Source organism: Anabas testudineus, chromosome 5 (assembly GCF_900324465.2).
Source record: "Anabas testudineus chromosome 5, fAnaTes1.2, whole genome shotgun sequence".
Taxonomy (NCBI): Eukaryota; Metazoa; Chordata; class Actinopteri; order Anabantiformes; family Anabantidae; genus Anabas; species Anabas testudineus.
This window is the reverse complement of record NC_046614.1, coordinates 13,289,973-13,850,620: the sequence shown is the minus strand read 5'-3', so window position 1 is coordinate 13,850,620 and position 560,648 is coordinate 13,289,973. Positions and strand designations below refer to the sequence as shown.

Sequence of the window (560,648 nt, the reverse complement as noted above, 5' to 3'; positions counted from 1 at the left end):
ATGTTTATTGTATACAAACAACATGTGCACAGTCTGTCTAAAAGCAGATGTTATGTATTATATGTTATGTATTTGAGTGATTGACTAATATTAACAGGCTTTGTGTTATGTTAACCACTGTGTTCTACTGGCTCTGCTGTTATTGTGATCCTCAGCAGCTGAGTCAATAGTCAAATCACTGACACATCTCTCTCTCACACACATGCACACACATAGATATGCAGAAACACTGTGTATCAGCTCACAAAGCAGTTGTGTGAATGTAAACAAGAATCAATATTACTGTTCAACATTTCAGCTATTGTGGTTCACTGAAGAAGTGCTACAGCCACTCGCGCCAAACTCCAACACACTGTTTTCATGACAAGAAAAGGCCCATTTAGTCTCAATAATTAACTCCTTAACACAACAGACTGCATCACAGACTGTGGGTGTGGGTCTATCAATTTAGTTTTATTTTGTGCAGTTTTGAAAGCACAAAATTTGTTATGCTAATCTACAGCATAATTTGAATCAAATAATTCACTTTATAGAATGGATAGAAAAAGCATGTGAACCTTTTTTGTCATAAAATATGATCTGATCTTCATCTAGCTGTAGCTGTGACGCCTCATGTGTGGCTCATTTCAAGTCGTTTCATTGCATCTCTATTGGGTTGAGGTCTGGCCACTCCAAAAGGTGGATTTTGTTTTTCTGAAGCCATTCTGTTGTGGACTTGCTCTAGTGTTTTGAATCATTATCCTGTAGCGTCACTCAACTTTTACAGAGTTTCAGCTGATGTACAGACATTCTCACATTATCCTGAAGAATTATTTGATAAACTCGGGAATCCAGCTTCCTCTCAGTCACTGCAATCTGGCCCTAATGCAGAAAAGCAGGCCCAAATCATGATGTTTCCTCCACCATACTTTATGATTGGGATGATGTTTTCATGATGATATGCTGTGCCATTTTTACACCAAATGTAGTAATACAGAACAAATAGTTCTTAGTTTTGTCAGTCCACAAAACATTTTGCCAATAGTGCAATGTTCTTTTTAGTAAGCAGCAGCTTCCTTCGTTGTGTCCTGCCATAGACACACTGCTTGTTCAATGTTTTACCTACTGTAGACTCCTCAACACAGATGTTAGCCAGCTCCAATGATGCCTTTAAATCTTTGTCTGTCACTCTGGCTTCTTTACCTCATTAATGAGTGTTTGTTGTGCTCTTGGGGTCAGTTATAATGGCTGCCTACAGCTGGAAATCAACAATTCTTGATCATAGATCCTCTAAGATTTGGCATGGCCCAAATAAGCATATTCTTTTTGTGTGGTGCAAACTCAAAAAGCAAAGTCGAAGAAGCTCTAGTCCATACTTCCAAACTAATTTTCTTAACTTATGCTAAAACCTGACTGAAATTAGCTTTTTTGAAGTCATTATTCAAAGGGTTCACATACCTTTTACACTCACACTGTGAGGTGTTTATAGTGGTTCTCAATGAAGATCTGAATTTTTTTGTGTTATTACTTTAGGCACATTATATTTGTTAATAATAATGATGAAGATAAGATCCCATTTTTTGACAAATCATGCAGAAAACCACTAAATTCCAAAAGGTTGACATACTTGTCACTGTATTATGTAGTATTTCTGAAGCATTTAAATATTGGAATAAACATTAATGTTACATGAGGAAGTATTTAAGAAGATGGACTTGGATTACAATGGAAAGAGACTTTACCCACCAGAGTCAAATGTGAATGATTTTAGCTTTCAGCTCATGTGTATTTCATATTTTACAAACATCCTTATTTCTTTCTGTCCAATACAGCTGTAATATGTAAATATTTATAATGCATATATACTTATAAAGTATAGCTTGTTTCAAGGGCAATGTTGTCCATTCAAATCAACACTTGTTGTACAGCAGCTGGATCTGCTGGCAGCTGAGAAATTAGGGCTATCCAGCTACTGAACCACTGTATACACCACAAGCTACACTGCAGAGGCCTGACATCACTTCCTCAAAATAAATCATGACATCATTGCTGAGCTGACACAGCCCTTCTCACTCTAGATCGGCAGTGTGCAGGGCACAGCCTTCCTCTGCACGGTCACGTGACATCTGTGCTCTGGGATCCTGTTGATTTGCATACAGACATAGGGAAGACCCGCCTCCACCTCCTTCTCCTCCTCCTCCTGTGCTGTGTAGGAAGACCCCACATCTCTCCCCTCTCCTCTCTCCCTCTGCTGTGTTGATGCTGATGGAAGCACGAATAATCCTCCCTCCCTCTCTCCCCTACATCCCACCCGCCTTTTCCTCCTCACTCACCAGAGACAGTGCACAGCATATAGCCTGCCTGCTGCTGCCATGGAAACAGGTGTGGTTGTTTATGACAGCAAGAGGCCAGTATGCAGAGAGATAGAGAGAAAGAGAAACACACAGAGGCAGGAAAAGAGAGATAAAGAACAAGATTTAATGACCAGGTCGATTTACCAGTGATTACATGTGGATGGAGTAAAATCTGCCTCCTTTTGAAGGTACGGTGTTTTGTGTCCGTTGCAGCAATGTTAGTTCATTGATGTTCGTCTCGTAACAGGGAGACTGAGGTGAGATGCAGTGGCAGGGCGAAGTGCATGTACATCTACAGTGCTTATGCATCGACGTTAACCCCTCAGATCCTTCACGGGTAGTCCATCATTCCTCATTACGATACATTACCCATGTTCCTCTGCAGTGGGCTGTGACTGACCCTGCTAACGGCCACAAGTTCATAAGTTCAGAGCCACTAGGAAGAAGGAAGAAGAGACACAAAAAAAGAAAAAGACAGGAGGGAGCAAGGTTGCTCTGTGCTTCGTTGGTGAAGGAGATGGACCATGGCTAATCTTAAAGACGTTGTATTATTTATTTAAAAAGCCGTGAAGCTAAAGCTGCACTCGCAGTCGCAGTCCAGAGGCTGGAGTCTGCATTGATCTACAAGCAACTACTGAAAAAGCTACAGCTTATTACTTTTCTTCCTTTGCCTGTGCACGTATCTCCCAAGTCCGGCTGATCTGCTGCTTAATATCCCAATGGTGATTAAATCTCTGAGCTGCTGCAAGGAGCTGGGTAGAAAGCTTCTGATTTCACCGACAGATACTGCAGTTGATCTCAGTCACACCAAAGAGCTTCTTCCAGTTTGTCTTTCGCTGCAGCTCTTCCTTTTTCACTCTCTTCTGTCTTTCAGTCCCTCTAAATCTTATTTTGTTGCTTTCAGTCTTTCTGTTCCGGGCGCCTGCCTCTTGTTCAGGATTATTAGCAGCATGCAACTTGTGGACATGCCAGTCTGGATTTTGAGGTGTGTCTCCTCTGCATGTTTGTGTGCAGGACACCAAAATTGCCTCTCTGGAGCGCAACATCCGAGATCTCGAGGATGAGATTCAAATGCTGAAGGCAAACGGCTTACTGAACACAGAGGACAGAGAAGAGGAGATCAAACAAATGGAGGTCTACAAGAACCACTCTAAGTTTATGAAGACCAAGGTAGATACCATCTGCACTGTGCATGGGCTTGTACAAATACAGTTCTTGTGAAAATATGGCTGAAATATACAATCGAGCTGTTCAGAGAACACTTAGACCTCTGCAGAGAAGCTGGTTTGCCAGTTTAGGTTAGCTGCATTAATGTTTAACATCTCTGAGTGTCAAGAACACCCAAAAAGGCAAAATCAGCTAATTGATATAATATCATATATAAAAGTACGTAACCTTTGTTTCCTAATCATTAATGAAAGCTTAGTTCTTAATTATTCTGCTGCCAACTGACAATTGTTACGTACATCACCTTTAAAGTGAGTAGTAGTAAGCATGCCCACAAACCCTACCTGCATTTGTTTTTAGAGGTGTAGTTAGAGTTACACTGTGCCTGCCTCCAGTATGAATTGTCACCTGAAATCTGTGATTGTGTGAAAGTGTACATGTCAGTTGATCTCTGGGGCTCATATATCTCTGCGTAGCTTGAACTCTGTGTTTACATATTGCTCCCCATGTTAGCTGACCAGGCACAAAGAAGCCACAGTTTTGTAATTCTATTTTTGGACCTCTTTTCATCAATCTTGAATAGAGATGATCTATAATACATGATGAATGCAGGGGAGTCAGTCCCGAATGCTTTTTGAATGAGAGGAAAGTGTGCTGATGAAAATAGTGGAAAAGCTGTGCTGACTAAAAATAGTTTACTCTCCTTCCCTCTGTCTCTGTCTTACACACACACTTTCATTTCACATGATTTCACATGTTGTCCATTTCGTGTCAAATAGATTGATCAGCTGAAGCAGGAGTTGTCAAAGAAGGAGTCAGAGCTGCTGGCTCTGCAGACAAAACTTGAAACCCTCAACAACCAGAACTCAGACTGTAAACAGCATATTGAGGTGCTCAAAGAGTCTCTCACTGCCAAGGAGCAACGTGCTGCCATCCTGCAAACAGAGGTAATGAAAAACCTTTAGCTTGTTTGTACACATACAGTAAATCAACCTAACAATACACTGACTCACAAACATTTTTATCCTCCTAGTCAAACTGAGCAAATAATAGGCTTGTATCTGGGCCTGAGGGTTATTACTGCAAATCATATCAGCACTTTATTTACTTTGGGGACTTCAGACTAACTGTACTGTCAGGACACCGCCAGTGAAACAGTAATATGCAGTATAGTATCATGGCACAGCTACTAAACATCAAAAACATAAAAAGCTGCATTAAAAAGTAAATTATTTACACTATAGGTTTTGTACTTTTTCTGTTACAGTCCATGTTAAATGAAGCTCTTTTATTTTAAGTAGGTTCACCATATTTATGCCTTGGTGGCTGTAAGATGTTTTTGGATGTGTTGGATTCAGGTGGATGCCCTACGTCTCCGTTTGGAGGAGAAAGAGTCCTTCCTGAACAAGAAAACCAAGCAACTGCAGGATCTCACAGAGGAGAAGGGCACTCTTGCCGGAGAAATCAGGGACATGAAGGACATGTTAGAGGTCAAAGAAAGGAAGATAAATGTCCTGCAGAAAAAGGTCAGAATTTGTGGGAATATACACAGAAAACAATGTTTTAATAAATGCACCAGCTACGACTACGAGTTACATTATTGTAGGTTAAAACCCATTGCACTAAGGAGGTGGAGGTCTGTGTGCTCAGTAGTGTACTGAAATGACAAATGAACGATGAACGGAGCAAGTTATTCTGTCAGGTTCTTGTGTCCTGGAGTAAACCAGTCACTGTGAATATCCAAAGCAGAGCAGTTACTCTCTCCATTAAGAGTGAGAGAGTCTCCTCTGTTGCTCTCAGGGGAAAAGTGTCCACGAAACGACAAGCAAGAAGATATTTATGCCTCAGTGGCTCTCGTGTGTGTGTGCTATAAATACTCAGTGTTACTCCTTCTCTCACCCTGACTCGTTCACCCATTCCCTTTAATGTTTTTCTGCCCAGTTGTTCTACCACACCTTCTCTCCCTCATCTAAACACTTTTATGATCATCTTTGTTTTCCAGTCTGTGCAGTTATGCTGCTCAATTCGATTTTTCGCTCACCAGTGACAGCTGGATTTGTATCTCACTGTATCACTGAGCTTCTTAAAATGATTCTTAAAATTCAGTATTTGATGTATTTCGTTGGTAAATACAAAGTCTATTCATCTTAAAATGCTTTTGGAAATTCCAGCTATTACGCCAACTTTATATTGGATTATAATACTGTTCTGGTTTTGACATCATGTAAGTTACAACTGTGTCAGTGCTTTGCCCTCCCAGCACTGATTTCCTCCTTCCTGTTTTAGATTGAGAACCTGCAGGAGCAGCTGCGGGACAAAGACAAGCAGCTGGGAAACCTGAAGGACAGGGTCAAGTCCCTTCAGACTGACTCCAGTAACACAGACACTGCCCTGGCCACCCTGGAGGAGGCGCTGTCAGAGAAGGTGCGATAAAAACACAGCCGACGGCAAACTGAAGATGCAAAGATGCATCTCTGTCATGGTTGGGACTCAACCAACAATGATTAAAGACTAAATCCATTTTTCTCTTTGAGGTTCTCTGTCTGTGATATGAATGAGGTTTGATACCAACTTGTGTATTTATTTAACTGGTGAAAGTGAAATTTTGGACTTCAGAAGAATTAAAGATATTTATCAAATTTATTACAGCATAAAATTGCTTTTAAATTTAAGAGACTACCAATATCATTTACATTTAAGAGCCAATGAGTAGCCAGAGAAAGCATAATTTTATCTTTAATTAGATTTAATTAGGCATTAGAGTAATCATTGACTATGATAAATAAACACATTAACTAAAGCAATGTGTATAATTCACAAGTTGGCCGTTTTACTAGCTGTTTGCATTTGATGTGATTTATTTCTTTGCTGCAGTTTTCTATTTCCATTCAGAAAGTTTTTTGCTTTTTTGTTCATATTTATTAAGCATCAGTAGAACTGAATAAGATAAATCCCTCATTTTAGAATCTTGATTTATTCATTACTATTTATTATTCACTTTTATATATTATTTCCATATTCTGTAAATTATTATATTAGACTGTTGATCACTGTGCACGTTAATCAAAAAATACAGTATTGACGATTTCAGAAATAAAATGAAACTTGCTTGTGTGTGTGTTAGGAGAGGATTATCGAGCGTTTAAAGGACCAAAGAGAGCGAGAAGACAGAGAACGTCTGGAAGAAGTAGAGTCCTATAAGAAGGAGAACAAGGAGCTGAAGGAGAAGGTCAACAGCCTGCAGATAGAATTAACAGAGAAAGAGGTCAGTGAGTATTCGTAGAGTGAAGAGATTTTCTTTTCATATAAGGGCAAAGGGATGTGTTCACATGTCTGCATATTGTAAACACGTTGGGCCTTTATGTTTTTCTACTCTGCTGTGCAATATTGTGTTCACTGTCCTATGTACTGTACAGCCCGTATTGTAATTCTTCCATTCAGTAGGGCTTTATATGACATTCAAGCTGTTGTCTCTGCCTGTTACAGTTGGACCTGCTCACAATGTTCTGGTCTGCCTTACTTAAACCTGTGCTGACTGTCTGTCCTGTCTGTCCATCTGCAGTCCAGTCTCATTGATCTGAAGGAACATGCTTCATCCCTCGCATCTTCTGGCCTCAAGAAGGATTCAAAGCTCAAATCACTGGAGATTGCCATTGAACAGAAAAAAGAGGAGTGTAGTAAGTTGGAGACCCAGTTGCAGAAGGTAGGTGTTCATGTTACAGTGCAGAATCACTCACAAACACATCCAATGTGTCCACTATTAGAAGAAAACATAGTCTTCAGATGTATGGTATTTAGGTGTTTACAGATTTACAGATTTAAATATATATATATATATATATATATATATATATATATATATATATATATATATATATATATATATATATATATATATATATATATATATATATATATATATATATATATGTATGTATATATATTCTTTATACTAGTTAATTGAAGTTGTATTTTTCTACAAAGAGTTTTATAACAGTAAATACGGGGGATAACCAAACAAGCTCCCAATTAAGGAAAATGTCTAATGTTTGGCCAAAGCCAACATGATGCCACAACAGTCACAAATACTTGGTGAACTCTTGTTGTCAAAACAATCATGTAGTAGCTGTTCTAGAGCTTTTGTTAATTTCAACCTAAAATCTGGTGAGTAGCAAGTGCTTCCATGTGTGATGACAACTGCAAATCCATCTGCAAAGGAAGATCAAATGATAGGATAGAAAGCTCCAGAGAGGTTAGACCAGGATAAAAGCTGCTTATTTTAGTAGGTAACACCACGGTATTTTTTACAAACCACTAGAGTTATATATGACACATGTTAGCTTCAGCTCATCTGTCCTAAATTAAGTGATTTTCTCGTTAAACTGTAGACAAAAAAATTAGAGCAGCATTACTTCACTGTGAGTTCAGGGAGCATATGCATACAGAGTATTAAATATTTACATACCTACATGTATATTGTATATATGTATATATATGTCTGAATGTTTTAAGGATGTCATATATTGGTTAGGTGAGTTTTTTCTCTGACTACAACTCAGGCCTTTTACTTTCACAAAGCAAAACACTGACCAATCAATTCCTCAGTGGGACAAACTACAATATTCAACAAATATATAAAAGAAAATTCAAAGAGGTACACTATGAAAAGGGTACACTGTGAACATCTGTCAGTACTGTAAGTTCACTTTAATCCACCTTAAACCACCAACATATGCATTATACAGTTACCTGACATAATGGCTACCATGCTTTCGCTCTATGCAAAACAAAGCCACTGCAGGGAGCAGACAGTCTTTTGAATACCCTGCCTTGTCTCCTCTTACTCCATAATCCACAGTGTCTGTTTACTGCATTTGTCTGTGTTTGTGTTGCCCTGAACCTATGACTACATGTGCTGTTACTGATGTTACTGATCTGTCAAACATGTATTGTAACATGTCTGATCCTGCTGTTCTCTCCTCTGGCTCAAACTAAATCCTAACACCTACTTTTGGGTTTCTACCCTTCCACTCCTTCCCTCAACCTCTCTGTTTGCAATGTAGCAAGCTGAGCAGCTATTCAGTCACATGAACAATCCTGTAAGTCTCTCTCTTGTGCTATCTGAGGCACATATTGAAAGCATGAGGACACTGATAACTTTTTTGAAATTTGCTAGATGGTGATCATGCCAAATCCTAGCACAGGTTCTGCTTTTACCCACGACCCACCCAGATGCATGTTGGCCATCGCACTGTACTGGTAGCTTTATACTGCACTCAGAGTACTCTGTTTGTGTTTGTGAAACACGGTGATGGTGTTACATGTACAATATTTATAGTTTCGCTTTATTTGGTCAGTTGGAATTTTTAATATACGCTACAGTATCTATATATTGGTATATTTTTAAATTGTGACAGTAGTAGTAGTTTCTCTATGTGTGATCAGTTTAACTACAGTGGGATGTTCCTATTTCTCCATATTAGAGAAATGAAGGCTCTGCACAGCAAGGTTCATTCAATTTAGTCAACTTAACTTTAAGTCACTAAACCAGAGCAAACATGTAACATAAGGAAATTTTAGAGCTTGTGCTGAGTGCAACGAGACTCTATAATGCAAACGCACATGGGAAATCTAGCTTACGACTCTAGTTTCTAAAAATCAGATGTGTCAGTAACTTAACAAAAGATACTTAGTGAATTTAATGGCAGTTCAAATAGTTTCCTGTTATGTTTTCACACACAGAACCCTGAATTAACCTCATGGTTAGCTTACACCTTGTATTAATTTATTACTGTGTTGTTTTTTTGGATGCTCTGTTATTGATATAAATAAAAACACAAACATAAATAATGCAGAAAGCAGTTACAGAGACAAAACAAAATAATGAATAAATAAACAGAGTTTCTTCAACCCTGAAACACATCTGTGTAAAGTTGTGCAACCTGATCTGTTGCACAATGCACAAATACAGAATCAGAAATCCACATTTAAACCTGCTGTCTGTATGGAGCCTAATTTTACAGTACTTCTCCAACTCCCATGTAGTGGCACAGTGATTTATTTACTTTCTACTCCCACATGTTTGAGAATAATGTTTGACAAGATAGATCTTAAAATTGTTCCTCATACTTCAAATATGAAACTTATTGTTAGTAAATGGATTGGCTAGGTTTTGCCGTTTTTTTTGACCGACAATTGCAAAGACTGTGCAGCTTTGTTGGGCTTGCATGATTTGTTAGATGTTGTTGCATGTTGTCACTGTCAGTGTTGCCACGCTTTTCCTTTGTCATGTTGTGGTGCAGTTAGCTGAGGTATCAGCCGTGGTTGGAGATCACCGTAGTGTTTTGCTGGATGGCTCTTGTACTCTCTTGCACTTTTGCGAACTGTGTTGACATATGTGGCTTCATATGGTCTTGAGAGTGATGTGCACCACTGTAATGAAATTCATGGAGAGTAACAGATTGTTGCAATAATGGCGAGATTTGTCCACATTGACCAGCAGCAGTGCTGTGATTAGTTTGCGACAGATAACCAATGATACAGAGCCATCATTTAGCATTTACTCCCACTGATTTATAACTATTTTACCTATTTAATTGCTGTATAAACAAGACACACAAAAGCACACATACACAGTTCTGCGTTCTGCATACTCACCAAGTGTGCAAAGTGACTGTGAGTCTCAGAGGGTCGTTAAATGGAGCTAAATAATAGCTCTGTTAAAGCTAATGAGCCAGCACCAGTAATGATGCCCTTGTCCACAACATTCTACTCTGCTTTCTTCATTCAGAAAGAGAGGGAGAGAGCAATGGGAGTAGTTAATATAAGACACTGATGGACTGTATATACAATATCTCTCGGCTACAGGCAGTGAAACACTCTGTGCTGCTCTGCATGGCTGTGGTGACATTTTAATATTAACTTAGTGTATCTTTGGACATGTGCATGTCTGTATGTGTTCCCTGGTGTGTGGGTGCAGAAGGCTCACGAGGTGGAGCAGCAATCAGGCTCCAGAGGGAACCTCGAGTATGTGGATCGAGTGAAGCTGCTGGAGAAGGAGGTGAGCTACTACAAGGAGGAGGCCAGCAAGGCTCAGACGGAGGTGGAGAGACTCCTGGACATCCTGCGAGAAGTGGAGACTGAAAAGAACGACAAGGACAAGAAGATTGCTGAGTTGGAAAGGTAACTAACTCTGACTGTCCAAACAAGTTAGGTTAGTAAGGACAGATCAATTAGAAGTGTATGTCCCTTATAGACTGAGAAGAGCCAGCAGGTGGATGATGGAAAGTTGTAGTTGAGAATCTGTGGAAGTCCTGGAGGAGAAGGTGAAGCTGGGAAGTGTGTGTGTGTTCTACAGAAAGTCTGAAAGACAGACAGAAATGTCTGAAAGACAGACAGAAATGTGATTATATTTAAAGAACGGTAACCAAGGATTTACTGGCCTCAGGGAACACAAGCAGAAAGATCACTGGTCAGGTATAGTGGTGTAGTAGCGAAGAGATTTTGGCAGTGTTGTGTAGTAGAAATGATAGAGAAAATTAGAACAGCAGAAAATAGCAGGCATTAAATCACAGAAGAAGAAAATCTGTTTGAGAGGGAACACACCGAACTCTTGCTGAGGCATCATTTGAAGTACTGCATCTTTGGCTTCGTCTGCACTGACATCCATACATTTAGAAGCAATTGTTTACTACACAATTCAGTTCATTTCTCAGAAGCTTTGTCATTTTACAATAAGTGCATTCAAAGGTGTTGGGTTTCATCAAAAGGGTGGATTCACCACGATCAAGAGTCATATTTTTTCTCACCTCTTATGGTTGTTTATTCATGCAGATGTGCTGTGAGCTTATGAACAGTAGAATAACCTTCTTCCTCAAATGTGGCTTCTACTGTGCTTTTAATAGAACCTCCATTTGCTTTATATACATCTACTGCCATTTTCTTGTTAAACGTGGCGCCATAAGGGCCTGTCAGCACGAACAGTACACTACAAGTTGCAGCAGCTGTTCTGATACTATGCTAGATGTGATATTAGAAACCCAGTGACAGTCACTCCCATAATGGGAGAGATTTAAGTTAATGGACCACATAAATAAAGCTCCCGGCCCCATCAGCTCTGGGCTCACCTCTCAGTGTGACACGCAGTCCAGAGTCCCCACACTTGCAGCAGCCATTAGCTTTGTTTCAGCTCATATCTTTCTGGATCAGGCCCTCATTTTGTCATTCACCTGGAAAAGAGTTTCCAGAGAGAAAGAGAGAAATATTGGTCGGACAACATGACACACACATGAGCACTGTCTACCAATGATAGTGCCCTTCACCTGCCACTTATACACTCCCAATCCCACCACTTATTTTTAAAACCAGATACATTTTTCCTTCCCAGCCAGTGATAAGGGCCACTTTGTTTCACTGTCATGCTTACGTATTTGTGGTGTTGGATTAACTGAGTGTTCTTGTCCTTTTCTTGACATCTTTACCCACTTATTCTGTCTTGTTCCCTTTTCTATTTTCTGTTTCATGCCCACTTGCCCCTGTTTTTACCCTCTATCATTGATCACTCTCAAACCTGGCCTCGAACCTCCTTTTTTTCCTCTCTCAAATCCGATTCTGGTTTTTCAATCTCTTTTCCATCTCCCTCGCAATTCTTTCTCAGTCCCCCTCCCCCTGCCCCTCGCCCCGCCCTTCGTCCCGGTGGCAGAGCTCCCCCTGACCCGCTCCCTTCTGTGTCCGCTGCTCCCCAGCAGATTGGGGGCATGGTGTGGGATTTCCTGGGAAAGTGAGTGCTCTGCCCTGGCACTTCAGCTCGGCTGCGTGGTTTAAGTCTCCGACTGCGACTGCTGCAACTGTATCTGGTTTCACTTGTCTGCCTGGGTCTGCCTGCTATGCGAAGGATTCATAGATCTTTGTATGAGAGTCATGCACTTTGTTTGTAATCTGTTGTGTAATTATGTTAATGTGTTCATGATACAAAGATCCCTGGATTCCTGTTTGCTTTTATTTCTTTAGCATGTGTTTGTTTAGTGGTCAGCAATATATGTATTGGCTGTTAATGGTTTCTGATCAGCCTGTGCCAACATGTGACTGTGTGTGTGTGTGTGTGTGTGTGTGTGTGTGTGTGTGTTTATGTGTGTGTGTGTGTGTGTGAAAGAGAGACAGAGAGAGAGACTTTGTACTGCATGTTTCTTTTTTCAAGCTGCATGTGACAACCAACATTAGCAGCCATCTATCCTGCACTGATGACCGAATGGGGAATTGAATCAGCAAATAAAAGCACCATATAGAGTGTAATTAACTGCCCATTTGTAACTCATACTGCGTTCCAATTAAAATTAAATATTCAGTACAAACCTTAACATTTAAGGTTTTTACCAGCTAAGTGCAAAACATCAGGTCATATATGTGTAGGTGATATCCTTTTATTCCTGGAACAGTAAGCTTTGAGTCATACTGTTGTTCATGTTGTGAACAGTTTTTGTAATAGTGCATGAGCCAATCACACCAGGATTCAGACAACATGCAACCAAACTTTTGTTTGCTGCTGAAATGAAAGTTCCTCTTAAAATTTGAACTTGTATATAAATATGTGAATACTACTATAATATTAGCAATGTTAAGAGTACTGTATGTAGAACTTGGTGTGATTTCCTAACTGCTCTTGCTTTTTTTTTTTATCCATTTTAGTTTACTATAGACATAGACATGTATACTTCCCTGTCTCCTTGGTTTAAATGTCTTACATACTTATACACATGCAGACACACACATATACACCCTTTTGTGTGTTTTTGTGGTGTTTTGCTTTGGCTGTTTCTTGTAGCTTACTGTATGTAGGAAGTTTCTGTTCTTAGAGCTGAGGCCTCCTCCTGCCATGAGCACGCTTCCCCTGCTCATTCCAACCACCCATCTGCCCACCTCCACCGTCTGTAACTCTTTAGTCACCTTCCCATCTTCAAAATCAGAGAGCCCTTCTTTTCTCAAGTGTTTTTCCCCCGTTGCCTACCTTCCTGCTCTCCTGCCCAACCTGTACCACCCCGCCCCGCCCTGCCTAGCTTGCTCTACCAGACACTAAGGGAAATGATCTGCCTAGTGGCCTGCATGAATAGAGCTGCTGTGCTCCAGGTCTACACGTGCTCAGTGAGTGAGGTGCTGTAGTAGGTAGGGTCTGGACTGAACTCTCGGTCCTGCAGTGTGTCGGTTCAGTTGGGTCTCTTCTGTTTGAACAACCTTACATCCATTCTCTCACTAGCTCACTCCTTCTCGTCCACTTGGTCAAACAACTGTTGGCTTTCCTCCTTTTGCTCGTCACTTACACTTGTCCTCCTCCTCCCTTCTTTTGCCCGGCTGATTTTTGCCTGTCTAACTGCATGTCTGCCGCTACCAGGTCTGGCAGCAGATGCACATGGCTCCATGTTTTCAGAGAAGGTGCATCCTGCATAAGCTGTGCCAGGCTGCAGTGCAGAGTCTGTCACAGGCGCCTTTGTGATCTCCTGTGTTGTTTGACAGTGAACACACTGTGATCTCTCCAGACTCTTATGCATTGTTTTCTTGTAATTGTTTCTTTGTTATGTTTCTAATGTGTCCTGTTTTTTTTTACTTTTTCTTGTGTGTGCTCTTGTCTCCTACTTCCAATCTTCCACTTGTCCTGTCATCCCCTTTTCTTCTACCTTTTCCTCTCCCTGTCTGCAGTTTAGCTCCGAGGTAAGTTATGTCCTAGCTCCTCTCCCCCATCTCTACTTATTCTCATGCCAACTCAGGTGTTTGAGCTTGTAAATCATCTCAGTAATGTCATGATGAAGCTATGAGTTCATCTATGATGCTCATGCATTGTGAAATTAGACTATTTCAAAATGCACCTAACATGACTATCCATTACTCTGTACTTGTTTATACCTGTTTATCTTTCATGTTTTTGTTATGGACAACTGGATTCAGATAGATTATTTGCATAGAAGTGCTCCTAAATCTTTGTGGTTTTACAGACAAGGAGGCAAAGACCAAACAAAGAAGGGTCCAAACATCAAATTGGGACCACAAGGGGATAAGAAAGGCTTAGGACAGGACCCCCGTAAGGACAGCTCTATGGATACTGGCCACCACGTAAAGGTGCAGATTTACTCATGAGAAATATGTACCAGTGGTTATACAGGTTTTTGTGTGTCTACAAAGTGATGTCTCACATAATGTCTGCTCTCTGTCAGTTGGAGGAGTTAATGAACACACTGGAAAGGACAAGGCAGGAGTTGGATGCCACCAAGCAGCGTCTGTCCTCCACACAGCAGTCTCTGCAGGAGAGGGACACCCACCTCACCAACATGAGACAAGAGCGCAGGAAACAGCTGGAGGAGATCCTGGAAATGAAGTTAGTGTCATCATATCCGTGGACATTCTCAGTCATCCAGTTCTATCAGATAGGTGCTGCTCAGCAGCAAATGGACTCATTGTCTCTCCTGACCATTATGTGTTGTTAGAACTGCCTAGGAAGGGAAAGGGTAATAAAGGAGGTCATCCAAGTCAAACTGGAACAATCCTCACTTAACAGAGTCTGTAACACCACTTATCACCCACTTACAATCCGGTCTTGGCCTAGTTTTCCAGGCTGATCACACTTTGACACATGAATCCACGTAGGTTAAAAAACTGGAACTCACAACCAGTCAGTACGAACTAAAGAAGCCTTTCAGAGAGGTGAAATGTTGCCAAGGACTCTAAGCAAGTCCAGTTAACACTGATTAGTATCATTATGTCATTTGATGTTAGCTTCACAAAGAAAGCCCAGTATTTTGCTTTATTTAATAAGTTTATGGCAAGACCGTGGATGGATTATAATGTAAGGAAACACCCTGCGTTTTCTCCTTCAGCTAGTCACTAAAATGACATATGAATAAATATGAGATTAGGAATCAGTTGTGTAGTTAATGTTTCATTTTAAATAAAACACCTAGTGTTTTCAATTATGGTCACATCACTTACACTACGACAGCTTGGTGGTCCTGGTTGCTGTCAGGATATTTTTACAGGCCTAGGGTAGTACTGTAGTTGGTCTTTTTTAGGCTTGTTGGCACTGTGGTGTTGCCAGACCAACAGACTGACAACTGAAGCGAGTTATTTCTGCTAGTGCATTTCCAAAATTTTCTCAAAATGATTCCTTTAAATGCCCAGAGAAGTCAATATGAGAAATATAGTTTGAGCTGTGGGACAAATTTTACCTTGTATTTGACAGGAGATTAAAGTCTTCAGATCTTTGAGTGACTCATGTCACTGATCAGCAGCTTTACAACAGCTTTACTTGCACCTAAACATCATTTGACTCATAGTTCTTCAGTTAAAAGAACTTAATGAAATGAGTCAGTTGTCTAATACCATTAATGTAGTGTTCTTTGTCTTTCATAGAAGATAAGTGCTGATGTCATGATGTTGTTTTTCCTCTTTAGACAACAAGCTCTGCTGGCAGCCATCAGTGAGAAAGATGCTAATATTGCACTACTGGAACTGTCTGCCTCCAATAAAAAGAAGACCCAGGAGGAGGTGCTGGCCCTCAAGAGAGAGCGGGACAAACTGATGCACCAGCTCAAACAACATGTTAGTCCTGCAGCACAATGTCAAGGAAATGTCTTTTTGCACTGTAGCTGGTTGCCAAGGCAACATTAATCAGAAGGAAAAAATATATCTGTATGTGAAAACTAGCCATTTTTCCTGTTTCACACACACGGATGCTCTCATTGCTAGTTCAGTTTTGGCATTTTTGTGTAGTCTTTCATTTTTTTTCAACATTTCAAAGCTGTTTTACATCATTTGGTTCAGTAAATAAAGTTCAGTCAAGTTAAACATATTCACTTGCAGCATTTAAATAATATAATATATTAAAGCAGGTTATAATAATATTACTCTGCTCTGTTTGTCCCTTCGGTGACCAGCTGAATTCTTGCCTTCATGCACAGGAAGACTTCCACAAACTCCCCATTCAGAGCACGTGGTGGGCTTTTTAGTCTCAAGGCCACATGAGCTGTTGCATAAAGAGCCATTATAACATTTATTTGTCTTTTTTAAGTTGAAAATCACATAATGTTGCACCAATGAAGCCCCAGTAAAATAAAATATATACACCCTAAATTAATTGGTTCCTGTACTGCCTTGTATTAATACTGTAGCTGTCTCAGTTCTATTTCCATCTCTTATGATGGAATCATTTTCTGTTAATAGTTGCTGATCATGATGCACTAACAAGTTTGCTCTTCCTACAGACACAAAGCAGAATGAAGCTAATAGCAGACAACTACGAAGATGAGCAATATCATCCACATGGTCCTCACCACCCCCAGCCTCAGCCCCCGCACGCTCAGCCTCAGTCCCAGCCTCAGTACCCCCATCCTCAACATGCTCAGCAAACACCGTATCCACACGCTCCACATCCGCAACATCCTCAACACCCACAGCACCCACAACACCCACAGCACCCTCAGGCTCCACCACAGCACCCACATGCCCAGCAGCCACAGCCACAGTACCCTCACTCTCCTCACCCACAGCACCCACAGCCACACCCTCAGCATCCTCAACAAGCTCCACAGCTCCAACAGCACCCCCGTCCCCCCCAGCCTCAACACCCTCATCAACAGCATCCCCAGCACCCTCCACAGCACCCACACGGACATCTCCCTCCACAGCATCCTCACCCCCAGCACCCACACGGTCCTCCACAACAAGGCCCACACCCCCAACATCCACATCCCCAGCATCCTCAGCACCCGCAGCACCCCCAGCACCCGCAGCACCCACACCCTGTCCAGCATCCACGTCACCCTTCGCCCCATCATCGTGGAGGACCAGTGCGAGGACCCCCACATGCTGGTCACCGCCCCTCTCCAGACCAGGTTTGATGTCTCCCCTAATTCTTCAGTGTTGGAAATGTTGTAATTTGTGCTCACATTTTCTTTAGATATTGCAAATGAATACGATTCAAAGCATAACCCTGTAAAACCTTTTCTTTTCTGAAAGTAGCTGCTAAGCAAAATACTAAGTAACATTAAATATTAACACTTTCTCTCATGCTTACTTTTACTTTTAAATATGCTTATTTTTCTGAAAGCCAGTGATGTTGATCAGCAGTTACTCCAATATCTGTCTCCTATATTTCCATTCAATATATGTCACCGCTGTCTGCAAAAACAGGACGATGAGGAAGGCATTTGGGCATAATCCTTGCTGTGACAACCAAAGTTCTAATCTTGTTTTGAGGGGTGAGATATATTCAAGACATTTCAACTTTACAGCTCCGTGTCTACTGTGTTTTGTAACAAATTAAACTGCCGAATGCCATCTGATGTCTTTCTTTTATATCCAGATGATTCAGTCACTACTGGAGGAGCACAGCCATTCCATGATGTTGAAACACTACTCAACCAAACATTTATTACCTCCGCCCAGTCAGTACTCAGCAATGGGACCTTTGTTTATTTTGCAGGGAAGAGGAGGTTGCACTCAGGTGTGCAGGTTATGCAGGGAGACTGACAGCTGAGCAGGTAATTTCACACCTTTTGTCTTAAAATAAACAAACAACCGCTCTGGAAAAAATAAGAGATCACTGCAATTTGTTTGTAAATTAGTTTGTGTATGAGAACAGCATTTATTCCATACCAGTCTCGGTCAAAGTCCTACATCAGCACATCTAATTCTGCTTCATGAGGTGGTAACCTGAATCCTGTTAGATTTTTCGCAGAAGAACTGGTATACAGTTACCTATCAGCAATGTGAAATACTGGTCAAGCAACCAAAACTCATGAAAACAGCGATTGCAAATCGGGGATTTTCTATCAAATACTGATTTCTGAGTGATCTTTAATCAAAATATTTGAACTACTTTGTTTACAAATGAGTGGATTTCTTTTCATTTCTTAGTACAGAGTTTTCTTCATTTTTCTTATTACAATTCTGCAAACACTGCATAATTTTACGTTATTATGATCTGCTGTCATATCTTTGAATGCATGTTCTAAATAACAATAGTTTTACTCGAAATTTAGAGAAAAAATTGTCAGCGGTTCAAAATACATAAAACAAAGCTGTTTTTTTTTATTATTATTTTTTTTTTTATTCACGTACCTATAAAGGATGAAACCTGAAAAACTGATTATTTTGCAGTTGTCTCTTATTTTTCACAGAAATGTATATCACAGCATTAAAAATGAGAAAAAAAACAACAACACACATTTCCAAATACCAGGTCATGTTTATTTATGTTGTAATTGTCTTCTCAAGGTGACCTGGGACCTCTTACTTGTGTGAACAGGAGCAGATGCCAACTACGTTTTCCTTACAAGATCCCAGATACAGAACTGAATAAGATAGAAAGAGGCAGCCGTTGATCTTGACAAATGTGATTGACATGACATGGCAGCCCTGCATCAGAGGTCTCACCGAGGTCTCCTCACCTGTCTGTCACCTGCTCCACCTCTTCGGATCCTCCCAGTGATATCACGACTGTCTGCCTGTTCAGTATTTATCTCCTTCTTTCTTCTTCCTTTGGTTGGTTGATTCAAGATCATGGTTGTCTTGCTGTCTGTTTCACTTGCCTGACTGACTCCTCTGGCTCTGGTTGGCTCCCCCCCACCTGATTCAGTGGTGGTTTCTTGATCCTCACTGCCCTGCTGACCCACCTGGTGACATCTGACCCCTCTACCTGGCTACCATGGCCCTCAGTGTTTCTCTGCTGTCTGTTTCATCTTCTAATGTTGATGGGCTATATTTACCCTTTGTGGTACACAGTTACCTGACATAGTTTCATATTCAGTAGCATGCTCCAAACATACCAGATTTGAATTATTTTAGGTTTATTGTTGTCAATTCATCGTTGGCAAAGACGAGAGGTTTGAGTTTTAGCCTTGTCTGCAGAGTCAAGAGGTTTTTCTTGGCTGCACAAGCAGGTCCCTCCAGCTCTTGGGCTTAATTTAAGTTTAAAGCAGTAGTTGCCATCAACATTTCTCTTCATGTTACCTCATTTTAATCAGAAGTAGTCAAAAAAAGAATCAATCTATGCAGATGTTAACATAGAGCGAATGGATTTTTATTTCCCATCCTAAGACATTTCTTGTGTAATTAACTTTCCAATCAGAGCTGCCAAGAGAGTGGTCAGAAAATCAGATTATTTTGAGTTTCTGAGACACCTATGCACCTCCTCTGTCTTGCAGGAATTTTTACTAATGGTGCTTCTGCTGGTGCTCAAACTAAATGGTGTCAGAAGACCTGGTCAAGAGCATCTTTTTGTCCTTTTACAGTAGAGGGACTTGATCCCACAATGGGCTTCACAAACAACTGTAAAAGACTGCTTTGTACATATGATTTGACAATGGGAGTTTGTGAGTAACAATCTCTTCAAGACCCACACAGAGGTGGTGTCTCTGTATAAATACTGCTACTATAAATACCATTATAGAATATGAAATGGAGGCAATGTCCACAAGATGTTTTCCCCTGCAGTTTGTATAATTGACACCCCAGTCTCTGACTTACAGTATGCGCCTGCTCCCATCTCCTTGTACTCTTCCAGCAGTAGTCTGTGTGACCTCCCCAAACATAGTGACTTGTTTTTCTCCTTCTCAACAAGGTAGCCTGTGCCTCACAAAAACTGTACACATATATGATAGATATGCATATATTATACATATAGAGAGAAATCTATAGAGTGTGTCTATATGTGGTCAAAAAATCATTTCAAACTGACTCAAGATACTATATGTTTTTTCTTCATGATTATTTTTCTAACTGGCTGGAGGTCAAAGAAGTTTTATTTAGAGTATTGAGTGGTGTGATTTTCCTCTGATTTGTACTTTGTGAAAAAAAACCCTCATCAGCAAGTAACATTCCCTGTCTGAAAATACAGGACAGCCCATAATAGAAAAAATAAGAGCTTTAGTGTATCAGAAGAAGTGTATCCAAATCTATCTAGAAGTCTAGAAAAGATGACATTATTACATTCCTTTCTAAATGTGAAAACAACTCAGTTGAAGACCACTTGGCCTGTGGGAACAGCTAAGAACAAAAAAAAAAGAGGAAGAATTTCGCAGCTCACTAAAGTAGCAATGAGATTATGTCTGCTGCGCTCAGCAGTCAGAAACTTGCACTTGTGAGTGAGGACTATCACTATTATGATCTACGTGGAGGTTTGAGTGACTCTGTTGGGATGCATTTCTTTCACGTTTGTTGTTGTTGATGTCTTGTTAACCGAAGTGGTGATGTATGTGACTGTGACAGCTGATTAAGTAGAAAAAACAATACACATTGTTATAGTGGAAAATTGAGAATTAGACTGTTACTATCCCCACTTCCTCTCCTTCCCTCACGGTGCCTGTGTGTCTCCCTTATATGGCCAACTGTTGATTGTTGTATATAAATGTCTTTCCATTTCTTCCACGAACTGAGCTGATCCACGCATTCCTCTTTTACGTGTCTGCTTCCCACATGATCCTTTACAGCTCCACTCACTGACCAAGAATCAACATATTGTGTGAAATTTAGGTGTTTGTGTTTACAAATGATAAGAGAATGGTTTTGATTTGGATTAAGAAAAAAAAAGGGAAGATAATGCAAACAGACAGAGGAATGGAAATCCTCTCACTTCACCATCGGGGGGGCGGAGTACGAATCCTCCATTTTCAGGTCTTTATCTACTGAATACTTGAAGTAGGGGGTTCTCCTACCATGAGAAATAGCGTATATGATTTACATGGTAGAAAACATGGAACATTTCAATTGTGCCCATGCATGCTGATTTTTACGTAATGTGCCAACTGAAAATGATGATGTAAGGATAATCTCCTGTTCTCTATGCAGAGCGAATTCTCAGATGTTGTGTCAAGGTTTAGGAGACAGAGAGGCTTAGAGGCTGGGGCTGGTTTCCTGGGCTTAGACTAAGGATTATTCCTGGTTTTGACTGACGTCGCAGTCCGTGTGAGGTGGAGTTAAGAAGTCAAGTCTGTGTCTGTGCCTGGAAGCAGCCGTGTAGAAAGACTTGAGTTGAAAGGCATGCAGATTCTCCAGTAATTTTCAAAAGGCCTTCAAAAAAGGTATGAGAAACCTAGCATACATTTTCATTTTATTGTGTATACTGGTTATTTTTCTTTTACTGTATGTTGCTGAAAACTTTGACTTAAAAAAAAAATCACTGTGACCAATGCCAGAAACCTTTTCTTTGACAGAACAAATGTTGTTTACTTTTTTATTATTAATTTTGTATTTTAGTTATGCTTATGTTTATTTTTTTATAGTTTCAGCTTATTGAATATGCCAGTTTGAGACTGTACTATTTGTATAAGTAAATGTTTTGAGCTGTACAGTAAAGACCTAGGAAAAGGTTAAATGTGAGTGTCCAGCATGCTGAATGACTACTTGTGTGAACGTGAGCCAATCTCTCATGAAGCATCATTCCTCATACATTAATTGCATCGTGCATTGTGACGGTGTGATGTTGTGTTTGAGAGTGATGTGTGTCTCACTTACTGTGTCCCCCTAGTAGACAGCCTGTGCAGTTTTGTGAGAGTGCAGCATGTTTTTGGGTTTGCTGGTGTAAATGTATTCACAAGAGAGTGTGTGTGAATGTGTGCGTGTGTGAATGTACACCCGCATTTATTGTTTTCTTGAGTATGTATGTGTGTTAGTATGTGAGTGTTTTATGAATGCACAGTGAAAAGCTCTTAAAAAATATTTCAGAGAAGGTCCCTAGAAAAAAAGCGAGATTGAGTAAAAGTTTTGAATGAAGCATGGATACTCTGTAATGTTTTTTGTTTTTTGAACCTAGGAGGCTATCCTCAGTGCCCCAGTTTGCTATTGTATGTGCTGTATCAGAATATTACTATTGAGTGTTGGCCAGCTTGTTTATATCCATCAAATAAAGGTGACTTTCTTTCTGTCTCTGTATGTGATTTTTTTGCAAAACAAAAGTACACAGGTAGAACTAATTAAAATGTTATTCCAGTGTTTTAGACTGACCATATACATATAAATGTGTACACAAAGAAGGGGTTACATAATTAAAAATATTTTTGTACTACACTCAACATGTCACATCTTTACATTACATTTCAGTACAAATACAGTGTGATTGATACAGCATAAGTTAATCTAAAACATAGTATTTAAGCAAGCTGTAAAATCTTTCTTTAACACTGGTGGCTTCAAATGGCCAAACATAGCTTTTGAAAATGATCAATCCCAGTAAAAAAAGCTGTAGGGACAGAAGGAACTGTCGTTAACGAGGCCTAAAATATCAAAGAATCATATATGTCATAGTCATATATGTTCTGAGCTTTATCTTCCCTTCAAGAAGTTGTCTAACAAACGGTCTCCCCTGTCAGAAAGCCAGTACCCTGCCATAGCTGCCAATGCGCCCATGAACACAGATGTGTAGACCAAATCTCCCTTGGCAGCCAATGTGGCCAGAGCGCAGAGCACCACCCCGAAGAACATCTGCTGCAGCACCTCCACCTCATCATCCCGTATATCCTCAAACAGACCTTTCTCCTGAACATCTGCATGGGAAGATAGATGTGTGAGTGGCTGCGGTAAAATTAGGTGTAGGCGTAAACATCCTTCTGTGTGCACGATGAGACTCACAGGGCTTCTGCTTCTTCTCACAAACGCTGTCTTTGCGAATGAATCCTTCAGCGCAGTCACAGCGGAAAGAGCCTGCTGTGTTGGTGCAAATCTCATCCAGACCATGACAGGCAAGTACCCTGTCGCTACATTCGTCTACATCTGAGCAAAGGCAAGAGAGGCATATGATACATAGTCATCAGAGATTTTTTAATTACTGCTTCTGCCCAGATGCACAGAATGAAAGCATGCTAATGAACTTTTGTGTTATCTTTATTACCCAAACACTTGGACCCCGTCAGTCTGTACCCAGAGGCACATTTTCTGCAGCGTGCTGGTCCACTTCCCATACAGCCCACACAGGCTGGGTCACAGTCTGGCAAAAAGAAGTTTACAAACAAGTACAGTATTTTTGTTAAAGTTTTGTTGTTTTTCACAGTAATTTAATTCTACCTCTATAGGAAAACTTCTTACATCATTTAAACCTGTTCAACCACTGACCTCTGCACTCAAAGGATCCCTCAGTGTTAAAGCAGTAGCTGCTGGGAGGACAGTTACCCAGCTCTGTGCCACACTCATCAATATCTATAAAGCATAGCATCATATACAAAGCATATGTATTCAATGAGTCTTACGTCATGCAAATATATGCATGACACTCATGCATAAAGTTGTGGATACGCTACCTACACAGGCGTTCTTATGGAGCGTCCAACCTGCCCTGCATTCCTCACACTGGTCGTTTTCTGGGCCTGAACACCGACTGCAGTTATCTGGACAGCTGTGGATCTGGACAGCGAACAGGCAACACAGCCAAGCAGCCGGTAGCAGGTTCCTGTGAAGCATCCTTACTCCAAACTGTCACTGTCCCATTTGGTCGAGGAGGTGGAGTTGTTTGTTTTATTAATAAATATCATCAGTTTTGTTAAGTGATATTTGCAAGTTGGGGACATACCTCCCATATCATAGGACAAAGTCAATATACAGTATAAATGTAGTTTTGTTTATGTGTATAAATATATGAGTTAATGTACATGTGAATGAGCAGGTAACACTGTTTGTAACTTCATCTAATAATATTAACATTTTGAACATGGCATCAGTGTTTCATTAGGGTTTTGCTACTTTGACTGAAAACTACAATATGCAACTAATGGGAGTCAAGATAATAAGAGACTCACCAATCCAATCACACACACACACACACACACACACACACATATAAAAGCTTATATATAAGCGTCGTTTACTATTATTATGTTTTATTAACATTTATATCTGTGGTCACAGTTTTACACTCTGACACTGGGAGAGTCAAAAAGCTTTAAAGTTGACCCTAAAACAACATCTAGAGCTATGTGAAAGATCTTCTTTACCTCCTTTAAGTGCGTCGATTGAGTCTAAACGCAGTGAAACCAGCCGAGACACGCTTGCTACAGTCGCAGACTTTTTTGTGTTGATTAAAAACTTCACCGCAAACACCCCGAGCAAGCGGAGCATGTGTTAGCTCGTAGGCACCGCCCCTCCGGGGCGCAGTAGGACATTTAACAAGCACTCCTCAGTGTGCTTGCACTGAATTGCACCAATCAGATTCATGTCCCTGCATCACAGGACGTCCAGTCATAACTCAAAAACTGCCATGCGCACGAATAAGCACATTTATTTATAGACAAGAGTGGACAGACTTAAAATACAGGGGTATAATTAGTCTGTAGGATTTTAGCAGCTAAAAGGATAACTGATCATTTAAAACTTCCATACAGTAAAAAATCCCATAGAAAGCCAAAAACAAACAATAAAGTCAGTTTACTGACCTTCTTTATTGTTGTCCAGAACAACTTAAAACACACCAATGAACCACATCAATATGCCTTTATTACTGTACTTATACTTACACATATACACTGTCAACAAAAACTGTTAAAGAGACCTTAAGTACTGTAAATACACAGTAGTGCACTTAACCTGCTGCTGAACACCTTCCTTTAACCTACATGCCCAGCTGTTATAAAAAGTGAATTGACATCTTCAAAGGAAATAAATACTTAAAGGTACTGAGAGACTGAATAAGGCAGGTTGGTTTTGGTATATTAACATTATTTATTATGAATAATATAATAGATTGCCACCTTTTAAAATTGTCTGGTTTTTGTGTCATCCGTAATGTGGATGAACAAGTCCTTCATATGCACATTTATACGAGCTGTAAGGATGCTGTCTCCATCTTTTTCTCCACTTCAGCTTATTTAAATTGGTATACCTTGTGCTGGTCGGGTCGTTCCTCTCCATTTATCTGAGGTCATCCATTTCCAGCCTGTCCACCGCCTTCCAACTGATCTCCTCTTTGTTCCTCCCATAGTTAGCTCAGCTAGGAGTGTTTGGGTCTGTGAGGGAAGCTGAAACAGAGGAACTCCCTGAAGAAGCTTTGGTAGCCTGCCACCGCCTAGATGAGAGTCAAATTTCACCAGAAGAAAACGTTGATCCTTGCCCAGTTGCTTTTCTGCTTGTATGATGCACAGGGCGGCTGTGAACACATCAGAGTAGGGCGACCATATCTGAGGGACACCATTGTCATCTTCCTTTGCCTTGATATCCTGTTTAGGCTGATGGGCCCATTCCTCCACTTTCTCCAAAGCTTTGTTGGTTAGAACAAGCACAACTCGGCTATTCAGCTTCAGCAGCTGGGAGTGCAGCCATGGCAGAGGCCCCAGAGTGCACTGCTCCTTCCTGCTCCACTGGTCCACAGACACACTGAAGCCCTGGTTGCAGATGTGAGAACCAAGCTGACAAACTAACTCTGAAACATGATCATCCACATCTGGGGGACTCAGCAGCACCACATGACCCTTTCTGCTGACTTCAGAGAGGAAAAACAAGATTTAATGTCAACATTTTTCTGTTTTCTATTATGAGTTTACATATCTTTTAGAAAAAGTACAAGAAACTCACCCTTCACAAATCCACCATGATTCCAGCTCCACACCCATTCTATAAAAAATAGACAATTAAAGGAAATATAATGAAGGGATTAGAAAAAAGGACAATACAAGGAAATACATGCACAGAGTGCCACAGACATTTGATTCCTCTAAAATAGGATTGGTTTTTGAAGAGAATGAAATTATCCTTTGTGGTAGGTACCTGAGAAGAACGTAATGTAAAAGGAAACAAACAACAACTTACTCTTGATGTAGACATGAAGAAAATAGAATATGAGGGCTGTCAAGCAAATTAGCAGCAAAACACCAACAGCCAGGAGACTCCAGTGCCACCTGTCAGCTGCAAGTAGTGCAAAACAAAATCCCTTTTTATAAATGGCTCAGAAACAGATGCTGAAGATCATCTAAACACATTTTGTTATCATCCAGCTGCCATCAGGTTCTGGTATTATAAATTGTGTCATACTTACTGTTATTAAGACAGAAAGGACCCAGGTCTTGTCCTTCTATTGTCACCTGCACAAATGAATGAGTTAGTTTAAATAAACTATTCAGCTACAGTCATTTACACTGTATCATTCTCTGACTGACAACTGAGAACATGTTACCATGACACACGTTGAGAAATCGTCTTCAAACACCCCTTTGTTCTCCTAAAAAGAGCACAGTTGTTAATCTTAGTTCTTAAACCTGTTGAGCAGCCAAACATTCCTTAAACTTACATTACATTCAACATTTAAGAAAAATCTGCATAAAAGACATTTTCATTCTAAGGGAAAATAATATATCAGGGAAACTCAAACATTAAGGGGTTAAAACTAAATCAAATGAGGGATACAAGGCTCTTGTACAAGGCAAGTTATTCTCACCCAGAGTCTTTTGCGGTTTTGTCTCCATTTGCCAACTCCCAACTTTTGTCTGAAGCCCCTCTTTTCCCTACAGCTGTTCTTGTTGTGACAGGGCCACACTTCACCCTCCAGCCTGCAGGGGGCAGACAGGTTCCACAACAGCATTGGCCCGTAGCTGTTTCTTTGACCCTGGCCTACAGACACTGACACATTCTGCAGTATCTTCCTTTTGAAATTACCTGGAAGAGACACAAAGAACACATCAGCATTCAAGTGGTAAACTACCCCCCACTCCCTGTAAACTGAAACTAAAAAAAGAATCTTGACTTCTTACTGTTGTTTGTGAAGGGGCACTTTAGTGAGCGCATGGGTGTTTCATCATCCTCCTTCCAGACCTAAAAAGCCACCAACAAGTCAGTCTCATCTGTATAGGACACAGGACTGCTGATATGTCATTAGTAATAATTGTGTAAGTGATGGTACCTGGAAACACATGCAGGGAGCCACAGAATACAGTGGGATAGTTGTCTTGTTCCATCTCTTTAAAAACATTTTACAGCAAAAAAACAAAATATCAACTTTTCACTCCATTTATCTTACAGCTTCAAGTAGTAGGCACTCTGTAAATACAGATGTTAAAATTGCAAACAAATCTTCATACGACATAAGCAAAAAATCTGAAAAGTAGAAAGAATTAAATGAGAAGACTTATGTAGCTCTGTTAACTACCTGTTAAAACCCTTAGGAGTCTACAGTCACACAGGTGTGATCACATTACATGACTGGGTCAAGATGGCTAACACAGAAACAAAGTCACGTGGGTGCTATTAACTTCCAAAATAGGCGCTCAGTAAGAATGGGAGCCAACTTTTAGCATACTCACTGGAACCTATGGCCTACAGCTTTGTTTGAAGTTTACAACCCCTTCAACATGTTCTTTATCTAGAAGTACCTTCGTACATATTTAGTGTTATTTCTGGTACAGTAGGTGTTTTTGTTACCTTTGGAGGGAGACAGGCTAACCTTTTAAAATTTTAGCAAATCAAAAAAAAAAAAAAAAAAAAAAAAGACCACATCTCCTCTGCATCAACATCAAAAAGATCAGACCCTACCTTTCAGACTATGCAACACAACTCATTGTGCAGGCACTGCTCATATATCATCTTGACTACTGCAATGTCTTACTGACGGGGTTACCGGCATCAAACCCTCCAAAACATTTTTGATCAGCCAGGTCACACATTGCACCACTCTTCAGATCTCTGCACTGGCTTCCTGTAGCTGCTGGCATAAAGTTTAAGGCTCTCACCCTTGTCTACAGAGTGGTCAACTCTACAGCACCTGCCTACCTGAACTCCCTCATATAGGTCTAAATCCCTTCTGCCCACTGCGCTTCACCTAGTGGTCCGCTCACCTCACCTCAAAAGATCTGACTAAGCTCTTCAGCTCAGTTGTTCTACGATAGTGTCACAACCTTTGAACCTCTGCACACTCACTCCCAATGTTTTTGCTGAAAACAGAACTCTTCCACAACGTTCTCTGCACTTAAATCTTAAAACAAAATCTTGCACTTGCACCTTGTGAAACTGAAACTATTCTTCCTAGAACACTTTACTTTAATGTTTTTCTCCTCGGCTTAGATATTTTGCTTGCCTTGTACCTCACTTGTAAGTTGCTTTGGATAAAAGTGCCTGCTAAATGACTTAATGTTAATCTAAGTGTAGTACATGATCCGTACACTTCTATCACCTCTGCACCAAACAAAAATGACAAACTGGAAATGCCACTAAATTTAGACACTGAAAACACCAACCTGACATGCTCCATTCTTCTCATACTGGATGCACACAGAGGGGAGGGGCTTGGTACCATCAGTAAACTTCAAATCCACATTGTTTGACTCTTTGTTCATTTCAATGTTGAGTCTGGGAACTGAAAGTAAGAAATGCATAATTTCTTTCTCCAAAGACAAGACAAAAAAATGACACAAGGAAAGCCATCGTGTGTGTGTGGACTTTGTTTTTACCGTGACAGTCTACTACATGTTGTTGCAGCTCCTGGCGACATACTGAGGACACATAGTAAGACATGTATCAAGCACTTTTGCATAATTATTGAAGTTATTAGTTTCACTCTGTAATTTAAAATTTAAAAGCCCAAATGTTACCTTGTTTTAGAGAAGGGGCAACAACTTCTTTAACTAGAAACTGACTTGTCTCGAATTTAGAAGTATAAACCATCACTTTACTTTCGAAGAAAACTCCAAGTGGCTTTAAAATCACTATAGATACCTGTAAAAGTCACACGTACACAGACAAGCTTTATAAGACAAGGTGACTGGAAGTGAGCATACAGTATATCCCTTTTGATAGTACAGAGTATACAAAGTGCATGAAGTCCACAGTACCGTCTTTTTCTCATATAAAGCTGTAGTATTGATCGTAAACTCCACCTTCTTGCACATGGGCATTACAGGTGTAGTTTTGTAACACACTGTTACAGACGCTGTGGCAACAGAGAAAACACAGAAGTCATGCTTAGAACTGATTGTAACAGTGATGGCAAATTTAACTGTCAGAGGAACATTTAGGAGTCACTTCCAAACTTAAACTTAAAGGACCATACCCGAGTAGCGCTGCTGTTTACACAACTATGACTGAACACAGACGAGCCTTTTCACAGAAGCTTCTATGTTTGCAATGTCAGTCTTCCAGTAATGATTTCCCAACATCTCACAACATGGATGACAGATGACTGTTAAATCTTGGCTGGTGTTCAAAACTGTTTTTGTGTGTGTATGCTGTATATAACTTAATGTCATTGCTCTAAAAGAAATGATTTATGTGATGGGTTTCCTATATCAAGCTAGTTTCAATTCTCTGCAATAGGATTTTCATGCATTACTGAAATATAATAGCTGTTGATATGGTAGAAAATCAATAAATACTTGAGATGGTCCTAAAGATACTGCACAAAACATTCAGTACGGCCCTTTCATGGACAGACAGTAGATAGATAAATACAGTGGCAAGGAAAAAGTATGTGAACCTTTTGGAATTTCAGGGTTTTCTGTATTAATTTGTAAAGAGGTTGGGTGATGCAGGACAATAAACAGAAACACAGAAGTAAGTCAACAACAGAATGGCTTCAAAAAAATAAAATAAATTATTAGTAATAAGGTTCACTTACTTTTATACTACTGTTTTACTATACTCTTCTAGAACTACAAGGTTTTTATGGTTGTTCTCAACTGAAGTTGTTCTTGTTATATTGACTGAAGATCACATTTTATGACAAACTACTATATAAGTGATGATAATTAATATTACGACATACTGACGTTCACATATTTTTTTCTTGCCACTGTAGAATAATTTAGTAACAATAAACAGAAATACAAAACTACAGTCCTGCCTTACAATGAAAATGTGGAGGAAAAAAACACTAAAGGTTTTCTCTATCATGGTCCTCTTTAGGGTAAAAAGAGAGAAATACCAGCCGTTATATCTAAGGTGACTTGTAAATCACTTTGCATAAAAGTTCTACCACATGACTAAATGCAAATGTGTTGTTTATACCTTTGGGATTCTCCTCATCATATCCAGAGGGGCCTTCATCTTCCAGGTCTTCAAAAATCTCTGTGTCTATTACCAGACACAATGCACAAAACACATCGTGGTCTTTGCAGCAGAGTTTAACACTTGGCGTCAGGTTTTGGATAACCACGTTGTTATTTACTTCTTCATCTAAACTTTTCACATCCTCCATTGTGCATTCAGAAATACCCTTAAAGATAAGAGATATTGACAGGGAAAATGTTTAAAATGTTTCTTTACTTTGACTGGATGACCTTGGACAGCAAATATTTGCTGGCAGATGGCTATAAAAATTAGTTTGCTCTTAATTACAAGTTTGACAATCACTGAAAGGGAAATTAAAACGTCAGTGTAGGTTACATCAGTAGAAAAAGGAAATTAAAAATGTAAATTGTCAACAAAAACTGTTCGTAATCTACTCCAGAGCAGGAAATGTTTGTGTCGGTGCAGTGCACTACCATACCTCTGAGCAAATGACTTCATGGTTATTATAATAATAAATCTCCACATCACAAGCCGACAAGCGTAGAGTCAGAAGAATCCACCAAATGGACCATCCTGGTGGAAACATTTTGCTTCAGGACACTGAGAAATTTGAGTCCTACAGCATTTTTCTGTACATATCTTTATCCAGGTGTGACATGAAAACCTTGTTGAACAAGTCCAGTGTCTTTCTCGGCACCATGACTTTCAGTTATAAATTAACTTGATGGTATCTGAGCAGCGAAGTGAGACACACTGTTGGAACTGTCATAAGTGTGGATGTTTCACCTTTGTACACGGCCTGGATAAGAAAAGACACACGTAAACAAACTAGTTGAGCTACAGATGTAAAACAAATTTGATTTGTTAACTTTACAATATCCTACAATATGCTACATTAGAAATATATAGATGTAACACAACTCTTACAAATTATACTAGTAACCTAGAAATATTGATACTCAGGTTTACTTACTGTGGTTAGTGATCCACTCTAAATGATCCATTCTGAGGAGTGTTTCTTCTTCACACGATACCCAGCTCCACACCTTGCCCCAGTAGCCTGTACTGTAAGTGTCTGAGTCATGTGAAAATTGCACCATTCAACACGTCACACCCTTGACTCAAATGACGTCCCGCCCCCTCTCATTCCTTCGTCTCTCTCTTTCTGTTTGTCTGTGTCTGATTTAGTCTCGGCACATTGCCTTATCATGTTTAAATGCACATATTGTTCATAAGTTCCTGCTCTGAATTCCTTGTTACAGTTTACTCAGCACGGGCCCGATGTGTGAAAGTTCACATTTTTTAAAATCACAACTCTATTTGGAACTAAACAGAGTTGTATTTAACCACAGTTAATACAAAACATCAATTTGTGACATTATCTCTATATGTAATTTCGGCATTTAAATTTAAAAAGATCCCATTTGCAGTTCCTAGCACACTGTGTCTTGACAAACAAATTAATCACGTAGTCATCCACATACCTTCGACCTGCACAGTTCGGCCCAGTACAATCTTAGATGCAACACAATGACACATGGCCCACACAGTGGCTTAACTGGTTAGACCGCGTAATGTTAAACTAAATACAAAAGCCCTGTCTGTCTGTCGTTGTTGGACATGTGTTCTCCTTTTGTGTATTTTATAATTGGATGTGACATATAACTTATAGCTTATGGACTTACCTATAGATAAGTTGAGGTGGACATGAAATATCTGAAGTTATTTTAAATGTGAGGCACTGCACCATCAACTTTTCCCAACCCAATCCCTGGTTGAGGAATCTCTGAGCTGGATCTGATGGTGGAGGAGGAAGCCAGACAGACTGGGCAGACCCAAATGTAACGCAAGGGTCTGTTGAGAACATCTGGCGGGACCCGTGGTGCCTTCTGAAGAGGAAGCAGAGGCTGAAGACTCTGAGGTTGGTTCATTGACACCTTAAATCTCTGGATGTTGTGGGGCTGTCTGGGCTGACATGCTGTTACAGCATCACGTAGCAGTCAGGGACAGTACCTCTGGACTGGCAGACCGGGATGACGGGGATGGTGGTACCTCTTTTCAAGAAAGGGGGCTGGAGGGTGTGTACTATAGGTGATCACACTCCTCGGCCTCCCTGGGAAAATCCATCCAGATTGCTGGAGAGGAGAATTAGTGTGGCTTTCGTCCTAGTCGTGGAAAACACTGGACCAGCCCCTTTGTGTTCCCTGAAAAGAGATGAAGGAGATGTCTAGGGAGAGGGAAATGTGGGCAAATTTGCTTTGGATGCTGCCACAATGACCTGACCTCGGATAAGTGGAGACAGATGGATGGTTAGCAGTTTCCAGATTAAGATATGAATCATTGCCTTTGCCTTGCCTGCAACTAAACAAACAGCAAGTGAAGCAGAACTATCAGCACCTCCTAGAACCAGCTTTACTGCTTTAGTGTAAATGCAATGCGTCAGAGTTATCATTAATACTCAGTTCTAATACACTTTACCGGACAATATGACGTGTGACATGCTCTTTTAAAACGCTTTTTTCACTTTCTCTCAAATTTACAGTTGTCTTCTGCTTCTGATCAGAGTGATGTACTACAGGTTTCGACACTATGTGTAGTTATGTGAAACATCCGGCACACATACAGTGACAATGATGACGCGGTAGCTCTATTTCTTTAAGTAGTTAAACTTTTAAAAATTTTTGTGTGTCATCATAGTCATGTTTAGCAAAGATTTTATTAAAATTTTTAGATACAAGTATAACAATACAAGTGATGCACATTATTAACAAAATAAAATGATGTCATGCAGGCTTCTGTGCCAAATATTATTCTAAACAAAATTAAACAGTTTAATACAATCTGATAAATCCTCTAGATAAATGTTTTGTTCAAGACCACCAAAGAGATGGAATATGTTTAATTTACTTGCTAATCTTTTACTATGGGCAGTAGGTGTTTAACTGATTTTCTTTGAAATGACAACTTTTCATGTGACTATACATGGGTAACACTTAAAGTTGTGCAACAGTGAAATCATCCAGGCGTCTCTGCAGGGCAGACTCAGCAGACATGAACCAGCAGTCCAGTGTTGGGGGAATGGAAATACTGTAGTCAACAGCACTGGATCTACAACGGAATCACAGAAATAGTAATGCACTGTACTCTATGTTTGTCTAACAGACTAATAATAATGATAGCACCTTTAAATTGCTCCTTATCAACTAATTCTTCAAGACAAAATGTACCTGGTTACATCAATCTCTTGGTCTTTGATCTTAAGTTTTGTTGAGGGACTTTGCTGCACCTCCTCATAAACTGCTGCCTTTAGAGCTGGACACAAAGAGAACAAACAATAAAGTAATGATACACACAAAATATTTGATATGATTTATTTCAGCTGAATGAAAACGTTGATTCATCTTGATGTAATTGATGTTGAGGTGTACATGCAAACGTAATCAGCCTTTTCACCCACCTAAAATTCCATCAACTCCGTCGTCCGATGGCCGCTGCCTTAAAATCGGCCAGAGGAATTTGTTACCATCCTTCTCATGAACCAGTATGACCATGTGTGTGTCTCCAACTGCAACATCAAATTCCTTGTCCCGCCCAAACACTGTTATACTGGAAAGAAATATGCACTTGTCTTCATTTTCTGTTAGACTCTTCTAAAAGTCTCTACATACCCACACAGGTCATTTCACTTATCTGGCTTTAAATATTCTGGAGATTACATCTCTTATGTCTCAAGCTCTAAGCAACAGTTAAGAATGATGAAGCCATAGTTTGTTCCACCATGGCAGGTGCAACAAAGGTAAAAGGACAAAGAAGAAGACACAGTCTATACACTCCTGAGAGGAACTTCTATTATGGAAAATAAATAAAATCAGATGGGGTGTGTAACATAATTCATTTTTCAAAATTCAGTAGATTTATAGAGTGTATCCTTCTGGCAGGTAAATTAATAAGTGTATTCCTAAAATTAAAAATATTCATTAAAGAGTGACTGTTTGTATGCAACTGTTTACTTACTCAGCTGTGACAAGGTCCCTTCCAGTGTTGCGTGTAACTCCTTGTCCTGCTTGTACATTGATGCCATTGGTGTCAATCTCAATGTACTGGTTATTTTTGAAGTGGATGCCAATTATTTTGAAGCCTCTGTTTGCTACTGAGTCAAGAAGACCGTTGACAGATAGCTCTAGTACAAAAGAAACAGACACAACTCATCAAGATCCCTAAACCAAATATGAGTTTCTATGTATTATATATGTAAAACAATGTTTCTGGGTAGGAAAGTAGAATAGTATTATTTTTACTGATGTTAAATTTATGGTTTAAAAACTTCCTGTACTTAAGTAAAACAGAAATATCTACAATCACAGCCTCAGTATGCTGCAAATGTAGCAGGAATAGTTTAATTGCTTCTGCAAAAAGAAGTAAAGCTGTTAGATACATGTGGAGGTATAGAATATTTCCCTGGGAAATCAAGTGCAATTAAAGAAACTACTCTGAATTGAGTCGTATATATTAGATGATGATTAACTGTTGGAGACCAGACTGGACTATATATCACTATATTAATGAATCTGTATAATGATTCATTTGTGGGTAGTTCCTGAATAACTTAACTCAGGCTGTATTACTGTACTATAACAAATGATGACTTACCAGAGACAGAGAGATCAATTAGAGGTATATTAATAAATCATTCATTCATTCATGCCTGCGTGAGCTAGACAGCTGGAAGTTATATCTAAATCTACTCAACACAACACTGTACCATAACAATAACAGAAACTAAACTTTTCTGTTGCTTGGGTGGAGATGTCTTTAAAAGAACTGTCAGTGAAAGCATATAAAAGGAACGTTACTGACCCCTGTTGGGATGGTGAAGTAGTTTAAGGCGAGTGTCTCCAGGGACATCAAAGCATAGAGGAAGAGAGTGATTCTCAGTTTTGATCAAAAACCTGTGAAAAATATGAACTAGAGATAGAGACACACACACAGTCACAAAGTAGTTCGGGCCATGTTGTGATATTCAATTTAAAAGTCCACTTTTATTATATTGTGTGTAATTTGAGTCTAACACACATTATCTTTGTTTCTTATCATAGACCACACAGTTTTGGTTTTACACAGTTAATACCTGTGTAAAAAGTAAAAATATTAGAACTTGACCACATTTGAATTAATGTTCTTTATGTGTTGATACATTTGTATGTGTAAACTGTCTTTTGATTGCTTATGTTATGTTTGTACCGTGTTTGCGAATTAAAGCATGAAGTCTCTACTAGTACTTTTAATAATAATCTCAATGATGGATCTTATATAAACGCTACAAACTTTATATATTTGAAATACTTATTTCTGTGCTAGGCAGAGTAGAGGGATTCACATCAGTCAACCGGACAGTAGGTTCTCTGAAAACTAAAAAGGGACAGCTTTATATATTTTCTTATAGATATTTATTATTTACATTTTTGCAAAATATTATCAAACAAGGGAGATATTGCATTAAGTACTTTTACATTTTTAACCTTAGCTTCAAAACACACTATTCTAATACAATCCAATTCAAATAAAAGCGTAATAGAAAAAAACATTTAAAATTAAATATTTACAAAATAGTAATTACTTAAATGTAATTTGTTGCGTGTATATTCATGATGACCAATAGCATACAAAGTACATGATACATTTGTGTCTGAAAATGTGGGTGTAACTTTGTTTTGAAAATGCCTATGAAGTTTTCTAAAACTGGGACAAATGCCTGTATAACTATTAGTTAACAGGTTAGTCTAGTTATATAATTACAATATTAAAAGTTTAAACTAGCAAAGAATAGGTTTACCTGGAAAACGATCCATTTTTACTATCTTGATGAAATTGAGTATACTCAGGTTTTGCATTTCATCTGGAAATCAAATAGTCCCATCAAGAAGAACAATTTATAAGAGATGAAGAACAGAGATCATGTGCTCTTGTCACCATAGCTTTCTAAGATTCTTTGTCTGTATTCTGTGTGTTTTTGGCTTCTCAGTTTGGGCTGAAGCTAGAGCCACTTCAACAACAATTCAATGCCAGCATATTCTATGGCCCTCCTCTTGGAAGAGTGAGACTGTATATGCTGGCACCACAGCTATTACTTGCTGTGGTTTTCCATCCCCAATACTCAGTCCCCAATAAAAAGAATTTATAGAACATAGTATACGCTCTCTTCCCAGCATTAATTAGAACAATGATTTGCAACAATATATAGCAAAGATACAACATCTTAAATGCCTTTCTCCTCATTATGTCTTTCAACAAAGTTTTATTTGCGTAAGGTTTTTGTTATGAATAAAATCTAAATAAACAAGTGTTTCTATACCATACCTTCTGCTATCCCATTTATAGGTCCTGTTAAAAAAAACGATTTCACAATATTAAGACACATATTTACATACATACATACTTAAAACTATCAAATTGTCTTGTGTTTGTGTAAAATTAGTTGGTATATTTATTTGTTCAGGATCATTATTTCTTTCTGCCCCTTCTAATTTTGCATGACTTTTAAATTGTGTAAACCATTTAAAGGTGTGTGTAAGATTTAAAGTGTTTAATTGGCCCGGTATGGTAGAAGAGGTCTGGCTTGTGTGTAATAATCTCTTCCACTTAGAATATTGCAGGCACCACAGTTAGCATTTGCTCTGGTTTACAATTAAATGAAAAGACAGAAACCATGTATCATGGAACCTATTCTCCTCCCCCCAGCATCAATTAGCTCACTGAGCTGCAGCAATATTTTACATAGACACAAATCTCAAATGCATCTTTCCTCTGTTCTTCATCAACAAAGTTTACATTTGTTTAATATTTTGATTATAAATAAAATGTATATACTAGTTCCTTACCTTGCATCTTCCTTTGGGTTCTTAGCTGTGCTGCCATGAAAATTGACACAAAATTAAGACACGTGTTTACATAACACATACAAATACATTATGATATTGTCATATGACTTGCATTAGTGCAAAATTAGTTGGCATATTTATGTACCAGGGCAATTGTTTTTTATCTTTCATCTATGGTTGCAAGACTTTTAAATGGGTGTCAGTGTGTGCGTTTTCTATGTGCTTAAATTGGATATAAAATGCATGTAGTTTTGATCAGTTGTTGACCGCAGAGGGCAAAAAGTTCTTTGACACCGCTTTGTATGCTGATGTTACATTACGAACAGTTTAAATGGTGAATTTTGTGGACAGTGACAGTTGACAAACCACTCATACCTGATGTCCACTTCATTCGTCTCCTACTATTTTTAAGCTGTGGTGTTTCTCCTTCCTTGGGTTTATGGAGCACATCTGTGTTTTCTCCCGGTGGCTTGGTGACCACCATAGATGTGAGTGGCGTCACAAAGCTGTACTTCAGTGACAACTCCAAGGCCTCTTTCTTTATTTTGTCTTTCTCAGGTCCAGATAACTGCAGCCTGTGTCACAAGTTGTGTACAACCACTTGTAAATGCTGTTTAGAAATACTGCTGTTTCTCATGAAATTTTCTGAATCAAGATTGTTTTGACTCAGACACACTTGCAACTTGGGAAGTATGTAGTTTTTTTCTTTTCTATATTTTTTCATTAAGATTATTTAAGGATTCTGAAAATCCCATCAGAACCACTGCTGATGTTTTAAACATTAGTTTATTTTCAAGCACTGCCAGCAATTATTTATTCAGACCAACATTAGCTTCCACAAACAGGTCACAACTGGCCTGGCTCCCGTGTTCTGTGATTTATTAGAATGAGCATAACATTTCCTTGAATGCCATTTTCTATAATGGGAAAAATATGGTTTCAGATCAAGAAAATTAATTCTTTAATTGAACACCCAGTAGTCTGGTTTTTGTTTCACTGACCTACCCTGCAAAAGACTAATTCGTTGATCTCCACCCTAATAGGTTGGAACACCAAATATGGGTTATCTCCCAGATATGCTTTTTTTTGATGAATAAAACAAAGTAATCTGCAGACATAACTAAAGTTACCTACAGTTGACTTTTACAGAAACTAGTGACTACCTCTGACAAACACACGGTCTAGGTTTTCTCCCTTAACTTGACCTACATTTATATGATTATAACGCCACTCACTACTGTCAGATTTTGTTAAGTTAGGTTTTGTGATATCACAGACTAACTGATCAAATATATCTATGATTGTTGCAAATATTTAATCAATAAAACATAAGAAACAGCACACTCACTCTTTTTCCAGTAGCTGTTTGACTGTGAGGTAGGCCCAAACCCTCTGGATGCGTCTATCAGTCACTGTTCCTGTCGACTCCACAGTGGCATTTGTGTCAAGAAACCTCAGCCTTTGAGTCCCCTGTCAGTCCATATTCATTGTTAAGTATACATTTCACACACACTTTTCAGATAATCTCAGATAATTTGTGTAATTAGTACGTGGTGTAGCTCCATTCTTACAGAAATAGCAACAACTTCTGGGGTGAAGGTTTCAATGTCATTGTCAGTGATCTGACCAGCCACCACAATCTCTGAGCCATTATAATACTGACTGAAGTGAGTCTGAGTTAGATTGGTCCCTCCTGTGTACATCATTGTCACATTTGTTAACAGAGGAGTGGCCACCTCTTCATAGAAACCCTGTTGATGTACAGTATAGGCAATATGAAAATGTTTAATCTTCCACAGCCAACAATGCCCAGTTTTATCTAAGAAAATGAATGAGGGAAGTGGAAGCCAATTAAAATACCTTGAGCTGTAAATCTGCATCAGAGTCCTCATAAATCCGTCGTGCCAAACCATTGTTCTGCAGTGACATCTTCTTCAGGAACTCAAAATTGACATCAAAACCAAACCCAAGACAGTAGAGTGGGAATTTGTCTGCAATGGCTCTTCTTACATTTGAATGTATTGTTTCAAGATTTGTCTCCCCTGCAATGAGACAAAAAATGTGGTTTGAGGCCAGAAAAGTTACACAAATTCCAACAGTACATTCAAGCCATTAAACAGTAATGTACGGGGGTTGCAGTGGGTGTATACATAGAACTTATAAACCTATTTGTAAATGAGGTCAATTTCATTTAAATTTAAATTTCCATGTTTGTCAAAGATGGTTAAATCCAATCAATCCGCCATATGTTGCAAAATTGTCATTGTGGGTCCTGTGTTCATGCCTTAAAGAATTTGTGCATGTGTGTGTTTCATTATCACCTGTTGTTGGGTCTCCATCAGTGAGTAGTACAAGAATAGATGCTGAACCCTCTCTAGTATGTGCATTCAGCATACGTGCTCCCTCTAGTACTGCTTCATTAATGTCAGTTGCTGAAATGAGATAACTGATCTGAGAAACTATGTTTCACTCCTGCCATCCTGATGAGCAATGGCTGAAATCAGAATGTCAACATTCAAAAACATATATTTAAAGAAATGTATTTTTGGAAAACCACTCACATCCTCTAGCTCTGATACCCCGTGCAAACTCCTTGGCACTATTCACATTTGTCTTGCTGGCCTGAACAAGTTCTCTCTTCCAGTGAAAAATATTACCATCAAAAGTGATGAGACCAAAGTAGTCATCTTCTGCCAGGTCATTCAAGATATGGATTAATGCTATCCTGGTCTGAAATAATTATGATAATAAAAATAATTGACATAAAAATTCACACAAAAAAAGGCTAAAATTCTTTTTTTTATGTGTTTAATAAAGTTGTTGTAAAAGTGATGATAAACTAAAAACTAAAATGCCTCCTATAAGATTTTATGACAAATTCACCATCTTCAGGTACTATACCTGTTCTATTTTTCTGCCAAGCATGGAGCCACTTTGATCAATAACAAAGACAACATTCTTTGGTATCCGTGGAAGACTAGATGGTGCAAAGTGATGAACAAAATACCCATCTATTGTCTTGGGGAAGAACAAAGAACATTTGATTAGTTAGAAGGATACAAAGGATTGTTGATAAAATTCAGATTTAAACAATTTTGGTGTTAGTCCTTATAGATTATTTATTTATTAAGTAATAATTTATAGTGCTAATAGACCATTCAAAATCAGCTGTCACATTGATACAAAGACCCAGACGAAGGTACTTAATCATTTTAACGGGATAAAAAAAACCCCACAGGATCAGAACAGGAAGCCAAGTAACTAAAAACAGAAAATATGGGTGAGTTGGGGGTGACAATGCACTTAACTGACATGAGAAACGATTCCGTGCTCCCAGTGATAAAACATGACTAAAAAATATTCTTTTGTTTGACTGAAAGTCACAAAATGCACAGCAACAGAGGTGTGGCTTGAATTGGGACCATAAGCCACAGTTACTGGATTTCCCTCAGGCACAAGCTGAACTTTTATTAATTACAGCACATCTTAACATTTTGCACATCAACTGCAAAATACGAGAATATTTTTTTTTTACAAAACATACTTTTGGACAGTACATGCACAATATGGATGTATATATAGAAGTAGGAAGCCAGGCCCAAATTACAAGAAAGCTTTAGATCACGACATGATAAATACAACATTTACTCCTGACGTACCTTGATGTCTCCAAATGCAACATCCCTGTTGACATCATAAACAATTAACAGATCTCCATTCATACCCTGCTTTCCACAGCTGTCACATGTTTTCTGCTGGGCTTTAGTAGGGTAGAAATACACCCACGCCTGGGAGAAATAAGAAATCCAGAAAGTAGGTTGGTTTGTTTAAAAATATGAATCGTTTGTCTGTAGTTTATTGGAACTGCACAGTAAAACTGGACTGGGATTAAAAAGCAGCTATGGAATTTGCTCTAAACAGGTCAAACATATAATATAGGAAAAACATCACAATAGCTAAACATAAATATGTATCTACTATTTTAGTTTAAGAACAACAGGTATCTAGTTGCTTAATTCATGTATGTCACCTTTTTTATATGCTGGAGCTACAACAGTAGTTTATATAACTTTGGGTAATGTATTCTCCTAAGATCCAATGCAGAAATATCATCAACAGGAGACTGAGACTTGGAGACATTTTCATTTACTTGTCATTATGGAGGTTAGATGTCTGTATATTTAAACACATGGCTCAGGATAAAATAACTCATTAATGCACAAAAAAGGTGTCATTGCTGCAGCCGTACCTGTGTTTCAGTCTGTGTTTTAGTGATGGCATTAGCCAGGGCTTTGGTGCTTAGTCCACCTTTAACCTCAATGAAATTAATGCCAGCTTCCTCATGAATGTACACATCAACCTGGCATTAACAAAAAAATACAGTTAGATGTTACCCCAGCAGTTTATTCCTAAATGAACTGAATATACAGTATTACTGCAGGAGAGACAAACCTTGAAGTCTTTGACAGGCTGCATGGGGCGAGCGTGAATTTGCAGATCATACTTTCCAAGCCTGCGTTTCAGCAGTTCCTCATATGTGAGTTCAAAAGTCACCTTTTTGTGAGCAGCCACAGTCACAGAGGTCTTAAATTCCTCCAAGGTCCTCCCTACAGAGCTGCAACAGAAAGGATAAGCATGGCACTACGGCACTACGGCACTTGGTCCCACCCACTTCTAGCTTCTGACACTTCAAATTGATCTAAGTGTCTTTTTGTGACCCTAAATCTCAGGTCATGGCCTTAGTGTGAATATAACTTGAGTGCAGTTCAACTAAACCTAGAGATGTGAGATTAATTAGTAATTTGTAAGAGAAAAGCCACATGAAATAACATAATGGTTCTTCTACAACTATGTAAGACTTGTAAGCAGTAAACTGGTCCCTGTACCTGACAAGTCCAGCACTTTGCCCACGGGACACAGCCTCAGTGTACTGCTGCTCAGCTTCCTCCTTAGCTTTCACAACACCATCATACACCTGGCCATCTATAAACCTGAAAAAGGAAAAGTGCTTGTTTATGTACATTAGATTCTGAGTATCCAATGATTTATGATCCTTTATTAATAATTCTATATGTATAGATCCATGTAAATGTCGACGCATTGATCTTAGTTCACTCACATTGTGAATTTACTGATGAAGGCGTTCTTGGGGATCCGGACTTGGAATTCTATTTCCTTTGACTCGTTCATACGATTGGCCACACGGCTTGTGATGACTGTGGTAGCATAACGACTGGACACTGTGGAGTTGATGTGAAAGCTGTAGATGTCCCAGTCATTCTGAGGAAATGCAGGAGGAACATGTGAAATACTAGTGACCTAAGTGATGTTTTGACTGATGACTAGCTAACCAGTGATCAGATCATAGTGCAAATAAAACTGGTTGGGGGCGTCTGTGAAATCTCATTGGTCTAACTGCAGAAACACCCCATTCTTGTTATTTGTAAGTGACTCATTGATTATGTCATGTGAACTGTGACCCTAAAAATAAAACAAACTACAGTCACCACACTGTGATTATGAGAGTAGATCTATGTGCAACTCCCAAATATATCAGAAAATACAAATCCTTTAAACTGTGTTTTCATATTTATCAAGGTAGACTTCAATGTGTTGAACATTGCTGAAACACAAAACAACTTTGAAAATTAATTTGAAAAATATATATAAATATATTTATTAGACCCATTTTTCTTACAGTCTAGTTTTATGAACTTACCTTATTTGGCAGTGTAGTAACCAAACACAGTAGCAACCCAAAGAGGGTGATTTGCACCACAGCTCTCTCCATGATGGTTCCCACCAGAGTGCAACCAAGAGAAACAACTGCAGCATTAATGTGTACACATTTTTTTCATGAGGGCAAATTCTTCTCTCTCCTCCTCTCTAACCTGCATGAAACAAAAACACACAAAAACACTCCCACTCACACGTACCCATGCACTTTCCTCCACAACGGTCTGCCAGGAATCCTACACATAGCTAATAGAAACTGTCATAAAAAGCTGAAAAACACACAAAAACATTTACTGCTCATGTGATTTTATAGAGAAACATAGGGAGCGTTTTTTTTATGTTAAGTACAGTCCATGAATGAAATACGTATTTATTTTATATTGTATGGTGTAAGTCATTTTGTCAAGTCTGATTGTTTCTGACAGTGGCAATTAAATGATAATTAATAATTAATTGACACTGATAAGTTATGCTGCACTAATTGTAACACTGCAAAGGTAAGAAGGCAAGACACTAAGGAGTTTTGTTTGGTTCTGATTTTAAGTTAATGCTGGGTTGATTAACATTTTGTCAGGAAGCTATAAATGCAATTTCAAATGCATACCAATGTGTGTTACTGTCTTCTGGATCAGTTTGCCAACTTTCTGTATTTTAATTCTCGTCTCAGACAGTAGGTGAAACAAGTTGATCTATTTGCTGCTGCTGCTGATTTCTGCCTGTCCTCAACAGAACAAATTTCCCCAAGGGAATCAGACAATGTATAGATCATCTTAAAACTTCTGTACACCGAGTGTTCAACTGGAAATATTTGACTATTTCAGTGTTAAAATAAATGCCTGTTGATTTTTACCTGATTGTTGGGATGGGGAAGTGCAGGTTACCCAAAAAATGAATTGTTCTTACCAGATGTGTCATAATAAATAATCCAGTTAGTGAAAAGATTGTGACTTAATCTTTGAACAAATGTCCTGGACAACCTGGATGTATCCAGACTAACAAATGTGCAGAAAACTACTGAGGAGTTTCAAAACACATCCTTTGCCACAGTTGTAATTACTTAAAAAGAAGCAAATTATTACTTTTTCTTTACTAAAGTAATGATTTACTTGTACAGTAAAGTTCTGAATGTACAATCTTTCTTTGGTATTTCCATTGTTTTTAAACTGTGGTATTGCCAGTAAAGGATATGAAGAGACAACATTTTTTCCCTTCATCATGCTTTTATTTATCTGTATCTTTGGGTCAACATTTTTAACTAACAACATTGGGTACATTTGATTAGACTTTAAAATATATTATTAAAAAAAAACTCTTAACAAGGTGGCTCAATTAACAAAGTGTGCCAAATGTAATCAAACTGCTTTCACCTTTGGTTTAATTTTCTACTTTTATTTACCTGTTATAGGTCAAAAGTCTTTGTCTATGGTGAATCAATGCTTGATTAGTTTTTTTATTTGAAATGACAACTTTTCATGTGACTATACATGGGTAACACTTAAAGTTGTGCAGCAGTAAAATCATTCAGGCGTCTCTGCAGGGCAGACTCAGCAGACATGAACCAGCAGTCCAGTGTTGGGGGAATGGAAATACTGTAGTCAACAGCACTGGATCTACAACGGAACCACAGAAAGTCATATACTGTACTCTATGTTTGTCTAACAGACTAATGTTAATTATAGCACCTTCTAATTGCTCCTTCTCAACTAATTCTACAAGACAAAATGTACCTGGTCACATCAATCTCTTGGTCTCTGATCTTAAGTTTTGTTGAGGGACTTTGCTGCACCTCCTCATAAACTGCTGCCTTTAGAGCTGGACACAAAGAGAACAAACAATGAAGCAATGATACACACAAAATATTTAAAATGATTTATTTTATGCAAATGTAATCAGCCTTTTCACCCACCTAAAATTCCATCAACTCTGTCGTCCGATGGCCGCTGCCTTAAAACCGGCCAGAGGAATTTGTTACCATCCTTCTCATGAACTAGGATGACCATGCGTGTGTCTCCAACTGCAACATCAAATTCCTTGTCCCGCCCAAGCACTGTTATACTGGAAAGAAATATGCACCTAGTCTTCATTTTCTGTTGGACTCTTTTAAAAGTCTCTACACACACACACAGGTAATTTCACTTATGTGGACATTATGTAATAAACACAGTCTAGTGTATGACAATGTGAGTGGAGTAGATGTCTTGGAAAATAAATGAATAAAACATTCTCAAAATATATAACTATGCCTTAAAAAATCACTCTGACTGTTTACTTACTCAGCTGTGACAAGGTCCCGTCCAGGGTTGCGTGTAACTCCTTGTCCTGCTTGTACATTGATGCCATTGGTGTCAATCTCAATGTACTGGTTATTTTTGAAGTGGATGCCAATTATTTTGAAGCCTCTGTTTGCTACTGAGTCAAGCAGACCGTTCACAGATAGCTCTAGTACAAAAGAAAACAGATGTACCTCAACACCACACCGAAAACTAGGTTATACATGATATAATGCAATGATTATTAGTAAAAAAAGAACAATAGAACGTTTCTAAAACAAAAAGGCAAAATAATAGTGTTTCTATGATAGAAAAAAATCACGAGTGGATAAACAGTGGCACACAGAAGCAACATTACTGACCCTCACTGGGATGGTGAAGTAATTTAATATAAGTGTTTCCAGGTACATCAAAGCACAGCGGAAGAGACTGATTCTCAGCTTTAAGTAAAAACCTGTGGAAAACTATAACTAGACAAACAGAGACAAACTGAGTGAAACATGCTGACAAAGTAGATCAAAACTCGTTCTGAAAATGTTTTTATACATTTATGTCTAGAATCAAAGACCTTAGTGGTAGTTTGATGATTATTTCTGGTTGATCTTATTTGGATCATGTATTTTACATATGTTTGCATTATGTGTTAACTAAGACATAAACTAAGTGACTATGTGTTGATACACAACAGAGAAAAAAGAAAATAAGGGCTTAGTTAATTAAAGCAATAATTAATAACAGAGCAGCTATCTGGTTAATTTTCTTTCTCTCACCACAGACTTTTATCATGAATGGTGATAACATGGATAACGAGTAGGTCATTCTACATGAAGTCTTACCTTTTCCACAAACAACAATCCTACAAAATAAGTGTATACTACAGACATGCATTTAATGGTATATACTTTATGATCATTTTTTGTCAGTAGTATCAGTTCAAAGAATTCTGTAAGCTACTGTATATAATAATTCACGGGCAAATTATATTTTTACATGTTAATGAATTTATGTAATACTGTACCAGCAGCTTCTTTGGCATGTTGAACTTGATCCTTTTCTATAACTCCTAAACAAATAAATAAATAAAAATGGCAGTTATAAACATGTACATCAGAAACCTTCCAAAGATACTGGATTAGCAGATATTCAGCTAAGCTCAGCTTCAAAAGATATCTTCAAACATTTCTGATTTCAATGTTCTTAATTGTGTATGTGTGATATGCCACACACACATCTAAATCCTCACCTCTTGAATTTGAGCATTGGCTTAAATGCTCACAAAGTTACTGTAATATATATAATATTTGAGAGGTTGTATTTTAGTAATAACAATGTAACAGGGTTATTATGGTGTTGATAATAAATAATAAAATAACATCATGGTAGTTACTAAAGTAATGGGTAATAATATTGAAAACAAGCACCAAGAGTTAAAGTAATTATTTAGAAACACTTTTAAAAACCACAAAACAGAGCTTTTAAATACTAAACGATCTGTTTCTACTTTATTTCATGGTACTGTATTATCTGTGGTGATAAAGATGAACAATAGAGCAGAAGTGAAACCATTTTAGGCCATGACTGCAACTAATTATGATATCCACCATAATGTCTACATCCTTAAACCACTGGACACATTTATAAATGTATACTTTACTGATGTGCCCTCTCTGGAAATTATTACCTCCACTTTCACTAATCATAAGCAAAGAACCTTTTGTTCAAGCATAACCATCTTTATCAACCTATATTTTAAGGTCTATGCTCTGCAAAGAATATCATCCATCTAATTACAACTACATCCTTTTTTGGGAGCAGCCGTAGCTCAGGTGGTAGAGCAGTCGTCTACAAAACTTAAGGTGAGTGGTTCCTTCTGGCTATTTGCTGAGGTGTCTTTGGACAAACCCCAAAGTAGTGCCTACATTTGTTCTGAATCTTACTTGGATCACTTCTTAAATATATATTTGCATTGTGTGTAAACTAAGGCATAAACAATAAGACTGTGTTGATACACAACAAAGAAAATTTAAAATAAGGGCTTAGCTAATTAAATTAATAATTTGAGAAAACAGAGCAACTATCTGGTTAATGTTTCTTTCTCTCACCACAGACTTTTGTCATGAATGTTGATAACGTGGATAACCAGTAGATTATTCTACATGAAGTCTTAACTTTCCAACAAAAACATTACATAAAAAGATATATAACACAGACATGTACTTAATGGTATACACATCTTTATGATTCATTATTTGTCAGTAGTTATTTAGAGAGAGTAGTGTAATTCAAGAGCCAATTATATTTTTACATGTTAATGAAGCTATGCAATACCGTACCAGCTACTGGCCGAGCATCTCCAGCATGCAGAACTGGCAAATCATGATAGTCTGCGTAGTCATAAAAATCTGCTAAATAAATAAATAAAAATGGCAGTTAAATACATGTACATCACAAAGCTTCTAGAAATACTGGATTAGCATCTCTTCTTAATTTTTACCCAACCTCATCTTAAAAAATACAATCACACTTTATTCCAATCCTCACAAACAGAATCTTAACTTGAATTTTAAACTGATTTAAACTTTACATTTTAATTGTTTTATGATTTTGCCATTTAATTAAACATTTTCCAGAGATGGATAGATCTTATTCATATTTAATCATATTAATTAGCAGTTTACAACCCTTGTCACTGTTTCAACTATGTGGATGACACCTCACCTGGGTGTAGTTCAATTTCCAGGAAGTAAATATGTTCATAGAAAATATAAATATAGTAACCACAAACATTAGGTTCACCAGGGAAGAATGATAAATATCCACACTTCCATGGGTGGGGATGTTTCTTCTTGAAGAAGAAGGAAGATATACAGTACAACTAAGGACAGCTCTTAATGCATTGATTTACAAAGTGTGCCTTCTTCAAAAATCAGCTATTGAACAAAGTACAGTCAGTCCTGTCTGACAGCTTTCACCCCCTTTGCAGTTCCATGTGCTGCCCTCTGAATCTTTCTTTAGGCAGCGACAAGCCAGAATAACCCCAAACCAACAAATACCATCAGTATGGTGACGCATAAAGTGTGAGCGCATTTCCTCTTGATGCACTTTATGGTGACAGTGTCTTTTTTTTCTCAGTGTTATATGTTAATGTATTGTGACATAAACAATTGCCCCTCTGGGACAATAACGCTGTTAGAGATTGAATTGATGGTAAGTTTTTTTTACTACCCACATACCTATTTACTTTAAACTCACCAACTCACCAACATGCAACACTCTAAGATACACACTCTTTCACCCAAAAGTCCAGAACCAGCACATAGGATAGATTCAGAGAGGATAGATTTGATGGGCACCAATATAGTAATTACAGCTGTAATTATTAGATTGATGCATTTTTGTCAGTAGTATTCATTTAAAGAATTCTGCAAGCTACTGTACATAATAGCTCAAGGGAAAATTATATTTTTACATGTTAATGAATTTATGTAATACTGTACCAGCAGCTTCTTTGGCATGTTGAACTTGATCCTTTTCTATAACTCCTAAACAAATAAATAAATAAAAATGGCAGTTATAAACATGTACATCAGAAACCTTCCAAAGATACTGGATTAGCAGATATTCAGCTAAGCTCAGCTTCAAAAGATATCTTCAAACATTTCTGATTTCAATGTTCTTAATTGTGTATGTGTGATATGCCACACACACATCTAAATCCTCACCTCTTGAATTTGAGCATTGGCTTAAATGCTCACAAAGTTACTGTAATATATATAATATTTGAGAGGTTGTATTTTAGTAATAACAATGTAACAGGGTTATTATGGTGTTGATAATAAATAATAAAATAACATCATGGTAGTTACTAAAGTAATGGGTAATAATATTGAAAACAAGCACCAAGAGTTAAAGTAATTATTTAGAAACACTTTTTAACCACAAAACAGAGCTTTTAAATACTAAACGATCTGTTTCTACTTTATTTCATGGTACTGTATTATCTGTGGTGATAAAGATGAACAGTAGAGCAGAAGTGAAACCATTTAAGGCCATGACTGCAACTAATTATGATATCCATCATAATGTCTACATCCTTAAACCACTGGACACATTTATAAATGTATACTTTACTGCTGTGTCCTCTCTGGAAATTATTACCTCCACTTTTACTAATCCTATGCAAAGAACCTTTTGTTCAAGCATAACCATCTTTATCAACCTATATTTTAAGGTCTATGCTCTGCAAAGAATATCATCCATCTAATTACAACTACATCCTTTTTTGGGAGCAGCAGTAGCTCAGGTGGTAGAGCAGTCGTCTACGAACCTTAAGGTGAGTGGTTCCTTCTGGCTATTTGCTGAGGTGTCTTTGGACAAACCCCAAAGTAGTGCCTACATTTGTTCTGAATCTTACTTGGATCACTTCTTAAATATGTTTGCATTGTGTGCAAACTAAGGCATAAACAATAAGACTGTGTTGATACACAACAAAGAAAATTTAAAAAAAGGGCTTAGCTAATTAAATTAATAATTTGAGAAAACAGAGCAACTATCTGGTTAATGTTTCTTTCTCTCACCACAGACTTTTGTCATGAATGTTGATAACGTGGATAACAAGTAGATTATTCTACATGAAGTCTTAACTTTCCAACAAAAACATTACATAAAAAGATATATAACACAGACATGTACTTAATGGTATACACATGTTTATGATGCATTATTTGTCAGTAGTTATTTAGAGAGAGTAGTGTAATTCAAGAGCCAATTATATTTTTACATGTTAATGAAGCTATGCAATACTGTACCAGCTACTGGCCGAGCGTCTCCAGCATGCAGAACTGGCAAATCATGATAGTCTGCGTAGTCATAAAAATCTGCTAAATAAATAAATAAAAATGGCAGTTAAATACATGTACATCAGAAACCTTCCAAAGATACTGGATTAGCAGATTTTCACCTAAGCTCAGATATAAGTAAAGACCTTTACAAATGATGATGATGATGAATGATACAGCAATCACAAACATCAAGCTCAGCAGAGATGAATGATATACTGGCCTTCCTATGACAACCTAGAAATAGAAATCTACAGACAGACCAGTACCTGATGCTCGTGGACACTAAGTTGGTAGCAACTGCCCTTCAAGGAAAATAAAATTGATTGATTGGGACTCAGAGTCAATTGAAAAACCTTGTAATTCTGTCTGAAAAATAACATATCTTTTCATTTCAACCAACCAACACATTGAGACACACACTTTTCCACCCAAAAGACAAGACTTCAATTAACCAATTACTTCTTACTTCTACATTACCTTCAATGTAGAAGTTTCAAGACTGTTGTGCCACTTTTACAGTGCATTCAGATGGAATTTGCCATGCTCAACTCTTTTCACTTTTTATTATGTTATATCCTTATTTCAACTTTATTACAAACTTTTTTGTATTATAATTATTAAAGGATAGAGGCTATCAGCCTTAGGAGAAGTGTGCTCTGAACTTATGTCATACCTCCATGACCAAAACCAAGATAACCAGCTCAAAAGAACAAGTTTTAACATAAAAATGAAAACGCAATTGCTAGTTTATCTACTAACTACATGGTAGTAATACTAATGTTTTCTAAATTAGCTTGCAGGTGAGGACATGGCAGGATTTTGGTAAATATACTACAAGTTTATTTAACATCTCTTAAATGGTAAATAGTTTCTGAAATTGCTGCTGAAGTACTGAGGGGAATCTGGTCAGTATGTAAAGGTAAATTTAGAAAAATCAAAAAACTTTGGGTGAATTAGTCGAAAAAGGGACAGACATGACTTATAGTAGCTCTAACAGTGCAAATAAAATATTCACTCTATGTGTGCACATGTATATATAATTATTAGAATCTTCCTACAAATGTTGAAGAAACCTTGTCTTGACCACACTTTTAAAATGGTAACAAACACAAAATATCAACAGGCTGGTTTAAGATACAAATTTTTTTTTTAGATATTTATCATACCTATACCAGGATTTTGATCTTGACCTACTGCAACTGCTCCACCTGCTGAGAGAAAAAGTTAATATCATAATATATATAATATTCTAAATAAAAATCTCTTTTTTACATACTCTAAATGATACACAATGCTGTGAAGAATTCATAGAAGTCATATGAGAACAGTGCAGTTTCTTACCTAGTTGTTGTCAAAAAGATAGCAAGAATAACTTACTGTATACATGCAGTAAAAAAATGTAGATAATGTACTTTGACATAGTCACAATTTCTAAGTGCGTTTTCACCACCTAGACATGTTTAGTGAGGTATTATCATGCCATTCCTCTCTGGTTAAAGACATTCAAATTTTCATTTTGTTTTCCTGAACTAAACTCACTTACTGATCAAAGATATTAAAGCTCGAGATATTTAAGGTAGACATTAATAAGTAGTATTAATATTTTGCAAAAATGCAAAATATTTTTTATGTAACCTTTGGTACTGATTCATGTTCGTCTGACATGCTAAGATTTTATAAATGTAAGAAAAAACTGTAATATTTTAATATCAAAATAATGCATATACTGTAGTTGTACTGGGAAGAATAAAAGTACCTTTCTAGAGAATGCTGTATATTTGAGATATATCAACATATCTGACAGAGGTGGTAAATACACTGCTCAAGAAAAAATAATTTTGTTTCTTCAATAAAAAAAAATTAAAGAAATACATTTCTCTCTAACCCAGTTCATTTTATTTTATGCATGATTTTTGTCCCTATTGATATCTGATGTGTTTTCAGAGTATTGAAAAAGACATACACATTACAGAAAAAATATTACAGAAACATCTGTCTGTCATGTCACAACATTGCAGATATCTCATACCTGGACTCTGTGGAATCATTTCGTTAAAAATAATAATAATAATAACATTAAATTAAGATACAGTTTTGATTTACTTTTAACAATTTGAACACTAATTTATAAATTAGCTTGCAGTCTTCCCATTCAGTTTAGGGAGAGACCCCCTATTTTCGGGGGTTGCAGAGAGGTTTTCTGTAAAACATATTACATTTATATAGCAATTGTGCAGTTAGCTTGAAACTAACTTAAATCTTTTAGCTAAGCATGAACTGGTTGTATATAAGAAATATGGAAAGATACAATATCTGTTTTAATGTATGTTTATGTGTTAATGTATGTTAATCAGCTTTAAGTTTAACAAGTGCAAAATTTCAGAATAATTTAAAGTAATTATAATAAATAAGTTATAATATGTCAGAAAACTAAAAAGATGAGGAGAAGATATTCATTTTTGATGTAGCATTCTGTTTGTTTTGCTCACGTTGGAAATGGTTCGTTTCTCCTTCCTTGGGTTTATGGAGCACATCTGTGTTTTCTCCTGGAGGCTTAGTGACCACCATAGATGTGAGCGGGGTCACAAAACTGTACTTCAGTGACAACTCCAAGGCCTCTTTCTTCATTTTGGCTTTCTCAGGTCCAGATAACTGCAGCCTGTGTCACACAATTTGTGAGCATGTTTAAAAATCAGTTGCCATGGTAGTAAAGTATGATCCAGTTATTTATCTTTTGAAACTAACTAAACCGGATGTGAGTACATGGGGCTGTACAGATGGTCATTCAATCATTTGATTTAGTTCAGCATTTTTTAGAAATCAATTCACAATTTGGTGCTTTAATTTAGATGGGATGTAATAAAGAATACTTTTATTTTTAAAGTTGTATGGCCATTAATGTGAGCTCATATTAATATAAATCAATGAATGAGTTCAGAGACTTAGCAGTAACCTTGTGTTAGCAAATGAAGACTTATTTTGAAAATCTGTAATTTATGTTAAGACATGACAAAATGGCTAACACCGAATATAGTTCCCATGGCTGTCTATGCCTCTTCAGTGTCTTTTAATGGGGGAGGGGGGTGGTGGGGTTCAGAGCAGCTGGGAATTGAACCCCTGACACGGTTGGTGGTCGATCTGAGTGTGCTATAGTAGTTTGAGAGAGCTCAGGTTGACACGGCTTTGACCATATCATCTGAACAGAAACAGGCCAACTGAAAAGTGCTGAGTCATAGCAGTTTAAGCAGAATCAGACATCTCAAAAAGAGACTGTTTCTGGCAAAACTGTAACTCTTTCCAAAAAACACGACTTTCTGGGACAGGAGACTGAAAATTGTGGTCATAAGTGTGAGTTACAAAAGTGGTCACTTTAGCTTGTCAGAAGAAATATCAGAAGAAATGTAACATTGTGGGCAAAGGGAGCGCTGAGAGGGACTTTCATCACTCTTACAGAGATAAATCTTTCTTTTTTTTTTTTTTTGACTAATAGCTTTTCAAAATCATGAAGAAATTTGTGAATTTGAAGCTCTAACTCCCACTCTAAGCTGTGACGTGTCAAAAATCCATCATTAAAAAACTACTACTAACAGTTATGAATACTGAAGACACCCACTTATAGTAGAATTGTGTCTGTTTTTCAGAGTAAGTAATTTAGTTTAAAAGAAAGGGAAGCAGAAAAAAGATTTTCCACCATTTTTGGCCAGTCTCCATTCATCCCTATGGACCAAAATATTTATGTTCTTTTATGATTTAGGTCACCATGGTAACACAAAGTCATACCATACCATATAAACATTTTATCACAATTAAAGTAAAAGCAAACTTGGAACTAATAAACTGAACTTATGGAAAAGAAGCTTAAGGAGTATTGAAACGTCCATGAATGATCTAATTCATTAAAAGTCTTCAGTATGAAAAAAGAGATCCATGTTTTACAGAAGAACCATTCTTGTGACATTACCCACTGAAGGGCCAGAAAGTTCTCATCATTCACCATTCATTCATTCATTCATTCCATTATAAACTCAAAAATCAGCCAAAAAACATAATTTCACAAAAACCTTGATCATGAATGGTTAAAGTATGCTCAACTAGCTGAAAGAGGACACGCTTGGACAGGATTTGAAGTCTCTCCAATAGAGTTACATTAAAAAAGTGCGTGAAAAAAGTTTAATATCATTCAAAGTTTGAATATTAGAAAAAATCTGAATGAAAGTGTAGCCGGCCTGTCCTGACTCTTAGTCTCTGCACACTTGTCCTTAAACAGCAGAACGTTTTGATACCTGAGTGGTTTCTATAGCTGAAAATTTGAGGAAGTAGTTAAGCACTAGAAAACATATACAGACTAAACCATATAACATAGGAATAAAGATTAGGAAAACAATACTTTGAATGCCGAACAGCAAATAATGAGTACTGCAGTTATTCAATCAATAATTTGAATATCCACTACTACAGAAGAAAAATGTCAGACAGCACACTCACTCTTTTTCCAGTAGCTGTTTGACTGTGAGGTAGGCCCAAACCCTCTGGATGCGTCTATTAGTCACTGTTCCAGTCGACGCCACAGTGGCATTTGTGTCAAGAAACCTCAGCCTTTGAGTCCCCTGTCAGTCCATATTCATTGTTAATTATAAATTTCACAAACCTTTCAGATAATTTCAGATAATTCACATAATTAGTAGGTGGTGTAGCTCCATTCTTACCGAAACTGCAACAACTTCTGGAGTGAAGGTTTCAATGTCATTTTTAGTGATCTGACCAGCCACCACAATCTCTGAGCCATTATAATACTGACTGAAGTGAGTCTGAGTTAGATTGGTCCCTCCTGTGTACATCATTGTCACATTTGTTAACAGAGGAGTGGCCACCTCTTCATAGAAACCCTGTTCACGTACAGTATAGACAATATAAAAATGTTTAATCTTCCACAGTCAACAATGCTCAGTTGTACCTAAGAAAATAAATGAGGGAAGTGCAAACCAATAAAAATACCTTGAGCTGTAAATCTGCATCAGAGTCCTCATAAATCCGTCGTGCCACACCATTGTTCTGCAGTGACATCTTCTCAAGAAACTCAAAACTGACATCAAAACCAAAACCAAGACAGTAGAGTGGGAATTTGTCTGCAATGGCTCTTCTTACATTTGAGTGTATTGTTTCAAGATTTGTCTCCCCTGATTTGAGACAAGAAATGTGGTTTGAGGCCAAAAAAAGTTACACTCAAATTCACACTGTAATTTCAAACCATTAAACAGTAATAGAAGTTACAGTGTGAACACCCATTCAATTCAATTCTACTTTTTTTGTAAAGCATCAAATCACTAGAGAAGTCATTTCAAGGCACTTGATTATAATTGTATAAAACATTATATAGAAAACCCAACAATCCCATTTGATCAAGCATTAGGCAACAGTAGGGAGGACCAACTCCTTTTAGAGGAAGAAACCTCCAGCAGAACCAGGTTCAGGTTGGGTGCATCTAGGGTAAGAATATGATTAGGCATAGTTTCTCTGAGATGTGTCTCTGAGATCAAATGTTTGATTAATTGATTAGTTCCTTCTGGCTTAATAGATAAATATAGCTGGGTATCATCTGCATAGCAATTCAAATTTATAGAGTACTTCCTAATAATATTGCCTAAAGTGGACATACATAAACTAAAAAGAATTGGTCCAAGCACAGAACCCTGTGGAGCTCTGTAATTAACTTCTCCATGAATGCGTGAATCGAAGACTCATCATTAACATGCACAAACTGAAATCTATTGGATAGATAATATTAAAACAGCCTAGTGCTGTTCCTTTAACCCCAATAACATGTTTCAGTGTGTGTAATAAAATGTTTTGATCTATAGTGCCAAATGTACCATTATGATTAAACAAAACAAATATAGGAAGAAGTCCATTGTCTTCATACAAGTTATTCCTGTGCAGGTGGTTACATAATTGCTTAGAGATAAAGGGCAGATTGGATATTGGTCTATAATTTACTAAAGCCCCTGAGTCCAGAGTAGGCTTTTTGAGTAAAGGTTTGACTACAGCAACCTTAAAAGCCAGGGTTACGTAGCCTGTTAGTAAAGATAGATTGCTCTGATCTAATATGGATGTGCTGATCAAAGGTAAAACATCTTTGAGCAGTCTAGTCGGGATGGGGTATAGGAGACATGTTTATTGGTCTAAATGAATTAATAACTGATATTATTTCAGAATGATTAAAGGAAAAGAAGCAGTCTAAGACTAAGATTAATCTAAACTGGGGACGCCACCTCCTTTCCAGCTTATGTGATCTCTACTTAAGCTATGGATTTCTGTATTTTACCATGGAGCTAGCTTCCTCTGATTCACTACCTTCTTTTTTGTCAGAGGGGGAACATTATCAAGTATTATGAAGTATTAATGCATGTGTGTGTTTTGCTATAACCTGTTGTTGGGTCTCCATCAGTGAGTAGTATAAGGATAGATGCTGAACTTTCTCTGGGATGTGCATTCAGCATACGTGCTCCTTCCAGTACTGCTTTATTAATGTCAGTGGCTACAGTGAGACAAAAATATGTTGGATTCCTGTTCTAGTTCTTAAACAGTAACGTCACACAAGAAGAATGATTTGCCCCTTTTATGAAATTAAACAAAACCTTTAACTGTTTCATGGAAATGACCACAACCAAATGTGTAAAAATAAATAAATTAATTAACTTAAGGGACTCCTTAAATAGGACTAGTGGTTATGATTGAGAGAGACTACTCTTAAGTCTCGGGTAAACTAATGATTTCAAACTAATTTAATCTTAGCAAAAATGAAATAATTTTAAGGGGGAGGGCTATGCTGCCATTTATGTGTTTCACATTGTCTATAACAGCTGTTCATTGCATCACTAGAAAGCACATGGAGAGCAATTCTGTTAGAAAGACTTAGTCGCAAGTGCAAGATGTCTAAAACATTGGATTGTCAACTGTTTTTATTAAAAAGGCTTCTTTTGGATTGCAAGTTTCAAGGGAATCTGTGGTGAGTGCTCTCTGAGTTAGACTAAAGTTTACCCATCAACATTTGAAGCATGAGGATGAAATGAGTTTTAGACGTTTGTATTTGAGGAGGCTTTTAACCCTTCCTATTAGAGATGCTGTGCTGCCTTATGCACAGAGAACATATGTTTGGATGCATGAGATCATGAAGAAAGAAATTTATGTTGATGTTTAATGGATAATTTAAAGAAATTATGAGCCAACCTAATTAGGAACTACAACTAGAAGTTGTAGTCAGTTGTGAGTCAAAAAAGTTACACTTTAGACTATTAATTGTCAATTCAGCGGCACAGTAAAATATCTAAATAATTTCTTTCAGTAGCAATTCAACTATAAACACTTTTCAGTTCGGTCATTTCCATGAAAAAGTTGAGGGTTTTGTTTGATTTCATTAAGTTGGCCAATAATTTGGGGTTTATCTGTATTTATTGAAAACCACTCACCTCCCATATCACTGATACCCCGTGCAAACTCCTTGGCACTATTCACATTTGTCTTGCTGGCCTGAACAAGTTCTCTTTTCCAGTGAAAAATATTACCATCAAAAGTGATGAGACCAAAGTAGTCATCTTCTGCCAGGTCATTCAAGATATGGATTAATGCTATCCTGGTCTAAATAAATATAATAATAATAATAAAAACATTAAGACATGAAGACTTTTACTCAAAGAAGAAACCACTATATAATGTTTTATGTGTTTAATAAAGTTGTTGTAAAAGTGATGATAAACTAAAAACTAAAATGCCTCCTATAAGATTCTATAACGAACTCACCTACTTCAGGTACTATACCTGTTCTATTTTTCTGCCATGCATGGAGCCACTTTGATCAATAACAAAGACAACATTCTTTGGTATGCGTGGAAGACTAGATGGTGCAAAGTGATGAACAAAGTACCCATATGATGTCTTGGGAAAGTAGAAAGAAGAAGTTTGACTGATTAGGCAAGATTGTTGATAAAATACACATTTAAAAATGTATTTTTTAGTTCCTACAGATTATTTGTTTATTATGCTAATAGTCAATTATACATTAAACCAACAGGAGATCACACTCAATGTACCTTGATGTCTCCAGATGCAACATCCCTTTTGACATCATAAACAATGACCAGATCTCCATTCATGCCTTGTTCTCCACAGCTGTCACATGTTCTCTGCTGGGCTTCAGTCGGATAGAAATATACCCACGCCTGCAAACACGAGAAATGTAGAAAGTAGGTTGGTTGGTCAGAAAGATGAATCATTTGTCTTGTCAAATTTAATTTAAGTTAAAGAGTTGAAATTTGCATTGCTCCTCCTATTATGGAAGATTTCGTGTCAAAGAGTTTGTCGGTTGTGTGGATCTTTTTTGGCTCTCGGCTCTACTGAGGTTCTGTATGACAGTGATCTCCCCATAAAGTTAGTTGACATTTAACAATCTGATGAAGAGTTTGATGGTCTAGCTGTTTCACTGCTTAGAAGATGCCAACTACAAAGCCACATTTGCACCTGCAAACTTGAACTTGAAAAGTCACAAAAACTAAGGTAAAATAGATATTACAAATACACATTAAAATTTGTCATTGCTGCAGCCGTACCTGTGTTTCAGTCTGTGTTTTAGTGATGGCATTAGCCAGGGCTTTAGTTCTTAGTCCACCTTTAACATCGATGAAATTGATACCAGCTTCCTCATGAATGTACACATCAATCTGGCATTAAGAAAAAATACAGTTAGATGTTACCCCAGCAGTTTATATCTGGATGATCACTGAATATACAGTATTACTGCAGGAGAGACAAACCTTGAAGTCTTTGACAGGCTGCATGGGGCGAGCGTGAATTTGCAGCTCATACTTTCCAAGCCTGCGTTTCAGCAGTTCCTCATATGTGAGTTCAAAAGTCACCTTTTTGTGAGCAGCCACAGTCACAGAGGTCTTAAATTCCTCCAAGGTCCTCCCTACAGAGCTGCAACAGAAAGGATAAGCATGGCACTACGGCACTTGGTCCCACCCACTTCTAGCTTCTGACATTTGAAATTAATCTAAGTGTCTTTTTGTGACCCTGCATCTTAGGTCATGGCCTTAGTGTGAACATGAATATGAGTTCAGTGCAGTTCAACTAAACCTAGAGATGTGAGATTAATTAGTAATTTGTAAGAGAAAAGCAACATGAAATAACATAATTGTTCTTCCACAACTATATAAGACCTGTAAGTAGTAAATTGGTCCCTGTACCTGACAAGTCCAGCACTTTGCCCACGGGACACAGCCTTAGTGTACTGCTGCTGAGCTTCCTCCTTAGCTTTCACAACACCATCATACACCTGGCCATCTATAAACCTGAAAAAGGAAAAGTGCTTGTTTATGTACATTAGATTCTGAGTATCCAATGATTTATGATCCTTTATTAATAATTCTATGTTTATAGATCCATGTAAATGTCGACGCATCGATCTTAGTTCACTCACATTGTGAATTTACTGATGAAGGCGTTCTTGGGGATCCGGACTTGGAATTCTATTTCCTTTGACTCGTTCATACGATTGGCCACACGGCTTGTGATGACTGTGGTTGCATAACGACTGGACACTGTGGAGTTGATGTGAAAGCTGTAGATGTCCCAGTCATCCTGAGGAAATGCAGGAGGAACATATTAAATACTAGTGACCTAAGTGATGTTTTGACTGATGACTAGCTAACCAGTGATCATGGTGCAAATCAAAATGCTGGTTGGGGGCGTCTGTGAAATCTCATTGGTCTGACTGCAGAAACACCCCATCCTTGTTATTTGTAAGTGACTCATTGATTATGTCATGTGAACTGTGGTCTTTGACCCTAAAAATAAAACAAAGTACAGTCACCACTATGACTGTAAGATTAGAATTATGTCACTACAATCAGACTAATAAACACACAAACATGTTTTCTGTCACTTGAAGAGCATTAAAGGGCCGTTGCATGAACATTTATTCCCTGAAGTTTTTTGCAAGTTTTATTATACTGTTTTACAAACCTAAAATGTAACACAAACAAACTATATGTTAAAAACACTGAAGGTCAGCAAGTCCTTTAAACTCTGCTTAGATATTTATCAAGGTAGATTTCAATGTGTTGAACATTGCTGAGACACAAAAATGTGTAAAATTAATTTTAAAAAATATTATAAAAATATATTTATTAGACCCAGTTTTCTTACAATGTAGTACTCTTTGGGTTTGTGAACTTACCTTATTTGGCAGTGTAGTACCCAAAGAGAGTAGCAACCCAATGAGGGTGATTTGCACCACACCTCTCTCCATGATGGTTCCTACCAGAGTGCAACCCAGGGAGACTCTTAGACAACTGCAGCATCAATGTGTACTCAATTTTTTTCATGAGGTCAAACTCTTTTGTCTCCTCCTCTCTAACCTGCTTAAAGCAAAAACATACAAAAACACTCCCACTGACAAATGTACCCATGCACTTTCCTCCACAACGGTCTGCCAGGAATCCTACACATAGCTAATAGAAACCGTCACAAAAAGCTGAAAAACACACAAAAACATTTACTGAGTGCAACTGCTCATGTGATTTTAGAGAGCAACACCGGGAGTGTTTTTTTATGTTCAGTACAGTCCATGAATGAAATACGTATGTATTTTATATTGTATGGTTTAAGTCATTTTTGTAAGTCTGATTGTTTCTGACAGTGGCAGCTGAATTATTGTAATTGACACTGATAAGTTATGCTGCACTAATCGTAACACTGCAAAGGTAAGAAGGTAAGCCAGGGGTTTTGTTTGGTTCTGATTTTAAGTTGGTGCTGGGTTAATTAACATTTTTATAGGAATATATAAGTGCAATTTCAAATGCATACTAATGCGTGTTACTTCTGAATGAGTTTTCCAACTTTATGTATTTTAATTCTTGTCTCAGACAGTAAGTGAAACAAGTTTATCTATTTCCTGCTCTTGCTTATTTCTGCCTTTCCTCAACAGGACAAATTTCCCCGGGGAGACAGGTAAAGTATATCTCATCTTGAAACATCTGTACACTAAATGTTCAACTTGAAATATTTGACTATTTCAGTGTTAAAATAAATGTGTATTGATTTTTACCTGCTTGTTGGGATGGGGAAGTGCAGGTTACCCAAGAATTAAATGTTCTTACCCTACGTGTCATAAAATCTTGCTTCACACAGATAAATTAAAGTAATGATTTACTTGTACAGTCAAGTGCTTTGGTATTTCCATGTTTTTACACTAAAGTATTGCCAGTAGGATATGAAGAGTCAACATTTTTTCCCTTCATCATGCTTTTATTTATCTGTATCTTTGGGTCAACATTTTAAATTAACAACATTGGGTACATTTGATTAGACTTTAAAATATATTATTAAAAAAAACATTTAACAAGGTTAGGCTCAGTTGATAAAATGTGCCACATGTAATCAAACTGCTTTCACCTTTGGTTTAATTTTCTACTTTTATTTACTTGTCAGTAAACGGTCAAAGGTCTTTGTCTATGGTGAATCAATGCTTGATTAGTTTTTTTATTTGAAATGACAACTTTTCATGTGACTATACATGGGTAACACTTAAAGTTGTGCAGCAGTAAAATCATCCAGGCGTCTCTGCAGGGCAGACTCAGCAGACATGAACCAGCAGTCCAGTGTCGGGGGAATGGAAATACTGTAGTCAACAGCACTGGATCTACAACAGAATCACAGAAAGTCATATACTGTACTCTATGTTTGTCTAACAGACTAATAATAAGTATAGCACCTTCAAATTGCTCCTTATCAACGAATTTTACAAGACAAAATGTACCTGGTCACATCAATCTCTTGGTCTCTGATCTTAAGTTTTGTTGAGGGACTTTGCTGCACCTCCTCATAAACTGCTGCCTTTAGAGCTGGACTCAAAGAGAACAAACAATAAAGCAATGATACACACAAAATATTTTATATGATTTATTTTATGCAAACGTAATCAGCCTTTTCACCCACCTAAAATTCCATCAACTCTGTCGTCCGATGGCCGCTGCCTTAAAACCGGCCAGAGGAATTTGTTACCATCCTTCTCGTGAACTAGGATGACCATGCGTGTGTCTCCAACTGCAACATCAAATTCCTTGTCCCGCCCAAACACTGTTATACTGGAAAGAAATATGCACATTTTCGTCATCTCTGTTAGACGCTTTTAAATGTCTTTACACACCCACACAGGTCATTTCACTTATCTTGGCTCAGATATTCTTACATCTCAAACTCTATGCACCAGTTAAGTATAATAAAGTAAATAAATGTAGTTTGTTTGAACATGGCAGGTGGAACAAAGGTAAAAGGGCAACGAAGAAGATGTTGAATAAACACAGTCTAGAGAATGAGAATGTGAGTGGAGTAGAAATCTATGAAAAGAAATAAAAAAAAAAAAAGAGCACAATATATAACTATGCCTTAAAGAATCACTCTGACTGCTTACTTACTCAGCTGTGACAAGGTCCTGTCCAGGGTTGCGTGTAACTCCTTGTCCTGCTTGTACATTGATGCCATTGGTGACAATCTCAATGTACTGGTTATTTTTGAAGTGGATGCCAATTATTTTGAAGCCTCTGTTTGCTACTGAGTCAAGAAGACCGTTCACAGATAGCTCTAGTACAAAATAAAACAGATGTACCTCAACACCACACCGAAAACTAGGTTATACATGATATAATGCAATGATTATTAGTAAAAAAAAGAACAATAGAAAGTTTCTAAAACAAAAAGGCAAAATAATAGTGTTTTGTTAAATATGATAGAAAAAATCACGAGTGGATAAACAGTGGCACACAGAAGCAACATTACTGACCGTCACTGGGATGGTGAAATAATTTAATATAAGTGTTTCCAGGTACATCAAAGCACAGCGGAAGAGACTGATTCTCAGCTTTAAGCAAAATCCTGTGGAAAACTGAAACTAGACAAACAGAGACAAACAGATTGAAACATGGTGACAAAGTAGATCAAAACTTGTTCTGAAAATATAATGTTTTTATACCTTTATGTCTACAATCAAAGACACATTTCTTGTCAGTAGTATCAGTTCAAAGAATCCTTCAAGCTACTGTATATAATAGTTCAAGGGCAAATTATATTTTTACATGTTAATGAATTTATGTAATTCTGTACCAGCAGGTTCTTTGGCATGCTGAACTTGATCCTTTTCTAAATTTCCTAAATAAATAAAAATGGCAGTTATAAACATGTACATCAGAAACCTTCCAAAGATACTGGATTAGCAGATATTCAACTAACCTCATCTTCAAAACATAATGTTAATAATAAATAATTAAATAATATCATTATAGTTCCTAAAGTAATGGTAAGAGAGCTGTAAAATACTAAACTATCAGTTTCTACTTCTATTGGTACAGTATTATCTGTGGTGATAAAGATGAACAATAGAGCAGAACAGAAATCATTTTAGGCCATGCAACTAATTATGACATCCACCATAATGTCTACATGTGTTAACAAGGCACTATTAAGGCATCGATTAAGGTGTCCTGTTAAGGACCAGTCAGCAGTTTACATCCATAACCTTAAACCACTGGACATGTTTATAAATGTATACTTTACTGCTGTGTCCTTTCTGGAAATTATTACCCTGACTTTCACTAATCTTAATTAATGGACCTTTTTTCCGAGCACAGCTATCTTTATCCATCTATATGTTAAGGTCTATGCTCTGCAAAGTCTAACTTCCATCTAATAAAAACTACATTCTTTTTTGGGGCGGCAGTAGCTCAGGTGGATGAGCAGTCGTCTACAAACCCCAAGGTGAGTGGTTCCTCCTGGCTATTTGCTGAGATGTCCCTGGACAAACCCCATAGTAGTACCTACATGTATTGTCTGGCAGCTGTCCAACCACAATTTCTCCAAGGGGTTCAGTAAAGTATTTCATTATCATTATCAATATTATCCTAACATGGTCAGTAGTCCACTGCACCTGGCCAGGAAATGAAGAATTGTAGCAGGTTTCCACAGAGGTTACTTAGGGGTGTTAACAAGGCACAGCATGAGCTATGTCATTGCAATCGATTAAGGTGATCTGTTATGGACCAGGCAGCAGTTTAGGAATCCTGTGCCTTTGTCTGCTCACAGGTTGTTCTTTTTGCAAGGTTCAGTCTTGGGAGAAATGTGTTCTTATTAGTTAAATGATTCTTGCCATATTTATAACATTTAAAAAATGTATTTACCTGCTAAAACTTGATGTATTCTATGTAGAAGATAGAAATCTGGGTCGAGAGAATGATGAATTGAAAAACAAATGCAAGTAAAATTTTAGAAATAAACTCTTATCATCTAGCATGTATTACAGAAATAATATTTCTATGAGATTGTGTAACTAAATCAGAACTGTGCACTTATGTCATACCTCCATGACTGCCACCAGGAAAGCCAGCTGAAAAGAAAAGGTTTATAACATATAAATGAAGATGCAATTGCTAGTTTATCTACTAACTACATGGTAGTAACACTAATGTTTTAGCTTGCACCTTAACAAATGTGTTTAGGTAAGAACATACTAGGATGTTGGTAAAAATTTACAATTTTATTTGCATTTTTCTTTTAGATTTATATTCATTTAACATTTTAGATAAAATCTGATATTTTAGCAATAATAATAATTGTAATGATTCAACATCTCTTTATATATATATAATTTTCATAAGAGGGAGAATGTGTAAGAAAATGTGCATTATTTGATTTACTGTATTCCCAATGGCTGGGAGTGCATTTGGGACATTACTAATCAAAGTAGGTGCTTATGAATAATGCTGATTTTATGTAAATAGTTTCCAAAACTGCAGAGTTTTGAATACTGCAAAAGTACAGAGGTGAATCTGGTCTGTATGTAAAGATCAATTTGGAGAAAATCAAAGCAATTTTGAGTGAATTAGTCCAAAAAAGTAATGACTTGTAGTCGCTTTAACAGTCTTGTAAATAAATGTGTGAACATGTATAAAACAGTAATTGTTACAATCTTCTTACAAATGTTGTTGAGTAATCTTGTCTTGACCACACTTTTAAAATAATCTCTAATATTGTAGAGAGTATTTCTCATACCTGTATCAGAATAAGGAGCCTGAACTCCTGCAGTTGAGAGAAGATGTTCATAAAATAAAATTATATATATATATTATCAAGTCTAACAGTATTAGTAATAGCATTTATGACACCGAATGTTGTATTGTATTTGTTTTGTACTGATTAAAAACATCACACAGAAAATATCAACAGGCTGGTTTAAGGTAAAAATGTCGTAAAAAATATTGTAGAGAGTATTTTTCATACCAGGATAAGGAGCACGAGGTCTAGCTGTTGAAAGAAATTGTTCATAAAATAAAAATATATATATTTTATCAAGTCTAACAGTATTAGTAATAACATTTATTACACCAAATGTTGTATTGTAATTGTATTGTATTGAATAATACATGACACAGAAAATATCAACAGGTTGCTTTAAGGTAAAAATTTTGCTATAGAATATTGTAGAGAGTATTTGTCATACCCAAAACAGGTGAATGACCTGTATGAATTCTAGCTGTTGAGAGAAAAAGTAAACACAATATACACATTTTTGTATTAATGCTGATTAAGAGTTAACAATGATTTTAGTACAATTTTTATTCTAAATAAGTAAATAAAGCTATAAAACATTTTATAACTTCTCATATCTGAATAGTGCAGTTTCTTACATATTTCTTTTCTGCGATGAGATTGCCCTGTTGATGTCAAAAAGATAGCAAGCTCAAATTATACATACAGCAATTTAATTTAAATTTTACATATTTTTATGGAATCCTTGGTACTGATACATGTTTATCTGAAACATGTTTGGATTTAAGCTCATTTTTAAAGGTATGAAAAAAACAACAAAATATTAATATCATGAATAACAGTGTTAATGTTTGATAAATAATGTATATAGTTGTACTGAAAAGATTCAAAGTATCTTTCTAGTGAATGCTTTGTATATTTGAGGATTATTAAGATATCTGAGAGAGGTGGTAAATACACTGCTCATGAAAAATAAAGAAACACTTTTTAATCAGAGTATAGCATCAAATCAGTTTACGCATGGAATATTGATCTTGTCAGATAACTAGCAGAAGGGTTTGTTAACCAGTTTCTGTTGCATTGGTGTTAATAACAGGTCAATTAGAGGGGCAACAATAAGTTGACAACCAAAGAAGGGTTTTACAAGTGGAGGCCACTGACATGTTTGACACTAGGGTCTGGAGAAGCTGTGGAGAAAGTTATTTTCAAGATTCAAGTTCAAAGAAATGTTATTAATCACAGTGAGAAATTGTTTTGCCTCATTACAGTTTTTCTCAAAACAGACAGAAAGAGAACCAAAACCAGGAAAGATGGAGTGAGAAAACTCTATGATCAAGTAATATAGATGGAGTCCTACAGCCAGCAGTTCAATGTCACTGCCACAGACATGCTCTTTCACAGTTACGTGACCAGATGGCACCACCAGTTGTTAAGCAGAACGGCAAGCCCCCCACCTCTCGTCTTACTTGTCACCTGTCAGTTCTTCCATCTATTATGTTATGCGGCCTGTAACATTGTTCAGTATGACCGGTTTGGTGTTGGGTCAGTGATGATCTGGGTAAGTATGTTAATGGAGAGACATACAGACCTCTACAGGTTAGAAAACTGCGCCCTGAGTGCCATTGGGTATTGGGCTAAATTCCTTGGACATTGTCAGACGCTATGCTGGTGTGGTGGGTCCTGGGTTCCCCCGGTGCACTACAATGCCCGATCTCATGTTGCGAGTATGCAGACATACAAGAGGATGGAGGAATTGATACCAATGACCGGCAAAATACCACTAACCTGGGACATTATTTTTCACTTCGATTCTCAGGTTGTCTTTGAATTTAGTCCTCTAAAGGTAGATCATTTTCATTTGCATTCATTTGTTTATTTTTAACACATTACCCAGTTAATATCAGTTTAAATATCCTGCCTGATTTTTCTCCCTATTTAGATTGTATGTGTTTTCAAAGTGTTCCTTTAAATTATTTTTGAGCAGTGCATAAGACAATTGATTCATTTCATATGAGGACAGACTATTTTTTTATATCCTACCTGGTCTCTGTGGCATGTGTGCTGTTAAAAAACAAACAAACATTAAATTAAGAATTATTTTACTATTACATTACATTTCTAAATTAGCTAGGAGGTTACTCTCTCAAATATGTTTTAAGGAGAAACCCCCTTTCCACTGTTATTTTAATGTTCGTTTTGTTATATGAATTAAATGACACACAATTGCACTGCATACAACTGTGAAAAGACATCAGTAATTCAAGAATGCGGTTTGGTGTGTCACATCACAACATTGCAAATGTGTCATACCTGGACTCAGTGGAATAATTGCTGTAAAAAGAAAAAGATTAAGATTATATTGACTTGATCTACTTTCTACTATTTGAATACTAAGTTATAAATTGCTTGCTGTCTTCCTGTTCAGTTTATGGAAAGTAGATTTTTTGAGGATTATTAAGATATCTGAGAGAGGTGGTAAATACACTGCTCATGAAAAATAAAGAAACACTTTTTAATCAGAGTATAGCATCAAATCAGTTTACGCATGGAATATTGATCTTGTCAGATAACTAGCAGAAGGGTTTGTTAACCAGTTTCTGTTGCATTGGTGTTAATAACAGGTCAATTAGAGGGGCAACAATAAGTTGACAACCAAAGAAGGGTTTTACAAGTGGAGGCCACTGACATGTTTGACACTCTGATGGTTTATTCACTAGTTTTCCATTTGGCCTAGTTCAGTGTTACTATTATGAAAGGGTCTGGAGAAGCTGTGGAGAAAGTTATTTTCAAGATTCAAGTTCAAAGAAATGTTATTAATCACAGTGAGAAATTGTTTTGCCTCATTACAGTTTTTCTCAAAACAGACAGAAAGAGAACCAAAACCAGGAAAGATGGAGTGAGAAAACTCTATGATCAAGTAATATAGATGGAGTCCTACAGCCAGCAGTTCAATGTCACTGCCACAGACATGCTCTTTCACAGTTACGTGACCAGATGGCACCACCAGTTGTTAAGCAGAACGGCAAGCCCCCCACCTCTCGTCTTACTTGTCACCTGTCAGTTCTTCCATCTATTATGTTATGCGGCCTGTAACATTGTTCAGTATGACCGGTTTGGTGTTGGGTCAGTGATGATCTGGGTAAGTATGTTAATGGAGAGACATACAGACCTCTACAGGTTAGAAAACTGCGCCCTGAGTGCCATTGGGTATTGGGCTAAATTCCTTGGACATTGTCAGACGCTATGCTGGTGTGGTGGGTCCTGGGTTCCCCCGGTGCACTACAATGCCCGATCTCATGTTGCGAGTATGCAGACATACAAGAGGATGGAGGAATTGATACCAATGACCGGCAAAATACCACTAACCTGGGACATTATTTTTCACTTCGATTCTCAGGTTGTCTTTGAATTTAGTCCTCTAAAGGTAGATCATTTTCATTTGCATTTATTTGTTTATTTTAACACATTACCCAGTTAATATCAGTTTAAATATCCTGCCTGATTTTTCTCCCTATTTAGATTGTATGTGTTTCAAAGTGTTCCTTTAAATTATTTTTGAGCAGTGCATAAGACAATTGATTCATTTCATATGAGGACAGACTATTTTTTTATATCCTACCTGGTCTCTGTGGCATGTGTGCTGTTAAAAAACAAACAAACATTAAATTAAGAATTATTTTACTATTACATTACATTTCTAAATTAGCTAGGAGGTTACTCTCTCAAATATGTTTTAAGGAGAAACCCCCTTTCCACTGTTATTTTAATGTTCGTTTTGTTATATGAATTAAATGACACACAATTGCACTGCATACAACTGTGAAAAGACATCAGTAATTCAAGAATGCGGTTTGGTGTGTCACATCACAACATTGCAAATGTGTCATACCTGGACTCAGTGGAATAATTGCTGTAAAAAGAAAAAGATTAAGATTATATTGACTTGATCTACTTTCTACTATTTGAATACTAAGTTATAAATTGCTTGCTGTCTTCCTGTTCAGTTTATGGAAAGTAGATTTTTTGAGGATTATTAAGATATCTGAGAGAGGTGGTAAATACACTGCTCATGAAAAATAAAGAAACACTTTTTAATCAGAGTATAGCATCAAATCAGTTTACGCATGGAATATTGATCTTGTCAGATAACTAGCAGAAGGGTTTGTTAACCAGTTTCTGTTGCATTGGTGTTAATAACAGGTCAATTAGAGGGGCAACAATAAGTTGACAACCAAAGAAGGGTTTTACAAGTGGAGGCCACTGACATGTTTGACACTCTGATGGTTTATTCACTAGTTTTCCATTTGGCCTAGTTCAGTGTTACTATTATGAAAGGGTCTGGAGAAGCTGTGGAGAAAGTTATTTTCAAGATTCAAGTTCAAAGAAATGTTATTAATCACAGTGAGAAATTGTTTTGCCTCATTACAGTTTTTCTCAAAACAGACAGAAAGAGAACCAAAACCAGGAAAGATGGAGTGAGAAAACTCTATGATCAAGTAATATAGATGGAGTCCTACAGCCAGCAGTTCAATGTCACTGCCACAGACATGCTCTTTCACAGTTACGTGACCAGATGGCACCACCAGTTGTTAAGCAGAACGGCAAGCCCCCCACCTCTCGTCTTACTTGTCACCTGTCAGTTCTTCCATCTATTATGTTATGCGGCCTGTAACATTGTTCAGTATGACCGGTTTGGTGTTGGGTCAGTGATGATCTGGGTAAGTATGTTAATGGAGAGACATACAGACCTCTACAGGTTAGAAAACTGCGCCCTGAGTGCCATTGGGTATTGGGCTAAATTCCTTGGACATTGTCAGACGCTATGCTGGTGTGGTGGGTCCTGGGTTCCCCCGGTGCACTACAATGCCCGATCTCATGTTGCGAGTATGCAGACATACAAGAGGATGGAGGAATTGATACCAATGACCGGCAAAATACCACTAACCTGGGACATTATTTTTCACTTCGATTCTCAGGTTGTCTTTGAATTTAGTCCTCTAAAGGTAGATCATTTTCATTTGCATTCATTTGTTTATTTTTAACACATTACCCAGTTAATATCAGTTTAAATATCCTGCCTGATTTTTCTCCCTATTTAGATTGTATGTGTTTTCAAAGTGTTCCTTTAAATTATTTTTGAGCAGTGCATAAGACAATTGATTCATTTCATATGAGGACAGACTATTTTTTTATATCCTACCTGGTCTCTGTGGCATGTGTGCTGTTAAAAAACAAACAAACATTAAATTAAGAATTATTTTACTATTACATTACATTTCTAAATTAGCTAGGAGGTTACTCTCTCAAATATGTTTTAAGGAGAAACCCCCTTTCCACTGTTATTTAATGTTCGTTTTGTTATATGAATTAAATGACACACAATTGCACTGCATACAACTGTGAAAAGACATCAGTAATTCAAGAATGCGGTTTGGTGTGTCACATCACAACATTGCAAATGTGTCATACCTGGACTCAGTGGAATAATTGCTGTAAAAAGAAAAAGATTAAGATTATATTGACTTGATCTACTTTCTACTATTTGAATACTAAGTTATAAATTGCTTGCTGTCTTCCTGTTCAGTTTATGGAAAGTAGATTTTTTGAGGATTATTAAGATATCTGAGAGAGGTGGTAAATACACTGCTCATGAAAAATAAAGAAACACTTTTTAATCAGAGTATAGCATCAAATCAGTTTACGCATGGAATATTGATCTTGTCAGATAACTAGCAGAAGGGTTTGTTAACCAGTTTCTGTTGCATTGGTGTTAATAACAGGTCAATTAGAGGGGCAACAATAAGTTGACAACCAAAGAAGGGTTTTACAAGTGGAGGCCACTGACATGTTTGACACTCTGATGGTTTATTCACTAGTTTTCCATTTGGCCTAGTTCAATGTTACTATTATGAAAGGGTCTGGAGAAGCTGTGGAGAAAGTTATTTTCAAGATTCAAGTTCAAAGAAATGTTATTAATCACAGTGAGAAATTGTTTTGCCTCATTACAGTTTTTCTCAAAACAGACAGAAAGAGAACCAAAACCAGGAAAGATGGAGTGAGAAAACTCTATGATCAAGTAATATAGATGGAGTCCTACAGCCAGCAGTTCAATGTCACTGCCACAGACATGCTCTTTCACAGTTACGTGACCAGATGGCACCACCAGTTGTTAAGCAGAACGGCAAGCCCCCCACCTCTCGTCTTACTTGTCACCTGTCAGTTCTTCCATCTATTATGTTATGCGGCCTGTAACATTGTTCAGTATGACCGGTTTGGTGTTGGGTCAGTGATGATCTGGGTAAGTATGTTAATGGAGAGACATACAGACCTCTACAGGTTAGAAAACTGCGCCCTGAGTGCCATTGGGTATTGGGCTAAATTCCTTGGACATTGTCAGACGCTATGCTGGTGTGGTGGGTCCTGGGTTCCCCCGGTGCACTACAATGCCCGATCTCATGTTGCGAGTATGCAGACATACAAGAGGATGGAGGAATTGATACCAATGACCGGCAAAATACCACTAACCTGGGACATTATTTTTCACTTCGATTCTCAGGTTGTCTTTGAATTTAGTCCTCTAAAGGTAGATCATTTTCATTTGCATTCATTTGTTTATTTTTAACACATTACCCAGTTAATATCAGTTTAAATATCCTGCCTGATTTTTCTCCCTATTTAGATTGTATGTGTTTTCAAAGTGTTCCTTTAAATTATTTTTGAGCAGTGCATAAGACAATTGATTCATTTCATATGAGGACAGACTATTTTTTTATATCCTACCTGGTCTCTGTGGCATGTGTGCTGTTAAAAAACAAACAAACATTAAATTAAGAATTATTTTACTATTACATTACATTTCTAAATTAGCTAGGAGGTTACTCTCTCAAATATGTTTTAAGGAGAAACCCCCTTTCCACTGTTATTTTAATGTTCGTTTTGTTATATGAATTAAATGACACACAATTGCACTGCATACAACTGTGAAAAGACATCAGTAATTCAAGAATGCGGTTTGGTGTGTCACATCACAACATTGCAAATGTGTCATACCTGGACTCAGTGGAATAATTGCTGTAAAAAGAAAAAGATTAAGATTATATTGACTTGATCTACTTTCTACTATTTGAATACTAAGTTATAAATTGCTTGCTGTCTTCCTGTTCAGTTTATGGAAAGTAGATTTTTGAGGATTATTAAGATATCTGAGAGAGGTGGTAAATACACTGCTCATGAAAAATAAAGAAACACTTTTTAATCAGAGTATAGCATCAAATCAGTTTACGCATGGAATATTGATCTTGTCAGATAACTAGCAGAAGGGTTTGTTAACCAGTTTCTGTTGCATTGGTGTTAATAACAGGTCAATTAGAGGGGCAACAATAAGTTGACAACCAAAGAAGGGTTTTACAAGTGGAGGCCACTGACATGTTTGACACTCTGATGGTTTATTCACTAGTTTTCCATTTGGCCTAGTTCAGTGTTACTATTATGAAAGGGTCTGGAGAAGCTGTGGAGAAAGTTATTTTCAAGATTCAAGTTCAAAGAAATGTTATTAATCACAGTGAGAAATTGTTTTGCCTCATTACAGTTTTTCTCAAAACAGACAGAAAGAGAACCAAAACCAGGAAAGATGGAGTGAGAAAACTCTATGATCAAGTAATATAGATGGAGTCCTACAGCCAGCAGTTCAATGTCACTGCCACAGACATGCTCTTTCACAGTTACGTGACCAGATGGCACCACCAGTTGTTAAGCAGAACGGCAAGCCCCCCACCTCTCGTCTTACTTGTCACCTGTCAGTTCTTCCATCTATTATGTTATGCGGCCTGTAACATTGTTCAGTATGACCGGTTTGGTGTTGGGTCAGTGATGATCTGGGTAAGTATGTTAATGGAGAGACATACAGACCTCTACAGGTTAGAAAACTGCGCCCTGAGTGCCATTGGGTATTGGGCTAAATTCCTTGGACATTGTCAGACGCTATGCTGGTGTGGTGGGTCCTGGGTTCCCCCGGTGCACTACAATGCCCGATCTCATGTTGCGAGTATGCAGACATACAAGAGGATGGAGGAATTGATACCAATGACCGGCAAAATACCACTAACCTGGGACATTATTTTTCACTTCGATTCTCAGGTTGTCTTTGAATTTAGTCCTCTAAAGGTAGATCATTTTCATTTGCATTTATTTGTTTATTTTTAACACATTACCCAGTTAATATCAGTTTAAATATCCTGCCTGATTTTTCTCCCTATTTAGATTGTATGTGTTTTCAAAGTGTTCCTTTAAATTATTTTTGAGCAGTGTATAAGACAATTGATTCATTTCATATGAGGACAGACTATTTTTTTATATCCTACCTGGTCTCTGTGGCATGTGTGCTGTTAAAAAACAAACAAACATTAAATTAAGAATTATTTTACTATTTCATTACATTTCTAAATTAGCTAGGAGGTTACTCTCTCAAATATGTTTTAAGGAGAAACCCCCTTTCCACTGTTATTTTAATGTTCGTTTTGTTATATGAATTAAATGACACACAATTGCACTGCATACAACTGTGAAAAGACATCAGTAATTCAAGAATGCGGTTTGGTGTGTCACATCACAACATTGCAAATGTGTCATACCTGGACTCAGTGGAATAATTGCTGTAAAAAGAAAAAGATTAAGATTATATTGACTTGATCTACTTTCTACTATTTGAATACTAAGTTATAAATTGCTTGCTGTCTTCCTGATCAGTTTATGGAAAGTAGATTTTTTGGAAATTCATGGTTTTCTGCAATAATTTGTCCTATCTTATCTTCATCTGAGTCAAGAGTATTAACAAATATGATGTACCTAAATATGATGTTCCTAAAACACAAAAGAAATTCAGATCTTTCGTGTCTTTCTTGAGAACAACCAAACCAACCTCATAGCGCTTTGTCATACCTTGCCTATACTGCATCTGGTCAATGAAAACTAAAAAGGTGATGTTTTGCTCACGTTTGTAATGGTGCTTTTCTCCTTCCTTTGGTTTATGGAGCACATCTGTGTTTTCTCCGGGTGGCTTAGTGACCACCATAGAGGTGAATGGGGTCACAAAGCTGTACTTCAGTGACAGCTCCAAGGCCTCTTTCTTCATTCTGGCTTTTTCAGGTCCAGATAGCTGCAGCCTGTGTCACAGAATTTGGGAACATGTTTAAACCATTTCAGTTGTCATGGAAGTAAAGTATGATCCAGTTATTTATATTTTAAAACTAACTATCCCTGGGAGCTGTGGCCCAGTATGTATCCTTCCTGTAGTAGAATACATTTGGTTACATCAGCAATGTTTTAAAACTACTGATGTTCTGGTGGCATTTAAAGAATGTTCAAAGATGGGTTTGACTTAGAAAAAGAGTCACAACTCAGGATATGAAATACCATGACAGATGAATACATGTTTTTAACTGATCTATCTGGATTTTATTTCCAACATTGCAGTTGATTATCTCTCGGAAAAACTAATGGTAACCACTTTTATACACCACAAACTAGGGCTAGATTTTCCTATCTAATATTGCATGTACAATCATGCACTGTATTTTTGTCATTTAAACATTTACTTAACAAATCACAAATTTTAGAATAAAACATTATAAGCAATAAAAAAAAATCATCAACTTGTCTAGAAAATTATATTTATTTGAATGAATGAATTATGGCTATGGTATAAATTCTGATTGTATAAAGTGGAATTCAGAATATTGCATTTATTATTCATTAGTAAATATAAAGCTGACAGCTACACAAAGCTTATTTAATCTTTCACAGTAAATAATACCAACCAATTCGTGTGTATGTTGTTGTTGTACCTGATTCAAAAGAGACATTAAAAATGTTTAAATAAAAACACCACTAACAGGCACTAAAAGTGGTGCAACTACCTTAACCAAGCGACTGTCCACGGGCAGCAAGAATCAAAAGATGTACTATCGACAAGCTATCAACCTGAGTCTACTGTCTGTCTGCGTGGCCATACAAGCCGACTCGAGAGAAACTTAAAAAAATGATCAGCATCTACTGAAGTATCGAGGCTTTCCGTTAATTAACTGTTTTTAAAAATAAATTTTACATTTCATTTAGCAATATACTGTAAATTTTATTTAACCTTAAGGTACTAGGTAGGAAAATAATCACTACTGTGTTGAAATTTCTTTTGCTTTACCATACCGCACTGGGCGGGTGCACATGTTGGGCATACCCAAATGTGCTACTGCTGTAGTGTTGTAATCGTAGTCAGTCAAACATAAAAGCGCTAAGTACAGAAATTGTACAGACACAGCAATTAGGCAGAATTATGGATTGCATTTATTCATTCAATAATTTGACTATCTCAAGAGCACACTCACTCTTTTTCCAGTAGCTGTTTGACTGTGAGGTAGGCCCAAACTCTCTGGATGCGTCTATCAGTCACTGTTCCAGTTGATTCCACAGTGGCATTTTTGTTAAAAAACCTCAGCCTTTGAGTCCCCTGTCAGTCCATATTCATTGTTAAATATCCATTTCACACACACTTTATAGATAATTTCAGATTATTTGTATTATAGTAGGTGATGTAGCTCCATTCTTACCGAAACTGCAACAACTTCTGGGGTGAAGGTTTCAATGTCATTGTCAGTGATCTGACCAGCCACCACAATCTCTGAGCCATTATAATACTGACTGAAGTGAGTCTGAGTTAGATTGGTCCCTCCTGTGTACATCATTGTCACATTTGTTAACAGAGGAGTGGCCACCTCTTCATAGAAACCCTGTTGATGTACAGTATAGGCAATATGAAAATGTTTAATCTTCCACAGCTAACAATGCCCAGTTTTATCTAAGAAAATGAATGAGGGAAGTGGAAGCCAATAAAAATACCTTGAGCTGTAAATCTGCATCAGAGTCCTCATAAATTCGTCGTGCCACACCATTGTTCTGCAGTGACATCTTCTCAAGAAACTCAAAACTGACATCGAAACCAAAACCAAGACAGTAGAGTGGGAATTTGTCTGCAATGGCTCTTCTTACATTTGAGTGTATCCTTTCAAGATTTGTCTCCCCTGCAATGAAACAAGAAATGTGTTTTAAGACCAGAAAAGTTACACTCAAATTCCCACAGTACATTTAAACCATTAAACAGTAATAGATGTCACAGCGTGTACACCAATTCAATTCAATTTGTATATCGCTAAATCCCAACAGAGGTCATCTCAAGGCACTTTACAGTGTAGGGTTTAAGACATTACTCAGGGTGGGTGGCCATTAGCCTCAAATGGTTGGGTTGAGGGAAAAGAGGAGAGTTGGACTAGTTTTTCAACATCACGTTGGGATAGGAGGCACCTAATTTGCACAAACTGGAGTCTATCTGATAGAAGAGATTTAAACCAGCCTAGTGCTGTTCCAGTCTGTGTAATAAACTGTTTTGATCTATATTGTCAAATGCAGCACTAAGATCTAACAAAACACGTAAAGAGAGAAGTCCATTGTCTGATGCTTATAAAAGATTGTTACCAGTGGTGTTTCTGTACTATAATGTACTCTAAATCCCGACTGGAAATCTTACAAGTTATTCTTGTGCAGGTGGTCATGTTGCTTCTGCAACTACCTTTTCAAGAATTTTAGAAATACAGGGCAGATTGGATATTGGTCTATAATTTACTAAAGCCCCTGAGTGCAGAGGTGTTTTGAGCAAAGATTTGACTAGAACAACCTTAAAAACCTGTGGTACATAAACTGTAAAGATAGATTGATCCGACCTAATATGGACGTGCTGATCAAAGGCAAAACATCTTTGAGCAGTCTATTCAGGGTGGGGTCTAAGAGATTTGTGGAAGAAGCAGTCTGGTGCTTTCACACATACAGGCTTTAGATTGAATAAATCTAACTCAAGTTCGTTTAACCTCTTGGTGCGATTCCTTTTGTCTGGTGTGAACACAGAACACACAGGCTGGTTAGTGTGGGGGTAAGATTACCAACTTCCCTGTGTTTCTGTTTGCGCGGCAGACACATCTGACCAATAAGCCCAGAGGACGTTCTCGCGTGATTTGATGTGACTCATTTTAGTTCGCTTGGAATTTTCTCAGTGTAAAAAGAAACTGAACCAAATGGAAAACACTCCAAAACGAATCCACTGATTCGGACCAAAGCAAACGCACTAAGGTATGAAAGCAAGAGTGAGGTTTGGCATATTAGCCAAACCTCACTTGTATGTAGCGCTGTTGTACATACAAGTCCATCTCGATGCAGTGATAAAAAGAAACCTGGGGTTGTTCTTATTTGCCTCTATCAATGATGAGTAATATGTGGCTCTGGCTTTACGGAGGGCTTTTTTCTATCTAAACTATCTGTCCAGGCTAGACAAGATTCATCAATTAGTGGAACGCCACCTCCTCTCCAGCTTACATGATGTCTGCTTTGAGCTACGGATTTGTGAATTGTACCATGGATCAACAAGAAGAAGAACTTTACTGTAGTAAAGTTAGAATGACTGCCCACCCATGCTTTCCTGTTAAGGTTGCTGAGATCAGCTATGTTTATTTCTTGAAGTATTTATGCATGTGTGTGTTTTGTTATCACCTGTTGTTGGGTCTCCATCAGTGAGTAGTATAAGAATAGATGCTGAACCTTCTCTGGGATGTGCATTCAGCATATGTGCTCCTTCCAGTACTGCTTCATTAATGTCAGTGTCTAAAGTGAGACAAAAATATGTTGGATTCCTGCAATTCCAGTTATTAAATGTTGACAAGAAAAAAATATTTGCCCCTTTTATGAAATTAAACAAACCTTTAACTGTTTCATGGAAATGACCAGAACCAAAAGTGTAAAAGAGAGAGACTACTCTTAAATCTTTGGTAAACACAATTTTGTCTTGCCAAAAACTAAATCAGTCTGGAACTGAGAAAGTCTAATGAGACCAAATTTGAGCTGCATGGTAACATAGATGCTTCTTGTGTTTGGTGAATGAGGCTTTTAACGATTCCTATGAGAGGTGCTGTGCTGTCTTATCCACAGGGAACACGTTTCTGTGCATGAGATCATGAAGAAAGAACATTATGTTATTCCATGAAAAAGTTGAGGGTTTTGTTTGATATCATAAAGTTGGCAAATAATTTGGGGTTTATCCGTTTTTATTTAAAACCACTCACATCCTCCATCTCTGATACCCCGTGCAAACTTCTTGGCACTATTCACATTTGTCTTGCTGGCCTGAACAAGTTCTCTCTTCCAGTGAAAAATATTACCATCAAAAGTGATGAGACCAAAGTAGTCATCTTCTGCCAGGTCATTCAAGATATGGATTAATGCTATCCTGGTCTAAATAAATATAATAATAATAATAAAAACATTAAGACATGAAGACTTTTACTCAAAGAAGAAACCACTATATAATGTTTTATGTGTTTAATAAAGTTGTTGTAAAAGTGATGATAAACTAAAAACTAAAATGCCTCCTATTGGATTCTATAACGAACTCACCTTCTTCAGGTACTATACCTGTTCTATTTTTCTGCCTTTCATGGAGCCACTTCTATCAATAACAAAGACAACATTCTTTGGTATGCGTGGAAGACTAGATGGTGCAAAGTGATGAACGAAGTACCCATATGATGTCTTGGGAAAGTAAAAAGGAAGTTTGACTGATTAGACAAGATTGTTGATAAAATATCAATTTGAAAAAGGATTTTTTAGTTCCTGAAGATTATTTTTTGTGATGCTAACAGTTCATTATATCTTAAATCAACAGGAAATTACACTCAATGTACCTTGATGTCTCCAGATGCAACATCCCTGTTGACATCATAAACAACGACCAGATCTCCATTCATGCCTTGTTCTCCACAGCTGTCACATGCTCTCTGCTGGGCTTCAGTAGGATAGAAATATACCCAAGCCTGTAAACACAAGAAATGTAGAAAGTAGGTTGGTTGGTCAGAAAGATTAATGGTTTGTCTTTTGTCAAATCTGATAAACTTTAAAGTTAAAGAGTATAGAAAAGTGTCAAAGTGTCAATTGTGTGGATCTTTTTTGGCTGTGCGGCTCTAATGAGGTTCTGTATGACAGGGGTCTCCTCCTGTCTCTCCACCACATCTCACGTCATCTCCATATCCTCTCTGAATCCTTCCCACACCTAGGTTTTTGCTTCAAGCATCCAATCTTCAGTCCTTCTGGCCTGCCAGTACCCCCACCAACCATACCTGGAAGGTCACTGACTTCCGCCTTACATCCTCCACCATTGTCCAACAGCACGTTCTCAGTTTATCACCACAACTGACACCAAAAATCTTCTGATCGGATCTGAACATTATTTTCCCAGATTGCATGGCCGTTTTGCCTGGTGCTATAATTAAACCATCTAATACTTAGTATGTTGAAGCAGGTAGACAACTAGCTAGCTAACTGTCAACAGTTAAATCTGCCTTTATGTCCTGAAAAATTTGCCTTCATGATGGTTTATTTCTTCTAAACATTGCAGGACTGCTGTAACACTATATGTAAATGATAAAGAGCATTTGAAACAAGATGTCTTCATCTTTCATCTCTATGTACGTAAAAAAAAACTAAATTCTGATCCTTGCAGTGCAAAAAAAATTTGACATGATAATTTGTTATAATTGTTAACAGTCATGTTGAATTAGACTTAAGTTAGTTGACTTTTAACAATCTGATGAGGAGTTTGATGGTCTAGCTGTTTCACTGCTTAGAAGATGCCAACTACAAAGCCACATTTGCACCTGCAAACTTGAACTTGAAAAGTCACAAAAACTAAGGTAAAATATATATTACAAATACACATGAGAATTTGTTATCGCTCCAGCCGTACCTCTGTTTCAGTCTGTGTTTTAGTGATGGCATTAGCCAGGGCTTTGGTGCTTAGTCCACCTTTAGTCTCGATGAAATTGATGCCAGCTTTCTCATGAATGTACACATCAACCTGGCATTAAGAAAAAAATATAGTTAGATGTTTATATCTGCAGTTTATATCTGGATGATCACTGAATATACAGTATTACTGCAGGAGGGACAAACCTTGAAGTCTTTGACAGGCTGCATGGGGCGAGCATGAATTTGCAGCTCATACTTTCCAAGCCTGCGTTTCAGCAGTTCCTCATATGTGAGTTCAAAAGTCACCTTTTTGTGAGCAGCCACAGTCACAGAGGTCTTAAATTCCTCCAAGGTCCTCCCTACAGAGCTGCAACAGAAAGGATAAGCATGGCACTACGGCACTTGGTCCCACCCACTTCTAGGTTCTGACAGGTTTTTGTGACCCTAAATCTCAGGTCATGGCCTTAGTGTGAATATGAATATGAGTTCAGTGTAGTTCAATTAAACCTATAGATTTGAAATTAATTAGTAATTTGTAAAAGAAAAGCAACATGAAATTACATAATTGTTCTTCCACAACTATATAACACCTGTAAGCAGTAAATTGGTCCCTGTACCTGACAAGTCCAGCACTTTGCCCACGGGACACAGCCTCAGTGTACTGCTGCTCAGCTTCCTCCTTAGCTTTCACAACACCATCATACACCTGGCCATCTATAAACCTGAAAAAGGAAAAGTGCTTGTTTATGTACATTAGATTCTGAGTATCCAATGATTTATGATCCTTTATTAATAATTCTATGTTTATAGATCCATGTAAATGTCGACGCATTGATCTTAGTTCTCTCACATTGTGAATTTACTGATGAAGGCGTTCTTGGGGATCCGGACTTGGAATTCTATTTCCTTTGACTCGTTCATACGATTGGCCACACGGCTTGTGATGACTGTGGTAGCATAACGACTGGACACTGTGGAGTTGATGTGAAAGCTGTAGATGTCCCAGTCATCCTGAGGAAATGCAGGAGCAACATGTGAAATACTAGTGACCTAAGTGATGTTTTGATTGATGACTAGCTAACCAGTGATCAGATCATGGTGCAAATCAAAATGCTGGTTGGTGGCGTCTGTGAAATCTCATTGGTCTAACTGCAGAAACACCCCATCCTTGTTATTTGTAAGTGACTCATTGATTATGTCATGTGAACTGTGGTCTTTGACCCTAAAACGAAAACAGTACAGTCACCACACTGTGACTATGAGAGTAGATTTATGTACAATTCCCAAATATATCTCAGAAAATACAAATCCTTTAAACTGTGCTTTTGATATTTATCAAGGTAGACTTTGATGTGTTCACAATGCCGAGACATAAAAATCTCCTAAGATCTTTTAACTGTGAAATTTTTTAAAAAGAAAAAATATATATAAAAATATATTTATTAGACCCATTTTTCTTACAGTCTAGTTTTATGAACTTACCTTATTTGGCAGTGTAGTAACCAAACACAGTAGCAACCCAAAGAGGGTGATTTGCACCACAGCTCTCTCCATGATGGTTCCCACCAGAGTGCAACCCAGGGAGACTCTTAGACATCTGCAGCATTAATGTGTACACAATTGTTTCGCAAGGGCAAACTCTTCTCTCTCCTTCTCTCTAACCTGCATGAAACAAAAACACACAAAAACACTCCCACTCACACGTACCCATGCACTTTCCTCCACAACGGTCTGCCAGGAATTCTACACATAGCTAATAGAAACTGTCATAAAAAGATGAAAAAGCAAACAGGAACTCAACTGCTCATGTGATTTTAAAGAGGAACGGGGAGCATTTTTTATGTTCAGTAAACTTCATCAATAAAACACGTATGTATTTTATAATATATCGTGTAAGTCATTTTTTAAGTCTGATTGTTTCTGACAGTGGCAGCTGAATGATGGTAATTGACACTGATAAGTTATGCTGCACTAATCATAAAACAGCCAAGGTAAGAAAGAAAGACAATAAGGAGTTTTGTTTGGTTCTGATTTTAAGTTGGTCCTAGGTTGATTAACATTTTGTCAGAAAGCTATAAATGCAATTTCAAATGCATACTGTGTGTTACTGTCTTCTGAATCAGTTTGCCAACTTTCTGTATTTTGATTCTCATTTCAAACACTAAGTGAAACAAGTTTATCTATTTGCTGCTGCTGATGATGATTATTTCCACCTGTCCTAAACAGGACAAATTTCCCCAGGGGAACAGGTAAAGTACAGCTCAGCTTAAGACTTAATGCATTTGTCATTACGGCTCTTAAAGCCTGAGCTGATTTTTTATTTTTTTTTTTGTTAGCTCTCATTGATTCATTTAAATATTACACTATTTTGGTCACATATTTGGAGCACTGATTGTCCCCCTGGAAATATGTGACTATTTCATTGTTAAAGTAAATAATTATTTCATAAATTAGTCAATTACAAAGAAAGACTATGAACAATGAATGGGAATAATTCAATTTAAATCTGTTAATGGTATTAGTGAGATTTGGAAGATGATAGGCATTGTAAATCACATATTACAACGATTTTGCAGGTCAGTTAAGGATTCTTGTCATCAGTCAACACTGGAACACAGAAAAAGGACATAAAATATGATGATGAATTATAATCTTTGGTTTAATTTTCTACTTTTATTTACTTGTCGGTAAACAGTCAAAAGTATTTGTCTATGGTTAATCAATGCTCGATTTGTTTTTATTTGAAATGACAACTTTTCATGTGACTATACATGGGTAACACTTAAAGTTGTGCAACAGTGAAATCATCCAGGCTTCTTTGCAGGGCAGACTCAGCAGACATGAACCAGCAGTCCAGTGTCGGGGAAATGGAAATACTGAAGTCGACAGCACTGGATCTACAACGGAATCACAGAAATGGTAATGCACTGTACTATGTTTGTCTAACAGACTAATAATAATTATAGCACCTTTAAATTGCTCCTTATCAACTAATTCTTCAAGACAAAATGTACCTGGTCACATCAATCTCTTGGTCTCTGATCTTAAGTTTTGTTGAGGGACTTTGCTGCACCTCCTCATAAACTGCTGCCTTTAGAGCTGGACTCAAAGAAGACAAACAATAAAGCAATGATACACACAAAATATTTGATATGATTTATTTTAAACTCAATGAAAACATTGATTCATCTTGATGTAATTGATGTTCAGGTGTACATGCAAATGTAATCAGCTTTTTCACCCACCTAAAATTCCATCACCTCTGTTGTCCGATGGCCGCTGCCTTAAAATCGGCCAGAGGAATTTGTTACCATCCTTCTCATGAACTAGGATGACCATGCGTGTGTCTCCAACTGCAACATCAAATTCCTTGTCCCGCCCAAGCACTGTTATACTGGAAAGAAATATGCACCTTGTCTTCATTTTCTGTTTGACTCTTTTAAAAGTCTCTACATACCCACACAGGTCATTTCACTTATGTGGGCTCAGATATTCTTACATCTCCTCCGTTTTAAACTCTATGCACCAGTTACAAACGATAAAGATGTAGTTTGTTCCACTATGGCAGATGGAAAAAAGGTAAAAGGACGATGAAGAAGTTAAGAGTATGAGAATGTGAGTGGAGTAAAAATCTCTGAAAATAAATGAATAAAACATTCTCAAAATATATAACTATGCCTTAAAGAATCACTCTGACTGTTTACTTACTCAGCTGTGACAAGGTCCCGTCCAGGGTTGCGTGTAACTCCTTGTCCTGCTTGTACATTGATGCCATTGGTGTCAATCTCAATGTACTGGTTATTTTTGAAGTGGATGCCAATTATTTTGAAGCCTCTGTTTCCTACTGAGTCAAGAAGACCGTTCACAGATAGCTCTAGTACAAAAGAAAACAGATGTACCTCAACACCACACTTAAAACTGGGAAATAAATACACATGATATAATGCAATTATTATTAGTAAAAAAGAACAATAGATAGTTTCTAAAACAAAAAGGCAAAATAATAATGTTTCTATGATAGAAAAAAATCATGAGTGGATAAACAGTGGCACACAGAAGCAACATTACTGACCCTCACTGGGATGGTGAAGTAATTTAACGAAGGTGTTTCCAGGTACATCAAAGCACAGCGGAAGAGACTGATTCTCAGCTTTAAGTAAAAACCTGTGGAAAACTGAAACTAGACAAACCGAGACAAAACTGAGTGAAACATGGTGACAAAGTAGATCAAAACTTGTTCTGAAAATGTTTTTATACATTTATGTCTAGAATCAAAGACACTAGTGGTGGTTTCATGATTATTTTTGATAGAATCTTATTTGGATCACTTCTTTATTATGTTTGCATTCCGTGGTAACTAAGGCGTACACAAAATGAATATGTTTTGATACACAACAGAAAAAAAATAAGAGCTTAGCTAATTAAATAATGATAATATTTAACAATAAATAATAAATTGTGAAAACAGAGCAGCTATCTGGTTAATGTTTCTTTCTCTCACCACAGACTTTTGTCATGAATGGTGATACAGTGGATAATGAGTAGGGTATTCCACATGAAGTCTTACCTTCCCAACAAAAATACGACATAAAATATATATAACACAGACATGTACTTAATGGTATACACATGTTTATGATACATTATTTGTCATATTATTATTATTTAGATATTTCTGTAAGATACTGTAAATGATAATTCAAGAACAAATTATATTTTTACATGTTAATGAAGCTATGCAATACTGTACCAGCTACTGGCCCAGCTTCTGTGGCATGCAGAACTGTAGAATCAGCAGAGATTGAATATTCATAATATTCTGCTAAATAAATAAATAAAAATGGCAGTTAAATACATGTACATCACAAATCTTCAATAGATACTAGATTAGCCTTTATCTGTAATTTTTTTTAATACATTCACACTTTGTTCCAATCCAGTGATGGATAGATCTTGTTTCATATGTCGTATTCATATTTGATCATATTATTTAGCCTTGGCCTTTAGCCTATGTGGACGGCACCTAAAGTGAGAGCGCATTTCCTCTTGATGTACTTTATGATGACAGTGTCCTGTTTTTTCTGTGTTAGGTGTAGCGACATAAACAGTTGCCCCTCTGGGACAATGATTGTTGTTAAAGATTTAATTGATGGGATTATTGAGGGGAAGTTTTTCAAATCTTAAATCTTGAATAGTTCTTTAATAATAATAGTAAAAAAAAAAAAAGAAAACTCATCAGAGGTATTTGCTATTTTCTACCCACATAACTAATTACTAACCTATTTAGTTTCAATTCACTAACATGCAACACTCTGAGATACACACTCTTTTAACCAGAAGACCAGAACCAGCATATAGGATAGATTCTCAGAGCATAGATTTGATGTGCACCAATATAGTAATTACAGCAACATTGAAGTGATGAACAATGCAATAATTAGAATCTAATAATATCTAAATGGATGTCCACTACTTTAACATTACTTTTGTGTTTTTGTTTTTTGATTAACATTTTAGAACTGTATTTAAGGATTTAGGACATCCCCATTCTCTTTGGCTAATCAGGCATCCTCCTGCCTCCAAATAGATGCACATTAGGTTAACTGTTGACTCTAAACTGTCCGTAGGTGGCAATGTAAATAGTTGTCTGTCTTTGTATGTCTACCATATGATGGACTGCTTACATTTTGTCAATTAATTAATTTTAAAAACGTTTCTTTTCTTTTTTTTTTTGGCCAAATCATGACACAATAAATAAGAATTATTTCTTGTCAGTAAAATTCATTTAGAATTCTGCACACAACTGTGTATTTTTAAATGTTAATGAATTTATGTAATACTGTACCAGCAGCTACTAAGCCAGACAGGTCCTCTTGAATATCTTCTAAACACATAAATAAATAAAAAATTGCAGTTATAAAAATGTACATTAGAAACCTTCCAAAGATACTAGATTAGCACATAATCGACTAACCTCAAGTTCAAAAAATATTGTCGCACATTATTCCAATCCTCACCAAAAGAAGGTAAATACAGGCCTTTTACAGTGATTTAAATGTTGTAAAAGATTTTTACAATTTCTTTAAAAATAATTATTAAGGAGCACAATTATTTATATACATTAATCAATTAACCAAATATTAATCGTACATGAATCTTGCCCTTTCTAACAAAAATACCACATAAAAATATGTATAAAACAGACGTGGTTAATATTATACACGTTTAAAATGCATTTTTTTCAGTAGTAGTTATTTAGAGGAAAATAAAGGAAAATTATATTTTTACATTTTAATGAATTTCTGTAATACTGTACCAGTACCCTCCATGAGGGCTGCACCCTCTTCATAATCTGCTAAAAAAAAAAAAAAAACGAAACGGCAGTTGTAATAATGTTCATAAGACATCATCCAAAGATACTGGAGTAGCAGATTAACTAACCTCAGCTTCAAGTAAAGACCTTTCTAAATGATATAAATACAGTAACCACAAACATTTGATTACTGAGTAAATTTCTTTTGTAATGCATTTTAAGACCAGGAATTTTACCGGGGATGGAAGGGATGGCTATTTCTGTATCTGTCTAATTCTCAAAAATCCAATGGTTAATGCAAAGTCTCTCTGAATCTAAATAATTGAACAATTAAATAATTGTCTAGTTCAACAAGAAATACAAGATGCCCACAAGTATTATACATCAAGATAAAGCTATATCGGAAGTTATATTGCATTTACATTTTACATTTAGCAGAAGCTTTTATCAAAGGACCCCTACTGAACCCTGCTGATTTAGATAAGGCTTTGATTTCTTAAATTTAAAAAGTTTATATAGGTGTATATAATGGTATCAGTTCTGATTATAATTGAATGGATATATTATAAAGTTTGTGCTACTTTTAAGAAAAGTAATACAGTGCATTCAGATGGAATTGGCCACGCCCAACTCTTTTCACGTTTCTTTTACGTTATAGCCGTATTTCAAAATAGATCAATTTTTTTTCCTCAAAATTCTACTAACAATGATTCTAGAGCCCCACAATATCAGGATTGAGGGAAAGATGAATGCTGCAATGTACAGAGACATCCTTGATGAAAACCTGGATATATTTTATTTTACTGAAACACTAAAAGTATTGCAGTGAGAAAAACATTAAGAGGTTGTATTTTAGTACTAACAATGTAACAGGGTTATTGTGGTCTTAGTAATAAATAATAAAATAATACCACAGTATTTAGTAAAGCAATGAGCAATAATATGGAAACCAAGCACCAAGACCTAAAGTAATTAATGAGAAACACTTGTAATAACTACAAAACACCACTATATTTCCTGGTACTGTATCTGTGGTGATAAAGATAACCAATAGACCATAAGTAAAACCACTACAGGCCATGATTGCAACTCTTCATTCCACTAATCATCCACCATCCACCATAATGTCTACATCCTCTACCCTTAAACAACTTGACTATTTATAAATCTATAATTTACTGCTGTGTCCTTAATTTGTATATATATATAAAACAGTATTTCTGATCTGCAGGGTCTTGCACACACAGATTAATTATTGTATGTGTATTCATAGACTTAAGTCTAGCTAGGACTTTTTTCAGTAGTTCAGTCTTTTTAAAATATGTCTGGGAATTATTACTTTGACTTTCACTAATCCTAACCAATGAATGTTTTTGCCCAACTATAACCATCTTTATCAACCTTTATTTTAAGGACTATTCACTGCAAAGACTAACTTCTATCTCATAACAATTACATCCTGACAAGGTCAGCAATCCACTGCACCTGGCGAAAAAATAAAGCATTGCAGCAGGTTTCTACAGAGATTACTTAGGGGTGTTAACAAGGCACTGCATGAGCTGTATAATCGGAAATCGATTCATATCGTGCTCTGAACTTATGTCATACATCCATGATCTGGTCTGTGTGTGAAGGTGAATTTAGAAAAATCAAAAAACCTGGGTGAATTTGTCAAAAAAGGGACAGGCTCTAACAGTAGATATAAAATATTCACTATATGTGTGCACATGTATAAATAATTATTACAACCTTTCTGCAAATGTTGAAGAAACCTTGTCTTGACCACACTTTTAAAATGGTAACAAACAAGAAATTTCACCAGCTGGTTTAGGGTGCAATTTTTTTTTTCAGGTATTTATCATACCGAGATCAAGATTATAACCAGGACTTAATGCAACTGCTCCACCTGCTGAGAGAAAAAGTTAATATCATTATATATGCATATATACATGTATATAAATAAATCATACTGTTCAGTATTATGTGACACATTTTTTTGTGAAAAAATAACTTCAGTATAGTTTTTTTTCCAAATAAAAATCTCTTTTTTACATACTGTAAATGATACACAATGCTGTGAAGAATTCATAGAAGTCATTTCAGAAAAGTGCAGTTTCTTACCTAGTTGTTGTCAAAAACACGGCATGAATAAATTATACATGCAGTAAAAAAAATTACATAAAGTACTTTGACTTAGTCATAATACCTTTTTTACCACTTAGACATGTTTAGTGAGGTATAATCAGTCCATAAACTGATCAAAGAAATTAAAGCTCTAGATATTTAAGGTAGACATTAATAGGTAGTATTAATATTTGCAAAAACACTAAACAGATGCTAGTGGCAATACATTTTATAAATGTAAGAAAAAACAGTAATATTTTAATATTATAAATAAGTGTTTTAATATTCTATAAGAAATGTAAATAGTAGTCAACTAGTTATCAACAGAAGAAGAAACACATTTTTTCCTAACCCAGTTCATATTAGTTATATGCACGATTTCTGTCCCCATTGATATCGTATGTGTTTTCAAAGTACTGAAAAAGATATACATATTGTAGAATGTTTGGTGTGTTTGTCATGACACAACATTGCAGATATCTCATACCTGTAATCTGTGGAATCATTGCTGTAAAAAGAAAAACATAATAACATTGAATTAAGATACAGTCTTGATTTACTTTTAAATATTTGAAAACTACTTTATAAATTAGCTTGCAGTCTGCAGAGACCCCCTATTTTCGGGGGTTGCAGAGAGATTTTTGGAAAACACATTACATTTATATAGAAATTGTGCAGTTAGCTTGAAACTAACTTAAATCTTTTAGCTTAGCTTGAACTGGTTGTATATAATAAATATGGAAAGATATAACATCTGTTTTAATGTATGTTTATCTTTTAATGGTTGTTAATCAGCTTTAAGTTTAACAAGTGCAACATTTCAGAAATATTTAAAGAAATTATAATTAATAAGTTATAATATGTCAGAAAAAAAAGATGAGGAGAAGATATTCATTTTTGACGTAGCATTCTTTTTGTTTTGCTCACGTTTGAAATGGTTCGTTTCTCCTTCCTTGGGTTTATGGAGCACATCTGTGTTTTCTCCTGGAGGCTTAGTGACCACCATAGAGGTGAGTGGCGTTACAAAGCTGTACTTCAGTGACAACTCCAAGGCCTCTTTCTTCATTTTGGCTTTCTCAGGTCCAGATAACTGCAGCCTGTGTCATACAATTTGTGATCAGGTTCAAAACATGTCAATTGTCATGGCAGTACAGTATGATCCAGTTATTTATCTTTTGAAACTAATTTAGCCTGGGAGCTGTGGCCCAGTATTTATTTCTCCTGTTTTAGTATACATATAATTACATTAGCAATGTTTAAAAACATGAAAAACCAATAATGTTCTGGTGGTATTTATATAATCTTTAAAGTACTGTTTAACATAGAAAAAGAGTCACAACTCCATATACCATCACAAGTTTAAATGTTTTTATATTGTTTTTTTTTTTGTTGTTTTGTTTTTTTGTTTTGTTTTGTTTTTATTTGCAACATTGCCCGATGATTATCTGTCAGAAAAATAGTTGGTTACCGCTTTTGTACGCTACAAACTGGGGCTAAATTTATCTATCCAATCTTTGAATATAAGGCTCTTACACGCAGTCAGTGTCAGTGCATATTTGTTCAAATATTTGAATTGACATTTACTTAACAAAACATTAATTCTGCAAGTTGTAAAACATTCTAAACAATTAATACATCAGAAAAAATTGCATCTGCAGCCTCAGCTCACAAGAGCAAGTCTATAATCTGTCCACCTGGGAGACTGTTGTTAACATTGGTTGATGCTGGACAGCATTTCATCCTTTGGCAGGGGAGTCTTTTTTTTAACAGTGCATTGATGATGGATTTAATAACAACTAGACTATTTCAGCAGAAATTGTGATCATTGGCCTCTGCTCTGGAAACGTGGATGATAGTACATGGGGCTGAACAGATGGTCTTATTTATCGTTCTTGGCAATCATGTGATACAGTTAAGTATTTTTAGCAATCAATTCACAATTTGTTGCTTTTATTTAGATGGGATGTAATAAAGAATACTTTTATTTTTAAAGTTGTATGGCCGTTAAGGTGAGCTCATATTAATATAAATCAATGAATGAGTTCAGAGACTTAGCAGTAACGTTGTGTTAGTAAATGAAAATCTGTATTTTATGTTAGGACATGACAAAATGGCTAACACTGAATATAGTCCCCATGGCTGTCTGACACTAGGTCTGGTCAGACGACATTAATAAAATTTAATTTAGTATTTTCTTATACTTATAAGTATGAAACATAATTTAATGCTTTTAATTTGAAGGGGTTTGGCAGAAGTAGTACAGACAAGTAGTCTTATTAACTAATTATAATTATCCAGTCAGAAGCAGAAATTTCAATATTTGTCTATGCCTCTTGGGTGTTGTGTCTTTAAATGGGGGAGGGGGGGGTGCAGATGAGCTGGGAATTGAACCCCTGGCACGGTTGGTGGTCGATCTGAGTGTGCTATAGTAGTTTGAGAGAGCTCAGCAGTCATAGCAGTTTAAGCAGAATCAGACATCTCAAAAAGAGACTGTTTCTGGCAAAACTGTAACTTTTTCCAAAAAACAGGGCTTTCTGAGACAGGAGACTGAAAATTGTGTTTACAAATGTGAGTTACAAAAGTGGTCACTTTAACTTGTCAGAAGAAATATCAGAAGAAATGTGACATTGTGGGCAAAACAGCAGAACGTTTTGATACCCGAGTGGTTTCTATAGCTGAAAATATGAGGAAGTAAGCACTGGAAAACATATACAGAGTATAACAATATAGCATAGGAATAAAAATTAAGAATCAATAATTTGAATATCCACTACTACAGAAGAAAAATGTCAGACAGCACACTCACTCACTCTTTTTCCAGAAGCTGTTTGACTGTGAGGTAGGCCCAAACCCTCTGGATGCGTCTATCAGTCACTGTTCCAGTCGACTGCACAGTGGCATTTGTGTCATGAAACCTCAGCCTTTGAGTCCCCTGTCAGTCCATATTCATTGTCAATTATCCATTTTACAAACCTTTCAGATAATTCACATAATTAGGAGTTGGTGTAGCTCTAATCTTACCGAAACGGCAACAACTTCTGGAGTGAAGGTTTCAATGTCATTGTCAGTGATCTGACCAGCCACCACAATCTCTGAGCCATTATAATACTGACTGAAGTGAGTCTGAGTTAGATTGGTCCCTCCTGTGTACATCATTGTCACATTTGTTAACAGAGGAGTGGCCACCTCTTCATAGAAACCCTGTTGATGTACAGTATAGGCAATATAAAAATGTTTAATCTTCCACAGCCAACAATTCCCAGTTTTATCTAAGAAAATGAATGAGGGAAGTGGAAGCCAATAAAAATACCTTGAGCTGTAAATCTGCATCAGAGTCCTCATAAATTCGTCGTGCCACACCATTGTTCTGTAGTGACATCTTCTCAAGAAACTCAAAATTGACATCAAAACCAAACCCAAGACAATAGAGTGAGAATTTGTCTGCAATAGCTCTCCTTACATTTGAGTGTATCGTTTCAAGATTTGTCTCCCCTGCAATGAGATAAGAAATGTGGTTTGAGTCCAGAACAAATTCCCTCAGTACACAACAATTAACCAATGTCTTATCTTTATCGCTTGTCTTGAGATCAGCTTTGTTTATTTTTTAGGATCAACTTTTTAACCTGTTGTTGGGTCTCCATCAGTGAGTAGTATGAGGATAGATGCTGAACCGTCTCTGGGATGTGCATTCAGCATACGTGCACCTTCCAGTACTGCTTTATTAATGTCAGTTGCTAAAGTGAGACAAAAATATGCTTGATTTCTGCCATTATAGTTATTAAATATTGACAAGAAAAATTATTTGCCCCTTTTATGAAATAAACAAAACGTTTAACTGTTTCATGGAAATTACCAGAACCAAAAGCATAAAAGTAAAATGAACTTTATTTAAGGGACTCCTACGAACAGTTTCACATTGTTGTACAGCTCTACATTGCATCATTCTGAGCTAGACTGAAGTTCACCGATTAAGAACATGAAGATGAGATAAGTTTCAGATGTCTGTCCTTTGGTCTAATGACACCACATTTGAGCTATATGGGAACATGTATGCTGCTTTTGTTTGGTGAAGGAGGCTTTAAAATGCTTTCTATAGTTAAACATCGCTGAAAGGTGCTGTGCGGCTTCATGCACAGAAAACACGTTTCTTCATGATCGCAGGCACCCAAAGAACATTATGTTGATGTTTAATGGTAATTTAAAGCAAGTAAACTATAAAACATTTTTAGTATAGACATTTCCATAAAAAAGTTGAGGTTTCTGTTTGATTTCATAAAGTTTTCCAATAATTTGAGTTTACCAATATTTATGAAAAACCCTCACCTCCTCTATCTCTGATACCCCGTGCAAACTCCTTGGCACTATTCACATTTGTCTTGCTGGCCTGAACAAGTTCTCTTTTCCAATGAAAAATGTCACCATCAAAAGTGATGAGACCAAAGTAGTCATCTTCTGCCAGGTCTTTCAAGATATGGATTAACGCTATCCTGGTCTGAAAAAAGATGCGTTTCATAAAGTTAAACTAAAAACTAAAATGTCTCCTTTAAGATTCTATGACAAACTCCTACCTGTGTTATTTTTCTGCCATGCATGGAGCCACTTTGATCAATAACAAAGACAACATTCTTTGGTATGCGCTGAAGACTAGATGGTGCAAAGTGATGAACAAAGTACCCATATGATGTCTTGGGAAAGTAAAAAGAAAGTTTGACTGATTAGACAAGATTGTTGATAAAAAAAACAATTTAAACATGTCATTACAATTACAGATGATTTAATTATGATGCTAACAGTCCATTATACATTAAATCAGCAGGAAATCGCACTTAATGTACCTTGATATCTCCAAATGCAAGATCCCTGTTGACATCATAAACAATGACCAGATCTCCATTCATACCCTTTTCTCCACAGCTGTCACATGTTCTCTGCTGGGCTTCAGTAGGATAGAAATATACCCAAGCCTGTAAACACGAGAAATCAAGAAAGAAGGTTGGTTGGTCAGAAAGACTGGTCTTTTGTCAAATTTGAATAAAGTTATATCTTAGATAGATTCCAGTATGTGCACGTTATTGAGGAGTCTTCCATGGACACAAAAGTTAGTTAAAGAGTTCCACAGCATTCTGTGCTTGGGATTATTGTTTTCACTCTATTAATGTCCCCCTTAGGCAATATTATTAGAAAACACTGTGTTTTTGCTGCTTGTTGTTTTTTGTTGCTGGTTGTTCTTTTCTGTCTCCTCTTTTCACTCACCACAACCAGTTGAGGCAGATGGCTCACCCATCTGACCCACCCCTGACCCTGGTTCTGCTGGAGGTTTCTTCCTCCAATTTAATTGAATTTATTGTGAAGAGTCTAGGAAGAAATCTGCATGAGCTTACTTTCCAGGCTATTAACATGTTTTTAAATATCCAAACCAGCACCTTGTATTCAATAATATCACAATAAAACAAGATTTTGTAACTGCAAAGACTGCCATTACACACTAGTAACAGGACATATAAGACATATAAGAGTATCGCAGGTAGGAAACATCAACCATGTACGCTATGCTTGTTGTATATTGGCCTATTGATAGACAGAATCTGACATTATGAAAACTTTAGTTTCAAAAAGAAACTGTATATCAATTGCAAGGCCTGAATTTTGTGGGGGATTGTCTACATTGAGCTTAATTTTAATATTTTCCACTAATCTAACTCTTAAAATGCAGGAAATTAATGCACACATTTATACAAAAATTACAAAAAGCAAAAGTCGAAGTTACAGCCTAACTGTAATAATTTATTAAAGTCATGTTAAATTATGCCAAACTTAGATCATCTATTGATCTGATGGAAAGCTTAATGATCTAGCTGTGGTACTGTTAGCAACTACAAAGCCCAGTTAAAATATATATTGATTTAAATACACATGAGAATTTGTCATCGCTGCAGCCATACCTGTGTTTCTGTCTGTGTTTTAGTGATGGCATTAGCCAAGGATTTGGTGCTTAGTCCACCTTTAATCTCAATGAAATTGATGCCAGCTTCCTCATGAATGTACACATCAACCTGGCATTAACAAAAAAATACAGTTAGATGTTACCCCAGTAGTTTATTCCTGGATGATCACTGAATATACAGTATTACTGCAGGAGAGACACACCTTGAAGTCTTTGACAGGCTGCATGGGGCGAGCGTGAATTTGCAGCTCATACTTTCCAAGTCTGCGTTTCAGCAGTTCCTCATATGTGAGTTCAAAAGTCACCTTTTTGTGAGCAGCCACAGTCACAGAGGTCTTAAATTCCTCCAAGGTCCTCCCTACAGAGCTGCAACAGAAAGGATAAGCATGGCACTCCTGTCCCAAAGTAATGGTGAAAAACTAGTCCATGCATTTGTTACTTCCAGATTGGACTATTATAATTCATTATTAATAGGATGTCCCAATAATTCCTTTAAAAGCCTCCAGTTAAGAGTTCTGACTGGAATTAGCAAGAGAGATCATATTTCTTCTAAGTTAGCTTCTCTCCATTGGCTCCCTGTAAAATCCAAAAGTGAATTTAAACTTCTTCTCCTCACTTATAAATCACTTCATAATCAGGCTCCATCTTATCTTAAATACCTCATTGTTCCATATTTTCCAAGCAGAACTCTCTGTTCTCAGGCCGCAGGTTTTCTTGTGGCTCCTAAAGTTTCTAAATGTAGAATGGGAAGCAGAGCCTTTAGCTATCAAGCATCTCTCCTCTCCCAGTTCAGGTTCAGGAGGCAGACACCCTCTCTACATTTGAGACTAGACTTAAAACTGTCCTTTTTTATAAAGCTTATAGTTAGAGATGGATTAGGTGACTCTGACCCATCTCTTAGTTATGCTGCTATAGGTTAGCCTGCTGGGGGAACTCTATTGATAAACTGAGCTCCTCTCCTCTGTCCTTTCTCCTCTATCTATTCAAATGCCACCATTGTATGTCATTAACTTTTTGTCTTCTCTCTCCTGTAGTTGTGTTTCCTCCTCTCTGTCTCCCTCTCTCTGTACTTTTCTGCAGGTATCCTCGACCTTGTGTTATCTCCAGATTCCAGTTGACCTGCTCCAGATGGTCACCCACTATGAATCTGGGTCTGCTGGAGGTTTCTTCATCTAAAGGAAGTTTTTTCTCTCCACTGTACCTGACAAGTCCAGCACTTTGCCCACGGGACACAGCCTTAGTGTACTGCTGCTGAGCTTCCTCCTTAGCTTTCACAACACCATCATACACCTGGCCATCTATAAACCTGAAAAAGATTGTGTGTATGCTTTATGATCCTTTAATAATAATTCACAGATCCATCTTAGTTCACTCACATTGTGAATTTACTGATGAAGGCATTCTTGGGGATCCGAACTTGGAATTCTATTTCCTTTGACTCGTTCATACGATTGGCCACACGGCTTGTGATGACTGTGGTAGCATAACGACTGGACACTGTGGAGTTGATGTGAAAGCTGTAGATGTTCCAGTCATCCTGAGGAAATGCAGGAGGAACATATTAAATACTAGTGACCTAAGTGATGTTTTGACTGATGACTAGCTAACCAGTGATCAGATCATGGTGCAAATCAAACTGGTTGGGGGCGTCTGTGAAATCTCATTGGTCTGACTGCAGAAACACCCCATTCTTGTTATTTGTAAGTGACTCATTGATTATGGCATGTGAACTGTGGTCTTTGAACTGTGACTTTGATATTTATCAATGTAGACTTCAGTGTGTTCACCATTGCTGAGACATAAAAAATTCCTAAGATCTGTTAACTGTGAAAATTTATAAAAAGAAAAAATATATATAAAAATATATTTATTAGACCCATTTTTCTTACAGTCTAGTTTTATGAACTTACCTTATTTGGCAGTGTAGTAACCAAACACAGTAGCAACCCAAAGAGGGTGATTTGCACCACAGCTCTCTCCATGATGGTTCCTACCAGAGTGCAACCAAGAGAAACAACTGCAGCATTAATGTGTACACATTTTTTTCATGAGGGCAAATTCTTCTCTCTCCTCCTCTCTAACCTGCAGAAAAGCAAACATCCCACACACAGCTAAAAGAAACTGCTACATAAAGTTCAACTACTCATGTGATTTTAAAGAGGAACACAGTACTAAACCAACAAATAACACACATCATTACACACTTCATATGTTCGGCTCGCACACGCTAGCTTGACGTAAATTGAGCCAATTACAATAACACGCACACGCAACCTACCACATACAACAGTTAACAACTAACATACTTCTAATGACCATAAACATATGCATACTTACAAAGACAAATGTTTTCCGAGGCACAAACGTAAAAAGCACATTCAGCGTGGACATGAACTACTTCGATTTACCGTCGAAACTAGCTTAGTGCACCGACGGCGAAAATACATCAAAGATATGTTATTTATCGGAGAGTGGGAAGAGCGCTCACTCTGCAACTAATTATATTAACAATGCTCCACTAACATTCACCACTCTCACTCTGACTAATTTCCAGAGCAATAACAAAATACTTTTTAGCTGCCTCATTAATTACTTATGAACTGAACAGCATCACAGTCAATGGGATCAAAACGGGTGCCGACGGTAAACAGTGTCTGCATTGTGCATATCTCCTATTCTATGCACTTTGTAATAGAGGGGAATTGCAATTTTAAAATTTTGAGTAAAAGAAAAATCCTGGGCAAGTTTCATACAGATAGCCTTTGAATTGACCAAGAGATTGAAAAATTGAAATATCAGACAGCAGAATATACACACTTGGTACCCCAAGGTGCCTCGAGGGTTAAAATGCAGGAAATTCATGCATACATTTATATACAAATTACAAAAATGAAGCAACAGTCCAAAGACAACTTCCAGGCTAACTGGCCTTGAATTTAGAAAATGCCAACTACAAAGCCCAGGTGAAATATATATTGATTTAAATACAGATGAGAATTTGTCATCGCTGCCGCCGTACCTGTGTTTCTGTCTGTGTTAGTCAGGGCTTTGGTGCTTAGTCCACCTTTAACCTCGAAATAAAATTGATGCCAGCTTCCTCATTAATGTACACATCAACCTGGCATTAAGAAAAAAATACAGTTAGATGTTACCCCTGCAGTTTATTTCTGGATGATCACTGAATAAAGCCTGCTTTTCAGCAGTTCCTCATATGTGAGTTCAAAAGTCACCTTTTTGTGAGCAGCCACAGTCACAGAGGTCTTAAATTCCTCCAAGGTCCTCCCTACAGAGCTGCAACAGAAAGGATAAGCATGGCACTACGGCACTACAGTCTGGGTCCCACCCACTTCTAGGTTCTGACACTTCAAATTGATCTAAGTGTCTTTTGGTGACCCTAAATCTCAGGTCATGTACTTAGTGTGAATATTTATATGAGTTCAGTGTAGTTCAATTAAACCTAGAGATGTGAGACGAGTAATTAATGAGTAATTAATAAGAAATAAGCAACATGAACTAAAATAATGGTTCCTCTATAACTATGTAAGCCGTAAATTAGTCCCTGTACCTGACAAGTCCAGCACTTTGCCCACGCGACACAGCCTCAGTGTACTGATGCTCAGCTTCCTCCTTAGCTTTCACAACACCATCATACACCTGGCCATCTATAAACCTGAAAAAGGAAAAGTGCTTATGTACATTAGATAGATAAATAACATATCTTAAGTAGAATGCATCAGTCCCTTACAGAAAGTGTTCTTACTTTCAACATAATGCCTTATTCAATTCAGAAATAGTGCAAAACTCTCTTAATTAGTAAAACCCGGCAGTGCAATGTGATGTTGTAAACAATTCCACTATCTTACTGCCATGACAATAAGCCACAACAATGATTTTAGTAGACTCAGATTAATTTTGGCTAGCTTCAGCTTCTGCTTTCAAGAAGGTGGATAAGTCCCCTGTGCAAAGAAAAATATTGAGGAAAAAATCATCAGTCAAACTCATCATCAGTGGACATGCTAACATAATTTTTGAACTCCATCCAATTTTTAAAAATGCCTTAATGACTATATTGAAATATTTTATTAGTTTTACTCACTTCATTCAGCTGAATAATGTAGTGCATTCAGGTATTTGTTAAAACATTTTAATGTTGTTTGTGACAAAGGAGTGTCACACAACACATTTCTACTTGAACAAAAATAAACACTAAACACTTCAGTGAACACCAAAGCTTCTGTAATTTAATAAAAGTTAATGAATATAAACATCCTTGAACATATTATATCGATGTTATTGAAGAATCAGAGGCACCGTACTCACTAACATATTTTAAAACAAGCCAGAAGAATTTTTAAGAAATTGGGAAAGTGATAAACGTGTGTAAAAATGAGTCTGTTATGTCGAAAATGTATCTGGATGATTAATTCTGTCAAGTGGTGGCTACCACGTAGTATGAGCATTGATTGTAGCTGTTGCTAACTTTGATTGATCACCCCCTGGAAGCTGGTCACAGTATAGGTCGTCAGTATAGGGTTATACATACTGAGTATGTCATGATTCATGATCCTTCAATTAATAATTCATTATGTATACATCTCTGTAAATATTCAGAAATTAATGTTAATTCACACACATTCTGCATTTACTGATGAGGACTATCTTGGGGATCCGTACTTGAAAATCTATTTCCATGTGACTCATCTCATTTATATTTTCGGACACATGGCTTGTGTTGACTGTAGCTGGGTTACAAGTTTTACTGTACAGTTTTAAAGGTTTTTGCAGGTCCTTAAAAAGTAGAAAATCCCATAGATCTGATTTTAGTATTAGAATCACACATACTAAATGAAAAAAGTTCTTGAATTCTGTATCTGACAGAAAGCTGCTGAGATACAAATTCAAGATGAATGTTATCTGCTTTTTGTGAAAATGAATCAACAGTGAATTAAAGATATATTCATAGATTATGTTTTCTTGCAGTGTGATGCTCTGTCCTATCTTTAAACTGAGACACTAGCAGCAATAGTGTGTCCCCCCTTTTTAAACTTCAGCTTGCATAAAAAAAACACACACCCACACACAGACATACCCATGTTGCAAAGACTCAAACCCACACTGAAAGCTTTTCATGCAAACACACAGTATATTGATTTAAACAGTGAAAGAGATCTACACAGTTTGTTTGCTTTATGCTCACTATGCTGTGTTTATAGAACAAGTACAGAACAAATATTGTATGCTGTCATTCAAAAAATGATTTTATTATTTCTGTCTTTAGTTTAAACTTTTTTTATTTTGTAAGACTACTGATCTGATGAGTTCAGGAAAGTGCGGAGAAATTGTGTTGCAGCAGGCAAAAGCAATCAAACAACTACCTTTTATTGCAAGCAGAGAGACAGGAGTTACTGTGTAAAGCACAAACAAAACAGCTGCATAGAAGATGTAAAAGAAAAAATGTTCATGGAATAAATTCTGTCTTTGAGACAGAAATTCAGTTTACATAAAAAATATTGTCACACGGTAAAAACAAATAAGGATTTTCAATGAGGATTCCACCAAATGTCTCATTAAGCTCTAAGCTAACTCATCAAAAGGTTCACTACTTGTGCAAACCATTGCATAATGTCTTCTGTGGCTCTGGCAAAAGCTTTTTATAAAATGAAAAATCTCAATGATACTGACCTTTATTATGCTAATTTTGGGTTCCAGTGTTTCTGGAGCTTGACCAAGTGAAATGCTAAATTGTTTGATTCCCCCTTTATCTGTTTCAGCATGTAAAGATCGAAGGGGTCGTGGTTTGAAAAAAACAAAGGGATCATAACTGCTGCTCAGTCAGCACAAATTGCACTGATCCATTATAGATACTTCTTACTTGTTGTATTCTAAGAAGGTATTCTAGAAGTTATACAAGAATAGTAAGTATTGAGAGTTGAGTGTTTGTGGCCATATTATAATATAAAGAACTGAAATTGGTGAACTAAATCTGTTGGATCTTTGAATTAAGTCAGCCTTAATAAATACAATTAGCTGTATGAGAGTGATGATCTTATGATGGTTCCATCTGATTAACATAATTTAGAAAACCTACACACTGTACAAATCACGTCTAACATTTGTGGCTTCTCAGTAATTCACTTTTTTTTCATCATCATATCATCAGCATTTATCAAACAACAACCAACCACACCGTAATCTCTTAAAAACTGCAAAGGCAACAATATATAAAGCTACAGATTGCATTAGTAGAGGTATGGGATGGTTATGATTTTGACTCATATGTTGAGTCCTTCAGCCCTCCTTGTCATGTGGTTTCAGTGCCAGTTTCTCCAAATAGTATCCTACTGTAACTCACCACATCAACCTGTGCACATTCAGAATATCAGTGTATTCATGCAGGCTGTGGTGCAGGTGATAGACCAATCCCACAAAAATGAGTGAACAAGTAAAAATCCTTATTATTAAATAACCTAACTCAGTTTTGGACAGTTTTATTTTACAATCAGTGGTATCACATGAACTGCAACATGACCAGATTATAGAGTTTAAGTATGTTAGGAGGCTAAATCACATATGTTTCAGTCCACATTCATGATTCAAATCCCATAATTTACCTTTGAAGGTGAAAGTACATATAGAGTATTTAGTGTCTGCTTTGATTCTAAATGCTTTTCTTCAGAAAACTGAAACTGCAATTCAAGGCACTCTCACAGGTGTTTTTTCACCTGAAGATAAAATTCAAGTTCATTCAAACCTCTTAAGGATATTTCTAGCGCTTGTGCTGGAAGCATTTCATAGATGAAAAATGAAACCTATCCTTGGACTGAGAGAGCAGAATAAAGCAACCAGCCCTAGTGACCAGGATGCCAAGTCTTCACAGTGACAGCATGATGGTGGCTAACAAGGTGTTGGATTAAGACACATACTAGCTGCAGCACCAACCTATGGGTTATCTAATGTTAACTGTACGATGACAGGAGCTGTACAGCCTAACAAGAATTGATATATACACGCAGCAGCTTATCTATAGGGGTGACATGAGCAACACAAGCATGAACAATTTATATCAGCAAAGCAGGGATGAACCGTACATTGTATACATTCAATGAGTGCCAACGTACATACAAATGCAATGACAAGAATCTGCACTGTTACGCCTGATTGGGCTAACTACATATTTAAATGTACCACAACCATTATACTGCACTCAATGATTATGTACTGTAATATGGACATGAGGTATGTTGGTGCAAATCAACATCAAACATTAAACTCAAGAATGGAGACGGTTATGTACATATGATTACATACAGGCTTCTTGGATATGTACAGTATATGCAAGATTGACTAGAACTAATAATTTATTTTTGGTAACAGAGTTGGAAGACACAATGCTACTCAGGTTAAAGAGTCCTGGCTTTAGGGTTCGGTGTCTTATGTGATGGAGTCGGAATTGGGCCGAAGGTGTCCTGGGCTGGGGGCACAGCAGGAAAGGCAAAAATTCCTGAAGGGAGAGGGAAAAGCAGCCCAGGCCACTGGTGAACAGATAGAGGAGAAGTCAAGGCTCCGAAGGGAGCAGAAGATTGAAGCTGATACCTGGGATGAGGCTTTGTAGAGGGACTGTCAGGCCATGCAACAGGCAAAGTGCAGGCCTCTGGACCTGAGGCTGTCCATGATAATACCTAAAAGGGTTAAATCAGGGGCAGACATTCAACTTTCCAACAATGATGGGCTGCATTTATACAGACGAAAATGGATTATGTAGGCAAATAGAAAAACTACATGTAGTATGTGAATTGCTGCTTGACAAGGTTAACTGGGCATTTCTGTGTTGGGCCCATGACAGAGAAATGACATTAAATTCCAGATATTTTAATTTCGCTATGTAATTTCAATTACAAATAATACATTTGATTCCTCCTGTTTTGATTGAGAAGCTCTGCAAGCTAATACAACTTCACAACTTCAGGTCGCATTACCTAAACACTGGTACATGCAACTAAATTTTAGTCTTGTGACCACAGGGCTGAACACAAAGTAGTACATACAGTAAATATTATGAGACTCACATGTGAAGCCCTGGCCTGTTGTCCACGTGTTTGAGGCAAAGCCTGATCCCACAGATGTTGCCCGCTGATGCTTAGAGAGTTAGTGCGTGGTCGGTGGGTGACAATAAGAACTTCCTGGGACCAGTCGTCCATCAGTCGTTGCAAGTCCTCAGGTAGGTTGTTTTCATTGACACTCATTGATGTGCCAGTGAATGTGCCTGTCTTGTTGTTGCTGTTATTGGCCTGAGCTTGGGCGAGCCCTATCACTGGCTGATGGGGAGGAGGTGTGGCACCAGTGGGAGGCTGCTGTGATAGACTGAAAGCCCCTGATGCAGCTGCAGACCCTGAAAAGACATACGTCAGCTTGAATTTATTAAGCTGTTTAATATGAACTAAATTTAATGAAAGACTGTAATTCTACATACTGCTGCCGCGCTCTTTGCCAAGACACAGTCGCTTCAGTGTTGACCCTATAAGGCAAAAAAGATCTGCAAATTATCTAATAATAATAACTAATAATGACTAATAACATAATGCAGTGCAAACCAAAGCTGCTAAATACTGCCACAAAACAAAAGAACAAATAAAAAAACTAATAAATAAATAGGTAAACAAAGCAATTAGTCCCCTGAAACAAGACAGTAAACTTCTTAGCAAAGTCATGCAGGTGGCCCAGGCGAGAGCCACAACAAAATGCTGTATCAGACTGTACAAGAGACTGAGATAAGAAAGTAGAGAGAGAGGTTAAAAATCAATGAGAGATTAGAAAATGTATAGCCGGTTAGGCTGCATGCAGCATGCAGAAGTCAATTTTCCTAATGCAGATTGTCTCAAGTCTCAAAAATGTTTGTGTTATAAGGTGGATAAATACTGTAGCAAAGGTAAAACTGGGAGACTTCAGACCTTAGACTTCAGAAAAAAAGGCAACTGGTCTAATAAATAGAAAACAGTAAGTCAAATGACAAGTAAAATGATTTTCTTATTATGATGTCCGACATTTTGGACTATCACAAACCCTCTAATCAACAGAAAAGTATTTATGTATTCAAAATAAACTTTACACCGAATAAACAATATCTTTCTATGCAGGCAAAAATACAAGAGAAAGACAAGTGATAAGTATGACACGAGGCAAAAGAAAACCCAACAGTGTTGCACACTAGTTTTTTAAATATTAGTGAGCTAAAAACAAAAAGAAGAAATAGTAAACATGGACAACACAAAAGTGAAGCTATGCAGGAAGAGAAGAGATACAAACAGATAGATAAAGACACAGGCCCACTGAGAAATCTAGCTCGTGACTTGCTACTGGATTTATAGGTCACTCTCTCAGATGGTTGAGGGTAATTAGACCAGCCTGTAGAGGAGTATAATCAAAGAGGGAAGAAAACACCAAGGTAAGCAGAGAACACACTGAAATACCCAGCCTCATTTGATAAAGATATTTACAGTCTAGTGCCAGTGAAAAGACCGTGCAGCTAGGATATTCTGTTGTGTGTGGCTGGTGGTCACCTTGTCTGGTTGGAGCTTGTGTCCCAGTACTCCCATGTAGTCCAGCGTAAATATTATCAGAAGACAACGAGCCCTTGAGCGAACAGGGCTGAGTCTGCACAGGCTCTGAGGTTGAGCTGGGAAGGTGGCTGGTGCAAGACCTCGCCCTGCTGTGAGTGGGGAAAGACCCTTTGGCTGGGGAGCCATTTAAACTCACTGTGGGCTCACCTGTACCTGTAGCACCACCTGAACACACACAAGCAGAATGGTGTACGCCTAGCTCTCTACTGTATATACTCAAATTATAACACTGGTTATTCCAAAAGGGTACTCACTGGATCTGCTGGAGTCACTCGTTTTTGTTGTGACATTTCTAAACTGTTGAACCAAAGGGCTGAGGAGTTTCCCAGGCTTCAGCCTGTGCTTGCTTGATCTCTTCTTACGGCCAGCATGTGGTGTAACATGTGAGAGACCCACGCCTGGGGGAGGGACTTTGCCAAGCCGGCGATACAACAATTCCACTTCTCCCCGGTGATGCGCCTGCAGCTCAGAGATCTCCCTCAGATGTCTGAAGGAGTGGAGGTAGGAATATACAGGTCACCTTAAAGCTAGTGACAAAATCTTTTCAAATAAAAACACAAAATGAGGCAGAAGTCAACCACTGGCTATACTTACTTCTCCCTAAGCCTTTGTAGTTCTCTCTTCATGTCTGAGTCTTCCATCTCTGAGTCATTGTCACTGCTGGCATAGGCTGAGCCGTGCACACCTCCATGTCTGGTTGGTGAATCCGAGCTCTGCACACTGCTGCTGCGCCCTGAACGACGGAGGAAGGCCACTGCTCTCTTCATGAGGTCACTTCCTCTGCGCTCTGAGCGAGTATGGTGAGATGGGGTGGGAGGAGCCAGCTTTGCAGGGCTGCTTTCAGCCCCAGAGTCCGAGGACAGGAAGCGCGCATGCACCGTGACATCCACGGGTACAGAGGTGGAGGTCAATGCGCGGGGCAAAGAGCCACGCTTGGCCATTGAAGGAGGTGTGTCCAGGTAGAAATCAGGTGGGGCAGAGTAGCGGCTGCAACGTGTCCTCTGTGTAATGTCATCTTCAGTGCTAATCACAGAGAAACGTCCGATTGTGGTGGAGGCTGCCATGCCCTCAGCCTGAAAATGGTCCCCGCTGCATCCAACAGGGTGTGCTGGTGAGGCAGCGCCACTCCAGCTCCTTTGTTTTACATCTCTTCTATTGGCCACTTCAGGAGGAACAGATATTATCTGCCAAAAGCACAGAATAAACAGGGCATTCATATATAATTACGATGCCTCTGTAATAGCAAATATGACCAAAATCCTCATTTCTTACCTTAAATCTACCTCTTGTCCCAGAACAAGAAGCAGAGTGAGGAACATGTCTTCTTGACAATGAAGCTGCAAAAATTTGCAACAATGAACAATGAACAATGGATACCACAGTAAGATATAAAGATTTTACAAGTTAATGATGCCAGTTACAGTATGTTAGATTGGTTAGAGTATGCTGTACATACCACACACAGCTGAGTCACTTAGTGTGCTCAAACTATCCATTCTCTCTGGAATTTGAGGCTAATGAAGGTGACAGGTTGAGAGATGAACAAAACAGAGGCATAAGAAAAACTACAATGCAAACATAATCTCATCAGGAATCTGTTATTATTGCCTACAACTTGGGGAAGGAGTTTCTTAAGCTCAATGAGGAGAGGAAAAAAGACTCATGAAGTCTTACTATGGCACTAAAATTAGGTTTTTCAATGTATTTCCATAAATCCAAAAGGCATTTGATATAGATATATATATTGATATATATATTGATATAGATCACAATATATATGGACAGAATTAGTCAATATATCAAACAATATATGTAAAACAATAGGTACTGTGCCACTGAATGCTGCCTTTTCTATCCTGCAAATATTTTCAAAAATATAATGATGATAAAAATGTGGGAATGTTAATACTGCCCAATTAGATGCAATATGCCACTATGCAATATGTTATGATGTTATTTTTAATGCATAGACTACATCTACACAGTAACTGTCTCTAAATTATTGTTTTGATGATGTAAACGTTTTGTTAACAACAATACAAAATAAGAAAAGTTTAAATAATCTGAAATCTGAATCTTGGGTCTTACTTACTAACTGTTCTCCTGCCCTATAGCGTCCCTCCCCCATTGGCCCTGGTGTGCTGTTTCCTGAACCTCCTGTGGCACTGTCTGGACCAGGAGGAGACTGGATGTACTCAGTGCCAGATCCTGGTGTTTCAGCAGCACTGCCTGATGGGTACATGGGAGCGTATTCCTGGTAGAGCAAGTTTCTTAGTTTCTCATCCAGTGTTTTAATGGTGCTGTCTACAAAGCCCCCACGGCCCAGCCGACCTTCACCATCTGACTCACTGGGCCCTGCACCGTGCTGAGATGGTGCTGGGCTCTGGGGCATTGAGGACACTTTGGTCCCTCCCACACTGGAAAAAGGCTGGTGGAGCACCACGGGCTGCTGCGGCCGCTCGCTCCGTGCTGCAGAGGCGTAGGATACAGAGAGCGGCTCTTTGGCTGAACCTGGCTCCTGGAGTGGAAGAGGTGTGAGGGGGGAACCACTCTGTGAGCCACTCACGTCCAGAGACAAAGGCATGACCAGAGGACAGCAAGGGCACCTCTTCAGCCAGAGAAACGGGATATGTCATATCGGGCATCTGCTGACCAGCATGGGTCGGGGAGATGGAGGCTAGAGGGGATTCCTGTGACTCATCCACTGGGAAAGATGTATGTTGGGATGTGTGAGGTAAGGTTTGGGCCCTGGTTGGCTGAGCCTGATGGACACTGGACGGCACCAAGCTGCCTACAGGCTCCACCGATGACACAGACTGAAGCGTTGGCGGAGCAGACACAGGAGGTGACAGGGTGGCCAAGAGAAGGGGATCTATGTTGGACATTATTGGAGGGCTACAGAATCCATAGACATCATAGGAGAAGCCTCCACTTCCACCTGACATTGTGGAGGATGACCCCTCTTCTGCAGGAAGAAAAAATTAAGAAACTGACAATTAAAAAAAATACATAATTGAAATATTTGTTACTTTTATTACATTATATCTTCTACCAAAGTTAACAATTGCCAGTATGAGTTGATGGCTGCATTTCATTCAGCTGCCACAGAGCTGTGCTATTATTCCATGAAGCTGTCAGACATTGTGCTGATGTTGCTCTATAGAAACAATGTCACCTCTGGATGCAGATGGCCTTGCAGTGCCACTGTCAGCAGGCTGGGCTGTGGCTGAACTCCCAGGTGACTGCGTAGTTGTGCCTTCTGATGGGGTCTCCTGGCTGGATGTGGGTGTCTCCTCCACAGGGCAAATTATGAACCATCTCTTTCCTGTATGAAGAACTCCAATCCAAGAGTTCACATAGTTACCAGTCATGTATTTACAAGTGGATATGACTTACATAAACAGGATCTACAAGGAACAGGCTTTTTTTTTTACCATTCTGCTGATAGACAGGTTGAGGTCCTCCAGGCTGCTGACTCTGCAGAGCAACAGATACTATTATTATTATTTGTATACGTCTGAATTTATATGTCCATGGATATAACGCTGGTAGTGCCTGTATTCTTATCTGCATCTTTCCCATCTTACCTCCCCTGCTAGCCCTTCAGAAATCTGGCCTTGTTGAGGACTACAACTCAAGGCGGAGGCCCCTTCCCCCTCCAGGTCCTCACTGAGCATGTCCTCAGCTTTATCCACAATATCTTTTAGCTGGTCAATGAAGATCTCCTTTTCTACCAGTAGGATGAAGCCATTCTCAACCTGTTGGCAAAGATGTTTTGAGATGTTAAACTGTGTCACAAATATGACCAACAGATAAAACAATACAACAAACCTTAAAAGGTAGAACTAACCATGTAAGTGGCTATTTCCTCTGGAGCATCACCATCAAGATCAAATTTAAATGTCACCATTTTGTGGTTGTGAGTCTCCAGCTGGCATTCGACCATTTTATCACCAGTGTTGCTGACCTGTGTGGGTAGCAGTTACACACTCTGATCACAAACATCAAGACTGAAAGAAATTGTAGCTTCAGTTATCATAAAGGACACCATGACTCACATTGAGCATGCTCAGTTTAGGTTTGCTGGTCTTTTCTTGCCGGGAACGGGTGCGCGCAGACTTACGGTGGTGTTTCCTGGGTTTCCCATCCCCCTTTGCTCCACTAATCAAGCTGTCATAGCCATCACTTGTTTCCTTACCAGATGCCACATCAGAGTTGAGACTATAAAACAGAAAACGTTACCACTAGGTTGATGACACATTTTCATCACATTAAGTTATAAAAACATAATCTGTAAAGACACACCTGTCATAAGCATAGCTGGGTAAAGATACTGGTTTGTCCTGAAGCACATCCTGAAGACAAAGAAAAATGACAGATGCAAATCAGTTACGTAATATGGTAAACATTTTATTTTTATAAAATCAAATTTTAAAAGGCCTTAAAAGCTTATTTTAAACTGAAACTGAGACACTGGTTTGAAGATGGAGGTAGTTTGTAATTGTTTCCAATTGTTCTCTAAGTAACAATTCGATTTTTTTGGAAAAGAAAAGGTGCAACATTTGGCTTTATTCCTACCTCGACACGGGGCTCTTGTTGCAGGGTGCTAGATACAGATGTCGTTTCAAGGTTTTGCTGAGTTATGGCCAGGCTGGCATGCTCGGGCACTGGCACTGTTGTCTGGATGCCAGCAGGCTGCAGACCTGCGGCCGGAATTGAAGCTGCAACAGGAACTGGAGCAAGAGAGGGGTCTGCAGCTTGGACTGAGGTTGGCAGAGTGACACTGGCTGGGGCGGACACCAAATCTGGGACTGAGAATTGGGGTTTACCAGTGACAGAAAATGTGTCTGAGCTTGTACATGAGGCTTTTGGAAGTTCAAAAGTGGGACTGGATGCAGAGACTGGTGGTTGACCTGGGACTGAGGCGGGAACCGTGGCAGCTACAGATAAGTCTAGACGAGCTGAAGTGGTTTCTGCATCTGCCCCGCTTCTCCACAGTGAAGTCTGAACTGCGGGTACGACAGGGTGGATCGAAGCCAAAAGCTGAACCTCTCCCAAATTCCCCTGGGGAGCAATTGTCTGTACCTGGAAGAAATAGGACATTTAGGAAATTCTACATCAGTTAACATAAATATTGTTCACCTAAAAACACACAAACACACACTTTGCATGCATTACACCAAGACAGATTGTTGCCTTAGTATTACACATTTTCCAAGACCCAAGCATTACAGGGAGAACTGAGTCAAATATTCACCTGGACAGGCTGTTCAGCCAGTTCCTGCTCAGGATGGGGGGGGGGGTATGGGGTGGGTTGTACCTGGGAGAGAGGTAAGGAATGGCTGGTATGGAAGCTAGAAAGGTTTGGCTGAGATGTGGGAGGACCACCCTGCTGCTGGGGCACTACAGGGGACATGGCAAGAAGTGGAATAGACAGTGCCACACTGGGCACATGCTGAGGTGTGGACAGTGGGGTCTGAGGGGTGCCAAGAGTAGGTATTAAGGGCAAGGCAATGTGAGGGGTCAGCGCAAGGGAGGGGCGGTGGGGTGAAGGAGAGTAGTAGGCGCTAGACATAGAAGGGCCACTACCACTGCTGCTGTAGGCAGATGGCAGAGGAGCTGGGGAGCATGGAGGGGGTTTGTAGACCCCCGTTTGAACAGCAGGATATGGTGAGGGAAACTGGGAAAGAAAAAGGGAAAATGGATATAAAATGAACAGTGACAAAAAGTCAATAAAAATGAGATTCACACAGGCCCTTTATGAATTACTGGATCCTGTAACCTGTATTAAGTCTTATAGGATGTTTATCTTGTTTTTCTACCACAGCGCACCTGTGTGCTGATCTGCAGGGGCAGGAGTGGAGGAGGAGCACTTGAGACTGACTGGGCAAAACTGGTAGATAGCTAAGAAAGGAAATCAATCATGTTTCATCTAGACTAAAAAATATCACTGTGATGAATATATATACTAATTCTCTATTAATTCGACAAAATGTTGTAGTGTAAAAGTGCCACTTTAATGTTGAGGTGCAAGTCAAGAGACTTCGCAGTGAACAGTATGATTATATTATTTTGTGTGGTTTGCAATGTATGTAGTGTAGCCTGCAGTACGTTCTGAAAGGTGATGGCTCTACCTGGGGCAGGACAGCAGCTGGTTGGAGATGACACTAAAGGTTGGGAAAACAAATGGAAAGGAAACACATACCGCATAAAAAGCCATTCACAGACACATATAAACATATATATACAGTATATAATGAAGCATGTAAAAGGGGGGAAATCAGAGGTGCCTTTTACAAACCTTACATACAACTGTCATATGTGTAGTCTGACACTGGATAGTTGGTGCAATTAAATTACACATTAGATTCCTGTTTGTTTGCATATTTTAGTTATTGGTTCAGCTACATAGTCAGTAGTTGGCAATACATACCAACTATACAGTTAATGTTAAGGTTAAAGTTAAAGTTAAACTCTACTAATTGGCTTAGAGCAGCCAGCAAGTTGTTTTTATTGTATTTACCTCTATTTCTAATATATATAATTTAATTTTGTTGTAGCTGTTCACCGCATCGACACCAGCAACGAGTAGCTGACATATCAGTAACAGAGGATCCCAACAAATATTTATACATTTTGATCTGGCCAGCTCAGCGTAGGACACAATAGATGGCATTTAAAAATCGGTCTCCCAGTTTTGCTTTTTGTGTCTCACTACGACTGTTGCCAGGGTCCATCACAGTTAGATGCACACAGTACCTGGTCCTGACTGGGCTGGACTGTAAGCTGTGTCTGTAGAGGAGCTGCAGCTGGGAAGCTCTGTGCCGTCGGTCTGCTTTGGTGCACAGTAGGGGCTGGAGTAGCTGGAGCAGAAACTGTCTGTCGGAAACACAGGAGAAGTCATTTATTGGACCCTGTATTTAGACATCGTATAATATGCAACAGAAGATTTACATTTATACATTTGCTACAAAAATTAAGCTCAAGGTCAAATGGTCAGTATGTAAAAGCGAGCGTGGTCATAAGCAAAAAAAGTAGAGAGATGGAGAGAGAGAGAGAGAGAGAGAGAGATGGTTGCAGCTGGGAAAGTTCATCAAGGAAAGCTGAAATAGAAACAGTAAATTACAGCTTTAATCTATCATTAGCCACCCTTCATGTTCACAGCCATACATTCTGATTTTATATGCTGTCATCTCGCATTATCTAAATCTAAGACCAGAAACTAAACTTCGTTGTGGATAAAGCATGGGAGCGGGGACTTGCCGATGCACTTTGCTATCTTAATGAAGAGGCCAGAGGAACAAAGCAGCTGGCAGAGTCATGATACAGAAGGCCGATGCTCTAGCAGTATAACGCCTAAATGAAGTCTCCTTTTACTAACCTACCAGTGGATTTGGTCTGCGTTTGCTGTCATTTGGTAATAACTGCAGCTTCCTGTCCAGATTTGAGCTACAGAAGAGTGGGACATCCAGGCTATGACTCTTGTCTATATGCTCAACTCCTGAAGAGGTAGCTTTCCCAACCACAGCGTGGCTGTGCAATGGATGACTAGTTGCCCTCTCAGTTAGGGTGGGAGAACTGGTTCTGCGACCGACAATGTGATGGAGACAGTGGTCGAGAAGAGTGAGGTCTCCACCTTCATACAAACTCCGTGGGAGCACAGCTTGTGAAGCAGAGCAGAGATGTAAAGGTGAGGTCAAAGGATATGTTTGACTGTTTGATGGTAGAGAGACTGGAGTAAACTGAGTCGATGTGGGGAAAGAGTGTACATGTGTGTGTCCCAGAGATCCACCTCCTTTTGTCCTATCTCTATCTCTCAGAAGGACAGACATGCAAGCCTTGCAGTGGTGATGAGCCTGTGGGCTGCTAGTGATGCTCAGACGGCGCTCTGAGGGAGGTTGTAAATTACTGGGAAGGAGAGAAGAATTGAAATGACTTGCTGAGTCATGATGAGAGTGCTGATATGAGGACAAGTGAGGTGATAACAATGAGGGTTTCTGGGCAGAGTTACAGCATAGGTAGTCTGTGCCATGCACAGATACATCTCGGACATTTGTTGAAGCCAGATCCTGCGATGGAAATGGGCAGGGGCTGGGATTCATTGTCTTAGTGAGAGGATGTTTCCTACACTGTAACATCTCAAGCAGGGAGGCACTTCCACGTCTAAAACACACTGTGCTCTCAGTGATGAGCAGGTTGTCACAGCATACAAATGGATCACTGTAGTGACGCTGATTAGGTTCCATTGAAAAAGAAATACAAATCTTGTTGTTATTTCAGAAAACAAAACTAAAGACTTAAGAAATGTGCCACAGATATAAGATATGCTTGCACTCACGGACTGATATTGCCCTTGGTGCAGTTGTGCAGCAGGTTGTTGATAGGCCCCAGGATGCAGCTGACCTGTGGGATGCCGGTAGGTTCCCTGGTGCATCTGCGTGGATGCCTGGGTGTAGTTTTCATGTGAGGCCTGTGCTGTGGGTTGCAGGTAGGACCCCTGTTGCAGTTGAGGGTCGGCCTGTGCAGGAGGACTGTAGACTGTCTGAGCTGTGGAAATGGGCTCTGGAGGCGACTGGTAGGGACCATTTTGATGACTGTTTAGATCATCTATTTGCACGGTAGAGCTCACTTCACTTTCAGCTGTAACAACAGAGTGATTAAACATTATAATTCACCACGATGCTCTGTGCAGGAAGGACAGACAATGAAGGACAGGGAGAGAAGACAGAGGAGTAGCATCTCATTAAAATGCAAAAGCACGTCTTATTCAGATACTGCAGTCACTTTTTCTGTGTTTCTCCTTCACATTCATAAATGTTAATTTAACCTTTTTAAGTTTGAGTCTGTGTTACTACTTGTTAAAGGATGAGTTAGTGTAAACAGTGATTAGATGGTTCACTAGAAACTAAAGCTTGTATGATATGTGTGTTTCTGCTTGCGGTTCTCACATGTGGTTGACGTGGTTGCTGGCACAGTGCAGATCAGGGTCTGCTGCTCCATTTCTTGGTCTTCATAATCTGTTGTAGCTAATGTTGCTGTCTGTGGAATACCGGTGCTGGGAACCTGAAGTAGGTTTTGCTGCGTTTTTTTCACAGGTACCTCAGCACCTCCTGGTGAGACAGTCCGTTCTCTCCTCCATTTGATGAGAGCCACACGATCCCGTATGGACTTCCCAACTATCTTCACATCACATTCCAGGAAAAAACCTGAATCCACCTATGGGACACAGGTAGTTGGGTTGCTGCAGATCAATACAAGGTGGTAATTCCACACTTGCTGCAATCTCTCGACAAAAGAACAGAATTGTCCTTTACTCAGATTCATGTCTAATTTTGCATAGAAGAGCATAGACCACCTATAGGTTCACTCAAGTACATTTCACGCCTCAAGCCCCTCATTACAGACACTATCTAATTAAAAGGACCCAAACTTGTGCTGCAAAGTAAAGACAGTTCAGGCATATAGCACAGTTTTACAGAAGATCTGCTCCAATCAGCATCCAGTTTTTCCATTTATTTATAACTCATTTAATGCATGATTTTACCGTCAGTCAATCAAAACTTAATATTTTCCATATCTATAACTGAGTTGACAAAAGAGCTTGTGGAAAAAAGTGGGATAGCTAGCTAGCCTAGTTTGAGAGCTCAAACTGCACAGTAAAACTTAATAATGAAACAAACAACACACAGCTTACAGAAACCACTGTCTGTTTAAATTCAGTTAATACAGTAATCAAAGTAATTAGTTACCATTTCTTGGGCGACAACCTCTGGGACCTCATTCACCAAGTCAAAAGTAAATTCAATGGCTCCAGTGTCCTTGTATTTCCCCTTCAGTTTTTTTGCATCCTCAACCCACAGCTTGAGGGCAATAGATGATTTCTTCCCATCGTCCTCTTCATTGAGCTCCACTCTCACGCCTGTATCCTCTGCAAAGAATGCATGGTTCAGGAGATCCTTTATGGAGTACCTGCAGGAAATACAAAAACAAACACTGATCTGCACTGTCACAGGTCACGGTAGTAAAATCTGACAATTCACAAAACACACAAACCACTGTGTTACATACTACAGCTACATACAGGTATTAAACCTTAGAAAAAGAAACAAAACAACACAGTGTTAAGGTAAGGATCAACAAACAAACAGAAACACTAAATCTGTCTTGAGCCCTAAGACACTAAGGTCCTGCTCCACTTACCTTTCTTCCCATCTATGACAGATACATTCCCCGATTATTTCCTTGATTTCTGGGTCACTGACTTTACCGTAGCTGGCAGGTTTGACCCCCTGCAAAACAAGCCAGCATTAACATTCATCAAGGTCTCAACTGCAACAGAGGAACTGTCAAGTAACATTAATTACAGATACTCCAAAACACTTTATTTCCTTCAAGACGTCTCACCTATCGTAATTAATGAGCTACTGCCATGGAGGAGTATTGGAGTACTAGGATTATTAGATAAGGGATAAATCAAACTGCAAAAACCAAATACAAGTGATTAATTTTAGGAGTCAATTAAAATTCATTGGTTAAAGCAGGACCTCGGAAACTTCCTCTTACAAATTAAAAGCTAATTCTACCCTACTTTGGATATCCTTGTATATTACAGTGCAATGCACATTTCTGAGTTACATTGCTGAATCTTTTTAGCATTTTAGCTAGATATTTCTAGAGCAAAGGTTACATGCAATAGTCTTGTTACCATAAATTGAGTACTGGTTGTAATGGAAAGCTTAAGACTTTGGCTAAATGAGATCATTGCCACATTTCAAAGATTTCACAGTGAAACATCTATTGAAAATAGTAATTATTTCCAACATTGTCACACACTGGCCAAACTGTGTCTGGTGTTGGTGGGAAACTTTTGTAATAGCAATGACGGAGGCGAAGCTATGAAAGTTAACTCACACTGGTGACTTTGCGGTAGATCTGTGCAGCATTTTGACACTCAGAGTAGGGGTATTCTGAGGTGGCCATCTCAAGCATACACATGCCGAAGGCGTAGACATCCACCGCCTCATCATAGTGCTCCTCGTACATCTCCGGGGCCATGAACTCTGGGGTTCCTGGAGAATTAAAAGAGAGAGAAATGATAAATGATGAACTTGCACACAGTTATCAGTGTTTCAGTAGAATCAATAGCAGCATTAAGGAATGGAATTTAATCCGGCTGATAGATAATGATACCAAGAATTTTCTAATTATTCAAATGACAGAGGAAAGAAAAAAAACACACTTTGGATGATTTATGCAGATTGAGTGGACACTGTTGTTGTTGTGAACAAGTACTTATTCAATTGAGAGCAGTCACCCCTCTCTACAGCTCTCCTCAGCTCTTTTTGGTGTGTCTCAGCTCCTTCTTTTGGTTTTACAGCCCCCAGCTTCAATACTTGCCTTTCCTTGACCTTTTGGTGTGATGGATAATTAATTAAAAATAATTAAATAATTAAAAATGAATTGACTTGAATTGAATTTTGGTATTGGCACCTCTTTCTTCAGTGCCATTTAAATAAATACAGTGTTACACAGTGTTTTGCCGACTAGCTGATGACTAACCGATAACACTTTTAGCGAAGGAAGCCCTCTTCAGCGTTGCCAGACCCAGGTCTCCAATTTTGACAGAGCCTGTGGGACCCGTGATGAAGATGTTGTCACACTTGAGGTCCCTGTGGATGATTGGAGGGGTCCTCGTGTGGAGGAAGTGAAGACCTTTAAGAATCTGTCTGCACCAGCTCCTAAGAACTTTAGGTTTCATTACCTTAAAGCGCTTCAAATACCTGTAGGAGGAGAAAATACCATAACTATACTATGAAAGTATTTCAGTTGCCCGTCAAAGCACAATGGCTGGGCATTTTTAAATTGGCATGTCAACATTTTCTGTGTTGTTTAAATGTTTCCAGTTAGCTATTTTTTTGTTGATAATTGTAACTGCTGCCATTAAGAATCCACTGCAAACACAAAGTTAATATGAGTCTCTGATGATTATTGTCTTCTTAAATAAATCTCCCCATTTTGACTGACTGAATACTTATTCCCATTGTGTAGCCCAAATAGTATGTTGGGTTAATTGTTCTTTTCATTAAGTCCTGATATATATATATATATATATATATATATATATATATATATATATATATATATATATATATATATATATATATATATATATCAGGACTTAAAAAATATATATATATATATATATATATATATATGTATATATATATATTTTTTTTGTAATATGAACAATTTCTTGGAATTTCAGTCTCCACATGCTCTGGCGTCAGATTTAACAATCGTTATTACTGTGAGGCTGCGTTTAAACTGGCTTCTAGCAACAGAATTTGTTGTTTTACAGTGAAGTATAAAGCTGAATAGGAGATTAGCTCAGATGTGCAGCATTTCAAGATATGTCCACATACAAATGAAGATAATTATAGAAAAACGGACTCTCACGTTTTTAATGTCCCTGAGGTCATTAGCTCTGTCACCAGAACAATACACTTCTTCCCTTTTACAGGTGACTCCCAGAAGTCATAAAATCGCACAATGTTGGGATGCTGGAGCGCCTTTAACATCTCTGCTTCCTCTTTGAACCTCTGTCTCTCAGCTTTAGACAGTTTGCGCTCCTAGAAGGAATAAAGAAAGATAATTCATTTTTAGTCCAGTGTTGTGGAGCCTTATCAGAGGACAAGCTCCAGTAGTGAACAATTTGTCCAATTTTAACAAGTTTGAGAGGTGGTGGAGGAGGAAAGAGGGACTGAATCATATCAGTATCAGTGTTTTCTTTCTGGTGTTGTAATGCAGAGACACAATACATCTAGCACAGCAGATACACATGAAATATTTCTAAAATGTAAATGTCAGATGTGTACATCGACGGGCAAATAAATAGTTTCCAAAGACAAAGCCTAAAACATTAGGAAAATTCTACGGTTTACATCTATCAGTATATGAAACTAAGTAAATCTGTGGAGGCTAGATCAATATTTTGGCCCCTGTAGTCCCTGAACTGTTGTATAAATAGTAAAACAGCTGACAGTGAACATTCTCTACATTTCTGTTTTTCTCCAGTCAGCATGGCTGATACAAGCGATGGCTTTAGCCACAAGAAATGCTACATGAACTCCAGATCTCCTACTGTCTCCACAGATACGCTTGAACAGCGAGTGTGCATTCAGTGTTTGTGAATCACAATAAACTACTATTGATCTCTCTGCATTGATTATTGACTGATGGGAATCAGATCTGTGCAGTCCGCTGCCTACAGTGTCTTCAGGCAGCGGACTAACATTACATGAAGCAATATGAGGGATACGTCTCCTGCTTCAGCTACTTTCATAATTGGGATTCTTTCTGAGAAGGAAAACATTACGTGTTGCCTTGTCTCTCTGTCCATACGGTCCAATTTTCTGGAAAGTTACAAACCGATTATTAAAAGAAACAATGCAGAGATGAGCTCTAAGCAGGGTGTGGCACTTATTGATACTTCATTTCTAACAATAAAAACTACAATTGCAGCCTTAATATTTGCATTTATGGAGTGCTTAGGATACTGCACTGCAATTAATATAAATATAGAACTTGTGTTTTGCTGTGTATCAAATATACGTCTTACATGCTGCTCTTAGCGGAACCCACCCTCTCCCTTTCTACTCTCTCTCTTGGTCTTGGTGCAGAGGGCTGCATCAGCAGGATTCACTCCTCAGACGCATCTGTCTGGTAATACCACTCTAGTGTAAATTTACATATTGTATTCATTATTATGCCATTACACAAGACAAATAATCATATACAACAGTGAGATAGATCTGAATGTGTTGTACATCATTTCCTAAATTCAGAAAATGTGCTCAGCAAATGCTTTTTCACCATTTTAAGGACAAGTAGTTACAAAAACTAGCTGTCTGGCCTGCTAAACACCAGGCACCAGCTCTTCTTCAAATCTGATCTAGAAATCCTCCTATGAGCATCCAGTTCTGTGCTGACATTCTTAGTTTTACCCCTAAACACACACCGTATACAGACAGTAAGGGTACAGCATTTGAGTTAAAGCAGCATTTTGTGAGAGACCCACACAGGCACAAAAGCTCTGAAGGGCAAGGCCTCATCTCCGGGGACAGAATGGTTGAATCATCCTAGATTTCCCCTAAGAACCCGCTCAGACACCACACAGGCCCAAATGCACACAAATACTAGGCACATACAGTACCCGCAGAGATCATTATTCACGATACAGGTCTTTTAGGTCTTTTATCTAAAGGGTTTCACTTTCTATTTAAACTCCTGTTAATGATAATGTAGAATATGACTGGTGGACTGATTCTCTCTCGACAGATAACGAGAATAACTTAAAAACAGCTTAAAAGGCTATAAATCCCTAATTGAGATTCAACATTTCCTGAAACATTTCCATATATCCAACACTGTATCGACTACTCTTATTAAATACAAGTTCCACGGGTACAGACCTGTTATTTTACATTACTCCAGGCCTTGTTTTGGTGCATCTCATGTGCATTTCTCCAACAGAGCTTCTTTTCCCTGTGAACGTCAGCAGACTCTGCTGACGTGTAGAAGGATTGATTGAGGCTTCACAACTAAATTAAGCTCATTCCATGTTTATTATTGCACTAACATCAAATAGAGAATAAGCCAAACGTCAGCTGTGTTCTTTGACACACTGGAATCCAGACCTGTGTATTTCCAATGGGAGCCGTGAGATAAGCACAGCATAACAGCGATTTAATTCAGTGTTTCAACCTGATTGAGTTGGGCTTTTTCTTTTTTTTTTTTTTTTTACTAATTCCCTCAGGTCTGCTATGCTGAACTCTTGGATTCTGCAAGAGTAGGAAGACTAAAAAAGCATCAGCTTTGTTCACTCGGAAGCCGCACTAAATCCATTAAGTCATGCTGCAGAGTCTTGTCTCACTAATGTTATTTTTTCATGGTAATATAATGTAGATTAAAAGTTCCAAAAATCATGTTGAGATGCCGACTCAGTCTAAGAGTTTGTTCTTGGCTTTTACTGAACAATTTACAAGTACCAGCAACAAGCAACAGCAAAGTAAGCTGATCATTAAATCTTTACAGGAATTCAGAATAGCATTATAAACATGACTAGGACAAACTTAAAAGATATATTTCCAGACATGCAAAGATGCTGTGACTACTGCAAACAGGAAACTTGACACATTCACATATCAGACATTTTAACAAAGAGAGAGAAACTTTTACTTTGTTGAAATCATATGTATATATTATTATACACCTGTATATTTACTATATTCTGTAAAACGTGCCCATGCCTCTGTTGTTCTGGAAAATATAAATCAGAATAGAGAGGTAGGAATTGCCATGGACAGAGTACAACAGCTTGGCAACATTGCAAGCCCTGAAAGGGCAAGACTGCAGGTTAATCTGTATATCACATGGATTGTGTCTAAACTCATCATTAGATTACCACATACACAGATTAGTGATACAGCAAGCTGTCACTGCTGTGATGCTAAGTGCTTGCTGTATATTAGCCCCGGCTAACGCTTTTTTAAAATTCTGACTAAATAAAGGGTCTTCCAGATTAAATGCTGACTGGGCATCAGGGATGAATTCTAGATGCAACATGAGAAATCCAATTGAACTGTAAGTCAAGAGCAGTGCACCGAGAACAAGGAGATTAATGCCACCTGTACCTCTGAGGCCTCTCATTTGTTTTGTAAGTTCAGAAACAATCACGTTGCTGCAGCTGGATCACACAAACCTACATGATGGGAAAGCTGGTGGAACGCGTGGGCGCTGATAAAAAGTCAAAGCTACACGAGCGAGCGAGCGAGTCGTTTCCTTTCCTGTATGCAGTGTAACAATACAGCTCTCCAGTGAGAACAAATACTTCAGTGGTGACTCATTCACAAAAACATGATGGAAATGAACGAGGTGAAACATCTCGTGTACAAAACAGCAACATGAGCTCATACTTACAGAAATGATATTTAGATTTGTTTTAATCTGTCATCAATAGGTGACACAGATGTCAGTAACTGCTTCATTGATTTTACCCTGAAGCTGACATGGTTCTTATATATTATCTGAGAGTGACTCAGAATGAAGTGGGGCTGACAACAAATAGCTACTACACAGAACACCCTGACAACACCTGACCTGTCCTGATACTCTCTATTAGAGACTCTCTGTTTCAGCTTCAGACTGGTGAAGACCCCCCAGTTATCTCCTGGAGCAAATGATGCCAGCTAGAAACTCACCAGAGGTCCTGGCATTTAACTTATTGGACTCGAGACTGAACTCACCTGGAGTTCACACCACGCCACTTCGACCCAGGTGTCGGTGTCCAGACCTTTGTAGACCGTCTTGAAGGACCCTCTCCCCAGCTCAATGTCGAACTTGAGGAAGCGCCCCCCAGGTGAGGTGGACACAGCCTTCATCCCGGGTTCCTCTTCGTTCTCGTCACTTCCTGCCTTACCTGTGACATCCGAAGGCCCAACCTCTGCCTTGGGCTCGGTTTCTCCCCGGTCTCTCTTCTCCTCCTCGGCGCTGATGCTCTCTGCGGCGCCGTCCTTCAGCTCCACCTGGCTCTCCGCGTCGGAGGTCTCCTGGAGGCCCAGGCGGGTTCCCTGCAGAACCCGGGTTCGACTCCGATCAATGATAGTCCGCAGGTCAATGTTGAGTACCGGGGTGCTGTTGACATACTCCTGCGTCTCCACACCCTGCTCCTCTGAGTCAGAGACCCATAAACTCCGCCGGATGAACCTCTGGCGGACCAACGCCCGGTAGTCTGTGGAGGGGTAGGCGCTGGGGTCACTCGCTCCTCGCAGGGCTGCGTTTTGTAAGTTGACATTGTGGTCTGTCCCGTTCTCATAAATGGGCCTGCATGCGTTTGCATTAATGTCCGAGTCTAAATTGGGTGCTGAGGAAAATGTGGATCCCAGTGACGGATCCTTGCTTGAATCGTCCGCGGAATTCATCCCCGCTGAATGGTTAAACACTCGCAGTTGATGAGCATGACTCTCCTGGAGGTGGGAGAGTTTGCTGCCTACCTGCAGTGACGCAGTTCGCCAGCTCAGGGTATACGGCCTCCTGCCTCGGATTGGTTCAGGACACAGGACATCCCCACAAAATGACCAGCTCGCACGATGCGTGCATTGCTCCTCGCCTCCTCACGCCGCGGTGCACCTTGCTGCAGTACAGCGCACACAGCTGTTCAAGTTAAGCCTGATGTCATTGCCAGTTCAACCTATGAGCTCACAAAAAAAAAAAAAACACTTTCCTCCACAGTGCATAAGGTCCCCACTCCAGCGCACAGGAGGCAACAAAACGAGGCTTGTCCTGCAGACAGGTCACCGGCCTACAGCGGACAAGCCGGGATGTTTCAGCGGCGGCACGAACTAATCCTTCCAAAGACACATCACGGGAAGACCGAGTGCGCAGCTGTCATCCCCATGTAAACTCTGCTCGACCGGGATCAGGCTGATGCAATGAAACAGCAGTCGTTCTGGGTGAAGATGTGTGTCAGCTGTAACATGCGTAACCTCAACATCCCTGCATTGGGACTTTTGCGCGCAGGCTGCCTCTCCTCTCCGGGATGAGGTCCTGTGGCGGAGAGAGCAGCGAGCTCACAGGCGCTTATCAGATTAAACCCAATGCGGCACTGTTTCCCTCAGGTTGGAGCAGGCGGATCTCAGCGAAATCTTCCGTCCATCTGATGCGACCGTGGTCCTTTTTGAACGTGATAACATCCAGGTTTCCAACAAGCAGAATATGTCACGGTACATCCCACGCCCCTAGCAACAACACGTAATAAGCCGACACGCTTTTAGGCGGCACCCTCAGCCTCCCCTGACACACACTGTGTGGACACCATTGTCCGCCTTCATCGTGACGATGAAGCCTCCAATGGGAAGATAACTACTGATCCTACCAACCAAAGGGGACGCTGCTCGGAATTATGGGCAACTGGATGAGACGCACCGGACCCCATCTTACCCCGTGCTGGAGACTTTAACATGAGGCTCTCAGTATTAAACACTGGATTTCATGTGTTGGAGGATTATTTCAGGCTTGTTTCCAGGTGTCTTTTCTGTAATTTTTATACTGCAGTCAGTGTAACATTTTTGCACCTAATGCATTTGCTGTTTTATTTTATAAAACCCAGTTTGATACTGTATGAATTAAAGAGTTTATGAGACCAGATTCTGATTGTGTTGCATTTATCTTATCATTGTATCGTATTTATCTTTCATGCTGACCTTCATATATGTGATTCTAATTATAACACTTACTCTCATTATTAATAGTATCTATGTGCATTTTGTTTGCTGATATCTATAATTTTACACTCAAAGTTGCTTCAGTTGTGTCACAAAGCTTCACATTGCCAGACTAATTTAAGTTTTAGGTTTGGTATTAATATAGTGAGTCTGTCCAGGGCAACTCTGCATCCACCTGCACTTAAATGTCTAAAGTAAATATACAGAAGTGAAGTTGATGTTTTTAGGCTGACACAAATGTCAACAAATGAGTTGGGTATGAGGACATCTTGGTGTCTTATTATTTTAAAACTATTATAAACTATTTGTGTTAGTTTCATACTACTTTTACATTTAAATGAGGGCAATGAGATACTACTGACATGATCAGATTCATGTGATGCTTCACACTTACACAAAGACCAACCTAAGGGTGTAGCTGTAAACTTTATGGGGGCAGTTTTTAGGAACCAACTTGTACAGATCACCAAGGAAACAGAGAACATAATAGGAAGTAGTGAGCTGGGTCAGCAGGGTCAGTTTACAATGACAAGTCATGAATGTGACAATTAGAGTCGTATCTGCTTATTCATGAGGTCACATGTTACTGTGGCTCTACAGATCCAACGTTTAAAGCTTATATGATCCTTTGGGATGTGACTGTGGTAGAAAACAAACTTGGGCCTTAGAAACATGGATACCATTAATCCAATATGACCAGTGGCAGGGCTATGTATGCTCACCTGTCACACTCAACAGGAGGTACTTGGCTTATGATTATAAATGACTATAGATTGTCAAGCATTAAGAGACTGAAATTAATCATTATAAATATTAATAGATAATATGTATTCTTTTTTAACAATTGGCCCATTTTAAAATTTTAACATTCATATTTTGCCACACTACAAACCTGTAGTTTAGATGTAAGGAGACTGGATCGATGTTGTCTCCTACCAGCTGTTTATTAAGATTTTTATGAGCACCTGGAGTTGCAGATTTCTTTAGATTACAGATTACAGTTTATCTTTCATATGTGCGCCCAATGACAAATCTGATAAGTGACACAGTAATATGACATGTTGTATGTGGTTAAATTACTTTATTGATCACGCCCAATATTTATTTTCCTAATTGGGAATCAACCCAGATCCCGAAAGTCTGGGTGAATTATTGAGAACTTATTTAGTACTAGATTTAATACTAAAACTTGTCAAAATCAGTTTTAATTTTCCAGGTGATTATACCAGGCCTCTACACAAGGTGGCGATAGAGTCACGACACCGGTATGTGTAGCAGGGTCCACGATTAAAGTCCAAATAAAAGCAGAATATCCTCAACTACATGACATCGGGACTTTAGTTTAACTATGACAAATAAATCTGTAGATAGTTAACAAGCATATCCTGCCCACTCGCCCCCCGCTCTCTGTGGATCAGCCGCTCCGTGTCAGAGGGGCGGTGGTAGTCTGGAGCGCTCCCCCTCCGCGCTGCGTCGTCACAGCCCTTCAAACGGTGCCTGTAGCCGCCAGCTGGACCGGAGACTTTCTTTTTTAAAGTCTGCACCACAGCTGACCGAGCTGCTCGGAATAAAGAGCCGTGTGTTGACGCGATGGCTTCGGAGAACTTGGAAATGAACGGGGATGCTGACCGGAACGGCGAACCCGAGGTAAGACGGATCACAAAGGACTCGGGTCCTCGACCAGCAGCGGTAATGTTCAGTCACCACAGTCCTCCGGTCTGGACTCAGACAAACACAAATCCCCACAGGAAGACAGAAAGTGCTCGGCTTCTCTCCTCCTCCATCCTTGTTGTTTGATGTTTTCCAAATCAAACAAACAAGTGTCAGAAATATTTACTCATGTTATTAAGTTCACGATGGAGAGAGAGAGAGAGAGAGAGAGAGAGAGAGAGAGAGCCTCGGGTCACTACACCTACTTATAAAGCTAATTTCACTATTTAACTCTTTTTAAAAGTAGCAGGCTGGTTTTAGGCGTGGGAGCAGGTCTCTTCTGTCCTTTTGTTGATACTCAGAGAGGCTCAGTTTACACTTAATGACATGATACACGGGGACATGTGGGTGCAGGGTGCAGTCACTGACATGGAAAAGAGTCCAGGTGGGTGAACTGAGTCAGTCACTGAACCAAAGCTGTGAAGGGATTTAGGCCAGAGGGGTTAAAACTGTTTCTGTGGGAAGCTGCTCACATTCAAACATGCAGAAATACCCTTCAGAGGTGACTGAAGGTTACAGCCTGAAAAATAAAGGCACATGCTTAATCAGAAGTAGGTACCACTTCAAATCTTTAGTCGAACAGGTACGTGTTTAAAGTAAAGATGTGTAAAAATGTTTCCTGGACATCGATCCAGCTGAGTTACTGATATGATATCACAATCTGTGTCAGACATGTTTAAATGAACTCACTGATAACGTGAGTATGAGAGTTTGGATTTGTTTCCGAATGTGCCCCATAATTCTTCTGCAGAAAGCTAAAAAGTTACGTATAAGCACCAAATTGTACTCAAAGCACCAAAAGTGAAATACAGAAGGGCCTGTTTCAACACAGCAGCCTATTATATTAATGGATCACTGATGCATTCATGTGTAATCATAATGGTGCAGCTGGCAGTGGTGAGATCACTATTTCATGTACTGCAAGGTGGTTAAACCTTAATAACAATAGATCAGAATAGTCGATTATATTTCGTATATCCCAAAGCATAAATAATAGTTGTGGCTCTAGTGTTGGCCTGTAGCGCCCTCTCTTTTCTCTGTGTTGTTTTTAGTTGTTAAGTTTTTGTCAACTGTCTTCTGCCAACGTACACTGTGTGTTTTTATGAGATGACAGGTTGTGGACTCAGTGCGATCTTTCTAATCCCGGTGTTCGTTCGGCTGACGACTTTTTTTGTGAAACGGGGGCACAGGTTACCATGGAAACAGAACTGTTTACACATGGCAACAGCTAGCCTGCTATTAGCTGTTAGCCCTGTGAAACACAAGCCAGCTGTATGAAGGGTCACCTGCAATGGAGCGGAGCTGGAGTGATGTGCTGAGAAAAAGACCCAATCTGCCCCCATTTAAAACTGAAACTGGAAACCAGGCTATGTCATACAACAACTAAATGGACACGTGAAATGGTCTGTTCTCCACTGACGTAACTGCTAGGACTGGGAACAGAAACTTAGTTGGAAATTACAGCCCAATCCAACTGAAAACACCGGGTATCCATAGCAAAAACTTCAATTTCCGAAAATGCACATTATGTAGAAGCGAGACTCTCGCCCTTCTAACCAATAATATTGAAAATAAAATAGCAAAGAATATCTCTGTCCACTGTCCAATGAGTCCGGGTATTTGAATTCTTCACACTGAGATATGTTTTGGAGCTTAGCTCTACTAAAAATATCTTCAAAAGTTACAGACTGTACCTTTAAGAAATGAAGTTGTGACAGTTTAACAAGTGAGGCGGCTGTGGGTAGCAGCCAGTGACTCTCACGCTCATCTGCTGGTTTACCACAAGAACATCTTTTTCCTCTGTGGCCTGAGAGGTTTTCAGAGGGGAAATCAGTGCATGACGTTGCACAATAATGGCACTACATGGTGGCACTACACTCGCCATCCACAGAAGAAACCCTGAGTACTGTATCAAACTCAAATAAAGAGAACTTAAGAAACAGCTCAGTTCTTTCTTTGCTGTCAGATGAAAAGGTAGGGAATTGATTCCTGGACATGACATCACATTAGCCAGAGTGTTACTGGAACAAAGAAATGCTGAATACTTTGAATTTCTAACAACATGAGTGCATATTTAGTTTTATTGCTACAAGTGTGTTCTTTTACTATAGTTTTGTGTATATTCTTCCTTTTTCCACTGTATTTGGCTAGAGGCCATGTCAGCATTCTTGCGTACTATGCATGACCTGGTCAGCTGGAAAAAAAAAAGGTTGTGACTTAGTCTAAATAAGGGAAACAGTGTTCCAATAAATGCTTTCATTTCCATCATAGTTCATATTTTTTGTCATTGCACAATGTGGGAATCTTGATTTATAGGGTTCAAAAAGTTCAAACTACAAAGGAATGTAATTCTGAAATGTCAGATAAATGGCATCATTAAAGAATTATCCTACTGTAAGTCACTTGTAACATCTAATGACTATATTTTTTATTTCTACCATGACAGAGCCATATGATTGTTGTAATTTGACGTAGATATTACTGGGTCTGATGTCACGTATGTATGATATACACTAATATCCGTCTCTACTTCAGGTTCCACTGCGAGGCCGGTTTAGGAGGCCGCCAGGACCCCTGAACATGAACCATTATGCCAATAAGAAGAGTGCAGCAGAAAGCATGCTGGATGTGGCTCTACTCATGGCTAATGCCTCCCAGCTGAAGGCTGTGCTGGAGGAAGGACCAGACTTCTCCTTCTATGTGCCCCTCATTACTCTCATCAGCATCTCTCTCATCCTTCAAATCGTAGTGGGAGTTATGCTCATCTTTATAGGTATGTTTGTCATTTCTTCATTTCTCATTGGTAAGTGATGTTGTTGGCCTGTTAGCATTCCCACATATGATTTATGAAAAATCAAGTCAATTTTAGTTTCATTTTAGTGCAAAATCATAAAGTTCCTTCAAAGGATAAAGATCATATGTATTAGTGCACCAATAATTACTGTCTCATACCACCACATTGCATGAAGTGATCATTTATTTTATTCTCCTGTATCGAGGTTAGCTTCTGACAGCTCAACATCACCAACAAGTTCATAAGACACCAAACATAATAGTTTTCCAGGTTCAAAGCATAATTGTGAAACTCAGTACTCAGTGTTCACGCAGGATAGAAGCTGTACACAGGCGCACAAACTTGAGAGTCACCCACATTAAGAGTACATATCTGACAATTACTTGTATTTGCACTCGGGAAAGTAGTTGTTTCTGTTCTTTGTCATATGTCACAGTACATCTGTTATACTGTACATACATGTTATTTAGACATTAACAGTTAATAGTTTCTACAACTACCGATCATTTTTCTGCAAATCATTTCTGCACATAACTTTACAAGTTAGGTTTTCACACTCCTTTGAGCACAAGAATGTGTATTAGAAGGCAAAATTTAAAGCCTTGTACTACAATTTCTCAACCCAATGACTTGCCCAACTTCCCTCCTGTCCATATCCTTATCTTGTCCTACCAGAGCATACTACTGTGATAGAGGGCTGGGTTTAGTGGAAGAAACATCTGTCTGCTGACTTCAGCAGCAGCAACTTGAGGCCCTCTTCACTGTTAGGAAAATACCCTGTCACATGAGAATTGCCAGTGCTAAGATGTTAAAGTAAAAAATACAGATTTTCCCTCTGTCTAAAAAAAGATCCACAGATGCTACCATCTGGAAAAAGAAGTTAATTATTCCCCTGAGGGAATTCCTGTCAGATGCTTTAATTTGTTTCGTAGTCGTCAGTAATGGTTCATTCACGGCTGAGGAGGCAGGAGACAGGCAGGAGGGCTGCCCCCTTGTGAGGAAACAAGGTTACTCCAACTAACCAAGCATCTTGATGTGTCATTTTTCTCTCATCAGTTAAGTGGAATCTAAATGACGAAAGCATGCACTACAAGCTGAACATCATGGAGAATGTTGCCACAGCCTTTGTCTTTGTCATAGTGGTAGTGAACGTCTTCATCACGGCCTTCGGCGTTCAGCGACCCAAACCACATGGTTAATCATCTTTAACATGACTCTCCATGCCTGCTGATCAACTTAGTTAAGATGGACCTCTACATTATTTGTACAGATGGACAGGATATTTATTTATTTACCAGGTGCATTTGTTAGTTTGTAATTCAAACTCCCAGGATTAAGGGCCCAGCGTGACCTAAGGATCAAGTGACATTATCAATTATGAGTGTTTGGTCGAGAGTATCTCTTCTTCTCAAACAAAGTTTATGAACAAATGTTTGGTTAGTTTTTTTTTTATTTGTTTTTTAAAGTGGCATTTCACCCTTTCCTTACTTGTCATACTCAGGTTATTGTTGCAAATAAATTACATCTTTAATTATATAAAAATCCAAACATATCAGGAGCACCATACTGTGTGTCAGTCACTATTGTGACTAACTATTGTGAAAGTTTCCTGAAAAAAAAAAAAAAGTTGTCTTGAAGTTTTAAATTAGCTACTGACAGCATAATCCAAATGAAATTTGTAATAGTGAGTAGAACAGGAAGGCATTGCATGGTACAACAGCTTTATTATGAGGAGGAATGTACTGTACTGTTTACTGTGCTTTAAACCTCAACCAACTCATTTAGTGGATCTTATATGCTTTGATTCTTTTCCAAGTACTATGCAAAGACTCTTGTAAATGTTTTAAAAATGTATGTGCGTATGTCAATTAACACCTGTACTTGTTTGTAGATTTAATTATATATTGTACCTGTATTTACTTTAAAGTTTTTTTAATCACATTTTTAGAAACCAGCCATGTCAAAAAATACAATATGATTTTTTTATTACACACTGCTATTTTAAAGGAAATTTATAAATAAAGCTACAAAATGTGTTACTGTCTTGTTTATTACGATTCATACGATACGGTGCATTTTTGTAGAAAGACAAAAGTCATACAAATGATGGCACTTGTAACGTTAAGGCAAATGTACATGATACATACGAATGTGACAAACTCTTAGGCACTGGACCTCAATTAGTAGACATTAATTGACCACAAATTTGAAAGTTGTTTTACAATTTTTTGAGCACAAACAAAAGCAACAAAACCGTGAAAACTGCAAAAATGTTTTTCCAGTGCATCTGATATTTGAAAACCTGATGATTAATATCCATAACACATGGAGCCAAGGACCATCTGATAGTTAGTGCATGTTGCAGTAATCCTTCTTTATGTAGTTTCATTTTTAGTTTCAAGTGTTTATAAATCGATCTGCCTGTCATTTAGGGTATAGTCACTTACTGCAAGACTGTATTTAAAACAGGCTTATCAGAAACAGCAATAGTCCACACAACAGGATCAGTAATTGAGATTTGAATAAAACTTTTGTAGTGAATTAACTAGTTCTGTGAACTACACTGCAAACCAGAACCCAACGCGTATTCAGCTGTGGACTAAATGTTAACACAGACGAACGAGGAAACATGAAGGTTCATCCTGTACTGACCGACCGGAAACAAGGCACAGGAAAGGGCATTCTTCCGGTGTTGGACAACAGGATAAAAACAAGCGGCGTGGTTTGAGATAAGTAAAAAAAAAAAAAAAGTAATGCGAAAGTAACGTTTGTTATTTAGATAAAGATCGAGAGATGCAAAAAACTTGGTTAGAGATGCCACGAAGTAGGTGGCAATGCCTTAACCGTATGTGTGTTGCAGGCCACAGGGGCCAATTCCATCCTTGTCAAGGGGAGTGCTAACCTTCTCTCCTTTCATACAACACGTCATCAGACAGGCGAGCCGTCACAATATATACCACGAAGCACTCAACATGCGTTCACTTACGGTGTTATTCCCAAGTATTGTAAAATATAGCTATTATAACTTCAATCCAATATTTATTTCATGTGTCCTTTAAAACTGTGTATACTCTTAAGGGTTAGATTCTTTTTTCGATATTTGTTTATTTTGTTTTAGTCGTAGTGCTACCCATAGTGCATTGCGTTGTCAGGACGGTAAGTCATTGGTTAAAGCAATCACGTGATCGAAAACCTTTAGATGAAGGCGTCTAAAACTTTACATCGCACTCAGCGCTGGACATTATGACATGAAAATGTCTTTTTAGTCTCAATACAAATGGAATTTCGGTAATCTCTTGTGGAAACCTGCACAACCCAAGCGATATTTGGTACTGTAGCTTATCTTTTGTCCACAAGATGGCGCTGATGTTTAGGTTATGTTTCTGTACTTGGTATAAGTGGGCAGATAAGGCAGCATAATTCTTTCTTTCATTACAAAAATACTTGTATATGGTTCAAGGTACTGCAAAAATATTGTCAGTGTTGTCAGAACCCACCTAAGGCACAATATGAGTCTGGTCTAAGTCACACCAAACTCAACAACAACTAAATTTTCTGTACTCACAAGTGAGTTATTATTGTAGTGACGTAAAACTTATGAAAGTCCTATATGACCACAATTTTTACCTACCAGCGTAATTTCTTAGATTAATTTAAGTAGACATAAATACAAGAGAAAAATAGGAGCAAATTGCCAAATGTAGCTCCAAAGGTGCCCAATCTCAGATCACAAACAAAATAATATATACACTTTTAAAATTAGCATTGAACCCTTGTAAAGATATAGTGTGCTGTGCTTTGGTACAAAATTATTATTATTCACAAGAGCAGCTGGTGCGGTCATCCCCTACTTCATGAAGCTTTCTTCAGTGTACCATATAAGAACTTCCTCAGCTTTTCTTTTCAGACCCAGAGAAGCCATCCCAAGAGCCCGGCTGCCTCCGGTCACTTTAGCTTCTACAGACGGAAGATACTTATTAACATTGTATTATCACAGCTACTATTTTAAGTGATTAAAAAAAGGAAAACAACTTACCACTGTAGTAATAGAGTAAAGCTATTCCAACTGCGACACTGAAGCATCCCAGAAAGAAAAGGGGACCTTGAAAGGTGATGTAGTTGTCAGTGTTAGATAACTTAAAAAAAAACTTTAATTTAGTACAGTTTGAAAGTTGACAAACAATACTTGCTGGTTGTATTCATCACACCTTACCTCTGTCATTCAGAACACATCTCTGTCTGTAGACACTTGGATATGTGAGTGGATCCAAGGAATCTGGAGACAGAACAAATGCAATGACAATAGAAAATAAGTAGACGACACAACTAAATACATCTAACCCATGGTATAATATCCAAATAAAGAGTATCTTATTAAAATCCCACAATTTATGGAATGTAAATATGGCACTAACCTCTGAGGCGGAGCCGTGTGGGTAAGCTGTAATAAACCTCCTCTACATGCAAATGGAGAGCCCTGTAAAATTCCCGGCATGCTTCCTCGCCTTTCCCCTGCAGGTGTGTCAGGAGCTCACCCAGTCGAACACTAGTAGGCACATCCAAGTTTCTGAACTGCATAATAGCAACAGCAATTGTAAGAGGCTATTTTTGATTCCTAAATGGAGGTTATTTATTTTAGTGCTTGCTGACATAGGAGATTGAACTTCATGCATCAATAAGAATAATCCAATAATAAAATCATAAATAATATAACACTAGCAGGGCTCATTCTAATGCATAATGAACACTTATACTATTGATACTAAATACTTTAATTTTCAGTGTAATACTTGCATTACTTTCTCATAACCTCAATGTCAGTCCTGACTTACTTTGGTGGCCTCCTTGTCACTGAGTATCTGCGGGTAGATTCTGTTGAGCTGCAGGATGACTTTGTCCACCAGCTCTGTGTCCAGTCTGCGCTCAGCTTTGAGAAAGACACTGTCCTCTGTCAGCTGCTCTTGAAAACTGTCTGTCCATGTCCAAAGAGAGAAGTTTAAAGCATCAGTAAGAGCCTTGGTCTTGGTCTATGGAGCGTCAGCAGTAAGGTTACACACATAAACACTGTAGTTTGTCTTGAAACCGTAAAGAGGAGTGTGCCAACATGGAGTGAGAGTTTTGCAAACGACTAATTATTGATATTATATCGTACAAATCGACAGCAAACTCGAAAGTAAAGATCAGTCTCCAGTAAAACGAGTTCAACTTTTCAGAAACCAGCACGGAGACTTTACACTGTCACTGGCAAAGCGAGACACTCTTTAAGTCGTTAGTTCTTTGGAAACGTTTGTTGCTGCAGGACATTCGAGCAAAGCAGGAGGAATACATGGGATTATTTGGTAAAATAAGCCTCATTTGAAAACTTTAGTAAACGCTAAATAAACATACGAACCTCCCATTGTGGAGTCTCCTCTGCCCTTCGTTTGGACACGCCCTCTGACGTCACCGCGCTGGAAGGGAGTGGACTACGTCACCGTTTTCGAAAAACGGAAACCGGAAATAGAAAAGTTCTTCTAATTTAAGTGAGTAATTTGTATTTTATGTTTAAAAAAAAAACTAAGTATTTATTTCTTGCCGAGTAAGATAGAACGATATTGTAACGTGACAATTTTTTTTTGCACATAAGAGAATTTTAGTGGGTAAATGTCAAATACATTACATTATACATTGATCTATTACTATACCATTCTGCAATACTGTGAAACAAACAAAAGCTGGTTTGCAGCTCCCAGAACAAATTATTTTTTTCCATTGTCTACATTGAATTTGTGATCTTTTGTATTTTCATGAATTATTCTGAAAAAACAAACAAACCTTTGCATCACTTTTAGATTGATGGTAACATCTGTTTGTGTGTGCATATATGCGCATATACAAATCCAGATTGATTCTTAATTTATCAATTCTGAAAAATTGTGAGTGTCAGAAAGGCCAATGCCACTTTGACTATTCTGCCACCCCTTTCCAAATGTATCTGTATTGTTGAATTGTGGTTTGTACAAATACCAAGACTGCCCATTTGCTATTCTCACGGGCGATTTTGTACCTGCATTTGCTTTAATCTACACATTGAAATTTACTAAGAAGAGCATTATAATGTTCTAAGGATTCCATCTTGTGGCACAGTCATCTTGTGATAACAGAATTGGATTGTTTGTACCCATCTCTGATTTGGATTTTATATTTTCTTTCAGAAACCACAAACACAATAGTGGTCCAGAATACTGGAATAAAGCTTTGCTCCTGAGTCAGTGGTGGGCTGTGATTTGTCTAAACCCAAGCAGATGTGAAAAGCCATTCTCTATTTTGTCAGTGAGAATAAGGCTTTATTGCATAGTTTGATGTAGACTGGTAGCTAATTTGTGTGCTTTAGAGTTAAAATAAAGACATCTGCGCTGTGAAAGTTAGATTTATTTGTATACCAGTCATCACAGAAGCACAGACAAGCAACAGACATAAACTTTGCTAGTGTTTACCGGTTTCTTTTTGTTTAAATTCTGTCCAGGCAGCTTCACTGAAAAAAAAGACGATGGTATCTTGTAGTATTAAGAATGTCAAATAAATACAATTGCTATTATAGTAAAAATATATAAAAATCAATTAGGAAAAAGCATGTGTAACATTTTTTAAATAGCATAAACTTTTTTTTGTTGCAAATTGCACAAACATAGACAAAACACACAATGGCACTGTAGACTTGTTGTTTGTAGACAATGGATATTAGAACTTAAACTGTTTACAAAAACAATAATATTAGAAATGTTCCTTCATGAATAAAGTTTACAAATACTATTAACATCTGACCTTAACTTAAAAATCTTTAAATAATATTTGTTATACTGTTCTCCTCAGTCATAACAGGCACACTTAAATTTGTAACAGCCATGTCTATAGAGGAGAGGTCCAATATATATTTTCTACTTAAGACCCTGCATTTGAAGCTGTATGTTCGCAGACAATGTGCTGCACTATGTTCTGATGAGCTGGTTGTAAAAAGTCGTGCTTGTTTCTAAGGTCAAAAAAAGAAAACAATTAAGGCAGAAAAGCTTTTCATTTGGCTTGTTTGATTTGAACCACTGCTTCCTAAAAGAATTACTATGGTTTTACTGTTATAAAATGTTGATCAATTGAATACATAATTAGGAACACACAGTAAAACACCATATAACACTTGAAACAATTAGTATTGTTTTAGAAAGGAAATCAACTAAGAGCAAATATAAGTTCATGAAAAAGTGCTCAGTCAGGGTAATACAGGCAACGAGTTTACAGCAAGACACCCATGTTGATTTTTCCTGTGGTTCAGTAACAATGATGGTGCAAAGTGATGGAAGACTGAAGTACTGCACCTGGCAGCTGATTTTGGCACTTTAAAACAAGGCCATTGGCAAATACTGCTGGATATGTTCTTGTGTTGGCAATAACATAATATGAAGCACGATCAGACAGCAAAGAAACCACAAGCACGGATGACTGGCAACTCTCAAACACTGGTGGACATCCTTAAGGACACTTGCTTGATAGATTTACTGCAAATAGAAAAATAAAACAGAAGAAAGTCATATTAAATTGACTGTTGCCTGATTCCAGTTTTCTCTGCATTGGTGAGAAGTTCAATAATTAGGTTATTAGTAAGTGATTCACAGGTTAGTCAACATTATTTTACATTTTCCACCAAATGTTTAAAACTTTTCACCTTAATTTTCATATTCTTGTGTTTCAGCACAAACTCTAAAATTTTTGATCTTTAGAAAATAAACTTATACAGAATATAAATATAAATATACAGAATAGTATCTAAACCTGCAGGGGTCAGCATGGGATCTGTGGCTGGTCAGCTGAGATGCTGTTTGAGACTGTTCTGCAATCAACACTGATCAATATACACTACAAGGTGGAGTTTATAGCACCACAAGGATAATTGTGTTTGTAGTAGAAAATGATCAGGGACCAGTGTGTTGAAGGGCTAAAGGCCGCAGGAAACTGTGAAGAATAACGCAGTGTTTTATAAAATACTTTGTGAAAAATAGTAGGTTCTGCATTACAACTTCTGACTTACACGATGGCTAGAAGAGGTTCCCTTGCCCTTTGATTTGCCCCTGCCTCCCACCGATGAAGCACTGTTGCGGCGAGCCTGCTCATGATCAAACTCCAAGTCTTCGAGTCGCTGGGTTAGGGCCAGTTTCTGCTGGATGGCCATACGTAACAAAGAATTGAGAGTCTTCTTCTCATCCTCAGCTGCAGCCAGCTGCCTCTGCATATCATCCAGCTGGGACACATACTCATCACACCTGAGAGGGGAGAGACAGAAAAGAGCGAGGGGGGGGGGGGGGGCGCGAGCAAGAGACAAGAAATATTATTTCCAGCAGGTGGAGCAGTTTGCCTCAGATTGCTGCTGCTGTCACATGTTTTCTCTATTCCCCAAGCAGCATTTTCCAGCTGGAAGGATGCAGCCCTGGCTAGCTGACTCATGCAAGTATTACATCAGACTGTTCCCACAATGCTTTGTGTCTTTCTTGCAAACATACACATTCACTCAGACAAAATAGTTGTGTAGCACAAAATTTAGAGTTTTTCCACCTAGTTGGAAAAAATGCTAAAATGAGGAAGAATAAGCAGAATATAAGGATATATAAATGTAGATGTCATGTGTAGTAGATTGCTGCCTGGACAAACTGGCCACCAGGATGTCCCATGATAGCTAATTTTATGTTTATCAGGTATAAAATACAACTTAGTGATTATGTATAATCATACCTTGTAGCAAACATGGCTCGAAGAGAGGAGAACGTAGCAGCGTCCTCCTTCAAAGCCTTGAGTTCATTGCGGAGCTTCATCATTGTCTCAGTAACCATGGCCTTCTCACTGTCATACTTACTCTTCAGGTTGGCCAAAGCGACTTCAGCCGTCTAAAGGGAATAACATAATTACATTTAGTTATTTGGCAGACACTTTTATCTAAAGCGACTTGAAGTGAGGTACAAAGCAAGCAAATATCTAAACCAAGGAGACAAACTTTAAATTAAAGTGCTCTAAAAAGAGCTGTTTCAGTTTCATGAGGTATAATTGCAATATTCTTTTTGTTTGTTGTTGTAAGGTTTTAAGCGCAGGGAAAGATTTAAACACAGAGAAACGTTTAAGAGCACAGAAAGATTTAAGTGCAAAGAAGAGAGTGAGGCGGCTGAGTGTGCAGAGGTGGGTAGGTAATTTCACCATGGTGAGCTGAAAAGTTTTGCCTGGGTTCTTTTGAGGGGAGGTGAAGGGACCACAAGATGCTATTCACTTGCAGAGCGCAGTGAGCGAGAGAGATTGTACACCAGGATGAGGGAGTTCAGTTATTAATTGCTTGCATTTTAGCCAAGTCTAAATTCATTTTTAGCTGAAGCCAATTATCCCTTTCTTTTGTACCAGAAACAATGAACATCCTTCCTGTGAAAAAACAAACACAGCAGGCAAGCATACACATGCTCACAAACTCAGAGTGGGTGTCTGACCTGTTTGTTGGCCTTCAGCACAGCTCTGAGAGTGGCAATCTGTTCCCTTTTGGTGCTAAGCAGGGACTTGAGTTTAAGGATCTCCTCCATGCAGGCCTCTTTGTCTTTGTCTGCCATTGTGCTGAGCTCCAGATTGGCAAGTCTCTGGCGTGACAGCTCTGTGGTGCGGTCCACTGCCTGCTGCAGGTGGCGGATCTGGTCTCTAATGATAGCTACGAGGTTGTAGATGTTCATGGGTTCTGGACGGTGCTCAAGAGCTGGAGCTGGGGCAACTGAGGTGCTGCTGGAGTCTGACTTTCCAGGTTCAGTCTCATTGATTAGGCCATTAGTGATAAGTACAGAAGACTGGTTCTCTTTCCCTTCATGCCCCTTTTTTACCATGCCCCTGCCTTCCTTGTAGTAGTCGAGCATGACGCGGTTGGGGGTCTCATTGTTGCACATGCAAACATGGTTGTAAAGATTGGCCAGTTCTTCACTGAAAGCTATGAGCTCATCCTGGGCGACGTTTAGACTACCAAGTGATTCCCCTGCAGCGTCGCTGACAAGGCGGAGCTCCTTCTCCAGTCGAGCCACCTCCGCTTTATCTGCTTGGCTAATCCTCTCCAGAGACGCCAGTCTTGATCTCATGTCCTGAACGTCACTCTCCAGCTGTGCTCGCTCCTCTTCATACTGAGTTTTACACTGCTCGTACTGTGCCCTCAGCGTCTTCAGCTCCTGCCTCAACTCTCCAGCTTCAGATACAGCCACAGTGTATTTACACTGTAGTATCTCAGGTCCATTGATATCAAGCTCATAATAATCTCCGTCATCATGACTGTCCCTGTCTTTTTCACTGTCAAAGGCAGACTGGCGCTCCTTACTGGCCTGAAGTTTCCTCATTGCACTGAGGTTCTCTGTCAGTCTGTTGACAGTTTCCTTTTGCTCTGACACTGTCCCATAGGCCTGTTCCAGCTGCTTCTGGCTCTCCTGCAGTGAACTGATGAGGGCCACTTTTTCCCGCTCCACCTAACACGAAAACAAAGACCATACCATTTAGATTAGCTGGATTACAGAATGTATCACACATTGTCTAAACCGTCAAAGTATAAAAACAAAAGAACAGGCAGAACACTGTATTCAAATGTTAATGTCTCATGTTAAAGGTGCATCCGATGGATACCTGTACAAGCTGCTGTTTGAGTTTCTGGATCTCAGAGATGTTGAGCTCACTGAGCAGATCATCCACCAGGCTGGGAGCTGGCTTAAAGGCCTCGCCTCTCTTGTTCACAGCAGCTTTGTTGTCTTCATCACCTTCACCTGTCTTCATCAAGCCATTTTCAAAGCCTCTGATTAGATCGTCATTGTCCGGCTCAGTGGCGGCGGATGGATCGTCGTGGAGTTTTAAGTTGTCGAAGGAGATATTGAAAGAGCTGTTGTATAAAGAGCCGCCGATGGTCATATAGTGGGAGAGCTCTTTGCGCAGGGTGGCCTTCTGCTCACGTTCTGTTTTAATGGTTTCCAAGGCCTCTGATAGCTGTCGCTCAGCAATTTCTCTAAGACGCATGGCTTCGTCTAGCTGACTGTGCAGGCACTGGGAGTCCTCCTCCAGACGGCGGATCTCATGCTTTAGACCTTCAAATTCCACCTGTGTAGATGGACATAAGAAGTAATAAGGTTGTCAGTAATTTTACTTAACAGATTATTGTCAAGTTTAGTTTTTGCATTAGACCAGAGTTCCTTACACCTTGTCAAATATCTGTCCACTGATTCTTCTATTTGTATTTAGTGTTTAATGTAAAATTCACTGTATGACAAAAGAAATAGAAAACAAAAAAACAAAACCTTCTGTTGTGTGACAAGGTTATATTATCTCACCTGGTTCTGTCTCAGCACAGATACTTGTTTCTGAAGAGAGATGTTCTCCTCCTCTAGCTCACTGCAGTCCTGCAGCAGACGAGCCTCTCGCACCTTGTACTCTCTGACGTCATTGCGCAGCTGACTGCGCTGCAGCTCTGCCAGATCTGAGTTCTGAAGAGAGGTGGCAGTGGGGAGAGAGAGACATAATGGCATGTTGTGTCAAACTGCATGAGCATGAACTAATTCAAATGAACGTTTACTCTCATCAACTGAGTGAAATTCAAACTTTTAAATGGTCTGCTCACTGTGAAATGAAGTTTATCATGTCAGCATATTCTAGATACCACAGGGCATGGGGTGTAATGATTTAAGGGTTGCATGGTCTACTTAGCAGTGGATGCGATGCATGCTACAGAAAGCCCTGGCAGAGAACAGCCTTTGTGTCACTTACAGTGGACCATTACATCATCATTTTCTGCACCACTCTGCCAGACAAATACTGTTGACATAACTTTTCTACATCACAATATCATGAAAGTAAAATCACTTAAAAATATGAAGTTTTTAGTCACGTAAATATTAATATTTTGTAAGATAATTCTATTCATTATGGGATTTGATATTCTGAACAACATTCATACTGTTCTGCGTTTTAACATTTATGTTTTCAGATGATCACCTCTCTTGTCTCCAGGACAAGGGACGCCAGTCGATCATTTTCAGCTTGTGCGCTGGTGAGGGAAGCTTTGGTCTGCCGGAGTTCATTCTGCAACTCTAGGACCTTTTGCTGGTACAGAGCCTCTTTACTGGCAGACTCGAGGATCAGCGACTCTTCCCTGCTCTCGCCATCTGCTGCCACCTTCTTGTGAATTGAGTATGCTTGTCCAAAGGCCTGGGGACAAACCATGAGAAACAAACTCTAGTGATCGAGGATGATAAGACTCTCACACAAAAACCACAAGTATTACTGGGAAAAACAGCAGCCAAAGAGTACTTCTTCAAAAATACCAGAAGCTTGTGAGTCATGAGATTACATTACATTACATACAACACTGTGCTTATTAGCGCCTGGTGACAGAAGATTTTCATGTTTTGTGATATTCATTTTACACACACAACGGAAGGTGTTACTACACACACTTCCATGCACTATATATGTGTTTTGGTTCTGAGTGTCCTATTCTGCATTAAACAATTATATTACTACCATTATCACTTTTATCAGGTCAAATAAAATACATTCTTAGCAAAATAATCTGCAAATACATTTGTACCACAGCACCCTCCCTCTGGCTCTGCCTCCAAGAGGCTCTGCCAAAATCAAATCTCTGCCAAACCTTTCTTCGTCTATCCTAAAATTACCATTTGATTTATGGGGCTTGTTGAGATTGGTAGACAGTTTGGGAGTGAGCACTCCCTGACATGTAAGTTCAAGGACAAAAACACTATTACACTAGTGTTATTTACCAGATGTCCACAGCATAATATTTTACTTGCTAAAACTTAAGGTAAAAGTTAGAAAGATAAAAAGGTTTTTTATTCCTAGTTTTGATTATCATAGATTTTCTTCTAATTATTTACATCCCAGTTTCTAAAAATCACAATTAATTAGAATAAAACTAAGTATGACAGATCCTGCTGTATATGCCAGTTAAAGTAAAATGTTTTAATGAATGTTCGGTCTGGTTCTTTTTTTCTGCAGTGTCAGTGTTAATGGAATAACCACTAATGGGGTCTTGAATGTATTAATAACTGCATAATAAGCACAGTGTTTAAAGTTAACAGTACTGGGAGACAGTCAGGACAACACAAGACCAGGTTAATAGAATCAACACGTTAGTGTCAGATTCCCACAAGCATCTGACAAAGGATAATAGATACTGAGTCAAAAGACACTTGAGCCAAACTGGTGATGTAACAGTTAATGTCCAAGAAAGTTTTGAAACCCACCTCCAAGCCACAGCTCTCCTTCCCACCAGCATCTATTCTAAGCCCACATTTTTTCTCTCAGCAGTCTTCAAACAAATTGATATGTGTAACGCACAGTGGTCAGTCGTGATGTGAATGTATCGGGGGCCTAAATGCACAGAGGGTACTCACAGAAGCCTCCGCTTCCTACATCGGCCTCAGTGACAAACTCCACGAAGGAGCAACAGCCAGAAGCATGAGATACCAAGAGTATGAGTCACCTTTGAGTGACCAGACAGCAATGACATGAGTAACACAATGAGTCAAACATTACTTTACACACACACAAAAAAAAAAACAACTCAAAAAGCCACAGCATACATCATTATTGGACATCTAATGTATTAATAGAAAATTCAGCTAAACCAATTAGTTGATAAATAGAAAACTGTGTAAATTTTTATTAAATTAATTGTTTAATAGTAATCTGTACAGTGGTACGGTTTCTGAAAAGCTATTTCTAGTTGCTGTGATTTTTATAGAACACATGATTGATTAAAAAATAAAAGCCTGATGAAGGCAAAGAGCCTTCAACATTCAGAGCTGTTGCTCCTCTCTACCAGTCAAACATCACTTAATAAAATACGACTATCACACTCAAACAACCAAGAATAGTGACTGAGTGAACTTGACTGAGCTTAACAGACCCACTAAACTAAATTATTAAGAGTGACTAATAGAGGCCGGCTTGATGAAGTCAATGTGGAAGTGCATCAGGATGCGGTTCCTCTGAAGGTTGATACACACAACAACTCTATATAGAACAGAAGTGAAAATGCAGTCAGAAATTTCCCCAAGTTATGATCTCAGAAGCTCGTGTCGCCACTGTTTTATACATTTAGCAGTGTCTGGATGGCCGACACATGTCTTAGCCACTCGTGTTCAGCTGTGGTGGTTGCTGCTTTTCCCTTCCCCCATCAAGTTTGTCCAGGCTCTTCCTCATTCTCCAATTAGCGCATTTAAAGAGCACATACCCAAACTTCAAATTAGCCCTTAAGAAAATCAACTGCTTGTGACAGACTTTAATGTAAACCGCAAAGTTTACATAAGTGAGAATGATTGCTGTTTGGGTTATAATATGTGAAAAGAGCGCGCAGCTCAAGGTCATTTTAACATGCTGAGATAAGATGATCAATCCAGCCTAAAGCTATATTTAGTGGTAACAGGAAACCGTTCTTGCCATATCACCCAGACTCTCTTCTGATTGTTGTAGTGACATGTTTAATTCGTACTAACATATTCCACAGAGGTTAGTAGCCAGTAAAAACTAATTCGGGGAAAGCAGTGGGCAGCAGAGTTGTAGCTGTGGGTTAGACATATCTCTCCAATGAGCCAATTAGGGCATTGGAATAGGAGAGCTACAAAAATACCACAGACGAATATCATCTTACTTAGGTCTTAGTTTTGACTGTAGAACAAGGCTAAAGCATATTTTTCTACCACGGTCCGACTCTCCTCTTGTCTGCCACACAGGCAGAAAGATCTGACACAGTGGAAGCAGTGCAGCTGCAGACATCTGGTCTGACATGAAGGCCCCGGATTTCATGCCAAGAGCAAGAACGGACAAGTGATCGGAAGGTAAAGAGATGTGTAGATCCATCAGTGTGGAGAAATCATTTTATGAACATCAGAGTATCAGACTCTTTATGTGAACATGTGCAGCACCTTGTGGGTCTTGGATACATACACTACAGGAATGGTTGAGGTTCAGACACCAAACCCAAGACTGAGAGCTTCTAAAACTCATAAAGCTGTATGATCCAGTGGAGACCTCCTGGAAGCAGATCTGCACAAATCTGAATTATCATCAGCTGAAACAGCAGCTGCTGATCCACACACTCCAACTATCTAAACTCTTTCAAACTCTCTGGTTGCGTGGCTGTGACCCCCAGTCTACCTCCTTCAGCTGATCCAGCTCCTGTCGGACCGTCTCGTACTCGGTCTCCAGCTCGTCGAACCGCTGCTTGAGGAGCTGCTTCTCCTCCAGCACCGCCAGTCCGTACTCCGCCGCCTGGATCTTCTCGTGGGTCGTTTCGCGGAGCTCCCGGGTAAGACGCTCGACCTCGGCTTGGAGCCACTGCGGCCCGGCCTCTGTCACCAGTACCGCTTCGGGATATTCCTGCTCCTCCATGGACATCCTGGCGAGCCGCCGACTCCCAAGTGTAACGGGACCCAGCCCTGGTTCACAGGAGGGGCGCAGAAACGCAGCAGCAGCTCGACTCACTGCCTTCTTTGTTTGAACCGCATCGCGGAGACTTGGATTTCGCTCAGTTTGTTTTGTTTTTTCCGCCACAGTCTTCGACACAGTTCGACCTGGACGACAGTTTTCTCATTCTTGAGGAGTTTATTCAGCCCCCCCGTGAGGCTGCAGGGAAAACTTATGTTGAGATCATCGATTGGAAAAAAGCTGCCTCTGCACGGCTTTCAAATCAGAGAGAGCGGACTGGGAAATGTAGTCTTTAGTGGGATGTCAGTCTACGTTCTGCTGCTGCTGCCATGTTGACTTCAAGTACCAGAATGCCTTGCGCGGGCTGAGACAGGCAGCAGCAATTTACTGATTACGCCAGTACAACACTGCCACCTACCGAAATGATGATGAAACAGCAGCTGTACCCACGATGATACTGTCAACGAAAACATTATAGCAACAACGATTATTTGTAATTAATCATTATATACGATATTTTATACAAATTAATTAATCATTACATCAAAGATACTAATAGTCTTTCTAGATTTCCAGAGCTGAGTCTTGAAATATCTTTATTTTAGTCCAGCTTATATTGCTCTCTTTTGCTTATATAATACTGCTCTCATTGTGAAATGTGACTGGTAGTCTATCTATCTATCTATCTATCTATCTATCTAGATAGATAGATAGATAGATAGATAGATAGATACAACCTGGCAAGACTATTAAAGTAAGTAATTACATCGTCTTTTTATTATTTACAGATCTATAAACATATATAGACATCACTGATGCCAAATGCAATTTTAATTTTGTTCACTTTTTCATCTAGATGTCAAACTATTTCATCACACACTTGAATAAACCCATGAAGAATACTCTTAGCTCTATTTACCACACCACCACACCTTCCTTTTAAAGCGCAGAGGCAGACTGTGGCCTACTGTAAATGCCCATAAATGTGAAAGCAAAACATATTTTATCTGGGACTTCCCTTTCGTTTATGCACAGTACTTGGCAGAGTGGTTCAGCAAGTTGTTTCCTTGAAGACTGGGTAACTTGTTGTTGCTACACCTGCCCGGAGATTTACCCTGCAGCTGGAATTAAATGGTTTGTAAATCTGTGTTTCTGGATCTCAGCTTCTGGTGTTGATCCAGTCTCTCACTCTCTCTATTTATCTCTCTATATTACTATAATCTCTCCGCTCTGACTTGCTTTCTTTTCTTTTATTTTATGTCCGCTCTGTCTAGCGACAGCCTACTTTATGTTTACCTGCCAAACATTTAGCAGGGATCTGTCTGAGAAGATGAGAGGTTATATTGATGTTTCTCTTTTAGGAAAATGGAAGGACGTTCACTTTATATTTACCAACACTGTATGTATTACTTCCTACTTGGAAGGATGGTGGCTTTTAAAATAAGTTCACCAAATATAATTCTCAGTTTTAATTCCCTTCTTCTCACCATTTTCAGATAAATATTACCATTTTTATGCAGTCTGCTTTGGTCTGGGATGTGGTACCGCACTCTACAGGCCATTTCGTAGTAAGTGGACATGAACGGTCTTGCAAATTAGTTCACACTTTTATGAGACAACATACATTTCCATTGATCTGGCTCATCAGCAAACCACTTTTTCTTGTGTTTATTTTAACTTAAAAGAACATTTTCATTGCATTTCCAGCACTTGTGGTTCCATCAGTTCTCGCTGTGTTTTTCACCATAGTATTTGAAGTTGTGGGCTTAACATGTGGTAAGTTCAGATTTTCCTACATTTAAAGAGAACAAATTGCTGAATCTTCTTTTTACCAACAATGTTTTAATGCTCAACACCCTCAAATGTTTTTTTTATTTAGTTTGAGCAACGAAAATATCAAAGTTAATATGTAATATCCCCCGTCAGACTTGCCAGCTCATACAAGGAAATGTAAAGGCCCTCCCTATGAAAGAAGAGGTACTTTATTGTTTGATTCACACCTCTGTAGACATTTGAACAGTTTTTATTATTAGCTTACAACAGATCAAAATTACCACTACCTCAATTTCCATAACAATAACTGACCTTCTAATTCTCTATAGGTGCTTACTGGGGATTTGTTTGTGCCCTTTTAGTGGCCATCCTAAACCTCAACTCATATCACGGTAAAGCCACATGTCTGTATAGCTTGTAAGATATAAATATGCCTTTGTAAAATATATCTCCAGCTAAATGTTGTGCTTTATTCCAGTCTACACACTCTCATATGGATGTGGAATCATAGTGTTTGCTCTTCGGGGAGCAAAACGGAAATACAGCTCTTTAAAGTAGGTAGATTTAGCCAATTTGAATTTTTCCTATAGATCGACAACCCATCACATGCTGAATTTAGTGACTACAAAAGTTGAAGGCATCATATTTGTATGATCTCAAAATCTCATTTGTGTCTTTTGAACAGGGCAATGAGAAAAAAACACCACAGAAGGCGGTAGAACCACAGAAAGTTCAGTTACACTGCGGTATTTACAAGGGCAATAAGCAGAGTTATTTAAGAATGTTTTATGACCAGATTGTTTAGCTTCTAAAGAAAATACATGTAATTTATGGGAAACCCATGCATGTACTGTATGTACTCAATCGAAAATGTATGTTGCCATTTTTAGTGATTTTCTATCGCATATTTAGACACAGTTTCAAATAAAAGTCTACGTTTCATTTCTGTATCCTGTTAAACACAATTCAACACAAGTACACGTTCAGGGAAAAAGAACAAACTGCTGTGAGTCAAATGTAGAGGGATTTATTTCATGAATGTAAGGTAAATATAAAATTTCAAGTAACAAAGAAAGTGTTTGATGTTCGGTTCCCAAGTTAGATGAAACTCTACCTTCAGTCAGAATCGACCATAATCTCCATCAGCACTGGGGGGACGTGGAGCCTCACACCTCACGCAAAAGACATGATGACACTGTCCCCATGACTAATGTCACACTGTTGGCATGGTACAAATGAACAGCTAACACAAGTAATGAGGTGTTTAGGCTCGTGGTAACGTTAAACTCAATAACGAAAGAAAGTGCTGAAGAGAAATGAAACAACTTTTCAAACCAGAAAAGCTTAAAATGTCTTTAGATGTGAGACATAGTTTTCCATGGCTGCTCTTTAGGACCTACCTACATTTGTTTTTTTCCCCACTATCATCTACAAACAACAACTCAGCTTCTGTCATGATAAACACCTACTTTAAAACTATGCCCCACCCAGTATTAACAACTACATTAGCACATTATGAAGCATCACATGTTGAAAATGAAATAATGGATTGTTTTACATGGTGAGCATGCACCAAAAAAATGTAATGGCCACATTTTTATTACTGAACTTTATTTATGACGATGATGAGATTAGGAGTGAGAATCTGTGGGTTTGTACTTGGCTTTTAGTTGTTTTGCGTGTGTGTGTGTGTGTGTGTGTGTGTGAGATGTGGTGGATTAATGAAGCAAAAGTGTATGTGGGACTCTACTTCAAGGTGTACAGCACAACATCACAGTACATTTGTAAAACACTTGGGGCATTCACGGTAAAGGAATGTAAAGAACTGGGTGTTTTGTGAATTCAAAGTAAACTTGAATGTTTCAAGGAAGTGATCACACAGATGGGTGGGGCGGGGAGAGCGTTACTTGGCATTGGTAGAGCTGCTGAGCATTTTGCGGATGGCCTGTGCGATGGAGTCACGGTCAATACCGTAGATCTTGAGCAGCTCGTGTGGTTTTCCGCTGCGAGGGATGTGAGACACAGCCAGACGATGCAAACTGATGCCAGACTCATTGACCATTGCTGAGCACACTGCCTCCCCAAGGCCACCTGTGGAAAAACAATTCATCCTATGAGAAAGCTAAAAAGGAAAAACAAATCCTCTTTAAAGGAAAATGCCGAAAAATGTTGGCACCAAAATGAGCCTTTGCACACACATCATACCCTGTATATAAATGCAATATATATGAAAACAACATGAGTGAACAAAAATGTTGACTTGCCAAATGTTCCGGATGTAAAATAAAAGAGATCGCCAACATCCGACTTATAACAGCTGCCAAATAAGCTCTGTCCTGTCAAGATGATGCCATCACCAATACCCTCTTTTTTACCAGGCGCAGGACTCGGCTGTCTGTGTTATCTAGGTCACACTAAGCCCCATGGGCACAGGCTCAGTTAAGGAAATCTGACAGCACTCTGACTCTCACACTTACAAAATGCACCACAATACCAGTACCTTTGCCTGCAAAGAGGGTATACACAACCATGCACACAACAGCCAGCCCGCCATCAGCCAATAAGCAAATGCCACCACATCACATCTCTGTTGCTGCACCAATGGAAACATGCCACCACAACACACGCGAGGATGTGAACCAATGACAGGGCCCCGGCTGCATTATGCATAGAAGCTTGTTGCTGCCAGGTTGGTAATGGTCATACAATATGCAGATGCTGAACAGTAGGAGCAACTATGAAAACTTGCCTTCATAGTAGTGGTCTTCTACAGTGAGGATTCGTCCCCTGGTGGCACGTGTGTGGTCGATGATGGTTTTAATATCCAGTGGTTTGATTGTGAACGGGTCAATGACCCTGACAGAGATCCTCTCTGGAATATGAATTTCAGCAGAAGTATACAACCTCAATAGCTTTAATAACAAACACAGAAGCAATAAGAACATAATGACATTTATAAATACCACGATCAATGACACTATTATAAAGGTGGCTCAGCTGAAAGAACAAGTCTACCACTGTCGGATCAGCTGCCTGCAGCCACTGTAGTTACATCAACGCTATTTATGTACAAGTGATTTCAAAAGTGATTACAGTACATTAAAATGTATTGAATTAAAAGTTATATTATTTATAAAATGAATTCAAACACCACCTGTTTGCTCTCTACAATGTCTCTGAAGTGACGTTCAGTGACAAAATTATTATGTTTAAAAATATTTTAAATATTTGTTTAACCCCTAAAGCAGTGTTTTTGTTGCACTGTACCTTTCTTTAAATGTTCAGCTGCAGCCAGAGCCTCATGCAAAGTCACTCCAGCTGCCACCACAGTCACCTGGTCGTCCTTGTTCTGGTACACCACCTGGCAAAGACAAGAACAGCATTCTTTTATTTAAGGTTACAGTAAAAAGTAAAAGAGCACAGGAGAAAAGTGGTGTGATTTGTTTTAATTTTGATGAATAAAGTTATACTTCATTTAGAGTAATAGTTTAGTTTTCTTACGTTCCCCAATGAGCATAAAGATCGTCTCACCTTAGCTTGTCCAACATGGAAGTCCTCATTGCTGTTGTAGACGATGGCGCTGTCCTGGCGACTTGTTCGAATGTAACAAACACCCTTTTTGTGAAAGAAAACGTGAATAAATGATGACCATCGGTCACTTTAAATGGAAATCGGTTATTTTGCATATAGGCACTGTATGTTAATTTAATAATAAAATATGGATGACGTACCTTTGTGGAAGCAGCCAGTTCCACAGCTTTCTCAGTAGAGACACCGTCACAGGGATAGAAAATGGTTGCTGTGGGAAGGGCCCTGAACATAGCCATGTCCTCTAGACCCATCAGAGAGGGGCCTTCCTCTCCTGTAACATAAATATGTGTAGTCAGAAAAATCCTCAAATGTTATTTTAGAGGTCAGTTGAGCGGATGCATGCAGATCCACAGATACAAAGCCAGACTTTTCATGCAGTGTACCTGCACGAACAGAGGGACACCTGGTTCCCTTCAGACAGCTTCCAGGGCAGACAGGAAGGGAGAAATAGGGGAGGACTGAGTACTAGCTGAAAGGTCAAGGCAGGTAAATAGTGAGGTAAACACAGGATTAGAGGGGAAAAGAGAAAGGATTGCAACAACTTCACTCACACATACACAAACGCACTTAACAACCGTTCTTTTATACGTTTATCCCCGTCAGGGAGACATGGAGTGTGGTCTGAGAAAGCAGGTGCTGTGAAGATGCTGGTTTCAGTGTGAGGGAAGAAAGGGGAATCCCGTGAAGGTGTGAGTGGAGTGTTGTTGAGACATGCATGACTCATTGGCAGTAGAACTAACCAGTAGACAGACCGCAATGGGAGCCACACAAGTTGATATTGCTTTCTGAGATGGCTGCCGCGCGTAGCTGGTCGTAGGCGCGAGTGAAAAAGGAAGCAAGAGTGCTGGCAAACACAACGTTCCTCTCACGAGCAGCACATCCCATAGCAACACCGACCTGGAAAAAGGAATCATTCTTTCTTAGCACCTATGTGGGAGCATACGAGATCCAACCTTCTTGCATCTGACAAATTGGATAGACACAGGTCGCGTTCATTTGATCCCCAAAACATGTGGCACAAACCATATTAAAAAACCTCTTTGAACCAAGACTGCATTACGTAGACCAGTAAAAAGAGTTTTCCACAAATCCCTGGTGCTTACTTTCCCATATGGCTGGAATCAGTGGCATACCTTCTGTTATATATAATTTCCTTTGTCCTCTCTTCAAAAAGCTCCCAAATCCCACAGTTTCTTTTCTTGCTTTGTCCAAAAGAACCAGATACATTTCTTATAGATATAAGACTTCTTTAAAGGTTGCAATGTAACTGCCAGTATTTAAGATAAAGGTGTCATCAACAATACATTCTTACAAGAACACGTTTTTAACAGACCAGGTCATTGATTAAATGGTATACATCTTATTTTAAACACAGCGAGTTCTCATTTCATTTCATTTCTATAAACCGCTTTATCAACTTTTAACTTTTCTCAGGCACTCAGGCAGAAGGGCCCACCTTGCTTACTTTCTTATTTTTTACTTGTGAATACGCCTGTCATGACTACTTATCATCATGCCTGGCCTACATTTAAGTTGCCACCACAGCACTATGAATTAATATCTGATAACCTTTTTCCAAATCATTAATCAGTTAAAAAAAATGACAGGCAAAAGAATGATGCTGTCAAACTGTGTCAGCAACATGAAGCAATTTGGCTGTTACCTACTTATCTTTACAATATGGTTAGACAAGTCAAGTATAATTAAATAACGCAGGCTCAAATTCCCATTTGTTAGATGCAAGATTGTACTTAAGTCTTCAAATCACATTAAAGAAAGAGAAGGAGCTTTTCTTTGTGTTTATTTAAAAATTAGCTAAGGTATTAGACCAGAAATGCCACAAACCGAATCAGAATATGGATGGGTTCGTTAAAAAAGCCATGTCTTAACAAAATAGCTTTTCTCAAATGTTGTGAAATAGGTTTAAATCTGGAGAACCATGACAGATCATACCATGTTCTGCTGAGCAACGTAACACTCCACAAAGCGGTTAGGATGCTCATTCTTGAAGATCTCTGAGTAGGTGAGGTTGTTGGTGTCTCCATCAAGGACCACAACACGTTCGTTGTAGCGGCCCAGCTTGGCTAAAGCCATCCCATATGCTTTCCTTGTTGCAATCTACCTCACAAAGAAAGAAAAAAACATGTTACACTTGCTGTTATGCCTTGTGAACATGCTTAAGAACAGAAAACGAGGATTTGAATGCAGCCGGTGCCTGTGATTATGTACAGGTGACAAACCTTTTCACCAGCCTTGTAGCTGGGTGCACTTGGCATCCTGATGTTCCTCAGGCTGACCGGTGGGGAGTCCTCTATGGGAGCAGGAGGGTACAGGTGCTTGCTGCTGTTGACGATGCGGCTCTGCAGATCCTTCATGACCATCTCTGCCATGTCTTTTGGCAGAGGCTTGGCATGCCAGCCTAGCTTATCTTCTGCAGCTGAGACCATGGGGATGGTAAGTCACATTATTATATTACATTACATTACATTATTAACTTAAGATATAGATTCATTATAGATTCATTCGCTGATTGGTAAGAGTTACAGACTGAGGCTGGAGTTGCATTTAATTTGCACTAATGATTGGAAAGTATTTGCAGGTGAGAGGTGGACAGTGACAGTTACCTGGAATGCCTTTTCCTTTGATGGTTTTAGCGATGATAGCAGTTGGTTGATGGCGTGGCTGACTCAGAGCCTTGCAAAGTTCTTCCACACTGTGTCCATCCACAATAATGGCATGCCAGCTACACACACACACACACACACACACACACACACACACACACACACACACACACACACACACACACACACATCAAAGTCACACAATGCACAAAATACATTGTGTACTTTAAATGATCAAACAGCTTAAGCACATAATTATTTTGCAAATTGCTCTTTGTGTTACCATTGTGTTGCACATATACTACACTTTTGAATCAGCAAGTTGTACACACACACACCCACAAACTACCAACCAGCTCCTACTACTTTTTAGTGTTCAGTTGTATGTCCCATTACCCAAAAGCTTCACAGCGTTTCTGATATTTCTCTACGTGATGTTGCAGAGGTGCAGGATCACTTTGGCCCAGGCGGTTGATGTCCATGATGGCCACAAGGTTGTCAAGCTGGTAGTAGGAGGCAAACGACATGGCCTCCCAGACGGCGCCTTCTGACATCTCGCCATCCCCCAGCAGGCAGAACACACGGTAGCTGAGGTGGAGAACGAGAAAACAATAAATGTGTGTCTGTGTATACGTGTGTGGTGCATGTTTTGACGTAGGCTTTTTGGCTTGTCAGTGGGGTTAATAGGCTTTGTAAATACTCTCTCCATGTCTCCCTGACACTGCCTTATTTGACAGTGATTTCATTTTATGTATTGTAAAAAAAAAGATCACTGATTAACAAATTTTTACCACCAATCTTAAAAAATCGTAGAAGTAAAATGTTCCAAATTTGCCATGGCTGTTTTGCAAAGCAGTTCATTTTTGTGTTGCCACCATTGCAAAGCAGAACAATATAACAAATGCAAATGGAATCATTAATAAATTAGAATAATAGGCTGAGAGCAAATGTTTAAAGTGCAATATCTGAATTTGATACTAACATGAAATCTGCTTGGGTTGTAAAAATAACTGAGATGTGACGGCTGGGCCTGTGATTATTAGAGCAGAAGAATCGGGAGAGCAGAGCGTGTAGCCACAGCACACACCCACAGAATCTCAAAAATCCTAAACCTAGACCCTCTAAACCGTACACGAACACACCATACTGCTGTAAATACTGGAATTGTATGGTAAATAACAATTAGTCAGAGTTTATTTACACCAGCAAAGAAATTTTACATGCACGCAAAGAATAGGAAAAAAATATTTGACCACGGTTAAAAAAAGCTTTTTAACCTTAAATATGTCAAACTACTTATATATTTCAACATGCATGAATGATTACCTAGCCTTGTCAAAGTATTTCCCAGTGTAAGCCATTCCACAGGCCACACCAAGACCCTGCCCCAAGGATCCAGTGGCAACATCAATAATTTGCTGCTTCTGAATTGGACACAACAAACACAGAGAACAGAGTGATGGTACAAACACTGCTTGCGCTCCATGAGATGATTATTGAGGTGTGATAGAGTATGTGACAGCTTACAGGGCTCGGGTGGCCCTCCAGGGCAGAGTCAACCTGGCACAAACTGAGCAACTCGCTCTCCTTCAGCAAACCTGTTTCAACCCACATGGAGTACAGAGCTGGAGCTGCATGACCCTGTGGGAAAAAGGGATCTCAATCACAAATCAACATAAAACACAACATAAAATCATAAATAACTAAAAAAAACCAAGGTAATTCACAGAAAAGGTCAGATTCTGCATGGTATTTAGAAACACATAAACATGAAAAGAGGGTCTCCTGTCCAGGCCAGTAGGACTGACTGTCTCACACCTTGGACAGAATGAAACGGTCATTGTTGAAGTTCCTCGGGTCTTCAGGGCGGTACCTCATGGAGTGGAAGAAAAGCACAGACATGATTTCTGCCACGCTGCAGCATGATGTGGGGTATCTGTATGACAGAGGATGGTGCTGTTACCCACATGTCATAAATTACTAAATACATGTGCACAAAGGCATTAATTAATAATTCCATAAAGACAAGTGGATGTTGGAGCATGGAGTTTTCATATGTTCATTACTAAGAGTCAAATAATTAACTTACTATGTTTATTAGTGTAATAATGCTATATAGTATCATTGCTGAGTTGTCACTGTGGATGTTAATCATGATGCACAACCATGTACGGATGTAAACCTGCAGTACACATTTATGTGTACACATGTATGCACACATACTTTCGTTTGGAGTAGTATTAAAAGTCAAACATACTGTAGGCTTGTCATTGTCGATTTTCAGATCTCATATGCACAGATTATGTTAATAAAAAACTGTCACATCAATAAGTCATTAACACCTTGAGAATTGTTAAGGTCACATGTTGATCTTTGTCCCGCCTAACCAGTATTTGAGGCCTTTGGGTCACATGTGTCAAAGGTCAAATGCTATTGAGAAGTACCTCTGGGATAAACATGACCTGGATGACTGAGAATCTCCACAGATACTATACAGAACTAATAGTTTTATTAAAGCCAATCACAGATCTCCAGGGGTTGGGATATATATCATATATGTCTAGCATATAATTAGAACAAATTGTGTATATGCAATTGACCTTTGCTTTATCCAGGATAAACTGCCCTGGTTCACTGACATCAGTGGCTGGGTTTTGGACTTTCCCACAATTAGCGCAGTAATTGTTCAGTGTACCTTTGTAAAACATGCTAAACTTAGCTGTATAAGCCACATTAGTAATTAATGGAAAAGTCAGGCAAAATGTATTTATTCAAATAAATTATATTTTTCCTAACTCGTTTCCTATCTGTTTGACAACACAGAACTGGAGTATACTTCTATAACTAAATACCATGTCTGCATTGAACATACTGTATACATCAATAATTTATAGTAGAACTTGACAATCCTTGATAAGATTTCTAAAACTTCAGATTATCAGTAAACTATTTTTAATCCTTGTCCTTTTAAAAAGCATTGTTACACTGCTGCAGCAACCAGGCACTCTGATACATGTATTACACATTGCATCCTGCAAACAAAGTACATTAAAAATACTGAAAGAATACAATATAGGCATTTACATTGGAATATATGCATTTTAATAGTTTGTCAGAATATAAGAATTTTAATTAAATGATTCAGCCTGAAATTAAGATGTGGTTAAAAAAAAAGGTTACATTTTCCTCACGTTACAAATGCAGCACTCAAACTGATTAATTGATGCTTTAAAATTTAATTTTTGCCACATAGTGTATATTCAATATACCACAAATCTTCTATGAAGCAAATTATATTTGATTTAATTTAGCAGATTAATGGAAAATTCTGAATACAATTTATCAGATACGTTAATGTCTGAATGACTCTCAGTCAATAGACCAAAGGAGGAGAACAAAGGGAGGACATGTTGTTCCTTTGGCCCTTCACTTGGATCTACACCACATCTGAGTTTGTGCATCACTACATATATGTTGCTCTGACTGCTGAGTGCATGCTGCATAGAAACCTTAACTTGACATTATGTGTTTGAAAGGTTATATTCACGCTGCATTCAGAATGTTAAAGCTTGTGTGGGAGTCAGTGAAGGAGACTCACCCACTGCCCGCTGCAGTTGTTGCCTTAATGGAGTTGATTCGGAGGCGGTTGGCGATGTTTCTCAGCACCTGCACTGTCTGCTGGTCAGGTTTGTGGTAATCCTCCATGAAGGCAAAATGTCACGTTCCACAGCACCAAAAAAGTGGACCAACTAAGATCCTATGTAGAGTTTGTGGGTTTTGAATGTGTGTGTGTGTGTGAGAGAGAGAGGGCTGCTGTAGAGTAGCACTTGTGTATGTGTTTGTGAGTGGCAGAGGCAGAGAGAAAGAGAGAGAACAGAGGAGAATCTGGACTTATGTGCAGACACATAGATGCACAAGGACTCACTGCACACGCACACACACACACACACACACACACACACACACACACACACACACACACATGCACACACACACACACACACACACACACACACACGAAGGAGGGGGAATCTAGTGACGTTGACTGGGTGTTACTGCCAAAATCAAATCGCCCTCATTTCATTGGTTAATTCGTGACTGGGTTGGTGGAGGTGTGTCACAGCCATAGATGTGTGTGTCTGTCTGTCTCTGTGTGTAGCTGTGTGTGGAAGAGTATCTGGATAACTGGGGGGAGGGAGGGGGATCTCATCCTGATTTGCTCTGGCTTAACGGTCTCACTAATAATTCAGATGTTGACGCTTCACTGTTCTTTGGTCTTTGCGGACACCAAACACCCAAATCCTGTTGCAAAAGCACTTGATTAAACAGGATCTAACTCATTTCAGCAAAAAGACGACGGATGTGATGAAAAAGTATGAAAGACAAACCAAGAGCAAGACATTCAGAATTCTCAACACTGCTCTCTTATAGTGCACAGCTGTCACAGAAAACAATGTAATGCATAATATAATAATAATGCATAATCCCCATAAATTAAAGGAACAAGACTGGGTTAAAATATCCATGGAGAAATAAATGATTAATTTTGTTAAGTCAACACAAGCGTAAGGACCAATTCAGAAGACCACGTTTGATAAGAACACATACTTCATCATTCTCTAATCATGTAGTCCTCTAAGATGGAGATTTACTTCTGACAGTGTTACATTTGCATCATCTCCTCACTTGATGTTTTCTTTCTGTTTAACATGATGTTCAGTGAGCTTGATAACTAAGACTGAGCACAAAATGTTCTTTCCTCAGAAGCTTTCTGCACTCACCTCACAGATCTGATATACAGACCTGCCTTAACATCACTATTGAGCACTTATTCAAAATTAACTGGAGGGTAAAATCCAATCTAATCTATGATCTAATTCTGAAGCATTTACACTCTTTTATAAGAAATCAAATATATTTGTTTACTACAAATAAGGATAAAGATCCACAAGAATTGTATAGATAAATACAGCTCAATTGTATCATGTCACACCAAATTATGAACCTTTTCTTCTATGTGCCACAGTAAATATTGATGCATATGAATTACAACACATTCTGTAAAATTAAATATTAAATTAAATTTACAAATTTAAAACCTAAGGCTAATATTTGTATTCATAATATATGCACCCTCAATAAAATTCGTACATTTTGGAAACATTTTGCAAGTGTGGCAGCAGGCAAACATCTGGACATCATGGTTGTGGAGAGAGTAGAGCTGCCATCTAGAGGAAAACCGTTGTTAGTGCATTTGACCTGTTTCCACTTGTCACATGCTATATCAATGTGTGTCCCAGTGGTTCAAATGGAAACTCATTATAAAAAGTAACATTGTCTAATTTGATATTTTTAAAACATATGTCTACATGATTCAGGTAACTCTGAACCATCTCTTAGTTTTGCTGCTATAGGTTAGTCTGCTGTGGGACCTCTACTGATACACTGAGCTCTCCTCCTCTCTCCTTTCTCCTCTATCCATTCAAATGCCACCATTGCATGTCATTAACTTTGTGTCTTCTCTCTCCCATACTTGTGCTTCCTCCTCTCTGTCTCCTGATCTCTCTGTACTTTTCTGCAGGTCTCCTCGGCCTTGGAGCTGTATCTCTCCAGAGTCCAGTTACTGGTCCTACCGACCGACCTGCCCAGTGTTTTTTCTGCTTGTTGTTGTTTTTTTGTTGCCTGCTGTTCTTTTCTCTCTCCTCTTTTCACTCACCCTAAACGGTCAAGGCAGATGGCCGCCCACCCTGAGCCTGGTTCTGCTGGAGGTTTTCCTGTAAAGGGAGTTTGTCTTCTCCGTTGTTGCCTAATGCTTGCTCAAATAGGATTCTGGGGTTTTATATATCATTTTTTTACAATTATACTTGTAAAGTGCCTTGAGATGATTTCTGTTGTAATTTGGCGCTATACAAATCAAATTTAATTGATTTGAATTCTATTTCAGCAACAATAGTTTGTATTTCACCTGATTCACACATGAGTTCACATTCACAAATCTCAACAAAAACTTGCAACACAGATAGCAAGCTGCTATCTGAGGGACATTACACTGCATGCGTCACACATGGGCATTTACAAAGTTTTGGTGCTTTGTCTTTTCAGCAGACGTGTGTGTGTGTGTGTGTGTTCTAAGCATTAAACACCAGAGGACACTGTCTCCCTATTAATGCAGCTTCATAGCACAATAATTGAAGTAAAAATAACATTAGAGCCAAAAAAACATTTATTCAGGTTTAATTGAATTCATTACTCAGGAAATGAATTAACGCTGAATCAATTTTTTAAGTCAAATGGTGAATTTTACACCATCATGGCTTCATGGAGTTAAACCAAATGTGGAAACAGTGAAACAGATTAACGAAACATTCAAGTGTCAGGTGAACTGAGTTGAATGACACATGCTCTCTGAGTGGCAAATTACCACTCTCTTCTGTCTCTCATTTGTTTCCTCTGCACTTCTTCAGCCTCGTGCTCATCTCTGTGGATCTTTCGCTATTTTGCAGTAGCTGGGAGGTCGTCCAGCACCACCACGCTCACAGCCTTAGTGATGCCATATCTCGAGCCCCTCACTCATCTCCTGGTTCCACCGACATTGTCCTTCTCCCAGTTTCCAGCAACTCCTCTGGGCTCCTGGGTCCTGTCAGAAAAGCTTTTCCTCACAGAGCCCCACAGGTGCCAGCCAATAGAAGCCTGGGAAGAAGATGCCATGTGACGATGGCCAGCCAATGTCAGGCACTCACAACTGCACACTTCCTGGAGGGAAAGTACATTCAGAGAGCATGAATGTTTCTATTTTTAATCTCTCTGGCAGAAAAAGAGGAGCAAAGCAACCACTTTTGAAACAATGCCTTAATATAACACAGATCATGTGTGTGACTCTTCCAAACACAAAGCAGAGCTCAGCTAAACAAAAAGCAGCATTGTTTTTAAGGGTTAATATGCCTTTAGCGGCAGCACAAATACACATGCACAAGCTTAACAGACAGCCTTACACATATGCACATCATATGCACTCAGGCATGCTGACATGTTCATGTGCACACACAAATTATCTCTGGAATATGCTCATACCAAAAACCAAAGAGTCTTTCACACACATCCACAAATCCTGGTACATTGCTTTAATGCCAGTCACTCCTTAAGGCTTGAGCCTCTTCCGCTCTGTTCTTGTCACTCCATTTCCTTAAATCGCTCTGCAGTCACCATGATGACATGGTGCTTGCCCTTCTATCTGAGAGCTGTCTATCACCCCAAGGTCCCACCTCCTTATAGTGCATGAAACAAAAGCATAGGATTTATGATTGAATTATCAACAGACCATTCAGTCACACAGCTGTTCGCAGCTGCATTGGGTGCTCATTCTGGGAGCGGGGTTTTGGTTTGTGTAGTGAAAGAAGAAGTGAAAAGGAGAGAGATGTGTTGAGACGTGGCTCTGACACTGTAGTGCAACCAGTGAATGAGAGATAATTAAAGCAAAGTGGGTGAAAGGAATTAATTGAAGATGAGCGATATAAAGATTCAGATAGAAGCAAAAAACTGTGGATGAAGACAAGAAGGAGGGACAAGGAAGAGAGAGGAAGAATCAAACGGAAAAGGAAAATGTGCAAGTAGGGGTTAAGGCCGAGCGTGTGTTGTGGGCTCAGCAGTGAAGTTGACGATGCACTGGGTGAACAGCTGCGCTGCAGGGCTTTCAGGCTCCATCACTACTGCTCTCCTTCAAGCAGCTCCACCAACACACTCTCTCTGCCTCGCTCTCACACACGCACACGTGTACACACAGCTCTCATCAACATGCAAAAGCTCATGAATGTCCTGCAATAATAACAATAATAATAAATCCTGCAAACCAGGATTTCTATGCATGTTCAGACCTGGGAATCGCATTCCAAAAAGACCTACTTTAAGTCGTTTAATATCAATTGTCTTAAGTCTTTACAGGCATGCTTCAGCAATACGGCACCTTATGCAGAATACAGTAATGCTAATAAAATAAATACAGCACATGAGTGAAGGACCCATATAGATTTGTTGCAATCAGATTTAGAAAGAGCTGCAGAAAGAGAGGCAGGGAGAGAGAGAGAGAGAGAGAGAGAGAGAGAGAGAGAGCGGGAGGGGGTGAGAGTGAGGGATAAATTGCATAAAGTAAAGGCTAAATGCATTAGAAAAACATAACAGCTATGGGAATGTTTAATGGGAATTGCACGTGTAAACTGTCAACATAATGCACACACACAAGTCAACACATCATAATCTCTTTAGTTAAACGCAGAACCTGCACCACAGTGGAGCTTAGAGCTAAAGATGTGAGCAGAATTATATGTCTGGAGTTTGCATTAATTACAATATATTCAAGACAAAGGATCTTTATAAAGAAATGAATAGTAAAATTATGATACATAACATTATTGTAAAATATTAGTACATCTGGAAATTCTAAAACCCAAATTCCCGTAGCTGTGTGATTCATGTTCAAATGTAATTCACCATATTTAAATAAAGTTCCCTTTAGTTGGAGGAGTTTGATGGTGCAGGGAAAATAGAAGCACATCAAATCAGACGTGGGGGCAGACTGCCGCACTGAGCCAAATGGCATCCGTGGTCCCTGGGGGCCACTGCACCCTCAGTCTGTGTTTTACTCCATTTTCAGTTAGGATGAACTGCATTACACTTTCTTCCCAGGGATTACAGACTGCGTTTGTACACTGTATGTTTGAAGGAGAAGTGAAGCGCAGAACACAACGTTACAAAAAAATGCAAAAACACGCAGATACATGTAGATCACATATTCCAGGTGAATGAACACATATCATCGTTACTTCCACCATCTTCACTAGCCCGTGGCGATCTTTATCTGGAAATGATCAGTACATAGAAAAGCAGGAGCTCAGTAGGAGAAGAGCAAAGAAAAAAACAACACAGCACTGATATATTTTTGAGTCATACAATCTGCTTGTGCTATGTTCAAGCCATTAGGCTCAGGTAAAGGAAAAACCACTTCAAATGTCCCAGATTCATGTAGGGTTCTGAGAAGTATGAAGCTGGGCCAGTAGCATATTATCTTTCATCTCGATGTCTCTGCACCTCATGGTGACACATGGATTAAACAAACAAGCTACAGTAGAGGCTAATGTGTTAGTCAGCTTTAGCAGGGCTGGTTGCCAGATTTATTTTAACTTTAGACAGATTCAGGCCAGCTGTTCCCCCCCTGCTTCCATTGTTTATGCTAAGATAAGCTAAGTTAAACTAATTGCCTGCTGGTTCTGACTTTGTGTTATCTAAATGTGTTATCCATCTTTTCACGTAACTCTACGTCCAGCTATTTCTTGGGCACCAAAGGATCTAATACACATGCAAGAATTTTATTTTATTTATTTCCTTTAAAGCAAATAATGTTAAACATTAAACCATGGTGCTTGACTGGGCTTCCCCAACTAAATATTTATTATGAAGTCTACAAAATAGCTGGATAATAGTAAATGCATTAGGTTGTTTTATAGTCCTGAGAGCTCAACATGCTGCAACTTAAGAAAACAAATGCAACACACACACAAACTCAGTCACTCACTAATTTGGCAGCACAGTTCATATCTGTTCTGCCCACTGTCTTTCAGTTTTTCTTCCTAGTCATTGTTTGTAAGTCATTTTGCTGATGTGTGCCTCACATTTGCCCACCATTTAATTACAAGTGCCAATTCATCCATCCATTCACAATCTTAACCGCTTGTCCTCTGAAGGGTTGCAGGAATACTGGAGTCTATCCCAGCTGTCCATCAGGTCTAAATGTTTAAGTCCAACCCTGACACTAAACCTCATTTAACCCTTAACCCTAAAAGTAAGTCTCCCTCAAAGAGCACCTTGATTGCTGATATAAAATTTAAAATGTGTCCACATGATTGCATAAAGACACGTCACACACACACACCTGCCTCTTCCACAACCACCTCATTCATAGGTGAATAATTCAAGACGATTCTAGAAGAAACCATTATCCTGGGCAGACAGGTAAGTTGATATGGTGAAGTTCGTCCCTGCCCCCTCACCCTGTCTCCACCACTCGCCACATGACGCTACAGTTCACTCACAGATGAGACCACCAGAGAAGAAGATCTGTGTTTTCTGCTCTTTGTTGTCAGCTGGGACATGTTGGTAAAGCTGAGGCCTTGGCTCAGCTGTTCTACTCTGGCAGGTAGGAATTTCACAACACTGACAATAATGGCTCAGTAGTGCTGAGCTAAGCTGCGCTCACTGCTACTTGAGCACATTTCACCCAAGTGATGTTATTACATCGGATTCGGTCTTATGCTGCTGTGGTTGCTCATATTTTCTTGGATGAAAACACTGACTGATAAACTAGTGTAGTGACAACTGAAAATAAAACCTAGACACGATCTTTTACTGGGGTCTTTTGTGGGTCAAGGCTATCATTTGGTCATTCGTTTTTTATTAGGGTGGGATTTATTGACAGATGTACAGGTGTCTTGTCATACAGTTGCATTTGTCAGATGGGTTTTTTACTTAAATAAATGTTTGTTTGTTTTTTTTGCTAAAAGATAATGTAAACAGCACTTGGTACTTACTATATATAGCTTTTACAAACAGTGTGACACAATGGCAGCATCCACAGGACCAAAAGCTGATAAGAGAAATATCTTTATAATTAACTGGAAACAGTACAGAATTAATTATTTATGAATGTACCAGACTGTATGTAGCTGTTAGATCGAATACTAGGACAAAGAAACATTAGTGCATTTATTTACATACATCTGGAATATTCCTGAATCTGCTTATTTATACCAGTAACAGGAGAGAGGTATGTGTGTTACAATGAGCTTGGGCAGGGTGGTGTTGACTTACTTTCTTGTCATGAACACATGCACTGGAGGCGAATGGGAAATATGTGGAAATGTGGAACAGACACATTTTAATGACTTTGGCAAGAGTGGCGTGATGTTAAAGCAAACATTGGTCTGTCTGATGGCTGCTTCAATTGAATGACATGTAGACCTTTTAGACAGAAAGGTCTGATAGGTCGTTGCCTCAAATATGCTCTGGTTAAATCTGATCTGGTTTCTCATTTTTCTAACCATTAGAAACTCAGTCGTACAGTATGTTTGTTGAACACTGTGTCCTCCATTTAAACGCTAACACTGTGCCTACTCTTGTGAACTTACATTTTGGCTATAATGACTGACTACACCTTAACTTAACTTTGTAGAGGGTTGCTACACGTTTCTGGACATCTACTTCCAACTTCTTAAGACTTCCACCTGCAGATTTACACTTACAAAAGATCTTTATTAATGACTTGCAAGGAACCCATGAGCTCATAGTAATGGAGTGACATAATTTTTTAACCGGGTTATCACCGAATAGCAATGTCATAAACAAACTAGAAGGTTTTTTTCACAACCTGGCAACATATATCAATATCCTATAGCTGTTCATAAGCCTTTTATAACTCGTGTCTCCATAGAAAGCTGTACCATGTGGGCCTATGTTAAATAGGAGCTGCTAAGCCTGAGCATCACCATGTCATCTTTAGTACCACAGTTTCAGACTGAGAATTAATATCAGGGCTCACATTTGAACACATTTGAACACATTTGAACACATTTGAACACATTTGAACGTGCTCAGTCGTCATTTTATTGTGACCTTCACGTGATTAATCGATGCCGCCTGTGACACCGCGTTTGAAAGGGTCGCCGTTTACCGGGGACGCACGAACAGGTTGTACTGGGCACCGGCTGCAGCCTGCGACCCATTTGGTGTGAGCAGGGTCTTGTGCAGGAGCAGGAGAGTCGGGGCCAGGAGGAGGAGGAGGAGGAGGAGGAGGAGGAGGAGATCTTGCGCTCTGAGCTTCACTCGTTTCACTGTTCACTGGCGCCGTGACGATAAGCAGGCAGCGGACGAGGATGCGCACTCTCCTGTCTCCAGCTCTTCGCGATCATCATGGAAGAGCTTAATTAATGCACAGGCTTTATGTGTCCCTCCTGCTCCCGGAGCTGATGTATTATAAGCCGCCGTTTGAAACCGGACTTGCGTTTTTGGCCCTCCGAAGCATTGGACCTGTGTTAGCGAGCGGACAGGACCACGGCTGAATTATAAAGTCTTCAGAAAAGGTACCACACGGTGCGGCTTGTGCTCCACAAACTGAAGTTAGCCTCTTAGCATAGCTGCGTGTTCTTGCATGCGGGCAGTGATGAGGCTTTTTGATTATTCTCAGAGGACAGCCAGTGATTAGTGATGGTTTTCCAGTCGACGCTGTCATGTTTGGTTCCGAGGTGGAGGCTCACCGCCTTGTCATTAACGCCGCATACATGATGCCTTTTCTGCAAACTGAGATCGGCTCTGCTCATGTGGACTGTCCACTATATTAGCTCAGGCTGTCAGAGCATCCCTGATCGGGGTTTGTTGTAATAACGTTGCCAGCTGAGCAGCGAGCCGTGCGCCGCTCACTCCGCACGCCCGGAGTCATTTCACGTCGGTTTTTTTTTTTTTTTTAGGAGGATTTCACCAAATCTCACTTTGGTGCCGTCCAAGGAGAAACACGAGGACGCTTGATGAGGGTCAGTTTGTCACGAATCGCTCATGAAAACGTCCGTGTTCGTTTTCATCACAGTGTCTCGGTCGACGATGTCGATGCAGCAGTCAAATTAATATTCCAAAAAAAAAAAAAGGCGCATTTCATGCGCATTGTTCCCAAACCGAGCTGGGACTAGCCTCGGCTACATGAAGAAGGGTACACAGAGATGATGTAGAGCTGGCAGTCTGAATTCGGCGCTGTCTCACATTTCAGTGGCATATAATCATATTTGTCTCAGTAATATCAACATGAATTCTTCTCGCAACATCGCTGCAATGTGACCTTTAGTGCTTCTTGCTGTGCGGGGCCTGCTGCCAGTTCAAGGACTAACAGCTGATGGGACCAAGTGATGCTTGAGAGTGGCAGCTCTGAATTTACACAATGTGTGCGTGTGTGTGTGTGTGTGTGTGTGTGTTATGACCTGAGCTACATGGCCACAGCTTTTATGTTTCTTTATAGGATATATCTACTAAATAAAGACACTGCAACATCAGAGCCCGGACATATTTCTGGTAGTTTTGAATGGTTAATCATCAGTTGCACATTCAATTATTTTCTTGGTTTGAGCATATTGAGGAATAGTTGGTGACATTATGCATATTTAAGGAAAACTTATTTCCTTCATAAGACCAGCACTTGTTTACCTACTCTCTGCCATCTCTGATATTCTTTGTTTGTTCTAAGCTAAACTAAGTTCTGCTGGTCTCAAACATTAAGTGTGGGCTAGCTGGCACTGTATTTAGCCTGTATGGATACTATTACACTTTTTTACTTGATTGCAGTGACACAACATGATATAGCTCCATCTTTAAGTAAATGTTAGTGTTTGAGAGATTGGGGGAGACTGGACAGTTGTGGGAGGTTGTTCAACCTCTGGGTGCAGAGGAACTAAAGTAGCTTTGGGGAAACAGGTCTAACATGTACTACATGATGGGGCACAGCCAGTTCAGGACAGGTGTGATGTGCTCTGCTTTAAATTAAAAGCTGTCTCGGTTGTTTGTTGTTGTTTCAAAACAGTGCAACATACTGACGTCCTTTTTCTTACCTTATTCTTGTTCTCAGAGGCAAATTATGCCAGCAGCACCGGACTCGCTCCCCCTGGTGACGTGCCAGCTCATTGGTCAGACTGCTCTGTCCTTCTCTAGTCTCCCTGTCTACCCTGGCAGATCCATGCTGCTGGATGCTCCTCACAGAGCCACACCCGCACCATGAGCGCCAACGGGCCTGCCCCAGACCCAGCCCCCGCGGCCTCAGAAGCCACTCCCACCTCAACCCCTGCCCCTGCACCGGCCCCGGCCCCAGCCCCTGCGGCACCACCCGCTCCCCCTGCCCCACCTGCCCCTGCGACCACTACTATCCCGGTAGGTGCGTTGGCACAGAAGAAGCGGCAGCAGTATGCCAAAAGCAAGAAACAGGGCAGTAACGCCAACAGCAGGCCACCGAGGGCTCTGTTCTGCCTCAACCTCAACAACCCCATACGCAGGGCCTGCATCAGCCTGGTGGAGTGGAAGTATCCTTTACAGTGGTTTTATGGGGGAAGTGGGTGCACGAGTGAGTATGGTAACTGCATGTTAGAAAGCTGAAATGCATAGTAGATTAACACATTATTTAATCAACATAAAATTATTATAGGCAAATGAATTAACAATATGTTAATAATTTATCAAGCAAAACATTTACTGTTCCACTGTTCAGCAACAATTCTCTGCTTAGTAAATTGAATTGCACATCAGTGGGAACTGGATATTGAGTTGGGTCTTGAAAAAATCTAAACAAAAAACCTGACTTGGTTTAGACATAGTCTGCCTTTTTGGAGCATTTCTGGTTTAGTTAAGCTCTAAATCACTTAGTCGTTTGATTTATGGCTGTACATCTTTACAGCTCTATATATAAAGTTGAAGAACACTAGAAAGGAAAAACAGTCACACAGTATGAAGCTGTTATTGGTACAAAAACATCTCAGGTTAACAGGCTGTACCTGATATACTTAAGTGTTTTCCTGAATTCCATTTAGAAAATGATGTTTGAGATGCAGAAGCATGTTTCTGCCACAGAAGTGAATGTCACAATGTTCTGAAACCTGAAATACTGGATGGGTACTATGTGTATAAAGTGAGTCAACACTAGCACAGCACAGCTGTGAAACAGTCTGGTGGGTTTGTTGCTTAAGCAGATGTTGTTAGCACAAAAGTCATCAGATGGAGAGTGGCTAGCGTGAATCGCAAAGACGCAGTTTCCACTTTGTGTGTTTGTTGAAAAAAGTCACCGGGGGATTTTCTACCAGTACACTTTGGAAAATGCAGCTGTCGCCATATCAGGTGTCTGCATGGACTGCGTGCATCAGTGCAGTAATACTGCATGCTTGTTTCTGAGAGTTGCTATTGGACTACTTTGTAATGTGTCAGATAAGTGTGAAATAATACCTGAATCTTTAATTTCCGCTTTAGTTTCTGTGGTGAAGGACGTATTGTAGTGTTTCAGTGAGTAATCAGTTTCAGTGTAATTCACAAGATAGTGTTCTTATTTTATTAGTCAGTGTGTGGATGGCATCTGTGTGAGTTCTCAGTTTATCTTTTGAGTAACAGTCTGGTGAATCTGCATATTGTGATTGAGTTTGGGCATTTTCATAAAAATTATGAAGAGGAGCGATGACACTAACAGGAATATCATACAGTAGTTCCCAAATGTTTTGTCATGGGACTATGTAAAATGAATCCTTGTCCACTTATTACCACTCTTCACAGTTTAGACAACACAGTCTTTTATTCTAATGTGTTTTAGATATTCATAAAAACACATTTTTCCAGGGATGAGGAAGTCCAAACACTATTGGGAATGACTGATGATGTAAACAGATGTAGTGTCAATAAAGTTATAGCAGTTCTACCAGTTAAAACGTGGATCAGAGTGTAGTAAGTGTGAACAGTGTGTATGTTGAAACTTGACATGATAAATAGTGCAGGGTAATGTAAAGTAATGTCGTAACTGGGGAAATTTGTATCCATGTTGTTTATTATTTTTTCTTCTATGTCACATCATTCTTCCATGTTTTCCTTAACTTCCTTTTTCAGGCCATTTGATATCTTTATATTAATTGCCATTTTTGCGAACTGTATGGCCTTAGCTGTCTACGTCCCCTTCCCTGAAGATGATTCCAACTCCACAAACCATGACCTGGTGAGTAGCCTTATATATTTATTGCTTTTTTATCATCCATCCATTTGGTGCGTCTTGTGTCAGTGCTTTAACTGACACTCAATCGTTGTAGAGGTGGACTGGTACTGGCCTGTTTGAGGTCACATCAAATAGTGTGATATTTAAAAGCATTTATTAATTCTTTGTACGATCTTTGTAAGATTATCATACAGGAATGAGATGCTGCAGGCAGACGGTGTCTTCAGTTTATTGCTTTATCTTTCAGATTTGAACTATCTGCTTTGCTTACTCAGTGAAACACTTTGACAATTATCCTATGGTGCTTTATCATGTCATGCTTGTTCAGTACAGTGGTTTTATCCAGCTTTCTATTTTTAGAACATTCTCGTCATTGCACCACTCCGTGCACCTTGTGCGTTTATGTCTGTGTGATGAATTATGGGTGTTGTAGTGTTGTAAGCATTGTTCCACAGCTGAGGATGAGTGCACTCTTCAAAAAAGCACTCACAATGTGGCCCTTATGTGAGCAGAACCTAGCTGTTGTGTTCATGAACTGCTAATACAGTGCGTCTGGAGACATTTGAATGTTCTTGAAAGCTTCGTCTGAGAGCAGGGATAGACAGGTTGGCAACCGTCACTCGTTTACAGCTGTCTGTTACACTTACTGAACTTGCTGTGGGAGATAAGCTTCAGCTTTTGGTTACAATAGCATCTGGTCTAATAGCAAAGTAAGATGTTCTGCTTTCCAGTTTGACCACATGTGGGGTGACCTCAGGGTGTTTGTTAACACAGCAGTGGTGCATTAGAGGAAAGTGGGACATTACAGTAGCTGGTGTCATATTATGGACGATGTGTTGCCAGGTTTATTTTGAGGAAAAGAGCGTGATTATGGAAACTGGAAGAAAACTTCATGACAAGAATCTGGTCAAATGTTGTGAGGCTGGTTGGATTCCGAAGAACATATTGCTGATGCTCCCCTAATATGAATAAAACTCCTCTAATATATTTGAGTGTTCGTGCAAGACTGGAGTAGTTACTATCTACTACTATGTAACGTATTGACACACACACCAAATCTATATTAAGATTTATAAGAAAAAGTTTTTTTCTGTGGTGGGTAAACAACTGTTGAGACAAATCTTTACTCTTTCATTTCTGTATGTTTTCCTGATATTATAACAAAGACACGTGTAGGCCTTTACTGTCAAACCAATAGTATTTAACAAGGAACACAAAGCCCGTTTCCAAAAAAGTTTGAAAGAAATAGCTCTCAACACAAAATTGCAAAGAATTTTGATCTTTTACCATCTAGTATAGTACATAAATTTGCAAATAGATTCAAAGGCTCCAGGGAAATCTTAGTGCATAATGGCCAAGGGTGGAAGCCACTGTTGACTGTGCATGACCTTTGATCTCAGGCAGCATTGCATGAGAAATTATTAAGCTGCCATGATGAATAAGCCAGCAGGGGCTTTGGAGTACTGTGAAAGACAGTTGTCACAACTCAGTCTGCCGCTGCATCCAGAAATGCCACCTGAAGCACTAATATGAAAGGAGAAAGCCATACATAATTTCTGTGCAGAAACACAGCCAAGTTCTCTGATGGACTTAAAGAGACGGATTCTGTGGTTGGTTCAGCCTATTTTTGTGAAAAACGGCTGTGAGGTTCTGCACGCCAAGGAGGAAAATGACCATCCACACTGTTGTCAGCAAAAGGTGCAAAGTCGGCATCTGTGATGGTTAGAGGGAGGCATCATGGGTGACATGCGTATATGTGAAGGTGCCATCATTGTGGAGGCGTTTATTGGGATTTTAGAGAGGCATATGCTGTCATTTAGGCGATGTCTTTTCTTGAGAAGTCAGCGGCTATGTCAGCAAGACAATTCCAGGCCTCACCCTGAACACACTGTAACGTAATGTACTGGCTGAGTAAACAGGGAGTGCTTGTGCTTGACTGCCTGCAGTCCAGATATGAATCCTATTGAAAATGTGCAGCGCATCATGAGGAGGAACATCAGACAACTGCAGCCACGGACTGTTGAGCAGCTGAAGTCTTGTATCCAACAAGAAAGGGCAAATACATGTATTCCCCTGGCAAAACCGCAACAATTTGTATCCTCGGTTCCCAAACCATTAAAATCTAGAATTAAAGGGAAAGGCGATTTAAGAATTTTAAAAATTCACTCAAGTCAAAAACACAGAATTATTTTTCTTTGTGCTTTTGTCAGATAAATAAAGGTCTGAGCAAATTATCAAACCACAGATTTTATTTTTAAGTAATTTTAGTAACAACCTAAACACACAACTACTGAGCTAAACAGCTCTCAGTGACAGATGTCACTCGGTAATGTGTGCCCACTGGCCACTTGGTATAACTGTACATATAGGCATTCTTTCAGTAAACCTAATAGTCTGGTAAAACTGAATTTAAAAAAGTATTACCACCTTCTCTGTGCTTAACTGCACAATACAGTGTATGTGTTTTGGCTTACAGGTATTATACAGCCAGCTTCACATTGCTTGCTCAGGACTTTGGTTTTAATTCTGCAGTGTCATCATTAAATCAGATATGTGAAAAATGCAATTTTTCCCTTTTCAGCAGAGGTTAAACAACAGAATATTTGTAGACCAGGTGTGCCAGCTTGGCCTTAGTTGTTCTACAGAACTCATGCTGTACTCACAGGAGGAGTACTGGAGAGAAAAATGCTGAGCCAGTTTTGCTGTAGCAGGTAAGACTGTAGTGAATATTGCCTTTCTACACCGCTCTGCTCTGCTGCCACACAGGCGGACTGAGGACTGATATGAAACCTGAGTTGCGATGCCGAGAGGTGTAAAGCACGGATCAAATTCTATCACAAAAGAGCAGAATCATGCAGGCTTGTACTCAGTGACATATTTAAATGTGGTATAACTTTCAACACACAGAGATACTGTAACAGAAAAGCTGACTTCTAGGCTTGTAAATGTGTACACATTTAGTGTTTTGTCAGTTAGCATATTCTCAGTTGACATTAATTCCTGAAAGGCAAAAATACTGATTCTGTTCATTTGCTTGTGCCGCCCTGTGTAGATAGTGTCTAGCTGCTGCAGAGAAGCTGTGAGTTAGAAGAGTGCATTGCTGCAAAGTCATAGAGGCCTTAATAGCATGAGTCTGCCTGTCTTGTTAGTAAGGCTTGGTTAAATGCAGCAGCTCATTATAAATAGAAAGCAATTTCCTCCTCAGGCGGAACACAGGGCAAAAGATTGGGGTCCTGCTACCACCAAGAGGCACAAATGAGTAACAGGATGTAGCGAGCACACACATACATGAGTGCACGTGAGACAACAAACCCAACAGGACTCACAGTCACTCTGTCATTTTTTTTCATCCCTGTCGTGCTGCTTTATATTTTACAGTAATAGAAAGAAGTGCACATACAATCCATTCTGCACGTGACTGTGTCTCCTCTGCATCCACCTTGTCTAGGGGACAGACAAATAGTCTGCAACCCTCCTGTCTTTGCTTTAAGGTCATTTCTGACTTATCTATCTGAGACTCAACACCCCAGGCAGCTCCTGCTGAAGGTAGCTGAGCAAAACAATGACCTTTTCATGGTGAATATGATTCATACATCTCATCCTTCGTAAGGCAACATGCAGTGAATTGCGTCTGGTATCATGTAGTGTTTGCCCGTATCACTATTATTGCATAACTCCGGAGCCGCAGAGCTATTTATTTTACTGGGGACAAAAGGACACAAACATGTATAGGCTGAAATGTCCGCACACAAACTGATATCTGAAAGATCATTTGGATGCCAGCTGAGAACTCACAGTTTGAATCAGTTTCACATTCATATGCTGAATGATTTCATGTAATTGGACTGATGAACACAACCATATGTTCCTGCTACATGCTGCAGATGTTGGTGTCTGGTTTGTTAAGTATCTGGATTTTGGTAGATTTTAATAATACCCTTTAATACTCTTATGGCAGATGGATGCTAGTCTTCTCGTAGTAACACAATATAATGTTACTGTGTTTACTATGAAACACAACCAGACAGAACAGATCATTCAGGGACATTTTTTACTGACATGAAAAAGGCTTTGTAGAAATATGTCACTGCTGCATGTGCTGGACAATTTTATGTTAAACTATCGTTTACCTTTGTGGCATATTCTATTTAAACTTACTTTAGCCATGCAGTCTATAAACATCATTTGTCTGTCAGCAGGCAACAGAAGCTCCCGTAACAAGATCAAATACAAACCTACTAATCACACAGATCTACAGTATTATCAGTAACTCTCTGAAACTCACATTGACACTTGCACAGTTTAACCATTTTAAATTAACTCTCAGGCCTCTTTGCACAACAACACGTGCAATACTGTTGTAAAATACACAGTGTGAAATTTACAAAAAACAGCAACAACAAAGAAGAAGAAGGCAATTCTGATGGTAATGCTGTACATGAAACAATACTACAGTGTCAAACTGACTCAAAGCCCATGTCTGTGGAGGGATCATAATGGCCAAGTGCTTCAGTGTGATAACAGGCAGCTGAAAGGCATCCAATACAATGAACCTTGTATTCGCTGGTATCTGATAATGTTGTCAGTGATTTCATATCATCCTCCATGTTGCCTTTTCAGAATATTTTAAGTATGTGCATATTACTGTCATACAAAAGAATTACAATTCTGTTAAGGTTAGATTTGTGATAAATTATGGCATTCCTCTACATTAACTGCTTTAATAGAATCATTCTGTCCAACTGTATACCAAGTTAATCTTTTGCAGAAAACACAACAATAGGAACCCATGACAAGAAAATAAATCAAGTTATCTCCCCACTTGACACAGTTCTTACGCATCTGTTGTTATGAGCAAACAGAATTATACATAAACACCTATAAGGAATGATAATATTAATATGTATTGATCTATCTTTGAACAGATGTTTGTGAATTTATCTTGATTGATTATGAGGGTCCATGTTAATTTATCCTTCAAATATAAATTCAATGAAATATCTGTCTATGCACGGGGAGTTGTTGGCATATATTTCCATATGATAACCGCTGCAAAGGTTCATTAGTCTGTGTTTTGACTGCACGTTCGTGTTGCAGAAGAGTGTAAGTGTGCACACGGTGAAACAGGCTGTGAGTGTGTAATGGCTGGCACAAGCAGCAACGTCTGGACTGTGGAGTCCCATAGAGATGATTGTAGAAGTATGTGTTTAGTCACTTAACGTAACTGCTCATTTGTGGCTCACACTAGCTCTGTCCCTGCTCGTTATCTTGAATGTGTATTTCTGCATGTGTGTGCAAGTGTGAGAGCATGTTTGTTTGACTGAGGACGAGACAGCAAGAGAGAGAGAGAGAGAGGCAGAGTGAAGAGCGAGTCAGAGCTGTGTTAGCTTTGTGTGGATACTGTGTGAAAGTGCAGCCATGATAAAGCACAACGGCAGCGTTAGTGTGTGCGTTAAGCAAGACTTGTTAAAGGGGAAGTTTTTGACACGTCACATTCTAGTATGTACCATATTGTGGTTAGATCGCACACTTGCACTTTTCCATGAATTAACAGTTAGTTATTATTGAATTAATAATAATAAATACATTTTGTTTATCCCTAATTTACAAAGAGAATGATTGGCTCACTTAACTTTATTGCACTAAAACTTCTGGATGATTTTTAGATAAATGTCACATATCTATGATGAATGTCTTCTCTCAGGTGTGGGTTCTCCACCCACAGACAACTGACAGTAGACCAAAAGACCGCAGTCAGTGAGCGCTTTGAGCATACGAAGTGGGACACCAGTGTTCTTCTCTGTTGTCTTTTGCTTTCTTTGCTTTGAAGTCACAGATTTGTTGGGTTGTGGTATACTGTGAACTGGTTTATGTTTATCATAAATATAACACTACGCAATCTTTTCACATTGCTTTTGGTGATCACCTAATCAGTACCTCATGAAGCAGAATTAGATGTGCAGCGTGCAGCTGAACACCTGAAGTATGGTTTATGGGATCTCACTTGAATATCAGGGATCAGTTCTTTTGTCCAATCACAGATACACTTTGCAAATTATAAAATATGCAAATTGTAGTCATTTGTATTTGATTGTGTTGATATTGATTTTGACATGACATTTTTGAGTGCATGGGCTTGACTAAAAAGCTTTGTTCTCCACCATTAACATTGCATTTGGTTGGATGGTTTTGCTAATGAACTCTGTTCCCACTTTAAGAACTAAACTTTAAAGCCTCTATACAACTTCAGCAGATTAGATGCTTGAGGCTACTCTGTACATCTCTTGTTGTGTTGTAGATGTTAGCTCTAAAACTGTGTTTATTTCTTGGATTCTTACACCTGCAGCATTTTACACAGTGAAAAAAAAAACAATACAGCTACTTCACAATACAGCAACTACATCAATGTTCAACTGTGTATAGATCCTGGAACTTTAGGGCAAAACCAAGTGATACCAGCCACCTTGTGCAACATACTGTATATTCAGTGTGATGCTTTCTTTCCTTGTGAAGAAGTGTACTTGGTAGTGTGGTTATGACCTGCACTTGGAGTGTTTTTGTTGGCAGTGTGACATCCACATCCTCACACAGCTCCTGCCCACAACCACAGCGCTTCACACACACACATAAACGTGTGTAGCCACATACAGTACACACAAAGACACATACTGTATATACACTCCACATACAAAAACACTAGCCCAGCTATAGACAAGAACGACAAAAGAAAATAACCACAGCAATACAACACAGCAGTTGCAACAGATGGGTGTTTATGTTGCATTTTGTCATCTAGTTGCTGGATTTCAATTTAATGCATTCAAGTAGAAACAAGGCATTTTGTCATTGTCACTGCTGTTATTGTTTAATTGTTGGATGTAGTCTGTGTGTTATTACTTAGCAACCAAACAATTTAAATGCAGCATGCTTTTATTTCACCTTACTGATGGGAAACAACGTATCATGATAAATGAACATTGCTAAATTAATATTTAAGTACTGTAGTACAAACTGGCAATGTTTCAGTGTTTTATTAAGAGATGCTCAAGATAAACCGCATGCATAACACACACTTGAACAACCATCCCAATATAGACCGCACACTGAAGCACACTTTTTATTGTGCAAACCTGCAGGAGTAGGCGGTGAAGAAGCTCTAAATGCTGGCTGCCCTCACCCCCCTGGCTTGGCTGGATGGCACTGACTGATCTATATAGACAGGGGAAGTAAAAAGAGTTAGAAAGAGATGGAGAGGGTGTGGAGGAGGGAGATGCAGCAGGAAAGTGATGTGGGAAGTCCTGCAGAATCTGTGTCTGCCCATCGTGTGCAGATCCAAATGGCATTATCACATTTCTGTGACACTCAGGAGTTATCTGCTCTCAGACTGTCCCATGGCTGAAAACTGCAGAGGTTTTGGTTGGTTTCACAGTTACATATTAGCTGTGTTGTGTTTCCCGTGTTTACTGTGCATTGGTTCGTTGGTGTTGCTTCTTATAGCTTGTTGTGTTTACTCTGCCTGTAAGCGCTCTGGTTGCACACACATATCAAACATTCATGATCTCACCCTGACTCATGTGACGATGGGCTTGATGCCACACGCTCATATGTTCTATACACTCACATCACATACATTAACACTCAGGTGGTCATGTAGAAATATTTTATACACCTGCAACTCAGAAATACATTTTAGTGCGGAACATAAGTAAAACCTTATGTTTTCTGTTAACAAAAGGAATATATGTTCAATTTCAGCAGAAATGACACAAAAACATATTTTTATCCTTCAAATTATCCAACCTACAACATCCTGTCCAGCTTTGTGACTCCAATATTACTAAATCTTTTATAGTTGGGTTCAGGCACTCACAGCACTAGGTGAAAGGCAGGAAAGGACTGTGGGCTGGCTTAACATCTAGATTAAAATTGTGAACATACACAGAAATGCTTTTGGGCCAGCAGCATAAGCCACGTGGTGACAGTGTGAACAAAAACAAAAATTTAAATAAAATGTTTTACAGGTTTCAAGCGTTACTAATTCTATGGGATATGGTCAGTTTTGTGATTATGGTAGCAATACCAACCATTGAATCAGTGTTGAATGTTTAATTGTATTTTTATTTTCTCTCTTTATTAGTAAACACCAAATTAAATGAGTGATTTTCTGTGTGTAGTGTGGTGGAAGATGCACAAGTCACACAAGCATGCATAGACCCTGTGAATTCGTAATAGGTTTACATCAGCACTGTCGGCCTGGCTAAATCATATGTCGAGTTATGTAGGAGAATGCATGGTTCAGCGGGTTAGCATCCTTTTGTCACGGTGGTGACCTGAGCTCTGCGAAAGTGTCAGATGAGTAGAGTTGAGCCACTGATCCTGTGACAGAGAGGAACCTGTACAATGCCTTGTGGTGTCCTGCTCATCATGAGTTGTATTACATGCTGCATGTGTGTGTCTGTGTCATATGCATATAAAGTTTGAGCAAAGGAAACATACTACAGTAAATCTTTACAGCACAAATAAACTAAAATGAGTCAGAGATATTTATGGTCATCCCCAAAGGCCTCTCTCCTCACTCTCTTTTCTCTGTGTCATTCTCTCTCTCTCTCTCTTTCTTTCTCTCTTTCTTTCTCTTTCTATTTTTGCTAACAGTTCAATGTGATCATGAATGAAATAAATTGCTGGTTAATTGAGAGGGAATGGTTATCATTTGTTATTATATTTAACATGCTTTCGTGAACCAGGAAGTGGCAATTTGCACAGATTTACAGTCACTCGGAAACTAAAGCTGTTCTGACTTATTACATGCTGATTTTAGTATTGTTACAATTGCTGCTCAAGTGCTGCTATACTACATGTTCCACACCTCAAAAAATATTGGGTTGCTTAGTTTCAGTTCACAACGAAAATATGTTTACATCACTAATATGATGACAGGTACAGTATACGTACAGAAGACGTTCTGTATAAGTTTGTGTATTTCTATGTACAGTATTAACCAATAAAAACAAAGCCTTACTGACATCAGCAGATTGCTGCAACAGCAGTTCCGTGTCTGTCCTATTTGTCTGTAAATGCCTCTAAAATTGTTCACTTGTCTCTTTGTCACTTTCCGTCTACCCTTGTATGAATCGTTCTGTTCCTGCTGCTCCCTGCAGCCTGAGCATGCTCTGTCATAAAGGCAGCAGCCGTAAGCTTAATTCAACCTTTTACTTCACCAACAAAGAGGTCCATGTCTCTTTTTTTGGGCTAAGTGCTTCTCACAATCTGCAGTAAACTGTTGGGAAGACGAGCCCTGCAGTCCACAGTGATTTTGCATTTATGTTGTCTGCAGAGAACACAGAGCAGGGGTTCAAGGGCTCCCTCAGGCGGAAGAGGCTATTATATATATTATAATGTGGGTGTGTGTAGATGTGTGTGTGTGTGCGTATTTGTCTATATTGTGTACTATAAGAGTCCAGTAAGTTTCCCATGTGAAAAGTTAAATGGCTGTGTCTAATGTATTCAGAGAACAGCTGCATTGACAGACAAATGTCATAAATGTCGGCCTGTGTGCAGAGTTTACATTGACCTGCTTCATGCATAAAGAATTAGGAGGGCCCGCTCTGGTTTCATATCCCCAGGGAGGTCCTGGGAATGTCCTAAAGAGCTGAGTCACTGTGTGGCGTGTCCAGCTTCAGCTTCTCACACATCTCGCTGCACTAACATGTGCGTATCACCTTTATCTAGCAATGTGTACTTTTGTTGTCAGCTTCACTTCTAGCTGACCTTAACCTCATGGCTCAATGTTCCAGTGCTCTGTCTTTGAAACAACTGGAGAAAGGCGCAGCGTTGAGTTACATCACTGACTGTAAACCCTATATACCCTCTAAAAACATCTATTTTCTTTTCTAACTCCTGCTTCTGCTCTCTCATAGTTTTAGCCTTTTTGTTTACAGCTCTTTGATGCAGATTTCTCTTCATTTGTTCGTCTTCTTCATTTTTTTCTTTCACAACGGCAAATTGTTTAGTTGCAGAAGGTAACTGTCAGAAAAACACTGCTGCAGTGCCAAACAACCTTTTCCATTTATTCTCAGCATATTCTCAATGATTATTCCTATCATATAAAAACGTGCATCCTGCAGATTTGTAGGCATTCACATGATGTTCAGAAGGTCAGCGGTCAGCTGTGCATCCACTTTCATCTTTGAGATAATTCTGTTGTGATAAATAAAATTGAATTGAAGTAAATGAACATGATGCATTTCAATATAACGACACCTCCTTTGTATGCTCTACTTCTCTTAGGTTGCTTTGCTGCATCAAATCAGACTTAAATCCCAAAGTTATTCTAAATAAAGAGAAGGTGTTTCACTACTTTTACTGGGGTTTAAATTTCAAAAACAGTTTCTCATATTGCCGTGGTCTTCACACAGCCCTGTGGATATGTGCTGAGACAACTGTTGGAAAATGTGAGAACTAAATCAGTTGAGAATGAGGTCAGCACAAGGTGACTGTTACTGTCCCTGGCATTTCTACAGGAAGTTACTCCATCGACCACGTTCATGAATTGTGTTCATCATTGTCTGTGTTTGCTTCTGTATCTCCTTTACTGTCTGTGTTGACTACCCAACTCATGATTTTAATACGTGCTTACGCTGTGGTATGATCATTCATTATGTCTAATTCTAATTTAAAAAATCTGTTGTTCTGCTTTGTGTGTCTGCAGGAAAAAGTTGAGTATGCCTTCCTCATCATTTTCACAATTGAGACCTTTCTAAAGATTATCGCTTACGGTTTGGTCATGCACCAGAATGCATATGTGAGAAACGGTTGGAACATGCTGGATTTCGTCATTGTCGTCATAGGGTAAGTCCTGAAGTTCACGTTTTCAATTACTTTAGTAAACCTATGTGTCTGTCTAGAGATCATATCAGATGTGTTCGTAAGATTTTCATTATCTTTCTTTGATGTTAGGATTTGAACTTTGATCTCAGTTTGACAGTAGCAGTTTACTGTGTTTCAGAGTGAGGCAGTCAGTGTTAAAGTTGCTTAAGCCTCTGCTGTGAGCAGCCAAGTGCTAATGAAGACCCTCATACACCCACAGTATATGACCCAGAAAAGACAGAGAGAATAAATCAGAGCTTTACCACCACTGGAGTGAGTCACCATCTCCATACTCCATCTCTTCTCCAACACTCCCTCCCTTCTTTCCCTCTCCTCTGTTCGACTGTCTTTCGCTCACACTCTCCCGTCCTGCTCTGCGTTGTCTCCGCTGCTCTGTCTTATTACTTCCCCCTTACATTTTGATGTTCAATCAAATGGTTGTATTTTATGCTTTACACTTCCCCACCTCACGCTGCCCTCCTATCTCCTGCTCACTCTCCTTTCGTTATCCTCATCCTTATCACACCTTTTCTTTCCTCTCTGCTGTCTTCCTTCCTCTCTCTCCTTCTCTTTATCTTTCCTCTATACACACAGTCCAGTGGGTAGCTGGGTCAGAGCTCGGTCTGCATGCAGCAGCAGGGTTGATCTGTCATGCAGTCACTTGCAAAGACGACTGCTCTCGCTGTGAAGAGTGACTGTTGCTGCTAAATCACTGAAATAAAACGTCCAGATCCTGATGTCAAAATATATCTCAAAATGGCACTGAAACAGTTTCTGTATGTTGTGTTTGTGTGTCTTGTATTTAAACATTATAGCAGGTCTGATTTAAGAGAAGTTAGAAAAATTGAGTATTTAGTGAAAGCTGTGTTTGATTTTAGTTTTTTTAATTCATGCTCTCCACAGAGACTCATTTTAGTGTCTTTTACCTAATTTACTAACTTTATTGCATAGTTAGAAACTAGCTGGTGAGACAAATACTGGTAAGACAACTGGTGAAGATCAAAATAGACCTGCAAAAAGACTGACTTTTGGATCGTCATGTTGGTGGCCAGGAGTTATTTCAATTTCAATAAAATAAAATGTATTATTTATTATTTTGCAGGTTTAAATGGAAGCATGCACACAACACTTACAATTCACTCCCATTTTTAAAAGACAGCAGCATGGTGTATAATGTAAATATAAAGAACACGATTCATAGTAATGGGTCTAACATGCACAGTCCCTGAGTCTGTGGGTCTTTTAATAGTGAGATAAAATATTGACACACATAATCTTGTAGTTGTAAAGGAGCCAGATGTGCACCTTTATAAAGGTCGTTCTCCTTAGATATGTGCAGTAAATAGATGTCGATATATGAATGAGGACTTTTTAACATGAGTGGATGAGTAATAAAACCCGTGGCAGGCGGTCGGTCTTACAGCCGTGACTCACTATAACATAAGTCTGAGCAGACTGTGCCTATAGGTCCTCAGAGCTCCTCTCAGCTCTTATTGGCAGCGTCATTCACTGCTTTTAGTTACTGTGCTTTGATGTGATGCATGTTAAGATGATTTCCCCTTTTGGCTAGGTGAGGAAGATCTAACTGATTGTCATGAAGTGTCCTCTTTAATGATGAGAGATTCTTTCAATTCTTTAATGCTTTGTGACGGCAGTGGGACACCCACCGGTAGTACATTTATCAGCTGTATACTAGAGTTGTATTTATGTAATTTCAATTTAATATGTCAGAAATATTAGCCAGTGAATCTAAATATGTGTTTGGTAACTTTTTATATATATATATTGACATCAAAGTGCAAGAATATATGTAGTACTCATCTTAATCCAACTGCATCCTGGTGATATCAGTATGGTTTGTGGGTGGCTGTAGTCAAAACTGATCACACTTCTTACAAAACAGTTTTACAACCAAAAATTGCTTCAAGGAATCCACAGTAAAATAAAAGACACAAAGAGTTTCACTAAGATTTAGTGTGAAGACACTAAAAGTCTGAGTAATGAGCTTTAGAAAAGCAAGATGACAAATCTTCAAACTCATTACAAAAGGAAATGATATTAACATTAACTAAGCTTGTGTCAGAAAATAGCATTAAATGCACAGTACAGTTTCCCAGAACATCAACTTAAAGTTCAAACCTCAATAATATATTCAGTGTAGGCTCAAACAGTACACTACATAACAAATGACAATTGGCACATAATCGTTTGGAAATGGGCTGAAATTGTTAATCAATGATTAAAATACTTGTGATTGATTGTGGGTGTGATTTTTTTTCCCTGTTTTCCGACAGACTTTTCAGTGTTGTCTTGGAATTTTTGACCAAAGAAGACAAGGGGGAAGGAGAGGGAGAGGAAGACCATCCGTCGATGCACGGACATGGAGGTAAACCAGGTGGATTTGATGTTAAAGCCCTTCGAGCCTTCCGTGTGCTGCGACCCCTGCGGCTGGTCTCAGGAGTACCCAGTAAGTAGTGAGAACTGCTGAGCACCACATACACGTTGTTAACCCAATGTAAACTAAAGCATAAGACTTACGCACCACACATTTTTTGAATATGCTGTTTAACAGTTTTAGTTCTTCTTCAAGTAAAGCTAAACTAGGATTACACATGACAAGTCCAGATGGTCTATGTGCCATCCCGCAGGACTGTTTTTCAAAAATCTACTCCACATCAACATGAGCACCCTAGAGTCCTGAGCTCTAGGTGCAACGAACTCAGAGTAAACATTCCTGACATATTTATGAAATACATGTGGTTCAAGATGTACTGAAATTAGAATAAAATCTGGCAGTACTGATTCGCAAAAGAGAATGAACCTACAGAATAAAAAACTGAAGAAACTCCATATTTTCCGTTCCATGCACTCTGCACACACTTGTACAAAGTAAAGCCATTCTTCATATGATGTGTCTATTCTCTATTTTGTTTAGGTTTACAGGTGGTGTTGAACTCCATCATTAAAGCCATGGTCCCTCTCCTTCACATTGCCCTCCTAGTCTTGTTTGTCATTATCATCTATGCTATTATTGGCCTGGAGCTTTTCATCGGAAAAATGCACGCAACCTGCTATATTGCTGGCACAGGTAATAAATCAGCCTTTTAGTCACTGTGCATTTTAAGTACTGTAACGGGCAATAGATTTATCAAAAGTAGCCTGACTATCTGTAAGAGATAGAAGTTATTATTTATTATTGTTTAAATCATAATACATAATGACAGAAAGCATACATTCTTCAATTTTCCACCATCGTGTCTCGTGTTTTTTACGTCATACACTCTGATGATGTCAAACTCAGATTTTTCTGTCTTTCTGTAGATGGGCTGCTTGAAGAAGAACAAGCTCCATGTGCGATCTCAGGGCACGGGCGACAATGCCCCAATGGCACAGAGTGCAGAGAAGGCTGGCAAGGTCCCAACAATGGCATCACCAACTTTGACAACTTCCTGTTTGCCATGCTGACAGTGTTTCAGTGCATCACCATGGAGGGCTGGACAGACGTGCTGTACTGGGTGAGTCCCTCTCTCTGTCCTCACAGTTCAGTAACCTGCGACTGTCACACACCCTCAGCCTTAAATGTCTGTTCGGATCAGACACGCAGCGGTAATGCGACTGACATTCTGATGATGAAGCTGCTGATAATTTCCTGAGGCAGTTCTCATCACTCTGATTTGATTGATTGACTAAATGATTGAATGCATTCAACAACTCATCTAACAATATGATGCCATCCTGGCGCTACTCAGCATTTCTGCAAAATCCCTGTTTTTCTTCTTCTGTAGACAAGCTACCATTTAACTTGTACTCTGTTCTTCTTTTCTGACAGTTTCTAGCTTTAACGGCTTATTTCACTCTTTTCTTTCTCTTTATTCTTCCTCTCTTGCCCTCCTCTGTGCTGATGCTTGTTCCTCCAGATGAACGATGCTATGGGCTTTGAGCTTCCATGGGTGTACTTTGTCAGTCTTGTGATCTTCGGCTCCTTTTTCGTTCTTAACCTGGTTTTGGGTGTGTTGAGCGGGTAAGCACTTTCTTTTCTTTACAGACAGAGAACTTCTGCTTGGTTGCAGGCCGGAGGTTCTCTGTTTTTGTCTGTGTTTCTGCCTGTTAACCGGTTAATTTTGACTCCTATAGGTTAACGACGCCATTGGATGGGAAACGCCTTGGATTTATTTTGTTAGCCTGATCATACTGGGCTCCTTTTTCGTGTTAAACCTTGTGTTAGGTGTGCTGAGTGGGTAAGAGTCAGTGAGTGCAGTGGTTTTGGTGTGCAAAGACTGTATGCTGTGGGTTGTTGTGCACCTTGGCACTGCTTTCTATGTTTGAGAAGTAGATGTAAGTTACTGATGACAATCTTCCTACATACATTTTGAGATTACCATTTTGCCATAAATGCTTTCTTAGGCATTCTTCTCTGACCTCCGTTGGCATCACGTTCTTTCCATGGCAACTGCAAAGTGAGCATTTCCTCCCCCACTCCATCCCCAACCCAACCAACCTCCTGAGACAGAAATTAATCTTATTCCTCGCCCTTCACTCCCTCTGCGCTCCTAAGCTCTCTCAAACCCCAGTTTGCTTTCCCAGCTCTGTGGAGTGGGGGTGGGGTATTACAGTACAATTAACTCTGGATGGTTGACCAGCCAGCACAGCCTGGTTTTTAACAAGCCAACAAGGTTAACTTAATCATTAATATGCAGTTCAGCCAGCTGCTTGAGATTGTCATTAGTTATCTGCATTAACTTTCTAAATGCAGTTTTTATCTGTATCATCTAGTGTCTTTGTTTTTGGGTTAATTTTACAGTGTTGTTTTATCATCACAGCCTAAACACATATTTTCCTCTATATTGACAAAATCCAACCGTGCACTGAGTATCTAGTATTTACATCTTGTCCTCCTAACCGTCAAATATCGCATTTTCCACAGTTGTTGATTCATATAATCTATGGATTTAGAGGCTGTGCAAATGTTGCATGTCTCTTGAAACCATCTGTCTACCTAAATTGCCTTTTCTGTATGATTAAGATGCTCGCTTGAAGGATATGCTACTGTACTGTTGGGTCCTAAATATAGCACTGTGTTGTCATTGGAAGGCGTACATCTCCCTCCAGTGGCTAGGGCTCAGAAACTCAGACACTCTTACATTTTAGTCAACCTGAAACATTCAGATTAAAAGCCTTTGACTGAAGTATGTGAACATATACAGTACAATACAATATGGAGTATGATCATATACAGATAATACATACACAGCATATGTTCATTTAATGTGGTAAATGTGTTATTATTAGACTGTAGTGTAGACAAGGTCTGTATTTTCATGTTGTGTGGAAAAATCTCTTTGTTGTTTGCTGTGAGTTAGTAGTTCCTCTTTGTGTGCGTGTTTTTGGTTATTTATTTGCTCCTGTCTATTTCTATTGTTTGCATGTTTTGTTTATGTGTCCTTCTGCAAACCCAGAGAGTTCTCCAAGGAGAGAGAAAAGGCTAAAGCTCGTGGAGACTTCCAGAAGCTGCGGGAGAAGCAGCAACTGGAGGAGGACCTGAAAGGCTACCTGGACTGGATCACTCAGGCCGAAGACATCGACCCAGACAACGAGGATGAGGCTGATGAGGAGAGCAAGCGCAACCGTAAGCACATTCTCCTACTCCCTCCTTGATGTGGTTGAGAGAAAATGCTGCGCTTCAATCACAAGAACACAGAAGACTGAAAGTGTTCCTACCACATTAAGGAAAATATTCAGGAGCATGGATTATCATTAGTTTGGAAGGATCGTGATTTCTGCATCTATAACAAAGCCTATTTTAATATAACCAGGAAATGTAGTATGTACATACACTGGCAAGAAAAAGTCTGGAAATATCTACACACTTGTGTGTTGGTTTTATTTAATCAGATGGTTGTAAATGGATCACAAAACACAAAAACAGCAATTAATTTTGAAGCGCAGTTGAACACAGAATAATTTATTTTGCATGTTAAACTTGCTGCCATCGCTGCAGTAACTGTCTGACTGCCTTCTACGGGTCAGTGTTTCAGTGTTTGCAGATATTTAGGTGTGATTTCCTTCCAGTCTTTCTGCAGCACTTCCTAAAAGTCTGCTTTGCTGGATGGGCAGCGTTCCTCAATTCTTTGATCCAGCTTCTCTCACAACCGAGATGGGGTTCAGATCGCTTCACTGATGTGAACCTTGACTTGTGTGAAGGCAGACCTTTAATAATAATAAGCTTCCTTTCTCAAGATGAACATAGATTGATTTAATTTAATTAATGAATTCTAATTTACCCTGACATAGACATGTCACTGTCCTGATGGAGGAAGAGAAAATCTAAACTTATTTTAACTTTTTTTTTTTTGCATAACCAAGTTACGACCTAAATTTCTGAAAAAAAAAACCTAAACAGATTTTTGTTGCAGATAACACTTAGTAGCAAATGGTACTTATCTTGTAAAAGGTAATTATTGTTTTAGATGGTTTGCCTGCTATTTAAATTGGTGCAGTTGAATGAGAAACATGTTTTCTGTGTTTTGATTTCCATTTTATTACATTTAACTCTAAAAATACAATAATGTTGTGGTAATTCCAAACTTTCTCTTGTAAATCTGTAGCATGTCATAGTGGGAGAAAATATTATTTCTTTGGAGCTGAAATATTTATCCCATCTCAGATAACTCGTAATTTATTCTGGTGTCACATGTAAAAGATCAATTACACTACAAAACATAACATAATGGAACAATATTTATGCTGTTGTCTGGCCTACATTCAGGCAGTAGATCACGTCATTGTTTCTCAGCTATACACAGAAACAATGTATACATGTACACATGTAAAAGGTGTTTGTGTGAGGTGATTTTGTCTCTGCCCTTATTTATTTTAATGTACTCCTGTTCGTTTATTGTTGCTTCTCCCACCTGTCTTATACAGAGACAAGAAAACGTATGTGAACCTTTTTGAATTTCATGGTTTTCTGAATTAATTTGCAATAAAATGTGATCTGATCTTCATCTAAGTCAAGAGTAACAAATATAATGTGCCTAAAATAATAACACAAAAAAATCTGATCTTTATGTCTTTATTGAGAACAATTATAAAAACTTCAATGTGCTAGTGGGTAAATGTAAGTGAAAGCTTCTTTCGTGGTGTCCTGCCATAGACGCCCTGCTAGTTCAATGTTTTACCCAGTTCCAATGATGACTTCAAGTCTTTGGCTGTCTCTCAGAGTTGTTTCATCCCCTCATTGATGAGTGTCAGATGAAGATCAGTTCATGTTTTATGACAAATTAATTCAGAAAACCATAAAATCCCTAAAGGTTTAGATATGTTTTCTTGCTACTGTACCTCATGTATGAAGTTAGTTATTTCCTCTCTAATTAGTCTAAATAGCATCATTACAGCAAACATTTATTATAAAGTGAAAAGCTCTGTGTTATGAGGAGGAAGTTCCATACGGCTTTTCTTTAACATCCATCCTGGCTTTTGGTGTCTGTCAATGATACACGAGTCCTTACTAACATGTTAACATGCAAATGCCTTCATTTGCACTGTAACATGTTAGAACAGGGCTCGGCCACTTACAGGTGTTCCTTGTGACTAACGGCTCTCCATGTTGTTCTTCTGCCCTCCTCAGTGTCTGCAGCCCCTGCGGCTCCTGTTGCTCTTGTCATTGTTGGATATTGATATTTTGAATACTGTTGTTGTCCTGTGGTGCTTGTCTGCTCTGACCCATTTTGATAGCAGCCCATTCTCGCCCTCCATGTCCCTCTGCTGTGCCGTTGTGTCTGAATGCATGGGCTTGCATGCATTACTCATGAAGGGGTGACTCTGGCTGACCTTATTGAGAAGAAGAAAGGAAGGTTTGGGTGGTTCAGCCAGTCGTCCGACACTCATGGTAAATCCTGTGGTTTCCCTTTGTGTTATCTAGCTACTGTGTCTCTGTGTGTGTTTTCTTACATATGTGTGTGTACAAATATGATGCTCAGACTGACCTCATACAGAAAAATTCCCACTCAAAGTTATTACAGTAGACGAAACTCTCTCAGTCTGAACTCTCAGGAGGGTTATTTAAAAACCTCAAAATGCATTTTCTACTGTTTTCTTGCTTTCCGTCTTGTACTAAGAAATTAAAATGTGTTTCAATTAGTGAACATTACTGTGTTCGTCTTAAATACTAAATGTTCAATTCAATTCACTGGCGAATAGATGGTTGTAGAAATTAGGTAATCAGTTTGAACAGCCATCAAGCCAAGTTGGAGCATCCAGGATGAATGCTGAGTGTCTGAGTGAGTCTGTGACTGCGTGTGCATACAGTGTGTGTCTCATCATTGTGTATTATACTATTATGTAAAACCCTTGTGTTGAGCATTGCAGCCTTTCAGTCTTTTTACTCCCCTTTCCTCCTGTTTTTGTCTGTAAAAGGTTGACTGGTTCTAAATTGGTCTCATTTGCAATAGAAATACAGCTGCATATGATAGCGGGCACGCCTTGTTTCCTTCCCATGTCCCATTTTAAAAGAAGTGGCTCAGTGTGAATATAGGAAACAGGGCTAAACCCAGATCACTACTCCAGCAGTCAGCACTATTTTCAGAGCTGAGAGCTGTCCAACCACTCAGGAATCAAAGCCAACACGTCTACATAAGCTCAGCAGCAGCGGCACACGCCACGCTCGCTCATACACTACGAATTAAAGCACCGAGACGTTTCACACAGTTAATCATCATCTGTCTGCACAGAGAGTCTTTCCAAAGTGCTGGCACTACTTTCAGTGTAGCATTTCAGAGACAGCTTTAAGAGCTCTGTCCTCCTCATCCTGTTCCCATTATCCCCGTGGTTCTCATTGTCTGCATCAGTCAGCCCTCATAGAGCAGCTGTCCACTCGCCTGTCCCATGTCAGCTCCCTTTCAGCACTCGGTAAATGATACTAATGATGACAGCGATGCACAGCCGCAGTGCTAAGCGCTTTTTTTTTTTTTTTACTGTGAGGTAGTTTTATAATTACAACGCAGCTTAGGTTTTAAAAGCCAATTTTGTTTTATAAGTCTATCAAATAATTATGAAGCCTTTGAATTAATGCTTCATGTGAACACTTTCTTCCACCTGAGATGCACTGAACTGTGTCTGACTAGAGATTCTTATGCTTTTTTTTGTTGTTGTTGTTAATGTCTGCTTTATTTGCTGCTGCAGCGAGTGTCCCAGCCAGCGAAACTGAATCTGTGAACACAGAGAATCAAAACGGGGAGGATGAAAAGACACCATGCTGCGGACCTCTGTGGTGAGAACGAACATCACATTGCACGAGAAACCTTTTCAAAAGCAGGATTGCTGCTGTTACATTAAAATCACTTCACCGACAATCTTCACAAAATAGTTATTTTGATTTAGGGTAAAAGAAATAATGATGATAAACTTGTTAAAGCAAATGACTCCCGTCTCTCCTATAGTGCTGCATAACAAATGGAGCTGTGCACAGTTTTATGTTATCAATAACCAATCAATGCTCCTAACAAGCTAACTGTGTGTAAACTTGAACAAACTCTTCTTTCTTTCAGTCAAAAAATCTCAAAGTCAAAGTTCAGGTCAGTATATTTGTGGGTCTGCATGATGCATACATACATACATCGGGGCTGTTACTACTGTTCCTGCATGTGATCACACATATTTTTATTTGTAAGTGCTTGGCTTTCATTTTATTGTATTTTAATGAGACTTTACTGGGGACAATAAATCAACAGCTTTTATAAAGTCAGCATGTACCATAAGGTATTTTTAGAGAATAGCCTTGCACAGTATTTTTCAGCTCATTTACTGTAGAGTATGACTTGCAAAATGTATATTGATGCGGTTCCCCCGTGGCCCTTCCCTCTCGATGCGCTGCATTCTTATTATTAATGGAAATGAACCGTAGAGACTTCCTTATAGAGGTGATGCTTTCGTTGTTATGGTTTAGACATTATAAGTTATGTGAACAGCTCCTGTGTTTCTCAAAATTACTGAGTGAGTCACACTAGCGTTATTCTTCGTACTAACATCCCTTTCTCTTACCGCAGTCGGCGCTGGCGCCGCTGGAACAGGTTTTGCCGCAGGAAGTGCCGGTTGGCTGTCAAATCGGTGCCTTTCTACTGGCTGGTCATCATCCTGGTGTTCCTGAACACCCTCACCATATCATCAGAGCATTATAACCAGCCTTTGTGGCTGACACAAGTGCAGGGTATGACCGGTACTGCAGTACTCATGATAGTCAAGTTTCAAAATGACAAAATGTTGAAGTACAAAATGCAGAATATCTCACCTAACTTTAATTAACATCCTCAATTGAATTAAAGTATAATTAATATAATAATATTGAAATAAATAATGTTTTAAATAAATAATGTGTTTTGGTGCTCATCATGTGTCACCTTATACCCCTCGCCTCTCTCTGTGTTTAATATTTTCAGATGTGGCCAACAAGGTGCTGCTAGCCCTGTTCACATGTGAAATGTTGGTCAAGATGTACAGTCTCGGGCTACAAGCCTATTTTGTTTCCCTGTTCAACCGTTTTGACTGCTTCGTGGTGTGTGGAGGAATCACTGAAACCATTTTGGTGGAGTTGGAAATCATGTCTCCTCTCGGTATCTCTGTGTTCCGCTGTGTCCGCCTGCTGAGGATCTTCAAAGTTACACGGTATCAGTATCATTATTAGTCATTATCATGCTGTGTTTGTAAGTATGTGTGTACTGGATAGTATGCGTGGTGTTGATGAATCACACAACTCCTTTCTTCCTCAACCTTTTTCGTAGTCACTGGCAGTCACTGAGCAACCTGGTGGCATCTCTGCTTAACTCCATGAAGTCTATTGCTTCCCTGCTGCTGCTGCTCTTCCTGTTCATCATCATCTTCTCCCTGCTGGGCATGCAGGTATTTGGTGGAAAGTTCAACTTTGATGAAACCCAGACCAAGAGGAGTACCTTTGACAACTTTCCCCAAGCTCTTCTCACTGTGTTCCAGGTGCAGCTCACACTACAACTGTACACACATCATCGGAGTGGAAAACATGCAGCATTTGCCTTTTAGTGTATCACTGGAAAATGTGTTGACAGTGCAGAAAAAATGGAAAAAACAAACTGCTCTACAATTGTTTGTATAAATATAAGAATTGTTTGACGTTTCAGAGGCTGTAGAGAAAAAAAATAGAGCTGGGCCAGTATTAGCTCACTGCAGATAAATCAATGTGCAGCATTTGGGCCGACAAGTCACGGGAGGACTTTTTAAAAATAGTCTAATGAATTCATACGAAGTTTATCAATATCACTATCAATATCAGCCTCAGAAATCAGATTCAGATGAGCTATTTAAAGAAACCAATGGATAAATGTAGGCATGGTGCCAAAACCAAAATAATTATTTATATTTATATTCTGATTGATTTTAGATCCTGACTGGCGAAGACTGGAACGCTGTTATGTACGATGGGATCATGGCATACGGAGGCCCTTCCTCCTCTGGGATGATTGTGTGCTTTTACTTCATCATCCTTTTCATCTGTGGAAACTGTATCCTCTTTCACATGTACCAACATACCTGAAACTGCTCCAGACATCTGCTGCTGTTATATATATTTGGATATATAGAAAAAAGTATTTTGTATAAGCATGTGGTGTTTTACTTTTTCCAAAACAATCGCCCTTCACTGAATCCTTTGGTCAGATATCCTCCTGAATGTCTTCTTGGCTATCGCTGTGGACAACTTGGCAGATGCAGAGTCTCTCAACACAGACGAAGGAGACAAGAAAGGGTGACTACTTGATCTCAAATCATATTCGTCAGTATTTGAGATGTTTGAATGCTCAGATGGATGCTCCAACTATCATTCATAAACACATTTCATTGTTTACAGTGACAAAAAGGATGATGAAAAAGATGACAAGGTATCCTTGATTTCTTCTTCTATCTAACTGTAAATTTCCTTAAAGTGTGAGATGTTATGCTCACTGCCACACATATCACACTTTCTGTTTGACTCTAAGGATGAGGAGGAGGAAAATGATGATACTGCAGTGGAGGAGGAGGATCCAGAAGTACCATCAGGGCCTCGACCGGTCATCTCAGAGCTGGTAAAGAAGGAGAAGATCACTCCTATCCCAGAAGGAAGTGCCTTCTTCATCTTCAGCAATACAAACCCGTAAGAAAAACACTTGACAGAAACTGTACACGTACATAAACAGTGTCTCATACCAAGCCGGGGTCTCTTGCTGTGCTGTATTTCCTTTGTCCTCCAGGGTTCGTGTGTTTTGCCACAGACTCATCAACCATCATATATTCACCAACCTCATCCTGGTGTTCATCATGCTCAGCTCTGTGTCGCTCGCTGCTGAGGATCCAATCCGAAACTTCTCTGCTCGCAATATTGTAAGTTTATGAAGCCTTCACAGAAACTTGTCATGGCCTCTAACAGATGCAGTGCAGCGATGAATGGCACAGTGGGTGAATTAACATTTTGAATAAATAACTTTTTAAAGCATTTTTAGATGTATTTGCAACATAAATCTTTGATTCTTTGAAAGGATGTTGTGGCTGTTTTGCATGTTTTAGCCATTTAGTATAACTTGCGTACTTTGCATTACTCCTGAGCAGTAATGTAAACTAATGAGCGCAATTTGTTCAAGGTGAATAGAAGATTTGATGTCAAAGGCAGTTAAGTGAGATTTTTTGTTGACAACACTATTGAAAAAGTTACTCAGCAAATTACAATGACCAAGGAAAAAAATATATGTACAGACATTTCTAGAGAAGTTTGTGAAACAAATGATACAAGTATAAAAAAGAAATAGTTTTTTTGTGTTTATTGATGTTGGCCTGAAGCCCATTTCTCTTTTAACAGGCTAAAGCTGCTGTTTCTGTCCATTGCTTTATTTCTCCTTTACACCACAGTCAGGACAAAAGACAAAAGGCGACTGAAAGAGAGGATATGTAGGCAGTTTATTCTCCTTGCACATTTACGTCATCTACCTCGTCCTTGACAACACATTTCCCAAAGATTACTTGCATTTTAATTTTTTTCCCTAAACATCCATTCACCGTAATTGTCAGGACAAAGACTGTTCCTGTCAGGACACAAGGACAGATTGTTCAGAATGTGGTCTGCCTATATTTAAAGTTGACATCTGGTCACCGTGTCCCCGTTGGTCTTTTCCTACAATCATAATTTAAGTGTTAGCTTGCCGGCAGCAACCAAATGCAAGAAGCTTCACATTATTCCTTTGAATAGTATTTTTGATGTCTTGGAATTGTTTTTTTTTTTTCTAATAAAATGTTTTTTAAACGGCAATGCATTTAGCAGCTGACTCACACATCTGATGACGGAGTGTCCTCAAATGCACCACAGAGGGGAGTTTTCCAAACACTGCCTACACAAAGTCACTGAAGATACATACACTCACTGGCCACTTTATTAGGTACACCTGCACAATATACCCCAATCCAGTACAGCAGCTCTGCCAAGGATTCTACTTCTATGAGGTCATAATTTATTGTATTTGTATTTATAACATGTTTAGAATATATATTATAGTTTAGGCATTACTATTGTGAATCTGAATATCAGAGTGCATTCATATTTTACCAGCTAAAACAGGCAAAACACCACTATGGTTGTATAAATAACCCTCAGGCAGTGAGCGTTTTTTATGCATTGTAATGATTGTTATGCATTATGTTGACTTTGCTTAATTTCTTTGATGATTTTCACTGCACAAGAAGATTTACTGTGCCGTGTTTACTCTAACATACCCATTTCCAGAAAATGCCTCTTTCATCTTGTATAATTATGTATGAAGCTGCACAATGAACTGTCTTTGTTAAACATCTACGTTGCTTTTTGCAGATACTTGGTTACTTTGACTATGCTTTCACGGCTATCTTTACTGTTGAGATCGTTTTGAAGGTAAATGCCCTGTGTCCCCTGTCCGTGCTATGACTAACCACACCCCAATAATATTCCAAACATCTTGTTGCCTTCCAGGTCCTAGGCTATGCAGATTATGTCTTCACTAGTATGTTTACATTTGAGATCGTATTGAAGGTAACCCCTTAAATGACAACGAGAGTCTTGCTGCATTCTCTCCTTGTGTGTCACCTGCCACTCAGTACAACCTGGCTTGTTTGTTTCCTTTCTCTTATTTACTTTTTTCTTAATGGCACCTCTTTTAAAAAGCAAAAAACAAAAAACATTTTATAACAATTAATATTGGAGTTGTTACTTTGCACACACTAACACAAACATGCAATTTGTTCAAATTACACTAATCAAAGAACTCCTGTTGGGGGAAGGAAACATTACATCAACATTGCATTATACTCACATGGGTGTCACGTCATTTGGGCAGTCATCGCTGAAATGATTTTGATGATGCAGGAATGTAAAAACATGATGCAACCCTTTGTGCGATGCAACAAAAAATTAACAGGCTGTTCAGACATTGTTATGGCATTGGCTGAAGTTGAGTTTGAGGTCATCTTCAGGGTGTTTAAAGACATAAAGTCAACTCCAGTCAACGCTAACTTCATGCCTCTCGTACTGACTGCTCTTCAGATACCCATAAAAGAGGGGGCAAAATCAACCATGTTCTTGCCGAGCATGGTTCAGTCTGCTTTCCCTGACTGAGTGCATAGAAATGTGGAGTTGTGCCTGCAGCAATTTGGGCATGGACCCACTGCTGTTTGCCTCCAAATTTTCGACTGCTCATAGTTAGCGCTCTCCTGTCTCCATCTCTCTGCAGGACTCCACATTTACATGCACTCAGAAGATTAATCCTTTACTTTTATTATTTGAAGAAGAGTTCATTTTTTGGCTGGTTTTTCTTCTTTGCCTGCTAAACTCTAAAGTTTTGATCGGGAGCTGCTTCCCTTAATTCTGAGCTATTAAAGAACATAATGGAATGTGCTTTAAGATGACGGTCCACATGAATGTGACAGTAAGGCCATTTCTACTTTCCAATCACTATAACTAGAGCTCTTGCAGGTAGTAAATATCCCTTACACCATGGCAAAAAAATGCATGTTTTATTGCCTCATTCCATAGTAGATTGTGAAATGAATGACTTACTACTACATTCATGTAGTTAAGGGCCGTGGGGGTGGCGATGGTAGATTTAGCCTCCTGTTTCACTGCTCTGAGCTCGCCACCCTGAATAAGAGTGATCTACAAGAGTGTGGAGAAGTGTGCGCGTGTGTGTTTTACTATGAGGTAGTGAGTACTGAGAATATGATGAACATGTTTTAACTGTTATGTGTGTCTGTGAACTCTGAAGTGTGGAGTGTTACTCTATATTCTTATCTATCTGGTGTACATAGGATGAAATACTGTAAATGTTATGCTTTGTCACTGGCTCCTCTAACATCCTCTGTTCCCTCCTCAGATGACAACATATGGAGCTTTTCTCCATAAAGGAGCTTTCTGTAGAAATTACTTCAACCTCCTGGACCTGCTGGTGGTGGGAGTTTCCCTTGTGTCTTTTGGCATTCAGTGAGTACAAGCACAGACACAACTGCTACTAGATTTCTGTGCAAACAGCAGAAAGGCTGCACATATTTGACCCTTTTCAGCCAAATAGCTCCAGGGACGTCGAAGACACAGGAACCACACTTCTCAGGAATAATGCTTAGGACTAAAAGTCCCCTTTGAGCAATTTTGTTTGTGTTTAAACTACTACTACTTCTGCAAAATGTCTTTCTTCAATGCAAGTGTTTAATTGTTTGTACGTAACAGATTACACATTACAGTCCTGTTACCAACAATCAGCCTAGAAAACTCCAGCACAATAGTTTCTGCATAGTATTTTTGGCAACAAACTAAACACTGTTCGTCTTCTCATTGCTCAGGTCCTCGGCCATCTCAGTAGTGAAGATTCTTAGGGTTCTTCGTGTTCTTCGACCCCTGAGGGCCATCAACAGAGCCAAAGGCCTGAAGGTGCAGCCTCTTCAAATAGTCATCCTACTATTCCTACACATCCACATAAAAACCACAGTGTTAGGCTTTTCTCTTCAATATCAATGCAACTCTGTGCTCATCCCTCTTACAGCACGTGGTGCAGTGCGTGTTTGTGGCCATCAGAACCATCGGTAACATCATGATCGTCACCACTCTGCTCCAGTTCATGTTTGCTTGCATAGGGGTGCAGCTCTTTAAGGTCAGCACCTCTGAGGTCGAATAAAATCAGTACTTTGCATTGTGCCGAGAATAATAATTTGATAGTTAAAGATACCGTGTTAAAAAGGAAGTGTTTCTTCCCAGGGAAAGTTCTATCGCTGCACAGATGAAGCAAAGTCCAGCCCAGAGGAGTGCAAGTCAGTCCAACTTATCTTCTTCTAGTTAATCACTTACCAGCTTGCACTTACCAGGCTAGTTTGGGACTAATCTACATCCAACATGCTATTTTCTCCCAGGGGCACCTACATTGTGTATAAGGATGGAGATGTGAACCAGCCAACCATCCACAAACGACTGTGGCACAACAGTGACTTCAACTTTGACAACGTCCTCATGGCTATGATGGCTCTGTTCACTGTGTCCACTTTTGAAGGCTGGCCCGCGTATGAATCTAACTTTTATTTCCCCATCTTAAAGCTTAAGAAGAATAATATCAGTATAATCAACTAGTTTTATTGATGAGAAACACAGCACAACACACAGATGATATCTTTATTTAGGGAACCTGGTGCCTGCGTGGCTGCATCATCTGCTTTCTCCTCTTCTCAGGTTACTTTACAAGGCCATTGACTCCAACCGGGAAAACCTCGGCCCCATCTACAACTACCGCGTGGAGATTTCCATCTTCTTCATTATCTACATCATCATCATTGCTTTCTTCATGATGAACATCTTTGTAGGTTTTGTGATCGTCACATTTCAGGAGCAAGGAGAGAAAGAGTACAAAAACTGTGAACTCGACAAGAACCAGGTCAGAGTCAGCAGGTTCACAAGGGGGTGGTGTGTGGAAGCGGTGTGTTTGTGTGTGTGATGAGGAAACTTGATCACAATGACACAATGCATTATGTTAAATACTGAAAATGCATAAATATATTTTAATAATTGATTTTGATTATGATGAGAATGTGGCCTTCACTGAGCTTTATAACCTGATTTGCACTGTCTATTCCTGTGCAGCGTCAGTGTGTGGAGTACGCCCTTAAGGCGCGACCACTGAGGCGGTACATCCCCAAGAACCCATACCAGTACAAGTTCTGGTATGTGGTTAACTCCACTGGGTTTGAGTACATCATGTTTGTGCTCATCATGCTCAACACACTCTGCTTGGCTGTTCAGGTAAGAAGTCACGTTACATGTCATCACACAAGTATTAGTATCAGGATACATGGTGGAGCTGGAGGTTTCCATCTGTCTAATAGACATAATTACATTAACACTATAAATAGGATGATAACATGTGACTTTGGCACCCTCGAGTGGCAACAACAATGATCAGGGGAGAGAGAAAAATAAAAAACACAATGATGCACAATGACATTTCTCTTTTCTTTTTTTTTTTACCCCGTTCTGCAGCACTATGGCCAGTCGGCGATGTTTAACTATGTAATGGACATTCTCAACATGGTTTTCACTGCTGTCTTCACTGTGGAAATGGTTCTCAAACTCATTGCTTTCAAACCCAGGGTGAGTCACAGATGTCCTCACACATGTCTACTTAGGCTAAAGATCACAGTCGCACACAGTCTCAAATAAATACCTATGCGTGAGTGTACACACATGCTTGTTTATCTATAGTTAGGAGGATACTATTGACATAAAAGCATAAAAGGGTGAAACAGCTACTGTTGTTAGTTAGTTACTAAGCTAACTGTCTCCCAGCTGTACGTTCATATTTACATTACATACTGTTCAAACATGAGATTGGTACATCTCTCACCTAACTTTAAAGCTAACATATTGTCCATAATGTCAAACTATTCATTTAAAAGAGGAGCAGCATATGTAAACATGTGAAAACTAAAGAGTAAGTGGATTTCTTTTACATTTTTTCACTGACTAACAGCTCTGTGTTGCGAAGAAGGACCGGATGCTAGTAAGACACAGAGTGTGGGGTGCAGTGCTGTTTTTCATTTAGTTTGAATAATTTATATTTTGTCAGGTTCTTAGCAGGAGTGTTTTTGCATGTAATAGCAGTGTTAATGTCTATTTGGTGTGCATTGAGTACTCTGCAGCTCAAATACAATCTGGATAAATCAGTGCTCTATAATCATGGGCCCCTCAGCTGAAGTAGCCAGCAGGGGTTCCTGTGTTTTTCAAATTACCAGCAGGAGTGGATTTAAATTTCAGTATGAGAGTTAAGACTTTTTGTTTTTGCCGATCTTTCATACACCTCGCCCCCCACTCGCTCCACCTTCACTCAGGGCTATTTTGGGGACGCCTGGAATGTGTTCGACGCCCTGGTTGTGATTGGCAGCATAGTAGATATTGTTCTCAGTGAGATTGATGTAAGTAAACGCAGCTACGATTAGCCTCCCTCGCTGTTATCTGACCTCTTTCTGTTCAGGCAACCTCAGCTGCAGGTTTTAAAAGCAGGACTTAGATTTCTTGCTTTTATCTGATCTTTCTACTTACTTCTGTTCCCTTTTCTGTCTCTTTGTCCTCCCCTGACCCTGTCATTTCATTAAACCTTTACCTCCTTCCCTTGCTTCCCTGATCATACTGTCTGTTTCCCTTTCTTCTTCTCCGTGGCTTCTCTCTTTCATTCCCTTCTTTACCCTTACATGTTGTGCATTAACAGCACTATTTTGCTGATGCTTGGAACACTTTTGATGCCTTAATTGTTGTTGGTAGCGTCGTCGATATTGCTATCACTGAAGTTAACGTAAGTACTACTTTTTTCCTGCTTTCCAAGTTGAACTGAAGCCTTACAGGAAAGCCACATGGCAAATGTCAGTATTATTAGCTTGGATTTATCCCATAATGTACATTAACCTTAAAATCTGATTAATTAGGTTAAGATTTTATTGTATGGTGATGATTTGTAGCATGCTTAACTTTAAATGTGCACTTTATATATATTAGCAGTAAATTGAAAAGCGCCATTGGCTTTTTTAATGAAGCTTCAGTTTGACTTTCATTTATGTCCTGTCTTGATGTTAGTGTCACATTTTCACTGAGTTAATCAACTTTCCTTCATCTTCGTGTTTATTGTCACTGCTTTGCCAGTACTTTGTTACAGGAACTGTGACTTTTCTGATGAACATGCTGATTGTTGAAATTGAAAAATGTGTCCAAAGCGGGAGTCGCTCACATTTCTGATAACTGTTTGGTTCTGATCAGGATGGTTTATCGTGTGGTTTTCTGATTCTTTCTCTTGTTCATTTTGTTTCCATAGAAACTTGTAGAGGCAAGTATGGCAATTAATGAAAATGTTGTTTGTGTGTAACCTGTTGTTTCTTTACAACTTTATCTTCGGGACCCCTTTGCAGTGCGATGGAATTAAAAAGTAAAATAGTCATCTAACATTTTATTAACTTGGGCAAAAAGAGATATTTGCAGCATAGTAACACATGCTTTTCATTTTAATTCAAAGCTTAAATAGCAGTAAAATAGTTCCTAAAATCCATAAAATCGTTGCGCTGCTGATAAACTTGAACGAACTTGTTAAATTCTCTCTTATTTGTAGCCCAAACAAACAAACACCAGGAATGCAGAGAACTTAAATTCCTACTTCCTAGACAGTAGTAACAGTGATGACGTTGCTTGTTATAGGTGCAGTGTACACGGCCTCACAACTCGACCTGCCCTTCTTTCCCACTCCCGAGTGCTCTCGCGTCTGAGCTGCAGTGCTGTTTTTTCTGGAGTTATACTTCATGTTTTCAGTGTTTTCTCAGTTTCTGTTTTTAAAACGTGTGTCTGCATGTGTGTATAAACAAGCACTAACTTTGTTTAAAATGTTTAAAATGTTTGTTTGGGTCATTTATTGTTATGCATGTGTATTGTCCGTGTGTATAGTCGGTTATTTGGGGTACACAGTATGTATGAGTGTATGTGGAAATATACGTGTTGCGAATGTTGGGGACATAACATAGATTTCACAAGGGCTCTCATAGTGGTTCTTGTGAGGCACCTTTCATCCACCACTGATGTTTGTTTGTGGTTTGCATCGCATGGTGTTGTTACTGTTTGTTGCATACAACAAACTAACGAGATCAGGTATTATATTGGTCCTTTAAATCGTATGTAATAGCTGATCTACATTGGATTTGCCTTTTAATGAATGAATCTTTGCTACTTGCTTGTTGTTCATTCCACCTATGAGTTGTGTGATTGTTCTAGTTTGTCACCTGACCACAGTGACCTCTCCAAATGCATGCTGGGAAGCGTCAGCCGTTCACCTCATTCCCTAACATCTTTTCCATGTCACACCTCTCACAGATGGCGCTTGGCCAACCAACCCAATCCCCTCTGGTCAGTTGTTTTAATAGAGCCTTGTCAAGTTTGACCTTTCTCTTTTGCCATACCTGTTGATCCTTACCTCCACACAGAATGGCCCTGGAGCTCAGAGCTTGGAAAAGTCCATCCTACCTATGCTTTTAATAGAAAACGTGTGAAGTTCAATCTGTGAATTTAAACTTTAACTTTCCCTAAAGTTGTGTGGGCCTCTGGAGCTTCACACACAGCTGATGTGATGCATCAATATTGAGGAAAACAGATTAGGTTATATAGTGTCCTGGAATTAAAACCGAAGTAAAACACAATTAGGCTTCAGACCTCAAATTAAATGAAACATGTAAGTTTGTGCTACGACCAAAAAGCAGCTCAGAAGACACTAAATGAATTCTGGTGATTGTATGTTTAAACAGGTGGAGGTGTAATGCAGCTGAGTCTGAGGTTCTTTGTTGATCTTGTGTTTGTGATTCTGTGAGTGATTGTCTCTGTGTTTTGTTCTGTCTTCCTGTAGTGAGCTCTTAAAGCTCAGAATGGAGCTCATGTGTAGTGCAGGTGTGTAGACTCCAGTCAGGTGCATGAACACTCCTACAGTAACTCTCTCCCTCTCTACGCCTCTCCTCTTCTTCCCAGTTCAGTATGACTCAATCTTTCTGGTTGTCTTTTCTGTCCCACTGCTGGACTCTGTCTGTTTTCCTCTCCGCCCTGTCTTTCTGTCTATTTTACCCTTGTCTGTCGTTCATTCACCTCTTTCTGCACCGGACTGTGAGAGCGCCCTGCTATGGCAGTTTTGTTGCAGGGCATTACTGACATGCATGAGTTGCTGCATTGCTATGAGTTTACCAATGGCTCCTTATCATCCAAATGTCTTGCGTGCGTGTGCGTGCAGTGCTTCCCCAGCAACGTGGCAATGCTGAACGCATGCTCCATCAATGCTGTGGCCAGGATTACCTAAAGAACCTCCTCAAGCTAATTATGCATTTTATGATTTCTGCTCATTCTTCACCTCATATGGACGGTTGTATTGTGCTGAGCGAATTTGAATGAAGCCATATCTGTCTGGGGTATCTCTTCTTCTGTTGAGTTAAACTCGTTCTTTTGCCGTGAAATCACATTCTCATTATACAGGTTGAGTCTAACCTCCACCACTGTTGCATTTCTCTGCATACAGAGTCTCTCAGGAGACTCCCGATAGCCTCCGATCTCCTATTGCTGACATAAATTGCAAATAAAACCTGTGAATGGGTGTGAATATGTGAGAACAACTCTGCAGATTAAATTATTTTAATATGTTTACATCCTTTATTGGTCAGTATTTTCATTTCAATCACTTAAAAGTAATCATTACAACCTGATGGAGAGCGAACACCTTAGATGGATTCCAGTCCTTTCATAGATGCACACAGTACATTAATTTTCTCCAGCTGTGTCACATGTTGATGTGTGTTTGCCTGAATTTTAACTCTGTATGATAAGTTACAGCAAGAGTCAAGGCACTGTAAGAAAAACCGACTGTGTGCTTGAATCATGACATGAATTCATAACATGTGTCATGTCAGTCAGTTAAGTCTTCGTTAACATTGTCTAAGGCCTGCCAAAGGCAGATCAACCTCAAAATCCATTTAATCCCATCAGTTATGACCATTACACCAGGGGAGCGATAAAGTTGTGTGCCAGTCTTACATGTCACTTAGTATTTAGGTAATTTCATGTTGTCCGTTAGTCCGACATGCACTTATTAACCCCCACATAGGAATGTGAAACTGTAAACCTGTTGTGTGGCAGTCTCTTAAAGTGTTAAGATCATTTATGTCATTATTAAATGTAAATAGACAGTGATACTTGTGCAATAGGGTGTTGATAAATGTCTGTCTTTGTCATAGTGAAACAATAAGACAGTTTTGTCTTGTCAATGAGAGGAGTAGTGAATTCGTTCTGTCTGTGTCTTGCCCGATGTGTACTGGCGTTGTGTGATGAAGACTTTTCAAATGTGTTGTTTGCGTGTTTGGCCCAATGTATGTGAGACCTGCAGGCTCTGTACAAGTCATTAATACAGGTCTTTGATTTTAAAGCCAACGGAGACTCCTCAGGTGGATGAGCTGGGGGTAAGATGCTCCACCCCACCCCCCTGTCAGGGCCATGCCATGTTTAGATTTGTATTTCTTTGTTTGGTCTTTTTTCTGTTGTCTTCTACACCTCCTATGATCTATTGCTTATTTTGCTTTAAGTTATATAAAATTTCCATTCTCTGTACTTTTCCTTTCTACCCCCACCTTTGTTTTGTTTGTTCATTTGCCTAATTCCTTAAAAAAAAAAAAAAGAAAAAAGAAAAACTGCTTTTCATTTTCCTAAATGTTTGGAGTTATTCTTAAGAAGAGTGTGTCACTCAAACGTGATGCTGTGTCCTGTTAGGTGGGAGCCGTCTTGGGCTGCTCCTCACGTTTGTACTGTTGACACTGCTACATGGTCTCTGCCACCATTTTTGAGTGGGCTAGCGACCAGTGGATGAGCCCTGGGATCAGGTCACCCAGCTCTGACCTGTGAACCTCCTGGCCGACCCGTTCGGGTTGGTCCCACTGTGACTCCGCATGCAGTGACTCTGGACTGAGGGTGCCATGCTTGTGCAGATGTGTACTGTCAAGTATGGCAAGGTTTTCTCCAGCATGCCTGCCTCCTTGCTTCCTTCCCTGTAGGTCTGTACAGTGACAGGGCTCCTGACAGTGCTTTGGACGCAGACTCACAGAAACATATCTGCTGCTGCTGCACTGCTTGACAGGCTCTATTTAGTTCAAATGACAATGACTCTAAATGTCTATTAGGTTTTAAGCCACATTACAAATCTACTGCTGTATGTGCTGTATGCACTAAGTGGACCTTGAACATGTGTTTCGTTACCTTTAAGAGGACAAATTCAGAGCTCGGCTTAGATGACAATTTGCAGTGCTGCTTGCTCAGCCCATATGTATCTGGCACAGGGGTCTCAGTTCAGACCTCATCATCCCACAAAGCACAGACAGGTTCTCTGTGTATGCTACATGCTGTGTTCTTCTGCCAACCTCTAACTCCAGACTGTTACTCAACAGAACACAGAGGACAGCGCTCGCATCTCCATCACCTTCTTTCGTCTGTTTCGAGTCATGCGGCTGGTCAAGCTCCTCAGCAGAGGGGAGGGCATCCGCACCCTGCTTTGGACTTTCATCAAGTCTTTCCAGGTGAGGCGTCGTAGAATTATTTAATCAGTTACTGGGGGAAATATTAAAGTCACTTATTTGAATGTTTACTCTCTTCTCTTTTCCCTGAAGGCTCTGCCATATGTTGCTCTTCTGATAGCCATGCTGTTCTTCATCTACGCCGTCATTGGGATGCAGGTTGGCTACTAAATGGGACAAAAAACATTTTCTCAGTTCGTTATCCAACTTTATACACCTTTATTCATGTGGACAATATTTTTGCTTCAGGTGTTTGGAAAAATTGCCATGGTGGATGGCACGCAAATCAACAGAAACAACAACTTCCAGACCTTCCCTCAGGCTGTACTGCTTCTCTTTAGGTGTGTAGGGATCTCAGCTCAGAGGTCATGCACTGATGCCGTGTTATTAATTTAATGAACTTCTATTTTTGAGAGATTTATATGTGCCTGAATGTTCTCAAGGTGTGCCACTGGAGAAGCATGGCAGGAGATCATGTTGGCCTGTATGCCAGGGAAGCTGTGCGACCCAGAGTCTGACTACAACCCAGGGGAGGAGATGACATGTGGCAGTGGATTTGCTATAGTTTACTTCATCACATTTTACATGCTCTGCGCCTTCTTGGTACGTGATATTTAAACTTTATGTTCCATTTACTTTATGTCTCTAGATAAGAAAAATTAAAGAAAAGGCAACACAATGCTACATAAATCATACATATTATATATTTTCTCGTGCGTCTCCAGATTATCAATTTGTTTGTGGCTGTCATCATGGACAACTTTGACTATCTGACCCGCGATTGGTCCATTCTTGGACCTCATCACCTCGATGAGTTCAAGAGAATTTGGTCAGAGTACGACCCAGAGGCCAAGTACGTACTTCATCACCTGCAGCATTTGCAAATGATTATATTATGCATTCCTGTCATTTGACTTTCTCCGTTAATGACTTAATTTTTCTCACACAGGGGCAGAATTAAGCATCTGGATGTTGTAACCCTTCTTCGTCGTATCCAGCCACCACTTGGCTTTGGCAAACTGTGCCCTCACAGAGTGGCTTGCAAGGTTTCATTTTTCTCTTTCTTCTATTACAGATTTATAAAGGTCACACAGTTGTAGTGATCATTTATCTTTGTAGATCGACCAAAGTAAAGGCCTCTATCTGTTCACTTCTTTCAGAGGCTGGTAGCCATGAACATGCCTCTGAACAGCGATGGCACAGTCATGTTTAACGCCACTCTGTTTGCCCTGGTGCGAACAGCCCTGAAGATCAAAACAGAAGGTATGAGCCACATGTAAATCACGTTACATTGTACTGTACTATAGTCACTGAGTGTGAGTTGTTTTGTTTTGTCAGTAATTACGAGCTTGTGTGGATTTAAAATGGCTCTGAACTGGAGTGCTGGTTTCTCAGGGACATTTGTTTCCCCGTTGTACAGGTAATCTAGAGCAGGCCAACGAAGAGCTGCGGGCTGTCATCAAGAAGATCTGGAAACGAACCAGCATGAAACTGCTGGATCAAGTGGTGCCTCCTGCTGGTGGTTAGTGGAATCAAGCCATGTCTGTCAATGAAATCCCGTACACTTCGTAATCCTTCTGTTATCGTTTGACACACAAACCGAGCTAAAGCAGCTTGCACAGAATGACACACAAACACACACACCATATGCTGCCCACATGCTGTTTACATAATATTACAAGAAGCTCTTCCATAACTATGTCCTTAAATAAAACTCACCCACACGTACATCTAGACAGATTGTCACACACAAGTAAAGCTGTATCGTGCTGTTTCTGCTCTGCTCACGTTGTCCTGGTTGCCCCCTCAGCAGTGTGTTTCTTATCTATGTATGTTTGATTCACACTCCTCCCTCCCGCCCTGGATGCTGATGGAGGCCTCTGACTGTCTGCTGGGCTTTGGGCTTGCATGGCCTTGTAGACCACTGTGCAAGTGCATGCTCTGTCTTTCTCACCTGTATCGCTCTCACTTTCCTTCTCTACCTGTCTGCTCTTTCTTTCACTTACTCTTCCTGTCGTCTTAATCTCTGTCTTCTGCTCATTGCTTGAGCTTCCACAGCTTATTCTCTTCACACATGTATCTTATGAATCCAAAACTCTGAAACACTTCAGAATATTCTGAAGCAGTTCTGTTTTAGGGTGGTGGCATGGAACTAGTGTTGCCTCTCTCTCCGATATCTGTCCCCAGCGTGCTTGTTCAAAGTGATTCAGACCCCTGCTTCAGAATGATTCTCACGCACTCTTGCACACACTCTGAAAAAAAACCAAATCAATATATATATACATATATATACAATGGGACAAATACATGCAGGTATATGCTCATATACAGTTCCAATTACTGTACAGCATTCGCTCACTAGCACACATCATATAAGCAAAAGGCATACATGAGCAAAAGCAGGTTCATTTATTTAAATAAACTGACATGTATGATGCATAAATCTGCTTGCTTGCATGTGCTGAAGTAGTAGCCACCTCCAAGCCAGAAAAAAAAGAAAAATCTTCTCCAGTTAAATAAGATAAAACAACATTTTTAGTTGTATAGAGTCTGTATGTCACTGCTAATTGCAAACACAATAGGCTATGTTTTCATTTCTAATGTATTTTCTAAGTCTATTTCAACTTAATTCTGCTCATTCTGTTCTTTTTTATCTCAACACATAGAAAAGCAAGTGAGCTGATAGAAACTGATAGTCGTTTCATTACCCACAGCTTCAGGGATCATGTAATTAGGTGCTCATTTGCAGCAAGCAATTATAAAAGCAAACAATCTAACATGAAATTCTCCCTTTACTCATTTAGAGCTTTTCAGATAGAAACACACACACATTTGTGTAAGTTCTGTTCTTTCTAAAATACAGTGAAGTTATTGAGGTACAGTATGTACACCATCAAGATGGATGTATATTTGGATCAAAACCAGCTGCTTGATTGGTGTTGAAGCATGCCTCGCTTTTTCTCAGACTTTTACGGAGAAGACACGAGCGAAGAGAGGAGTCTCTCCTCTTTCTCAGGGTACTGTGTGTAGTGGCCTGCTGACATAGGAAGCATTTGTGTGGTCTGTTCACTCAGATGATGAGGTAACCGTGGGGAAGTTCTATGCCACCTTCCTGATACAGGACTACTTTAGGAAATTCAAGAAACGTAAAGAGGAAGGCCTGGTGGGTGCTCACCCCTCCCAGAACAACACAGCTATTGCTTTGCAGGTGAGTCTCACAGAGTTTGTCTCTAAGAGTGCGTGTTACGTATGACAGAGAGAAGGGACGTGAAAATATGTGTTTGTTTTAGCTCTACAGTTTAAGTCAAGTCTGCAAAACGTGTCTTTGTGCATTTCATTCAAATATCATTAAATGTGCTAATGTTATGGTTTATGATCCAGCAGGACGTTCATGATCTTGATGTACAGTATGAATCTGTTACAGCGATCTCTGTGTTTCTGGTGTGAACCTGTTTATGTCTGTGTCTTTAAATATCATATTGGATGTTGATGTTAAGCATGTGTCATTATCTTCTGCCAGCACTTCATGTGTTTTCTGTGCAACACAGTTCACTCATCAGTTCACGTGTCATTTCTGTTACCTTATAATAAACGATATATGGCTTCAGTGTGCCACCATATATCATGGACAGTGAACATGACCTGCTTTTAGTTTATTTATATTAAAATCATTGTGAATATTCAGTGTTAGTAGTTAGTTATGTAAACTTACTAAAGGAGACAGAAGGAAGAAACATTAATTTACTGCTCTCAGTGGACCATATGTGAGAGGAAGCACAGGTGTAAGTAATACTCACAGCAGGTTGCATTGACGAGAGCACATTTGTCTGTCTGTGCGTTCTCATCTCTCACAGTCTGTCAGGTGCTGTATACTCCAGCACAGGTGTGTGTATGAGTAGTATGTGTGATGGTTGTGACTGTATAATGTCAGTTTTCATACTCTGAGTTGTAAGATGAAGGTCCCAGCTGCAGTGCTTAGCCCTCTTATTGTCATGGTTACAGGCTGGCCTTCGTACGCTGCATGATATTGGGCCTGAAATTCGCCGAGCGATATCATGTGATCTGCAAGATGACGAACTAGTAGACTTTATTCCAGAGGAAGACGAGGAAATATATAGGGTAACCTATTTTAATTTTACCTGACAGGAGGAATGCTTGTGGCAAAATTAACATATTGTGCTTCTAATAGAGCTACTAATTAATGAGTTTCCATGGTAAATATATAAAAGTGCTCTCTATAAAAAGAATGGAGAGAAACCAGCTGAATCTGTAGTAGATATATTGTCTTTAATTTATATTGCTACGATATTTAGCTTTTCGTTCATTTAGTTTATTTTGGCTTCCTATGTTTTTCTTCCATTTCAATTCCAACAAACTTTAAATACTTCATTCATTTTGCTCATGTCATGTGCCATAAAACCAGCTTCTTAACTTAATTTTGCCTATATAATTTCTGAAAAGACAATCAGCTCGCAGACTTAACATCAATAGCACATTTGTTGCACTGTAAGAAGTAGAAGCCCTGGTGGTTTTACTTTGAGTATTCCTCCACAGCGTAACGGCGGACTCTTCGGTAATCATCTCATGAATGGTGGTCATCGGCGATCTAACGGGCATCAGACTAATGCCACGCAGCGACCTCTGCAGGTGCAGCCTCCTCCTCACTATGCCCATATGGAGCAGCCAGTTGGACGTCTGTCTCGAGCCAACGCAATGTCTCACCCCAGCCATCATCACCATCACCACCACCATCACCACCGTCACCATAACTCTTACGGCAAGTCTCCCAAATCCACCAACATCAACCTCAACAACGCCAATGCGTCCAGTTTGCCCAATGGAGGACACCATCGCTACTATGAACATGCACCTCCCAACGGCTACCCAGGTCTACGTGGCTCCTACTATGATTACGACAAACCCCGGACACCTCAAGGTCAAAGGTATCCACACAATGATCACCTGCAGAAATGGTTGAATCACTGTAGAGTCGGTTTATTTTAGCACTGGTATTTGAGTGAATGACATTTTCATTTCATACAGATTTTGGTTTAGATAAAGTTCATTCGTTTATATATATTACTATTATAATTTGTTTATGAATTAAATGTGGATTATTTATTGTAACTGAAACTTTCATACATTGCTTCACTTCTCACCTGTGAGACTTTTTTAGTCTTTCCATGCAGCTTTGTATGACAGCACATCGCTAAGAACTGAGGAAACAAAAACAGTGGGGAATTACTTTCTGTGCTTGCTGCAACCATAAAGTCTGAGGACGTTATTTGCTGCATTAAGTATTTTTTTTCCACAGACAGGATCCAGCTTCTTATCTAGTCTTCCCATTTCACAAACCTTTATTGTAAACCCTTCATCCCATAATGGATTAGAAGTCTACTGTCATACTGACAGTTCATTTTATAAGTGACTAGCAGTATACTTATCTCATGATTTAGTCGGCTTCTCCAGAATTGGGCTGTTTTTCTTTAGTTCCCAAAGTGTTTGGGAGACAATTTCATTGCTGACACTTTACAAAAGAGAAATGATTTTAGTTTGTTTGTCATACGAACATAAAATGAAATTGTCAACCAACGCTGGAGCTGGCATCTGCCATCATGCGCTCTCCTTCACATGCATATATATGAGAATGCTGTATATGTTTCATATACTGTACGATATATATATATGTCGTTCTTTCTCCACCCTTTTCTCTGTGCTCTCTCCTTCCCCCTTTCTCCTTCCTAACCAAAATGCTTTCTCTCAACCATCCCTCTGCTTTCTTGGACAGAAGGCGCTACTATGAGACCTATGTTAGGTATGTTGTTTCTGTAGGTTTGGCTCCAGCAGTTTGTATCACCAGCAAAAGAAGAAGTTTTTTTTTTATGTTAATTTGTTTCATGTTGACTTGATTATGGATCGGTGAATGGATGCATCCTTGCTAAATCAACGTGCAGTGAGCTATATGCTGAGCTATGTGTAATTTGTCTTGCTATTACATAAACGACACATTTGTGTCGATGCTTTAAAGTAAAATGAAAACTAACATAAATATAAGTGGCCAGCATATTGCTGAGAGTAACCCTGCTTTATGCATGTGTAAAAGTGATGTGCTTGCTTTGAAGAAGGACCCATCTTATCAAAAAGGAGCATCCGGAGAAATAGGAAACAGCTCTACTAGTCACCACTAGTTCTGTTTTGTGCTCGTATCCTCGAACTTGCATAGTTTTACATCAGTTCACTGTATGATTCTGACTAGAAACAGGTCTGTGCTTTAATTAGGATGTCAAAGGGGATGTTTAGATGATGTTAACGGTTAAACGTCTGCCTGTTGTCTTGATTTGGCTGTGGTTTATATTTTTGAGAGGGGTCAGTTACATCACTGCCCTCTGGAGGCTTGCGTCTGCATGGCAGTGCATGGCCCTACTCCAGTAAGTGACCCAGCTGAACAGCAGCCATGTGCACACTGTGACCCCTGTGCCCTGGCCTCTCTTCAGGTCACAGGGAGGGGATGGACGCCACCCCACCATCCGCAGAGAGGAGGAGTTTGATGAAGACCGCTTCTCTGGAGAGTACTACAGTGGGGAGGAGTTTTATGAAGATGACAGTATGCTGTCAGGAGACAGGTATTACTCTTTCTGATTGTCTTTCTGAGTTTGACTTAACAGTCTTAATGTACTGTGCTCACCAAATTCAATTATAAGAGTTTTGGCATTATGTAACACTTAATCTATTTTGACAGGTATCAGAACAGTGACACAGAGTATGAGACTCCCAAAGGTTACCATCACCCTGACAGTTACTACGATGATGATGAGCAGCCTCTCTACCATGACTCTCGAAGGTCACCAAAGAGACGGTTGCTTCCCGCCACACCTCAAGGTATCTCCTCACCCTTTATATGGTAACTGCTTAACAAGTTTCCCATTCACTTTATGTGTCAAGATGCTGCTGTTAAATTAGTCAGTTATCCTGACCTATCTTTGCCCATTCACCCTTTTTCATGAGTGTTTGCAGTGTTAAGCTTTTGCATGCTACTAGAAATTTGCCTCATAATACAGTTTGATTTGAGACAGTGACTTGGCTCTATACAATTGAAATGAATTGAAAATTGAATCACTGCTACACTATTGGCTTGTTCAGGTCACAGGAGACCATCCTTCAACTTTGAGTGTCTGCGCAGACAAAGTAGCCAGGACGAGCTTCCACATCAGCGTACTGCTCTACCCCTGCACCTTATGCAGCACCAGGTAACATTCTGTACACACGTGTACTGTTTAGTCGCACACAGTATTTTTAACACTACATTTTGTGTCTGCCTTGTTCAGCCACTGTACTACTACTGCTCTGTATACTAAGTTTGTATTCCTGACTTTCTCCTGACCTATCAGGTAATGGCTGTAGCAGGCCTGGACTCCAGCAGAGCCCACCGCCTCTCCCCAACCCGCTCCACCCGCTCCTGGGCCACTCCCCCTGCCACCCCAGCCAGTAAAGACCAGTCACCATACTACACCCCTCTCATCCGTGTGGACCACCCTCACAGAGAGAGTGCTGCTAGCAGTCAAGTGTCTGTGCGCAAGAGCTCCTGGTACAACGATGACCCCGAGTTCTCCCAAAGGACGTACTCGCCCATCCACCTACAGGTGCCACCTGAGTACCATAACCAGTACCACCAGAAGAGAGGCAGCGCCACCAGCCTTGTGGAGGCGGTGAGTTTATTGACATCGGGAGAACATAGAGTCCCTGACTAGATCATTTTTAGATATGTAATCCACCGATCGTTATAAGCAAAACAAGGTAACCACATTTTTCTTCATATTCTGTTGACCAGGTTTTGATATCAGAAGGACTTGGGAGATATGCGAAGGACCCCAAGTTTGTTGCTGCCACAAAACACGAGATAGCAGACGCATGTGAGATGACGATAGATGAGATGGAGAGTGCAGCGAGCCACCTGCTGAATGGAGGCATGGCCCCAGGCATCAACGGAGTCAACGTGTTCCCCCTTCTCACTCCAAGGGACTATGAACTGCAGGACACCACAGCCAGCTACAGTGATGAGGAGCCAGAGACAGAACCCAGAGCTCGTTATGAAGAGGACCTGGCAGACGAGATGATTTGCATCACGACTTTATAGCAGTGGCTCGAGAAATCTGCAAATTAGAACATTGCCAGACTACAATCAGTGAAAATAAAAACAAAATGCATCTGTTGGCTCTGACCATAAGAAGTGCCTTTTACACTGAAGAGAAAAGGCATAAAAAAGACAGACACATTAGTCCCGTTCATTTAATTGTTCTCCACCTGCCAGTGAAGGGGGGTCACAGCACACAGCCAGATTCCATCCATGCTGTGCACAGAGGCACTGACTGTTGCGTTGATGTGGAGGTGACATACAGGTTCAGCCTGCAGCCAATCAGAGACAAGGATATTGCTGCCAGTAAAGGATGGACCAGTTGGCAGGAGTGTGAGATCCTTTATAGGGCGGGTCACTAAGGGTGATGACAATCAGATGTACGATGTCATTACCTCAGTCACTTTATTAAGGTTTGGCATATCATGCAAGTTTTCAATGCAAGTATAGAAAGGCATATCTCCTTCCTTAGCCATTAGAACGACTTTATCCCTTTGTTGTTAGAACAGATAGTTAAACGATTGCTACATCTGAGTCAAAAGGTGAAGAGGCACCAGTAACCGATTATGCAGGAACTAAATGTCCTACTCATAGCATCATTCAACTTGAGATACGTGATTTTGAAGCAACAAAAGCATTTGTGATAAATGCACTAGCAGAGGCAGGTTATTTAAAATTTTAGAATAGCCTGATTAATATTTCATAGTTGATATGATGTAAATTGTATTATATAACAAAAGAATCTTTGTAAAGAGATATTCTATATTTTGTAATTATGTATCATTTAACAGATCAGCAATATGGACCCTTGTGACTCCTGTCATGCTATAAAAGCAGACCTGCGTTATTTTATTAGGGAAAATATTCTAATATTCATTTGCCTTTTATTTCTTTGCTAATATGCACCCTTTATTTTGCCTTTGACAACATTTTTAACAGGTTTGGCTTGTGTGACAATAGTGCTGCACAAGATATGCAAATGGCTTTGATTTCCTAGCATAGGAGTACATGTGTTACTTTATCAAACCAACACCAGTTGCATAAGGTTTAGCCCCCTTTAAAGGAGCATTTTTAAGATACAAGCCTCGAGGATCTAGTGTTGAAAATGTATACAGATGTGATGACTACCTTTGTTTGCATATTTTGTGCAGGGCATGCACAAGACTTTTAAATACATAAGCGTTACCAATGCTGCTTTTTTAGTTAGTTTCAGAGTCAAACCTAGGTTTAGTAAGCCCCTACTGAAATGCCTTTTTTTTGCTGTTGAAAGGATGAAAGCTGATAGATGGTCATGACAGGGATAAATGAATAGTTCTCATGGCTTGTGCTGGGATTTTTTCATGGCATACAGTACTCTTTGTTGGTCATAATGTGATTCCATAAAATAATTGTACTGAATCTTTGCAGTCATATCTCAACATTCATGTACTGTGTGAGTGCTCGGAGCCTGCGTTGGCTGGCGACACATGCACATATCTGAAGGTCAGAAACAGTCCAACATGTGTTGTAGGTGAAAGGACAGAGGGTGTCCTGGTGTCGGGATGCTGGAGAGAGCCTAAGCAATACTAACCCCCCCCCCCTCCCCTTTCTCTCTCAGCCTGCCTGGCTCCTGCATATAGTATACCTCTTTAGGCAACAGTGACAACATATCATTGTCTCAGCTTATCTGTCACAGTGTCCCACAGTGGAGTCTGAAAGATTAGGCAGGATTAAACCTGGACTATGTATTTTTCCCTGAATCGTTTAATTCAATTAAATTGAGTTTTATTTGTATAGCACCAAATCACAACAGAAGTCATCTCAAGGCACTTTACACTGTTTAAGGTTTAAGACCTTACAAAGTAGAACTGTAAAGAGAATTACATAGAAAACCCAACAACCCCATATTAAGGAATGAGACCAGGAAGGAAAAGTAACCCGTGATGCATAAAAAGGAGCAACTTATTGTGCACAAGTTGGAACTCAGACAGCAAAATATCTATTTGTTTTTATCAGTAATCATTTATTGATCTATCACAGTAAGGACACTGGACAAAAACTGAAGTGGGCGTTTTCAGGCATTACAATGGAGATTCTGAATTATCACAGAGGATATTAAGGGTAATTGTGACGCGTTGTTCATGGGTGTTTGATTTGCAGGCGAGTGCGTACTGTACTACTACTGTACTCAACCGAATACTGTCATGAAAATGTAGGTTTTCCATTTTGTGTGCACACTGAAAGGGCTCTTTGACTTGTTTGTGAGTAAAAAAAAATGTGTTCTAGTCCTTTTGTTGATGACTGTCATATAAAAGGACCAATGCACATAACAGGCACATCGTACTATTTGTAGCAATTACAGTACTGATGAACTGAAGATATGCATTATTTTGTAAACACTTTTAAAAGTTGTGTTAAACTAAAGATAAAGAGAACTTACTTTTACCTCATGTCAGGGATTCCTGAACAAAAAAATAAAAAAATAATGATTTGGTTGAGTCTAAACCAATGGTATTTAAATATTAGCACATAGCTGTTTGTCTTTGCACAAGTGACTGTATAGTGCTTTTGTTTCTCCTTTTTCTAAACAAATTTGTGTATTAAGGTGAGACAATTTTGTACTTTTTGTGACTGTGTGTATGGTTTAGTGGAATCTCTATTTGTCATTTACACCTCACCTTACAATGCTGGGAATGAAAGAGTATTAGCAAAATATTTTCAAGGTGCACTGTTCCTCTGTTCGCAGGTAGGGAAAAAAATAAAATGGTAAAGTACCAGTTTACAGAGAAACAAATATTGATTTGAACGTTTCTATAAGTTTTCTTCATATTGTTATGATTATCATTACTATTACAATATTAATGTTCTGAGAGTTGTATTAAAATAGAAGATAATGTAAAATATGTACAAAAGTATGGAAAGACCCATGGTAATGTTCTCTACTTGAAAGTCTTGATATTTGCTCCTTAATGTTTTTATTCAGTAAACATCATTTATCTTGGTAGCAAATGCTTTACGATAATCCTCTAGGTTTTGTATCAATACATTTTTTGTATTTTTCTTTTTTTTTTTTTTTTGGCCTTGACTTTATTTCAATCAATACTGATATATTATTTTCTATTGATCATCATTGAATAAACTTATGCTAAAGTAACATTCTCATTTATTGGTCTTAGCCGCTTTTTTGGACACCACTACTTTATCTGTAGGAGCTTAGATGGGTTTATTGTTCGTGTAGCAGGTAGCAAAACATATGTGATGGAAATCTGGATGATTGCAGTCACATGTACAATTCACACAGGAGACACTTTGCCTGTTGCAGTCTCCACAGTTGTTGCTGCCTCAGATGCTTCATCCTTTACCCAGGGCTCTTTCCCACACAGCAGGAAGGGCACAGCATATTTACGAAACTATAAAACAGAACATGAAAAAGAGGGTATATTTCAACATCATGTAGGAACTACCAAAAATGCTTATATTAAGGTGCACGTTGTTAGCCTCAAATAATCAGAAAGCAATGCCCTATTTTTCCTTCTTTGCAAGATTATAAGTTAAATAGGTACATTTAAAGTTGTTTGTGTTATTGGAAGATTACTGGATATAGATGGAAGTGTATTTATGATATTGTTGTATAAACATAAATTCCAGTGCTGAAGTGAATAGCTGTTATAAAACAAGGTCCTCCTGTATGGTGTCTTCTAATAACACTAGAGGGTGCTGGTGTCCCAAAAAGAGCAAAAGAGTAGCAGTAGTGGTAATGAATTAATTATTTTCCCAACAGTTTGTTTATCATATCTTTCCATTATAAAACAATCTGCATGACATTACAGTACCTGTTTGTTGAGGTAGATGTAGATGATAGGATTGTACACTGTGCTGCTTTTGGCCAGGTAGACGGGGACTGTGCCTACCAGTGGGTGAATCTCCACATCAGGGTCATAGACCACCAGCATGGCCAGGCCAGCATAAGGCAACCAGCTGATCAGAAACGTCAGGACCATCAGAATCACCATGTATGCCACTTTCATCTCTCCCTTGGCTACTGCACCACCTTCCATGCTCGCCATCTTTGACACCTACGACACAGAATTAGAATCGTGGGGGGTGCATTAGCTGATCTATGCAGACGACATGATTGATTCCACTATGATAAAGAAAATGTGTAAATGCTCACTTGATGCAATGTCCACATTAGTTTTGTGTAAGATACCAGGATAATGGCAAAGGGAACTGCAAAGCACACTGAAAAATAAGCCACGATGTAGGAGACGTTAGAAGGCTCTCGGCCATGCCAGTCTGGTGCACAGGACGTCCCGACCCCCTCCAAATCATACCTGCCCCAGCCAAACAGGGGAGGTAAGTTCCATGTGAGGGACCATAGCCATGAAAACACGATACCTACTACTGCATGCTTCTTTTGGAACGTTATCTGTCCCAGGGGCTTGCAAACGACAAACATCCTCTCCACTGCAATCAGAGCAACTGTACACAGAGATGTAATACCTGCAGACAATTCATAACATGTCAATTAAATTTGTACAGTGGTAATTTGCTTTTGGTTAAATTAAAAACATGTATTGTGAACATTAAAAAGGACTAAATGATCCCATCTCATTGTACATCATAAAGAATAAGCACTCACCACATAAGGACACTGCAAAGCCTTCCATCACGCAGCCTGTTCTTCCCAGAGAGAAGTACCCCTGGGCATTGTTGACCACAGACAGCACCCCTCCAGTCATAGCTGTGCCCAGGTCAGCCACAGCCATGTTCACCAGAGCGTAGTTGAGCGGCTGCCTCAGCTGCTTGTACATTAAGGACACAATAATGACTGTAGCGTTGAGTATGATGGCCGGACCAGTGAAAATGGCCATAATGATGGAAAGAATGATGAAGCCAGTATGAGACAGAGGGGGCGTCTCCTGTGGCGTTAGGTAGAAGAAATCATTTGGTGAAAAGACAGACTGCTGCATGGTTGGAAACCTTTGGAAAGTCTTCAGGTAGTGTAGTGTAGTGTTCAATATCTGATCACTTGAGAGTAACAGCTGAGATTAGATGTCTGAAGTCGAAGAGCAAATCCTCCAGACCAGGACTTACGAAAGAGTATTTCCTCCATATGATGATCCCTGATCCGTCACCTTTTGCTTGATTACATAAGCACTTAAATCGGATGACTGCACAGTGTTTCATTCCACTAAGCATGTGTAAAAAACAATCAACTCTCTGACTACTTCAACCTCAAAGAGGGTAGTTTGGCTTTTTGAGAAATCTTCAAAGGAGGTGTCACAAAATAATGAATTTAAATTACCAGTGTTTTCTGTGGTCAGCTTAAGAGAAATTCCTGCAGCAGATCTCTAGTACCCCCACTGGTATTTCCAAAATGGTGCAATAACTGAGGTGAGCTTTAATTTGCACGTATTAAAATGAGCTGTCTGGATTAATAATCCCTCAAGTGTGCTATAAATAAGTCTCTAATAGGCATGTTTAATTAAATGGATGTGGAAGTACACTGATGCTTATTAAAACTGTAGCGAGTGTAAAGCTCAATGTGACAAGTACACTGCCCGTCCAAAAAAAAAAAAAGGTCGCCACCTGGATTTAACTAATCAAATAGGTAAGAGCCTCCCATTGGACAATTACTGCATGGATGATTATTTTTTAGCTGGCAACAAGTTATTGAACCCCAACTGATGCAGTGAGTAGCTTCTCATTTCTTAAACAACCATGTCGGAAAACAGATCCTGTGGCCGTGGAAAAGATGTTAATCTGTTCAGAAGGGTCAAATTATTGGCATGAATCAAGTAAAGAAAACATCTAAGGAGATTGATGAAACTACTAAAACTGAGTTAAGAACTGTCCAATGGAAGAAGGTGAGTCCAGATTTCCCTGATGAGTGCATCAGGGTAAGAAAAGAGGTGAATAAAGTGATGCACCCATCATGCCTAGTGTCTACTGTACAAGCCTGTGGGGGCAGTGCTATGATCTGGGGTTGCTGCAGTTGGTCATGTCTAGGTTCAGTAACGTCATGTGTCCAAAGAATGAGGTCAGCTGACTACCTAAGTATACTGAATGACCAGGTTATTTCATATATTCCAAGATGACAAAGGATTCATCAGGGTTGATCGGTAAAATAGTGGTTCAGGGAGCGTGACACATCATTTTCACACATGGATTTACCACCGCAGAGTTCAGACCCTTACCCCATTGAGATATAGAAAAATATATGCAACTTTGGACGGGAATAAATGTTGTGACATTGCAGAAGCTTATTGAAACAATGCCACGGAAAATGACTGCTCAGTGTGGGACTTTTTCTTTTCTCATTGGCCGGGCAGTGTATTATACAAAAAATTAATAAAATATCATTGAATGTTTAGGATACAATCACGATTGCAAACTAACAATAATGTTTCTTCTATTAACATACATTACAATTAAACATATATTTAAAGTGATGTAAAGATAAAAAGCCTTTGTTATTGGGCTTGTTTTCGTAGTATACCAATCAACAACACATGCTGCACCAAGGAGAGAAGTAATCTTTCAAAGTGAATATATAACATTGGATTAGTTTAAGAGTGTTGGAGGTGGCTCTGAGGTTAAGTCTCAAGAGAACAGGTGTCTGATATATAACCTTCTAAGAAGTTTATGTCCAGTCAAGTCAAGATGGAGATTACAGCACCTTGATCTTCTAGTTGAGAGTTTTTTGTTTGTTTGTTAAGCTTTCAATACTTTTAACAGAGATATATTTTTTTTCTTGTTCTGGGTTTCACCACAAATACTGTTAAAGTGTTGTGGAACGACAGAGCTTGGTCTATGATAACAATCAAATCCAAATTCCTGACAAAATCTTTGTGGTGGCAGTTAAAAACTGGAAAAACCTTGTAAATTAACCTGAAGTAAACTTACCCTGCAACACAGATTGTGTCGTGCACTGCAAACTAAATTCAGCACCATGGAGAGCACCTTAAGACCTGAGGGGCTTGAAAAAGGCTTTAATACTCTAAGTCTTCAATTTATAATGTGGACAGAGACATCCACAAAATAAAACCAGCAGGACGAGTGTGCCGTTTACACTGTAAGGGTTTGTGATGGAGACATCCAGCCCCATAAATAAAATACATATTTTAATCTTCCATAAGTGAAGATCAATTAATACATTTTAATTATTATTCAGAATTCAAATTGAAGTTCAAATTGAGTATTTTCTTTTGTCCTACATGGCAACACTGTGCTGATTTTGTAAACTCCTGGACTGCATTCAACGTCAGTAAATGTTTTCCCACGTTTCCTGCATTTGTCTGCTGATGTGTTAATTTGATCTGTCCTGACATGAATGTGAACCTCACACACACTGAATGAAGTGTAGCGTTACTTGCTCAAATGACTTGAGTCCCAGTTGAGCCTTTAATGAAACTAAAGTTTGTTTTTCTTCTTCTTCTTTATTGTGACAGAGATCTGCTTCCATTTCCCGTCGATAGTTAATTAAAGCATCCAGGAAACCTGCGCTGTTGGTCAAAGACTGGATGGTATTGTCCGTCATCCAACATGCAGGAGCCTTATCGGCACGTCCCAGACAGTACAGGCTCCTCACAACTTTGATGTACGACGCAATTACTAAACTAATAAAAGCCTCAAGTCGAAACACGGCTGCTGTGGTGCTGATGGTGGCTGATGGAGGGGGGGTGTGGGGAGGGGCTGTGCATCAACCCGCCTGCTGCCTTGACATCATTATCGCTTCCTAATCAGCCTTTAGAGTACAACACGGTGGGTAGTCTACATCTCCACACACTGACGACTATAGCGCACCCAGCAAAACTTTACTTCTACGCATATGAGGAGTTTGGTCTCCGGAGTCCACGTGGAAAGGTTACTGGTGAGTGACATGACGTCATTGGCCAAATTGATTAATCACCAGGCTTCAGCCAATCACAGGCTTCACAGCATATATGCGCCAAGATACAGTAGTCACCGACACGCACCTCAATCATCAATGTTATGTGGAACCAGATTTGTCTCCTTAAACCCAACTGTGCTGCTGGCGGTGCAGAAGCCTCTATCAAATATCTGCAGTCTCATTATCGTCCACTGAAATCTCCCGTTAAGCACATTTCCAGGCTTCTTTTTTTTAATTTTACCTTCCTGTTGTAGAATTATTATCCCCTGCTCTACATATTCACATCTCACTTCACGTATTGTAGAAACACAGTCGTGCGTAAATCTCAGAGTGTGCAGGAGATTGGAGACAACACATTAGGCTAAATCAATCATGTACAGTGTTATGCAACGTCAGCGTTAAACGCAAACTTCAGAACAGTTCATGTCTGTTTTTAGACGATGACAACCATGAATTGTATTTTTCTCTGCAGGTGCGTAATTCCTGTCCATTCATCGTTTGAGCTGCAATTCAAGAGAAGCAGACGATATTTTTACCAGAAAGAACAAAGGTCCATGATTATTGCTGCATGAACCGACTGAGGAGATTTTCCCTATTCAGAGGAAGACAGAAGGATTAAAGGATGGATGGTGGAGAATGACTCTCTCTCTCTCTCTCTCTCTCTCTCTCTCTCTCTCTCTCTCTCGATCTCTACGATCAAATACAGTAGGATACGTGCTGTGAGTAGAGCGCGACTGGAGAAGGTGCACCGGAGTCCAGAAGCCCAGCACGGTGCTGGCACTGGATTTTACTGTGTATGTATTTTATAAGCAGAGTTGAAGATGCTGGGAAACTGGAGGATCCTGTTCTCCCTCATGCACAGCACCAGCTTCCTTCTGCTCTGGATTTTGGTCGACTTTGATGTGGTGGAGGTGGCGGGGTCCCAGCAAGGAATCCCTCTGTCAGTGTGAGTGAGAAGCTGCTTTGCAACTTTGCATCATATGGATATAAGTGAAATTTTGATATTTTACTGGTGGGTTTGCATCAGAATTTGGGACATTTAAATTCATCCAGTGAAGTTTAAACATATCAAAGTCACAAAGTAGAGATTTGCTGGGAAGATCTCTGAAAGATGCAGTTGACAGTATGAGAAGTTTAATTTAACCACATGCTCCACTCTTCCTGTTTTACCTCACTAATATTACTTCCAGCGCTTATTGGTAGAAAATGATGATGATGGGTAGAAATATGTACAGATGTGATCAAATAAGTAGAATGATTAAAAAAGTCACAAAAGTGGAGCATGAAGATTAAAGTGCTACAGGAAAAAGACAAAATCTACATCTCAGTGTTTTTATTTTTGTCTATGTTACTTATATTTTTTCATCCAGGCAGGCATGCATAAAATTATTATTAACTACAACAATTTTATCCATTATAAATAAATTGCTACTTAGCTGATCAGGATGCACAGTACATCTACATGTATTTCACTGGGGGCTGCATGGATCATTTCCTTTTTTGTTATAATCTTTTTTTTCTCCATAACATTTAAAATTGATTTAAGATATTTTATTGGAATACATTTACATACTTTTGTGGTCACTCTCAATTGTGACATTTCGAATCATAACTCTGCAGCCGTTAACAGGTTTAATACTTAAATATAAAAAAGATCATATGTTCCTAAAAGTGTCACTGTTCAGAATCAGATAGTATCCACAGGAAATTGTAGTTTGGTTTTACAAAATTTTCAAAGTAAAAATGTAAAAAAATATATATATTTAAGTTCCAGTTGTGAATATTCTTAGTCCATTTTCTGAAATCTAAAACATTCATTGTTCAAACGTGCTTGAATATTATTTTCCTGACTTTTGAATCCATAATTCAGACCATTTTCTTCATCATCAGCGTTTACTGTACAATGGTTCCACTTACATTCATTTTACATTTTAGATGCAGTACTACAGTATCACACTGCTATACTCAATCAGAGTCGCTTACAGTTTCCTATCAGAGGCTCCAACAATCATCTTTTAGACCATTAAAATCACAATATGTGATTCTGTCAGGAGACTGAAGGTCAGGACGGCTGGGCCATGAGAACGTTCTTTTGATTGAACTTGTCAGAAAAGTAACCAGAAATTTCCGTATAGAGATTTTGGTAATAACATATATATAGACCAAAGTCTGGTCAATAATATAAATGTTTTTTTAAACATGTTTTTCTTTCTATGTTTTTTATCTGGCCACAATAATAGATAAATAAATAAAGTGATATTTGTCTTTTTGTTTATTTTGTGTGTTAGCGTAAAGCTCTGGGCCTCAGCATTTGGAGGCGAAATTAAATCCATCTCTGCAAAATATTCTGGATCCCAACTACTGCAAAAGGTATTCTTCTGATTTTCCAATCCTATGTGAACACAAATGCCCTGTTCCTTTGTCTGATGGTGACGTTCTTGCACACGTTACATGCTGTAATGCTGTATTCAGCTGCAGAGACATCTCAGTGTCTCAGCTGAATGCTTATGCATTATTTTAGAGGAGACTCAGGTGTGTTTGACAGAACTGTGTGTGTGTGTGTGTGTGTGTGTGTGTGTGTGTGTGTGTGTGTGTGTGAGTGACTGCGCGCACACACATGTATGTTTGTACTTGATATGGCTCATTAACCACGGCCCTGATTCCTCCCTCATCTCATCTCTCCAGATAGCTCTCTGGAGTCAAGAGTTTAAACCCCTGAATGTGAGAAGGAGACGAATTGAACTGAAGGGTGGTGGTTGGGGTACATACTGGGTTTGTGTGCGTGGGGGGGGGGGTGTCACGTTGTTATGATGAACAGGTGAAGACTTCAGAGAATGAGCTATGATCCAGCTCAGCGGTTTTAACTTTCCGACCACTTGATGGCAGAGGTGGACTCAGGTGGATGAACTGTCTGTCTCTTTACAGCAGGTAGATGTAGAGCTACTCTGCCTGAACGCTGAATAACTGCACTGCAGTGTAGAGTGTGTGTCCAGAGATACAGTACATACAGTACAGCACACGCTGTGTGTGTACTTCATCTGGCTCAAGAAATTATAGTGTGTGTGTGTGTGGTGTGGTTAAAATCTCTTTTTCCCATATTAAATTTGTATATAGATACATAAAGATCACTAGTTTTTCACAATTTATAATCATAATGTTGGTTATTTTAAAAGGCATTAAAGTCTAATGATGGTTACTGCATAGAAGACAGTGTGTTGTAAGAAAACAAAGAGAAAAACAGAAGACACGAGCTGTACGAAACCAAAAACATGTATGTTATTATAACAAGAAGGCCCAAATTTAGAAAAAGTACTCAGTATGATACTTTAACATACACTATCTATCTACATATTTCAGCTCACTGTATCATGATTAGACCAAGTGGAATATTCAAGCCTATCATGATGGTAGATTTCTACACATGCAACATAGACAAACTTGATTTTCAGCAGGTAACCAGTAAAGCAAGGTTGTAGTAATGAATGTCTCAGTTGTTTTTCAGTGTACTCAGCAGGGAAAATATTTTTTTTCTTCACCTGGCTGAACATGATTGCTTTTGTTTTGTCTTGAATTTTGAGCGTATACATTGAAAAGACCAACACTGAGTTTAAATTATGGGTTTTTTAACATACTGAGTTATCAGAAAACTCTGGTATGATTTAATGCAATTCACTATAACAACCTAATAGTTACAGCACATGCACCTTTAGTTCAAGTGTCCAGTCTTAGGTTTTCTCTTGCATCTTAAGTTAGTTAGTTAACCTAACCACAGAATTAAATCATCATTTTTCAGTTTAAGTGTCAGACTTGTGTTTGTTAGGAGCTTTGTTACTGAACAGTAGAGAACGGTTTCTATTTTCCGGTCATTCAGTGATAATGGTCGCTATTTAAGTCATGTGTAATATAAATACTGAAAAGATTATTTTCAACTACAACACTGTTATATCTAAAGTCTATTTCCCTGTTGTAGGTTATACATGAACCCCTATCATACTTATTAATCATCTGCGTCTCACTACTTTAGGAGCTGTGGGCCATCACAGCACCACGTCCAGGGACCAACTCCAGTTCTGAAGCCAGTGCCTCGAGCAAAGGCACTAGCAGGATTAATCCTAAAACCTCTGCTGCGTGTCTTGGAGCATGGGAGGAAACCGGAGCACCCAGAGGAAATCCCCGCAAATATGGGGAGAGCGTTCAAACTGCATTTCGAAAGCGGCTCCAGGGTCCAAACCTAGGACCCCCCTGCCCTGAGGTGAAATTCTCAATCTGAAATTTAAGTTCAAATGTTTGGTGGAATCTGATGCATTATATGTAATTTCTTTCCATTTGTTTCCAAATATACATTTCATCTTAAAAAAAAAAACATTTTGCAATATGCCCTCCAGATTTGTTCATTTTTTGTGTGTATGCAAGCACTTGTTCATGGAGGCATGTCTGCAGAGAGCTGTGCCGAGCCAGTCAGCACAAAGCAGTGAGCTGTGAGGGAACTGATGGGTCGTTAGAGGCTGGTCATTAAGGCTGATCATTAGGTGCTTTTACTGTGATTTACCCAGTTTCACTATGATTTCTTTAAAACGGGGAAACACGGGGCCTCTTCAGGCTCCCGGCAGCCAGGCATCCCTCCTGCACTGGTCATTCCTTTAATCAATAATCATGATCAGAGGTGTTGATGGATGGAGCTTAACCTCCACTTCATGGCTGGAGGAGTGAGAAGGAGGTGGGGGGAGCGGGGACTCGGGGTGCTGAGGCGAGGAGGACAGGCGTGAAATGAACTGTTCTGCTCCACTGCAAGCCCACACTCTCCTTTCAGTTGGTTATTTGTCGCTTCATGTACTGGTGTGTGTGTGTGTGTGTGTGTGTGTGTGTGTGTGTGTGTGTGTGTGTGTGTGTGTGTACGTGCATATGTGTTTTTGTGTGTGTCCTGCCTGCACAACGTGTAAAGTACGCTACAAACCTATCGTGGCTTTTGTTTATTTTTAGATAGGGTTATTTGAAGTGTGTGTAATGTGACTGACTGGACAGTGTGAGAAGATCAGGTTTTTGTTTTTATTTGTGTGTGTGTGTGTGTGTGTGTGTGTGTGTGTGTGTGTGTGTGTGTGTGTGTGTGTGTGTGTGTGTGTGTGTGTGCGTGTGTGTGTGTGTGCGTGTGTGTGTGTGTGTGCCAGGCAGATGCGGGATTATGTAATGTTATATTCCTCCAAGCTGTGGCGGGCTTTGTTCTGTATCACTGGAGGTCCTGTACATCCAGCAGAATCAGCATTATGTGAGGTGTAGTTCATTACCCAGAATCAGCCAAGCCTGACAGGTTATTATCTTTCTCCTGTGCTTTGACTCCATTTCAATTACCCTCTTACCATGCATAGCCTTCACATCCAGCCCCACCCTCGGCCACCCAACGTGGCCATCTCCAGCCAATCAGGAAGGAAGCAGCAGCATGTGCAGCCAATGACTGAGACCAGATAAAGACTATCAATCAAAGTGTGCTGCAGCTGATTTTATCAGCGTTGGGCTGAGACTGGCTGCATGCAGCTTGTCAGGCAACTTGTGAAGGCGTATGAGCCTTGTTTTCGTCCCACCTCTCTCTAACTGGAATGCAGTGAAACAATAGCACTCTAACGTGGAGACAGAAAAAAATAATTATCTGAATGTTTTCATGTTGTCTTGTAGTACTAGTGTTAAATATTAGTATAGTATAAGTAGTAATTAAGGGACAGTACCTGGGATTAAACTGCTAATGTGTTCAATAACCATGTTAGCGCAGGAGCTGTAATCTTCCAGCATGTCACAATGTTTGCATTTGTCCTCTCTGTCAATGTTTCAATGTTATTTTCAGAAATATAAAGAGTTTGAAAAGTCAGTCAGAGTGGAAGAAATCGATGGCATGAAACTGGTCAAAAACCTGGCTGTGAAGATGGAAGAAGTGTTCCGGAGAAAAGCAGAAGCCACCAGGGTAGGTAAAACGAATTTAGGAAAAAGGTAATGTATTCTGTTTTTCATTCATTTTTATTCTATTTCAGACATGTGTAAATTATTAAAGTGCAAAGAGGAGGAAAAGTATTATTTTCTCTTTTTGCATCAGGTAAGATCTGTGTGATTCAATCATCTCCATGAATAGAAGAATAAATTAGTGCATCAGCAATGTGTTGTGATATATATTGGTTCAGTGTTTGATACCCACCTGGAGGAAGTACACACCTGGTTATGTAACTCAGGCACAGGTGTAGTTAAGTAGTTGATCATATCAGACTAACATCATCTCATCTAATTCAACTTCGTTTTGTTATTTGGAGTCAGTGGAGTGGAAAAACAGCATGAGGTCCTTCAGCACCCACAGCGGTGGCAGCTGTGCCTATTTTGCTCATGGTGAGAGTGATAATAACTGTTTTTAGTAGAGAGGGGGGAAATCTGAGAGGATGAGTCCTATAGTTGTTTTAGCCATTATTTCTTTCAACTTCTTCATTTTACTATTATGTAGAAATGACTGTTTTCTTAATATAGTGCAGTTTAAATAGGAAAATACTTATTTACTTATGTATCATGAGGAGTAGGTGTAACAATGTCTGCATTAGGGTCCAGTTCACATAAGTCAGAATAAAAACATGAGGTTCATCCTCTAATTTTCATCTGGTCCCTGAGGAGATTATGGTCACCATTCGTAAACAGACTATTGTTCTTTGTCCTGGGATCAAATTTGTCCCTAGTATGTGTGAAAAAGGTTCGTTGGGAACATGCTTTTGTATGTAGTGTATTACAGTCTGCAGCTTTTCTCAGACCCACAGCAGCAGCCTGTCTGCGACCTCAGCACAGAGGGGCTTGTAACCATTTTAATGCTGCACCTTGCAGGGACTGCTGGGAAATGATAACGTTTATCTTCTCCAGCCTGATCCCATGTGAGCGACAATTCATAACAATTCGGCCTATAAATTACAAGAACGCGTTTAATTCGTGAAACCTGCTTTTGTTCTGTGAACTGCAGCCACACATTAAGTGTGTTGACGGGTTTCTTGCTGTTGTTAAGTTAAATAAAAAAACCAGCACCAGTGCAACGCCTTCATCTCCAATTGAAAAGCAGCTTAAAACTGAGCCACTGACCTCAACAAGATGGCGAAGGTGGAGAATCTGTGCGCCAAGGGTGTATTTCATGAAAGTTATGAGGAACATTCTCCACTTTAAATCACAAAAATATACATTTCATTATGTTTATTTGTATTATTATTATTATACCAGCTGCTGAGGACACGGGAAGTCACCGTGAGGTCAAATGAATTTGGCCACTACAGCTCCGCAGTCGGCGGAAAAGCCTCGGTTGTGTTTATATAGCAGTTATTTTGACACATGTGACAGATGTTAATTACCTGCTTGACTCTGAAGGCTCCGAGCGACTGTGTATAGATGGCATTTTCCCCCCCAGAAACACAGAGCCAAGCATATTTTTCTGAAATCGGGTTATTACAAGAGCTGTCGCTGCTTTGGCGCACGGCATGAAATTCAGCTTCAATCTGCCTCCATCAATCATTTCACAGCTGCACCTCACAGTAGTGGCCTACATTTTATGGCTATTTCTACGCTTAAATATAATTATTGCAGCGAGGGAAAGACTCTCTGGGTAAGGTATCCTTTTATTGAGTTTAACTTAAGCCAAAGCTGCTGTCGATTTAATCCAAAGAGCCACCTGAAGCCTGGTTATGGGCTGCTCCTCGATCACGAGTCTCTTCAGTGGAATAACATTTGTTGACATGTGACAAAGAAAAGTCTGAAAATACAAAGAGCAGCAGAGAGTGAGAAACTTCTGGGAATTCACTTCCTGGAGGCTTTTAAGAAAGTTTGCAGAAGTCATGGATCCATAGGTCCGAGAAGTCTTTTTCTCCAAAAAAAGTAGAATTTGTCGTTTATTTGCTTTAATCAGGACACATGCATCTAAACACACCACCTTTTGTGTAATTATTAGTTTTAATAAGCAGCTTTTTTCTCCTCTCAGCGCCTGGTGGAGGCAGCAGAAGAAGCGCACCATCAGCATGAGGATAATCCAGACCTGCAGGTGAGAGAAAACGGGAGCGTATAAAAAAAAAAACGTGACGTGTCATTGTGTAAGACCAGGATGAATCATTTTTAGTTGAGCGAGCTGCAAGGTGAGAGAAGGGTAATAGGCCCTAAAAGTCTTTAATTGCGTTGGCAGCGTCCTTCACACTGGTGTCCTGTCAGCGCTTTGATACCTAATGCTTCTTTGATAAGCAATGCCGCACACATTAAAGGCTGCAGGAGCACACGGTCATAACTCCCACCGAGGGGTTCAAGTGCTGCGATCACAGCTCCAAAGCACATCTGTAGTTTTCAGTAACCGAGTAGCTGGGGCCCAGTTTAAAGAAAGGGGAATCAAAGCTGCGCTGGATATTGACTGAAATAGCGTTTCTCCCATCATCCAAACAGGCTTAAGCAGAGATGGAAATGGGAGCCAGGACTCGGCTCCTCATTTTAATTAGATTTTCACAGGATGTGAAACTCTGCTGCCTCTGTTCAGGACGTCGTTTAGCGGCTCTCTCCTTGCGGATTTCCAGGAGCACCGAGCTTCCTGAGACTCTGCAGAGGAAATGCAGTATTTCTGTGAGTGTGTGTGTGTGTGTGTGTGTGTGTGTGTGTGTGTGTGTGTGTCCAGTGGACAAAGATAAATGAAAGTCTTTTACGCGGCGCATTGTTTCACGTTCATGGCTCCAGATTGGAAAAAGCTACTGGAGCAACAAAACATTAAAATAACGGCAGCACTTTACAGTTAATAGAAGCATTTACATCATATGAATACATTTCAGTCACCTTGTTTCTCTGCTGCTCACACACACTTAACAAGACAAGTAGCTGCAGCTTTAAATCAGAAATATGATGAATCATTTTAAACTAATAAAGAAAAAAAGGAAATGTTTTTAATTTTTAATTCTTCAAAATACCTTGCTTAGATTTAAATTCCTATACACATCTTTAATACGGCTGTGCCCCTCTAAATACGTTTGCTTATAAAAACCCTCCTTACTAATTTGTCATGAATCTACTCTGAATTAAATCTGGATTTCTATAAAGATAATAAGGTTTCTGTCTTCTCCAGGTAACATTTCTTTATGTCTGAGATCTCAAAGTAGAGCAAATATAAAATACACTCAGATTTAACCGTTTTGTCACAAAGATTGTTTCTTGAAATTTTTCTGGGGGAACATAAAAGAGAAAAACAATGTTAGTGTTTGTTAAACTAAAGGAATCATCATCATCATCATTCAAATATTTTAACAGTATTTGTGAAACTATAAAGGTTAAATCTGAGTGTATTTTTAAAACCTGTTACTTACTTGTATACTATGTATTTTAAAAGACTCACCACATCCATTAATGTGTTTTTTTTTTTCATATTATATTAAAAAAGTTCTTCAAGTGTTGCACTCAGTTCATGGATGAATTCTGTTTTAGCAGATTTATTCAAGCAATTGACGGTTATTGGTACATCACACAGACACTTCATCTTAAAGGCTATAAAAAATAATAAGGAAAATTCAATATCCACCTGGGATAATGTCATGATATTACTCCTCGTGGCATCATTTAAACAACCTCGCCTCCTCTGACAATGTACATTCTTCATGCACCATTTCACTGACCACAGCGAGATAAGTCAGCTGCTCTTATCTCTGCTGCTCTGTGTCAGGACAGTCGGGGGTTTCGCTTTGACCTGAGTGTACTCTGCAGTCCAGCGGTGTGCAGATAAGGTCTGATGGGACAACAAAAACTTGGCTTTTGACTTAGAAATATATGTACTGCAAAGTTTCTTTGTTTTTGTGTATGTTAACAGAACTTAAAAATCTTAACATGTATGCAGGCCTAGAAAAAGACTAAAACAAATCTTGAAAATCAGGAACTCTCAAAGATTTGCCCGTACTTGTTTTAGAAATAAAACATAAAATATTATTCAGTGAGAAAGGACATCAGCCCAATTAGAATTAAATGTTCATTGTACACTTTACTCTTTTGTTATTTTGTTAGCTAGAGGCTTACATTATGGGTTTTGTGATTGTTCCTGAAAATGTGTCCATCAATAATAAACCAGTTATTATTTCTCCTAGTATTACTATCTTTAATTTAATAATCTTTGTTCACTTTGTAGTTTAGATTTAGTATGTGAGCAGTGAAAATGAGTAAAATAGGAGGGTGACAAAATCCACTGGTTTATATATTTAATTTGCCTTTTACTATGTTGGTAGTTTCTCGATGTTTTACATATAAGAAATGAATAAAAGGAAATTCTGCTTCTGAGTAAATGTATTTTATGTAATAAGTGTTATTTTGCTTAGCAAAACAACACCAGCTCCTGGAACAATATCATCCGTAACATCAGGGCACATTTGTTTCCATGAAGCTGTTAAGTGCAGAGATTGTTAACGCTGCAGAGTGCAAGATAACACTTAGTGAGAGCCACCATCTCAAGACAGTGGAGCCTGAGGCCCAGAAGTCTGTAATGGAGGGCAGATCTCTGCAGTAAGGCCTACAGCTAACTGCAGTGGTGTAAGATTCAGTGGGGCGGCTCGGAGAGCTGCAGTGTCCCATGGCCTGCTCTACAGTAATAACCCAGGTGGTTAACGTGCCTTTCTACAGCACTATCAGTTCTGCTGAGGGTGCACGTTTCTCTCACCCGCCGCTCCCCCGCTGCAGTTCTCTCCCTCCTCTGCCCCGCCGCAGCTCGTCAGAGAGCTGCTCAGGCGTGGTATGAGCTGTCAGGGGCTGCTTGATGGTGATGCCTGCGCGGACTCCCCCGAGTGTGATGCCGTCGCCCATCTCTCCCCCCTCTCTTTCTCTCCTTCTCTCTCAGTGCTTTAAGGACCAGAGGCCACAAAAAGGCCGCTCAGACAGGATGAGGTAGTCTTTCTTTTGCAGCAGCAGGCAGTGAAGGACAGGACAGGCAAACTGTTGGGTTTCACTTTAGCGAGGTCAGACTTTTCACTGGCACTCATGAAGTCCTCTTTGTACATCCAGCGTCTTTTAGACATCAGTTTCCTGTGAGGGTTACAACTGGTGTCTTGCATGCACATTTGTCACATTGGGGAAGTTGAACAGATTAGTGCACATGCTCATACTTGTTTATATTTATGAAATTTTAGCGACTGTAGCTCAGGCGTCCTTGAACAAGACACTGAAACCTGAATCACTGAATAGGAAGTCACGTTATTAAGTATATTTGAACCATTTCTACCCTATTTTTGTTGTTTGTTATTTTGTTTCACTTCATTGTCTCTTTTTTAAAGTTCTCTCGTCTGTTTAAATTTTTTATTTTGCTTATCTGAGAGGACAGGTGTAGACTGAGCACACGTTACTGTGCATTTGAAAAATAATCTTTAGTGGACGCACTTATCAAGGCCCAATGTTTTTAATCCCTTATAGGATAGATTTATATTTTGCAGCTCTGTCTTAAAACATTAATCATATGTAAATTAGGTTTGCAAATTTTTCTACATTTTGTCAAGATCAAGGTCTTTGGTTTTATTTCTCAGCACATATGAAATAGTGGTAGGAGGAGATCTCACAATGTGAATACTAACAGGGCTACAGCAACCCAAAACTCCAATGTACAATGTGTTTTTAAGGCAGACTTGGAAAATGCAAATATGTACTTGAATTGATGTGAATACTTTAATGATTGTTTTGTATTTGAGCTAAAAGAATAATGCATGCTATTCCCGCTCTCTTACCATCTCTGCAGGCGTGCATTAACATTTCCTCTGCAGTGCAGTGCCTTTAATATAGTCCATGTTCACGCTTTCTGCAGTACGAGTACTTCAATGCTGTGCTGATCAATGAAGTGGACGAGGAGGGCAATCATGTGGAGCTCGGTGGAGAGTTCATGCTGGAGCCCAACGACCACTTCAATAACCTGTCAGTCAACCTGAGCCTCAGTGTGGTGCAGGTTCCCACCAACATGTACAACAAAGGTAAAAGACCAGCCAGAACACAGGATGTGCGTGAGTGTTATTCATCTTCTATTAGAGAAGAATACGGGGAAAGATGGTAGTTAAAGCTATATCTGCGTCACAGGCTGGGTGAAGTGGATCGATTGGGTCCAGACACCAAAGAAAGCAAGTGCAGAGCAGCCATCAGACAGGAGGAGGATTGGAAAGATGTTGTTACGCAGTGGCTGTTGAGTCACGTCTTGTCGTATAACAGAGTGTGCTACCTCTGCCTGCGTGTCGCCTGGGCTGCTTTTGTTTGGCTGTAATGGACTCCCCATAACTCTCGGCTCCCAGCACAAAGGGAGGCTCATCCAGAAGGAGGAGGGGAGGGGTTGATTTAGTCACAGCCATTGTATCTCCTTCAGGGAGGTCAATAAGGGACAAAGGTCAACCATGTGCTTGGTAATTGTGACCAGAATGGTTACCATTATCACCATTTAATTTACTTGTCTCTCTCTCTCTCTTCACGCGTCTTCCACTTCCTCAGATCCTGACATAGTGAACGGGGTCTACTGGTCCGAGGCCTTGAATAAAGTATTTGTAGATAATTTTGAGAGAGATCCCACTCTGACCTGGCAGTACTTTGGAAGTGCCAAGGGTTTCTTCAGGCAGTATCCCGGTGAGTGCTGTCACTCTGTCAGTGTGGCTGTCTTCATGCTTCTGTGTGTGTGTGTGTGTCGGTGTGTGTGTGTCAGTCTGTGGGTGGGTGGGAAAAGAAAGAGTTGTCTCATGGGAGCCATCAGCCATGAGTGAAAAAAAAAAAAAGAATCAGAACAAATGATTTAAAATTACTAAAAGGATAATTTGGCTAATGTAGTAATTTTACAGCCCATCAGAGAGGATGCATACATACAGACTGTAATTAATCAGCGTTTCCTGGTGTGGATCTACAGCTGCTGGATCCGACCGACGTTATCAGACCTTTGCAATGATGTGAAACAGTCACTCAGCTCTCTGACGTACTGAGGCGAAGCCGCAGACATGAGATGCAACTGATGAAATTGTAAAACAGATTCGAACTATATATGTTTAATGTGTGAGGAGGGGCCTGTGTTTGATGAAACTCTTTTACTAATGTTCATTAACATAACACTGAACTTGTCTTTGCTTTTTGTTTTGGCCATAAGAGAGAAAATGTTTTATAAATATACACATAGAAATATTTTTACAGTTTTAATTGGTAAAATGTTTTTATATATTTGAGAACTGACTAAAGTGTAGCCAACACTGTGAAACATATTATTATATTTTCATGTTATGTCTCAGTTATTTACCGTACCTGCCTGATTCCTGATCTTCTCCCCCAGGAGTGAAGTGGCATCCAGATGAACATGGCGTCATCGGATTTGACTGCAGAAATCGGAAGTGGTAAGCCTCAACACTACTGAGAAAATAATCATGTGCATCTTACAATTAGTGAGGAAAGGATTTATTTTTCCCAGTTCATCACTGTACAAGCCTGTCGATTTAATCCCACATCACAGGTACATCCAGGCAGCGACGTCTCCAAAGGACGTCGTTATCCTAGTCGATGTTAGCGGAAGCATGAAAGGACTGAGACTGACCATTGCCAGGCAGACCGTCTCCTCCATATTAGACACACTGGGAGATGACGACTTCTTCAACATCATTGCAGTAGGTTTTAAATTTAGTCTTCGTGTTTCTGCTGGTTTAAACTGTATGTTGTGCATCTCCCTTTTGAAATCCTTATCCACTGCTGTCTATTACTTTTGCTGTGTTTCAGATATCAGGGGCCCAGTCTTCTATTAAAAACAAACAATAAAATGCTTATTTAATTGTTTTAATTGTTATTTCCTCAGTATAACCAGGAGATTCACTATGTGGAGCCGTGTTTGAACGGCACGCTGGTCCGAGCAGATAGAGCCAACAAAGATGTGAGTCCCAATTCACAGTGACATAATGAATGTGTGTGGGGATCGTATCAGGTCTGAATTTGTGTGATTATTCTTCAAAACCTTGTCGTTATCTGTCAGCATTTCCGCGAACACCTGGACAAGCTGTTTGCCAAAGGGATCGGGCTGCTGGGTGAAGCTCTGACTGAAGCGTTCACAATCCTGAATGATGTAAGTTCCAGGACACTAAGCTGTGACTGTCAGTGTAATGGGGATTCTGTCCAAACATAAATCATCCCAGTCTATATTCCACTGAAATACCGCATCACAAATCAGATCAACTCAATTCTTATCTACACTTTACTGATTATGTGACAGCGGTGTTGTGTGTCCATTCATTTCCGCAAAATCATTCATTTATTTATTGGTTCGTTTGACATAAAGAAAATTAATTTGTGCGTGTGCTCAGCTCTCACAAATACACTTTCTTCTCGTTTGATTCAAGAGCTCCACTTGACCAGAACACTAGGAAAACATTCATTTTACAAGCCACATTTGTTTTCAGTGAGAGCGCGCTGTCGAGTACAACACTCTGCATGTTCTCAGCTAATCATAAAAAAGTAGCACACTCTAGTCAAATATATGTGAGCGCTTGGGAGGTGTGTCGCCTGTCGAAACGCTCCAGCGCTATCCCCGTTCCGCCCTCCAAACACAGACACATCTATTCTGAAGCGTGATTAATGGCTCTAATTAATGTCAATGATTAATAACGTGGCTGATTGGAACACAAAGCAGATAAGACCAGGAGCCACGCCGCACTCCTTTTATCTCCCTGTTTTCAGGCAAGCTTTGGCTGCGCCGCTGAAGCTGAGGGAGTGCAGCTTTTACCTCTGCATTTGTCAGATTAATTAAAGCCCTGCAATGAATATGGTAATCAGTTAGCCAGTACCCTACTGCTGAAATCCACAGCACACCACTGCCCAGTAACTGAGACCAGAATACAACCTATCATGGGCCAAATCAAATAGAAATTCACTTCACTTGAAGAGAGCTGCAGCTATTTCACAGCTAGTCATGGTCAATTAAATTAGAGCAGCATTGTGATATGATTGTCATCCCTTTCACAGGGTTAGAAGCATGCAAAACATGGTTGTATTACATGTCACTAAATGTTGCTTCTTGTGGGATGAAAGCTTTCAACGAACTGCTGTTTTGTTTGAGACATCAGTTCCAACATCAGTTGCTTAAAGTCGTCTTTTATTGATATTCAAATTCTTTCTTTTGTAACATATAATACTGAACCAAAGTATACAATATACATTTAAACAAAAGTTTTTCTACAAAAAGTAGACTTTCGTGTCATTGTTGTGACTCATTAACAACATTTAAACGCAGACGTTTGTACTCTCTGTGTTTCTCCTGCCTTGACGAGTGAAAAAACACTTTCTATTCATTCTACTGGTCAATGATGATGAAAATTATAAATTCTATTAGCTAGAGGTAATACCATAGAGCAATCCACTCTCGCTCACTAATATGAATCAGACTTCATACCTGGATTAGGTGATTCATCTTTTTCCAGAGACTTACTGAGTGCTGCCATATCACAACCCCTCAGCCACTGCAGACCAAGCTGCATTCAAGTAGCAACATGTCAGGATGAAAGTGCAGCTTTACAGTAGTTTGAGATGAAAGATGCATGAAATTATCTAATAACATTTATCTAAATGTTAAATTATGACTGTGAGAGAGACACTAGGCCTGTGTGATCTGAGAGCTCATGCTCGCGTTCCTCCTTCTCTCCACATTCAGCCTGTCACAGGTCAATAAACCTGTTAATTACTTCAATGCATCAGAATAAAGTGTATCACACTTTTCAGGTTTATTTACAAAGTGAGACATTATCTGTATGTTGCTGACCGACTGTTATTGGCTTTATGGCTGACATATCGGACATCATCATCAAACACAATGGGAACAGACGATGTCGGCTCTGTTTGCTTAATGTTTATATAAGAACGTAAATGATTTGGGCGTTTAATGTGTCTACATGTATTGTTGCAGTTTAACCAGACTGGTCACGGCAGTGTGTGCAGTCAGGCCATCATGCTGGTGACCGATGGGGCAACTGAAATGTATGATGATGTTTTTGAGAAGTACAACTGGCCAGAAAGAAAGGTGAGTTTCAGCCTCTTCCCTCTGCTGCTGTGTGTCTCTCGGTCTCCCTCCTGTTCCACATGGTGCCCGATTTTTAATGTTAACATGCCTTTTTTTCTCGATTTTCTGCTTTCACTGCACTTTTCTCGCTTCCAGGGATAGATGTACAGTGCATTTCAATACTGCGTGCCAGATGGAGCTCCTGTCTTGACATTTTGAGGAATTGGTCCTTTACTTCATTACCACTCATAACCCTGTAATGTAAACGTCTACGTCAGTTAGATGTTTTAAAATTTGTTGACGCATTACGGAGCAGTATTTCCCTCCCACGGGGAATAAAACATGGGAAATTAAATGCTTTCAAGGGCAGAGCATGTACAAGCAGCTCTGTCTCAAAGGCTCCAGTCACCATCCCCGATCTAGTGTGCTCTATCCACACTTCTTCCCGGACTCAACACGAGCGTTCAAATCTTTTGTTAGGCTCCCTTTGTAAAACCTAAAAGCAATTTGAATGAAATGGACTGCTGTGCTATTCACAGAGCAATAAAAACAACAGCTCGGGGGCTTTTGTTCAGTCCTATCAAGCATATGTGTGTTGGCAGTGTTTGGCAGGGTACAGGGCAGTATTTGGCAGGGCATCCCCCCCCCCCCCCCCTTTCCCTATACACCCTCAGGGTTGCTACATGGCAGCTATTCAGTGTTTCCTATATACTTTGTGCTTAGCAAAGCATCTGGAGCCAATGAGCCGTGCAAGTTTGTCAAAGTGTCACACAGCGTTCTTTAAAAGGACAGTGGGACATGCCCTCGCGCCCAAGCCCCCCCCCCAACACAAGAAAATTAATAGAATTTAAAGGCAAAATTGCAAAATGGAAAAAAGGAAGATATGTAATGACAAGGAAACACTGGAAATAATATAAAGAATAAGAACAAAGGTTGAAAAGCAGCTAAATGATCCATGTTGGCTCATAAGGATGTAAAACCATGCACCATGCTCTTGTTCGCATCCTAGATAGAATCAGGACAGGAAGATAAAGTACTGAGGAGACACATCCCTTTGCATGTTTTTTAATCCTTCCATCTTTGAAGCTGTTGACATCTATGTGTCCTCTGCACAGGTGCGGATTTTCCCTTACCTCATTGGACGAGAATCTGCGTTTGCTGATAACCTCAAATGGATGGCTTGTGCCAACAAAGGTTTGAGACGTTTGATAAACACTTTTCAAGACAGCTCCGTATCAGGGTGTCAAAAATGGCCAACATGGTGTTTCTGCGCACTAATGCAATAGGCTGAAGATGTGTGGGTATGCATATGTGTTTGTTATGCATGTTTGTGCGTGCACGTGCGTGTGTATGTGCCGTCTCAGTCTCCTTCTGCCAAGAGGCAATGAAGTGGCACTTGGGGGGTTCAGAGGTCAATCTGCTCTAATCCCTCTTCCTGTCAGAGTGTCTCCCCCTCGGCTGCTCACTGCTGATGCCTCCCGCGTGTCAGCGTTTCGGATGAGTGCCCTCTGGAAGGGAAAGTCACAGCCAGGAAAACAGATCAGAGAGGGACTGTGGAGAGACAAGCCCCAAACATCCTTCCACATAAAGACCCCCACTGTGAAATAACCTTTCATGTCCAATATGAAACATTGTCAGCACCAGCAGGAACTGACACCAAGTCAAATGACTCCTGCGTCGCTCCAGAGTAGTTGTTATCTACATAACTGCATTGACTTAAGTACCACACTTCAGAGAGTTTTGTAATATTTCTACTTGATCGTTTCATGCTACTTGACACTTCACTATATTTTTAGGGAAACTTTGAGGGAGTTTGTAAAAAAGTATATTTTAATGTATCGAATCACTTTTTAGTTTGCACAGCAACATTCTGCACACGGAACGAACAAGCAGCTGATAAAATACTAGATACTAACTCTCCAGAATTAATTAGCACCTAATTAAAGGTTCATTCTACCGTGATTTCCTGATGGTCCGTAATTGGTTTTCAACACTCACAGGTCACATTTGGGAGGGAAAGGTGTGTATTGGCATGTAGTGTGTGGGGTTAAACTAGAACTTGACTACTTCTGGCTACTTCAGCTTTGAAATGGAATTTCATTAATTTAAACAGGCTCAGGAGACTTTATTTGAAATTACAGAACAATTTACTGACTAATTAAATCCAAACATTTATTAGAAAAAAGATCCTCTCCTTTGTCTTGCATGCTTTGGGGGCACTTGAACTCATCATCTCAGCATGTACAACGTCCTACAGCCCTGATTGTTTATAGTATTTGAGATTGTGGATGTAATGTTGTTAGTCTGATACTTCTTTCACCTTTAAACTTAACCTGTGACATTTTGGTCCAAATGGTCCAAATATGTTCACTGTGCCTCATTTGGGACAAATGTTTGTGTTTTATTGCAGGGTATTTCAGCCAGATCTCCACTTTAGCAGATGTTCAGGAGAACGTGATGAGGTATCTTCACGTCATGAGTCGCCCAAAGGTTATTGATCACGAACACGACACAGTGTGGACTGAAGCTTACGTGGACAGTGCTGTAAGTATATTATGGTGCTTTACTCTAAATGGCTTCCTGAGTGTTCGAGTTGTTAATCGGTCTATTCATCATACATTGGTATGTGTGTGCGAGACTGCATGGCTGTATGTACCATGAAATAAGATGCTTCAAACAGATCGTGGACAGAATAACAGAAACCTATAGGAATAAAATGCAACAACGAGTATAATTTAATAAATTTGTGTTATTTTGTCCATGTCTGCGTTGTACAGCGTGCACATGTGCATGTCTGCTCTCTGGTCGTTGCTCATCATGCTGCTGGAATGAATCCACATTATGAGCTTCATTAATCTGCCTGGATCTTCCACGCAGTGTACATCTGTCTTCACAAAGTCAATGCAGAATGTGCAGACTCTAACTCATGGACGATTCAATCTTATTCCGTCTCTTCTTTTCTTGCAGCTTTCCCAGGCTCACATGGTAAATATCTACATTTGATCACATCATGTTGGCGTAATTGATTGGTTATTTTTTTGTTGTCTGGTGGGACAGAGTAGTTCTGAACTGTTAGAGATCATGTTTCTGCTGAGACCCAGCTAATTTAAGTCACTGCAGTCCCACAGTCACAGCATATGGATAGTGTAGTGGTAAGATTGCTGCCTTCAATGCGGGAGACTGCGGTTTGAATCCCAACTGTGGACTACCTCTAGTAGAGGTCCTTAGGCAACACCTCCTACAGCTTACCCTGCCTCCCTCTGTACCTACTGTAAGTTGCTTTGGATAAAAGCATCTGCTAAATGTAAATGTATAAAGTGACTTTGGAGGTTGAATAGCTGCTTTTTGTCCCTACTTTTAAACATTATGCTTTCATATGTCCTAGGAAGTGTAAAATGAGGAGAACTTGCTCCCATCCTCCCTCTGAGGGACAGAAGTAGTAGAGAAGCATTTGTTGTACTTTCCAGTATGAGCATGCACACAATGAAACACACACACTCACATACACACACACACACAAGGAGTGGGAGATTGTCCTCTGGAGTGTGTGCTCTTGTATCTCAGCCTTAGACACACCATTCATCATTCAGTGGATCATTGCATTTTATCTCCTAAAGCCCATAATAAAACTGACATTGGAGGGAAGACCAAGAAAGAGAGAGAGAGAGAGAGATGGAGGTGGAGGTGGTTAGGCACTGTGTGTTCACCTGTGTGTGTGCATGTGTGTGTGTGTGTGCGTGCGTTCGTGTACAATAAGCAGTCCAGTTTTCTCTCCTATTGTGTGTGTGATGAATTTAAGGACCCTCCATTCTTCATTTTGTCAGGGAAGCTCGTACACACTGCAGTTCACAGCTCGTTTCCTTCTTATGCGTTCACATACACAAATGAACGTCAACCACACACAAATACACACGCACACAAACACACAGGCGCGGGCACACTCCACTGTGTTGACTCACGAGGTGAGGGAATAGCAGACCTACTTTAACTGAGCTCATGTGCTTAATTTTATCAGCCTTCATCGTGACCTCACCTCCTCTCTTGAGCCCATAGCGCCGTATTGCCCAACTTCAGAAATATAATGCATAGGACTTTAAACTATGTGGCAATATATTAAGAAATGAAAAATCATTATAAGAATCATTGGAGTTTATGTCAGTAGGAATAATCTAGTAATGTAATATGTTGTATATAATAGGAGTCTGAGCCATACTTTGACGTTGAATAACAGCATTTATGAGTAACTACACTGTAATTCTTTTTTTTTTCAGCTGAATGACAAAGGAGGCCCAAGTCTGATGACTACAGTAGCTATGCCTGTCTTCAGCACAAAGAATGAAACAGTATGTTGGTGACAACTTGAGAAACTAAATGAATACGTCGGCAGTTTTCATCTGAGGTTTGACTGTATGTGTTTTGAATCTTTTCATGCAGAAGAACCAGGGTATTCTGTTGGGGGTCGTAGGAACAGACATCCCTCTGCAGGAGCTGATGAAGCTCATCCCCAAACATATGGTACAATCAGCTGTCCTTGTGCTTTTGCTTTAAATAAATGAATGTATTAATATGCATTTTTTAAAACGCCTCTCATTTTGTGTCTCTAGTTAGGGATCCATGGCTATGCATTTGCCATCACAAACAATGGATACATCCTGACACATCCTGACCTCAGACCTTTGGTAACTCGTGTTTCTGAACATCTCTTTTACACCTGAACAGTCTCATAGCTTTCCCTGATTTTACCCTGTTCTTCCTTTTTGTTTTGTTCATACTGTTTTATGCATAACGAAAATTATGAACTTCCTTTGACAAGGGCACACAGAGACAAATGTGTTAATCTGGTTAGGAGGCTACATGGGCTCGTATAGTCTGTAATCCCCACCTTTTCCTTTGATGTATGCATGCAGGGATAAAGGCCACTCATAGGGCCGGCTGCCCTGAGATTTCCCAGAGGTAACTTAACACTCGCTGGCAGAGACCACAGCCGCTCGCCCTGGGACCGCTGGTTCCTCAGGAGCTATGGTTGTGCTAGTGGATCTGTGTGTGCCAGTGTTAGTGCTATTCCTCTCTGTGCAACTGTGCGTGTGTTAGTCTGTGTTGGTTTATTGTGAGTGTCTCTTTGTGGCTAAAAGTGTGCTGTGATTGTAGTCATTGACTTGTTGTTTATTTGTGCACTGGACGACATACAGAAGCAGCATTTGACATGTACAGTGTAATGTATTGATGTAGACGTGTCTGAGCGTGGATTTCCTATCAATCACATTAATTATTTGTGACTCACCTGACAGTGTTAATTTCACAGATGATTTGTTAAATAATTGCTCGACAAAACCTCCATAAGAGGGCTTGATAAATAAAAGCACACAGCAAGTGTTCATTTTAACAGGGACACACAGAAGACACATTGCACTGACTCATTTCACATGTATTTAATATCGTGCTCATGAATGTGCCACATGCAGATTTTACAGTTACAGAGTTAGAGTAGATTTCTAGACATGAACATTTTATAAGATAAAAACTGTATGCAAGTGGATCTTTAAACTGTGAATGTTGTGTTTCTCTGTGCAGTATCAGGAGGGTCAGAAAAGGCGGAAGCCCAACTACAGCAGTGTGGATTTGTCCGAGGTGGAATGGGAAGACAAAGATGACATTGTATGTGTCATAAAAACTTGTTGCCAAGTTGCCATTATTTTAAGTATAAATACGAAATCCTGGCCTTGTTTAGATTTAAAGTATGATACACTTGCCTGATTTCATACTGTAATCACATTGCATGTTCCTTTTTTAATCTATTATACAGAGCAGGATTATTGCTGAGTTTTCAGAGTCACTGTGAAATTGTAGCCACTGACAGGCTGCCAGGTCTATGACCCAACCGTGACTTCTCTGCTTTATCTTTCAGCTTCGCAACGCAATGGTGAACCGGAAGACAGGTACTTTCTCTATGGAGGTGAAGAAGACAGTGGATAGAGGGGTGAGGCTGCAGATAAAGATGTTTAGCCTGTCTCCCTATCAGATGAGTTGTTCTCTGTTTTCTCTGGACCAAAGCAGTAAATCTCACCCGGACTCCTTTATTCCATTGTTCTAGAGGCGTGTCCTGAAGATGCACAATGACTATTACTACACAGACATCAAGGGAACACCATTCAGGTGGAACAAAAGTTACACTCCTGAAAAGCCTTTCTAACCTCTCCATTTCGGTCAAATGCTGACTGACTGACTCTCTTTCCTGCTTTGTCTCTAGTGTCGGAGTGGCTCTTTCCAGAGGTCATGGCAAGTACTTCTTCAGAGGAAATGTGTCAATTGAAGCCGGTATGTTACTCCAATTCTGTTAAGATGCATGTTGCTCCAACCTGCTTATAGTGTCAGCCTACCCAGGCTGGCATTGCTGAAGCGTTACTGACTTGTGTTTTTCAGGGCTTCGTGATCTGGAACAGCCAGATGTCGCCCTGGCAGATGAATGGTAACACTGGGGTTATGGAAGTGGGCATTCATGCGTTATATAGGTTACCCTTCTGTGTTTGTCGGTGATGTTGAAGCCTGTGATGTAAGAGTCTGGCTCTGTTTGGATGACAGGACCTACTGCAACATAGAGGAGGAGCATGAGCACCGTCACCTGACGCAGATACAAGCTATTAAGCTCTTCATGACCGGCCGCAGACCGCACCTCAAATGTAAGAAAGACCACAAGTCCGACCACATGGTGTCTAAACTACCTGTGGATTAAATAATTATCATATGGAGTAGAGGTAGTAAACAAATGTGAGTGTTGCCAATGAGATATATGAGTAGACAAAAGTCAGTTTTTGTTGATTATGTCATGATGACGTATTCTGCAGGTGACAGGGAACTGATCCAGGAGGTTTTATTTGACGCTGTGGTCACTGCTCCACTGGAGGCTTACTGGACTGGACTGGCCCTCAACAAGTCAGAGTAAGCACGGTTATTATAAGTTAAAGCAAGATGTTAATAAAGAGTTTCTGTCTTGTAAATTGTGTTATCATAAAATGCTTGTAAGTGTTCTACACTCATAAATAGAACATGTTATAAATAATTGATTCATAAAAATGTAATAAACTAAACAATATACAACAATATGTAAAAAATAATATGCAGGAGGATGAACATCAGCCAAATTAAAATGTGATCATGTTTTCATTAATGATCTATAACCCACTGTGAGGTTAGGAAAATACAATTTTAAAACCCTATATGAAGTATACAACATAAGAAAGGCATCGAAATCATCATCAACCCATTTTCATTAAAATATATTTTACTCAAATTATGTACAACATAAAGGCAACATGCTTTCAGATAGATAGTTTTTCTTAAATTTGGAAATGTAGTTTTGCAGTTGGAGATTTCATAGCACTTTACTTACAAATGTCTGTCAACTGAGATCCTATTATGATGTCTTTATGTACATATTTCTGTTTAAGAACTGTCCTTTAAAGCATGTTTGAGGTCTTTGCTCTTAGTGATTATTTATGATTAATCTACCAATGATTATCTTGTTATTTATCCATTAATAATAATTTAAATGAAAAATATTGATCCTATAATTATTTATAGTATTTAAAAAAAATCTAAAGCCCTCAAAAGGATAATACATAAATAAAAGTTACAGTCTTAGTATTTTTACAATATACAGTACCTACTGCTGCTTCTGCTCTGGACGCCTCCTGCACGCCTGCTGCTGGAGGTGTTCTGGACACACTCAACTGACGGATAACAGAGTAGCACAATGGAGAAATTATGTACCTCAGGATCTCCCAGAGAGAAGAGTTTGAAAATGCTGATTGAGAAAAGGATGTCTGGAGAGCATCTTAAGTTGCTGCCAACAGATTAGCAGCAGAAAATGGACGAATAGATCAATAAAGACCTGAGTTTTGTCAGAGAAACAACCATCTAGTCAAATGTCAAGATTCAAGATTCAAAACCTCATTAATCCCAGAGGGAAATTGTGCTGCCTTGCTACAGCTGCTCTCAGTTCAAACTCAAAAATGCAAATGTACCTGAAACATAATGTTAATATAAATATCTGCTATCTGAATTTGAAAAGAAAACATTGTATAATTGTGATGAGTCAAGAGTTGATTCAGGGAAATCACAGGAAATTAATTTAAAGGTGTGTTTTTGTGGCACTTCTCTTTATTACGCCAACAGGAACTCAGACAAAGGAGTGGAGATCGCCTTCCTGGGAACACGCACTGGCCTGTCACGAACCAACCTGTTTGTACCCGCTGATCAGCTCTCTAATCAGTGAGTGCTGTTGCTCAACGTTTCTCTAATTATTAGTTACAGCACGAGGCAAAGCTGTGATGGTGCTTGATGAATCTGGCTCTTCACTCCTCACCTCGCTTTTATTCTGTGCGCTTCCTCAGAGACTTCCTGACAGCGGAGGACAAAGAGGGTGTGTTTAATGCTGATCACTTCCCTCTGTGGTACAAGAGAGCTGCAGAGCAGGTCCCAGGCACATTTGTCTACTCCATGCCCTTCAGTACAGGTATACAGCACTAAACCAGAGTGAATTTATCTGCCTATTGTATCTTGAATTAGAGAAGTAGACAATGAACTGTATGTGCTTAATATAATTTCCTGTTTTTGCTGCATGATTACATAAAAATACAAACTCCAATTTCCAGAAAAGTTGAGGAAACTAACTGTTCTGTACTTCAACTTGACTTCAACTCTTCCACAGTCCATGATCGATGTTGGACAATGCACCACACATTTTCAATAGGAGACAGACAAAAGAGACTTAGGGCAGGACAGTCATTGACAAGCTAAACTGCTATAGCATATGCAGAATGAGGCCTTGTGTTGTCCTTGTTGCTGTAATATCCACTCACTTCCTGGGAAAACACTTGGCCTTGATGGCAGCATATGTGTCTCTCTCACTGCCACATCAGTGGCACCTTCACACATATGAAGTCACCCATGCTGTGAGTTTTTCATGCAGTTCTGCCTGAAGGCTTGAACACACATTCAGCAGCGGTTTCTATCTTTGGCCTTTGCACAAGATTTTCCCCGAGATTTTGAATTTTTTTACAAATTATAAATAGCAAAAAAACTATTCTATTTGGCACAAAGCGGTGAGGTACAACTGATCTTTGCTTACAAAGACCGAGCCTTTAGCAAATGTTCCTTTAAAATCCAATCATGAAACCTTCACTTGTTACCAACTTACCTGTTCACTTTGGATCATGTGGGTGTTACTTGAATATTGTTAAAACATTTTGGTCTTATTATGACTCTTTTGTCATTTGTCGTGCTGTAAGCATAAAACTCTACATTAGCTTTTCATTTACAAAAGGTGATTAAGTTACTTAATGAAAACACTGAAATTATTATTTTATTTGGTAAAATGTTTGAGTTTTTCTGGGAATGAGATTTGTACTTTTGGGAAGTTCATCTAATTACCTTTCAGAATTTGAATATCTAAGTCAGTCTTTGTCCTTCTTTTTCTTATGGACCGTGGTTTTATAGTTTCCACTGACAGGATGTGCAGCACATCTCGTCTCCGTCACAGCTTTTCTTCTGTTAATGTAGCCCATATTCTGTCTACTATCCAGAGTGTGGAGAATTAAACTTCACTCTCCAGGACATTTACCACCTTTCCTCTGTTAATGATGACTGCATCCACTCAGGCTTTGCCATCATAACCTAAAATGTTCTATCACAACACCCATTTCAGAAATATTAAAGTCATTTGGCTCTGACTTGGACTGCATTACTGTAAAGTAATAGACTGTACCGCATTTCTTTTGTGCACAGCTGATGGAGGCTGCTTAGTAAAGGGCTCCACCTAGTGAACAGAAAGTGTAGCTTCAACAAGTCTACTATGGTGTTTATTCTGTTCTTCCTCTCTAGCTTTAGAAAATAAGAGCGTGGTTTTGGCCAGCACAGCAATTCAGCTCCTGGATGACAGAAAGTCTCCAATCGTTGCAGGTGACAAACTTTTTACAACCGTCTTTCGTACTTTCATTTTAACAGCTTACATCATGTTTGCATTTTATTTTGGGAAGCTCTTCATTCTTTTACTGATTAATTTCTTGCATTTACTATATACCACTAAAAATAACTGCTTCAGTTGTGTGTTTTATTATTATGTTCTTCATAAGTGAACCTATTATTATCAGTCAAAAGATCACAGTAATGATCACTTTTTACAAACTTTACAAAGCTTTTCCTTGTTCTTATTCTCAGCTGTAGGGATCCAGATGAAGCTCGAGTTTTTTCAGAGGAAGTTCTGGACTGCCTGCAGACAGGTAACCACACAACAACTTACTGCGGCGTGCTTTTATCATTACTGAGATTAGATGTGAAACTAAACTGCGTATGTTTTGTGCTCAGTGCACAGCTCTGGATGGAAAATGCAGCATTAGCTGTGACAGTGAGGTGAGAACTGTCAGTTCTAGACTCAGATTTTGAGGTTTTGTGATTTTATTTTCATAATAATATGTTTACTCTTCTGACAGGACATTAACTGTTATCTCATTGACAACAATGGCTTCATTCTTGTCACAGAGGAGCATTCTCAGGTACTGTGTGCATATCTCTATGAACAAAAGTTAAATAATCAAAACACCCACACCCCCTCTTACATCAATTGCTGTATCTTCATCATCTTTGAATACAGAAAGGTCATGTGGAAAAACATTGTTTTATAAAAAAATAAATACATATATACGTAGTATAGAAAAAACGTGATAAATACATATTTCACATTTAGCAGTTTTCTGTCAGTGGCCTACAACTTGCAACGAGTCTTTCTCTTTGCTGATGTTATTTGGCTGCATTATAAGCGACAATATTTAAAGCAACAATATTTTTTACCAGCTCAGTGACAATGTCAAAGGAGTTGCAGATGGTGACGCACAGAATGAGTGGTTTACTGCATGTTAGCGTTCACTGTTAAGTTGTGTGGCCCACAGTTGTACTATTATGGTCTATTTGTTCTCGTGGCTACATTTTTGTCTACAGCAGCAGGCAGCTGTTTTCAGCTGTTAACCCCTGCCCCATATACTACTAGCTCAGTATGAAACCTATGAAACCAGAAAGACACCGTTAGTGGCTGACAAGCATTTCCTCAGGAGTTGGTAGAGACCACAAACTGAACAATGTAAATGTTGGCTCTACTTTCACCGGGTGACTGACAACACTCCAAACGAATGATAAATAAAATGTAACTGTTTGCCAGGATGTTAACTTTACAACATGATGATACCGTATGATATAACTATGTTTACAACAACAAAAACAAATCGTTACTCCAGGGTTAATAACTTTTAGAGAAAGGTTGCGTTGTTTTATAAAACCTAATCTGCAGTATGTCTAACTGTGTGTGCCCATGTGGTTTGACATAACTTCTCTCTCAGACAGGGCTCTTCTTTGGAGAGGTAGAGGGTGCTGTTATGAACAAACTTCTCCAAATGGGGTCCTTCAAAAGGTCTGAGTTAAAATTAAACACTTCCTTAAAAGCACTGATCCTGTAAACCTGACCTTAAAAGCATGTAGGTATTACTGCTGTCCTGTTGCAGGATTACTCTGTATGACTACCAGGCTCTTTGCAAAGAGTATGCTGGGAGCAGCGACAGTGCCTTCACTTTATCAGATGTAAGTATGCAGGACAGAGCATGACTTTAGAAGGAATTATTTAGTCATGTGTGATACAGTGGAAGTACACATAGTGGCTGTGTTAACATTAGCAGCATAAGCCACAGAATGTCTTACTTTTAACACTAATAAACAATTTGTATGGATTTGTGCAAATTAAATGCAACCTTTGAATGTATTTCTTCTCTTTCTCCCGAAGCCTTTTTCTGCATTTAAATGGCTCCTGACTGAACTTGTTATGTAAGAACCATTTATAAAGAACATATTCATTTGATATGGGGATAAATTGACTCTAAACAAAAACATATTCATGTAAAATATGACTTTGATGTTTTTCTCCATAGTTTTCTGCTGGAGTTTAACTTGTACAGTTGGTGGAATGTGGATGTTTCAGTCAAAGGTAACTTTATTATTATTATTATAAATTTACAGTGCATGTGTAAGAAAAAGACCTGTGTTAGAGGGTTGGCGTGCAAGCACCTGAAACTATATGTGGTTGTGTCGAGCTTGTGCGGTTCAGTTCAACTTACTTTGTACACAGCTCAGAGACCCCGAGGTAAAACCATGATGGTGCCGTGTGATACTGAATATCCAGCTTTTGTCTCTGAACGCACCATCAAAGAAACAACAGGCAACATTGAATGTGATGGTTGCATGAGGTACTTTTAAAATAACTAACTGAGAATCGTTCCCCTTTTTATACGCTAAATAATTGATCTTTTAATTCTAGTCTTTGTCTGTCTTTGGTATGCAGATCTTTTGTTATTCAACAGATTCCCAGCAGCAATCTGTTCATGGTTGTTGTGGACAATAAGTGCGACTGCAGCAGTGTCCCACCAGTAACCATGGATCCCATAGAGATCATGTATATCCTTCCTAGATGAAACACAGACACATGTTTAATATGTGAAAAAATTTACTCAGATCACCTTTATTTCTGCACTGAGTGTGAGAATAATTGTAGAGTACATTTTTCATGGTTACGTGTTGAACCTTTGAACTTAGAAACATGCTCCGCTGATTTATTTTTACCCTTGACACCTTTGAACACAACGAGTCGCTAAAATGTGACCGACTGAAGTTTCAGAAGGACAGAAAGAAACCTGAATCGTGTCATCCTTTCCACCCTGAGGTATGAGAACGTGCCCTTGCATGCATGCAGTACCTGTGTATGTGTACATGTGTCTTTCTGCAGTTGTGTGAAGGAGTTAAAATTAAGTTATGTTCAGTTCAGGGTAAAGGTTGGGGTGAAGCATTTAACTCGAAATGATAAAGATTATTGTAAAAGGGCTAATGAATGAATTATGTCAGTAAATGTCCTCAAAACTATATTATCACTACAAGACCACTAAGTGAATTCTTATTTACATTGACATATTTAAAGTAAAAGTTGGTTCATTCTTACTTAATAATTAAAGGATCGTTCAACCTATTTTGGTCACTTGAAATATTACAGTAAAAATAAGGTGGAATTATAGTTTAATTTACTTGATCTATTGTCATCAACAAACATTTTTCACACATAAAACCTGAGTACTGTATGTCCTGCCATAATGATTAATATCAAACCCATGCACCACCCCCTATGGCATGTGTTACAGATTATTATGTCTTCTGCAGGAAAATGCCATGGAGTGTGGTTCAGCAACACAGCTCTCCAGTCCTCTAACAGCAGCTCTGCTCCCTCTGGTAGCAGCAACAGTCAGCAGGTGACCATTATCGGCAGAACTAGATATAAGTAAGAACTAACTCAACAAGATGAAGCTTATAAACACATAGAGAACATGGCCAATCAGAAATGAATTTGCTCATTCCTCTGCAAGAGGCACTGCTGTACTAGAAATAAATCTGTAGCACTGAGACACACATCCATTCCTGCAGAAAAAAGAAATGATGTGGTGCAGCAAAGGAAAATGAGATATATGGGAGTGCCTGGTGACTTTTGCAGATCACGTCACTGAATGTGTGCTGAGAGAAAGAAATATGTCTGTAGTAAAAGTACATTTCCAGAAGTACAGAAAAAAAATCTTTGCTCAAAGGATGATAAGATATCGAACATGTTGGTTGCTTTGTTGTGAGGAAAAACATGAAAACTAATGTAAACGTCTACAAAATGTGAAATGCACTTTTGTCATATATGAAAATGTACATCGTCATCATAGTTTTCATCTTCAAATAGTTTATTTTGTAACACATTCTTTTAAATGTTGAGCCCAGAAACGACATCCATTTTGAAGTTGCTTTATTCTGTCAGTTTCTTCTTGTTTTAAAGCAGAAGCCATTTTAAACAAGCTAAAGATGCATGATGAAGATTTAAGATGTGTTTAAGATTGTTACTTTGATGTCTGCAGCCAAAATGTGTCAGAGTGAACACAAGTCTTCAACTGTGTATTTGAGAAAACCGATGAATAAATACATGTCTCATTTTCACTATTGTGTTTCTGTGTGTGTGTGTGTGTGTGTGTGTGTGTGTGTGTGTGTGTGTGTGTGTGTGTGTGTGTACACTTGACTTTCTCTCTGTGTGGACAACAAAAACATTTTTGGCCATTCCTCAAAACTGCATAGAGATGTTGATGCGTGCAGTAATATATGACAATGTGTAAATAATGAAAGATTATCAGTCAAGAAAAAATATATATGTATATTGAATTGGGGTTTATAGAGTGTTTTTGCCTAAATCTAAGTCAAACAAAATATATTTTTATTCCTGACAATCTGAAAAAAAGACATTACAGTGGTCAAACATATTCATAATGAACAACAACTACATTTTTGTGTTACAATGTGTTACAACAGTTATCTGCCTCAAATACTTCTGCATTTAGTGAACCTGCACGGTTTGGTACAACACATTCTGGACTGATGCTGCTGGCTCGTCAGAGATGATGGCGTATAAATGGTAGATGTCAGACTGAAAAAAGAAATAAACTGAACTGTAAAGTTTATTAGTATATATAACAAATATGGTTAATACTGTTCCTCATTTCTTACTTACATTTAGATTTTGAGAATCCTTTTCCGCTCCATTTTCACACCGTTTCACTTCCTCAGACCCTGATCATGAGAACAAAACACATAGTAAGATGTTGGTTTCACATGAAGTGTGTTAGAAATTCACTGTTTATTTACATATTTACGTTTCTCTGAACAAATGTAAACTATTAAATCTAAGAAAGTAATGAATTTGTTATGATTACTGTGTCTTTGTAGGAGAGGAATTACATGCTAGAACTTCTCATATCATAATCTGGACTGGTCTGACACTTTTGGGTCAGTACAGTGATGGTCTACCACATAAGTGATCTACCTTCACTTTTGTCTTTGTTTGTTCTTCATATTAATTTCCACTGTAGTTAATTTATTATAAGTACCATACTCCTTTAAAAGAAAATGCAAAAAAAAAAAAAAAATCCATTATTCAAATCATAATAAGTATTTTTGTAGTAAGTAATTTCTATCAATGTCACTTTCTAAACATACATCTCTCTGGCTGAGGTAGCAACTATTTTTGTGTTTATAGTTTTTGTACTAAATATTGTCATAGTTCTCACCAGCTGTCCTTTGGGTCCTGACAACTGCTAAAACCAGAAAGATGATACCTGCTGTTACTCCACAACCGCTCACCGCGATTACCAACTTCTGCATCCATGTTGCTGCTTTCAAACAACAGAGATCACAACAAAAACAAGAACGAGTCTCAGTTTTCACACTATTAACAAACAAGTAGAAAGACATGTAAAGACATTTTATTACGTTGTTATTAGAATATGCAGTATACTGTTTGTGTGAGGTATTAGACATTTTCAGTTTAGCTCACAGTAAGGACTTACAGACTAACTAGTACTTAAATCTATACAAAGCCACATACAATCACATCAATGAACATTTAAGAATCTTTAGTTTACGGTACCTTTGATTTTATCTCTAAATTCTGGATTTGTTGGAGTAATTCCAGTATCTGTTTCTTGAAGGCACAAAAATATGTTTATGTTAAAAGTATTATATTAAATATTTTAATTATAACTTTTAGAATAATACACATATTAAGTGATCACCTATTACCTATACAATAGTACCTATTGTACTACACAACATGTCCTACCTGTGGTCACAGTAAATGTTGGAGAAGTCCGTATCACATCTAAGTTTAATTTCCCAGTATCTATATTAAAAAATAAAAAATAAGGATTTTGACCTGTTACTTTTATGTGTGAACAACTGTGGTAAAACAAGTACAGTTGTGACAGACTACAAATACTAAACCCACTTAATGTCATGGTTCTGGTCTCTGTCTGTAGTTTGGGTTCATATTCTGAGTTTTGTTCTACTCTGAAACCATTTTCCCTATTTTTTAAATTACTGGATTCCCACAGAACAATTATTGTTTTCAGTCATCACCATATCTTCTATGTGCATCGTTTGCTTTAGCAGTTCAGGCCACGTTCGGACAGCTCTGTTTGTTTACTCATGGTTACATCTGTCTGGATTTATACTGGTTTTGGATATTTTCTCAGATACATAGATCTGTCGTTCCTTAATATCGCCACTTGGGTCCTCACTCTGTTTTAGGTTCTTCCTTAAGGAAATGTGACACGAAAACATATCACCTTTTTTAACATGCACCATTTGATTAGTTTTACCTGCCTGGACACAAATTCTTAATGAAAATTAAATGGCATACCCCTTATCTTGTTCTAATACTTTACCCGCAATATCAGTAGATGGAAGCAACAGACGTTGATTTTGTAGAGTGATGGAGGATGTGTCACTTTGTGAAGACCTTCCTTGTGTCATGGTGTAAAAACATTTTACTTTAACCTCAGCAGGTGAACTCTGATGATCCAATAGCAGGAGCTCAGTCCCTGTCAGTGTCTTCAGACAAGGGAAAGATCTGACAGTTCCTCCATTCAAAAAGGTGAAATGACACTGATCCACAGAAACAGATGATGGAGTCTGACAGTTCAGTGTGACTGAGTCTGTCTCTGTGATCACTGGAGGATTCACTGTCAGTCTGGGTGGAGGAGGAGCTGGAATTTTAAGCATTTTTAGAATAAATAAGTTAAAGTGAATTTACATATGATTTAAACTATATATGTTTGTTTGTGTTAATAGCAACATGTAGCAACATTAGTCCATGGCAGTACATTTACTTACAGTGTATGATGATGGAGGATGGTTCACTGAATGAAGATGTAGAATTTAACACTCCGAGCTTCACGGTGTAAAAACATTTCACTTTAACCTCAGCAGGTGAACTCTGATGAGCCATCAGCAGAAGTTCAGTCCCTGCCAGTGTCTTCAGACAAGGGAAAGGTCTGGCAGTTCCTCCACTCAACATCATGAAAAAGCACTGAGTCACAGAAAAAGGTGATGGAGTCTGACAGTTCAGTGTGACTGAGTCTATCTCTGTGATCACTGGAGGATTCACTGTCATTCTGGGTGGAGGAGGAGCTGGAAATGTAATCATTTTTAGAATAAAAAAGTGAAACTTGCATTTAAAAAAATGCTAATGACAAATTCTCTAAAGCATAGGAAGTCTTGTTGGTGAAGATTCTCAGTCGTCCAGGTGACGTTATCTGGAAGTTGAGTCATGGCAACTGGACTAAAGGACTAAAGGAAGTCCAGTTGCCATGACTCAACTTCCACATAGGAAGCCATGTGGCTGCATGCATTAACGCTACTAAAATATCAGCTACATATGATTTAAAATACATATGTTTGTTTGTGTTAATTCTGTAGCAACGTGTAATAACATTAGTCCATGGCAGTAAATTTACTTACAGTTTATTATGATGGAGAATGTCTCACTTTCTGAAGATCTTCCTTGTTTCACGGTGTAATAACATTTAATTTTAACCTCAGCAGGTGAACTCTGTTGAGCCATCAGCAGGAGCTCAGTGCCTGTCAGTGTCTTCACACAAGGGAAAGATCTGACAGTTCCTCCTCTTAACGTGATGAAATAGCACTGAATCACAGAAACAGATGATGGAGTCTGACAGATCAGTGTGACTGAGTCTGTCTGTGTCATCACCGGGCTGCTTACTGTCAGTTTAGGTGGAAGAAGAGCTGAAATTCAGTGAAGGGATGAATGAATTTGAAGAACGCATGTTAATGAAATCTCTATAACAACAGTTCAGCAGAATATAAAACAAGTATTACTCTCAGAGACTGACCTTCTACTTTGATCTCTTGAAAATAGTCTGTTAAAAATCAATAATTCATCAGTAACTTACTAACTTTAACTACAGCTGATTTGTAATCCTGTCAGTGTAACTTTACATTCACTTCACTCTACCTGTACTGCTCTGTAGAGGCCACATTAATCAGATCAATGTCAAAGTAGGAGGTTTAACTTACAAATGAGGACAAAAGAGTCACTTTAAATCTTAGAAAAAGTAAATAATTATGTCACCTAATGGTGGTGTTGTTGATGCTAGGGAAATAGTAGTTCCCACTTCATATAGTTTTACTTGATGTGACATTTACAGAAATTGAAGAATGAGGGCTGCTCACAGTTAGACTTGGTGAAACATTTATAACGTTCAGAATATTAAACATGGTAAGTGATCAGTGAAAAAAAAACTAAATATCATGGTTCTGGTCTCTGTCTGAAGTTTGGTTCTATATTCTGTGTTAGTTTTGTTTTTCCTCTGAAGCCATTTTCCCCATTTTCAAATTAAAACAGAACAATTAGTGTCTTCAATCATCACCAAATTATCTAATGTGTATCGTTTGTTTTAGCAGTTCAGGCCACCTTCGGACAGCTCTGTTTATTTACTAATGGTTACATCTGTCTGGATTTATACTGTTTTGGACATTTTCTCAGATAAGTAGATCTTTGGTTCCTCAATATCTGCACTTGGGTCCTCACTCTGTTTTAGGTTCTTCCTTAAGGAAATGTGACACAAAAACATATCAACTTTTTTCACATTCACCATTTGATTAGTTTTACCTGCCTGGACACAAATTCTTAATGAAAATTAAATGGCATACCACTTATCTTGTTCTAATACTTTACCCGCAATATCAGTAGATGGAAGCAACAGACGTTGATTTTGTAGAGTGATGGAGGATGTGTCACTTTGTGAAGACCTTCCTTGTGTCATGGTGTAATAACATTTTACTTTAACCTCAGCAGGTGAACTCTGATGATCCAATAGCAGGAGCTCAGTCCCTGTCAGTGTCTTCAGACAAGGGAAAGATCTGACAGTTCTTCCACTCAACATCATGAAAAGACACTGATCCACAGAAACAGACGATGGAGTCTGACAGTTCAGTGTGACTGAGTCTGTCTCTGTGATCACTGGTGGGTTCACTGTCAGTCTGGGTGGAGGAGGAGCTGGAATTTTAAGCATTTTTAGAATAAATAAGTTAAAGTGAATTTACATATGATTTAAACTATATATGTTTGTTTGTGTTAATAGCAACATGTAGCAACATTAGTCCATGGCAGTACATTTACTTACAGTGTATGATGATGGAGGATGGTTCACTGAATGAAGATGTAGAATTTAACACTCCGAGCTTCACGGTGTAAAAACATTTCACTTTAACCTCAGCAGGTGAACTCTGATGAGCCATCAGCAGAAGTTCAGTCCCTGTCAGTGTCTTCAGACAAGGGAAAGGTCTGGCAGTTCCTCCTCTCAAAGTCATGAAAAAGCACTGAGTCACAGAAAAAGGTGATGGAGTCTGACAGTTCAGTGTGACTGAGTCTATCTCTGTGATCACTGGAGGATTCACTGTCAGTCTGGGTGGAGGAGGAGCTGGAAATGTAATCATTTTTAGAATAAAAAAGTGAAACTTGCATTTAAAAAAATGCTAATGACAAATTCTCTAAAGCATAGGAAGTCTTGTTGGTGAAGATTCTCAGTCGTCCAGGTGACGTTATCTGGAAGTTGAGTCATGGCAACTGGAATAAAGGACTAAAGGAAGTCCAGTTGCCATGACTCAACTTCCACATAGGAAGCCATGTGGCTGCATGCATTAACGCTACTAAAATATCAGCTACATATGATTTAAAGTACATATGTTTGTTTGTGTTAATTCTGTAGCAACGTGTAACAACATAGGTCCATGGCAGTAAATTTACTTACAATTTATAATAATGTAGGATGTGTCGCTTTGTGAAGATCTTCCTTGTTTCACGGTGTAATAACATTTCACTTTAACCTCAGCAGGTGAACTCTGTTGAGCCATCAGCAGGAGCTCAGTCCCTGTCAGTGTCTTCACACAAGGGAAAGATCTGACAGTTCCTCCACTTAACGTGATGAAATAGCACTGAATCACAGAAACAGATGATGGAGTCTGACAGATCAGTGTGACTGAGTCTGTCTGTGTCATCACCGGGCTGCTTATTGTCAGTTTAGGTGGAAGAAGGGCTGAAATTCAGTGAAGGGATGAATGAATTTAAAGATATATTAATGAAATGTCTATAACAACAGTTCAGCAGAATATAAAAACAAGTATTACTCTCAGAGACTGACCTTCTACTTTGATCTCATGAAAATAGTCTGTTAAAAATCAATAATTCATCAGTAACTTACTAACTTTAACTACAACTCATTTGTAATCCTGTCAGTGTAACTTTACATTCACTTCACTCTACCTGTACTGCTCTGTAGAGGCCACATTAATCAGATCAATGTCAAAGTAGGAGGTTTAACTTACAAATGAGGACAAAAGAGTCACTTTAAATCTTAGAAAAAGTAAATAATTATGTCACCTAATGGTGGTGTTGTTGATGCTAGGGAAATAGTAGTTCCCACTTCATATAGTTTTACTTGATGTGACATTTACAGAAATTGAAGAATGAGGGCTGCTCACAGTTAGACTTGGTGAAACATTTATAACGTTCAGAATATTAAACATGGTAAGTGATCAGTGATAAAAAAACTAAATATCATGGTTCTGGTCTCTGTCTGAAGTTTGGTTCTATATTCTGTGTTAGTTTTGATTTTCCTCTGAAGCCATTTTCCCCATTTTCAAATTAAAACAGAACAATTAGTGTCTTCAATCATCACCAAATAATCTAATGTGTATCGTTTGTTTTAGCAGTTCAGGCCACCTTCGGACAGCTCTGTTTATTTACTAATGGTTACATCTGTCTGGATTTATACTGTTTTGGATATTTTCTCAGATACATAGATCTGTCGTTCCTTAATATCTGCACTTGGGTCCTCACTCTGTTTTAGGTTCTTCCTTAAGGAAATGTGACACAAAAACATATCAACTTTTTTCACATTCACCATTTGATTAGTTTTACCTGCCTGGACACAAATTCTTAATGAAAATTAAATGGCATACCACTTATCTTGTGCTAATACTTTACCCGCGATATCAGTAGATGGAAGCAATAGACGTTGATTTTGTAGAGTGATGGAGGATGTGTCACTTTGTGAAGACCTTCCTTGTGTCATGGTGTAATAACATTTTACTTTAACCTCAGCAGGTGAACTCTGATGATCCAATAGCAGGAGCTCAGTCCCTGTCAGTGTCTTCAGACAAGAGAGAGATCTGACAGATCCTCCACTCAAAAAGGTGAAATAACACTGATCCACAGAAACAGACGATGGAGTCTGACAGTTCAGTGTGACTGAGTCTGTCTCTGTGATCACTGGAGGATTCACTGTCAGTCTGGGTGGAGGAGGAGCTGGAATTTTAAGCATTTTTAGAATAAATAAGTTAAAGTGAATTTACATATGATTTAAACTATATATGTTTGTTTGTGTTAATAGCAACATGTAGCAACATTAGTCCATGGCAGTACATTTACTTACAGTTTATGATGATGGAGGATGGTTCACTGAATGAAGATGTAGAATTTAACACTCCGAGCTTCACGGTGTAAAAACATTTCACTTTAACCTCAGCAGGTGAACTCTGATGAGCCATCAGCAGAAGTTCAGTCCCTGCCAGTGTCTTCAGACAAGGGAAAGGTCTGGCAGTTCCTCCTCTCAAAGTCATGAAAAAGCACTGAGTCACAGAAAAAGGTGATGGAGTCTGACAGTTCAGTGTGACTGAGTCTATCTCTGTGATCACTGGAGGATTCACTGTCATTCTGGGTGGAGGAGGAGCTGGAAATGTAATCATTTTTAGAATAAAAAAGTGAAACTTGCATTTAAAAAAATGCTAATGACAAATTCTCTAAAGCATAGGAAGTCTTGTTGGTGAAGATTCTCAGTCTTCCAGGTGAAGTTATCTGGAAGTTGAGTCATGGCAACTGGACTAAAGGATTAAAGGAAGTCCAGTTGCCATGACTCAACTTCCACATAGGAAGCCATGTGGCTGCATGCATTAACGCTACTAAAATATCAGCTACATATGATTTAAAGTAAATATGTTTGTTTGTGTTAATTCTGTAGCAACGTGTAACAACATTAGTCCATGGGAGTAAATTTACTTACAGTTTATAATAATGTAGGATGTGTCGCTTTGTGAAGATCTTCCTTGTCCCGCGGTATAATAACATTTCATTTTAACCTCAGCAGGTGAACTCTGTTGAGCCATCAGCAGGAGCTCAGTCCCTGTCAGTGTCTTCACACAAGGGAAAGATCTGACAGTTCCTCCACTCAAAGTCATGAAATAGCACTGAGTCACAGAAACAGATGATGGAGTCTGACAGTTCAGTGTGACTGAGTCTGTCTGTGTCATCACCGGGCTGCTTACTGTCAGTTTAGGTGGAAGAAGGGCTGAAATTCAGTGAAGGGATGAATGAATTTAAAGATATATTAATGAAATGTCTATAACAACAGTTCAGCAGAATATAAAAACAAGTATTACTCTCAGGGACTGACCTTCTACTTTGCTCTCTTGAAAATAGTCTGTTAAAAATCAATAATTCATCAGTAACTTACTAACTTTAACTACAACTCATGTGTAATCCTGTCAGTGTAACTTTACATTCACTTCACTCTACCTGTACTGCTCTGTAGAGGCTACATTAATCAGATCAATGTCAAAGTAGGAGGTTTAACTTACAAATGAGGACAAAAGAGTCACTTTAAATCTTAGAAAAAGTAAATAATTATGTCACCTAATGGTGGTGTTGTTGATGCTAGGGAAATAGTAGTTCCCACTTCATATAGTTTTTTTTGATGTGACATTTACAGAAATTGAAGAATGAGGGCTGCTCACAGTTAGACTTGGTGAAACTTTTATAACGTTCAGAATATTAAACATGGTAAGTGATCAGTGATAAAAAAAACTAAATGTCATGGTTCTGGTCTCTGTCTGAAGTTTGGTTCTATATTCTGTGTTAGTTTTGTTTTTCCTCTGAAGCCATTTTCCCCATTTTCAAATTAAAACAGAACAATTATTGTCTTCAATCATCACCAAATTATCTAATGTGCATCGTTTGTTTTAGCAGTTCAGGCCACGTTTGGACAGCTCTGTTTGTTACTAATGGTTACATCTGTCTGGATTTATACTGTTTTGGACATTTTCTCAGATATCTACATCTGTCGTTCCTTAATATCTGCACTTGGGTCCTCACTCTGTTTTAGGTTCTTCCTTAAGGAAATGTGACACAAAAACATATTAACTTTCTTCACATTCACCATTTGATTAGTTTTACCTGCCTGGACACAAATTATTAACTAAAATGATATGGCATACCACTTATCTTGTTCTAATACTTTACCAGTAATATCAGTAGATGGAAGCAACAGCCGTTGATTTTGTACAGTGATGGAGGATGTGTCACTTTCTGAAGACCTTCCTTGTTTCATGGTGTAATAACATTTCACTTTAACCTCAGCAGGTGAACTCTGATGAGCCATCAGCAGGAGCTCAATCCCTGTGAGTGTCTTCACACAAGGGAAAGATCTGACAGTTCCTCCATTCAAAAAGGTGAAATGACACTGATCCACAGAAACAGATGATGGAGTCTGACAGTTCAGTGTGACTGAGTCTGTCTCTGTGATCACTGGAGGATTCACTGTCAGTCTGGGTGGAGGAGGAGCTGGAAATTTAAGCATTTTTAGAATAAAAAGTGAAACTTTGTTTATTTTCATTTATTTCAAAACATTTCTAATGACAAATTCTAGTAAGCATAGGAAGCCATGTGGCTGCATGTATTAACGCTACTAAAATATCAGCTACATATGATTTAAAGTACATATGTTTGTTTTTGTTAATTCTGTAGCAACGTGTAACAACATTAGTCCATGGCAGTAAATTTACTTACAGTTTATAATGATGGAGGATGTGTCGCTTTGTGAAGATCTTCCTTGTCCCGCGGTATAATAACATTTCATTTTAACCTCAGCAGGTGAACTCTGATGATCCATCAGCAAGAGCTCAGTCCCTGTCAGTGTCTTCACACAAGGGAAAGATCTGACAGTTCCTCCACTTAACGTGATGAAATAGCACTGAGTCACAGAAACAGATGATGGAGTCTGACAGATCAGTGTGACTGAGTCTGTCTGTGTCATCACTGGGCTGCTTATTGTCAGTTTAGGTGGAAGAAGGGCTGAAATTCAGTGAAGGGATGAATGAATTTGAAGAACACATGTTAATGAAATCTCTATAACAACAGTTCAGGAGGATATAAAAACAAATATTAATCTCAGAGACTGACCTTCTACTTCGATCTCATGAAAATAGTCTGTTGGAGAAAACAATGTTGCAAAAAGTGAAACAGATGAATGAATAATTAATCAGTAACTTACTAACTTAAACTACAACTGATGTGTAATCCTGTCAGTGTAACTTTACATTCACTTCACTCTACCTGTACTGCTCTGTAGAGGCTACAATAATCATAGATCAATGTGAAAGTAAGAGGTTTAACTTACAAATGAGGACGACAAACAGCAGCTGTCCAGACATGATGAACACTGTGACTGTCAAGACTGAATCTTCACACAAGTGTCATTTCACAAAGCTGATCTCAGGAAAACCACAGCAAGCAGGTCACAGAAGTACATACGATAAGCCATCTACATTTGTGGATGTATATTTTAAAATCAAACTCTCACAGACACATGATACTGTTAATGTTTCATGTTTGTGTTTGAACAGATAAACAACAGTAAATAATAATAATAAATAATAAATATCTGGATAATCAACACTGAATGCACTCCAAATTTATCATAGAAAACCTGGTGTAAATCCAAATCATCTTGGTTTCTAAATTCTTTACTAAATCATTTTCTGTTATTTCCTATTTCACTGCGAGCTAAAGTGATGTTGATGAATGACAGTAAGGATTCTGATAAATTCAGATAATACTCAATGCTTAACATTATAAAGGATGTATAATGATTATAGACCAAAGAAAAAAGAAAGACACATTAATGCAGATCCACTGTCGACATGGATCAGGTTAATGTACTATAGGAAAATGTTACCCAAGACATCAGTGCAAAGGAAGATACAGTATTATTTGGCTTGGATCATGTGGGTTTGAGGATGATATCAATCCACTTCTTCAAAAACATCCACAACAGCTGTGAATATTATACTGTTGATCAGTTCAGCACTAACAAGGAAGGAAAACGTATAGAAATATAACGTACTATTAGAAGCATGTGTAAAAAATATTAATCTTATCATGGATTATCTTAATCTGAGATTTAATAATATTGCAATTTATGATACATGATTATGTTGTGTGCAAATGGAATTGGGAGGATACAAATAATTTTGTGTGAATAAAGTTGGTAAATAGGGGATAATGTGTCTTTTTCTGTAGAAATAGTTATATAATAATTATTGATATTATGGCATTTATGATTTAATATGTCCTTGAATATCTAAGTATTGAAACTGAAAAGAATCTAAACATGTTTTCATCAGCTGTGTTTAAAAGGTTCTTACATAGACCGATTCAAATAAAAAGGTAAGTGGATTATATGATAATCAAAGGAAAACGGCCGGATGATGACACATTTATTAATTAACAGAATTAATTATTAATATAATGCTTAGCATGAGCTTTTGGTCCGTTGGCTACCAAACCTGTGAAAACATCTTTACTAAACCTGTCTGACATTTAGATTCACAACTGTCATTTTACTGATCACGCTCACAGAAAAACCACAGCAAGCATCAGAATTTACAGGCAGGACACCGACACATATACATTAACCAAAAGTGTAGTACATGTGGTATATTCAGATCTAATGGACGATGCAAAATACAGTAATTACTATGTTAGGGCATGAACATAAAAATCAAAAGAGAGCTCAGGTCTTTTATGCTAGTGTTGTACAGGAAATAGAGCGGTATAGAGCAGTCAGCGAGGCTGGAACACAACACCTGCAGATAATTACTCACTTCCTGAGGTATATGAACAGAGACAACTCTAGTTCTTAAAGATGTGCACATTGAACTGATGCTGCACACAGGCACCAAACTTAGAACAAACAAGCTACTAAACTGCTCCTCTCTCTATTTAAAAAGAAAAATACCTTTTGCATTTATGTTGTGTATTCCTTTCATGTTTTATAAAACACCTAGAAATAGAATTACAGTTTTGTATTTAAAAAAGTCCACAACCAGGAGGGCATGTTGTATTTTATTTTAGGTTAATTTGCAGCTTCTGTATAGAAATGACTTGTTATATTAATACATGTGACCCAGGGGTTATTTATACAAAACCTGCTATTATAAGTGTTGTATTATATTGTAAGTATAAAACACATTACAGTAGCATGGCACTGGTCAAGATAGTATTATCCTTACAGTTGCACTCTTATACATAGGCAGTTTGCTTTTACTTTGTCTAAACTGAATATATACAGTAGTGTGTGTTTTTTAATCCTGCAGGGAGCTGTATATCATATCATTCAGGGCTGGTGGATTTGTTGGAGCTGGCGCTGGCTTGCCTGAGATTGCGTAGTAGCATCAAACATATTTAATACCTCATTTTGAGAGTCTTGTCTGTTCAGCCGCTTAGAGTCTGCAAGTAAGAACAACACAGGATCAAGATTTTCTATAAAGTTTGACTTTTTATTGTATTGTCAATAAGATAAGAAATGACACGGAGGGGAGACGCACAGCTCTTTATTCCATCTTTTATATTTTTCCTTAACATTTATGGATCTTCATTAATTAAATACCCACTTGCAGAGGTTTTTAATATCAGCCACTAAAAATATTATGAAAGCACTCATGTCATATAGATTAAAAATGCATCTATTTAACTTACTTTGTTGTGATGATTGTTGTTTTCAAGGACATTAAACATAAACACATAGAGAACATGGCCAATCAGAAATGAATTTGCTCATTCCTCTGCAAGAGGCACTGCTGTACTAGAAATAAATCTGTAGCACTGAGACACACATCCATTCCTGCAGAAAAAAGAAATGATGTGGTGCAGCAAAGGAAAATGAGATATTTGGGAGTGCCTGGTGACTTTTGCAGATCACGTCACTGAATGTGTGCTGAGAGAAAGAAATATGTCTATAGTAAAAGTACATTTCCAGAAATACAGAAAAAAAATCTTTGCTTAAAGGATGATAAGATATCGAACATGTTGGTTGCTTTGTTGTGAGGAAAAACATGACGACTAACGTAAACGTCTACAAAATGTGAAATGCACTTTTGTCATATATGAAAATGTGCATCGTCATCATAGTTTTCATCTTTAAATTGTTTATTTTGTAACACATTCTTTTTAATGTTGAGCGCAAAGACAACATATAATTTGAAGTTGCTTTATTTTGTCAGTCTCTTCTTATTTTAAAGCAGAAGCCATTTTAAATAAGCTAAAGATGCATGATGAAGATTGAACAGTGTGTTTAAGATTGTTACTTTGATGTCTGCAGCCAAAATGTGTCAGAGTGAACACAAGCTCTCGACTGTGTGTTTGAGAAAGCCGATCAATAAATACGTCTCAGTTTCACTAGTGTGTGTGTGTGTGTGTGTGTGTGTGCGTGTGTGTGTGTGTGTGTGTGTGTGTGTGTGTGTGTGTGTGTGTGTGTGTGTGTGTGTGTGTGTGTGTGTGAAAAACACTTTGGCCAGTCCTCACAACTTCATAGAGATGTTGAGGTGTGCAGTAATATCTCACAATATGCAAATAATGAGAAATTGTTCGAAATTAAAAGAAAAACAGTCTGACAAAAAGACATTACAGTGGTCAAACATTCATAATGATCAACAACTACATTTCTAACAGTTTTTTAAGTTATCTGCCTCAAATACGTTTGCATTTAGTGAGCCTGCACGGTTTGGTACAACACATTCTGAACTGATGCTGCTGGTTCATCAGAGATTATGGCGTATAAATGGTAGATGTCAGACTGAAAAAAGAAATAAACTGAACTGTAAAGTTTATTAGTATATATAAAAAATATGGTTAATACTGTTCCTCATTTCTTACTTACATTTAGATTTTGAGAATCCTTTTCCACTCCATTTTCACACCCTTTCACTTCCTCAGACCCTGGTCGTCAGATCAAAACACATAGTAACATGTTGGTTTCACATGTGTGTTAGAGTTTTATTGTTTATTTACATATTTACATGTTTCTCTGAACAAATGTAAAATATTGAATATAAAGTGATGGATTCATTATGATTAATGATTATGATTGATGAATCAATTTAAATGCTTTATTGTAATATTTAAAAAATTGTTATAGTTCTCACCAGCTCTTCTTTGGGTCCTGACAACTGCCAAAGCCAGAAAGATGACACCCACTGTTACTCCACAACCGCTCACCGCGATTACTAACTTCTGCATCCATGTTTCTGCTTTGAGAGAACAGAGATCACAAACAAGTTTCGGTTTTCACACTATTAACAAACAAGCAGAAAGACATGTAAAGACATTTTATTATATTGTTATCAGAGTATGCAGTATACTGTTTGTGTGAGGTATTAGATATTTTCAGTTTAGCTCACAGTAAGGACTTCTGCAGTTACAGGCTAACTAGCACTGAAATCTATACAAAGCCACAAACATTTACATCAATGAACGTTAATAATCTTTAATTAACAGTACCTTTGATTTCATGTATAAATTCTGGGTGTGTTGGAGTAATTCTCGTATCTGTTTCTAGAAGGCACAAATACATGTTTATGTCAAAAATTTACTTCACACTAAAATAACACATCTCTGTAATAAAAAAATATTTTTGAATCTTTGAAAAACTAAACAATTATGTCACCTGATAGTGGTGTTGTTGATACTAAGGAAATAGTAGTTCCATTACTCTGACCTGCAAAGCAACAAAAGTACCTTTTAATATAGAGTATTTGGCTATTACCATTAAATAAGGCAACATTTATAATCTAATAAGTACCTTTAATTTCATCTTTAAATACTGGATTTGTTGGAGTAATTCCAGTATCTGTTTGTTGAAGGCACAAATATATGTTTACATATTCTTTACATTTATATCACACAACTCTATTTCCACAGTTTCTGGAATAAAAACATCAATTTTAGTATTAAAAAAACGTAATAATTCCTGAAACCTAATTGTGGTGTTGTTGATACTAGGGAAATAGCAGTTCGATCAGTCTGATCTGCAAAGCAAAGCAAGAAAAGTACCTTTAATATACAGTATTAGGTTATAGTTTACGAATAATTAAAGTCACACTTCATATAGTTGTAGTTTTACCTGATGTTACTTTTACATGAGTGACAGAAGTTGAAGAATGAGGGCTGCTCACAGTCAGACTTGGTGAAGCTTTTATGTTGTTCAGAATAATAAACATGATAAGTGATCAGTGATCATGTTCTGGTTTTCTATGTACTGTAATGTCAAACAAATCATTAGCCAACAAAATGTCATAGTTCTGGTCTCTGTCTGTAGTTTGGTTCTATATTCTGTGTTAGTTTTGTTTTTCCTCTGAAGCCATTTCCCCCATTTTTTCAGATTACCTGATTCACACAGAACAATTATCGTCTTCAGTTATCACCATATTTTCTATGTGCATCATTTGTTTTAGCAGTTCAGGCCATATTCGGGCGGCTCTGTTTGTTACTAATGGTTACATCTGTCTGGATTTATACTGGTTTTGGACATTTTCTCAGATATCTAGATCTGTGGTTCCTTAATATCTGCACTTGGGTCCTCACTCTGTTTTAGGTTCTTCCTTAAGGAAATGTGACACAAAAACATATTAACTTTCTTCACATACACCATTTGATTAGTTTTACCTGCCTGGACACAAATTATTAACTAAAATTAAATGGCATACCACTTATCTTGTTCTAATACTTTACCAGTAATAAAGTAGTAGTAGTAGATGGAAGCAACAGCTGTTCATTTCGTACAGTGATGGAGGATGTGTCACTTTGTGAAGATCCTTCCTTGTGTCATGGTGTAATAACATTTCACTTTAACCTCAGCAGGTGAACTCTGATGATCCAATAGCAGGAGCTCAGTCCCTGTCAGTGTCTTCAGACAAGGGAGAGATCTGACAGTTCCTCCTCTCAAAAAGGTGAAATGACACTGATCCATAGAAACAGATGACAGTTCAGTGTGACTGAGTCTGTCTCTGTGATCACTGGAGGATTCACTGTCAGTCTGGGTGGAGGAGGGGCTGGAAATGTAAACATTCTTACAATAAAAAAGTGAAACTTTGTTTATTTTCATTTATTTCAAAACATTTCTAATGACAAATTCTAGTAAGCATAGGAAGCCATGTGGCTGCATTTATTAACGCTACTAAAATATCAGCTACATATGACTTAAAGTACATATGTTTGTTTTTGTTAATTCTGTAGCAACGTGTAACAACATCTGTCCATGGCAATAAATTTACTTACAGTTTATAATGATGGAGGATGTGTCGCTTTGTGAAGATCTTCTTTGTCCCGCGGTACATTAATAACATTTCATTTTAACCTCAGCAGGTGAACTCTGATGAGCCATCAGCAGGAGCTCAGTCCCTGTCAGTGTCTTTACAAAAGGGAAAGATCTGACAGTTCCTCCACTCAAAGTCATGAAATAGCACTGAGTCACAGAAACAGATGATGGAGTCTGACAGTTCAGTGTGACTAAGTCTCTCTCTGTGATCGGGCTGCTTATTGTCAGTTTAGGTGGAAGAAGGGCTGAAATTCAGTGAAGGGATGAATGAATTTGAAGAACACATGTTAATGAAATCTCTATAACAACAGTTCAGGAGGATATAAAAACAAATATTAATCCCAGAGACTGACCTTCTACTTCGATCTCATGAAAATAGTCTGTTAGAGAAAACAATGTTGCAAAAAGTGAAACAGATGAATGAATAATTCATCAGTAACTTACTAACTTAAACTACAACTGATGTGTAATCCTGTCAGTGTAACTTTACATTCACTTCACTCTACCTGTACTGCTCTGTAGAGGCCACATTTAATCATAGATCAATGTCAAAGTAGGAGGTTTAACTTACAAATGAGGACGACAAACAGCAGCTGTCCAGACATGATGAACACTGTGACTGTCAAGACTGAACCTTCACACAAGTGTCATTTCACAAAGCTGATCTCAGGAAAACCACAGCAAGCAGGTCACAGAAGTACATACGATAAGCCATCTTTTTATAGATGTATATTTTAAAATCAAACTCTCACAGACACATGATACTGTTAATGTTTCATGTTTGTGTCTGAACAGATAAACAACAGTAAATAATAATAATAAATAATAAATATCTGGATAATCAATACTGAATGCACTCCAAATTCATCATAGAAAACCTGGTGTAAATCCAAATCATTCTTCTCAAGTTCTTTTCTAAATAATTTTCTGTTATTTCATATTTCACTGCGAGCTAAAGTGATGTTGATAAATGACAGTAAGGATTCTGATAAATTCAGATAATACTCAATGCTTAACATTATAAAGGATGTATAATGATTATAGACCAAAGAAAAAAGAATTAATGGAAGATGAGCCTTTTCTATAGAAACACTAACATTAATGCAGATCCACTATCGACATGGATCAGTTTAATGTACTATGGAAAATGGCACCCAAGACATCAGTGCAAAGGAAGATACAGTATTATTTGGCTTGGATCAGCTGTACACGAATAATGACAATTTAATATGCATGAAACACTAATTATGGCAGTCACCAGGGGAGAGGCAGGGTACACATATAGAGGCCGACTCTCACTATAGTATGGACACCGTATTTCTTAAAGAAATGTTTCTAGTTATCCTGATTTTTTTTGACATGTTGGTAAGTCCTCTAAACCCACACCACTTAAAGTGAGGCCCCAGGTCCCCATAGAGCTAGGGAGAAGAGACTGGAGATGCAGTGCTGGACTCAAACAATATGGGTTTGAGGATGATATCAATCCACTTCTTCAAAAACATCCACAACAGCTGTGAATTATACTTTTGATCAGTTCAGTACTAACAAGGAAGGAAAACGTATAGAAATATAACATGTAGTATTAGAAACTGAAAAAAAAGTTCTTACATAAACCAGTTCAAATAAAAAGGTAATTGCATTATATGATAACATACAATATCATATAATTAATAATTAAGCCATTACGTGTGAATTTGCCTTGGTACTCCACAGTTTGAAATTTAATTTTTTTAAATTGTATGTGTTTAAAGTGCATACAGGTTTTGATGAATGTTTCTTTCCATGCAGAAAATACATCAGTTTTGGTACATGGTCTCTACTTCAGGACACTGTAGCTTAGCTCAGGTCTTTTATGCTAGTGCTGAACAGGAAATAGAGCAGTATACTATAAGAATTACTAAATATTAAGTGGCAATCCGCTAAGCTGGAACACAACATCTGCAGATAATTACTCACTTCCTGAGGTATATGAACAGAGACAACTCTAGTTCTTAGAGAAGTGCACATTGAACTGATGCTGCACACAGGCATGAAACTTCAAACATCAAACAAACAAGCTACTAAACTGCTCCTCTCTCTATTTAAAAAGAAAAATACCTTTTGCATTTATGTTGTGTATTCCTTTCATGTTTTATATAACACCTAGAAATAGAATTACATTGAATTAGAATTGTATTTTAAAAAGTCCACAACCAGGAGGGCATGTTGTATTTTATTTTAGGTTAATTTGCAGCTTCTGTATAGAAATGACTTGTTATATTAATACATGTGACCCAGGCGATATTTATACAAAACCCACTATTATAAGTATTGTACTATATTGTGAGCTGGCGCTGGCTTCAGGATCCAGATTTTCTATAAAGTTTGACCTTTTGTTGTATTGTCAATAAGATATGAAATGCTGCGGAGGGGAGACGCACAGCTCTTTTTTTCTTCTTTTTTATTTTACCTTAACATTTATGAATTTTATTAAATACCCGCTTGAGGTTTTTAATATCAGCCACTAAAAAATATATTAAAACAATCATAAACTAAAAACACATCTATTTAACTGACTTTGTTAAGATTATTGTTTTCAAGGACAATGAACATGTTCAGGTGACTGTAACAACATGATGCTCATAAATACATATGGTACTTTTAAAATACAGTGGCAAGAAAAAGTGTGTGAACCCTTTGGGATTACGTGGATTTTGCATGAATTGTTCATAAAATGTGCTCCGATCTTCATCTAAGTCATAACAATGAATGGAGATGAGTCAGCCTACAGGAGCGAGATGGACCGTCTGGTGTCATGGTGCAGCTTGAACAACCTGGAGCTCAACGCTCTCAAGACAGTGGAGATGATAGTGGATTTCAGAAGAGACCCAGCCCCCCTCCCCGCTGTCATCCTCTGTAACACCCCGGTCACCTCTGTTGAGTCCTCCCGTTTCCTGGACACCACCATCACCCAGGAGCTCAAGTGGGAGCAGAACATCAGCTCCCTCACCAAGAAGGCTCAGCAGAGGCTATACTTCTTGCGGCAGCTGAAGAAGTACAACCTCCCAAAGCAGCTGTTGATCAACTTCTACACTGCCATCATCGAATCCATCCTCACCTCCTTCATCACAGTCTGGTTTGCTGCAGCCACTGCCAGGGACAAGGCCAGGCTGCAAAGAACCATACGCTCTGCCGAGAAGGTGATTTGCTGCAGCCTTCCATCACTCCGGGACCTGTACGTCTCCAGGACCCAGAGACGTGCATCCAACATTGTAGCTGATCCCTCTCACCCTGGCCATGCACTATTTCAACCTCTCCCCTCTGGCAAGAGACTCCGGTCCATCAGGACCAGGACCTCACGACACAAGAACAGTTTCTTCCCTGCTGCTGTCAGCCTGCTGAACAGTTCCCTAATTCCCCCCAGATAACCTCTGCACAAATCCCCCCCTCCCAACCGACTGTGAATATGCGTTTGTTTGTTTGTTTTTCCTGCTATTCTATTCTATGTCTGCACCTAACATCAGGACAAATAATATTATACAAACATATTTGTTTTCATGTTTTTATTGTACATAACATGTAAACATTCACAGTGCAGGGTGGAAAAAGTATGTGAACCTTTGCACTTAATAACTGGTTGACCCTTCTTTAGCAGCAATAACCTCAACCAAACGTTTCCTGTAGTTGCAGATCAGACCTGCACAATGATCTGGAGTAATTTTGGACCACTCGTCTTCACAAAACTGTTTCAGTGTAGCAATATTGTTGGGATGTCTTGTGTGAATTTCTCTCTTAAGATCATGCCACAGCATTTCAATCAGGTTGAGGTCAGGACTCTGACTGGGCCACTCCAGAAGGCGGATTTTGTTGAATTACTTGTAGGCCTTGAGTCATTGTCCTGTTGCATCACCCATCCTCTGTGGAGCTTCAGTTGGTGGACAGGTGGTCTTACGTTTTCCTGCAAAATGTCTTGATAAACTCTGGAATTCATTTTCCATTAATGACAACAATCCGTCCAGGCCCTGAAGCAGCAAAGCAGCCCCAAACCATGATGCTCCCTCCGCCATGTTTTACATCTTTCCAAGCAACTCAATTTTGGTTTCATCTGTCCACAGATTATTTTGCCAGTAGTGCTGTGGAACATCCAGGTGCTCTTTTGCAAACTTCAAATGTGCTGCAATAATTTTTTTGGACAGCAATAGCTTCCTCCGTGGTGTCCTCCCATGTACTCCATTCTTGTTTTATGTTTTCCTTATTGTAGATGTGTCAACAAAAATGTTAGCATGTGCCAGATATTTCTGTAAGTCTTTAGCTGACACTCTATGATTCTTCTTTACCTCATTCAGCAATCTGTGCTGTGCTCTTGCAGTCATCTTTACAGGATGCTGCTGAACTGTTTTGTAGACAGTCTGTCTTACCGTGGACACGTGAACATCAAGTCTTTTGGAGATACTTTTGTAACCCTCTTCAGCTTAATGCAAGTCAACAATTCTTGATCGTAGGTCTTCTGAGAGCTCTTTTCTGCGACGCATGGTTCACATCAGGCAGTGCTTCTTGAAACCAATAAACTCAAGACTGGTGTTTGTTTTTAAAGGGCAGGACAGCTTTCAGCAACAAATCCAATATCATCACACTGATTGGACTCAAGGTTGGCTCACTCCTGGCTGCAATTAGCTCTTGGAGAAACCCTCCACTGTCAATGTTTACATGTTATATTCAATAAAAACATGAAAACATATAATGTTTGTGAAATATTATTTTAAGCAGACTGTGTTTTTGTATTGTTGTGACTTAGATGAAGATCGGAGCACATTTCATGACCAATTTATGCAAAACTCCAGGTGATCCCAAGGGGAGCCCATACTTTTTCTTGCCACTGTAACTAACTGAGAATATTTCCCGTTTATACACTAAATAATGAATCTGCTCCATTCACATAGACATTTAATTCTAGTCTTTGTCTTTGGTATGCAGATCTTTTGTTGTTCAGCAGCAACCTGTTCATGGTTGTTGTGGACAATAAGTGAGACTGCAGCAGTGTCCCACCAGTAACCATGGATCCCATAGAGATCATGTATATCCTTTCTAGATGAAACACAGACTATGTGAATATTAATTCAATATTATTCAATGAATATTAATGTGAATATAATATTAATATGTGAAAAAATTTACTCAGATCACCTTCACCTACATTTTTCATGGGTACATGAGAACTTAGAAAACATGCTCTGCTGATTTATTTTACTCTTGACACCTTTGAACACAACGAGTCGCTAAAATGTGACCGACTGAAGTTTCAGAAGGGCAGAAAGAAACCTGAATCGTGTCATCCTTTCCACCCTGAGGTATGAGAATGTGCCCTTGCCTGCATGCAGTACCAGTGTATATGCACATTTAAAATTAAGTTATGTTCAGTTCAGGGTAAAGTTTGGGGTGAAGCATTTAACCCGTAATGATAACGATTATTGTAAAAGGGCTAATGAATGAATTATGTCAGTAAGTGTCCTCAAAACTATATTATCACTACAAGACCACTAAGTGAATTCTTATTTACGCTGACATATTCAGCTGCATGGTTGGTTTTAGTCTTACTTAATAATTAAAGGATCAAAAAATAAGGTGGAATTATAGTTTAACTTGCTCGTTGTATTGTCATCAATGTCTTTCGCACATTAAACCTGAGTACTGTATGTCCTGACATAAAGATAAATACCAAACACAGGCACCACCCCATATGGCATGTGTTACAGATTATTATGTCTTCTGCAGGAAAATGCCATGGAGTGTGGTTCAGCAACACAGCTCTCCAGTCCTCTAGCAGCAGCTCTGCTCCCTCTGGTAGCAGCGACAGTCAGCAGGTGACCGTTATCGGCAGAACTAGATATAAGTAAGAACTAACTCAACAAGATCTTCTCTTTCAGCTTTTTCCATCAGGGGTCGCCACAGCGAATCATCCTTTTCCACCTAACTCTATCATGGGCATCTTCTACCTTCACACCAGCCAACCTCATGTCCTCTGTTAACACATCGATATATCTCCTCCTTGGTCGTCCTCTTGCCCTCCTGCCTGGCAGCTCCATCTCCAACATCCTTCTACAATATATTCACTATCCCTCCTCTGCACATGTCCAAACCATCTCAGTCTGGCCTCTCTGACTTTGTTGCTAATGCAGGCAACGTGAGCCGTCCCTCTGATGTGCTTGTTCCTTATTCTGTCTAATCTCGTAAGGATTAGACAGAGAGGAGAACCTCAACATCTTCATCTCTGCTACCTCCATCTCAGCCTCTTGTCTCTTTCTCACTCCTACCGTCTTTAACCCATAGAGCAGAGCTGGTCTCACCACTGTCTTGTAGACCTTTCCTTTGAGTCTTGCTGACACTCTTCTGTCACACAACACTCCTGACACTTTCCTCCACCCGCTCCAACCCGCCTGCACTCACCTCTTCGCCTCTTTTCCACACTCTCCATCACACTGAACTGTTGACCCCAAGTACTTAAACTCCTGCACCTTCTTCACCTCAGCCCTCTGTAACCTAACGCTTCTACCTGGATCCCTCTCGTTCAGACACATGTATTCTGTCTTACTACGACTGACTTTCATGCCTCTTTTTTCCAGAGCAAACCTCCACCTCTCCAGCTGTTCTTCCACCTGCTCTCTACTCTCACTGCAAATCACAATGTCATCCGCAAACATCATTGTCCAGGGAGATTCCTGTCTGACCTCATCTGTCAGCCTGTCCATCAGCATAGCAAACAAGAAGGTACTCAAAGCTGATCCTTGGTGTAGTCCCACCTCCACCTTGAACTCCTCTGTCTGACCTACAGCACATCTCACCACCTTCATACTTCTCTCATACATGTCCTGGACTACTCTGACGTACTTCTCCGCCACTCCCGACGACCTCATACAGTACCACAGCTCCTCCCTCGGCACCCTGTCATACGCCTTCTCTAAATCTACAAAGACACAATGCAGCTCCTTCTGACCATCTCTGTACTTTTCCATCAACATTCTCAAAGCAGAAATGGCATCAGTGGTGCTCTTACAGGGCATGAAACCATACTGCTGCTCACAAATCTCCACCTTCTTCCTAAGCCTGGCTTCCACTACTCTTTCCCACAGCTTCATTGTGTGGCTCATCAACTTTATTCCTCTGTAGTTGCTGCAGTTCTGCGTGTCACCCTTGTTCTTAAAGATCGGAACTAGAACACTTCTCCTCCATTCCTCAGGCATCTTCTCACTCTCTAGAATCCTATTGAACAAACTGGTTAGAAACTCCACTGCTGTCCTCTCCTAAGCACTTCCACACCTCCACAGGTACGTCATCAGGACCAACAGCCTTTCCACTCTTCATCCTTTTAAGAGCCTTCCTCACCTCATCCTTTCCAATCTTTGCTATTTCCTGCTTCAGAACATCCACATCTTCCTCCCTTCTTTCCCTGTCATTTTTCTCGTTCATCAGCTCCTGAAAATACTTTTTCCATCTTTTCTGCACACTTTCCTGGGTTGTTAGTACCTTTCCATCTCTGTCCTTAATCACCCTTACTGTTGCACATCCTTCCTGTCTCTATCTCTCTCTCTGTCCAGCCTGTACAAGTCCTTCTCTCCTTTCTTTGTGTCCTCTCCTCCTGTCGTACAGCTCATCGTAAGCTTTCTGTTTGGCCTTTGCCACCTCCCTCTTCACTCTACGCTGCACTTCCTTGTACTCCTGTCTACTTTCCTCAGTCCTTTCTACATCCCACTTCCTTTTAGCCAACCTCTTCCTCTGGATGTATTCCTGTAATTCCTCATTCCACCACCAAGTGTCTTCACCTTCTTTCCTCTTTCCAGATGACACACCTAGCACCTTCCTACCTGTTTCCCTGATAACCTCTGCTGTAGTTTCCCAGTCATCTGGAAGCTCATCCTGACCACCAAGAACCTGTCTCAACTTCTGCCTGAATTCCTCACAAGTTTTTTCATTCTTTAGCTTCCACCACTTGGTCTTCTTTTCTGTCTTCCCTCTCTTCTTCTTCCTGACCTCCAGAGTGATCTAACTCACCACCATGCGGTGCTGTCTGGCTACACTCTCTCCTACCACCACTTTGCAGTCACTAACCTCTCTCAAATGACCTCGTCTGCATAGGATGTAGTCCACCTGTGTACTCCTACGTCCAGTGTTGACTACAGCCATTTCCATCCTCTTAGCAAAGTACACCACCATCTGTCCTTCCAGATTCCTTCTCTTTACACCAAACCTGCCCATCACCTCCTCATCACCTCTGTTGCCGTCACCAACATGCCCATTGAAGTCTGCTCCAACAACTAGTATCTTTGCTCTGGAGTCTCTCTATGACCTCATCAAACTTACTCCAGAATCTCTCCTTCTCTTCTAACTCACAGCCAAATTGTGGCGCATACCCACTGACTACATTCACCATCACCCCTTCAAGATGAAGCTTATAAACACATAGAGAACATGGCCAATCAGAAATGAATTTGCTCATTCTTCTGCAAGAGGCACTGCTGTACTAGGAAAAAAATTTGTAGCACTGAGACACACATCCATTCCTGCAGAAAAAAGAAATGATGTGGTGCAGCAAAGTAAAAATTAGATATATGGGAGTGCCTGGTGACTTTTGCAGATCATGTCACTGAATGTGTGCTGAGAGAAAGAAATATGTCTATAGTAAAAGTACATTTCCAAAAAAAATCTTTGCTCAAAGGATGATAAGATATGGAACATGTTGGTTGCTTTGTTGTGAGGAAAAACATTAAGACTAATGTAAACGTCTACAAAATGTGAAATGCACTTTTGTCATATATGAAAATGTACATCGTCATCATAGTTTTCATCTTTAAATTGTTTTTTTTTTGCGCAAAGACAACATATAATTTGAAGTTGCTTTATTCTGTCAGTTTCTTCTTGTTTTAAAGCAGAAGCCATTTTATACAAGCTAAAGATGCATGATGAAGATTTAACAGTGTGTTTAAGATGCTTTGATGTCTGCAGCCAAAATGTGTCAGAGTGAACACAAGCTCTCGACTGTATGTTTCAGAAAGCCGATCAATAAGTACATGTCTCATTTTCACTGTTGTGTTTCTGGTTGTGTGTGTACGCAACAACTACATTTCTAACAGTTTTTTAAGTTATCTGCCTCAAATACGTTTGCATTTAGTGATCCTGCACTGTTTGGTACAACACATTCTGGACTGATGCTGCTGGTTCATCAGAGATTATGGCATATAAATGGTGGATGTCAGACAAAAAGAAATAAACTGAACTGTAAAGTTTATTAGTATATATAACAAATATGGTTAATACTGTTCCTCATTTTTTACTTACATTTAGATTTTGAGAATCCTTTTACACTCCATTTTCACACAGTTTCACTTCCTCAGACCCATTGTTCTTCTTTGACAGAAGAGATCACAAACAAGCAGAACGACGTGACAACACTTCATTACATTGTTATCACAATATGCAGTATACCGTTTGTGTGATGTATTAGACATTTTCAGTTTAGCTCACAGTAAGGACTAGCACTTTAATCTGTACAAAGCCACAAACATTCACATTAATCCGCATTAATAACTTTAGTTTACAGTACCTTTAATTTTATCTCTAAATTCTGGATTTGCTGGAGTATTTCCAGTATCTGTTTCTAGAAGGCACAAATACATGTTATGTTAAAAATATACTTTACACTTAAATCACACACAACTCTATTTCCACAGTCTCTGTAATAAAAGAGTCACTTTGAATCTTTGAAAAACTGAATAATTACGTCACCTGATGGTTTTTTGATACATGGTCTCTACTTCAGGACACACAAGAGAGCTCAGGTCTTTTATGCTGGTGTTGTACAGGAAATAGAGCAGTATACTATAAGAATTACTAAATATTAAGTGGCAAACTGCGAAGCTGGAACATCTGCAGAGAATTACTCACACTTCCTGAGGTACATGAACAGAGACAACTCTAGTTCTTAAAGATGTGCACATTGAACTGATAATGAAATGATAATGTATTAATGTTGTTACATTAATACATGTAACCAATAAGTATTATATTGTAAGTATGATAAAAACACATCACAGTAGCATGGCAATGGTCAAGGCAGTATTAACCTTACAGTTGAACACTTATACATAGGCATGAATATATACAGCAGTCTGTGTTTCAGTGTTCCTGCAGGGTGCTGTATGTCATATCATTCAGAGCTGGTTGATGTCTTGGAGCTGGAGCTGGCTTGCTTGAGATTGAGTGGTAGAAATGGTAGGTGTCAGACTGGATAAAAGAGAGACATCAACGGTAAGAGCTATTTCAAGTATAGTGTCAAAGTATGTATGAACAGATATGTGCAAACATATTTAATACCTCATTTTGAGAGGCTTGTCTGTTCAGCCGCTTACAGTCTGAAAGTAAGAACAACACAGGATCAAGAAGTTTGACTTTTTATTGCATTGTCAATAAGATAACATTTACATTCATAAATCTTTACTGATTAAATACCCACTTGTAGAGGTTTTTGATATCAGCTACTAAAATATTATTATAGCACTCATGTCACTTAGACTAAAAATGCATCTAACTTACTTTGTTGTTGTGATTTTTGTTTTCAAGGCCAATGGACATGTTCAAAAACATCCATTTAGGAGAAAAAGCCTCTCACCTGTAGGACCGTAACCACCAGGAACTGGGCTGACCAAATGGTAGTCTTCATTACAATCTGCAGGTAACTAGTTGAGAAGGTGAGAGGAATTCATGAATGACTTCATACACTTTAAAACAAATTTAGATCATGTTATGGCTGAGGGAAACTTTATTTTATTACCAGTCCTCCATGATTAATGCTTGTCATATGTAAGAAGTCATCTGTAACAGAAGGTAAAACAATGAGTGATGCACTAGGTGACAAAAATATATAAACACTCTACTGTATATAAGATTAACTATCAATGCAGTGTGCACATTACCAGAGTTGTTTGCTTGTGGTCTGTAAGAAAACAAAGAGAAGGATAAAAGCAATGTGTGCTTGTTATTTAGAATGTGCTGTAGAAAACCAACTATACTGTAACATCCAGTAAACTATAACTTCAAGTAAAGAACAGTGAGAATACAGAGAAGATACATTTCAAACAGTAGTAATCTTTTACCTCGCATGAGAAGATTTTCCTAAAAATGCAAAAATAAAACATATATCAGCAAAGAAATCCACCACCCTTAATGCTTAGTATTGGATTGTGTGGAGTTCTTTCAGTAAAACACTTACTGTAATTTAATTTTGTTTGTTCATTATTTTGTTTTTTGACATATTTACATTCCCAAACTGGCAATAAGGCTTGGTTTTACGGATGATATTATAAGAATTATATTTAATAACTTCCTCCTGAAAATAGGTTTTGCTGTAGATTACTTTCACGTAATTGCGAACCTCATGTGCTTTAGGTAAATGTAGACCACTAGAAAAGTACAGAAGCTTTCTTGCACTTATAAATCAAAACAGTTATTACCACTATCTCTTTTTGCACAGAGAAGCGCCAGACACAGTGAGATAACACCCACAGTTACTCCAACACCACCCACAACAACAAGCAACTTCCACATCAATGTTCCTGTTGAAGGGAAAACAAAACGAGCCACAATCAACAGTCAGTTTCACTCACTGAAATAAAAATACTAAAGAAAGAAGATATTTATTGTAGCACTGTACGTACCATCCAATGTTCAATGCATCTCAGCATTTTTAATTTGTTACTAACAATCTCACCTGATCTATTGTTTCCTGGTGGTGGATTTATAGTTTTGTTAGAAGAAATCCATTCTGTAGTAGTCACCTCAGACTCAGAAACTGTTTGTTGCAAACAAAGAAAACAGACGAAAAGTTTTGTTTATTTCAATTAAAAATGAAACTTGAGAGTTTGAGTTTGAGACTTATTTTAAGTTATTAGTGTGACTTAATAGGAAACTTTGTCACCTGATGCTGGTTTTACTGATGTTAGAGGCATAGACACTGATATACCCGTGTAACTTGGTATATTAGAAATCTCTCCTGTGGATTATAAGCTTTTTAAAAGTTCAAAATAACGCATACAATATGTTATATACGAGATGTACCTACCTGTGACCATAGTAGATGTTGGCATAGTCTGGGTCATGTTGGACTGTATTTCTGCCACTTGTACAGTATGTGACCACACATAGGAGAAAATACAAATGACAGAATCCAATACCCCTTATTGTAGGGCGTCACCACTGTATTGAAAGCCATCATGCTATTTGTGGAAATATTGAATCACATTAGCAATAAAAAATATGCCAGTGCAGTCACTTACGTTGTATGATGATGGAGGATATGTTACTGTGTAGAGACTGATGCAGTGCTCCTCTTTTCTCCACAGTATAATAACATGTAACTTCAACTTCAGCTGGTGAACTCTGACGTGTCATCTTCATCAGTTCAGCTCCTGAAAGTTTCTTCAGACAAGAGACGAATGTGGACGTTTGTTCCCTCACAAAGTAGAAATGACACTGATCCACAGAAACAGATGATGGAGTCTGACAGTTCAGTGTGACTGAGTCTGTTTCTGTGATCAATGGTAGACTCACTGTCAGTTTAGGTGGATGGAGACCTGAAAAATTAAAGCATTTATTTGATTAAATAACTAAAATCTGTAATGTATATCAGATATTTCTTGATAATACGGCAGTAGAAAGTAGATTTATGTACATTAGTACATGGGAATAGTATTGACTCACGGTTTATGATGATGGGCGATGTTTCACTGTCTGGAGATATAAATTGTAACTCTCCAAGGTTCACAGTGTAAGAACATTTCACTTTAACCTCAGCAGGTAACCTCTGGTTTGTCACCTTCATCAGCTCAGTCCCTGTTAGTGTCTGAAGACAAGATGAGTCTCCAATAGTTCTGAATCCTTTCAAAGTGATGAACTGACACTGATCCACAGAAACAGATGATGGAGTCTGACAGTTCAGTGTGACTGAGTCTGTTTCTGTGATCACTGGAGGATTCACTGTCAGTTTAGGTCGAGGAGCTGGAAGTTTAAAGAATATCTTTGATTAAATAAATAACGATTTTAAACATTTACTGATTAGAAAGATACCGTACAGTCATGGGTTGGTGGCAGAAAATTCACTCACGGTTTATGATGATGGACGATGTTTCACTGTCTGGAGATCTGGAAAACAACTGTTCGAACTTCACAGTATAGAAACATTTTACTTTAACCTCAGCAGGTAACCTCTTGTCTGTCATCATCATCATCAGCTCAGTCCCTGTTAGTGTCTGAAGACAAGATGAGTCTCCAATAGTTCTGAGTCCTTTCAAAGTGTTGAACTGACACTGATCCACAGAAACAGATGATGGAGTCTGACAGTTCAGTGTGACTGAGTCTGTTTCTGTGATCACTGGTGGATTCACTGTCAATTTGGGTCGAGGAGGAGCTGGAAGTTTAAACAAAAAAAGTAATTTTGAATGACAAAATCAGAAAAGCCATATGGTTGCATGTACATGAGTTCTTTCATATGATTATTTTTAGGTGGAAGAATCGCTGAAATTTAAAAGATAAAATTATATTAGATTCTATGATTAACTGTTGCATCTATAAAATTGCATTACACTTAAAATAGACTCCTTAAGAATAAATGTTAAACATAGACATTTAAACACTGCCTCTCTCTCACAGTGAACAGTTTTTCAAAAAGACACTCACACACACATCTTGCTTGTCTACAAATCACTTGACTGTACAATTACTAATTATTATTCTAGTAGTGGCTCATGTAGTCTCAAGCCTCTACATTTTAGTCATTTAGCAGACGCTTTTATCCAAAGCGACTTACAAGTAGGGTACAAGGGTAGGCAGGGTAAACATGAGGAGGTCTTGCCTAAAGAACCCTACTGGAGGTAGGCCGCAGCTGGGATTTGAACCCCAGTCTCCCACATGGGAGGCGATGATGTTACTACACTAACGAGCCGCTGGCCAGTTTTTTTCATTTTCATGTCAGACACAAGGGACTCTGACTCACATATCATCAACTGAGGCAGTTTGCTAAATGTTCCACATCTTACTTTTTTACATAGACTTTCTAAGACATTAATAGATAAAAACCCCTTTGAAAAGACACATGACAAAATCCAAGATCCCTTATTGTAGGGCATCACCACTATATTGAAAACCATTATGCTTGTTTGTTCAAATATTGTATCACATTAGTAATGAAAAATATGCCAACACAGTTACTTACGTTGTGTGATGATTGAGAGTATGTTACTGTGTGGAGATTGATACAGTGCTCCTCTTTTCTCTACAGTATAATAACATGTAACTTCAACATCAGCTGGTGAACTTTGATGTGTCATCTTCATCAGTTCAGCTCCTGAAAGTTTCTTCAGACAAGAGACGGATGTGGACGTTTGTTCCCTCACAAAGTAGAAATGACACTGAGTCACAGAAAAAGATGATGGAGTCTGACAGTTCAGTGTGACTGAGTCTGTTTCTGTTATCAATGGAGGATTCACTGTCAGTTCAGGCCGAGGAACTATGAGGTAAAATATGTTCAATTAGAGCATTGAATGCTACTTTGATCTAAGTCTGAACATGAATTGTAAACCACATAAAAAGTCAACTAACTGCATGTTAGCACCTTTTAAAATGACAAAATCTAACGCATATTGATCATTTTTCTCCAACTTGTTTTCAGAGCCACATTGTTGGTGCTGATATTACATATGATGATATCAGTCTGAAGTATTTACTCACGTTGTATCATGATGGAGGACATGCTACTTTCTGGAGACTGATATACTTCAAGGTAAAAACATGTCACTTTAACTTCAGCAGGTGAATTTTGATTTGTCATCATCAGAAGTTCAGTTCCTGTCAGTGTCTTCAGACAGGAGAAGGTTTTGGCAGGTTTTCCACTCATAAAATAGAAAAAACACTGAGTCACAGAAACAGATGATGGAGTCTGACAGTTCAGTGTGACTGAGTCTGTTTCTGTGATCACTGGAGGATTCACTGTCAGTTTAGGTGGATGGAGACCTGAAAAATTAAAGCGTTTATTTGATTAAATAACTAAAATCTGTAATGTATATCAGACATTTCTTGATAATACGGGAGTAGGAAGTAGTTTTATGTACATTAGTACATGGGAATAGTATTGACTTACGGTTTATGATGATGGACGATGTTTCACTGTCTGGAGATGTAGAAATTAACTGTCCGAGCTTCACAGTGTAGAAACATTTCACTTTAACCTCAGCAGGTAACTTCTGGTTTGTCACCTTCATCAGCTCAGTCCCTGTTAGTGTCTGAAGACAAGATGAGTCTCCAATAGTTCTGAGTCCTTTTAAAGTGATGAACTGACACTGATCCACAGAAACAGATGATGGAGTCTGACAGTTCAGTGTAACTGAGTCTGTTTCTGTGATCACTGGTGTATTCACTGTCAGTTTAGGTCGAAGAAGACCTGAAATTTTAAAGGTAAAAATATTAAATGAATAATAGTTGAGAAAATGTGTTTTAGTTTTTAAAAGACTGAGAGTAAAATATGTTACACAAAATAATCACAGAATTAGCTAATTACAAAAACAAAGCCTGACCTTGTGCTTTTATGTTGGAACATGAATCTGTTGGAAAAACAAGGTGTTAAAAGGTCTTTTTCAGCAGTAATTGCAAATTGTTAGTACTTCTGTCAACCTGATATAAAAGTGTATCCACAATGTAATACGGTATTTTGGCAGTAATGTCCAATTCAACAATTATATATATATATTTAACTTACATATTAGGACGACTAACAGCAGGTGTCGAGTCATGTTGAAGCTGCACCACCTGAACATCATGACTATGTTCAAAGACAACACTTTTCTATCTGATGACTCTGACTTCAACCTGCAGTAAAATGTTATTTTGCAGAAGTTCCCCTTCAGGAAAACCACAGCACGTATCAGAAGTGAATCGCACACACAGAAAGGTTGCACGCACACCTGATATAATAATAAATATAAATAAGCTGTCCAACTACAGTTTCCTCAAGGGGATCAATAAAGTATATTATTAAATATGATACGCATATTTTCTATTGTCTGTCATCTGTATTAGATTTTATATATTTGTAGATATAATTTTATATTTTAACTATTTTTAAGAGTTACTGCTCATTGCACTGAAGCATGACCCATTCACTTTAGGGGCCAAAAGCTATTTCAAATTAGGTCATGGGAGCTTTTCAAACCAAATTTATTTTCAGCTGGACCTGCACTGTATCATCCAGTGTAGAAAGAATGCAATAAATGACTTATGTTCCATTTACGTCTTTGTAAAAAGTTTTGATGTGTCTGTACTGCAGATGTCTGTCTACAAGGTCTGATGTGTTTGTGCTTGTCATAAATTAAATTGGTTTTAATGTGCCTTGTGACAAAAGTGATTCGGGAAGTAAATGTAAATCAAATAACATTTTTGTCAATAAGATTCAAATTGTTCATTGCATAAACATTATATTACTGTAATATTGGTCATAATGAATCTCTTAAAAACTCAAAGAGGAAATCATTGATGCTTTTGAAAGTTTTTTATTTTATTTGGTTTAATAGTTGGTAAGATGTGTAAAAATACAAAAGAAAAAGTGCAATCTCTAAATGTTATTTAAAATACAAAAGTAAAAGTATGCCACTAACAAAACAGTGTATTTTAAACAATGTATTTGTAATTTGTAATCAAAAAAAGAAATGAGTAAAGGTGGGGCTGATTTATACAACCTTATACCTTATAGAAGATTATTTCAAAAATGATACATCAGCATTTTGCATCTGAAAAAAATTTTATTTATTAATTATGCAAAAACATTACATGCATCAATTTCCTTCAATATTAGATAAGATACATTAAAATCAATAAGTGACTATGCACTTGGTTTAAAAACAGCTCATTGACTTTTCAGCTATCAGCTTTTTAATCTGCCCACATGTTGCTGTAGACCATGTCATTTTCTCAGAGATGGTAGCGTACACATGGTATATTTTAGACTAAAAAAAAGAAACCAATTCTAACTATAATCAGTTACTCACACACTGAAGCTCTTGTCTGCTCAGTTTCTAAGAACCTGCAAATAGAGAAAACTACGTGTTAAGAGTATTGTTTTTAGTTATGTGTATTAAATAATAAGTTACAGAGAAGTGAAAAGGGACCAGACTGTGGCTTTCATTATTACCTGCATGGGACTTAAGTAAGTTGCTTCACTGGAAAGGAAAGGTACAAATCTTAAATCTTTAATACACAGTTTAGTTTAGTTTAGTTTAGTTTAGTTTAGTTTAGTTTAGTTTAGTTTAGTTTAGTTTAGTTTAGTTTAGTTTAGTTCATATGTAAAAAGTATGTTAATGTTGCTCAAACGATAACTCGTTGCAGCATATTCAATAGAAGAACAAGGAAAAATACTACTTCTAGAGTGTTTAGATAAACACTAAGATAAACAACTTCTAGAGTGTTTAAGTAATTATAGATTACACTTAATGCTGAGTTTGGCAGGGTTACAGAAAATAAGGTGAGGTGTAACATGATAAATATATCATCTACTGCAAGGCATCGTTCCACTTTTGTTGCACTCCTAGAGCGACTGTTTTATCTCCCAATGCCACATTCATATGAATTAAGTTAGTAGAGATAATCTCTGTACTTGCAGAGCTGAAATTAGCAGTAATTGATTGTTTCCTAAAGACACAGAAAATATTATTAATTTGATTCATATACTTGAATGTTCTCTGAAAGGTTTTCTCATTTCCTGTGATCTTTCCCCTGTCGCTGTCTAACAAAAGATTAATATACCTGACACTGGTTTAGTCAGAAAAGTGGAAACTCCAGCTGGTTTAACAGTCTTCAATAGAAAGAGGAAACACATTTGTGAGTTTCAATTGTACAAACAGCATGAGAATAACCTAATTGTGGCGATGATCTTGCAGTATGAATATGGAGCTGCACAGTCACAGATGGCTCAGTAGCCCATGCTGACAACTGTTAAGTTGTGAGTCACAATTTCACAGCTTGACACAAAGTTGTAAATGTTGTCATACTGATCTTAGGTCAGCAGCTGCCTTCTGTACTTTTAGATCTTATCTATTTTTCGTATGAACCTGTTTGAACAGTTTGAAATGCATTAAGCTGAACGGAAATGTGGATAATAAAACCTTTCAAATATCAGTTAACTTGAATCTGATGTCACAGCGAAATTCAAACATTTCAAATGACAAACAGCTGAAGACAGATGCAAATGTGAAGGTACTATCATATGATATTGTGGCTATCATAGTGATGTGTGTTTAGATTAGTACATTCAGGAACTTCTGAGGGAGTAGTGTGTCACATACATGTGATGTAAAGTCATTGTAATATGCATGTGCACGTCTTTTTGGACGTACCAGTCAAGCTGTATCCATCACTACGACAAGACAAAGACTTGGGTTCATGTCCTGAGCTCTAACCACAGCTGGCATGTTTTTGTTGAACTAAATGGAGACTCTTAGCAAATCATCTATTGTGATAATAAACTGACAGTACCGCTGTTTGGTTGAGGTCCTTTTCCCCCAGATTGTTTTTAGAGCTGGAAGACTTCTTTCTCCAATGTACAAGATGCATTTGTATCATGCTTAACTAACTAGGCAAATAGCAAGTGAAAAAAAATCGATTCATAGCTCATGATCAAAATGGCCATTCATCTGCAGTTTTTGACCTTCAAAAATGTGAATTCAAAGTCATGAAATAAAACTTTCTGCATTTTTCAGTTAGATGCAGCAACAATTTTAAAGTATGGTCAGTATAGCAAAAGTCCAATTATCAGAGATTTTTGACTTCATTATTCAGCTTGCTGATTCAAGTGTAAAGTTTTAGTTTGATTTTGAATCATATCTCTCCTGTTGTTTTAGTCTTTCCCATCAGAATATTGTACACCACCAATTTACTTTGCACTACGATAACATATCAGAACACGTGAAAAACAGTGACTCACTGTGTACGGTAATGGAGCATGTGTCACTGTCTTCACACTTCACAGTGTAAAAACATTTCAGTTTAACCGCAGCAGGTGAGCCTGATGTGACCATGACAGCAGATGCGTCTCTGTCAGTGTCTGCAGGCAAGAGTTGGCTTTTCTGGTTTCTCCTCTATTAATATGAAAATAACAGTGATGCACAAAAATTAATAATGGAGTCTGACAGTACAGTGTTACTGAGTGTGTCTCTGTGATCATTTGTTTGTTCGCTGCCAGTTTAGGGGGAAGAAGAGCTGAAAATTTAAAGGTAAACACATGTTAGTTTAAACACTCAATTTTTGCATCAGTGTGATTAAAATGAATTAGCTTTAGCTGGTACTACACCATATTAAAAATGTAATAATAATCTAACATAATCTAGGTTGTTTAGGATGTTTTACTTACAAATGAGGATGACAAAGGACAGCTATGATAAAGCTGAAAAGAAAGTCCTCTAACGAAGATAAAGATGAGTCTGACTACATGAACTTTGACAGTTTTTACAGTTTGTTCTCAGGAAACCACAGCGAGTACCAGAAGTGAATAAGACACACAGAAAGGCACACTGTACATCCTTTACCACCTAGTACATGCTTTATTTAAAAAAAAGCAAGTTTGTTCACTTTAGTTTATTTGCTTTTCCCCAATATCACTAATTCTTTAATTAGTGATATTGTGTGTCACTCATGTACACACACATCTGTTATTTTGATGTTTTTATACGCTCTAAATCAACATGTTATTTCCCTTTTAATATTCATTTTAAACAGAATCAGAATGAGTTTTATTAGCTATTAATGCAAGCATACAAAGAATGCGATTTTGTATTAGCTTCCACAATGTACATATAAGACAAGAAAATAACTGAACAAAGAGTAAACAAGTAAACAAAAACAGCAGCAGGACATTTTGAACAGAACTATTTACATTGAGAGGTATAGTAAGCTTTCCTTATTGTTTTATTTTGACTTATGTTTTGCTTGTAGAGTGTTTTGTGTGGACATCTAACTGTGAATTACATACATATAAAGTACATGTGTGAAAAACTGTTTGTGTTTAAAGAGCTAAACTAAATCAATAGGATTAAGATGAAGTCATTACTTAAGGAAAGTTTACTAAAGCTACAGATGATGCCACAAAGTTTGCTGGTGTAACAATTTAAATACATAAGAAAAAGAAACTTGGATTTGAGAATGACAAAGTGATGTCCTCTGTATCTCTGAAGGCTGCTGCAGTTGTTGTCACTCTATGAACAACAAGGAGACATTGCAGAGTGAATATTGGATTTTTTATTATTTTGTATATTTGTTATGACAGTATTTTTAATACTAGGTCTTGCCTTTTCAAACTCTGTTCACTTTAAGGCATTTTGACAGAAATCGCAGCACCTAATGACCAATCAGCATTTTATTTTTTTTAGTTTCCGATCTACCACTGCAAAGGGCCTCATGATTTGACTGGACAAGTAATAAAGGGTTTGCTCAGTCAATACAGCATAAATCCATTTAGTGAAATACTATAACCATTGCCACATTCTCTTTTAGGTGTTCTCTCTAAGAACATTATTCAGTTCAATTCAATTTATTTATATAGCATCAAATTACAACAGATGTTATCTCAAAGCGCTTTACAGTGTAAGATTAGTTTACAGCGTAAGATTTACAACATATGACTGTAAACAATTATTTTGCTACATTCAGAGAGAAGAGGGCCACTTACCAATGTTGCATTGATAGGTGACATTACTGTAGGTTTCATCATAATCACTCTGCAAATAAATTCATAAAATGTAAGACAGGACTTGAGTGAGAAATGTTTTATTTGAAACTGAATAATCACTTCATGGAGGAAACATTAAGTAGAATTAGGAGGACTCATACCATATATCCCCAGTCACCTAATACACAAACCAAAACAGAGTTTCCCATTCAAACAACTACAGTGGAGATGGACTTGACATGTATAACTAACAGCAGATGAGATTGAGATGATGATTGCAGTGAATTTTTAAAGAAACTCATACATTTAGATTTTCCAGTGATGTTGTCCTTTGTGCTAAAGAAAAAAAAGAAAAGAAAGGTTTTCACTGCAGATGAAATTAAAAACATAGTACACATGTTTAAAAGAATATAGAGCTCACCACAAACATCACTAGACCGTGTGACTGAGAAGTATTAATTTCACTTAAGTTATCTGATAAAGAAATAAGATTCCTTACATCTTGGAAGCACAGTTTTCTAGAAAGTTTGAAAAATACTAATAATTAATCAGTGATAATTTACATCAAGAAAGATCATTAATCACTAATGAAACAGTAATAATGGAAGCAACTGTCATTTTTTTCAAACTTTCTATCATGGTCAACACACGTTAACATTTTGAAGCCATATGTAATACAAATAACAATGACAAACAGGGTTTAAAAGGTGAATATTTTTCCAATACTTACCAATGCTGGCTTGATTAAAGAGAAGTGTCAAGCCAAGCAGGACAACAGTCACAGTCACAACTGCTCCAATCGTCCTTATCACCGTCTCTGCATTAAAAAATGGCGCCTTTAACACAATGGAACCATAGAGAACTGAAATTTTAACAAATCCACCTCTGGAACCTGCTAAGCAGAATATCCTTCAGTGTGAAGACAGCAAGCACAGGAGGTGGTTCCTTATGGTTAATAATAAACTACCCCAAAGATCATCTTAGTAGGAATTCCGTTTTTTTCCATGACACACACAAAATTGGGGTACCTGTATCAAAATGGCTGTAATATCTAAAAATAATGCAGCATCTTTATCAAACTGAAATCAAATTATTGACGACACATCTGGAATGTTCCATTTCAGATTCAATGCAGTGATCTACAGAAGCTGGATGACAAATAAACTAATGATTGTTCCATTATTTATTGACCTATCTGTACATATTAAAGATCATTTATTTAAACATTTTATTTGAAATTAGGTAAGTGCTGTTTATAAAATGCACAATGAAAATTAAATTCACATTTTTCTATTTTAATAAAAGACATTTTCATTATAATTTTCTCTGATTTAGCATTTTCTTAATTGACTTTCAAATTAATCCCTCCCACAAGTAATGGAAAAGATAATTTCACATGTTGTATAAAGGATATGACCTAACAAAAAAGTGCCCATATGATGTCCCTTTTGAGGCTTAAACAGGTCCTTAAAGTCCCCAAATGTGCCTATAAACTGTCATGGTGAATAGCAGTGTAGTTTACCAAGATCCAATCCAATGCTGCAATAAAAATACTTTTACAAGTTTCACTAATTTCAACAAGCTAACCCCAGTAAACGAGCAAGGAAAAAAACACTCAGTGTTTGTTACACTTTCAGCTTCAAACTTTGAATGGGCCCTAGGTTTAGGTCACAGTCAGAATCAGTCCATCTTTGAGCTTCAGTCTTGAAATTAATTCAGCAGGCACAAACAGGTTGGAACTTTAGATACACCCACCTATACTGTACTAAACCCCAGTGTCAAAAACAAATAAATCCAAAGTTTGTTCAGATGAAGAAAGAAAATAAACTTCTGTGCTTCTCCATATACCAAAAAGGTGAGCAGTGTCCATGTTTTGTGCTCTGCTGCCACTGTTTGCTGTTTTCAGAGTGAGTCAGCTGTAACCAGGAAAACCAATGTCTAACTGCTGTTCAGCCGACGTTGTCATGGGCAGTGTTTGGATACTTGGTATGTGGCTACATGAATATAAATGTACCAAAATAACCAAAAAGTTAATGTTGCATAATATGGGCACTTAAAATAATGTTTAATATTTATGCAGCCTGGGTGACCAGTTTGCAAAATGTTTTGAACTGAAAATTATTTAACAGAAAGTACCACTGTACCTAAACTGTTTTAAGGGATAAAGAGAGCAGGCTAACTTCAAAAGATGTAATAATTTTTAATGTTAATAGGTTTTTGTTAAACTAATTAAAGATTAGATTTGATTAGGTTTAATCACCAGATGATGGATTCATACCACTTGTGTCAGTAGAGGTCAAAGCTACTGTGAGTAAATATATTATCTGAAAGGTCAGTAGGAAAATTGAAAACATGAATAATCACCTGCTGCTGGATTCACAGATGTTAGCAAAGTAGAGACAGAACTACCAGGGTCACTTGGCACACAGATAGTTTGACCTGCAGAACTGAAAAAAGTACATTTCAATATCTTTATATAAAAATATCATATTTTATGATCAACTTTTAATTTCAGTAATATCGGAACATCTGATGTAGTTTTCATCTACACTAAAATTAGATTTTCATACATTTTGTCAAATGTGAGCACACATGGACTACACAGTTTGATTAAAAATTATATTTTTTGTCATCTTCAATGGATTAATGTACTCACATGTATCAATATTCCAAACAGTTAATCTTTGATGCATCTAAAGCCAGTTTAAATGCATCAAATACATTTTATACCCTGATAAACATTAAATAATTATTTTAAATCTGTTTTCTTTCCACTGTTTGGTTGAACATCAATTATTACTTAGTGGCACATCATTAGTACATGGGAATAGTATTGACTCACAGTTTATAGTGATGGAGGATACGTTACTGTGTAGAGATTGATACAGTGCTCCTCTTTTCTCCACAGTATAATAACATGTTATTTCTACTTCAGCTGGTGAACTTTGATGTGTCATCATCATCAGTTCAGCTCCTGAAAGTTTCTTCAGACAAGAAACGAATGTGGACGTTTGTTCCCTCACAAAGTAGAAATGACACTGATCCACAGAAACAGATGATGGAGGAGTTCAGTGTGACTGGGTCTATTTCTGTGATCACTGCTGGATTCACTGTCAGTTCAGGCCGAGGAACTAAAAAGGTAAAATATCCGTTGAATTAGAGCATTGAATGCTACATTGATCTAAATCGGAACATGAATTTAAAACCACAAAAAAGTCAAGTAGCTTATATTATAATGTATTCATTATAATATATATTATAATATAAGAATATATTATATTATATTATAATGATATATTATTTATCTTTGATTAAATAAATTTTAAAGATTTTAAATATTTACTGATTTACTGATTAGAAAGATACTGTACAGTTATAGGTTCATGGCAGAAAATTCACTCACGGTTTATGGTGATGGACGATGTTTCACTGTCTGGAGATGTAGAAATTAACAGTTTGAACTTCACAGTATAGAAACATGTCACTTCAAATAATGATTCTACACATTTACTGATTAGCAAGTTACTGTACAATTATAGGTTCAAAGTGTTGAACTGACACTGATCCACAGAAACATATGATGGACTCTGACAGTTCAGTGTAACTAATTCTGTTTCTGTGATCACTCGTGGATTCACTGTCAGTTTGGGTTTCAAAAGAAAAGCTGAAAATTTAAACAAAAAAATGAATTTTAAATGACAAATTGAAAAAAGCATAGGAAGTCATATGGTTGCATCTACAGTGGAAAGAAAAGCTTTTGGAATTTCATGGTTTTCTGCATTAATTTGTCATAAAATGTGCTCCGATCTTCATCTAACTCACAACAATACAAAAACACAGTCTGCTGAAAATAATACTACACAAACATTATATGTTTTCATGTTTTTATTGAATATAACATGTAAACATTCACAGTGTAGGGTGGAAAAAGTATGTGAACCCCTAGCCTAATGACTTCTCCAAGAGCTAATTCGAGCCAGGAGTGAGCCAACCTCGAGTTCAATCAGTGTGATGATATTGGATGTGTTGCTGAAAGTTGTCCTGCCCTTTAAAAACACACACTTGTTTTGGGTTTACTGTTGCAGCACTGTTGCTACTCTCCCTAGGCGTGGTCGTCCTGTAAAGATGACTGCAAGAGCACAGCGCAGAATGCTGAATGAGGTGAAGAAGAATCCTAGAGTGTCAGCTAAAGACTTACAGAAATATCTGGCACATGCTAACATTTTTGTTGACACATATAGAATAAGAAAAACATTAAACAAGAATGGAGTACATGGGAGGACACCATGTTTGAAGTTTGCAAAAGAGCACCTGGATGTTCCACAGCACTACTGGCAAAATATTCTGTGGACAGATGAAACCAAAAATGAGTTGTTTGGAAAAAACACACAACACTATGTGTGAAGGAAAAAGACACAGCACACCAACATCAAAACCTCATACCCACTGTAAAACATGGTGGAGGACGCATCATGGTTTGGGGCTGCTTTGCTGCCTCAGGGCCTGGACGGATTGTTGTCATTAATGGAAAATGAATTCCAGAGTTTATCAAGACATTTTACAGGAAAACGTAAGACCATCTGTCCGCCAACCGAAGTAATTCAAGTAATTAAAAAAAAGAATAGCTTCAACAGAACAAAATACGCCCTCTGGAGTCCTGACCTCAACCCAATTGAAATGCTGTGGCATGACCTTAAGAGAGCCATTCACACCAGACATCCCAACAATATTGCTACACTGAAACAGTTTTGTGAAGAGGAGTGGTCCAAAGTTACTCCAGATTATTGGAAGGACCCAAAGGAGGGTCAACCATTTATTAAGTCCAAAGGTTCACATACTTTTTCCACCCTGCACTGTGAATGTTTACATGCTATGTTCAATAAAAACATGAAAACATATATATTGTTTGTGTAGTATTATTTTCAGCAGACTGTGTTTTTGTATTGTTGTGAGTTAGATGAAGATTAGATCACATTTTATGACAAATTAATGCAGAAAACCATGAAATTCCAAAAGGTTCACAAAGTTTTTCTTGCCACTGTATAGTAGTTCTTTCACCGGTTAATTTAGGTGGATGCTGCTGTTCCTAAGGTGGCTGTTATACATTATGTGATTCTATTGGTTGTTTTTTTTTATTGTTTAGTGTACATAGTGAGTTTAGAGGGGAACACTGGGAGAAAGAGGTGGTAATTTCTGAGTAGTAAAAACTGGACTGAATCCTGCTGTCACTGTTTTTGTGTTGGAGAATAAAATAAAAAGAGTTGTTCACTCAGAAGCTTGTCACATTATATTAGATCCTATGATTAATTGTTGCATCTGTAAAATTGCATTACACTTAAAATAGACTCCTTAAGAATAAATGTTAAACATAGAAAGTCTAGAAAAATATTAAGAGTACTCTGATTTATCATTGTAATTTTACAACACTGTCACTGTCAGTTTGGGTGGATGGAGACCTGAAAAATTAAAGCATTTATTTGATTAAATAACTCAAATCTCTAATGTATTTCAGATATTTCATGATAATACGGTAGTAGAAAGTAGTAAATTCACTCACGGTTTACGGTGATGGACGATGTCTCACTGTCTGGAGATATAAAATGTAACTCTCCAAGCTTCACAGTGTAAGAACATTTCACTTTAACCACAGCAGGTAACCTCTGGTTTGTCACCTTCATCAGCTCAGTCCCTGTTAGTGTCTGAAGACAAGATGAGTCTCCAAGAGTTCTGAGTCCTTTCAAAGTGTTGAACTGACACTGATCCACAGAAACAGATGATGGAGTCTGACAGTTCAGTGTGACTGAGTCTGTTTCTGTGATCACTGGTGGATTCACTGTCAATTTGGGTAGAGGAGGAGCTGGAAGTTTAAAGAATATCTTTGATTAAATAAATAACGATTTTAAACATTTACTGATTAGAAAGATACTGTACAGTCATGGGTTCATGGCAGAAAATTCACTCACGGTTAATAGTGATGGACAATGTTTTACTGTCTGGAGATGTAGAAATTAACTGTTTGAGCTTCACAGTATAGAAACATTTCACTTTAACCTCAGCAGGTAACCCTTGGTTTGTCACCTTCATCAGCTCAGTCCCTGTTAGTGTCTGAAGACAAGATGAGTTTCCAATAGTTCTGAGTCCTTTCAAAGTTTTGAACTGACACTGATCCACAGAAACAGATGATGGAGTCTGACAGTTCAGTGTGACTGAGTCTGTTTCTGTGATCACTGGTGGATTCACTGTCAGTTTGGGTGGAGGAGGAGCTGGAAGTTTAAACAAAAAAGGAATTCTGATTTACTAAATCAGAAAAGCCATATGGTTGCCTGTACATGAGTTCTTTCATATAATTAATTTAGGTGGAAGAATAGCTGAAATTTAAAAGATCCACTCACACACACATCTTGCTTGTCTACAAATCACTTGACTGTACAATTACTAATTATTATTCTAGTAGTGGCTCATGTAGTCTCAAGCCTCTACATATTAGTCATTTAGCAGACGCTTTTATCCAAAGCGACTTACAAGTAGGGTACAAGGGTAGGCAGGGTAAACATGAGGAGGTCTTGCCTAAGGACCCCTACTGGAGGTAGGCTGCAGCTGGGATTTGAACCCCAGTCTGCCACATGGGAGGCGGTGATGTTACTACACTAACCAGCCGCTGGCCAGTTTTTTTCATTTTCATGTCAGACACAAGTGACTCTGACTCACATGTCATCAACTGAGGCAGTTTGTCAAATGTTCCACATCTTACTTTTTACATAGACTTTCTAAGACATTAATAGATAAAATTACCTTTGAAAAGACACATGACAAAATCCAAGACTCCTTATTGTAGGGCGTCACCACTATATTGAAAACCATTATGCTTGTTTGTGCAAATATTGTATCACATCAGTAATGAAAAATATGCCAACACAGTTACTTACGTTGTGTGATGATTGAGAATATGTTACTGTGTGGAGATTGATACAGTGCTCCTCTTTTCTCTACAGTATAATAACATGTAACTTCAACATCAGCTGGTGAACTTTGATGTGTCATCTTCATCAGTTCAGCTCCTGAAAGTTTCTTCAGACAAGAGACGAATGTGGAAGTTTGTTCCCTCACAAAGTAGAAATGACACTGAGTCACAGAAACAGATGATGGAGTCTGACAGTTCAGTGTGACTGAGTCTGTTTCTGTTATCAATGGTAGACTCACTGTCAGTTTAGGCCGAGGAACTAAAAAGGTAAAATATGTTCAATTAGAGCATTGAAAGCTGCATTGATCTAAGTCTGAACATGAATTTAAAATCACAAAAAAGTAAACTAACTGCATGTTAGCACCTTTTAAAATGACAAAATCTAATGTACATTGATCATTTTATCCAACTTGTTTTCAGAGTCACATTGTTGGTGCTGATATTACACATGATGATATCAGTCTAAAGTATTAACTCACATTGTATTTTGATGGAGGACATGCTACTTTCTGGAGACTGATATACCACAAGGTAAAAACATGTCACTTCAACTTCAGCAGGTGAATTTTGATTTGTCATCATCAGAAGTTCAGTTCAGTTCCTGTCAGTGTCTTCAGACAGGAGAAGGTTTTGGCAGGTTTTCCACTCATAAAATAGAAAAAACACTGAGTCACAGAAACAGATGATGGAGTCTGACAGTTCAGTGTGACTGAGTCTGTTTCTGTGATCACTGGAGGATTCACTGTCAGTTTCGGTGGATGGAGACATGAAAAAGTAAAGAGTTTATTTGATTAAATAACTCAAATCTGTAATGTATATCAGACATTTCATGATAATACGGGTAGTAGAAAGTAGTTTTGTGTACATTAGTACATGGGAATAGTATTGACTTACGGTTTATGATGATGGACGATGTTTCACTGTCTGGAGATGTAGAAATTAACTGTCCGAGCTTCACAGTGTAGAAACATTTCACTTTAACCTCAGCTGGTAACTTCTGGTTTGTCACCTTCATCAGCTCAGTCCCTGTTAGTGTCTGAAGACAAGATGAGTCTCCAAGAGTTCTGAGTCCTTTCAAAGTGTTGAACTGACACTGATCCACAGAAACAGATGATGGAGTCTGACAGTTCAGTGTGACTGAGTCTGTTTCTGTGATCACTGGTGGATTCACTGTCAGTTTAGGTCGAAGAAGACCTGAAATTTTAAAGGTAAAAATATTAAATGAATAATAGTTGAGAAAATGTGGTTTAGTTTTTAAAAGACTTAGAGTAAAATATGTTACACAAATTTATCACAGAAATATCAAATTATAACAACAAAGACTGACCTTGTGCTTTTATCTTTGAACATAAATCTATTGGAGAAACAATGTGTTAAATAGAGAAAAAGATGCAAAGATTTTTCATTAATTGCAAATTACTTGTATAGTAATTCTGTCAATGTGAAATAGAAGTGTATCCACAATGTAATACGGTATTTTGGCGGTAATGTCCAATTCAACAATTATATATAAATATTTAACTTACATATTAGGACGACAAACAGCAGGTGTCGAGTCATGTTGAAGCTGTATAATCTGAACATCCAGACTTTCATCAAAGACAACACTTTTCTCTCTGACGACTCTGACTTCAAGCTGCAGTAAAATGTCATTTTGTAGAAGTTGCCCTTCAGGAAAACCACAGCATGTATCAGAAGTGAATCGCACACACAGAAAGATTGCACGCACATCTGATATAATAATAAATATAAATAAACTGTCCAACCACAAGTTCCTCAAGGGGATCAATAAAGTATATTATTATTATGATAAACATTGCTCATAATATCTATTGTCTGTCATCTATATTAGATTTTATATATTTGTAGTTATAATTTTATATTTTAACAATTTCTAAGAGTTACTGCTCATCACACTGAAGCATGACCCATTCTCACTTTATGTTTAGGGACCACAAACCATTTCAAATTAGGTCCTGATACCTTTTCAAACCAAATTTATTTTCAGCTGGACCTCCCATTAGATGCACAGTATCATCCAGTGTAGAAAAAATGCAATAAATGACTTCCTTGTAAAAGATGTTGTCCATGTGTCTGTGCTGCAGATGTCTGTCCACAATGTTTGCTGTGATCAATGTTTGTCCTTGTCATAAATGTAATATAGTAGGATTGGCTAATTAAATGTTTTGGTTTCAAATGTGCCTTGTGACAAAAGTTATTCTGGCAGTAAAGGTAAATCAAAACTAATTTTTGTCAGAACTTAATGTTCATAGTGTTCATTGCATAAACAATATATTGCTGTAATATTGGTCATAATGAATCTCTTAAAAACTCTTCAGAGGAGGTAATTGATGTTTTTAAAGGTTTTGTGATTTATTTCATTTAATTATTGGTAAGATGTCTAAAAATATTAAAGAAAAAGTGTACGTACTTGCTTAGAAAAATAAGAGCTCTAGAATTTTTGAACTCAAGAAAAAGTAATATAGTGTAATATAGTATACTGAATACTAAATGTATATACTAAAGTGTATTAAACAATGTATTTTTAATGTTGATAATATTAATCTATAAGTTTAGTCCACATTTGTTTGACAAATTCTCAAAAGTTGAACATCATGAGTAAAAGGTGTTGTTACCTACAAAAAGACCAATGAGTAAAGGTGGGGCTGATTTTAACCACCTTATACCTTATAGAAGATTAATTCATAAATGATACATCAGCATTTTGAATTTGAAAGAAATGGTTATTTATTAATTTTGCAAACACATCAAATGCACCAATTTCCTTCAAGATTAGATAAGATACATTAAAAACAATAAGTGGCTATGCACCAGCTCATTGAGATGTCAGCTATCTGTATTTATTTTAAATCTGCCCACACGCTACTGTAGACCATGTCGTTCAGTGCGGATGCAGCAGACTTCTCAGAGATGGTATCGTACACATGGTATATCTCAGACTAGAAAAAAAAAACTTTAAAACTTTAGCATCATGCAGTTAACTGTTATAGTAAACACATTCAACATGTTCTAAATGTCACACTTACACACTGAAGCTCTTGTCTGCTCAGTTTCTAAGAACCTGCAAATAGAGAAATAGTTTTTAGTTCTGTATTAAATAATAAGTTACAGACAAGTGAAATTGTAGATTTTCTGTAAATACACATGTCTACAGTATAGTTCAAATGATTGCTATCAATAATTTGTTAGCCACTGTGCTTTCTTAAACTTGGACGTCTGTAATATACTTGTCAGCCACATTAACATCACATGTTGGTGGTGTCGATGTAGATTAGTACAGTATGTAGCTACACGGCCTCTTATGCAGCATGCTCTGTAATGTACAGTGAGTCCTGACACACACCCAGGACATACTGATGAATCTAAGTCCTCATTGATTAACTATCTGTATGTATCACAAGCCAGTAATATACCACCAAAGAAAAGTGCTAATGTTAATAGACAAAAAGGTATTTGTTGATGAGTTGCTGAAGCATTCCTACATGTAAAGATTATTAAATTAGTTATATAATACATTATGTTAGCTCATGCATGGAACCACTTTTCTGCCTCTACAATACATGCAGGTAGATGTACAGCAAGAAACAGCTCACCAATCCGACAGTCAGCACCAGGTCCCACAGAGACCAGACTGTGGTCTTCATTATTACCTGCACGTAACTTAAGAAAGTTGCTTCATTGGAAAGAAAAGGTACAAATCTTAAATCTTTAATTCACAGTTTAGTTAAGTTTAGTTTATATGTAGAACGTATATATGTAACGTAGTATGTTAATGTTGCTCAAACTATAACTTGTTGAAGCATTTTCAATAGAGAAACAAAGAAAAATACAACTCAAATATAAACAACTTCTAGAGTGTTTAAGTAATTATAGACTACATCTAATGCTGAGTTAGGCAGGTTTACAGAAAATAAGTGAGCTGTAGCATGATGAATGTATCCTCTACTGCAAGGCATCGTTCCACTTTTGCTGCACTCGTAGAGTGACTGTTTTATCTCCCAATGCCACATTCATATGAATTTAATTAGTAGAGGTAATTTCCGTACTTGCAAAGCTGAAATTAGCCGTAATTGTTTCTTAAAGATACAGAAAATATTATTTAGATTCATATACTTGAACATTTTCTGAAAAGTTTCCTCATTTCCTGTGATCTTTCCTCTGTCGCTGTCTAACAAAAGATTAATATACCTGACACTGTCAGAAAAGTGGAAACTCCAGCTGGTCCAACAGTCTTCTATAGAAAGAGGAAACACATTTGTGAGTTTTAATTGTAGAATCAGCCACAATGTTGTGGTGGCTAGGAGACAGCATGAGAATAACCTAAATGTGGCTATGATCTTGCAGTATGAATATGGGGCTGCACAGTCACAGACGGGTCAGTAGCGCATGCTGACAACTGTTGTGAGTCACAAATTAAAAGCTAGACACAAAGTTGTAACTGTTGTCAAACCATTTTCACAGTTTCTAGTTTACACTCACTACAACTTGATTTCAGGTCAGCAGCTGCCTTCTGTACTTTTATATCTTATCAATTTTTCATGTGAACCTACAGTTTGAAATGCATTAACCTGATCTGAAATGTGTATAATAAAACCTTTCAAATATTAGCTAACTTTAATCTGATGTCACAGTGAAATTCAAACATTTCAAATAACAAACAGCTGAAGACAGATGCAAATGTAAGTGTACTATAATATCATATTGTGGCTATCATAGTGATGTGTGTTTAGATCAGTACATTCAGTAGCATTCAGGAATTTCTGAGGGAAAAGTGCATCACATACATGTGATGTAAAGTCATTGTAAAATGCGTATCCAAGTCTTTTCGGACATACCAGTCAAGCTGTATCACAGCTGGCATGTTTTTGTTGAACTAAATGGAGACTCCTCAGCAAATCATTTATTGTGATAATAAACTGACAGAACTGCTGTTTGATTGAGTTCCTTTTTCCCTAGATGGTGGTTGTTAGAACTGAAAGACTTCCTTCTCCAATGTACAAGTTGCATTTTGTATCATGCTTAACCAATCCAGGCAGAAGAGCAAGTGAAAAAAAATCGATTCATTGCTCATGATCAAAATGGTGACTCATCTGCAGTTTTAGACCTTTAAAAATAGGAATTCAAAGTCATGAAATAAAACTTCTTTCTGCATTTAGTACACTGTAAAGTTAGATGCAGTAAGAATTTTAAACTATGCTCATTATAGCAAAGTCCATTTATCAGACCTCAGTTGTGAGTTTACTTCATTATTCAACTTGCTGATTCAGGGTGAGTGTAAAGTTTTAGTTTAATTTTGAGTCATATCTCTCCTGTTGTTTCAGTCTTTAACATCAGAATACTGTCACCAAGTTGCCTTCCACTATGATAACATATCAGAACACGTGAAAAGCAGTGACTCACTGTGTACGGTGCTGGAGCATGTGTCACTGTAGTTAATTAGCTTTAGCTGGTACTAGACCACATTAAAAATTTAATAATAATCTAACATAATCTAGGATGTTTAGGATGTTTTACTTACAAATGAGGATGACAAAGGACAGTTGTCCAGCCTTGATAAAGCTGAAAAGAGAGTCCTCTGAGGAAGATAATAATGCGTCTGACTACATGAACTTTGACAGTTTTTACAGTTTGTTCTCAGGAAACCACAGCGAGTACCAGAAGTGAATAAGACACACAGAAAGACACACTGTACATCTTTAACCTCCTAGTACAAGACCTCCATTTAGACCTATTACACACTTTATTCAAACAGTGTTTCAGTTTATTTGATTTTCCCCAATATAACTAATTCTGTTATTTCTTTGAAAACAGTCATTCATGTACAGACAAATCTATTATATTGATGTTTTATATGCTCTAAATTAACATTTTATTTCCAAGTTAATATTCATTTTAAACAGATTCAGACTGAGTTTTATTAGCTACTAATGCAAGCATACAAAGAATGTGATCTGGTGTTATCTTCCACAATGTACATATAAGACAAGAAATAAAACTGAACAAAGAGTAAACAAGTAAACAAAAACGGCAGCAGGACATTGTAAACAGAACTATTTACATTGACAGTTATAGTAAGCTTTCATTATTGTTTTATTTGGACCTATGTTTTGGTTTTAGAGTGTTTTGTGTGGATATCTAGCTGTGTATTACATACATATAAAGTACCTCTGTGAAAAATAATGTTAATAATAATGTTTTGTGTTTAAAGAGCTACACTAAATCAAAAGGATTAAGATGAAGTTATTACTTAAGGTAAGTTTACTAAAGCTACAGATGATGCCACAAAGTTTGCTGGTGTAACAATTTCAATACATAAGAAAATAAAAATTTAGATTTGAGAATGACAAATTGGTGTCCTCTGTATGTCTCAAGGCTCCTGCAGCTGTTGTCACTCTATGAACAAAAAGAAAACATTGCAGAATGAATATTGGATTTCGTTTTATTTTGTATATTTTATATGAAATTATTTTTAATACCATGTCTTGCCTGTTCAAACTCTGTTCACTTTAAAGCATTTTGACAGAATTTGCAGCACCTAATTACCAATCAGCGTTTTATTTTTTTTTAGCACAGGGCCTCAGTGATCCCACGATGGTGGAATGAGCTGCCTATCTCTGCACGCTCAGCCACCTCACTTGCAATATTTAAAAAATTGCTGAAAACAGAACTCTTCCGCATCTTTCTTTGCACAGAGCCACTTACCAATGTTGCATCGATAGGTGACATTACTGTAGGTTTCATCATAATCACTCTGCAAGAAATTCATAAAATGTAAGAGTGGAGTGAGAACAGCTGTATTTAAAACTGAATAATCACTTCATGGAGGAAACATTTAGTAGAATTAGGAGGACTCATACCATACATCTCCAGTCACCTAAAACACAAACCAAAACAGAGTTTCCCATTCAAACAACTACAATGGAGATGGACTCAACATGTATAACTAACAGCAACAAGTTGCATTGAGATGATGATTGCAGTGGATTGAAAAGAAACACATACATTTAGATTTTTCAGTGACGTTGTCCTTCCTTTCTTTCCAAAGAAAAAAAAAGGAAAAGTTTTCACTCCAGATGAAGTTAAAAACATAGTACACATGTTTAAAAGAATGTAGTGCTCTCCGCAAACATCACTAGACCGTGTGACTGAGAAGTATTAATGTCACTTAAGTTTAGCTGATAGTATTTGAGAAATAAAATTCCTTACCTCTTGGAACCACAATTTTCTAGAAAATATGAAAAATATAAATATAAATCAGTGATAATTTACATCAGCAAATATCAATCATCACTAATGAAACAGAAATAATGGATGCAACTGTCATTCTTTCAAACTTTCTATCATAGTCAACATATTTTAACATTTTGAAGCCATATGTAATACAAATAACAATGAAAAAAAGTGTTTAAAAGTTGAATATTTTTCAATTCTTACCAATGCTGGTTTGATTAAAGAGAAGTGTCAAGCCAAGGAGGACAACACTCACAGTCACAACTGCTCCAATTATCCTTATCACCATCTCTGCATTTAGAAATGTCACCTTTAGCACAATGGTACCATAGAGAACTGAAATTTAAACAAATCCACCTCTGGAACCTGCTAAGCAGAATGTCCTTTAGTGGGAAGACAGCAAGCACAAGAGGTGGTTCCTTGTGGTTTATAATAAACTACCCCAAAGATCATCTTGGTAAGAATTCCGTTATCATTGTTCCATTATTTATGGACCTATCTGTACATATTTAAGAGAATCTATTTAAATATTTTATTTGAAATTTGGTATATGCTGTTTATAAAATGCACAATGAAATTAATTCAGCAGTCACAAAAAAGTTGGAACTTTAGATACACCCACCTATACTGTACTAAACCCCTGTGTCAAAAACAAATAAATCCACAGTTTGTTCAAATAAAGAAAGAAGAGAGACTTCTGTGCTTGTCCATATATCAAAAAGGTGAGCAGTGTCCATGCTTTGTGCTCTGCTGCCATTATTTGCTGTTTTTCAGAGTGAGTCAGCTGTAACCAAGAAAAACAATGTCTAACTGTGAGTGTACAGCCAACATTGTCATGGGCAGCGTTTGGATACTTGGTGTGTGTCTACATGTATATAAATGTATAAAAATGACCAAAAAGTAGATTTTGCATAATATGGGCACTTTAAATAATGTTTACTGTTTGTGCAGCCCAGGTGACCAGTTTGCAAAATGTTTTGAACAGAGAATCTAGTACCACTGTACCTAAACTGTTTTAATGTATAAGAGATCAAGCTATGTTAATAGGTTTTTGTTGAACTAATTAAAAATTTGATTTGATTAGGTTTAATCACCATATGATGGATTCATATCACTTGTGTCAGCAAGTAGAAAAATTGAAAACATGAATAATCACCTGCTGCTGGATTCACAGATGTTAGGAAAGTAGAGACAGAACTACCAGGGTCACTTGGCACACAGATAGTTTGACCTGCAGAATTGAAAAATAGTACATCAATATCGTTATATAAAAATATCATATTTTATGATCAACTTTTAATTTCATTAATATTGGATCTGATGTGGTTTTCATCTACTATAAAATTAGATTTTAGAGTGAAATGTGAGCACACAGTTTGAACTACAAAAATAATATTTCTTTAATGGATCAGTCTACTCACAAGCATTAATATTCAACACAGTAAATCTTTGATGCATCTAAAGCCAGTTTAAATACATCAAATGCATTTTAATCCCTGAATAACATTAAATAATTATTTTAAATCTGTTTTCTTTCCACTGTTTGGTTACACCTCAATTTTTACTCAGTGGCACAACATTAGTACATGGGAATAGTATTCACTCACACTTTATACTGATGGAGGATATGTTACTGTGTAGAGACTGATGCAGTGCTCCTCTTTTCTCCACAGTATAATAACATGTAACTTCAACTTCAGCTGGTGAACTTTGATGTGTCATCTTCATCAGTTCAGCTCCTGAAAGTTTCTTCAGACAAGAGGCGAATGTGGACGTTTGTTCCCTCACAAAGTAGAAATGACACTGATCCACAGAAACAGATGATGGAGTCTGACAGTTCAGTGTAACTGAGTCTGTTTCTGTTATCACTGCTGGATTCACTGTCAGTTCAGGCCGAGGAACTAAAAAGGTAAAATATGTTGAATTAGAGCATTGAAAGCTGCATTGATCTAAGTCTGAACATGAATTTAAAATCACAAAAAAGTCAATTAACTGCATGTTAGCACCTTTTAAAATGACAAAATCTAACGCACATTGATCATTTTTCTCCAACTTGTTTTCAGAGCCACATTGTTGGTGCTGATATTACATATGATGATATCGGTCTAAAGCATTAACTCACGATGTATCATGATGGAGGACATGCTACTTTCTGGAGACTGATATACTTCAAGGTAAAAACATGTCACTTCAACTTCAGCAGGTGAATTTTGATTTGTTATCATCAGAAGTTCAGTTCCTGTCATTGTCTTCAGACAGGAGAAGGTTTTGGCAGGTTTTCCCTCACAAAGTAGAAAAAACACTGAGTCACAGAAACAGATGATGGAGTCTGACAGTTCAGTGTGACTGAGTCTGTTTCTGTGATCACTGCTGGATTCACTGTCAGTTTGGGTGGATGGAGACCTGAAAAATTAAAGCGTTTATTTGATTAAATAACTAAAATCTGTAATGTATATCAGACATTTCATTATAATACAGCAGAAGAAAGTAGTAAATTCACTCACGGTTAATGATGATAGAGGATGTTTCACTGTCTGGAGATGTAGAAATTAACTGTCCGAGCTTCACAGTGTAGGAACATTTCACTTTAACCTCAGCAGGTAACTTCTGGTCTGTCATCATCATCAGCTCAGTCCCTGTTAGTGTCTGAAGACAAGATGAGTTTCCAAGAGTTCTGAATCCTTTCAAAGTGTTGAACTGACACTGATCCACAGAAACAGATGATGGAGTCTGACAGTTCAGTGTAACTAAGTCTGTTTCTGTGATCACTGGAGGATTCACTGTCAGTTTAGGTTGAAGAAGAACTGAAATTTTAAAGTTAAAAATATTAAATGAATAATAGTTGAGAAAATGTGTTTTGTTTTTTAAAAGAGCAAAGAATCACAGAAATAGCTAATTACAAAAACAAAGACTGACCTTGTGCTTTTATGTTGGAACATGAATCTGTTGGAAAAGCAATGTGTTAAAAAAGGAAACATGCTATGGTTTTTCATCAGTAATTGCAAATTACTTCTGTCAACCTGAGATAGAAGTGTATCCGCAATGTCATACAGTATTTTGGCGCTAATGTCCAATTCAACAACTTACACAACAGGACGACTAACAGCAGGTGTCGAGTCACGGTGAAGCTGAATAATCTGAACATCCAGACTTTCTTCCAAGACAACACTTTTCTCTCTGATGACTCTGACTTCAACCTGCAGTAAAATGTCATTTTGTAGAAGTTGCCCTCAGGAAAACCACAGCATGTATCAGAAGTGAATCGCACACACAGAAAGTTTGCACAAACACCTGACAAAATTATTCAATTTAAATGTATCACAGTGCTGTTAAACTGGTTCAGAAAACATAAAAATTGCTTATAATATCTATTGTGTGTCATCTATTTTAGATTTTACATATTTGTACATATTATTTTATATTTTTATTTGATTTACTGCTCATCACATTTCAAATTAGGTCATGGTACGTTTTCAACAGCTTTATTTTTAGCTGGACCTCCCATTACATGCACTGTATCATTCAATGTAGAAAGAATGCAATAAAAGACTTATGTCCCATTTACGTCCCTGTAAATGATGTTTTCCATGTGTCTGTACTGCAGATGTCTGTCCACAAAGTCTGATGTGATCAATGGTTGTTCTACATTATAAATGTAACATAAGTACTAATTATTGGCTAATAAAGTGTTTTGGTTTTATAATGTGCCTTTAGCCAACATTAAGAAGTGATTCTGGCAGTAAAAGGTAAATCAAAACACATTTTTGTCAGTAATGTTCAAACTCTTCATTGCATAAACATTATATCACTGTAATATTGGTAATATTGAATCTCTTAAAAAACTCTTCAGTGGAAATAATTGGGTAATAATTGGTAAGATGTGAGTAAATATTAAAGAAAAAGTGTAAGTACTTGCTCAGAAAAATAATAACGTAGAAGTGCCCTTTAATTTTTGAACTCAAGTAAAAGTACTAAAGTGCTCTAAATCTCTAAATGTTATTTAAAGTACAAAAATAAATGTACTCCTCTCAGAAAACAGTGTATTTTAAACAATGTAGAATTTGATGCTGTTGATAACTTTAATTATAAGTTTAGTCCACATTTGTTTGACAAATTCCCAACTGGTGAAAATTATGACTAAAATGTGTTGTCACCTACAGACTGTAGAACAAAAAAAACAATGAGTAAAGGTGGGGCTGATTTTAACAACCTTATACAGTAACACAAGATTAATTCATAAATGATACATTAGCATTTTGACTTTAGTTTGGAAAACAAGTTTATTTATTCATTATGCATTGGAAACATAAAAAAGTGACTATGCACTTGGTTTAAAAACAGCTCATTGAGTTGTCAGGTATCTGTATTTATTTTAAATCTGCCCACACGCTGCTGTAGACCATGTCATTCAGGGCAGATGCAGCAGACTTCTCAGAGATGGTATCGTACACATGGTATATCGCAGACTAGAAAAGTAAGAAACCAACTGTGACTATAATCAGCTGAGCTTTTTAAAACTCTAGCATCATGCAGTTAACTGTTATAGTAAACACATTCAACATGTTCTTCATGTCACACTTACACACTGAAGCTCTTGTCTGCTCAGTTTCTCAGAACCTGCAAATAGAGAAATAGTTTTTAGTTCTGTATTAAATAATAAGTTACAGACAAGTGAAAATGTAGATTTTCTGTAAATACACATGTCTACAGTATAGTTTAAAAGATTGCTATCAATAATTTGTTAGCCACTGTGCGTTCTTAAACTTGGACATCTGTAATATACTGGTCAGCCACATTAACATCACATGTTGGTGGTGTTGAGGCAGATTAGTACAGTATGTAGCTACACGGCCTCTTATGCAGCATGCTCTGTAATGTACAGTGAGTCCTGACACACAACCAGGACATACTGATGAATCTAAGTCCTCATTGATTAACTATCTGTCTGTATCACAAGCCAGTAAAATAGCACCAAAGAAAAGTGATAATGTTAATAGACTAAAAAGATGTTTGTTGATGAGGTGCTTATGCATTCCTACATGTAAAGATTATGAAATTAGTTATACTGTATTAGATTATGCAGTATGTTAGCTCATGCATGGAACCTTTCTTCTTCCCCTACAATACATGCAGGTAGATGTAAAGCAAAAAACAGCTCACCACTCGGAGAGTCAGTACCAGGTCCCATGGTTTCATCATTACCTGCACGTAACTTAACAGGAAAGAGAGAAGAGTTTCATTAATCAACATATTACTTCACATTGAAGCGCCTTGTTGTTCAAAAGTAAAATTTTCATTATGTGATTAATGAAACAGAAATATATTTGAATTACCAAACCTCCACGATCAATATTTCTCATACACATAAACTCATCTGCAACAGAAGAAACGCACATCCATGCAGTAGATGACAAAAACAAAAGCGCAATGCATACTATATACAGTACTGTAGCCTATGATAATATAATGATGTTGCCTAGCCACCAGATATATACATTACCAGTAACTTTGGCCTGTGTCCTACAAAGAAACAAATAAAAATAGAATTTAATAAAGAGAGCAGATTGCAGGGTAGAACGATAAGCATAGAACAAAATATCGAGAGGAAAATATTTATTTCCCAAAATATCGCTGTCACTTATGTGATCACTACTTTAAAATCCAGAGTTTGATGGTAACATTTTAGCTGAGTGTGAATGAACACAGCTAATCTACAACTGTAACAGTGGTCCTGCTCAGTGGCTGCATATTAGGACCTTATAAAAAATGTTGATATAGTCATTTAGGTTTTATTTAAGTTTTAAAAAATATTACCTCTTGTTAGAAGATCTTTCTGAAGAAATGTGAAAAGCGGAGAACTGTTCAGGCAGAGCGCGGATGTTTGCTTATTAAATATGTAAAACATTTTGATGTACACTGTTACTCCTCTGCGTGCTGTCTCCGTATGAGTCTAGTTTGTTAGTACTGTTTTTCACTTTTTACATTCTGAAAATAAAAAAATCTTCTGATCCAAACTAGATTATACAATTGAAAAGACAATTTAAAATAGATTATCTAAATCTTGTTAGCAACTTGAGCTAATCATTATTGATAGTTTTAGATTTTGGTATGAATTCTAAAATTCAATAATTTATTTGTGTACATGCATATAGAAAAAATATACACATGCTGATCCTAATACATACACTAGATAAACACACACAAAATACTCACCAGTTCTTCTTTTGGTGCAGTGCAGAGCCAGTCCCAGTGAAATGACACCCAAGGTTACTCCTAAACCAGCCACAACTACTACCAACTTCCATATTGTGATTTGTGTTTTGAAGGCACAAAGATGCACTGCACACACATCTAACACAAAAGAAAGAATGTGACTATAGTTTACAGTTTTCCAATGCCATGATTCCATATCATGAAGACATGATATTGCTTTGCAAATGTAAGACATGCAAATTATACAAAGCAAGTTGGTTCATTGCAAAGAAGAGGTACAAATCTTAAATCTTTAGTATTTATTCACATACAAAAAAAGTATGTTTATGTTGCTCAAACTATAATTTGTTGCAACATATGCAATGGAGAAACAAAGAAAAATACAACTCAATATATAGTATTGTAAGTATAGACTTCACTTGATGCCAAGTTTACAGGGTAAGTGAGGTGTAGCATTATAAATGTATACCTCTACTGCAAGGTATCGTTCCATTTTTGTTGCACTACTAGAGTCTCACCTGTTTTATCTCCCGATGCCACATTCATATGATTTTGATTAGTAGAGGTAATTTCAGTACTTGCAGAGCTGAAAATAGCAGTAGTTGTTTCTTAAAGACACAGAAAAAATAGTAATTAGATTCATATACTTGAGTGTTCTCTGAAAAGGTTACTCATTTCCTGTCATGTTTCCACTGTCGCTGTCTAACAGAAGTATAATGTACCAGTCAGAAAAGTGGAAACTCCAGCTGGTCTAGGAGTCACACCTGGTGAAAAAACACAAAAACTATAAACGCTGAATTAGCATGATGTGTGGTGATGTGTTGGGTTGTTATTTAGACGTGCAGAACGTCCTACCGGTGGTTTTAGTAAATGCTGAATTTATGGAGACCATGCTTGATTCTTTTTCCACAATATCTATAAAAAGAGGAAACACATTTGTGAGTTTTAATTGTATAATCAGTCAAAATGTTGTGGTGGACAGGAGGCAGCATGGTTATAATTTAATAGTGGCCATGATCTTGCAGTCAGTGCATGAAGGTACTATCACATCATATAGTGGCTATCATAGTAATATGTGTTTAGATTAGTACATTCAGGAATTTCGGAGGGAAAAGTGTGTCACATATATGAACTGTAAAGTCATTGTAATATCTGTATGCACATCTTTTTGGACTTACCAGTCAAGCTGTATGCATCACTACGAGGAGACAAAGACTTGGGTTCACGTCCTGAGCTGTAGTCACAGCTGGCATGTTTTTGTTGAACTAAATGGAGACTCCTCAGTAAATCATTTATTGTGATACTAAACTGACAGAACTGCTGTTTGGTTGAGGTCCTTTTCCCCCAGATGGTTGTTGTTAGAACTGGAAGACTTCTTTCTCCAATGTACAAGTTGCATTTTGTATCATGCTCAACTAATCCAGGCAAAGAGCAAGTGAAAAAAAAATGCTCATGATCGAAATGGCGACTCATCTGCGGTTTCTGACCTTTAAAAAAAAGAATTAAAAGTCATTAAATAAAACGTCTTTCAATCAACTTTACTGTACAGTGAAATGCAGCAATAATTTTAAACTATGCTGATTAAAACAAAATTCCAATTATCAGACGTGAGTTTACTTCATTATTCAACTTGATGATTCAGGGTGAGTGTAAAGTTTTAGTTTGATTTTTAATCATATCTCTCCTGTTGTTTCAGTCTTAAACATCAGAATATTGTCACCAAGATACTTTGCACTGTGATAACATATCAGAACATGTGCAAAAGCAGTGACTCACTGTGTACGGTGATGGAGCATGTGTCACTGTGTGGAGAAGGAGAATTTACATCTTCATACATTACAGTGTAAAAACATTTCAGTGTAACCGCAGCAGGTGAGCGTTGATTTGACCATGACAGCAGATCAGTCCCTGTCAGTGTCAGTGTCTGCAGGCAAGAGTAGGGTTTGCTAGTTTCTCCTCTATTAGTATAAAAATAACACTGATGCACAGAAACATATGATGGAGTCTGACAGTGCAGTGTGACTGAGTCTGTCTCTGTGATCATTTGTTTATTCACTGCCAGTTTAGGGGGAAGAAGGGCTGAAAATGTGAAGGTAAACACATGTTAGTTAAACACATTTAATTGCTGCATCAATGTGATAAAAAATTTTTAAGAGAAATCTAAGAAGAAATTCTGCTGAGTAAAAATCAGAAGCCTTTATTGTCATTGTACAGAATATTACACATACTGATAACAGTTGGACATGAAACAGATCATCTGCCTGTCTGTGCCTTGACTGACCTTGTACTTGAATCTCACAAATAGAATCTGTTGGAAATACCAATTGTGAACAATGTAAAGTGACAAATAAGCAACAGTCACATTAAAACTGTTAGTACATGTGTAATTAGCTATCAAAAAGATCAGTACAGTTCCACACATGATTAACAGCAACAAACAACAGACAATAAGACCAGACACAGCATCACCAGTGGATGGTTTTGAATTTGTTTGTGAATTAGCTTTAGCTGGTACTGGCCCATATTAAAAATGACATAACCTAGGATGCTTTACTTACAAATGAGGATGACAAAGGACAGGTGTCCAGCCTTGATGAAGCTGAAAAGAGAGTCCTCTGAGGACGATAATGATGAGTCTGGCTACATGAACTTTGACAATTTGACTGTTTGTTCTCAGGAAACCACAGCGAGCACCAGAAGTGAATAAGACACACAGAAAGGCACGCTGTACATCCTTTACCACCTAGTACAAGCTCTATTTAAACAAAGTAAGTTTGTTCACTTCAGTTTATTTGTTTTTCCACAAAATAACTTATTCTGTTATTTCTTTTAAAACAGTCACTCATATACAGACAAATCTATTATATTGATGTTTTTATCTGATCTAAATCAACATGTTATTTCCCCTTTAATATTCATTTTAAACAGAATCAGAATGAGTTTTATTAGCTATTAATGCCAGCATACAAAGAATGTGATCTGGTGTTAGCTTCCACAATGTACATATAAGACAAGAAAAAAACTGAACAAAGAGTAAACAAAAACGGCAGCAGGTCATTGTGATCAGAACTATTTACACTGACAGATATCGCACACTGTGCAATCTGGAATAAAGTATGTGCATGTATGTAATGTATATATAATGCAGCACAAAAGGTGTGTTTGTTATCCTAACTACATCAATAATCTTAACAACAGTATTTGTTGTTCATTTTTGCCTGTTTTGTTTATCTCACTGATTATTTCTCTCTTTCCTTATTGTTTTAATTTGGACTTTTGGTTTTAGAGTGTTTTGTGTGGATATCTAACTGTGTATTACATACCTATAAAGTACCTTTGTGAAAAACTATGTTTGTGTTTAAAGAGCTAAACTAAATCAATAGGATTAAGATGAAGTCATTACTTAAGAAAAGTTCCCTAAAGCTACAGATGATGCCACAAAGTTTGCTGGTGTAACAATTTCAATACATAAGAAAACGAAACTTGACAAAGTGATGTCCTCTGTAACTCTCAGGGCTGCTGCAGCTGTTGTCACTCTACAACAACAACAACGAGACATTGCAGAGTGAATATTGGATTTGGTTTTATTATGTACATTTTTTTATGACAGTATTTTTAAATACAATGTCATGCCTGTTCAAAGTCTGTTCATTTTAAAACATTTAGACAAAATTCATGAAATGACCAATCAGCATTTAATTTGTTTAGATTCCCATCTACCACTGTACAGGGCCTCATGATTTGACTAGACAAGTAATAGAGGGTTTGCTCAGTCAATACTACATGAATCCATTTAGTGAAATACTATAACCATTGTCACGTTCCCTTTTTATTTTATTATTCTGTTCAATTTAATTTTATTAATATAGCATCAAATCACAACAGTTGTACAGTGTAAGATTAGTTTACAGTGTAGGATTTACAAAATATAAATATACACAACTATTTTGCGACATTCAGAGAGAAAAGAGCCACTTACCAATGTTGCATTGATAGGTGACGTTACTGTAGGTTTCATCATAATCACTCTGCAAATAAATTCATAAAATGTAAGAGAGGACTGGAGTGAGGACAGCTGTATTTAAAACTGAATAATCACTTCATGGAGGAAACATTTAGTAGAATTAGGAGGACTCATACCATACATCTCCAGTCACCTAAAACACAAACCAAAGCAGAGTTTCCCATTCAAATAAACACAGTGGAGATGGACTCAACATGTATAACTAACAGCAGATGAGATTGAGATGATGATTGCAGTGGATTGAATAGAAACACATACATTTAGATTTTCCAGTGACGTTGTCCTTAGTGCTGAAAAAAAAAAGAAAATAAAGGTTTCACTGCAGATGAAATTAAAAACATAGTACACATGATTAAAAGAATATAGAGCTCTCCAAAACATTACTAGACCATGTGACTGAGAAGTATTAATGTCACTTACGTTATCTGATAGAGAAATAAGATTCCTTACCTCTTGGAAGCACAATTTTCTAGAAAATATGAAATTACAAAATATTAATCAGTGATAATTTACATCAGGAAACATCATTATTCTCTAATGAAACAGTAATAATGGATGCGACTGTCATTCTTTCAAACTTTCTATCATAGTCAACACACGTTAACAATTTGAAGCCATATGTAATACAAATAACAATGACAAACAGGGTTTGAAAGGTGAATATTTTTCAATTCTTACCTATGCTGGTTTGATTAAAGAGAAGTGTCAAGCCAAGCAGGACAACAGTCACTGTCACAACTGCTCCAATCGTCCTTATCACCGTCTCTGCATTTAGAAATGTCGCCTTTAACACAATGGTACCATAGAAAACTGAAATTCAAACAAATCCACCTCTGGAACCTGCTTCAATGTGGAGAAGCACAAGAGGTGGTTGCTTATGGTTTATACAGATCATACAGACCTTCTGCAATACATGCAATATGCATGTGTGAACAGTGACTATGCGACAGTGATTAGTGTGGAACATGCAGGTTTTTTTGTTGTTGTTGTTTTTTTGTTTTTTGTTTGTTTTTTATTATACTATTTATATTTTAAACACCAAGAGCTTATCCAATTTCTTTCTATACATGATGTACAATGACAATAAAACAAAATTACATGTATAATGCTGCACCTTTATCAAACCAAACAACAAATTAGGTATGTGCTGTTTATAATCTTTGTTTATTAAAAGACACACTCATGATTTTCTCTAATTTTGCATTTTCTTGGTTGACTTTCAAATTAACCTCTCAAATCTTAATTGTGCACAAAGTAATTGAAGAGATCATTTCATCTGTTGCACAAAGAATATGACCTAACAAAACAAGTGCCCATTTGATGTCCCTTTTGGAGACAACATAACATCAAACCATTAAAAAAGACAAAATATTGTCATAATAATGTGGTAATAATGACAGGTCAGCAGGAAAATTGAAAACATGAATAATCACCTGCTGCTGGATTCACAGATGTTAGGAAAGTAGAGACAGAATTACCGGGGCCACTCGGCACACAGATAGTTTGACCTACAAAATTTTAAAAAAAGTACATTTATATAAATATATCATATTTTATGACCAACTTTTAATTTCAATAATATTGTGATATGATGTGTTTTTCACAGATGCAAAATCCACAATAAGTCTAATGTGAACACACATGGGCTGCACAGTTTGATTAAAAATGACATTTTTCTTCATCTTTAATTGAACATTGTACTCACAAGCACTAATATTACAAACAGTAAATAAAGAAAAAGCATCTAAAGCCATTTTAAATGAATCAAATGCATTTTATTCTCTGAGTAACAATAAACAATTTTCTTTCCACTGTTTGTTTACACCTCAGTTATTATTCAGTGTTTCAACATCAGTAAATGGGAAAAGTATTGACTCACAGTTTACGGTGACGGACGATGTTTCACTGTCTGGAGATATAAAATGTAACTCTCCAAGCTTCACAGTGTAAAAACATTTCACTTCAACCTCAGCAGATGAATTCTGATGTGCCATCAACTGCAACTCAATCCCTGTCAGAGTGTCCTGACAAGATAACTCTCTGACTGTTCCTCCACTCACAGTGTAAAAAAAACACTGACCCACAGAAACAGATGATGGAGGCTGACAGTTCAGTGTGACTGAGTCTGTGTTGTTGATCACTGATAGATTCATTGTTAGTTTAGGTGGATGAGCTGAAAGTTTGAAGAATATTTTGGATTGAATAAATCATTATTTTCAAACATTTACTGCTGACTGATTAGAAAGACTAGATTAGAAATGAAACTAATATTTATATATATCTATATTATATATAAATAATATTTTTAAACATTTACGCTTACTGATTAAAAAGATACTGTACAATTATAGGTTCATAGGTTTGTGGCAGAAAATTCACTCACGGTTTATGATGATGGACGATGTTTCACTGTCTGGAGATCTGGAAAACAACTGTTCAAGCTTCACAGTATAGAAACATTTCACTTTAACCTCAGCAGGTAACTTCTGGTCTGTCATCATCATCATCAGCTCAGTCCCTGTTAGTGTCTGAAGACAAGATGAGTTTCCAAAAGTTCTGAGTCCTTTCAAAGTGATGAACTGACACTGATCCACAGAAACAGATGATGGAGTCTGACAGTTCAGAGTAACAGAGTCTGTTTCTGTGATCACTGGTGGATTCACTGTCAGTTTAGCTGGATGAAGACCTGGAAAATTTAAGTGTGTATTTGAATAAATAACTCAAATCTGTAATGTATATCAGACATTTTATGATAATACAGTAGTTTAGGAAATCATGTGTTCAAAGCAGAAAATTCACTCACGGTTTATGATGATGGACGATGTTTCACTGTCTGGAGATGTAGAAATTAAGTGTTCAAGCTTCACAGTATATAAACATTTCATTTTAACCTCAGCAGGTAACCTCTTGTCTGTCATCACCATCATCAGCTCAGTCCCTGTTAGTGTCTGAAGACAAGATGAGTTTCCAAAAGTTCTGAGTCCTTTCAAAGTGTTGAACTGACACTGATCCACAGAAACAGATGATGGAGTCTGACAGTTCAGAGTGACAGAGTCTGTTTCTGTGATCACTGGTGTATTCACTGTCAGTTTAGGCCGTGGAGCTAAAAGGGTAAAAATATATGTTGGATTAGATCATTGAGAACTACATTGATCTAACTGTGAAATACTATGATACATTTTAAATGGCAAGAGATGTTAGCAAGTTCCATGATTTCATATGATTTTTATGATTTGAATATATGTGTAAAGACCTAACCCTTATGTTGAGAGTCACATTGTTTGTGCTGATATTTCAGTTAAATATGTTAACATGAGTCAATAGCAGTAGAATTTACTCACGTTGTATCATGATGGAGGACATGCTACTTTCTGGAGACTGATATACTTTAAAGTAAAAACATGTCACTTCAACTTCAGCAGGTGAATTTTGATTTGTCATCATCAGAAGTTCAGTTCCTGTCAGTGTCTTCAGACAGGAGAAGGTTTTGGCAGGTTTTCCTCTCATAAAGTAAAAAAAACACTGAGTCACAGAAACAGATGATGGAGTCTGACAGTTCAGTGTGACTGAGTCTGTTTCTGTGATCACTGGTGGATTCACTGTCAGTTTTGGTGGATGAAGACCTGGAAAATTAAAGTTTGTATTTGATAAAATGACTGAAGTAATATTGTGATCTGATGTGTTTTTCACAGATGCAACATCTACAATAAAATTAGATTTTACAGTCAAATGTGAGCACACATGGGCTGCACAGTTTGATTAAAAATAAAATTTTTCGTCATCTTTAATGGATCAGTGTACTCACAAGCATTAATATTACAAACAGTAAATAAAGAAAAAGCATCTAAAGCCAGTTTAAATGCATCAAACCTCAGTTATTACTTAGTGTCATAACAACAGTACATGGGAAAAGTATTGACTCACAGTTTATAGTGATGGACGATGTTTCACTGTCTGGAGATATAAAATGTAACTCTCCAAGCTTCACAGTGTAAAAACATTTCACTTCAACCTCAGCAGATGAATTCTGATGTGCCATCAACTGCAACTCAATCCCTGTCAGAGTGTCCTGACAAGATAACTCTCTGACTGTTCCTCCACTCACAGTGTAAAAAAAACACTGACCCACAGAAACAGATGATGGAGGCTGACAGTTCAGTGTGACTGAGTCTGTGTTGTTGATCACTGATGGATTCATTGTTAGTTTAGGTGGATGAGCTGGAAGTTTGAAGAATAATTTTGGATTGAATAAATCATTATTTCCAAACATTTACTGCTGACTGATTAGAAAGATACTGTACAGTTATAGGTTCATAGGTTTGTGGCAGAAAATTAACTCACGGTTTATGATGATGGACGATGTTTCACTGTCTGGAGATCTGGAAAACAACTGTTCAAGCTTCACAGTATAGAAACATTTCACTTTAACCTCAGCAGGTAACTTCTTGTCTGTCATCATCATCAGCTCAGTCCCTGTTAGTGTCTGAAGACAAGATGAGTTTCCAATAGTTCTGAGTCCTTTCAAAGAGTTGAATTGACACTGATCCACAGAAACAGATGATGGAGTCTGACAGTTCAGTGTAACTGAGTCTGTTTCTGTGATCACTGCTGGATTCACTGTCAGTTTAGGTGAATGAAGACCTGAAAAAGTGAAATGTGTATTTGAATAAATAACTCAAATCTCTAATCTATATCAGACATTTTATGATAATACAGTAGATCTGGAAATGATATGTTCAAAGCAAAAAATTAACTCACGGTTTATGATGATGGACGATGTTTCACTGTCTGGAGACCTGGAAAACAACTGTTCGAACTTCACAGTATAGAAACATTTCACTTTAACCTCAGCAGGTAACTTCTGGTCTGTCATCACCATCATCAGCTCAGTCCCTGTTAGTGTCTGAAGACAAGATGAATTTCCAAAAGTTCTTTGTCCTTTCAAAGTGTTGAACTGACACTGATCCACAGAAACAGATGATGGAGTCTGACAGGTCAGTGTGACTGAGTCTGTTTCTGTGATCACTGGTGTATTCACTGTCAGTTTAGGCCGTGGAGCTAAAAGGGTAAAAATATATGTTGGATTAGATCATTGAGAACTACATTGATCTAACTGTGAAATACTATGATACATTTTAAATGACAAGAGATGTTAGTAAGTCGCATGATTTCATATATGTTTTTAAATGACTAAATGTGATACACACTGATAGTTTTATTTCTTCTTGTTATGAAGACCTAACCCTCAGGTTGAGAGTCACATTGTTTGTGCTTATATTTCAGTTAAATATGTTAACATGAGTCCATAGTATCAGTATTTACTCACATTGTATCATGATGGAGGACATGCTACTTTCTGGAGACTGATTTACTTTAAAGTAAAAACATGTCACTTCAACTTCGGCAGGTGAATTTTGATTTGTCATCATCAGAAGTTCAGTTCCTGTCAGTGTCTTCAGACAGGAGAAGGTTTTGGCAGGTTTTCCTCTCATAAAATAGAAAAAACACTGAGTCACAGAAACAGATGATGGAGTCTGACAGTTCAGTGTGACTGAGTCTGTTTCTGTGATCACTGGTGGATTCACTGTCAGTTTGGGTGGATGAAGACCTGAAATTTTAAAGGTAAAAATATGTTAGATTAAATTAATAATAGTTGAGAAAATGTGGTTTGTTTTTTAAAAGAGTGAGAATAATATGTATTGCACAAAAAATCACAGACATATCAAAGACTGACCTTGTGCTTTTGTCTTGGAACATGAATCTGTTGGAAAAACAAAGTGTTAAATAGAGAAAAAGATGCAATGATTTTTAATCAGTAATTGTAAATGGTGCAGTACGTCTGTAAACATGATATAGACGTGTATCTATAATTACCATTTTGGTGTGATATTGAACTTACATATTAGGACCACTAACAGCAGGTGTTGAGTCATGTTGAAGCTGAATATGAACATCCACCTTCTTCAAAGACAACACTGACGACTCTGACTTCAACCTGCAGTAAAAAGTCCTTTTGCAGAAGTTGCCCTCAGGAAAACCACAGCAAGCATCAGAAGTGAATCGCATACACAGAAAGGTTGCACACACACCTGACGTAATCAATAAATATAGATGATATAAACCACCGTGCTGTTACACTGGTTTAGAAAATATAGAGTAAAGTTTGTTCATACCGTCTATCATCTAATTTATATATCTGTAAATATTATTTAATATTTTATTATTTCTATAATGGTTACTGTAACTTATAATAGTTACTGCTCAACAGACTGAAGCATGATACTCTCACTTTAAGTTTAGGGACCAAAAACTATTTCAAAATGGGCTATGGGAGAAGCAAACCAGCCATTTCAGCTGGACCTACCATTGCATGTATAGTATCCAGTGTATTATTGAAAGAATGCAATAAATCACTTTTAACCATTTACTTCCTCAAAAGACTGAGGTTATTTGTGGCAGAGTGTCTGTACTGCAGACACCAATATGATAAATGTCTGTGCTTGTCATAAATGTTATGTGTGGCATTGGCTAATTAAATGTTTTTGTTTCATAATTTGCCCTGGAATGCAGGACAAATTTTATTGTTTAAAAGTGAAATTTTATTGTTTAATAATAATTCTGAGTACATTTTTGTCTTGTTTGGTTACAGAGTTCATCAGTTGAATGTAACTACATTAGCTGCTGGGTAATGCTGCACAGCTAATGTGCTAAATATTTGGGCCAGTTACAAAGGAACAGTCAGGATGTCCTAGAGACATTGTGTGAAACCTTTAAAGTTATTTTAATGGGAGTAGTGTGATTAAGTTGTGTTAAAGTAGTTTAATGAGTTGTCCAGCCTAGACAAAAATAATTGTACCCTTAACTTAATATTTTGTTGCACAACTTTTTGAGACAATCACTGCAAGTGATGTCTGTAAATTTCTTTTTGTAAGGGTGATGGTTAATAGTCAAACAAACCCAGTGCCTATCACTCAAATTTTGTATTTTGTTTGGTTTAATCATTAGTAAGATGTGTCCATGTACTTGCTCAGAAAAATTATAAAGTAGAAGTGCCCTTTAAAAGCTTGTTATGTGTCAATTTACATGTGCTATTTAGTGAGTATCATGCTGCCTGACTCTTAAAAGATTTGTATTTTGTTTGGTTCAATAATTGGTAATAAGTATACAAACTCAATACTCAAGTAGAATTGCCCTTTATTTTTAAACTCAAGTAAAAGTGCAACTTGTAAATTTAACGTTTTCCACTAAGAAAACAGTATATTTTAAATAAAGTTGAAATAGATGCTGTTGACAACATACATAAGTTTTTTAGTAAAAACAGCAGTCAGTAAAGTTGGGGCTGATTCTAACAACCTTATATAGTGACAGGAGATTAATTCATAAATGATACATCAGTATTATGCCTTTTGCTTGGAAAGGAGGTTTATTTATTCTTTAAGCAAGAAAACACCAGAGCATACACCAATTTCCCTCAAACTTATATCAAAAAATACATTAAAAAATCATTTTAAAATTGCACGTGGTTTAAAAACAGCTCATTGAGCTGTCAGCTATCTGTATTTATTTTTAATGTGCCCACGCGCTGCTGTAGACCATGTTCAGGGCAGATGCAGCAGGTTTCTCAGAGGTGGTAGCGTACACGTGGTATATCTCAGACTAGAAAAGTAAGAAACCAATTGTAACTATAATCAGCTGCACTTTTTATAAGGTTTGCATCAGTTAACTGACGCTCTTGTCTGTTCAGCTTCTCAGACCCTGCAAATAAAGAAAACTACATGACTTTTCTTTTTGGGGCAAGTGCTAAAGCTAATAGACTAAAAAGATGTTTGTTGGTTTGGTGCTAATCCACTTGTATGTGTAAAGCTTAAAAAAATTAGGTAAACCTTCATGCATGGAACTTCTTTTCTGCCCCTACAATACATGCAGGTAGGTGTAAAGCAAAAAAAAAAAAAAACAACACACAACACGCTCACCACTAGGACAGTTAGCATCAGGTCCCAAGATGACAAGACTGTATCCTTTATCATTACCTGCACGTAACTAAGAAAAAACAAGAGATTTATTAATTTATTAATACCTTCACATGTTTATTTTCACTGAACAGAAACAAATATTTAAATTACCAATCATCCATCATCACACACATAAACACATCAGTTCAGTAGATGACAAAAAATATAAATGCAATGCATATAATATAAGTTCATAAAACAAAGAGCAAATAGTAAACAAACAGGACAACAGGACTTCAGCAGGACATTGGGATCAGAAATATTTACATTGATAGATATGGTAAGCTGTGAAACCTGGAATGGAGTATGTACATGCAATGAAACAACCAAATAGACAGTCCAGGTCAAAAACACTAGGAGGTCCACACAGAGTTGAAGCAAGGAAAGAAACAATGAGGGAGAAAACAGATCAGGGAAAAACACACACAGAGACCGAGTGGAAGGGGTGCAGGTCCGGGAAGGGGAATCAGGCAGATACAGGTCCAGGTCTGGTACTGTGAGCAGGGGGAATGACGGGGAATAAACAGAACTCACAGGACCAGGGGGTCAGGCATGAGACAGGGTCCAGGGCAGGCAGAGTCAGAAAAATCCAAAATGTGTCAGTCCAAATGGAAATGCTGGATAGTGTTGTTCTCAGGTTGACGTGAGACTATCTGGCCAGGAAGAAAGGTGAGCAGGTCTGTATATATAGTGTATAGTATAGTGTGTATATATATAAATCACTCTTGGGTCACCAATCCGACAGCCTTTAATAGATGTATATAATACTTTTATTATTAAGAACATTGCAACATGTGATTTATGAAATTATTACACATGAAGTTCAATAAAACCATCAGTCACTTCCACAAAGTTAATGGCTAATACATTGAGAGAATATGTCGATGAAGATTCTCAGTCGTCCAGGTGAAGTTATCTGGAAGTTTAGTCATGGCAACTGGACTTCCTTTAGTTAGGTGAAACGTTTCGCTACTCATCCAAGTAGCTTCTTCAGTCTGAAGATAGTTGGTTAGAGGCCGCAAATTTATGCTCCAAGGCTGGTTTCACTCCACCCCTTGCCCTGAATAGGCTCGTTAGGTGAAACAAAGGATGGGGGGGATGTGAAGGATGTAATGATCACACCTCAGCCCACCCCTCGTAACACCTAAATGGGTCGTTAAGTGTGTCCAACCTGGTGCAGGTGTGAACTGGTTCTGGCCTTTTTGGGGATAGATGAAAGGGCAGCATGATAAATAGAAGACAGGTTGTGTCTAAGTCCTCCACCTCTGTTGAGAGAGGGAGTGTTGATTTGCACATGCACGGCTTCCCTCACCCCTCTCTCAAACCACTTGTCCTCTTTGTCCAATATTTTAACGTCACAGTCCTCAAATGAGTGTCCTTTATCCTTAAGATGAAGGTACACAGCTGATTCAGGACCTGAGGTGTTACTCCTCCTGTGCTGTGCCATCCTCCTGTGTAGCGGCTGTTTGGTTTCTCCAATGTACAGTTCAGGGCATTCCTCACTGCATTGGACCGCATACACTATATTGCTCATCTTGTGTTTTGGAGTCCGATCTTTGGGATGTACAAGTTTCTGTCTGAGTGTGTTAGTGGGTTTGAAATAGACAGGGATGTTGTGTTTTCTGAAAATCCTCTTCAGCTTATCTGAAACCCCAGCCATGTAAGGTATGACCAGGTTTTTGCGTAGGACCTGAGACTCCGACTGTTCCCTTGTTCTTTTCCTGGAACAGGTTCCTGCTTTGTTAAAGGCCCACTTGGGATATCCACAAGTCCTGAGCGCTGTCTTCAGATGCCTGTCTTCTTTCTTTTGGGCTTCTATGGAGGTGGGGATGTTTTGCGCTCTGTGGTTCAAAGTCCTGATGACTCCTATTTTGTGTTGTAGTGGATGATGTGAGTCGAACAACAGGTACTGGTCCGTGTGGGTGGGTTTTCTGTAAACCTCTATTTCCAGTCTTCTGCCTGCCCCAATGATGACCGCGCAGTCCAGGAAGGCCAAACGGTTATCTTTGGTGTCCTCTCTAGTGAAACTGATGTTGGTGTCCACTGAGTTTATGTGGTCTGTGAAAGACTGTAACTCCTGGGTCTTGATCTTCACCCAGGTGTCATCCACATATCTGAACCAGTGGGTCGGTGTCGTCCCTGGGAAGGAGTTGAGAGCTTTCTTCTCCACCTCTTCCATGTATAGGTTTGCTACAATGGGTGACACTGGGGAACCCATGGCACAGCCGTGTCTCTGTTTGTAGAAGTCCCCTCTGTACGTGAAGTACGTGGTGTTGAGACACAGGTCCAGGAGCAAACAGATCTGGTCGGGGCCGAGGTTGGTTCTGGTGCTGAGGGAGCTGTCTTCTTCCAGTCTTCTCTTCACCGATGTCAATGCGTCCGTAGTGGGGATGCTGGTGAAGAGAGACGTAACATCAAAGGATACCATGGTTTCATCCGTATCCAGTTCCAGGTCCCTGACCTTTGCCGTAAAGTCCTCTGAGTTGTGGATGTGGTGGTCCGTGTGTCCAACTAGTGGGGCCAATACTGTGGCCAGGAATTTGGCAATGTTGTATGTTACTGAGTTAATACTGCTGACTATAGGTCTGAGGGGGGCTCCTTCCTTGTGTATCTTGGGAAGGCCATAGAGGCAAGGAGTGGCTTCCCCAGGATACAACCTGTAATAGGTTGCCCTATCAATGGCATTTTTCAGTTCCAGATGTTTCAGGCAGTCTATTACCTTCTTCTTGTAATGCTGGTGGGGTCCCTTTTCAGTTTTTCGTATGTGTGCTTATCCTCCAGAAGCGAAATCACCTTGGCATGATAGTCTGTTGTATTCAGAATGACCGTGCATCTTCCTTTGTCCGCAGGAAGGATGGTAATAGTCTCATCCCTGCTGAGTGATGTCAGCGCAATTCTCTCATCCTTGGTGAGGTTGGAATCTGGTGGTTGTGCACTGGAGAGAGCTGCAGAGACTTTGAGTCGAAGTTCTTCTGCTTCTGCCAGTGGTAGGTTGTTGTTTCGGATGGCGGTTTCAGTCGCTGTAATGAAATCCACAACAGGAACTTGTTTTGCGGTGACTGCATAGTTTAGGCCTTTGGATAAGACCTCCCTCTCTGGAGGGGTTAGTTCTCTGTCTGAGAGATTCTTAACCCATTTCTCCTTGGTGTCCTCTGTTGTGGTCTCGTCATCCTTATTTCTCCATGTACGCTCCTCAGCGGTTTGCTTTTTGGTCAGAAGAATGTCAAACTTCTTTGTTTGCCTTTGCGATGCTGGGCCATCTGCGCTTTCTGGACAAATTCTACAACTGCCTCCATAGCTGGTTTAGGAAGAGCATCACTTAATTTAGGTGTTACGAGGGGGTGGGCTGAGGTGTGATCATTACATCCTTCACATCCCCCCCATCCTTTGTTTCACCTAACGAGCCTATTCAGGGCAAGGGGTGGAGTGAAACCAGCCTTGGAGCATAAATTTGCGGCCTCTAACCAACTATCTTCAGACTGAAGAAGCTACTTGGATGAGTAGCGAAACGTTTCACCTAACTAAAGGAAGTCCAGTTGCCATGACTAAACTTCCAGATTAAGAGAATATAAAACATAAAAAAATGCTTAAATGCTTGGATCTTAGAATGAAGTGCTGTCCGTTGTATCTCTCAGGGTTTATGCAGCTGTTGGCACTCTATGAACATAAAGACATTACAGAGAGAATATTTGGAATGATAATGCATTTGTCAAAATATAAGAGTAAAATATCTTTCATTTCTGTACAATGGCAGAATAATTTGTATTATTTCACTTTCAGTCATATGTCTTGGCTGTTCAAACAGTGTTGTAGCATTTTAGCAGACTGGGTAACTGAAAAATGTGAATGTCAGATTCTGCTGCAAAAGTCATACTGGTGTTTACAGTTAGATCTGAATTATTTATGTTCTTTAATTTTGAAAATTATCCTTTTTCCTTTTTTTTTTTTTTTTGAAAGTCCTTCAAAGTGTCTTATTAAAGACGGCTCTTGAAAGATAAATGTGGTTTATTTTAACCTGATTTAACAATGATAGAAAAAACTCAATGATCATTTAGGACGTTTATTTGATAGAATTTGAGAAAGAGTCTTACCTCTTGAAAGCACAATTCTCTAGAAAATATGAAAAATACTTATAATCAAGCAATAATTGTTTATATCAGGAAGCATCAATAATCACTACTTAAACAGAAATAATGGATGTAGCAGTCATTATTTTAACTTCCTACCAGAAACTGATGTCAACTGGCTCTAATTTTAACAATGTGAAGCCATACATAATACAAATATTTCAAACAACCACATCGAGGCTTTAAAATAACAACTTTGTTGAGGTTAATAGTTCTAAATTCTTACCAATTTTATTAAAGAGAATCGTCAAGCCAAGCAGGACAACCACAACAATCATCACTGCTCCAATCATCCTTATCAACGTCTCTGCATTAAGCAACACATAAAAGATTGGAAACAGCCGTATCTTAAAGTGCTCATACTATTTCCCTTTTGAGCCTTAAAACACTGGTTCTGGAGTCCGCCAAATGCGCCTGTACATTTTAATACTGACAGCCCGTGTAGATCGTAGTGAGTTTGAAAATGTAACAGAACCTCTGTCAGAAATTATGGGTTTCGAAGTGGAGCTTCTTCCTCCCCTCTTTGCAGTCGCATTTGTGGATATTTGTAAGCTATAAATGAAGTTTGAAAAACAAAAACCCCCCAATTATGCACACACAAATACTGGTTTGTCCACTTGTGTGAGGACCAATCCATCAAAAATAAATAAAGGCAAAGTAAAGGATGGTAGGAAGAGGAGAGACTTGTGTGTTCGTCCATACAGTCAACAAGTGGGCTCTGTCCATTCTTTGCACTCTGCTGCTACTGTTTGGCTGTTTGCAGAGTGAGTCTGCAGCAGCCAGGAAAAATAATGGCGCACTGCAAGTTTTTAGCCTAGCTTGTTGTAGTCACTGTTCGGACTGAACCTGAGGAGAGACTGAGTCCCTGAAACTGGAAAAGAGCATAAATTTTGAGTGGACTATTCAAGGACTGATGTCCACAAAACTAGAGTGAAGGAGTGCACTTCTAACAGACTTGTTACTTGGTGTGTGTCTACATGCACAAGAGAGTCAAAAAAGGTGGAAGTGGAAAATAGTGGATTTTGTATAAAATGGGCATTTTTCAAAATATGAAAAAAGTCAGAATGGTAAAACTGATGGCTGGTAGTGTGTTGTTTTAATCAAAATATTTTTTCCCTACTTTATATTTTCATTAACATGTATTTTGTGGTACTTTTTTTGTTTGTTTGTTTGTTGTAAATTCATTAGTATATTTTTGCTTATTGTTATTAAATATCAAATCATGTAAGTACAATAAAGAAATTAAATGAACCAAATATAGATGACATGTTTTGCTCTCATTTAACAGTGATTAGTGGAAAAAAAAAATCTACCTCTTATTTTATCATCAGATGTTGGCTTCAAAAGGGAAGAGTCCGCAGAGGTCAAAGTATCTGCAGCAAAAACAATTTCACCAGTAACAAGAGACATACAAAAATCAACAGTAGAAATGTTTACATTATTTACAAGGTTAAAAATTGAGTAAATAATTATATCACCTGGTGTTGGATTCACAGATGTTAGGAAAGTTGAGACAGAATTATCAGGGTCACTTGGCACACCAACAGTTTGAGGTGCTGAATAAAAAAAGTATATTTCAGAACATTTATATAAAAATATATATTATGATGAACTCTTAATTTTAGTAATATTGTAATCTGATGTTTACACGGTAGTTACTGTACACAAATCAGAGCATGAAATAAATTATTAAATATGTAAGATTCTTCTGTGTTGCTTATTTTGGTGTTAACATACCGTAGCCTTCTTGTGTTTAGAATAAATGTTGTCTGGATCATTTCTGATTAGATCTGATAGAGATGGTATCCATCCCACTTTAGGTGGAGCAAAAACCAACACAAGAGGAGTGATTCATAAGAACTTAATAAAAAATAAAGATGACTCCTCTCACAGAACATAAGAAAGTGGACTGTGGACTGTTAAATATCAGATCTCTCTAGTCTGAATCCCTGTTTTTGAATGATTTAATAAGGGACTATGAAATAGACTTAATTTCCTACTAAAATAAAAGCTGCAGCAGGATGAATATGTCTGTATGAGTGCGTCAAGTCAAATTTTCACTTGTTTTGACTTAACCCTCATGTTAAGAGCCACTAACTGCAGTTAGTAGTATGTACTTACAGTGTATGATGGTGATGGAGGACATGCTACTTTCTGGAGACTGATATACCACAAGGTAAAAACATGTCACTTCAACTGTAGCAGATGAATTTCGATTTGTCATCATCAGAATTTCAGATCCCGTCAGTCTCTTTAAACAGGAGAAGGTTTTGGCAGGTTTTCTTCTCATAAAGTAGAAATAACACTGAGTCACAGAAACAGATGATGGAGGCTGACAGGTCAGTGTGACTGAGTCTGTTTCTGTGGTCACAGGCGGATTCACTGTCAGACTGGGTGGATGAAGACCTGAAATTTTAAAGGTAAAAATATGTTAGATTAAATTAATAATAGTTGAGAAAATGTGGTTTGTTTTTTAAAAGAGTGAGAATAATATGTATTGCACAAAAAATCACAGACATATCAAAGACTGACCTTGTGCTTTTGTCTTGGAACATGAATCTGTTGGAAAAACAAAGTGTTAAATAGAGAAAAAGATGCAATGATTTTTAATCAGTAATTGCAAATGGTGCAGTACGTCTGTAAACATGATATAGACGTGTATCTATAATTACCATTTTGGTGTGATATTGAACTTACATATTAGGACCACTAACAGCAGGTGTTGAGTCATGTTGAAGCTGAATATGAACATCCACCTTCTTCAAAGACAACACTGACGACTCTGACTTCAACCTGCAGTAAAAAGTGCTTTTGCAGAAGTTGCCCTCAGGAAAACCACAGCAAGCATCAGAAGTGAATCGCATACACAGAAAGGTTGCACACGCACCTGACGTAATCAATAAATATAGATGATATCTACCACTTTACTCTAAAATATAGAGTAAAGTTTGTTCATACCGTCTATCATCTAATTTATATATCTGTAAATATTATTTAATATTTTATTATTTCTATAATGGTTACTGTAACTTATAATAGTTACTGCTCAACAGACTGAAGCATGATACTCTCACTTTAAGTTTAGGGACCAAAAACTATTTCAAAATGGGCTATGGGAGCAGCAAACCAGCCATTTCAGCTGGACCTACCATTGCATGTATAGTATCCAGTGTATTATTGAAAGAATGCAATAAATCACTTTTAACCATTTACTTCCTAAAAAGACTGAGGTTATTTGTGGCAGAGTGTCTGTACTGCAGACACCAATATGATAAATGTCTCTGCTTGTCATAAATGTTATGTGTGGCATTGGCTAATTAAATGTTTTTGTTTTGTAATGTGCCCTGGAATGCAGGACAAATTTTAGAAGTGATTCTGACGATAAATACATTTTTGTCTTGTTTGGTTACAGAGTTCATCAGTTGAATGTAACTACATTAGCTGCTGGGTAATGCTGCACAGCTAATGTGCTAAATATTTGGGCCAGTTACAGAGGAACAGTCAGGATGTCCTAGAGACATTGTGTGAAACCTTTAAAGTTATTTTAATGGGAGTAGTGTGGTTGAGTAGTGTTAAAGTAGTTTAATGAGTTGTCCAGCCTAGACAAAAATAATGGTACCCTTAACTTAATATTTTGTTGCACAACTTTTTGAGACAATCACTGCAAGTGATGTCTGTAAATTTCTTTTTGTAAGGGTGATGGTTAATAGTCAAACAAACCCAGTGCCTATCACTCAAATTTTGTATTTTGTTTGGTTTAATCATTAGTAAGATGTGTCCAAATACTCAAGAAAAAGTGTAGGTACTTGCTCAGAAAAATTATAAAGTAGAAGTGCCCTTTAAAAGCTTGTTATGTGTCAATTTACATGTGCTATTTAGTGAGTATCATGCTGCCTGGCTCTTAAAAGATTTGTATTTTGTTTGGTTCAATAATTGGTAATAAGTATACAAACTCAATACTCAAGTAGAATTGCCCTTTATTTTTAAACTCAAGTAAAAGTGCAACTTGTAAATGTTGCTTAAAGAACTAAATTTAAAGTTCTCCACTAAGAAAACTGTATATTTTAAACAAAGTTGAAATAGATGCTGTTGATAACATACATAAATAAGTTTTTTTTAGTAAAAACAGCAGTCAGTAATGTTGGGGCTGATTCTAACAACCTTATATAGTGACAGGAGATTAATTCATAAATGATACATCAGTATTATGCCTTTTGCTTGGAAAGGAGGTTTATTTATTCTTTAAGCAAGAAAACACCAGAGCATACACCAATTTCCCTCAAACTTATATCAAAAAATACATTAAAAAATCATTTTAAAATTGCACGTGGTTTAAAAACAGCTCATTGAGCTGTCAGCTATCTGTATTTATTTTTAAAGTGCCCACACGCTGCCGTAGACCATGTTCAGGGCAGATGCAGCAGGTTTCTCAGAGGTGGTAGCGTACACGTGGTATATCTCAGACTAGAAAAGTAAGAAACCAATTGTAACTATAATCAGCTGCACTTTTTAAAAGGTTTGCATCAGTTAACTGACGCTCTTGTCTGTTCAGCCTCTCAGACCCTGCAAATAAAGAAAACTGTATGACTTTCCTTTTTGGGGCAAGTGCTAAAGCTAATAGACTAAAAAGATGTTTGTTGGTTTGGTGCTAATCCACTTGTATGTGTAAAGCTTAAAAAAATTAGGTAAACCTTCATGCATGGAACTTCTTTTCTGCCCCTAAAATACATGCAGGTAGGTGTAAAGCAAAAAAAAAAAAAAACCAACACACAACACGCTCACCACTAGGACAGTTAGCATCAGGTCCCAAGGTGACCAGACTGTATCCTTTATCATTACCTGCACGTAACTAAGAAAAAACAAGAGATTTATTAATTTATTAATACCTTCACATGTTTATTTTCACTGAATAGAAACAAATATTTAAATTACCAATCATCCATCATCACACACATAAACACATCAGTTCAGTAGATGACAAAAAATATAAATGCAATGCATATAATATAAGTTCATAAAACAAAGAGCAAATAGTAAACAAACAGGACAACAGGACTTCAGCAGGACATTGGGATCAGAAATATTTACATTGATAGATATGGTAAGCTGTGAAACCTGGAATGGAGTATGTACATGCAATGAAACAAGTTATGAGTTATATAAAGTTAGTGTATATCACATTGACATGAAACAGTAAATAAAAGTGTCAGGCACAGATTAATGAGGGGATTGTAACAGCTACAGTACAGTAAGTGTCACAAGCTTTATGAAGGACCCCATGACCAGAGATAAGTCAGGTTTAATAACTACAGAAATAGAACACAAACAAAGCAGGGGGGTCCAACAGAGAGAAGGTGGTATCCGGTGAGTACGAATGTCTGGAAGTGAGTTGCTGAGGAGAACCAGAGGGAATGGCGGAGTTGGTAATGGCTGTGATCTGGAGGTGATTGGTGAGTGTGAGAGGTGAGAGTGACAACAATTCCAAGATGCCCGTTGGGCAGAGGGTGAGGCCTGAGAGCACTGAAAGCACGTGACTGATGATGGTGGTAAGTTCCAGGTGAGTAGTGACAAATTTGCTGAAGCACAATACAAAACAGTTCAAGTCCAAAAACAGATTGATATGGTAAGTTCAGTCTCATAAACAATTAGACAGTTCAGACAATAATCCAATAATCTAAATGCAGGGGGAGAGCTCTAACAGTTGAGTCCATGAGGCTAATACCAGAGGTTGCAAGACGATCCAGGTCATACACAGAGAGAAGGGTTAAAGGGAAGTCCAGCAGGCAAAATCCACAACCAAATAGACAGTCCAGGTCAAAAACACTAGGAGGTCCACACAGAGTTGAAGCAAGGAAAGGAACAATGAGGGAGAAAACAGATCAGGGAAAAACACACACAGAGACCGAGTGGAAGGGGTGCAGGTCCGGGAAGGGGAATCAGGCAGATACAGGTCCAGGTCTGGTACTGTGAACAGGGGGAATGACGGGGAATAAACAGAACTCACAGGACCAGGGGGTCAGGGAAGAGACAGGGTCCAGGGCAGGCAGAGTCAGAAAAATCCAAAATGTGTCAGTCCAAATGGAAATGTTGTATAGTGTTGTTCTCAGGTTGACGTGAGACTATCTGGCCAGGAAGAAAGGTGAGCAGGTCTGTATATATAGTGTGGGGGAAACCAGGTGCAATCAATGAGGTGAGTGCAGGTAATCAGACAGGAAGTTGTCAAAATAAGGGCTTGGGGGAAATACAGGCAGCAACGAGGCTGGAATCATGACAAGTAAGTAAGTGAATAAAGAGTTGATGATATGACTGTAGAAGTGGGACGCAGTGAACAGTGTTCAATCTGGTTTGGGTGAACCAGTTATTTAGGAGCAAAGTTATGTTTGATATTATGACATTAAGCATATATGTTATGTATTAATTATACGTCATGAGCTGTCTGTTTTTACCTGTACATTAATGTTATGCCAATGTTATGTTATCTTATGTTACCAAATAATCTTTCTATGGTTGTTTTGGTTTGTTGGTTTTGTCTAACTGACTATTTCTCTTTTTTATTATTGTTTTACTTTGAGTTTTGTCTTCATAGTGTTTTGTGTAGATTCATAGATGTATATTATGTACATATAAAGTATATATATAAATCACTCTTGGGTCACCAATCTGACAGCCTCTAATAGATGTATATAATACTTTTATTATTAAGAACATTGCAACATGTGATTTATGAAATTATTACACATGAAGTTCAATAAAACCATCAGTCACTTCCACAAAGTTAATGGCTAATACATTGAGAGAATATAAAACATAAAAAAATGCTTAAATGCTTGGATCTTAGAATGAAGTGCTGTCCGTTGTATCTGTCAGGGTTTATGCAGCTGTTGGCACTCTATGAACATAAAGACATTACAGAGAGAATATTTGGAATGATAATGCATTTGTCAAAATATAAGAGTAAAATATCTTTCATTTCTGTACAATGGCAGAATAATTTTTATTATTTCACTTTCAGTCATATGTCTTGGCTGTTCAAACAGTGTTGTAGCATTTTAGCAGACTGGGTAACTGAAAAATGTGAATGTCAGATTCTGCTGCAAAAGTCATACTGGTGTTTACAGTTAGATCTGAATTATTTATGTTCTTTAATTTTGAAAATTATCCTTTTTCCTTTTTTTTTTTTTTTTTGAAAGTCCTTCAAAGTGTCTTATTAAAGACGGCTCTTGAAAGATAAATGTGGTTTATTTGAACCTGATTTAACAATGATAGAAAAAACTGATCATTTAGTACGTTTATTTGATTGAATTTGAGAAAGAGTCTTACCTCTTGAAAGCACAATTCTCTAGAAAATATGAAAAATACTTATAATCAAGCAATGATTGTTTATATCAGGAAGCATCAATAATCACTACTTAAACAGAAATAATGGATGTAGCAGTCATTATTTTAACTTCCTACCAGAAACTGATGTCAACTGGCTCTAATTTTAACAATGTGAAGCCATACATAATACAAATATTTCAAACAACCACATCAAGGCTTTAAAATAACAACTTTGTTGAGGTTAATAGTTCTAAATTCTTACCAATTTTATTAAAGAGAATCGTCAAGCCAAGAAGGACAACCACAACAATCATCACTGCTCCAATCATCCTTATCAACGTCACTGCATTAAGCAACACATAAAAGATTGGAAACAGCCGTATCTTAAAGTGCTCATACTATTTCCCTTTTGAGCCTTAAAACACTGGTTCTGGAGTCCGCCAAATGCGCTTGTACATTTTAATACTGACAGCCCATGTAGATCGTAGTGAGTTTGAAAATGTAACAGACCTCTGTCAAAAATTTTGGGTTTCGAAGTGGAGCTTCTTCCTCCCCTCTTTGCAGTCGCATTTGTGGATATTTGTAAGCTATAAATGAAGTTTGAAAAACAAAAACCCCCCAATTATGCACACACAAATACTGGTTTGTCCACTTGTGTGAGGACCAATCCATCAAAAATAAATAAAGGCAAAGTAAAGGATGGGAGGAAGAGGAGAGACTTGTGTGTTCGTCCATACAGTCAACAAGAAATCTCTGTCCATGCTTTGCACTCTGCTGCTACTGTTTGGCTGTTTGCAGAGTGAGTCTGCAGCAGCCAGGAAAAATAATGGCGCACTGCAAGTTTTTGGCCTAGCTTGTTGTAGGCACTGTTCGGACTGAACCTGAGGAGAGACTGAGTCCCTGAAACTGGAAAAGACGTAATTTCGAGCATAAATTTTGAGTGGACTAGAGAGTCAAAAAAGGTGGAAGTGGAAAATAGTGGATTTTGTATAAAATGGGCATTTTTCAAAATATGAAAAAAGTCAGAATGGTAAAACTGATGGCTGGTAGTGTGTTGTTTTAATCAAAATATTTTTTCCCTACTTTATATTTTCATTAACATGTATTTTGTGGTACTTTTTTTGTTTGTTTGTTTGTTGTAAATTCATTAGTATATTTTTGCTTATTGTTATTAAATATCAAATCATGTAAGTACAATAAAGAAATTAAATTAACCAAATATAGATGACATGTTTTGCTCTTATTTAACAGTGATTAGTGAAAAAAAAAAATCTACCTCTTATTTTATCATCAGATGTTGGCTTCAAAAGGGAAGAGTCCGCAGAGGTCAAAGTATCTGCAGCAAAAACAATTTCACCAGTAACAAGAGACATACAAAAATTAACAGTAGAAATGTTTACATTATTTACAAGGTTAAAAATTGAGTAAATAATTATATCACCTGGTGTTGGATTCACAGATGTTAGGAAAGTTGAGACAGAATTATCAGGGTCACTTGGCACACCAACAGTTTGAGGTGCTGAATAAAAAAAAGTATATTTCAGAACATTTATATAAAAATATATATTATGATGAACTCTTAATTTTAGTAATATTGTAATCTGATGTTTACACAGTAGTTACTGTACACAAATCAGAGCATGAAATAAATTATTAAATATGTAAGATTCTTCTGTGTTGCTTATTTTGGTGTTAACATACCGTAGCCTTCTTGTGTTTAGAATAAATGTTGTCTGGATCATTTCTGATTAGATCTGATAGAGATGGTATCCATCCCACTTTAGGTGGAGCAAAAACCAACACAAGAGGAGTGATTCATAAGAACTTAATAAAAAATAAAGATGACTCCTCTCACACAACAAAAGAAAGTGGACTGTGGACTGTTAAATATCAGATCTCTCTAGTCTGAATCCCTGTTTTTGAATGATTTAATAAGGGACTATGAAATAGACTTAATTTCCTACTAAAATAAAAGCTGCAGCAGGATGAATATGTCCGTATGAGTGCGTCAAGTCAAATTCTCACTTGTTTTGACTTAACCCTCATGTTAAGAGTCACTAACTGCAGTTAGTAGTATGTACTTACAGTGTATGATGGTGATGGAGGACATGCTACTTTCTGGAGACTGATATACCACAAGGTAAAAACATGTCACTTCAACTGTAGCAGATGAATTTCGATTTGTCATCATCAGAATTTCAGATCCCGTCAGTCTCTTTAAACAGGAGAAGGTTTTGGCAGGTTTTCTTCTCATAAAGTAGAAATAACACTGAGTCACAGAAACAGATGATGGAGGCTGACAGGTCAGTGTGACTGAGTCTGTTTCTGTGATCACTGCTGGATTCACTGTCAGTTTGGGAGACTGAAGAGCTGAAAAATGTAAAGGGTAAAATGTCAAACAAATTGCTGAGTAGTAGCATTTGTTAAATTAGCTTCATGATGAACAACTGTGTTCTGTTGGAGAAAAGATTCATGGAAAAAGAAGTGTAATAGTCAAAAATAATCAAATCGCTACTACTGACCTTGTGATTTGATCTCAGAAAAGTTATCTGTCAGATAAACAATGCATTAGGCAATTTATACAGTAAGTTTTGCACAATTGAAATTTATCAAACTTTAACTTACACATGAGGAAAACTAACAGCAGGTATCGATCCATGATGAAGTGAATAATATCAATGTGCAGACTTTCTTTAAAAACAACACATCTCCTGATGACTACACTGGCTTATGCCTACGTACAGTGTATGCATGTCATTTTGCATAACATGCTCTCAGGAAAACCACACTAAGTATGAGAAGTGAATCACACATATAAACACGCACTTTATAAAATCCTTCATTTGTAACATGCTGAGATCACATCTACCACTACTACTTTCACCAGAGTTTTTTTTTTATTATTATTAAATCTAAACTGGTCCTGTTTCACTTTTGGGTAGTCTGACATCACACCTCTTTAAGAACAAAACCTCTTCTCTGTAAATTCCAGAACCCAGATCCAGTTATCCAAAAACTGATCCAGTTGAGGGAGAGTAATCAGAGTTCTCTGTCTACGATTTATTTTCACGGTTTAGTTGTACCTTTCTGATTCTTACAGAATGGCTGATCACAAGACATCAAACCCCTTCCTGCAAAGAAAGGGAAGGAAGATCTTTGATGACAGCACTGGTGTGAGTAACTGAGTCGTATCACGTCTTATTCAAAAGTTTATTTTATTTTAGGGCCATGTGTTAAATATACTTATATATTTTAAGAGTGGTGCTTACATCACGGTGTATTGTAAACAATATTTTAGGTTTAAATAAATACAACTTATTATATAATGTAATATTTCTCAATGAACTCAGATGACCTACAAATTTTAATTTATACATATTCTTTACATAGTCACAGGAGAGTCACAGCGGAGGAAATGGCTCCAGCCATCAGTTCAAGCTGCTGAAGATTGAGAGAGCTGAAAGGGCAAAGAGGGATCTGCTGACTCAACAAGCAGAGAGGCTGTGTGCGTCACAGCAGACCCATACCGATGCTGTTTTAGAGAGACTAGGACTCTCTGTCCAAAAGGGCACCCAACCCCAGCCCCCAACCTGTCTTAAACAGAGACCTGAATCCTCTCTGCCAGGAGGGAGGATCAGGACCATTTAAGATGTGGAGGAGAAGGACTGCAGCCAGATATCCTTTTTTGAGAATAAGCTGCGTCTCGGCAGTCAGATGGCAATACTTGCTTGTAAGTTAGAGAAGCTGAAAGCTGAAAACAGGTGTCCAAGACTAGATGCTCCCATTAATTCTGTGGTCCTACCCCACAACTTCAAATATGCCCCACTGTATCAACTAGTCCAGCAACCAAGGGAGCATCACATGTACCAGTAAAAACCAGAGGAGCAGGTAAATTCACTGTTCTTTACTGTGAATTTGGCCAAAAAACTGTTGACAAATAGAAATAGTGGAATATGTGATTGCTACTATCGGCAGCTGTCCCGACCAAGAGAAGAGTACCTCAATGTGGAACAAACCTCTGCTTTAGACAGCTTAACTCAGAAGACTGTTTTGTTAAACTAGGTAAAACTTAGGGAGAAGAAAATGAGCAGTCTTAAAACTGTTCAAGCTCTGGCAAGGCACCACCCAGAGCTACTGCAGACTAAACTGCATGAAATCTGCCTGGTGCTCGCAGCAGAGGTACTGCAGACACTTTCCTCCCCTTTTCCTCTGTCTTGGTATTTTTCTTAGCATGTATGTATCTTTACTGTTACACGTGAATTCTTACTCATATTCTTATTTATTATGTAGGTGAAAAACCTGCGCTCTACAGTGGCCTGTTCTGCAATGGACACCATAGCAGTGCTCCACATTCACCTTGGGAAGACCATGGACCCTGAAGCAGAGACAACAGGCGGCGCCCTGCTGCTGAAGTTAGCACAAACAACCAGTGCCTTCATTCACCAGCATGCTAACCGTGCCCTGGATGCACTGGTGCAGGGTTGCAGCCCTAGTTTCCAGAGCAAACCTCCACCTCTCCAGCTGTTCCTCCACCTGCTCTCTACTCTCACTGCAAATCACAATGTTATCTGCAACATCATTGTCCAGGGAGATTCCTGTCTGACCTCATCTGTCAGCCTGTCCATCAGCATAGCAAACAAGAAGGGACTCAAAGCTGATCCTTGGTGTAGTCCAGTGCTTCTCAAATAGTGGGGCGCGCAAATGTTGAGTTCTTCCTGGGGGGGGGGGTAACAGAAAATAATTGAGAAGCATTGGTGTAGTCCCACCTCCACCTTGAACTCCTCTGTCTGACCTACAGCACATCTCACCACCGTCATACTTCTCTCATACATGTCCTGAACTACTCTGACGTACTTCTCCGCCACTCCCAACAGCCTCATACAATACCACAGCTCCTCCCTCGGCACCCTGTCATACGCCTTCTCTAAATCTACAAAGACACAATGCAGCTCCTTCTGACCATCTCTGTACTTTTCCATCAACATTCTCAAAGCAGAAATGGCATCAGTGGTGCTCTTACGGGGCATGAAACCATACTGCTGCTCACAAATCTCCACCTTCTTCCTAAGCCTGGCTTCCACTACTCTTTCCCACAGCTTCATTGTGTGGCTCATCAACTTTATTCCTCTATAGTTGCTGCAGTTCTGCGTGTCACCCTTGTTCTTAAAGATCGGAACCAGAACGCTTCTCCTCCATTCCTCAGGCATCTTCTCACTCTCTAGAATCCTATTGAACAAACTGGTTAGAAACTCCACTGCTGTCTCTCCTAAGCACTTCCACACCTCCACAGGTATGTCATCAGGACCAACAGCCTTTCCACTCCTCATCCTTTTCAGAGCCTTCCTCACCTCATCCTTTCCTATCTCTGCTATTTCTTGCTCCACAACATCCATATCTTCCTCCCTTCTTTCCCTGTCATTTTCCTCACTCATCAGCTCCTGAAAATACTCCTTCCATCTTTTCTGCACACTCTCCTGGGTTGTTAGCACCTTTCCATCTCTGTCCTTAATCACCTTTATCTGTTCATCATCTCTCATCCATCTCTATCTCTCTGTCTGGCTAGCCTGTACAAGTTCTTCTCTCCTTCCTTTGTGTCTAACCTGTCGTACAGCTCATTGTAAGCTTTCTGTTTGGCCTTTGCCACCTCCCTCTTCACTCTACGCTGCACTTCCTTGTACTCCTGTCTACTTTCCTCAGTCCTTTCTACATCCCACTTCCTTTTAGCCAAATATTAGCTTTACTTTTTTTCCTCTTTTCAGATGACACACCTAGCACCTTCCTACCTGTTTCCCTGATAACCTCTGCTGTAGTTTCCCAGTCATCTGGAAGCTCTTCCTGACCACCCAGGACCTGTCTCAACTTCTGCCTGAATTCCTAACAAGTTTCTTCATTCTTTAGGAATTCAACTTCCACCACTTCTTTTCTGTCTTTCCTCTCTTCTTCTTCCTGACCACCAGAGTCATCTTACACACCATCATGCTGGCTACACTCTCTCCCACTTTGCAGTCACCAACCTCTCTTAAATGACCTCATCTACATAGGATGTAGTCCACCTGCGTACTCCTACCTCCACTCTTGTATGTCACTCTGTGTTCCTCTCTTTTCTGGAAGTAAGTGTTGACTACTACAGCCATTTCCATCCTCTTAGCAAAGTCCACCACCATCTGTCCTTCCGCATTCCTTCCCTTTACACCAAACCTGCCCATCACCTCCTGTAAGGGGACCAAGTAGCCAGGCAAGAGGAAACACAGGTGGATTGCCAAAAAAAAGGGTTTATTTATCCAAAAATGTGAGGGAAAAATGACACAAAATATTTAAGAAATCTTAGGGCCCATAAAAGAGGTCAACAAAATAAACCACACTTAACAAAGTAGACTAGACAAACATAACTTCAACTAAACAGACTAACAAAAACCAACTGACCTACCTAAAGGAACACACAAGGGAACATATATAATGGCTGATCAGACCATTTAACACACACACACATCACACCTCCTCATCACCTCTGTTGCCCTTACCAACATGGGGATACAACATTTCTCCTCTGGGGATACACCCTACGACCTCATCAAACTCACTCCAGAATCTCTCCTTCTCTTCTAACTCACAGCCAACCTGTGGCGCATACCCACTGACTACATTCACCATCACCCCTTCAATTTCTAGCTTTAGGCTCATCACCCTGTCTGAGACTCTTTTCACCTCTAGGACATTGTTCACGAACTCCCCCTTCAGGATCACTCCTACCCCGTTTCTCTTCCTATCCACACCATGGTAGAACAGTTTGTATCCTCCTCCAATACTACGTGCTTTGCTGCCCTTCCACCTCGTCTCCTGCACACACAGTACATCTACTTTCCTTCTCTCCATCATGTCTGCCAGTTCTCTGCATTTCCCTGTCATTGTGCCAACGTTAAGAGTCCCTATTCTCAGACCTATGCTCCTGCCTTTTCCCTTCTCTCTATGACCACGAACCCTTCCGCTTCCCCTTTTTCTTCGACCAACAGTAGTCAAATTTCCACCGGCACCCTGTAGGTTAACAGCATCGGTGGCGGTCGTTGTTAACCCGGGCCTCGACTGATGGTCCGGTATGAAAGTCTTATGGATGATTCGCGTGGTTATTTTGGCAATTTTTACGCCGGATGCTCTTCCTGATGCAACCCTCTCTATTTATCCTGGCTTGGGACCAGCACAGAAGTCACTGGCTTGCAACCCCTGTGGCTGGATTAAATTGTTATCATTGTGATCCATCAATTATTTACAAGGGTAACCACAATAACTATATCATTATGTAGTAAAATAAAATTCTAAATAAGTAGTTCTAAACGTTTTTTTCAAAAAAAACATTTTCTACAGGTAGGCTATTGGATTGGTTTGTTTTGTTTTTTCAGTTCATCATGTCTTCTATAAAGCCTGAAAGTATAGTTTTGTCTGGGGGTTGAGACACAAACATTTTGTTTTTTGTTTTTTTTTTTATGAAAAACAAACTTAATGTTTGGTATTACTACTATACAACAGATGTTAGCTAAAACATGATTTCTTCAAGTGAAATGGTTACTACATATATGAGGAATGTATATGATTAGAGAATAAAAACATACCGTCCAGCTACTTTTCTTCATCACTTCCTGCTTCTTTCTGTCCAGTTTTCTGATGCTGCTTCATCTTCATGTTAATTTCTTGTTCTCTCATTCTCTCATTTCATGATCTCTTCTTCTCTGTCTCTTCTGGTCACTCCTGCAGACTCCCTTCTGCCTTTTATTTCTGTATTTAAAGTATATATCCACCTTGCCAAAAGATGGAAATATTGCCACTTTTTAAAATCTTAAAACCTTTTGGTTTGCACTGCAGGTGAGTCCATATAATGTTACCTAGAATAAGAGAAAATTAAATGGCCTCATGATTAAAATTTATTTATTGTCTTATACAGTAAGAGATAATACAATAAAACTAAAAGATCAATAAAGATTCAACACAGAGGCTTTTTAATCTCATCATTAATTGTATATTCCGGAGTGACAGAAAATATGGCCTGTAAGGCTCATGTTGTGAATTTAAGTGTTTTTAATTCTAATTGTAAATAGTTGTAAATAATGATTTTTTTAATTGCAAATAATAAATAACAGATCTCTGAGTACAGCCTGTCTGACAGTGCAGGCTATAGTTCCCATAGTTCCCCTAAAGGTTACAGATTTATTTAAACATACAGTTACAGTGATTGTTTAACACTACAGCAGCACCTACAATCCTATGATGTTAAAATTGAATCTCACTAAATGATCTTTACTGCTCCATTTAGCGACTTGACCTGTGTCTAACATAATAACACACGTGCACAGCTGAGGTAACTCCTCATACTTCACCTTCAGATGCAGCAGCAGCAGCACCACAGAGTTTAAATGTCAAAGTACTGACTTTTTCTCACATTTGAAGTGTTAGAGACTGACAAAACGGGTTGTTGTAGCGGTGGCAGCTATAAAACAAACCCTACAGTGGTGGTAGTATCACTAAATTTAGTCAATACGACTACTGCTGCCAGGCTGAACAATGCGCACGTCTTGATTTACGCACTGAGGGGTAAAAAAATATAGCTGCTTTTCTTGTCAAGAGTAGAAAAACATTTATCTCAAAACAAGATGATAATTGGCACCTTTAACTTGATTTTTAACAGCATCTTTTATGGTTTTAACTATTTGGAGACATCTAATTAGATGTAGCATCACGCACTTTGTAAGATGTTTCCAAATAATAAGCATATACCAATCCAGATGAAAGTCCAGATTTTTTTAAACACCGACTGGTTTTATTATCTTTGCACGTTCAACAATACGTAATTCAAAAATAGGAGCAGCTGGATTAAATCTTTCACCACGATTCCTGACGGCTTTAATTTACAGCCCCTAACAGGTTACACCTGGTGTGATGTGATTCACCTGGTCTCAGTTTACCGGAAGCAACTGCATAAAGACGGAGAGGCCGGCAAAGAAGTAACTGTGGCACACCTTTAGACTGCACAACCACCCTTTGTGTTTTGTTTTTTATACTGTGTTTCAGTAATGCCTCCTAAAAAGCCAGCAGCGGACTCTGCTGATCCGTCCTCCAGCGATGCTCCGGTGGAAGAGAAGCTTGAGAAAAAAACAGGTGTGCGCCAACGTCAACAAGTCCAAATGATGCCGGTGTTTCCGTTTTGTTCCTTTACTTCTTTATCATATCTATAGGCTATCGTTTTCTCTTTAGATGCTGCGACAGTGCGTAAAATTGCAGCTCATCCGTCCACAGCCATTATGGTGAAAGAAGCACTTAAAGAGTTGGACTCGCGTAAAGGGGTTTCATCTCAAGCGATCCAGAGTTTTATCAAACAAAAATACCCTTCAGTGGATCTGGTGAGATTGAAGCACTTTGTCCGTAGAGCCCTGAAAAAAGGGATCGAAAACGGCACCTTGGTGCGGCCTGCGAACTCGGGGGTGGCCACAGGCGCAATGGGAAAATTTAGGGTAAGACGTCAAATCTACAGCTTCATGAAAACGGGGTCAGATAATGTCATTAATCGGGTTTTTTTAAATTGATTTTCTGTCCCAAGCTTGCACCAAAAATCAAGGAGTCGAAGCCAAAAAACGAGAACGTGGATCCAAACGCACAAAAAGCTCCTAAACCTGTTAAAGAAGGTGCCAAGAAGCCCAAAAAAGCGGGTATGAATAAAATGAGGACAATCAGAAGTGTATGCTTGTCTGAAGATTCAGTTTTAATAATGTACATTCTTAAAAGGTGCCACAAAGAAGAAGGACTCTACAAAGGAACAGACAAATTCACAGGAGGTGAGACCATGTTTGTGTTCCAGCAGTGCAGTTTGAAAGTTTCTCACTTTGGGCCATACAGCAGAAATGTTCTCTTTAACATGCACAACGAACAAGTCTTCAAAACTGATCATTTGATTCATTTTGATTTAAAGTGTTCTGGTTATATCTTTGTTTGACTTGGGTTTTTCCCCTTTTTTTAGGACTCAAAGCCTCCCAAAAAGTCAAAGAAGGCTGAAGGGGCTGCTACTACAAAGGCTGCTCCAGCAAAGAAACCAAAAGCTAAACTGGCTGCAGAGAACGAGGATGGTGACGGAACCGCTGATTCAACCAAACCTAAAGGGGAAGGTGATGCAGCCTCTAAGGCACCCAAAACTAAAGTGGCAAAGACGACCAAGGAGGCAAAGGCGGGAAAGGCATCCAAAAGCAAAGCTGCGAAAACGGGCAGCGATGCATCTGCCTCTAAAGCAACTGGTAAACGAGGGAAGAAGACTGCAGAGTAAATGTACACATCTTAACTGTTTTTTACCATTTTTGTCTCGCAATAAAATCTTAATCTTTTCACTTCTTGTGTGCTGTTTAAACTCTGAATTTGGGTCATGATCTGCCTGTTATGTCAGGACAAACCAGGAGCTTTGACTAGAACTTGTGCTAGACTGTACCAATACCCTTCAACTACACTGACTGCTGTAGTTGGTGGGTCTCTGTACATCACAATCTCTTGTATGTAGGAAAACCTACATGAACTTGATGTCTAGCTTTCAGTGTGGCAGTAAAGACTCAAGGAAGCTGGTGTGCATATTTGTTTTGATCCTCTTGCTTTTCTGCATGTTGAGTGCAAAAAAGGTGAGAATACTCAAACACTGTATCCCAGTGCCTCCAGAGAAGGTAGAAGATGGCTACAAAAAGTAGAGTGGAAAACATGCGGACAGACGTTGTCATCAAAGTGGCCATACAGTTGGTAACTGTGGACATGAGTGCCAGAAGAACTCCCATGAGAGCCAACAGCATATTGATTACTTTTGCAAGAACAAGTCCTGCTGTGGCATTCTCCAAACCCTCCAGCTGTACCACCTGCTGTTGCTGCTGCAGCTCCATCTTAGAGATGCGTGTCTGACATGCCCACAGTGCCTCCTACAGTTCAGAGACAAAACTGTCAGTGAAGGGGTTTTAATGACTGACCTGAAGAACTACACATTTACAGCACTACCTCTTACAAACCCTTTCCATAATAGATACATTAGTTGTAGCTTATATTGTTTGGTGAGCTAATGTATACAACATTATGAAAACATGTTTGAAAACCATTTGCTCACATCGATATGGCTTAGATGAATATTCTCTCCGGATTCATGGGACTGATCAGCAATCTTCTCCGCCATGCTGGCTAGTTCCTCTTTTAAGTTAAAAATTTCATTCTGGTGCAATTCTGTAAAGTCATTGAACTGCTCTTCAAAAAGATCCCACCTGCCACACAGTGATAACAAGGACATCACAAACAGTATGTGTCTTTAATCCCACAGCGTTCTACACAATGAAAGCAAAGGCTACCTGCATTGTTCCTCTTGCAAGACCTCCACAATCTCTGTGTATTCTCGTTGGTAGTAGGCTTTTAAGTTTTCAACACTTTGCTCTAGTTTGACTTGTTTTTCCCAGAGTTCTTGAATCTCGTGGATTAAAGAATCAAAGTGTGAATGGTCAGGGCTAGAGTCTTTGGAGGTAGAGGATTCTCCAGGTGCTCCTGCAGACCCAGGAGTGTCAGTAGAAGTGTGTTCACTGCCACACATCTGGCTGGACTGCAATGTACCTGCCTGAAGGGTTTTTGTTTCCCCAGGGATGGCACCCTCACCCCCCTGGGTTTCAGTCAAGTAATTCAGGGTTGCAATGTTATCAGCAGTGTCAAACCTGTTGTGGAAAAGGGAAGAAATATGTTTTCAGTTGAATTTAATTTTGTTGCAGACTGAATGGTAGAGACTGACAATTTACAGAGAAGAATTGTCTTTCTGTTATAATATGACATTTAAGACAAAGACACCGGTAAGCCTAAATAAAACCCATACATTTTCAAAAAATGCATGTACTTCAAGTATGACTCCTCTGTGTACAAAATCTGGGTTATTTTTAGAGCTGTAGGCTTCAACCTTTTAAATTTGTGACATTAAATAGAATCTTCCAAAGTCACAACCTTCCTGGAACAAAGCTTCAGGTTTTGTTACTTTATGTTCATTGCAACTCAACAGGGAATCGCCCTCCCGTGAAATTTCATAATGCCTTAATTCTAAAAAATACACACTTGATTAGTTTAACTATGACTGCTGATGCTCCCTGGTTGATTTATGTATCTTTTCTGTTGTATGTTTCAGATTTACAGTATTTTCATTTAAGAGACAAATAAACAGCCTGCAGTAGCAACTCTTGTCTCTCATTTGGGGAACAGTTTATCTATCTGCCAAACTGGACACCCACATTCAGGGAGGACACAATACCCAGAATAGCAGTTATTTTTATTTTATTTTAAAAAGGAAAAAATGATACTTTCAATAAATTTTGATAGTTGGGGCTGAGAAGACCCTAAAGAGGGTCCCTGCTCCAAACATATGATTACACCTTTGCAGTTAATAATTGTAGATTGAAAATTAAAAGAATCAATTTATGACAGGTACGAACAATAACTGAGTAGGCTACAGCATGTAAAAGACCTAAAGTTTTCTTAAAAGAAGTACTTTAAATATTATGAATCTACACTTTAAACATCTTAATTCAAAGGCCCACATGTTGTGATTTCGTTGTAAACCGAAAACTATTGAAAGTGGATAAGTGGATTTATATTTCCCAGATTTGTGAAACTGTTGTGTTGTGACATACAAATAAGAACCTGAAGAGGGCGCTACGAAGGTAAAGGTGAAAAGGTGTTGTTCTACCTCAGAGTGAAGAAGAGAGAAGTAACGAGGGAATAAAGAAGTGTAAAAGTACAGTGATGTCCGGGGAATTCTTCTAATACAAAACACCACATTTTTGGCGACGAGGATGGCCGTTTCCGTACCCTTACCTGCACCTTTCATGCCTTGCCCAGGTGAACCTGCTATCGCATTTACTACATGGCTGAAAATGTTCGAGAACTACATGCTCGTTATAGATGCTACAGGTGATAGCTGGCCTGATGCTAGGAAACGTGCTGTTCTACTACATGCACTTGGCACGGAAGGACAAAGACTGTTTTATGCTTTGCCGAACACAGGTGATACTTATGCTTCTGCCGTGGAAGGACTGAAACAGCACTTTGTTCCAAAAGTTAACGTGATTGCAGAACGACATAAATTTCGTCAGAGGGCGCAGAGACCTGATGAGACTGTTCAGGATTATCTGGCCGTGCTACGTCAACTTGCTGCTACTTGTGAGTTTGGAAATATGGAGGATCAGATGGTTCGGGATCAACTGATAGAGCGTGTTGATAATACACGTATACGAGACAGACTGCTGCTGGAACCGGACTTGACACTAGCTAAAGCTGCTACATTAGCCCTGCAGATCGAGACAGGAATACGAGATGCCGCCGTCATTGCCGACAGCGCTGCTACGGCTCCTGCACCAGTGAGGGCCATACACCTCAGGTCGCGGGAAAAGAAACCAAAGACCGCTCCTGCTACAGCTGCAAATACTGGTAAATACCGCTCCTGCTACCGCTGTGGATCTACCAATCACATGGCTAATAAACCGTCATGCCCTGCAGCCAAAGCACCATGCAACTCATGTGGAAAAGTAGGACATTTTGCCAAAGTTTGTCGATCTGCCAAGAAAGAGGTTCGTGAATTACAGATAAATGAACTGACTGTGCTTTACATGAATGACACTGTGCAGGATAAAATCCTATGTACTGTCCATGTTGATGCAAATGGACATTCTCATGATGTGGAGCTAATTGTGGATACAGGCTCATCTGTTTCTATTCTTCCTGTGAGGACCTACCTGGACTTCTTTCCCACATGTGAACTTGCTAAACCTACTGTTTCCCTGTGCACATACTCAAAAGAGAAAATTCCAGTACTAGGGTGTTTACATGTCACAGTGACTCACAATGCATATTCTGCTCCTTGCTCGTTTATGGTGGTTGACTCAGGTGCTGCTTTACTTGGTTTGGATATGTTTACTGCTCTACATATGTGCATAGAGGGTAACAGAGTAGTCTCTGCTGTGAACCCCAATACCTGTCCTCATCCAGAACCAAAGATGTCAACTACAACGTCATTAGGTGCTACAGAAGCTCAAGTACGGGAAGTGGGATGTGCAAGAGGATTTGTGCACAAAATACGACTGAAACCAGATGCCATTCCAGTACAGCAAAAGCTAAGGAGACTTCCTTTCTCAGTACGACAAGCTGTAACTGAACAACTTAAAGATCTTCAAGATAAGGGCATTATTGAGCGTATTGATGCATCTCCATGGGTCTCACCCATCGTTGTTACGCACAGACGCGATGGAGGAAAGCCTCGCATATGCGTAGACCTAAGAGAACCTAACAAATCAATTGTCTGTGACTGCTACCCCTTACCGCACATGGATGAACTGCTCACCAACCTCAGGGGAGCTACTGTTTTCTCTACCATTGACCTGGCCTCTGCATACCACCAGATGCTGCTCCACCCAGATAGCCGTGATATAACTGCATTTATCACTCACGAGGGCCTTTTCCGTTTCTGCCGTGTACCATTTGGCCTTGCTTCAGCCCCCTCAGCATTCCAAAAGATGATGTCCATCATACTGTCTGGATTACCAGGGGTACAAGCATACCTGGATGACATCATATGTTATGGTACCACCCAGCGAGATCACGATGTCAACCTACAGAGAGTGCTGCATGCCTTAAATGATGCAGGTCTTAAGCTGAACATGCATAAATGTAAGTTCAATCAGACTTCACTGTCTTTCTTAGGCCATACCATATCCAAGGAGGGACTCCACCCAGACAAAGAACGAGTCAGTGCAGTGGCTCATGCACCTGCCCCACATGATCCAGGATCCCTGAGATCTTTCATTGGTCTTGCATCCTGGTACAGTAAGTTTATTCCTAACTTTGCTACTGTTGTTGAACCATTACGTGCCAAACTTAAAGATTCTACTGAACTGAACTTTAACTGGACTGCTGAAGCTGAGTCCAGTTTTGCTGAAATTAAAAGACGGATACTAGAAAGTCCTGCTCTGGCACTGTATGACCCCAAGCTGCCTACTCAAGTGACCACTGATGCTTCTCACTATGGCTTGGGTGCTGTACTTACCCAGCTTCATCCAGACAACACAGAGAAGACTGTTGCCTTTGCATCTAGAACACTTTCTCCTGCAGAAAGAAAGTACTCAACAGTTGAACGTGAAGCACTTGCATGTGTCTGGGCTGTTGAAAAGTGGAGAACCTATCTGTGGGGACAACACTTCGTGCTGCGTACTGACCACCAGGCACTCACATCCCTACTCACATCCAAAGGAACTGGTCGTGCTGGACTAAGGGTTGCCAGATGGTCTGCCAGACTGCTTTGTTTTACGTATGATGTCACTTACCGTCCAGGCAAACAAAATGTGACAGCTGACTGCCTTTCAAGGCTTCCACTCCCCAGTACAGAAAATGCTCCTGATGTACCAGACATGGTTGCTGCAGTGTTTTCTGAATCCTTGCATGCAATGTCGTTGCCTGAGTTCACTGCTGCTTGTGACACATGCCCTGAGCTAACACAACTGAGAAATCAGATTCAGAAGGGATGGCCAAAATGCAGAAAGGACGTGATACCTGAACTTGTACCATACTTCAACGTGAGAGATGAACTGGCTATAGATGATTCACTCATCATGAGAGGTACAGATCGTTTGATTGTTCCTGTTTCACTCAGATCCAAGGTGATAAATTTGGCACATGAAGGACACCAAGGACTGGTACGTACAAAGCAGAGACTCCGTGAACTGTACTGGTGGCCAAAAATGGATAACTGTGTACATGACATGCTGGCTTCATGTGTGCCATGCCAGTATACTGATAAAACTGCACACACATCACCTGCTCCGCTCACTCCAGTGGATCTTCCTGATGGACCATGGGAAAAAGTGGGAATTGACATTACAGGTCCTTTTGAACATGCAACATGGGACTGCCGCTATGCAATAACACTTACCGACTACTATAGTAAGTGGCCTGAAGTTGCATTTGCCCCTACTGTTACTACTAAAGTAGTTATTCAGTTTCTGACCACTGTGTTTAGTCGTGAGGGTAACCCTTCCTACTTGGTTTCTGACAATGGATGTCAATTCACCTCACATGTTTTTTCTTCTTTTCTGAGAGAGAGAGAGATACAGCACCTTCGCTCTAGTGTGTACTATCCAAGAGCTAATGGAGCCATTGAGAGGTTCAACAGGGTACTTAAAGAGTGCTTGCAAACAGTTGACAAAATGCACAGACCATGGAAACAAGCTGTAACAGAGTTCCTACAAAACTATCGGGCTACACCACATGCCACTACAGGAGCTACACCGTTTGAACTTCTGAGAAATAGGAAGATGCGCACAAAACTAAATGTACTCCCTGTTTCACACAACGTCAAAACACATGCACAAGTGAAAGGGACAGTGAAACAAAACCAGAACAAGAGCAAAGAGTACACAGACAGAAGACGGGGTGCAAAAGTACCTAGGTTCCAAGTGAATGACACTGTAAGAGTCAGGAGACCTGAACATGTCCCAAAGGGCTCATCAAAATTCACAAAACCACTGACGGTCATTAAGAAAGTGGGACCAAATACATTCCTGTTGAGTGATGGTCGGAAATGGAATGCATCCAAGTTGGCATTCTTTCCAAAAGAAGCTCTGACCAGTTCTGATATGGACACTGACACAACATTGGATGGATTCATGGCGTCTGAGGATGCACACCATAACGTACAAGAACTAGGTCCAAGAAGGAGCCACAGGACAAGAAATACACCAAGATGGTTAACAGAGTATGTTAGATAAAGAGAAAATCTGACTTATGGACTGATGAAGATGTTCTGACAGAGGAGACTGATGTTCTTATATTATGTCTTAATTACAGAGTTACACTAAGTTGCTAAGAAAATGTAATACAAGTTCCGTTCTCTTATAAGGATATATTCTTGCTGATTTATGTGCTCCTGAGATTTACCCTTACTTCCTGACTACCTAAGTTACACATTCTGGTAAATCAGATTTCAATTTTATTACCGCACAGTGTAAGTTTTACAAGAAAAGGGGAAATGTTGTGTTGTGACATACAAATAAGAACCTGAAGAGGGCGCTACGAAGGTAAAGGTGAAAAGGTGTTGTTCTACCTCAGAGTGAAGAAGAGTGAAGTAACGAGGGAATAAAGAAGTGTAAAAGTACAGTGATGTCCGGGGAATTCTTCTAATACAAAACACCACAGAAACGTACCAGTATGAAGTGGAGTAGTGACATTAGAAGATACAATATTAAAAACTCACCTGGTTTAAAGTGCATTAATGTAGATTTTAGCCTCTTTTAGTGACCTTCAACCTGCTAAGGTGTCGCTCATGTCTACTCTGGTGACAGACTTAGCTAAGTTGGTCCTTTGAGCTAATAACAAATGGCATTAATTGATTAACTTTATCACTACCAAGTAAGTGAGCAATAAAAATACATCACGTGAACTTTAACAGACCAATATCGTTTTTAAGTTTGCTTTTAGCCGTTTGCTAATTCAGCTAGCTAACGTTCACAACCACTGAACGGGCCTTCGCGTTGCCTAGCAACGGTTCCACGTAACTTCACTATTGGACAGATTTAACCCTTGACCTCTGAGAGGTCATAAAGTGCGGGCAGTGAATGCCACATGATTCAGAGTAAACGAGGCTGCTTTTCAGAAGAAGCTGGGCAAAGCCGGCGTTTTGCAGCAGAGAAGGGGTTTCTATCATTTCACCTTCTCCCACAGTGCATCATCCTCCACAGGCCCTGCAGGAGCTGCTGCAGGGAGGCATCCTCACCACACGATGGCGCCACCGCAGTGCTAAATGGGTTTCCAGTTATTCCTGTGGCCAAAAGTGAATAAATGAAGTTTTGATTCAGCCTAAATGTAGATGACAAAACCACACTATGAGCCCCAGAAATTATGCCTTCCGAAATGACCACAGAATAGTCATCATGTCTCAAACATCTTAACATTATGACCTTTAAACTGCTAGATTTTTGTGCCGCACTGTTATTGAATTGTATTTTTCTGTTTCATAAATCAGTGTATTTGAGTTAAAATGTGTTGGTGCTGGATTTCCGTCTCCCTTTTCAACCAAAGCCCAAATAAAAGTGTGCTTTGCTTTCATGACCACATGTCCTAGTTTTAAGCTATTGTTTGCATAACACTAATTAAAAACAGGGCTTGTAAACTGATGGGAGTGGTCGTTCATAACACGTGTAAATACACTACTCTCTAATATATTCCACACATACAGTTGATGAATGTATCACAGTGACCGTAACTTTTTATGACCATCGAAACAAATACAAGGTAGACTTTAAATTTCACCTTTTAAAAACAGCGAATTTATTTGTTAAAAAAAATCAACTAAAAGGTATTTACTATTTCATTGTCACTAATAGAAACAGTACGGAAGCACTGAGTCTTTGAGCACTTTAACCGCTCTTCAAGTATGTTTATTCAGTTCATAGATTATTCTTCTCAAGTGGAAAACCCATCAGGATAGCAGGATCCAGTTGACCCAGAGGACAGGGTCATGACTCCACACTAAATGTTCTTGATAGTAACAGGATATCCTGGTTGTGGCAGAACCAGTGTTTGACTTCACACACCTAAAAGACAAGAACCCACTACTATTTGATCCAGTGATGAGACCGATTCCAGAGCAATGTAGCTGATGAGCCAGCACCCCGTTCTTCAGTGTAGAGAAAAAGGTAGAGGAAGAGTTGGTCACACAAGCTGAAATTTTAAAAGTAAAGGGGCAAGAAAGAACAGACTGAATAACCAGAATGGCAAGACTAAAAGAGATAGAACTTACAAAAAGTATCCATTAAATCAAAATAAAAAGCCATCGATTAGTTGTATTAAAAACAGCAGTGACTTCAAAACAATACCACTTGGATTAGCTCAAAAGTAATAAAACCACAAATTACAATTCTTTTGTGGGGAAACTATGCAAAGTTCTCCACATGTAAACAAATTCACTCACAGCAGATAAACCAAGTGTGCAGTTCTATCAGGCCCGCCTTCAACTATGCCCCTTTCACCTTCACAATACGTGCTTGTGCCACAATTGCACCAAACATACAGAGTAAAGATCCAACCTTTTCTCCCCTTAATTTGCTTATTTTTCTCACATTTCAACACATTTCAGAAAGTGATAAAGTGACAAACCTCTACTGCAATCCCCCTGAGTGTTTGGGGAAGCTGCTGAAGAAGACAAGGTAGGACTATTAAGATTCAGCTCCCTGTATGGGTTAATGTCCTGCCTTTATACATCAGCCCTAAACCCTCTGTCCCTTCATAAATTAAATAAGTCTTTCCAAGCCGGTCATCTGGGGTGCAGAAGAAAGCGATGCAGATAGTCTGAAATAGCATCCCAGTGCCTCCACAGGAAAGCCAGGATGATTACAAGGAGAAGCGTAGAAAGTGTGCGGCTGCGTGTTTTCATTAATGGGACAACACAGTTAGCCACTGTGGACACAAACACCAGAAGTACTGCCATGACAGCTAGCAGCACATTGATTAGTTTTCCGAGTAGAGTCCGCGCTGTGGCATTCTCCAAACCCTCCAGCTGTACCACCTGCTGTTGCTGCTGCTGCAGCTCCATTTTGGAGATGCGTGTCTGACAAGCCTCCAGCGCCTCCTACAGATCAGAGACAAAATTGTAAAATGGTTCTGAATAGAAAACAAAAAACACAGTGTATTCTGGCGACACTTACCTGAATGTCCCTCGCTCTTTCATAAGACTGGTAAGCAATTTTCTCTTCCATACTAGCTAGCTCCTGTTTCAAGTTCAAAATTTCATTCTGGTGCAGTTCTGTCAAGTCATTCAGTTGTTCTTCTAAACGTTCACACCTGTAAAATAGTGACAACAATATCACAAACAGAGCAATGTGTTTTTGTACAAACAAACACACTATGCATGCACACTATGCAGGCTACCTGTATCGTTCCTCTTGCAGCGCCTCCATGATCATCGTGTAGTCCCTCTGGTAGTGGGCTTTTAGGTTGTCAAAAGATTCCTCAAGCCGACCTTGGGTTTCCCGGAGCTCTTGGATCTCATGAAGTATAGCATCAAAGCCTGAGGCCTGGGCCTGATCTAGGGTGTTGCCCTTGGAGCTCGGTGGGCCTCCAGGGGCTCCAGTAGTGCTATTGGCTCCTGCTGAACCAGAAGTAGCACTAGAACAGTCATCATCACTGCCGTACTTCGGGCTCGACTGCAGTTGTCCTGTTCCTAGGGTCCTTGCTCCAACAGGGCCAACACCCTCTTCTGCCTGAGTTTCATCCAAAGAATCTTTCAGGGAGGCGATGTTATCAGCGCTGCCGAACTTGTTGCGGAAGAGGGAAGCGATTTCTCTCGGCTTGGACACAACAGCTCCAGCTGCAGAGTGAGTGGCCTGAGAGATGCTGGACAGGCCACCTGTCACCTATAACAAGCATATTACTCATCATGCTGCATCAGGTTGCCATTGAATTGTAAAACCTAAGAATATGACATCTGATTCAACAGATAGATAGATGATGTCTTGGTGCGATGTCCCACAGACATTGTGTTTTAATGCACCAATGTTGGTACATTAAAACCTATACAGCCCAACGTTTATTCGCTGTATTTTATACTTTATGTTCTGAGCACCAGACAAAATGCTTTTCAGTTCTATTGAGTTGGAAGAATGTCATATAGTCACAGAAGTGCAGTCTCAACAGCCTCAATATGTTCGCAAATAAATATTTGCATTGCTACAATGAACTAGAGCAAAAGGAAAATTTTAAATTGGCCTTTTAAGTTTTTGTGGTACACTACTGCTAGAACTAATATTACAGACCTTTTGTTACAGCCAACATCTTGATTCTGTTCCAGTTATTGTACAGTGCCAGTAAACCACACCTGTGAGTCAACATGCACCATACTGGCACACCTAAATGAGATGCAGCCATTTGTTTATTTACTGGTTACGCCTGTGTTAGTTAAGTCTAAATCTGTCATGATAACTACCTAATAAATAAGTTGTAAGAATCTACCACACACACTCACACACATATGTGTGTTATATGTTAATATATGTTATGTTGTTATATGTTATAAACAACGCACCTTAGCTCCGACATCTTTCAGCCCCTGGTGCATGTCTCGGAAAACATCTTTGGGTTGGCGAGGGATGCCATTGTGCTCCACCTCACGAAGCTTGCGGTGGTAATGCTCCAGTTTCCTCTGCAGTTGCTGGATAGTCTGAGCTGACTTTTGGTTCTTCTTCTCAAACACTTGCTTGATGCGTGCACTCTGCTGTTTGTCTGCGTTATTAGCGAGTTTTAGGTATTCAGCCACATTGTCGTCACGTGCAGTTTGTTCTATCTTGATTTGTTCTGTGAGCTTCAGGATCTTCTGCTGTAGCTGGGCGATGGCCTGTTTAGTTCGCTGGGGGTCAGGAGTGCTGTCCACTACATCATATCCATCTGCACCGTAGGGGAGGGCGTTGGGTGACACAGCAGGGCCCAATCCATCATAACGATCCAACTGATTAAACAAGATGTGAGAAAAGCTTCTTATTTTAAAGTTAAGAATAAAACATTAAAATCTAATTCAAAATCGAGACATATATGTGTGTGACTACACATTCACAACATTAGAAGTGAATGATTTTCCAAGGTATCAGACCGCATGGTCGGATACACCACTAAAGTATTGCTCTTACACCTAACTATTATTGACCTATTTTATCTATATTTAGTTTTCTTATTGAGTTTTTTCTATTGGTATTATTTCTAGTGGTTCTTTTCTTTCCTTTTGAACATAGAGTGTGTATGATTATGTATGTAGTTGTATGTATTAATCACATTTTGACATTTATGTTATTAGGTAATAGGTGACAACTTTCCCTACCTGCTTTGATTTTGTTAGTGATTCTGACCTTCTAATTAATTGCTAATTTACTTACTTGGAAGACCTAGAAAAAAATTACCTAAAGACAATTTAATGTATTGACTAAAAGTGTGGCCACTAATGGGCCAGGTGAAACATTTATTTCAAGATAAACAGGAGGTTGCAATGTTTCCAGCTTCCTCGTGACAGCTGGGGCATAGCTTTCATCTTACCATGTCAACTTACGCCCAATTTGCATCATTTCCAGTGATTTTACATTCAATGTCAATAAATAACAGAAATCATCACACAAGTTCGAGTTTGTCTAGTCCTGCAAGCCTTCTCTGACCTGACGTCCTCTCAAAGACAGCAAAAGCTAAATTTAGAAAGGCTTAAAGCACATAGCGACCAAACAGTCAAAGGCAATCTCTGACCTTCCACCGCTGACGGCTCATCTCTCCATTCACCAGTTCTCCCAGGCACATTTAAATCATTAACAGCCTGTTAACACGTTTTTTCCAACTTGCATTTCTAACAGTCTTGCACAGATATTCATGCATGAGTCAATTTTAGCTTTTATTTTTATCGCTAAAAAGCCACCAGGTTGCGAATCAAATTCAACACATTTGTTCCTCATGAGTGCATGAGTGTCTCCTTGCATTAATTTTCATTTCAGTTTATCCTAAGGGCAAACAATTAAAGACTTAGGAATTTTATGATCAAATTTAGCAAGATAATATAATTCTTTGTTATACAAGAACAAGGCAGATTTTAGAGGAAAAAAGTTAGGGGAGGTGAATGTCAGAGAATGTTGTAGGTCTTAGTGATGTAAACAAATGTACAGAGAGCAATAGGAAAAAACATTCATGAATTTTGTCACTGCTGTTTTTTCTTTATATTTTCAGTAGACTTTGGACTGACTTTGGAAATACACTTTGGGAAACAGTTCCCATCATGCTTTAAGGGGATGCATGAATGGTTACCAGTCACATAAATCAGTAAGTCGTTATCACTGTTTGATACCTCCAAAGCTCCAAAAGCCAAAGTCTCTCAGTCCCACTATTACCATAATTTACTCTTCTCCATGAAGGATCACCTGACAGGACTGACACACTCACCTTGTCAGGCTCCTCAGTGGAGTGGTAACCGGAGGTCAGCAGCATGTCAGCTAGGGCTGGACTGCTGGGTGTATCTGTGGTAGAGGAGGAGCGTGGGCGTCCAGCCTGCAGCAGGGCCTCGTGGGTACTGCGCCGGTGAATCTGGGGGCTACCTTTCTGGGGAGGATCCCCAGTGCCCCCCGCCTTGCTTCGGCGACTCTGCAGGCTGGTGCCTCGCTTCATCATTGGTGGAGCACCTCGGATCTGCTGCAGAACACGGCTCAGAGCTGCAGGAGGGGCGGAAGCAGTAGGGTTGTCAGAATCCAAAGGGAGGGCCGAGGAGGCAGGAGGATCCCCTACTTCGGACCCTATATCAGTGGGTTCGGAGGGAGGGGCGCCTGTGCAGGACGAGGCGGAGTCATGTGGGGAAACAGAGGAGCGTCTGCGCTGTGGCTGGAACAACTGCTTTAGGCCATGGCCTAACGCTCCCATGTTCTCAAGGGCATTATGGGTGATTTTGGACAAACCGTGCTCTGACTCAGACGCCCTCCTGCCGGCCTCCAGCTCCGCCCGGCCTCCTGTATCCGGTTCCTCTGGACTCTGTTCACTACTACCCTGATCCATCAGAGACCTCCAGTTTCACTGTGAGGTGCTACTTGGGAGTGAAGGGGTCTAGCTATGCCCCGTCGACACCCCCCCTCTGAGAGGCTGGTTGAAAGCCGGGAAGCAGGGGGGATGGCGCTCAGTTGGGCCTTTTGAGTGGGCATGCATCTGTGGCTTGGCTCAATGTCATGCTTGTCTACCACAAAAGAAAAATAAAATGGATTACAACATGCAGCAGTGAGTGATGAACATAATTAGAAGCAGAATATAACAATACCACTAAGCAAACGCACAAACCGGATTGACACAGACATGACCACATATTTCCATTTAGGGTTTCTAATTCATTAAAAGGCTTTATATTTTTTCACTACTGAATTTTACAGTAGATTTAGCATGTGGCATGTCTGAAAGTGCCAACCTGGTAATGCAAAAAACACGTCTACAAAATAAACACGCATATAGGAACAGTTTCTGAAATGTCAACTTTGGTTTTATTCAGGTTGAACGTTGATGCCTCTGGCTGTTTGTGAACCCTCTCTCTGTTTTTCTTTTTTTGTCTTTATTTCTGGGTGTTTAAGTCCAGCTCAGCAAATGCTTGAATTAATAATTACATTTCAGAAAGTATTCACTCAAAAAAAGTAATTAACATTAATTGAAAGTAGTTGGGTGATGCTAACAAAGACACTACGTAGTGTGAAAAACATAAATTAAATTCTAAATGGACAGTGACTATCATCTAATTCTGAACTGATTAAGGTGTTCGGCGATGCACAGCAGACTCGTCTTTGCATTTCAATTTACAAGGTTGAAACCCACAATCTACTGGACTAATCCAAATCTTTAACTCTTGATGACGGTTTATAAACCATGTTTAAGTTTACCAGTGTGTAATTAGACAGTAAGTAAGAAAGAAAAAAAAGGAGGTGAGAAAGAGTGTGACAGAGAGCTTACCATCGGCCCCGCCACTTCTCTTCTGACTCACAACTCAGGTTTAGCTAAATAAAGCAGAAATTAAAATAAATAGGTAAAATGTTTTAAACAGGCATCACACAAAAATAACCAGACCTTTAACTCAGTAGCAGCTGAACACAGTTAATGTGTAAGAGAATGTTACATCTGATGAGAAACTGACGTACATGACAAAACAACATTAACATGGCATCAGCTCCAGACACAAGAAGTAACACTAGTTGTACATATACACATTAAGACATGGGATGAACACAGCTCAAAACTGCTCTACGGAGCACAGCTCATTTGTAGCATATAGAATAGGCCTGAAAAATATATATTTTTCACATGATCAAATTGATCAATAAAATATTTTTATAGTTTTCACGACGACAAAACAGTATTCATTCGTTTATTCTCATGATCTATGTTCTTTACATTCAGTGTTTACATACCAGTATCATAAAAAGCTGTGAACATCTGACTGAACCAAAGCACTGGCTGCTCAGAGTTTAAGCACTCATGAACAGCAGTATAATATAAATTAGGAAGTGCTGCTAAAAAGTTATAGTGATCTGGTTTTTTGTTTTTTTTTTTGGGGGGGGGGGAGTCAGTCAAGCTACTAAGTATCACTTAACAAGCCAGCACTGCAATCTAGTACCAAATTCACTATTAGTGATGCAGTGACTCAGTGCTGGCCCTGCTGTTAGATCTGCAGTGTTGGAACAGAAAAGCAATTTTTATGGGTAGGTGGTAGGTGGACTGTTCAGTAATGCAACTGATAGCAAATATAAACCAAACTGAGGTAGCTCTAAACTTCCTTCTCTCAAATATAAGTTAATGTTAATATGTCACTAAGCTCTTAGCAACTTTCCAACCACTGTTGTTCCACAATCACTGATGTTTATGGAGGACAGAGCTTCTCGGTCATTCAGCACAGTGCAAGGCAGTAGGCTTCGTAAGATCAAAAGTCAAGTAAAGTCAAAGTATCAAACGTTCCATAAAGACGTGGAACCAAATCTTTCATCTCCAACAATGGTTTAATTGCATCTAACTCCTCCATGCTGAGGGCAAAGTGTTTTCTTTAAAGTAGGTCAGCCAACATTTGCCTATCACTCACTGTACATGCAGTGCTCCAAGGTCAAACCATCCATGGTGCTGCGCATGTCTAGGAGCATTTAGGTTTTTATTTGTCTTAAGACATATTGCTACTGCACTGGCCTACATACATTATTATAGTTTTTCTACATCTCCTTATATTAGTTTTTAGTAGCGCTCATTTGCTTGTGATTTTATTAGCAAAATAATTCATAAAAAATGCACAGGATAATTACCTGGACTTTAAATAACCATACCTTTAGGTGTGGTCATCAGCAGACGATTTGTGGATCTAATAACACAGGAAAAGATTTAATAATCCAAGCGAATTTCAAGCGACACCCTCTCCGGGTAAATCTTCCACATGAAATCTAGTGGAATAGCTGTCAAACTTTCAGCTGTCAGCTGTGCCCAAGGACATTTAGAAAGATCACATGCTGCAAAGACAAAAAAACAAAAGCAAGACAGCATAAGAAACTTACAAAGAGAATGCTAATATTTAACAGGCAAATCATCAGACACACTGATCTATCTTTCACAAGCAGGGTCAATAAGATAGACAGATAATGGGGGCCCAAATAACTGAAAGAAACAAACAAATGTTTTGATGAGCTTTGCATTATTTTTCAGGAGGTTGAAAATGTCACTCATTAACTGAGTTTCCAGCAGGAAGAAGGAGCTGATTTCAACAAAGACAAACAGTAAATTGAACAAATTGAAAGAAATATACATTCTTCATTAGAGGTGAACATAGTAAAGCAAAGTGAAAACTAGAGCCCAAACATTATTAGCAGTTAGCCCTGGCCAAAACACTGCTAAAAGGACAGTAAATACTGGGATTAAAGTAAAGATGCATACACACATACTGATCAAAGTAAATGATTATCTCTACCAGCTGAATGTGTAATTAGGCATCTGCACACATGAACACATAAATTACTCAAAAATAGCAATAATACACTAAAGCTTGTTTTTGTTTTGTTTTGTTTTGTTTATTGTTTTTTGTTTGTTTGTTGTCTGTTTTTTAGATATTTTGGGAATGTGACCATGTCCAAGGGGCAAAAGAAAATCGATCAGTGGAGGTTTTTCAGAGGAAATCTGCAGATAAGTTAAAGGGCCATGTCAATGTCCTTCATCTGGGTTAAGGTCTCGCTTACTGTTAAACTAATCAACTCACAGACTCTATATGAATTGTAGCCCATAATAAGATCTGACTTTTATGTCTTTTAAGTTTTACCTTCACACCAAGGCAAACAGCATTTGAAGCTATTCCTCTAAACAAACCAATTCAGCATTTTTTTATTTTAATACAAACTCCTACAAGTCTGTGGCTCCATAACTGAAAGGGTAAAATGAAAATACACGTTTTAATTTTGTGCAGTACAAACCTCCAAGGCCTTTTAGCTTAATTACTTGTGCAATATTAATTAATAGTAGTGACTAGCCCCTTAGGAATATCTGCAGGATATGAACAGAGCCTTACATGAGATAAAATAACAATGACTAAAACATTAAATGGTAAACACAAAGTGCAGTACTTATACACAATTGCCAGTCTGTGTTTGAATACACGGATACAGTCATACGCGTTGCATGACTGATCCGATGAGCTCATCGCCACTCCTTCAGTAAAAACATGTACTGAGGAAACAATAGCTTCCTTTTGATTAGATTGCAATCTTACGTGAAACATAAACTTTCATTAAAACACACTGACTTTAGGGAGCTTAGCATCAGTATAATGTTTCAGTCTAGGTTAGGTAATTAACTTGAAAGGTAATTAACTTAAATTACTCCTGGGTTACAGGTGCATTCGGTGTCATTACATATTAGTTGGTGGTGCACCTGTAATAAGCTGGTTAAAATTAAGAAGCAGATAAAGCGGCATAAAGTAAAATATGTACACAACTGGCTGCATTGATGGGTAACGATTTCAAGTCACTGAAAATAGTCTGATCCCAACGGTTCAACATTAGCTGGAGATAAGAAGAAGATGAAATTAGCAGTTCGCTAGCCAAAGTCCGCAGCTCTGGCCTTAAAACACACAACAGTTAGATAATATGTGATGAAATCGTCAGTGTACTCTGTGCTTTTCTTCAAAGGTGGTGCTAATCGATGTGTTAGATAAAGTCAAATACATCATTGGCCCCGTTTTTATGGCCTATCTGCTCCTCCAGCAGCTAGCAGACAAGCTAACGTGGTGCACCGCAGGGTGTTCATTTTACTTCGCGGGGTACACCGGTGCTGTTGTGCGGGGCGAGGCTAGCATGTTGTTTTAAGACATGAATATTAGGGTCTGTATAGTGCATATTCGGCACTAGACACCTGCCACGCTTTACACTGTCTATCAGTTGCATTATCATTAGAGGCTCAAACATAATGTGTACCTGCCCTCCAGGTGAACTGACCTCACCTCAACATCTGAAAATGTCAAATGGGAAGATCATTTCTGAACAGGTCACACTGATCCACTTGGTCCAGAAGCTTTTGAGAGCAATGCAACCAGATCTCTAAATTGACGAACCAGTTTGTGTGATACTCAGAATAGCTTCTCTTTAAATTGCTCAACAGCTTTTGAAAAGTGACAGATCATGACATTACAAATTACGCAAGCTGCCAGGCAGATAAATGAGCGAGCATCCTTTTTCTAAAGACATTAACTCCATCACTGCTACAAATACTGGTGAACTCCAATCTGCTCTACTGCTTTTACCATGTAATGGCCTCCCCCCACAGTCGAACTTATGAATCTTGGTGGTAGTGGCCCCATGTAATATGATTATACATGACAAACCTACAGTGCTATCCAGGAGATTACTGTAAACTAGACAAAAGATATTACAATATCAGAATCATGAGTGTATTTTATGACGGTTATTGAGGTTATAGTACTATTATTACAAGTAGATGGCAGTAATAAAAGGCTGGATTATTGTTTGGTAATAGAAATAATTACAATAACAAAGTAATGTCATCCATCTGGAGATCAAACACGTATCTTAAATTTATTACCGTCATCTTGTACCTGAATTATTGAAAATGACATTGCGCTGTAAACACCACCTACACCTGATTTAGTCGTGAACATCTCTAACACAACAGTGACTATTAACACTAAATTCCAACTCTATTAATTTCCAGAATAGCAGTAAAACTGTCCTCACATGTGTGAAAAGCTCAAACACACAGGGTGAGTTTGATTGGAAGCACTGGGCGGCCATCTGTCACACTCTCCCATTATAGGCTTTCTTAATCACACCTTGGAGTCTTGTATTTCATGGCGGTGTGGAGCTACAGTTGCTGATGTACACGCAGGTTTGCATTAGAGATTTCCTGTGTGCTGGGTTATAACAGCCTGCTCTTAATTGAGAACAAAATGTGCAAGCAGATAAATCTAACGACGACTTTAGATCATTTAGCATCTCCTGGTCTGACCGCTGTGAAAATGTCACTCAATCCGGCCTGGGTGTTGTCTCTAAAGTTAAACCTTAACAAACGTCTACACATCATAAGCATTACTCGTAATCACATGTAGATGTAAATACGCTTAGCGTCGCCCGCCCCGGCTCTCCTGGGTGACAAAACAGGCGCTTACTGACCGCCCGGCCACCAGCCTGTCAGTTAGCAAGCTGCCTAAGCTAACACACATCGCTTCGGCTACAGGAACACAGGGCGCACCGCCAGGCGGCAGAGCCAATCATTTAAAATCATTTAAACCACGATAACCGACCGTAAACCCTTCTGCGGGGTCGGATAACGGCACATAGAAACACATTTCATTCATAGACCGGTTCGTAAAACGCGTGTTTTGCTGAGGTGAACTTACATGGGCGCTGAGAGGATTGTGTTGATGACCGTTCATTTCTCCCGATGGTGGAACACTCCCACGGTGACGTCAGATAGCGTGCTCGACGTCAGAACAGCTGAGCAGAGACATGCAGAGCAGCCACATGCATGTTCCACTTTTATTACGAAAGTTAGCGCTGTGCAAGGACCGAAATAGAGGTTTTTGGTGGGAGGTACATGTAATATAGTATAATATATATAATAAAAGTAAATATTACACCACTGCTCCTGGGATAGAAACTTGATTTATGGATATTGGACAGTTGCTCAAACCAAACAAACATTCTGGTGGTTTATTCTCTTCTGCAGACCAAACAATTATCAGTTTGAAAAAAGGACTATAGACAATAATTGCAGCCTTTGAAATATTCTTAAAGTTAACAACTAACAATTACATAAACTATTTTCATTGCTATATACTGCAATATTTAACCATTACAGAAACACATTACATTAAGAAACACTTGCTCTGTAACCACATTTTAGATACTGATTACTGTTCAGTAGTAAAGATCCTAGAAACATAACACAGCACCATAGCTGATGAAATAGAGCTGGGTTTGGAGAAGGTGTGGCTTGAGGATCAGGAAATACAGGACTGTGAACATACTGAGGAATGAATTTTTCTTTTGGCATTTAAGGGTGTGGATAATTAAATGGCTTTGAGCAATAAACTTAAGTTGATGGCATGCTCTCTTTGTTGCGGTGATGGTACGAGTAGCAGTTTTGAATGTTTTGTCTCTCTTGGGAACGAGAACAGCTTGGAGATGACTTCCTGGAGAAATGGGTGCTCAGAGAATGTTCTTATTTTACTGAAGTGGCATTGTAAATTGTTGCTGCTGGGGAACATAGGGTTTCCTACCACTCTTAGTGGTGGGGGCAGATTTTGTTACCACAACCTTTGTGCAGGCAGAAGGAGGATACCAGTTACCATAGAGAATTGTAGGAAAAAAAGGAAATTTATATTGTGGAAATTTGAGGAAATTGGGTCACATGAGCAGCAGTGTTTTGTCAGTGGTTGACTGCACTGGGGGTAAAGGCTGGAAAACAAAAAGTACAGAGGGAACTGTGAGAACTGTGAATGAATGGGAATGCATGTTGCCGAGCTGTGAACGCTTCTCCAATTTCAGAACTTGAACTCATAGAAGAAACTTCGGCTGGTGGGGTGGTGGTGCTACAGTATCTGGTAGGGGTGTTATGGAAACACTGGGAACAAGAGGTACTAAGGGCACAGTGGGACCTTACTGGGAGATGTAGTTGTTGGTGTGTTGGGCTTAATATCCAGCAATGAAGCAATTGTAGTTTGAAGCTCATCATCCGCCAACAGAAAAGAGAGTAAATACCATAATCCTGTAAGGTAACGTGTACATATCAGCTTTTCAGCCACAAGAGGGCCTGCCAAACCTTGATCTCCAGGCACAAGCCTTTAAAATATGGCAAGGTGTCAGTCTTCTACAAAACAGGTCTACACACAAGTCTACAGCTGCTTCAAAATGACATTACTCACTTCCACACACCAGACTCTGCAACTGTTTTGATATCAGATGAATAATAAGCAAAAGCTACTTGAATTAATAGAAGTCATCTACTAAATTACCCCTGATTCTTACCAACTGGCAACCACACTGCAGAAAAAAAACACACACCTTTTGAAAGGATTTTGAATCAATGGATGATTCAGGGCTTAGTTTTCAGTTTTTCTGTTTGATTCAGCCATTTGCAACAAAAATCCATGAATTTTTGTGAATATTAAGTTGGATTTTTTTTTAAACCTGCTTGGAAGAAAAGCTACATCAGGATGGCATTTGAGATCAGAATAAAAGGCACCTCAACTATTATGTTTATAAAGTGTGGGACAATAACCCAAACTCCATATGTGGAGTCAGCAAAAGGCCCTGTTTGACCTTTAGAGTCATAAGAGTAACACTGCATTGTGCTGACGTATTCATGTGCCTGAGTTTTGCATCCTATAAACATTAAAAAGACATGTAAAAATCCTGATAGCCTGCCATGATAAGTCATGCTTAGTAATAGTTTGAGAAGTAAGTCCCCATATTGTTTCTGCCCTACCAGCATCACACAATGACACATGCAGGCTATAAGCATGCTAATTACACATTTTAGATAGACCTTTCTTCTCACTGTAAAAGGCTACTAAGTTTAGGGTACACCGTGGACTTTGGAATTTGTATTGTACAGAATAATGTAGGTGTCTACTCTTCTACACTCCTTTTGATAAAGTTAGTGCATACATAGTGCATTTGAGTAAATAAATTTAAATAATTCACATAAACAAAACAAACCAATAACTGCTCAAATGGCTTCCTCACACTTTCTCATTTGTTTCTTTGTTTTGGCCAGGACATTTCCAAATATGGCTTTAATCAAGATTATAGACAATTCGTAAAAATTCCCTTTATTTACAAACACAGTGGAAATAGCCGAGTTTTAATATAACATTACTTTCTACATTAAATAAACAAACGGGGAACAGATGTTAATTCAGTATATGGCAATTGCAAATCTGACTTAATAGTGGTCTATTCTGCACACACACACAGGATTGGGATAGATGTAAACATCACTTTATTTGTGGATTACTTTGTGCTAAAACACATGAACACAACATCATATCAGAACACTCAATGAAAGCCAAACAAATAAATTAATAATAATCTACCAATGATCTTTTCCAAAACATACATAGTTTATGAAACAGGTGTCACTATTTGTGTGATACTAACTGCTCTAGAGGCTCTTGAGCTAAATGTTTGATGTACTGTATAATCCATTGAGGTCAAGTCTTTCAGAGTATTATTGACTACATTATGGTGCCATTTCAGATGATCTAAAGTAGGAAGTTAATGTTTGTGCTCCTGATGAAAGAGACAACTTAGAGGTCTGTGACATCGTCGTCAGACCAGTCATGCTGAAACATCACTGTTGAGAACATTGAATTAAATTCCTCTCCATGTTGTACAATAGATGGAGACCCAATGCTACCAGTGTAATCAGTTGTAGCACCGGATGATTGTATTGGCTCTTTGGCTTGGAAATGCTCAAGAGATGCAGATAGAGACTCTGTGTCCAACATCCACCCAAAGCCGACATAAGCTGAAGGTAATGTTGAACCACCGTCTCCATCAGCGGTGTCTGAGCCCACAGTGTGAGTCCAGGAGAGAGCTGGAGGAGTGAAAAGACCTCCTGCTACAAGCTGCCCACGATCAAGAGCATAGTCTATGCTACGCCTGAGGTTAATAGGAGATGGGGGCCGCAGGTCGAATTCTATAAGTGAAAGAATACATTCACGTTCTCCAACTTTCTGCCACAATAGTGCAGCCTGAGAGTCCGAGCTGCTATTGCTAACAGGTTCAGGCTTGTATTCTGGTGTAATGGTAGATGGCTGGTCATCATATGGACACATTACATTGTTGCTGATACCTGCTCTAGACAGATTATATTTTGCCCAATTATTTGGCATCAGGTCTTCCCAGGTCTTCTCTGATTTTCGGAGAGGCCCTTTCCTTAAACTAGCCAAGACTCTACCCCACAAGCTTTTCTCATCCACACCTTTAGATGCCTCACTTCTGCTCTGCCATTGATCACCCCTTGAATGACTCCTGGAGGGCATCCAAAAGATCCAAGATCCCAGGACAAGCAAAGAAAATCCCCAAGCCAGCTCAAGGATTCTTGCCCAAAACTGACTGAGCCACCAGCCCCAGCCGAAGCGCCTCCAGTTTCCCAGTAGCCCATAAAGCCAGAGGAGACTATACCCATGAAGGCTGCAGCAGAGGACCCCGAGGAAGGCGCACACTGCTGTTACCCGCTTTGCTCGCCTCTCAATCCTCTGTGAAGGAACCCACTGAGGTACAGAGGACCTGAGAAAAGGATGTAGATGAGAAAGAGACTTTATGACGATTCCGATGCAGAATGGGAGACCCCAGCAGAGGGAAAAAGTCTGTAGCATTAGCAGGAGAGCAGGGGATAATGTTGAAGAGTATAGGTCTGCTATGAGTAATGAAGTGCAGTGTGATAGAGCCAGCCCTCCAACAACCCATGGGTGCTGTAGCTTTAGCGGAAAAAGTAACAACTTCAACCCTCTAAGTGTGACCAGAGCGAGGGAAACCTGTGCCCACAGAAGAAGCTGCAAGGGAACGTTATGAAGGGCTGCCAGAGTAGCACGAGATAGGATCTGACGAGTGCCATAAGGATCAAGTAGAAGGAGGACACCGCGCAAAGTACCACCAATAATTAGTAGACTATTGGCCACAGTCAGGGCATCACTGAGGGGATGAGGACAAGTACATGCACCAGGCATTCCCAAAACTGCCAGGACTGCCATCAGTATGAAAAGACTGGCAGATCCATAGACATGTAGTTCCCAGGCAAATGCGAGTGTGCGCCTCATGTCATCCCACAGCAGATTGGTGCCATTAACGTTTTTAAGAACAACACAAGGTCTAAGACCAAGTACACAGGGATATCCAGATCCTGACATGTTCTGGTTCTTCACAGAAGTAAACACATTTGTTTGGACGGGAAGTTCAGGTCTTTCTCCATCTGAGAGACAGAGGAAGAATGGAGAAAAAAGTCTTATCTTCTGATGCATCTTTGTGGTGCATTTGCATAGCATAGGATCAAAAACTCAATGTCAATCACTTTTACTTGATACAGTGGTGATTGTGTAAAACTATCATGAACCATATGATAGGACCATATTTAACGTATTTAAAGAAGAAGTATCATACTGTATATCATATTTATACTTACCATTCAGGAGGACATCATTTACTATTGATGTTTGACTCTCTTGTAACTGTTCTTCAGTTGTTATGTGGCTCCCATCCAAGAGAGCTTCCTCTGAGATGAGGTGTACACTGGAGTGAGTGTGTCCTGTAATTGAAGTATTGGCTTCGTCAGCTTTTTGATCATGAGCCTGTAAGTGGTACGGAGTAAGTGCTGCTGTTGTAGTTAATGTGACTCCAGACTCAGAACTGTTTTCAATGCTGGCTTGCTCAGAGTCCTTTTGAATAACAGTCTTATTGATCTGTGATGTTCTACTGTCAACGCTGTGTCCACTTCCCTCTGCAGAGTCGCTGCCACTCACTGAATGGAATATTATGTCCTTGCTCAAGTTGTCCGTGGAGTTGGCGTTTCTTCGGACTGAATCAGAGTTGTCCAGTGAATGTGAAGTTTGAATAAGGCTTCCAAGTGAAGAAAAAGACATGGCTATTGTAACGAAGAGCAGAGATGAACACCCCATTTTTTGTCAGGTAAACTGAAATACCAAGATCTGAGGATCAAAACAAGAGAAGAAAGGTTGACGTGTAATTTCACATCTAAATAGCATGGCTGCACACAGCAATTGTTCAGACTATTGTCTACCATTTGCTACGTGTAAGTGTTCCACATAGCAATTTATCCTGTTTCAATAGGATGTAATCATTTTACAGTACAGTATATAATTATAAAAGGTCTGAAACTAGAACGACCTTAGAATTAAGAAGAAGGTAAACAGTCACACAGATTCACAGATAATTAATCTTGCGTTTCAATCCTATAAAGAGCAATAATTCCTCTGTGTAATCCACCGGGGTTGCACACTCCACAACATCTGCGTACACGCTGCGTTAACAAAAATACAACGCAGCTTGGCCAAAAACACAGCATGAGCCTGTCTGATCTGTCGGTGTCCTTAGGGTCACAAACGTCAAGCTGCAGCTTCAATAGCCCAATCACAAATGATATGAAAAGAAAATCACAAATTCCTAAAGTGATAAACAATAGAACCCACGTATAATGTCTAAATATATAACTTCCCTGATGACACGAACATTTCTAGCAAGTGACCTGATTTTCCAAACTCAAACTTGGGTTGTTCTAAATGATAAATAAACATTATTCATATGTGTGTTTATGAAAACAATCCTCAAAACATAAACCACAAGGTAAGAAATGTCTTGTGTCCTGACAGGCTGTTGGTACATTTTACAGCTGGAGTATAAAAAGAGCTCTTTGTCAAAATACAAATACAAAGACACTAAAAAAGCTCTGCATGCAATGCAACTTCTAGTCTCTAAAACATGCACTATCATTATTATTATTATTATTATTATTATTATTGCATTACCAAAACAGTATTCCATTACAAAACGTTTCTCTGCTATAAACTAACTTCCCACAAAAATGTGAAATGCTCAATGAAGCCATGTATACCTGTGATTCCTCACGTCCTGCTTCCTCTTAGTGAGTCATAGGTAGCACTTCATGCCTAGATGCAGAATGTGTGTAACATCTGATTTCTGAAGTCAAACAGCATCACAGGGAGGGTTGAACACAGCGGATTTACAGACATGCTCACAGCCATCGAGCTTTCAAGCTGACGTCTTATTCCCATTATATACCGGCTGGTTACTTGGCAGTCTCCCATCATTCTGTCACCTGCAGAAACAAGGAGCAGGGCCTAGACACCAGAGTCTGCTTTTGGAAAAATAAAAGTATAAATATTCCTTGTATTTGTCTTTACACGTGGCCACTGAAAAAGAAAACAGTTTTGCAAATACATTTCTACAAAAATCTACAAGCTGCACATGCCTCTTCCTACAACAGTTGTGTTAAGGTAAATCTCCTCTCAAAAGGATTACATTAAGATTCTTACAGTGCCACGAAGTCACATGAAGTGATAATGTGAAACCTAGTAGACACGAGCACTGTAGTATTGTTTCCTTCCAACTTAGAGGCTTATCCTCCAGACTGTATGCATCTATACGGTCAAGCATAACTTAACAAATGGGCAGTACATATTTACACTTATTTACTATTTACACATATTTGCACTTGGAAAACTCATAGGACTTTTGGTGTTTTATAATAAACACTTTATTAAAGAAAATATTAATACAAGTAGTTAACGCATATGTACCCCCACCAATTTTGGAAGAGAGTTTTTGCAGAATCCCAAATAGGCTGCAAAGAGGGTGGGAATTAACTGTTTCGTATCCAGTGTGTAGAGGACACAGCCTATGCGCACAGCACATCTATCATGGGCCACCTTAAGAAGGGTGAGAGGCAGTTTGTTGTGGAGCAAACAGGGGGAGGCCCTCAGTAGCACATGCCTGGCGCTTTAAGGCAGACTGGAGAAGTTCAATTTTGTTAAAGGCACATGCATTCAAATGCTTACCTGGCCTGAGCAGAACTAGTGGGTGATGATTCTGGTTTACTGAGGTCTCTAAAGAAAAGGTAGTCTGGAAAAAATCAGGTCATTTTGTCAGCTTTTTTCCAAAATATTTAATCCCATAGGCCTGTAGAGATTATCAGGGAGTCAATAAACCAAAAATATCAGTAAAAAAAAACATAATATAAAGTGTGTGTCAATTTTGATTCTGACTCTTGAGGCATCTAATTTATTTTTCTTTAGCTTTCCAATATCAGGCGATGTAAAAAAAAAAAATAATAGGCAACAGACAAATAATATTTTTGCATTTCTCCATAAATCCTGAGAGATGTTGTTGGTGCTTTTCACTGAAACAAACAGCACATTATACTTGTTACAGTTTGTGTCGTGTCGTTCACTAAACTGTGCATATGAATGTAATTTCTGCTTCTTTTCACAGCTGTGATGCTGCAGGTGTTTCCCTGCTGTAGGATGGGAGCTCCTGTTATCAGGACGGCTCAGCAGGCTGCAGAGGAGTCGCGTTGTTTTCGGGGCCTATACTTCCGTCATTGTATCTCTCACTGGATAAACACAGTGGACACGTTTCTTCATGTGTTGCCGTTTGCTGTAGGTTGCAGTGATATCGCTCTTATTTCTGCCGGATAGATACATACTGTATGTGCTTTGCTGGACCAGGGAAACTTGTTCGACACCAACATGAGCCTGGATCTCACCCTGAAATAAGCAGACGTCAGAGACCTCGCCTGCTCGCTGCTGCTGCTGCTGCTGTTCAATTTTATCGCAGTCTAATCATAGCATTGTTTGCGGGATTGCAGTTGTGCTACTTGTATTATGACGCGGAGTGAATGGCATGTTGGTGGTAGCTGTTAGACGTTTATCGCCTTTTTAGTTTTAAACACCGTGTCTTGGCGGAAAGGAGAGGATTTCATTTTATTTAAGGTAGCATGACAGGATCCGCAGCCATTGAGCTAGCTGTGTAGCTAACAGTAGCACTAGCTAGTTTGCGTCATGTGTTGGCTATGAATGGACTGTTGCTTTAATACTTGTTGGCTTATAATAGACAAACAATGTAACTTAATTACATAATGTTCAGTAGACATCACATTAGTATATGACGAAGTCGAATGCAGCTAGCTGTTGCTAACTAGCAGCTATCCATATGGGTAGTATCAAAACAGTGCTTTGCTAATATTGTGAAGCTAACTTGCTAACAGCTAAGTTAGCTAACGTTACAACGTAGACAGTGCTACAACACCGTCCAGAAAAGTAATGAAAACATACATGAGTGCCTTTATTAGTGGCTTTATGAACCTCTAAACGAAATTTGTCAAAATGAATACATATTTAGAGTATGTTTTGAGGCTTGACGTTAGGTGACTGTAATGTTACAAAAGTTCATAAAGGCGTAACATAGTTATTGTTTAATGAGCCCATATGCACTTTGACCCGTGTGCGTACTGTTATTCCAGTGTTTCCTATTTAATAAGCAATTTTCCAAACTTAGCAGTTTAAATGTGTCTGATATTGTACTTTTACAATCACCATGACCCGCATCATTATAAATGTAACTTATATTTTCTTTGTATTGATGTCATCTGTCTAGGTCAAGTGACAATGAATGAGCAGGAGAGTGGGGTGGTCTCGTTTGATGAGTATGTGCGGCAGAAGGCCCGCACTGTGCCTCAGCACAGGATGAAGGAGTTCCTAGACTCTCTTGCCAAGGGCCCAGAGGTGCTGCAGGAGTTCAGCCAACAGGGAGGGGCAGCCACCACCACAGCTATGGTGTACCAGCAACAGGGTACCAACTGTGTCTACGCGGACAGCACAGAGGTGGCTGGATCGCTCTTAGAGCTGGCTTGTCCTGTAAGACTGCATCTTTTTCATTGTGACTGTAGTTGTTGAATGATATTAGCGTGATTCTTCAGTGTGATGTAGTCTACAACACTTATTGTGTATGTGATCGTGTTTTATGGCAGGTACAGGTGACCTCAGCAGAGATTTCTCCTCAACTGTCAGTCCATCAGGGAACTGAACAGCAGCTCCAAGTGCAGGTAATGGCACTATCATTGCCTCATGCTATGTTTAAACGGCACATGACAGAGGGCGGCAGATCCTTGGTCATTACTCACTCTCATGGGACAAAATAAATGAGAAGGCTGTTTGGTATTTGAGTTAAAGTTAAATTCAGTGTAGTTGAACTTAGTTTGTTGTGTCAGCTCTGATTCCTGCATCTGTACAAGATGTAAGGAACTATTTAATGATCCAAATTACCATTGATTTCTCTCTGATATGATTATAGTGAATGAAGTAGCACGCTCACTTGATCCTTTCTTGATTTAATCTGCCTGCTCCCTGCTGGTTGTCTCGGGACATGTGCATGGCTACATATTCAAATGGGATCAGTCATTCATCTTTTCTCTACCGTTGCACATCTTACTACCTGTCCTTAAATGTATAAATATTGCTATAATATGTAGTTCTGTAACACATTTTGAAGCAGTGCAGCTTTATATGTTGTTGTTCAGCCATAATTCATTTGGGAATAAACTTTATTGTCTAAGTTAAGTTAGCAGTATACTTCAGTCTGTCAGTAAACATTGAGATAATTTGTTGGTGTGAGTTCTGTTATTTTTACTCTCCCAATTTGTACCAGGTTCAGATCCAGGAACAGCAGGGCCAAACAGTTAGTCAGGTTCTTCAGGTGGCCTCCCCTTCTCAGCAGGATCTGCAGGAAATCTCAACTGCTCAGCTTGTCCACCAGGGAGATCTCACAGAGGAGCAGCAGCAGCAGGTACTGTTTCAATTTCTATCACCATATCTCATCCATGTTATGTATTTCTGCGTTTTTTTTTTTTTTTGTTTTTTTAAACGCTGGCTGTCTTTACAGATCCAGGCACAGCTGGTTGCGGCTGTAGCTGGAGGACAACAAATCCAGTTGTCCAGTGGCCAACACATCCAGTTACAAGGAACACAGCATATTCAGCTGCCAGGTGGGCAGCAAATTCAACTTCAGGCTGGTCAACAGATTCACCTGCAGGGTGGTCAACAGATTCAGCTACAAGGTGGTCAACAGATTCAGCTACAAGGTGGTCAACAGATTCAGCTACAAGGTGGTCAACAGATTCAGCTACAAGGTGGCCAACAGATCCAGATCCAGACCATAGAGTCCATGTCTCCTCCTGAGCAACAAGCATGTCATAGGGAGGCAGAAAGGAGGTGTGGCACTGCCTCAACAGTTCTTCAACCAGCCAAGAAGCGTAAGGTGGATGTCCCTCTAGCGGTTTCCTATGCTGTTCCACAAGGCCAGCAGGTAGCCACAGTTCTGACAATCCCTCAAGGGCAGCAGCAAAGCTACGTCTCACTGCGACCAGATCTGCTCACAGTTGACAGTGCTCAACTGTACAGCACAACTGGAACAATCACAGGTCCCACGGGTGAGACCTGGACCATCCCTGTGTACTCTACTCCACAGCAGCAGGGTGTAACTCACATTGCCATACCACAGGAGACGTACAATACAGTGCAAGTTACCACCACCAATGGCAAGGACAAAATGTCCCCCAGTTCCTCATCAAGGTCCTCAAATTTGCAGCCAACCTCCACCGGGACACAGGAAGAAATAGTACAGACACTGTTCCCAGCGCAGTTCATGAACGGGAACATTCATATCCCTGTGGCAGTGCAGACTGTCGGAGGAACTTACAACACTACGCAGTCAGTGCACATATGGGACCCAAATCAACAACAAGGAGAAGAGGGACAGGAACAGCAGCTCCATCTGCAGGTTAGAACAGACGTCTTCCCTTCAAAGTATATTGCTTTGTATTATAGTTTTTAATAACACTGCATTAAAAGAATTGATAAATACTAATGTTGTCATGAAATACTAAGAATAGTACATGAAATCTGTTAACTCAAAGCTGCTGATGGTGTTTGCAACCTGTTGTTAGCCTGATGTTTGCTTTTGGAACTAGCACTATATAAATTCCTTGGTTTCCCAGTTCTTTTATCTGGTCCTTTTCAAACTGACTGGTCTTGGGAGAAAATCTTGAACATCACATGTCAGTTATCATCATGTAATGTGATCTATCCTCACTGCCCACTTTCCTAGAAAGCATTAAGTTTAATGTTTTATTTTGTTCTTGTGTAGGGTCAGATAGAAACGGAGGATCATGCTGAACAACCTACAGAGATTATGGTTCCTGTTTGTCTTAAGCCAGAGGAGGGCCTGGAGGTCTGGCGCCTCTGGGTGAAGCGAAAAAACACTGAGCTGAGTAAGCAGGAGAAGATAAAGCTTGCACCCATAGGACGTAAGTGAATTACAGTCATTTCAATGCTTACTCATAATTGACTTTTGTAGAACAATATCAATATCACACATTTCTCATCGGTAATAACCTTTGTTTTGCTTGAGAAATAAGCACATAAACCTTACAGTACTAATAAAAAATGTCTCTGCTCATCTGTGTGGCTGTTTCCAGGTCGCCAGCCTCTACGTTTTCAAGAAGACTTGGTGTCCAGTGCCGTAGCAGAGCTAAACTTGGGTCTTTCCCTGATGACGCAGGAGGCACGAGGATCAGCAGAAGAAGAATTTGCACCTGATATTCTATATTATGTCTTCTTGTGTATACAAAAGGTTGGTGTCAACCTGCTCAAACTAATTGGTGCAATATGCCACAAGACTGTCTTAAGTCAAAAATGTGTTTCCTTCAATAGTATCTCTCTGAAAATGGACGTGTGGACGACATTTTCTCTGATCCATATTACGAACGTTTCTGTGGGTGTTTACACAAAATCTTGGATGGTTGGAAGCCCAGTATCCACCCCTTAGGTATGAAATCATCAGCATTCACAATTTCACTTTTTTTTTTTTTTAAAGAAGGTTACCAATTATGTGTCCTCACCTTTAGGTTATGTTATTCCAAGTCATGTGACAGAGGAGATGCTGTGGGAGTGTAAACAGCTTGGTGCGCATTCACCTGCAACACTGCTCACAACTCTAATGTACTTCAACAATAAGTAAGTAATCATCATTCTGTGCTAATCATCCACAGCAGCTCTTTAATGACTCAAAGATATTTTAGATATAAATACTGAGTGTGGTAAAAGAAATATTTTTGTCACAGGTATTTCCGCCTGATAACACCCGAACAGCACATGAAAGTAGCTTTCTCTAAGGTGTTAAGACACACAAGGAAGAACCCCACTAATGCCAAGGACAAAGCAACAACTATCCGGCTTCTCAGAGGACAAGGTTCACACAGTGCTGGACAAAAAGGTCCTTAAAACAGGAGGCTTTATGTTTAAATCTTGCTATGAATCAAAACCATGACCAGTAGAAATTCCTGTTCCTGACATCTTCCATATCTGCTTCAGGAACCGATGACATGTATGAAGAGCAGGTGGAGGATCCTGAGAGTCCTCTTCGTTGTCCCATTAAACTTTACGACTTTTACCTCTTTAAATGGTGAGTGGCACTCAGATAAAAAAAAAAATCCTGTTTAAGGTGAATCATTCTCCAGTTTTCACACAAAAAACTTGACTCCTCTTTCTTTTACTAGTCCTCAGAGCGTTAAAGGGCGTAACGATGCATATTACATGACCCCAGAGCCCGTTGTCGCTCCTAACAGCCCGATGTGGTACTCGTCTCAGCCCCTCACGAGTCAGCAAGTGGAGCGCACGCTGGCTCGCATCATCGTGGTCCGAGAGATCCAGGAAATCATCGGCACTGATCTGGAGAATGTGGGCTAATCTGAAAGGACTGGCTGGACTGATGGGAACTAGTTCTCCAGTCACTGATTGTCGGCTATGCAGTACCCACCCTGACTGTATAAACCTCACACCATCTCGAAGCAGAACATCTGAAACAATCATTTTTTCCTTCTGGGGAGAGATGGCCCTCAAGAGTTTTGTCATTTTATATTTTCTGTTCTCAGCTGATTGGAGTGCACTGTTCATTCAACTACTTTTTATAAGCCATGGCCTCTGAAACCTCTGAATTAACCGAGGCTTTAGTCTCACCACAGCTGGATTATAAGCAGAGCAGAGGTGGTACATTTTTCTGTTAAAGTCAATCTTATCAATATGATAATAGAATATTTAACCATTCGCCTCTTAACCTCAGAGACAGTTAACCATGTTTTCTCTTCTAGGTCCCACTATGATATATCGTAATGGACAATTACAGGGACCATGGTTCACGACTTTTGTATACTGACTGCATTTTGAATCATGTATTGATATGTTCAAAGTTGAAGAACCTGTGCCTGTTTTTTCAAAAATGACGTCATAATTTATGCTTGTGGATCATTGAGTGAGTTAAACCTCAGATTCAAGTGCTATATTATAGTCATTCAGGAGATTGGGAGCATTTCTCTCAGGTCAGCACTAGTGATCAAGACTCTCATCAACTCTTTTGCCAACTTATTCCCGTATGTATGTATAGCAGGGTTATGGCTTAAACAGGATATACACATTTTTAGCTAATGCAGTATTAATCCCTGTATCAAGACTCATGTCAAGCAGCTCAAAAATAAGAAGTATTTACAACTTATTATTATAGCTTATTGGTATTTCTACAGAAACGACGCATGCAGATTAACAACACTGACGGTTGTAATACGTTTATTACTAAAATGAGTTACTGTATATAGCACTGTACAGTCATTTATTTTTACACATTCCTCTGTTTGAAGATTTTACACAACAGCCCTTATAAAAACTCAGTGTAATATAATTAAATCTTCCATTTAATTTAAATGGTTATGCACTTTTTCAACTGATGTCCAGTACTTCCAGACATCCACAGGTTTAGGATATAACTTAAGATGTGTTTATTTATCGTCCTTTCTATCAGTGACGGTTAAATCCAGTCGTTTCAGTGTTTGTGTGAAATATTTAGGCACGGGACAAGACACGTTGATGTCTCCTTGACTAGCTCCAGAAAGTATCAGTTGTCGAGAGTGCAAATGAAGAGGGAGATGACGTACTTTGCTCTGTTCCAGTCCAAGCTTTCCCAACACGTGTTCAGGTAATTTCTGTGGACCAAAATCTACGTTTAGTTTTTTAAAACAGGACAAAAAGCCCTAACAGAAATATAGAAGTTACTGTTCTATGTGTAATAATGCACCTCAGTGCAAGCAACAAAACCCTCATTGCAGTGAATAAGTTAATTTAGATTATTAAATTAAAAAAAAAATTTCTTGGGACAGTTGCTGCTTTTTGCTAGAAGGAGACTAAGATATAATGGACAATCACACAAGCCGCAGTATCTCCCAGCAAAACAAGAGACCTAGCCACCAAGCTGTTGGCAGCATCTCACCAGGACATCTGGTCTGAACCTTTGTTTCTTTTTAATTATTACTTTTTCTTTGAGGGTACTCTGTTTGCTGTCGTGTATTGAAGACATGTATCCTACCTGTGGTGCCAGTTTGCTCCAGTGGGAATATTTATGATCACCAAGAATGGGACATGCAAGAGCAAATGCCATGTGGACTCTCATCTGGTGCTTCCCTCCTGTGGAAACGAAAACAATTAGATATGAATAAGTATCACAACATGTAACGTGTCCCAAACTGAGAAGTTCCTCAAAAGCTCAGTTTTATTTTTCTTTACCAGTAAAAGGTTGGAGCTCCACGAGGCTGCAACCCCTGCTGCTGTCCAGGACTCTGTACTTGGTCACTGCAGGATGAGCTTCACGATGGGCTCGCACTTTAGTCAAACCATCACCTGCATCGTTCACTTTGAAAAGAGGACTCAGCGCCATCTGAAAGGTATAAAACGTGATGAGATTGGAGAAACATACAGCAACATGTCACAGTCACGCTAATAGTCGTTAATGTTTGTAGGAGCTAATATAGGTGAACAAGTCACCATGATCGGCAAAAGTATTTATTTATTCAGTACACAGTATAATGTGTTCACATTACAACCATTAAAGCATTCATTTTGTGCCATTTGACAGATGGTTACAGCAGCAACAACACAGAAGAAGAGACACCTTGTAATGGGGCCGAGGGCCTGTGACCTCTCTCTCTATGATGGGAATGTCGATCACTCCTTCAGATGGCACAGGTACGCCGACTGCGACAACCCTGAGGAAGAACAGTAAATATTAAGCATCATTACTCATCAAAGGAAAAAACTAACTGTCCTGTATCAACACTCTGCTTCTCACCAGTATTTTCTCTGCACTTGATTGTTTCTGTGCAGGTTGAGTATGTGCTCCGCTGCCTCTTCACTCCTGGCCAGTAGAAGAACCCCTGTTGTCTCTTTCTCCAGTCCCAGGCAGGGAAACAACTGAGAACCAGTCTTGATCTTGTTCCCCTCCATCATTTTAGAGAGAACAGGAAGCACAGAGGTGATGGATGTGACCCTGGAGTCGTCTGAGAGAAAACGACAACAGCAATTCCACGTGTTAGTCTCCAGATAAGCCAAGATTTGTTGCAGTGTTACTGGAGAATAGTGACTCAGTCCAGACTCAGTGTGCAGTTCATAAATAATGCAGTAGGCAAAAATTAATACAGCTGTAGCTGAAATGTATATCTGTCATTTTCTATTCATCTGCGTTCCAAAACACAAAGACATTCAATCTCCAGTGACAGTAAACTGTGGAGAGTTCAAACAATTGCGTTACTTAACAATTGTAATGTGTTTTAATATGAATAAATTCTGGTTCATGTAAATTTACAGTTTTTCTGTGTTATATATAAATTTTTATATTTTTAAAGATGTTATCTTGAGTCTCAGACGTTTACCATTTAACTTTTATGTTTCACAGATTAAACAATTCATTACTAATAAACATTTAGGTTAAAGACAGAGCATTGGTGGCATTGTTACAGGACTCACATGATTAAACCATGTCCTGTGAATTCACTGACTCCACACTTCTCTCCCTGTACTACTTGTTCAGAGTGATCCAGTTTTAGACAGACTGTTTACCTCGGACCGGGACACCATAGGGTTTATTGATGACCACCAGGTCTTTGTCCTGGTACAGCACGCTTCTGTGGAGGTGTCTGGCCAGCACGTTGGGATGAACATGTTGCAGCTGCAGACTGAACCGTTTCAGCTCCGCCACCCTCCTCTGCTGGTCGGACACCGGGACCTCTGCAGCCTGGGACTTCGCCTTCTCCTGCTGCACTTTCCGGGCCAGGTCGATCGCTCTCAGTCGGGGTTTCTCGCTCGTTTCGGAGCCTGGTGCGTGTTTAGCCGCAGTGCTCTGACCCCGGCTGTGGGACGGTGTCTGCGGACACCGGTGACAGCTGCTCCGCGGTTTGACCCGAGAGATGAGGGCGTTAAAGCCGGAGCTCCAGTCTCCAGTACAGGCTGCTCTCCTACAGATGTTCATGGTCGTTGACATGAGAAACGTCCCCGAACTTAGAGGAAACATGCTGAGCTCTCCATTGAATCACATCCGGGTCGAGCCTTTCAAAATAACAGCAAAAAAAAAAACCACAAATTATGTTACAGCCGTTTTGAACAATATAGATTTGTATTAATTCCACATAAAACTGGCATTTGTTGTCCAAATATATATATATATATATATTTAATGGAAATATTAAAAGTGAAGTGATATAGATTAATATTTATTCATATAACTAATACAACTAATATAAAATATGCTGAATTTCTTTATGCATCTCTTTACAAACTTTATTTGCAAACATGTTTTAATCATCGACTGTATGGTTTTAATACACTGCATACTCCATAAGTAATAGTGATAGTACAAAAATAGCAATTTTTGTACGTTTAATAAATACAACAAATGAAAGGCAAAGATAAATAAGCTACAAATAGATTACAGATAAAAATGTTACTCTAGTGTTTCACAGCTTCAGGACTGTTTCATTGTGTTCAGGTAGGGTTTAGATTTTAAAATAGTTAGTGTTGGACACCAAAGGTTTGTGTTATATATGTATTCTGTTTATCTAAATGTGAGGCCAACCTTCACCTAAACAACAATAACAACTTTCAAATAATCCAACAAATGACAACAATCTTTTGTGCATACAGCTTATAAATAAAAAATTCAAATAGAAGTACGCCAAGTGGGGCCATAAAGAAAAATAATTATACATAAACGCTGACAGATGTTATATATTATCCCAGTTCTTTTTTAAATGTGATCATCTATAGACTGGCTGTATTGATTATGTATTTAATGTATAAATAGGAACATAAATAAAACTCAATAAAAAGACAACAGCAGCAGTTTCCTGTGGTCTGTCGTTATTTCCTTTTTCTAAAAACAGGTATGCTCGCTTCTTATGTTTCCACAGCCCGTTGTAGCCACTGGCTCTGACTACAATGGCGACTGTAAAAACACCGCCCAACTGGTAGATAGTGATGAACAAACCGAACGCACCGTATTGTAGGTTGATATTTAGTTGCATGTTGTAAATTGTGCTTTTGTCCAAACGAAAATGTAGCGATTGAATTCTGTCCAGGGATCTGAAGAGAGCGGGAGCTGCAGCCATGAAGGTCACAGACAGCGTGTTGAGGAGTTTCAGGGTCGCAAGGACGTACAGAGAAAATTCACAGAAAATCAACTGTGTGGATTATTGCCCCAGTGGGGAGAATGCAATATCAAGCAGCGACGACGACCGCATAGTGTTATATGACATCCGAGAGGGAAAGTAAGTCCCTGTTACTTCCATTAAAACTAATAGTAAGAGTGTAAAACCTTTATGATTGAAGTCATACATGCAAGCATATAGTGTAACATTTCCCTGTTTGGATGAACGGGAGTGCAGCAGCCTACCTGTGCTCTGAGATGACCAGTTAAAAGCCTGATGTGTCCCCTGTCAGACCCAAACGGACCCTGTTCAGCAAGAAGTATGGAGCAGACCTCATCCGCTACACTCATGGAGACACACAGACCGTGATCTACAGCTCCAACAAACTAGATGGTATCTCCACATGTGTTGTACCTGTCCTGTTGTTTGGTGCTGATTTAGTTTATTTGTGTGAATGATTTAACCTGTTCGGTTCTGCTACACAGCCCAAACATCTGTACAGTCCCTGATAAAGAAATGGTAACAACTCACAGTCACCAAGCAGCAAGTGCACATCTGGATTAGAAGTTGACTCCACAGATGTGTGTTCTGCTCAGCTTTCGTGCATAATATATAGTTTTGTGTCTTGTAGACACCATTCGATACCTGTCGCTCACCGACAACAAGTACATCAGGTATTTCCCTGGTCACACTGCAAGGTGAGTAAATGTCACCATCTGGACCAACCAGCATTCAAAGGAGCAATAGAAGTGTAGTGTTATTTATACAGGTGTTATGGTGAATATGTTTATTTTTATGGCCCTGTCATGTGCTCGAGGGTTAATTAGAGCCAGGAGAACTACCTAGATTCTTCAAGAACATTAGTATATTTACATCTGTTGCCCCCGTCCTCCACGGGACCCCCGTTACATCTCACGTTGTTGTTTGTTTTGTTTGTTTTCCAGAGTTACTGCTCTCTCCATGTCCCCCGTGGATGACACGTTTATCTCAGGCTCATTGGATAAGACAATCCGAATCTGGGACCTGCGCTCTCCAAACTGTCAGGTGAGTTTATTGTGAACGGGCTGAAAAATGACTGCACATTAAGGTGTGAATATCTCAGTAGTTACCAAACCTCGTGTTGATCAGCATTTGTCTTGTGACCACTGGGTGTCCCCAACCTGCTACACTTGGATCTCTCTTCTCAGATGTAAAACATACATTAATTAAAACACAACAGTCAAACACAGAATGCTGTAAATAAAGACTAAATGGAGAAAATAGCATATAAACTGTGTTAACTGGATCGAGGATCTCTTTTTCTTTGTGTTTTTATTTCAGGGTTTGACAAATCCACTGGGGAAACCTGTATGTTCCTTTGACCCTGATGGCCTGATATTTGCTGCAGGTGTAGAATCACAGGCTATTAAACTGTACGACCTCCGTGCTTTTGACAAGGTGAAACTCAAGTTTAGAGTGTTGAAAGTTTGTGTTTCTGCTCGGCGATATTAATTAGGGAGTCGATCTTTAAAAATCACGATTGTCTTTTGTGATATGTTAAATCTTTATGTGAACAGGGTCCGTTTGCCTCCTTTGAGACGAGGTTCAACCGTGTCTGTGACTGGACGGGACTGAAGTTCAGCAACGACGGGAAACAGATTCTCATCTCTACAAATGGAGGGATGATCCGTGTCCTTAACGCTTTCAGTGGATCTGTGCTGCACACGTTTTCTGTAAGAGTACATCAATTAAATTGCCACAAGCCTGTGCCACAATCTGTTTCTACTGTATATTAGTACGATTCATTCATTCAGCTGAAGGTTTTCATATCTTTGCTCATTTTAAGGGCTACAATAACAGTAAAGGCATCTCCCTGGAGGCCTGTTTCACTCCTGACTCACAGTTTGTCATGATCGGTGAGCTAAAATTCCTCAGCTTTCTATTTGGTTCTCTTTCTGTGACTTCTCCGTCGTGACTGTATTTAAACGCATCTTGCTGTGCAGGCTCAGAAGACGGGAGGGTCCACGTCTGGAGCACTGAGAGTGGGATGAAGGTGGCAGTGCTGGATGGGAAACATCCAGGACCCATCAACACTCTGCAGTTTAATCCCAGATACATGACGTTTGCCAGCGCCTGCACCAACATGGTGAGATGATCAAACACACTAAATGAACTGCTGCTCGACAAACCTCCATGAACAGAGTGCTGATTTTTACTTTCTTCTTCTTCTCCTAACAGACATTTTGGCTCCCGTGCGTCGATGACTTATAGATGAACTTTGCCATCATACAGTCATGTGGGATAAATTTAATGTGTTCAGTTGCCATTTTTAAAGAACCATCATTGCACAGTAGTATTTACAGTAAAAACTCTTTTTATTAGACTTTTACCAACAGCGTTTTAAGGCCTGATGCACCTGCGGCAGAACAGAATCACATACTGTATACCTCATGTGTCGTGACATTTGATCTAATTCATCATATTTGTTTTTATTGTTTTACATATTTCACAATAAATAGTTTTACAAATAAAATACAAGTTGCAGTTTCTTCCATGGTTCCTTATTTTTCTACATACATTTATTTGCATTGTTGCTTAATCTGATCAACAAATTCAGTAAATGGTCAAAAACTTGAATTTCCCCCGGGCCAAAGGGAGGACTTCCTGTTGGTGGCTTTGCCCAAACGACAAAACCAGCAAATGTTTGTCTAGAAGATAGAAACTGGACTTCTTTCTCTTACTTTGAAACATTTTCATTTGAAATCTCTTACACCCTCCTCAAAACATCCATCTTCTCTGTCCAAAATATTTGACATCAACATGTGTCCTCTCTCCTTAAAGGGACACTGCTGATTCTGGTCCGGCTCTAAACACCTTTCACTGCTGAATATACATTATGTACACTGTATAGCTCTTCACTGAGACCACAGAACCAGCATTAGCAGTGTACCTTCGTCTGAAGGACAGTGGACACTGTTCTGAAAGAGGTCCAGTTATGTGGATAAACCTTAATCTTGAAAAATGTTCACGTCGCCCACGACAAGAGTCAAATAAAAGCACAATTGAAAAGTCAGAATTGGGACAAGTTGAGTAATTGTTGCATGAAAAAATGAACAACTTACTTATTATTTACCAGCAATTTTTGCAGATTAAATTTCTGTGAATTTACATATAAAGTTCTCATTTCAGCTTTATATGTAATCATTAAATATGACAGGTTTTTCTTTCACAATTTGAGAGTTGACACATTAAACACAGTGAATGATGCTGTAAGGTCATTTTAAATGGATCTATTGCCGGTTCACACAACAATGACATATCACTTACAGGAGCTCACTTACAGTAAAAGATGCAAACAGAAGTTCACTCAGTCAGTAAACCAATCTGCAAACACACACACACACACACACACAGGAGAGAGAAACACAGGGCAGCATTAATCAGATCGATGAATGGGTGTTTTTTTTGTTTACTTAAAGTGTGTCTTCCTGAAATAGAGGAGGGGGAGGGGGCTCTGTTGAATAATGTATAGATGCTTGGGTTGTGTACTCACCACTGAGTGAATAATGGATGATTCCCATCACAGGTAACCTCACAGGTACACACTTATCTTTCTCTCACCCACCTCCAAGTATGTGTGTGACCACCTGAGGTGCCTGAAGGTTGAGAGAGAGAGAGGTTCTGGTCGTCTGATTCTTATCAACCTAACCCTGCACTATACAGACTGTTGTATCCTGTGTGTGTTTTCTATTTTCTAAGGAACTGGCCTCATTCTTATATTTTACAAGGTGCAGGTGTTGATTGAAACACCAGCCTCGTTCTCACCTTTTCATGAAATTTTTATCACAACCTTGTCAGTCAATATGCACAAAACTCACTGACTACAAATACCTGAAACCCCCCCACTTTACGGTCCAGGCAACAATGTTGAAATGTAGCGGTCAGATTCATGCTTGGTGTCACGTTTCTGTGACCAGGCGGCTGGAATTTGAGCTGATGGGCCACCTTATATGAACGAGTGATAAAATGTCGTTACTCTCCAACAAGACACTGATGTCGTGAACAGTGGATTTCTACACAGCTTGGTTTGTCCCTCACGCACAGGACAGTGTTTGAACTGAGGAAGTGTCCCCACCCACAAGACCTTTCTAAGTTGTGGTCATCGACACGCAAAGAGCTTTAGATCAGTGGTTAGGGTGGCATATCCACTGACAGGCCTGTTATTACTCATCAGACACAGTTCCGCAGATTGTATTTCAAGTGTTAGGAGTCTCCCAAGTCACCCTCGAGGAGTTTATGTCACCAGTGTGCGTGGGTCTATCTGTCTGCCATCAGTGGAGAGGCATCCTACCTGCAGAGCGAGAAGAACGAAGACACGGAGACCTGGACCTGGTCATTCTTGAATGAGAGTGTGAAGAGGTGAAAACTGACTGCCAAAAGATGTCACACCAAACTGGAATTAACGGTAAGTTCGGATCATTTTCATAAAGCTGAAGGCTGTTTTAGTCGACTTGTCTCCGACTTGTTTCCACATTCTCTTTAGATGCTTTTTCATTTTCTTTTTTGATCTTTGAATTGTGATGTTGCAAATAATGCATCCTCACAATCTTACTGGTGAGCTATTTTATGATGATGTAAAGATAGTTGTGGACAAAGCTGCACATCAATAACACTGAACGCCTCTTTTAGACCAAGATGCACTTTGAATGTTTGACTTTGCTACTGAGACAAGTAATGAGATTTAGCGCTTATCTTTAAATGCTACATACATACATATATATATATATATGTGTGTGTGTGTGTGTGTGTGTGTGTGTGTTATGGCATTTGGTAATTGGAGTATAGGGGGACAGGTTTGGCGGAAGCATACCTCTCTCACCTTTCTCACCTGATCTTGCATCATTTATAAGACCGCTGTGTTTGGTAACCATGGTGAGAAGGAAGGAAGGAGTTTAACAAATAGCTAAATCAGGTTTTAAGCAGCAAACCACCCTTCATGTAAACCTGCAGAATAATGAGGTTGTTCTAATACTTCAAACTCAAACTTCTCAGTGATTATTTCATGCATATGTTCCCTGTCTAAGTCACTTCAGGTGACAGCGTGACTGCCTGGCAGTGGATCAAATTTTCTCCCTGAAGTGGAGTCTCAGGTTCTTACTTACCCAACTCTGTCTCTAATGCCGTCAACCCCCCCATCCCCAGTTTTGACTTGTCTGCCTTATATCTGGTTACTTTAGCAACATCTGAGCTGAAAGAGTTTCTGGCTCAAGCAAGGGGAGGTGCCATCAGAATAATGAAGATTGTCATCAGAAATGGTAAACACGAGTTGAGTTGTTTCCTCCATTGAGAAACATCTGACACAAGTAACCTTTCAGCTGACTCGTTAGCCGCGAGAGGAGTTTGCTAATACACATGTCTGTCTGCAGAAGAGTTGGTGCTAGATTCATGCAGAGAGCCTGCACAGAGCTGGGACAAAGACTATGATCAGTTCCTGCTTCCTCTGCTCACACCTCAGGAGCCGTGCTACATCCTCTACCGCCTGGACTCCCAGAATGCACAGGGATACGAGTGGATCTTCATCGCCTGGTCACCTGACCAGTCACCAGTATGTGGAGATGCTGATTACTGTAAACTGAGAATAAGTGATACTTTAAAAAAAGGTTTTAGAAAAATAAATAAATAAGTAAGTTGTCTTTGCATACAAAAACAAACTTAACGCAGGTTTAGGTTTGGATTGTTGTTAACATTAGTGACCACAAAGATATGTAAATTAAACAATATATATACAATTATTATACATTTACTGATATATATGAGGAACCTGGTGCTCTGTCTAAAAAATAAAAATAAATATGAAAACATAAAATAAATATGAGCAAAAATAAAAAAGAAACCTGTCTGTTGTGTCATCCTGCAGGTGCGGCAGAAGATGATGTACGCAGCGACACGTGCCACTCTGAAGAAAGAGTTTGGAGGAGGTCACATCAGGGACGAAATATTTGGCACAGTTGAGGTTGGTAAAATGTCTTTGTTATGAAGACTGATGACTGAATGTGAGTGATCTACAATCCTGCTTGTCCCCTGTCTGTTTGTAGGAGGACCTGTGCTTTCAGGGCTACCTCCGACACATGTCCTCCCGCTCCTCTCCAGCTCCACTCACAGCAGCCGAGCAGGAATTACAACGAATTAAAGTCACAGAGGTAGGAACTGTGTGAATATGACATCAACCACATCATACTTTATGTACTGTATGTTATTTGAACTCACTCTGTATTCTTCAACTTTTTATACCCGCAGGATAAAGTTGTATGGGTTTGTAGATTTTCCTTCTAATACAAATTTAAGCATTTGAGCATGAAGAAGAGCGAGGAGACAGATTTGAAAACTGTCTCTTATTTCCACAGGATGAACGCAGACGGATTGGGACTCCAACTGCGCGAGCGAGGGTTTGTTCAGTCCTCTACATAGATGTTTGACCCACTGCGTTTTAATTGTCTGGTTTGTCATATCAACACTGAGTTTTTTTGTGTTTTGTTCTTGCAGGTTACAATGGAGTTTGGCATAGACAAAAGGGCACAGGCTCTTCAGGGCCTTGCATTCCCATTACAAGAAGAGGCCAAACGAGCTCTGCAGCAACTCAAGCAGAAGCGTATCAACTACATACAGCTGGTGAGTCCTGACAGAAATTCCTTATCGCTAATCACACAGTGTGTCACGGGGAACATACTTTCATCTCATTCATTCCTGTAAATGAAAATAAGCTGTAAGGATCTATTTTAAAAACAACGTTTCCAGTGAAATACGGAGAAACCTGCAGTGCCTGACTTGACCACTAACCAAAGCTTGTTTGTGTATGTTGTGTCACAGCGGCTGGATGTAGAGAAAGAGACCATTGAGCTGGTTCACACCAAACCTACAGAAACCCGTGAGCTTCCCTACAGGATTCCCACAGATTCACCCAGATATCACTTCTTCGTCTTCAAACATTCCCATCAGGGTCAGCTGCAGGAAGCACTGGGTCAGTTCAGTGTTGAACTAATGCAGGAAAGAAACACACATGAAGTTCTTTACATGTTGAGCATTTTTCTTTAACCTCTAACCTTCCCTGTAACCTGCCTAACCTTCATGTGGATGCTCTGACTAAAGGCTTCTTGAACACTGAGTCGATATTTGTCTTAGAGAACCTTCACCTCTTAGTGGCTCCCGCAGCAAGTCTTTATTTTTATATAAATACTACATCAAATGTCTTTGCGCAATTTGGAAAGGGTTCACTCTTAATGAAAAATCTACTGAGAATTATACAGAGATGTTCCTCTTATCTCTACAGAGCTTTGCAGTCTTTCAGTGTTTTGTTTTTGTGGTTCATAACTGCAGCGGCAGCTCATTTCAGTGGAAGCAATTCACAAACCCACAGTATGCTAAACAGTACCGAGCTAAAAGGAGAGTGAATGTTTGTCAGATGGACATATAAATGACTTCCAAAGAAAGCTAGAGCTGCTCCATGCCTGCGGGGTGTGTAAATAGTCAGTTGTTTGCCTTATCAACTTTATAAAGTGTTGATGTGTTAGGATGCTGTTAAAGACCTGAATGACCTGTGTCAGGTTTCTGTGTCATCGTCCAAGGAGCTAAGACATTATGCATTATGCATGCAGAAATTATATAGCAGAAATTATGATTACAATTAATCTTGTAAAGTAGAAAGTATCAGCTGCTTAACTAAAGACTTCATACTTCTTCTAGTGTTTATATATTCGATGCCTGGCTACACCTGTAGCATCAAGGAAAGGATGTTGTACTCCAGCTGTAAGAACAGGTTACTGGATGAGGTGGAGAGAGACTACCAGCTGGAGGTCACCAAAAAGGTAGAGCTCGACTAAACCTACAAACTGCTAAAGACTAGAGATTATGAGAAATATTATTCATCATAGTGAAAAGTGTAGTGATGAACCTGTGTAATATTCTGTGTGTGCGTGTGTGGGCACAGATGGAGATAGACAGCGGTGACGGCCTGACAGAAGACTTCTTGTACGAGGAAGTCCACCCGATGGAGCACACCTTAAAGCAGGCTTTTGCAAAGCCCCGTGGACCAGGAGGGAAAAGGGGCAACAAACGCCTGATCAAGGGTGCAGGGGAGAACGGAGAGGAAAGTTAGACACTGTACAAACACAAAGTGACCCATAACTATGAATTAACTTATTTTAATGTTTAGTTTCTAGCCATTCCTTCTTTATTTGTACTACTACACTGTATAAAACAGGGAAATTATATGATTATAACACTGAACAATTATATTATATTGAATATGACACTGCAGCCAGCAGCTGTTTAGCTCAGGTTAGCATGAAACAAGAAACAACAAAAGGGCCAGGCCTTGTCTAAAGTAATAATATCCACCCACAGTGGACATACTACTTTTTAATTTGTTTTACTGGTACACATACCAAAGTGTAACATGGCAAGTGTGGTTTTATGAGTGTTCATGTGCTTGGCTCTTTCTTGGATGGCAGCATTGATTCATTGGAGTCTTATCAGGCAACCAGTGGAAACTTCAGATGAAAACAGCACGTTTAGGGTCTAAATGTTTCTCGTGAGAGTAGTTTCACTATTTTCTAAATGTATTTACATTTGCCAATTACTCTCAAAGTTGAGGGCAATATTTCTCATTTGAGTTGCCTTCTTTTGTCAATGCTCCAGTCTGGGGAATTAGTTGCTTCACTGTTCTTTTGACTACAAATAATCTAATCAGGATCCCTGGGAAATGTCTGTTTTAGGTGGATTGCCCTTTATATTGCCAGTAATAGGCCTATACTGTGCCCATGGTTCACTCTTTACCACATGTACATTCATCATCATCGCTTTTACAGTCGTCTTCTTCACACACAACCTCAGTGTTTGATGAAGGCTTGTTGTTTTGCACGGTCCTACAATAAAATATTTTCTTTACTTTATTGTGTTAGCGTCCTTCTCTCTCTTTCTTATTTTGTGTGTGTGTGTGTGTGTGTGTGTGTGTGTGTGTGTGTGTGTGTGTGTGTGTGTGTGTGTGTGTGTGACATCCTATAGTCGTGCAAGCCAGCCAGCAGCAGGGATCACAGCTCAGTAGTAGAGGTCAGTCTGTTGTGTGTGTTTTCCAGGAAGGTGCTTTACTCAGAAGCCTTCAGCTGTGTGTTCTGCTGCTTTCATACCTCACAGGAAAGACTATTTTTTCTTGGAAACACAGTCAGAGCCGAGTGGCAGTTTCAAGTGGTGATTATCTCTGTACATGGGAATTGTGCAGTGGATGGCAAACCTTGACTTTTCAAACACATCCTGACTTCAGTTTAGTTCATTTCCTGGAAAACAAATCGACAGTTTCCACCACCAAAGCATGATATATAAAATATAAAGAGACATAACCATTAGGTTTCAAATTGTGCTGAATGGCCTGAAGAGAGAGAGTTAGTAAAGAGATGAGATTACTCATTGGAGGTTAACATGTGACAGTTTGGTTTTCTGTACAGCATAAAGAAGCCAAATAGACATAAAATCAGAAATGATGGCATTGTAAAGTGGAAACCATACCAGCATTAGCCTACATAATATAAACAATATACTACATGATGTACATTGTATATTTAATGGTTGAAAAGCAGTAATTATATTTCACAGACCCCTGAACGCAGCTTTAAACACATTAAAGCGCGCAGCTGTTTCAAGACACGCAGTGTGAATCCAACTTCACAGGAAGTCAGGCTTCCGGTCTTCAAAATAAACGCGTAAATCGGCGGGTGGAGATATAGCTATTCAATAAATAATGATCAATAATATGGGTAGTCTACAGTGTCTATATACTAACTGACTATAAGTCAAACTATTTCAGTAAATTGTCATCAAGACTATATCAGTAATGCAAGAGCAGGTGATTGCTGGAGTACATGTTGAATTGATAATATCATCAGTTATTTTATATTTATACAGTAGGCAAAAACACAATTTGAAATAAAAGGTGTGAATAACTGCAAACGTAACATAGCTTCGACATGAAGGTGGGAAAAAATCTAAAACATTTTAAAATCCTTTATTTTGTTTAATTCAAGCAGTTTTTATTGTAAAATGTCTTTTTTACAGAGTTTGTTTCTATTTAACAGTGCAACTTCCCCAAAAGTCATTAAATCATGATCATATATTGGGGACCCTTCACCACAAAGTGTCTGCCAGTCAAGATAAATTGCTGCACATCGCTTCGTGAAGTTGCCAAGAGCAACACGGGTGAGTTTTATTTTGAAATCCGTGCAGGATGCGCTGTGTGTTGACTGAACGTGTCTGTCACTGCAGGCGCTGAAACACAAAACCTTTCTTGGAAAACTGATTCCGGGAAACCTCTGTCAGTCCAAACTGAACTGAGCTGTTTTCTGCCCCGCAGTTTACTGAATAAAAAGAGCACACACTCTGCTTCAGCCTCTCAGTGTTATTTATAGCAGACTGCCAGAGACACACGGACAGTTTCTCTCATTTTTATAAGGAATATTTCTTCTCGCGCATCAATCCGAAACTTTTCGTTTATCAAAACAAATTACTTCATGTGGGAATTTGCTGCACCATGATCCATTCAGCTGTTTTTCATCCTGGTTGCACTCTTTATGATTTTGCTTGATATAAGGTAAGATTATTACCTCTGTAAACATCTTATTATTTGACTTTAATTTTCATTAAATTGTTTTAGCTGATTCTAACATTTCCTTGTTGAAATATAGGCTAAATAACACAGAGCTATTAACTTGACAGACCTATATGTCTGTCTTGTTGTTTGTGTGTGTGTGTTGTGCAGTGTTTTTGTTTATTTTTGTTTTACATTAGTTCTATTATTTATTCGTTTTAGTTTGGTTTTGTGTGTGTGTCCATTTTGGTCATTTCTGTAATAAAAGCGGCCACAAATCAACTTATACTTTACATCAGAGAGTGTTTGGACAGAGTACAATATAATTAGTTTGACATACATATGCTGTTCTGTATTTTACTTTGACAGGTCTTCTGTCAGTCAGCTATGGTTGCCCGTGCAGTGGCCGTTTTCCATCAGGACCAGCGAGGAGACTCCTGCTGCCCTAATCCCTCTCCTCCACCCTGGGACCCAACCGAGGACCTCCGCTGCATCACCAACACCTACCAATATCTACAGATCTCAGGTACACCAGCAGTTCATTTTAATTACAACAGGGCATTTAGCTGTTTGCATTTACTACATCTCATAAGTATTATTTTTATTTAGTTGGCACTTTAGTAAATGACTTACTGCTCTAACACATGCACATATTTTCACCTCCTCTGCAACCGTTTTCAACAATATGTGTTCATTTGTTGTTTTAAGACTATTGACTTTTTTATTTTTCTATATGTACAATAAACCTTTTCTGAACTAAAAGAACAAAAAAACATCTGTCTGATCACAGGCTGGTACTGGGGTTCGGTCTCAGCGGGTGAAGCTCGGGAAGCTCTGCTGACAAAGTCTGAAGGCACATTCCTAGTGCGGGACAGCAGTCACCCTCAGTACATGCTGGCCCTGTCAGTGAAAACCCGCTGTGGACCCACCAGTGTGCGGATAGAGTACAGCAGGGGTGCCTTCTGGTTGGACTCAGTTTCCCCTGGCTTGCCTCACCTGCAGTCCTTCCCAGATGTTCTCAGCCTCGTGCAGCACTACACAGGTTCAGGCCACATACCACAGGACCAGGCGTCTAATGACATTCACCACAAAGCAAAGCCTGACCCTGTCCAGCCCGCAGCTAAAGACAGTGGAGTCCCTCTGAAACTGATGAACCCCTTGCACAAACCAGAGGCCTTCCCAACTTTGCAGCACCTGGTGCGCCTTACCATCAACAGACACACAAAATGTCCCGAGCAGCTGCCACTCCCGAAGCCTCTGCTGCGCTACCTGCAGAACTACCCTTTCCATATATGACATGAGTAAGGGTCACACTCCATGACCACACATTGTGAAACTGGGACAGTTTAACACACCAGGAAGCATGGACAAGAGGTTTCAGAAGAATAAACCTCAGTGTGACTTTGCTACTGATGGATGAGCTCAGTCTTATTACAATTATATATTTTTTATCTATGTCTGTTTGAGCTGCTGTTTAATATTTTAGTTCTACAATGCCAATATGTCAATTCCCCATTACCACCATTATGCCGACATAGTTGAATAGGTTTTTGCTTGTTGTTAGATCAGTGGTCCCATGTGTGTTTCTACTAAGCAGCCCAAATGTATTGCTAAAATAATTTGTGTTTTCTTAGGAGTTGTGTTTTCTCTCCTTTTGAGCTCATTGTGAGGTGGACGGGGTGACGTTTGCCAAGAGAAATGTTTATTTGCTCATCGTGAAATCAATGAACCTGATGAACCCTGACAAAGCTAACAGGTTTGTTCCCTACCCTGTGTCCCTGTAATGACCTCCTCAGTGGACATAGTCAGTTCCAGTCACAGTGCCATTATTATCAGGAAGACAACCACATTTAGTAACACTGTTTCACAGCATATTGACAATGAAAAAGTCACAAAAATAAAAATGTAAAATCCTCCAACCGTGGTTTAGTGTTGAAATTCGAACTATTTCAATAAATGCCCTATGAATAGTTACAAATTTAAATAGTTGAATGTACGTTCAAAAGACATGTTAATACCAATGTGAGTGTGGATAAATGGAGGTCAGCTTAACGCTACGTGACATCCAGACAAATAGGTCAGAGGTTTACGACAAGTCTTACAGAAAAATGAAATGAAAGGCAGAGTTCTGTGTGTCTCTCTTCTTTTTAATACAAAACACTTGGAGATCATCCATGTGAAGAAGAGAAACACACCCGATGACAGGAGCATTGCCAGAATGAATATCAAAGGCTGTTTGTAGAAAACTGTTGTTAGCAGTTAGAGGACATGTGTTTACAAACTGGTTTTATTCTCAGAAGATGCTCATACATGCCTGTGGATTTCAGAGAAATAAATCTCAGAAATGTTTTCTCCTCACAGTGTTTTCCTTTTTTACTGTTGAATGGCTGGCCACTTGTATGTACTGTACAGATGAATGTGAAGTATTAGTGTTACTGTTTTCATGGAAATGGGCCTGAGTTGGCTTCCACGAGGTGCAACTGAGCCTCCGAGAAAGCCTCTTATCAGGATTAGAGTAAGAGCTGCAGTTATTAATACACTGCTGCACCAGCTGAGTGCAGACTATCTCTGCCTGTCTGCCTCAATCTGACAGGCTCTTTAAAGGTTTAAGTAATTTCTCCGAATAATTTAACACATTACAATGTCTGTCACGATTATTAAAGTATATATGTTTTGACTTGTGAACAACAACACCCAGGTCTGAATGACACAACAAACAAGACTGTAGCTGATGTTTGTCAGCATGTTTCAATGGTCTCTCCTATGCAGGTTTGGTGTTGGAGTAAATGTTCAGATCAGAGTAAAGTACGGATACCAGTGTAAAAATACTTCATTACAAATTAAAGTATCTTCATCTCAATAGCAAAATGAACCTGGTGAAGATGTACTTCAAACATACAAATACATCTAATGCTTTATTAGGTAGTTAACAATGCATCATATTTTATTTACTTATTGTATGTTTTGTTAAATTGTAATCTGCAAAGTCACTGTTGTAAGCATAGGATGGTATACTAGCCAGGGCTGGAAATAAGGGAGCATTCGCCTCTGATGCAAGATAACAGCATTTATGCTCGTCCTGTTTTACTTGATCTTGACGCCCTGTTCACTTATAAGGCCCGGGTTACTTTGGCTCACATTTTGACATGTCACAGTAGCAAAAGCATGGGTGTAACCCTCAGTGATGGCTGAATTCTGTTTAACTTTCATTTTCCTGGTACTGGCTGTGCTGGCATGTCTGGTTATCATGATACTTCAATGAAAGTCATTGTTGTTAGTTGTTGTATTAGTAACAAATACTTGATGTGGAAAGAGGCCTATTGTGTTTACATGGTATGCCTCATATTGTTTGACAAAACCTTTATCACATTACAATTCAAGTCAATAATCAATTACCAAACCTGAACCAACGCAAACAGTGTAATATACACACCAAGGCACAAGGAGGGAGGACGATTATAATATTTGTTTAAGTAATATTGCATGCAAATATACTTGATGGTTCCAGCATCTCAAATGTTATACATTTGAAAAAAGAAGCATTATTAATGTCTCCTAATAAACGTTTTAAAAGTTTCTGAAATCTTAAAAACACTAGCAATTTAATCAAGAGTTAAATCAGACCAATTAGTAAGTTAGTTAAATTCACTCCATCTCATACTAAAGCAGCCTTCATCTTCATATCATATAATATCATATAATATCATATAATATACTGAGACTAGTAACATTAATACTTGCATCCATGCCTACTCCTACTAATATTACTATAAAACCTAGTGTTGCACTAGCTGTCTGTGTCTCCGGGTCTCTGTTTTGTTGTCTCCCCACCCCCTCGGCCACTTCCCTCCTGTTAATCCTCCAGCAGCAGCAGCAGCAGCGCAGTCAGGGAGCAGCGACGGCCAACAAAGCTTTACTTGGAGATCATTTGGATAGATTTCAAACCAATCACTGGGTACGAAAGTAACATTTACATCCACAGTGCATTCGCGGTTTCTCACCAGGTCGTTTTACTGGCAGTAACCTTGTTAAATGTGTTTGGTTAACCTATATTTTCCACTAGCTAACGAACCGATAAAGTCGCATTGACTTCCGTTAGGTTGGGCTAAGCTAAGCTGGCTAGCTAGCTAGCCGAACCGGTTTTTGATAAAAGGGAAAATACGAGGTTTGCCTGGGTAGTTAAAAAGGCACAGCAAACATCGCGATGGCACCAAATTAATTATATGATAAGAAACGCTCACGTTTTCTTCAGCACATTTGAATAAAGCCATAAAAATGTAATTTAGCGCACTAGCCACATATCCGGCTGCCGCTAGCTGGTTAGTCAGCTACAGTAGCTAGCGTCAATTCTTTGTAAACAGAGCATCTTCCTAGCTAGCTAAAATGTAGGTCAGCCAACACGGCAGCGATTCTGAATTTGATATTGGTGGCAGCTATCAACGTGTTCATTTTCATCAGAGTTTAGACGGTGAGTAATCGGGATGAGGGACAAACGCGTAAGGGAAGAATTTGTCAGGTTTTGATACCGGGGTGGGTCAGAAACAGGAGAGCGGAAATGTATCATCGTTCCTACTCTGACTTAACCCAAGACCCACTGAGGAAATGTGGGCCTTCAGTCTTTTCTCCTGTTCAAGTGTCTTCCCCGTATAAAGCTACGGTGTGGTTCACTGACTCACAATAAACAGCCTTGGTGTTGATGTTGCCACAGAAAGCTAAATAGTTTGCCTCGGGTGCTGGTTTCAGACGGTTTTGGCGTTGTGTCAACACAGCTGAAGGATTGGTGGCTGCTCATCGTTTCCCACAGGCTTGTTGGTTGTAGTTATTGCACAATGCCTGCATGCAATAAAATGTCTCTCCCAGGTGTCATAGATAAAGTGTTATGTTGTAATCTCTACTTTTTCTCTGTGTCTTGCTGCAGCTATGGCAGCAATCAGGAAAAAGTTGGTCATAGTGGGAGATGGAGCTTGTGGAAAGACCTGTCTGCTCATCGTGTTCAGCAAGGATCAGTTTCCTGAGGTCTACGTGCCCACAGTCTTCGAAAACTACGTCGCTGACATCGAAGTTGATAGCAAACAGGTATAATTAATTTGGCTGCTCTGTGTCACACCAGAAACGACATTGTTCTAACTTGCCCAACTTTGTATGCAACTTGATTTTTTTTAAAATAAGTCATGTTTGTTTATCTTGAGCATTTAGATTGATTAAAGGCTTGTTGAATATAGAAGTATTTAACAAAGACATACTGTAAAAGAAATTTGAAATCAAAGAGGAATCTTCTGTTCTATCACTTAACGTGTGGGTCATTTACTGTGACTTTGTTGACAAAATTGTACAAAAAAGTGAACAAATATCTGCAAAGTAAAGTTAAATAATTACATATAGCTAAAATAGAAAATAAGTGATTGCACAGGTGTTCACCCCTTTTAAAGTAACTCTGGTGCAACTAGTTGGTTAAAGATGTCACGTAGTTTAAATGGAGATCACCTGAGTGACTGTTTTAAACAAAAGGATAGAACTTACCAGGGGAATTAATACTTTTTCTGTTGTATCTTCATATCCAAACTTTGTACTTCAGTCGTTATATGTGTTGTATGTGTAAGTCTTGTGTGTCTGCACATATTCAGTCGGTGTCGTGTCCTCTCGAACATGATTTTGCTGCATGTGGTTGATAAACTGAACTTTTTTGGCAGGTTGAGTTAGCTCTCTGGGATACAGCAGGTCAAGAAGATTATGACAGACTGCGTCCACTCTCTTATCCAGACACTGATGTCATTCTCATGTGCTTTTCCATCGACAGTCCTGACAGTCTTGGTAAGTAGTAATCAAGAGCTCTGCCTTGTATGGTAATGTTTATGGTACATTTATCTGTTTTTGCCAGTTTCATCTGAATGTGACCAAGGGATTTGTTTAAAAAACAGAGTTGGGAAAGTAGCAGGGTTTTTCGTAAGGTTTAAATTAACTGGTAACTCAAGATACAGACAAGACAAGCCAGAGGTTATGAAATATCTCTAATAAATAAATTTAAAGAATCATCCATGCACAGTAAATGGCACATCTTTTGAATGATGCAGAAGCTTCTTAGCAGACTCCTTCTGTGGTGATTATATACAGTATGACACAGCTCTGTCTGTTCACACCCTACTTTTGCCCTACAGTCTAGAGCTGCTGGAATTAGTTGATGTATGGAAATTATGGGCAACTGTTTTGATAATTGCTTGATTATGGTTGAAGTCATTTTTCAAGAAGAATACGAAAACTGCTGGTTACAGCCTCCCAGTTCTGAGAATTTGGTCTCTTCTCTGGATTTTGTACAAGACGTTTGCGCAATGTCACCTTGGTCTAAAGAATATTGCAGTGGGCGTTTTTCACAGTATTGGATGTGTTACAGACCAAACAACTAAAGATGAATCGATAATGAAAGTAACTGTTGTTCTAACTGAATGCATTTAACTGTCATGCACCAACACACACACCAAAAAAGAAAAAAAGCCGGGAGCAGTGTCACTATACAGTTAAAATCAGTGAACGATGCTTCCAAAATAATGTAGAGGAGAAATCAGTTTAGTCCTCAGCAGCTTGTACATACACAGATGTTTTGTAACCGGGTTACTTACCTGAATGTAAACACAGTCTTGATTGTGTCCTTTGTCATGTTGTTCAGAGAACATTCCTGAGAAGTGGACCCCTGAAGTGAAACACTTCTGCCCTAATGTTCCCATTATACTGGTGGGAAATAAAAAGGACCTGCGTAACGATGAGCACACCCGAAGGGAACTCGCCAAAATGAAGCAGGTAAAACGTTAGAAAACACTCCCAACACATGTACAGTCTCCTACTGGTGAATGCATGTTTCCTAAACTTGACCTTTTCTTAAGGAACCTGTGAAACCAGAGGATGGACGGGACATGGCTAACAGGATCGGTGCCTTTGGATACATGGAGTGTTCTGCAAAAACAAAGGATGGCGTGAGGGAAGTGTTTGAGATGGCGACCAGAGCTGCACTACAGGCCAGGCGGGGGAAGAAGAACAGTAAATGTGTCCTACTGTAAACGGGGGCATGAGGACTGCTTCCTACGGGGGGAGGGAGGGGAAGGAGCATTAGGTCAAACCAACCCCCAAACACACCCACACAAAAGACTGTTCTCCCCAGTTTTTACTAAAGGTGTATTGCTTTTACTTTTTTGTCTTAAGCAAAAGTAGTCAGGTTCTGTCAGTATTCAATTTTGAGGTTATGGAAAATACATTTTTGTACTTTAACATGAGTAAATTTGCCATAATGAAACCTCCTTTATCAACATGTCCCATGTAGTCAAAGAGATCAGCCAGGGGACCTGATGTGTCTCACCTGCCAACTACAGTTAAGTGCTTAATCCCTGTCTGCTGATCTGAGGAATGTTTCCACAGCCAGGGTGTAGTACCTGTACACTGTGACCAATCCTTTAATTATTTTACTGAACTGATGCATACATGAAGTCAAAATTTGTTTGTGTGCTTCATAAACAAATCTTATGTGCATTATAACCACATGCACAATATGAGACTGGAAACTCATTTTGTTAAAATGCAAATGGAAACTTAGTGTTTTGTGTAATAAATTACTTTGTAAGAATCTTGATAATTTGCATTATGTACTTGTCAGTCACTAAAATATACTGAACCTGGTGAGTTATAGTACCACTAAGGATACAGAGTAAAATATTTAAGCAGGGATCGGTCAATACATTTTCAGTGTTGCAGCCAGTTTGGTTTCAGAGTTTGGAGCAGTCGGGTTTCAGACTCAGATGCACATAGCTGGCCTTTAATAAACACCACTCTGACTATCTCACCCATAAAGCCTGACAGGATTTATGAGGCTGATATCTGAAAGTTAAAAATGACAGTTTTTAATTGCATTGCCCAAAAAAAATTAAGAGAAGACTTAAATCATCTATGATGAACTAATTATTTAAATAGAAAAATCTTTACTAATGTACATTGTTTAGTTGGTTCAGGGCAAAATGACAGCGGGACCTGTGGAGGGTCACTGAAAACCAAAGTGAAGAATTGAAGCCGCAGACCAAGTTGTCCAACTCGTGATTCGGAAGTGTGAATGACCCCCATGTGTCTATATCAAGTCAAGTCAAGTCAAGAAGCTTTATTGTCATTCCAACCACATATAGCTGAAGCAGTACATAGTGAAATGAGACAACGTTTCTCCAGAACCATGGTGCTACATAAAACGGCAACAAGACAAACATGTTGTTGTCTCCCAGTCAGGAAGTCCAGGATCCAGTTGCAGAGGGAGGTGGTCAGACCCAGTCGGCTCAGCTTCCCAATCAGCTGCTGGGGAATGATGGTGTTGAATGCTGAGCTGAAGTCTATGAACAGCATTCGAACATATGAGTCTTTGTTGTCCAGATGGCTGAGAGCCAGGTGGAGAGTATATACCCCTGACCCCATGCTCCAGAGGGGTCAGCTGATGTCCTGCGGGATCTCCTTCCAGACCTGGATCAGGGCATCAGTGAGCTCCTGGACTGTCTGTTGTGGTACATGAATTGGACATGCTTCCCCAGGTCATCACTGTCCCACCACCACACAGCTCACATTCGGTGATGTTAAAGCATTTCAAGGCTGTTTCACAACTGTCGTGCTCAGTGTAAACCTGGTGGAGCCCGTCTCCTGACATCTCTTCCATACTTTTTAGATTGTGTGAGAGACACAGCAAACCTTGCAAGTGCTGGTATGGCTGTGTGATCATGGAGTAACCGGACTATCTTTGCAACTTGATTGGGCTCTCTAAAGGACTATTTCTAATACTGTCTAAGAACAGCACCTTTTCCAGAACATCAGTAAAAAGCAGCACTCCACAGTCAAATAATTCTTTGTGCCACATATATCGGTCTTTTAGACTTTTTCTTTTAAGTTTATTAGTTTTATGATCTTTTTTTTATGCCACTAGGGATATTTCTGCAAGAAGTTAATGTTGTTAAAGGTCCAGTCCGTCTTGCAGACCTCCACTGGAAACATAAGCCAAAAAACATATATATCTCACAATGTGCTTTATTTAACATAAACGGCATACAAACAAAAAGATAACAAAATCCACAGTTCTTTGGTATTAAGATTGTCAGGAAAAAAAAGAGTGGTTTGACAAAGCACTGACATTCATCAATTTTCCAAGTGAGGAGTGTGTAAACTTTATTCTAAATTAAACCTCAAATTATTCAGTCCCAAACTGAACAATTCCCCGGTGAGATCGAATACTTGATAATGTATTTAGAAAATTCAAACAGAGCCACCAAATTGGAAACGAAGAACATATGAAGAAGCAACTTGGACTCAAGTCACAGTAATACTGAGCTAAAACAAATACAATTTTAGACATCAGTGTTTTTTTTTTTTTTTTTTTACATAAAAGAATAGTTCAGTTTTTTTTTTTTATAATAATGCAACACAAAAAAAATGTATCTATTGCAGGGCTTTGTATGTACAGCAGTACCTTTAGCATTTGTTAGCTGTAATTCCATATTGCCCATTGTGAGCAACATGAAATTAAGTGAGAACGCAGTGAGGATTTGCATTGTTTGTCTGAATGCAACTGCTAACTTTCACCTTTTTGTAACAGGACAGTTTTTGGTAAGTCTGTTCAACCTAAGAGAGCATTTCCAAACCTGTAGAGTATCAGTCTCACACCTTTGATGGATGGCATCAAAAACTGTTGTGATAATCATCAGTTCACTAGTCACTCGTTTTTCTTGACTGGAAGTCCTGAGCGAGTGAGAAACACTGGAAGCAGTGCTAGTGCACCGAGAGCTACTGCCACTAATGGTCTGTAAAAAAGCCACCCTGCTCCGATAGTGATGAGAGACAGAGAGCAGGAGACGCACAGAGCAAAGATCTTCAGCCCCACCGACACCAGCTCTCTGAGAAGAGGAACCCAGTCCACTGCAGGCACAAAACAGACAGGAGTATAAATAACACATGCAGAATGAATGAAACTTGTGTATTGAGTGGTAGAGAGCGTGTGTTTACCCAGTGTGTAGATGATGCGCATGGTCAGCTGAATGCTAATAAACATGAGGGCCCAGCCTGCAGCCCTGAGTCCCCAAGTCTTCATTTTGTTGTGCTGGTGTTCCTTCTCAAAAACCTCCTACAGAAAACAAACAACAGCATTAAGTACTGTAACATTCTTTAGCCACACATGTTGACATAGGTATTATAGACTTATTTTTCCTCTTTTACAAATGAATTACAGCCACATTGGACAGAATCCACACTGACCTCAGCAGACAGCTCCTCCAGGTGCAGAATCTCCAAAGTGTCTCCTGACTTAGTTTTAAAAGGCATCAGCTTGTCGCCTCTCTGCATGGCCACAATACTGACCTGAAAACCAGGATAAAAGTCATCAGCATCTGACCACCAAGACCACAATTTAAGATTAACTTGTTAATTACCAGCTCTGGCTGTTAAATCTTAACATAGGTTAAACATATTTTATAGACCAAAACAATTAATGCTAAAACTAATCAAACACTGCATTGAAAGCAATGTGTGTAAAAAAAATGTTCATGCATCCTATGAAGGACCAAAATATTTATAAGTGTTCTAAATACCAACAGCTCAGTATATTCTGTGTATTATATGTAGTACATATCGTCATACTGATATATTACATATTAGTAAGGACACAAGGAAAAAAATGTTCAAAGTCAATGATGCACTGATGTGTCACCGCAACTGAGTTGAACTCACAGTCTGCGCTGGGCCGAGGTGAGACGTCTCACCACTCAGTCCAGCGTAGGAGAATCTCACACGGACATCCCCAACCTTTTGAAAAGAATCCCCCAAATGACATATCTCAGTAAGTGCAAAAGCGCAGAATATATTACACAAAAGATGGCAACAGCTGATTTCTGTGGCAAACATTCACATCCTGGTTCTCACCTCCGGTTTGAGCGGGGATGGAGTGTGATAGAAATAATCATCATGAATGGTGATAAGAGGGTCCAAGTTAAAAGCAGAAAATTCTCTTAATCTCAGGGTTTGGAAGTTATTTATCTGGTCCACCAGACCTGAGGATCACCAAGAAATCAGAGGGTGAATCTCAACAGCTTGACAAACTGTAGCTTTGGGTGTGTTTATGTCCGATGGGTTAGACAGATACCTTTAGACACGACGAAAGGCCCAACTCTGACTTCAGGAGCCACAACCGTCACACTCTCCACTGCCATAGCACTGAAACAAAGATTGAATCAAACATGAAGTGCAAACAAACACAAATACCACAAGACAATACAGAATCATCTTACAAGTGCTTGAGTACCTTGGGTTCTGGTGACCGATTTCCTTATCAAAATTACGACTGTTGATCAACTCTGATTTCCACTCTGTGTCTAAAAAAAAAAAGGAATCACACAATTTCATGAGCAACATGGAAAAATAGAAAAAACGTGCAAACCAGAGTCAAGCAGGTCCCATCACATTGTTACCAACCAGGTTACAGTGTGTATGGAAAAAACAACTCACTGTAGGTGTACGTCGTCTCGGTTTTGGTTTCACCGTTCTCTTGGTAATCCCTAAAATTAATAATACAATAACAAACTAATTTGCCTTCAATCTCATAATATTTTGTACTCATATTTCGTCACATCTGACTGCACATTGAGTGTTGACTTAAAGACAACCAACTCACTTGCTCTCCTGGTACTCCACCCACTGATACATCTCCACCTGCCTCTTCAGTTTCACTGCCTGCACCGCCACTCTGTAGTTGGGGTCATGGAGGGGCTACACAGACACAGGTGCAGATATATTAAGTAGGTGAAGTAACACTTCTAAACGTCATCAACCACTGCTGATGTCTGACAACAACATGTTCCAACTTCTCACAAAACACATTTCAGTATAAGCTTATTCGAGAGTGTACAGAATCTAGCTGGTGTAGATAAGAACACACTTGAGTAAAGTTTTAACTGGTAGTTTATGTGCAACGATTTGTGGCTGACAGGTGGCTCATTATGTGCAGTATTTAAACTCATGTGTTAAATAAGTAAACTTTTTTTTATTTACTCAGGCAACAGTAAAGTGCCATGTGATTTAAACAAAGCATAGGTATTGTTATAGGGTTTAAATACAGTATTTTGCTGACATTAATTAAAATTCTATAATACAGTATATTTAGTATGTCCACAGATAGGTCTGTCAACACGAATTTTGCATGTACAAAAAAATTCCTTTCCTGTTCCTTCTCCTGCTTTGTTTGTTTGTATCACGTGATCTCTTGCATCCACATTTAGATTTATTCAATCTACATACTCGTATGGTTTGTTTTTTTTAACTGATTGTTTCATTCCAAATGCCGAAGGCAACATAACATCAAGCAAATTGCATACTGTATAACTGCACAACAATACAATACTATTTTAAAAGTTCAATTGCATTGTAAGAAAAATAAGTAACAGATTTTAGCTTTAATATAACAATAGAAACTAAGGCAAGAAATATGTAGTTGTTTCAGGTCCAGATGTGGTTAAATAATAAACTGTTTCTTCTTGTCCAGACCAGAATTATACCTTTAGTCGTTTATTATGATCAATATGTTAGTGGGGGAAGCAGGTTAACCAAACAGAGGACTGAAACTGCAACCGAATGAATAATAATCACCTGTGTAGTGTGCAGCTTTTCCGACAAGTGAACTAAGCGGTTGTTGTTCTGCAGGTCGAGGCTGGCGTAAGGCCCCAGCGACACAACCAGAGAAAGACCTTCATCCAGGGAAGACGCTGTTTGCAGTGCACGTCCCTGAGCAGGAAGACAGTTGTTAATGTTAATCTGCTGTTAACCGAGTAACTTAACCCTGAGTACGTATATAAGTGTACGTTTTGATGTGATGCACTGAAAGGCAACACTTTTCAAATGAACTGGTGTTAATTACCTCATTGGTGAAGAGAATATAAATTGAGAGGAAAAACAGTCCGACACCAACGAGAGTCCCTCCAGCAGTTTCACTTAATCGCTCAAGGAATCCAGGGTTAGATTTAACAGAGACACGCGTGTGTTGGTCTTTACCTGAAAACTGAGACACACAGTTGAAGCTAAATACCAGCAATAATCACAACTTAACATCAAAATTAGGGATTTCAACTTCTTGTCATTTATAGACAGATAATTTAGATTTCACTTAGGTGAAACCTCAGGCTATTTCATTATCATGCGAGTCCCTAAAAAACAACAATACTATCATATTAAATAAAAACCAACTATCACAGCATGTATTTTACCATACATGCTGTGATAGTTGGTTTTTATTTGATATGATAGTATTGTTGACATAACATCAAATAGCACCTATCATTAAAATTAAAATAAACCTTAACTTTTAATATCTTCAGCTAAGTGATGCTAAACACTACTCACAGACAGATCTGCAAACCTGCACTAAAGGGTGAGTGAAGTCTGTTTCTTTATTTATTTGCTTTTTAGATATATTTATTCTATCACATGAACAGACTATTTTAATTCACAACTATGTCATCTGTCACAGCACAAGGCGTGAACTAGAGTCACACCTTTCTTGTTATGGGCTATGTTTTCTTGCTAAACCTCCTATTCTTGTTTCAACGAATAAAACGTTTTTAGTTATATAATATGATGAATTGTTGTAAAAGGTCACTGGCGGTAAACAAGAGTTTAATTAACAGCATGTAGATGTTTTTAGCCGGTTTGTTGTGTGTGACAGAGCTGCTGCAGGAAGAGAGAGGTAGTTAAGATGCTAACGTAGCGATAACGTTATTTAGAAACTGAATTCTCGTGAGGTTACTGTTATCAAATAAAACATTAAACTGAGTCACTTACTGTCTGTGCTGAAGACATTTCTCTGACTTGTTCAACTTCTCAGTCAAACAGTAAAAACTTAGAGATCAGGAAGAAGACAGAGCAGAGCCACAGTGTCAATAAAGAGCGCAGGCGCGGATACGCTCTCAAGGCATTATGGGTAATAGAGTTTCTTTAACAGGAAGGTCAGCGCATGAGCGGTGTGATGTAACGTAGGTACTCTAGTGTATAATCCTGAATTTAAAATTGGATTTTCTTTTTTATTTCGATAACTTCACGGTTAACCTTTCAAACATTAATCACATCGATTAGACAAAGCACTCTGGGACTTTATCAAATGATTCGTGTCCCTCTGTATGTATAAGTTGCAGCAAATACAGATATTACCCTGTTTAATAAATAAAAATTGGTCTCAGTTTGAAGGGGGCCTTCTTCAGACTCGATGTTCCAGCTCTTTCCACAGATCCATATAAATTAGGCTTTAAAGAAGGCCACTTCAAAAGCCTTTACCTGTAACATGTTTGTCTATGTTTGTTTAATCCTAATCCCCTGAGTAAACTCTCTGTAATATGCCCCTATGGTCAAATTATTTCCACCCTAATTTTTATAGAGGACAGTTTTATTTATTATTACTTTTGTCACTTTTACATTATTTCAGGGATTTTCTTTCTTTAATAGAATGGTACCAACAATTTTGTCCACGTTGACTGTAAATTTATTTAACTAGCAAACGCTGAACAAGTTACATTGGGAAACCGCACTTCTCAGAGGCAGTTTCTTTCTCTCTCACATACACACACACACACAGAGTCCCATAGATGTGCCAGACCTAAGAGGATTACTACAAAGGCGAATACAAAGCAATTAGTGTCACTTATCATCATACCTATGTCTTCTATACACATTTGCACATGTCAACACAAGTATACACAATACTGCAGCAGACTGGAGTCAGGAAAAGCTTTGGGACTCAACAAGTTAGAAACAAGAAGGGACTGTGAGGATGGAGGAATATGATGTTATAGTGCTTGGAACTGGACTGAAGGTAAAAAAGACACAGTACACGTAGTCTACGAGGGGCCTGAGGGAAATAAGAAGCATCTGTTCATTGGAAGTAGCTTCACTCAGATAATCTCTTAGAAATAGTAACGTAAAGTATGTAGTTTATTAAAAACCTGTGAAGCGTGAAGGCTGGTAGACCCATGACCTAACGAAACTGTATTTTGTTGTGCAGTATTTCATGTTTATGAATATAATGTGCTTGGGAAATGTTTCTTACTTCAAATGGAAAACACTTTATGGACTTATTTTTTTCTGCAGTGATCCCACATGATGTTAGCATTTTATTCCTGCCAAAAGCTGCTCATTAAGGGTGGACGTTCATGTAGATGTTGTTCAGTGGGAACAGTGCCACGAACAGCCACACCACTGAATTCACATGGTGCTTTTAACAGGAAAAAAAAGTCTGGTTGTGATCATGTCCGAACACACAGGACCTCACAGCTGTGTCCACGGTTTGACTCATCCTCCACAACATTAACACCACCAGATGGATTTAAAGTTGTGGATAATCTGTGTATGTTTTATTTGCATTTGTAAAAGAAAAAACACAATAATTGTTTCTGATATTAAAATTCTTCCCATATTTTCCACACATTTTTCTGATCATTCTTCTGAAATCCCGCAAAGATGTTAAAGAGCTTTTAAACAATGTCACAAACCCAATCTGTCTTAATCTGCAGATGCGCTCTGCCAGCTGCTGTCCTGCAGTTCATTGTGTCAACATTTGACTAACTAACTGCTCCGATTTCTCTCTCAGGAATGTATCCTCTCTGGTTTAATGTCCCTAAGTGGGAAAAAGGTTCTGCACATTGACAAGAATCCTTATTACGGAGGAGTGAGTGCCTCCATCTCTCCCCTTGAGGAGGTGCGTTCACAGACACGTTTCTCTTGAGTTTCCCAAGATGTGTTACGTTGCTGAGTTATGATGTTAATGATTCTATACTTTCTACATTTACAGCTGTACAAGAGGTTTAAAGTACCGGGTCCAGATAAATCTATGGACCGTGGAAAAGAGTGGAATGTCGACCTTATCCCCAAATTTTTCCTTGCCACTGGTGAGAGCATTTGCTTGTGCAATGCATGTATTTGCATCATTTCAGTGCACGTGAATGTAAATGAGGGCTGTGTGTTTGCATTAGGTCAGCTGGTGAAAATCTTGGTGCACACTGAGGTTACTCGGTATCTGGACTTCAAAGTTGTGGAAGGCAGCTATATATACAAAGCAGGAAAAGTGCACAAAGTCCCCGCCACGGAGGAAGACGCACATGCTTCAGGTGAGGCACAGATGAGATCATTTTTTATGTACATTTATAGCCCTGTTTAATAATATTGAAAAAACTCTAATAATAATAATGTTTCAGATCTGATGGGCATGTTTGACAAGAGGAGATTCAAGAAGCTGCTGCTCTTTGCTCTGAACTTCGATGTGAGAAACCCTCGGACCTACCAGGACATGGATCCTAACAAAACGACCACACGGGATCTGTTCAGTCACTTTGACCTGGGACTAGATGTTATAGAGTTCACAGGTCACGCCATAGCTTTACACACCAGTGAGAGGTCAGTCACGGCACCTAAAGCAGAAATCACTAAAGCAAATAATCACAGTAAACTCACTCCGGTCTCCTGCTTTGCTCCTAGTTACCTGGACCAGCCCTGTGTGGAAACCATCAGACGGATTAAAGTGTACTCTGAGTCTCTGTCCCGCCACAACAACAGTCCATACCTCTACCCTGTGTATGGGCTGGGGGAACTGCCACAAGGATTTGCCAGGTTGTGCCATTATCCTCTGGAAAATAGTTGTTGAACTTCTCATTACATTCTGTGAGCTGAGAACTGTACTGATGGAAACATTTATTTCATTTACACTGCTAAAAATGCAGTCAGTATGTTTCGTCACGCTGCCTCTCCTGCTTCTGTGTTCTTCAGACTCAGTGCAGAGTATGGAGGAACTTTCCTGATGAACAGAGCAGTGGATGACATTGTTATGGAGAACGGCAAAGTGAAAGCTGTGAAGTCTGAGGGGAAGGTAAGGTGGAAACAAAAACGGGGTGGAGGAACATGATAAAATATCCAGTAGCATAATTGTACTTTTCTCTCTTTTTAACAGTTGTTCCACTGTAAACAGCTGATCTGTGATCCCAGCTACGTTCGCAGTCGAGTGAGGAAAGTGGGGCGTGTCATACGGGTTATCTGTTTATTAAATCACCCAGTTAAAAACACGCATGAGGCCAAATCCTGTCAAATCATCATCCCTCAAACTCAGCTCAACAGGAAGTCAGGTATTACGTCTGTATAACAATTCAGAATTTTCTTCCACCTCTGCAGGATCTGGTTATTTACAGACCATCAGAAATGTGTGTTTGCCGTCAACCACATAGCATAAGCTTAGAAATTAAAGTTTTTAGTTGAATTTGACCTATGAAAAGATGACACCGACTCACCGTGTCCATTCTCTTTTTGTCCAAGCAGACATTTACATATCTGTGGTGTCTTACGCCCAAAATGTGGCTTCAGATGGGATGTACATCGCCACAGTGAGCACAACTGCAGAAACCAGCAACCCAGAGAAAGAGGTGCAGCCTGGACTGGAGCTTCTCGAACCCATCATGCAAAAGTTAGTGACTCTAAGTCTTTAGTCTTACTGTTATTTTAAATGGCTCATAATTTCAAATAATTCATGTAGTTTTTTGTTTCTTGAATCTAGATTTGTTTCAGTCAGCAATCGGCTTGTTCCCAATGAAGATGGCAAAAAGAGTCAGGTAGTGTGAAGAACAAAACATTAACATAAATTGAATGGGGTGAAGTGTTACTGACAAAGTTCTTCTCTGTCCTCTTTCTTCACTAGATATTTGTGTCGCGTTCCTATGATGCAACAAACCACTTCGAGGATGAATGTGAAGATCTTAAAGACCTGTACCACCGGATCACAGGAGCAGAGCTCTTCGGTGGATCAGAGAGACACCAGTCTCACAGCTCTGAGGATGAGTGAGAAACGCATCATGGACCAAATAATTGCAGATCCGGGAGGCCATAATGACATAATGATTATACTGCGCCGCTGTAAAGCTGCGGGTGTTAGGTGGCAGAATTGTGAGTGTACTACTTAAATGTGGAACTTGTGTCTTTTGCCTGTAAAGTTTGTGAAAACACATCTGTCCCCTTTGTGAAATTTTGTAAAACATGATAATCAGATTTAAAAAATATCTGTATTTTGCAGTTGTGATGTTTTGTATGAGATAAAAAAAAACTCTTTCTCTAACCATTACTAAAGTCTCCGCAGCAAATAATTAATAGCTTTTATTTCTGATGACACCCTCATAAGATCACAAGCTTTACGGCTTTTGTCATGTTCAAAAATCCTCCTATATTTGATTTTCAGATTTTAATCCCTTCATATATCTTTCTTTGTGTGAACCCAGATGACCTAACAGGCACTGGTTTGATTGGAAATATTTGTTTTTCATCCTTTAAGTACCAATGAGCCCAATGATTTTTCATCAGCAGCAGGAGAAAATAAGCAACACACTTGTGAACGACGGGCTTTTGAGCATTCAGACTGACACTGGGCACGCGGCACTGAGACAGATGATTAGAGATGAATCATGGGATTTGTGGATTCTCTCTATGGAGCTTATGAACAAGCAGGACAAAGCTGCTGAAATATGTCACATGCTGCACACAGGCAGCTCGTCGGTGGCAGCACTGCTGGAGGCAGAGGACAGACAGACGAGAAAAGAGGCTTATCTAAGTGAAGGACAGTCACCATCAACACCATGGCTAGAAATGCTGAACGTATTCACCAAAACTGTCTATTTTGCATCAAGATCTCTTATCTGATTCACACATCACAGCAACTCTTCATTGTCTCTTAAACAAAAAAGAATGTGCTATTTCTTTTAAATCTTTGCTATGCAGAAAAACACAGTAAATGCGTGATACTTTAAATATTATATACACAGTATTTCTATACAAAAATACAGCTGCACTTCATTACAGTATAATTCTCCACCATTTGAGTCTCACCTGAGCTCTTGGACACGTGCGTGACACAAACTCTCACTTCTAAACCTTAATCTCATTTATACATTTTGCTGTAAAAACAAACTGACTGCTGAGAGCAGTACCAGAAAATTCAACATTATCAGTAAATTAAGCTATTGCCAAACATTTGCTTTTACTTTTGAGACAAATCTCAAATTGTCATAATCTCAGTGTTCAACAGATTACCAAAGCTTCTCTAAACACATCAATCTGCATTATTGTAGCATTGTACAGGACAGAATTAACCATTTTACAGGCCTGAGATCATGCATAAACATGATCAATCTGTCAGTTTTTGTCAACACTCATTCCTGTGTTAACTCTAGGGCTGTGCTGACAGATGGAGGGATGAGCCCTGCAGCTGCCACTCTTCGCTCACTAGTCAGAAAGTTGAATGTTGCACATGCATTTGGCTGAAAAACAACAGAGATGAAAACACATTAGGAAATTACGGCATCTCAAGTTGTTTATAAGGAGAAACAGAAAGTGCTACACTGATATACTGGGAGCACTTTACCGTGTCTTGCACCTCCACAGCGATGCCTTTACTCCGGAGTAGAGCAAGGACTGAGGGGTTAATTCGTTCAAGCCGTGAGCCTGTGCCCAGCACAAGAATCTCTGCACAAGAAAAAGCAGGAGTTGTATATGTTAAATACATCTTATATAAACGTAGATGTGTGAGGAAATCAATAACTGCATGGAGAAACATGAACAAAAGATGCCTCCACACCGGTAAAGAGCGCTCAGTTACTAATTTGATGAGTATGACAATTACTAAAATCATCTTCTGAGGCCTTTCCAATCCCAGTTACAGTGTTTAGATTTATGTTTTAGACAGAACAGTTCTGCAATCACTGTCGAAACACCAAATATATTTTAGAAGTATAGTTCCACATTGAAGCTGTGCTCAAGACACTCGAACATGTTTCCATTATTTTCAGTTGTATGTTGGTGAGTTTTTATTTTTACCTATTTTTGGCTCAAGCATGTGGAAGAGTGAAACACTTTCTTCAGTGATGTCTTTATAACTGCCGACCTGCACAGAAGGTAAGTGTATAAATTAAATACACAGACGCATGTGATCCATTAAACTGTAGTTTATAATCAAAGCGGTTCTGCTTTTTCTCTCACCTTCCACTGTAGGATAGCAGGAGGCAGCACAGCGCACGGTCCAAACACCTTGTTGCCGTCAATGTTGAATCCTCTGGGGCTGTAACTGTGGATCAAGGCCCCACTGCCCAGCTCCTTCTGGATGACGGACACTGTGGTGCGCTGGTACATCTCATCATCACTGGGACCCAATCTATGAGCACGACACAGAAATGGGCTGGAACAAAAAGGCAGAGAACAAATAACACATTAAGTACTCATTACTAATCCATTCTTTATTGTAATCTAAATGTCTTTAACATAAGAAGACGAAGAAGAAGAATGTTTTACTGTTATAAATATCAGGACTGCTGGTGGCCTCAATTTAAATTTCACAGAAAGAGGCTGCACTGCAAGGCTGTTGCCCCAGTTTAAAAGCCTAAAATACAAATGCCAACCTACAGAGTGGGCTGATGGCCAAAGGCTTTTAGGCCTGTCTGCAAAAAAGAGGCAGCCAGGAAACCAACATTTCTGCTCTGACTAAGGAGCTGCAGCAAGCGTCAGTGCTGAGTCTGTTCTAAAGTTTTGTTCCTGACTATTACAAACATCTGTGCCGAGTCAGCAGTCTCGAGATGTAAAGTCCTACACTTTATGTTCAGCTGCTGGTTATTAAAGTGACACCACAGAGGAACGTGTCTCCACCAGATGGAGCCAGAGATACTGTCTGATGAGGAAAGAAGCTGTTCTGACACTGATCTTTCCTTTAATCATTGTTGCTGAGCAATGCTTTCATCAACCAGAGTTTCATCAACACTAACAAACACACTACATACGCATATCTGAAAATGCCATGTATAAGTAATCCATGTGTACTTAAAAAACACTCAACTAATCAATCAACATTTTAGGTTTAAAACAATCATAAACAGTCAGACTGAACCCCAAAAAGAAAATTATTAAATTAAGATTTTTCCAATACATTTTTATTATTGTATAATTTGTTTGATTGCAGTTGCCTGGTTCTGAACTGCTGACACAGCTGACTGATGATAAGTTTCTATTTAGCTTCATGAGGTGTTTATATGAATGCCTTAGTTCACAGCTGAGGACTAATCACATTGCCTCTCATTAGTCCTCATGCAGCTCTCTCCGTACTGGTGAATATAAAATATCATATAGGTCAAAATAGGAGGACAGTGTGTTCAGTCCCACGATGTGACTATGACTTATGAAGATATTCTGAAGAAAACAAGACTCAGATTATGATTAATAGACTGCTCAAAAAAATTAAAGGAACACTTTTTATTCAGAGTTTAGCATCAAGTCAGTTAACCTAGTTAAGTAGCAGAAGGGGTTGTTAATCAGTTCCAGTTGCTTTGGTGTTAATGAAATGAACAACAGATGAACTAAAAGAGCAAGTGCCCCCCTAAACAACAGCACCCTGAGTGCCAGGGTGTCAGACCCTACACTGGTGCAGCGGGTCTTGGGTTGCTCCTGGTGACAACAATGCCCGGCCTCATGTGGTGAGAGTACGCTGGCAGCTCCTGGAGGATGAAGGAATTGATACCACTGAATGACCTCCACACTCGCCTGACCTAAATCTCATAGACCACCTCTGGGACATTAAGTTATGGTCCATCCAATGCAGTCTTGGACCAGATCTGGGAGAGGATATCCTTGGGTATCATCCGTCGTCTCATTAGGAGCATGTCTAAACGTTGTCACGTGGGGGCCATACAATCTACTGATTACCATTCTGAGTTGCTGAAATGAAATTTCAGTAAAATGGACTAACCTGCTGCATAAATTTTCCACTTTGATTCTTATAGTCTCTTTAAATTCAGTCCTATGTAGGCTGATAATTTTAATTTCCATCAAACAATGTGTCATCCTTTCATTCCTAACACATCACTCAGTCCACATCTGTATAAATATCCAGCAGGATTTTTTTTTTTCCCCCATTTAAATCTGATATGTTTTCAAAGTGTTCCTTTAATTTTTCCTTTTATTTTTCTTTGAGCAGTGTATATAATATGATGTTTACAGATATCCTCTAGGAATCATGCTAAAGAAATATGTCTCAGCAGCACTCCATAACATTAACCTGACTTTTCAATGTCCTATTTAGCCTCAGAGAAAAACACAATGTGTATTAGAGACAAACCTGAGGAAAATTAATGAAATAAAACACTTAAATAAACAACAAGCTCTACAAGTCAAACTACCACACCTTGAGAGAGCAGGCACTGCCCTGGAGGAGAAGACAAACCCCTGAGTTGATCTTTGAAGCAGAAATCTGGCACACAACGAACCGGCCATGTTGACGGAGTACGGGCGACACAGGGGGGCCAAATTCAGTGTGACACCAGGCGCTGGTTTCCGGTGTTGTGCAACGCAAAGTCGAACAATTTTCAATACGATCGTGATTAAATGTAATAATTAACTAACACAACTAACTGTTTATTTCATTATAAGAAGCTACGTACACTTTGTTGGTGTATTGCAATTACAGTAAAGTGTTAGATCGTAGTCTTTGAAACTCGTAGTTCTGGGAACGTCAATTTAATATTTTATTAAGTTTAGTTTTTATTTAGATATCATCATACACGGCCCTTGCAAAAAAAGCTGCTCACTCTAATATTTCATTGGACCTAGTTTAGATTTGATTACGCATTAATTGTGGCATCGTTTCAATAAGTTTCTGCAATGTCACAACATTTATTTCATCCAGAGTTGCCGTCATTTTTCGCCAAGATCTTGTTTTAATGATGAAGTCTTCTCCAGCATCCCAAAGATTCTCAGTGGGATGAAGGTCTGGACTCTGTGGTGGCCAATCCATGTGTGAAAATGATGAGTCATGCTCCCTGAACCACTCTTTTACAATTTGAGCCTGATTAATCCTGTCATTTTGTAATATAACCGGGAGATCAGGGAATAAAAAATCTATTGATGGAAAAACTGGTCATTCAGTATATTCAGGTAGTCAGCTGACCTCATTGTTTGGGCCTGGAACAGGGTAAATCTGGACTCATCAGACCACATGACCTCCTTCTACTGGACAGATCTTAACCCAGTTTTAGTAGTTTCATCAGTCTCCTTATATGTTGTCTCTGCTTGATGGTAATAATTTGACCTTTGGTTGTTTAAGAAATAAGAAGCTACTCACTGCATCAGTTTAGGTTAAATAACTTGTTGCCGGCTGAAAAATAATCATCCATGCAGTAATTATTTAATTTAAAGCTGGTGAAAGTTGTGAGTACGCAGTGATCGATGCTTGGACTCTGTCTGTCTTTGATTAAAATGTCTGGGGGGCGTGTCCAGGGGGAGCAGCGCCCCCCTGTGGTGTTCACTGGCAGCAGGCACAGGTCAGATGATCCGAGCTGCATTGTAAATAGACAGCAGAGAGCCGCCGGGGCCATGCCTTCACAGCCTCTTTAAATCACCTCCAGCAGAGCAGTCGTTCCCACCCGGACTCCTCTAATCTCCGGACTCCACCTCTCGGCGTGTTTCGGTCCATTTCGAGGTTTTACCCTGGTGTTAAAACATGTACCGGTCTCTCTACGCCTTCCGCTCAGCGGAGCCCAACTCGCTGCACTTCACGGCCGGAGAAAGCTTCTTGATCCTGGAGAGGAGCAACAAACACTGGTGGCTGGGGTCCCGCTGCAGCTCGGGGGAAACCGGCTTCATCCCTGCTTCATATATCGAAAAGATCCAGGTACGTGACCCTCTGATCAGCTGGGTTTGTGTTTCTGTGCCATTACATAAAAACAACATCACATGTTGAGGTGAAGAGAAATAACAGTGGTGAATGCGCCGGGTTGAAGTGATGGGATCGACAGAGAGTGTGTGTGTGTGTGTGTGTGTGTGTGTGTGTGTGTGTGTGTGTGTGTGTGTGTGTGTGTGTGTGTGTGTGTGTGTGTGTGTGTGTGTGTGTGTGTGCTGCAGTGCTGCGGATTATTGCTAGAAAGTCAATTCATGCTTGTAGAAGATCCCATCAGGAGTTGGCTGAGGTGCATCATTCGGGAACATGGCCTTCTGCACTGCAGCTGCTCCCTGAGACACAGAGGGGGGGATGAGAGGGGGAAGAGGGGAAAACGACGGGATTTGACAGGATTGGATGATACAGCAGAGACTATGATCTGAGACGGGACAGATCCAAGGACAAGACCGGCAAGGCCACCAAAACAGAAAGCTATTGTCTGTGCTCAGATTAAACCGGCTCCTCTAACCTCTTCATTGTTCAGCCAGTAGCTACTTACTTGGGTTTTCAGTCACACCCACAGGAGTGAGGAGATGTTTTCCACCAGAGATCCAGACGTACAGTGAACTAGTCAGAGCATGTACTTTGTAAAATCACAGGCTCATTCACTGGCACAGAGTTGACGTCTGGAAAGGTTTAACGTTGGTCAAAATGCTGTTTTCATTAGATAACTGCCCTAGTTTGGTTCTGCCCGGAGCCACACGTGTCCCTCAGCCACGCTTATGTTCTGTTTTGTTTAAAGTTTAATACTCATGCATGCTGCCATGTTAATGAATATTTAATATGTTCAACTCCACTCTGCATATTTTCCCTTTCTGTCTGCCACAGGCTCCAGAGCAGGATGAAGTTTTGCAGTCTATTGACAGAGCAATCGAAGGCATCCACAATGTTGCCTTAAAAAATGGAGGCAAATACAATCTGGAGCAGCGAGACGTTCTACAGTGAGTCGACAACGTGAAAGCTAAATGTCAGATTCGAGGATATTGTCTCGATTAGTTTGCACATAACAATCATTATTCTGCTCTGTCATAGGAAGTTGATCCATCACAGAAAGGAGACCCTTGCACGGCGGAGTTCCTCCTCCTCCTCTGGTCATAAACAAGGCCTCCCATCTTCCAACAGTGAAATATCCCTCAGTCAAACTCCTCCGCCGCCCAACGGCCTTAACCGAGAGTATGGACGACAGGGCAGCATGCCACTGTCAGGAAGCATGGACAACATGCAAGGAGACCAGGGCTTTTACCAGGTGACTGTTCATGAAGCACAGAGCAGATTTAACCATTTGCTGTTAGTTTAAGTCCATGTGTCTGTTTTAAATCCTCTGCTCTGTTGCTCCACATTTCAGTCACAGCTTTTTGTGTTGAGGTGTTATAACTGACTCGAATCAGTGGGATGCATGTCCTACGCAGTCAGGCTGCTGTAGCTGGCGGTTTACTGCTTGTTTTGACAATAAACATACTAATGATAAAATACACATACCGACTACTTCCCCCTTTAAAAAAATATTTGCAAATCAATCATCAAATTATCAAATCATAACCTACCACCCACTGTCTGAGGACTGCAGACGTTCCAGGACATTTTTTTTTCTCTGGTTCAGCTCCTCCAGTGAGAGAATTTGCTGCTTTTCTCACTGAAAACTGAATATTCAATATTTGTTTTTATGGACAGATTAGGGCGTTGGTGTACACAGACTCAGGGAAAAATGTTCTGCATAAATAATATGCAGAATAATGGAAAATCTGTAACTGATTTGCAATGTGTCAGTCGTCACAACGGTGACCTCGACCCCTGTTGTTCTGGGGGCTATGCACAGCTGTCTGCTTTATTCAGGTTGTAACTCGGCTTTGTCTGCTTTTACTTGTGCAGGTGCCTCCTCAGCCTCGACGTGCAGCTCCGATCACCCCTCCTCCCCCTGAGAAACAGAGACTCAGCCGGCGTCCAGGTTAGTGAACAGCACATGCAGTTCATTCTCCCATGACCTATAGATATATATAGACCTATATACAGTGGTATACACAGTACATATATATATATATATATATATACAGTACAGTGTGTTTTGCTGCTGCTTTTAGCTGAAGCTACCTGCTGCAGCTTCATCTTCACAAACACTCTATTCTTAGTCCCTCAACTCTCTGTAACTGGAGCTCTACCCTCTCTCTCAGCAGAGCCGGAGGTCCCGTCCAGAGTGTCCTCTCTTCCCTCCTCTCCTGCTCCCTCTCTCTCTATCAGCACCACTTCTTTAGAGTCTGGCTCCTCCCACTCTCTGGGCTCCTCTGAAGTCAGTTTGCCAAGTGTTGCCAGCACTCCCCCTCCTCCCGTGCCATCCCGTGTGAAGCCCCCTGCTCCGCCTCCAGAAGTGCTGCCCTCTGACTCTCCTCCTCAGCCAGCTCCTGCAAAGAAAAGCCCTGCTCCACTGCCTCCAGAGCCCACCCCTCATTCACAGCCTGCTGTGGAGGAGCAGCAGGAAAGTGATTGGCCTGTTGCCCCCCCTTCAGTAGCAGAAAGCCCCCCTGGCAGCCCCACTACCCCTGAGCAAGTTCCCGTGACTATTGGGGCTGAGCTGATCGAGCTGGTACGAAAGAACACCGACTTGAGTTATGAGCTGTCGCGGGTTGCTGTTGGTGTGGTGGTCGGCCACCTGGAGGCCGCTTTACCTCTGATCTCCTCCACCTTGGAGCAAGTTCTTGTCTCGTTGGTGGAGAGCAAGGTCAGATTTTCTTTTTATTACATCATGTGCATTTCTTGCTGGAGTCAGCTTAAAGGAAAATACTGGTGTTGTTTCAAATTACAGCTCAGTCTGCATTTAGGTGACATTTGTCAGAGTGAAACCTGTAGACCGTATACACATATCACACACACATACATTTCCTGCTTTTGAATTTAAGCTTTGCAGCATCAAATCGAGCATGAAAGATCTGCTGATCTATTCCTGGCAGACATGTCTGTTTCTTCCTCTTGGTTTATGACGGCTGCTAAAGGGCAGCGTGTGTAATGCAACACTGAACAGTATCTGGAGAAAGCTTTTACCTACATCCTCTATTTACACAGATGTGCACACTCAGATCCCGCTCATCTCATTTGTGTTGATTTGAGTATAAAAAACACCCTGTGGTCTAACACAGACCTTGTCTGTGTGTTTTTAGATATGAAACTCTCGAATATGTTAACATAGCATTAACTAGAGTTACACCATTAGCTTATCGCTTATATGCTTATGCACTCCGGTAAACCTCTACACCGCCTGCTCAGCACCGCACAGCAGAAATAGAAATTTAGCCACAAGCTCGTTTGAAAAAATAATGAAGCATTTAGCAGGTAAAGAGCAACATATTCTTTTCTTCTGTCGCTCCATCGCTGCACTCTACTCACACATCATCCTAAATGTCTGAAATATGTGGAAAATATAATATATGTAATATATGAAATAAACTTGATTCCATAAATAAACACATTTAGGTAGTTACTTTGCACAGCGCTGCACAGATAAAGTTCCTCAGCTGGTTTATCTAGATGTTTTGTGCCTCTGCAGGACTTGAGCGCAGCGCTGCCACAGGGCCAGGTTTGTCATGACGAACAGCGGCTGGAGGTGATCTTCAGCGACCTCGCCCGCCACCGGGACGACTCGCAGCAGCGCAGCTGGGCGCTTCATGAAGACCACGCTCTTATTTCCTGTTACCTTGAGGAGCTCCTGAAGATACTGGTATGATGGTCTCTGCAGCACATAATGTCTGTTTTCTGATCGGTGAAGTGTAAGGAGGTGTGCAAAACAAATCTGATGCGTGTCATGTAAAGTTCACATACAGTTTTTTCAGCCATAAATATTCTCACACTATGTGACAAGCCGTAAAATATTCTATGATATTATTGCTATTGGAAAAATAGAGACATCACATCATTTTTCATGTTTTCCAGTGGATACTCTTGTGTTGTGCTCTTGTGATTTGATGAAAAGTTTTGTTTTGGGATGAATCTGTAATCTGAGCGCAGGGCTCGTCCAGATGTCATGTTCTAACTACCAGACATGTTTGATAGGATCAGAGTGGCTCAGACAACTCTACAAAGTCTCAGACCCTCGAAGGTGCCAGATATTCCTAGTTGTCAATTCGTCCAGACTGAAACTCAGATTAGAGTTGGGGTGTTCAGATGAGTTGGTAACAGGCTGAGTTAATCCTGTAGATTTTATTATGATGTTATAATGTTACTGCTGTTTTTTTTTTTAGACTGATGCAGATCCAGAGGTGTGTAAGAGGATGTGCAAGGCCAACGACTATGAAAATGTGTTCTCTCTGGTTTCATATTATCAGATGGTAAGAAAATAGAAAGAAATAGAAAAATATTTTTATTTAAAAACAAAAAACACTCAACAGTGAGTTAGTGTGTTTCTGTAAATATAATGTATCCAGTTTCCTCTTGTGGTTATTAAAAGGTTATTCTTCTTTATTAGTGTAGTTATGTGAGTGAACCAGGTCATCTGAAGGGGGGTTTTGTGTAATTATAGTGTCAGTGTGCATGTTGATGATGTTCAGTGTACATGTGGTCGGTTTTGGCTCATTGTTTGCGACATGTTACCACACAGGAGCATCGCGTGTCATTGCGGCTGCTGCTGCTAAAAGTGTTTGGGGCGATGTGCAGCCTGGACGCTGCTCTCATCTCCACCCTGCTAAACTCTATTCTCCCCATGGAGTTGGCCAGAGACCTTCAGACTGACATACAAGGTGGAAATATGCACCTTTCATCATCTGAAGTACTGTCCACAATTATCCACACTAGATCTGATTTATTGTTTTTTTGTCTGTTTTTCTCAGAACATCAGAAAATGTGTTACACAGCTTTGGTACTTACTATGATCTTCTCAATGGGCGAACAGGTGCCATATCGTCACTATGGTAAGACAACTCTACTACACAAAGTTGCTGCATTATAACTCATTTTCAGTTGCATATAACATGTGCACATTGAACCTCTGCATTAACATTATGCACCTAAAACCAAAGTGTTGTTGGTGAATACAGCTGATCCCTCCACAACAGTAAAAACAGTTTGCTTCATGGCATTTTTATTTAATCTGATGGATTAAGGAAGGTTTTCAAAAGCCAAACAAATCTTCTTGAGATTAAAAGGGTAGTGTGAGTCAAAAGGAAGACATAATCTGGACTCTCCCTTCTTTCAGAACACTTGAATGCTGACTTTGTTCAGTTTCTGCTGGGTGTGGTGGAGGACGGGCTTCCCTCTGATCCCACAGAGCAGCTGCCTGACACCTTCCTCAACCTGCTACTGGCCTTCAACCTGCACCACACAAGTGAGAACATCCTTTTCACTGCAGGCGTTTTGACTTGTCATAGCAGGAAAAAGCATTATAACCAGCAATATAACAATGTTATGCTACAGTATAATAATGTTAATGCTGGCTGCATTTCATTACCGTTTTTTTCAGGTGTTGCTCATGTTGCTCATGCTGGTTCACTGTCATGGGACAGTAGGAAAACTAACACAGCATAGATTTCTACACTTGTGTTTAGTTCCCAGCTTAGCTGAGCTACAAAACAGCTTTGAGGAGCTTTTGTTGTTTGACTATAAATATTCATTTGCGCTGTGTGTCTGTGTCTGTGTGTTTGTATCATCTAGCACCGAGCGACAATGTGATTATGCAGGAACTGAAGAAGAAAAATGTCAAGATCCTGTCAGAGAAAGTTCTGCTGCTTCTAAACAGAGGCGGTAAAATACTTTTTTTTTTTTTTTTCTCATTTTCTCATCTGTCTTCAGAACACTAAAATCATTCATCATCCGTCCTCTCTTCGTCAGATGATCCTGTGTGTATGTTCAAACACACCCCGCCTGCACCACACTCGGTGCTCAAGTTTCTGCTGGATGTTTTCGCCAGCAGAGAGACGGCTGACATCTTCTACCACAGTGACATGATGGTGATGATTGACATAGCCGTCCGACAAATATCTGACCTTTCACCTGGAGACAAGGTGAGACACTGACGCGCTGCACAGCCTTTAATGACACGGTTTCTGCCACATCAACAGCTTCTTAACTTGTCTGATTGTAATTTCCATCTCTGTCTCTCCCTGCAAAGCTGCGGATGGAGTATCTCTCCCTCATGCACTCCATAATGCGCTCGACGGACTACCTCGAGCACCAGCACCGCCTGTCTGACCTTCAGGGGGCACTGCAGAGGATTCTCAGGGAGGAGGAAGATCCAGGAGAGGATGAAGGGAGTGCTACAGCGAGACAGATGGACAAGCTAATTGTACAACAAATCTACAAGGAGTTCCCACAGATCAGTGATAACCAGGACTAACCATATCATTATCGTGCTCACACACTGTAGTCTGCTCCTGTCTACTGCAGGGAGGTACAATAAAGCTTGAAAAAGAAGAGCTGACATTTGATGGGATGCCTAGTATTCTGACCCAGCCCATACTGAGAAACAAAATCCAGTTTTTCCAATGTTTTGCTGGACTCATAGTCCACGGCTGCTTCTGGTTCATTTCAGAAAGGTCTTGATGTCTTTCACTGACTTTTCAGTGAGTTGAGTTCGAAATAGAAGAATTGTTTGGTTTGTTTCAAGAAGGTAAAAATATGACAACCGCACAACAGAGCTGTGAGACATAGTCAAACCTGGAGATTAAAAATAGCCAAAATAGAGTAAATGTCAAACTTCGGCTCTTTTCACACAGTGGATTCTGAGCAATAAGTACCTTAGAATCATACATTAAATGTATGCACCCAGAGTATTTTTAAATCAACGTAACAAGCAGGACTAAACTTTAATTTAATAATAAATATCTTTAAATAAATCTTTGAATTGATTCTAGGCACATTTGAAAGTTTTGTGATTATGCATAACGGTGCCATTATATGAACTGTTGTGAGAATATTTTGACCCTTGGTGTGTGTTTCCCTAATAGTGGGACCAAACTACCGTGTGTTACTGAGAGCATTGTTTTCCTAGATTACAGTATTCCTAAAACTGGCTTCGTCTTTCATACGTCGTAGTTACAACTTAAAAACAAGTGAAACAAATGAAGTGTCATTGTGAGACTCGTGTTTCTAAGCTGTTAGCTGAATAACTTGCTGCTGCATATCAAGACTCTCCTGTGGCGCTGCCTGCGGTTTTATCAGTCTGGTTCTTTCATGTCTTTACTCCTTTTCACTTAAAGACGATCGCTCTGTACTTAAATATGCAACGCTCCTCAAGCATCTGAAATAAGTCACTGACTGTTGCCCTGTGGGGTCTTTGTCAATATGCTGCATTCACATTCAACCTAACTGTGCTGGCTTTGTAACAACCTGCTGTAAAATACTGAGTCATGGCTGATATATACATAAATACATGATTACATATGACAATAACTAGTATTGTTGGATTCCAGTTATAATCTGACGCCCCTGCAACAAGGAAGAGGGCATTTCTTTTATTTCACTGTGGTCTTATACTTTCACAGCAAACCTTGTTTCTTCCTCGTGGTGTAGCGAGTGATGTTCTTCTAAACATATCTGTTTTGACCCTGATGTGATTATTCTGTCTGGAAACATTTTCTGAGGTGGTAGACACAGCCCGGAAGTGATGTCAGATTTTAGTTCATGCTCAAGTAGTCGTTCGTTGATTATTTGTGTGTCTGTTTACAGTGTGTGCGTGTGTGAGAGAGAAAAAGATAAACATCATCTCCTTTCTATAATTAACATTGTCTGCTAAATTGCTCTAACTGTTATAATAAAACTAATAAAGGTCTATTTTAACAGTAGAAGTGATTTGACTGGTTGTTGAGAGGGTCATTGTGTTAATTCAGAGTTGTGAGAACATGTGGTTTACCACATTCAGGACGCTGCACAACTGATGAATGTGAGATATGAATATACAAGTTAAACAGCAAGTTATGTGCTAAGAACATCTAGTACTTTCAATTATAGAAAATATTCATTCAAAACAGATTCCTGCCTTTTTATGCATATGTTTAACCTCTTAGGACCTGGCGTACACATACGTGTACAACACATTTTGGGCTCTTGTGTATGCAAGCTGATCGCAACTGTTACACAGCCTTTCACAAATAGGTGTGTAAAGAAAAGGGCATTGCTAGTTTTTTTATGCAAAATGTTGTTATATGTGTGTTATGTGTTGATAAAAAAAAAGTGTTATAATTAGGTTAAAATGTAAGCATATGATGTCTTTTCTGAAAATGTTTGTGAAAAGATGTTGCTTAGTTTTTATACTTATCGGGTTCCAATAAGCCCAAATAGCAAAAAGAATTTTAAAATGCATATCAAATTAGAGCTCGGGTCTTAAGAGGTAAAGTGAGCACTGGGTTGCATCATTTTAACATATGCACTTGTATATTTAATTTTGAAATAATAATAACTCAATAACAATAGTACATACTTTGGGCGCCCACAAGTGGTAGGTGAAGTATAAACAAATGATGGATGTCAATGCAGTAAAATATTATACTAAGCAAAAGTACAGTATCTCTTCTAAAGAAATATTGTACATTAATAAACAATTAAAATGTCCTCACGTTGTCTATAATGTAATTATTATATATTGATAATAAATGCGAGGAACTATAAGGAAACCTTTACAACAACAATATGTATTTGGGATTTGCGTGTAGATGTGTGTCATGAGGATGTAATTAATTTTTAATTTATGTAATTTATGTAATTTATGTAATGACATTGTTAAAACGTCTTTGTGCTTCGTGGAAATAAACACGTTCGAAAGCCAATTTGTTTCTACCCGGACACCAAACGGAGACGGACCAGAGTCACGCTGTGTTGCAATCAGACCGGTCCGGGTCAATAATTGGGTGAAAGGTCCTTCGGCAGCAGTGACAGCAGTTCACAAACTCATCCCACAGAGCCACAGTCGACCAGGTGAGACGTCCTCTTTGGCTTTTTGTTTCTCGGTGTGTCTCGGTTTCTTCTCGGTGAAGGTTTTATTCAGTCGCCGCTGTTTTGTTTTTCTTCCAGAGCAGAAAGTGAAAATGTCCAAACAACCGCAGCCGATCAGTCCGCTGAAGAACTTCTTCGCTGGAGGGTTTGGAGGTGTCTGCCTCGTTTTCGCCGGACACCCACTCGACACCATTAAAGTAATCCGTGCACACTGGGTGTCTTCGCCTTTGTAATGTGGTGCATTAACAAGCAACCAGCAACCAGCAACCGGTGACATTGCGCAGAGCAGAGCATGGGACAAAGTCCTGGTCCTGGTCTAATTCAGCCGTGTGGATATGAGCAACTCCTGTATTTAGTGTTACATGTTATTTACTCACAGTAGGAGCTGCTGCTGCAGCCATGTGACCCTCAGTCAGTGTGTTGCATAAATGACTCACTGCTGCTGTTCAGGCCTCCTGCTCAGGTGGATTCTCACCTGAATGCAGGACCTTGGTCAGACATTATCACTGCTGTAGGCTTGAAGTAAGGATTTTATTACTGTGACAGGTCCATAGATTGCCCAATGTTACCTTATTGCTGAGTGATGTGTATCTATACTGAAGCCATGATGTTGCCCTTTGAAAACAATCAAAGTCAAACGGTAAATGTTTACATGCTGGTTCTCATCTCTGGCTTGCTGATGAGATTCTGCTCATGATCATAACGTGTGTAATAACATGTTTATTTCCTGTTATTTCCTCAAAACATACCAGACAGTTTAAAGCTGATGTGCTGCATCAATCTTGGCTGCGACGCCTATTTTTGCATTCATTTGACAGCATACATTTCCATTATAACACTTATTATCATTTTACTAAGTTGTTATGTCAGCAAGTCAAACGTTTACTCTCTAAATATTTGTATAATTACGATGAGTCTGGCCTAAAGGTGTTGTGGTCAGATTAGTCAAGTACTTCTGCCATCTTGTTTTTCTCTCAGGTGCGTTTACAAACTCAGCCTAAACCAAAACCTGGGGAGAGCCTCCTGTATGCCGGAACCATTGATTGTTTCAAAAAGACCTTAGCCAAAGAGGTGAGGGGACGTGCATGTCATGAATATAACTTCTATATTCATGAATGTTCCTGACTTTCTCTTGTCCCTCATGTTTCCTCTTTGTTTTCCACCCTGACAGGGTTTGAAGGGGCTCTATAAAGGCATGGCCGCCCCCATCATCGGAGTCACGCCCATGTTTGCTGTCTGTTTCTTTGGTTTCGGGCTCGGCAAGAAGCTACAACAGAAAACTCCAGATGATATCCTCACGTAGGTGACTGCTTTGTCGCAGGTGTTCGTGTTGTTCAGTTAACAGTTCCAGACACTGCGTGGGTGATAATTCAAATGTGCTTCGGCATCTTTCACTCGTCTCCTGCAGGTATCCGCAGCTGTTTGCTGCAGGGATGTTGTCTGGTGTGTTCACCACAGCCATCATGGCTCCTGGGGAGCGAATCAAATGTCTCTTACAGGTCAGAGTTAATTGTGTATGTGTGAGCATGTGTACATACAGATAAACTGGATGTAATCAGTGACCCTTGTGCTGCTGACTCCACAAGCCAAAATAGAGTTTTCATCGGGGGCGTCAGTCAGATGTTTTACTGCTTTCATTGCTGAGGACGTTGTTATCTGGGAGAAAAGTGACTGTACAGTGAGTGTAAACATTGTGTGTGTGTGTTACAGATCCAGGCAGCAGGTGGGGAAATAAAGTATGCAGGACCCATGGACTGTGTCAAACAGCTGTACAGAGAGTCTGGGATCAGAGGAATCTACAAAGGCACCGCTCTGACCCTCATGAGAGGTGATTGTTTGCTGACAGATCCTGGATCTGAGCAGAAAACAAAACCTAACAGCAAAACCTGCTAATTAGAATATTTAGTGGAAACTCCTTTTCCAAAGTTGCCCTGTGGGGTTTTCCTGTAAACAAACACAGTTTCTGTTTACATTCAGCAATGCCCCCCAGAACACAGAGTGCGTCTCTGCAATGTCCAACAGGCTAGAGGCGCAGAATGGATTTTATTCCTCATAAACAAAAAAACATATGCAAAGTTCAAAGTATTTTCAATTCCACATGTTTGTTCATTGTAGCACTTCACGTGTGTTACTGCCACCTGCACATCACTGAAGTCATGTTTTAAAAATAGTCAGGACGTAGAATAACAGTCACCTAAGAGCCCCAATTACTGTCGACATGTTACGGGACAAAACACTGAATCCTGAACCCTTGTCACCTAAAATACAGCCGTCCACAAGAATTTCCCCAATGACATTAATAAATGATCAAAGAATCCAATTACTGCAGGGTTACCTGCCAATATTAGCATAATTTATTATCAGTCAATGAACGTTTTTTTTATTTTACATTGCCACTTATGTTACTATACTATTGTCCGACTTGCACTTTCTTTTCACCACGACATCATCATTTTTCTCTTTGCCTTATTTTATATTAGCCATTACCTAGCTATTTATTTGTTTGATAAACATAAAAATATAATAAGAATTTTTGTTTGTTTGGTTGTTTTGTGACTCAGATGTTCCAGCGAGTGGGATGTACTTCATGTCGTACGAGTGGCTGAAGAACCTCCTCACACCAGCGGGAATGAGGTGAATATTTGTTTTACCTAACGGTGTTTACACCACTCCGTTACAAAACAGACCCGAGCCGTCAAACCTGTCTTCTTTTCTCTGCAGCCCCAACGAGCTCAGTGTTCCCAGTGTGCTGTTTGCTGGAGGAATGGCCGGGATCTTTAACTGGGCAGTCGCTATTCCACCCGACGTCCTCAAGTCTCGTTACCAGACAGGTTCGCTTTCGTTTTCAGTTTCCAGACAGTTTCAAGATTAATAACAGTAAGTGTCCATGTAGGTCATGTTGCTTTGTGTGTCTCCCCCTCAGCTCCTGAAGGAAAATATCCCAATGGTTTCCGGGACGTTCTGCGGGAGCTGATCAGAGAAGAGGGTGTAGCCTCGCTGTATAAGGGCTTCAACGCTGTCATGCTTAGAGCTTTCCCTGCAAACGCAGTGAGTGTCCTTCACCTACACCACAGTTTACTAAGAGGAGCTGGATGCTGCTGTTTAAGGATTATTAAGAGGATCTGATTGTAAACGTCAGGTTTAATGTGTTAGTGTGAATGTCCAGGTTCAAGTTTATGTTGTATTTATTTTATTAATTAAATTTCTGGTGAAATGTTTTCACCTTTTGTTCTATATAATTTGTCTTTGTTCATTAAAAAAAAATTACCAAAGAAAATGGGTAAAGAATCCAGACGGCAGCTGCTATGTGTTTCTCCCATTTCAATCTTGCTTGTAACTTCTTCAGAGGAGTCATCGGTGTCATGGTGGACTCCTCACTAGTCTCCTAGGCAGATTTACACATGTGCCATATTCCCTTCATTTTGATTAATGTAGTACAGTTAAGTAACTTCTTAAACCAGTTGCTTGTACCACTAATGACTTAACTGAGTTACTTTAAAGGAAATTAATACTTATGTAATCACTTATTTAGTTAAATTTGTAATTAATTTATGTTAGGTTGTAGAGACATCTTCTACTTAGGTACAGTACGTACAGTGCAGAATATGCATGAGAAGCTCCTCTGAGTTAGTTGTAGGTCTTGGCACCAGAGGGAGACAAACACAAAAGGCAGTAAATAGATGACATATTTCTTCTCATGCTGGAGAAGTGTTTTCTCCAAGTCACAGCCTCGATGTTGATTAGTTATTTCAAGCTGCACTCTGCAGTTTCACCTATTTAAAGCTACTTCACATATGACATATGTGATTAAAAAATAAATACAAAGGGCACAGAGAATATCCATTAATACAAAACGAGGGAACAATAAATACAGATATTTAGCTATTTATGATAAATATTGTACATTTTTTTCCAGCACTGTATTCACAAACCTTTTTTTTTTTTCAGGCTTGTTTCTTAGGATTCGAGCTCGCAATGAAGTTCTTGAACTGGGTAGCTCCAAACCTGTGATGAAGGCTCAGTGTCGCCTCATATGTGGATCCCAGGAACAGAACTCTTTAACATAACTGTGGAGTTATTAGCAGTACACACACACACACACACACACACCAAATCATACAGGGATGAGAATTTCCAATTTTCCAATAATGTAGATAATGATTTTTAAGACCCACTCGTACTGTAGAGCTTCTGGACTATTCAGTACAGAAATGTTGTGATGACTCTGTAATAGGACCAGTACACACACTCGCTGTCACACACAGTCGAATGTTCTCATCTCCCTCTTTTGTTTTTATTTGTTTATGATTATGATTTATTTTTAATTGTGCTGTTTTTTTTTTGTTTGTTTGTTTTTTTAATATATGCGAGAAAAGGAGCGGAGTGAACATGCCGTGCCTTACCTTTTGTTGTCTGTAACCAGGTGCACATATCAGGGAAAAGGTGCATTTTGTTGTACTGTGTGTGTTCAGTCTCTCAGCAAAACACACGTTTCACGCTGTCTGCACGGTCACGCTCCACTCAGTGACCACCGATATCGCCACTGATACCACCTTTCTGTCTGTTTAATGTGAAAATATGAGGGTAGTCATAATGAGATTTATTGAACAGTATATGAATGTCAGCATGTATAGAAATTAAAAGCAGAATCCATGTCTAGAAATGAGACTGTCTTGTTTTTTTATTTGCCTAAAATCTCTACTTGTTTCATAAGAGATAAGATGAAAGTAAAAAAAAAAATGTAAGTAAAATAAAGTCTAAATATAAATGCACAATGAAAATTCACAGACCTCTGTAAGTAGAACCATTTTTCTTTCTATCATATAGACATAAATCATGTCACTGTATTTAGTTGAGGTGTTTCTGGTTGATAATGATTTTTTTTACGTGCAGCATTTGGTGCTAGAGATAATCTAGTAATTTTGTAAAAGTTCATGTAGAACCTCATAATTAAAGTTCAGTGTACAGTGCAGTATTCCTGTGTTCCCCTGTTTTTCCTATTTCGGTTTTTCAAAGTAGTTTTACTTTAACTCAGTACTTTTGTAACAAGTCTCCCTTAAGTTTGAGGTGACTTTATAGTTTAAACTTTAAAAATATACACCTGCATCTGTGTGACAGTGTCTGCTGCGGTAGAGAGTACAAATCAAATACATTTACTCAAGTACTATAAATAATACTTGTAAGTATTTTTATTTTGTTTTTTTTAACTTTATTAACTTTAATTTTTAACTTTAAAGTTTTTTCTTTTCTCATAAATAATCTCGACATTCATCACACTTACGTCTTGAACACGTTACGTTGGACGCACATATGACAGCATCAAGTTCAAAAGGGTTTAAAACACTTTTTCTTCCAAGATAAACCTAGTTCCTAGTGGAGTACTTGCAAATTGGTACATTTCAGAGGATGCAACCTACTAAGTACTCCAGCTTGAGTAAAGAATGTAAAGTGGTACCTTTTAACCACTGAGTTTGTGTATTTGTGCCACCTCTGGGTGTCCCTCTGGCCTCCGGGACAAAGAGTTGAGCGTCCTCTCAGCGAGCTTCTGTCTGACAGATCATCAAGTTCTGAAGCGTAATCCATCGGACAGCCTCTAATTACATCTGATGTGAAAAGTCCTGGTCAATACTTTCCGACAGGCTGTGCTAGATAAACAAATCAATGAGTAGCTCAAAGTGGGAGAGAGAGTGGGACGAGGGGAGGAGGAGTCCGACAGCTCCTGTGGACACAAGTGTGTTTATCAAATGTGTTTTTCAATCTGGTGCTGAGATTTGATATTTCAGGAATTAATAACTGGGCTCAGAGGAAATCCAGGTCTTCTAGAGGTTCAGGTATTATCAGCTTCCAGGGTCTGACCTCTGAACCCGAACGATGAGTAACGTTGAGATACCCGCTGGTCTGAAAGAGCTTCTGCAGGGATACACTGTGGAGGTGCTCCGTCGCAGGCCGCACAACCTGGTTGAGTTTGCGGTGCAGCATTTTACACAGATTCTGGAGAATCACAGAAATGAGGAACGAGCCAAGAAGTGCAGTTCCAAGTCTGCAAAAAAAGGAGTCACCTTTGAAACGAATAAGTCCACAAAGTACGACGAAGAGGAGGAGGAAGACACCGTTGGTGTGTATTGCTGAATAACTTCCCATTTGTTTTCTGCCTGTCATCCATCTGTAATTAGAACATGACACTAAATTAAACCTTAAATCCACAGGAAATCCACTGTACATGTTTAAAACAATGCAAACTGTCCTAAGTACAGCTGAGAATCTCAAAGTCAGATTAGTTTTCTTGTTTAACTCTGTCTTCTCTCTCTGTGCAGAGTCAACCACCAGTAAATGCAATCGCAGAGTTTCAGGTCAGTGACGGGAACATTATGAACTTTAGTTCATTTTGACCTCGGGCCAGTGTTTTCATTTGTTTGTTCCCCCGCAGTGTGTGCAGAGGCGTACAACCCTGATGACGATGAGGACGACGATGCAGAGCCTCGGGTCGTACATCCTAAGACGGACGAGCAGCGGCACAGACTTCAGGATGCGTGCAGAGATATTTTACTGTTTAAAACACTGGAGCAGGTACAACTGGATGGAAGAATAGGACGGAAGTTGAAAAGTTTTAAAAGGTGCTATACAGAGAAAACTTGTCTCGTGTCTTCCAGGAGCAGTTCTCTGAGGTTTTGGACGCCATGTTCGAAGTGTTGGTCAAGCCTCAGGAGCACATAATTGACCAAGGAGATGATGGAGACAATTTCTACGTCATAGAGAAGTGAGTGAGTAAGTTTACAGATGTAAACCTGATGATGTGTCAGAATTACAGTGACTTCTACCGTCTCCTCATTTCCAGGGGTGTGTATGAGATTTTTGTGCTGAAGGATGATGTGAATGTGTGTGTCGGAAAGTATGACAACAAGGGCAGCTTTGGTGAGCTGGCTCTGATGTACAACACACCAAGAGCCGCCACAATCGTTGCAACTGAGGAAGGAGCCCTGTGGGGCCTGGTGAGTCCGACCAAGCATGACGGGGCCTCAGTTCTCCCGAGAGCGTCACACAGTATCTCACGCAAATGACACCGTGTGAAAGATGAACTTTTTTTTGTGCTATTTCAGGATCGAGCCACATTTCACAGACTGATTGTGAGAAATAATGCAAAGAAAAGGAGGATGTACGAGGCCTTCATTGAGTGTGTTCCTCTTCTGAAGTCCCTAGAGGTTTGTACTAGAAACATGAACTACAAACTAAATAACACTCATTACATATTCCAGGAAGCACGGTGTGGTTGTTGTGTTGTTATGTCTCATTTTCTCTTCACAAGCTTTCTGAAAGGATGAAGATTGTGGATGTTTTGGGCGCGCGAGCGTACAAAGATGGAGAGCGCATAATAACACAGGTACACTGTTGTTGTGATGTTAACACTGTTGGTTTGGTTCGACTTGACTGATGAGGTTTTTGCTGCTTCCTGTTGTGGCAGGGGGAGAAGGCTGACTGTTTCTACATCGTGGAATCAGGAGAGGTGAAGATAATGATAAGAAGCAAAGTGAGTGTCCGATGTTATAACTGAATCTCTGTTAGGTAATAAGTATAAACTCCTCATTTGTTAAGTTACATGCTTTTGTCATGAAGTGAACATAATATACAATGTGCTGTTGTGTGTGTGTGTAACAGACGAAGGTGGGTCAGCAGAACAACGCCGAGGTCGAGGTGGCCCGTTGCTCCAGAGGGCAGTATTTTGGGGAGCTGGCTCTGGTCACCAACAAACCACGGGCAGCGTCTGTTTATGCAGTGGGAGAAACCAAATGTTTAGGTATGTCTCATGTCCGTGTGCCTCGCCTTCAGGTCTAACAACAGCTTCACCGTCTGTAGTTTTGAGAGAGAAACAAACAGTAACTCAAACTCCACACACGCTCAATGGCTGTGTTCAACTTGCTTGTGCTTGACAGCATTTGGACGGGATCACAGATGGATTACAGAACGGGGCTAATGGGCCCAGGCCCAGAGGGGACTCTGATTGAAGTCACCATTAATATTTTTTGATGGAAAGTCAATCAAAAGCCCACTAAGAGACATAAACAGACATAGAGAGTCGACACAGTACAGCTCAATGAAACAAGGCTTCATTTCTCCTGAGAAGTGATTAAATTAAGAGCACAAGTGTAAAAACACATTTACTGGTACCAGTGGAACATATTATAAACTGGTGTATAGTGATGTTTTTAAAAAGTGTTTCCTTTTATTAGCATCATAATGTGTATTTTATCTTGTAATCAGTCACTCTGCTGTTTAAAGTAAAAGCTTTAAGGCGCTTCCTAATCAGCTTGAGCTGTAAACATTATTAAGGTTTGTTATTAACCTTCCTGGTTGTCGACACAAGAGGAAAATGAACTCCCAGACTGAACAGAGGGTCAGTGTGAATGGTAGACAAAGTGCCAAGGACAACTTCCAAACAGAAACTCCAAGGTCATGGTGCATCAGTGTTTTCTTTGTTCAACATCATATTGATTCTCTACAACACAGTGAGAGCACTGTGTTTAATTTAAAGCTGTTACACAGTATTAAGTTATAGATATTAGATATTTTACTTTCATTGTACCTCACTTTTAAGCGCCTAAATGTAAATGTAAGCAATAGCGTAAGTTCTAAATGTCTCTTTCTTGCAGTAATTGACATCCGGGCTTTCGAGCGTTTGCTGGGTCCCTGTATGGACATCATGAAGAGGAACATCTCGCAGTATGAAGACCAGCTGGTGGCACTGTTTGGCTCCAGTGTAGACTTGAAACACTAGTACACAATATTAGAAATCAGTCAATCGTAGCAGTATTGCATAGAAAACTATTGTCTGACTAGCTGTACATTCAGTAAGATGTTCAAATCTGCAACAAGGTAAATGTTAAGTTGTGAGTAAAAACTGTGTTTCCTGATAATCACCCATCTTCAAAAACACCTCACTAAAAAATGAAGTCAATTTACATTTTACTTTGGTTAACTAAAGGTAAAACGTTAGCCGTCAAAAAGATCTGTCACCGAATAGGAAACTATTTTAGATAATGCTTTACACACACACACACAATTCATGGTAAACTTTTACTTGCCTTCACTATATATTAATGCAGGATGCTCTACCTCTTTGCAAATTAAAGCCAGCAAATGAAGCCATCCACTGAGCTTTCAGTTCATTAGGTCCATCTGGGTCAGACTAATTCAGTGCAACACAACAGACCTCTAATAGAGTGTTATTTCATAAAGATCATTTTCTTTTTGTTTTAGTTGACATGTTGGTTGAAGACATTCTGTTTGCATTTTTATTATTTTGTCCACCCCATATATATCAATAAAGGTAGGCTGAATAACAAACATCTGTATATAATCAACTTCATGTTTCGTGCACCTGTTGTATTGTGACTTCATTCGGTTTAGGTCTGTGTACCGACAGTATACGCCTGTTTTTAATAAATAGAACTTCTCCAGTATTACTAAAAATCACACACAAAAATAATTATATCTTAAATATTAGTTTTCTGGAGCTTGTTTTATTTGAGTTACAAAATATGAAGTGCCATCAGCAGCCTCTACATAAGAGTTTGCCAACCTTCTTGTTACAAGTATTTACACCCAAAAATCAAGGATATCCATCTAAATTTCCACACTCCGTGTTCGGGTATGTCCCAGAGTTGAAGTCTCTATCAAGTTCTCCAAGTTCCACAGTCAAAGTTTAAATATTTAAAATATTTACAAAGTCCTGTATTCAAAAACTCCCAAATCATACTGTAGTTTGTTCGATGTGAAGGCAGGTGCCAGAGATGTACTGCTTCAGTAGTGTGAGAAAATGAGCAGAGCTGGTGGAATTAAAGGGGCTGTTAAAACAAACGTGGTCCTCTCCATAGCTTTACAAATCACCCGTTCCTCCTCTGAATAAAGCCTGGGCAAAGAAGTCTGTACACAATTCTTTCAAATCACATGCTGAAATGTCTTTAGCCATTGTGGAACAACAGCTTCTATGATCCTCTTGTGAAGAAATGAACATGACAATCAATAAAAAGACAGGTGAAAGAAAAAAGGCCACCCACATAGTCACGCATTCTTATTCATCGAACATCCTGTTTTTGTTTTTTTTTTGTTTTTTTTACTTTTTCAGAGCATCTCCGAACGTTAAAATAAAACTCCAATAAATAGAAATACAGCAGAGAAATTGTCAAATAAGACTGATTCTGGTTTGGTCCATCCCTGAGTTCTTTTGAGAAGGACAAAAATACCAGACAGGAGTGACAAGAAAAAAAAAAAAAAGGATTGGTGGGGGGGAAAAACAAAAGGTGTTGTTAGGGTATATCCTACACATTCCCATTGTGTTCAGGAAAACAAAAACAAATTCTTATATTCCTCTGGATTCCTGAGGCTCATCCGCGAGAACATCCATTGATGGGACAGTTCCCAGCAGTGAGGGTTACACAGAGGTGATGACAATCATGAGGTGTGGTGAAATGTTGGAGATCCTGTTAAGAAGGTCGGGGGCGAGCTGAGATAAGTGGCTCTCTGAAAATTCGCATGGTGGGAATATCTGCAGTACATAGGCAGGCTGGAAGATCAAAGAAAAACTTCAGTCACAGACTTAAATAACACAACTGATACCAGGTTTAAAGCAGATCCTGTACAATCACATGTTTTCACAATAAAAGGTAAAAAATGAGCCCAAATTTATTTTTAGCTGTTCCATCAACAAACTCTGACTTCAACATGGGTACATGAAATGCATTTTCCTTCCCTAAATATTTCTTGGAATGGAAATGGAATGAATAAATGCATGGAATGAACTATTGTATCTCACCTGATTGGAACCTGGGTTGGGGATATTGATGATACCAGCAGCCAACTTTGCCTGCAAGTAGTTGATGAAAGCGGCCTTAAGAGCTTGAGTTTGGTTTAGGACATCATCTTGATCTCGTCCACATGGCAGAGCAAGGAGAAGACAGAAGTCACTGTCCCCCTGCAGATTTAAGAAACAGGTTATTAGTTTTGCACTAATAATTAAATAAAGTCGAATCATTCAGTGAGAGTGAGTCAAAGATGCATACCGTCATTCTCCTGGCCACACTCTCTAGCTGTGAAGCCTCTAGTCTCATTCTCTGGACAATCCTAAGCAGTGCACCTCCTTCTTGTAGGGGCAGTGATCGATGAGCCAATGCTCTGTTGCCACAAACAAAATGCAACTGGACTGCAGCTGTGTCATTCTTCAGTGCAAGCAGGCCTTGCCACACAATGGGGTATTTCTGTTTAAATATGAGACAAAACAAAACCATGTTTGTCAAACTGCCATGAACACAGTTTAAACTGTTGAATAGCTGAACTGAATAGTTTTATCTTACTGTGAGCAACTGCACCATATTAACAGTCTGCGTCATCTTGCCATCGGGTTTTGGCTGAAGGTCTGCACCCTAAGGAGTTGAGAAAAATGTGCAATGTGTCATGAGAAGCTTCTGGAAAGTGATATACAAACATTTGAAAACGCACACTTGACAATTTATTAGATAGAGCAAGAGAAAACTGGTGTAGTCTAAAACAACAGCCCTGCAAAAAATCCTCATATGTAAAAGATAATGTTCAGTTTTTGTTTAAACGGTACCGATTCAACTCTATCTTTATTCTTAAGGCTGCTGTTGAACTGTTTTAAATTATAGTGAAGGTTTTGGAATATTAAGTGTTCATTGATAGAAATGGGGTGGACAATATAATAGAATTCCTTTTAGTATGATGTAATGTTAGGATTTTACATTAGTACAAATAAATTGTCATGTGAGGTGCCAATAACTCACCATAGTCTGTGCAACATTCAGCGTAGGCTGGTTAAGTCCAACAGAAGACGACTCTGGTATCTGAGAATGGATGCCTCTTGGGTTTGAATACACCCCTGAGTACTCTGGAAATGAGCCACTGGGTCCTGGTGGCATTAGCTGAACTCTCTGGGGAGACGCCATTGCTGCCCCAGACTGTCGAATACCCATCATTCCATCTTTAGGTAGTGGGGAGTGGGACCTCTTTGCCTCTAATGGCTTAGTTATGTCCTTATCAGACACACCTTTAGGCAAAACATGTGTTCTAGGAGACAAGGATAAAGGTAAGCTGGAAGGTGTTGAAGAGGGGGGAAGAGTCTCTTGAATGTGTCCAGAATGAGGGTCTGCACTTGAACGTTCCCCTTGTTGGTGCAGGAGCACGCGCATATCTCTCGGTGTGATGTAAGTGTCCAACTGAACATTACTGCGCAAAGTCCCACGAGGATCTGACTGCAAAGTCTCTGGTTTTAGCTGTGAGGCTGACGGTCTTCCTGCCATGTGGAAGTGTCTGGCATCTTCCTGTTCTCCCTCATGACTTCTCAAAGAGCCAGGGTTTACCTTGAGGACCTTGTCTCTGCCAACAGCCTGGGGTGACGTGGGCTGTGGCTGCATGGGTCCAGACCAAGGAGAAGCAAGAGACTCACTATGAATCCCATAGCTCATCACAGACAGAGGTGGAGTATTTACACGAACATCTCCTTGAACAAGATGGCCCACTGGGATTGACTGAGTAACACAGTGAGGAGACATTCGTCCCAGACCACCAGGTACACTGTGAGGAGGCATGATGACCGACTGCTCTGGATGATGTACACTAGTAATATACTGTTGCATGGCAGAATGGCCAGTGGGTAACATTACTTGTATGCCCTTAGGAGATGAGGAGCCTATTGGAGAGGACACTGCAAACGAAGTGTGTGGGTGACCTGACTTGCGCGGGGATCGTGGTTCCTGTTTGACCCCACTGAGATGTGAGGGAGCTCTGTCACCAGCTGCTGTAACAAAACCCACATGGTTGCCTGGTGGAGAGGGCAAAAGGGGGCTTATTGCAGGACTTATAGTAGAGGCCCAAGGTTTGGTTCCATCTGTACTGTGAGAATCAGCACTGTCCATTTTCTTTTGAGATTTCAATGACATATAGTCTTGAGAGTAACTCATTACTTGCTGGTTACCTTGTGTGAGACGCTTAACTACTCCTTGAGGCCCAGTCTGGTAAGCAGATTCCATCTTTTCAAGCCCAGTGCCTTCTTGCTTAATAGAAGATAAGACAGACTGAGTCTTCCCAGGATGGCCGTGATCGATCTGTGATGAAGCTCCCTTTTGAAGTCCTGACTGAGAATGACTGTACATTTCCTGTTTAATCTGGGGCATGGATACTAACTGCTGAGATTCCATGTCTCCTGCTGTTGCTTGAGGGATCTGACTTATTTTTGCACTAATCCGCTGAGGTCCCTCTGTTTTCTGGCCTGAGTGGCTTAATACTACCACTCCTTCAGATGTATTTACCCTCAGACCTGAGCAAGATCCCATACCAACATTGGGGCTCTCAACAATGAAGCGTGCAGAACTGCCGACCTCATCAACTGAAGATCCATGATATGATCCAGTATCATCTTTGCTGGGTCTGTAGGTAGGTTTGGACAGAGCCACGTCTGCACAGGGATTTCCAGTGTTCATGGTTAATGTGTTCTCAGGCTCAGGAGGATTGCAAACACGACTGATAACAGAGGTTGCAGTGGATGCAATAACAGAGATAACAGACTTTGTCTCAGGAGTTGGCAGTGAGACTGGAGGTCGAACAACAGGCAAGACAGAATGTGCAGTCAGTCTACTATCAGACAGCGCTGATTTATTTGGCACAACAGCTGATGGAGTACTACTTTCAGACGGGTTCTGATCTCGGAGGGTGGGCAGATTGCTTGAAATGGAACTACTTCCTGGGAGTGAAATATTTTTGTGTTTTATAAGAATCTGCCTCAAGTCACTTCTGCCATGATCAATTTCCATGATTTCAGGGTCTGAATGTAAAGGCTGGTTTTCCTTGGAAGATAATGGCAAAGCAGGTGAAGAGGAGATACATGTGTCTTTGGACTGGTGGTGCCAATCTGGCGAAGAAACAGGAGCTCTACTTGTTGGAATGGGTCTGATATTTGGCCTGTTAGCTAGTGGTGATGGAGTAGGTGCCTCGGGTGTCACCTGTTGAGGCTTTGAACTTACTGGACTCTTAGACTGGGGGCAAACAGATTTAAGATGTGGAATCGGTTCTTCAGAAGATGACTCTGGCTTTACATCTGTAGCCTTGACAACTGAAGGCTCAGGCTCTGGCTTCCAAGTAGTAGGAGTAATAACAGCTGTAGTTCCTGCTGACTGAGTCTCAGAAACAACCTTTACAGCAGAGGCTGGTTCTGTTCCAAGAACCGGCATTTCCTCACTTATTAAATGTTCCTCCTTTGAATCTTTTCTTACTTGCTTTGGATTGGATTGGACTTTGGAACGTTTAGGTGTTTTAGGTCTTCCTCCTTTGGTGCCCTTTTTGGGTGTAGCTGGGAAGGCAGATGTCTCTTGTATAGCAGGTGTATTTGTTTCAGGTTCATGTTCCTTGCCAGACTGAATCAAGTCTTGCATGTCAGATTCTGAACCTACAACTGCACTTACTAGAGGTGTTTGAGTTACAGGTGGATCTTCCGCGGTTATTGAGTCAATAGCAGCTATGAGTTCTGTCTCGCTAGCAGGATTAGAGGGTTTTTCTTCCTCTGGATCACTTTTTACTTCTGTCTGTGGGGCAGGTGTTGTTGGTGGTGGTTCTGTCGGAAAAGCTGGATCCGTCAGTTTGGCAATGTTCTCCACAGCCTGCTCCAATTCCTGCTCCTGTGAAATTAAGCTTTTTGATGATTCCAGGAGCTCTTTTTTATCCAAAGCTGTATTTTCCTTTTCTTCACATCTGGAGTCTCCTTTGTTGGCATTTGCATACTTTGAAGCATGGTCACTGTTGTCAGCAGGTTTGAACTTCTTTGAAGACTCTTCTTGATTCCCAAGCTCATCATTTCCTTGCTGGAGATGATCTTTCACCTCTGTGACATTTAGCCGTATTTTGAGGTTTTTCAGGATAGGAGATTTGGGAGTCCTTGTCAACTTGGTTTTCCCTCTAGCAATCCTGTCTCGTTCTGAGGTGGTCTTCTCTTCTAGGACCAGGGAGTCTGTCTCCTTCCCATTTGATTTACCCTCGTAAGCCTTATCCTTTTCATTGAGAACATCTTTGTCTTTGCCTAGTTCTCTGCTTTGTGTGTCTTTCTCCTCTTTCTTTTGGTCAGCTTTTATTGATACATCTTCTACACATAATCTTGATGAATCCTGCACAACGAGGGCATCTTCATCAGTGAAATCCACTTCCTGATCATCATCCTCGGTTACCTCAGTTTTGTCCCCCTTCCTTGTTGATCCAGAACCTAGGGACGTGGACATTTGATTTACTGAACTCTTTGCTACATAAGAGGGTGTTTTCGCTTTAGACATTTTTGGAATTCGTTCACCACTTTCTGATTCATTTGAATCTGTGTCTTTATTGTCCATTTTAGATTTTTCCACTTTAACAGTTGAATTATCTTCACCTTGTTTGCGATTCTTGGGAGGTCGTCCCCGTTTACCTGTTGGCGTTGGAGCAGGCGGATCCTGTTCAATACTTTGTTGTTGTGCTGCATCTTTATCTGTACCCCTCTTTCGTGCAGAGCGCGGTGACTCTGTAATTTCCTTTCCAGAACGAACTGGTGCCTCATCTTCAACTGGGGTGGCATAGACAGATTTCACATTTCTTCGTCTTGCTCTGCCTAGTGATATGCTCTGCTCCAACATATCAGGATCTGATCCATGAATAGGAGATTTACCTGTGGATTTTGATTCAGCTCTAGGGGATGATCCACGTTTTAGCTTCTCTCTGTCAATGCGCTCACTCTTGCGTGTGGCTTGTTTCTCAGAACCAGAGGCAGGCATGACAGGAATGGGAGCCAATTGTGCAGGGGATTGTCTGCCCTTCTTATTTTTCATGTCTTTAGTTTTATGCTCTTTCTGGGGTGACACTGCTTCATCATTCGTGTCATTATCAATAGAAATCTGCGCTTTAGTATCTTGAGGTTTCTGCTCTCCCTCTGGCTCTGCTACTGCTACTGCTTTAGAAATGGAATGGGTCTCTTTCCTTACCATGTCCTCCTCTACAACACTAGGACTAGTGACTTCAGGCACTTCTGGTGGTGTTGTCTCAGTTTCAAGCTCTGGCTCTGAACTGCTAACAGATTCATCATGAGAATCGTGGCAAGATGGCTGTTTTGTAACTTTTACATCCTCTCGAACAATATCTGATATTCCTTCTGATGGAGAAAGTTTACATCTATCCACTGAATAACTGGGTTCAGATGCTGCTACAGGTGATTCAAAATCAGATGTCTCTGTTGGCAGGTCGCGCATGGATACATCTTTTTCTTTTACCTCATCCCTTACCTCTTCCTTTATTATTGAGACAGGGGGGTATGAGTCAGGGATTAACACAACACACTTTTCTTCTGGTGGAGGAGAGCCCTTTACCACAGATGGGGTCACAGTAGGAGGTGTGAGTTGGTGTTCAGAACTCCGCTCTTCAGCAGGACTGATGGGTTTAATTTCAGGCTCTACAACAGATTCTTTTGTTTGAGGTGACTGTAAAGCTACTTCCTCTTGAATAGGTGCCATTTCCACTTTGTTGTCTTTTGGGACAATATCTTCTTCTTGCAGTGTTTGGGTTTTATTCTTCTGTTGTTGTAGACGTGTGAGTTCCAAAAAGCGACTATGGAAAAGTCCAACTGGCCCTGAGTCAAGTTCACCATCTATCCCTTGCTGGCCAAGTTGTTGGTTTTGTGTATGCTCAGGTTCTTCATGTTTGCGTTCCAAGTGTTGAAGTCGCCTAGAGTCCAACTCAAACACAGCGCTGTGAAGGAAGCGGGAAGCAAATAGTTCCCTACGTTCCTGTTCTTCTGGCTTAGGCTCCTCCTTTCTGTCATCAAGTTTGTCTTCAGATCCACTTCGAATCTTTTTCTTTTTCATGTACCAGGAAGGTGTAGGTCTTGGCGTAGATTCTGCTTTCTCAGTATCTTTTCTGTTACGGAGACCTGCAAAGTGAGAATCGTAATCTAAAAATGACCAGTTATCTTCTCTGGAAGATGAGAGCGACTTGGCGCGCTCAAGCAGAGCCTTTGTATCAGGTGTGATGGTCTGGTCAAGTGCAAAGGAGTAGAACTTGTTTCTTTCAAGATGTGCTTGTTTGGGATCGGAAAACCTTTCAGCCCTTGGCCTCTCAGAAAAAGGCATAGATGTTGAGGGCACAGGAGAGTGGGGTTTGGGCTCTCTGTCCTCTTCAGAATCAGATCGTACTTCCCCCGGCTCCAAGTCATGCCAAACACCATATTCCAAACGCTTGCGATTGTGAATGTTTTTACTTAGAGTTCTAGAAAAGTTCAGGTCAGGTAACAAGTCCTGTTTAACTCTGCCATCCCATCTCTTTTGTTGTTCCTCTTCCACAGTTAGCAAAGGAGCATTTGGTTTGTTTACTTGTGTGTTATGTGTCCTTTTGATTAACAGCTCCAGATCAGAGTGAATTTTTTCATCATTTCTGCTTAATTCCTTCTGCGAATGATCCACCAAGTCCTCATCTGCATGCTGAGAGAAGTGTCCTGGAGAGGAAGTGTTGTTCCAGTCGGGATCTTCACTTTTTTGTCTAAAACTTCTGTAAACACGCTCTCTCTTTATCCCTGATTCAGAGTCAAATTGGTCAAGTTTCTTTAGTTTGTGAGATGGGAAATTATCTGTGACATCCTCAGGTGGTTTACCAACTTCGTGAACAAGACTGCGATGTTCCAGGTCCTCTGTCTCACTTCCTTGGGGACTTCCTGGCTTGTCAGGTTTGTCAAACTCCCGCTGCTGCTGTTGCAAGCGTCTATTTTGCTCCATTTGCTTGCGGTAACTCTGAGATAGGTCAATGTCAACATGATCCTCCTTGTTCTTGGCACTTTTGTCAGAGTCTGCATTTTGACCTCCAAATTTGGAGGCACTATGGTGTTCTTGTTCTCTTGTACTGCTTTGGTCTGTAACCCCCTCATGTAAAAACTTTCTGGATGTGTGTCCTGGATGTTGTTTTGATTCCAGTGGGTCCAAAGAGCCCTCAGATTTCTCACTTTGTGCTCCAAGGTCTTCGTGACCATCCTTCTGAGAGCCACTTTTATCACTTTTGAGTCTTGAATCTCTCCGCTGTAAATCCTTGTGTTTGTCAGTTTCTGATTCTTTCAGAAATGTGGCACTGGCACCAAGGTCAGAAGACTGATTACCATCATCCTCCTCATACCTGCTTTTCTTTTGACGAATAGTCCTTCCTCCAGACTCAGCAAAGCGCCTTTTTCGTGCAGCAAGTCTATCCGAATCAATTGATGAATCTTTCCCATCATTTCCAATATCAGATTTCAAATGTTTCTTCTGTCTGTTTTTTCCATCCAAGTCTGAATTATCACCTTTACCCATTTCAGGTCTGTCAGTTTTTAGAGAGTCATGATGAGCAGTTAACAACTGATTTCCAGTAAGAGAGTCATTATCTCCCTTGCATTTTTGCCTCTCATGAGAATCTTGGTCTGATCCCCTTCCTCTTGTTGACCCTCCATCTAAACCAGTTTCAAGCTCTGTTTCAGGCACTGGGTTGGATGGGGACTGCCCTTTTGCTTTCCTTGATTTAATCTTCTCAGCTTTGTCTTTCTCACCTTTTTCTTTTCGTTTTGCACGTTTAGTTTTCTCAGCACCTGTCACACGATCTGGTTGGCTGCTCTTTTCAGTCTTGTCACTCTTGGAGGGATGCTCCAACAGAGTCTTTTCTGATTTGTCAAAGTGTGGTGGTGACACTGAACTTACGCTACCACTTCGTTCAGAGGACTGGCTGTAAACACGTCGTTCTGAGTCTCTGGGTGCGCGCTCAGATGGTGAAGGGGATACGGCAGGTGTGATAGGTCGTCTTGGATGAGACGGGCTCCACCTGCTGCGATCAGCCTCAAAACGCTCTCTCTCTCTTTCTCGCTCCCTTTGAATATATGTGTATTTCCGGATGTCTTGCTCAAAGGGGTCTCTGTAGTCCCTGTAGTCTCTTGGATCCTCGTGATAACGTGGATCAAAGTGATCCCCCTGGTAATGCTCCAGTTCAGGAAAGCGGTCTCTGCTGCGAGCAGCATAGTCTCTTCGAGCATCCTCAGGGTAGAGGCCAGGGGTTCGTATATTCTCGTAATAAGCCCTTTCTGCTGTAAATTCATGATATGGAGGTCTGCGATCCTCTCTGCAGAGTGAATGAAGAGAAAAGGTGTAGAAAAAATGTCATGACTTCTGTTAAGAACTTCTTACATATTGTTCAATGCAACTGTGATTCTAAATATTACTCTACATCAAATATATTTATTAGGCTTCATTTAATTTTAAAGAAATTAATTATTTGTATACTGAACAATACAAGGGCTGAATGATTACAAAATTACCGTCGCTCAGGAGGAATTTCATACAAGTCTCTAATGTCTTGTCCAGATGCCTGCATAGTTCGGAAGAATGCAATCTGACTCTCTTGACTTGCAAAATCCACCTATTAAAATAATAAATATACACATGTAAAGAAGCATACATACAAATGCAGAAAGCACACTTCACTTCTGAATAATTTTCATTTTTTACCTTTATTTTATTGCCACCAATCTTCCAACCTTTGGTCTCTCTTACAGCTGCCTGAGCAAAATCTGTGTTGTTGTACAAGATGAGGGCCATTCCTTTCAATCTATCAAACACAACCTAAAAAGACAAATAATAGTTTTATAGAACTGCACTCAAATTAAATCAATCATTATTAGCAAAAGAAAATGTAATACCTTACCTTTACTACATGTCCATAGCGACAGAAATGCCGTGTGAGGTATTGCTCTGTGATATTGCTTGCCAAGCCATCTAACCAGACACAAGTTGTGGGCATACTCTTGCCAAAACCAAGCTTTAGAGAAAAAGATGGCATATTATATTAATATACACACACACACAAACTACACTGAAAGCATATTGTAACATCGTTTATTGAAAACGCACTACCTTTAATCTGTTGCTCCCCAGATACTCTCCATCCATCTTCTTTATGGCTTTGCACACACTGGCAATATCAGAATATTGCACAAAGGCATACTGGGGAACTCCATTCACTTTTTTGATGTCAATATCCTTTAGGAAGAAAGATATAATGAGAAGAATATCAAAGTAGACATTTGCTTGTAGGGTACACATTAAAGATAGTAGCTTACCACAATTTCTCCAAAGCGTTGAAAGATGTCCAGAAGTTGTTGATAACTAGTAGTCTTCTCAAGGTTTCCTATAAACAGTGTCCTTGTAGCCTTTGGGTGGAACTCATCTATTCGTCCATCCAATGGCCTAAACTCATTTTCACTCTCAGTTTCTGAGAACGGGAAAAAAGGATACATCATGTGATACACATACAGCAGTCTTCCTCCACATGTAGACTTTATTTAGGTGGGTTGCTCAACTATACTATTACTTTTTTTTTCTGTCCAAAAGAATAATGCCATCCATGAACTGTTGACCAGAAGACTTTTCTCTCTGCTTAAAATATCAAACTGCAACTCACATTACTTTCAAATTATCCAAGTCTAATTGTTTATGTCAATAAATGAAGACCAACTTTTAGAGCAAAATCAGGACTTTGTGTTTATGGCAAAAATGTGATGTGCCGAGGTCAGTAGACTGTTAATGTGTAAATTCAATCACATACTATATGACTAAAATTAAGTCTTCTTCTGGTATTTACAGGTTTACACAGTTTTCATTTTTGCTTCTTTTTCATTTATCTTCAGATTTTTATTATAAATATTTCAGATTAAATATCATATTTTCACCAGGTTGTCTACACCAACACAGTCGGCCACCATAACCATAATTAAGATAAGATCCTGTGGCAAACACTGCACCAGCAAGCAAACAGAGTTTTGCTGAATTACTTTTGCAGAATTAAACAGTCTGCCCTAAATAATCGTGACAATAAAATATCTTTTACTTTTCTGTCACAACTTACCGGGACCATTCCAGGCAGTGACTTCAATGAGCATGCCAAAGAACAGCTTTCCTTTGGAGACACTAAGAGCTTTCTCTTGATCCTCTTGCTGTCTAAAGAACACCAAACCATATCGGTCTTCTGATGCTCCATGAATCTGCACTGAAGTTACTTTCCCATGTTTCTTAAATTCATGGAAGAGTCCATCTTTTAAACTTGTGTCTGCCAAAAAAAAATAGCATAATTCTGACGGTCAGACTTTGAAAGGCACAGTAAATTATGCTACATGTAGACTAGCAAACTTGAAGTAAAGACCACATCTACAGAAAAATTTGAAGGAAAGTGGCCTGTAATGTCAGTGGCATTATGCTAAAAATAATGTCTGCACAAAAAATACTACTAAAATCATTCAGCTCTACCAGGACTGACTTAGAGTGAATTCAGTTGTTGCACTTTATACAGAAATGTAAAAACTCACCCGTGGAGCGCACCGGTAGGTTCTGCACTTTAATTCCAAAGCTTCTGCGTGGTTCATCTGAATCAAGCACCATAGAAGACTGAGGAGGCACGTGTGCAGCTGACGACTGAACAGAACGTGCCCGAGACCCATCACTTGAGCTGCTGTTTGAATCACTGTTGTTACACACATACAAACAGAACAATTACCAGAACATTATTTGTTGACAAAATGTTTTAACACAGCTATGAAGCGTTGTATTAAATGTCACACCTGCCGCTGCCTGTGCTGCTGGTGCTACTGACAGAATCAGAGCTTGAAGATCTGCTATGGGAACGAGATCTTGGGCCTCGTCCGGGAGACAATGGAGCTCTTTTAGGGGAATGAGGAGTTTTGGGTGTTTGTCCTGTGGTCCGTTGTGGTGAAGGGTGCCTCGACTGTGAGGAATGAGATGAGCGGCTCCGACGGTGATGGTAAGTTCTATCAACACGTCGCCCTCTGTCATCTCTATACAGATCACGTCGCGTAGAATTAGAAAGAGCAAAGGGGTCTCTAATTCTAGAGTCAAAATGTGCATCTGATGCCTCAAAGCTTCCCCCAATAGCACTGGTCCCTGGGCCAGCAGCAGCAAACATGGAGCGATCACGGTAATAATCTGCGTTGTAGTGACGCTGTCTGTCAAAAGTGCCGCTGCGGTCATGGTGTCCATATGGGCTGTGATCATAGGCACGTTCACGGCTTTCTGAACTACTGTAAAGTAAGAACAGGACAGACAAAGAAAAGAGTTAAATTCAAAACTAAATTTAAAAAGGTAAGCTATACTTACCATTAAAGCTATTTCCACATCTAAATGCACAACAATGACAATTCAAATCGTTGATACAGCCAAGACATAGCTGAGAACAGACCCGATAAGATGTGGGGTCAATTTGAGAAGCTTAATACTCTTATAAAAGCAGTGCCAGTATTTCTAATTTCAAGATCTAGTCATTCTTTCTTTAGCAAAATCCATTAGTCAAGTGTAATTTTTGATTTGTTACCATCAAAATCAAACACTGGTTCCTCAAACTAAAACTATACTATATGTTAAATTAAACAAATGTCTTTGCTTCTTTCAGTAACTTGTTTCGGACCTTGCAAAATAAGAGAAGCATATGACGGTGATTATAAAAGAAATTTATAAATTATTTGACTCTTCAAGACAATGCTGTAAATACTAACACAGGCAACTTATCTGACACTGCTTACTTATCTAAACTGTCAGGAGCAACAAAACTTACAAATAAGCACAAATTCCTATAATGCTATTTCTTAAAATGTAAATTCATAAACAGTCACTTGAAAAAAATAGCCACCCCATTCTTTAGTTAATGCACCTTTCACCCAGCAATGTTGAAATGCTGGTCTTGGTCTCTTTCATTTTCATTTTCACAATCAAAAACAAGCATTTCTGGCTCCTCAGGTGTGCAGGGGAGCTCATTTCAGAGGCTGACTGTTCATGAACTAATGTTCTTAATTAGAAATAAAATCTAAATATAAAACATTTATCCTAAATATTTAACTAGACAATTTTACTATCAAGAAACTCCATGGTAAAAAAAAAAAAAAAAAAAAAAAAAAAAAGAAGTAAAATGCCATGCAGAGTTTAGATAAATTTGTGATTTGTGATAAATGTGAAAATGACTGCAGAATAATAGAAAAAGGCATCTATATACACAAATGACAATATCTGTATATATGTATATTTTACTTTCTATCTTACTTATAAGTCGCTTTGAAATAAAGCATCTGTCAAATGACTAAACATAAATATGCATTTTTTTAAATATGTTTCCTCCCTTTGCATCAAAACAATCTTCCCCTAGAAGCAGTGCAAAACCTAATATTAGACAAAGCACTACATAAGGTTAGAGAAAGAAAATATGCAGAGGGCAGAGCAATACCAACCTTGTGAAAAAGAAGTTACCGAAACTAATCCAAATAAAATCTAGGTGGTCACAATGAGAGAGCCCGACTGAAAAACCAAGGGGAAAAAATCAATTGATCTAATTTGGCAAAAACGGTTCTCTTGAATCGTACTGCATGTTATCTTCAAACACTGAGGTGCCCGGCCAGAAGACTGTTGATGTATAATCCACAGTAAGGCTACTTAATTCTCTTCACTGGATGGAAAAAGGGAAAAATAAAACAACCACAGAAATGTACCTCTTTATGGATTTCAGGACATGTGGGGGGGAGGATGGCAAGGGACATAGCAACATAAAACTTCAATAAATAAATATGAATTCTGAAAAAGAAAAAAAAAAAAAGATGATGATGAACTTTGGGGCAATTCAGCACATTCCTGGTTGAGAATATTGTTAGTTGGTTCCCATACGGAAAATACATCCAAATGGATCAGTCTTGTCTTGTAGTATCTGCAAGGAGTATGTCCCAAAAGTTAAACTTTACATAAAAAGGATGAAAAATTTATTCCACTGGTTGATGTCAAGTATTTAAACATCACACAAACTGGCAGACACTATAACAGCACATAATCCTCTTGGGCTTTTATGAATGGCATTATTCCAAAACCTATGGATCCCATCAGGTGTCCCGCCACCGGGCTTCATTTTTCTGTAGTAACATTTCAAGACAGTGGAAAAAGTTGTCTTCAGCTCTTTTTAACATACTTCAGTGCCGTTTTCCATGCTGAGCCCTTACACAGCTACATCCACACTTGGGTAATCCAAAAGACTGACAGCTACACCTATCCATACTATTGTCCACATCAGTACATCCAACATGGCGCATTGAATCGCATACATCCAGGAGGTTAGATTCCAACAATGTGGTCTTCAAGTGTCTTCGTGGCCATCAATTGAAAACAAGAATAGCTCCACAAACTTTGTTATTTGGTTGACTGATCCTCAGTGTTCTTGCATGGTCTTCTTGATTTAGCTTCCGTATTTGGGACAAAAAATGTTGATAATACATAGTTAATCTCATCCTAAAATGACTGAGAAGGCTAGGACATATGCACTACTTCGGTCTTCCTTGTGATGTGTAATAAATTCTTCAGTCCAGTGGTTCAGAACTTAAATCCCGAAAAGGCCATTATCCACAGACGCAAAAAATGATAAAATTACTCCAACCATCAGCTGTTGCCAAGAGTAAAAAACTGACAACCCAAGATGGAAGGTCCTTGAAGTAGGGATATATTACCGGAATAGATTCTTTTAAGTGCATCCTTTGTAGTGGGATTTACTTCCAGCTTCAAGCAATTCCAAGTAAAAGTAAGGTTAAATCCCACGTTTAGGAGAAAAAAAAAGTTGAAATATCCAAAATCTCCCCGAGGCAATTTTCCACAAAATGTAATAAATCCAAAACTCACCAGGATATTCCTCACAGACGTAATATCCAAACCAGATGTCAAACCTTGAATTATAGTTACCTTACCAAATAGCAAAGAGTGTAGTTAATTTACTTAGATCCCGTGGGAAAGGCGAGTCAATTATGATGAAAAGTGGAACGATCCCTAGACAACCTTTGTGTTACCCCCTTGAGGCATCTATCCCTCAAGAACAACCCTGCTATGTGTTTAGGTTTTACACCTATCCAATACCTAGATTCCCCAGGATTTTATGCGGAGGCCGTGTCCACTTACCCATCTATTCTCCGTTCATAACGTCCCTCTCTGGTGTGAAGGGACACAGGTGGACCAAATACTGGACCAACTGTTCCCCTAGAGAATCCTGTAACATCTCGACTGCTCGAGGGAGAGCTGTCCTCAAGACCCCGAACAGCACTGGGGACTGACCCAGGCTCATTGTAGTCAGTCCGAAGGTCCCTGTCTCCCATTTTGTTGACAGCATTGTGAGCCTTCTGCGCACTTTTAATATCCACAAAATCCACAAAGGCTGCAACACCACCCTCTGACCCTCGCTTTCGCAGAACTTTAACACTCTCCACACGCCCATACCTGAGGGGAAATCACATGAAACAAGGAGAAAATTACATATACAGCAGAGCATGTTGAGTAGAATAGATTCTGTGTAAAGTCTGGTAGCTAAAGATCAGAATAGGCATTGATGTCATAAACAAACAGTAATGATTCACTTCCAGATATGGATAAAACGTTTCCATTAATGTTTCCTTTAGACCACCAAACATGAATTAACTATTTAAACTTTGGGACGGATCCTAAACAGTGCCTGCAGTTAATGTGCTAAATGAGCACACTGGGTAATAAAGTGATTACTGGGAACGTTGAGAGGTTTCTAAACAGGAGCTTCAAAGCACTAATGTTTATCAGACATCCTTCTGGGAGCAAGCCCATGTCAAATGCCAGTGTTTATAACTGTAAAAACCATTTTCCTCAAACACACAGCTGTCACCAGGCCACTATTTACGAGGTATCGACATTACTCTGCTCTCAGTAACTCTGAATGGACATTTGTTGCGGTGTAGACGAGTTTGTTGACTTAACATCACATTGCAAATGATAACGATGTGTAATTATAAAAAGCTTTAAATGGCTTTATTGAACATAAAATAGCAAAGGAATTAATTACATTGAACTATACGCTCAATTTAATTATAAAGTGCTAATTTACAAAATAACTAGGTATCTTAATTCTGATACAGTAATGTCTATACCGACGTCAAAGAGCTCAGCAACTTGCTAACATTACAGTCAGCGCAGTAATCGGTCATTAACTGTCTCTTTATTTCGACTGTTATTTAAAAAACGCCGATGATCAGAGAAATATCGTAGTGTCAGTCGCTTCCTGTGACAAAAATAACTCAAGTCAGCTAGTGTTATTTGACCTGCCGTGCTGCTAACGTTAGCTGCCTCTTGGCTTGTACCATGAAAACGTCTCGACTTCCCACAAAATGGTTGGTTGGTAGCTCGGCGACTAGCAAACCCAGCTAACGTTACATGCCTCTTGGCGTTAGCAAAAGTTGGCGAAACATCCCAAATCGCAAACATTCACACGTGAATGCTCAAAATCACCGCATGTCGCTTGAACAAATATCGCCGTGCTGCAATGTAGCACGGACAGCCACGAAGAAACACTCTGGCTTGTAAAACTTAAAGAGGCTAACGTTAGCCGTGTTAGCATTGGTCGCAGGCTACCCAGCTAACGCACAGCTTCACCTAGCCCGCGCTGCTTCGCCAACAGCGGACGCCTCTTGCGTAACCTACCGTTTAAAATGCTCCACAATTTTCTCCTCTCGTACATGTTCGGGTAAATTTCCCACCCAAAGGTGTCTGGTTTCCCGAACCATCGTGCGCTATTCTTCCCCCCTTCACACACATAAGATCTCGCACGTCTCTAATCCCTGCCGGTCGGAGGTCCGCCTGAACAAAATGAACGCTGATGGACTCCGTGAACGCTGCGGGCCTGGCGGCCGCGGCCCGTACTGCTTTAGCGGCGGCGCCCCCGAGCCCTCCACGGGAACGCGCGTCAACCTCGCTGCTGACGGGAGCAGTGAGCGAGCTGCGCGTCCCCGGACTCGGTAATCCGCGCGTGTCAGCAGGACGTCGATGTTATTGATTCAGATCAATCCAGATGTCATAAAGAGGGATCCCTCCGTCTTTGAACGTGTTAGTGGCTGCAGGAGAAATGCTGAGCTGCTGCTGATTTATTCTAATAAAGATGGATTATTCCTAGAAAGCAGAAAATGTAAAACAAGTAGCCAGGAGTAGTTTTGAGGACGATTGCACAGATTTTCAGTTTGTTCTCTATAATCACCGCTCATCTTACTGAGAGCTGCTCTTTCTGCTACTAGTTGACATGATCCACAGGGTTTTCAGCTCAGTTGATGTCATGTGGAGCAGCTTGACTGTGAGACCTCAACCTCTCTAACCCTAATCCTAAACAGAGCAGCCAGACCATCCACCTGCATCTCAAGACAGTATTGTACATATTTGCAGTAGGAAGTCAGTAAAATGTTGAAGATTTCCAAATACTTTTAGACTTTTTCTTTGGATTATAACTCTTTTTTTGTTCCATTGCATCACCGTAGAAAAGATATCCAAATAAAAACTGATCTCAATTGTTTGCTTGTACATCACAGAATTTATACAGATGTTTATATAGCAAGACATTTGAGGTATGAGTATTAGTAAAAGGTTCCAGAGCCTTTATTGATGTTGTTCAACGCCTGCATTGTTCACTTGAAGCTTCACATATAATCATGTACTCATATTAACAGATGAAGATAATGAAGTGTGTGTGCAAATTTGTATTGTATGAATCTTTCTGCTATTTTCCTTTGGTTGCTTTTTTGGGACTCTGTGCAAAATATAAATAAATCTGCTATATATATTTGAGCGTGGATGGCCCAAGAGCAAAGTTTATTTAGTTAATTGGGCCATGAGCTAGGTTGTGCCCACAGTGACTCACTGTAACGTCGTCCCTTCAACCACACTTAGTGTTTTTTTAAAAAGATGTTTGTGCATACAAATTAATTAGTGGGTTATAACAGAATCGATGAAAGTGGATTACCCACAGATTTCAGTTGAACTCCCCAGATGCTACCCAAAAAAGTATCACTGGTTTCTGAGGTGGTTATTGCAGGTTGTTCTTACCACAGTCAAGACGCAGTGAAAAAGCAAACTAAAATAAGTTTCTATCGTCATATAACAATCAGCCTTAAATGGATACTGCGGTTGCAAATGAACTGTTTATAGACACAGAAACATAATTTCTAGGAGACAGGCTCGACATGAATGTGAGTGTACTGATGAACAACAGGTTGATCTGGTCATACATCTAACACCTGCCCAGTGAGGGAATGCCACACCTGTGCGGCAGAACATCAGAGATTTTTTTAAATGAGCAGTCAATGCAGCATTACCAAACTTGATGTGATACAAATATACTACAGTATACACAAATATAGTTTAACCATGAAAATGTTTTAATAAATGTTTGTGATACACAGAAATATGATTCCATGAACAAGATACAGACTATAAATAAACAAAAAATATTCAGAATGAGTCTTTAAGTCAATGTGAATAGTGTTGAGGCAAAACACAATTTAGGCTCTGAGGTCCAGTGAAGACATTCACATGTTTAAAAAAAAAAAATCAGATGTAATCACATTCACATCAAAAGCCCCTTCAAGTTTTGGTCCATAATTAGTGCATCAGCCTCAGTTATTGTGCCCTTTATACCGTACACTGTTTTACAAAAGCTCTCGAGTCTCAGAAGACTCAGACGAGTATGTGATGAGGGACTGTTCTGTGAAAAGTGTAGTAAAATTTTTTTATCTATATTTAGGAAAATGTTGCATCTTACCAAAGAATGAGTTTGATTGTGGTCTGGCTTAACAGTTAAATTGTAATCTTGTTTTCCACATCTTAGTAATTACATATGTGTAATTTCACTAATTTGATCTGTTGAAGCCTGCCTCGAGATAAAATATATTATTTTACTTTAATATAAATGTTTTTATATAAAGTTTTATTTTTTTATATAAAGGATTAACATGACTGAGAAACAGCATATTGATTGAGATTTACAAAAAATCAAAATAGTCTTGCTATGTGTTTTTGCAAACTCTTGCATAAATATATTTGGTGCATTATGTAGAGTTTATTGAGTGCAAAATTATCAAGTATAAAAGAGGATTAGGAAGATAGTCAGAAATCTTGATATAGTGTAAAAATAACCATATTCTATTATTGTTCTACAGGAGATAAGATGAGTGACATTTGTATGCTAGAGTCTTAAAGACACATGCACTGTCTCTCATCTCCTTAAACCAGGGCTCGTGGCACTTCTCCATCAGTTGCAGTTTATCCCGAGCTATACGACCAGTGTTAGAGCTGGCCAGACACCACGTTCAGATGGCAGGATTTGCAAAGCAACTTCCCATCCAAAGGATAGCATCCGCGCTCATTTGGTTCAGGAGACAGCTGGATGACACAGATCTGCAGGCAATATGAAGGATTGATTAACAGGTGGTCATTAAAGTGTGTCTGTGTGTTATCGTACTTGTCAGGGTGTCCACACTGTGTGCTTACCTCACATCTGTAGCAGTTCTCATGATAGGAGTGTCCCAGGCATTCAACAGTGTAGCTGTCAGTACCATCCTCTTTGGGAATGATCAGCTTGTTACAGTTGCTACACATTGGAGCATATTTCCTTCGTGGAGAATATATAAGGGGAAAGGAAACATTAGGCAGGGAAACTTTATTTACATGACATCTCATAAAGAAACAAGAATGTCTTTACACAGGGTTAAGAGATACATCTAAATGCTGTAAAGCACAATAAAAAGGAAATAAAATCAAATGAATGGAATAAAACTGTTCATACTTGTAGTAGTCCTGTAGACAGTACACTTCTCCAACTTCTCCTTGTGCAAATGCTTGTTCTCCAATTTGCTGTTTACATGTGGTGCAGGTGAAACAGGATAGATGGTATGCTCGCTCCAGTGCACGGATCACGTGATCTGTTATAACCTCCCCACAGGACCAGCAAAGTTCCAGACTGGCCTAAGACACAGATACCAATAGCTGAATGAATACAATACAAATATTTTCCACCATTTAACTTGTTTGTGTCTGTGCAAATTGATTTTCATATTGGAATGAAACCAGTGGGTACTTGGAAGGTTGCATCTGCAACTTTGAACACATCATGCAGTAAAAGCTGAAATGACTTTTACACTTACCTGATAGCAGTCTTCACAGAGTGGGATTCCTGCCTTGTTGTAGTACTGTCTACCGGCCAGGGGAGTGTGACAAGATCTACACTGGAAGCAACCATCGTGGTAAGTCCTGTTTAAGGCCTCTATCGCAGGTTCAGAAAGAGCCACAGGCTTCCGACAGAAGCCACACACCTCTGCATTGTACACAAATATCAAATTCCAAAGCAGGTTATGATAATATGGGGGCTGTCAAAGCAGAGCTGAGTGTGTAAATTTAGATCATGTTACCTTTACTCTCTCTGTCCGTGTCTTGGTTGTTTTTACAGCTCCCATGGGATTGTTCACCTTTATTTAAACCACTAGATGGAGTTTTTGTTTCCACCTTAAATGCAAAATACACAGACAATATATATATATATATACATATATATATATATAAAGATTCTTCCTAAAATGCTGCTAAAAAATACAAATCGTATTTCTCTCTGTTGCTTTTAAAACAACGTCTTCTGCTTGTACGCGTTTATCTGATTCTCCTTTATTTTCCTTTACAGGATAATAATATTCAGTTTTTTTAATGTCATTATTATAACTTAGTAAGCTTGTCATTTTAAGCTCTACCAGTCTTAAGACTTAAGTTACACAAGCAACGTCATAAGGAACAGAGCATAGAAAAAGATAGGCACAAGAAAAATCCATGTTCTGACCTGTACTTTCTTTGTTTCTAGGTAATGATGGGAACAAAAAGCTTGGCATAAAAATATCAGCAGTTTGGAAGGAGCTCTGTTTGTGAAAGCAGAATGTGTACAGTCCATAGAGTTTGTTTGGTCATGTAGTCATATCTAAAACACAGCTGTTCCTCCATCATAATGTGTTTTGCAGATTATCCTTCACAACCACTGCAGAACATAATACAGTATCTGTGAAAGCAGTGGAAAGTTGTAATCCTTCACTGTGGGAAAAAATGACTTGTTGTCTTTAAGAAAACATTACTGAGGAAAATTGGTGCTTGAAACAGAAAATTACGTCAGTGGTAAATATGAAGATACGGGTGATGTAAATGCAAATGTGAATTTTGAGCGATGGCATACCTCTCTGTTGTGAACTGGCTGCTGTTCTGGTGTCAGAGGGGTGGAGAGCTCCTGAGCAGGAGAAAGTGATGCAGGCACTGATTCTTGAGAGAGCACTGATGAAGGTGGTGAAGCAAGAGGAGGGAAGAGCTCTGTTTGGCAAGATAAGGACACTTTAAGACACTTTGTAGTAACAGACACAGAACTATATTTTGATGGTTATAAGTTTCCAGCCAGCAATTTCCTAAAATTCAGGAAAAGCACAAGATCAATATGATACTTGCATGTCTTTTGCATCTTGTATATACAGTTTTCAACTGTAACAGGAAGCCATATTTGTTTTTACATATATATATTTGATAATAATTCTTTTTCCAACTTGATTGCATACACTATGCTGAATTCAGGTGATGTCAGAGGATGGTTAATTGTTTCCAGTTTGAAGATGTATCACCAGTTTCACATTACGTATAACATTGCTGATTCATCAATCACTGCCAGCACAACCAGACATTTAGTCTTCCTAGTCAAAACCTCTCTGCTATATTACTCAAAATGTAACTCTAACGCCAGGTTCTGCTGTGTTACGCAAGAAGCAACCAATGTGGACTTGAGCCACCAGCCTCCTGCTCAGATAGAGTACTGGACTACAGAGGGCTCACTGCATACGCTAAGGTTTTCTTGTCCTCTGTCCCAACCAACACTGATCCAAGTGGCATCTTTTAATGCAATATATTACATTATTATTTGTGCGGCTCTATCTGGAACAACAAGCAGCTATTTTCCACATATGCAGTTGTAGGCTACTATCCAGGATCTATAACCAGGTACAGGTCCTCATCAGTATGACACAACTCACACTAAAGGTCTGGAAAGAAACAAAACCTCATTTGTATCTTTGGAGGATATTAACCACCTCAATGACTGATTCAAAAATGAAGTTTCTAGTTAGTTTGAGACAGGTGATAGTAGTTGGGCCCTGATGCGTTCAGTTACCTACAGCATTGGGTCAATTCTCTGTTTGTCCTTTGCACTAGCTCCTAGATCAAAAAGAGACTTTGTCACAAATACCTGCAGCAGCTCTGTTGTCTTCTTGCAGCTTTTCTCTGCTAGGTCCAGGTTGGACAGTTTTGGGACACGACGGGTCTGAAGTTCGGTCTGTAGTCCCTGCATGAGTCTGGTCTTTGCTGTCTACATTACGGTGGGACTCAAAGGATGAGTGGTCCTCTTTCTTCCGTCTGGGGGTGAGGATGCTGTCACTTGGGCTGTGTTGAACCGCAGGGTGGTGTTTCTCTCTAGCTGGGGCACTGTGAGCTTGGAGGGTGGGCTGCTGCTGTGTCACAGTGGCTCGGTAAGGAGAAGCCAGAGTGATGAAGACAGAGGACACCATCCTTTTTGGTGGAGCTGCTGATGCCATGACCGCTTGCAACATTGAGTGTTTTAGGATCCTGTGTAAAAGGACAATGGCAGAGTTGAAACACATCATAGACTTAACATCATACCCGATATGTCTTAGGCAACTGTGTATAGGAATCAAACGTTTTAGGAGCAAACATACTACTTTATCACTATCATCTCAATAATATTAAAAGTGTACACACCCTCTGAGTCAACACTGAGGGAGTGCTCACTCTCACTTCACAGAGTTAAATTCACACACTCACAGCTCTCATTATCCATAATGAATGGTTTTAGAGGCAGAAAGCACAAATGTGAATCATCTGTTTCCTTTAACCCCACTCACTCTGGCTGTGAGCTGCCATTACATACCTGGGAGAAAATGTGGTGTGAAGGCAGCGCTCTCTTTTTCTTCTTTCTCCTTCTCCGTTCTGTATCTCAAAACCGCTGGTTTGTTTTCCTTCCTATAAGCTGCCACAGTGAGAAGACTTTACTCGGGCAGAGAGGGCGACTATCTGCAGAAGGCCACTCCTTTTCCTTCTGCACCTCCCTCCCCAGCTCTCTTGACCGTCGACCCCTCCTCCTTCTCTGGCTGAATGACAATACCACCTCCCTCCCAACCGTAAAAGGTGAACAGTTAATCTCAGGCAGTAAAAAACATGACACATTCATGCACTATGAAAACATGGCAGGCTCACACACTCACACACACACACACACACACACACACACACACGGGCGTGTGTGCACGTAGACACGCTCATGCTAAGTCATGCAACACTTGTGCAATCTTACCCACAGCACACAGCCTTTCAGCAAACGCAAATATACAGTATGATAAAGTTGCTCAGAAGGTTTTCGCCCTTAAATAGACAAGTGCAGACACACAGACACCTCCCACGTCTTTATCTGCTTTAGCATACCAGCAGGATGGGACTGTACCTGCCTTTTGTAGCAGCTCTCTATCTCAAACTGTCCTCTTTCTCTTTCCTGTGCAGCTCTGCCTTATTGTTCTGTCAGCTTTATTTTCCCTACCTCCCTCATCGAGTCTGCCTCCTTTTTTCTTCTCCCTCTTTCCTTTTTCCCTTCCCCCACTACATTATATCACTTGAGCCTTGACTCACCATCAGTGTCTCATGGCATTGCTTCCATTTGTGTCTCACGGACATCCAGAGCAGAACACCCCGTCTGATTAAATGTGGAGGACTTCATCAGAGGCTCCTGGTGAAGCTTTTGTGTTCAACTGTACAGGAGCAGCAGCATTGCAGCGCAATGAATCAGGGCATTGTGCAAGAGGAGATGTTGGTATATCAGGAGAGGGGGGAACAGTGAGTGAGATCTGCGAGAGCTATGAAAAAGCTGCTTTGTTGTTTTTGCTGCCCTCCTCTACACAGACTATAAGCAATATCAGGTTTGCTTATCAGCAAATATTGTTTCTTGAACAGGGGTCTACTCCCTTCCTAACAATCAAAGCGGCGGATGGTGTGAGAAACCAAACGCCGAGTAAAACCTGGGGAAGAGAAGTCAGGCGGGAATGTGGGAGAGAGGGTTAACAGGAGATGAGGACAGTGATGGGGGTCTCTGTTGTTCCAGTTCTGTGGAAAGGAATGCTGCAGTGATGTCACAGCTGCAGGAGGGAGCATGCCTACTAATGACACAATCCCCAGACCTCCATGCTCCCCCCTGTCCCCCCAACAGGCCAAATCCTCATGAAACCCTCTGAACCTCTTCACTGCTTCTAACAGCATGACTTTTCAGTTTACTCTCAAAGATTACAGTACTTTTACTCATTACCTTACTTCAGTCATCAGTTTAGACAATTTGCTAGACGTGCAAGACAAAAGTGGAAATGAAATGAAATGAGGGAAAAGGAACAGGAAGAAACACAGGAGATAGGAAAAACAACAATTGCATGTTCACAGTTACGCTCGGTGGTGATTTTCTAACTGTAAACATCTGCAAGGGGTGGAGAAAGAAAATGTTACTTTACCCAACTTTACCCTGCACTGAAAATGACTCCAGAAAAAGTATAGAAGTCGCTTTTTTCTAGATTGTTTTAAGCAACAGTGCAAACTACTTTAGCAATAAAGTTGGAAGTCTTGTGAGAAACAAATCATTTAGGAAATGCTGCAAATCTAAGCATCACAGACACAGGCCATGAGAATCTGACTTTCAGTATCTAATAATTACAAAGAGCCTACATTTCCCACAATACAAAAAATCTAATGTCTGTCATTAGACCACCCTGCCACCTACATACCTGCTTCTTTAAAACTGCACACATTAATACAGACATAGATCAAACCCACAATGAGCTTCACTTGATGAGGTTGCCAGAGCCTTTTTCATTAAAGAAGATATTAAACAGCTGTTCACTGATAGAGTTGGACCTTCTCTGACACATTACATTATTCATAAAGGAATCAGAATCTAGTTAAGCTGAAGTTATATTAATGTATGGAAATCAGCATCAGAAAGCATCAAAACTCCAGCAAGGTGTACAGACTTTTTGAAAGAGCTCCAGCCAAAAACAGAAAACATGCTTTGTACAGAACATTTAATTCAGTTTATCACTATTTTTACAGGTTTGTCTTCTATTACATGGAGTGGAGTTAGATCAGCGTACATGCAACATCACAGCAAAGTAAAACGATGACTCACATTTAATGACTCACATTTGCGGAAGCTTTTTAATTTTCTCAGCACAGTATCTTGAATCTTCCCGTTAAGTCAGGAGAGAAAACAGCAGCTGCCATATGGTGTAAAGTTACAAACTCCTACTTTAAGTCTTTACTGTGTTTTGAGACAGCTGTGAGATTCAGTAATATCAGTACACAATTAGTGCCATAAAGCAAGGCCACAAGTCATGGAAATATTGAATATTAGTGTATAGTCACTGGTATGTGATCAGCTGTTGATGGATGATGTTTTCCTTGTGAGTTTCCTTATTTTGTGACCGGAGCTTTGTTCATAACTCGAGCTTATGTCTTCTTCATCCTAGAAATTAAACATAGAAAATAAATGTAACTTTAACAAAATAAAGCTTTAAAATACACCAATACAATGGTAGAATTTGTGTAGAAATGACAGTTCCGGACCTCTAACACAGCTTCCACCAGGTCCTGAGAAGGCAAAAGGCAGACAGCTTCACCCAGGAAAGTGATGAGGACGTGAAGGACATCAGACCAGTCTCCCACTGTCAGCATGAGGACTAGTAAGGCTCCCAGTCGCCGGACTGCAGTTTGTAAGAGGGTGTCGGTACCAGTCTGACGATGCTGACTCTCTGCATAAAATGTTTAAAAAGTTACACTGTTTGTTTTTTGCAGGAATTTGGTTTGTGTTTTCAAGTCATTGATAAGGTTTTGTTTTATATGCACTGCTTTTAAATGGCTACTTTAAGGTCTCATTGATACTACTAATGCCCTCCTGGAGTAATTATTAGTTAGTGTTGTCTCTTTTGGTATTTATCACTATTTATTGCTGACCAAACTAATCCTAATCTAAACTAATTCTATCTCTAGAAGATTTAACTTTACCACACAGCTGCCCTGACCATCACCTGGAATATACACCACCAGTGCAGTGTAGCAGAGAGTCAGTGGAATCCAAAACTTCAGAGCATCCTTCTGGGCCAGAAATTGGTCATAAACCGTAGCGGTGGCAGCCACAGTTGCTAGAGCAAAAGCCAACACAACCACCCTTTGCAGTGAAGCCAGTATGTTGTGTCCGGAGGTCAGGAGGCTGATGCATTTCCCACAGTAACGCTCTCTGCTATGCAGTGGGTAGAGTTTGGCCACATGGTTCCACAGCCTGTGACTGACGCTTGCCAGTGCCCAGCTGAGAGCAGCTGCCAGAAACAAACTGAGGGAGGTGTGGGGAGCCCCCTGATGGAGGAAGACCATAGTACAGACGAGGCCACAACCCAAAGAAAACTGGCACTGGATGAGGAGGAGGTCTGTGCCTCTGACATAAGCATCCTGGGTAAAGATAGATACAGGAACAAGGAATGAAATTGATCTGTTCAGGGTTAGAAAATCTATGTAGAACAGAGAAACAAACACTGAACGTGCACCCTGAAACAGAACTAAACTAAATCAAAGTCTTATCAGCTAGTCTGGTCACATGTTTGAACACATCACCAGTCCTGCTGAGGTCCAGGTAGTGACAGCTCTGACAGTAAACTCCAGCACTATGAGAGAGCAAACCCTGGATCCCACCAGAGACAGGAGAACAGACAGGAGCCAGAACTGGAGCGTTGTTCTCCAGTGAACTGTCAGAGCACTGCTGGGTGAGGACGACCTCTGTTTACTTTCAGATTCGGAATAACTATGTGGGGAAAATAAATTGAGAATAACTTTATTTCTCTTTGCTATTTGATCATTTTAGTAATTTCTTATTTTCAAGCAGCCACTCACTTGCATGTTTGAATGAAATAATAAACTCTCATCAGGTTGTACAGTACTGATATTCCACATGCACCTACGAGACCTTTGAACACAAAAAACACAATCAAAATTATTCAGTCAAACAACTACTTAACGCTGTGTTGAGAATTTAGAGTTAATGAATTAGCTTTTTTTGACACAAGGAAGAAAAACCAGTCAACTGACCTTGGAGAAAACATTCAACAGGGTTTGAAAAAAAAGGCGTCCATTCAGAAGTTCCCAGGATCCAGGAAAGGAGAAGAAACATCTCTATGTTTTCACAAGGACACAAACAAAAGAACTAATCTCTCACTCATGCTACCTCAATCTGAAGAACAAGTCGGTTTACGCTAAATTCCTGAGATCCAAACAGTAGGTAAAAATTTGGCAAAGGTTAAAGTTCACATTGACTTCACTTCTTTGTGCTTCAGTTCCAAGGGTCAAATGTGATTTGTCTCTGGGTCAATCTAATCAATATCAAAATGAAACAGGCTGGACGTCTTCTTAAATAGATGATTGCGTTTTCAGAGTGGTCAGACAAATAAATAATAATAATAATAATAAATAAATAAATAAAAACCACACTTTGCTTCCTGGCCTCTTAGATATCTTGTATTTCAAAGACACACCACGTGTGCCACAGAGGATACAAAAGCAAATTAATCAGCAAGTACAAACCTTCTCATCACACAATTCTCTTTACATTACAGATAAGTCAACAAGAGTTAGCATTAAACTGTGACAGACAGAAGACACACTACATTAAAAACATAGAATTGACTCTAGGTCTTGTGTTTTTTTAATAATCCAGACTTCTTCAAGTCATCAGCACTACGTTTCAGATCAGTGAAAGCCGGAGTGATTCCATTTAAAGTCATCATTTGAGGTATTTTAAAGTAAACCTGATAGTTCCTCAACATGCCTCTCTGTAACTTGTGTCCATTTTAATCAAGTCCCTCTTGTTCATTCATCGTTATGGCTTCTTGGGACAGAATGACCCTCATGAACTAAATCAATAATTTGACATTTTAGGAAATCGCTTTCTGCCAAAGAGCTAGATGAGAAGATTGATACAGCCAGCAGTTGCTTAGCTTAGTGCAAAGACTGGAAACAGTGGGAAACAGCTAGCCAGACAGGAGAGTAACATCAATCTACTCATCAATGAAAGCCAATAGGTTTATCTTCCAAAATATTTTGTTTTTTTTTTAATCAGGCTTCATTAATCCATGGATCAGCTTGACAGCAGTCCAGGTATTTTAGCTCCTCTCCTTGCCGTGGTTGTGCTTCATTGCCCGCTGCCTCATCAAATCCCAGAACAGCATGCTGAGCACTGTGTGAGGGGCCAAGCGCAGGAAGACAGGTCCCATTCCTTTATACAACCCCAGCAGGCCCTCAGCCTGGCACACCTTCAGCATGCAGTCTGAAAAGCCATGGTACAGGCGACCCTGGACGACAGACAGAGAAAACAGTGAGCCTCCCTAACTTTCAGTTTTGAAGTTCACACGGAACATTTAATCTTTTACTATATTATTTATTTAAAGAGACTTTTTAAGCTCACCCTGCGAAACTCATCCACTGGCTGGTTGTAGAGTCTCGTGCTGATGACATCAAATGGTGTCATGCTGATGGCCACGGCGACACCACTGATCATGGCAGCTATCAAAGCGGCGAGCCAGCTGTTTGAACTAAACCACTGTGGGGAAAAGATAAAATATGTGATGACAACCGTTCACTTTCATGTGCAGGGTTTCATGTGAATTGTTTCTAACATCCACCTGGGAATGTGTCGCCCAGTCCTTGGCCGTGGTGAAGGTGGCCAGTTGCGCAGCTGATCCAACCATAACTCGAGGCACGGCCCCATTCACACCCCTCCAAAGACCAATCAAACCTTCTCTTTTATAGATGGTGACAAAGGCATCAGACACCCCCTGAAACACGAAAGCACTTTAATACATGATCCAATAACATGTTTTTTAACTATTGTGTGCTGGTGGTACAGTATACTGTAATAAACGGTTTCTTCCTTTTTGGGAACTATCTGCTAATTTATTAGAAAATATATGCGTACAGTGTGACCCTCAGTTAAATACGAAGTAGTCTGCTTATGACAGACATTTCATGCTGTGTGTATGAAGGTGTATTTATGGTATAGAGGCCTCTGGATTTCATAACTGGTGCTATATTTTCTGTCTGTGTTTTTATCCATCTCTCTAAATGTCTTGTTCTGCTAATATTTATTCTAATTAAACAGCCTATGTGTATGGCAGAATATATACATAATAACTGTACAGATGAATGTTTACACTGTGCTATTGCTACCTTCACTACCAAAGTATATGAGTACCTACTAAATGTACTGATGCGTCTTACTTTGAACGTGTTCGTCTTACCAGGTGGTTATGCTGGTGACCTACTGCTATGGCCTCCATAGTTTGAGCCTGCAGATGGGTCTTGACCTATGAAGTACATGCAGTACACAAGGTTTTAATGTGTATTCAGGTTTGCACAGCAGACTGCTCTGCAGAAAATGAATCCAAGTGCGGGCAAACCCAGACATGTCACCAAAGTTGGATAACCGGAGTGCCCGTGTTGTGTAACAATTACAGGTGACTCTGTTAATGTTCACAAGGTGTCAGTTGCATAACAAGTACTTTGCAACAATGTTGTCTAAGAATTTCTCCAGCGATTAATTTTCATGAAATCATAATGATCAAACTCTCTGATCTTACTCCTGCTTTCTTTATTCACATCATGGAACCAGAAGATACTGTATATTTTAGGCAGCTGTGGCTAGGTTGAAGCAAAGTGCAGGGTATTTTTAGTGATCTAGATGTAGGCAAACATGTCATCACACAATATTGTCTTTCAGCGATGATGCAAAAGATGGTTTAAAATGTAATACTGACTGACAGACGAGGCTGAAAAACAACAACTCTACTTTATGGTGACACTTGAGGATGGTGTGAGTAGTAGAAAATCTTCAACTTAATTGATCTCACCTTATTGATTAAATCTTTTTTGACAAACTAAACTGAGTGGCTCCTGGGTGCGTTTGGCACAGGGACAGATGGGTAATGAAGTGATATATTAATTACCAAAGCGGATGTGTGTAAACTCAGCTTCAGACTAATACTGTCTATGACTAACCTGACTCCACCCATGTAAAGTACGTTTGCCCTACAAGTTCTCCTGCACGTATCCTTTAATGTCCTGCTGTATCATATAACGTTTGTCTAATTGTGTCTGATTTGGAACAATTTTGAACACATCTTACTTTATATGGTTCTACACGTCTGTAGGCACGTGTAACATAACAATATAAAGTAACAGTCCGTCTCTGAATGTGTTAACGTAACATAAGGTTTTGTTGCTGTAGATTATTTGGAGGAAGGTGACCATACTGGCTCCATTAATGGTTTGTCTACCAGGATACAGCTTTGATTGGTGCCAACATTAACTGGTTTCTGTAAATATCTCCATAAAAAGTGTGTTAAACAGTAACCTTCTGCAAATTATGCTGATTCTTCAGAACACAATTACTCTGATCTTCCTGTAAGTCCCGTCAGTAGTTTGGCTGTTGATTAACTGATTTTCTTTATCATGTTACAGTGTGAGGCTGAGTGTGCAGAGTGTAACCTAATCAGATGATCCACTGTCGATGGCACACAATGGTACATGTTTTGACCTTGTGCATACAAACAGACACTTTACAACAGACAAAATGGCTGACATGCAATATTAAAGGCATACACTTTAAATATATCCATAATGTATATGTGCATACGAGATTGGTGTTCTTTAAAATGTTGTATAAATGATGTATCTAAATATATTGTAATTGGCAACAATATAAATTTACCAACAAATGTAACAACTAATTGAATCAAAACTTCCACACAAAAACATTTCATTTTCATTTTCTTTAGTCAATTGAAAACTTCATTAAACCTACCAGGTAGGCTGGTGAGGCGATGAAGGCGCCCAGAGCTCCGGCTCCAGCCCCTGACAGCAGACATCCCCCGGGGCATGACGTGATACCCAGAGTTTCACAATAGGAGTAGGAGCCCAGCCTCACGCCATTCATCACACCCTGATAGATCAGCCCAACTGAGAGTCCCTTCTGCAGGCCCCGGAGCCCATCTGTGCGGCCCACCAACCAGAGGGCTTGCAGGACTCCGCGGTAGTGTCTCTGATAGGATCCCCGTGCACGCAGCTCTCCTTGGAGCTGCAAACGAGTCTTTACAACCTCCAGAGGATTGGTAAACACGCAGGCTGCGCAGCAGGCAAGAGCACCCAAAGCGAAGTCCAGAGGAGGCCACACAGCTGGACGGGGCGGCGAGGGCCCGAATACCCCAAGGGGGACAGCGGACACAGTGGATGCCATACTGTGAGAAGGCTGTGCACCAGGCACAGACGCTTTGGGTGAAGTTTTCAGCAGCTGAGCACTGGTCATCCCGAAAAAACAAGCTACACAGTTCGTCCTGTTGTTCCTTAATCATGTAAACAGGGAGAGTGTGTTGTATTTGGAAAAGAGCAAAAACAAATACTATCAGCTTTTGTGATAACTCATTTAAGATCCCACATGACACTGAAGGTCAGCGTGCTGCTCTGGTGTCGTCCTGAAGTGAGTTTCATAAGCTTCCATGACTGAGGTCCCATCTGCAAGAGAGTGTATTCATGTTAAAAACAAATGTATTTGCAAGGTTCATGTTTGCAAAGGCTCATATCATGGCACAGTTGTCATGCATCAGGAGAAACACATACAGTCTCATTGTCTTCCTGTCACTCAGGCTGTGCCCACATAACAGACATATTTTAAACCTGACAGAAAATAATTCAGGAAGTTAAACTCTAAAGTTTGAACACACGGAAATACAACAGTGCACCTGAAAATGCAAAGCAGCTTGTTTCAACCAGTAAACCAAACGTTAAAGGATGGAAAAGAGAATTTTAGACACAAAAACTGTTACACGTCACTTCTGTCCACTTCAAACACTAACACACAATTGCAGGGACAAACACAGCACTTCAGATAAACACACTCACGGAGAAAACTACTTTCATGTGCCTTTCGAAAAGTTAAAAATTATACCTGGAAAGTGGTTCATCATTCAGAAACTCAGTGTTCAGTGTTTCTATGCAGCTCCATTCTTCCTCTCTGCCCCATCACTGTAAACATGTGTCCTCATTGTCAAAGTCTCCTCCCACGGATTCCAGCCAGAGCCAATACAGTTTCAGTCCTGCCTGCCATCTCACGATTTCCCCGAGCGAGCACGAATCACACAGCTTTGCTCTGCGGCTGGCCCCCGCTCTGGTCCTATAGCAGCTCTCTGGGTAAAAGGTTATCGTTGGTCCAGAGGGGGGTGGGGTGGAGTGTCTGAAGGAAGAGAGAGCTGGATCCAAATCTAGAAATAGGCGCAGAAACGAGGTTACTCTGCCAGAGATAGTATGGATGATCTCAGCAACACAACAAACAAACAAACGGGTTTGTTTTCACTTACACATCATTTGATTAAAAGTTGTTCTAGAAGCATAATTGTTTTAGAGATATTCTGACCACAAAACTAATTCAGAAAACAGAGAGATAACGTGATATAACTACATCTTCATAAGCATTTATTGTGATATGTTTTTACTATAAACTGCATTAAGAATAAATGTTATTTGCAGTCACAATGACTCATCAATGTGACCTTTGCTGTTTGTGCTGCATGTAAAAGAGCCACTAGAGGCTGCTGTGCTGCAGCCCTGTGGAGCACAACTCCTCCAAAAACCAGCTAACTTCCCATCACCCTGAAACCAAATCCCGCTCCTGAGACTTCAAAATTTCTTCCTGACCTAGGAGCAGAAGTAGTTCAATTAGCAGCTGTTCAGCAGCTTTCTATTGTTTCCTATAGTTTTCCTCAACAGATGAGGTTTGCTGAGTTGTTCAATGTTCAAACTTTAAAGAATTTCTATTGATGCAATGAAGGGTCATAAGGACAGAAAGGCTGTGCGTTCACAAGAATAAAAATAAATTTGAATTATGATTTCTTTCAGAATTAAGAGTGACTAGGCAATATAATTATTACAAGATCTCATAATAACCTCTTTATGGTCAGAGTTGGTTGTGTGACAATAACAGTGTTACAACTCACACTGTAAATAGTTTAACAGATAAAAACTCCAATGTACCAAAATTTCACGTGTGAAATTAAATTCTGTATCTGAATTTAATTAATCCAACTTGAACTACTTGACTTTATGTTAACACGACTTGAAACGTTATTGAACTTGACTTGAACTGGAAACTATTGTAATGCCCTAAACCCTTTAATTTAAATAGTTGTTTTACATTTTGATTTCATAATTGGTAACTCCAATTTCCAATTTTTATTACCAAAAAGGACAGTTTAAAAGAAAAGGCATACAACATCATGTAATCTGACTGAAGGCTCCAGAGCAGCTCGCTACTAATGGACCTGTTAGCCAACAAATACAGTGATGTTTCCTAGACCACGCACACAGGATTAAAAAGAATAGCACTCGCAGCGCAGACATGGAGGCCTTTATTGTTTAACTATGTTTATTGTACAGTGCCACATCTCTTACCCAACATGGCCCCCAGCACACATTAGTCAACAACTTTTAACCACCACGGTGCACACCTAACACACTCACACACACACACACAAAACACTCACACTGTTTTCAATGTAAACATTGCAGGCTTAAAGAGTGATACAAAAAGCAAGGTAGTCGTCGACAGTTTCTGTCAACAGCATCCGTTCTTCCACGGTTTGTCACTTTCAGAGTTCAGAGGAGAAAAACAGAATTGTTATTGTCTAGTTGATCACCTTCTGGGGAACAACTAAATAATGTCCTGTTCACTCTACTCACCGCAGTCACACACACAAACTCACACCGTCAGGATTCTCATTCAACCAAATGTTTTTTTTTTTTTTACCAAAGTGTAGTTAAAGTGTTTTATTTTGAATGCTTGCAGTAGGCAGAAGGGAGAATAGTGAATTTTTGAAGTGGAACATCTAACAATAATTATGTTCTTTTCCCATTAATACTTCCAAAAGGAAAAAGGCCTTGTGTGTCAGTTCCCTTGTGTGGTCACAGGTTGGAGCGTCTCTCCCACCTGGAGCTGCATTACCTTTTAGCACGTACAAAGTACAAGGCGTTGGTTTTAGGGTAGTACTTCACATTCTGTTTTTTGTCCATGAGGCCCCCAAATATGATGAGCTCTCCCCTGCCCTGTACCACAGTGTGAAGGCTGGTCTCTGGTGGCCCCGTAACTGCAGCTGGGGTCCCATTCCCATAAACTCTCCAGGACACCACCCCAGCAGATTTGGCCCGGGACACATCCAGCACATACATCTGCATGGGTTTGCAGTTGAGAGACTGGTACAGAGGTTTTCCTACGTTCAGGCTCTGCGGTGGGTGATGGCCGAGACGCCGTGCAATAGGTGGTATAGCATGTCCATCAGCCCCAGCAGCCTGTGGTGGGCTGGAGGATGATGACGGAGGGGTTCCAGGCGGACCTGCTCCTCCACCACTTCCTGCTCCAGGAGAAGCTCCTTGTGTATGAAGGGAAGACGATGACGACGAAGAAGGTAAAGATGAGGAAGACCTGTTTTTCACTGCCTCCAGACCTCGTCGTAAGGCAGCAGGGGACACTGCTCCTGGGGGAGTGTGCGGGGAGCCTGAAGGAGGTGTATGCAGGCCATTGGTGCTGGGCACCTCAGGGTGGTGAGAGGCAGAAGGGGGAGACTCCCAGCCATAGTCTGTGGAGGCAGGCAGGTGAGGGCGAGAGGGAGGAGATGCAGCCTGAGCTGGGCTGGTACGAGGTGAAGGAGAGGATCCATTTAATAACTGGGATAGTGGAGGGAGAGGGGGGCTGTCTGGGCCTTGTGAAGGAGATTGCTGCTGGGATGAGGATGGACTTCCATCTCTGGCACTTCCTCTGGCTGTAGGCCGAGGTCTCAGTGTGCCCCATCGACCATTTACACATGGAGCCTCTTCAACAGCTCCCAGGACAACACCAGCAGCCCCGCTTCGAACAGGGGACTGAGAGCGCAAGGAAGGCGGTTCAGGGCCCAGAGGGGCAGGGGTGGCACTTATGGGGGAGGGCCGGGAGTTAAGACTTGGGCTGAGCGGTGCACGGCCAGATGGAGCCTGTGAGAAAACCACCACACACTGGCCCACCTTCAGGTAAATAAACAAGGTGAAAAAAAGACAAAGACACATTAGTGGTGCATTTCAAACATCCACACACACCACTGACAGATAAAAGAGGCACTCACCCTACAGGCTGGATGACACCAAAGCTCCGGCGCTCCATGGTCCTCGTTTTCTACCTGCAGCTGCTGCCACCTCCAAGGTGGTGCATCCATATGAAGGAGCCAGGCATCTTTAAGGAGCTGTAAAAAAATAAATAAAGAAAGAAAAAATAAAGAAAAAGAAAAAGAAAAAGAAAAGGATAAGTCAAAACTCACGAAAAACATTTCCTAGGAGATTCAGACATGTTCTTGTCGTGTTGCTGGAAAAAAGTTTAAAAAAGAAACTTACTGCATTAGGGCCACCACATCCGCCCAAGATGAGCAACGTCTGATCATCAATCACGATCTAACAGGAAAACATTTATCGGTTATCACTTCAGTTAATATGAGATGTGTAAGCAGTGGCTTCTGAAAACACTTTTTCACAATAACAAACTGGAGTAGGGAAAGCAGTCTTACTGAGTAAACAAAATGACTAGAAAACACTTTGTTAGACTCACTTAAAATCAATCAACAGACAGTATCGTGTAGCTTAAATCAATGAATGAATCTTTACCTGTGACTGGCCTCCTCGTGGGTGGGGTGATGGGCCAGATATGGGTGGTTTGGACCAGGACCACTGTTCCAGATCCAGAACCCAGACTTCATTACTCCTGATCAGAAACAAGTAAAGGCAGAACAACATGATGTGATGATGTGTGACAGCTTTTCTAATACACGTCAAACTGTGCATTAGAGAAATTTAAGACTTAAAGGATGAGACTGGTGTATTTTTCTCTTTCTGAGAACATCTCAAACTACAAATTAGTGATCCTCACCACTACATTAAGTGCCATATTTCTTCATTACAAAAGCAGGGCCCACCTTTCATCAAAAAAAGCTCCAAATGCTAAAAATAGTTTTTATATAGCTTTTTATAGCCTCTGAAGTAAGGTCAACTTTTTTTAAAGGCTGCTCTGCTAACTGCTTGAGGTTTGGCTTACAGTTCCACAAACTTATTATGCATCAGACATTTCATACATATGATATGATGGATTCGTTCAACAGCACTTGTCTGAGCTAGAGTATTCACAAGAAGAATATGTCAGAGACATGCTGTGGGAGAGACAGAGCAATAGCTGAGCATCATAACACAGAAGCCTAAACCAAGTTGTGAATAAATATAACTGGCTGATGCCATATTATTGGAGGTCAAGCATTTTTGCTACCCAATCATCTCAACCAGTTGCAGATTATGAATTTAATATGCAATACATGCGTTTCCATAGCTAATAAAAATGAAATAATGTTCATACATTTGACGTGCTCCTAATGATCCCCCAAACACCACCATGGTGTTTCCAATTACAGAGGAAGAGTGCCCAGCCATAGGAGGAGGTCCATGTGTTGTGACTATACAGTTCCACCTGAACAGAGTAAAAAGAAAGTCAAAATAAAATGATTACACATTAAAAAGTAAAAATAAAATGCACAAATTCTAGCTCCCAGCACTTGAGTGTCTCTCACCAGTTCTTTGAAGGAGAATAGGTGTGGATTTCATCAAAAAATCTTTCTGGTTGGTGCAGTGGGTATGGACTGGGGCGAGTCCAACCCCCAAAGAGGACTAACAAATCTTTGTGCATCACTAAAGTTGCTCCAGCTTTAGGAGATGGATAAGAGCCTATAAGAGAAAAAGATTACTTATAATAAATATTTGCTTAATATGCAGAGGTTCATGGTGTGCATGTGTCTATAAATCTTTAATTCAATGAACTCCAACATAATTGAGTGGAGAAGAACAGTGATAGTCCAAAAAAACTAGCTCACTCCTAGTAGTACTACTTATTTTGGAAACAGAAGTGGAAACAGTAGAATGAAATGGAAAGCATTGCAGTGTTCAGTGTTTCTATGCAGCTCCATTCTTCCTCTCTGCCCCATCACTGTAAACATGTGTCCTCATTGTCAAAGTAAGGTTTTTCCAAATCACTTGATGAAGAACACCACATTAACAATAATTTCATGAGGCCCCATACTAAGTCTGACACTAAAGGCTGCTTGTGGAGGTGATGCACAGTTCCAACCCTTAATCCTTAACGTGCAATTTCATAAAAGACAACCACCTCTAAACTTACTGCAATGAAATGCAAGCACACCCATGAAAACACATTACAGCAATCTCATTTCACCTCATGTTTTTTTTGCCACCTCCTAAACCTGTTTAGCTTCTGACTGCTCTATTCACAAACTGTTGGCATCTACATATAATCCAAGTAAAGTTACTGTTTAACCAGAGCTACATACTGTAAAAAAAGAGTCTCTAATACTTCTACTGTGATCATACCTGAGGCTAAAGGACGGATCCACTCCTTGCTGTTGAGGTCTAGTCTCCATAGATCATTGAAGGCAGCATTGCAGCTACTCTGAGTGCAACCCCCAAACACGTACATGGATTGGTTCAGGTCATAATAACACGCACCTGCAACCAAAAGAAACAAAAATTAGTCACTACAATTAAAAACTAACTTCAGCAAGTGTTTCACAACTTCCTAGTTCATTCCTTGTTGTTTTGACCACTGTTTCCAGTCAGATGGAAGATTTTTCCAAATCTGTGAGCATATGCAGCCATTTACAATAAAGTTGCTGGAAAAGTTTGATCCTAATTTAAAACAACTGTAATTCAAAATGGCCAATGTTTACAAATCAATTACCTTTAACATCAAGAAACATCTGACACTATATTCAAATTATTACAAACTTGTTGTTTAGAGATAAAGTTTTACTTTAGTAAATTCAGCTACTGCATATTATATTTAACCTGTAGAATTCATTTTTTTATTTTGTTGTAAAGCTCAAAAGAATTCCTTCTGCTTGTGTGTGAAGGGAAGAGAATTCAAATTGAAAAGCTGATGAATAAGGGTTTGGAATAGCTTGAAAACATAAACATGGCTGGGTGTTGCCTCCAAAATGTGAACACACTAAATCTATTTTAAGCTCTGAAGAAAGCACACTAGTGCTGAAATGTTAGCTTATGGAATAGGCTGGGCTGCTTTGGTGTCTCTCTTTTTTTGCTGGTTTGCTACATGTAATTATTGCAAAGTATCTGAACACATTAAGAGTTTTAAACACTGCAACAAAGAAATGTACTGTAGTTTCTCTCCAGATAATATAATACATTTGACTTAAGAGCTGAACACAATATGCTTTCAATCGATTACCATATTGGTCTGGATATTTGAATGTAAAATAACATAAAAACAGCAAAATACATTAATGAAATTGTTCAATTGTGTTCAACCATTTATTCTCCATATGAGACAAAACTCTCCAATTCCTAAACAAACTATATATAACTACTTTTGAAGTTTTAATTATAATTTGCTGTATATCGTTAAATTTAACAGAAATTCATACAATGATAAAAAAAGTTTAGTACAATATTACTAGAAGGTCACGGTACACAGAAGCACTAATCACTACCACCTTAGACAAAGATTAAACACAGACAGAGCCAAGTCAAGAGTGAGACTCAAAAGCAAGCTGAACAAAAAGCGGTTCTGGTCCATGTTTTAATCCTAACCATGACATTAAGACAAATATTTAACAGTAGAAAAACAAACGGTGAAGTCTACTCCGGCACACTGTAGAGGGAAGTACATTGAAGTTTTAATAGTTTTGCTCTGTTTACAAAAGGTTCTCTTCCTCCAAAGTCTGGCAACAATGTGGTACATTGCTGTCAGCTAAAAAAGAAGCAACTTCTGTCACTTAGAATAAGGCAGCTCAGTATGAATGCTTACATTTATTTATCTACCAAACTAGACTCCTCGAGTGTTTCCTGTAATCATATCACCATTTCTGCTGAGTCACTCATCACGTCGGATAGCCAAAAGCAAAGAGTAGAATAAAAATCAAGGTCAATCCTGAGATTGCACAAATGTTTACATCCAAATAATCAAACTACAGGCTGCTGCCTCCCTCATACACACCTACACAGGAGCTCCCACTCTCTCTGAATACAGGTTTTACTAGTCTTGTTCTTGCCTGTTTATTAAGCATTATTTAATGTTAATGTTCAATAACATTTCAACCATTTAAAACGTTCCAGGTTACAGCTTAGAGTAAATGCCTTCAACAATTTAAAAAGTCTGTTCCTCTTCTCACAGTTCCCGTATCAGACACTGTCCTGTTATCTAAAGTTACAGATAAAATGAGAACTATTCCCTCAGATCTCGTGTCTGTCTTTAGCATCACTGACATTTCTTTGCGATGTTTCCCGAATTGCATTACCTTCAGGGAAATTGCGAGAACAGATGGCAGTCAGTGCAGAAACAAGCCAAACACAGAGGGCAATAAAATGAGCATAAAAACCCAACTCCATCTGGATGAAAAAAAATTTATATTTAACTACATAACACTAAATAAATTGTACCAGAGTTTTGCATCATCTCTAAATTTAAGATCTTATCAAAAATAATAACATAAAAAAAGAAGAAAAAAAAATCACATTCAGGATGTTTTAAGATATTTCAAGGAGTGTGGATACCTTGTATTGCCCCTGCAGTTTTGAGCCCATCAGCTACACAGTGGTCTATTTTCAGTGTTATTGGAGACCATGAGATAACTAAATGGATTAGGTGTCTGATGTTGCTCTTTTCATGAAGGACTAATCTCATACAGGGCATTTTATCTGCTGTACCCTGGACTCATAATCTGATCCACAGCTAAAATTGCTTTAAAGCATTTCGAGGTACAGTACTTGGATTTGAGCTACTTTGAGTTTGTTGGGAAAAAGTGGTATCAGTCAATCAATCAGTCAAACTTATTTTAAGATAGAACATAGTAAAGTAATGTCTACTAACTGTGTGAAAAGCGCTGCGTTATAGGGGTTCCGGGATATGGGTATGTGCGACTTTCCCACTGGATATTTCCCTCCTGGACAGCTCTCAAGAAACCATGGTAGCACTGGTGAGCAACACCTAAATCAGAGAAAACAATAGTAAACAAGTTAAGTGCTTCCATTTGCAGAATTTATTTAAAATAAAGTATGTGCATATATTACGGTTCATGGTTTTGTTCATGGTGCAACATCTCACCAACAGTGAAGTGAACCAGCCTTCTGTCCAATTCAGATTTACACAAGACTATGTAAATGTAAGAGAAGTACCTTTAATGAGGCGATACCACTGCTTACACACAAGTGCAGCAGTCTTGTGCTCCTGATAAGGTGAGAGGAAGGACAGAATATATTCGAGAACTTCCTCTGGCAACTCCAACATTGTTCGCCCCCCTCCTTTGGCACTACTGTCCATGTTCCCTTCTTGTCGACAGGACCCCATCTTTTCATCTACTTCTTCAGATATCCCAGCAGCCTCTGTACCATCGTCCTCTGTATCCATAGCAACGAAGCATCCATCCTCATTGTCAAGAGAGCGGGACATAATTGTCTGTTGAGACATCGAGAAACATACCCTTAGATACCCTACAGTATTAAATTTGTGCTAATAAACTCGCCCATTTCACAATTGGCCCGTCTACTTCTTACTAGATTAATGCAAATCACATTTGGTGAAAATGAAAACTTGAAATTTAGTCCTAACCAAAAAAAGCCAATGTCACTGCAAGGCTGTAAGCAGTATAACATTTTGTGTCATTTAGCAAGCTTAACGTTAATTGTTACATCCATTGTTTCAAGCGGGTAGTGGCCTTTCTTCAGACTAGACAGCTGGTCCTTCCACACATAACGTTTCTCCTGTATCATTAGCTAACGTTGAATCTAACTGGCTGTCGTTAGCCATCACATAATACATGAAATGCTGGATTGCTAATGCTAATCACCACCTTTAAAGTTAACTAGCGTTGGCTATGCAAATTACTACTTGAAACTCGTGATATGTCAGAAGACTAAACAACAAATTGCTTATGTTACAAAATGTTTATGCTCACTAACCGGCGTATAAACGTTACTGAATCTAACGTCTGGTCTTCAGAGAATATGCTAGCACTGGCTATCGACGCTAGCTAACTTAACATTATCATGAGCATTTAGGCTAACGTTAACTGGCTAACATCAATGAATCTTTAGCTAACGGGGACTACTCATACATTACGCGTTTTCTTTTAAATACACCTGCTTGTGAAACTATGAAACTCCCCTACTTTTCAATAACCTTTATCATGCTACATCCTTTCAGGTAGACCCTGGTAGCTAACAAGCTATCTCATATTTTCAGCCCATCGCTAGTGCTGATAATCTTAGCTAACGCTAGCCTCACAAGAGGCTGTGTGCTGCAATTAGCCCCGTCTAATATCAGATACTTGGTCAGAATTTCCCCTGATATGTTAACATTATCCATTTTTAAGTGTTAAGGCGTAAATAATACCGTTGTTTTAGATGTTGTCTTGTGTGGGTTGTGTGTATCTCTCCTCTTCTCCTCCCCGGTATCAGCTCCGGAGGTTCCTCTGCAGCCTCCAAACAGTCGCCATCTTCCGCTCGGTGAACAGCGTCCTCCGCGGCACAGCGACGCTCCAGCAGCCGCTGAGTGTCTCTGCTGCCAGGGTGGGTCCTCCGTCCGGACACTGCGCCCCCAGCTGCTGTGGGCGAATGTGCTGCCCAGGGGAACACTGTGATTACCCTTGTTTAAAAAAATCACTTTTAGACTGATCCTTAAAGCATATCTGGTATAATCTGATCTTATTTAAATGCAAAAAAAAAAACACATCTACGCCTGCTGCTCATTCTTCATAAAGAGTGCAGGAAATGTTTTTCTCCTGCATCCAAATTAACCAAAGCTGGTCAAACTTCATTCAAATGCATTCTTAGGTGACTTTTATTTTTTAAATATGGTTTGGTTACCAATAGAATGTTGGAAGCTTTCTTTTTGAACTTTTATATATATTTTACTTTTACTTTTATTATTATTATTTTTTATTTACCACCCTTTACACACACACACACACACACACAAGTATGTAGTGGTGAATAACCACTAGAGAATATTTTGCATTTGTTTTTGATTTAATGAAAACAAAATAAATTACAATTTACAATATCAACTTAACAATAGGAGTGAATACACTAATGTCTGGAAAATTCTCTCTATTCTAATTCACTCTAATAACTTATCATTTCGTATGTCCCCTTTTTGCTTTAATGGGAGTCTGCCCTTGAGTTGGCAAGTTTCCTGCCATGTTTGTGTAAAACCCGATGACCTATGTTGTCTTTCATTCAAATGCTTGGCTTATTAGCTGCTGTGTATTTGGGGTTATTAGCCTGCTACAGTGCAAATCCTTCACTACAGAGATGCAAACCAGAGAGTGCATGTGTTCGAAGAATAAGGTGGTACTTCTGCTTTGTCAGGATCTGGATTGGTGCATGTTTCCAACTCCTGAATATTCCCACTACCATGTTTCATTGATATCATGTACTGTGATATCGGTCTCTCTCCTGTTACTGCTGACAATCTGCAAATTGGAGTAAAGTCGGTAAATAGGATTTAGGGTTCCATTGATCTAATGTTAAATACCCATATGTTTTAGTCTTAGTCCTTTAATTCAATTTTCATGTGAAAGTCTTAAAACAAACACTAAAATAGGTTTGCTTGCTGTAATAATTCTTTGCTATTAATTCAGGCCTTTAAGAGAACCCTTTAAAAGATGGTTCATGGTGACATTATCTGCAGTTCTCCCCTGTGAAAAACAAAACATTAGAAAGTCTGTCTGAAAGGAGCAGACTTTGTAATGTCACAAAATTACTACTAGAAACACAAAGAGGGAATTACTTATATTTACATATATTTTAATATCTAGTTGGTTTGGTTAACTTAAACGTCTGAAATCATATTAGATTTATGTAGATGATTTAGAAAATAATATATTTAAGACCATTACACAGCAAGCAAAATCTCAAAAATTCAGATTTTCCTCTGATGATTGTGGACTTTAACATTTTTAGGTTTTACTATATCTGACTACTGTTTTTATTGACTATTATTAAATTTGACGAACTTGAAAGGTTAGGTAAAAGAAGCACTTTAGGAAATAATCTTTAACAGGCCAGTTTTAACAGGAGTAATGAGGGTGTTACATGTTTTGATCACTGAAACAAACTTAAATTAGTGAACTTTGACGCTGTTGATCTAAACTAACATTACAACGTCATTTCCCTTCGTCGGTGTCAGCGGTCACTCTTTTACTTGAGAGTCGTTTCTCAACAAAGTGTTAAAACCTGGTTAAAAGTCATAAATGTTTTCTGTCTGAGTGGTGTGCGGACGACACCAGTGGCCGATTGAACCACAATGAACGTGACACCAGATTTGAAGTACCAGCAGCAGTAAGCTAGCAGGCTAACAGGTAGCAGGCTAACAGGCTAGCAGGCTAAACACGCGGCCAGGGACGGGTTTGTTAATCCGGCTGTTCAGCCTTCATCTGATCACCGAAACCCGGGACACGGAGCTTCCCACAGACCGGTGTACACCACCGTCTCATGTCCTATGCGTGGACGGGCTACAGTTAGCCGGCGGAGCCGAAGAGGTAGTTAAACAGCAGCCGTCCTGTTCAACATGGAGGATGAAGAGGTTGCAGAGAGCTGGGAAGAGGCGGCGGACAGCGGGGTGAGAAACGGAGCTACACTGCTCAGATCAGCCACTTAACACCCGGTGTGGACAGGCAGACACCTCGCAGGGATCTGTGTTACACTGGATTTATGGTGCTCGGATATTTTTTCACGTTTGTTTTCATGTCGTAAAGCAGTCTGGCTTCCTGGCTGAGTCTTACAGGCCTCACTGTCCCGTAGTAAAGTGAGACCAAGCCTGGCTTCTCGTCGATTTATTTCAAAAACACCTTTATTTTTTTAATGTGTGGGGAAACCCGAGGGAAATACACAACAACAACTTATTTCTTTTACAGTAGACGGTTCGCTAGACGACCACCATTGTTTAGACCCGCCCATTGCGGAAATGAAGGCTGTGCTGAGATGAATCATTACAGAACTGGACCAGTGTGTTGAGTCTGAAGGGTTAAAGAGGTTTAAAGAGCAGACCCGGTGGTTTTATAGCATGTGATGGTAGATGAATATGGGCTGAATGATGGCACTGGATTTGGTTTCAGGTTCATCCCTCTTGTGGTATCAGTAACTCTAAAGGGATTAAAGTATTTACTCATACTTTAAACTCATACCTATTAATAATACTGCCTCTCTGCACACAAACTGTTTATTTATGGTCAGGTTCTATAGGCTTTGTGTCACCTCACAGACAAAAAGCTAAAGTAGTTATGTTTGCGTTGTTTCCGGTTGCAGAGTATTTACGTCGTCAGTCGTAGGTGACCTATTAGTGACCAGCAACTAAACAGAAACCCTACAATAGTTAGGGATTCTAACTTTGTATTGTTTAATAATATTGCTTCAGTACTTACTTATATATAGAGCAACTTAGAAATTTGTATCTTGTTATCTTGGTATATTATTGTACTGACTGTATTGCTCGATGAGACAGATAATGAACATGATGTAATACGTGCATCTTTCTCCTCAGGAAATTGAGAGAAGGCTTGAAGCAAAGCTGAAAATAAATCAGGAAGCAAAGTAAGTAAACTGAACAATTATTGAACATATGACTTGAATATATACCTGCATTTTTTTCCAATAATATTATTCCTCTCACACTTTCTTACCTGTTAAGGAAGTCCAGCTTGGGTGTGGGTGGTTCACCTATGCGAACTGCTATTGTAATCCAGGATGAGTCTCTGCCTGCAGCACCGCCGCCACAAATTCGAATTTTAAAGCGCCCTTCAAATAACGGCACCACAGGAAATCCTGCATCCTCGTCTCGTCCTTCTCAGCAGATGAAGTCGTTGGCTCAGAGAGAGGCAGAGTATGCAGAAGCTAGAAGAAGGATTTTAGGCAGTGCCTCTTCAGATGAAACACCTCAGGACAATCCGGGCCAGGACAGGTAAGATATTAACAGTAAGGACAAAAAACTAGATTAATATTAGAGCAGATAATATTATATTTATTCTTATTTATTCCTTTATTTCTCCTCATATCATTAGGCCAGCTCGTGTGAGTGCGCAGCAACCTTTAGAAGCAGTTCGTCCAAACAATCATGTGATCCGTCAGCCCACCGGCCCAGATGGGACCTCAGGCTTCCGACTCTGCAGATAAACGCGAGCTGCCTTCTGCAAGGAAACAGCTGTCTCCCTGAGAAGCCATGAAGGGTGGCAGTTAATGGGGTGTTGTGTGGTGTGAAGAGCAGGGTGGTGGGATTACATTAGAAGTATGAAGCATGGATCGAGATGAACCTCTCCACTCTCTCTACTCTGCTTACCGGCATGGTCTTTGCCTTTCACCTTGTCTTTTCCCTCTGTGGGACTTTGCAAGGTGTTGGCAGAGAACAGCCTGAGATCTCAAACCCGTTCTGTTCCACACTGTGAACAGGCTTTTGCCTCACATCCCTACACACTGTGATACTTTAATGTACCATGAGGTGCCCTATGATTTTTAAAACTGATTGGCCGGCAACGCGCCAGGGCATCAGTTATCTGTCTCTTCAGGGGGCACAAGAAGAGCTCGTGAATCTGGAAGGAACGAGCAAAGGAACGAGCTGGCCTTTCCGCCAATGGACTGTGGAATATGGCTGGGTGTCCACCGGGACGGTGCCGTCGGTTTGCTTGGTTCCGTGGAAATTAAGTGCTTGACAGTGTCAGGTTTGCTGTGTGTTAGCAGCTTGGGTGCAAGGTAATAGAAAGTCATACTGATTTAACTCTTTGAATAAAAGTGCCCTGTGCTCAAAAGTGTTCCACTGCTGTAGTTGAATAGCAGCGGCAGTGGCCCAGACCAGCACTTTCCAGAGGGCACAAGCCTCTGTTTGGCTCTGGGGGGCTATAAAAAGAAATGCCCGGTGGGCACACAGCCTGTGGCCAAAGATTGTAGATCCAGAAGGACAGATTGTCACTAAATCTAAACTTATTTGAGCAATAATTATAAAATTATTCCCTAGATTTTTGATGTATTGCCCAATGATCTGTGCTGTGTTTTGTTTTAATCAGTTAACATTTTTTCATGTGTGTGTCTTTTGTTTTTGTTACATTGTGTTTAAGTCATGAGATCAGTAGTTCAGACAGCCTAGAAGATGTAGCTTGCATTGGAAATATAATTGGTAGTGTCATTATATTTTATAAAATTGGAAAAAGTTGGATCAGTATTCGTATTGGAAATCTTGAGTGAACATGCATCACTTCCCTGTTATAATATGAAAACCCAGCAGAAAATGTAATATTTTAATCAGTGTCCTTTTAAAACGAAGCCAAAGTCCACTGCTTGGTTTGGATGAATCACCGCTGGCATTTTTCACGCAACAGGATTCGACCACATTATCTCTTTCTTCACCTTTAATTGAAAATATGAAATCAATAAACTAATGAGGTACCACTGCTGGAAATTAGCAAATTGATTGCAATAAATAAACAGGCAGCAATTTTTTCAATGTTTTGACAGTTCAATGCCTTAAATTGTAAATGATCTCTGGTGGCTCTCTTCACTGGTTATTGTATGTTCACCTTGCTTTTTTGCGCATGTGATAGGTTTAAGTCATTGAATAAGTTGTAAAACTGCCTATTAGAAATATTCATAATACGTGTGTTGAATCCCACTATGACAGACATTAAATCACAAACAATCTTCAAAGCAGCAAGCAAGTGCATCATGGAGCGAACCGATCAGTGTGGCTGCATTTGTATCTTCTATTCAACATCAGTAGCAGCTAAAAATAAGAAACTTGACGAAGTGTATTTTTCTCAGAGTAAAATTGAAAAGGGTTTGTTTCTTTATGAGATAGTATGTTGTTCATTGCAGGTCTAATATGAGAATTTCTGTTTAATGAGATAATACACACTGTTAGAGTGACCTGTGATGCTGTAACATCACTGATATCCATTCGTGTCCTTCATACACTATACTCAAGGATCCGGTTCAATTATTGCAATTAAAAAGATTTGTAACAATTTTAAGTGGATAATTTAAAGCAGATAACCGTCTTGTACCTCTGTGGTTTACTGATGATACTTTTCAGTCAGTCATAGCTATCTGCCCAGTTTGAGGCTGATTTGATGTCATTGTTATTTTGAGATTTGGAAAAACACAATTGAAAGCTGAATACCCTTTAATAAACACACTTTAAAAAGAGAAGGTAGTCTGCATCTTGTGTTATTCTCTGATTTATATGACAAATTATTATCTTTATACAGCAGTTTCACTGCAGAGCAAAAAGTTTTGAAAGGAAAGCAAAAAATGCAAAAACACCAGCAAATACACAGGAAATATACACAAATGTATCCTTATTTAAAATCCTTGCACAATCATGTCCTACTGACAGAAGATGTATTTTGACTGATATACATGTGCAGTGTAGATGTGTGAGAATGGATAGTCTGTTTGATTGACACCTCTCTGACTCTCTTGTTAGCTTTGTTGCACACATTGGTTAGAATATATTGTACAGTCCAACACCATGGACTTTAATATTCTCATTTGTGCATGCAGTTTAATGTTCTGTATGTTGCAAATGTTACAATCCCCCTTCAGAATGACTGTGACTGTTCGCAGTCCACAAGAAAGAGAGAAAAAACGTGGTGGTCGGTCTTTTATTTTAATTCTAAATACTATAGTTCTCTTGCAGTGTTGCGGTTCACTGATTATTAACACTGTTGAATGAATCAAAATGAAAATGAATTAGGCACAGATGTAACAGTTGTAATCAGGAAGATTGTCCCTACAGTGGATTCATTATTTTTCTTTCTAATTGTCTGAGATTATTTGGAGTGAAAAGTGTTTTTTATTTATTATTATATCAGAATACATAAAGTTTTTCATTATATAGAAACGCTGTATAGTTATCTATCTATATTTATCTATGATGAATCAGATGGGACTAAATGAGTGACCCTGGGGGTCAGGGGTCACCTCTCCCTCCGCTCTCCCTGCGAGCTAAACCCCGCCCGGCTGGGTGACACTCCTGGCCGGACGCGGCGCTGTTTGAATCGAGCACCGCCGCTCAGCCCCGCCGTGGTGCCCATTGAAAGTCGGAAGTTGTTTTCTAGTTAGTGAAACTTTACAAAATGGCAGAAGACAACAGTTATGAGTCGATGCTGTGTGTGAAACCGGAGGTCCACGTTTACCGGATCCCGCCGCGGGCGTCGAACCGCGGATACCGGTGAGACCGCGTCAGCGTCAGCCAACGTTTCTAACTGTCGAGTCAGCTAAGCTAGCTGTACGGCACTGCGTCCATTATCGGACGGACCCTGTTAAGATGCACGTTTGTGAAGTTTAATCGACGACTCACAGCCAGTAACTACAACACGTTTATCTCCAGATAACAGGGATATAACTGTTACACAGCCTGACGGTTTTATGCGATAAAGACGCTATTTCTGCCTTCTTGAACAAATTGACTGCTGTAATGTGATCACGGAAATCGGAGGCTGTCATCTCGATAAATGTCCACACGCGTTTCTTTACCCGCAGCTTCCGCCAGTTTTTATTGTAATAAAACAGTTCTAGTTGTGAAAAACATCACAGGGGGCATAATGCTGATAACTTTAAGTTTGGCCTTTTATTAACAGAGGAACCTTTATCTGTCCGAAAATGGATGCGTAGGTTCAGAGTTGACGCTAGCGGTTATTGCTACGTCGGCGAAGAGTCAGTAAAGTAGTTTGTTTGTTATAGTTCTAGTATGTAGTTTGTGTTTTATTTGCCTAAACAATTATAGGAAAAAGTTATAATATTAACTAATGTTAACTCAACCTGACGGTGCCATAGAAATGCCTGATTAGCTGAATCCACTCCTCATTGTACTGTGTTAAAGCTAAGGTTTGTGTGGTGGGGACACAAACACTATTCCCAAGGTCCACAACCTAGACACTTTAGTTATGTTTTCTAAATGTGTGGCTTTAATTTGTCTTCTGCCTTTGAATCAAACTTCTTAGGACTAGGTTTTTGTTTTAATACTGAATACTGAGCTCATCTCAGGACACAGAACCAGCTCCGTTTCCATTTCAGTCCTAAAAATGTCTAATTTCACTTCCTCTTCCTGTGAAGGCTGTAAAGCTGCCTGCATGAAATCAGTGATTGAGGTGGTAGTTTCTGTGTAAGAGGATTACACAAACCACTTTAAAACTCACATGTGTGTTTCCTGTTTTTCTAGTGCTGCTGACTGGAAGCTGGATGAACCAGCATGGAGCGGCAGGATGAAAATCACCGCTAAAGGCAAGATGGCCTACATCAAGCTGGAGGACAGAAACACGGGTAAACAGAATGACATCTTTCAACTTTACGTGAGGTTGTGTTTTCCACTTGTGTGTATCAGTGTGAATTTGAATCAGTATGAGGGAACAAACAATATGAAGAAGACCATTACCATGTTTCTGCCACATGTTTGGCTAAATAATGGAGACTTGAACTGTGTGACAGCCAGTACTCACTATTTTCCTTGATTATTTACATTGTAGAAAACAACCTTAAGCAACCATTTGGTGTAAATTTGCTCTATGCAGGGGAGCTGTTTGCACAAGCTCCAGTCGAACAGTATCCAGGTTCAGCCGTTGAAGCCGTCACAGACTCGAGCAGGTATTTTGTGATCCGGATAGAGGATGGAAACGGTAAGTCACTTTCATCAAAAAGTACTGTGTTGTTTCTTTAGCTTCTTGATTTTCTTTCTGCTGAAAGGTGTGAGGCAGAAGACAGGAAGTGCTTAAACTTGTTTTTCTCTTTACACCTGCTTCCTTAAAGGACGTCATGCCTTTATCGGCCTGGGGTTCGCTGATCGCGGAGACTCATTTGACTTTAATGTTGCTTTACAAGACCATTTTAAGTAAGTCACTCTTTCATGGTTTAACTTGATCCAAAATTAATTTAGGAAAACTTATCACACTTCCAAATTCATTCTCTAAAGATGGGTGAAGCAAGAAGGTGAGCTTGCAAAAATGGAAGCTTGTCAGAGCACAGCACCTAAACTGGACCTGAGCTTCAAAGAGGGACAGACGATCAAGATCAACATTGGGGTGAGCATGTGGTACTAACATTACACATGTGAAGTGATACCAGTAATCAGAGTATAATAACATTTTATCAAGAAAAGAGGAACCATTTAGATGACATTCACGTCTTTCTACTACAGAACATCAAGAAGAAGGATGCAGCTGGTGCCAAACTGCGGCCGATGGGTGGCGGTCTGCTCCCACCTCCTCCAGGAGCAAAGGCTGGAGGTGTCATACCTCCTCCTGGAGGACAACAAACGGTCCCAGCTGTTCACACTAACACTGGTGATCACACTGCTTTTGTATCAAAACAGTTTTTATAACATCGTCACATCATGTTAACATCATTCATTCCTTCCATAATTGTTTTTCTCCCCATGCAGCGCCCCTTTTAGACTTCAGCTCCGCCGTCCCTGCAGCCCAGCCCAGCTCTGACGTGTGGGGGGATTTCACATCTGCAGGGTCCAAGTAAGTTTTCTGTGCAGTAATCCATCTTGTCCATCTGCCATATTTGTGTTAGTTTTGATTGTTTTTGAGTCGCTCCTCACGCCGTCATCCCGGTCATCCTGCACCTTCTCTCCACCACAGCTCCGGCAAAGACGCTGTCAAGTCAGGATGGGTCCAGTTTAGTTGAGTTGTGAGAAAACATGCGCACACTCAGGATCCACACATTCCACAGACAGGAAAAATAAAAAAAGCTGAAAGTGGGGAACTGTTAATATAACTTGACTGGGTGATTCACCGCACTTGCTCTGTAAAGAGTCAGATCACATAAACTACAGCCCGCTGACCAACACACTCTGGAGGATCAAACAGTGAAATGTACGTGTTGTTGTTTGTTTTCACACAATCTCTGCTATGCAGTAGGATCTGTCTCTGATTGTAGTCGTCAGGTAACCACTAAACATCATTATTGGAGTCTCTGCTCTCTTTGATATTGAGGGTTGAAGGGAAAGATTTTCTTACACTAACCAGGTGAAAACAAATTGATTCACTGCCTCAAAATCAAATGTTCCTTTATTCTAGTTGTAGTTTTTAGTCCTTTGACTGCTAATCTGTCCACAACCAGATGTGATTGTGTCTCTGTTCCTTGTCTTTACATCATCCATAAATTTTCCTGCTCCTGTCACAGCATCATCTCATGACATCGACATCAATCATCCTAATGTTTTTTTTTTTTTTTTTTTTTTTTGTCCATGTTGTGTTGAGCTGTTTTCCAGCACGTATGTTTTAGTTTTTCCTATCTTTCTAGTTTTTGTTTTAGGAAATCTGTCAAAGCTACATTGATATTTGAGGACTAGTTTTACTTTAAAGTTCCTTTCATTAGAAAACCCAAGAATTTGTTGTGTTGGGGGGGAGTGATGATTGCCAGTTTGTCATTCAAAGTTTGTTTTGTTGGTCTGTTCATGTGGGTATTTGTGTTCACCCTTCATATGTCTTTGCCTCTTTTTAAAATGTGCCTTTTACCAAATAGACATTTCCTTGATTATGTCGATAATTAGCTTTGACTGTTTGATTAAGTGCCTTTCTGGAAAAAAAAAAGATCTAAAATGTACAAAATATAAACCTTTGTCTTCTTGTAAATAAACTATATATTTCGTTGGCCCTTGTTGTGATTGCTGTGACCCGCTCTGCCTGTGAAAGAGGATTCTCCTTGGTACGTGACATTTTCTTTCATTATGGTATTTGTTCCAGCCCTTTTAACTCAGTGTTTACAATACAAAGAGAACAGCAACACAATCAGAGACAGTAATACACAGTACACACAGTAGTACACAAAACTGTACTTACTCCAGCAAACTCTGCCCTGAAGTTGATTGTAATGTCCCAAAGATTTGACAGTTTCCTACTGAATCTTTTCCACTTTGCACCAGAAAGGAGGTGTTAAAATAGTAATAGAGGCTAATACAACATTTTATTTATTTTTATAACTAGTTAAGGAGTTAGAAGTGTTGCTTTATAAAGTCTGCACTGTGTTTTAATCGCTCCTGTAGAAATAACGACTGAATAATCGAAAGCTTAAGATTAACTGCAGTCTTCAAATGCAGATCTTTGACATTATTACAGTAATGAAAATGTTTGCTGAAACATTTCTAATTGACTAAAAAGCCGTGTTAAAGGTGAAGCGCTCCACATCATGCGGTATTTGAGAATCTGCGCGTGTAAATAAAACGCTAGACATGCGTGTGATGATATGACGTGATGATAACGGAGCATCATGCACAGATCACATCCCGTGGTGCAGCTCGCAGGCTGCAGGCTGCAGTGAACTGGAAGTCCCTCCCCGGAAAAAGCGTGGAGAAGCTTTCTGGACAAGGCGGCAGCTGAGACATATTTCCAAGAGGACGGGGTGGACCAGTACGGTCCGCTCGGAGGACACGGAGGGACGATAGCGATCACCCGAGGTGAGATTATGGGTTAGACAGGAGGAAGTGGAAGTGTTCACTGTGAGAGTTGTTGCAGGAAAAAGCCACACGACGTGGGTGTGAGGAGCTGTTTCTGATCAGGCTGTAGTTTCTATAGCAGCGCGTCTGTATCCGTGTCGCTGGGTGGATGCTGCGCGGCTTGATGTCCACTTCCTCCCTCCTGCTCTTTCTCCTCCTCCAGTTCCTCCAGACTTTTGAAAACTTGGGCCCTGTCTGTGTGTGTCGGGATAAAGGAGGACGTCTGCAGTTCCCTTTACTGAGAGGAAGCAGTCGATGAGTTTGACATGAAGCTTTTTATTTAGAAGTGAATTCATGACTGAGTCACCGGTAGTGAAAAGAGAAGTCTGGTTTGTGGCAGGTGGACAGTTTGGGCTGTGGTCAGGTCTAGTTTGTCTGTGGAGATGAAAGAGCAACAGGTCCAAGACTCACTTCACTGAAATCACAGCCAGTCATCTGCTGAGAGACCAGCAGGGGGCGCCACACATGTCAACATCCCATGGACAATTGACAGAAAATGTAGGTCAAAAATGGAGAACAAACAATAGGACAGCACTTTATTGTTATAAATACTCTGTTCTTCACCATAGGAATGTGCTGTGTTTGTTTATTACTGTGTAACTCAGTTGAAATTACACGTTCGTGGTTAAAATGTTCTAAGTCACTATACATGAGTGGGTTTAGTTATTGTTTCAGGATAATTTGACAGCTGCTTGATGTCTGGGTTAAAGTTTAGTTTCCTGGCTGAGGTCAGAATAAGAGTTTGGCTTCGGGAAAATATAACCAGCTGTTAAGTGCAGTTGCTAAGTTTAAGGGCGAAGGAATCCATGATGTCAGTAAGTGTAGACGTACAGATGTGAGTGTGTTGAGGCTGGACTGGAGGTCACAGTGACAAGATAATGTGGTGTTTCCTGCTTGTGCTGTAGTTTTACAGTAAGTCCACAGACGCCTTTAAAAAAATACTAAAATAAATAAAGTTACAACACCAACCAGGAATAAATCATTCAGAGCCTCAATAAAAATCTGTAAACAGTTCAGCTTTATGTGCAACTATGAACACTACATCCACGTCTAATTAATAATAATAATTCCAACTATCTTATAACTTAACTTTAATTAATTAATGGCTCCTACAGGTGTGATTTGTCATATGTTGTCAAGACATGCTAAATTCAAGGCCCAGACTATTTTATTAATGACAGAGAGCTGGAAAGAAAAAAAAAATCTAAAGATGAATAAAATGAGAACGGGGGTAAAATAAACAGTTAAGTTAAAACAGTAGTCTGTGTGATTGCTCACCATCACCCATACTTACACAGACTAGACGCTCAGCACAAAATCTGGATTATGAGCAACTGCAGCAGGGCCCCAGACCCCTGTCTGCTCCATTAATCGAAAGTGGCTTTGGGGCAACTCTAGTTTTGAGGTCATAGAGAGAAACACTGAGTCACCATCAGGTGTGAAGTGGATTCTTACACACATTTACATGTAATCAACTTATAACCAACCAGTGTTCACCTTTTGCCCTGCACCAACCTGCAGGTGGAGCAACAGAAACTGGCAGTCCTTAAAATGTGTTTACATAACTTTTCTTAAAACCTTTTCTCCCCTGCTCTAAATTCAATGTTCAAAATCGATTCAATAGATGACCCCCCCCCCCCCAACAGATGTCCCCTTTAATTCACCAGAAAGAGAAAAAAGAAACAGGCTGGACAGTGACAGTAGTAGTAGTGGAGGTGGAGGTGGAGGTGGTGTGGAGGTGGTGGAGGGCTGTGCGTCTTAAAACCTACTAATCCTGCTGCTGTCCTAAATCTGTGCGCGGCTGCGCCGGAGGAGGAGGCGACAGGACGCTCACTGCAACACACAACCTCACACAGGCTGGGAACTTTTCTTCTGTCGCTTCTGTGGGAAACAAAACGCGGTCCCTGAACTTGTGAAGACGTGGTTATTTGTGTTGGATTTTCTTTTTTAATCGGAGTTAATCCAGTTCCTGCAGCCACCGTGATGAGCGCCGCGGAAAACTCCGACGCGGACTCCAACAAGCTGGAGTCTGTGATACAGGTGAGGTGCACCGGACCTTCCTCCATCCCCCATCCCCGATGATCGTCCTCTGATGTCTGCGATGGGACGATTTAAGCTGTTTACATCGTGTGTGTGTGCGTGTTTGCTTTAGTGGACAGTGGTATAGTTTCATTACGCAGCAGTTCTCTCTGGTGTGACTGCAGGACACCTGCTGGTCCTTTGGCATCTCTTCACACATCGTCACCTTTCAGTTACTTGTTCTTTGTCGTCATTGCCTGCATATTGAGTTATACTTCATACTTTCTGACGTCAACCATTATACTTTTCTGTAAATGTCACAAGCTGAAAGGGTGATTATGTGTGACCACTGTCCAGAGGCTGGAGGAGAGTGTTTTGTCTGAGGAGAAGAGGTTGACGGTGCAGGGTGCTTCACCTGATGCTCCCCCTACATGTCTACCAGCACGAGTTCGAGAGATTGTCACAAAGAACCTCAACGATAACGGTGAGTTGAAACAGTCGGCTGTACGTCATGTCAAGTTAGTGTTTTTACTCTTTCATGGTCTAATGGTTGTTCTCGCTCATTGTTTTCTCTGAGCAGCAGGAGCCATGTCCTCCGTCATGTCCCTCCAGGAGGAGAACCGAGTGCTGCAGGGGGAACTGGCCAGGCTGGAGGACTTGCTGGCCCACAGCAGAGCTGACCGAGATGAGCTCGCCATCAAGTACGGTGCAATTAGTGAGAGGGTAAGACAAACAGCGAAGGTGAGCCGGGCAGAGAGGAACTAAATAAAATAGGAACCAGTTGTTGTTGGATTATTCAAAGAGACTAGTGCCGTGGTTTCTAAATGCAACTGATCATCTGTGTATAAAAAAACAATCTTTGTATAAAAAGCAAGATTTCAGACCCCCAGGTTACTGTAAATGGACCTAGAGGGACTATTTTGGGGCTATTTTCCCTTTTGTCCCATTTGACCATTTTCTTGCCTTTGTCTGAGATTTTCTGGTCTCCCAGGTGATGGGGGCTGGAATGAGCTCAAGTGTACTGTTGCTATGGTGCCTGTCACCCAGGGCGACTGTAAACAGGGGCTTCAGAGGAGAGGAGGTGTCGTGATGGTGGGTGTGGGCCCCATCTCATTTTGGGTTGAACATTAGAAAATGAAGCCTGCAGGTGGGGGTTCAGCAACAAGAGGTAGACTGTCCGAATCGAACCGAATATAAACCACAAAGGGAGGAAGGATTTGGTCGGCACACTGGGATGCTGAAACTCAGTTAGCTTTTGAATACAATGCTACTGGTGCAATCAGGACAGGAGCACAAAGGATGAGTCTGAAAACACGATAGTGTTAGATTACAAGCAACACAGGTCCACACCCAAACTCACAACTTGGTAAACTTTCCCTTTTTCCCTGTATATAGGGACCAATAAAAGCACCACCATATACATATACAAGAGAGGGGAATGGCATGCAACTAAGGTCCCCAGTCCCCTAAACCAGGGACACTATGGTTATCTGGCATGTGCTGTAACAGTTCAGCTACCAGCTTTATAGAATATTATAAACTGAGTCAGGGCCTTCTAAGACTTAAAGTAACCAACTAGAGTAAAGTCAACCTAGAAGATCAAAAATGAGCTATGAATAAAGTATGAAGTAACATGTAAATACACGACTACATTCACAGTGTTTGAGTTTGAGTCCCCGCCTGTTCCCTTTAATCAAACACACAGCTGGAGCAGGCCTTACGTTTTGAGACAGGCGACGTGAACCACGATTCACCGGAGTCACGCAGCCTGGCTCAGCAGAACGTGGATTTACGCAGACGGCTGGATGAAGAACAAGCAGCGTATAAGCGCAAACTCACCGCCTACCAGGAGGGTCAGCAGAGACAGGCGCAGCTGGTGCAGAAGTTACAGGCGAAGGTATGTTTGTTGTGTCCTGTCTTTACTGAGATGCTTGAGATGTTCTCGAGACATGATCGACCATAATATTTTGCTGCTGCTTCAGGTTCTTCAGTACAAGAAGAGGTGTGGGGATCTGGAGCAGACGCTGCAGGACAAATCCTCAGAGCTGGAGAAACACAGGCTGAGTGTAAGTGATGTTTATATATTTCTAACACAAAGTAAACCATCTTTTATCCACACCACCATAAACTTTAACATTTTCTTATTTAGGGTCACAGTGAAGCATCAAATGGTCGCCATCAGGACGAATCAAGCAGCAACCTGGAGGACGCTTTAATCCGTCTGGAGGAAGAACAACAGAGGTGACTGATTGCACGAGAGATGTAACATTTGTCCTCTGAGAATATATCACATGTTTTCTGATTAGATCTGTCAGCATGATTTATTTTTGTTTTGGTTTTTAGGAGCAGCAGTTTGTCTGCGGTGAACGCCATGCTGAGGGAGCAGCTGGAGCAGGCCGGTTTGGCAAATGAGGCTCTCAGTCGGGACATCCGCAGGCTCACCGTTGACTGGACGAAGGCCAGAGAGGAGCTGGAGCAAAAGGAGTCTGAGTGGCGGAGAGAAGAAGAGGTGGGAGAACGACGCTGTAAAACTGGTGAAAATGTGAAGTTACTTCTTATTTTCACTCTATCCTTCATTTCAGTCGTTCCACAGTTACTTCAGCAGCGAGCACAGTCGCCTGCTGATGCTGTGGCGCCAAGTGGTTGGGTTCAGGAGGCATGTTTGTGAACTGAAGAGCACCACTGAAAGGTCAAGATCAGCATTTTGTCAACGCCACCTTGTTTGCGTTTTGGAAATTGGGCACATTTACATTTTGTTTCTGGTCTCTTGTCAAATCTCAGGGACCTGTCGGAGATGCGCAATGAGCTGGCTCGCGTGTCCCACTCCGCTCAGGTGTCCTGCGCAGGTCTGTCTGCCACGCTGCACAGTCGAGAGGGAGGAGCAGCTTTGACTCTGGAGCGAGAGAAAGCGCTGAGGGTTCAGCTGGAGCAGCAGCTGAGAGAACAAGTGGCAGAGATGATGAACTTTCAGACCAGAACGGATGCAGAGAGAAGCGAGCTCAGTGTCAGGTCACTGACTGTGTTCAGCAGCCTTACGGGGTTATTGTTGGATGAGGTACTGTAAGATAAGACTTTTAATGACTGTTATTGTGTCCACCTTCAGATTTTCGGATACAGCAAGAGAGGGGGAAAGACTAAAGGGCCTAATTGAAGAGCGAGAAAGAGAAATAGCCACATTGACGAGGAAGCTTGAGGTGAGAGAGCGGTCATAAAGGCACATTTGCATTAATCTTCCTCCTCCAGGTGTCTGAGGTTCTTTGGTTTTCCTGCAGGAGCAGAGCGGTAATGATGAGAGTGACACGCAGATGATGAGAGCCCACAATGAAACGCTGTTAGACACTCTACGGGACATTGCACAGGTAAAATCGACACACATCAACACGCGGTTTCCCATCGATTCGATTGAGTTTTTCATTTTGATTCTCCTTCATAGATGGTTTTGTCAGATGGAGAGTCGTCATCAGAAGCAGATCAGGACAACTCTGGAGCTCCGCTGCTGGCCTTGATGAGCTCTTCCCCTCACCGCTCCTCCTCTCCTCGAAGGCCATCCTCCCCCTCGCGACCCTCTTCACTGACTCTGCTTCCAGAGGCGGTGCTGTCTGCTCTCCGCTCTGCAGTCACGAGCAAGATGCTCCAGCTGCAGGTGACATGTCCATTTTAACTCAACATGATAGAGGACAGCACACACGCATCATACTGCGTCCAAGAATTGCTCCAGGACATAATTTTGCTTTATCCAGGATTCAACCCCTAAACTACAGGGGACACACCACAAACCATTATTTTTGCTATGACTTTATGCATATCAGATGTAATTTTCTTCAGTGTCTTGTTGCCTGTGTATTTTGCAGGATATTCGGAGCCGTCTGCTCTCTGCTCAGTCGTCATTACAGCAGTTTAAAAAGCAGCTTGCAGAATCAGAGTCGGCTAAAAGAGATGCAGAACAACAGAACCAAGCCCTGCGGAGAGAGAGGGACGCTGCTCAGAGGGAAAGGGAGACCACACAGAGGGAAAAGGACCGTCTGAAACAGGAGAGAGACACGCTGGCCAGGTTTACAGACACTTACATCACTTTTTATCTCTAATCCTTGAATGTAGGATACGTAGCTATAACTCTGCGATACACTGTTCACGAACTTTGTAGTGAGAAGGTGAGCTTGGAGAAGACTTTACAAGCAGCACAGAGCAGCAACCAGCTCCTGCAGATGGACTGTGAGAAACTGCAACTGACTGTGGCGTCCATGCATCGAGAGCGAGATCATGAGAGGGAGGAGAAAGAGGCCGCTGTTCAGGAGAGAGACCGGGCAAAGGCAGAGACTCAGAGGATGTAAGTAGGCCAATTGAGAGTGACTAAGTGAATGCGATGTGTACGCTAATCCACAGGGTCTAGTCTAACACACAGGACATAAGCTCACAGGGAGCCATTCGAAGAACTGTATTAGCTTACAAACCCTTCGTGCCACTCAATACTCCATAGAAGACCTGTCCTGACAGTTAATTTGTCCAATGTCTGTGTAACCTCACTGGTAACGCTGAACTGTGCAACAATCTGTGTGTGTGTTGTTGTGCTACAGACAGAAGCAGCTGGACCAGAGCGAGAGTCGGGCCTCTGCTCAGCGCGGCGAGTTGTCGGCAGTGAAGGAGACTCACCAGCAGGGGGAGGTTGAGAGGCAGCTGCTGGAGCGAGAGAAAGCCCAACTCTCAGAGGCGCTCACTCGAGTAAGAAACAGCCAGTACAGTTGATGTTTACTCATTATTTATTTAAATTGAGTTTTCTTACAACCCTTACTGTCCACGCAGGCTGAAAGCAGTAATGCAGAGCTCTCTCTGCTGCTTAACAAGCTGCAGTCTGAGGATGCAGCCCTCAGAGACTCTCTGGCCAAAATGGGAAACATGAATGAGGGCTTGGCTCAGGATAAAGCCGACCTTAACACTTACATCCTCCAGGTAAAAGGGGTTTAAAGGATTCAGTGTGCCTGAAATGAATAAGCTCACATGACGTGTCCAACCATGTAATTTGAGTCTAAAACTTGTCTTAACCTTGTCTGTCTGTGTCACACACTCTCATTGTCTTATATGTGTCTGTGTAGATGTTATGAAATAACATAATAATGACATTTCTACAAAGCCTCCACTCGAAGGCATTGAGCGTGTTTGAACTGACTACAAACATGAAAAATTTGGTTGTGTGAAAAAGAAGAGGGTTCAGACTCAGTTTGTCGAGTGACAGAAAGCTCCAGTTCATGTTTGGACATGTGAAGCCCTTATCAAAGCTGTAAGTTTAAATATTTCTCTAAAAAATGAATCACTAAATAACAGAGGTCAGAGTCAAGTTTAAATTCAGGAAAAAAATGATTAGGTCTGTGTGGCTGTGGTTTAATTACATTTGATCGATGCTGCTGGAAATATCATCAAACTGTCCTCAGACTGAGATTTATACATTGATAAAACTCTGATAGGAGCATATGAAAACATGGTGTTATCATTTTCCCAGCCTGCCTGAAGTTGGTGATCAAAGGAAGGACGGGAAAATAAATACTGAAATTTCTCATGTGAAATAGCCAAGACTGTTCCAAGTTTGGTGGACATTATGTGGTACATTAAGATGCCATCTCTGACTGAAAGGCAGCATCTCAGGGTGTTTGAACATCTCAGCTTCCTGCCTGAGTCCCTCTTACCTTCTGTCTCTTAGCTGGAAGAAGAAAAGGCCCAGCTGCAGGCTCAGAAACGAGAGGCGGAGAAGGAGAAGCTGACCATCAGAGATGAGCTGGTGCGGTTGGAGCAGGACAGGCTGGAGCTGGACTCTGCCCGCATCACTCTGCACCGCTCACTGCAGGACGCCGAGTTAAGCCGGGTGGGGATGGAGGCAGAGCTCCAAAGTCTCAGGGCTGAGAGACTTAAGCTGCAGGAGAAAGTCACCCAGGTACATGATGGATTATATTACATCATCATTTAAAGGTTAAGTCCAGCCTGAAAACACATAGACAAAAGCTGTAGTTGATGTAACCGCATTTAGAGACACTCCTTACGCATCCACATGTATGTTTTATTGATATTTATTTGACTAAAACAATAAAGGAAACTGTCAGTAACATAGGCGCTTACACCAATTTCTCTATACGATGAAGTTTTACTCTTTGCTTTACACATTTTACATGTTTATGACTCACTGTGTTATCTGTTTGGCCTTTGTTGACAGCTTTGTGGTGAGGTGACCTCTCTGGCATCAGAGTTAAGTCTTGCCAAAGGAGAGGGTCAAAGGAATGAGGTGGCCTTAGAGGAGGCTGGCCGCAGTCGGGGAGAACTGGCCAGAGACAAAGCAGCTCTGGTGGTCCAGCTGACGGCGTCTGAGAGAGAGAACACAATGCTGTCAGAGGAACTGGCTGCTTTCAGGTGAGTGTCGGTGGTGTTTGTCAATGACACAAAGGTTTTCACACGCGCCTGTGTGTGACCTGAGTTCTCAACTCTTCAGGTCAGAGCGGGAGTCACTGGAGACCAGTCTGTTCGAGGTGCAGCAGCAGCTTGTTCAGGCAGAGTCTCGCAGAGAGCAGCTGGAGACAGAGAATCAAAACCTTCGAGTCCGCTGTGAAACTGCTGCAGGTGAGTGAGGAGGAGATAGCATTTAGAAGAGGTAGATAGGTAGACGACCATGACATAGATATGTTAAAATGAGAGCGATAGTTTTGATGTGACAGGATGTTTGTGCTTCCCTCTGCTTCATTTTCCTGGTTGGGATTTTCAGCTGAACTGAGGCGTGTGCGCGCTGATGGGGAGCATGCGTTGGCTCAGGCGGAGAGGGAGAAACAGGCTCTGACTCAGACTCTAAATGCTGCACAGCTGGAGGCCCAGCAGGCCTTACGCAAGGCCATTGCCGAACATCAGGAGGAGGTGGAGAGACTCATCTCAGAAAAGGTCAGTTTACTTCTGCAATAAGGTGGTTCACGCAGAGGACTCTCTAATCCATGTATGTGCTCTTGGCTGCTTTGCTTCACAGGAAGTTGTGCGGCACAGCCTGCTGATGGAGCACGAGACCACTCTGAACAAGCTCAGACAGGAGATGGAGGATCAGCTCCACACATCACAGAACGAAAGAGAGGAGCTGCAGGATGAACTGAGGAGTCTCCAGCACGACCGAGATCAGAGTCTGCTGCAGGCTGAGACTGAGAAACAGCAGGTCTGATGTGGGACCAGGACTGTTTTTATAATCAATTAGCATCAGTCCTCAGGGGCACAGTTAAAGATAATTAAATGATAATGGTTGTAACCATACTGTAGGAGTGACTCTATCATGATATTTCTTTAGGTACAGTATTAAAACTATCTGAAATTATTCTGGACCATCTGTACGTGTTTTGTTTTTCCATCTCTTAATAAGATTGTTCTCTCCTTCCAGGCCCTTTCTCTGAAGGAGACAGAGAAAACAGTTTTGTCTGACAGGGTCTCCAGTCTGCAGGCTGAGCTGTCAGCTGCAGCCCTGGAGGCTGAGAAGATGTCCAGAGAAGCAGCTCATTACAAAGAGCAGGAGCAGGTGACTTTCTGTCTCAGTGTCTCTTATGTTGTTGCTCAACTGTCTGCAGTCGTATCCAACTCAAGATCTGCTGAACTGCCTCTCTGCTCTGGTTCCTTCAGATCAGAGTCAGGGCTCTCACGGCCGAGCTGCTGGAACTTCGCTCTCGGCTGGAGGATGCAGCATCTGTTCATGAACGTGAACTCCACAGTCTACGAGAGACTTGCACTGACCTTCAGTCACGAGCCGATGCTGCTTTCAAAGAGGTAGACTTTGACACATCGTTTACCAGAGAGAACTTGAACGTTACGCATGGAAAAGTTAGAAAGCAAACAGAGGCTTCCTACCAGGAACTCAAATTTTCTCATTTCGATAATAAAAAAAAACAACTTGAAAACATGTTTTGTAATTCTTGACTCCCTCTCCCCAGCTGGAGCAGTGCAGAGCCTCTCTCGCTGCGAACGAGGAGAGCAGAGACCAGCTGAGACGGGACATGCTGGACCTCGAGCGCCGTCTCAACCAAACTCAGGACACAGCTGAAAACTACAGAAGAGAAGGCACAGAGCTGCGACGCAACCTCGGAGACGCCACCAAGGAGAGAGACACTCTCAGCCAATCAAACACCCAGTTAAGAGAATCTCTACAAAATGCAGAAACCAAGAGAATCAGGTAAACAACTAGCTGCATGCGAAACACACTCGCTCACAGAGATGGTAATACATTAAGCTTACATTAAATTATATTTGTCAGTGTGAAACGTCAGTGCGAGGAGAAGGAACAGCAGCTGGCTGTGCTGAAAGAGACTCTATCAGCTGCTCAGAAGGAGGTGACAGAGCTGCGGAGCTGCCTGAGAGAAGTTGAAAGGTCACGACTCGAAGCTCGTCGAGAACTCCAGGAGCTCCGCAGACAGGTGAGACATGCCGCCACCTGTCGTCCACACCAAGACAGAAGCTCGGGATCACATGCTTCACAGCTGGGTTTAAAGTCAGCAGTAAAGTTTTGAGGTTTTCCTTGTTGGAGTGACGGAGCTGTCATCTTGTGCTTTTCTTGGCTCCAGCTCAAAGTTCTGGATGTAGAGAAGGAGCAGAAGGGGAAGGAGGTGGCAGAGCTGCAGACTCGCCTGTCGCTGGAGGAGCAAAGAGAGGAGGAGAGAGGCAAAGACATTTTCACCCTCAAGCAGAAGCTATCTGAAGCCGAAACAGTTCGAGACTCCCTCAAAAAAGAGGTGATGATGGATGAGGGTGAAAGAGATTTACAGGCTGCGTCTATTTGCTGCATCATGGTTTTTATTCTTGTAATTTCCGTTGTAGCTTTCCTTGATTCAGAAGCGTCTGCTGGAGTCTGAGTCAGGCTGGCGTGGCTGTGAGAGAGAACTGACTGCTCAGCTACAAGAGGCACATGGCTGCGAGAAGAAACTGCAGGACGAAGCCAAGAACCTGTCGCTTCGTGCTCAGGCAGCTCAGGACTCTGCCGCGCAGTACAGCCTGCAGCTGAGCGAGGCTCAGGGCCGACTGGCCGCCACAGAGACAGAGCTGGCCCGTGCCGAGGCTGGAAGGAAGGATCTGGAGTTTCGTCTGAGCAGCCTCCAGTCTGCACTGACGCGAACGCTGGGCATCGGAGTGGGAGGCAGAGGAGGCAGGGGCAGGAGTCCAGGGGGGAGCTCAGCATCCCCTGGATCTATGTCACGCCACCAAAGCACCTCTCCACTCCGCTCCTCGCTGTCCCCTCCTAAAGGTAAAAGTGTAACATACAGAGTTTCCTACAACATAAAGAATATGAAATATAATTTCAACTCTCTATATTTTATTGATACAGACTTTCGAGTAAGCACCCCTGACAAAACGTTAGGCTCCGGGACTGTGTCTCCTGACAGAGGGGATACACCGCTGCCCCTCCCTCAGCCAGAACTGGACTCTGACACACTGCGAAGTGGTCTCAGAGACTTTCTCCAGGAGTTGCGTGACGCACAGAGAGAGCGGGTAAAAGAGCTGCAAGCCATAAAGAATACAATATTCAACAATAGACCAGGGATCATTTGTGTTTGGGTGGTTTAAATCTTCATGTATTGTTGATTTGGAAGGATGATGCCCGATGCCAGCTGGGGGCCGTGCAGCGGGAGCTGGAGGAGCTGACGCAGGAAAGAGCCTCCACCCAGAGTCGTCTCATTCAGCTACAGAACAACTTACAGGAATACCAAGAAGGTTAAAATGTTTTTCTCACATAGCTTGAAACGAAAAACAGTAACAGCACATGAATCTGAAACACAACTTAAAAAAACCCCACTGCAGCCACTGAACATGGTCTTTTGTTTGTATGTGACTTTTAGGGAGACGTGGTCTGGACGAGCGTCTGACCACCACTCAGATTTTACTGCAGCAGCAGGAGGAGACAGCGAGGAGAGGAGAAAGAGAGAGGAGAGCGCTTTCGGACAGGGTGAAGGATTTAGAGCGAGCGCTGCAGGCCTGTGAGACGGATAAGAAACGCACACAGGTACACACACGTTGGTGCTCTGTGTGTGTGTGTATGTAAACACCATGTATTCATATATTGTGACTCACCCAGCAGTGGACACTGATCTGCCAGGGCCACCATATGGCAACTCTCAACAGTGGAGCAATATCTAGAAGTGAAAGCTGTCAGGGAATGGAACAACAACAGATGCCAGAGACTCCCAATATTACACCTTTTGTTGGGCCTCATGTTGGCTCTCCATATGTGTGTTTTATTCTGCCAGCACCTTTCAAAATAAATCACCTTCTGCACAACAGGAGGAGCAGGGACACAGTGTGTGAAAAGCAGCTTAGAGCACACAGACAACTTTTTATGGACTGACTCTGTTTAATCTGGGACTAAAACTCAGGTCTTCATTATACAACAGACGTAGAGCCACATTATACAACTGTCCTCTAAATGTTCACCAGCTGGTCTTAGAAATCATCCCTGTCCTCCCTCCATCTCTGCAGGATCAGTTAAATAAGCAACGTGCTGCTGAGATGCGTCTGGAAGCAGAGAGGAAGCGTCTGCGGGAGGCACTGGAGGCAGCTGAAGCCCGGGCCACCAGGGTGGAGCTGGGGAGGCGCAGTGTGGAGGGGGAGCTGCAGAGACTTAAACTGAGTCTGGGAGACCGGGAGGCTGAGAGCCAGGCCTCCCAAGAGCGCCATGACTCCCTACTCAAACAGGTCCAATAGGGTCATTCTGAGTCTTTTTGGGTCTCTGAGTGATTAAGTTTGTCCATGAGCGACCTTTAACAAGAAAATCAGGAATCGCCCTTATTACAGTGAAGAAAACAATATGTTTTTATTAAAATGTATTCGTTTATTGAATTGCACATTAATTTGATTTGCATAAACTGCAGGTGGCAGAAGGAGAAGCCCGTGTGTCTCTGCTCCAGAGGGAGGTGGAGAGGCTGAGTCAGGCTCTGCTCACAGCTCAGGAAGGTGAATCTTTACTCAAGGAGAAGAGCGCTTCCCTAAACCAGAGCCTCCAGGAGGTGGCGGCCGCTCACAGCAGCACGCAGAGTCGTCTGGCTGCTCTCCAGAAGACCCTGACAGTCGCTGAGCAGGACAAAAGGCTTCAACAGGTGAGTGTGATGGTAGAAAACCAAGTTTTTTAACAAGGTGGTCGGAAAGTTAACTTTGATATGATCGTTCTGTAACTAAGGAACGAATGGATGAAGCCCGGGCGTCATTAGCTGAAGTGAAGAGAAACATGGCCACCCTCACTGAGCGCGTGCAGAGTCTGCAGAGTGAGCTGAACCAGAGTGAGCTGAGACGAGAGGCGCTGGAGGCCGAGCTCAGCAACACTCAAGAGGTGAAGATCATCTCAACTATGTGCCCCCATTAAAGTCTGCAGGGGATCTGATGTGCTGATCTGTGATCTGTGCCTCCCCTTTGTCAGGCTCTGCGTCAGCGCTCGGCTGCTCTGCTGGAGGCTCAGCGCGGCGCTCAGTCAGCTCACACCGAGAAGGCCGCCGTAGAGGAGCGGCTGCGTGGGCTGCAGCGAGCGGTCGCCATGCTGGAGACTGAGAAGAAAGATGCTGAGAGACAGGCTGTGAGGCTGGAAAAAGACAAGAATGCTCTGAGGAACACGCTGGATAAGGTCAGCACTGTCTTTACAAAGAGGCTTTAGCGATTTTAAATGAGATTTTGAAAAGTTATAAAGATGTGAAGAAGATGTAAAGTTTAAATTTCTTTGAAAACACCAGTTTGACCTATATCTGTAAAAACATGTCATAAGCAAAGTGACCTGAATAAATAACATGAATAACATTTTATGGTGAAACATAAAACTTGTGATACACATGTCACAGGATGTTGGTTTACAACAGAGCTGTAAATAGTCATAAACAAATGTAAGCTGTTGGGTGAAGGTGACAATTACCTTTCATCTTCTGAGTGTGGCTGACTCCTCCCCAAACTGAATCCTGTTTTGGGGCATTTTGATGGCACTAATACATGATACACTTAGGCTTTTTTTTTAACAGATTTCACTCTGTGACCTGTTGTTAGGTTGAACGTCAGAAGCTGAAGAGCGAAGAAGGCAGCATGCGGCTGTCTGCAGAGAAAAGCCGCTTGGATCGCTCTCTAAACACCACTGAACAGGAGCTGCAGGAAGCACAGCAACAGATTCTAATGCTGCAGGTGGGTTTCAACACACCGTATATTCATACATGTTGTATATAATAAAAAAGAACACATCCTCTGTAAATAAAGTGCTGCTGACTCGTAGCAGTCTGACTTTTATCAGCTGTTGAGTCAAACCCCTGTTGGAGGTGAGAGCACGTTCAGAGCGAGTGAACTGAACAGTTGTACTTCAATAATAAACAAAAAGTTGTCTTTAAAATGACAAATGAATTCCACAGTTTGGGCTTCACATGTTTTTGTGGTGTATAAATTATTTTCCTTTCACATGTTATTAACCCTCACAGCCACCAGTTAGCGTCAGTTAGTTGTTTAGTTAGTGTGTTTACACTGTGAGAGACTCTGTGTCCTCACCCACTCAAGTATTGAGAGATTTTATTGCACCAGAAAGTGGTTTAATGAGATGAACTGTACGTGTTTGTCTAGTTAATGTTGCAGAAGGAGACCAGTTTAATAAAGCTAAGAAATATCTCACAGGTCAGTTAGGTTAGACGTTGTGTATGAAATTTTTTTTTTTTAGTTTAGGAGATTGTGGAGGTGTCAAGTGAGGTCAGAGTAACTCACAAATAACCAGGTTTGTTCAGCTCTGGATACATCTGCTTCTTGTTAAATCAACGAATCAGCAGAGAAAAGTTGATGTGCTCTTACTATTTATTTCTGCACCACACATTCTTTTTACTCCTTCACTGTAGTTGCTGTTATAACACAAAAATCTACATAAAGAATGAAATATATAAAGCTACGGTGGAGAAATAGACATTAAAGTGTTGTATTTCACGCTGGCTTTACATCTCAGACCACTGTTTCTCCTTATTTAGTAAAAAAAAAAATCCCAGGCTGCATAACTGTTCAACTAGAACAGTTCCCAAACCCCGAACGGCATAATTATTATATAACCTCAATCTATTTTGTAATTTGCATTTTTCTGCAGTGCAAATATTTTAATTTTGAACTAAACTATGCCACCAATTTTAGAGAGAACCAGGGTGTGTCTGAGTTAAAACCACTGACTGAAGAGGTGTTGAATGAGTTTCCTCTCCATTTGTCAGACGACCTTCTCCAGACCAATAAAAGTCACAGGTGTTAGCTGTGTCACAAAAACATTTGGTTTAGGATTTTTATTCTTGTCTAAATAGTTCCACTAAAGTTTTTTGTGTAGATTCTAATGTAGGATTTGACTGTATTAGTTTTTCCCTTTTTTATTTTTTTATATTTTACAATTACTTTGATTTTTGTACAGAACAAATACTGCTGCAGAAAACAAATAACTTCTACTTTCCAGTAATTCAAACAGACAGAAGTTATTTGTTCAGCATCTTGTGTCATGAATATGATCCACTTTTACCAAAAATTCCTAAAGCTCTCCAAAGACAGATGAGTGTTTCTCCTCAACAATATGAGGATCAGCTTCACACCAGTGTCTCGTTTACCTTGTTCTATAAAGGCTTATGTTCGGTGCATCTCCAGAAACCCTGATTATGGTTTTCCTCTGGGCCACCACAAAACCTACAGCTTGGTTTCTGCATGGTTAACTGATCCTGTTTGTTATGAAGAACTGAGTTTCATTCAAAATCTCACCCATGTGACAGGACTCTGATCTCTTTTCTTTGTGTTCACGTTGGTCTTTTCTACCTGGGTGTGTTTCTTGGGTAGACTCAGCTGGCTGAGATGGAGCAGTCGCACGGCCTGTGCGAGAGTTTGGTGAGGCAGCGAGACGAGGTCCAGCGGGAGGCGGAGAGACTGAGGACCAGCCTCAGGGATATCGAGCGAACTCTGGGTACCAGGGAGCGAGCTCACCGACACAGAGTCAAAGGCCTGGAGGAGCAGGTAGACATCATGTTAACATCGTCGTTAAATCGCTGACACTTTTCATTCACTACAGAACAAACCGGTATGAGAAGAGAAAGAGTCACAGCGAGTTTCACAACACAAATTTTAGTTTAGCACCTTCATAAGCAGTTTGGTACCTTAGAGCAACAAATACATTGAATAAAACTCACTGTAACAAATATACACTGGTTTAGCAGTGCATTGTGTGTTCATAGTGTTTTGCTACAACCTAATTAAAGAAGTCATCAGGAGGTTCATAAGCACCTAAAGAGGAACCTTGTAACCATGTGATCCATTATATGTTTAAAGTGTAGTTGTCTCAATCGCTGCTCTTGCTGTAGGTGTCCACGCTGAAGGAGCAGCTGCAGCAGGAGATGAAACGACGTCAACCTTCTCTCCCATCGTCTTTACTGTCGACGGGAAACTGAGACGCAGCTTCAACCCACAGGCACCAGCAGACCACCTTCTAATCCAGGGAAAATCCACTTGTCATGAACGTCTGGAAGCAATATTTACCCACACACATATTCTTAAAAGTGTTCACACTCACACACTACTTTTTAAAAACATGATTTGTCGCTGAAATGAACACTACTGTCGCTTTGGCGATGCATCATTGATATTTTGCACAGTACTTAGCACACAACAGGTGAGGGATAGGGGTGATGTCATTCAGCAGCAGCTGTGCCGAAAATACCAGCACCCTGCAGATTACTGGCAACCATCTGTACTTGATCTTTGCTTGAGATCTTCCCAAACTTCCTGCTCTTATTCCAGACAAAACCCAAGTCACCACAGGATTCTCGTTCGAATCTGGATGTAGCGCTAGGAATGAAAACATCTGCCAAGTTTAGCAGCTTGGCCTTGGTTCCTCCACATTTACATTAACAGTTTAGGACAGAAAATGAGGGAAGAAAGGGCTTCATTGTGTGTGAGTGCCAGGAAACAAACGAAATGAGCATGATGAAGGAGCTGCACTGTGTTTTCTCTCAGAAACAGACACAGACTTTAGTAATTATGTGAATAGACACAATTTTATAACTAAAAAAGGGACCATTTGACTGCTGCAGTATGATAGTACTGTTTTTAAGTTAATCACTAGTTTTATTAGTTGTATATAGATTTTACTTTACTGACAGGATGATGAATAATAACAGCAATACGACTTGTATGGACTGAGAACATGGAAGCCACATGTTTTCAGGAGAATAAACTTACTGTCTGCACCATAAGTCATGTTTTTTCTAAGACATTTATCGTTATTATCTCAGCCTCAGATCATGTTGCATTGATAAATGACACACTGAACAGCTGTGGTAAAAAAAAAAAAGTTTATTCTGTCTCAGTCTTTATAGTGACAGTTTTACAAAGCAGTAGTACATTTTGTTAAATGAGAGCACTTGTTGTCACTGGAGTATGTTTACATAAGCTTGCTGCTTGGTTGCTAAGCCCAGGTCCAGGTGGCAGTAGTACAAAAAGCTGAGGTCACTCACCACCTGTCTGTTCACACATCTCATGGTCTTCACTGATGAGGCTCCTGTCGGCTGGAGATTGATTAATTTGGTTTGATGTCAGTGCACAGTGGCCACCTTGATGATTTGATCATCGTGACAGTGACTGCTTTTCAATACAAGTACAGTAACATATCAACAAACACAAAGCTTGAGATTAATATGAAACAATATGCAAAAAAAAAAAAAAAGACATAGTTTTATGTGCATCTCTAAAAGTTACATTTTATAGCACCAGTGTGATGATTTTATAGCACCAGTGGTTTATACAATCATCATTGTTCTTTGGAGTATATTTATCCATACACACAGGATCTACTGAGCAGACATACATGTGGAAGAATAAAGGTAAAGAGAAAGAGAACAAAAATGCAAGAGTTAGGAGTTGTACAGAGGGATTTGGGAGGAAAAGTGAGGAGAAGACACGGGGAAAGGGAGAAACGACGTCAGGGGATGTGGACCAGATGTTGGGAAGCGGCAGTATGTGGGCAGGTATTGTCCTGACTCAATCAGCAGCCACCACAGCTCTTCCCACAGCTTCCTCCTAGTGATGTACACTGTCCACTCAGCGCTGCCACGCCACAGCGGGAGAACTGATCACGACACAGGTCCGCTAAACACAGACGGAGAGGAGTCCCAGATGAAATGATAAGTCCCCACATACAAACACCCAGAGACACATGAACACAGAGTCCACTGAACCCACCTCTGAGCAGCTCTTCGTGTGCGCACACGGTCCTCACACAAACCTCCTTGTTGATGACGTACACCCGTCGCAAACTGAATGAAAACACATGGTCACAAATGAAGCGGTGCCAGTGATGTTAAAGGAGCAGTTCACTCCAAAACCCAAACACACGTCATCTTCACATCAGTCATTTCGGTGAAATATTTAAAAGAGAGTTCTGATGATTTTCTTATTGTCAACAACTGCTATAAAAAGGATTAAAAGCAACAATAAATTCAACTTTCTAACATGTTCAAAGCCTGATTTAACTCAATCCTCTGTGCCATGAAGCTCCAGGGTCCAAAAACTATTAAAAACACATCAGTGAGCCACAACACTGCTTCATTACCATTGTGGTTTATTTTGGGTCGATACTATAAACACCATCCTGCTGCTGTAAATACTCACTACCACCATCAAATCTGTGTTAATGCTCAGCTGAAAATAGTCCCCAGCGATTGTAGGGTTTACCCCTGTTCCAATGTCTTTTGCAAAAACACCCAAGTTGGCCTCTTCCTAAACTACTTTATTTACTAAATGAAAACCTCTATTGTAGCGCAACAATGTGTTTTGTAGCCACATAAACACACTGACGTTCTTATTTGCTATTTGTCCTAGAACTGACCAGAACTACTGCATTGTTCATGAGGAAGTTCGACCAACGAACTAAATAACACTGGACTCTCTGTGCACTCTCACACTTGGATTAGAAGTAGTGTGAAGTATAGTGAGAATCTAACTGCTTTGTTTTTCTTTGTCCTACAAATTTCCGAATGACTGGGTGGTACTATGGGAGTGAACTGTTCATTTTAAAAGTAGTTTCAGGTCCTGCATACCTGTAGAAGCAGAGGCTGTTGAGGCACTGTTTGCATGGCTTGTGAACGGAGTAAAGTCTGGTGCAGGGATACTGCTCCTCTCTGCAGTCTGGAAATGAAACACACAGAAAAATAACTTCTCCAGTCAGAGTAAACAACCGATTATCTCTCCTGATCTCTGGAGCTTCTCTTACCAAGAGGGCCAGGCTCCGTCGGCTCCGTCTCCAAATCGGACTCTGATATCCACATGGAAAACAGAATTACAAATATGTTGTTGACATGAAACAAACCTCATCTAAACACCATGACACGAGGGAAACGTGACTCTGTTCAGAGAGTTCAGCAGATATACCAGATTTTTCTGGACGGACCACAGGCTGGAGCTGAACCTGCTGCTCGTAGGTTCCAGGACTCTCTAAAAAATAAAATTACAAAAGCAGAGGAGTCACCTTCTTGTGAAATACAATGATGTTTAAACATAAGCATAACTTCAAGAACATCAACGAAACGCTCTACAAATTAAAAATGATTTACCTGGAAAATAATCCGGCCCATAATCCTCTGTGAAGCCAAAAGAACAGAACAGAAAAATGTCTCACACAGTCTGTATCAACCAAACACACAAAGAACTGTGCCACATAAAATGAACCACCTGCAGGCAAAAGCCGAAGAAAATAAGCAGCTTGTGAGGGTGAAATCCATGACTTCATATGCAAGATGTTTACAAAGAACATGCAAAGTGGTCAGAGCGCTGTTTACACTGTGACAGTTGCTATGCGGGTGGTAAACAAGTATCCGAGGAGAGGAGGGAACTCCCAGAGGCGAAGTGACACACGAGAGGACAATGAGAAATCAGGACCACATGTGGAAACCTCTGATATAAACCGATAACTGGTACGAGCCAGGCCAATATTCGGTTAATCTACTCACCCAAAAAAGGAAACGGTTCCTGGTACTGGGCCTGGGCAAGCAGCAGAACTGTTGACATGGTAGACAAATAATCAAGAAGAGGAGCTGATGAGTGAAATGCAGCAGAGGAAACCTTTGTTTTGAGCCACTTTGTCCTCATGATGGAGTTAAAACGCCTGTCACTAACAGTCCAAATAGAGGCGACCACTTGGTTTATTTATGGTTATATGCAGCACCGTCTGTCCCTGTCGTAGTGACATCTCAGAGTATAGTATAGAGAAAGATATAGATAAAGACCGTTTCTCATCCAGTTTTATGAGCAGGTCCAATCATTTTCTACCACATTAGAACAGTTTTTGTTAATGCACATTAGAGCTTTTCTTTATTTTCTTCACAGTTTGAAGTTTGCAGGCTGCAGCTGGAGAAAGCTGACGTCATTTGTTGCACCGGAGCCAGATTTGAATCAAGATGTGATTCAATGTGGTTGTTTCCCTCTGCTCCCAGACCACTGGCAAAGCATGTTAAAATCCTAATGAATAATACTAATGACTTAAACTTAGATATTTGTCCTTTGTCAGAGTTGATGGTAACATTTTTATGTCTGTTTGTTATAACGCTCACACCATCATCTAGCTACCTGAGCTTAACACAAAGACTGTAAACAGAGGGAACCAGCTAGCTCTGACTGAAGGTCACATAATCCCTGAAAACATTAAGTACACCTTTCCTGAAACCACAAGTCCTTGCTTTTACACACTTCATATGAACATGGATCTACAGCGTGTTAATGAGCAAACTTTGCTGCAGCTGTATATTTACCATACATACATTTGCACGACTAGCTTTCTGCTCATCTAACTTTGTTCAACTATAGTAAGTGAAAACATGGTTTTTATTGTGTTACACTACTAATGCATGTATGACTATCTAGGATTTGAGGCCCTGTTTTCATGGGCTTCAAAGGACGGAGGAGTGTGGTGCAGTCACCTGGCATGCAGAGCAGTAGGAGGACTCTCATGTTCACCCTGGGAGGTAGACGGACTTCAACACTGCGGGGGAGATGAGGAGAGCACCAACATGAGGGGAATAAACTACTTACTGCTGGTTATTGCTTTTGTCTCCTGAACTCCCTGCTCCATGTGCCCCTGCCCCTCTATCACCTCTGCCACCCCCCACTGCTCTTCCTCTCTCTGCCCTCCACTGGCCCCAAAACAAGAAAAAGAAAGGGGAGAAAACTGTCAGCAAGAATGCAGCCGGTCTGTCTTCCTAAGAACAATCCCTCTGCTTTCCTACTTTTCCTCGCGGCAGCAGACAGACTGGAGGCTGCATTCCAGGAAAAGGAACAGAGGACCCCTCGCCCCCACCCCACTCTCTGAGTTTTCTCCATCCCTCCCTCCCTCCATCTGTCTCCATATCCCTCATTTCCCTTCATTCGCCTTCACTGGTGATTTCCTCCAACCCTTCCCCCTCCTCTTTCCCCCCCATTTTCTTTTTTCTTCACTCCACCGACTAACGGAGCCTCTCAGGTCGAGTCAAAGTGAAATGTGGACAGAGACTCACGAACACTGACAAAACATCATCGGCCTGTAGAGCAAGTCGTCGTTTTACATGAGTTGTCAGTAAAGGTCAGGCTCATACAGTAAAACCCATTACGGTACCTCAGCTTCAGGACTGTGCACTACTGACTAAACTACTTTTCCACTTTGTGGAAAGTATGAATGCTCCTCCTCCGCTGCAGAGCTGCAGGCCGCTTCATACACACAACATAAAGCTGTGAACTTGGACACTTTGGACTTTTCTCTGTGCACATTGTTTTTTTTTTTTTTTTTTTTGAAGCCACACTGGACACACAAGATGTGATAGAAGCGATGTTTGCACAAATTCTGCACGAGTATCAACAGATCTGTGAGTGTGTATGTTGTGTACCAGTAACACACACACACACACACACACACACACACACACACACACACAAACACACATTCTTCATGTGCATCACAGTGGCTATCGGAAACCATATGTTTTCACAGCAAACATCTGGGAGCGATTAGCCCCCCTCTCCCTGCTGAGTCCTTCCCTTCCCAGCTAGAGACCCCATCTCTCCCCCACCTACACACAAACACACACACACACACACACACACACAGACAGAGGGTCTGAGGACAGCAACACTTGGTTACGCTGCTGTCATCTATCTACTGTGAGCACTTTGTTTCAGTGCAACTATGACCAAATCAAAAATGATCCCTCCGTGTCCTCATCGACCCCGGCCCTCTGGACGCAGCTCAGTTTCTTATTTGTTTGGTTTTTCCCTCTTGGCACCTTCTTTCTATTGTAGTTCAGTTGCTGCAATCTGTGCAGGACCTCCTCCTCCTCCTCTCCAGTGAAAACACAGCACCACATGTCAGCTCAACACTATTATTCTGTTTACACTGAGTGGACTGGTAAACGCCTGATGCTCTTATGACCTTCAAACATCAACTAGGTTACATGCAATCTGCGCCCAGTCACCTCATATCTCCTCATATCTCCTTCAAAATTCAAGTTGAGTCTAAAATCTTACATCTTAACGACCTGATTTTACAAATGCACTTAACAAAAACTAAAACTTGTATCCTTAATAATTCACTTAATGCAAAAAGTGCAGAACTGCAACATGATGTCTTTATTTCTGTGTCTTACCTAAGTTCACTTCAGTTTGCTCCGACTTTCCTCACCTCTCATGGGTCCTGTGAGTAGAGAAGGAGCTCGCAGCGCCACATTGGACCACCTCCGCATCTGTAGTCTCCTCCCAGTCCGAGTCCCAGCCCCCAGAGCCAGGAGCCAGGAGCCAGGTCCCTGCAGCGGCTCGGCCGAGTCCCGCTATCCGCCAGATCCAGTTACATTAGCGGTGAACAGTGTAGAAAACATCGATGAACTGATCGGATATTGATAAATGCTGCGGTTACTCATTAGATGTAGGCGAGGTTTGGTTTTCTGATCATCACATAAATCTGCATGTAGGTTTGGTGTCTGCAGAAATGAGCAGATTAAAAGTCATTAATCCTCAGTGCAGACACAAAAACCACTTAAAAGACACCAGATGTGTGAAACAATTCTCATCACACTGAGACACAGTCTTCAGGCCGGTTTACATCACAGACTGTTCTAGTTCAGGCTTTGAATTGTTGGGTTCATGTTTTCTGAGTTTCCTGGTTATTTCTTCGTGTTCCTCTGTTGTCTGCTGTCTTTAGACATCTCATCAATCCTTTTCTCAAACCATTGTATTTTGTTACTTAGAAACACCAACGAGATTTTCAGTTCCTGGTCATAAGATAACGATACTTGGCTTTATTTAATTAACCATCCATCTTTCTGTTGTCTTCTGTTAAAACCTTAAATTTAATTTTAGTTTTGTATATTATCTAGTGTTATACAGCCAACATCTGTGACAATGTAAATATTTTCTTGTTAAGGAAAAACTAAAACATCCTTTGTGGCTCCTTTCCTTTCTGTGTCAAAGCACGTGTGGCACACAAGAGACACACACCATCTACAATAAATGTAATACTTAGAATATACCAACACTATAGCAGGATGCAGCAAGCTGGAAAAAAAAAGAACTATGAACCATTGTGTTGCTCACAAACCCACCAACATCAACTGCCTCTGCTGGTGGACTCATTGAACTCATCTACTACTGACATCTAGAGGCCTGACTGCAAAACCACTGTAGCAGCAGCAGGAAGAAGTCACGAGTGACAGGAATGACAGTAAATAACCAATGAAGACAAAGGCGGACATTTTTACCTTTTATTTTCCATCAAAACAAAGACTGTTGTTGGTTTGTTGGAAGATCTGAAGGAACATATTTACTGTATGTCTGTGAACCAGCTGCTAACCTGAAGGCATCAGGCTAAAAAATGTCTACACACCTCGTTTAAGCAATGGAGCTGAAGATAAATACCTCTGTTATCGCACATGTCAGATTCATTCACACATTTTCTTCTGCATTCATACTGTACATGTGTGCTTGTGCAACACCAAGCTCTCCAACCACATACACACGTTTCCATCAGAGCTGACTGTGGGCGTGGTGGTGGTGGTGGAGCTGACAAGGGCACTGGCCCATCAGACCTCAAGAGCATTTCTTCAAATCAATACAAAATATCATTATGGAGGGAAAAGATGTACAGGAACGACCAATAAGGATTTAGACAGCAGCAGCCTTCTTCTCCTTGTATGTGGCCATCATCTTCTTGATCTCAGCGATCGCTTTTCCTGGATTCAGGCCCTGAGAGGACAAAGCAGCAACAGTCAATGTGATGAGTAAGAACAGGATTTTGGAGAACACGTCAATTGTTTTTTTAAATGGCACAAGATATAAGGTGCCTCAAACTATTTCACCACTCCCTACTCCAGAATTTCTATGGGAGCCCGACATCTATTTCTACGTATCAAGGGAACTGGGATGTAGTCACAGTGTGAGCTGAGACACGGACGTGTGCTGATAAGTTACCTTGGGGCAGGTCCTGGTGCAGTTCATGATGGTGTGACAGCGATACACGGAGAAAGGATCCTGCAGCTTGGACAGACGCTCCTCTGTGAATTCATCTCGGGAATCGATCATCCAACGATACGCCTGTGAGGGTATGAGGGGACATGTACCTGTTATTCAGATGCGTCGTCATCTTTTGAGCCGATACAGTAAACTATCACTGATCCGAAATATTTACATGCTCACACACACACACCTGCATCAGCACAGCGGGTCCGAGGTATTTGTCTCCGTTCCACCAGTAACTGGGGCAGCTCGTACTGCAGCAAGCGCACAGGATGCACTCATACAGCCCATCCTACACAGGACAAAAATATGAAAGACATTTAGTGTCTCTTTGGAAACCTACTTATTAAAATGAAAATGAAGCTAGCAGTGTACCAGTTTCTGTCTGTCGTCCACAGACTGCAGGTACTGCTCCTTCCCCTCCTTCGACTCATCCTTCTTCTTCAGGTAGGGTTCAATAGACTTGTACTGGGCATAGAAGTTACTCATGTCCTGCAGAAAAAAATGTTTTAATAAAAAACAAGACAACACAAAGATGATGAAATAGTTCCTTTGTTTTATACTCACAGGGACCAGGTCCTTGACCACATACATGTGTGGTAGAGGGTAAATCTTTGTTGGCTTGTTAAGGTTGGTGTCAATCTTGTTGAGACAAGCGAGTGTGTTTCCCCCATTAATATTCATTGCACAGGATCCACAAATACCTGCAATTAAAAGATAGACAGTACTAACTGATAAATACTGATTTTAAAAAGTATAGGTCTCTGTATTATCACATGCTAATGACAGTTAATAATTCACACCAGCCTTTATGTTACCAACCTTCTCTGCAGGAGCGGCGGAAGGTGAGAGTAGAGTCCATCTCATTTTTAATCTTAATCAGAGCATCAAGCACCATTGGGCCACAACTAGATGAAGAACACGCCCAGTCATTAAATCAGTGATTATTCAGTGAGGAGACACTTCTAAAGCATTTCACTTCACCCAAAGAAATCCAGACAGCTGTAATTGCTAAAGTTCTTTTTAAAATCTGGTCATTTTGGCTGCAGCGCCATGTTGTCAGAAGTGAGTTGCGAGAATCTTTAAGCTGATTAGAATTAGAAGAACAAATGAAGGAGGGGGACTGGAAATGTGCCAAGCTGTCAAATCCACCTGAAGGCTGTTCTCAGCTCACTAATCATGCCCTCAGTAACCAAACAGGCTCAGGTACTGTTTTTAATATTATAGGCACCAAGCCACCATCAGTGCAGTGAACAAAACCTAACATCTGTTATCACTGAGATTAACACTTAGATGCTATATGAAAAATTATATTATATTTAGATTATAATTATTATCTCTGCTATTCTCTATGCAAAAAGAGTCCAACCTCATTCCAGTCCCTGTGCAGGCTTTGATGTGTATCTTATCTTATGTATATCTACTTCGATGTGACTGTCAACACAGTTTGAAAGTTGCACCTACACACTAAAGCCCATCCCAGCTTCCCTTTTCCCCCCACAGTGCAAAGAAAAAACCTTTTAACACCTACGTGTTGAGGTCGATCTCATAGGTCTGCATGCGGGGTTTGTCCCCTGGAGTGTCAGGGTCCCATCTGTACACCTGGAACTTCTTTATTCTGGGCTGTGCTGCTGGAGCTGCGGCTGTTTGGGCATATCGCACCGCCTGACAGCGGACACACAGAAAGAAGAAACATGACACTGGGATGTCTCATTTCTGTTTCAAGCTTTCAGCCCATAGCAGACACCTGCTGTGTTTTCTAATAGTATCATTAAAACTCATGAATATCAGTGAATGCTGTGGTTCTGATACCAAAAAAAGGGCAACTTCAAACTAGGGCTGCAAAAATTATTACTTTCATTTTCAATTCATGATCTAATGAATATAGTGATCTTACTGATGAATCATTTAGTCTATAAATGTTCCTAAAACCCGTTTTTGACCAACCAATAATCCATAATATCATATATTAGTGTACAACAAAGAAAAGCAGGTGGAACATTTGTGTTGGTTAAAACACACAGACAATGCTAATTGCTGATTTATAGCGGCCATCATTTATCATTATGAAACATTATAAGCGTGTCTCTGAGATTAAATAGTCTAAAGTGAAGTAATAAATATAAAAAACTGAGCCCTGTTTACTTTGAATCCAGCACATTATGCTATTATATAGTAATGAAGCTGACTGCTACAGTGAAGGCTACGTGCTATATTTAGCTGAACAGTGTTTACAACTCTTTCCGTGCCACGTTGGGCGTTTACACTGGTTCCTATCGTCTTTATTTAATTTTTAACTACACATAAACCAACAAAAAAAAACAACAACTACACGCTGACACATTAGCTTTGTTATTGTCGTTTCCGTTACCGCTGAGTCTGGTGTCAGCTGAACAGCCATGACTATGTAATCTGGACATCAGAGCATAGACGGAGCCCTCGGCTGTCAACAGAAAGCCGACACGTCTCCGGCACATAAACGGTAACAGGCTAAAAAGGTTCAACTGTGCTTGTTCGTGTCAACGTACCAGTGCTGCGGGAGAGCGGAGCATCAACACACCACAGCGGCTCAAGGACGTCAGACCGGCAGCCGACATTTTGGAGTTTCTCTGACCTCCGCTGCCTGCTATCCCAGCATGCACCGCGGCTGCGTCACTGCTCAGATGGGAGCGCGTGCTTTGTACAACCCGCGTCTCCCGTTTACAAAAAACACACGATAGTTTTAATTATGGGAGGTTTCTGACCTTTTTATTTCTGCTTTTGCTTTTGTTGTCCAGCTGTTAATCGTCTATGGCAGTAATTTGTTTATTTTACTCACCTTACAGACATAGAGCTGCCTGTGCCATGTAAACAAACCCCGGGCGGAACCGAGGAACTCGACCTTCAGACGTCCAGGCTTTAAAAACAAACATACCCCAGGACGCTTGTGTCGGACGGCGTGTGGAGTCTGTGCAGGTGGAGCTGAGCTAAGGTCACTTCATTCATCGGTTTCCCTTCTGGCAAAAAGACTGTAGTGAAGTGGACTGAAGACTGAACATGGTGTTCCTGTCGTTGTCGTGTTGGATCAGAAGTCGGGGACCTGACAGATACTGGAAAGTTCAAGAGGTTCTCAAACATGCACGGGTGAGGTGGAGACTATTTCCTGGAACAGACAGCGCTAACCTGTGCACACACACTGTCTAAATGTTGTGTCAGTGAACTCTGAGAGATTATCCACATGCTGGTTGATCCAGTTAGAGATGATGATGATGCATCAGCATCCTCGTGTAATTTCCAGTCAGCACAGTGATTTGGTTCGTTGAAGTCATGTTTCTGTCGGTTCTGTCCACAGCACTTCAGAGGCAGGAAGAACCGGTGCTACAGTCTGGCTGTGCGGGCCGTGAGGAGAGCTTTCGTCTACGCCACCAAAGCCCGGAGGCTCAAGAAACGCAACATGAGGACGGTAAGACACAAATACTAGGTCCTGAACACAGGCCAGAGCCAGGAAAACAACAGTCCAGGATAATCTGCTCAGTATTAATATGATTTTTAAAGACATCCTGGAGACACACACAGATTTCAAAACAATCAAAATGTATTAGATTAGGACTTGATCGATTAATTAGTTTAGTCCATATAATATCAGGAAATAATCAAAGATGCATGTTTTTATAACTGGACAAACCTTTAGTCCAGTGGTGTCCAACATCCAGCCAGGTCTGAGCTGTCACAAAACAATTAGGATCAAACTTTACTGATCCCACAGCAGATAAATCCACTTGTTAAGCAGCTCACAGAAACAGTTAAGGTGCAAACAAGAGAAGGAAAATATAAAACTGATGTTTATCTGACTTTGCTCTAGTTATGTTTCTTTTTCAAAACACTAAATATACTCAAATCGTCTGAGTCGTAAAACATTTAATTTGCTAAATTAATAACTTTTCTTTGGTTTATTTGCCCGTCGCTCTTTTAACTGTGCTTCTAATTTCAGTTGCAGAAGTATGTGCAGTATTGCTTGTGTTGTCTTATTGCATTGTCTGTATAATTATTTGTATATTAGTACTTGAGTAATGGTTGTAATTTTTTATTAATGTTGTGTTCTCTTATTTTAGCTGTGGATTACACGCATTGCAGCAGCATCACGAGAGCATGGCTTGAAGTACCCTGCCCTTATGCACAACCTCACTAAGGTTAGTTGTGTTGTACCTGTTGTACTTGTCCTGTCAATAATGACTGTTGTGCTGATTCATCCCACCTGTCACTGCCACACACACCTGTAAGTAACACATTTCCTCTCTTCCTTTTTGCAGACCAGTGTTCAGCTGAATCGGCGCGTTATCAGTGAACTGGCCATCACGGAGCCTCGGACATTCCTCTCACTTGCAAAACTGGCAAGAGCTCGGCAACGGGAGGGCCTCTGTGCAGTGTTGGGCGATGGCAGAGAGCCCCCTGGTGTCTTCTCCCGTGTAGTTTTACTGCAGTGATGGACTTGGACATGTTGCTATGTGGTTTGAAGAACAGTGCTCTTGGGTTGTGGAGATGTTCATGACACTGAGACACATACTCACCTAATTTCTTCCGGTTGTTGCTAAGTATTATTTAAGCATATAAAGGAGAATAATGTTTATATGATACTTTATAAATCAAATGAATTATTCATTCATCACTATACCAGGGTGCTCCCAAGGTCATGGCCACCAAATTTAACATATGTCACCTGGTAAAAACGTGTCGACTCCAGGTGAGAATTTCCCGGCTCACCAGAGAATTGACAATTTAGTGATGCACTGCCTGACCTGTGTGTTGTGTCTGCAGCGTATAGAAATTATTCCCACACAGGTCAGCTCCACACTGGTTTTTGGTGTAAAGAAAGACATTTCTCTTGTCACTCACTCTTAGTCCTTGGCTCTACAATAGAGCTGCCAACAGAAACTTGTGATATCTCACTGAAGAGCGTAGGTGATTTCTGTTGAAGTGCCTTGATCCCTGGCCATTAAGGACCATTTCTTTACTCACTATGGTGGCTGCACCAGTGTTATAACATTGTGCTGTTGAAACACATCTATGACAAGAGATTTAAACAAATGTATTTGACCTTTTTTGTTAATAAAGAATGTATTTTTGTTTTCTCCGTGTGACAATTGGCGAGTCTGTATTTCTGTAGTTTTTTTTTTTTTTTTTTAAATGATGCGCTCTTAAAGCACCACAACGAGTCATAATCCAAGAAGGCAGCAACATTAAACAGTATAGCAACTGTTTCTCTGCAGATTGATGTGATCCTGCTCAACTGAATGACATCAACCCGACATCTCTAATGCACTATGTACTATGTATTTGGGTCTTCCTGCTGCAGTGATACATTTAAAAATGCTCTGTAGTTATTTCCAGTATCAATGTGATCATCAGTTCCCACAACTTTACCTGTGTGCATGCAACTTTTATGAAGTTATGATTTGATGCTTTTGGACTGAGAATATCACCAAGCTTTATCATGTGATAATTTATGTCTCTGTAAACATATATTTTACCATTTGTTGTGGTAATTAATTAAACATTTTGATATATATGTACTATGTTGTCTTTATTGTCACTGAAAACAGGTACTTTGATGTAAGAGTTAAAACACACATTTTATTCCACTCTTTCACTAGTAAGATTGAGTACCCAGGTTTGAAGTTTTAAATATTCCTCCTTTTAATTAATGCTCTGATCAGACAGGACTCATCACATCTGTCGCAATGACCCACAACTTATAAAACAATGAACAGCCTGATGCAACCAAATGAAAATCATGTCCTTCCTAGAGCTTTGAACGTATTTTGACCCTCTGCAGCTACGGTATCCGTTTTGGGTGGGACTACCTGAATGACCTCTAGTGAAGGCGCTTGTTCGTGCAGCCAATCACAGTAAGAAGTACTCCTGACCAGCCAATCGCGATCACCGTTGTTCAGAGAATGCTACATTTTGTGTTGCACTTGCGCAGAAGGTTGCGGCGTGACACGCGTGTGGAGGAAGTGCAGTGACAGAGCTGCAGTGACAGAGCTGCAGCGGCTACCTCCTCCAGCTCCTCTCAGCACCGGCAAACTGTGTTTTATTTGTTCTCCGCAAAATGTCGTGGCTGTTCGGCCTAAACAAAGGGCAGCCTGAGCCGCCTCCTGGTCTCCCGGTCCAGCCTCCTCCTCCACCGCCGCCGGCCGGTGGTTCCAGCGGCGGCGGAGATAAACCCAAGGACAAATGGAGCAACTTCGATCCCACCGGGCTGGAGCGAGCTGCTCAGGCGGCCAGAGACCTCGACAAGTCCCGTAAGTATTCAGGACGGTCTGTTATCTGAGACACAGATCATAACATCACTTCACCCCTAAAGCCCACATGCAGCAGCACCCAGCTCTGGATCACGGTGGTCGTCGCTTCAGTGATGCAGCTGCTAATTGGATAAAGAGGCCCACACTGACAGCCAGCAGGTGGACATGTGCACTTCACTTAATCTTTGTAGTATTTCTCATTGTGTGAAGACTAGTAGGTGCGCTGCTTCATTCAAGCAACCTTCGTTCAAACAAAGGGGCTGGGTTCAAAGGTCATTACCTTGCAGCCGCGCTTGCGACACTTGTGCCACATAAATGCAAAAGTTAACCAACTGGTTCCTCCATGGTTTGTGATTCAGTTTTAAACTTAAACAGAAGGGAATAAAACCAGAGAGGTGGTTGCATATTGCTGATCACTGATCCACAACCACCATGTGGACTGAAAGCCACATCTTTCATCTCTGTGTTGTCTCCCCTATCACCTCTATACAGGACATGCCAAAGAGGCTCTGGAGTTGTCTCGTATGCAGGAGCAGACCACTCAGATAGAGCACCAGAGCAAGTTGAAGGTATGACAGTATGACAGACATGATGCTTCAGTCTTGACCTGCTGCAGGACGCTAGTTGAGTTAATTTTGCTTTAGATTTACATTTTTATTTGTACACACCTTTCATCTGTGTTGTACCTACCCGTCTGACCCAAATATAAACAATGTGTCAGAGCACTTCAGATCTAATAAGTTGATACTAATGAGCTCCAGTCAAGAGATACTATTGGTTAAAATGGATTTAAATCTTCAAGTATGTTTCTTGGGTTCAGTACAGTTGTTGTTTGAAACTATAACAGGAGTATGAAGCAGCAGTCGAGCAACTCAAAGGCGACCAGATACGAATCCAGGGTGAGGAGAGGAGGAAAACGCTTAATGAGGAGACCAAACAGCATCAAGCGGTGAGGAAATGACTGTGTAGTAAAGAATAGTCAGACTTGTATTGCAGCAAAGATCCAGACAAGTTGAAATTTTATGGTGTGTTGTTTTCTTTCCCACCACAGCGAGCACAGTACCAGGATAAGTTGGCCAGACAGCGATACGAGGACCAACTACGACAACAGGTGAGGTTAACTCCTCTATATTTAGTAGAAAGTGTTTTCAAAATCGGCTGCAGTGCCAAATGGACAGTTTCTTTATCTGTATTTAACAGCAAGCACTGAATGAGGACAACCTCCGCAAACAAGAGGAGTCTGTACAGAAACAGGAGGCCATGAGGAAAGGTATGGACTTGTCACTGTTACTCTGGGATCTTGTCAAAGCTTTAAAAGTACTGGTATCAGATATTTGTCCTTGTTGTGGTTTTTTTTTATAGCAACAATAGAGCACGAGATGGAGCTGAGGCACAAGAATGAGCTTCTGCGTATAGAGGCTGAATCTAAAGCACGGGCCCGCGTGGAGAGGGAGAACGCTGATATTATCCGTGAACAAATCCGTCTGAAGGCTGCAGAACACAGACAGACTGTTCTGGAGTCCATAAAGTAAGACACACTCACTGACCAGAGTATTTATGAAGACGATTATTAGATGTGGTGTATTGATGGGTATTTGTCTCCTGTAGTGTGTAGTATTCATGGAGATGAGATGAAGAATTTACCAACACATCAGTATATGACACAGAGTTTTGTGTGTTAAGTAACTGGTTAAGCAGCAGTTTCACCTTGTCAACACCCAAATGACACACTGACAGTTAAGGTATATTTGATTTTAGGACTGCAGGCGCTGTGTTCGGAGAAGGATTCAGGGCCTTTGTGTCAGACTGGGACAAAGTCACAGCCACGGTGAGATATCTGTTTCCATAACCTTAACCCTAACCCTTTACATGTGTGAGTTAGCTAGAAGTACTGGCATTCTGATCCTTATAAACATTTTCCTTTACTAGTATTATGCTAAAGAAATATACACATAACTGACTGTACTGTCAGTATTGTGTTTTTCCTGATGTCTGAACGGACAGATGTTTGAATATAAAATAAACTGTTCATGTCACCAGGTTGCAGGACTGACCCTCTTAGCTGTGGGAGTGTACTCGGCCCGAAATGCAACAGCAGTGGCAGGACGTTACATCGAGGCGAGGCTTGGCAAACCATCACTGGTGCGAGAGACCTCCCGATTCACTGTGGGAGAGGCAATCAAGCATCCCATCAAGGTACTTAATGATCAATTGATCCTTTTTTCTTTTTTTTCTTTACTGCTGATTTTAATATGCTAATTTGATTGTTTCTGCTGCTCCTCAAATATTTAGATGTCCAAACGGCTGATGAGCAAACCTCAGGATGCCCTTGAGGGAGTTGTGCTCAGTGTAAGTGCACAGCAAACATAAACACTCAAAAATGTCTTCTTTTTCTTCAAAAAAGTTCTTCAAAGAAAACCTAAACCTTGGATATATAAAAAAACAAACAAACTAAAAACTCTAAATTTTTCCACCTCTTAGCCTTCCCTGGAAGAACGTGTGCGTGACATCGCCATAGCAACAAGAAACACGAGGCAGAACAACGGCCTCTACAGGAACATCCTAATGTATGGTCCTCCAGGCACAGGAAAAACTCTCTTTGCTAAGGTACAGACAAGGACAGAAACCAGAACCTTTATGTACAAGGTAGATGATGCTTCATCTAACTGAGTAACTTTGTGTTGAGTAGAAGCTGGCAATGCATTCTGGGATGGACTATGCAATTATGACCGGTGGTGATGTCGCACCCATGGGCCGTGATGGCGTAACTGCCATGCACAAAGTTTTTGACTGGGCCAACACAAATCGACGCGGGTACGTTCACTCTCTCATGAACCAATAAAAAGTGTCGGCTCAAAGCATAAACACTCAGTGAAGTTATTGTGTTTTAATCCTGTTGCAGGCTGCTGCTTTTTGTTGATGAAGCTGATGCATTCCTTCGTAAGAGAGCCACTGTAAGTTCTTTAATAATTATTTCCTATTAAATCACACATCAGTTGATTTTGCTGAACTGCATAACGTATATTCTTCATTCTTTTATTTTGTAGGAGAAAATCAGTGAAGACCTTAGAGCCACTTTGAATGCGTTCTTGTATCGCACTGGAGAACAGAGCAACAAGTAAACTTATTTACATTCAGTCCAAACCTTAACAGTTTCACACTCCTCACTACATTTCATCTTATCTACTTCCTAGCACGTCTAAGCTGCTGTTTCTTTTCTGCAGGTTCATGTTGGTCTTGGCCAGCAACCAGCCGGAGCAGTTTGACTGGGCCATAAATGACCGTATAGATGAGATAGTGAATTTTGCACTGCCAGGTCCTGAGGAGAGGGAGAGGCTGGTGCGATTGTACTTTGACAAATATGTGTTGGAGCCTGCCACTGGAGGGAGGCAGTGAGTATAGTCCCAGCTTTTCAGTTGAGCTGTTAGGACAGGGCACAAACCACTGTATACTGAAACAAGTAGTTCGGTTCCATCCATTCTTACATACTCGCATACAGAGTCAAGCACAGTATATAATATTGAGGGTTAGTTTCAAGCCCTTTTCAGAAAGGGCCAAGAAACAGCCTGCTGGGGATGTGGAGGATGGTCAGCCATGCTGAGGCATTAATTACAATGGCCTCAGGGTGATGGGTGTAAATAGGTGATGTACGCAGCAGCCAGAAGGAAAAGTAAACTGCAAAAACACAAAGTCAGAAAGAAAGTTTTAGTTACTGTGTGAAATCCATCACATTGTTCCCGACTATGTCACTGTCTTTTTCTCAGCATGTGGTTTGTTCTTTGTGTGTGGCACTCTGCAGGAGGATGAAACTGGCTCAGTTTGACTATAGCAAAAAGTGCTCTGAGATAGCAAAGAGGACTGGAGGCATGTCAGGAAGAGAGATCTCCAAGCTTGGTGTGGCCTGGCAGGTATGTTTCCTGAAGTCACTCGTGATTCATTCCTGTAATCTTAAAAAAAAAAAAAAAAAAGGTGAAACAAAATAAAGAAAAAAAAAAAAAAAAAGGTGAAACAAAATAAATCACAATTACACAATCCTGTATTAGAGTTGTGCTTCATGTTCTTGTAGGCAGCAGCATATTCCTCTGAAGATGGCATCCTGACAGAGGCTATGATTGACGCTCGGGTGGATGATGCCGTCAGGCAACACCTTCAGAAGATGGACTGGCTGCACAGAGAGGAGGAGGCTCAGACCCTTACACCTCCACCAGCTGGGCCAACAGGCAGTGGAGGCAAAATGGGCTTTAACCTGCCCCTGAGTGAAGCACCTCAGGCTCAGGAGGTGTGTGCACCAGCTCTTGAGCTAAATGCAAAGCAAGAAGGTGACAGTTCTTCAGACACCAACCACTCAACAGAGGGAAAAGGAGCAGAAGCTACTCCTCCAAAGGATGGAACTCCAGTTTGAGTTTTAGACTAGTTAAGTGGACAGCTTCCTGGATTTGAAAGATTAGTGTTCTGCCCCTTTTAACTAGTTTATTAGAAAAGCCTGCTGGACTGCCTTTATGACAGAGGACGAGTTCACAGCGTTAAGATAGGTTAACATTTCAAAACACAAATGACACCAGAGACTCTTTCATTCTAATATATAATGTATACATTGTAAAAGTGTAGTTTAGTTGGAAATCTGACTGTGTCTGTATTAACACTATATCAATGTTGTGCAGAGTGGAGTGTCTCTGTTGATTAAATGAATCCATGTTTTTATAAACTGTAAAACTTGTGACTTTTGTTAGAAACTGTTTGGATACTTTTACGTGACAATTTACAACCTGTAACCTCTAATACTGTTTAAAGATTATGTTTTTCTCAGAAAGCTGCATTTTCAAATCAACAGTGGTTTGACACCTATTGCTCTAACATGCTCAAGCCTTTATAAAATGCAGAAGTAGTATTGAGCGGGATCAGGCCTTGCAGTGACACTGTCAAACAATATGTGGTCTTAAAACATATACTGAGTACAGAATTCCTCAATGTTTCACAGTAATGGGTGAGAGAGTGAGCAAGCTCCTTGTACAAAGTCAAGTCTTGTTTGGAATGGGCCACATAACTCCTTGTCAATCAGTGTCTTCATATACTATAACATACAGGTTTAGAAAAAAATAATCTGATAAGGAAAAAATATTAGACAGAAAGCACACAGTAAGTGTTGGATTGAATCCACATTTCTATCTTGTGTCAGCTGCTGCATTTAACATCACAGCACACATCCTGTTTCATGGGTGCTTTCCTGTGTTTTTTAATGTAAGTTGTAGTACTTTCTGTTACTCACTATGGATATCTGAGACCAGAAACCTATATCTGGAAAGAAAGAGAGAAACCTGTCGTAGATTTGTGTTTGTAAGGGGCAGGAATAAACTGACAAATGGTGTGATTTACATGGATTGAGATGATACTGGCATGGAAAATGGCATATGGAAGAAATAACTGATGTAGTTATCACTGTCAAGGCTCCTCTACACAGCTGAAAGACTGGGATGATTCCAGCAAAGAAACAGAGTCTGACAGCAGCTGCTGGCATCTAATTAGCTCTGTCAGCTCTGCCTAACCAAGAGGGAGCAAAGACACAAGGTCAAATTAATTTGGCTTTTGGACAAAAATAAATAAATAAATATAAAAACGTTTTCATGTCGAAGTGAAAACACATGTTTACAAAGTACTATAGAATAACTCAAAATATAAAACTGAAAATTCACCCCCTATAAAGTAACTATTGTAGCACTGGTGCAGTCATCTGGTTTAGTAAGTCAAAGTCACAATTAATTAAATGGAGTTCATCTAAGTGAAGTGAATGTGAATCAAGGTTTGTAGTATAAATACACCTATATCAGGTAGGTCTAATTATGGGTACATTAGTATTCTACATATTAAGGGAAAAAAAACTCTAAACAGCTGCTCAGGAAGGTTAATGAACATCTACAGGCAAAAGCTGAAGGAGACACAAAGAAGGAGACTAGTGAAAGAAGCCACCAAGATGCCTGTGACTCAGAAGTGACAAGCTCTGGGGTTGAGACAAGAGAGAGTGTACAAACAGCAGGTGTTGCCCAGGTTCTTCACCAGGAGAAGCTTCAGGAGAGAACAGCACAGAGAAAAAAAGCTCTAACTATTTGCCTCTTATTGGCAAAAAGGCTTGGAAAGTCCTGAAGTCAACTGGAAAATGTTTTTATGTGTGTGATGAGAACAAAATCTCACTTGTGCCCAGCAAATCCCTAAGTACGATGCTTTTCTTCTAAACATGTGAGTCAAAACCAAAATGGTTTGCAGACTTTGGGGTTCCCAGACAAGAAGTCTGCAGTTGGACTCTTCATGCTCTACTTCTTTCTGTCTCAACTATTCTGAGCAGCACTCAGTTTGTCTCCCATGTGTCTTGCTTATTACGGCAGACATTCTGTGCCTATGCCTCTTACAGTGGTTGCTCCCTAACTCTTTATAAAATATACTGTATAATATATAAGAAGAAAAACTTTGAGCTGAATTGGAGGTTTGTTTTATTAAAGGTTCCTCTCCATGGTTTCTTTGTGGACAGAACATCCTGTAAGGCATAAAGAAAATTAATAATTTTAATTGCTGTTCTACTCATAATTTGGGGGTTAAGGTAACCTAAATTAAAGTAATGTAATTTTTTTCATGTTTGTGTTTTCCTTTTGACACCACAACCCCAAAACAACCTATTGTGTTGCAAAAAAGCATTCATTTACTGATGATATTAGGATGAGTCTTTCCCACATGCTGTATGTTTCAGATGGCTGTTTCAGCTTTTTACTCACTGTGTTGTCTGTTTGACCTCCAGTACTGGAGCCCTGAGTGCCAAAGCCCTTCCAGCCACAGCAAGAACCAGGTAATGCAGAGACCCAGAAGCAGCCCAGTTATCAGGTCCATCTCCTGGTGGCTGAGGAAGTTACTTAAAAAGCAGTGTTCTCTTGAATCCACCGCAGCGTCAGCCCCATAGTATGGAACAACATGGTAGACTTGGTGCCTGCAGAGCAGTGGTCATTGATTGGTACACAGAAAGTTAAAGAGTCAGGTGATGAATATGAACCCATGATGCTGAAAGGTCATAAGAATGTGGACATGTTTTAGCTGGCACCAAACTCCCATCTTGTTATAAGAACTGTAAACCAAGGCATCAAGGTCAAAGTCCCAGTGAACCCAGGAGGCATATTGACTTATAAATACAAATGTATAAACACAGCAGGTGAGTCAGAGGTCTTTTACCTGCCGCAGGTGCAGCCACACACGTGCTCCTCCCCCCGCACTAACGGTAAGATGAAGTTGTGAAAACGTTCAAGAAGCGTGTTCATGTTCTTCAGGACAGTAACTCTACGACAAAGGACAGAAACACACCGAGGTTCTCAGTTTGTAGACGCCGGTTTCACCTCCTGAACCAACTCACCGTCGGTTGATTCGACGTAAACAGACATGCGGCGTCACTGAGGACCGTGAAGTGACGCCACGGTGGTTTGTGTCACCGCTCCTCTGTTAGCTTGACTTACGGGTTAGCGGCTGTGTGGGGGCTCCTGCTGGTAGCCGTGCTGCCCTGACTGTGTGCAGCAGCACCGGGGAGGACTCGGTGATGGACACACGCTGCTTCCACCGTCCGGTGAGAAGCGGCTCATCGGTCACCGTGGTTACCGTCAGCGTGGTCACGTTACCTAGCGACCGCCAATCGTCGTTTTCGTTTGAACTCCTTCGAATCATACGTCACTTTGTGTCGTGCGTGACGCGTTCAGGAGCGAGTCTAGTTTGGGTTGGACAGAGTTTAATTAATGACATTATTATTAAAGCTGATGCAGTTTATTAAACTACTGATTGAAGTCCATGTGAATAGACAGCGGAAAGATACTGGTACTTACTCACTTAAGTGTCTATTAAATCCTGACCACACTACTTTTCCTCTCACCAACTCTTATAGAAATGCAGTTTCATCCTATGTAACAAAGTAGTCTGCTGCATTAGTATAAATAGAAGCATGGTGAGATGTAATTGACATTTTACACAAAGGCACTGACATACAGGCGTGTTTATGATTCACTCAGCTTTATTTGCACACCTCACACAAAGTTTCTGTCGGAGAAGGTAAATGATTACTATCTGAAAGCTAGACATGATTTAAATGTTTAAGTTAAGTTTCACCAGTTACATAATTTTCTAACACCTAACTAAATCAATGGTAATGAGCAGGTTTTTGGACATCTCTATTTGTAGAGAAATTCAAATAATGCACTAATGAGGTGTATTGCTGCTTACATGAAATCCCCATGAACAATATAACAAAGCAAAGAGAAAAGAGCAGAAAAGAGTCATGACATGTTTTTTGTTTTTTTTAGTGGATTCATATGTACATACAGAAAAATCAGGCACTCTGAGCTAAGCTCGCAGTTTGCAAATAATTACAATGCTTCAATTCTTTAACATTTACAAAAGAAAAACAAAAAACTATGCCCTGAAAGATAGCATATCCAAGTTTACATATGAATCAACACTATATATTGGAAACACATTGGAGGAAAGCCTCTGTGAGGTCTGGGTTTGGTTATGCATCATTAGCCCACCCCATTTAACTTAATCCTAACTAATCTACAACACATGGTCGCACAAAAACACGCATTCAATTCAATTAATTTCCTCCTCCTCTGACCCCAAGATACACATTTACACGGTCCCAGGTCAGGAATAAAAATCTGCCATATATGCTCAAAAGAAAAACAATTATATATAATCTAAAGAAAAATCAGCATAAATCTGCTGTAATTCTGAGGGACTGTAAAACAGTTGTTTGATCATGGGGGTGTGGGGTTATGGCTCTCCCTGAGGAGACATGGTTGAGTGATTTTCACTGGACTGGGATGGAGAGAGGACCTTGGCCTGACCTTGATCCAAAGTAATAAAGGCAGAGCGAGAGCAGCGAGTCCGTCCTCTGCGCAGAGGAAAAACCTGTCATCACCAACATGTCCAACAGCAGCCATTTGTTAGGTCTTGGCCCAAGACTGTGTATGTGTGTCAGGCTGTGTAGGCACACAAAGTGTATGTACTGTGTAACTGATGACTGAGGAGTATGGCGTGTGTATGTCTGTATACTATTGATTGCTTGTTCTGGGTCTGTGTTTATTGCAAATTTCTATTGTGCATCAGTAGAAGCAGACAGTGTGAAGAAAAGGCCTGTTGCTCTTCTCCTCAAACTCTTGTAGGAGCTCATCTATTTCATTCTCCATGTCGTCAGTGTGCTGGATCTGCAAGAGTGAAAGGGATGCACATTAAACAGCCTGCATGTGTGCACACAGCTCATTTGTACCACTAATACCACTGTAGACCTTTCATGAATATATAACACCTTTTCATAGTACTGGGAGACCACTAAGGTCAGGTTATACACCATTTTGCAATAAAACCACTGAAAAGCCTTAAACAGCCTAACAGCATTCCTGCTGTGAAATAACTGCAAAGCACATTTTGGGGTGGCTTAGTTACTCCCAGTCTTCCCAGCACAACCAGAACCAGCTAGTAGAAACTCACACATTGACACAGCTCACAGATAAGAAAGGCGCCCAGCGTGGCTTCCTCGTGGTTATCCTGAATGTCTACATTGATGACGTGCACAGGCTGCAGCGTCTCCTGCTCTCTTGAGTTCAGATCTGCAGACATAAACAGTGACACCATTGTTGTAGTTAAAACTCGACCTGCATACCAAGTAAAGGTGACTGAAACTGTGGCACAGTGCTGTGGCCAGTGGGGCTGGAAAGTGCTCGTATGGAGTAATATTAGAGCAAGTGGCTCTAAATTACCAGGTGCAACCATTCAGCGATAACATGTATTGTGAAAATTCTCACCCTCCAGCACTTGGTCATAAACTCTTTCTTCACAAGTGATGACCAGGTCAAACTTGTCCTTGCAGTTCTGAAAGCGCTCTGGCTTCGATTTGATCCGCTTGTTGCGGTCCAGCATGTGCAAGATGCCATTCTGTGTGTATCTGAATAGAGGTGAGGTCAAGGAATACAGCAGCAGGAGCAAGACAAACATTTCAAGGTAACAACACACCATCGGACAGGAGTCCACTGACTAAGACAATGTGAAAATGTAAGATTTTCATTTGTCTTACTGAGACAGTGTATTTCGTTTGCCTTTGTGGGGCAGAAGCAGGCAAATGTGAACAGGAGAGGTGACTGAAATCAGTGTTTTCATTTCACAAACGTCAGCACCCCCTAGTGGTGTCTCAAAGGACTATTTGTTAAGGGGGGAGGCATGGAGGAATGACACTTGAGTATGTGAGTAAAATGTGACCATCTTAATAACTGCAATTTATCCATTAATTAAAGTTGTGGTATTAATGCCATTAGTTAAGTATTATGATACTGCAGGCCAACATTTGCTGTTCTAAAACTTTTTACTTGAGCCTGTGTTGCTATATCACATGGACATTTTACAGAGCACTACCAAACGCATTAATAAAGTAGTTAGTCTATAATGGTAAACTATATCTTTAAGAATGCTAAATTGCTAGAATAAAACAAATATCCAAGTTTTGTGAATGTACACATAATATACAAGGCAGGTCCATTATAACTAAATTAATTTCATAACAAGGGTTACCTACAGTGGGTTGGCAAAACATTCATCAGCAAAACAATATTTTTAGCAGTAACAACAGCAAGTATGAATTTGGTGAAGGACTTTTGCCCTACTCTGTAGCCCACATCCCTGTTATTGAGGCCTTCATCCAGAATAACTTAAGATAGATTTTCAAGGCTAGCCCAGAGAAAGGCCCTATACATAACCCGTTATTAAAAAAAAAAAAAAAAAAAAAACAAGCAATAAAATAGGAGGGGAGGGGGGTGAGTGTGTTTGAGCCATCAAAGACTTGTTGTAAAGTTGTCTTTGAGGGCCCTAAGCTTGTTGGCATCTACATATATATTACAGTGTCACTAGTAAGAAATATCACAGGTGATTGTGAAAGTAATCCTTGACTTACCTCAGGGATCTATGGTCTAAAATGTTAAGCCACCTGTCAAAGTTCTTTAAACAACCCTATTTAATTTTAAAAACAGATTTATTAATTCACTTTAGTTAAGGTTACTTACTTTCTCCAGTCAGCTACAAAAGACCGGTGAACCACATCAAGCTGATTACAAGAAAAAAAGTCCTAGCTCGGTGTTAATCTAAGTGCAAAAGTATATATTGTGAAAAAGAAAAGTCACAACATATTGAAAACATAGGAAAACTAACAAACAACTCTCACAAATCACTATATGATTAGTATATACTAATAGAGATTTCAGATTTCACTCTGGTCTCAGAAAGAACACGTTCTTCACCAAATTGCACTTACTGTTGCTCAGCTGTTTTACTGCAAGGCGCTTCTCCAACTCCTGCACTTTACATGTTCTATAACAAAGCGAGTTGTGTGTCTGCATCACATTTTAAAACCACTGCATGTGATTTACCCCTCAGCGCTCTCCAATCTGCTGTGTCACCATCACACCTGCATGAACTCCAAGATGCATACATGTATCACGCCCATGTTTACTTCTCTGCCACCTAACTTATATGCGCGTGTGTGTGAGAACAAAGGGAGTGAGGAGGGGATACAGTTCCTTGTCCTTGCGGACCAAGTCGTTGTACATCTGTTCATATGTCGTTTTGAAGTCATAAACATTTGGCTTATCCGGGGCAGGACCGGGTAGCTTCACGTGAGACCCAGTCCCGAATGAACGCACATCAAATCCACGTTTGCTGCAGAGAGGAAAGAACAAGAGAGTAAATCACATAATACTCAACAGTATCAACAGTGGATACAAGAAAACAGAATACAATTAATGTCACCTAAGCTGGCAGCGTAACCTATTAAATCACCCTTTTCAATAGTCTTCTTTGTCACAGTTTGAATTCAAACATCACCATTGCCACGCACCAGTGTTCAACCATTTCCTACTCTCTTAAATAAAGAGAGGTTTAACTATAAACCTATTACTTTTTTTTTTTTATTTTATAGAAAAATCCTATGGAAATAAAAAATGTTTTATTCCAGCTGATCACAAATTAACTTTCTTTGGGTTTTTGTTTCCCATCCACTCCTGTTAAGCAAATGTCTCAATAAGTGAAATATTTGGAAATTAAACAAAGTCTTGACTTCTACTAGACTGCATAACCAAAATTAAACTTTGGTTTAAGAAATAACTAATGTAGAAACGAAATCCTTTAAATTAGGGAACTAATCACATGTAATCCCCAGTGTTGCACAACTGCAGTTCCTCCCTTCCGGATTATTTCCTACAGGGGGCGCTGCTGTCAACATGTGGGGGGGGGGGAAATAAAAAAAAAAACACCCAACAACTTGGGCCGGTATTTTGAAATTCCTGAACCAGTTTGAAAGTTAAATCTGCGTGGATCTTTCATCTATTCAGCCTCAACCCTGTCGTGAAAGCAGCGTTAAAAGTCCGCCGCAGCCCCGGTGTGAGCGGCCGCAGAGCGACTCCATTGTTAAAAGGCGGTGAGGCCCGACGGACTATGTGTCATTATGTCGGCCCGGCTGGAAACCGGCTCGATGCCCCACAGATTTCGTTCACTTGCTGGCTGTAGAGCTGTCTCCTCCCGGCGGCTCGTCTTTACCTGAGGATATTGTGCGCTTCCATACTGCGGTTCTGGTTACTCGAGCACACAACCGCTACACGCAGCGGGTGGCTCGGCATTGCGACTCCCCGGCTGAAACTAAGCGATACAGGCTGTCAGAAACTAAGAGAGGTAGTTAGTTTGATCCCCGTGAGAGTAAATAACAAGATAAACCCCTACATTAAGCTAAACTAAGCGTTCCGAGTGCAGATTCTATGCTAATACTCGTCTTCTTTTGAAGCAGGAAGTTAAAATGGCGGAGACCCGTGAGTTCACTAACGCTTTATGAAGTGATGTCATTGAGGGCGGGGCTTCCGACGTGACACGCCAAGATGTAGTGACGTGGACGTGACGTCTATAAACAAACAGGCAGCGAAAATTTGTCTACAAGACCACCAGCTATTGAGTTGTCTTCTTGTACTTACCTAATAACAGCTATAATAATTATAATAATAATTACATAATTAATAACAGCTATGCTCAGTGCACTAGCATAGCGGTTAAATATTTTTAATGTGCTAAATCTATACAGCAAGGCAGATTAAAATCTAATCATATCATCTAGTCCATATAGAGTAGCCTACCTGTGGAGTAGGTATGATGCTTCTACTATGTAGAGTTCCTGAATGATCATTTTCACAAGAAAAAAAAAGTTTCCTCCTAATTAGACAGTTACACCACTAATTACATAGGACTTTATTAACGCATTCATGTTACTGCTTAGAAAATCTTTTGAGAAATGAATTACAAAGCACATATTATCCAGCACAGATCCACTTTTGGGAGTAGAAGATTTCAGCATGCCGCTATAACTCTGTAAGGATGTGCTCACAAATGAAGTTAAAGACAGTTTGGAGATTTGTCATCAGCTTTTAACATCATGCAGCCCCAGCTCAGTTAACAGTGTGGTTTGAAGGTAATGTTGTTGGTTGGATTTAGAGTTTTTAACCTGCAGTACTTAGAGATTGAGAGCGAATAGACACCACTCAGACATGACCACAGTATCTGCTGGTTCACCACAGGGCTGTGTTCTTTCTCCTCTCTTATATATCCCATGCACAAACGTCTCATCGTCCTGTAGTGGATGAATTTTAAAAATGTGCTCTGAATTCTTCTTTGTAAAGAAACTAATAATATGTATTGATTTTAAGTCTAATGTAGCAGATTCTGTCAGCACTGTAATAAATGGCCGGACTGTAGAAACCATTACATACCTGGGAACCACAACTGACAACAACATGTCTTTTGAGCAAAATACAAACAAGCTGTGCAAGAAAAGTCAACAATGACTTTTTTTGACAAGTTGTTGAATTTGTCCTACAGAACCGAAAGTGTCCTTACATTTTATTTTATCTGTTGGTTTGGCTCTTTCAGTATTAGACAAAAAAGCTCATGAAATGTGGTCGTTAGAGTTAGCAGTAAAATCATTGGAACTCCACTGCGCAGCCTGTCTGACCTCTGTAAAAAGCAGCTATTAAACAAAGTACAGCCCATCCTGTCTGACAGGCCCTATCTCCATCACTCAGAGCTCCACGTGCTGCTTCTCTCTTTAGGCATCCATTAACAAGGACAAACAAATACATGCTTTTCTATCAGTGTGACAAATTCAGAGAGAATACAGTGATAAAAGTGTGAGCATTTCCCCTTGATGTACCTTATGTACTTGTTTTCTCTGTCTCATGATGTACTGCTATACATGTATATAGGCTTACACATTTCATGGTATACTTTCCACCTATATTTGTTCTATTAATTCTCTGTTCAATGGCAATATTTTTATTCTCTATATATGAACGTCTTCTGTATGTTCGCCCATCAATCAGTTCTGAACAGACTTATCTTCCTGTATGTAAATGCAACCTCCTGTGTCATTACGATGTGCTTTGATACGCACAATGAGGCAACATCAGAGATTTTGCCACACTGTTTATGCTGTGGTAGTGCTCCCTTCACAGTCATCTCTAGATGTATTTGGACACTTTGGTCAATGTTGCTAATCAATAAACAGACTTGACAATATCAGATCCTAAAATAACTCAGACATCAAGGTGATGAACTAGTTTGATTTTCCAGAAGTTCAATTTTTTCTAAATTATCCTAAAATAGCCATTACTATTTGGTTATTTTAGACAATTTCTAACAGACTGTCTTTATACATTTCAGTGCTGCAATATAACTATACTGTATGTGCTATGATAGATCATGTATTTTGAAAACTGACACATGCAGACACGTTTGGAGAAAAAACAGCTGTAACATATTACAATTGAACTCAAGGTACTTTATTCACTGGCAGCAGTGAATATCATGACAGCAGGTTAACATAAAGGCATTCTAACTCAAGATGTTTGGCACAGTATTTAGAGATTGTACACCAGATTGTATTGCCCTTCACTAAATAGTACAAACACATATTGTATGCAGACCTAAAAGCAAAACTGCACAGACGGGGGATGATTTAGTCAAGTGGAAAAATGTAGTTCAATAAAGTTTGATTTTCCTGTAACCCAGCAAAGACTTGTCCTGACCAATCAGCACACTTTCACAGGCTGCACGTTTAGCAAAAATGCGGTTCGTCATGTAGTCAAAGCTGTTTCATTAATTGTATTGCTATATAAATGCTGCCAGCACATAGATTGACAGACTTAATCACAGACAGCCTTCAACAAAAACACAACACAGTAAATTACTATTTTTACTGAATGTAGGTTATCAGTACTTTTGGTTCAGTGCATCCTCGCAGAGGTTGACAAGGCATCTTTTCTGCACAGCCACAGTAAATTGTGCTTCAGTTCACCTTAAACAAAACAGGATGCAAATATCATATTATTTGACTGACTGAAAATAAGGACAATGTAAGATTAGGTGTGATCAACGTGGATGTTAAATTTGGGCCATTTTATTTATTTAACAGTGCATCAGTGACGTGAGTGAGTACGGTAGGAGTACGTGTGCTGTGTCGTGGGGCTCATGATGTTTTCTGTGATATATGCCACCAGCAAGCAGATGATGACCAGCATCACGCAGATAGCTCCCCCCACGGTTGTCATGGCAATCACAATGTCCTGCATCCCAGATGGTGGCAGGGTAAACTCCACACAGTCCCGCTGGCCTGCTCTCTGAGCTGGACTGGAGGGGCCCAGGTGTCGCAGGCAGAGCCGGTAGGGGATGTTCTCATGCAGCTCGTTGAGGAGAAAGTCCCTGCAGCCGGATCCCAGGTGGACGCCAGCACACTCAAACTGAGTGTAGCTTCCGTTCCACCAGCAGCTTAACTCGTAGCCTCCACGTCTGTGGCGACGGCCACTGAAAACAGTGCTAGACTGTGGCGTTTCCTCGCTGTTTAAAACTGTCCCTGGATCCCCATTGCTCTCCCGACCAGCTGCAGCCTCTTTCGTCTTGTTTCGTCCAGTCATTGTGGATTCTCCCTCGTGGCTCCACTGTAACAGTACACTGCCATTGATGAGAATATTTGCCACCAGATTCCCCAAAGACACCGCTGTCCTGCAGTCTCCATTGTGACACTTGTACCCAAACAGTGTGTGTCGAAAGCACAGCTGTCCCCCAATGCCTCCCTCTATCACCCTATAGGCACACAGTGGTGACACCCCGTGCTCTGGGCTCGGTACCCTGCCAGACCTTTCAGATATCACAGTAGTAATGTTGCCTCTGCTGGTATTGAAAGAGGAGCTATTCACATGGCCTGTTACCTCTTTGAGCTTTGGTGATGGCCTGTTCATGTGGCTCTGATCGCCATAGTTCATAGTCTGTTTCAGCCAGTTTGGGGTCGTCCCCACATTATTCCTGCCTCTCACCTCTGATGGGGATGTTGTAGATGATGATGTTGATGATGCTGAACGGCTGCGATGAGACCTGCTGGACGCAGCTGCCTGGTGTAACGCGCAGAGCAGGAGCGCCGACACGGCGAGCAGTGATGGTCGCTGTTGGCTTTTCATCTCACTTCCTCTCGTCGAATTATTTCCTCTCACAGTGGATCAGATGGGCGATGGCACAAAGCGGGCTAGTGTCTGCCATAAGATCAGCTCAGCCTCGGTGCACACGACGAAATCCGCGTGAAACACGACAACACGTCCACGGGCGAGAGGAGCGCGTATGCATCTGCGACAGAAACCACAGTGAGACATCCGAGAACGACCTTGCATGGGATGAGCTTGCAGAATGAAGTTCACAAATCGCAAATGGTGATGAAACTCGTCTGACTGTAGCGTCCGACTCACGGGCTTTCAGCAGAGCCACTTACTTGTTTTGGTGGGACGTGCGGACCCGGCTGTCGTGCCGTCAAATCAGCTTTCTTCTTCCTGTCTGCCTTGACGCAAATGCTTTGATACCTGCTTTGGGGAGAGTGCACGTGGAAAAGCGCGCGCCGCGGAGTGCTTGGGAGCGTGGGTGCGTGCACAAAATATTTGTAGTCCTGAACAGTGGATCTGTGAGTCATCAGCCCACACACAGCGCCAGGTGTCACCGCAGCACCGGCGGATGGAGCGTTTTAACTCACCTGCATCATCCCACCTGCGCGTCTCTCACATCCAGGCAGAGTGGGCTGCACATCAGATCAGAGCTGATGACAGGTCTGCATGTGCAAAAAAAAAAAACAAAAACACCCACAGCAACACCTAAAAAAATAAGTTGTGTTTTTATCGTTATAATCATATAATAAATTTTGGGCAATAATTTAGATCCAACGCGGATCTAAACTGCTCTGATACAGACAAAACAAACAAACAAACAAAGACAATAGTAAAAGCATCTAATTTAATGTCATTATGAAGAAAAGACCGTTTGTTTGATGTTACATTATGGTATAATTAAAAGTCTTCTAATAATAAATAACTAATTTTTATATATGATCAAGAAACATAATTGTTCTCCACAATACACTTAATGAGATAGTGCTTAGGTGAGATGATTTAAAGCACTGAGTGCCTTGTCCCAAGAGGGAAACCTGGCAGATCAACAAACAATTAGTACCAAGGGAGACTATGAAAGGCTGACTAAGAAAAGAAAATGCTGCATCTGCATCACTTCTTCCTGAAAGGTCACTTTGTATAAATAGTTAATTCTGCAGTAAATAGTTTATCTGTTATTCTGGTAGTTGTGGGACAAAACTGTGCATAAAACGACTGAATTCACAGTTGTATGGGTGATTTACTGAAAAACAGACTGAACTCCAACACCCACACCTGGTGATGGGACAGGTGGAGAGGAGTGTTGCGTTTGCACTCAATTGGTGATACGTACAAACACATTGGCGAACACATGGAAAATGCCTGTCTTTGCATGTGCATTCAGTGCAACAAATTGAAATAAATGGACCTTGCTCCTGGTCAGCAAAGATGAAATCCTCTGTGTGATGAGTCTCTGTGTTTGTCAGTGCGTGCTGCATGTGTGTGCATATATAAAACACCAGCAGCAGCAGTAGTGGTGCAAATTAAGCCTTGATGTTTGTCTCTCACAGACGCGCTACAAAAAGACAAAGCAAAGCATGTCTTCATGCCGAGGATGATGCCATGTCTGAAGTCCTTACTGTAGATGCCATTTTGTTTGGGCTCCTGGTCTTTTCTGGCATCTTGGGAAACATCTTGGTCATCCATGTGGTGAGAGAACATAGAGTAATTTATCTTAAAATGTGCTGAATGTTTTTGGTAGGATTCTTATTACTCTGTCTTGCTTCTACTCTCAGGTGTTCCTGTCAGCCAGTGAGAGTCCGTCACGGAGACTCCCTCCTTCTGACACTATCTTGGTTCACCTGTCATTGGCCAACCTGCTGACCTCACTTTTCCGCACAGTCCCCATTTTTGTGTCGGATCTGGGCTTCAATGTGTCTCTCTCTCCAGGCTGGTGCCGAATCTTCATGCTGCTCTGGGTGTGGTGGCGAGGTGTGGGCTGCTGGGTAACTCTAGTGCTTAGTGTCTTCCACTGCACCACCCTAAGGCGACAGCATGTGGCCTTCGGACCTCTGACCCACCAGAGAGAGAGGAAGCGGGCGTGGATTGTTCTGGGGCTGGTGTGGGGGGGCAACCTGGCCTTCTCTATTCCAGCTCTGGTATATACCACCCACATTAAGGGCAACGCCACTGTGGAGCTGATGGTGATCAGCTGCACCACCAGGCCTCTGCTCGGCTGTGTCTGGGAGTTCCCCTCCAAACAACAGGGCTCAGCCTTTGCCTCCACTTCACTGGCATTGAATGAGGTGTTACCGCTGTTACTGATGATTTGTACTAATCTGGCCACACTTCACGCTCTGGTCAAACATATCAGAGCCGTCACCTCAGGAGGAGAGTCGGGCATAACTCATGGAGAGCTGGACAAACACGCGACTGCTGAACGCAAGGCAGCTCATGTCATCATGTCGCTCGTGTCGCTCTTTGTGTTCTGCTGGGTGATACAGGTCGCTGCGGTCACATACTACAACCACAATGGGGGATATCTCACTGAAGGCCTGCTGACCATGGCCCAGTTTTCTGCCTCTGTGTTTGGAGGATTCAGTCCCATGGTGGTGGCTCTGGGACATGGCAAGCTGAGGAAAAGAATCATGAGCATGATACTGAGGTGCTCCAAAGTTCTTAAATGTCACAGTAAAGACTCAGATGAGAGGACTAAATCCACAAAGACTAAAGAGCAAAGGGGAAAACAAACTGTTTTTGTAGTTCAAAAAGACAGGAACATCAAAAAAGGGAAGATGCAAGTTAAAGGAAAAACATGATGCAGTTTGTGACTGTGAGAAATTGTAAACATTTATATCCAGATAAGCAATAATACATCATCTGATTATTTTTAAACACAAGCACATATCATGGAAGTCAAATTGAGATACAGTGTCATCATTGTTTTCTTCTGCGCTCAACTGCATTGTATGAATTTTCTTCATCTCACTTGTACAGATCGTGCAGCTTCATCTGCAGTGAAGTCGATTCTCCAATCTGTGAAATGACAAAGAGAAACCAAAAATGAGAGTTAACTGGGTACAAGCAGCTCACCAAGTGGTCTGCAGCCACCTGTTATTGTAGGTCCAGTAGTAGTATAAATATAGTAGTAAGGTAAACAATTATTAAATGTTTTATTGTAATTTTGTAAATGATCTCATGAGGATCTGGATATTTCCAACTGTGGGCCAGAGGCGACTGTCTTGATATTCAGTTGTTTAATATGTTTTTAAAATGTGACTGTGACACGTTTAGTCAAAAACCATCATAACTAATAACTAATATCACACTGAACCAAAAAGCTAGACTCACTCAAACATTTATTTCGATTGTAAAACGCTTTATTCACTTTGATAATGAATAGTTTGTGATCAGCAGAGTTTACTGGGCGCCAGTAGCTCCATCAGTAAGTGAGCATAGACTTGATGAAAGCGCGCAGCCGCCGATGGCCAAATGCCAGAGCCGCAGGGTGACAGAGCAAGGAAGATGATGTTGGAAAAACGAGCAATGACCAGAAGAAAGTCGATCGAGGAGCTGTTGTTGTAGTTGAAATAGGTGACGGAGATAACGCTGGTTCCCCAGGATGTGACGAACAGCATTATGAGAGCAAGAATCACCTGGAGGAACACACAAGGCACAGAGTTTGGACACAGAGAGATATGATAAACAGTCACTTTCAGCACAGTCAAAATGTTGCTTAAACAATTTAGAGATTGTCTGTGCTATTAATAAATCACATGCACTAAATTCAAATGTTGACTGTACAGCAGGACGTGTAGTCAACTCTTGGATTTACTGCGACTCCTCGTTCTCACCTTAGCTGCTCTTATCTCTGCAGGGACATGTTTTATTACAGTTGCATTTTGCTCGAAGGGTGTTAGCCGTCTGTGGTTGTAGAGTGTGTAAAGTGAGCAAAGACTGGTAAAACACATCAAAACTATCGGTGTTATTTCATGGATCACTATAGATGTGGTGGCAAAGGCCAGGCCACTGGAGAGGGAAGGAAAGTTCCACACACAGTGCAGCACGGGGCGAGTTGTGCTGCTCACCAGCATCAGCCTCTGAAAGGGTAGAGAAAAGAGAAACAAATGCAGGAATTGGGGAGTGTGCACTTAGTGATTTGACTGAACCCAAGTTTAAAATAAACAGTTCTACCTTTGACATCCATTCAGATGTTACTGCTAATATATTCGAACTGAAGTAAAGGTTATTATTTTACTGTGGCAATTCAAACAGGAGTACCTCTGTGATCTCTAACAACCAGAAGCCTGTCTAGATTTTTGGAAGACTTTATAAAATTATAATGTGTTAATGATTAGTCTTAGGTTCTGCAATTACTTGTCTCATAGGCAAAACGAATAAATGCTGATTTGATTATTTGATCAGATCATTTGTTCTCTGTGATGATTTACACAACTGAAGGAGGATTTCAAAAATGTACATGCCTGCAACCTAAAAGAACTTTAAACAAATTTAGGTGGTTTACAAAATGGTTTCCTTTAAAGTAAAGACTCCATCATTTGTAGTAAATAGGATGAATCATGCAAAACCATCATTGGTGCTTCACTGTAAAATAATGCAGCAACAGGCGCTCACCTCTGTGGCGTTCGCACCCCCGTTGGTGGAGAAGATATGAGCAGGAAAGGAGCAAATGTAGTTGAGAAGCCAGATGAGGCTGAGACTCAGCAGTAGGGTCTTAGGAACACCAAGGGTCCGAGTCCCTGATGTAGGACTCATTCGCCTCAGAGTCAGGAGGTGGAACGCGCTGAGGAAGAATGTTGACCACACATTGACTGATCGCAGCCACATCCAGACACCCATCAGAAACTGACATAACGCTTTGGACGCCTGTAGCTATGAAGAAAAGACACAGGTCTATGTGTATTGTATGTCCTCTAATATTATGTAATTTAGAGATACACAGTCAGAACTTTCACAAATTATATAGTAACTTTGTTGAACAGGTAAAATTTTTCAAAAAACAATTTACCCGATTTTATTAGTTCTTCTTTATTAGTTAGATCTTAGAAGATTACATACCTGGTATGCCCAGTCTGAAAGGGCAAGTGGCGTGTTCCTCATCAAAGACACCAGCAGGTTAGACAGTGCCATGTTAAAAATGATAATATCCGAGTTGGGTGCCCCACCATGCTCCCTAATGACACTGTTACCAATCACCCCAACCACGGTGGTATTACCCAGAATGGCCAGAGTCAGCAGGATGATGTACATGGAAGCTTGTGAAGGTGAACTAAGGTTATGAAATGCTGTCCACACAAGGTTTTTGCTTCCATCCTGTTTCACAGAGTCGTTTACTGGAGCCATTGTTTCAGCAATCGTGTGTGTGGAGCCGCTGATCCGCAGCTGATCTAAAGCCTTAAAGCACGCCTCGTCTTCATGTTTAATTTATGCCAGGTAAATGGAACTCAGTTTATCCTCCAGCTAGTCAAACACGTTAGGGCAAGAAGGTTGATCCAACTTGTGTCGTCACAACTAAAAACAGCAGAGTAAGACAATCTCTGTTTGGCCCCCAGAAAGTCACAAAGCGACGCCTTGGGGAGCTCGAGGTGCATGTTAATGACACACAAGAGATTAATCAGCTTCCCTGAATGAAATGTGTTTTCTTTGCAACGTGATTCATTGTGCCAGCATCAACCTCAGAATGTGGAACTAAGGATCCGAATGCTGAGATGAAACTTTTGTTTACTGAACAAAAAGAGGCAGGCTAACATCCAAAGATTGCTGATAAACAAAACTGAAATACATTTTAAAGGTATTTTTGTCTTTATTTGACAGTAAGTAGGTAAAGAGGCAGACAGGAAATATGAGAGAATAGAGGGGGTATGACATCCAGCAAGGGTCCCCAGCTGGACACAAACCAGGGACACTGGTGGCAGCTACCAGGTGCTCCATATTAAAGTAAGTTTTAAAAATAAACAAGGAATGGGGTTACTGAATAACCTTTGTCAGAGAATAAACAAACACAGAATACAGACAGGGCAATGAATAACTACCAAGAAACAAGAATAAGGTCCCAGAGAATAAAGTCAGGATTATTCAGAAAAAAGCACCACTGGAGAATATTCTCAGTGTCTACACAGAAAACTGGTAAAAATAAAAACACAGTAAAGACTTTTTATTCTGTTCACTCAAAAATGTACAAAGGGACAAGTGGTGACAATAAGGAGACAAAGCAGAAGTGAGGGAGAGGTTAAATACTTCAGTAAGGGATCAGACAAGAAGAGACAGAGTGTGTGTAGGTTTTACTGCCCTTTTCCTATTAAACACCAGTGCCTTTAATATTTCTATTAATAATTTAAATCACCGAATGCATTATTTAAAATAAATGCTTCTAATCCTAAGTTAGAACTGTATATTTAACATATCCATACCCTTTAATTGAAGTAATGATGCATTAATGGAGCATGACCACTAATCATGTTAAATAAATGTTTGTGCCAACCTAACATGACACTACATGATTTTCTTCTACAAAATATCAGTCCACAGTGAAAAGCCACTAGATGGCCCCATAAACAACCAAATACACAATCTGAAGGAAGAATCCGGTTAAAAAACAACAACAATCAAATGCATGAGGACCAATATGTATTGTAGAAACCTTTCTTTCTTTTGATTAAGATTTATTTAAATACAAAATAAAATAAAAAATCATTGTACATATTAACTATCAGTGCCGACTATATTTAAACTATGTACACAAAAGAACATAATCATCATATTTCCACTTTATCAGCAAAACACATCCTCAGTGTGTTTTATCACTGACAGCAGTTGTAACAAAACTGTCTGTCACTTATTGTGACATTTTTGTTACCAGTGTAGAATATGACCCAAGCGGATAATGAACAACCTTTGTCTGTGCAGGAGAAAAAAATACATTATAAACAACTTATTCATTACCAGCTTCAAGAACCTTCAGAACCTTATCAACTGTATCTTCTACTATTTGCTAGCACGTGTTGTTGTTGCTGCTATACTGGTACAGTCTGATCGTTCTGCACAAACACTCTTGTTATATGTTTGAATGGGTGAGCCAGTATTAGTCAGAACAAGAACCATGCTAATCTGAGAAACAGGCAAGGTCACAGTCCTTTAACTTGGCATTCAGAGCGTCTTCAGGCTAATATTAGACTAATTCATTCGTGTGGAGACAAGCATTGAAAAAAAAAACATTTATGAATGAAGGCTAAATTAAAACTTTGTGTAGCAGAAAGGTTTGAGGGTTAAGGTGACCTCTGTGGTCGAACTGATCATCAGGCTTATTATCAGCTCATGAGGACACTTGTGTGCTTTGTTATTGCTTTAGCTTTTACTGCTGTGGTTAGAGTTGTGAATTGTACGATATTCTGTAGTATGCAATTATGTAATTTGAAAATCAGTTATTTTCTCATGCTAATCTTATTTCAGGCACTGTAATCAAACCCTCATTCAAACTATGCTTCTCAGCTGAGGCAAGTCTTGGCTCAGATAATATATAATTTGTAGGTTTGAGGGTTTATAACTACTGACAGAGGATAACGTTAATTCTGACACCATGGAAAGGTGGAAGGTAAATGCAAGATAGGGCCATACTTTACATTTAGAATACATTAAAGGTGAAAGTGACATTTTTGTGCAATTCAAGTAAATACACATAAATAATACATAATTATGTTCCAGTACAATTTAGAAGAGAGCTGACATTACAGACATAATTGTCAGTAACAATAGTTCCTCATTATACTGCCTACCTGCATACTAATTGATATCTTTGCACAGATGTGGTGGTGTGCTCAACAGCCTTTATGCAAAGTTGGTAATATTTTCATTTTTCTGGAAAAAAGAGACGTAATTATGGCTGATATTTGCTGAGCCATTGTGAGGACTGAGGGCTGGGGCGATGTGATAAAGCCTTTTCTGTCACTATAATTCACCTAAGATGAACATTTTAACTAAAGAAATAATAATCAGTTCTGCACATGGAACCGGGTGCATCCAGTGCACTTAATATGCTTAATTTCATTCATTTTTCCCCCTAGCCACCTGATTGGTTGTTAACACAGCTGGAATCTACCAGAAAGAAGAGAAATCACTTCTACTAATGAACCAATGAGTCAAACCTGCTACAAATATACAGACTGTGTGTGAATTCAGCTCAGCTAACCTGTTTTATGTTGTGCAGTGCAGCATAACCCGTCTCCACGGCCTGAGCTATAGATTGGGGACACACACACCCGGCTGCTCGGAATAATGTGTGGGAGCCATATTGAATGATGGGTTGGAGGCAGGTAGATGGAGGAGACAGAGGAAGTGTGGGACTTTTCCCCCTCCCAGCTGAGCCAGTAGCCTTTCAAACCTTCCTGACTGGCCAGCCATTTTACCTCCACCTCCTGTTGCGCCACTGGGGTCAGCTGAAGGTGGACCAGACCAGGTGGAGCTGCTGCACGAAGGAAATATAGAAAGAAAACAAGGGGAAAGATTTACAGTTTGGTCAAGTGAAGCTGATCCAGCTACTTCTAAAGGTCAACTTTCACAATAGAGAAGTAAACAGAAGAAATGTGATGCTTTTAAGTAAAGACAACTGAATTATCTGGAGAAAATAAGATCAGCAAAAGACACAGACTAAACTGAAAGCATACCCTCCTGGGTGCATGCCCTCACTGACATGGCTCTATCTTTTCCGTTCACATGAAGAGCACTGATGGTAACCAGGTACTGAGTATCCGGCTCCAGGCCAGTCAGTACGACAGAGTTTTGCTGGCCGTGTAACACCACAGTCTGGACACGTCCACTTGGTATGGCTCCGTACTCCACCGTGTATCTCTGGACATAAGCCGGCTGCAGGGGACCCCAGCTCACACGGATATGACTAGGGCCAGAGTCTGACACGGAGACGAATGCTGGACTCATAAAATCTAAGACTACCACAGACAAAAGGGACACAGATGAGATGACGACTAACAATGTTAAATTTTAATTGACTCTGATGAGTTTCGGTATGAAACAGACTCTGGGCAACATGGTGCTAAAATATCCAAAAGTAGTTTGAATACCTCTCTTGAAATAAACAGTCACTGTGATCACAGTGTAATTGCTTAAATTGCTGCAATTACACAAGTCAAGGATTGTGTTTATTTGTACTGTAGACAACTGATGCTGCAGTAAATAGCTCCCTAATGGCAGGAATATGTGTATAGCAGAAAAACCAACAACCCTCTTGACATGCTATTAGACTGTTGAATGATTGGGTTTCCAGTTCTCTCTGTCTACTGTATAGGAAACATGAACATTCAAACGTCCATTAACACTAAGCACACACCATCTTCTGAAGACAGTGATAAAACAGTCCTTACGGTGAGACTGTTATGTCAGCTAGTGTAAGACAACTCAGTCTTTCCGTTTTTAGTAAGAAAACACACATTTTAAAATAGGACATTTCTTATTGTCTCACCGGGAAGTGTGGTGAAGTAAACAGTAAGTGTGTTAAACAGCATCAGGTTGGACTCTGGACGGAGAGAAACCATGTAGGTGGTTTCAGGCTGCAGACTGGTCAGTTCTTCTGAGATGGATTCAAAGGAAAGAGTGCGTCTGATCTCAGGATCCCTTTGCAACACAGACTGGTACCAGAGTTCATAGTAACCACTGTCTGTTTTCAGAATAGGATGCCACTTAAGCACAGCACTGTGGGAAGTCACGTCAACCACACGCAGCTGTTCTGTACAAATAATTTCTATAGAGAAAATGAGATGAGAAAGAGAGAGAGAGGTGAAGGCAGGCAGACAGACAGAGATCATCTACAGAAATACGAGGAATAATCATATAAAAATAATTGATCTGCCTTGGAGCTACTGCTTCTACTAACACATTTCAAACACACACAACCACACACACATACTGATGATAGCCTTCAACATGTCCTCCTTTATGATGTTGATGTCATCAAAGTCCACAAAGAAGAGGTGAGACTCGATTGGAGGAGACACCGCACGCTGCAACACCTGGTAGTTGGCATGTATCGTGGACACGATTAGAACAGAAACTCCACGTGCCTTCAGCTCAGACATCGGCTTGTCCACGTCTCCAGGGTCCACACCATCAGTCAGCCACAGCAGTACCTTTGGTACGTTCTTCTGTGTCTCTGTCAGGACTTTCTGGGCTATCCGAAGTGCTGTCTCAGTGTTAGTGTCTCCCTGCATCTGGCTGACACGCAGCAAAGCTTCCTGAAGACTTTGCTGATCGTGGTGGACATCCAGACCAAAGTCCAGGTTTGGTTTGCTGCTCACCTGCAGAAGCCCGACTCTCACGTGACCACGGCCCAGTGAGAAGGGGCTAACCAGCTCTGCAGCAAATTGTACCAGGCGAGAGAACTCATGGTTTGTTACACTTCCTGAAGAGTCCAGCAAAAGCAGAATATCTCCTTCACACCAGGTTCTCACTGTGGACAACAGGTGAAGAATACACAAAGAAAATTTAATATGTGGTTGCTATGTAAACCTTTTACCAATCTCTTAACTGACAGGGTAAAACTATGTAGTTTATAAGTGACAATACACAATGTTAAACTGTATTTTTCCATTTACGGTGAACTAAAACTGAAAATACATTTTTTCCATTTTGCATAAACTAATATAGAAAACCTGTTAAGAGTGGTTTACTTACACATCTAGCATTTGAAAACCAAAATAAGCTTTAACTTAATGCCATTTTGACAACAGATCCTGTATTTAATCCTATTCAGTGTATTTTGGTTTCCACAAACTCCTGAGGGACATCTGGCTGCTCAGTCTAGTTTCTAAATGCTCAACATGTGTCACCAGCTACTGTAGACACTAACAGTGTCCTTGTGCTCTTTGGTTGTAGGGTTTCAGAGCTTTGTTTTATGGTAATTATCTGTGGGTTAGAAACAATGTATTTTGAAGTATAATTCAAAATACATTGTGACTACATATGATACTAAAAAGTGCTGGCATTATTGATAATCTTCATGTCATAGTCACGTTAATATATTTTTAGCCATTTATGGTAAGAATGCAGAGGTATTAAAGACCAGACTGACCTAAATAATGGCCTAAATGTAGTCACAGCGCTTGGGGACATATTAATATAAAGAATGACAGACATTAACAGGTATATGAGATGTCTTGTTTCATGCATAACACATGAGTGCTGAGAGCAATCTGCTGCACAGCTCACTCTGTATGAAAACATGGCAACGATATTGCATTGAGAATACTATGCTGATGATTTATAGTAAAGAACCAGGAGCATTGGTCATAAGAGGCGATTTGTCATATTCTCATTTGGATTTATCTTATGTAATCTGTGTGTGATTTAAACTGTGGATCAAGGAGTTAAAAGAGAGAACAAGAGGAGAAAGAGCAACTACATCTTGTCTTTTGTTCATCTGAATGCACACGTACTAGTTTCTCTGTTATGTGACACTTCACCATTTCTCAGAAGCAGTCTTGCTGTCATCAAAATGTCGTCTTACCAGAATAATTTTCAATGAAAAGAATCAGCTGTACCTACAAGGATCATCCTGCACCATTAGATAGATGTGTCCGGTGCATCTGGTGACTCACTCATCTGTTCCTCCGGGAAACCAAGAATCTTTCATAATAATCCTGCTCAGTCAATGTCACTTTTGTGATAGTTGGTGCCTATAATTCTTATAAGCTAGAAATCTCAGCAGCGTTAGTTTCTAGAATGAATTTGAAGTTGAATAAATTCACCACGTAGCCTTTTCTAATTTGTTATCCACATTTTGAATACATCTGCTTTACTGCAAAACATTTTACATATCGCTCACACTTCTCAGCGCTTTCCATTCACACTACCTCGGCAGAGCACACCCATTATTTTATTGCAGCAATGCTCCATAATCATTACACTTTTACAGGGAGGCAGGAAATAAAGCGGTAGGAAAATAAAAAGGCTGTGAGGAAATGAGGGCGAACAGGGTAATCAGATGAAGAGGCATCAGCCAGCATCTTAATGAAACACCAAAACTTACAGAGATTACAGAGGGGAGAGTTGCTTCAGGGGGAAAAGGAAGAAGCTTTGGCAAAGTGTAAAAGTTTCTCTACATAGTGTCAGACGCCGAAGAGACAAGGAAAATGAGACTTCAATGTAGAAGTGAGACAGAAAATGAGAGGACATGGTTGGGTTAGAGTTGTTGATGAATGTGTGGTGGACTTTGCATTTGTCACCAGTAAAAGTACATGACTGTGTGTGTGTGTGTGTGTGAGAGAGAGAACTGAGCATGTCATCTGTCATTTAATTGGTTTCAAGCAGTGCCAAGGCTGTATGCCACACTACAGAGTCGCACAGATGAATGAAAAATATGTTAATGTTTCCTGTGAAGTTCACTGAGTGCGCTGTCAGACAGGCAGCAGACAGATGGTGGAGAATCCAGTCTGATCAGCATCAGCGCAGGCTACTCCTAAACTCGGGCTGACCTAAAACCTTTTACACACAAACGGGTTGTTATATTGCTGCCTTTTAAACATTTCCTGCAGAAAAGTGAAACACTGAATAAATAAAAATTAACTTTATTAACAATTGACCTGCTACTTTTTCTGGTAGGTGGATTTTGTTATCTGCCTTCTTCTGTTTATAGTTTCATTTCAGGTTTGCAGTGTAGAGCCATGAGAGTGGTACTGTTCCTCTTATCTAACTCCTGGAGAGAAACTGAACAAGTGCATTTTACAAAATGACAAATCATTTTTTGAAGACCCACTGCTTTTTATCAGATTTATGAAAGTCATTATGCTGGCATGGCATCACTTATATATTGGATCCATGTGTATCCACATTGCTTATTTCCTTTTCTAATTTACCGAACTGTGCATGTATCTCCTGCTTGCTCTGTTTATCTTCTACTGGACTCAACAAAACAACTATACTACTAAAACTAGAGTACTTGGTTCATTATTTTACACAGTCAATATGGACACATTGTTTTAACCTGAAGAATGACAAATAGAAAATGTCTGTAATTTTCTGTACATCATCATTAAAGTTTAGAAGTTCACAGTAGGTTTTGTGTTGATTTCACTCAGCTGGTGTGGATTATTTTTTCCCATCATTTGGACACCTTGTCTGGTCTAAAATACAGATTTGTTGAGTGCAAATAATGACACTAGCACCATCACTGCCCAGCATCAAAAGCACTGAGCAGAAACAAAATGCACCTACAGCTCTTTGTGCTGTCAAAGCTCCAACCCACATCTACACCAAACAACCAGTTTTGTTGGCTCCACCAATTTTCCACATAGAAGTCAGGAGCTGTCATGTAGGATAATGTTTAACTTGCTAAATGGCTGCATTATAATGCATTTCATGGCTGCGTTAAGACATCAATCTTAGAGACTACAGCATGACCAACTAAGGTTGCATTATTGGAAATGTAGGATGTAGGTGTTTGTAAGTTTGAGCATTACTAGGAAACAAAGGTCTGGATGTTTCAGACTCTTCTACTCTATCCCTTACTGGTCCTCCAACTCTACAGATCCAATAATGTATTTGGTCTCTGAACTTCATCTACACAGACCAGACCTGACACAGACTAGAATATCTCAAACACCTTTAGTACAGGTTCATTTGGTGTCTTTTATATCAGAGACCTGTGACAAAAATCTGACAGGACCTACTGCAAGAAGAACTCTCAGAAAATAAGGTGCATTTTTGTACCTTTAGGGGCACAATGTCTTGTTACTGGGGAAGTACCACAATAAGTACTTTTACATTTGACAAAGGGGAACTTATTTACACTCCTGTCATTTGTACCTTATAGGACCAGCCTTGAACCTCTGATGGCAACCTTGTACCTTTATTTAATGGTACTAAAGAGGACCTTTAAAAGGGGTATAAGATTGCTTTTTACAGGGTACAATGTTAATACTAGTATAGTATCTGTAGACAAATCATGAAGTATGTCCCTTAACTTATAATTGGCAGGTTCATATTAAGCTTTTTATTCAGATATGAACATCAACAACATTCATACATACAGTATGCAGGTGATAAGCTACAGGTAGCATCATCCTCAAAATATACAGCAATAAATTAAAAATAAAAACAAATAACAATTGAACAGACATGTTCACATCTACAATACTTTGGCATGAATAAGCCCGATGAGTTGAATTATTTCATCATGAGCCAACATAATGGAGCATTTGGAGTCCTGATAAGTCCTGATTTATTTGCCTAGTGACACTTACTGGCAGAGGTTGGTCAAAATACATTTGAAGAAAGATCAAAGTGTTCTTTGTGTCTTGGATTGCAGGTGAGGCATGTGCAGAAAAATTAGATGATCCTTTTTCAGTTATTGAACTTCAACACAGCTCGAAGCTGCCCACTTTCATTGGGTGTAAATGGGTGATTGAGTTCTCCAAGCGAAAACCAATTTCCTGTCTTGGTCAGTTAAATTTTAGGATCACACTATTCAAAACAACAAGGAACAAGAAAATAAATCGACAATGTTGTGCATGAGTGTTAACTGTTCACATAACCATGTCAGTCACTTCTAAGGTTAAAGTCGGAAATATACTGTTTTTGGTTTGTTCAAGGTTACTGAAACCAACGCTCACTCTCAGTGAAACTAATACAAATGTGATTTGTGCACCTAAAATAGTTTTTTGTTTTCCAGCCTGTATCTACTTCATTAATTTTGGACCAGCACACTACTAGTGAACGTCTCATTCTCACGACAAGAAAGAGTTAAAGGATTTAACTTGGTGCATGTACTACACTTACATAGAGCAGGAAATATTACTACACTGGCAGGAAACCCAACTACCATTTTTATATACATTTCTCTTGCCCCGGTGGGTTTACGGTTACTTCTTACCTACCCACGGTCACGCCATGCAATCTTTGTATAAAGAGACAGACCTGATTGAACTGCAAAATTCTGAGAAAGAATATAACAAGCAAAAACACCCCAATCAACTTACAAGAGTGTACAGATTTTTCAAGGCACACACTCCTTAATTTTATTAAATAAAAGAAGTGTTCTCCAGGAATTTTGGGCAAAATTAGGCTCTGCAACAAACCAAGAAGCACTTTTTCTAAAGTTCATATTCACCAACTAGAAACCACAAAGAGAGACACAAGAAGAGACTTGAATTGCTAATCCAATTGCCAAATGTCACTGCACATCTGATTTTATCTTATGAGTCTGAAAATCAAACCGCTTTAATATAACTTGTGTGTTCACTCTTTTATCAGGATGACAACTAGACAAATAATATGAACCAGCTGCAACCAAAGTACCCTGCAGGCTTAGGGCAAGACCAGTCATAATGTGCCACTAAAATCTATAGGCCATAAGTATTAACCTATCCTTACACTTGAATACAACCTAAGTGGTTCATACATTCTGCTAAGCTTAAATTTTTTTTATGCTGAGATGAATTAAGAGTAAGAAAATATGTACCACTTACCTTTGACACAACTATTTGACTTGTAATTGTAACTTGTAACTCTTCCTGCATCTCACTTTGTCATTATGAATCAGAGATGCTCCACTGTGGTTTAAGCCTCAGATAAATTACATGTCACATGTGCCCGCTGAAACAGAAACATCAATTACACGTTAGCTGTAAAGGTTTTGTTTGCACCAACACACTTTTATTATTATTACTACTGTCTACTTCATCTTAGAAACAAATTAGCTAACTAAATTTTACCTGCTTCTTGACAAATCATTTAAAGGAGTCATGTTATGCAACCATACTCTGTGTGCCATCTTCCACATCATACCTGGAGAAAAGGGGGAAACAGAGAAAGATGAAATTGCTGCTAACTTGACTACAACACAGCCAAGACCAAGTTAATTTAACTAGGTAGATAACATTAGCTGTATGTACAATATATATTTACAGTATTATCTTCATTTACTTTCGTTGCATCCTCCTCATTTAGCTCACATATTAGTCCAACTCTGAATCCAAGGTTAAAATATTCGCGCCGTTCTAGTAAGTGGGGGTAGGAGGTGCTAATGTTAACCTGAGTAAGGTTAGCCAGCAAGCTAACGCTGCACCTGCCATTTCACATTATTATATTACCAAGGTAAAAGAGCTCTAACGCTACGTGTAATTTGACATTAGACAGGGAAGTCGGACACAACATACAGTATTTCTACGTAACGTTACATCTACAGCCACTATTTCATCATTCTACTACTACGACTACAACGTCTAGCGCGCCAAGATTAGCTAGCGTGCTAACCATTAGCTAGCGCACACTAATGTTAGCTAATGCTAACCTTTTGTCAACTAACTCCAGTTACAATTTCGACTCACCTCTCAGTCCAAGACTTTGACTTCGGTCTCCTCTATATCTGTTCGGGTTATGTTTTAAGATCTCAGTTGAGGATTAGGATGGGAGTTGTCTAACTTTCAGGCCAAAAGGTAGAACAAGCTTAAGTTAGCTATGGTAAACCAACCAATCACTGCCGCTCTAACTACTTGTCTGTTCACATGAACCAATCAAATGTCGCGAACTTCCGACCTCCAACAACAACAACAACAATAATAATAATCATCATAATAATACAATTTTCTGCAACAAAAGAGCCTCAAAAGACAAATTGGACGAGCAGTTTCACTTTCTTATTATTCCTATTTGTTAGTCTGGAAAAAAATATTGCTAGATAATAATGTTACTGACAATTCAGCTGCATATGTGTGCGTGTGTGTGTGTGTGTGTGTTGTTTTTAATTTGTTTACAGTCAGTAGTACAACATTTATTAAAGAATTGTAATAGGCATTTTTTACATTAAAAAAAATTGTTTCAACAGTACTGAATATAGCCTGCTACCTTTTTTGGGCTAGCGCAGATTGTCTTCAGCTATTGTAACTTAATTGAAGAAATTATACATAGAGGTACCTTTTACTGCTAAAGAACATATATGTACCTTTTTGAACCTCATACAGTTACCTTGAGGTCCATTGAGCCCTACGGGGTACATTAGTGTAGGATATCAGCTGCTCAACAAGTCCTTTGTTATGTTTTTCATCTGGTAACATGCCAAATGTTTACTGTCATAAAATATGCACCCTGCTGATTTCAGCATTGTCTTGCTGAAATCAGCAGGGCCTCCCCTGAGAAGAGGTCTACTGCGTGGCAGCACATATTGCTGCCAGACCTGTATAAATCATTCATTATTAGTTGTGATCTTGCATATGTGCAAGCTACCAATGCTGTTTTTTAAAGAATGAAAAATAACCAAACATTAATTAATAAAACCATAATAATCAATAATGTGTACATTGTATTATATTGTATTATATTGCTGGATTATGACTTAGCACCATTACATACACATGTAAGTAGAATTTCAATCTTACTACTTGTGTAATATAAGAAAAACACAATAAATTGAAATACTTAAGTGACAACACTTTTAAAGCTGCAGTGAATGTACTGCACACGTGAGCCAATGCAGATAAATATCACTTTTTATGCTGTGTCCTATATCAGTGATTATTTTCCTACAGCCATTATGGTGATTACAGACCACTGTGTTGGAATAAAATGACACATGCTCAACTGTAATGAAGCTCTATAGTTAGGTCCATGTGACAACTTGCTGAAAACAGGCTGCCTGTGGAAATGATCCTGGCCTGGTTACATGTCAAGTTAACAAGTGATTGTTAACCCGCTTTTCTGACTCCTTTGCAATAATTTACAACAGTGTTTCAGTGTTATATTTACTATAAAGAAAAATAAAGTCGTGTTAGGGTGAATCAGAATAACTATTAACGTGACACGTGTTGTGAGGGGTGTTTAACTTTCAGCCCAGACTCCATTTACAAAATATATATATTTTATTTAATCTAAATCCAAAGACAAATAAGATTACAACTTGTCGACTTTGTGTTTGAGAATCACGTCGTTCGTACCCATACCTGTACCTCCTCTGGTTCTGATTCCTATCTGTTGGGCAGCTCATGTTATCAACTCACCTGTGGCAGGTTCAGTAAATTGCAGGTTGCTCCGCTGCAATACCGCCAGGAGAAAGACGCAGCGAAATAAAAGGCACTTCATCCTTTTCAGGCAGCTAAAAAAAACAAAAACAAAACAGGAATCTGATTAGAAACAAAACAATCAGGGGGAACGACAGATACCGGATCTCCCCTCACCGGTTCCCATCACACTGATCGCTGTCTGTGAGGTTTCAGCAGCTCTGTCGCTCCGATGGGAACTTTTCCTCAGAAACACCTGCGTCATTCATACTCACTGTGTTTGAGCGGTGCAGTCATTTCTTCAAGACACGTCTCTGCTTCATGACTGTGCACTTCACCGTCTAGTGTGGATTACTCCTCCTCCAGCTCCACTTTCTTTTTGCTGGATGTTACGATTTTAAAACCACCACTACAACACATTTAATCACACGGATCTCTGTGTGTGTACATTCACCCACTGGACCAGAGGGAGACACATGCAACAACAACTTCCCGTAAGAATAATCTCTTCATAACCATGCCAGAATGAACGGTCTGCTGCCAGAGATGTGACCTCATCTGTTTGGTACAGTGTGTTGTGCTGGAGGCATGAATGTCTGAAACAATGAAACTGGGCACAGACTTGTAAAAGGCCTCTAGTCCTCCCACACATCTGCAAACCCCACAAAATGAAAGAAATACACCATGACTATAACTTAGTGATGCACCTGTTGCAGTTGTGCAAACTTCTTTGTGGTCATTGTGGGAGTTTTTGCGGACATTTGTGATTGTTTTGGTGGCTGGTTTCTTTTCTGGTTGTGCACCTCTTTTTGAGTATACCTTGATTCACATTGTAACAGTGAGTTCATACAGATGTGAGCCCTGTTCCTCTGACCTTCATGCCTGATTATTAATTCATCCATGTCTAGAACAATACTTGGTGAAACTGCTCTATTTTCTGCAAGATACCCTGGAGGCAACTCAAGCTGACCATAAAAACTAAAGCTCACTTTGGGAAACAGTAACAGGGACTTGTTACACATGTTTGGATTGAGCACCAGCAAAGAAAACCACACAGCAATTCCCCAAGACTGGATTACAGTAAATACCACAGCTCCCATTTATCACAAAGATAACTCAAGTGTAGACTATTCACAAGCATTTAGTACAGGTGAATACAATAGGACCCACATCCCTGTCTCACCTCTGTGTGTGTGTGTGTGTGTAACAAGATAAAGATAAAAGGCTTATTAAATGGAGGTCACTGACTGAATATTCCCTCTTGTGATGAGAGCGCCCTGCATGCGCCTGCTGCCAAAGAGCATCTGTTAATTTATTTGAAACTAATGTTGATTATCAAGATGTGCCTGAATTATTCCATATTTCAAACAGAAGAGAGTTCAGGTGCAGACGCTCACTCTGTGCATGAAGATAAAGAGTCTTTTTGCAGGTTTACTCTATGGATCCAGATGTTTTTCAGAGATTTGGCTGACTATAAATAAGAACAGGGACAACATCAGCACAGTCCATCTACCAGCTCCTCTAAGGCTCCCTATTAAATGTGTTATAATGTATATTGTTTGTTTTTATCCACATATGCCACTGTAGAGGTTAAATTAAAAACTTACATCACAAAAGCCAGTCAGGTAGAAGCTTTTGACTTGTATTCCTCAGAGAAATGCAAATAATTCACAGCAAATACAATTTGAAAGTACTGTCTGTTCATTCAGTAAGTCATAAATATGTTGACACACATAAAACCACAATCTTTCCTTAATTTTGAACTTTAAAACTGGAGTATGTGTGTAAACCCTGATCTGCTGTGACAGTCATGTGCTTTGTCCATTCACTTCAGTCACCTTTTGCTCGTTCAGTAGTTAATGGGTGCTTTTTCTGGGAGACACACCTTGTACACTTATTAATAATAACAAATCTAAAGCAGTCTTTATTGTTTATTAACATTCATCCAGGTTTTCAGTCACCATATTTTATTTCCAGGTGTTTATGTCTGGATCATATACACAGTTTAGAAGATATCACCTTTTGTTTAAACCCACCCAGTTTTTATGTGGGTAAAAATATTGGAACTTAAAATAAATTGAACAAAAGGTAGTATTTACTATTATTAATATCTGTAACTAGCCTATGACCCACTGACATTACCTCACTTTTATATTGTTCTTTTGTGATGTTTTTTCACTGCAGCTTCTTTCAGTTGTTATTTGTTGTGCCTTTAGTCTCCTCTTTACCAGGTAAAATACTCTACAGGGTTTAAGTCTGGAGACTGACCTCCCCACTGTAAAACCTTCCATTTACCCCTGATGAAATCCTTTGTTGTCTGTTTTGAGTCATCATCCTGCTGCATGTTGAAGGTTCTCCCAATCAGTTTGGTTGCATACTTTACATTGGCAGACAAAACATTTCCGTAGACTTCTGAGTTCATTTGGCTGCTGCCATCATATGTTGCAACATCAGTGAAGATTTATGAGCCTTTCCCGGCCCAAGCCACGACATAACCTTCACTGTGTTTCACAGATAAGCTTGTATGTTTGGGGTCGTGAGCAGATGTATAAATGAAAGCTTGATGTTTTGTCTTATTCAGCTTTTGATATCAAATACAAATGTTTTCAGTCTACAGCAAAAATGAAGGATCTGGCCTCATTGTTCCAATACTTTTGGAGGGGAGTGTACTGAAAATTACACAAACACACTCATGCACTTGCCCATAGAAGCTTACAGTAAACAGACTCATTCGTCCACTACGTAACCTTGCACTCACATCTGATTGCTGTTTGTCTCTTTTTAAGCTTTAAGATTTTAAGCTTAAAGTTTATAGTTTCCACCTCGTTTTGCACATATTCATGGTTTTTTTTTTCAGCCCTGTAGCTACAGTATTTATCCTCATCCTGTAATATTATTGTTCATCCTCCTCTGTATAAGATTTTCTTATGGTGCAAATATTCACATGCTGCCTGTTATACATCCATGATCAGAAGACGGCCAGCCATGTCGATTGTGTGTGTGTGTGTGTGTGTGTGTGTGTACTACTTGAATAACAGCGCTTTATTTTTCACATTTTGCTTTACACAAAGAGGGAAGACATGCTATTACAAAGTCATTTTATTAACGCCATGTTGATTAGCACCGCCTCTGCTGAGAACTCCTGCTGATTAACTTCCAGATTAATGTGTTGTCAGTTCTCTGCCTCTGCTGCAACAGGGATGCAATATTGTAGACTACAATGGACAGGAGTTTACCTGTTTCACTTAAAGTCTGAATATGTTTATCGTGAACAGTGGAATGAGCATTTGAGATGCCTCTGTGTGTTTCAGGCTGAACGTCGGTGTCAAATTGAGCCCTCGTTTAGCTTTGAACTGAAACAAAAATCTCCCTTGTAAAAGCAGTGATGAGCTAAACAGAGCACTAGCACATGTTGATTAGAGGCATTGACTCAAAGGACTGATTACTATTTACTGATTACTGACTATTAAGTTTGGGGCCTTCCTTCCTTTCATCTCCATTCTCATCCACTGTCTGATGCATGTTCAAACCTGAGGATTCAGCCACACCCCCGATTAATTGGGAAAGTGGAATTTCCCGGTTTGGCAAAAGCAACTCTCTCTCTTCATACAGTTTACATTGACAGTTTTTGAAATGCACCTTCTGCTCCACTTGGTCATAATTTGGCAAATCAAGACAGTGCACTTCGGTATTAATTTAATAGACTATAAAAGAGAGAAGATTTTGCAGGAGTCAGGCCAAAACCAGCTCCACGTTAAAACAGCAGAAGAAGCTAAGGTTGTGTGGACATTGTCCATATTTATAAAACCTGTAGACACATGATTATGCAGGTAACTATCATATAATTTCTTTTCACCATTGTCAGAAAAACAGCAGAAATACAGAGTTCACACTACAAAGTCATCCACCAGAAATGAGACCTTGGCCACTGCAGTGCTAAGTTCAGTTTTTCCTGGAAGACCCTGTGTTGTTTTGCCAGAGCCTTATGTGTTGACACCCACACTGCACTGGTGAACTGTTCTCATTAAATGATTGGAAAGCCTTCATTTTTCCATGCACGGCTGATGATGATGATTGAACACAGAGGTGGTTGAACCACACAAACTCAACACGCAAGTAAAAAACTACTCTACACGTAGGGGTACCTACAAGTTACTTATAATTTTTAGTGAACATGGCACTTTGTATGTCAGCGTGCTAACATACATGATGTTTATCAGATATACTAGTTTTGCATGTTAGCATGCTCACATTATGGTATAAATAGTACTAAAGATGTGCTAATGACCCAGTTATTTGCCATAAATCCAGGTCTTAATCACTCAGCTTATTTACTGTCTGCACCAGACTATAGGTCATAAAAATGTATAGAAAAGATACCACAGATGTTCATCCTCTAGGAACGATAAATGTTTGTTTTATCGCTTTGGTAACTTTAACTAATGTGAAGCGTCTATTCACCCGACACATACTCTGTGAGAGAACAGACACACAAATAAAACGCAACTTGGCTCCAGTCTTAAGTTCAAAGTGTGTGTTTATGTGTGCGCTTGTGTCAGAAGGCTGGCATCGAGTTAAATCTAATCACCAGTTTCACAGCTCAGTCAGAAGATGAGGCTGCTGGAATAAATAAAACTTGTCTTTGTCGCTCCAGAGAGCACTAACCTTCAGCTGCCTCATAAAACCTGAGAAGCACTTCATCAATGCAGTTTTGGCTGCACGTGATTGGCTCCGGGCATTTCGCCTACTCTGACAGAGTACTCTGAATATATTCGCAGGTCCCAATTATTCATTCATTCATCCATTCATTCAGTTGACTGGAGTGAAACAGATGATAGGAAGTTTTTTTTTAAATTCTAACTAATACAGCAGCTGAAGTCGTGTAATTGACTTCAATGTCCACCAGTCACATTTTTTAATCAGATAAAAGACTACCAGCAGTCATTATGAGGAAAGATTCAGGAAACAGAGTGAGGGGGCTGAAGGAGAATAATGTTACTGCAGCAGAGACAACTGGGAGAGAAAACAGAGGTCGAAGCTGAAGCAAGGCCAACAAAAAGTAGCTGCTTTGACGCAAGACCTGGAAAATGAGCCTGGAAAAAAGCAGCAGTGAAGAGTGAACGCTGCAGAAAGAAACGTATCTGAATACAGCAAAATGTGTGTCTCTCAGCACGCTGCATGACCTTTGCAAGGGGCTTTAGTGACACCACAGCAAGAATGATGATGGGGCTACGATAATGTGACATGTCATTCATAGATCTATTCCTTTCCTGGGTTAATCTTTGGATTGGGTTTGTATTAGATGTGTTTAGGGTCACATTTGTGAATAATCAATAAAACTCAGTGACTTTTTGTTACCTGCGCTGTTTTTTATTTGTGTATTGGAGTTTCTGCAGTTTGGTTTAGATCCAAAGGAAAAACACTCTGCTGTTGTCATATACTAAAATATGCATTTTTTTAGCTATGGCACAACTGCAGCAACCTGAGCCCAGTTTCCAGTGAAACCAGGTATAAATATAAACGACACTGCCTGAGCTGTTTCCTCTTCAAAGAGTGAATCAGTTCTCTTCCCACTTCGAGCCCAGACAAGATAAGCTGCTGATTTATGGAGACCAAACCAATTTCTTAAAGAAAAACAAACAATAAAAACTAGAGCAGTGTCTATTCTTCACTTTATAATACATTAAAGCATTGTTCGATGATATCTTGATACTCCAATATTGCATGAACTGGTGCATTGTTCTTTATATTCTACATATCCTATAGTTCTGTATGATCTGAAATTGATGGATGACCGTCAGTGTGAACATCATGCTGCTTTTTATGTTTGTCACAGTTGTGATCTTGTTGCTTGTCTGCACTTACATCATAAAGCAATGGAAATATGATGAATATGTTTTCTAAAACCATGCTTTCTACCCCCTACTAATCAATTTAGTAGAGAAATTAACATAAACTAATGTCTTCCTGGAAAGTGGAAAAACTCATTAAGATCGATGGGGAAACAGTGCTTAATGGTTGAGAAAATAATGAGCTATAATATTGATTTTTTTTGGTTAAAAATGGGTAAAACATGAAAAACACTATTGATTATTTATTAAAAACAGTATAAAGCAGACGCTGACAAACACGTTTCCTCCATCAATCTGCTCAAACTCCTAATATCTTATCAGTAGCTGCTCACTGACAGATTAATGTGCTTTCAGATTAATAAAGTGGAGTAAATTATGGAGCGATTCGTTGCTGGGTTTCTTTTTCATTAAATCTCCAACACCCTGACCACAGAGATGAACATTATCAAAAACTCAGCAGCGTGTTCATATCCTGCACACTTTCCTCATCAGTTACTGAAAGACTGCAGAAAATGAAAACAACATTATGGTCAATATCACGGTAACACTGAGGCTTTACTTGCACAATTGCACAAACTGATTTGCCTTTGTTTGGGACATTGAGCAGAGATCGAAAGAAGAAAGAAACACGGTGAATGATGAACAGCGGCAGCACGTGTGACCTGCTGCGACCTGGGACCAATCAATCTGAGTGTTTTTAAGTGGGTGACGCCTCAGCCTAGTGTCTTTCTGTTGGACAAGCTAATCACCGCTCAGTGCTGAGAGCGCTGTTTGTCTCTTATTTAGCCTGACAGCACTGTCGCCTCACAGCAAGAGCGTCCAGGGTTTGAACATGTCGAGTGATTGGAGCTTTTCTGTGTGGAGTTTGCAAGTCCTCTCTGTGCCTGCGTGGGCTTTCTTTCACAGTACAACCCAATTAATGCATGTTGGGCTAATTAGTGACTCTAAATGGAGACTCTAAAGGTGTGAATGGTTGTCTGTCTCTATGATGCTGCCCTGTAACAGACCAGTTGAACCAGTGTATCCCCTGAGTGCACAGCACTTGCTACTGCAGTTCTGTCCTTTATTGATCAGTGCTCTTTGTTGGTTGTACATTTGGTGATAAAATGTCTTATTGTGCATCAGCATATTGTCGTCAGTAGCTCTGTGTGTGTGTGTGTTTATGTCCACAGGCCTGTGACGATGACTCATAAAGGTCTTCAGGGTTCACTGTGTTTCTCTCTCTCTCTTTTCTTGACCACATTTCCCTCTCACACAGACCCACACATCCATATTGAAGTAGTGGATCTGTATGTTAGTCTCAAACATCTGCTCACTTTCTGCTCCAGGGCCTGTTGTGCATTCCTCTCAATTACTGCCCTTATTCAAATATTTTTTGGGGGGGGTTGCAGTTGTGCTTTTAGACAACATTTGTTCCAGTATTTGTTTCAGCAATGACCTTAACGAGTAGAAGAGAAAACTGCTGAAATGGAACAGCTTGAAATGTCTCCACTGGTGTGATTAAATTACTTTGTTTTTTGGTTTGCTTGAGTTTAATGACTTTTATTTTGCTCGAAGAACCAAACAAAAACAATTCAATTTCTTCTTCACTAGCAATCACACAAATATAGTGCAGAATAACACAGGTTAATGTAATCCAGGGTGGACAACCCTGGTCCTCGAGGGCCACTGGCCCACTTGTTTTCTAACTTCCCCTCTGTTATCTACCCACTGCTGATGACCAGGTACACATGTGTTCAGCAAAACAGAAGCTATAAGTACGGGGATTGTTGGAAAACAAGCAGGACAGTGGCCCTTGAGGACGAGTATTTGCCAGCCCTGAATTAATCAGAAACCACAGGGTGGCTGTCGACAGCTCTTGAAGAGCCCCACTGTCTGCACCACCAGAGACGTGTTGGCAGGATTTCAGTTTGACACGTCAATAAAAAAGTTTGGCATTTTGTGGAGTTTGCTTATTTGCTTTTTGTCAGAGTCAAATGAAAAGAGAAATACCTCTAACGTCTTAATGGGGCAAAGCTGAGCAGTTCGCTTAGCTCAGCATAACCACTTGAAGCAGAACCAGTGAAAGCTCAGATGTCTTTCTGATTTAATTCACATTTGAAGAGAGTCACAGGTAAGTGACTGGTGTCCGATAGAAGTCACCTGTAACAGGATCCAAGGTGTGAACTGGTGTGAGACCACCTGGGAAGGATGTGAGGAAGTATTTTGTTAGAAGATGATTGTTAGTCTCTGTTTAGGGATTGCTGACTGACTTCTTCTTATAAATCACTTTCTCCAGTTGGTCTTCCAGTGGTCGGTCATGCTCTGATGTATAAGGTCTCTGCATTTCTTGTTTTTGTGTATTGCGTTGCTCACTTGCGTCTAGTTGGCCTTTAATGTCCTGTCCTGTTTATTCATTATTTAGTAATGCAGAATACTGATTATTCATGAGACAGCTCTTCTGCATCCTAGCATCTGTTCTCGGGCAACATGAAACATGGACCTCATGTTGACTCTTTCACAGTGAGAAGGTTGTAATTTGTTATATCCATACCAGCATTATTGTTGTTGTTCTAGTTGTAGCTGCAATGCATTTTTGCTCACACCATTATTGTAGCACTACCCCTGTTTGTGCACACACACACACACACACACACACACAGAACAGACCAGTTGGTGCTGACTGAAGCATTAAAGAGACAGGTGGACGACTGAGGGGGGACAAGAGGTGCTCAGCAGTATTTGTGGCTCGTAATTCTGCCTGAAGCAGAGGACGAGATGAGTGAAGCAGTCTGTTGTTTTTGGGGATTGAAAATGTTATCATATTTGCCTCTGGCCCTTAAATATGTTCACTTTCAAGTACCATATGCAGTGTGACTTACCAGTTTTCACAGATGTTCAAAGGATAAAAATTACACTGATGGAAAAAAATCTCTGTCATGTTGTTGTCCAAGCTGTGCGTCTAATAAAATCTGCCTCTGCTCTCACTGAGAGGGAAAAAGCAGAGAAGGAGCCTGATAATTTATGGTTGCAGCATTTGTCTGGTGCATCACACGAGATGAAATGTCTCTTGTATGTATGCATATGTGTATGTGGTGAGGATGGCAGACATGCTGCTGGAAGAGCACAGGAGCAGAAGGATCCACGCAGTCGAGTGAAAGCTGCAGATGAGTGAGAAGAACAAGAATAGACTCAGAGTCTGGGTTTGACATTAAACGTATCACTGTTCCAATGCTTAGAAACACATCTGTGCTGAAGTTATGAACTGAGTGAGTTTAATGTCATATAGTTTTCATCAGGAAATAGAAAACAGCTTCACATTTTATCATGTCGTAAAAGTTCATAAACAGTAGTTATGTTAATCACAGCATGAATTATACTGCAGCCTCATACCTGCTCTGGGCTGTTTCTGACTCATTTATAGCTCTTTTCTCTAGTAATAAGCTCCGTCACAGTCAAACTAATGAAATGCAATTAATTTCAGACTGGAACAGTAAACTTTGGTGACTCTGAGAGCACTGGTAGCTGAATGGTTATTGTGAGGCAGGGGATCTGTGCTTGCCGCACCATCTCTTGCTCCCACGTGTTTCAGTGTCTTTCAGTTCTCGGTTTACGATAAATGCTTTTGATACACACTTCACCTGCTCAGCACCAGACAGGTGACACACAACCTTAATGATCAGCTGGAGTGGAGCATTCAGCAGCTGAAGAGCTAAATATTTGGACTTGTTGGAAATCACACAGAAGAAGTGGAAGAATGAATATTGGATTATCATTGTTCAAATACACAGAATCACAACTTCAAATGAATGATAACGCTGACCTTTATTATCTGGACGTCCCCACACAATGTTACACACTGTCCTTCTTTCCTCAACATTCGAATCTCTGAAACTTAAGCCCATTGTCTGTCTGTCCAATCAATTGTAATTCTGCTCCACTGTCACTGTGAGCAGGAGAAACACTCAACTACACACAGCACTCATAATCCTGCGGCTCTCTTCGTACCCTGAACACATCACGCTGTCAGTTCTCCACAGGAGCCCGAGCCGCGCTGCGTCTCACTGCCACCGACCAATCAGGACGAATGTTACACCTGAGACACCAGCTGATTCTAATCAGCCGTGATTAACGAGGTAACAGCAGCTCTCAGGGCTCAAAGAGGAACAACTGACCGACGGTGTTAGACTGGCAAGTAGGTCAAATGTCAGTTCATGCTTTAGGATTGCTCACTTTTTGTTGCCCTTTTCTGACAAAACACTCTGCATAAAATATTTGTAAGGTGTAAAAAATGACTGCATTGATGGATGATAACACCAGAATCAGTGTAACACTGAGAAAGTTTCATTAAATGATCGAAAACATCATTTTACTGTACATCTGTGTGACTAAGCTCTCTATAGCAGCTGTAGCCTCGGGAGACTATTAATGAATGTTGCTAATGCTCTGTGTTCGACATCATGCATTTCAGTTTGGGATTTGGTTACAGATGACTGAGCAACAGGCTGATGGCCCTGGATAAATGGTATTATGCTTACAATTTACCGGAGAAAAAATGAACTAGTGTGGCTGCTCAATAATACTGATTATATCTACTTTTATTCTGCATTAATAGCTCATCTGTTACATATTCTCTTTCTGTTATATTTGGATAATGTTAATACGTGGTAATGTTATGAATTTAATTAGACACCTTCAGTGCACCAGGGTTTTCAATTTGTGCAGACAGACTCTATTATTTATACTAACATTGACTTTGTGGTGAAGCTTCTCTGCCTTCATGTTTAACCTGTGCTGTGAGTTTATGATTTTGGACACATGCAGGTCATTTCCCTCTAACTTTGTGTTGAGACTATGTCTTTATAAAATGTTACACAGTGTAATGATAATGTAAAGAGTGAAAATTACGACATTGTGAATTTGTTTTCGCAGAAGTGTATTTCTGCAGCAAACTCAATTCTTGCCGCCATTTCCTCTTGTTTTTTTGTGTTTTTTTATCCCCCCTCCCTTGTTTATGTGTCTGTGTGTAGACCAACAGTACAAGGGCCATATTTTCCAAGCTCACCCTTTTATGGAGGCACCCACCCACACACACTGTATGTCATGTGTGTCTGGCTGCTGACAGAGGAAGGTAGACTGACAAGGATGATAAAAGATGTTCTTAAGGGGAGGAAACACACTGAGAAAAGTGAAGATGCCTCCTTATGCGTTGGCTTTAGCAGAGTTTCATTAACACATCAAATATGATTTCGGTTCAGGGCATGTTCCTGCATGTTAATGTGCTGCCAGTTTTAAATGAATCGCTCAGAGTCAGTAATGTAACCAGATTACCTTCAGTCCATCATGGGCCCTAAGAACATAATTACCCCCATGAATCTTATTTCCCACTCCCACACACATTTTAACAATATTTTAAATCCTAGTTAATTTCCATTCAGCCCTTACTACCTTCCTATTCACCTGGATTCAATTCAATTCAATTTATTTTTATAGCGCTTTTTACAATTGACATTGTCACAAAGCGGCTTTACACAAGCAAAGAAACAATGGAAGTTTGGATCCTCACCCACACCTGCTCACCTGTTCCCCTTTCCATCAATAGCTCACCAGACCACTTCCACTTGTCCTCTGTCAGATTGTGTTTGTCAATTCTTAGCCATAGCTCTCCAACCTTGTGCAGCATTTCACTGCCAGCCAGCATACAAACACAGGTTCACCTCAAGCTTTGGTCCTCCAACTATGTGTAACATGAGAACCCAACTTAACAAAGCACCAACATTAGTAATATCAGAACACAAAAAACATACTGTATGACCGGTTTAAGGCTGTGGCTGTAATCAGTTCGTTAGGCTTCCACCAGATTTTGAGGCTCTGTCCAGGAACAGTAAGGAAAAAGATAAAATCCCAGAGATATGTGTCATGTGTCACAACAGCAGTTCTGTCCCTCTGTCAGTGCAGGAATGTGCTGCGTGTCTCCGTGTCAAACTACACACAAAAAACAGGGCCTCCAGCTGATCATACTCTGTGAATCACACCCTGGAATCAGATTGGGAAAAATGAATCAATAAGGATTTGTCTGTGTAACTCAGTGGAGCTAAAATACCTCTTATGGTTCTCAATAAAAATGAAGAATGATCTGAATAGACGGCTGAAACAGTTTGATATTTAATTAAACTCAGCTCCATTACTGAATAAAAAAAGTTTCACATTTTATTTGAGTTAGATGTTCAGATGTTGAACCTTGAAGTGCAACAAACTGAAGGAGAGAGAGAACAGTGGGTGTCTGAATATGACCTGGACTGAGGGTCTGAGCATGTTGAGTACTCCACAGATTGCAAAGCAAATGTATGACTTTAGACTTTGTGAGTAAAGGTAATTTGACTTGTTATAAAAAAGGCACTCAGAAAGGAACATAAACTCAGCGAGAGCAGAGATCCCTCTTTTAGGACAGAGATTTATATTTAGTCATTTACAGATGCTTTTATCTAAAGTGACTTACAAGCAAGGACACTTTGACATGTGGTGTACAACCTGCTCTACCTCCTAAGCCACAGCCGACAGACATATAAGCTTATATGTAGAAAGCAGACTGAAACAACAACTACTGTGTGAATCTCGCTGGTACGACATTGAGACGCTTGCCAAAGCTGCCAGACACTTGTAGGTCCCAAACAACACAAGGTCCTTTGTAAAAGTGGGCAGACTAGACATGCAATCAAGAGTCCTCAGACCTTCTGTCATCTTACCTCAACTCCATTTACACACTGGTTCCCACTTTCCAATAATTTGTAAATTTGCCTGGCTCACCAGTTTGTTGCCAGAAATGGAAATGTTATAAACCAAAGTAGGTAAATCAAAATTTTTACCTGGTGATAGAGCCAGAATAAAAGTCAGGAAAATCAAAGTGAACCACCAAGTTGTTCAAATATCTCACTAAAAAACAACTGACACAAAAGGAAAAGCCTGCCAATGAACAAAGGTTCATCACCTGGGGACCATGAATGTTTGTACAAAATGTGGTGCTGATCAATAAAATATACTTTTTTGATAGGATAGAGGTGCCAGAACTGGGGGTGCTAGAGGAAAAGGGAATAACCCTTCAATCAAGACTTATCTTCTTGGGACCATGAATGTTTGAACCATATTTCTTGGTAATAAATTCAGTACTTTTCAAATTACTTCAGTCTGGACTAATGTGAGTCTGTATAATAATCCCCAACAGACATTCAGACAACACTACAACTGGTAAACTCGGTATACATGTATAATGGTTTGAGTGACTTCACAACAAGTCTCTTTCAGTTTCATCTTGGACGTTTAATCCTTATTAAATTAAAAAATCATTAAATTGATCTTAATTTAATCTTTCATTGAAAACTGACAGCCTGTCTCTGCAGCTACACTTTGACTGAGTAATTACCTGATTCTAGTTAATTGATCACACAGTATCTCCTCATCTCTGCAGTCATCGATATTAGCATTCATTAGTTTGGTCTAACTGTATCAGTAAATCTAAATGAGCATCTCAAGTCTTTACCTCATTAAAGGAAAAATCCATAAAAGCACAGTCTCTTCTCTTTACCTCTTTAAGTACAGAAAACATACTCCAGTCTGGTGGTAATAAAACACTGTGGCACTGTATTCATTTCACCCTGGTTTGGTTTGGTGCCTGTTTGTACGATTCAACAAATGTGCAGATTAATGATGACCCCTTGATGAGTTATTATTTCACTGGAGCTAAAACATTCAGAGTAAAACTGCTACTCTGATACACAGGTCTGTTTTCAATCACACTGATAACACAAAAATAATCTTCCACCTCTGTGAGATGTATGCTATGCCACGTTTCACTGCCATGAGGTGCAGTGAAATCCTCTCCTGACTGCTGCAGGTCTCCTACACAGGAGAGAATTAGTGATCGTAAAAAGCCTTTGCTGATTCCTCTTTTCATTCTGCAGCCACAGGAGATGACGAAATAGCTGTAATGAGACAAGAGCGGAGTGATAGAAAATGGATTTTAATTTTCTGAAAATGGGAAGAGGATGAGGGAGAACAGCAGCGCTCGGTAAAGACCCAAAGTATTAAAGCCGTAAACTGAAAGGCGAATAATGACAGAAAAGGTTGAGAAGAGGGAAAGTTAATGTGTAATACCAGGAGCTCTCTTCTTCTCCCAGGCGGGGGGTAATGAGACACAGAGTGTGGCTGACACAGGCAGAGACTTTTATGTTCACAGGTTAATTTAGAAAAAAAAAAACCATTACTGTAGCCATCTGACTGTCATGGTGGAAAATAAAAATCAGGGAAATAAACTAAAAATATCTAAATGTTTAAACAACATTTGAGGCTGTTGTATGATTGACATTATTGGATGGAGGTGACACCTTAAAAGCCATACTACTATTGCCACTGTGATGTTACTAGGAACAGCATTACCTTGAGATAAATGCTAATATAACCACACTAATGACAACATTAACATAATGATGAGCAGATTTACAGTTTAGCATATGTGTATGGTATTGAATTAATGCATAATGTGTAAACACAAAGTAGAGCTGATGTTGTCAATCGATAAAATAGACAGCGGCACAAAATATAAAGTTGAGGGTTTTAACAAAGTGATGTCAGTCGATCCTGACTGGATAATGAAGATCTGTGTGGAAAGACAGTGTTAGACAGAAAACGGTATAAAAGAGAACCAAGGAAGTATGTACAAAAATATATTCACATCCATATTTAAGATTTTTATGTTTCAGAGGGAAGCAACTAAACATTATCACACACAGATACGACAATCATTGACCTGTGTTTGGTGTCTCATACCTAGTTTAATATT

General features: G+C 39.6%; 53 protein-coding genes, 2 long non-coding RNA genes, 1 other non-coding gene and 1 pseudogene across 105 annotated transcripts in view; 20 read left to right on the top strand and 37 right to left on the bottom strand.

The window, feature by feature from the left end:
• The window catches only part of erc2 (ELKS/RAB6-interacting/CAST family member 2), a 31,842-nt gene extending 13,867 nt beyond the window's left edge, over window positions 1-17,975 (top strand). Inside the window, exons 5-19 of one of the 4 annotated variants that reach the window (XM_026347228.1) lie at window positions 3,348-3,503; window positions 4,280-4,447; window positions 4,859-5,026; window positions 5,787-5,924; window positions 6,625-6,765; window positions 7,063-7,203; window positions 8,564-8,599; window positions 10,480-10,682; window positions 14,190-14,201; window positions 14,483-14,606; window positions 14,702-14,862; window positions 15,935-16,082; window positions 16,745-17,374; window positions 17,673-17,740; window positions 17,965-17,975. In XM_026347228.1, coding sequence (XP_026203013.1) covers window positions 3,348-3,503; window positions 4,280-4,447; window positions 4,859-5,026; window positions 5,787-5,924; window positions 6,625-6,765; window positions 7,063-7,203; window positions 8,564-8,599; window positions 10,480-10,682; window positions 14,190-14,201; window positions 14,483-14,606; window positions 14,702-14,862; window positions 15,935-16,082; window positions 16,745-17,374; window positions 17,673-17,699 — 2,253 coding nt within the window. In that variant the 3' untranslated portion in view covers window positions 17,700-17,740; window positions 17,965-17,975. Of the gene's footprint in view, window positions 1-3,347; window positions 3,504-4,279; window positions 4,448-4,858; window positions 5,027-5,786; window positions 5,925-6,624; window positions 6,766-7,062; window positions 7,204-8,563; window positions 8,600-10,479; window positions 10,683-14,189; window positions 14,202-14,482; window positions 14,607-14,701; window positions 14,863-15,934; window positions 16,083-16,744; window positions 17,375-17,672; window positions 17,741-17,844; window positions 17,909-17,964 lie in introns of those variants that run through there. The other 3 variants (XM_026347227.1, XM_026347230.1, XM_026347229.1) reach the window with 3 other exon arrangements.
• A 4,497-nt stretch (window positions 17,976-22,472) lies between these two features.
• On the bottom strand, window positions 22,473-24,787 carry LOC113153553 (protein disulfide isomerase Creld1). The gene is made up of 6 exons (XM_026347239.1): window positions 24,464-24,787; window positions 23,774-23,951; window positions 23,589-23,672; window positions 23,368-23,463; window positions 23,109-23,249; window positions 22,473-23,023 (listed from the first exon to the last, which is right to left on the bottom strand). The coding sequence occupies exons 2-6, from the start codon at window positions 23,931-23,933 to the stop codon at window positions 22,803-22,805; spliced, it is 702 nt and encodes a 233-aa protein (XP_026203024.1). The 5' UTR covers window positions 23,934-23,951; window positions 24,464-24,787; the 3' UTR covers window positions 22,473-22,802.
• Window positions 24,788-24,888: 101 nt separating this feature from the next.
• Window positions 24,889-31,587, bottom strand: LOC113153552 (interleukin-17 receptor C-like). The gene is made up of 15 exons (XM_026347238.1): window positions 31,429-31,587; window positions 30,934-31,254; window positions 30,453-30,660; window positions 29,282-29,379; window positions 29,042-29,165; window positions 28,901-28,942; window positions 28,688-28,806; window positions 27,358-27,414; window positions 27,209-27,269; window positions 26,896-27,113; window positions 26,635-26,679; window positions 26,497-26,542; window positions 26,271-26,366; window positions 26,037-26,075; window positions 24,889-25,944 (listed from the first exon to the last, which is right to left on the bottom strand). Exons 2-15 carry the CDS (start codon window positions 31,039-31,041, stop codon window positions 25,334-25,336), a joined length of 1,872 nt encoding a protein of 623 aa, XP_026203023.1. The 5' UTR covers window positions 31,042-31,254; window positions 31,429-31,587; the 3' UTR covers window positions 24,889-25,333.
• A 1,625-nt stretch (window positions 31,588-33,212) lies between these two features.
• On the bottom strand, window positions 33,213-43,184 carry LOC113153551 (inter-alpha-trypsin inhibitor heavy chain H4-like). Its single transcript, XM_026347237.1, has 22 exons — window positions 43,053-43,184; window positions 42,453-42,613; window positions 42,220-42,324; window positions 41,786-41,948; window positions 41,583-41,693; window positions 40,993-41,121; window positions 40,235-40,351; window positions 39,895-40,063; window positions 39,655-39,765; window positions 39,194-39,375; window positions 38,905-39,084; window positions 38,682-38,803; window positions 37,709-37,908; window positions 37,334-37,363; window positions 36,813-36,836; window positions 36,289-36,351; window positions 35,799-35,864; window positions 35,313-35,420; window positions 34,470-34,635; window positions 33,913-34,061; window positions 33,683-33,767; window positions 33,213-33,563 (listed from the first exon to the last, which is right to left on the bottom strand). Exons 1-22 carry the CDS (start codon window positions 43,122-43,124, stop codon window positions 33,449-33,451), a joined length of 2,628 nt encoding a protein of 875 aa, XP_026203022.1. The 5' UTR covers window positions 43,125-43,184; the 3' UTR covers window positions 33,213-33,448.
• Window positions 43,185-44,473: 1,289 nt separating this feature from the next.
• Window positions 44,474-60,528, bottom strand: LOC113153549 (inter-alpha-trypsin inhibitor heavy chain H4-like). Its single transcript, XM_026347234.1, has 23 exons — window positions 60,412-60,528; window positions 59,653-59,813; window positions 59,420-59,524; window positions 58,988-59,150; window positions 58,784-58,894; window positions 58,268-58,396; window positions 57,996-58,112; window positions 57,647-57,815; window positions 56,605-56,715; window positions 55,176-55,357; window positions 54,887-55,066; window positions 54,666-54,787; window positions 52,670-52,839; window positions 51,347-51,391; window positions 50,148-50,219; window positions 48,837-48,881; window positions 47,673-47,744; window positions 46,358-46,402; window positions 45,702-45,809; window positions 45,343-45,508; window positions 44,976-45,124; window positions 44,797-44,881; window positions 44,474-44,679 (listed from the first exon to the last, which is right to left on the bottom strand). The coding sequence occupies exons 1-23, from the start codon at window positions 60,481-60,483 to the stop codon at window positions 44,565-44,567; spliced, it is 2,694 nt and encodes an 897-aa protein (XP_026203019.1). The 5' UTR covers window positions 60,484-60,528; the 3' UTR covers window positions 44,474-44,564.
• A 940-nt stretch (window positions 60,529-61,468) lies between these two features.
• On the bottom strand, window positions 61,469-81,740 carry LOC113153548 (inter-alpha-trypsin inhibitor heavy chain H3-like). Of its 3 annotated transcripts, XM_026347231.1 has the most exons (35): window positions 81,591-81,740; window positions 80,959-81,119; window positions 80,726-80,830; window positions 80,313-80,475; window positions 80,107-80,217; window positions 79,049-79,177; window positions 78,780-78,896; window positions 78,431-78,599; window positions 77,862-77,972; window positions 76,164-76,345; window positions 75,875-76,054; window positions 75,653-75,774; window positions 74,265-74,434; window positions 73,904-73,924; window positions 73,634-73,654; window positions 72,324-72,344; window positions 72,054-72,074; window positions 70,743-70,763; window positions 70,474-70,494; window positions 69,163-69,183; window positions 68,893-68,913; window positions 67,584-67,604; window positions 67,314-67,334; window positions 65,912-65,938; window positions 65,725-65,757; window positions 65,505-65,528; window positions 65,277-65,303; window positions 64,585-64,611; window positions 64,406-64,444; window positions 63,336-63,380; window positions 63,016-63,123; window positions 62,651-62,816; window positions 62,172-62,320; window positions 61,993-62,077; window positions 61,469-61,875 (listed from the first exon to the last, which is right to left on the bottom strand). In XM_026347231.1, the coding sequence occupies exons 1-35, from the start codon at window positions 81,660-81,662 to the stop codon at window positions 61,761-61,763; spliced, it is 2,847 nt and encodes a 948-aa protein (XP_026203016.1). In that variant the 5' UTR covers window positions 81,663-81,740; the 3' UTR covers window positions 61,469-61,760. The 3 variants fall into 3 exon arrangements, with proteins under 3 accessions (XP_026203016.1, XP_026203017.1, XP_026203018.1); XM_026347232.1 differs by lacking the exon at window positions 63,336-63,380; XM_026347233.1 differs by lacking the exons at window positions 67,584-67,604; window positions 68,893-68,913; window positions 69,163-69,183; window positions 70,474-70,494.
• A 1,031-nt stretch (window positions 81,741-82,771) lies between these two features.
• On the bottom strand, window positions 82,772-96,932 carry LOC113153550 (inter-alpha-trypsin inhibitor heavy chain H4-like). Its single transcript, XM_026347236.1, has 24 exons — window positions 96,827-96,932; window positions 96,400-96,479; window positions 95,866-96,026; window positions 95,691-95,795; window positions 94,693-94,855; window positions 94,488-94,598; window positions 93,381-93,509; window positions 93,114-93,230; window positions 92,869-93,037; window positions 92,169-92,279; window positions 91,856-92,037; window positions 91,567-91,746; window positions 91,356-91,477; window positions 89,473-89,642; window positions 89,033-89,053; window positions 88,286-88,330; window positions 86,425-86,463; window positions 85,954-85,992; window positions 84,859-84,930; window positions 84,181-84,288; window positions 83,817-83,982; window positions 83,354-83,502; window positions 83,123-83,207; window positions 82,772-83,005 (listed from the first exon to the last, which is right to left on the bottom strand). The coding sequence occupies exons 2-24, from the start codon at window positions 96,469-96,471 to the stop codon at window positions 82,891-82,893; spliced, it is 2,631 nt and encodes an 876-aa protein (XP_026203021.1). The 5' UTR covers window positions 96,472-96,479; window positions 96,827-96,932; the 3' UTR covers window positions 82,772-82,890.
• Window positions 96,933-99,734: 2,802 nt separating this feature from the next.
• On the bottom strand, window positions 99,735-121,879 carry wnk2 (WNK lysine deficient protein kinase 2). Its single transcript, XM_026349461.1, is given in 29 exon segments — window positions 99,735-102,168; window positions 102,556-102,878; window positions 102,960-103,004; window positions 103,817-103,891; window positions 104,047-104,271; window positions 104,361-104,593; window positions 104,701-105,290; window positions 105,379-105,443; window positions 105,563-105,620; window positions 106,199-106,708; window positions 106,710-107,071; window positions 107,282-107,431; window positions 107,541-107,583; window positions 107,694-107,864; window positions 107,957-108,073; window positions 108,165-108,327; window positions 108,412-108,461; window positions 108,685-109,191; window positions 109,364-109,786; window positions 110,241-110,273; window positions 110,866-110,985; window positions 112,445-112,746; window positions 113,055-113,322; window positions 113,856-114,075; window positions 114,307-114,395; window positions 115,018-115,175; window positions 115,666-115,886; window positions 116,563-116,735; window positions 120,411-121,879. Coding segments are annotated over 29 exon segments (6,648 nt in total). The 5' UTR covers window positions 121,086-121,879; the 3' UTR covers window positions 99,735-101,889.
• A 1,964-nt stretch (window positions 121,880-123,843) lies between these two features.
• ninj1 (ninjurin 1) lies at window positions 123,844-130,575 on the top strand. The gene is made up of 3 exons (XM_026347869.1): window positions 123,844-124,034; window positions 126,633-126,870; window positions 127,948-130,575. The coding sequence occupies exons 1-3, from the start codon at window positions 123,978-123,980 to the stop codon at window positions 128,088-128,090; spliced, it is 438 nt and encodes a 145-aa protein (XP_026203654.1). The 5' UTR covers window positions 123,844-123,977; the 3' UTR covers window positions 128,091-130,575.
• Window positions 128,975-132,332, bottom strand: card19 (caspase recruitment domain family, member 19). The gene is made up of 6 exons (XM_026347868.1): window positions 132,284-132,332; window positions 131,724-131,863; window positions 131,307-131,463; window positions 131,105-131,167; window positions 130,928-130,993; window positions 128,975-130,848 (listed from the first exon to the last, which is right to left on the bottom strand). Exons 1-6 carry the CDS (start codon window positions 132,288-132,290, stop codon window positions 130,739-130,741), a joined length of 543 nt encoding a protein of 180 aa, XP_026203653.1. The 5' UTR covers window positions 132,291-132,332; the 3' UTR covers window positions 128,975-130,738.
• LOC113155551 lies at window positions 129,688-129,815 on the bottom strand. The gene has a single exon (XR_003298159.1). It is a non-coding gene; the product is annotated as a U6atac minor spliceosomal RNA (small nuclear RNA).
• Window positions 132,333-133,290: 958 nt separating the features above from the next.
• bicd2 (bicaudal D homolog 2 (Drosophila)) lies at window positions 133,291-142,809 on the bottom strand. Its single transcript, XM_026347867.1, has 8 exons — window positions 142,087-142,809; window positions 138,901-139,113; window positions 138,240-138,392; window positions 137,545-138,009; window positions 136,386-137,390; window positions 135,649-135,800; window positions 134,951-135,182; window positions 133,291-134,420 (listed from the first exon to the last, which is right to left on the bottom strand). The coding sequence occupies exons 1-8, from the start codon at window positions 142,324-142,326 to the stop codon at window positions 134,418-134,420; spliced, it is 2,463 nt and encodes an 820-aa protein (XP_026203652.1). The 5' UTR covers window positions 142,327-142,809; the 3' UTR covers window positions 133,291-134,417.
• Window positions 142,810-145,919: 3,110 nt separating this feature from the next.
• tkta (transketolase a) lies at window positions 145,920-154,111 on the bottom strand. Its single transcript, XM_026347007.1, has 14 exons — window positions 153,943-154,111; window positions 152,163-152,280; window positions 151,872-151,985; window positions 151,671-151,768; window positions 150,741-150,932; window positions 150,345-150,463; window positions 149,961-150,157; window positions 149,674-149,838; window positions 148,461-148,617; window positions 147,861-147,991; window positions 147,661-147,744; window positions 147,397-147,490; window positions 146,879-147,001; window positions 145,920-146,220 (listed from the first exon to the last, which is right to left on the bottom strand). Exons 1-14 carry the CDS (start codon window positions 154,047-154,049, stop codon window positions 146,033-146,035), a joined length of 1,887 nt encoding a protein of 628 aa, XP_026202792.1. The 5' UTR covers window positions 154,050-154,111; the 3' UTR covers window positions 145,920-146,032.
• Window positions 154,112-164,141: 10,030 nt separating this feature from the next.
• On the top strand, window positions 164,142-211,825 carry cacna1da (calcium channel, voltage-dependent, L type, alpha 1D subunit, a). Its single transcript, XM_026349376.1, has 49 exons — window positions 164,142-164,443; window positions 166,005-166,110; window positions 176,816-176,955; window positions 179,268-179,440; window positions 179,909-180,061; window positions 180,295-180,488; window positions 180,891-180,994; window positions 182,430-182,599; window positions 184,787-184,861; window positions 186,154-186,241; window positions 186,519-186,545; window positions 187,017-187,177; window positions 187,407-187,632; window positions 187,749-187,956; window positions 188,381-188,501; window positions 188,656-188,743; window positions 188,846-188,876; window positions 188,976-189,130; window positions 189,228-189,357; window positions 190,832-190,891; window positions 190,970-191,029; window positions 192,366-192,472; window positions 192,829-192,916; window positions 193,029-193,136; window positions 193,241-193,293; window positions 193,393-193,539; window positions 193,706-193,907; window positions 194,114-194,272; window positions 194,510-194,620; window positions 195,735-195,818; window positions 196,332-196,343; window positions 199,459-199,491; window positions 200,470-200,598; window positions 200,689-200,754; window positions 200,845-200,936; window positions 201,039-201,198; window positions 201,321-201,448; window positions 201,545-201,641; window positions 201,756-201,858; window positions 202,016-202,117; window positions 203,670-203,803; window positions 204,598-204,714; window positions 205,150-205,538; window positions 206,384-206,410; window positions 207,090-207,218; window positions 207,335-207,474; window positions 207,736-207,842; window positions 207,984-208,301; window positions 208,424-211,825. Exons 1-49 carry the CDS (start codon window positions 164,142-164,144, stop codon window positions 208,727-208,729), a joined length of 6,420 nt encoding a protein of 2,139 aa, XP_026205161.1. The 3' UTR covers window positions 208,730-211,825.
• A 173-nt stretch (window positions 211,826-211,998) lies between these two features.
• Window positions 211,999-213,678, bottom strand: LOC113153430 (parapinopsin-like). Its single transcript, XM_026347052.1, has 4 exons — window positions 213,348-213,678; window positions 212,880-213,208; window positions 212,539-212,781; window positions 211,999-212,115 (listed from the first exon to the last, which is right to left on the bottom strand). Exons 1-4 carry the CDS (start codon window positions 213,676-213,678, stop codon window positions 211,999-212,001), a joined length of 1,020 nt encoding a protein of 339 aa, XP_026202837.1.
• A 3,745-nt stretch (window positions 213,679-217,423) lies between these two features.
• On the top strand, window positions 217,424-246,645 carry cacna2d3 (calcium channel, voltage dependent, alpha2/delta subunit 3). The gene is made up of 39 exons (XM_026348663.1): window positions 217,424-217,548; window positions 218,891-218,972; window positions 220,627-220,854; window positions 222,436-222,552; window positions 224,581-224,640; window positions 228,400-228,562; window positions 229,068-229,199; window positions 229,888-229,948; window positions 230,065-230,215; window positions 230,401-230,475; window positions 230,575-230,664; window positions 232,498-232,611; window positions 233,706-233,784; window positions 235,001-235,134; window positions 235,558-235,575; window positions 236,862-236,933; window positions 237,025-237,105; window positions 237,195-237,269; window positions 238,162-238,245; window positions 238,496-238,567; window positions 238,682-238,743; window positions 238,838-238,905; window positions 239,011-239,056; window positions 239,170-239,267; window positions 239,433-239,526; window positions 240,763-240,858; window positions 240,981-241,102; window positions 242,470-242,547; window positions 242,806-242,867; window positions 242,953-242,997; window positions 243,078-243,140; window positions 243,978-244,048; window positions 244,140-244,215; window positions 244,415-244,455; window positions 244,560-244,615; window positions 244,757-244,874; window positions 244,970-245,082; window positions 245,265-245,347; window positions 245,836-246,645. The coding sequence occupies exons 1-39, from the start codon at window positions 217,424-217,426 to the stop codon at window positions 245,926-245,928; spliced, it is 3,498 nt and encodes a 1,165-aa protein (XP_026204448.1). The 3' UTR covers window positions 245,929-246,645.
• A 64-nt stretch (window positions 246,646-246,709) lies between these two features.
• LOC113154446 lies at window positions 246,710-255,276 on the bottom strand. Its single transcript, XM_026348665.2, has 15 exons — window positions 255,009-255,276; window positions 254,619-254,903; window positions 253,992-254,288; window positions 253,544-253,864; window positions 252,309-252,593; window positions 251,682-251,978; window positions 251,234-251,554; window positions 249,997-250,281; window positions 249,370-249,666; window positions 248,922-249,242; window positions 248,318-248,377; window positions 248,126-248,179; window positions 247,767-247,871; window positions 247,211-247,269; window positions 246,710-247,126 (listed from the first exon to the last, which is right to left on the bottom strand). The coding sequence occupies exons 2-15, from the start codon at window positions 254,863-254,865 to the stop codon at window positions 247,037-247,039; spliced, it is 3,039 nt and encodes a 1,012-aa protein (XP_026204450.1). The 5' UTR covers window positions 254,866-254,903; window positions 255,009-255,276; the 3' UTR covers window positions 246,710-247,036.
• A 16,944-nt stretch (window positions 255,277-272,220) lies between these two features.
• LOC113154443 lies at window positions 272,221-314,166 on the bottom strand. 16 transcript variants are annotated; one of them, XM_026348647.1, is made up of 21 exons: window positions 314,065-314,158; window positions 313,900-313,926; window positions 313,492-313,773; window positions 312,924-313,223; window positions 312,507-312,806; window positions 312,090-312,383; window positions 311,507-311,788; window positions 310,969-311,268; window positions 310,549-310,851; window positions 275,712-276,008; window positions 275,288-275,584; window positions 275,074-275,130; window positions 274,930-275,004; window positions 274,723-274,803; window positions 274,466-274,567; window positions 274,109-274,127; window positions 273,929-273,948; window positions 273,787-273,827; window positions 273,625-273,691; window positions 273,330-273,367; window positions 272,221-273,239 (listed from the first exon to the last, which is right to left on the bottom strand). In XM_026348647.1, the coding sequence occupies exons 1-21, from the start codon at window positions 314,117-314,119 to the stop codon at window positions 273,132-273,134; spliced, it is 3,345 nt and encodes a 1,114-aa protein (XP_026204432.1). In that variant the 5' UTR covers window positions 314,120-314,158; the 3' UTR covers window positions 272,221-273,131. The 16 variants fall into 16 exon arrangements, with proteins under 16 accessions (XP_026204432.1, XP_026204434.1, XP_026204433.1 ...); XM_026348649.1 differs by lacking the exon at window positions 274,930-275,004; XM_026348648.1 differs by lacking the exon at window positions 275,074-275,130.
• On the bottom strand, window positions 293,602-306,755 carry LOC113154447. Of its 3 annotated transcripts, XM_026348666.1 has the most exons (13): window positions 306,700-306,735; window positions 305,918-306,449; window positions 305,320-305,628; window positions 304,997-305,056; window positions 304,864-304,905; window positions 304,660-304,749; window positions 304,142-304,279; window positions 303,743-303,761; window positions 303,429-303,448; window positions 303,262-303,302; window positions 303,089-303,140; window positions 302,511-302,545; window positions 302,190-302,394 (listed from the first exon to the last, which is right to left on the bottom strand). In XM_026348666.1, the coding sequence occupies exons 2-13, from the start codon at window positions 306,183-306,185 to the stop codon at window positions 302,296-302,298; spliced, it is 1,173 nt and encodes a 390-aa protein (XP_026204451.1). In that variant the 5' UTR covers window positions 306,186-306,449; window positions 306,700-306,735; the 3' UTR covers window positions 302,190-302,295. The 3 variants fall into 3 exon arrangements, 2 of the variants coding, with proteins under 2 accessions (XP_026204451.1, XP_026204452.1); XR_003298031.1 differs by lacking the exon at window positions 302,190-302,394 and adding an exon at window positions 293,602-293,637 and having other exon boundaries at window positions 303,089-303,302; window positions 305,918-306,755; XM_026348667.1 differs by lacking the exon at window positions 306,700-306,735 and having other exon boundaries at window positions 305,320-306,010.
• Window positions 314,167-317,405: 3,239 nt separating the features above from the next.
• On the bottom strand, window positions 317,406-319,480 carry LOC113153428 (annotated as a pseudogene).
• A 266-nt stretch (window positions 319,481-319,746) lies between these two features.
• On the bottom strand, window positions 319,747-323,087 carry LOC113155384. 5 transcript variants are annotated; one of them, XM_026350080.2, is made up of 8 exons: window positions 323,002-323,087; window positions 322,837-322,863; window positions 322,426-322,710; window positions 321,783-321,860; window positions 321,618-321,677; window positions 320,531-320,611; window positions 320,269-320,287; window positions 319,747-319,834 (listed from the first exon to the last, which is right to left on the bottom strand). In XM_026350080.2, exons 1-8 carry the CDS (start codon window positions 323,054-323,056, stop codon window positions 319,816-319,818), a joined length of 624 nt encoding a protein of 207 aa, XP_026205865.1. In that variant the 5' UTR covers window positions 323,057-323,087; the 3' UTR covers window positions 319,747-319,815. The 5 variants fall into 5 exon arrangements, with proteins under 5 accessions (XP_026205865.1, XP_026205867.1, XP_026205868.1 ...); XM_026350082.2 differs by lacking the exon at window positions 320,531-320,611; XM_026350083.2 differs by lacking the exons at window positions 320,269-320,287; window positions 320,531-320,611 and having other exon boundaries at window positions 319,772-319,834.
• Window positions 323,088-326,952: 3,865 nt separating this feature from the next.
• LOC117152851 lies at window positions 326,953-330,292 on the bottom strand. Of its 8 annotated transcripts, none has more exons than XM_033325978.1 (7): window positions 330,250-330,292; window positions 330,147-330,173; window positions 329,710-329,994; window positions 328,901-329,143; window positions 327,887-327,967; window positions 327,625-327,643; window positions 326,953-327,193 (listed from the first exon to the last, which is right to left on the bottom strand). In XM_033325978.1, the coding sequence occupies exons 1-7, from the start codon at window positions 330,281-330,283 to the stop codon at window positions 327,175-327,177; spliced, it is 708 nt and encodes a 235-aa protein (XP_033181869.1). In that variant the 5' UTR covers window positions 330,284-330,292; the 3' UTR covers window positions 326,953-327,174. The 8 variants fall into 8 exon arrangements, 7 of the variants coding, with proteins under 7 accessions (XP_033181869.1, XP_033181871.1, XP_033181868.1 ...); XM_033325982.1 differs by lacking the exon at window positions 327,887-327,967 and having other exon boundaries at window positions 326,958-327,193; window positions 328,901-328,960; window positions 329,066-329,143; XR_004463378.1 differs by having other exon boundaries at window positions 327,625-327,967.
• Window positions 330,293-336,574: 6,282 nt separating this feature from the next.
• On the top strand, window positions 336,575-337,985 carry LOC113153165 (protein B4). The gene is made up of 5 exons (XM_026346643.1): window positions 336,575-336,768; window positions 336,865-337,121; window positions 337,208-337,316; window positions 337,393-337,442; window positions 337,625-337,985. The coding sequence occupies exons 1-5, from the start codon at window positions 336,684-336,686 to the stop codon at window positions 337,922-337,924; spliced, it is 801 nt and encodes a 266-aa protein (XP_026202428.1). The 5' UTR covers window positions 336,575-336,683; the 3' UTR covers window positions 337,925-337,985.
• Window positions 337,986-338,137: 152 nt separating this feature from the next.
• Window positions 338,138-345,178, bottom strand: LOC113153166 (transmembrane and coiled-coil domains protein 1-like). Of its 2 annotated transcripts, XM_026346645.1 has the most exons (5): window positions 345,094-345,178; window positions 344,897-345,008; window positions 338,973-339,326; window positions 338,738-338,888; window positions 338,138-338,555 (listed from the first exon to the last, which is right to left on the bottom strand). In XM_026346645.1, exons 3-5 carry the CDS (start codon window positions 339,206-339,208, stop codon window positions 338,202-338,204), a joined length of 741 nt encoding a protein of 246 aa, XP_026202430.1. In that variant the 5' UTR covers window positions 339,209-339,326; window positions 344,897-345,008; window positions 345,094-345,178; the 3' UTR covers window positions 338,138-338,201. The 2 variants fall into 2 exon arrangements, with proteins under 2 accessions (XP_026202430.1, XP_026202429.1); XM_026346644.1 differs by having other exon boundaries at window positions 344,897-345,165.
• On the top strand, window positions 340,277-345,476 carry LOC113153427. Its single transcript, XM_026347049.1, has 3 exons — window positions 340,277-341,450; window positions 343,179-343,397; window positions 345,381-345,476. The coding sequence occupies exons 1-3, from the start codon at window positions 340,449-340,451 to the stop codon at window positions 345,474-345,476; spliced, it is 1,317 nt and encodes a 438-aa protein (XP_026202834.1). The 5' UTR covers window positions 340,277-340,448.
• A 476-nt stretch (window positions 345,477-345,952) lies between these two features.
• Window positions 345,953-357,120, bottom strand: tmcc1b (transmembrane and coiled-coil domain family 1b). Of its 2 annotated transcripts, none has more exons than XM_026348322.1 (8): window positions 357,065-357,120; window positions 353,475-353,675; window positions 352,141-352,184; window positions 350,605-351,382; window positions 348,722-349,141; window positions 347,569-348,053; window positions 347,346-347,481; window positions 345,953-347,269 (listed from the first exon to the last, which is right to left on the bottom strand). In XM_026348322.1, the coding sequence occupies exons 4-8, from the start codon at window positions 351,205-351,207 to the stop codon at window positions 346,955-346,957; spliced, it is 1,959 nt and encodes a 652-aa protein (XP_026204107.1). In that variant the 5' UTR covers window positions 351,208-351,382; window positions 352,141-352,184; window positions 353,475-353,675; window positions 357,065-357,120; the 3' UTR covers window positions 345,953-346,954. The 2 variants fall into 2 exon arrangements, with proteins under 2 accessions (XP_026204107.1, XP_026204106.1); XM_026348321.1 differs by having other exon boundaries at window positions 353,496-353,675.
• Window positions 357,121-359,779: 2,659 nt separating this feature from the next.
• Window positions 359,780-362,311, bottom strand: LOC113153424. Its single transcript, XM_026347047.1, has 3 exons — window positions 361,855-362,311; window positions 361,581-361,644; window positions 359,780-360,962 (listed from the first exon to the last, which is right to left on the bottom strand). Exons 1-3 carry the CDS (start codon window positions 362,309-362,311, stop codon window positions 359,978-359,980), a joined length of 1,506 nt encoding a protein of 501 aa, XP_026202832.1. The 3' UTR covers window positions 359,780-359,977.
• A 2,396-nt stretch (window positions 362,312-364,707) lies between these two features.
• Window positions 364,708-371,017, top strand: LOC113154231 (glutamine-rich protein 1-like). Of its 2 annotated transcripts, none has more exons than XM_026348315.1 (12): window positions 364,708-364,864; window positions 365,862-366,121; window positions 366,235-366,309; window positions 366,912-367,049; window positions 367,146-368,042; window positions 368,409-368,568; window positions 368,740-368,894; window positions 368,975-369,089; window positions 369,169-369,277; window positions 369,385-369,536; window positions 369,635-369,725; window positions 369,820-371,017. In XM_026348315.1, exons 2-12 carry the CDS (start codon window positions 365,873-365,875, stop codon window positions 370,007-370,009), a joined length of 2,331 nt encoding a protein of 776 aa, XP_026204100.1. In that variant the 5' UTR covers window positions 364,708-364,864; window positions 365,862-365,872; the 3' UTR covers window positions 370,010-371,017. The 2 variants fall into 2 exon arrangements, with proteins under 2 accessions (XP_026204100.1, XP_026204101.1); XM_026348316.1 differs by lacking the exon at window positions 364,708-364,864 and adding an exon at window positions 364,871-365,197.
• LOC113154243 (mitochondrial RNA pseudouridine synthase rpusd4-like) lies at window positions 370,866-373,673 on the bottom strand. The gene is made up of 6 exons (XM_026348332.1): window positions 373,202-373,673; window positions 372,435-372,642; window positions 372,258-372,351; window positions 371,873-372,023; window positions 371,676-371,773; window positions 370,866-371,295 (listed from the first exon to the last, which is right to left on the bottom strand). The coding sequence occupies exons 1-6, from the start codon at window positions 373,650-373,652 to the stop codon at window positions 371,092-371,094; spliced, it is 1,206 nt and encodes a 401-aa protein (XP_026204117.1). The 5' UTR covers window positions 373,653-373,673; the 3' UTR covers window positions 370,866-371,091.
• An 889-nt stretch (window positions 373,674-374,562) lies between these two features.
• Window positions 374,563-383,707, top strand: LOC113154246 (WD repeat-containing protein 82-like). 3 transcript variants are annotated; one of them, XM_026348339.1, is made up of 17 exons: window positions 374,563-374,904; window positions 375,077-375,177; window positions 375,416-375,482; window positions 375,729-375,828; window positions 376,105-376,221; window positions 376,341-376,496; window positions 376,610-376,679; window positions 376,767-376,909; window positions 380,195-380,368; window positions 380,681-380,776; window positions 380,859-380,963; window positions 381,061-381,075; window positions 381,168-381,209; window positions 381,307-381,432; window positions 381,631-381,781; window positions 382,504-382,625; window positions 382,748-383,707. In XM_026348339.1, the coding sequence occupies exons 1-17, from the start codon at window positions 374,744-374,746 to the stop codon at window positions 382,913-382,915; spliced, it is 1,914 nt and encodes a 637-aa protein (XP_026204124.1). In that variant the 5' UTR covers window positions 374,563-374,743; the 3' UTR covers window positions 382,916-383,707. The 3 variants fall into 3 exon arrangements, with proteins under 3 accessions (XP_026204124.1, XP_026204123.1, XP_026204122.1); XM_026348337.1 differs by lacking the exons at window positions 374,563-374,904; window positions 375,077-375,177; window positions 375,416-375,482; ... (3 more) ...; window positions 376,610-376,679; window positions 376,767-376,909 and adding exons at window positions 378,948-379,228; window positions 380,001-380,078 and having other exon boundaries at window positions 380,190-380,368; XM_026348338.1 differs by lacking the exons at window positions 380,195-380,368; window positions 380,681-380,776; window positions 380,859-380,963; ... (4 more) ...; window positions 382,504-382,625; window positions 382,748-383,707 and adding an exon at window positions 377,002-377,260 and having other exon boundaries at window positions 374,579-374,904.
• A 1,413-nt stretch (window positions 383,708-385,120) lies between these two features.
• On the top strand, window positions 385,121-387,754 carry LOC113154254 (cytokine-inducible SH2-containing protein-like). The gene is made up of 3 exons (XM_026348351.1): window positions 385,121-385,399; window positions 385,766-385,922; window positions 386,187-387,754. The coding sequence occupies exons 2-3, from the start codon at window positions 385,784-385,786 to the stop codon at window positions 386,690-386,692; spliced, it is 645 nt and encodes a 214-aa protein (XP_026204136.1). The 5' UTR covers window positions 385,121-385,399; window positions 385,766-385,783; the 3' UTR covers window positions 386,693-387,754.
• A 1,460-nt stretch (window positions 387,755-389,214) lies between these two features.
• On the top strand, window positions 389,215-393,018 carry LOC113154257 (transforming protein RhoA). Its single transcript, XM_026348354.1, has 5 exons — window positions 389,215-389,351; window positions 390,315-390,472; window positions 391,087-391,207; window positions 392,058-392,188; window positions 392,272-393,018. Exons 2-5 carry the CDS (start codon window positions 390,317-390,319, stop codon window positions 392,443-392,445), a joined length of 582 nt encoding a protein of 193 aa, XP_026204139.1. The 5' UTR covers window positions 389,215-389,351; window positions 390,315-390,316; the 3' UTR covers window positions 392,446-393,018.
• A 1,399-nt stretch (window positions 393,019-394,417) lies between these two features.
• On the bottom strand, window positions 394,418-399,345 carry LOC113154242 (transmembrane protein 43). Its single transcript, XM_026348331.1, has 12 exons — window positions 399,227-399,345; window positions 398,307-398,447; window positions 398,039-398,173; window positions 397,068-397,162; window positions 396,902-396,951; window positions 396,699-396,768; window positions 396,540-396,610; window positions 396,320-396,447; window positions 396,128-396,202; window positions 395,657-395,758; window positions 395,408-395,525; window positions 394,418-395,320 (listed from the first exon to the last, which is right to left on the bottom strand). The coding sequence occupies exons 1-12, from the start codon at window positions 399,242-399,244 to the stop codon at window positions 395,118-395,120; spliced, it is 1,206 nt and encodes a 401-aa protein (XP_026204116.1). The 5' UTR covers window positions 399,245-399,345; the 3' UTR covers window positions 394,418-395,117.
• Window positions 399,346-401,012: 1,667 nt separating this feature from the next.
• Window positions 401,013-403,913, top strand: zgc:112334 (uncharacterized protein LOC619199 homolog; the record flags this gene model as incomplete). Its single annotated transcript, XM_026348363.1, has 8 exons — window positions 401,013-401,132; window positions 401,226-401,541; window positions 401,629-402,040; window positions 402,197-402,296; window positions 402,378-402,549; window positions 402,740-402,884; window positions 402,975-403,029; window positions 403,116-403,913. Coding segments are annotated over 8 exons (1,464 nt in total), but the record flags the coding sequence as incomplete, so codon positions are not given.
• Window positions 403,914-404,057: 144 nt separating this feature from the next.
• On the bottom strand, window positions 404,058-408,917 carry ndufaf3 (NADH:ubiquinone oxidoreductase complex assembly factor). The gene is given in 7 exon segments (XM_026347041.1): window positions 404,058-404,724; window positions 404,829-404,929; window positions 405,281-405,347; window positions 405,443-405,638; window positions 407,631-407,750; window positions 407,752-407,772; window positions 408,868-408,917. Coding segments are annotated over 7 exon segments (663 nt in total). The 3' UTR covers window positions 404,058-404,616.
• On the top strand, window positions 408,763-416,901 carry LOC113154232 (NCK-interacting protein with SH3 domain). 2 transcript variants are annotated; one of them, XM_026348318.1, is made up of 13 exons: window positions 408,763-409,115; window positions 409,989-410,101; window positions 410,193-410,406; window positions 411,030-411,105; window positions 411,332-411,873; window positions 412,696-412,866; window positions 413,387-413,473; window positions 413,743-413,881; window positions 413,972-414,052; window positions 414,337-414,465; window positions 414,792-414,881; window positions 414,969-415,141; window positions 415,249-416,901. In XM_026348318.1, the coding sequence occupies exons 1-13, from the start codon at window positions 408,945-408,947 to the stop codon at window positions 415,471-415,473; spliced, it is 2,211 nt and encodes a 736-aa protein (XP_026204103.1). In that variant the 5' UTR covers window positions 408,763-408,944; the 3' UTR covers window positions 415,474-416,901. The 2 variants fall into 2 exon arrangements, with proteins under 2 accessions (XP_026204103.1, XP_026204102.1); XM_026348317.1 differs by having other exon boundaries at window positions 411,329-411,873.
• A 1,029-nt stretch (window positions 416,902-417,930) lies between these two features.
• slc25a20 (solute carrier family 25 member 20) lies at window positions 417,931-423,044 on the top strand. 2 transcript variants are annotated; one of them, XM_026348345.2, is made up of 10 exons: window positions 417,931-418,049; window positions 418,146-418,264; window positions 419,046-419,138; window positions 419,239-419,366; window positions 419,476-419,566; window positions 419,778-419,895; window positions 420,629-420,701; window positions 420,789-420,898; window positions 420,991-421,115; window positions 422,016-423,044. In XM_026348345.2, the coding sequence occupies exons 2-10, from the start codon at window positions 418,160-418,162 to the stop codon at window positions 422,076-422,078; spliced, it is 906 nt and encodes a 301-aa protein (XP_026204130.1). In that variant the 5' UTR covers window positions 417,931-418,049; window positions 418,146-418,159; the 3' UTR covers window positions 422,079-423,044. The 2 variants fall into 2 exon arrangements, with proteins under 2 accessions (XP_026204130.1, XP_026204131.1); XM_026348346.2 differs by having other exon boundaries at window positions 417,941-418,049; window positions 418,151-418,264.
• A 680-nt stretch (window positions 423,045-423,724) lies between these two features.
• On the top strand, window positions 423,725-427,456 carry prkar2ab (protein kinase, cAMP-dependent, regulatory, type II, alpha, B). The gene is made up of 10 exons (XM_026348334.1): window positions 423,725-424,182; window positions 424,382-424,417; window positions 424,495-424,634; window positions 424,718-424,824; window positions 424,903-425,056; window positions 425,165-425,266; window positions 425,371-425,445; window positions 425,527-425,592; window positions 425,721-425,859; window positions 426,713-427,456. The coding sequence occupies exons 1-10, from the start codon at window positions 423,939-423,941 to the stop codon at window positions 426,835-426,837; spliced, it is 1,188 nt and encodes a 395-aa protein (XP_026204119.1). The 5' UTR covers window positions 423,725-423,938; the 3' UTR covers window positions 426,838-427,456.
• A 106-nt stretch (window positions 427,457-427,562) lies between these two features.
• On the bottom strand, window positions 427,563-444,829 carry si:ch1073-335m2.2 (msx2-interacting protein). 5 transcript variants are annotated; one of them, XM_026348300.1, is made up of 15 exons: window positions 444,617-444,829; window positions 443,075-443,389; window positions 439,702-440,178; window positions 439,450-439,604; window positions 438,993-439,193; window positions 438,208-438,359; window positions 438,002-438,127; window positions 437,793-437,906; window positions 437,597-437,710; window positions 437,407-437,507; window positions 429,860-437,210; window positions 429,413-429,481; window positions 429,122-429,316; window positions 428,875-429,033; window positions 427,563-428,625 (listed from the first exon to the last, which is right to left on the bottom strand). In XM_026348300.1, exons 1-15 carry the CDS (start codon window positions 444,697-444,699, stop codon window positions 428,494-428,496), a joined length of 9,744 nt encoding a protein of 3,247 aa, XP_026204085.1. In that variant the 5' UTR covers window positions 444,700-444,829; the 3' UTR covers window positions 427,563-428,493. The 5 variants fall into 5 exon arrangements, with proteins under 5 accessions (XP_026204085.1, XP_026204086.1, XP_026204087.1 ...); XM_026348301.1 differs by having other exon boundaries at window positions 439,702-440,175; XM_026348302.1 differs by lacking the exon at window positions 444,617-444,829 and adding an exon at window positions 441,376-441,442 and having other exon boundaries at window positions 443,075-443,204.
• A 1,487-nt stretch (window positions 444,830-446,316) lies between these two features.
• fblim1 (filamin binding LIM protein 1) lies at window positions 446,317-451,805 on the bottom strand. Of its 2 annotated transcripts, none has more exons than XM_026348335.1 (9): window positions 451,670-451,805; window positions 450,918-451,158; window positions 450,219-450,595; window positions 449,169-449,299; window positions 448,366-448,459; window positions 448,102-448,271; window positions 447,744-447,922; window positions 447,449-447,569; window positions 446,317-447,355 (listed from the first exon to the last, which is right to left on the bottom strand). In XM_026348335.1, exons 3-9 carry the CDS (start codon window positions 450,577-450,579, stop codon window positions 447,245-447,247), a joined length of 1,167 nt encoding a protein of 388 aa, XP_026204120.1. In that variant the 5' UTR covers window positions 450,580-450,595; window positions 450,918-451,158; window positions 451,670-451,805; the 3' UTR covers window positions 446,317-447,244. The 2 variants fall into 2 exon arrangements, with proteins under 2 accessions (XP_026204120.1, XP_026204121.1); XM_026348336.1 differs by having other exon boundaries at window positions 450,918-451,154.
• Window positions 451,806-453,092: 1,287 nt separating this feature from the next.
• Window positions 453,093-455,415, bottom strand: LOC113154248 (transmembrane protein 82-like). The gene is made up of 6 exons (XM_026348341.1): window positions 455,156-455,415; window positions 454,961-455,033; window positions 454,685-454,871; window positions 454,105-454,522; window positions 453,644-453,828; window positions 453,093-453,542 (listed from the first exon to the last, which is right to left on the bottom strand). Exons 1-6 carry the CDS (start codon window positions 455,235-455,237, stop codon window positions 453,453-453,455), a joined length of 1,035 nt encoding a protein of 344 aa, XP_026204126.1. The 5' UTR covers window positions 455,238-455,415; the 3' UTR covers window positions 453,093-453,452.
• A 142-nt stretch (window positions 455,416-455,557) lies between these two features.
• slc25a34 (solute carrier family 25 member 34) lies at window positions 455,558-460,417 on the bottom strand. Its single transcript, XM_026348340.1, has 6 exons — window positions 460,062-460,417; window positions 458,922-459,628; window positions 457,360-457,425; window positions 456,745-456,897; window positions 456,528-456,662; window positions 455,558-456,414 (listed from the first exon to the last, which is right to left on the bottom strand). Exons 2-6 carry the CDS (start codon window positions 459,420-459,422, stop codon window positions 456,226-456,228), a joined length of 1,044 nt encoding a protein of 347 aa, XP_026204125.1. The 5' UTR covers window positions 459,423-459,628; window positions 460,062-460,417; the 3' UTR covers window positions 455,558-456,225.
• Window positions 460,418-461,382: 965 nt separating this feature from the next.
• fbxo42 (F-box protein 42) lies at window positions 461,383-469,843 on the bottom strand. The gene is made up of 10 exons (XM_026348319.1): window positions 469,593-469,843; window positions 468,377-468,656; window positions 468,072-468,188; window positions 465,557-465,691; window positions 464,743-464,896; window positions 464,532-464,642; window positions 463,793-463,889; window positions 463,526-463,582; window positions 463,261-463,377; window positions 461,383-463,162 (listed from the first exon to the last, which is right to left on the bottom strand). Exons 2-10 carry the CDS (start codon window positions 468,648-468,650, stop codon window positions 462,107-462,109), a joined length of 2,118 nt encoding a protein of 705 aa, XP_026204104.1. The 5' UTR covers window positions 468,651-468,656; window positions 469,593-469,843; the 3' UTR covers window positions 461,383-462,106.
• A 1,523-nt stretch (window positions 469,844-471,366) lies between these two features.
• On the top strand, window positions 471,367-475,328 carry LOC113154260 (SUZ domain-containing protein 1-like). Its single transcript, XM_026348358.1, has 4 exons — window positions 471,367-471,821; window positions 472,743-472,792; window positions 472,890-473,159; window positions 473,260-475,328. The coding sequence occupies exons 1-4, from the start codon at window positions 471,771-471,773 to the stop codon at window positions 473,369-473,371; spliced, it is 483 nt and encodes a 160-aa protein (XP_026204143.1). The 5' UTR covers window positions 471,367-471,770; the 3' UTR covers window positions 473,372-475,328.
• A 922-nt stretch (window positions 475,329-476,250) lies between these two features.
• necap2 (NECAP endocytosis associated 2) lies at window positions 476,251-479,843 on the top strand. Its single transcript, XM_026348349.1, has 8 exons — window positions 476,251-476,417; window positions 477,408-477,508; window positions 477,757-477,861; window positions 477,992-478,073; window positions 478,155-478,263; window positions 478,380-478,524; window positions 478,623-478,707; window positions 478,828-479,843. Exons 1-8 carry the CDS (start codon window positions 476,323-476,325, stop codon window positions 478,871-478,873), a joined length of 768 nt encoding a protein of 255 aa, XP_026204134.1. The 5' UTR covers window positions 476,251-476,322; the 3' UTR covers window positions 478,874-479,843.
• A 649-nt stretch (window positions 479,844-480,492) lies between these two features.
• On the top strand, window positions 480,493-498,381 carry LOC113154229 (rootletin). Of its 2 annotated transcripts, none has more exons than XM_026348311.1 (37): window positions 480,493-480,644; window positions 483,060-483,186; window positions 483,283-483,425; window positions 484,408-484,599; window positions 484,685-484,768; window positions 484,852-484,943; window positions 485,046-485,211; window positions 485,285-485,391; window positions 485,484-485,711; window positions 485,806-485,896; window positions 485,975-486,061; window positions 486,136-486,345; window positions 486,554-486,753; window positions 486,847-487,029; window positions 487,277-487,421; window positions 487,503-487,649; window positions 488,395-488,625; window positions 488,902-489,095; window positions 489,175-489,302; window positions 489,445-489,614; window positions 489,697-489,876; window positions 490,096-490,230; window positions 490,332-490,475; window positions 490,640-490,878; window positions 490,960-491,119; window positions 491,267-491,434; window positions 491,520-491,943; window positions 492,025-492,188; window positions 492,290-492,410; window positions 492,536-492,699; window positions 493,173-493,388; window positions 493,565-493,789; window positions 493,870-494,019; window positions 494,107-494,307; window positions 494,718-494,849; window positions 496,503-496,676; window positions 497,021-498,381. In XM_026348311.1, exons 3-37 carry the CDS (start codon window positions 483,291-483,293, stop codon window positions 497,105-497,107), a joined length of 5,874 nt encoding a protein of 1,957 aa, XP_026204096.1. In that variant the 5' UTR covers window positions 480,493-480,644; window positions 483,060-483,186; window positions 483,283-483,290; the 3' UTR covers window positions 497,108-498,381. The 2 variants fall into 2 exon arrangements, with proteins under 2 accessions (XP_026204096.1, XP_026204095.1); XM_026348310.1 differs by lacking the exon at window positions 480,493-480,644 and adding an exon at window positions 482,467-482,723.
• On the bottom strand, window positions 497,994-503,427 carry mfap2 (microfibril associated protein 2). Its single transcript, XM_026348359.1, has 9 exons — window positions 503,324-503,427; window positions 501,629-501,690; window positions 500,663-500,710; window positions 500,267-500,293; window positions 500,085-500,147; window positions 499,927-499,968; window positions 499,754-499,841; window positions 498,897-498,970; window positions 497,994-498,803 (listed from the first exon to the last, which is right to left on the bottom strand). Exons 2-9 carry the CDS (start codon window positions 501,657-501,659, stop codon window positions 498,700-498,702), a joined length of 477 nt encoding a protein of 158 aa, XP_026204144.1. The 5' UTR covers window positions 501,660-501,690; window positions 503,324-503,427; the 3' UTR covers window positions 497,994-498,699.
• Window positions 503,428-504,419: 992 nt separating this feature from the next.
• sdhb (succinate dehydrogenase complex, subunit B, iron sulfur (Ip)) lies at window positions 504,420-507,851 on the bottom strand. The gene is made up of 8 exons (XM_026348347.1): window positions 507,713-507,851; window positions 506,716-506,849; window positions 506,007-506,092; window positions 505,752-505,888; window positions 505,560-505,676; window positions 505,375-505,476; window positions 505,140-505,262; window positions 504,420-504,914 (listed from the first exon to the last, which is right to left on the bottom strand). The coding sequence occupies exons 1-8, from the start codon at window positions 507,779-507,781 to the stop codon at window positions 504,834-504,836; spliced, it is 849 nt and encodes a 282-aa protein (XP_026204132.1). The 5' UTR covers window positions 507,782-507,851; the 3' UTR covers window positions 504,420-504,833.
• Window positions 507,852-508,088: 237 nt separating this feature from the next.
• On the top strand, window positions 508,089-510,729 carry mrpl20 (mitochondrial ribosomal protein L20). The gene is made up of 4 exons (XM_026348360.1): window positions 508,089-508,307; window positions 508,516-508,626; window positions 509,276-509,353; window positions 509,474-510,729. Exons 1-4 carry the CDS (start codon window positions 508,221-508,223, stop codon window positions 509,645-509,647), a joined length of 450 nt encoding a protein of 149 aa, XP_026204145.1. The 5' UTR covers window positions 508,089-508,220; the 3' UTR covers window positions 509,648-510,729.
• Window positions 510,730-511,198: 469 nt separating this feature from the next.
• On the top strand, window positions 511,199-516,170 carry atad3 (ATPase family AAA domain containing 3). The gene is made up of 16 exons (XM_026348323.1): window positions 511,199-511,465; window positions 511,958-512,034; window positions 512,313-512,414; window positions 512,517-512,576; window positions 512,666-512,735; window positions 512,828-512,993; window positions 513,224-513,293; window positions 513,506-513,661; window positions 513,758-513,814; window positions 513,947-514,072; window positions 514,155-514,279; window positions 514,368-514,419; window positions 514,513-514,583; window positions 514,690-514,857; window positions 515,265-515,373; window positions 515,532-516,170. Exons 1-16 carry the CDS (start codon window positions 511,273-511,275, stop codon window positions 515,865-515,867), a joined length of 1,938 nt encoding a protein of 645 aa, XP_026204108.1. The 5' UTR covers window positions 511,199-511,272; the 3' UTR covers window positions 515,868-516,170.
• A 1,764-nt stretch (window positions 516,171-517,934) lies between these two features.
• On the bottom strand, window positions 517,935-519,093 carry LOC113154266. The gene is made up of 4 exons (XR_003298016.1): window positions 518,953-519,093; window positions 518,675-518,779; window positions 518,227-518,435; window positions 517,935-517,991 (listed from the first exon to the last, which is right to left on the bottom strand). It is a non-coding gene; the product is annotated as an uncharacterized LOC113154266 (long non-coding RNA).
• A 674-nt stretch (window positions 519,094-519,767) lies between these two features.
• On the bottom strand, window positions 519,768-524,332 carry ssu72 (SSU72 homolog, RNA polymerase II CTD phosphatase). Its single transcript, XM_026348353.1, has 5 exons — window positions 524,063-524,332; window positions 523,043-523,186; window positions 521,287-521,426; window positions 520,973-521,091; window positions 519,768-520,689 (listed from the first exon to the last, which is right to left on the bottom strand). The coding sequence occupies exons 1-5, from the start codon at window positions 524,140-524,142 to the stop codon at window positions 520,588-520,590; spliced, it is 585 nt and encodes a 194-aa protein (XP_026204138.1). The 5' UTR covers window positions 524,143-524,332; the 3' UTR covers window positions 519,768-520,587.
• A 2,438-nt stretch (window positions 524,333-526,770) lies between these two features.
• Window positions 526,771-528,368, bottom strand: fndc10 (fibronectin type III domain containing 10). Of its 2 annotated transcripts, none has more exons than XM_026348343.1 (2): window positions 528,321-528,368; window positions 526,771-528,178 (listed from the first exon to the last, which is right to left on the bottom strand). In XM_026348343.1, exon 2 carries the CDS (start codon window positions 528,013-528,015, stop codon window positions 526,981-526,983), a length of 1,035 nt encoding a protein of 344 aa, XP_026204128.1. In that variant the 5' UTR covers window positions 528,016-528,178; window positions 528,321-528,368; the 3' UTR covers window positions 526,771-526,980. The 2 variants fall into 2 exon arrangements, with proteins under 2 accessions (XP_026204128.1, XP_026204129.1); XM_026348344.1 differs by having other exon boundaries at window positions 526,771-527,499; window positions 527,770-528,351.
• Window positions 528,369-529,587: 1,219 nt separating this feature from the next.
• Window positions 529,588-530,783, top strand: LOC113153417 (olfactory receptor class A-like protein 4). Its single transcript, XM_026347038.1, has 2 exons — window positions 529,588-529,674; window positions 529,761-530,783. The coding sequence occupies exons 1-2, from the start codon at window positions 529,588-529,590 to the stop codon at window positions 530,781-530,783; spliced, it is 1,110 nt and encodes a 369-aa protein (XP_026202823.1).
• A 623-nt stretch (window positions 530,784-531,406) lies between these two features.
• Window positions 531,407-533,328, bottom strand: LOC113153413 (olfactory receptor class A-like protein 4). Its single transcript, XM_033325974.1, is given in 5 exon segments — window positions 531,407-531,472; window positions 531,474-531,620; window positions 531,819-532,064; window positions 532,600-532,857; window positions 533,044-533,328. Coding segments are annotated over 5 exon segments (1,002 nt in total).
• A 961-nt stretch (window positions 533,329-534,289) lies between these two features.
• Window positions 534,290-546,614, bottom strand: LOC113154239 (von Willebrand factor A domain-containing protein 1). 3 transcript variants are annotated; one of them, XM_026348327.1, is made up of 6 exons: window positions 546,257-546,614; window positions 545,982-546,076; window positions 537,902-538,441; window positions 537,458-537,736; window positions 536,646-536,927; window positions 534,290-536,446 (listed from the first exon to the last, which is right to left on the bottom strand). In XM_026348327.1, exons 2-6 carry the CDS (start codon window positions 546,061-546,063, stop codon window positions 536,166-536,168), a joined length of 1,464 nt encoding a protein of 487 aa, XP_026204112.1. In that variant the 5' UTR covers window positions 546,064-546,076; window positions 546,257-546,614; the 3' UTR covers window positions 534,290-536,165. The 3 variants fall into 3 exon arrangements, with proteins under 3 accessions (XP_026204112.1, XP_026204111.1, XP_026204113.1); XM_026348326.1 differs by lacking the exon at window positions 546,257-546,614 and adding an exon at window positions 546,159-546,231; XM_026348328.1 differs by lacking the exon at window positions 546,257-546,614 and adding an exon at window positions 546,159-546,231 and having other exon boundaries at window positions 534,290-536,443.
• On the bottom strand, window positions 542,007-544,429 carry LOC113154267. The gene is made up of 4 exons (XR_003298017.1): window positions 544,317-544,429; window positions 543,702-543,774; window positions 543,456-543,582; window positions 542,007-542,451 (listed from the first exon to the last, which is right to left on the bottom strand). It is a non-coding gene; the product is annotated as an uncharacterized LOC113154267 (long non-coding RNA).
• Window positions 546,615-560,648: the final 14,034 nt, after the last annotated feature.

Excerpts from the sequence above, each read along its gene's own strand:
- LOC113154239 (XM_026348327.1), bottom strand. The coding sequence starts at position 546,063 with ATGAAGTGCCTTTTATTTCGCTGCGTCTTTCTCCTGGCGGTATTGCAG. Across the intron at positions 537,737-537,901 it reads CATGTTGAAGGCTATCATCA|AAATTATTTGTACAGAACAG; the intron begins GTATGTGTGTGT and ends TTTTCTCTATAG. Across the intron at positions 536,447-536,645 it reads GAGGGCATGCACCCAGGAGG|CAGCTCCACCTGGTCTGGTC; the intron begins GTATGCTTTCAG and ends TCCTTCGTGCAG.
- LOC113154243 (XM_026348332.1), bottom strand. The coding sequence starts at position 373,652 with ATGTTTCCTCTAAGTTCGGGGACGTTTCTCATGTCAACGACCATGAAC. Across the intron at positions 372,352-372,434 it reads CAAGTGCAGAGAAAATACTG|GGTTGTCGCAGTCGGCGTAC; the intron begins GTGAGAAGCAGA and ends GTTCTTCCTCAG. Across the intron at positions 371,296-371,675 it reads GGAGCAAACTGGCACCACAG|AAATTACCTGAACACGTGTT; the intron begins GTAGGATACATG and ends TTTGGTCCACAG.
- tkta (XM_026347007.1), bottom strand. The coding sequence starts at position 154,049 with ATGGAGGATTACCACAAACCTGACCAGCAGACAGTGCAGGTGCTGAGA. Across the intron at positions 147,992-148,460 it reads CCATTGCGGTCTGTCTACTG|GAGAGGAAGGCCCCTCTCTG; the intron begins GTTAGTTCTACT and ends TTTATGTTACAG. Across the intron at positions 147,002-147,396 it reads AGCTGAACATTTAAAGAAAG|AGAGGATCTCTGTCAGGGTC; the intron begins GTACAGTGCAAC and ends TTCATATTCCAG.
- LOC113154260 (XM_026348358.1), top strand. The coding sequence starts at position 471,771 with ATGGAGGATGAAGAGGTTGCAGAGAGCTGGGAAGAGGCGGCGGACAGC. Across the intron at positions 472,793-472,889 it reads AAAATAAATCAGGAAGCAAA|GAAGTCCAGCTTGGGTGTGG; the intron begins GTAAGTAAACTG and ends TTACCTGTTAAG. Across the intron at positions 473,160-473,259 it reads GACAATCCGGGCCAGGACAG|GCCAGCTCGTGTGAGTGCGC; the intron begins GTAAGATATTAA and ends TCATATCATTAG.
- LOC113153424 (XM_026347047.1), bottom strand. The coding sequence starts at position 362,311 with ATGTCTTTTTCTTCACTTGGAAGCCTTATTCAAACTTCACATTCACTG. Across the intron at positions 361,645-361,854 it reads AAATGATGTCCTCCTGAATG|ATGGAGAAAGACCTGAACTT; the intron begins GTAAGTATAAAT and ends TCTGTCTCTCAG. Across the intron at positions 360,963-361,580 it reads TCTGTGAAGAACCAGAACAT|GTCCTCTGTACCTCAGTGGG; the intron begins GTCAGGATCTGG and ends TCCTTTTCTCAG.
- LOC113153549 (XM_026347234.1), bottom strand. The coding sequence starts at position 60,483 with ATGGAGAGAGGTGTGGTGCAAATCACCCTCATTGGGTTGCTACTCTCT. Across the intron at positions 54,788-54,886 it reads CAGAAGTTGTTGCAGTTTCG|GGGACTCAAAGGCTGAGGTT; the intron begins GTAAGAATGGAG and ends ATGGACTGACAG. Across the intron at positions 50,220-51,346 it reads AGATCAAAATCCTGGTATAG|CAGATTTTTATGACTACGCA; the intron begins GTATGATAAATA and ends TTATTTATTTAG.
- sdhb (XM_026348347.1), bottom strand. The coding sequence starts at position 507,781 with ATGTCGGCTGCCGGTCTGACGTCCTTGAGCCGCTGTGGTGTGTTGATG. Across the intron at positions 505,263-505,374 it reads GACCCGCTGTGCTGATGCAG|GCGTATCGTTGGATGATCGA; the intron begins GTGTGTGTGTGT and ends ATACCCTCACAG. Across the intron at positions 504,915-505,139 it reads GCACCAGGACCTGCCCCAAG|GGCCTGAATCCAGGAAAAGC; the intron begins GTAACTTATCAG and ends TTGTCCTCTCAG.
- LOC113153548 (XM_026347231.1), bottom strand. The coding sequence starts at position 81,662 with ATGGAGAGAGCTGTGGTGCAAATCACCCTCTTTGGGTTGCTACTGTGT. Across the intron at positions 70,495-70,742 it reads AATTATTCCACTGAGTCCAG|CACACATGCCACAGAGACCA; the intron begins GTATGACACATT and ends GTTTTTTAACAG. Across the intron at positions 68,914-69,162 it reads AATTATTCCACTGAGTCCAG|CACACATGCCACAGAGACCA; the intron begins GTATGACACATT and ends GTTTTTTAACAG.
- LOC113154254 (XM_026348351.1), top strand. The coding sequence starts at position 385,784 with ATGGTTGCCCGTGCAGTGGCCGTTTTCCATCAGGACCAGCGAGGAGAC. Across the intron at positions 385,923-386,186 it reads CCAATATCTACAGATCTCAG|GCTGGTACTGGGGTTCGGTC; the intron begins GTACACCAGCAG and ends GTCTGATCACAG.
- LOC113153552 (XM_026347238.1), bottom strand. The coding sequence starts at position 31,041 with ATGTTTCCACCAGGATGGTCCATTTGGTGGATTCTTCTGACTCTACGC. Across the intron at positions 29,380-30,452 it reads TGATGAGGAGAATCCCAAAG|CGTCTGTAACAGTGTGTTAC; the intron begins GTATAAACAACA and ends CTGTTGCCACAG. Across the intron at positions 26,367-26,496 it reads TCCTTTCTGTCTTAATAACA|CTGACAGGTGGCACTGGAGT; the intron begins GTAAGTATGACA and ends CACTACTTGCAG.
- cacna1da (XM_026349376.1), top strand. The coding sequence starts at position 164,142 with ATGAGCGCCAACGGGCCTGCCCCAGACCCAGCCCCCGCGGCCTCAGAA. Across the intron at positions 199,492-200,469 it reads CTCAGGTGGATGAGCTGGGG|AACACAGAGGACAGCGCTCG; the intron begins GTAAGATGCTCC and ends GTTACTCAACAG. Across the intron at positions 207,843-207,983 it reads TGCACCTTATGCAGCACCAG|GTAATGGCTGTAGCAGGCCT; the intron begins GTAACATTCTGT and ends CTGACCTATCAG.
- LOC113153550 (XM_026347236.1), bottom strand. The coding sequence starts at position 96,471 with ATGGAGAGAGCTGTGGTGCAAATCACCCTCTTTGGGTTGCTACTGTGT. Across the intron at positions 93,510-94,487 it reads AAACACAGACAGAAACACAG|GCTTGGGTATATTTCTATCC; the intron begins GTATGGCTGCAG and ends TCGTGTTTACAG. Across the intron at positions 83,983-84,180 it reads ACTTCACCATCCCAGTGAGG|AGCTATCTGTGAACGGTCTT; the intron begins GTCAGTAATGTT and ends CTTTTGTACTAG.
- slc25a34 (XM_026348340.1), bottom strand. The coding sequence starts at position 459,422 with ATGACCAGTGCTCAGCTGCTGAAAACTTCACCCAAAGCGTCTGTGCCT. Across the intron at positions 456,898-457,359 it reads GTCACCAGCATAACCACCTG|GGGGTGTCTGATGCCTTTGT; the intron begins GTAAGACGAACA and ends TTCGTGTTTCAG. Across the intron at positions 456,415-456,527 it reads CAGTGGATGAGTTTCGCAGG|GGTCGCCTGTACCATGGCTT; the intron begins GTGAGCTTAAAA and ends TCTGTCGTCCAG.
- LOC113153551 (XM_026347237.1), bottom strand. The coding sequence starts at position 43,124 with ATGGAGAGAGCTGTGGTGCAAATCACCCTCTTTGGGTTGCTACTGTGT. Across the intron at positions 40,352-40,992 it reads TTGCATTTGGAGACATCAAG|ACAATAGATGGGTATTTTGT; the intron begins GTACGTCAGGAG and ends TTCTTCCCCAAG. Across the intron at positions 38,804-38,904 it reads CAGAAGTTGTTGCTATTTCT|GGGACTCAAAGGCTGAGGTT; the intron begins GTAAGAATGGAG and ends ATGGACTGACAG.
- bicd2 (XM_026347867.1), bottom strand. The coding sequence starts at position 142,326 with ATGTCCATGGAGGAGCAGGAATATCCCGAAGCGGTACTGGTGACAGAG. Across the intron at positions 137,391-137,544 it reads TCAAACAGCAGCTTGTACAG|GTGGAGCGGGAAAAAGTGGC; the intron begins GTATCCATCGGA and ends TTTTCGTGTTAG. Across the intron at positions 135,801-136,385 it reads TGCTGAAGGCCAACAAACAG|ACGGCTGAAGTCGCTTTGGC; the intron begins GTCAGACACCCA and ends TATTCCCTTTAG.
- slc25a20 (XM_026348345.2), top strand. The coding sequence starts at position 418,160 with ATGTCCAAACAACCGCAGCCGATCAGTCCGCTGAAGAACTTCTTCGCT. Across the intron at positions 419,567-419,777 it reads GAATCAAATGTCTCTTACAG|ATCCAGGCAGCAGGTGGGGA; the intron begins GTCAGAGTTAAT and ends TGTGTGTTACAG. Across the intron at positions 420,702-420,788 it reads CTCACACCAGCGGGAATGAG|CCCCAACGAGCTCAGTGTTC; the intron begins GTGAATATTTGT and ends TTTTCTCTGCAG.
- LOC113154443 (XM_026348647.1), bottom strand. The coding sequence starts at position 314,119 with ATGTTCATATTCAGCTTCAACATGACTCAACACCTGCTGTTAGTGGTC. Across the intron at positions 312,807-312,923 it reads ATCGTCCATCATCATAAACC|GTCTTCATTCACCTAAACTG; the intron begins GTGAGTTAATTT and ends TCACTTTTTCAG. Across the intron at positions 274,568-274,722 it reads ACCAGGAAACAATAGATCAG|GAACATTGATGTGGAAGTTG; the intron begins GTGAGATTGTTA and ends TCCCTTCAACAG.
- fblim1 (XM_026348335.1), bottom strand. The coding sequence starts at position 450,579 with ATGTTGCAAGCGGTCATGGCATCAGCAGCTCCACCAAAAAGGATGGTG. Across the intron at positions 448,460-449,168 it reads AGCCAGTTCACAACAGAGAG|GTGGAAACAAAAACTCCATC; the intron begins GTATGCCATCGC and ends TTTGCATTTAAG. Across the intron at positions 447,923-448,101 it reads TCTGTGAAGACTGCTATCAG|GCCAGTCTGGAACTTTGCTG; the intron begins GTAAGTGTAAAA and ends TCTGTGTCTTAG.
- LOC117152851 (XM_033325976.1), bottom strand. The coding sequence starts at position 330,283 with ATGGATCGATACCTGCTGTTAGTTTTCCTCATGT. Across the intron at positions 329,144-329,709 it reads CTCCATCACCATCATACACT|CACCTCAAACTGTTGGTGTG; the intron begins GTAAGTACATAC and ends TTTTTTATTCAG. Across the intron at positions 328,531-328,900 it reads ATCTGATGATAAAATAAGAG|TTTCAGGGACTCAGTCTCTC; the intron begins GTAGATTTTTTT and ends CGTCTTTTCCAG.
- fndc10 (XM_026348343.1), bottom strand. The coding sequence starts at position 528,015 with ATGAAAAGCCAACAGCGACCATCACTGCTCGCCGTGTCGGCGCTCCTG.
- fbxo42 (XM_026348319.1), bottom strand. The coding sequence starts at position 468,650 with ATGTCCCGCTCTCTTGACAATGAGGATGGATGCTTCGTTGCTATGGAT. Across the intron at positions 468,189-468,376 it reads GTGGTATCGCCTCATTAAAG|GTGTTGCTCACCAGTGCTAC; the intron begins GTACTTCTCTTA and ends TCTCTGATTTAG. Across the intron at positions 463,163-463,260 it reads GGTGTCATCCAGCCTGTAGG|GTGGGCCAGTGTGTGGTGGT; the intron begins GTGAGTGCCTCT and ends ATTTACCTGAAG.
- LOC113155384 (XM_026350079.2), bottom strand. The coding sequence starts at position 323,056 with ATGTTCATATTCAGCTTCAACATGACTCAACACCTGCTGTTAGTGGTC. Across the intron at positions 322,864-323,001 it reads GCTGTTAGTGGTCCTAATAT|ATTCATGTTCCAAGACAAAA; the intron begins GTAAGTTCAATA and ends TTTTTCCAACAG. Across the intron at positions 321,678-321,782 it reads ATCTGTGAATCCAACACCAG|ATACTTTGACCTCTGCGGAC; the intron begins GTGATATAATTA and ends TTTTTGCTGCAG.
- LOC113154447 (XM_026348666.1), bottom strand. The coding sequence starts at position 306,185 with ATGATCACAGAGACAGACTCAGTCACACTGCACTGTCAGACTCCATCA. Across the intron at positions 304,906-304,996 it reads AGCATTTACTAAAACCACCG|GTGTGACTCCTAGACCAGCT; the intron begins GTAGGACGTTCT and ends TTTTTTCACCAG. Across the intron at positions 302,395-302,510 it reads GCAGACAAGAGCTTCAGTGT|TCTGCGATATACCATGTGTA; the intron begins GTAAGTGTGACA and ends TTACTTTTCTAG.
- LOC113154231 (XM_026348315.1), top strand. The coding sequence starts at position 365,873 with ATGAATGAGCAGGAGAGTGGGGTGGTCTCGTTTGATGAGTATGTGCGG. Across the intron at positions 366,122-366,234 it reads TCTTAGAGCTGGCTTGTCCT|GTACAGGTGACCTCAGCAGA; the intron begins GTAAGACTGCAT and ends GTTTTATGGCAG. Across the intron at positions 369,278-369,384 it reads CTAATGTACTTCAACAATAA|GTATTTCCGCCTGATAACAC; the intron begins GTAAGTAATCAT and ends TTTTTGTCACAG.
- si:ch1073-335m2.2 (XM_026348300.1), bottom strand. The coding sequence starts at position 444,699 with ATGGTTCGGGAAACCAGACACCTTTGGGTGGGAAATTTACCCGAACAT. Across the intron at positions 443,390-444,616 it reads ATTGTGGAGCATTTTAAACG|GTATGGGCGTGTGGAGAGTG; the intron begins GTAGGTTACGCA and ends ATTTCCCCTCAG. Across the intron at positions 437,211-437,406 it reads GAAATTCCTCCTGAGCGACG|AGAGGATCGCAGACCTCCAT; the intron begins GTAATTTTGTAA and ends TTCACTCTGCAG.
- LOC113153553 (XM_026347239.1), bottom strand. The coding sequence starts at position 23,933 with ATGCTTCACAGGAACCTGCTACCGGCTGCTTGGCTGTGTTGCCTGTTC. Across the intron at positions 23,464-23,588 it reads GGGATCCTTTGAGTGCAGAG|ACTGTGACCCAGCCTGTGTG; the intron begins GTCAGTGGTTGA and ends TCTTTTTGCCAG. Across the intron at positions 23,024-23,108 it reads TGAGAAGAAGCAGAAGCCCT|ATGTTCAGGAGAAAGGTCTG; the intron begins GTGAGTCTCATC and ends CTTCCCATGCAG.
- atad3 (XM_026348323.1), top strand. The coding sequence starts at position 511,273 with ATGTCGTGGCTGTTCGGCCTAAACAAAGGGCAGCCTGAGCCGCCTCCT. Across the intron at positions 512,577-512,665 it reads AGGACCAACTACGACAACAG|CAAGCACTGAATGAGGACAA; the intron begins GTGAGGTTAACT and ends TGTATTTAACAG. Across the intron at positions 514,280-514,367 it reads GCCAACACAAATCGACGCGG|GCTGCTGCTTTTTGTTGATG; the intron begins GTACGTTCACTC and ends ATCCTGTTGCAG.
- LOC113153430 (XM_026347052.1), bottom strand. The coding sequence starts at position 213,678 with ATGCAGCAGTCTGTCTTTTCACCAAATGATTTCTTCTACCTAACGCCA. Across the intron at positions 213,209-213,347 it reads CTTTGCAGTGTCCTTATGTG|GTATTACATCTCTGTGTACA; the intron begins GTGAGTGCTTAT and ends AATTGTCTGCAG. Across the intron at positions 212,782-212,879 it reads TAATGTGGACATTGCATCAA|GTGTCAAAGATGGCGAGCAT; the intron begins GTGAGCATTTAC and ends TCTGTGTCGTAG.
- card19 (XM_026347868.1), bottom strand. Across the intron at positions 130,994-131,104 it reads ATGTGTTCTGAATGACAGAG|GTCCCCTTTTCTTTCTGGGA; the intron begins GTAAGGTGTGAT and ends TCACCTTTCAAG. Across the intron at positions 130,849-130,927 it reads TTTACTCTATTACTACAGTG|AAGCTAAAGTGACCGGAGGC; the intron begins GTAAGTTGTTTT and ends TTCCGTCTGTAG.
- LOC113153427 (XM_026347049.1), top strand. The coding sequence starts at position 340,449 with ATGGCCGTTTCCGTACCCTTACCTGCACCTTTCATGCCTTGCCCAGGT. Across the intron at positions 341,451-343,178 it reads CCCTGTGCACATACTCAAAA|TGCAGAAAGGACGTGATACC; the intron begins GAGAAAATTCCA and ends GGATGGCCAAAA. Across the intron at positions 343,398-345,380 it reads GGCCAAAAATGGATAACTGT|GCCCTGCAGGAGCTGCTGCA; the intron begins GTACATGACATG and ends CATCCTCCACAG.
- LOC113154248 (XM_026348341.1), bottom strand. The coding sequence starts at position 455,237 with ATGTTTCTTCTCCTTTCCTGGATCCTGGGAACTTCTGAATGGACGCCT. Across the intron at positions 454,872-454,960 it reads TATTTCATTCAAACATGCAA|TTATTCCGAATCTGAAAGTA; the intron begins GTGAGTGGCTGC and ends TTCCCCACATAG. Across the intron at positions 453,543-453,643 it reads TGGTGGAAGCTGTGTTAGAG|GATGAAGAAGACATAAGCTC; the intron begins GTCCGGAACTGT and ends TTTAATTTCTAG.
- cacna2d3 (XM_026348663.1), top strand. The coding sequence starts at position 217,424 with ATGCTGGGAAACTGGAGGATCCTGTTCTCCCTCATGCACAGCACCAGC. Across the intron at positions 238,906-239,010 it reads AAATGTGTCAATTGAAGCCG|GGCTTCGTGATCTGGAACAG; the intron begins GTATGTTACTCC and ends TGTGTTTTTCAG. Across the intron at positions 244,456-244,559 it reads CTCCTGACTGAACTTGTTAT|TTTTCTGCTGGAGTTTAACT; the intron begins GTAAGAACCATT and ends TTTTCTCCATAG.
- ssu72 (XM_026348353.1), bottom strand. The coding sequence starts at position 524,142 with ATGCCGAGCCACCCGCTGCGTGTAGCGGTTGTGTGCTCGAGTAACCAG. Across the intron at positions 521,427-523,042 it reads GTCCGCAAGGACAAGGAACT|ATACACACAGAATGGCATCT; the intron begins GTATCCCCTCCT and ends ACCTCTATTCAG. Across the intron at positions 520,690-520,972 it reads TCTGTGAGCTGTGTCAATGT|ATCCAGCACACTGACGACAT; the intron begins GTGAGTTTCTAC and ends TCACTCTTGCAG.
- LOC113153165 (XM_026346643.1), top strand. The coding sequence starts at position 336,684 with ATGCCTCCTAAAAAGCCAGCAGCGGACTCTGCTGATCCGTCCTCCAGC. Across the intron at positions 336,769-336,864 it reads GAAGCTTGAGAAAAAAACAG|ATGCTGCGACAGTGCGTAAA; the intron begins GTGTGCGCCAAC and ends TTTTCTCTTTAG. Across the intron at positions 337,443-337,624 it reads AACAGACAAATTCACAGGAG|GACTCAAAGCCTCCCAAAAA; the intron begins GTGAGACCATGT and ends CCCTTTTTTTAG.
- ninj1 (XM_026347869.1), top strand. The coding sequence starts at position 123,978 with ATGGCTTCGGAGAACTTGGAAATGAACGGGGATGCTGACCGGAACGGC. Across the intron at positions 124,035-126,632 it reads ACCGGAACGGCGAACCCGAG|GTTCCACTGCGAGGCCGGTT; the intron begins GTAAGACGGATC and ends TCTCTACTTCAG. Across the intron at positions 126,871-127,947 it reads AGTTATGCTCATCTTTATAG|TTAAGTGGAATCTAAATGAC; the intron begins GTATGTTTGTCA and ends TTCTCTCATCAG.
- mfap2 (XM_026348359.1), bottom strand. The coding sequence starts at position 501,659 with ATGAGAGTCCTCCTACTGCTCTGCATGCCAG. Across the intron at positions 500,148-500,266 it reads TGGGCCGGATTATTTTCCAG|AGAGTCCTGGAACCTACGAG; the intron begins GTAAATCATTTT and ends TTTATTTTTTAG. Across the intron at positions 499,969-500,084 it reads GGTCCGTCCAGAAAAATCTG|AGTCCGATTTGGAGACGGAG; the intron begins GTATATCTGCTG and ends TGTGGATATCAG.
- LOC113154229 (XM_026348310.1), top strand. The coding sequence starts at position 482,667 with ATGAGCGCCGCGGAAAACTCCGACGCGGACTCCAACAAGCTGGAGTCT. Across the intron at positions 484,769-484,851 it reads TGGAGAAACACAGGCTGAGT|GGTCACAGTGAAGCATCAAA; the intron begins GTAAGTGATGTT and ends TTTCTTATTTAG. Across the intron at positions 487,650-488,394 it reads TTAACACTTACATCCTCCAG|CTGGAAGAAGAAAAGGCCCA; the intron begins GTAAAAGGGGTT and ends TCTGTCTCTTAG.
- LOC113154446 (XM_026348665.2), bottom strand. The coding sequence starts at position 254,865 with ATGACACAGACAGACTCAGTCACACTGAACTGTCAGACTCCATCATCT. Across the intron at positions 252,594-253,543 it reads TCCATCTACTGATATCGCGG|CCCTTCTTCCACCTAAACTG; the intron begins GTAAAGTATTAG and ends ACTGAATTTCAG. Across the intron at positions 251,555-251,681 it reads ATCCTCCATCATCATACACT|CTCCTCCTCCACCCAGACTG; the intron begins GTAAGTAAATGT and ends TTAAAATTCCAG.
- LOC113154246 (XM_026348339.1), top strand. The coding sequence starts at position 374,744 with ATGAAGGTCACAGACAGCGTGTTGAGGAGTTTCAGGGTCGCAAGGACG. Across the intron at positions 375,483-375,728 it reads TTCCCTGGTCACACTGCAAG|AGTTACTGCTCTCTCCATGT; the intron begins GTGAGTAAATGT and ends TTTGTTTTCCAG. Across the intron at positions 376,910-380,194 it reads CCAGCGCCTGCACCAACATG|TTGGTGCTAGATTCATGCAG; the intron begins GTGAGATGATCA and ends TCTGCAGAAGAG.
- LOC113154232 (XM_026348317.1), top strand. The coding sequence starts at position 408,945 with ATGTACCGGTCTCTCTACGCCTTCCGCTCAGCGGAGCCCAACTCGCTG. Across the intron at positions 411,106-411,328 it reads GAGACTCAGCCGGCGTCCAG|CAGAGCCGGAGGTCCCGTCC; the intron begins GTTAGTGAACAG and ends CCTCTCTCTCAG. Across the intron at positions 414,053-414,336 it reads GGTGCCATATCGTCACTATG|AACACTTGAATGCTGACTTT; the intron begins GTAAGACAACTC and ends CCCTTCTTTCAG.
- LOC113153166 (XM_026346645.1), bottom strand. The coding sequence starts at position 339,208 with ATGTGTGGCAGTGAACACACTTCTACTGACACTCCTGGGTCTGCAGGA. Across the intron at positions 338,889-338,972 it reads TTGCAAGAGGAACAATGCAG|GTGGGATCTTTTTGAAGAGC; the intron begins GTAGCCTTTGCT and ends ACTGTGTGGCAG. Across the intron at positions 338,556-338,737 it reads TTCATCTAAGCCATATCGAT|GAGGCACTGTGGGCATGTCA; the intron begins GTGAGCAAATGG and ends TCTGAACTGTAG.
- mrpl20 (XM_026348360.1), top strand. The coding sequence starts at position 508,221 with ATGGTGTTCCTGTCGTTGTCGTGTTGGATCAGAAGTCGGGGACCTGAC. Across the intron at positions 508,308-508,515 it reads AGGTTCTCAAACATGCACGG|CACTTCAGAGGCAGGAAGAA; the intron begins GTGAGGTGGAGA and ends TTCTGTCCACAG. Across the intron at positions 509,354-509,473 it reads TTATGCACAACCTCACTAAG|ACCAGTGTTCAGCTGAATCG; the intron begins GTTAGTTGTGTT and ends TCCTTTTTGCAG.
- LOC113153417 (XM_026347038.1), top strand. The coding sequence starts at position 529,588 with ATGTCTGAAGTCCTTACTGTAGATGCCATTTTGTTTGGGCTCCTGGTC. Across the intron at positions 529,675-529,760 it reads ACATCTTGGTCATCCATGTG|GTGTTCCTGTCAGCCAGTGA; the intron begins GTGAGAGAACAT and ends TTCTACTCTCAG.
- LOC113154242 (XM_026348331.1), bottom strand. Across the intron at positions 396,203-396,319 it reads CATCCCCGCTCAAACCGGAG|GTTGGGGATGTCCGTGTGAG; the intron begins GTGAGAACCAGG and ends TCTTTTCAAAAG. Across the intron at positions 395,321-395,407 it reads GCGCATCATCTACACACTGG|TGGACTGGGTTCCTCTTCTC; the intron begins GTAAACACACGC and ends TTGTGCCTGCAG.
- tmcc1b (XM_026348322.1), bottom strand. The coding sequence starts at position 351,207 with ATGGATCAGGGTAGTAGTGAACAGAGTCCAGAGGAACCGGATACAGGA. Across the intron at positions 349,142-350,604 it reads CCACTGAGGAGCCTGACAAG|TTGGATCGTTATGATGGATT; the intron begins GTGAGTGTGTCA and ends TTGTTTAATCAG. Across the intron at positions 347,482-347,568 it reads CTGCAAGAGGAACGATACAG|GTGTGAACGTTTAGAAGAAC; the intron begins GTAGCCTGCATA and ends ACTATTTTACAG.
- prkar2ab (XM_026348334.1), top strand. The coding sequence starts at position 423,939 with ATGAGTAACGTTGAGATACCCGCTGGTCTGAAAGAGCTTCTGCAGGGA. Across the intron at positions 424,418-424,494 it reads ATGCAATCGCAGAGTTTCAG|TGTGTGCAGAGGCGTACAAC; the intron begins GTCAGTGACGGG and ends GTTCCCCCGCAG. Across the intron at positions 425,057-425,164 it reads AAGGAGCCCTGTGGGGCCTG|GATCGAGCCACATTTCACAG; the intron begins GTGAGTCCGACC and ends GTGCTATTTCAG.
- necap2 (XM_026348349.1), top strand. The coding sequence starts at position 476,323 with ATGGCAGAAGACAACAGTTATGAGTCGATGCTGTGTGTGAAACCGGAG. Across the intron at positions 476,418-477,407 it reads GCGTCGAACCGCGGATACCG|TGCTGCTGACTGGAAGCTGG; the intron begins GTGAGACCGCGT and ends CTGTTTTTCTAG. Across the intron at positions 477,509-477,756 it reads GCTGGAGGACAGAAACACGG|GGGAGCTGTTTGCACAAGCT; the intron begins GTAAACAGAATG and ends TGCTCTATGCAG.
- LOC113154257 (XM_026348354.1), top strand. The coding sequence starts at position 390,317 with ATGGCAGCAATCAGGAAAAAGTTGGTCATAGTGGGAGATGGAGCTTGT. Across the intron at positions 390,473-391,086 it reads TCGAAGTTGATAGCAAACAG|GTTGAGTTAGCTCTCTGGGA; the intron begins GTATAATTAATT and ends CTTTTTTGGCAG. Across the intron at positions 391,208-392,057 it reads CGACAGTCCTGACAGTCTTG|AGAACATTCCTGAGAAGTGG; the intron begins GTAAGTAGTAAT and ends CATGTTGTTCAG.